At 41.1% G+C, this 440,269-nt stretch overlaps 2 protein-coding genes across 18 annotated transcripts; one reads left to right on the forward strand and one right to left on the reverse strand.

Annotated features, from left to right (window-relative positions):
- Positions 1–31,284: 31,284 nt before the first annotated feature.
- On the forward strand, positions 31,285–395,072 carry SGCD (sarcoglycan delta). 8 transcript variants are annotated; one of them, XM_033006094.1, is made up of 9 exons: positions 159,703–159,885; positions 238,601–238,786; positions 294,499–294,600; positions 317,619–317,706; positions 319,958–320,077; positions 335,499–335,571; positions 366,260–366,383; positions 394,421–394,480; positions 394,910–395,072. In XM_033006094.1, the coding sequence occupies exons 2-9, from the start codon at positions 238,601–238,603 to the stop codon at positions 394,979–394,981; spliced, it is 825 nt and encodes a 274-aa protein (XP_032861985.1). In that variant the 5' UTR covers positions 159,703–159,885; the 3' UTR covers positions 394,982–395,072. The 8 variants fall into 8 exon arrangements, with proteins under 8 accessions (XP_042646151.1, XP_032861985.1, XP_032861989.1 ...); XM_042790217.1 differs by lacking the exons at positions 159,703–159,885; positions 394,421–394,480; positions 394,910–395,072 and adding exons at positions 31,285–31,333; positions 368,064–369,848; XM_033006098.1 differs by lacking the exon at positions 366,260–366,383 and having other exon boundaries at positions 394,910–395,009.
- Positions 395,073–423,577: 28,505 nt separating this feature from the next.
- Positions 423,578–437,501, reverse strand: LOC104358087 (T cell immunoglobulin and mucin domain containing 4). Of its 10 annotated transcripts, none has more exons than XM_033006256.2 (10): positions 437,238–437,501; positions 432,934–433,278; positions 431,398–431,820; positions 430,331–430,420; positions 428,774–428,833; positions 427,090–427,136; positions 426,389–426,491; positions 426,141–426,235; positions 425,880–425,910; positions 424,127–424,214 (listed from the first exon to the last, which is right to left on the reverse strand). In XM_033006256.2, the coding sequence occupies exons 1-9, from the start codon at positions 437,380–437,382 to the stop codon at positions 425,887–425,889; spliced, it is 1,332 nt and encodes a 443-aa protein (XP_032862147.1). In that variant the 5' UTR covers positions 437,383–437,501; the 3' UTR covers positions 424,127–424,214; positions 425,880–425,886. The 10 variants fall into 10 exon arrangements, with proteins under 10 accessions (XP_032862152.1, XP_032862155.1, XP_032862148.1 ...); XM_033006254.2 differs by having other exon boundaries at positions 431,389–431,820; positions 437,238–437,496; XM_033006259.2 differs by having other exon boundaries at positions 426,389–426,470; positions 431,389–431,820; positions 437,238–437,492.
- Between the last annotated feature and the right edge of the window lie 2,768 nt (positions 437,502–440,269).

Raw genomic sequence — 440,269 nt, forward strand, 5'->3', positions numbered from 1 at the left:
ATTCCCAGTTATTTCAAAATTGCTACCCACAGCAGAGCATCATCAGTCATTAGAGTCACATATAGGAGCATTATATTCACTTTGTGGTCTCCCAGCTCCATCGCCAAGGACATCACAGTCACAATGAGACATAATCAGTGTGCTGTTGCCAAGTTCGAGACATTGTAATTTAGCAAAAATTTCATGTGTTCAGAGTCCTCTGAAGTTGGAGAAGCTGCTCTGAATTTCTCTGCATTCCTTTTATCAAGTTTGATGTGAATGGTACGGAGGGAGAAATAAGGCGTAAGGACCCTCTTTAGCATGCCATCACTACAGCTATGAATTGCAGGGCACGTGTGCTGCATAATATCAGGCGTGTCCAATACAACAAGGGACAGCAAGAGAGAGCTGAGGAAAAGCCCCAACCTTGAGTGACCTTGCATGTTGTGAATTTTTATCTTATTCTTCTCCCTATTGCAGCTATGACAAAAAGGTGCTATACAGAAATACTCTTGTATAGAATTTTTGGGAAGAAGCTTCAAATGACACAATGTGAGACAGCTCCTCAGGTCCCTCAGGTTTTTCCAGATGGCATTTAGCTGGTCTGATCTTTATTCCTGACTGATGACAGTTTGATGGGTGACATCAGGCAGATCACACCTCTCTATGCCTCACTTTTCACAAGTACAATTGTATTTACCCAGTGCATAGTAAGCTAAGGATAGATTTAAATTCTCTGTTAAGAGCTGGGTAGCATTTGACCACTAACTACATGCTAGAATTTCATTAATGTTGTATCTTATAGCATTTCATAACGTGCAACCATTTAAAAGCTATTTTTCACTCTGAAAAAAAATCTGCTGACACCGGGACCTAAGAAATTCTCTATCATGTCTATGAGGAAATGAAAAATGTGAATTTTTACAGCCTAGAAAAGGAGCTGTTCCCAGAATTCTTCCCTTCTGCTCAGAAGAGGGAAGGTTGCCCGCTTCAACAGAAACACTGCTTCCAGTGGTCCCCTTCCATCCCAGCCACGTTAGGTCATTATAATTTTTGATTACCAGTACTTTGACTTAATTTACCCTCTGTGAAATGCTTATGAGCATGCATTTAATGAATGCAACTAACTTTGGGGTCCTTTGCATGCCTGAGCATGAAGGGATGTAAATTTAAATGCAGACAGATTTATTGCAGTCTAATTTAATAAAAATGTCAACAAATAAATGCACATTTGACAGGGGAATAAATATCAAATAGGAGCGAAGCAGACAGTGAAGTAGGTTGTAAGAAATTAACATGAAACGTTTTGTTTTGACAGTGACTATAAAACACAATTGTACTTTGGAGGCTTGGGGAGTGATTTAGCAGAGGTGTGGTCCCAGGGCACACAGAATCAGCTTGCACGATCTGGGCACGGGGACATGGGTTCATGATGAGACCACACTGCTACAGGGGGGTATGGTTTGTGATCTGTTACTTCCATTTGTAAACTGACATTTAATGTAAGGGGAGTGAGATGCTGCCTTGATTGGTTTTCCGACGCAGGGCTGCGGGTTGTGCCTGCACGTTGCTTAGCAGCAGCATGCCAGCCCCGTTCCAGGGCTGGCCAGCTTGCTCCTTCTGCCTGGTGCTTGGACTTGTTTGGCCCTTGTGACTCCAGCTTCATGTATTTTTGCCTCAAGGGAGATGCAGAGAAAAGATGTAATCTGTTTTGCACCTAGACCGGCTGGGTGTTAACTTACGGAGTGATTTGCCCAGGATGAAATAGGAAGAAGAAGCTGAATCGATTCTCTTGGTACCCCACACGCTCACATCACTTGCATTTTAAATGCTTCATTCTCTACTGCCCCTTCCTTGTGTCTGCTTGCCAGCCGCCTCTCAGGTCTTTTGCCAAGACACACAGCAGACATCCTGCTCCTCTCAGGCCTCGCAGCCGAGCGATTTCATCAGCTACCGAGCTTTGAGTTAAACCTCATCTGGAGGGAGCCTGAAGTGTTTCTGCTGTGGGGCCCATTTCCATGTCAGGCAGACTTAGAGGGGGCTGTACTAGAAGAATTTGAGGGCTCCCATGGATATCAGAGAGCAGATCCATAGCACAGCAGCTGACTGTGATGCTAATGGACTCTTCTAGTGCTCTCCATTGATTTCATTGAAAGCAAGAGTGCAAGAGTGTTAGGATGCTGTTCCTAAAGAAAGCACACAACATTTTTTTCCTGTAGCAGTGAAATAGCTGTTCAGGTGCCTTGCAATATTTGTTTGCACTTTCTTTTTTTCTTTTTTTTTTTCTTTTTTTTTTTTTTTTGTGGTATTCCCTCTTTCCTTCATCTTTTGGGCATCAGTTTCTCATGAGGTCCCCAGGCAATTACTGAGGCTGTCATTGCCACAGGCATTGTTCTCTTCTCTTTACTGCAGAAATGCACTCAAGTCCTGGGAGAGATCTTGTTTTAATGACCTGGTCAATATATGTGCTTATTCCACCTCAAGAATTGCAAAGAGGTTTTTAAAACATACTTGTTCATCTTAATACCCCTTCTAAGTTTCTGAAATGCTCAATATATCCTATGAGTTTCTTAACGTTTCAGCACAAATCCAATATCATACTTTCACTGTAGGCATAGAATCATCACTCACTATATCGGGGACTGTATCTCAATGTGTGTACACAGAAATTCAAGATAACCAGTTTGCACGGGGGTAAAAGTGCAGTGGCTAATGGTAAGGAGCACATGAGAACAGAATTTGGCTCACCATAAGTGGAATAAAAGCTTAAAGTTTTCCATACCACAAAAAATATTTATCAGGGAGTGTGGAGTGGAAACTTTTGGTCCTAAAGTTCTGGAAGAATTGATGTGTGAAATTGCAAATCTGGTAGTAAGAGTTTTTAATAAATCTATCAACTCAAGGGTGGCACTGTGTGACTGAAGATTAGCAAACACAGTATCTGTATTTAAGAAAGGGAGACCAGTGTGTACAGGCCTTTTAGTCTGACATCAGCTCTACAGAATCAAAATTTGTGGACAAAATTTTTATGCCCACCACTGTGATGAATTGTGAAAAGGACATAGAATTGTTTGGGTTGATTCACACAGGCTACAGCAGGAAAAGCATCAGCTGTATAGTTAAGGAGCTGTTAACATGCTTGCTTGATAAAGCCATTTGTGGAATATCTATGCTTAAAAAATGTGAATTAAAACAGGGACACGTGCAGATGGATGTATTACAGAGATCAGGAAAATGTAGAGCCTAATTTACAAGAGAAGGCTAAAGGAGCATGGCTTGTTGATCATAGTAAAATGGAGGCTTAGCAAGGTTATGTTTACTGTGTATGAAAACATCACGGAGGAAAAAGGACTACTTGCACTGGAGAACAATGTTATCATAAGAATGAAGGGACATGAATAAACTCACATTGGAAATCAAAAAAAAGTTTTCTAGCCATAAGGACAGGGAGGCTGGAACAGCTTTTTGGTAGGAATGGCAATGAACAAAACTCCAACTACTTTTAATTCACAGCCCAGTAAATTTATGGAGATATACTACGATGCAGAGCATATGATAACAGGGACTGTACTTGGAGACTGTACAGGGATGACTTCCAGTCTGTATAAAGATGCAGGAACTCCATTTCAAAGTCCTCATTAAACTTTCTATGTATTTATTTTTCCTTATCTTCCTTTAAAATATTATTATCCTGTAATAAACAGGGTGGTGCCATCTGCCACGGTCTCTGGCACAGAAGGGAGGAATTGCTGTTTCATGTTAGTTAGCTGTATTGAGGAGGCTGGGGAAAGGATTTGGGGCTGCTTCCATCTGAGCCTGATTGAAGGTGAGGGATGATATCTTGAAATTCAGGGAAAAATTATGGGTAAGGCAGATGTAAGTTGTGAAGCAACTTGAAAGTAAAGACTAAGCATCTTAGGTTTGTTGTGACTGTTGAAGGGAGGGGAGAGGAGGGCTATGTAGAAAGGAAGGGCACAGTCTGAAGTGAAGCTAAGAAAATTGTCTTTACAGTGGTGTTCTCAGAGGATACAAGCAGGGCAAAATGACAGTTTTCTGTGTTAGGGAAAAGAAAATTAGAGTTGATCCATGGTATAAGATGATGAGAGCCTGGGTGAGACATTTAACTGTGCGGGGAGAAGGATGACCCTGTTTCAGCAGAGGGAACTGGTATGATGATACATTGATCTAGTGAGAGCATACAGGGCAGATCAAAAATGATGCCTAGGTTCCAAAGCTGGGAGGAACTGAAGTATTTCTCCAAGGCATTGGTCCACTTCCAGCATTGACTGTGCTGCTTCTGTTCAAATGGAGTAGATTAGCAAAAACCCTAGCTTTTAAAGTATTTGAATTATGGCTGCTGCAGGCTCAGTCCCCTCCTTCTGGGAGAGGAAAATCCCCAGGAGGCTGGGCTCTCTCCTGGGAATGTGATACAGGACCCCATCTCCCAGCACCAGGAAGGAAGAACTGGGTCCCAAATAATCACACTGAGACTGGTCTGAAATTCATGAGAAATTGAGAAAAAATCAAAAGAAAAGGGTGAAATCTGAGTTTGTCTTTTAATTTTGGTCCCTAAGGAGTTACACTTTCAGGTGCTTCCCTCCAGCCACGAGGGTCAGAGATGTCTTTCAGTGAAAGCTGAGGATCCTGAATAATTGCTGAAAAAGCAGTTCTCAAACAGATGCTGGCAAGTGCAGCATCCTCAAATTTATGGCAGTCACAGATCCGATGCTTGAAAGTACATGTAACATTTTCACACTGCATCACAATGATGCTGGAGTTTTAGGAACTCAACCAGATGCCACAAAGTTTGCACTTGACCATAAGAGTGGTGACAAATCTGGTAGGTGACTATGTTGGAAGTCTAATTTTCTCACTGTTGTGCATCTCCCCACATCTGCATCTCCTCTCCCCTCAGCACTCTATCCAAGTACAGGTTTCCTATGCTAATACCTTGTCTGCATCAAGTCACTCCCTATGCTGCTCTTCCTCAGAAGTAAGGATTCAGAGCAGCTTCTGGTCCTTGATTTCATTATTCACAAGTCTCTGATGCAGACTCCTCGTCTTCCCTGGTTGGGACTGTAAGATTTGGCTTTTGTAGAGTAGTTGTTATGAAAATGCTTATTGATAGTTACCCACATCCTGTTGTCCTTCTGGTGTTTATTTTGAGAGGGTTTGTCTGTAATGCAGTTGATCCAAAGTTAAGGATATCATCAACTGGATGATTTAAATGGTACTGAAAGCTTTGCACAGATAGTCTCAGTCAGGCCTTCATTAGCTTAGCTTAAATCACTTGAGGCTACTTTGGTTCTGAGCAAGTTCACAGAGGATTTTTGGATTCATTTTCCCACATGTCTCCATCCAGACAAGTCCTAAAAAAGTCATCAGCATACACAGTATGCCTTTAGGAAATGGCCTCTTCTAGGGATGAAGGATACTTCTAGAAAGCTGAAAGACTATGGGCATGAACTAACAAATGGGGGTGACATGAGGGTCGCAATTAGCAACCACAGCCTTTCCCCCTCCTTCAGAGAAGCCTCTCCCTGAGCTGGCAGAGGCTCAGCCTCAAAAAAAGAAGGTGATGCTAATTAAAAACTCTAGAATATGGCCTGTGACAAATATTAATTTCACTATCTGAGCCTCAAACATCTGCCTGTGTTACTATTTAACAATCCAGATATTGCTCCTTTTCTCATTTTCCCCAGGTGTAAAATGGGGTAAAAGATACTGGTCTGCTTTGGAAAGTGTTTTGATACCAGGCACTAGAGAAGTTTCAAGAGTTCATTATCACCATCCTGTTAATGATACTGCTGTTATCATTCTGTGGTTTGCTTTACCGGAGTAATGATCCATTAATATTATTTTGTTGACTGTACAGATGATCATTCAAAGCAGCAGTCAAATGTGCCATTAAGAGCTCCAGACAACTTACTGTCCTAATTTATAAGCAGATGCAACCAGTAATAAATAGGAGATTAAAATGAAGTAATGGTCGAGCAAGTTTTTACATAAAGAGTTATAATCTCAGCTTGCTGTCTCCCCAGCTGTCAGTACCTCTGCATGCACCAAGACACAGGTCTGCAGATAAGGAAGCAGCTTCTGTTTCCGTTGTTGTGCATCCACCACTTTTGCAAACATTAAATCTATGTTTAAAAACATAATCCCCTGAACAAGTCCCCTGTTCATTCATCCTGGAGACATTGATGAGAAGTTGGCCAACTGACACATGCAGGTTTTCCATGCGGTGCAGCTTTGCTGGAGCTACTGTATCTCCTGAAACTGCTTCCTAGGGACCCCGAGGAGCTAGCACAGCTCTTGTCTTCTAGGCTGTTACATGCAAGAACAAGTATGTTTTAAAAGTGATGACAAAATAACTAATACAGATGCTGTGTTTCTGATTTAAGAAACACCGTGATATACTTTACCTCTCCGTAGGGAAAATTTGATAGCAACCCTCCCTGCCCAGACACTGTTGAATGTTCCATTAGATGAGAAATGCAATGTTGGCTTTTCCAGCAGAGACTGCAGAGGTGATGGGGGGGTCTGTGCTGTGGGACAACATTTATTCTATCTCAGCCCAAAAGCTCAGCCAAAAACCATTGCCCAAAAAAGCTTAACTAAAAAAACCTAACCCAGAGTGGCAATTACTGAAATTTGAAAGAGTATACTGTTAGTTTATAAAGCATATTGTCATTTTATATTTAGTAGACTAAATATACATTTATACCAATAAAAAGAATAGCATAGTTCAAGGTGACAAGATTCTTTGGATTTTATTTACTTTCTGAATTGATGAGGCAAAGGCACAACAATTAATGGTACGTCTTGCCACATCTGAAACAGAAAGGGATATAAAAAATAGATCATCCCGCTATGAGTGCTTCTGAAAAAGGAGGGATTTTGAAAAATAAATTCAAAGTGGAAATTTCTCTTTGTTTTTTGTTATGTTAACTATAGCAGCGGCCCAGTTTCCAGTCCCAGGAACCTGAGACCCCGCTGTCCTGTGTGGTTCTTGGTGTACCAGGTGCTCTGAAGAAAGGATGGGTTAAGTTTCAAGTTGCACATCATAATTATTTTCTTTCTCTCTTTTTTGTTTGTAAACTTCAGAAGTCCAAGAGAGAATGTACTGCTTTGCCTTCCTTGCTCCCTGCTGACTTCATTCCCCTGATCAAAGCAAAAATAAGTAGGCCTGTCTGGTTTAATAGAGAGGGTCTTACACAGTCACGCCTCTTTGTTTGCTGACATAATTGAGGAGAAGACAGTTTTGGGAATAGTGTTTCTTAATTGCTCTCACAGACGCTGTAAGGCACTCGGTGTAGTGTCGGCTGAAATTGGGCCTATTGTGGATTTTTTAAAAGCCTTGGTAACAGAGGAGTCAGAAAATCAAAAAATCCCCAAGCCCTTATATAACCAGCAAAGTAACCCTCATCACAGCATCGACTTTTCTCTGCATAAAACTTCCTCACTATGAACTGGGGAAATGGTGCAGCAGAGGCATTGCTGCACCGTCTCTACAGATCTCCAGTGGGCACTGAGAATAAAGGGGTGGAATTGAACATCTGGGTGTAACTTCTCGTCTATTAAAAAGTTCAGCCTTTTAATAAAGCATATGTATGGCAGTAAAAGCTTCCTTCCTAATCAGTACCAGAGTGCGGAAATCACAGTTGCTTAAAGGAAGGCCAGGCTGTAACCCTCTTGATTTTAAATCAAAGTTTGGCCGTGACTCCTCAATCCTTCACAGTCCAGAAGAAGTCAGCAGAGCTGCTAATTAGAGCATTGGTTGCATTTTTTTTTGGTTTGAAGCCCTGAAATGAAGGGCAGGCGTGCTCTGTACGTTATGACAATGAAGAGACTTCAGATTCCTGGCTAAGTCTTTTAGATGAAAGAAATGGAGAAAAGATTCCCTAGGACAGATTCCCCTGGCTGTGGAGCAGATGAGGCTTCACTGACTCAGGACAACACTGAGTGCAGTATTGTCCTTGACCTGCGGGACGGTAGGCTAGAGCCTGGGAACTGGACTCTAATTTTAATGATGCTATTAGTGAATTGTCAAATTGAACCTCTCCCTCTTTAAGAAACAGGTTTTAGTGCAGCAAAATTATTCTCTTTTCCACAATTTAATACGTAGTATTCAAATATAGTATTGATAAGTATTCCTACACTGTTGGGGAGAGGGAGATATTTTATGTTACAATGGGGGGAAAAAACTCTTTTTTTTTTCCCTGTTATATCCATTACAGTTTATTTTGTTTACAAGTCTGTCTTACTCCATCTGAAGTATGGCAAATTGTCTCCCAAAAGTAGCAATGAATTCACTAGACATAATCCTAAATCTTGACAATTATTGTCTTTTGATACATATGTTTGAAAGCCTTGAATAGCATTAATCACACAGCTGAGGAAAACCATATGACCTTCTCTGTATCAATCTTAGAAAGATCTTATGTGCTAAGAAGATGTCTGCTAGCAGAACTGCAAATGGCTGAGCAATCCAGCAAGTCCTGGTGGTAAAAATGAGAGTTAGAGAGACAAGCCATGAGAGCCCCAGTGTAGCTGGGTACAAGCACACACCTACAGTTAAATATGTGATTTCCCCAAGACTGCTCACAACTGGGTTCTCTGTGCTTGCTTTTGGGCCCCACAAAGATAGAATACTTGCAAGCAAATGCATGATGCATCATTCTCTCAGCCTTATCTTCTTCTGAAGCTGTTTCAAAGATTGTCTTTCCTAGAAGTTCATCACAAATATCCTGGCCAGGTGGCAGAAGATATTCATAGTGCAAGACTGGTTAAGAATTGCAGGTTGCTTGCTATTTCAGTCACTAACTCAGTGCCCTAAACCCACTTGTTGGGTTTCTGCGTGGTGGAAGCTCTATCGGTTGGGGACTACAATTGTGTATTCATTTATTTTACCCCCCCCAAAAAAAAAATAAATAAAAGAAAGCACTGACAATACTACAATAAATAGTGCTAACATTTAACAGTTGGCACATCCTTGAATGTCTTTCTGTAGTAAATTGAAAAGCCTGACCAGTATTCAAATTATAATAGGAAACTATTATAGTTCAAACTTAAAGGAAACAGTTGGCTTTTTGAAACTTCATATTGCTGGAACCTATTAAACATACAGCTTCAAAAAGAGAATAAGATGGAAGGTTGGGAAAGGATTTTTTTTTCCCAGACTTTCTCCTTTATTTTGCTAGAAATGACAGCTGAGAATAAATGGTGGCTCTCCTCAAATCTGAACGGATGAGAGACATTTTAACAGGGAGAATTTTCTCCCCAACTTTTGCATGTATGCCAGCAATAGGAAAGAGTTAACAGACAATAATGGGATGATTCCTCTATTATGTCCTTATCCTTCAGGGCTTAAAAGCCCTGACATAGTTAAAAAGTATTTTCTCATGAAAAAGAAAAGCTGTTCAAATAAACAAAAAACCAAAACAACAGATTCAAGCTTTGTTGTTTTTGGCAATGGTGTAGAAGTCTCCCTTTTTCTATTTTTGAGGCTTTCCAGAAGTTTTTAAAATGTGCCTTCAAAATGGCCTTCACTTTTACAGATATTTTAGCCATATTACAGTAATTGGGAGCAGGGAACCAACATTCAGTGTGGCTGCTTCTCTTCAGCTGCCCAGCAATCTATTTTTGGTTCAGTGTCGTAGAGCATCATTATCAATGATCTAGAAGAAAGTATCCAAAGACTAATGACAAAAATTACAGATGACAGAAAAATGAGCAGATTAGTAAATAATAAATAAATTCTTTAGAGAGATCTGGATCCAATGAGCATTTAGATTCATTTGAACAACACAAAAAATATGAAGTCCAGGAACCAAGAAAATAGGTCGTGCTTACTGGCTGAGGTGACTGTATTTTTCAGATGATAAACGCCTTGATGTGAGCTGGCTGCAGTGGCTCAGAAATTAAATAGGAACCTTGAATGTGTGAATGGGGAAAGAATGAGTTCATGCAGATATTATCACTATACAGAGAAATAAAGACAGGCCATTTTGTGATGATGTAAGACAAATTTAGAAATGATTCTGAAAATAATTATTACAAGAATGATTTGAGTTCTAGAAGTCTAGAAGCTGTGGCTGCCCCACCCCTGGAAGGGTTCAAGGCCAGGTTGGACAGGGCTTTGAGCAACCCGATCTAGTGGAAGGTGGCCCTGCCCATGTCAGGGAGGGTGGGACTGGATGATCTTTAAGGTCCCTTCAAGCCCAAACCATTCCATGATTCTGTAAGTCCTGGCTTATAGTCTAAAAGTGGCTCCATCTCATTAGCTTCTCCAAGAGGAGTCGGGAGGGATCTTACAAGTACTAACACTGAGGAAGAATTCTGGCAGCAGAGGCCCCTTGTAGAGGACATCACAGCATGATCTGAGCCTAGCAACTGGACTGAGAAACATTCAGAATAGAAAAAAGACAAATAGTTTTAGTAATCAACACTGGCACAGCTTACCACAGACCACGGTGGATTTCCCAACAATAAATACATTTTTTAAATGGGTTTGGGCATCTTTCTAAAAATCATAGTAGAGTTCAGCTCAAAGTTGTGGGGTCTTCAATACGGTCACTGCTTGATGGTTTCTCTGTCCCCCGCTGGACATCTGGAGCTCTTGGCTCGTGCTGTAGATGCCCATCCATAGTGTCTCTCTCAGGCTACTCCTACCTGTGAGCCAAGAGAAGGAAGCACATTAGTGGGTTTGTTCAGCCTGGGGAAGAGAAGGCAAAGCAGGGAGAGACCCAACTGCTGCCTTCAGGTGGGGGGAGCCTCCAGGCCGAGGCTGTACCCACCAGCTCTGCACCATACTGGCAGCAAGTGGGGAGCAGCCTCAGGCATTGCCTAGTTGTGGCCACCCTGCCTGCTGCCTCCCACCATCTGGAAGCACTCGACTGCATTCTTTTAGGCTAATACAAAGCACTTTACATTAGGCAATCAGCAGTGGCAAACAGATACATCCTTCCCTTTTTCAGTGGAGAGAGACTATTTGAAATACTCCTCTTGAAAGAAAGTGCCCTTTCAGAAATACGCTTTGGATTTAGCGGCTCTGTACAGTCCTTCACCCGTCAGCTTCCTCCTGCATTCCTCACATTTGATGGTTCACTGCTTTTAGATTTGTTTCTGCCTGGCTATCTGTTCCTGTTCTCCTGTGACTAATATTTAGTTGTACGGTACCACTGAGAGTCTCAGCAAGGTGGTAGCATGGCATATATGGGACCCAGAGGAATTCTGAAACGACCCTTTTAAAAAACAACAGCATAAAATAAATTAGAAAAAGGGAGAAGTTTCTAGGAAGGCTTGATGCTTAGAGCAGCAGCTGCAGCAAGGAAAAGTTAACTGTTTCTGAAGGGGTTTTGCCCCACCTGAAGAGTTTCCCAGCTGGAGAAACTCTTCCTGCGTTACAATATTTGCTCTGCTACCAACCTCCCATCCCTCCTCCTGCTCTCTAGTCCTTATTTCATCTTCAAAACTAGAGCATTATGGTTGTATATTTTAAAATTACTGGCAACTTGTTGCTAGCTCTCTGGGCACATGGTCAAAAGCTGCAGCTGTCCGAAGTTTGTGGCTGCTCTGGAGCCGATGAAGCAAACGACAGAAGCATGTCACATGCGAGAGAGAGTGGCCAAACCCTGTGTCCTTTTGGGCTCAGCTAACGGATGAGGGTAATGAATAATTCACCATTAAGCAGAATTAGAGCTTCAATATTGTGATTTTAATATATGGCCAGAAACCTAGCAGATAGATCCAGCCAAGCATAGTCAGTCTCTCTCCTCCTCTCTCTTCCCTGTTGTGCCTCCAGAGAAGCACAGACCTTTCAAGGTGCTGTGGCTACTACATGAGTGATCCAATGATGAATGTTGCTTTTACAAGTAAGCTTCGTGACTAGCTGTAGCATGTATCAGAAGTGGCATGAGGGGGATAGTCCTGCCACTTAGAATAAATTATTTGGGACAGAAATGTAGTGTTTAATATGTTTGTAAAGAGTCTAGTGAGTGTCTGGGTACTCCCTGGGCAGACTAATAATTGCACTTTTGCTTTTCTGTTTTATATTTATCATCCAGAACAGCTAGCCCTTGAGTAAGCGTAAACTGCACTTCCATCATATTTCCATTTGGTTTATGAATATTTCACACACCTGCAGTTTCAGAAGCACGTAATTGCAAAACCACACTCAGACAAGGACTGAATAAACACTGTTGCTGATTCTTAATGAGCCATTAATCAGATGTTTAACTACAGGTAATTCCCTTGAGTCTTGGTGTCCCAAGAAAAATCTGTATTCCCTCTAAGTCATAGAGAAGCAGGTGACTTTTAAACAGGAAATTGTGAGCTGCAGATTGAATGCTTCCCGTAGAAACTCGTAATGGTGAAGGGTGAAATTTTTTAATTTCACTTGGTAGTCTAAGTCTCACTGTCATGAGCCATGGGCTCCAATGACAGGTGAGGACTTTGTAGGAGCTAAAGACTTCTGTTTCAGTTGTTAAAGGGAACATTTTGTCAAGAGCTGGGGAGGTGCTTTGATTGCCTCCTGTCACTTGGCATTACCTGCCCTTCATGGATAGAAGTAAGACTGTGATTCTTCACACAGTGTGATGTCCTCCTCTGGAATCCACTATCAAAGGAGGGTGTGTATTCCAGCTGCATTTTAACAATGGATGAATAATTTTATAGCCACTGCTATTTGTAGCTTTGCATGGTAAATTAAGGATAGTAAAATCATGTATTTCAGAGTGTACAACAAACTCTGCAAGGGCTAGGAAGGAAATTTCTTCCACCAGCAATATTGTATTGTTGCTTAGCTGGATTGAAATGGATATTTCTTTCATAGGAAAAATAACAATTTCAAAATTTTGTTTAATACCAGAAAAACCCAGCTCTATATCCTGAGCATGAGATGATGTGCTAAAAAGTCTTTGTTCAGAAGCATTGCAATCTTCCACTAGAACAGATCATCATGTTTGAATTTTTAAAAAAATAGAAGTTTTACTAATTTCTAAACTTGTGTCAAAATGTGGTTGGTTTCATTCCCAATTTCGCTGGCACTAAAATGTCATATTGCGCTAAGACGACTTGGTGAGTTACTGATGTTCATGACAGATCTGTTGTAAACAGCATTTCGTAAAGGACACAATGGTTTTAAGAGCTTATCTCTTTCTCTTCGTAAAACAGTCATGCATTTTCGTATTAGCCAACCAACGAATGAAGCTGGTTTTTCTCTGAAGAGCATGCACATGGAGATGAAGCCAACCTACACATGTTAGATATTAGAAAAGCTCCAGGTTATTAACTATGGAGAACAAAAGGTTTTAGACGATCTCTCCATCTGTTTCTCCCTCCTGTGCCAGAGACACAGTGTAGCAGACCGTATCTTCACAGACATTTTCCAGGTGGAAAATGTGCATACAAGAAGCGTGTGCATCAGCTCCTATATCTCTTTCCCAAAGTATAAGCTCCTTCTATCACAGCTGAAGGAGCCATATCCCAACATCAGACATCCATAAAGCTGACAGTTCATGCTTTTACTCCTTAGATGTTATTTCCTCAAAGGATGCTGAGTTTATCAGAGTAGTTATATAATAACTTACTAATTAAACACACATTGACACTCCATGCCTGCCTTTTTTTGTGGCGGTGCGTACAAGGGACTGCTTGAGGGAAGAATGGAAGGGCTCATACTTGCCTTCTTGCAGAGGGACTCTGTATAGCTGCACTCCTGCCTGTATTGCCTTCTTCCTCAGAGACCTGTGGAGTGACTGGACTGGAGGAGGCCATAGGAAGATTTAGGGCAGCCAGGCACTGCGCTGTTGTACAGCTGTGTGCCAAAGTGCTCACAGACCAGGAAAGGAATGGATGGAGTGAGCGTGCAGGTCTTCCTGCAAGTAGTCTGTTCAGCAGTCACCATCAGAGCTGCCCTAGCAAGCACGTCCCTCCAACGTGTGTGCTAAAGGATGTTCATATGACAAAAATAAGCAAAGTCCATTTATGAGAAAGGTGTTATTCTTCATCCCCCTTCCATGGGAAGTGTGGCTTGCTGTCAACAGACACTGGACATGCTGCTGCTCCGCAGACCTGCGGCAGAGTCAGTGGCTGTAACACATGGCAGTTCTGACCCACACTTGCAGGTGCAATCACCATCTTTACTTTCACTCATGCCTGCTGTTTGGCACAGCTCACAGCAGCTTTCAGACCTGGCATCTCCCCCTCTGCCAAACAGAGGTGATGAGAAACCTGTCACCTCAGAGTCCTACAGCTGGAGGAAGCGGTGGCAGATGCAGACTTTTGATCACACACTGGTTTGTTTCTCTCCTGATATCACCTCCTGCTGCCTGTGGCCATTTTGCAGTTGATGAGTATCATACCTCATTGACTAGTGAAGTTTCTCATGGTTCTTGGGCTGGTATCATCTCCTCCTGCTGCAGATGAGACATTTTCTTGAGTTTGGAGCGCAGTATATGGTGAAAGAAAGAGGACGTGGTAAAGGGGACAGATGACACCAGCTAATGGAAAGGGCACTACTGACTCCAGAACTGCTTCTGTAGACAGCAGGGTGGGCAAAACCCACTCTGGGTTGGGATGTTATTCAGGGGGATCTGTGTGGCCATTTCATGTGCAGTGAGCCGTGAGGTGTTAATGAGTAAGATATAAAAGTCTTGTTAAGCTTTTCTCAATGAAACAACACTTGTCGTACAAATGGGAGGATATATCATTCATCATTGCTGGTTTCACCTGCCAAAGGAGAGCTATAAGTTTTGGATTTTTTTGTATCCACGAATCTTGAAGTTCACAATGATCTGTCTAGATGGTTTCTCTCTGGGAAAAAAAAAAAAAAAAAAAAGTGTTGAATCTAATAAATAATCCTCTGAAATATTTACAAAATATACATAAATTCCAGCACCTCCTCTAAAGATATAATTCAGTGTCTTAAAATCAACATATGCACACTGAGTGACTGGTTGTGAATATTCTCCCTAAACTAAAAACCACCCAGGCAGGCCAACAGGGTGCTACGCAAATGGCTGAAGAGCAATTAACTGCCTTCATTGCAGGCTTAATTTATGAACTAGATTTATTAGATTTTCTTATTGAATTAATTACTACATATCCTCCTTCCTCATGTGTCAATATCTGTGTCCAAGGAGAAGGCAAAAAAATCAATGGCAGATTACCCAAAACCTAGCATCACTTTGCACGTGCAAATTAAATATCAGTCTGAAACTGGTTCCACTTGCTGCTTTGTACCAAGTGGTAGCTGATCCTGGAAGAAAAGAGACCAAAGTGAGCATTGCAGCTGAGAGTGAAACCCTCTCCCAGGGCATCCATGGATGAGCTTGGCATTGCTCTCTGCCACATGGCAGGTCAGCCACAAAAGATGCTCCCTAGACCACACTCCTGCTGTCTCCCTCATCGTGGCCCTACGCAACACCCCTTGTTTTTCGCTGCCTCTCAGGGAGCAGGAACAGAGACACAGCATACAAAAACGAGCATTAGGGACTGCAGTGGTGATCCAGAAATTGGTGTGAGATCGTAGCAGAAATAAAAAAGAGCAGGCAAAATTTACATTGTTCACAACATGTCTTGAGCTTCAAATTAGTGGCCCTTTCTGTATCCTGGGTGCTGCCGGTAACATTTTCAGACCTGTTTGGAGGAAGTAACTGAGTGTCTTTTACCTGTAACTCTACAGTCACATAAAAATATCCTCTTCTGGGAGACTCTGTTTGCACAAAATTATTTTTTTCCTTTCTAAATTGCAGGTTAGGGATTCCCCCAGCTACTGCATCTGAGAATTGAGGAGAATGTTCTAATATCAAATTACAGACAATTGATAAGACCTAAAACCACCTTAATGTGTAATGAGTATAATGTTTAACACATTCCCAAGAAATATGCATAGCACTATTAGATCAAACATAACAAAATAAAGTTATGGACTACCAAAATCATAGCAATTCGGCATCTTGTCACTGCAACACAGAACAAGAGAAATTGATATTTTATCCCTGACTTTCAAAGCATCTCCAAAGCTGCGTCTATCATTACTGAGGCTTTTTGCCTGCATGCTTTTTTTGGACATCTGTTTATTTTTTCACCCAAAACACAGATGTTTGCCCTGTATTGTATTCATATGAACAGAGCAGACAGTTAAGCATTCAGCTGCTCTGTGCATACAAGCACAGTCATTTTGCGTATAAGGAAAGGGTAAACCAGCCCCACAAGTGAGGAAAATGTCAGTTGAAGCATCAAAAAAAAAAAAAAAAAAAAAGAAGAATATGTGTGAGCATGCATTCAGCGATAGATGTGTAATCTCTGAGATTTTGGCGCTTTAGTGTAAGATTGATGTGGAACATTTTTCAGTTTTGACATTGTGTTGGACTCATCAGAGATGTTCCTATCTTTTCAAGGAGGTAAAGCTGGTATCTGGCTCAGCAGACAGCAAAGTAAAGTAGCAGAGGCTCAAGGAAGTCTGACATGTCTTCCTTACAGCACAGCCATTTACATTCAACATGTGGGATTTTTTATTGGTCATATGTTGCCTTTTCCCTTAAATGCCTCTGCACCACTTTTGCTCTTCTTGATCCTTCTTGTGTCCAGCTCCAAATGATACTTATTTGCCTTTAATTTCAAGGGTGATCTGGGAGGTGAAGGGATTCCTCAAATATATGAAGAATATTCATGAAGATGAATGGATGGTAGCGTAGGCTGATGTGCACACACAACAGGATGAAGCAAGGCAAAAGTTTGGGCTACATGTAGCATGGGAATTTCAGTAATGGAGTTTAATTTTGATCTAATTTAAAAATAATGGAATCTGATTTTCTATGCTCCTCATTCTGCGTTAGTGAACGATAGAATCAAATTCCTTTAGACCATGAACACTGCAACCCCAAATATTTAAATAGAGTTGGAGTGTCACTGAGGGCTGAGCCTGCCTACCTAAATAAGCTCCAGCAATCCTCAGATGCCCAGGGAGGCGAACTGTGGGCATCACTCACGCCGTCACAGAAGAGAACAGAATCAAGGCCTTTGTGCTCAGTAATTTTGACACACTAATGTATTCAGCTCTCAATCACCTAAGCATCAAAGCAATTAAGCATAGGGTTTCTGCAATGCATCTTAATTGTGCAGTCTTCATTGCAGATGATAGATGATCAAGCTCACACGGCAATGCAGAGCACAAGACAGGAATGTCTGTCCCCCACCCAGCTACTGCCTCTTGGCTCAGAGCTCTCCTTCTTTGCAGAGACAGCAGTTGGTGCTCAGGGACACTTACCCTTGACCTGTTTCCCATTCCGTCTCTTTGATCTCATTATTGGTACTGTTTGACCTTGAAACACCCTTTATTTTTTATTTTTAAGTAGATTAGGAAGAAAGCTAAGTCTTGGAGGGTTTAAAAGACTGTATGCTAAAGATGATTTCCGCAACCTGATATGGATTACCATAGTTACTCTGAGCATGGCAGCTTTCCAAATCCTCTGCCAGGAATGATCTAAAAGCTTTTCTTTTATTGTGTCTTGAGGTGAGAGTATGGCTTTAAAAAGCTTTCAGAATTCTAATTCTTTCATCCAATTTGTTGGCAGGGGGAGTCCAGAGCCATTCCATCTCATGTCCGATGTCATTGATAACCTACAAATGGTGCGTTTTGGGATCTCTGATTGTGCATGTCCAATCACTTAGTTAATTGAGAACACAGAGAGATGCAGCTCATGGCATCCTGATTATCTCTCCGATCTCCTGTTCCTCCAGCCTCTTTCCAGGCATATTGTTTAGGGCTCACAGCACTCTCCCTTCTTCGTGGAACATGTGAATATGCTGGGCCAGATCTGTAGTTAGCAAGAGCAGCAGAATGTAAAGGGCAGTCTCTTGAGTCTTGTTATCTTCTTATGCACAGTAATAGCACAGTCTGCATGCCATTCATGATTTTTATTTAATAGAGTTTCCTGGTGTGTATTTTAGGATTCATTTAAAAATACATCAGTGATGAGCAGGGTAGGAAGAAGAAACTGAGCCAAAAATTCTCTCTAAAACCAGACCGATAACTATCTTCTTCTGACTGCAGCTGACATTTAGGAGTATTCTTAAATCACTTAAAGTGATTTTTAAAAATCACTTTAAAAAAAAAAAAAAGGAGTCTGATGGAGAGACTGTTGGGTGGATTGCCTGATGCCAACATGAGTTGGGTGAAGAAATCGAGCCCTAAGTTAATGTTGAATCAATGTTGATTAGTGATTAGAGTGAAACTGGAAATGACAGACTATGTGTGGAATATCTCAGCATTGCTTTTGGCACTTCTTTAATGATGAAAAATCCAGATTACTTTATATAATGCAAATTTATTTTCTGGGATTTTAACTGGGGCTTTGCAGTAGAGCTTGTCAGGATGGCATGTATCTCCTCTCTGACCACATCTGGGGCAGGAAGGATTTTTTTTCCATTTTATGTCTCTATTTGACAGGTCCAAGGTCTACCAGAAAGCCTGCAGCCAAGGATGGGACAGACCTGTTTCTCCCAATCTCAAATCAATTCTTTATCCATAAGACTATTCTTTATCCTGCCTTACTGTCTGCAAATGATAAATTATTGCTCTAGATAACAAAAACTTTCTTATTCTTCCTCCTCATTGCTTACCCTTTGTTCATAGAACTGTCCTTCCCAGCTTCAATAGTTGGGCTAAAGCCTGTGGAAAAACCCCAGGTCATAATGAAATGTCAGTACGCAAAACCAGTCCAAAATGTCTGGATTGCTGATACAGACATGCTGCACATTCATCCATCTCCCTCCTGAAATCAATAAGTGTGCTCAGCTCCCTGTACGAAGGGTCCCATCAGAGTCTTCACTGTAAGTTTTCTGCTCCAATCTTTGGCCGAGTGTCCTCAAGAGCTAACTGTGCTGCTGCTGAGGCTGTTCACTCAGGGAACACCAGAGCTGGTTCAGCCATTTACCATCAGGTCCATCAAGCACAGCACAGAAGACATTTAAAATGTCATGAATATTTGAAACAAACAAAAATCAAGCCCTCAGGCATCCTACTTTTCCAAATCATGAGAGCAGTGACCAAATGCAGACACAGGTAGTTTACCTAATTAAAATTAAGCCTTCTTTTCCATTTCCCTTCTTTTCCATTTCCAGCAGCACCCTATTTAATGCCTGTGGCAAGATTTATCACCTGGAGGCTGTTTTTTTACAAGATTTGACAAAGATCATTCAGGAGTCGATATTTTGCCAAAAGCTAAGTGATAAGTCTAGTGGCTTGCATATAATTACTCCTTTTCTTTTATGTCTTCTTTTTTTCCCCATACTCTTTTCATCAGGGTTTTGAGCTACTGACAGCAGAGCAAATAAGGTATGCTCATGAAGTATGAAGGCTTCAGTTTGGTACCCTGCTTTGCTCCCTGCCTCAGCTTCACTTTGCAAGATTTCTGAATAACAGCAGGAGTGCTGAGAAGCCATTGTATCTTTATGTGCAAAACATACAGTTCTCTGCTGAATTCAGTAAGGTTTCGTTATTATTTGATGAGGTAGTCAACAGCGATCCTGGCAGGACAGAATGAACTTGTTTAAAGGAGCAGTGTGGGGAATGGGCTAAAGGAACGAGGTTCACAGATACCGTTAGGCTCCTTCAAATAACCTGGTCTGAACAAAGAGATGGATTTTGGTACAAAGAAATTTTTGGTTTTGTGGTTGAACCTTATGTAGAAACCAGTCATAGAAATCCTCTTGGCAGTTGGATCCCTTCCTAAACATGTCTACCCTTCAGCCCATAAAAGTACAAAAAGTACAAAGCTCTAGCTTTGTACTAATGTAGATAAAGAGCAAATATATCTGGGGCCCTAAATCATAAGATCATGTGCATCAATGGCTATGTGCTGCCAGCTGCATGCAGAAATGCCCCAAGTCACAGTTTTTCCCTTTTGGTAAAGTTGTTTCTGAGCTTTTGCAAAGAAAATTATACTGAAAAATTTTGGGTTTGTTTGTCTGTTTACCTTATGAGTGATTGTGAGGCATTGTAAGCAGGGCGGATGTGAATGGGTACTGGGAGGAAGAGGGTACTGTGCGTTAGGCAACTGGTCCCATCAAAGCCCAGTTTATTCGCGAAACCTTCCAAACGGGAACAAATCCAGTCCAACGAATCTCCCTGAAAGTGAAGAGCTGCCTTGTGAATGAGCTAATGCTCACCTGGTCAAATGAGACATGTCTATATCAATTTCAGGAAGAAGGTTGTTATAAGGAAGTATTTCCTAAGACTCAAGCAGTTCGTAATCATTTTGGGTTAAATAATTCAAAAGCTGATGCAAAAGTAAATTAGTAAGCAGCCTAAGTGACATGGTTTTATGGCAAACTTTATCAAAGAAACCTAATTTTCACTCTCTGATTATATTACCTGTCTGGTTGATAAAAACAATTGTATAAATTTGGTGCATTTAGACTTTTGTAAGGTGTTTGACTTGGCACTGAATAGCGTGCTGATTGAACATTAGCACTATTCAGCAATATTAGGATATACATTAAATGGATTATGAAGTGCCTGACAGAGCTCAACAAGTAGCTGTCAATGGAGAATCAGGACTGAATGGACCTGTGGTTTCTGGGTTAAATATAAGTACCAAAGCTCTCCATTGTTTGTATCAATGGTCTGTAGCAAAACTCAAGATGAAAAATTTTTGCAAAGCACAAAGATCAAGAGAGAGATATGCAGTGAAGAGGAAAAGGGACTGGTACTGGGGAAGCCGAATCTTTTGGTAAAGAGGATGAGGAATCCATCAAACTATGTGGTGGTCTGTGCAAGGGCACAGCCCTACACGCAGGAGTGCAGGTAGTGCTCATGGGATGAAGGGAGCAGTGCTCTGAAAAGCCCCTGCACATCGATCCCACCGTGATGATCTGACAAAAGGAATTTGTGTGTCCTTTACAAAAATAAACAAGGGACTAGTGAATAAAAGGAAAAGAGGTAATGTTACTTTAATGTGCACCATTGCTAAAACCAGATCTCAAATAGAAAAGTACTGTGTTGAAACTTTGAAAGGATATGGAAAAGTTGGAGAAAGGGTGGAAAAGAATGGCTAAAATTATTTGAGCATCTGAGGAAATGTTTTACAGTAGGAGGCCTGAAAGGCTCTGTGTTTTTCATTGACCAAAAAGGGGTCTGAGGTGATTTTTTTTGTGTACAAGTCTGTTTTTGGGAAGAAAATACCCTATCCTAAAAGGAGAGAAAAGTGAAAGAAGAGCCCATATCTGAAAGGTGAACCAGATATCATTAAATGAGATGTGAGTTTTGGTGAGGGTTGTTTTGTTTTGGTTTGGTTTGGTTTGTTTTTTTTTTTTAACTGTGAGGTGACTTTAGTCATTGGAGCTAATTATCAAGAGAAAAAAAAGAGGATTCTCTGCTTTCTGATGTCTCTAGTGTAACACTTGCTGCTTTTCTCCACTATTGACTTTCTTAGGACTTATAGCTCTGTTTGATTAGAAATAGCTGGGTGAAATACAGTGGTTTGTTTTAAGGTCTAATTAAGATCTAATGAGTCTTCCTGGACTTCAGTTTGATGAAACTATAACAGCATATGAACACACTGATATTAAATATTATCTTACCTGATTTCAAAAGGAAAAACTCTACCAGTGTTATTAGCTTCCTTGAGTGTGACAGTTGCTGCTCGTAAATTTTTAATGCTTTAATCTGGAAAGCTCATTGACATTTTGTTTTGAAACACACGGTGCCGCTCAGCAATGGAGTACATTTGTTCCCACAGCTGCACCATCCGGGGCCAGCAGAGAGACGGGGCTGCCCGGGCGCTCTCTACCCCGTCGGGCCGCGGAGGCTTGGCAGGGTTTCCTCAGGTGCCTGAATTGATCTGTGGCTGTCAACACGGTTTGTGCTGAGCTAACGTCGAGGCTGTCTTGAGCTGCTCTAGCGCAGCCGGGGCTCAGCTCTCTGCTCGGGAGTATCAGCAGGGACAGGCAAAGCTATGATAGAAGGAAGAGATTTATGATGCAGACCTGATTCCATCATCAAGCTTTAAAGATTTAGAGGCAAAAGGAACAACTGTAATTAAGAAAAATGTCAAGAAGTGTTTCCCATTTGGGAGCAGTGGATGAATTCACCATGGCTTGGCCCAGCTGTGTCTGCTGTCTTACCCGTGCTGTTGGGCTCTGTTTCTGATGTTAAAGCAGTCACCTTGTGCTGGGTCTGTGCACAGGAGTGAATGTCTCCCCTCTCTTCAGCTGTTAACTACCCTGAACATAACTGCTCCTTGTCAAAAACCTCCCATTTGGACACAAATCCTGCAGTGCTCTCGCCCCCAAAGCCTTGCCAGGTGGGGATTGCTGCTTTCTTGCAGTCGAGCTCCCCCCAGGCACAGACCTAGCAGAGTTTTGGCTTAGATTGTCTTTGCTCCTGCCTCAGTGTAGGGTATTCTTTATAGATTTCTCCTTATACTGTTACCGTAATGACTTACCCATTTCTAGCAACTAAACCTCAAATGCATCCGCATGTCACATAGCTGGCAGTGACCTTTAGGGACCCCAGTTACTGCAATTACGGGCAGCAGTCACAACATGCTCCAAGGCCAGTGCCTCTAAGTGGGAAGGAGGGAGTGTTGCAGGGGAGCCTTTAAATTCCAAAGCCAAACTATAATTAGCTGTAATCGTACCCAGAGTAACTTCACTGCTATAATTCTCAGCAGGAAAACAATTACAATGCAGAAGTATAACCAGACAGACATGCTGTAAATACAAAATATTCTTTGGAAATATATGCTCCATATTCTAAATACATTTAGAATTAAGGCAAACAATTCTTTTCTAATTGAGATTCAAGGAAGTTGTGACAAGGGGTTTGGTTTTTTTTTTCCCCTTCTGCTTCTACTTTTTTGTTTAGCAGATATATAAAGGCGCTGTGTTAGTTAATATGTTAACAGCATGCTCAGGGTATTGTTGGAGGAATGGCAGGGGAGAACTGACCCTTGCGCCCGGTTTGTAGCTCTCCCTGTTGCAGCTGGTTACTCCTGTCCTTCTGAGATGAAGGCGGGTGTGAAGAGGGGGGTCTGGGTGGGTTTTTGGCACTGGAGAGGACAGCAGGACCCCTGAAGCACAAAGCCAGATCTACTGCTGGTCTTTAAGAGAGGCAGCAGCTCTGTTGAGCTCGAAGGCTACATTTGGTTCAATACCCTCAGTGCGGGCCGGTCACTAGGGGGGAATAGAGGACCGCAGAGCGTGTGGGTCACTGACACGCTCCTTAGGAAAACTGCAAATGTTTCAGGGTCCGTCTGCCTGAAATTCTGCTGCTTCTGCTACAGCAGAACCTGGAGAAGCAGATTGATATAGAAGGGCAAGGACCCATGGCTTATGTTTATTTGGTGGAGAAGACCCAGGATTAATATTTGGGGCATGTTGCCTTTCCTTTCCCCCATACATTAAGGATTTGGCAGATGGTCATTTTAAGTGGTGAAATGTTGATTTCCCAGGGGTTATTTTAAATTACTGGGCTTGAAATATGTTTCTGAACTCTGTTCAGAGAGCCTAAAACATACGTAAATGCAATTTTTTTGAAGTTTCATTCATCTTTTGAGGGGTTTTATGCAGCACGTGTCCCTAAGCTGCTCAAAGAAGGAAAATTTGGCCATTTGCTTCTGCCTAGTCCAGTCCCTCTGGAGAAGGGGAACCAGGCAGGCTGGGAGAGTTTCTTAGCTTCTACCATCCTTCATCCAGTTCAACAAGAGAGGAAGAGGGAGGAAGGGAAACAGGGGGAGGGAAGATAAAAACAAAAACAAACAAAAAAAACCCCAAACCAACCAACCAAACAAACAAAAAAAAAAACAAACAAAAACCAAAAAACACTGCTCTAAAGAAATATGTTTGAAAATCTACAGAGTTGTTAGGGAACAGAAATATCTTCTTTATATATTTTTTAAAATCATTCTCCTGCAATGCATTCAATATGATGGTTTTATAAACCTACAGGGTGTTTTTCATTAGCCATTTAATACTTCAGGTGTCTTTCTATGGGGGCAAGATTCAAGTTTATGTGGTTAGATCAGTCAGGATATGGCTTCATGTGTTGTAATGCCTAATCCTGAATCTGGTTATGACCATTAAGGTTATTGTGAGATGTCTTAGCATGTCCTGTAAGCGTTCATCCTATTTCCACTGGTGTTAGTGGCCATTTTATCATTGTTTTTAGTAAGAGTGACTATGTTGTAGAATTTAAGGACAATAAGGTGAGCTAAGGTTAAGAAGGGTGAGCACCAGTGTCCATCACAAATGCAAGTATTGCCTAAGGCAGAAGATCAGGACAATGCCTTTCTTCAAAGACAGAAATAACCAAAATTTCATATTTTGGAGGTTGGGGGTGGAGGAAGTAAAAAAGGAGAGACCGGAAAGAAATAAAAGAGAGATCTTCCAGAGATCACAGAGGCAAACCTAGCGGCTCTTTACTGCAGCTCTCAAAAGTTTAGGAGCACAGCCCATAACGATGAAATGCATGGCTTGGGGGGAAGAGCTAAATCAGGCTCCTAGCACAGACCAAAGCGTTGTTCTGTAGATATGTTTGTCACTGCAAGTAATGGCTGTGAAGCAAAGGGGAATACAGCTGATTTAACAGCCACTGTACAGCCACCAAGCTACTTCTGCCTCCTATCTAGAAGCTTACACGGGCAGCATGTGGTAGGTTTCTCTTCTCTGTGCTACCAGGTTATAAAACTGAGTTTCCCCTACATATGCCCCTTTCCATGCTTGTCCTTCCTTACTGTGTGTGAGTAGGGAAGACATGTTCAGGATGGAGCTTTAGATTTGTAATCAATGGCTTTCCATTCATGTTTACAGTGCAAACACTAATTTCCACATGCCAGAGCAGGAGCTTGCAAGAGCACAATCACTCTGTGCATGTGTAAAAGTGCAGATATATGTATACACACAGGTATACATCCCACAAATATAAACAAGCATAATTCTACTATACCTCTCTAGAGCTTCTGGTCTGAAGAGAACATGAATTTTCCTGGGTATTTGTCTTTATGCTGTCTTGTGTCTTCTTTGCACTGATTTGATTTGCTTAGAGTAGCAGGAAGACACAAACAACACATGGGGTATGGAGGGAAATAAGCAAGTGTCTTTACGTTTTGCCTATATATATACCATTCGCTTCACACAAAACATGACTCACTAGCAGCAGGTGTTCTGCTGTTATGTTAGGCAGATTAGTAATGATAGGGAGGGGGCTGCTCTCCCTACATGGCATCCCCAAGGGAAGCTAAAAATAGTTCAGAGACTTCCAGCAAAGTAAAAGTATTTGTGGGCTTTGAACGAAGTCTGCTTCTGAAGGTAAGAATCAGAGCTGATCTGTTTAATCTGTCATTCTTTTTTTTTTTTTTTTTTTTTTTTTGTGTGAAGCTTGCCTTGGCAGTTGATCGGCAAATGTTATCTGGCACAAGGCTGAGAGCTTGGAATTATAAACAGTTGCTTTCCAATTTTCTGGAAAGAGGGTGGGGATTGACCAGTTAAAGGAATTCAGTGTAACAGAGAGCATTCACAGCAAAGGCAGAGACAACAGAGGAATGTGTCTCAGTTAGAAATACGTGCCTTTTTTTTTCTCTCTTTTTTTTTCTTCTCTCAGTTGTTAGAGAATCTGAACGGCATATGAGCAATCACAGCATGTGACTCTGCTCTGAGTAGCAGGCAAGCTATTGCTGGTAGTTACACCCACCGTGATACAAGTCCAGGAAGCAAAGTAGTCTGCAAAGTTATTGTAGAAACAGAATATGAAAAGAGAGGAACTGTTTGTACTTCTGAGATACGTGCAGATCAGGGTGCTACATGTACTCCATGGAAGTGTGGCTGAGGAGACTTTTCAGCATTGCTGGTAAATGTCTGTATATCTATATACTGAGACACAATGATAGGCAGACTACAGCCTAAAAGAAAAAAAATACTGTTTCAGAGGAAAATTGTGGAGGGTAATTATATAGGTATGTGTGTGTGTGTATCTGCGTGCTTCCACATCTGCATGTGTGCAGGGAGATCACAAGTTGCTGGACTGCAGAAAAGCCCCACAAGCCTTGCATTGAGCCACCACCTGCGTGGCTTTGCACAGCACCGAAATGGAGACATAAGGGCTGAGTCTCACTTCTGAAAAATGAGATACCAGGGCTGCTCGTTACACCAGAATAACCTCATAGGCTGTGATGGATTTCCTCTGATTTTTCGAGTGGCATCACTGCTATTGATAACAAGCGACTTCTGCCTTGTGGAAATGGGATAAAAATCTGACAGCCCCGCACAGGGAATCTCTGAGGACAGCGGTGTGCGGTGCGCTCCCGCGTGAGCACATGTGGGCACACCTCCTATCCGCTGGATAAGGATTTTCTGTGCCTGTCTCCTTCCCTGCCCTTGTCTAAGTGCTGGTTTTGGCAAATGAGTTCTGGGGGGTGAGCGCTCACGGGGGCCCAGCCACAGTGCTGCAGGGTTGGACGTGGGGTGACTTGTATTGTCGTGGGGCTCCCGCTGCCTGAACTCCTGCATTAGTTGTTGAGAGCCCATCAGCGGCGTGCCTTGGATACCTGGGCTGTGCCTGGAGTTAGTGGCAGTTCCCAGCTGGACCAGTAACTCCCTTGGAGCGTACAGAAAAGGAAAAGGAGAGACCAGCAAATGGAAGAAACAATCCAATTTTAGCTCCCTGATGTTGGGCCAACTTCTGCTAACATCAGCGTCAACGGCAAAACGGACGTTAATTTGAGTGGGAAAAGAACTGAACCCAAATTAATATATGCTGGCCTGTGTAATTATCTTTATTAGCTGATAGGGAAGGAAGACCTTATTCACTCAGTGCATTTCTATGGCTGGCTGGCTGTGCTCCAGTGATGCACCAGCCTGTGAGCAGACGGGCTGGGAGAGGGGGACGGGAGCACTGTATCCCTTCACGAGGGGCTGTAATTCACTGTCATCCCCAAATGATTAAATCCTGCTTATTTCAAACTGGCAGGTAATGGAGCAAGACCCACAAATATGGTGGGTAGGATTTAGCTCTAGGTTCTTGTGAAAAAACTTTTCCTATCAAGTCCAAAGTTCAAAATCCCTATCTCTGTGAATGGCCACAGCGGAGAGCATGTAGGTTTTAGTCAGTGTTAAACATTGCATTTCTAGACTAGTAAAAAGAGTGAAAACTGAAGAAAAATGGCTATATACTTAGAAACAAAAAGATGGGTCAGCTTTGCTAAGTGCTAGGGATGGACATAAACTAAAGAGAAATCCTGTTTGGCAGCACAGAGAATCTGCTTGGGTTGGCAGTCTGAAACCTGCTCCATGATAATTGTTTTCTTCTCCAGTAAACCAATGTATTGATTAGGGTAAGCAGAAAGGATTGGTCCCGATGGAGCTCTGCAGGGCATTTTACCACACCACTTAGTTCAAATGGTCACAGTTGATATTCATGTGTTTTCCTCTGCTGAGCAAACTGGATATGACAGAAGACAATGTAATTTAGGGTTTTTTCCTCTTTTGGAAAATGAATTGCTACATGTGATTTCATATGCTCACACTTGCATATTTATGGGCAGTCCCGAAATCTAATTTCCATTTTGCCAGCTCCTGTTTAGCACAGACTTAATTTCGCAACTTTTAAATACATTTTCTCAACAAAATAATATTATGGCATATTGAAACAAAGCAGACATTCTAATAATAGAAGCATACTGAAAGCATTCTTCCTGAAAGCACACACCAGTGTTATCTTTGTGATAGCTAAATGATCAGTTAAAACCATGTAGGCCCAAGTTGGCATAGAAATGTAGAGTTGTTTCTGACCCTTGCATGGGCTCTCTAATGCTCTTGAATCTCCCTATTTGATATGAGAGGGTGCACAAATGCTATGCAATAGAGAGGACTCTCTAGCTTGTTTATTCCTCTTAATAATTAGTGACAAGGACATCAAGATGGAAACCATGCCAGGCAAGCACATAGGAAGGAGGCCATCACCGTGGATGCTGTCGGTAACCTTCCTGCAAAAAGATTACAGCGATTCTCTGGGCTAGTCTTCTTTAGCTGGCCATCTGCTTTGCATTCCCTGGTGGTACTTTGGTTTGGATCTCCTGTTTGTTTGTCATTTTAGTCTCCCACTTTATTATTTCCAGAGCCAAGTGAATCGCTGCCAATGCCAATGCAATGAGATTGCATTGTGAGCTTTGCGACATGGTATACTTTTTTTTTTTTTTTTTTTATCTTGAAGCCTCAGCTCCTGGAATTAGTTGATTATGTTAGAATCCTAGCATTCATTAAAAAAAAAAAAAAAAAAGGAAAAAAAAGGGTGGATCTCTGCTCCTCATGAACTAAGGAAAAAGCTTGAAAAAAAAGATCCCTGCAGACTTAGTAATCACAAGCCAAATAAAAAGAGGCTTTTTTTTTTTTTTTTTTTCCAGCATCAGACTGTTTTACAGACAATCATCCTATTTCTGAGTCTCTCACTCACAGTGTTTGAGTGCTGGGTGCTGGCAAACCTGAGCAGCAGCTGTTCATTTCTAAAGGCAGGGAAAATAAGTAGAGTCATCTCTAACAGGAAAAGTTGCTTTATCTTCGCCTGCGCTGCCTCTTCCTTTGCCCCTGCAGCACAGTCCTGCCTGTGGTCAGCACAGCACTGGGAACCCACTGCACCAGCTTGAAGAACAGCTCACATGCCAGTAAGTCCCAGTGAGAAATGGGGGGACAAGAGTTTTCATTGACCAGAACCGTGATTCCCCTGAGGTCAGGAGCAGCAGCTGCCGCTGTCACTGACCCCATAACTTTAAATAATCTTTGCTATGGGCGTACAGCATTTGTGTGTTTGTGGCACATCTGAAATGTGATTAGGGCTTGCCCAGTTCTGGGGTGGAGACTGTTGCTCTTTTCCCAGCTTGGGGGTATATTTGGGATGCTATTACTAGAGCTAGGAAGGGTCCATCATTTATATTTCAGTTTGCCAAGTATACTCTTTTCCTACTTTTATTTTTCTGCGGGAAAAGAGATGACACTTAAGATGGATTTTAACGAAATATGTTTGTTGGTCTGGATTTTTCATCATTCTGGGCTGGGGCCTTAGGGAAACATATTTGCTTTTATTGCTTTTTTCTGGTAACTAAATGGAATTAGCATTCCCTGCCATTGCTGGCCAAGTGGATCCAGTGCACAGTGCAAATCAGTGCAAACGAAGGACAACAACTGTCATGAATCTGCAGCAGGAAAGTATTGAAAGAACAGCAAAAATTAAAATTAAGAGCTATAGGTCAAATCTGTTGCTGGCCTGACTTGATGAAATTTATGGTGCTTGATACTTTCCAGTTTTGCTGATGTGCTTTTATTTTCTTTGGGTCTGTCAAATTTCTTCACTACTTTCATTTTTTTTGTTTGTTTGTTTGTTTGTAGAAAGAGATGAAATGAACACAGAAATTTTCCATATAATCTGCAACACGTAGAAGGAGTGCATGTATAGATGTGCCTGTACAGGGCAGGATCTTCGTCCACTTTCCATGCAGTGTTCAAAAGCACTCGTGGTTGTTCACAAGATTTTCGGATGGGCAAGAAAACAACTTCACTAGGCCTCCAATCTGGGTGATATTGAGACAGAAAAAAAGAAACTTCTTACTAGTTAAACAGTTTTTTTAATACTTTGTTTAATTGTAACTGGTGCTGTTTTAGTGACAGTGAGGTTCAGTGGCACAATAGCAACCCAGTGAGTCACAAAGTAAAAGACCCCAACCAACTCTTAATAAACTTTTGTAAGAACCAAATTACCATTCTGCCAATGATTAACCTTATAGTCTAGTAGTAACAACTCAATTAAAATGGCAGAAGAAATCCTTCAGATTTGTGTATCCATACTTCTGGTTCAGTTGTTCCAGGGTTTATCAGTAATCATTCCTCTTCCTCAGAAACAAGAAACCCCAGGTCCTTAACCTGGAGAGAGAGGAGGAGATCTGAAGCAGGGTAACACCTTCATCTTAGTTTTTTTTTTTTAACTGTACCCTCTGCTTATTGTCATTTAGTTAGGTACTGATTTTACAGGCCTCCGATGAACCAAAACCTGGCACTTTATTCGAATTTTAAGGGAAGCAAGGTGCTTGGCCTCACCGAGAGGAGGGAAGAGCAGCAAGAGGGCATGTGGTGAACAAGTTCTCCATGAATGCAAGTGTAACCTGGTCCCGGCAACCAGCAGTCAGTAGCTACTGAGTTTATTGCAAACTCTTTCAATTTTCTACCTTGATCCTTAGCTCCAGAATCAAATGTGGGAAGGAAAGCATTCATTGCCATCTGGTAAAACCAAAGTATTTGCATACAATGGCAAAACAGCCATCTTCTTAAGGTAGAAAAAACCATTTTCACTGATCCCATCTCCAACACATGAAAATCAAAGAAAATGAGCCATGTTGCTACCTAAGCCTTTGTACCACAGGCTGGGTAGCTGAGGGTCTGCTGCCCTGCTAGTGCTTTGCAGGTTGGGCGCTTGGGGACCAGTTAGACCTAAGGGCTGGGAAGTTGAGGGTATTTCAGTGCAGCAGGGTGGGCAGCTCAGGATTAAATGAACAAGAAACCTTGCTTCCCTGACTTTTGCTGGATCCTTTGGAAAAACTGCACCAGCTTATCTTAACCTTCCCAAGGAAGGCAGGGAAGGGTGGCCCTGGAATTGCCCTCTTATGCCAGCTGTGCTGGGGTCGGTCAGATCAGGTGTTGGGGGGGGATATATGGGGGGGGATGCTGCACATGGCTGCTGCAGCCTGTTCCCCCCCCAGCCATCCTCTTCTGCCAGCCCCTGGCCATCTCCTTGGAGAGAGAGGCCGCTTGGCTGCTTGCAACAGTCTTCTTTGCTAAAAGGCTTTGGTAGGGAGAGGGAAGGGCAAAAGGAGGAGGAGGGAAAAATAAATAAATAAATAAAAGGGAGGAAGGGAGAAGAAATGTGAGGGGAAAAGAGGGGCAGGGAAAAGAGGGGTGGGAAAATGTGAGGGAGCAGCGAGAAGGGAGAGAAATAAGGGAACGGGAGAAAAGTGGGGTGAAAGAAAAAAAAAAAAAGAAATAAAAAGGGGAGGGGGGGGAAGAAAGAAAGAAAAGAAGCAAAAAAAAAAAGGCATTTGAGGAGCGCAGAGGCGCTGCCGGCGCCGGGGCGGTGGGCGCGGGGCCGGGGCGGGGCGGGGCGGGGCGGGGCGGGCACAGCCGGGGCCGGGCCCGCCCCCCCCCGGCGGGGCCGGGGCGCCGCGGCCGCGTGTCGGGGGCGGCGCGGCTGAGCGCCGCGGCGTGAGGCAGCGCCGCGCCCCCGCTGCCGGAGGAGCCGCTCCGCCGCCGGCCCCGCGCTCCCGCCGGCATGATCTCCTGAGGGGCCGAGCCTCGCCCCTCGCCCGCCCCGGTGAGTGCCGCGACGGGCCGAGCACCGCGGTGAGGTGGGGGGGGGGGGGGTGCCCGGGCGGCTCCAGCCCAGCCCCGCTCTCGGACTTGGCGGAGTTTCGGGGTCTGGCCGGTGCTCCCCTCCGCGGGGGAGCCGCGGCCGTTCGGGTACCCTGCGCACCGCCCGCCCCCGGTTGCGAGTCGCGATGCACACACACACACACACACACACACACACACACACCCACAGCCCTCCCTCGCAGCTCCGTGGCTCCGTATTTGCGTTCCCGGAGGGAAAAGTGGCTCTTTGCAGCGGGAGGATGCTGCCTGGTCCTCCGGAAGGTTCGGGCGAGCTTGGCGGGGTGGGGGGTGCTGTGTCGTGTCGTGGCCCGGTCGCGGCCGTGGGGAAGAGACTTTTGGAAGTGACCCGGCGGGGCTGGGGGTGCGCGGCGGGACGGAGCCGCTGGGCTGGATGGTAAAAGCGTGCGGGTGCTGTGGAGCGGGGGATTCGGCACCTCGGGAGCAGCAGGTGAAAACGGGCAGAAATCTGGCAGAATCGGAAGAAAAAAAAAAAAAAAAAAAAAAAAAAAAAGCTATGGGGAGCGCTCGGCTGGGAGAGGGATGTGTCTGGTGGGTTCCCGGGCGGGTGCCGGGGGGCTGCGGAGGGGCAGGGGGAGACCAACAGGTACCGTGGGCTGGTGGCGTGGGCAGCCGCGCAGGACCGCGCCGAGCGGAGCCCCGGCTGCGGAGCGGGGCGGGCGCTTCGCTGGGGGAGCTCTGCGAGATGCAAACTTCGGGTTTGAGCTGCTTCTTACACGAGGGGTTAGAGCTCCAGTGTTTCCTGGGTTGATGATTATTGTTTTTCCTGTTGGGAAAACGTACCCAGTAACAAAAACTTTGTAAGAAAACGAATGGATTTTTCAGTGAGAAGCTCCTTTCCCTAAGTATTACAGAATTTCACAGGGCTTGTTGGTTGTATTGACAACGCACTTAATTTTCTGGTGGCCTTCTTAGGGAGTAGCTAACACTGCAGAAGATGCATTTTGATCTGCAGCATTAAGAATGTTCATTGAAGTGTCTTTGCTTTAGCATTTGTGAATTTCAGGTATAATATGTAAAAGGCAAAAAACTCTCCAAAACTCAGATAGAAATATGTATCAGGCTATGACAGGGTACAAAACTCATGGACCCAAGTTCTTCCTGTTAAGTCAACTTTTAAAATGGGCTCTCCCTAGACAGCAATTCACATTTTTCAAGGGGAGAAAGGATGGGTGAAATTGAATTGTCCAAATTAAGTAAAAATGAATTGCTTAATATTCAGAGGGGTTGATAAATGAACCATTAAATCAACACTTGCATAGTGTCTCACTGAAAAGAAAAATGAACAACTCTGACGCTGGGCAGAATAGGTCAGCTAGTGATGTTACCACATTAGTGTGCTGAACTGAGTCTTCCTCCTGCTAACAGATGTATTTGGTCTGTGACATTACACAGGCACGGGAATGAGCTCGCGTGCCCTGTGCTATGAGCAGTAGCATCTGCTGTAAGTGATCATAATTGTCCCAGCTTCATCTCAAAGGAAAGCGATCTTGGTTCTGTTTCATTTGGCATAAATTAACATAATATCATTGACTTCTCAAGTTGATGTGTATCTGTTGAGAATCTGGTCCCGTATTTCAGTTGTTTTTTTTTTTTTTTTTCCCTGCTTTCCCCTTGAGGAAGAGCTATATGCCAGTTTGAGTAAAAAATTAAAAATGGAAAAGTAAGAGTCATCATTTTGAAACAAGCCAGACAAGATTCCTTATAGTAAAAGCTCTTTTGACAGCATCACCTCTCAGTAATACAATGTGTAACTTTGCTTCTAAGCCCTTTGATTAACATAGGTATGGTGGTTGTAGCATTTTGGTTGCCACTGAAAAATTACCTTTGTCTTTGCCCCTTGAAGTCCTTGACATTCTTGTGTTGGAGCACGCTGAGGATGTTGACTTTATCCTTATGGTGCCTTCTGGAAACTTCTAACACTTTATTTGAAGAATCGTGGATTGTATGCCCCTAATGTTTTCCATTTGCACCTCTTTGCTTTTGTAGGTAATTTAGAATAGCTAATTTTGCTTAAAGCTTTTAAAGCTTAAGGAGTGACAACTCTTTTGTTTTGTGCATTCAAACTGAGTATTACAAAGAGGAAATTATAAGTTGTTTTTTTTTTTTTTTTTTTTTTTTTCTTAATGTTGAGAGAAGCAGATTATCCAGACTCCAGCTGAGGGTGGGATTGTCAGTTGACTCATGACTTGAGCAAGCTCCTTGCCTACATTTGGCCGAGAGGGAGGGTCAGTGTGCAAACCTTCAAACAGGCAGGGCGATTTATTCAGGTGTTCATAACTATATAGAAGTGTGTAAATGTGTTATATAATGTGGTCTGCTGTTTATTTAAGGTGACATGTGTGGACACAATGCACGTGTACGGATCTTCAAGGTGATGGGTTGTTAGGTGAGTGGGTGCAGTAGAAGTTGCTTGAATGCGTAGGGAGCTTCATATATTCTGTGGTGAAGCAAATGGACAAGTAGGTGTGTTTCACTCATGGGAGAGGAAGTTCTGGATCTGGAAATACCTTTTAGATAGTGTCTGGTGGTCGTGTGCATTTTTCAAATGTTTTGCTGTTCTTAAGGGCAAGGGTAGCTGTAGGTGTTTCCATGCACCAGCAATGTCTGCTTAGACTAGTCTTCATTTGCTGCTGACCATCCTCAAGAATAAAAGTATAAAAGTTTTTCTGAAAACCTACTATGGCTCATAAGGTTATCCTGCTGCTTCTGTTTCCTTGCTTGCTATTTTTATTTGAAATTACAATGCATTTCTTTCTTTCTTTTGATAAAGACTTGAATTCCAGCTTGCTGGGAAGTGGTCACTCTATGCTGAGAAAGTGCTGGCATCTTACTGACTTATTTTGGGAATACTGGAGAAAAATATAAAAGATTCACTTACATTGATTAAAACCTCCAGGACAGTCTTTTAAAACTGCAGTTCTCTAGGTGAAAAATTAACTTTTACCAATTGTCTACTCCTGTTTTTATTTCATTTGTGAGAATCCCAGGCTCTGTTATTAGTTTACATTGAGTCCCTTAGGTGTGCTTGAAGTGGAACGTATCTGAGTCTCAGAGCTGACACAGTCACCCTCGGAGTCCATTTGTCTCTGGCCACCAGCAGATACACCTCGATACCATCAGCCCCCAGAACAGTAATGGAGGCAGGATCTGTACCAGCCCATGGTTCCTCACCTGGGAGATGTTTCCTGAGTGGCTGTCAAAAAAATAATTAACAGCTACCTTGACACTCTTCCAGAGGTTTTGGCAAGATACTTTAGGTGTAGCTTAAAGACAAACTTTGATTTATGAGGTAACTGAAAATGTTTGAATTTCTGGATGTGGAGTGGAAGCATAGGAGCTTTCTGCATTTCATCTGCAGCTTTCCAGCACAAGGTGCAGCTAGCAGCTTGTCTCTCATTGATTTTAATAAGAGTTTTTTGCTGGAGCAGTTTGAAAACATACTGTTAACTTTTTTGGGACAGTAGGTTACTAAACACAGTAAAGAATTTTGCAATGTCTTTTTAAATAACCTTGTAAAATTTTAGGCCTTAACTACTTTTTATGCTCCCACCCCCTTTGGTTTAAGATGGATCCTATAGGAAAGCTGGTATTTTTTTTTCAGTTTGGAGTTAAATATTGAAAAGAAGCAGAAGAATGCTTTTCCCAGCCCACAGATCAAGGGCTGGTATAAGTATGACTCACGTATCTGTGCGTTTTCCCTGTGAATTCTGCGCTTTCTTCCCCTCTGCCTTGATCAGCTGTGCTCAATAACAGCTCACCTGGATGTGGCTCATATGTGACTCGTTTTGAAATGATTCAAAAGGAACCCATTGACATTACCAGGCAACGGGACACGCTTGAAATCTCCCCCCCTCCAGCTTGATTTCTGACATATTTTTAGCAGCTATTCTGTTGAATTTGAGTAGAGCTAGTGAAAATAGATGTGGTTTTGGTTGGTGTTTTGGGTGTTTTTATGCCCTTGAGAAAAGGGAGAATCTTGCTTTTCACTAAAGATGGAGCACTGGTATGATTACTTGCTCCTCTGCTTAGCAAGGGAGTATACTGGTTCCTCACAGAGGTAAAAACTTTGTAAAATTTCAGCATTGCCTCTCAGTTTATCCAGAGAATCTGATACGGTTTCATTATTTTTATTTTTTTTAACTTTATGATGGTTTTAAGACTCTGGTGCTGCTCAGAAAGCTTCCTGAATCTAACACATTGTAAAGTGGTAAGTTGGTAGTACTGGGTTATGGTAATATTCCTATTATTGCCCCTCTTTGTCCTAAGGGAATGGTGGAGTTTGTCAGGTTGAGTGTTGAAAAACTACTGTGAATGCAGAAGAGCAGTGCTGGGACCACGTCCAGGGAGATGATATACACTGCTGGGATGAGCCAAGATCTGCTACAATCACCCCAGCAGCTGAAATGTTGGTATAGTGTTTTTATCTGTTCCTTGTATGGAAGACATGAGCGATAAGACAGGCTCATTTCTTCTTTGGAAATGTGGCAGCCAGGGCTAACCACTTAGGTAAAACCTTTCCTGCCTTCTCTGGAGGTTTGCCTGGTCTATGGGTGTCTTTGGCCACCAGCTTATGTATTGGTTTTGGCACACGAGCAGGTATTTGCACCAGCCCAGTGACCTCTCTGCAGACCTGTGCTCAGCCCCGAGTTAAGCTGGGGGTGGGGGCTGGCAGCTATACCCTGGCTTGGGGCACATCTGCGGGTGAGGTGGGAGCGTGGGGCTGAGGAGACCTCTGTGACTGTATTTCCTTTTTTTCTGGTGTTAGCCTCAGAAATAAAGTTTGTTCCCTTACAATACAGACACAACTGAAGGACCTCTTGCTGCAAGGCAGTTCCGTTATTCTCTGTAGTGCTTAGACTGCTCAGCAGAGGGAGAACAGACTGTATTGCACAAGGCACCCGAAAACATTGCTCTGACATCAGGGAAAGGAGTCCCAAAGCCGTCCTCCCTGCTTGGATTGTTTGTTTTGTTTTTTTTTTTTTTTTTTTTTTTTTTTTTTTTATTTCCTCTTCCCTTCTTGTTTTAAAGCTCAGAGCTAAGCTGTTTTTTTTTTTTTTTTTTTCACCTCTTGATCAAAAGTAGCTGCCTCGAAGGGATGTGTCCCAATCCGAGAAGCAATATGCCTGAAAAATCTTGTAGATCCAATATTTAGGAAGAAATGCTGGAGTTGGCCCTTAGTGACTGAAGCTTTATAGCACGTCCAGAGATAAAGAAACCAAAACCAAACCCCCTGAATTAGTTGAAATTCAAGCAGCAAGTAATCCATATGAGTCATCTCCACGCCAGATCTTTAACTGTTGTAAATCAGTGTAGCTCCATTGAATTCCCTGGCACTGGGCCAGTTGTGCCACTAGCTGGAGGGCTGGCCTGCTATTTTTGTTGCAGGGAAAGCTTGAGCAAAAGATTGTCACTGAGGTTTTTTCACTTGATATTTTTTGACAATGGGGAAGGTATTTGGTTAAAGAGTAAAATTCATGCGTAGGCAAATAGTATGGTTCAGGAGAGATTTGCTCCCCTGTAGCATACTGTGCAGAAATCCAGGAGAATTAGATATTTGTTTTTTGTTAGGGATGTCAGTTTAATGTGATCAGAAAACAGCTGTTAAAGCGTTGCCAGATAAAAGCAAGATGATGGGCATGAAGGGGAAAAAAAACAATGAGAAGTTCCTGCAATTGAATTGCCTAAGGCAATGTTGTGGAGCCCTGGCCCATTCTCCCCATCTGCCACTGGCCCAGTGTGTGACATGGTCAGCTTCAGGGCTGTGTTCTTCAGAGCAGGGAGTATTAGTGCTCTGACATCGCTTAAATCAATGAGGTGCCATTTACTGAGGCTTTTAGTGGGTAGAGCAGATGAAGCTACTCGCTCAGGTAGTGTGAGGAGTTTAAGTGGAGTGGAGCCCCAAATGCTCTCCCCTGCTTGATCAAAGGGCATCACCTGACTCTGTACCAGATATTTTCTGAATAGATGGAAGTATTCTTTTAAAGCATGAACTGAGAGTCTGCCGAGGATGACAATAAGGGTCCTAACCCTCTTTTAGACAGGGAAATGTGCCCAACTGGCAAATGTGGAATGTGCTACTCAGAAAGCAAAAAGAGCATCATGTGGAGGTGCTGTGAGCCAGGGAGGACACTCAGCCTCCTGGAGAAGGCTCTCCCATCTTCTGCACTGGCTCATAAAAAACAAAGTCAAAACAGAGCCAGCCCAGAGTTTACTTTCAAATTCTTACTTGCCCTGCAAACCAGTTATGAAGGCTCTGCGTTTCCATTCCTGTTAAAGACCAATCTCCATCCTTGCTTCCAGCCTGGCTCTGCCAGGTCCTTCCCAGCGCACAAACCGCCTGGATCACCACCACGTATCAGCTGTGCTCTGCCAGGAGCCGGCAATGGGCGTGATGGTATTGAGCTGATGCTATTAACAGCAGGAGAAACACCTCTCTCCTGAGGAGAGTTCATCTCTGCTGGATAATGAGCTCTGTTTCACTCAGGACTGAATTGCTGCTATATGAATCACAGGAAAGCACAAATGAGGATGCAGCACTGGGCACTTCCTACAGCCTCTCTTATACATAGCAAATAGCTAATTAAATGAGAGCTGTTTTGAACTATTGGACTGCTGCTAGCCTGACTTCTTACAGAAGAATCTTGTGCAGCTTGTCTTGCTCCAGTGACTTTTCTAAGTCTTTCAGTACTGTGCGTTGCAGCAACCCCCAGCTTTTATTCTGACTTTTAGACCGTTGCAAGTGTGAGATCTGGAGAGCGGAGTTGAGGAGTGAAACTTGAGCTTTACTGAGACTTGTTCACGTATGCGTACGAAATGCATAGCCATGGCATGGGGTATGAGAGTCTTTCCATGATTTAAAAAATAACCTGTAAATCTCTCTGTATATCTTTGAATTACAAAATTGTTTATACAGAAAGCATAAACTTTTTTTTGGAGTGTCAGCATGGTCAGCCTTGCTCCTCTTGCAACTTATGTTATGGATATAAATGGGATGTAAATGGATTTTCTACCTTATGTTATTTGTCTGAAGGAGGATAAAATTCACTGTTGTTACTGTCATGCTCAGGTAAAACATTAACCCTGAATTTTAGCAATTTTATATTATCAAGTTCACAGATATTCTGTCTTTGAAATTTCATCTTTTAGTATACATGACTTCTCAAAGAAGTGAATCCAAAATAAACTTTAGAGGAAGAATTTACCTTATTTAACCTCCCTACTTTTAATTTTGTTTCAGTAAGCAGTTTTCTGCTCAGACGTCGGTCCTGAATAGCTGAATTATTTTGCAGTTTTGTTCACAGAGCTTGCACTAGCATTTTGTAGAAAATCATTAGCTGTATTACTATTTCAGTATCAGCACTGGGAAATCCACTTTTATCTGTTCCTGCTTAACAGAGTATGCTACAAAAGGCTTGCCTTGCATGTCCTGAAACATGATTAATTTTTTTGGGGGGGAGGGGGGTAATGATGAAACTGCAGCACTTTGATAGGTTGATTATTTTATGCTCTGCCAGAAATGGATACTTAAAAGGAGACATTAGATCTGAAAGAGACAGAGAACAGCAAGTTACAGGTCTGAGATACCTAATAGGGAAGAGGCTGATCCTACTGCCACTGGTGTCAGTGAAAATACTGGGAAGGGAGTTGGACATGCAGTAATTAATTACCAGCAGATGATGATTTTTGAAGATGTGAATAAAAGATTTGATGTATTTGTTAAATTGTCTGAAAACCAAATCTGTTAGGTATTCTTCTCTCCTGTTCTCTGTTCCCCCTAACACCCCTGCCCCCCCCCCCCCTTTCTGTCTGGCTGCTGAGCAACAGGCACTTCTAAATTCTTCTGCCCAAGTTGGTACCTCTTGGACAGTTATGGCACAGACCCTTTTGCAGACTGATATTATATGCTGTTACATGCTTTAATTTCGAAAATAATTTTGAAGGTGGGCATTTTATTTATTGGTTTAGACAAAAATCATCTACACACTAATTCCTGAGTGTTACAGTAATGATGTTCTCTGTTAACATGTATTTCCTGAAAGAGCTTTGTGAAGTCAGAGGTGAATGATTTTAAGTATAATATTTAACAATCTTCTTATTACTGACATAGATAATATTATAGTTATTATAGTTGAGTCAGAAAGAGAAAAATGTTGCAATTAAGCTTCACCATTTTTCTTGTTTTCAACTGCACTGTTATGAAAGGTTCAGGTTCCATGGCTCAGGTAAGTTTGGAGGGAGGCAGGGTGTACGTGTTGTACAGCCAGTGTGTCTTTGCAGAGGTAGGGGCTCCCTGCGGTGTTGTCCTAGACTGTGAGCCCTCTTCAGTGTGTCACCACCTTGTGATGTGCGCTTACACACTGGAATGGTCCTCTGCCATGCCTTCTTGCTTATTCTCTCTGCGCTGATCTTGTTCCTCATAGTGAGTCAGTTAGACTTCTCCTAATAATGTTTTTTGCTTTGGTAGTAATGTTGTATGTTGGGGTTTTGTTTGGTGTGTGGTTTTTTTTTTTTGGTTTTTTTTTTTTTTTTTGTTTGTTTGTTTGTTTTTTACTTTAGTAGTAAAAGCATCAGTTGAGATGGTGGAAGTATTCTCCCTCTTCAGCCTCCCTCAGGAGCATGCAGACAGCTGAAATAGGCTGAATGTTGTGGTGTTATATTTGTACAACTATCAGTATCCGCTGATGCTTGGATGTTATCTTGGGGCATGTGAGCTGCAGTCGCACCTCTGGGCTGCAGCAGACACATGTCCGTGCATCTCCTGATGGCAGTGAGGGTTCTTACTGGTGTAGCAAAGAACAAGTTGTCTTTGAGGAAGACAAGCCTTTACTATAACCAAAGGGAAACACAGGATAGTGCCTGTGAGGCTGAGCTGGTATTTGTGGGGAAAGTACAGGCAGAAGTATGACTTGGTGAAAATCAGAGTCAATCTGAGAGAAGAGCAGGAACTTTGGGAGTAACCTCCTTTACCTTTCTCAGATTGCCCTCTGTTACATTGGTGAGAGCTGCATGTAGTTTTGTCCCTGGTCCACCCCCTAATATATTACACTGTATTTCCAAAGCCAGAATGCATAATGTTGTAAACTAGCAATTGTGTGTTACTCTGTCAGTGTTTGAGTCTATCTTTACAGCTGAGGATTCTATTATTTTGATACCTAAATGGCACACCATGAATAGTTTTAGTACATGAGTGTATTGCTAGAAGTCTCAGCTCTGTCTTGAATAGTGAAGCTGTCAAATGTAGAATATGAAAACTGGTTTAAAAATGAGGTGGAAACCATTCTCAGGATGGCTCTAAAAACCTTGGCTATGGCCCCTTTTAATTGGCTACTGTGGAGATGTATCTGTTCAGTCAAATCTTTTGAAAAATGATGCAGCATGGAAGCTTTGTAAATAGCAAAAGTGTTTCTTATATGATTTAGTGAACTAATAGTTTCTATGTAGGAGTGTTCTCAGCATCAGCGTGTACAGTAAGTCAGGACTTTTGTTATTCTACTGTATTTTGGTTTGTTCATAGAGAAGAAGAGGCATTAAGAGAGACTGGAGAGATTAATGAACTGAAATAAGACAGAAATGTTTTCTCCAAACTTTACATTTTCAGCGGTTGGTAGTTACTTATGCACATGGTGTGAAAAGTTATGGTGGCAGTGGAAACACTGCTTCTAAAGCTTGGTCAAAAAGATAAATGTGCTGCTGATGGTGAAACAGCAGCTGCCTAAAGTGACTGGCTCCATCCTTACCCATTGCTTGTCCTGGGAAAACAGGGGTTGGTTTTAAGGTGGGAAAAGGCTGTTTTATGGTTAACTACACAAAACCACTTGGTCTTCATATGCTTCTCGTACTATGCGAGAGTGTTCTTACAGGGATCAGAATACTTTCTTTTGGACCTTCCATTTTCTTCCACTTATGTGAAGCTTCTTATCTGCTTGAACCAATGCTTGTAACTTTTGATCTGCTTGACTTTGGTTTTTCAGCCAGCTTGGACCTGCATCTTTGGGCTACAACAGCACAAATTGTCTAACGGACTCGGGGTGCTCTAACCCAACCTGTGTATAGTATCTGGTATTTTAGATGTCTTGTCTGTTCAGTGCTGTGTTTAGTACTTCCTCTGTATACTTTTTATACACAAAAGTTGCTTTTTCTCACAGCCCATAGAGGAGGAAGAAACAAATAGAAGGTGCAGCTTTTCAGATGGAAATAGAAAATAGAGTGTCCAGGTGAACTTGGACCTGCCCTTTTGGGATACGAGATAGCATAGGTGGGTCTGGAGGGTTTTTTATTTTCTAACTTATGAAGCAACCTGAATCTAATCTACTCCATAATTTCAAGCCTCATACGATATTTCCCATTTATTACCCTAATAAGACCAAAGGTAAAATTTTATGGCACATTGTGAGCTGAATCGTTAACTACTTATTAAATATCTTTGCTTTGAGGGCAGATGGAAATGAGAGAAGTGTCTCTTACAGATCTCAGCCCAATTAATAAAATATATGTAAACACGCTCTGGCTTACCCTACTAACACTTCACAAGAAAGTAGAAATTGTCCTTACTATGTCCTCTACCTCACAATAAAGAAAGAATGACTTGGGTGGTCAGGCAAAAGGCTCAGATAGTCTAGCATCCTGTCTGTGATATGTATCAGTCCTGGGTGGTTTGACTCTTCTTCAGTTTGTAAAGTCCCAATGTATTTCTGCTTCTGATGTGTTCTTTACATATAAGACTTTTAACTGTTTAGAAATAATTTTGCTCTTCTGATCCATCACAGTTGCATGTCTTCGAATGTTTTCTTCTAAAGATGGGGTAACCAGAAATAAAATTTTTAAGATGCAGATAAATCATGAGTTTATTTTGTTCTACAATGGTGTATTGTATTTCAGCCTTGATATCTTTCCTGAGAAGTTCTGAAGTTACTTGCTTTTTTTTTTTTTCAATTGCTGCTAAGCTGATGTTTCCAGAATACTGTCTGTAATGACTGCATCTCTTTTCTGCATTAGAACAGTTAATTCGAAGCCTGTCAGTCTGTGTGGACAGTTGTACTCCTTTTTTCAGTGCAATATTTTACATTTATTAACATTTAATTCACTCTGTCATTTTGCTGTTCAGTCAGTGTCCTGAGACTCTTCTGCACCTTTCATGTCAGATATAATTTGCCTACTCTTAATCATTCTGTTTTGTCAGTGAAGTTTGGCACTTCATTACCTCCTTCCACTCAGACCATTAATGGATATATGGACTAGTACAGGTCTCAGCATAGATGCTGTGATTATGTGTTAACAACCAACCTCCCATCATCATGACAAATTACTCTTTCCTTTATGTCTCTGTTTTTTTTGCAAGTTTTTGAACCTTAAGATACCCCTTCTTTCTATCCCACCATAGCCTACCTTTTTTTAAGGCTCTTTTTAAGATTCTTTGAGACCCTTTGCTAAAGGGTTTGGGAAAAGCCACATGTACTGCATTGGCAACATGCATATCCCTGCAGATCATGTCTCATTATTCACATGCTTGTTAACTCCTTCAGAGAAGTCTAAGAGATTTGTTTTGCATGACTGTTGTCTGCAAAATATATGACTTTTCCTGGGAATATAATGCACCTGCTTATTCCATTCTTTATTATATTTTCTATCATTTTTTCCTGTATTGAAGTTAAACTCAGGTGTCTGTTTCTTTGAACATTTGGCTTTTTTATTAAATGTTCAACTGTGGAAAGCCAATGAAAGGAATGGGATAAGTTTTACATAATCTTTTGTGGGCATTCTGTTGTGGTTTTTTTTTTTTGTTTTTTTTTTTTTTTTTTTTCTGTCCTGCTCTGAAATGCAATGTTACGGCTTTGTTCAGAGTTGTGGGGTCAGAATCCAAAATCATGAAAATGATGCATCTGCATCACTGATATATCACCATGGTGTTATCGTGTTACACTGCATGACATTGCCGAATTTCACCATGAAAATTTTCAAAGCATTGCCCTGAGGTTTACAAGATAGACTTTATCAATGGTAGTACGCTTTAGTATATTTATTGTGAGGAATAAATCGAACACTAGTACTAATGTTGACTGAAACCAAATGTTGTATTACAGTTTTAAGCCATTCTTGTATATAGAAGTATCAAGACATAGGGCTATCTGTATGCCCAGCAAAGGAATTATAATGTGTGTCACATTTTAAAGGTTTCAGAAATAAACTTACAAGTTGGGAAAATAGACTTTTATTTTACTCTCTACATCTTTGTTCATTGCTCTGCAAAACTCTAATAGAATACCAGTACTGCAGGCTTCTGATGCTGGCATTTGTCACTAGCCTTGTATTGTAACTCTGTTTTATGGAAGATTTAATGTTAGAATCTTATCTGTGTTCTCAGCAGGAGAATCTGAGAGATATATATGAAGTCTTGTAATGAAAAGCAGTGGGAGAAAACTACAGTCCTTGTAAATACCCACCTCAGAAGGGGCTGGCTGGCAATCCTGAATCCTTCCTTTTGTTTTGCACTGTTGATCTCTCCCGAAGCACCAGGTCGTGGTGGGTATGTGTTCTTTGTGACCTTATGTGCCAAGGCTAACAGAGTTATCAAACCTTTCAGCTGTAGCAGCAGAAAGCATTTACTTGCTAAATTATCTTGTTCACCGAAGGGTGGGAAAAGTCTTTTTCAGAGGTTACAGGAGCATCAGGTGTAAATCAGCATGGTCTCCAAATTTTGGTCCATCAAGAATTTTCTTTCCGGTCCATGATGTGACCTTGCATTAAAAAGGGGCATTTGTTGTAGAAGTACATACTGTTCTCTTAATGATGAGACCTGGTCTACCTGTTTTGGCAGTAAGCAGATTTTTAAGAGACTCATGTAACAGATTCAAAATCTTGTGATAAATTTGAAACAGGCAGTCAGTGGATGACTGCCACATAAAATTAGATGATAGTTCCACTTAATTTTGTTGTCCGTCCTTCCATTATTTCTGGGATTTGCTGTGCCCCAACTGCACACCTGCAGTTAGAAGTGAAACAGCTTTTGTTCAGTGAGCAGCTGCGATCTGAGTTGTGAGCCACCTTGGGGTGGTGGCAGCTGAAAGAAATAAAATTTCTGCAGTTCCAATTACTTTGTCCCAAGAAGGCAGAGCCCTGAATGTGACAGTAACTCAACATGTTCTTTGACATTGCTCTCGATGGCAGGACTAAAGTTTCCAAATGCAAACTGCCTGTATTACTGTCCTGGGCTGTCTCCCCAAAACCATGAGAGATGTGTGTGGTCACTCCCGCTATGCCGAGTCACTGTTGGTGCAACTCAAGCAGCCAAGTGGCATTTCTCAGCATGTCTTGCAGAATCTGAAATTCAAGCTTAGGTTTTCTTTAAATGGGCAGCCACTCCATGGAGCATCTTTCCAATTGAAGATGCCTTAATCTAGTGGCAACAAAAGATCCTTTCTGTTTTCCTCCATGCATCTCACTTAGTAAGTTGCTTGAGCTTTCTCATGTTTGCACTTCTGCTTTTCCTCAGCATCTTAGAGGGAGTCGTGTGTTTGTTTTAAATGAATTCCCACAGATAGCCAGATGGAAAGAAAGTTAACAAAAGGCCATTGTGGATTACAGGAAGGTCAGTTGAGCTCAAGATACAGGTGAATCTGCAATCGTCGACATGGTTTTTATTCCTCCAGACAGACAATGTTTGCTTCATTTAATTCCAGAGATAATTGCTTGTCCTTATGCTGTACTTCATGATCCCCCATACAGATGATGACTAGTTTAATTAGTCAATTGTACTGGGTGGTGGAAATACTATGTGCAGATGGAAGCAAGACCTGAAATGTGACACATTGAGTGAGGTCAGCTAGAAACATATTTCCAAGAAACAATGGTAGTCAACTCACGTGCTTCTGAGTAGGTCTAGAGCTGTGTGGAAGCTGAGAGGAAAGAGAACTGACCTGCTGCTCTGCTCATGGAGCTGAAGAGAACCCATTTTGGGTTTGTAGGGTTGCTTGTCCAGTCAGTTGATGGTGCTTGACCCTTGCTGGTGCTGCAGTGACTTGGAGGAGGGATAGGTCCCAAGAGCATTGGCATATCTGTGTGGAAAAACCATACAGCTTCACTGCATCAGCCCTCGGATGGCAGATGGAAAAATTTAAACATTTAATGGGGAAGAAATAGCTGAACTCTTATTCACATCATTGAAATGGCTTGATTTCCCACTCTGAAATAGGTGTGCAGGGCTGAATGGCCGTGTGCGTGCTTGCTTGTTCCAGCTGTTAGCAGAGTTAGGGCAGGGCCCTGGTAGATGCCTTGATGCGAGGTGTGTGGGATGTAAGCTGCTTCTCAAAGGTGTTGCATGAATAGGTATCATGTGCCAGCTGGTTGAAGGTGCCTTCAGTCGCATCCGATCTCGCTGGGTTTCATTGCACTTGTATAAATAACAAAATCATTGCATCAGGTTTTTACACTGCAGGGCTGATACTGGCAGTGGTACCTTGTTAAAATGAAGGACTGTCTGTCTTATTGCAGATAATGTGCGACCAACCTGCATTTTCTGCTTTCTGACAATATACTGTACCAGATAAAGTCCAGTGAGAGTTATGTGCAAGTTCAGTCACTTTAATACTGTTTTTCAAGAATTGCTATGCTTACAAGTTTTTCGTTAGCAAGGGAGAGGTAAGAGTTTGTTGTTTGCTTGCTTTTTAAGTTGTATATACTATTCACATTGTTTCAAAAGATAGATGTGCCAAGGACAGAATCAAAGAATTATGAAATCTGTCTGCAAAAAAGTCATCAGTATTATTTGCATTGATAATATTGCTAAAAGAACTTCTGGGATTTTGTTTGCACACATCCTCTTTGCATGAAGCTTGCTTTGTCCATGTTTATGGCAAAGATGTATCTCTTCCTATAGCTATATTAATTTTAGAGGCTGAAATATTAAGTATGTGAATATAGCATGTTGCAGGTAGTAAATTTTGACTGTAAGTTTGTAAATGGTTCAGAGTGTCATGTACTTCAGTTATGGCATCGCCTTCTTCAAAAATGAGAGAAAACCTCTTGAGACTGTTGTCGCTACAGTTAAGCAAAAAATTAAAAGCAATATTAGCTGTCTAAATTTTTGTAGTGTTAACTGAAAATTAGATGACCAATAGCTGTAGTCACATTCAAGTTCAGGTATCTAATTTGAGAAGGCCACATATAGTCCATAGAGCCTCCACAGGGTGATTCAAAGCTCTAAATTTAGATCCTGATTCTCTCCTCTTGAGTATGTGAGGAATTGAGGTTTCTGACTTGGATCTTTAAAGTAGCTGCCTAGATTGAATTGATTCTCCACCTCTTCTCCTTGCTTGCCTTTTGCATCTTGAAAACAGTGCTTTCTTCTTCTTTCCTGTCTTTTTTTTTTATTTTTTCTTTTTGAAAATTATCCAGGCTTAATTAGTAATATATGGATAATGGATGCAAGTGATGGAAGATCCACCTAAGGAAATAGAAGATAGAAGCACTTTCTGTTTTATTGAAAAGTTGCATCTTGTTTCTATTTTGAGCTCTGATAGATCTGGCTTTGATTTCAAAACACTGGAACTCTGATAGATGAGGGAGCACCAAAGTAGATGTACTTTCCATGTGCAGGAAGTAATTAGCTGTAATTAGGTTCCTTCTTCACCTTTTCACTCATAAATTAAATATCCTTAATTCCTTTTTTTTTTTTTTCAGGCATTTTATTCAGATTATGATTAATAAACAAATATACAAATATGGTAATACTATGAAGCTGTTCCAGCTTTAGTGTACTTGGTAAGTGCTGCACCAGTGCTGTGCACTAGTGGTGTACCTAGAAAATGTGGGAGGGGTGGGGGAGGCTTTCAGCATGGGGTCTGGCCCTCAGCACTCCCTACTGCCCTTGTGGTTGGAGAGGGTTTGGGAGGGATGGACATTCAGTATTGATTCTGCATTAGAGTCTCTTCCCAAAGAACTCCCTGGTGCCCTGGGGTTAGTGATTGTGAGCAGCTACAAAGGGGAAAATGGAGCAGTTGTCTCAGGGTAAGCAGTGGAGGGAGGGTGTCATAATAGTTGCCTCTTTTTTTTGACCTGACAGTAGCATTGAGGCATTTCCCAGAGAGAAGAAAGAAATGGAGAAAGATATGAATTAGTTTCTTTTTCATTAAAAAAACCCCAAACAAACAAACAAAAAAAAACCCAAACAAAACAAAACAAAAACAAACAAAAGAAAAAAATGGGTTTTTGTTTATAAGGTTACATTTTGTTTTGTTTTGTTTTTAAATCTGTAATGGCAGTGTTTTATACAGTTGCTTGTGCTTTGAAAAAGTGACCTCTTGTTTGGTAATACAAGGTGCACAGAAGGACTCATAAGGATCTGTCCTGTAAGCTGGGAGCTCTGCAGTCAAAAGCAACAGAGGATTAAGACATGTATTGGCCAGTTGGCAAGTGCTGTCTAAAATGAAGGTTTGGAGGGTTAGAGGTAGATAACAAATCAGGTGAGACTATTCTGGTGATGACAGTGGAAATATCACTGGTGATGACTCTACCAGAATGGTGCTGGTATTTGTAGTGACTCTCTCTTGAGAAAGATGAACCTAAACTGGACCAGGACCACAGAAAAGTTGGTGTCATGATAAAAGCCCTGGAAAGGAGCCCTGACATGACATGAGTAAAGGAAAATGAAAGCTGACAAGAATCCTGATCACCAATTAAAAATGTACTGGAGGGGAGTAGAAATGAGAGGAAAAAAAAGAAACAAGTAAATTAAAGCAAAGTACTTGAGGAAATATAAAAGATATACTTTGTCTATGAATCGCTTTGGACTAGAAATTAGAAGGAGGACTAAAATTAGTAGAGAAACATGCTGTGAAGAGTGAATGTCATGAGGTGTAGTTCATGGGAGGGTTAAGGTTGATGATGGCCCTTAGGAGGTCAGCACTCCTGGAAGTTCTAAATAAGCCGTTTGTTGAGGTATCTTCCAGCCAGCGTGTGGCTTTTCTACTTTCGATTCTTAAACTAAGTATTTTTTCTTAAAAACAAAAACAAAACAAAAAAATAAACAAACAGAAAAACAAACCAGTTCCCACAGTGCTTTGATACTACATTGTTCACCTTTACAGGCTTATTTTGTCCATCCACAAAGGCCAGAATTGTTTTTGTTGTGTACAATTGTGAGATTTAGTAATGATGGTGTTTTTGACTTGCCAGCTGGAGAGAACCAGAAGGGAGTAGCTTCTCTGCTCCAGCTTACCTCTGCAGCCTGGGCTCTCTTCCCAAAGCAGGAATCTGTTTCTGGTTATTCCTTTCCTGATAAGAGCTGTGGTGCTCTTCACAAAGACAAGGGGTCCTTTTCTGTCACATTCATTTATTTTGAGTGGAGACAGTGAAATCCCAATCTTCTTTTTTGTTTTGATAGGGCTGGATGAGAGAGCTGTTGTGTTCAGGGGAAGAAGGCTCAGATAAAGCAGCTCTAGGTTCCCATACCTGAATTCTCTCCTGAACAGTGCTCTGTCCTCTGTGGTCGAGACATATTGTATAAGGAGGCAAAATCAAAATTCCTGAGCAAGCTTCAAATCAAACCAACCATTTCTCAGTTTCCTGCTTTTTTTTTTTTTTCCCCCCTCTCCAAAGGATACAAAGTCATTGAACAAGCCATGCAAAAACTTATTTGCATTTCCATTAAATCCAGATAAAAACAGACGTGAAAGCTAATATGTGGCGCTCTAACAAAGCTGAGAGAATGACAACATCACCATTAGGATCACAGAAAATAAAGGTCAACACACAGAAAATATTTGGATGTCAAATCAATGGAAGTTATGCAGAAGATAACCAGTCTATCCTCAGGTTTGCTTTCTGTGTGCATCCTGATTTATGCAATTTCCCAGCACTTATTTTATCTACACGCGTGATTTTTAATCTTTTTTAAAAACTGAGTTAGGGTAGAAATACTGTGCATTCCTTTCAAGAAGTTTTTGCTAAGAATGCCTGGTGTTCAGTGAATAATAATGATCAATAACAGGAAATTAAATCCAAGAATTCTCTATTTCTTTGTCTAATTAGCCTTGAGAATTAGCTTCCTGTGTTACAGCTTTCTCAAACAGGACGAGTGGGGAGCATAGGTAGCATTAGTACTAACATTGTACAGGCACCTTAGAAAGTGTTTTGATGGCTGTTTAGTATTTTGGATCAGTAATTCTTTTTTGGCTGCATAAGATGTGGGGAATGCATAATCTTTCTGAGCAGCCAATTAAAATAATGACTTGTATGGCAAGTTCCTCTCCTTTTTCCTCCTGTGTATGGCTGTATCCTTCCTATCAAAGAAGTTGTATCTTAATTGGCAATCCCCCCTGCATCTGCTTACTCCGTCACCCCCTACAGAGAGGCACAGTGATTAATTAAAAGGGAGTTTGTGTTTGTTTATCTCTGGAATTTCACTTGTGCTTTTGTAGGTGTTTCAAAGAGAGATGAGTTTATAGAGACCTTGCTAAGTAATTAATCCTGTAATATTTTTACTTTAGGGAAAAAAAAAAAAAAAAAGCTGAATTATTTGGGGATCAGAAGCCCCAAAGTTGTTAAACTTGGTATGTGAGTTGGAAAGAGGAGTGTGGCGAGATCCATCAGAGGAGCTGGCCTTCCTAGGAGGGTGATATGACCACCACAAAAAATGAAGTTTTTGCTACACTGTTCCTCTAACGTGCTTCTCCTTCAGAGGGAGTGGCTGCCCCTGGAAGTGACAGGGTTGATCTGCCTTCAGAGAAATTTTAGTCTGTGGCCACTCAAGTGAGCCTCTACATGGGGGAATGTTTTATAATCATGAAACAAACTGAAGCTGGCAACTCATTACTTCTAAGCCTATAGTTTTATAACTCAGTGGGTCTCAGACACTTTGGAGTTACACATCATCTTTAACTCTCTAAATTACTTGTGGAGGACTATGTGCTTTTGTCATGAAAATTTTAATTAAGATCACTGCTCAGGTGTGATAGGATCCCCTGAGACAGATATGAACTTCTTCACGTGGCTTCAGATACTAGCGGTCTGGAAAATACTGCTCTTCATTTTACGATAAAATGAGTGAATGAGGTTCTTGGGAGCAGCATTTTTCCAATACCATAGCTTTTTTGCTACCTCATATCCTTTTTCTTGTTCTGCCTGAAGGAAGACACATTGCCAGGGATACACTGGCTGGACTTTGGGAACTGCTTACGGCACAGTCATCCTACCAGGGTCTTGCTAGGATTACACTGACCTTGAGCTGGAAAAGCTGCTGCTGTGCCCATCTCTTCTCAGGCCAGGTTCTGCTGAGGGGTTCAGCTTCTGGCATACAAGACACGATATCGCTTCAGCTCTCTGTGAAGCTGAGGGGTGGCTAGTGTTTCACACCACTGGGCTTTAGAAGATGCTTAAAATCAGATGATAAAATGTCTAATCGTTTTGAGTTGCATTTCTTCCCCCTCTTTATTTTCCACACTAGGCTTTAGCTAGAAGACTGCTTAAAACAGTCTTATTTGCTAAGGCTGAAATAAGGGCAGAGTAAGCCTGGTTGTGACTGGTAACAGTAGCACATAAATATTTCATATACCCATAAGGGACAATGTTGTAGTTTATCTTGCATGCAACAATGCTAACATCTCGTGATTGGAACCATGCTACATAAATGGGTAAGGAGTAGCAGTGCGTAACTGTGACTGCTCTGACATCGTTTGAAATGTGTATAAAGTTAGAAATTTCATTTAAATAGAAAGCTGCTGAGTATCAGGGATTGACTCAGTGATGTTCTTTCACGTTTCCATGCTGGGTGCTTGGCACAAAATAAGTGTTTTAGTCCCTTCTACACTTTGGCAGTGCTGAACCATGGGCACAGCACATGCAAGGGAACAAAAACAAACAAAAAGTGAATTGAATTTATGCTGGTGGTATGGACCAAAATAAAACTGCTGGATAAGATTACTGGGAGCTGTAGTACTTACCCTACCTCCACTGGCTTATTAAATATGATGAACCTAAGTAGAGAGGGTCACTCTCTTGCTTCCCTCAAATTCAGAGTGATCTGGCTAAAGTGGTCCTGTGATGATTTGTCTGATGTGTGGCTGGAGCAGGGATTGGAACATGAAGTAGAAAGTCTTTGGATATGTTGTACTCTAAGCTGCATTTCTGCTATCTGGAGCCAGAGAATTTAATTGCATGTCCAGTGTAGTTACTGCAGAGGCAAATCAGTTCCTTGATGTGCTTGCTTGGGTGGGGGAGGAGGAAGTCAGAAACCAAAACTGTAATTGACTGAACTTTTGGTGGTATTTTTAATTTGTTTTTTGTTTGCTTGTTGGTTTGATTTTTGGGACTTGGGGTAAGAGGATGCAAAGAGAAGCTCTTCTGCAGTAGCAGTACTACAAAAGGAATAGGAAACCATCAAACAAATGGATTTTCTGTTTGCTCTGTGCACTCTGCTGTTCAGTTTCATTAGGACACATTAGACTCATAAAGATGACCAGTGGAATTGTCTTGACAAGATTTCTGCAAGGATCAAAGTGGGTAAGTTAGCAAAGAGTGACTGGAAAGACCCTACCAATCACCAGCTTCCACCTTACTTAATTTTCTCATAAGATAATGTGAGAGGAGGAGGAGGAGAAACACACCTTCATCAGAATGCTGCACAGGAGAACAGGGTTGCTATTAAAAGCCCAATAATAACTTGTATCAGTTTATGCAGATTTGCACTGCTGGGTTACTCTGTGCCTGGCACTTGGCAAAGCAGAGATAACATTTAAATCAGGCAGTAAGTGTAATTAAGTACTACCCTTCAGCGCATCTCTACTTTTAAGACATTTTTATACACCGTGATTTAGAACATGACAATTGGGTGAGATTAAAGCAGCAAATTGTGCCTATAAAACAAGCCCTGAGAATAGCAAGGGACTGTAAAATTTTATAAAGGGGAATACAGCACATGCCTCCAATCCGATAAAACTTTTGTGAGCTGGGAGATTAACTGTGAAATACAAATAAGATGATACAGTATGCATAGCATTCAGCTAGTAAATTGCTTGTTATTGTAACAACTTATTTCCTCTACCCAGAAGATTTCTTAACTTTTCCAGAAAATCTTACCATGTGACTAATTCATTAATCACTGAAGGTGTGGAGAGAAGGTAGGAAGTCAGATAGGAGTGGTGTCCCTGTAAAGAAAGCAATAGTGTAAATGTAGTACAAAAAATCATTGGTGCTGAAATACATGCAGTCAAGCTTGTGATTTGGTTTCTTCCTCGTCCTCAGGTGAGTAGTATTTGCAAAGGGGTAAAAAAAATCCTTACTTTATTTCAAATCCTTAATGAGACCCATTGGAAGGTTTTCTTGGGGAACAAAAATGTTACTTTATGTGAGAAGTCTAAAATGTTGTCTGCTGGGGTACTTGACAGCATTTGGCCATTTGGTTTCTGCTATACTTTGAATGCATCTGAGCATCTTCATCAGCTGCACTTGGCACATCATAAAGAAAAGGCTCAGAGCCTTTTAGAATGTTTTTACTCTGTCTGCAGTTCTCAAACCTGGTGGGCCACAAGTCACCTCGACAAATTACACTGAAGTTGTCACTGATAGTAGCTGAAAGGCAGAAACTGATTTGGTATCACTGGTCTCAGTGGCGTCTGCTTTCATGAACTGTTGCCTGTGTGTTATGGCATCACCCTTCACAGTCTTTCTTACATGAGATCATGAGTTCTCCCTTCCTTTCAATCACACTAATCCTACCCCTTTCAGTCTTGCACTGATTTTTTTATCAATTAACAAAATTGCCCTTTATTAAGAGCCATTGAGTCTAAATATATTCAACTTAAATGTCTGGTAAAGGGACACAGGATCTGAAAGCCTGCTTCGTTTCTTCCCAGCTGCATTAGTTGTAGAGAGAAATTGTGTTGCTTTTTAGACCACTGTATGTCAATCACTTTAGAAGGAAGATTGTGCATGTGGAATGGGGAGGAGGATGATGGCTGGCTTCCTTACTGTCTGATATCTTCTGACCACCTTTTCTCTGCATAAAGAAACCCAAACAACTTTATAACAATTTTAATGATGTATCATATAAGGAAAAAGCAAAACTGGAAGAAGAGGTTTAAATTATTCCGGAGGACAATATTACTATTCTGTAATAGGACAGTTGGGTTTTAAATGCTGAGCAGGCACTGCATTACGAACAAAATCTAATGCCAAGCCATGGACAAATAGCAGAGTGAGGAAGGAAATGGAGAAGAAACAAGTGGGAGCCTCGGATGAAAATGCAGCTGCATTGACAGCTGTTTTGTGGGCTCATGACATGTTCAGCCCTTGTTTTGATAGGGGGATGTTTACACATTGTGTGTTGCTTTTATGCTTGACTTACTTTTGACTTTTGCGTTTGTTATTCGGTGCCATATTTATGTTTGAGATTGTTTTGATATTGTTAGGCAGATGTCAATACTTCTGAATCAACATTAAAAAAGTTCTGGTATATAGAAACGTTGACCTTTTCTTCTTGCTTGGTTTGAAAAGTCAGTTCAAAATGGAAAGGTTTCATAGAGAATGGAAATTCCCTTTTCTGCGAGAGGCAGGTACTGGCAACCAAAACAAGCATTCTTGTCCTACCAGTACACTGTTCCCACCTTTCATCACACCCTGCTCTCCCAGGGAGGATGGGAATTTGCTTCTCCCTCTGCTGTTGTTACTGGACATCCAGGAAGGTCCTGGATGGTCTCACTGCTTCAGCTCTTGCTGCATTCACCTCCAATCACAGTATCAAACCAGAACAGTTACAACATTTCAAAACATCTGTAGGATGTCATTAGCATAGAAAAGATTTTTGAATATGGAAGTCCCAAATATTTGAGGCAGCGTTATGACAAGCTGTAAGTGAACAGCATGTCGCTCCCGATGCCGATGGGAAGGCAGCTGCCTCTCACACCCACTGCGCTGCCTCTGCTGTGGGCAGAGCCCTGGCAGACTCCGGAATGGATCTCCATGCACACTGCATCTAATCTATCTTGGACTCTTACTTTGCCCAGGAACTGAGGTGTCAGCTCACTGTGGTGATGCTCAGGGGACGTTTTTCCCAATGCGATGACACTGTAACCAATTTTTGCCCATCCTAGTGCCCATGCTTTTTTGCTTTCTGTTTGAGTGAAAAGAGTTGTCACTTTTCCATTAGACATGTTCTGGCTCACTCTATTTTTTGTGAGGATGAGCTAGTCTCTGGGATTTTGCCTCTTCTGTTCATATGTATATTAGTGCCTACAGTCTATACCAGAGAATTAGGCAGCCAGCCCGTAGGGAACTTCAGAGTGAACTGGACCACAATTGAAACTGCAGCCTGAGAGTTGCCTACACTGGCTTTTTTGACTGGGACCAGAATCATGTAGCACTTCATTTTTTTCTCTATTTTTTTCCCCATGTTTTAGTGGCATCTCTTGTTGCATAATCTACCTTTCAGAAGCATCAGCTTAATTTTTTGCATTAGAGGTGGTTAGGAGTAAACACAAAAAACAGTGGAATATTTGTTCTATTTGGAATGAAAAGTCTTTATCTTAAAAATTTGACCTCTAAGGTGTATTTGACTTATCTGTATACTTTGGTATTAAGATTTATTTTTTTATTTGAATTGGTTTATTATTGGTCTATTGGGATGGCTGTGCTTGTTGATTAAAAACTAAAAAAGAAAAAAAAAAGGCAAAACAATGTATTTTCTTCTCAAGGTAATGCTCATAATTTTTGAAGTTTACATTTAAAGCAGAATGGGCAGAGTTTAAAATAAAAGTGAATTGCTCTGCTTTAACTTCAACAAAAGGCGCAGCAGTAGGAACGACAGTATTCCACCTCAGGTAGGGATTTGTAGGTCCAACTCTGTTAACATTTGAGTTAAGCAAGCAAATCCTCTGCCCATAGATGGGGAAAATAGTCCTATTAATTGGAACTGCTGCTCAGCAATTCAGATGGTTATTTTCAGCTTTTCCTAGCAAGCATGTGAGCGCTTCTGTATTCATGAATACATTTTAATATTACTGGGATATGTTGGTGCTTTGGCTGTGACTCCTGTTTGGGTTGAAGAACTAAATACAATTGGGGTTGTCCTATGTCATCTAGGCTGTATGAGGAGGTCCCATATTGCTTATCCTGTGTTGCCACATCAAAGGAGCTCCTGACTTGTTGCAAGTGATGGACTTACTGAAACTTCTAATGAACACTGCTGATGTGTGGGACTTCAAATAACTATTTTCCCCCTGCCCCAAAGCCCCTCTACCTCCCAAGGATTTAAAGGCTGGTGAGGACTTCTTGAAGCAGACCTGTTGCTTAAGGAGAGGCTTAGAAAGTGATGGGGAACTTATGGTTCTGAACACTGCCAGTGTCAAATTGTCTAGCACACTGGTCATTCCTTTACGTATGTCAGCAATTATTGCTTAATTAAAGACTTAATTACTTAGATCAAGCATAACTCTAATTTTAAAAATTTAAGAGGATTAAGACTAAGAATACTGATGGCTCATGTTCTTTGGCTGTGAAGCCAACAGCTAGTGTAATTTTTAGTTGTGAGCTGGGATTGTCTCATCCAAATAATTTTTGGTCTCTCTGTAATACTGTGTGTTTTGGCAGTTTTTTTTTTTTTCTTTGAGATCTTTCAGCATTGAATAACGTATGCCATTAAAACGTAAATAGTTTGTATAGCTTGGTTAATAGTTGGTTCATGGGTTAGGTAAATATGTAAAGGAAGTACATGTAAGACTCAGTATAAAGTCAGAATATGAATTTAAGGAAAAATGTGCTTCCATTCCGATGTCTGTATTTGGAAGGTGCTGCATTAAACCTTTCTGCCCCTCCCCAATCCAGATAAAAGCATTTGGTGGTTTGTTTTTTTTTTTTTTAAAAAAAGTATCATGTGATGTCGGAGAGGAAGTTTTTTTCTGAGTAATTCCCTTTACTGTCTGCATTTCAGTGATAAAACCTCTATTCAGTGCTAGGTTGCAAGTCCCTAGGAGTCACCAATAAATCATTTCACGTAAAGGTGTGCTTTACTACTTAAAGGTCTCACTAAAACTGAATTCTGTAACCATATAAAACCACATTTATCTGTTTCTGGGAAGAACAATAGCAATGAAATGTGTTGCTAGGTCTTCTCTTCAGGGCTAGATACTGCTGTGAGGAACTCGGTACCAAGAAAGAAAAGGTGCAAATGCATAGGGTATTTGTGTTCTTAGTATGTGTTCTTTTTCTTATTTAATAAGTAAAATATGTTAGTTGAAGTATTACGATATTATCGTATATTTCCTACGTAGTGCTGCAAATTAAAGTGATGCTGCTGTTCTGTAATCTGTTTTGAGGAAGCTGTGTTTGGAAATATGGGTCATTAAAAGCCCAGAAAGCAATCCACCAACCCAGTCAAATGTTTCAGCACACTTGGGTTCCTTGGATTTTACTAACACTAGCTATTACATATCCTTTCAGGACAAAATTATTTTTGCATTGGAATCTGTGATGAATAAATCATGAACTTCATGGTTCTCAGATAATTATACTCATGTCTATCTGTTTCAAATGGGGACTTCTTTAAATGGCTTTCATGTAAGATTGAAGCCAAACAGCAGTAAGTTTGGAAAAGCATCTGGCCCAGTATCTCATATGCTGTCTTTTCTGAAAAAAGCCCTTCCTTGTGGCATACAAGCTAAGCATTAACATCTCGTACCTCTTTACATTTGACCATGTTTATTCAGTCACGTCTGGGCAGTAAGACTTTGGTGGGGAGAAAGAGAAATGACTGTATGTCTCATCTCAAAGAAGCCTTGGAACATGAGAAGATAGAAGAGGCAGTACATGTATTGGGAGAAAGAAAATGCAATAGGAAGTAATTTTTTAATTCAGATGGATACCATAAAACCTGAAAAAAGAAAACCCTTCTTGTGGTGCATGCTTGTCTCTCGTGTTGTGTCTCTATCTGAAGAGGCATCTGGCTGAGTGAGCACAGTCTGGGTGTGCAGTGCAGCGTCATGTGTGCAGGCAGAGGTTTTATGTGCGATTGAGAGTCACTAGCATAGGGCCAATATTAAGTCTCAGTGGTACTGATGGCTTAAATGGATTTTCTTCCTGGAGAAGTCTGAGAGAGGAGTGCAGCAGGTTATCCATTTTGCCTTCAAACCATCTCTTTATTTTCTATATAGAAGAATATATCATAATCTTTAGCTAAAACATGAAGTAAAACTTCACCTACAGTTGGTTCCAAATAAATGGCTATCTATTATCATCATCATTAAACTTAGGCTGAGTGGTCAACACTGTTGGGAAGTAAAGTTTGCTTAAAAAAACCCCTCCTTGAATGTGTTGAAGACTAAGAGTCAGGCTAGCAAAACCCTTAGCATGTCTGTACTTAATGCCAAGTCAAGTAGACCAGACCATTTCTTCTTTTGTCAGTGAACTTGTATCTCCATTGCTATAAATTAAACTAGTCATTCTTGTCTTATCCTTGGTGTACTCGGGGACCAGTTGTTCTTCCTCCTCATTTTAATCACTTTACACCTTTGATGATGGCTCTTCCTGGTCTGCTCTTTTCTACACCACTTGTTTGGTTATTTGTTTCATTTAACACAAATGTTTCATTTAACGTGTTGGTGCATTTGGAGTGCTTTCTACTGTGCTCTCCCTCATTTGACTATATCTGTTTAATGAGCAGTATATAAAGCTGAACACTGGCTGCCACACAAAGTTGGCTCAGTGCTTAGGAGATAGAGATGTTTTGACATGAAACATGGCTTAGCTACTATACGGTGTGTGTGGTAGTAGCACTTCAAAAATGTGATCCTAAGCACTGTTGAGAATTTGACCTGCAGTAGCCCAAAGGTGCAATTTTGAATATCCTTTAGGTAGAAGAAGGTATACGGAAACCTAAATATGAGACAGGAAGTGAGTATGTCTCTTAAATCCAAGCACCCCTGTCTTCTACACAATATAGTCTAGAAAAACGTATCTGGCTGTTTTGCCATTGGGTTTGTAAGTGTTGGTTGAGCCAGAACATGGCTTTCCAAAACACATCCACTCTCTGTTTAAACCCATGCAATGAAAAAACATCTCCAAAAAGAGCATTTAAAAAAGGAGAGGGAGAAGCACCCCAATCATGGCAATTATTCTGTGCCTGTCTGTACCCTTTAGGGTCTCTTAGGACAACTGGCAGTGTGTTAGCAAGTAGACTGATCATAAGTTGAAGAGAAATGGACATTTTTCAGCCAAGATAACAGAACTACAAGTATGTTTATTTTTGGAAGGATTGTAATGCCAACTGGCAGCACAAACTTGGCTAGGTTAAGGGTCTGGTGCGGCTGCAATAAAACATAAGGATACTGAATTTAGCAAAGGAGCAACAGGAATTATTATTGGTATTGTTGCCGGGGAGTGCAGATGCAGTCTGGCATTTTATCAGCATAATCTTAGTTTGAACTTCATGAATAAAATTTAATATAGGGAGCTTGGAATAGCTGATGTTGGATTTATACCCAGAGAGCAGGTACATTTAATTTCAGTAAGTACATTGCACTCCTCCTCATCATTTGTGTAATTTGAATGTTAACTGTTTAGTATCCATCAGGTTTTGATATCTCAGAAAATGTCCCTGGCATAAATTACATGTTGTTGTATTTTCTTCCTCTGTATCATTCTCCACAAATGAAAACATGGATTAGTTTTTGAACTACTGGTTAAATGTTTCAAGTGGAAACATTCCTCATTAAGATTCTTCAAATTAAAAGAAAATGCTTTTGCTGTGCCATTCCTGAGTCTAGAAAATTATTAGCTACAAACTGAGAGAAGAAATAACCCATGCAGTTATGTTACCATATCCAAACCCAGCATGAATAGATATGAGAAATCAAAATGGCAAAGGGAAATATCACAGAAATAAGGAATGATGTTGAGAAGCCTGAAATGGTGAAAACCATTTGTTGTGGTTTAGGCATGTGATGTAATTTCTTGCTAGTAGTTTTGATTTTTCTTTTTTTTTTTTTTTTTTTTCTTAAATCTCCATTTGCATTGATAGTTTAACTTGTACAGAAACTGTATTTGGCAATAGGGTCCTCAGCTACTAAAGCAACTTCCCTTCCAACCTTATTTTCTTCCTAACTATCATTTCCTCTTATTTTTTCTCTTATGTCTTATGGCTTCCAAGAGCCTATTCATCTGAATCGATATTATCTGAATCATAAAAAGTTTTTCGGTAGTATAGAATGTCATTTTGGGGACTTGGTGATAATCTAAATCCTCCCCAGCTGAGAAAATTTGCCATTTATCTTAGAGTTTTCTACAATTTGTTAAACTGCGGCACAAATTCTGATGTGTTTGAGTGTGTTCCTTCTGTTTGTTTTCTGCAGGATTACTGTTTTTCAGTACTGATCCTATTTTTGTTGCTGAATGAACTGAGACAGCCCAGACAGCGGGGGAGCAGGACTGAGATGTGATGCCTGGATAGCCCTTCGTGCCAGAATCTTGTGGCTATAGATGTGATTGCTCTGGAATTGGCTCAGTGGGAAAGTCTGTGAGGTTGAACTAGTTACTTTAAATTTCAGTGTTGCTTACCAGGTCATACTTTCCCTAATGTTCCAATAGGCTTCTAACAGCTTGGTTTAATTAACTAGCAAGTGAATAAGAGACAGGAATCATCCCTGTCTGATCCATCACATCCATTTCCTGGAGTAATGAAACTAAGTAGTCTGGTGATAAAAATAGGAGACGACAGAAAGGATCCTGCATGGTAGACAGAAGATAGAGCCATGGTGTTTAGATTGGGCCTCATTCCATGCTTCAAATTATCATTTTAATGACTGAACTGAAAGTCTCTGAATTATGATGTCCCTGCCCCAAATTCTCCTGTAGCTTGCTGGTCTGGTTTCTGATGCAAGTAGTAGAAAGCTGTGATTTTTAAAAATTTTTTTTTTTTTCTTTTTAAGAAAAATGTTTGGACATGTTGGCAGAGTTTGTGTATTAGTTCATTTAGCAAAGAATCGAGTCATATTGTTAGATTTTAGTTCTTATGTTTTCTTAATTTACACTTGACTGTGGTTAATATGGACTTGCACAGTAAAAAGTAAAGAGGGGATGGTGGTGTGATTTGTGTTCTGTGCTGTCCAGATGAATACCCTTGGGCATGCCAAAACCTGCTGCCGATGGGGATCGTGACATTGACAGCGTTAGTGGGTGTTTCTGTGCAGAGAGCTTGCAGGCTGGCCGAGGGATGTGGCTCCACGATTAACTGGAAGGCACCCTAGGCACGACGCAGGTGTCACAAGCTGAAAGTTTGACTCTGAGCTGCTGCTTAAATCTGGTTCCAAATTCACGACGAGTCTGTGAAGCTCTAAATCCCAGCTATTTCTCTGGGTGTAACCTTCTGCAAAATTTTGAGTGAGCGTGCTCCATGAGTCAGTGGAGCTGAGCAGATTGCGTGAGGAAGAGACACCTGGCTGGATCTCCTCCAGAGCGGAGAGGACTGAATCCTGGCAAGGTTTCCCTCAACTTCACTGGGAAGAGAGTTGAGTGCTCAGCGAGGTTGTCGCAGTTCTGGCCCATCATTAAAAAGGATGGTCAGATATAGGAGGAATCTGCTTGTGGACCAGAATCCTGATCAGAAGAACCACAGAGTCCTAAAGAAAGGAAAACTGCACACACTGAAGGCAGAGTGGTAATCCTTAGGAAAGATAATTAGTTTTTGTATGTTAGCCATCATCAGCCCAGAAGGGAACAATTTTTGCAGTTCACCTCCACTTCAGCCAGTAGATATCAGTCTATGGATTTAATCATAGTTCTGTTGATAGAACATTAGATATAAAGAGCCTGTAGGTACAGCTCACACATTTTGTGTTAAAAGATCAGGTTTTGTAAAATTCCCACCTAGCTTTTCCTTCCTGACAAGTTCTATGCCAGTATTTTTAGACTCTTAAAGGTTTCACAGTCCTCTTCATGTGTGAGAAAACTTCTTTAAGCAAATCATTTTCCTAATGATGGCTACTGTACAGCACTTTGCTTTCAGTTCAAAAATGCACAGGGGTCAAAAAAAATGCATTTTAACTGTATTTCATGTTTTAAACTGATTATTGGTACCTTTAAGCATTCTGGAAAGATACTTTATAGTGCAGGATGGGGAAGAGGAGAAAAATTCTTAATAATGAAGCATTCCTGTGAACCCAGTAACAGTACGTGGTAGCTTTTTTTGACCTCTTCTAACCCACATCCCTATGCTTTTATCTTTCTTTTAGATACCCCTCTTTTCTTCAGTAAAGCTCATCACAGGAAGAGCTTTGGAGGAAATCTCTTTTGTAATGTAGATCTTCTAGCGAGGGGCTGGGAGGGAAGTGGTGTGGGATGTGTGCTCTGTTGGAGGATCAGCTCTGGTTTTATAACAAGTTTCCAGTCCTTTTTAACCCCATGAGTTACTGGGTTTCATAAGTCAGTGCACGCGGATGTCATCCTTGTGTTTAATGGCTCAGTCTGAGAGGTTAGAAGTTTTGCACTGGAAGACCACTGCTGGATACGCTTACTTATGGTCCACAGTGGAACCTTTTTTTCCAGTGCAGTTCCTGCTCTTTCTTTGAGGTTGGCATCCATGACCAAGATTTTTGTACCCTTGTGCTGTCTTATCCTGGTGCACACTAAGAGATGCTTGCTTCTTTTATAAAGTATGTGGGAGAAGTTGTAGAGAAGAGGTCTTGTCCAGAGCTGGTTGTTAGCAAGCCAAACTCACTTCAGTTAGAGAATTCACTCATTCTGGTGGCTGCGGGAACACACTGAAAAATATCAAGGCCGAATAGCAAAGCACCTTTAAGCGAGGTTATTTATTTCCCATGAGATGTTGCACACGCAGCTGTCCTTCAGCTAGACAGCTCCACTGACAATATATTGTGTTTTCTGCTTGGAGAGAGTGTGACTGCTGCGTGTCGCAGTGTCCCCGGCGCTGGTCGGGCAGGACTGCGTTCAGCAGCCCCTGCAGGGCTCGGTCCCGGAGAGGGCCGGCCGTCTGGGGCAGGTGTAGGCTCCCGTGTAGATCCCAGCTCAAGGGGATTCCTCCTGCACCCTGCATTCCACTGAGATCTTTTTGTTATCACCGTGCTTCCATTCCCTGCATTTTGGCGCACTTAAATCGAATTAAAGGTAAGAGCAGAGTTTCAGCAGACTTCTGGTTTGAGTCTGGTCCTTCATCATTTAGCCCTGTAGGAAACTAATGCTTTATGTAGACCAACTGCAGCCCCATTTGCTACATAGATGATAATAAACCCTTCCTGAGATTAGTGAAGGTTCCTTTCTGAATTAAAATACCACTTTGGGGAAAAGCTGTCTGTCTTCACTTGCTGTTGTGCACAGTCAGTGTCTCTTCCAGTTTGGATTTCTGCCAGAGCTTTGGCTCAGGGCTTTCTCCTGACCCTTACAGATTCTTAATGTTGCTTGGGTTGTGCATGGAGAAACTGCAGAGTGCCCTTTGCAGGGTCAGGTGGGGATTAATAAGCTGTAGTAACAGAGTGTCCTGCAAAGGTTCAGTTTATCAGGACAGTAAATGGAATAATGCCATATCTGCTTGAACTGTGGATGTGCTTTCTTTTAAACTTGGCTGTGGTAATTTATGCTCAGAATTGCTCTTCCCTCCGCCTCTCTCATCTGCTTATTATAGATACTAAGCACAATTCAGCCTCTCAAATGAAAAAAAAAAAAAAAAACAAAAACACAACAACCTTCTTGCACAGTTTGACTTGTAAACTTGCCTCACACCTCAGCCTCTTTCCTGAATCTTTTCCCTGGGGTGATTCTACAGTTTTGAAGCTATGAGGATGTTGAATGGTTTTTCACTTTCCAGAAGAGGTGTACCAGCCCCAGCTGCACAGCTCATGAATAATGAATGAGGAGTTTATTTGCTTGTGCGTGGGAGAAATCTTTGCTTCCCATTCAACATTGGTCTCGTGCTCTCTCTTGCATGTGAACTTTTTTCCTCTCCTCTGTCTTTTTTTTTTTTTGAGCATCTGAGCAGTACAGGAATTCACTTGCCTTTGCCAGTCGGGGGGGGGTTTTCAAGCTCGTTGTTTCACTTGCTTCTGAGTTTGGCTTGATAGACATTTTCTAATCTTAAACTGTTGTTGAGAGCATTGAAACACTGTGTTGAGCAGCACAAAGGGAGCAGATGTCCCCTGGCTGCAGTCCCCACTGGGGAAGGGGGGTGGTTGGAGACCATCTAACCAGTGAGAGCAGACCAGAGGGCCATGGGAATGGGCTGTGGCTACAGGCACTGTTACTGCAAGGATCGTGGATCTGTTACCGGTATCTTCATGGGCTCATGACCACTGTGTGTTGCAGGCACTCTGAAAATCAGATTGGTTGATTCCAGCATGTGGAACTAGCCCCCTTTCATTTAGGTGGTAATCTAACTTTGGTGAGAATAAAGAGGGACTGTGACTTTATAAATGAATGAGTTGGAAAAGCTAATTTTTAGTATGTGCAGAATTAATTTGATTGATCACATTTGACACTAGCAAGGGAAGAGAGAGTTATCCAGACTGAGAGAGCAAGAACACATTCCAAGCTTTTTTCTCTTCTCTATCCTCTGAATATGATGAATATTTTTTTTTCCCTCAGCTGTCATAGTCTTCTAATGAATGCTTCTCCTCCATTACATTTTTTAAAATGAGATTCTCTCGAACACAATCCAAGGTTTAAAAATAACTTCTGTGACGTACTTTAATGGTGGCAATTTCAAAGCCTATGGAGGTGGTGCTAGAAGAAGCTTCTAATCTAATAATGAAATGTGTACAGCACACACAGAAAAGAGGAGTAGCTGGAATCAGCTTATTTTTCCTTTCTTGTCTCTTGCTTCTTCAGCTATTTCTGGTGTCTTCCCCTTTTAATTGCAGGGCAGAGCTGAGAAATATAGGATTGTAGTTGTCATAAAAACTGGAAGAAAAGGTCTGTTTCCATAATCTTGCAGCTTTTTCTGTTGCAGAAGCCTACTGAAATCACTGCATCCTTATTTCAGAAATGAAAAGTATAGTCTGCTTCGTCTCTAACTGCTGTCAAATGTTTAAGCTTTCCTCTTCCAGCAATTACTCAGAACACATTTTCAGGTCAGCTAGGAATGGTATTACTAACTGATGAACAAGCCTGAATACTGAACATAGCGAACAATTGAAATTTTGTAAAGTTAATTGTAGAAACTTTTCATCCAGAAGATGCTGAGGCTGCTCTGGATGCTGATATACCATCTGACACCAGCAGTGAAGAGCACTGTACAATGTCAGTTCAAGATGAGTGACTATAAAACAGCAAAAAGAAATATGATTCCCATGACACTAAGTTACCATTTGAGTCGGGCAGACTTTCCTGACTGGGAGACTACTAAGGAAAGACACATTCTTGCTAATACCCACATGCCCAAAGTGCTGTAGTTTGAAGAACTCCTCTTGCACAAAGTTTAGAATACCATATCAGTAAGAAGCTGTCCAACTCATTAAACAAATAGCATCAACTGTTTTTTTTTGTTGTTGTTGTTTGTTTTGATTTGTGTTTGTGATATTCCTTTCTCCAGAAATGTACTAAGATTGATAACAACTTTAGCAAACAGGGTGGGTATTTGGGTACAATTTATAATATTGGGGATGGAGATGAAAGATTTGCAAAAAAATCTATTGCTGGGTTTAGAAACGCAATTAATTCAAGGGGAGTTGGGCTTCTAAACCTGTTTGTTTCTCTTGAAATGCTATGCTTTGATTTCTGAAGCCTTGCTCAATGCTTGCACTGCAGGCACTGGTGTGGTTATAGCCATTCTGTGCTCTGCTAACCACAGCACTGAGGCCTCAGATCTATTACTTTAGTAGACACATCAAAAACTGTTCAATTATTCAAAGAGTAGAGATACTGAATTTTCCCAAGCTCCCGTAAGCAGGTATGGCAGAAGTCAAGTGGAGGCGTCCAGACTGCGTTCACTCATCCTCAGAATTTTGGTGGGACATCCCAGTACTAGGAAATAGAAAGCAAGATTTTTCTTTTGGAAAGCAGAATTTACATTGACTTTCTAGATGTGACTTGGTACGATTTCCTTTAGCTGGGTTATTGTTACTTTGCAGGTAACCCCATTTCTCCTTACCTTTTGTTCCTTCTGAATTCAAAATTCTCTTTTGTTCTTGAAGAGCTTTCTTCAAATATAGGATATGTTCTGCTGGGTGAGATCATTTAGTGGAGAGCACGCTACCTCAGGCGGGCTCTGGGTTTAAGTGTTGTTTACACACACTTCACATCTACTGATCCTGCAGCACAGAAGTGGAAAGAGTAATTGAAAGGGTTACACTCATGCTTAACATGAACCTCTTCTCTGATACAGGTGATGCTGGGAGACAAACTATTATGGATCTCAGTACTTTCTGGGGTAGCTATTTTCACCTTAATTTCCATTTTGGTGAAAACTGCCCTATTATGAAAAATAACTTTATTAGCAGCCCTCTTCAAGTATTATGTAATCGCTTCATCTGTATTTAACCTTCATCTGCTGAAAAATATTTTGCTGTGGTGATAAGACGGGAGGATTTTAGGTGATGTTCCAAATTTTCACATTTTGCACAGCCTTGCTTGATGTGAGGGCTAAGGGTCCTTGAAGTCAATGTGTTATCCACTGCCCCATTTTTCATACCTAGTGGTCCCCTAGGGTTAACAAAGGTTCCTCTCTGAATTATGCCATCTCCATGGGAATTTCTGCCTCTTAATCCTTGTGGTTCTTCCATAGAAAGGGTTGTCTTTATCTGGCCTCTTGATTGTGCTTCCCAGTGTATTTATGGGAAGAAATACCTCTGTTCTTGTGGGTTGAAAGTATTTCTCTCAATGAAACAGTGGGCTTTAAATCTATTAATAAACAATATCCTCATATTGAAACAAGTGCTCTGTTATACATGTTACAAAGGATAGATTAGCTTTTTCTGGGTTTGGCTCCTTCACCTGTGAACTCTGAGACCATTTAATTTAATTTGTAGCAGTATTGTGAAGACTTTTGGTGGTTAACTACATCACTTCTGGGGGCCAGCAACTTTGAGGTTGTTAATATTTTGAATAGTATTTATGAGCTCAAGAACAAATGCCATGAATTTTCTCCAATTAAAAAAAAAAAACAAAACAAACCAAACAAAAAAACCCAAACAAACAAAACGAAAGCAAAACCATAAACCCTTGCCTTTGTCTTATAGAAAGTGTTCCTTTTTTTTTTTTTCTCACTTATAGAGATGTTCTAAGATCTTTTTCATATTTAAAATTCATCAGCTTAGGAAAGTTCCCACATTTTGTCTCAGATAAAAATAAAAAGTAAAATCCTAGATTACAGAGTAACAAATCTAAAGGACTAATAGATATTTCTGGATTTCAAGTTTTATGTCACATTTGTTGGTTGTTTGGTACTTTTATCTGGCCATACTGAGCATCTTTATTTAACATTTTTCATCAGATTCTTCTGGGCTGTGTGGGATTTGCTGAGCACTTTCAGTAATAGTAACACTACTTTATTTCTTCCCTGCTATTCTGGGAGATTTGTTCGAGGGCACATCTTCCAGGAATTTTATACAAGAGGCAACAAAAAGAACACTTATCTTAACAGAGCCACAACTTCACTGTCAACTATAAAAGAAGAGCCAACAGATTCCAACTCAGATTAAAATTCAGCTGCAAATAGAGGCAAATATTCCCGTAGGCACAGGACATCCCTCTGAAGAGAAATTGTTGAAAATGCAAATAGCTGAAAAAGAGTTCAGTGTGATTACTTTGTATTTCACAAGTGCTGTGGTTTCATATGCCCCAGGTCAGCTCTTACAAGATTTACAGAAAAGATTTCTGCAAGACCTATGGCAACTTTCCACATGCCATCTTCAAAATCCTCCTGTTTTCTTTGCAGGCAGATTCACTCTTGTGAAGGACTCCTTCAGGGGAATGGATAACAGATGCCAGTATGGCCCCCACATGCAGCATGACAACACAGGGCAAATATTGGAGAAGAAGAATAGCAACTTTTTTTGTCTCCCAGCTCAGAGCTGTCACATTAGCTCTTCAGTTGTGAAGGCATCCTTGACAGTGCATCACATCTTAATAATGCCAAACATCATCTTGACCATAGCTTATATAAGTAGGCAGGGGGTAATAATCGGTTCAGACTCTATCGGGAGGCCATCAGCTAGATGAGGAACAATTGACCTTTCCAGAAAAGCTGTACAAATATAGGCAAACTACATAAAGTAGCAGTGGAGTGGCGGAGTGGAATTGAAGCAGCATATTTCCATCAGATAAGGGCAAGAGGGTGCTGGGACTATGGTTCTCTATATCTTCAGGAAGAGAAAAAGTATCCAAAATCTACTTTTCAGGAGGTAGGTTGACCACAGCTGTCTTCTCAGAAGAGTGTGATAGGATAGAATTACTCTCCTCTTTCAGTTTTACCAATAAGTCCATGTACCAATGGAGAAACCAGTCAGATGATACTTAAACTTTAAACTGAAATAGGGTAAATTTAGATTAGACTTAGTAAGGAAGAAATTCTTCATTGTGATGGTGGTGAGGCACTGGCACAGGTTGCCCAGAGAAGCTGTGGCTGCCCCCTCCCTGGAAGTCTTCAAGGCCAGGTTGGATGGGGCTTTGGGCAACCTGGTCTAATGGAAGATGTCCCTGCCCGTGGCAGTGGGGTTGGAAATAGATCTTTAAAGGCCCTTTCAACCCAAACCATTCATTCAACGTTACCACCGAACTCCCCATACTAGTTGGTTTAATTTGACAAAACAGTTTATGTCCCTGCTTCACGTTCACTGCAGTCCACAGTTCACAGAAGTTCACAGACAGTTATTTATTTTTGTGCCTTCTATTTGGCTGTCATTTCTTGCTTGGGGCATAGAAAATGATGATAGATTTGAGGAGGATGAGCACAAGGAGGTAAGAGTAAAAGCGAGGGAGGCCATAAATTGGAGTGACCAGTTTAATGACTCTGAGATTTAGCATAATGTATAAGGACAAAATGCTCTGACTTGAGCAATTGACACTGATTTATTTCAATGAGACTGTTGTGATCCTGTGTTGGAAAGAGGGAAGGCAGAAGAAGCAAAGGGCCAGCAGAGATAGACAAGAGCAATTCCACCTGCAGGACTTAATGAGCAGAAAAACCATTGTTTAGCCTAGTAATCGGCATCACTGGAGAAGAAAAGCTCTTGAAACAAGACTTACAGCAAACTATTTGCAAAGATGCCCTTAAAGTCTGTCTGGTCTTCAGTCCCAAATTTGAAGAAAGAGGAAGGGGATAGTTTGAAGCAGTGGTCTGATGTCTTTAAGGATTTAAATTCCAAGGGGGGAGGGACAGGGGGCAAAGCGAGAGGTTCACAAATTCTGTTCATGACATTTTATCTCAAAATGTCAAGAGCTAAAGCTCTGGAAATGCTGCTTACATGGTGGATGCAGTACTGCATAATTGAAGCCACTGGAGAGTTAAGGAAATCTGTACTTTCTGGCCTTTATTTATTTAAAAATAAAAACTTTGGCAACACTGTATGTACTGCTGAGTACATATGGCACTTAATCTCAGTGCAAAGTGTTGAGATTTCAAGGACTGAACAGAGGTGCTCCCCTATGGCACCATTCTTTCTGATCTCAGAGGTTAACCTTCGATGGTCTTTGCTCTTACTTTTCATCCATTCTGTCCTTTCCTGAATTCCTGGGGATAAAGAAAGACTGATGCAATTTTGTTCTGAGACCAGAGAATATATGTTTAGTTGATACATATAAAAAATGGTAAAGATGATTACCTCTATTTCTGCTGTTGAGGAAATGTGCATCACTGTGTTGAAATGTTTGTTTAAACTGAGAAGCCTGAAAGGGTCAGCAAACTTTGAGGTCTTGCATTCATCCTTGGTTGATTTTGCAGTAGGACAATTAGTCAGCCCCAGGCTGGATTTATTCTTCATGCTGTACATCTCCACACATGAGCACCAGTGTCAGTGTGTCAGGCTGGCCACTGCCGACATTTGTGTTGCTTCGCCTTTGCTGTTAATGTTTGTAGCAGGAGCAAACATGTTCCTGCATGTGTCACAGCCGTGATGGTAGCACAAACACCTTTGAGAATCATTCTTATGGCTGAAAGTTTCCTGTGGGAACCAGAGTTTCCATACTCATTATCTTCTCACTGTTACGGCTGTGATGTCACAATGCAGTGCCACCGTCAATATAATTTTTGCAGATGAAGATGCCCAAAAGTTCTTCCACTAAGCTAATCCCATTTTTGAGTGATTCCTTTGTCCATGGTTATGGGCAGTATTTGTGTCTTCTAGTTTTAAACTTTAACCCATAGAAAAGTGAGTCTCTTGATTTCTCCGCTCTTTGGGACACTGTAGAAACGCGCCCCTGTTTCTGTAGGTTTGCATCTGAGACAGTGTGGTCTGGAAATTGGTTCTGGAGGCTCCCCACCCACCCATCTTTCCCCAAGACTTAACTCTCCCCTTCACTGCTATTAGAGAGAAACTCCCCTCCAGAAGTATTGCTGGATTGTCCACAGGAACATTATTGAAAAGAAACAAACATGTAGGATGTGCTTTCCTAGTACTGGTAGAAAGCCTATTTATGTCTACTACATTAGAAAGATTGTTTGAGAACAGTTCATCCATGTGTAAAGTTGCCCCTTATAATTCAGCCAAGGCTGAGGAGCTTGGAGATCTGCTGGCAATGGTGTCAGGGGCTCTTTCATCCACCCAGTTCCTCCAAGATGCTGGAGGTCAGAGAGGAGCGGATATGGAATTTGCTTGTTTGAACCACTTCTTTTGCCTTGTTTCATATAACTAGCGAGTTTTCACACTGCGTACCAAATTTCCAGAGACAAAATATTGATACTGAGTAATTTAAAGGGGAGAACTAAGCCTCCTCACTCTATAGTTTGCATTATGCAAAAGTCTGAGATAAAGAGGGTGAAGCACATGTTGCAGGCTTTCTCCTTTGGAAGCTCGTCAGCATAACAAATCACCTGGCGTACAGTACAGTTTACAATGAGCCTTCTTAGTTGTTTACTTTTATATAATTATACAGCATAGGCTTTTTTTTTTTTTTTTTTTTTTTCTTTTAAGGAAAGTACTGTGTGAGGCAGTCTTGTTTCTCTGAATTCTAACTTTACCAGTGGTTTTTTTTTTCCAGTGCATATGTTGGAGGAAAGAAATGCACAATTTTTTCTTGGCCAAAGTGAAGTAGGTGTGTTCATTATAGCAACTCAGAGGGTTATGAACAATTAAATTAGAAAATTTTTTCTCAAGGTAAATATTTAATTGCTTTAATTATTTTGTTCATATCTCAGGAAAAAATTATGACGATACATGCAAGTTTTTTTAACCATTCTTTTCTGTATAGCATATACTTCTGTATAAGTTGCACAACTTGCCTTATGCTAGCCTTGTCCTTACAGGCCAGCACTCTCCTTAGAGATTTCACTTCCTAAAATTTTAAGGGAGGGGTATGCATGTGTGTGTATATGTATATATGTACACAATCATATTAAAAAAAAAAAATATTTATCTTGGCTTTCACTTGAACTTTGAAAGAGCTTTGCTTTCTTTCAGCTCCAGCAAACTGGATTGAATTGTAACTATATTGGATGCACTTCTATAGCACCTTCCCTCAGGGATCTAAAACAATTTTCTCATCACTGCTAAATGCTGAACTTTCGCTATATACTTGCAAAGTAAGTAGGATACTGCTATCTGTGCTGTACGGTAGAAAAATCAAGAAAAATGTCGAATGCAACATACTGTCTGGAAGAGAAAGGGGTAAGATTTTAGCTCTTGATTTTGAATGTTGTATATTCACACAATCATACTTTTCTGGGAGAGAGGAATCTCTTCTAGTTATAACGTGTAACTTTAATGTGCCAAAATGAAGGGCAATATTTACACGTGTAGCTGCGTAACTGCATTTTTGGTCAGTATTGAGCATAGCTTTTTGCTAGTGCAGGAACAAATGGGTAAAATAAGGAAGGAATAGTAATAGGTATTTTTTAGCAAATATGGAGCGTGTTCCTTACTTGACTCCTGATCTGTTGTAGCTTAACTAATCGCAGTGTGGACTCCAGCTTCTGTAAAAAATACCTTTAAAAGTCAATTTAGCGAGGAAAGGGGGAGAAAATTGCTCCAGTTTGCAGCTGTTTGTCCACTGTTTGGTGGTGTAACCCCTGGCCAAGGCAAACAAAGGTGCTGCCATGCTGAAACTTAGTGAAATCTGCTCATCTATCATATCTAGCAAGAAGGTTTGAATATGTGATGGCAAGGAAAGAAGATCTGCTTCTCAGAATTTGTTTTTTTTTTTTTTTTTTTCTAGTATGAACTTTCTGTATGTTTTTACAAATAAAGGGAGAGGGCAATGATATTAACCATATTTTGGTGATTCCACAGTGGTTGTATTCCTAATAAACTGTAAAAAGAAAGCTGACTACAAGAAGGTTGATGGCGAGGTTAATATACACTGTAGTTGGAGTCATTTTAAAATAATCCAAGCAAAAAAAGAAGATTTATATAAAAGTACATTTCCATTACTTGTGCCTCTGGCACACTAATGTCTCATCCAGCATAGCAAACCCCCAGCAACATTATTCTTGTTTCTTTTTGTAACATCCATTACCTTTAGTATTGCTTTCCTTTGTTAATTTTTGAAAGATTACTTGTTAATTAAGAGACATATTTGACTCAAATGTGAGTCTTGACTGAAAAGAGCTTCAAGAACATAGCAGGAGTCTTGTGATTTTTTAAAAAAAAAAAAAAGTCTAATTTTCAAGCATGTCAATATTCTGTTAAAATTTTGATACTCAAGTAGAGTGGGATGCAAGCTCCTATAGGTGTCTTCATGGCAACTACATTTTCTCTCTGTTTCTCTTAGCTGGAAACAGTGGAACTCTACAGCAAGACTAATTTTTGGATCAGTGAAAGAAATCCACTTTGAAGCAAGGAAACCAGACTACAAGTTCAGTCAGTTTTTTTTTTTTCCTCCTTTTTTTTTTTTTTTTTTTTTTCTTTCTTTTCCAGAAGACTCAAGATCATTTTTTAAACACCACGGGTATGGCAGAACATTTAAACCCACTTTTTGTTACACTTCTCATAAAAGCTTAGCACCTGGTGAGCATATAAGTAGAGTTACTACTTGGAGAGTCTGGCTACTTGCTTTGGTACTGAAATAGAAGCAGCTTTCTTCTAAAATCTATCCCAAAGGGCCAAGACTTAGGTATTTTGTATTCCCGTTACTTTGAATGGGAATTTTTCCTTACTAAGGAGTTTGGCATTTGGCTTGCTTATAGAGCCAGGCACTTCTTTTATGCTGGTCCATTAATTTCGATCCTGCTAAGTGTGTATTCCTAATTGCTCTGAGTCAATGTATGTAAAGAGAGGAGAGGAAGGAAGTGATCCAGAAGGGGAGATACTTGGTATTGTGTGCTTTGAAGCTGTGGGATTGAATGACCGTATCATCTTGGATGTGACCTTCAGATTGGTAAAGTGAATGTATAACTTTTAAGAGATACATGGTATAATTAATGATTAATCAGGGTGCTCTGTTTTGCATATTTTTGTTCTGCAGTCAAGGCTTGAGTGTATAACGGATGCTTTTTATTTTCTTTCTTCTGCACCTCATCTTTACTGACTGCACCATTTGCTCCCTGATGTCTGTAGGCTCTAACAAATCGAGGAGTTTAGGCAGACAGCTCCTTAGGCAAGAGCTCTCTCTCGGCTGGTAATGCTGTTGAGATCTGCCTAGAGTATAAAAGGCTCAGAAAAGGGGACAAGCTTTTGGCTGAAAGGCATAAGAGAAGTGTATCAACTTTGATGTCCTCCCTTCTTCCCTTTTCTTGGATGTTTAATTGGTATTAGGACACAGAGAAGATCATTAGATTCATAAGCAAAAAAACGACTGTGTGAGTCAGAAATACTCCTAGGAAGTTTTCGGTTGGTAGTGTTTGCACTGTTGTTATGAATTCCGAGATATTTAGTGGTTTTTAGAAATACCTTAGCTGTTAGAGTGATGTGATAAAGCAAAAATCTGAGTTTTCATAATAGAAGATATGTTTGTCCAGATATTTGTGGAGAACAGCTTGAAGATGTGACAGCTTTCATTTTGAATGAACAACACCCCCCCACTGAACAAATAAAAAGACCCCCACAGCTTCCATTCTCTTGATGTTGCTGCCTTGTATAAATATCCAGAGAGAACTGGTTTATAATTTCATGTTTATTAAGAGAATATATCTCTCCTGCTTCCTTGCTCTCAAAAGCCTGCATGAACCATTCTTAATGCCATAATATTACAGGTCAAAGAAGAGATCCTATATAATACAATCCATATTAATTTGCCTAGCAGTTTCTGCATCAAGCTAATGTCTTTCAGTAGTTGACTGGAGTACTTGGCTTTTTTCCTGTCATTACCTAGAGATTTGCCACTTGAAATCATGGTGGACAGTTGCTTGCCTTTTTTTTTTTTTTTTTTTCCCCTCCCATGTTTGAATCCTGTCTGCTGCTAAGAGCCTGTGGCTTAAAAGGGAAAGGTGCAGAGATGAGAATTGCTGGACATGAGCCCTAATATCCTCACAGAAATACAAACACTGTGACCTTGGGAAGAAGAATTGTAATTCTCTCTTCATCTTTAGGGAGAAGAGAGGATCTTCTTCAAGATTAACCTTTTGTAGGCAGGACAGATCAGTTAACATTTCTGTCCTGTTACCATGGTGCTCCCTTCAGTATCACTTCAAAAAAATCAGTATTACAAACTAAATAGAGTAATGGGAGCAGCAGTGGCAAGAATTAAAACAATGCCAAGGTTGGGTCACTCAGGCCATTGCTGCATTGTTCTCCTGCTGCGCATGGAAGGGGAACGCCCTTCTCCTTGTCCATGGGGCATGAGATGAGAAATGATGGGTTTAAATTGCATCAAGTGAGATTTACTTTAGTGACAAAAACTTTCCAGGGTGAAATACTCCTTTAAATTGCTTGTGGGGGTTGTGGCACCTCTATCATTGTGGGTCTTTAAGAATAGGTTAGAAAAAACATCTGTCAGCAATGATGTCTGTAGAGCTGCTCCTGCCTTGGGGCATGGAGATGGACTAGATGACCTCCTGAGGTCCCTTTCAGCCCTGTTTTCTATGATCTCTCATCCAGGACTTTTCATTACTCATCCCTTGAAGCCCCAAAGGTGACAGGACTATCACACTTCATTTTTACCCTTACAAGTCTTTTGCTGGATGGTTTTTACTTGTTCTGAGAGACTGGCTTCAATTACATTTGTCATATGAGTCTCCTTTCTTATAGCTTTTTTTTTTTTTTTTTTTTTTTTTTTTAGTTTGTCTCCTCTAGGCCTCTTCTCTCCATTTGTAAAAATGGATTCTACTCACCTCCAAACTTTCTGAAAACAAAACTTGCTCAAAAACTTTACATCTATTTTGTGGATTTGAAATTTAAGATTAGACGAAATGAGTCAGAGGAGCTGTTAAGTACCAGTGTTGTGCTCAGTGCCGCAACAGGTACAGGAATTAATAGGAGCTGGTTTTGCCTTGCTGAGGTAGGGTAAACATGGACAGAAGCAGCTGATGAGATGGGGAACTGCCCAGGACAGAGGCTATTTTGCTTGTTTGTACAGGACTTGGTACAGTGTGGTCCTGATCCTTGAGTAAGGGCTGCTCTAATAACCCTACTTATGATGGGAAGCACACAAGATACCAGATGCATGTGTACAGTCTCCATGTGGCATACTGTAAGGTATAAAAGAACTAAGGTTTGTGCTCTAAAGTGATAACGTGATGATTTAAGGATGGTTAAAATCCCAGTAAATTAAAAGATAGCCAAACCTGTGTGATCCTGCAAGTGATGGGTCTTTTTTATTCAGGTATCACAGTGGCAATGGGTACCCCACACAGCTGCGCAGTCCTCTCCCTGACACAGCTGGATGTTTCACAAGCTGGTGTGGAACAGTAGGTTCCCAGGATATTTGCCCCTTTTCATCTCTTACTGAAATGGAGTTAAATTTGTTGTGTTAGTGGCGTGTGATTGGATTTTAAGTGGTTTCCTTGCAGGTTCACTTTAGGGCTTCCCCGGCTCTCGATTTGGGTTAGTAAAGTAGAAGATTGCACAGTAAAAGCAAGGTGTCAGGCTCGAGGTAAGCAAACACCCTCCTTTATTGCATAGTAGTTTTCCAGTTCAGCTCCATGATGCCTTGGTCTGTGAAATATCTGCATTAATTCTCCACATGTCTGAGCATAATTGCTACTACTACCACAGTTGTAGAGAGGCAGGTGCTTGGAGCAATCCCTGCGTGGTGACTGCCCCACTCCTGCAGTCTGTGCTTGGAGAGGAACATCCCACTCATTTCAAAAACTGTCCAAGGCTTTGGCCTTCTTCCTCTTCCTCCGTGGTTTAAACACACAGTCAGAAGGTTAAAAATATCTGGAGGCGTTTTGCACAGGACTGCACAATTTAGTGATTTGCCTAAATGCTTTATATTCCCCTGAATATTTTATGTTCAGTAAGTGAATGCACATCTGCAGCAGTGGAGCAGAGGTGAAGTGGCACGTCAGGGTCTGACGGGCACTGTGCTGCCATGTGAAACCCGTACTGGTCACTGCTTGTCTCTGCTACATGGGGCAACGTATTTGTAGGGGTTTCAAGTTTCACTTGGTTAATAATAATTAAATGATGAAATTATGAACCTTCCTTCCTCCTGACTTTTTAAAAAGTTGACTAACCCCACTGTGTTATTTTTCCAAGGAGCTAACTTTTCTTTAAGTAATTATTCTAGGCTCATCTATATGTTCTGAGTGCTCTTTGCTCTATGTCTGAATTTGATGCATTCTATTTAATTATGCAGTTTTAAAAATAAAAAATAAAAAAGGATGGGGAAACTCACTTTGGTTGCCCCAGGCTGCAGGACTTGCCGCTGCTGCTTCAATCCATCTGCTGCCTATAAAGTGTCCAGTTGCAGGAACCCATGAATCCCTTCAGCAAAGTTACGAAGGCAGAATTGGAAAAGCATGTCTTTATGGAAACTTTGATCTAATTTTTCAAGATGTGACCAGAGCTGCTGTGTTACAGAGCTGTCAAATACCGTATGTCCAGAAGCCCTGTCATGTGAATTTCAAAGTCAGAGCCGTATTTTAAGAGACTTGCCCTTTTCATCCTATCTGGTCTGTGGGGGAGTGTTGCTGGGACTGAACCCTGTTTGGCTGCATGAAAGAAGTGTGCCAGGCCTCCTTTGCCAGGAACTTTGAGCTTAAATCTATTTCAGGCCTTCAAAAAGGTCAGTTAAGGCTGCCAGCCAGAACCTGTGTCTTAATTCAATGCTATTAGAATCACAGAAAAATAAAATTCCCCAATCTTGGGCTGGAGGTCAGGGTGTGAGGGAAGTATCAGACACTATAAACTGCAGAATATGCTCTCGTCACAAACTGCTTCTGCCGTCCAAATCAATCAGACTTGTCCCTGTGCACTAGGAAGGTCACTTGGGCTCTGCTGTGGTCTTTGGTCTCCACCAGTGGGGATCTGGTCTGGGCCCTGAAGAAGCTGCTTTCCATTGTTAGCCAGAGAGGCCAGGCTGATGTTCCTTAATTTATCCTAGCTGCTAGGTCTTGTATCTTTCAGATGTGAACTGTATCTGCTGTTTAGGTTACCCACATCTGTAATGTCTGGGGTTTTGCTCTGCAGTGAGGCAAAGTGGAAGCAGCAGTGGCGTGGCGTTTTGGGGTCTGGATTAGGGTTTGTTGCGCTGTTGGCTATGGCTGGTGGGCAGGGGGAGAAGCTGAACTTGTTGCCACAGTGGCCTATTCCCATCCTCTCCTGATGACCCTGAAGAAAGATACCCAACCCACTCCTGGTCTGTATCTTCCAAGATACTTAATTGCCCTAGTGAAAAATTTGTATGGAATCTTACTAGAGTAATAGGAGCTTTATTTCTCCTTTATTCCCACTTCGCTGTAATCCTTCAGCTCGTGCTCCTATTTGTAATCTAACATGTTCTTTTAAAACTGGAAGGAGCTGACATCAACATTTCGAAGAGCCAAAGGAAAGATTTCTTGTAACGGTAATCAGTCTGGCTAATTTCCCAGAAGTATCTAGACCTGCCGAGGTACAGAAGAGCCAGTATACAGGACAGAGTCTCCTGTTCCATAGTTGAGTCTAATTTAATAATATTTTGTTGTTTTGCAGTGCAAGTTTGATTGTGGGTTTTGACTGGTATCTTGGTATGCAGGTTTTTGTGATCTGGAAAATATTTTATTTGTTTCATATTACCGTATCGGAAGGGATTTAATTTGGTTGGCTTCTTTATGGAATAATGTGATGAATGTAAAAAGCAGCTTTAATGTGATTTCTCATTGATTACTTTCATATTAAAGCCCTGTGATTTGAAGAGTAATAAGTTTGTATTCACTTGCCATCTTATAAGTAAGTCTTAGTTTTAATCTTGTAGGTTTTTAAAATTGAATCAGCAGAGATTGCAGAAATTATGTTTATATTCACTTGCCATTTTGCTAATGGATCTCAGCTTTAATCTTTCTGATTTTCCAAATTGATTCAGCAAAAATTATGTCACTAGGATTTGATTAAAGCATGCAGTTTCAGCTTAATTCTTTCCTAATGTGTTTAAATTTTCATACGCCAATGTGAAAAGTTTTATCAATATTAGCCTCTTATCTAATAGATCCTATTTCTCAAAGTATTTTGAGAGTTTGGTGTTAAATTTATATTAATTAAAATCTCGACGGCTAGTACAACATACATGTCAATTTTGTAGTTAACTACTGTATTAATTTTGAACTTATAAATAATATTGGGAAGTAAAATCGGTATGTGGGTATTACACAGCAAAAAACAGTCGTTGCATTAGGGGTGCTGTCTGCAAATACACTTATCTCCTGTTAGCTAATCACTGCTTCTATTCATGTCATGCATTTTGGCTGGATGAAATCCAGCTTGCTGTGATAATGGCTGGAAACAAGTAGGTCCCTGAGTGCTGGCAGATCTGTGAAATGCACTGTTGGCAGGAGGTTTGCACAGCAGAACATCTACCTTTGTTGGCCGCAGATCGCCTCTGTCCTGGAGTTGGGAGTGCTGTGCATGGGCTGTCCTCACGTCGTGGCAGCTGCACAGAGGCAGGAGAGCATGGTGGATGCTGCATCTTTGCTGCGTGTGTGCTGTAAATCGGCAGTTAAAGAGAGTAAAGTGAGGAGGTTGGCTTGTCTGTGCTGGTGTCTGCTCCAGCAGTTGTCCCAGCCTTTCACAGATACGAATGGAGCATCGACGCCTTTCCATCATCTTGCACCTTCTTCTTTTCCATAGCACTGAGTATGTTCTAGAAATAGATTATGCAGTGTAGCTGGCATGTGTGATTGCCATCTCATTTTTTTTTTCTTTCTTTCTTCCTAGAATAGCTTTGAGAGGTGGGATTTTGTGGTTTAGTGTTTTTTTTTGGTTGGTTGGTTGTTTTTTTTGTTTTGTTTTGTTTTTTGTTGTTGTTTTTTTTTTCAATTATTTTTTTTTAAACTTAGTTTATCTTTGTTGTTGTATGTGCTTGCTGCTGGCGGCAAGCCAAAAAAAAACCCCACAAGACAGAAAATTAGTTTGTTTTGGGGTTTTTTGGTGTTTTTGTTTTAGTCTGGTTTGGGGTTTTTTTTTAACAATTCTGTGGTGTGCCCAAGCTAGCAGGAGTACCAGATGAGCCACTGCACTGTTGTACTCACCAGCTCTGTTTATCACTGCCTTCATTCTTATTGCAAAGGGGCAACTTTGAGGGTAATTTTTAGCTCCTGTGCATTGTCAGGGATCATGAGAAGTTCTTCCTTCTCACGCAGCCATTTTTTTACACATCTGCAGGAGCAAGGAGACCTCTCCTGAGGGGCAGGGAGGGTGAAGGTCATGCAGATATGCACAGTGGTTGGCCCTGGCCTCTGCAGATGCAGAGAAGTTGAGGATCCTTTCCAGGCCCCTGTAGAGGAAAACTAAACAAACCAACCCACCTGCAAACCCTTGCCCAGTGTGGTGGTGCTGCAAAGAGGCCATATATGGACCTGCACATCCCACCCAAGCCTCTACAGCCACAGCCTGTCCCAGCCCAAATCTTACTCTGTGCTTTAGCCTTTGAAACTTGGGTACATGATGGTGATGAGTCCCTTTCCCCCTTCTAAAGGCTAGTTTCTGCAGAACATGTATTTGTCCTAAACAAAAGGCAGATGAGTAAATAAACTTTTAGGAAAAGCAGGTTAGGACTATGAATGTCTTTCTCTTCTTTCTTAATCTAATAATGCAAGGAGCATTAATAAGAAAAAGTGTACTGGGATGTGATGTTATTTTGATACTGTTATACAACCCTAAATTTAAAGCATGGTTTCAGATGAGGTAGGAGGTCTGTATCAGTACATCTGAGCACTATTTTGACTGAACATCATGGAAAATGCATAATTGCATTTCAAATCAGAGCAATCTACCACACCAGGGGAGCTGCGAGCCCCCTGTACTGCTGTACACGTATGGGGCTGCCTAAACCACCTCCTTAAATCCTTCATTCTGAAATTGTACCTCGATGGGTGGCTCCTGTGCTGTCAGTGGGCTCTGAGCACTGTGTGCCAGTGTCCCCTCGCTTGGAGCGGATTAGAGGATCAAGGTTTGGATAGTATTGTGGTATAATGTGATGTGGTATTGCATACTATTTTAGGAACATCTCAGTTTTTCAGAGGGAAAACTAATGGTAGGTTAGCTGGCTGGATTTGTACACAGCTGAGGCTAAAAAGAAATCTGAGAATTTCTGGAAGAAATACGAGTTGTCTTGCATGCCAGGAGCAGTACTGTCCCTAATGCTGTAAAGCTTTGAAGTCCAATGCTTACCACTGCCCAGCTGTGCCTTCAGTTTGCTTTACTATTACCAAAGTAGAAACTAATAAAACCGTGCCAAATCCCAAGAGAGACTTGAGGAGATTTCTAGGAGCACTTGCTGCATTTCACATCTCCCACACAGTCACTTTGGCTGAATGGTGCAGGCTAATATGTGAGCATCACTGCTGCTGCTGGTTTGATGCATGGCTGCATTTCTTACAGTCCCTCCTGGGAGCAATCACCTTCTGTGTGCTGACTTGTTTGGTGTTAACTTCAGCAGCTTCAGTGTTGCCCTATAACTATGTTTTTGCTTTCTTCATCACCTTGAGTTGTCTCTCCTTTAGCAAGTTGAATAAAGCAGATAACAATATAATTGGACAAAATGTTTCTAAATTAGTATTGCAGTTCTCGTAATAGGCTTGTAAAGGAAGAGTGGGCATTGACACCTGCAGTTGCATGTGGTAGAGGAGCACGGTATGGGAGTAAGGTCAGGTTACACTAAAATGATTTAAGGGCATGCAGTCAAAAGCAGACGATCATTTTAGAGGTAAAAATCTCCCACTTAGGCTAAAAGTTAATGTCAGTTCTTGCATGCTGTAGCAATATCCTGCCCATTATGAAGGCTGCCACCATTCACCGAAGTGAGATGCTTAAACCATCCTGTAAGTTGCTGCTAGCAAATGCAGTGCAGTAAACATCAGCGTAGTGAGGCTATTGACCTTCGAAAGAAGTTTTTCCTCTTGAGGAGTAACTCCTAAGAAGGCAAACTGCTTACTCAATTTTTGGTGGTTTATAATGTGCAATGTCCATAGTTTTATAAATGGTCTTTCCCAGTTGCAGGTACAACATCAACTGTTGCCACTGAGTGTGTGTGAGGAAGGTTTGGACCAGAACATTTTAATATATATTAGTTTGGGAATTAAGTATCAATGATGTAAAAAGTCTATGAAAAGATTAAAGAGGAATTGTTTGGGGGAATGGAAAGATGATAACTTTACTTTTTGTCCAAAAAGAGTATGTGACTTGCTAATACTGTGAACAGAGAGTGAGGCTGTACAGATAATCAGTTTTTTGAAGGTTTTATAAAATGACACAACTCACTATATGGCTGAGCTTAATTTAGGAATAGATCAGTGTCCTTTCTTAAGCAGCGATGCTATTTAAGTGGAACATTCATTATATCATGATAACAAAGATCTTCTAAAAGCTAAGTAATTGAAGACAGGCGCTGGAAAAACAGTGAATGCACATCACAGTTTCAAAGACTGCTATTGCTGAAAGCCACCTAATTGTATTCTGCTGCAATTAATAATCATCTTAATGGCTTTGCATATTTATGACTATATAAAAATAACTAAGACAATACACAGGCTAGGATAAAATTTTGGTTGATAAACTTTTATTGCTGAACAGTAATTAAGCATGCCTCTAATCACAGAATCATTTTTCATTGTGGATGGGTTTGGGTGCAATGGGAGAGTTTGAAAAAGAAAATGTGACCATTCAGAAAATGAAAGATTTCAAATCACAGGTATTTAAGATGAAGCATATGTTTGCTTCCGATTTGCCTGCCCACTACCTGTAGTGTAGCTTTTCGACTTGTTATACCCAAGTATGTGGAAGGGCATCGGTTCTCATTCCCCTGTACCCTGTGAGATAGCTGCTGAAGTTTTTGGCTGCCTTCTTTTAGTTTATATTGAACAGGAGGTCATACTGAAAGATTAGAGAAGCCCCTCCTGGCCTTTAAACAAATACTAATAATCTCTGAGGTTTTGAGATTAAAATTTGTCTTACAGGTATACAAAAATAAATTCAGGATAAAGCCACAGAGAGTACTGCTTGAAGTTTTGGCCTAATTGGAACTACTCTCTGCTTACATCCATGCAACTGAGATGAACTTGACTGGCTGAGGTTTCTCTTCAATCTGCACAGTAACTGCTCACTCTCATTAGGATTTTTTTTTTTCTCTTTACAAGCCCGTGCATTACAAAATGCTCCTGCTTTGTTTTGACTTGACCTTTCATAGTCACTAAAAATCAATAGACTTTAATGCATTTATTAAATAAGGAAGATTCTAGGGATTAACGTGCAAGGCTCACTGCTGTAGAGAGAAAGAGGAGGTAAAGAGTGGAATATTACTGCACATGCATGACAGGCTGCTGTGGTTACAAGAGTTCTCTGCTCCTTTTCTGATAGGAGCTGGTGACTGCCCACTGATCAGGCAGCCCAAGACACCACTGCTGTCTTCTCCCTCACTCTTAAGTTTCCTTCAGAGGAGGAAGCTTGCTTATATCTTTTTCCTTTTTCTTCCTTTTTTTTCCTCCTACGAAGAGAAATTACTTTTTCTCCTGCTATGGTTGGATGATACTTGACATCCTACGGATAGGCAGTGATGGGACTTCAAACACAGCTGGATACCATTTGAACTTCAAAGAAATTGAAGTATTTATTATGAAACATGCTTTGTGGATGCCACACAGACCTTTACACCCTTCATGCCCAGCAGTTATGGAGGAGAAGATTCAGCTGTCAAGAGGATGCCAGATTTCTGATGTTTGTAGGGGGACTTACAAATAGAAGTTCTCATTTGAAAGCATTGCTTGAGTAACTGACAAATTACAATAGGAGAATGTTGTTCTCTTTTTAAAATTGTCCTTTGAGGTAGATTTACCATCCACAGTGTTGAGGAAGGAGATTGCCTTGCACCCTAGATGAATGCTTATTACATAAAACAAAAGTTTGAAAGCTCTTTTTTGGTTGCGGGTCTTGAATCTTTTCAGCATTCGTATCAGCAATTTCTGCATTCAGCTTTTCTTTAGCCTTAATGTGTAGTGTCACCTGTGATCATCTAAATTTGCATGCAAATCTCCCTTCAGATTCATGGTGTTGGCTTCTTGTGTTGCATTGCACTTGGTGTCACACTGACTGGCCAGGTGCAAGTAACATAATTTGCTTGGGAGGACCAGCACCTTGGATGTGGTACTTTTCTTCTCACTTTGCAGCTTTACTTCTGATCTGCATGTAATGACATTTTTTCTTTGAGATGAGCAAATAAATGAGTTTAGTAAAAGCTCAAGGTGCCATGCTGAAGAACTTAACTAGAAGTGAGATGACTTTTGCTTGCGTTGTCGACACTCAGAAGTTCCTAAACTCCTGAACTGTTTAGCTGTGGGGTATTGGTGCCTGTATTTACAAACTCAGTTGTGAAGATGGAAGTAACTTGGATTCCTGAAGATTCACTGGCTGTAGAAAAGTTTTTTGTTTGACCAAGCTAAGTAAAAAGATCTTAGCATAGGCAGAGCGCTCTCTCCCATCATTTGTAACTGAATTGCCTATCAGCTTAGTCTACACTGTAGTTTTTGTTTCCAAGAATACACTGACTTTTGTGACTTGATTTTTTTTTTTCCAAGTAATAAGATTTGTGCAACTTTTGTGTTCAGTTTAGTGTTCCACAGGTTACATATACATCTAAGTTTAGCTACCCATATTTGTGCAAGTCTCTGATTTGCATGTAAATAAAGGTGTTTAGCATGCCATCAGAGTGTGCATATATAATTACAGAAAGCCAATCCTGTACATTTTTTTAGGTCCTTTAGAGAAGGAGCAAGAAGAAGGTGAGCTTATTATGATTTAGTCTCTAGCCCCAAATATACACATATTAGCTAATATCCATTCTGAGTGGCCAGTGTAAATTATATTGATTTCAGCAGGAGATTGACTGAGCTTAACATACCTGATAAACCAACTTACCTAGCACATGGGTGCCCACCTATCCACCCATCTTAATGATTTTGAACGCAAAGTTAAGGTAGACTTTTCTTTAATATTTTATCAACCTATCCCTTACAAACTAACAGAGAACATGGATGCCCTGGTGCACCGTTTCCCTAAATATCAGCCACAAGGCTTCTTATGCTTCCTATTCATGTGTGTTAGTAAGGGAAACATTCTCCTCATCTGTTTAAAGCCAGTAATTCTCTTACGTAGCTGGCACACAGTAATGTGTCTTTGAAAAGATTACAGGTTGACCCCCACCCCGACCAAACAAAAAGAAACACCTAAACCCAAAATCTGGAAATGACAGCTACTTACGGCATGATCTGCTACAACGTATTAAAATCAGAGTTTGTATATGAACAGTTCTCGTCCAGTACGTGATAACTCTCACACAGTAGTAACTGGATGTGTCAACATGCATTCAGATCTCAGCATATTAAGAATAATTTAGAAGGAAGCAATGTCAAACCATACTGATCAAATTCTGATGTTTCAAGATTATTTTTTTTCTTTTTTTCCCCTCAGCTGATTTATAGGGTACAGTGCTTTGGTTAGGTTTTTTTAAAAAATAGCATCCGTCACCATAAGAAAGAACCTAAATAAATTCTTATACTAAATGTATCAGAAGTGGAGTTTTACAGCATTTTTACCTTCTTGGGACATAATAATGTCTAATCTGCAATAACAGAAGAGTGATAGATATGCACACAGAGGTGGTTAGGTGATCAGTAATTGATTGTTTTCTTCTTAAAGAGCAAACTTCCTGTATTCCAAAATGTGAGAGTGCTTTCCTTTTATGGGATCAGCATTGATCGTACATAAAACATGTGATAGAGGGTGTCTGGAAATAGTAATTAAAATTGTAGCGTTTCAAATGTGAGCACTGATTATGTTTCAGGGCCGTACACCTCAGTTAAATTTAAAGTAAACAACAGTCATTCATCTAGAATGCTCAGAGGCTTTTGCATCAGGATGAGGAGGGGGCTTGAAGTGATAAATCAAGTCCTACCTTTGTAATTGTTCTAGTGAAAAATAGAACATTACAGGTTAATTACATTTAAGAGAGGAACTCCTTTTCAACTTCCACTAGCAATTTTTTTAGTGATTAAAGCCCTCAATATGATGTACTTACTACCTCTGTGAAGCATGGTTTAGCTGCCCGAAGGGAACCCTCTAGTGCTGGCCGTGTCTGGCAAGCAGGGAAGGGGCACTGTGAAGGGTGACACTGCTTAAATGACAGAAGTTGGCCTCAGGTGTTACACAAGTGTGGTATATCAACACACCGAAGATCAGAAGAAAGGTGTATCTTCTAGACTATTTTCTTAACACTAACATGTCTTTCTTCTCCATCTCAATTTCACTAAGCCAGTACAAGGTAAGGCTTGTAGTGGAGAAATGCTTGAAGTTCTACTTGCAGCAGAGGCCCACAGTCTGTTGCAAGGTTGTTGGCTTCCTGTAAATTCCTCCAGATTGGGATGTCATCCTGACACCTCCCTCCTGCCAGCGGCGATGCAGAATCAATACAACTCACACAGCAGCCCTGTCAGCTTGAAGCGTGCAGGATTGCTTGGGGCAGGTTGAGAGAGAGACACATCTAAGGTGCACCTTCGGCTTGTCTCTACGTGCCATTGTGGCAGCTTGCAGTGTTAATGCCAATTAGTGTAACAAGGCAATTCAAATGAGGTTGAAAGCCACTGTATTCAAGGCAGCCTGTGTTTGAAATAACTCTCGGTTATGATAGTGCCTTTATCTTCTAAAGGCAAAAGAGGGATCCTAGGGATTTGGTGTTGCTCTTCTCTTTCTGCGTGCACAAGTTGTTCCTGAAGCACTTTTCATTGTTGTATGCTGTATGCACAAATGTGTCAAACTAACTTTCCCTGGAGCTGCTAGGATACTGCTAGAAGTTTCCACAACGGTTGTAAAACTAAATGAATCCAGAGCCCTTCCAGCATGTTGTGCAGTGTGTGGAAACAGGTTTTGTCTATAAGTCTTCATCCTTCAAGACACAAACCAGACAGTAACTAACAAAGGTTAGAAAGAACTTTATCTAAAGGGTAGGTTGTTCCATGGTTTGCCATTATGGATTTTTTTTTTTTAATGCTTCCTTAAGAAATATTTTGTGTTAGCTGGCTGGCTGTATTGGCTTACTGCTGAGCTTGCATGTCTCTTCCACACAAATTGAAGCTGCAGATCCTCTGTTCCAGTTATGGTGCATTCTTCTGGCTTGCTCCCATCATTGGATGAAATGCTCTAGTGAGTTGAATAAAGTGCAGTTTGGTTCACAGCGGAAGTACAGACCATATTCCCTGTCTTAGACATTTTAATGAGAGTTTACATGGCCTGCCTGAGGCAGGAAAGCACAGAGACCAAGGTGCCACCAAAACCCTATCGCTTAGCAAAGGCAGGAAATTAACTGGGTAGAACATGTCCAGACGATTGTTACAGGATTTTATGCCCTGCTAGCTGTTAAGATGCACGCACTTACTCTGCAGCAAATATGAGAGCATACAAGTAACTTAGCAATAAGTTAAGTCAAATTATCCTCCTTCTACTCTAGGTGCATAGAAGGTTAATGCAGTTCAACAAACTGTGAGCTGTGTCCTGGCCTTGAGGTTGTCTGCAAGGCACCAACCCAGCCAGATGACCTACCATTGTGTGCACAGGCTCGGGACTTGCTGCAGAGGTGGGATCAAACATATGCTTAAACTGTTGTCCAGTCTGGTTTTAAAGAATACCAAATGAGGAAAATCTTACCACGTTCTCTAATAACCCATCTGAGCCTTTAACAACTCACACAATTAGGAAGTTTGTGTCTTACCTAAAGGTTGAATTAATGTAACTTCACTTTCTGAACACGAGATCTTACTTAGTCTGCATGGCTGAGAAACTCTCTACTACCAGAACCTCTGTTGGTGAGTAGCTATGGATAGTGATTAAATGACCTTGTAGCCTTCAAATTGCTAACCTGAGCAACTCTTGGGACCTAAGACCTCAGGGTTTGGAATTTGGACATCCTACTATTGGACATCCACCTTGAAGTGTAGATGCAAGTAGTGTTATAGTGTATGTTACATCAGCACCACATAGAAAGCTCAAATCATGGCCAGTTTTCACTGAATGGTCCCTGCTTTTTTATGTTCAGGATTGCAGTATTTTTTGCCACTTCATTGTGTAAAAACCTTGTGTTGTGGATGTTAGCTGCAGGGAAGAAAGAATTGTCTGTCTTGTGTCTGTGCGTACTGTTCAGCGCAGGCAAAATGTCTTGTGTGTTTCATTTTGAAAGCTTGAAATTAAATGGATCAGCCAGCCACAAAACCCATCGGTGTAAATCAACAGGACTTCAGCAGAATTATGCCAATTTACACCACGTCAAGAAAGTAGCACAGGATAATGCAGTAATTCTCATTACTACAACTGCACACTGCTAGAAGCAACACAAATTGTTTTAAAGAGGTCTTATGGTTTGTTACTAGTAGATTATGTTTAATTAAATAAAAGTACATGTTAGCTTTGGCTTATTATGCACTTGTATAGAAGGTAAAAAATAAATTGTCCTCGTGAGATGAACCAGTACTTTCTTTGTGAGGCATAAAGGGAAGTGACAAGCCTATAAGTAAGTGAAAATTGAGAGGTCAAGTGTTTTCTAGGAAACTCTACACATACATGATTTAACTTGTAGAGTGTTCTTGATTTCAGGGCACAGTGCCTTTGCTGCCTGAATCACACATACTGTCAAAAAGTCCCAGTGTTTTTTGACTTTTGGTAGCATATCGGCAGAAATAATGTTGGATTGTTGATCGTGAATCACTGAGTATCTGCTCTGCAAAGGTCACATCAGTAATTTAGGAGCACAAATGAGGTTGTATCTAATTCCTAGCCTACTACAGACAAACTTGTTCTATTTTTGCAGAAAAGCGTACAAAGAAACTAATTTTTCATCACGAACAAAAATAGTAACTGCCTTTGGAAATAAAGTTATTAATGGTCCTCATAGTTATGTATCAGCTACTGGTAGTCCCTGTCTTGCCTAGCAAGACTTGGACATTAGAGTATCTTATGTCCGTAATAAATGATCAGATTAGTATTATGATCAGCATTAAATGATCACATGTGAGTAATAAACTCTGTAGGACTCCTCTCCCCTCCATGCAGTTCTGCTTGACCAATGGTGGCACTTGCGTTATTTGGAATGACCTTGGTTGTGAGGTATTTTCAAGTGCTGAGAGTTTGCTGCAGAAAAGCTAAATAAGCCCAATTAATATGACCGTAGCAACAAAGATGAGCATGGGGAACATGTGGTACTTGAGGTGTTTTGACTGGATTGCTCGCAAACCCTCTGTGTGTTCGATCACTGGATTAGAAGACAGTGTCGTCCATGGAAAGGGAATGTGGTGCCTTTAATGCAGTTATACCCCATTCCTGTAATAGCAGCTGTGTGAGGAAAAAGTTTTTATCACCTCTGTATTTGCATCAAGAGGGCAAAATCTTGTTCTCTAAGACTTAATGACTGTAAGCAAGCTTCTCAAAACCTGTCTTGCTGCAGTCAGGGATTTATTTATTACTAGAGGAAATCTATCATCTCAGATGCAACTGCTGTGTTTCATTATTAAACAGCAGAGTTTTTAGCTTGGGTTTTACATCTGGTGTTTTTAAGTCTGCAACGTCTCATCTGAAGGACGTAGTGAGAAGGGCTTCCTGCTTTCTGAATTAGTACTTAATGTGTGGGAAGTGTACATCCCAATTGAAGTTTGTCTTCAGAAGGTTCTAATTAGGACAGAGTGATTTGATTTTTCAGGAGGTACCTTTTGGATTTCCTGAAATAACAAGACAACCACAAGGGTGATGCAGAGCAGGTATCACAGGTTACTGTCATCTTTGTAACTGTCAGAAGTGTTTTGGTGGTAAGTGAACCCATGCATTTGAATAAATAAATATTTTTTACTTAATTTATGGTTTTCATGCTGAAAAAAGCTGTCAAGTTTGAGGTATAATGACTGACTTTTTTCATGCCACTGCAAACAAAAAAAATTTTCAGAAAAACTGAGTGATGTTTTAAGCAACTTCCCCACAGGATGTGGAGCCACTTAGGCATTATTTTCCATATAACTTTATACAACAAAGCAGGAGTAAGGAGGCAGGAGAGCAAAGTGTAAAGTGGCCTCTCAGGGGGTAATGATATGGTATGCATTGCAGAGAGAAGCAGGCAAGTGTTTGAAATCACTGCAGTCAGTCTAGGATGTGTGAATAAAGGCAAGAATTGCCCTCTATCTTGTTTTCTGCCACAGCTGAAAGGCTACTCATGTTAGCTCACAGATAGTGTTTTATTCAGTAACTAAGTTTTTGTGATCCTGAATTCTGGGTGCAGAGGTGAGAGCTTACAATTGATGGTTGAATTTCAGAAAGCTCCTGAACAGTGGTGTGGAAAAGGATAGGCTCTCAGCTGTAAAGGTTGATGCTTGGTTCTGTGAAGCAGTGACCATGTCTGAAACATGTTTGTGCCAGAAACTTCTGGACAGACTTACACAGGCAACGCTTTTGCCTTTTAATCTCTTTTCCAATAAGAAAAGCAACATGTTTTTAGATTGTGGAAGAGTCCATCTTCCTATTTTCCTGATCAACACTGGAGGCACCTTGAACTCTCTTTCTTATCCCAGCAGATGTTCACCGAGAGTGATTTCTGGAGACGCAAGTCTTGAATCAGTGATGTATCATATACTGGATGCAGCACTTCAAAACCTAAAGCTGTCGAGTGATGCAAGTCTCCAGGCTTGTGCTGCGTGACCACAGCGTGGTTAGTGGGATCTCTGTACGTGGCACTGGGCTCTGGCTTCCTTTGCAGTTAGACTGTAGAAGTGAGGAAGGATTTCGAAGCAAAGCAGCAGATGTGAGCCTTTGCCCTTGTGAATCCATTGTTGTTCCCTGGCACCGAGATCCTCTGTGTCAAAAGAGGGGGATTATTAGTGCAAGATGTAGTAGGTAGAAACACAGAGACTTTTTGTTTCTGTCTGAAGTCACCTCGTCGAGCTTTCGGGCTGGTATGTTGGCAGCTGAGCAAAAGGCTGTTTATTCTACATGACTCTCAGAACAGTTTGGAATTGCTTCCAAATACAAATCACTGGCTTGTTCCCCAAAAAGCTAGTCAGAAACTTTTACCATATCTATCAATCATTGCTTTTGCTTTTATGGGTCAGCTCTGACGGGCCAGTGACATTAGAGCAGCGTGCGTAGTCTCCAGGCGAACTTTACAGCTCTGCAAGTGGAATACAGATTTTGCTCATAAAGTTTTAAATTATCATCTGTATACTTGTGAAGACCTTGTTTATTTAGCAAAGCCACTTGCCTGCTCTTGAAAGTGGCAGAAGAGAACCCTCCTTCCTTCCCTTCTTGCTTTCCCCATTTCCTCTAAAATGACATAAATTGCATCCTTTTTCCTCACTCTCCAAAAATGTAGGTTTCATTTCAATGAGAATTATAAAATTGCAGGTAACCTCTTTTCCTCATCTTTCCTTTTGCCAAACAATTTCATGTAGTTAGTCTGTTTGTGGGATTTTTTGATCCTTGCAGACTGAAGTGTGTCCAATTCCTTCTGTTTCTCCTCCCCTGGAAATCCCCTTGCATGTTGTCCTTGTGTGCAGTGTATGTGATGTAGCAGATCCTCTCTCACTGTTGGTAGCTCTCTTCAGCAGCCTCTTGCCGTTGAAAGCTATAAACTGATGAAAAAGGAGGATGAGGAATAACTGCTTTAACATTTCTTGCAAAGATGAAGTCACACATTAGGTGTGTTGTAGGGAACATGCTCAGGAAGGTGTAATGTGTTACCGCTGCTGTTTTAATAGAGCCACAGGGAGCCTGATGCAGAAATTAAGAAGTGCCTTCTTAGTACTGGCCCCTTCCAATGTCATGTTCCCCAAGATCAGCATTTTCCAAAGTCTTCAACTTCCATTATCTTTAAAGAAATATTCTGCAGCTTTGGAGGAGGGAGTGATGACTGTGATTGTAAGACAAAAGTGCCTTGATTTTGGCACTTACCCAAAACTTTTTTCTCTTTGTCTTTTAAGTCCCTTGTTTATGGAAATAGTTTTTCCTTGTAGTCTCCTTTTTCCTCCGGAAGATAAAACTTCAGATTAAGTAACGTTACCCATGGGAGCTCTCATGATGGTTATTGACTTCCTTTGAAATACCGAATTGTTCTGTTTCACAAACTGTAACACTGGCAAATAGGGATGTGGGGATATAAATTTTTGCAATAGTGTCTATTCAACCACTGTTTGAGATATTTATTTTTTTTAATTCCTCACTCCTGGGCCTTAAGAAAAATGGTAAAATCTTTCAGTTTCAAAGGGACTATGAAGAAATATATGGTCTTAGCAGCACAATGTGAAGTGACTCTTCTGCTATAGTTCTTCCTGTGCAGTTTTCACAGCATCTTTGTAACACGGGTCAGATCTGCTATTTCTTTTCAGTCATGAATATCCATCTGGGAGCAAAAGTAACGTGTAAGCTTCATATGTATAGCTTTAAGTCAGAATGCTAGTTTTAAATTTAAAATCACTTTTAGTGTTTAATTTATGGATGTCTCTATTAGCTCAGTAAATGGAGTCTGCAAGAACAAAGCAGATTGCTGCTACTGTGGCATCATAAAATAACTTGGTTTTTCTAACTTAGTTAAAAAGAATTTATGTGCAAGTAACCTGCAAGAAAAAATAAATTACATACATGATTCAGTAATTAGTGGTGACTATGAACTTGTCTACTAGCACAGGTTTCATCTTCAGTGAAAAGAAAATTGCAGCTGATTTGTGACAGAAATATGAATGTTGAGGGGAAGGAATGAATAAAATGGGCAAGAAGGAATTCTTCATTCCAGGAATGTCTATTACTCTTTTCAAAGAAATTTTTTGTTCAGTTGTGTTCTCCTGCTTCACCTTTTTCAAAATCCCTGTGTGAGAATTTGGGCTTTAGTTCCTGGAAGAGATTGACAACTCTTTTGCATAAAAAAATAATCCGATCAATGGCAGTTTCTCATGGTAATGGTTCTTTCCACCAAACAGGCTCTTGACGTTTCTGTCCAAGGGGATAAATCATTCATAAAGGTTAAGTATGGCTGTTTGGACTATCGGTTTTGTCCTAATTCAAAAGTTGACTTAAGGTTGAAAATTCTTTCACTGTTCTGGTCCATTTACATTTGTCACATTTATGGTCTCTCTGCTGTGCAGTTGTAAATTAGCACATTTCATCCTGTTTGCAGATAAAATTTTAATGAAAAGTTCTTATGTTAGTGTGGTTGTCCCACAGGAAAAAAAAACAGATTGCTCTGAGATAGCTCAAAGGAGAGAAAAATACTTTATGGAACCTGGGATCACAAGTTACTTTTAAATATCTTGAATCAAGTACTTTTAAAAAGCAGTTAGGAGACAAAAAATTTATTGAATCATTTGTTTCACAGAAATCTTTCTTTTGAATTATAGATCATCTGCTCTAAGTTTCCATTGTCTAAATGTGTGTAACACATGGTATTTTATCTCCCCCCTAAAATTATGGGTGAGGGGGAGAATCAAAGAAGAAAATCTGGTTTACTCAAACCTGACTAAGAGAATGATTGTGTGATCCCCCAGCCAGCCTTTGGGAGGCTTTGTATTAATGTGGGTTTGGAGACAAGAGAAAGCAAGGACTTAACCTTGGAAAAAAACACTTGCCCTGAAAGAAAACTCTGTAGATGCTATCAGCTGTATTCCACTTGTGTTTCCACAAACATCTGGATAGATTCTAAGTGGATTTAAGTATCCTTAAGAAAGTTATGGTTGATGAAATCAGATAGACTCAGGGATGGGCATGCATCTTTCTACAGCCTGTTTTAGAATTTGACTAGTATATAGCATTCTTGCTCTCTTTAAAACTTCTGAAATTGTTGGGAAGCAAGGAGCAACTTTTGGTTCAACTTTATTCCATTGATGCTGCATTTGATCAGTTTTAAATTTACTACACTTCAGCAGTGCAGTATAATGTACAGATTGGTCAGTAAGAATTCTGAACTTGTCAAAAACAGATGTGAACTAGATTTTTTTCCCTTGAATCTTGCAGTTTTGTTTCTGCGGATATGGGTGCTGCTATACCAATTCCTATGTAGTAAATTATTGCTAAATGTTAGGTGGTAGTGGTGATTATTTCAAAGATAGGGTGATCGAGAAGAGACAGCTTGCACAGGAAAAGCAGTCAGTCATATTAACAAAACTGGTAATAAATGCCAAAAAACATCATCATTATTTTATACCCCTTTTGGTCATGTTGTTGAGCTAGATGAACTGTGTCCTTGTTTGTATTTCAGAGAAGAAATCTGAGATATAGTCACTTCAGGGAAAATGCAAGTGCTTTGATTTATTGATGTTATTTTATCAATTTTGCACAGGTTTTGCAGGGAGGAGGGAAGGAAGGAAGATTAGTAATTTCAGATGAAGACACGCAGAAATGTTCACAAATGCTTGTCACACCCCAAAAGCAGTAATCAAATTACTGCTGCAAAGCAAAATGATATAATTGATTATGAAACTTGAAATCAGTGCCTAGAGCATTAGGAAAGCTGACAGTGTGAGCCAGTGTATTTAAAAAGAAGAGTGGGTGCAAATCTATTAAATATGTTTTTAAGGAAAAGGAATCCTCTGCAGAAGGATACAGTATCAGTAATTTATGGGCATGAACAAAATGCTACATCAGTGATTTATAGTGTCAGGCGGGGCTATTAACATGATTAGAGTTCAGAGTTTAATTTACTTCTCTTTTTAAAAGAGGAGAATTATCTCCTGTAAAGACTTGTATGAGTTGTTTTGAATGGTGTATGAGAACCCTTCTGGGTTAAGCTGGAGGAACCATTTTAAAGCAGTCAGAGAGGCGATGGGAGTTGCGTGCTTCAGTTTCTTAGTCATATGGTATCCATAATCAAGTCTTTAATTTTTTCTTATAGGAAGAAACTAACAGAAGTACTAAGTGTCAGCTAGTGTTACTAGGTGACTTCTATTTCCAATAATATCAGTCTGTCACCAGCTCTCCTTTTACATGCACCCCTATAGCAAAACCAGAATTTGTGTGGGACAAGAGCACTTTTCTTTAAAACCCTAGCAGGTGGAAGAACTTGTAATGCTGTCATCAGAATAGGGTTTCTGGTGTCATTTGTATGTTAGAGATCATCCCTCTCGTTTCAACTGTTGTAGGGAAGACTGGTTTTGAGTTGAATATCACTGGTTAAGATATCAGTTGCAAACAAAGCTGATTCCAGAGTCAGTCAGCATTTTTCCTTAAATCTCAGAGTTCACATGCCTCTGCAGTCTCTGAAAGTAATTGATATTACCACAGTATTTTATCAGCACCTATCAGTATGAGCAAACAAACTCACCAAAACCTAGGTGGGAACAAGTCATAAAGTTCATGGAAGGCAGGTAAGATTGGGGCTAGCCACAGAGAAGACGATTCAGGTGCAAGCCACAATTCTGCCACTGCAATCCATCATGAGAGCAGGAGGACAAGGTTGCTGGTCCTCTGTGTGGGGCAGTACTGACTTGCAGTCCCTGTAGATCACATCTGGGCAGAGCAAGCAGGAGCAGGTCTGGTTCTGTCTGGGCTGGACTCGGTGCATGCCTTTGGTGAGTGAGAGGAGGCTGGTGGCAGGGGATGTAGGAGTTTCTGACTGAATAACCTCCCTGGAAGCTTCTGCTTAGCTGCAGAGCCTGGTCTGGCTGCTGCACAGGAGAGACCCTGCAGGGCTGTGGTTGGCTTGCTGTGACCTAGCACTGTCACCCATCTCCTGGTACGTGACCTGACACAGATCATGTGTCTCATGACCTCTGCTGTAAAACAAGGTACTTGAATGTTAGGCTGAAATTTTTGTCAGTTAAGGGTATTTAAGTATTTTCTTCCTTACTTACGAGAACCATTCTGTTGGCACAGACTTGAAGTCATTTGACTCCCTTAGTCAGAAGGAGAAAAGAAAAAGAGAGGTGCTCCATTCTCAGTATGAAATGACTTAATTTCTTCTGAAGATGCTAAAACCAGAACTGCCTCCTGGAAGTCTTTTTGTGACTGTCTTGGTATCCTCTGTCCTTATGGGAGTGATATTTGCATAGTTTGTCACAACTGTTGAAAGTACTGCTTACATGAAGACCCCAGGAGTTAGGCATGGCATCATTACCCTCATTTTACGGATGAGAAATGAAGCCCAGAGAAAATTCTAGCTTTCAGGGTTGTGGCAGCCAGAGGCTGCAGGGCAAGGGAACTAATTTCCTCAGAAACAAGACTAGTGTAGGTAAAAAATGAGTCTCATTGCTTCCTTCATTAGGAAATCTGTTTGCAGTCCCAAGCCCCAGTGACTTCAGACATTTGCCACCCAATTCTCTAAATCTGCTTTTTGAACAGTTTCTCTTCCCTGTTTGCCCTGCAGAGCTGCTGCTTGCTATCTTGGGCATCCTTCTCTTTCTCAGTTTTCAATTAATCTCGCCCCACTCATCTCAGTCTGTTCCTCTCTGGCTGGCGCAGAGCTCTCCCGACAGCTCTCATCTGTGGGAGGGAAGTGTGATTTAATGGGGAGGAAAGAGGAGATGAGTGCTTATGTCTGTGAGTGATATTTGGTCTGTAGGCTTATTGCCGTATACACCTCTCCTTGCTTAAAGTCTGCTCCAGTATCTCAGGAGATCTCTTCGATCTCTTGCAGCCTGCTTTGCACTTTTCTGGACTAACTTCTTGGCTTCATGTTCCACTGCTATGGGTAAAATTTAGGCAGATGCAGTGCTCTTGCTTTGACCTTCAGTATTGCTCCCACAGCTAATATGAAATGCCATACAAACCTTGATGTCATTTTCCATGGCTGCTGTAGGCTCTGTAGGCAAAGTGTCTTATTAATGGAGGAACCACGGGGGATTCTGATTGCGCTGTTGCTTCTGATTGTCACACTGGCTTAAAGATAAGTTATGCTTGGGTCTGGCCATATCTCCTCATGCATTCACTTGTGTGTAAAATAATCCGCATCTAGATGCTTTTCAATAGAAAATTATCAAGTGTTTTAGGTGAGTTTGGAATTAAGAGCTCTCTGTGTAAGATTGATCTAGGGAAGTGACTTGTGAGGCAGTAACCTCACTGGGAGCTGGAGTGGGAATTGAGACTGTAGAGGGAAGGGAGTTTCAGAAGATGTGAGAAACTGGGGTGGGAACTGGGTGTTGGACAGGAAATTTTTGCTGGGAATCAGGAAGGGAAGGTATTTCAAGAATGGGTTTAGATGGAAGTCAAAGTACCGATCTGGGTGTCTGTTAAGAACTGCGTGTACTAGGTGGGCTGGACATCTGGCAAATGGAGAGATGGAAACCTTGTACTGTAGAAAGCAAATAGTTGGGTTTTGTGTGAAGGGGGGTGCGTGCTAAAGAATCTGAAATTATTCTTCTGGTCTGAATGCTTGGTTTCAGTGCAGACGGAGTGATTGCAACTTTCAAAGAGCATATTCCCCAAGACAAAGTTTCAGTTGGCATAAAAGCTAGCATTTGACATCATCTTCATATAATAACTATATTAACAAAAGAAGGCCTTGCAGTTGGCTGCCTTTGTGAAACAACTCCAGTGCAGTTCTTCATGCTCTTAACTCTTGTGTGTGACTTAAAGTCAGCTCAAAACTCCTGCTGGAATGCAAGCAGGTCAGCTTCTTCAGACACGCTCTTAGAGTATTAGAAAATATTCCACATGGCTTGACAAAGGCTCTTCACAATTGCTTATTTCTGTTGCAGTGTACAGTTTTCATAGAGTGGTGTTTGCTGCACTGCAGCATTTAAGGTTCCTATCCCACGAGCAGGGAGAGAAGTATCGCACTCAGCTCCAACTGCTCAGGCATCCAACCAGAGATGCTGCAGTACGGTCTATAAAGCCTACAGTTATCAGGAATTCCTTCATCATTAATGGTAATTATTAATTGTTGTTGCAAACACTGACTTCAGCTACTTGGTGAGGGTTAAATATTCTTACAGCCCTGAAAATTGACTTTACTGTCTGGAAGGTACTGGCCAGAGTCTGTGTATTGAATTGTCCTAGTGTTTCTGGTTTCCTTGACATGAGGATGGCTTTCTTCAGGTTGCTGTTTAATTTCAAAGTTGTATTATGTTTCCAGTTTTTTCTAAAGTGCCAAAACACAGACTTACTTGTGCTTTCCCTTTTCCCTATGGGATGCACCCACAGTTAGTTAAACCTCTGTCTGTATCACCTCTTAAAGGCTAAAGTTCACAGCTTTTCTCCAATACTCGGAGCATCTGATGGGAAGGCTGATTTAAAAAAAAAAAAAAAAGTCTAGGTAGTGTTTTATATGTTGTGTAGTTTAAATAGCCATTCTGATTTTTTTCTGTTCCTAAGGGGCAGGACTATATAGAGAAAGAACTTATATGTATTTTAAGCCATTTCATCAACTTGGCCTGATGGGGTGTGTATGTTGGAGGAGATTTCTAAATAGGAAATGGTGATGTGAGGAATCCTAGGAACCATGAGGATTGTGTAGATGTTTTTTCTTTAAAGCAGAAATAGTCTGATTTCTCTGCTGAGAAGACTCACTTTGCTTATGAGAGAGCACAGTTTATACACTGTGATGACTGGAGATGGAACAAAGAGATGGGACTGTCATTCCATAAACTAAAAAAAAAAACCCTGAAAGAACATTTCTGCATTGTTTTGATTAATTTTATAATAATTTTATCTTGTTGCCATCATTCAGATACAGCTGGCTACAGGTATAGGGAAGCACAGAAATTTTGAACATAGCATAAATAGGAAAGTTAACTTTTGTTTCATTACTGTGAACACTGGATAGGTGAGAAAAAGGAATGTGAGATAAATGCTAGACATTGGCTTCGTTATAATTTATATTTTATTAATAAATATCCTTGGAAATGACATTTTTGTTTGCACTTTTTTGTAAACTTCTGCTGAGCCTGTGGGGGTCATGTTTCCTACTGGTATAAATTGGCGTACCTGAATTAAAAGCGTGATGATTTTCCACCAGCCTTGGAAGCTGCTCCAGTTGGGTGAGGGAAAGTTATCTCTCTCTGTCAGACTGAATTGTAGAACTGGTCTTTGCTCCTCTCTGCATATCACTGTGACAGATAACAGGCCTTTAATTTAATGGAGAAAGACATATGAATAGCCAGCAACTCAAAATTAAGGTCAGACAAATTAAAATTAGACACTTTGCCTGATTGTGGAAGACGATGTAACATGAGACCAAACTATCAGCTTGATAGTACATTTCCTTTCTTTTGACATTTTCAGATCAGGACAGAATGCCTTTCTGGGAGACATGTGGTTGGACTGAAGCAATGGGCTTAATACAGAGGTTACTGTGGGAAACTGGCTTGTGTGGAAGATTGATCAGATTAAATGAGCTAATGGTTTATTCTGGTCTTAAAAATCTCTGATATCCAGTTCTGGCCACCATGCTGATGATGGTGTAATATTCCAATCCCTTTGAGAAGCAGTGAGGTGAATGTTTTTCTGAGATGGTTTATGCAGTCCTTTAAAAATATAATTCCACATTATAAGAGAAATGTTGGTTTTGTGAAAATGATGCTGTGTTTGTATTTAAACTAAATTGAGGTTTATTCATTAAATATTTTTTTTTTTGTATGACGGATGGAAAATACAAAAGCAAAGCATCTGCTGGCTTCAAAATAGGGACTTTTCTGAGTGATTGCTCAGCAGATTTCAACAGATGAGAGTTTTTAAACTCATCACAGCACAATATAAAGGAAAAATCTGGTTGAGAAACTATCTAGGTTAAAAAAGCAACAGAGAGCTGGGTTAGTATGAATGTGGTGGCGAGTTGTGTCCCAGTGTCCTATTCCATCTCTGGACAAAGGTTACTAAAGTCCTGAAGTTGTGTTGACATCTGCCTCCTCTTATGTGGGTGAGTGAATGTTGTGTGCTGTAGATGATGTTTGTTCAAGATGGCCAGAAATGCTGATGACAGGTGCTTCTGCAGGAGACTGGAGGCATTGCAGTGTGTGTGCTCCACATATGGTTTGCTTAAAGACATCGCTTTGGATAATTGTTCTTGGTTTGTTTCTGCAGAATTCTAAATCTTCCTCCAGAGAAACTCAGTAACGGCGTCCCTGATCTGTGACTGAGCTCCTGGCTCCACAAGGGTTTGTAGAAGCTTAAAGGGGCAAAATTGTATTTATTGAAGATCAGTGCTGAAGACTACTGTCTCTTTCTCCCACTTCAGTAGGAAACCAAATTTTGAAGGGAGCTGTGTTTCCTGTCTGTGAAGTCATTAGCTGCTTTTTTTTTTTTTTTTTTTTTAAATATTCATGTGCTTTTCAGCTGTATTGAGTCAATCATCTTACCATAACATAGAAAAGAGTATCTTGGTAGTTCTTTTTATAAAACTGTAGCAGCCCTGCTTGTTCACGTGAACTGAAAAATCTGGCTGTTCTGCAGTCCTGGGCAAAACTCAGAAAATTTACCAGGATTTCACACAGGGTCTACTATTACCTCTTCTTTCTACTCATTGTGCAGGCAGACCCCTCACCAGGAGAATATATGTCTGGAAAGGGACCTCCTGGGTCATTGGGTTCATTTTCCTGCCATCAGAAGCAATCACATCAGATAAGCCCTTTCATTAACTGATCAAACTCCATTTTAGAAGTACAAACACTTTTTGCGCCCACTACTCCCACTGGAAAGCTGGTATAGAACCTCATCGTCTGATTTCTAGCATGTACTTATTCACAGCTGGTTTGCACCCCCTTGTTTTTATGCCAACACTGCCCTTCCGTGTAAATAGGCTTTTGCCTCCCGAGTGTTTATTTATCTGGTGTATCCATAAGCAGAAGTTAAACCGCTTCCCTGCCTTCCTTTGGTCAGGGCAACAGTGATCATGCTCTTAGTCCTTTCCACCCACTTCAGAGATAAAACTGAAATTACCCATGTGAGAAATTCTTCTCAGAGGTTGCTGATGCTCTGAGGAGAAAAAGCTAGAGGAAACTTTATAGGATAGCTAAACTGAGAATCTTTTAAAATTTAACTTCTGTTTCATGGTCTTTATAAAGAATGTCATCAACTTTTTGTTTTGTTGAAGCCGTGGCCACTGATAACTTTCAAGCTCGGTGATATGAGGGCCATGTTTGTTTTTTTTTTTTTTTTTATCCTAGATGTTCCTTGAAGAATAAGTCAGAAGAGATAATTAAGAATGTATTTCTCATGTAGTAAAAGTAATTTGTGGGGAGTATTGTGCAAAATGCTACTTGATGTGCTGGTGTGAGGTGTCATTGTAGTTGTGGCAGAGTTGTTCCTTGTGAATTGGATTTTTGGTACTTTGGTGTGATCTGGAAAAAAATATGCTGTCTCTTTACCATCTCTGTTCAAGAATTTATCACTTTAAAAAAGGAAGCTGCCCTGCAGATATGTTGTAGCTGCATATATTTTTCTTCTTGTCAATGAGAAGTCAAATTTCAGATCAATCTTTGTCAGGCAGGTGATAATAGCTTTAAGTTGAAACAAAAGGATGAAATGACTGAGAAATCTAGGACATGGAAAAACAGTTGGAAAAACAGTTGGAAAAGATGACTGAGGGAATGATGGTGAAGGCCTGCTAATCATGAGATGGAAAAAACTTATAGGGGGGTATTGTTTATTGTCTTTTATAACAGAATAATCAGGAAGCATCATATAAAAACTTCAGGTGGCTTCAAAAATGTACAGAAGGAGATTATTCTTCACACAGAACCTGGTGGTGGAAGTCTTCATACAGGATAATACCATTGCTGAAAGTTTCTGTTGGTTCAAGATGTGGATGTGGGAAAATGTGTTGGTGGTTCTTAGATGCAGAGACAACCTCTGCTGAATCAGGAAGCCCTGGGCTACAAATTTGGATTATTTTGGGAAAGTATCATGGTATTCGTGTCCTGTTATATTTATCCCAGATCAAACAGTATTTTTGACTGTCCAGAATGTTTAGTTCAATGAACCTCTGGGCTCATTGGGTCTAGCTGATCTTAATGTGGTTTTGTGCATATTGTATGTTTTTGTATATTTTGTAAAGTTTTCATCTTTACAACAAGAGATAATTATTAGGGTGATTATGCTGATGATTAGTGTATCCAATTAAATGCTGCTGTGTGATATGTTGTCTAATACGCAAGTCAGCCCTCAACTTTCCAACTGAAATCTTTAATACTGTAGAAATCCAAACCTCTCTTGCTGAGAAATCATAATAGGTTTTACGGGAAAAACCACTGAAAGAATTAGATAAAGAGTCCTGAAAACATGGAGAGGGGAAGAAGTATTACATTTTGTATTTAAGCTCAAGCTTCTATGTTTGATTGCGGGAAGACATTTGGAAATAGCTATACCAGAGCTCTGAAGGAATCTTCAACCTACTGATACGAGCTCTGGGAACTGGGCTGTAAACTCTTTCAAACCCAGACAGATGTTTTGGTATATAGCTTCAAAGATTTGAAAGACTGTTTTCCCCACATGGTTTTCTATGTGAGGAGACTTTTAAGAACTGCTGAATAAATTTTATTATCTTTCCTACAAAAGCAGTATCCACATGGAAGAGGCAGGCTTTGAACAGTCATAGGCTCAGAAGTGAAACAATAACAATATAACGCAGACCCAATTGAACAAAAATGGAATAGAAAGGGGAGAGATGCGTGTCAGCCTGTTTAGGACCCAAAGGGGTTAGAGTTTTGAGATGCTTCAATAGCTTCTTCATGAAGATAAGTAAACACAAGGGAGCTATGTTGGGTTCAGCTCTGCTACATTAGATAGAAGAATTCTTAATGTTGGGAAAGAATATAGATGAGTAACAATCCAGATGTTACTTGTTGCTTTATGTGCATTTAGAAATACATCTGACAATGATGAGAGTGAGTTGAGAAACTAGAGAGTTTTGAATGGCGGAAAAATTGTCAGAAAAAGGGAGTAAATTTAAACTTATCCTCTATCCTTTTACCCTCTTTCCACACAATAACTGAGTGTGTATTGGCACTGGAGGCTCTACTGTGCTGGTGCTGTACAAACACCCAGGAAGCTATAATCCCTGCTGTAGGAATTTATCAAACTTTAAAAAGAGAAGACAAGGGGAAACATCTAGAGGTAAGGGACTGAGATGTAAGCAATGAGATCCAATTCAGTTGAATTACCATATTTTCAACCTGGAAGTCTTGAGTGCTTTTCAACACCTATTGCCTTCTGTTACTAGGGCAAACAAAACACCAATATTGCACTGGAATATTATCATAGGTTCATTATCAATTCTGCTTTGTTTTATAGTTTTTGGAAGAAAAAACTTCAAAATTCAGGTGGTTCTTTTATTAAAAATGTGTTTGTATTCTTCTGCAACCAGGAGTAGGCCAAATCATTTTAGGAGGGCTCTATGCAAGTCTCCTTACACTTCCCTTGTTGCAATTTGGAGTGTTTGTTCTCTTCTATTTAGGCTTTCATTTGCCTTGTGTCATTGCAGTGAGTTGAGAGTGGGGAAAAAAAAAATAAATCTTTTTATCATAAATATTTTTCAGTTAGAAGATCTGAACCAGTTGTGGAATTGCCTTTTTCCTTCCCTACCCCTATAGGGGAATGCACCCTTCAATCACATGACTGTCAGAAACTCTGGCCCATTTTTAAACTGTCAAAGACAGGATAGAGTTTATTTGTAAGGTCAAGATCTACTTATAAGTAATAGCACTTCCCGTGGGGAAAAACACTAACACAATTTGTGAAAGTTATTTTACTTGATCGTCAAATAAACTCAATAGCACATCAAGAATAGGGTACCTGGCTGTGATATGACACATGCAGCAGCACTTAGGCAGAAGCTTTGTTTTTCTTACGAATGTATTGATGGATTTTCATGTGGATGTTTGACTTTTGAAATCATAGCTTCACTATTCTAAAAGATAAAGAAAATAAATTGTTGAGTAAAAGAACAAACTCAAGCCAGCTCTGAAACTATAGGAAACGTGGCAGCAGAAGTGTCCGCTCAGGGAAGATCATAACCCTTCAAATTGCCAGAGCCTCTTTAGCAGCTACTTCGCACTGTGGGTTTATCTGGCAGAAGGAAGATGACAGGGTTGCCAGCTTGCCTAATGATCTTCATCTAACATTTACCTTATTGAGGGGGGAATAATTCTGTTAAATTAACATCCTAGCATATTTGCTGTCCAGCTATTTGATGAATTAAATAGCTGGAAGAAAATGTTTTATGACTCGTTTATCCATAAAAATTGCTGAATTTTTCATGCAAAAGGGAATGCCTTTTCAGTAGTTGTGTGCTGCAATGTCCTACACCCCTTGTCTGTAAGAAAATGTGCAAGTATGCATATTTATATATAACAAAAAAAATTTTATTAAAGTTGTGTGTCTTTGGGAAGTAGGAGAGCACACAGGCAGATACGGCTCTTGGAGCGAGCCAGGCTTGTGCGAGAGCTGGTGCTTTGCCACGTGGTGTGTGCCTCCTGCTTGGCAGAAGCGAAGACCCTTAATGAGAGCCTACAACTCTGTGACACTGGGATCACTCGATCAATCAAATGTGGCACCTTGTGCCAGCCCGGCCAGCTGTCCTCTTCCATCAGTGCCTGAAAGTGCTGCACCGAAGGCTGCAGGTACCAGCTGCTGTCCTCAAATAACCACTGGACGTGCCCCAGGATAACTGTATTTAAGGAACCTGTATACATTGAAGTTTCTGTCTTGACAGTCCCTGTTGTATTTCAGTTTAGAAAAGGAGAATAAACAAATTATAGGCTAATAAACAAAGCAGCGCATCTATAACAAAGAATCCAAGCCTGGGGCTTTACACTTACTTGTTGTAGACGTGTTGTGAGACATCACCATAAGTGCCTGTGACAGCAGGAGACGTTGCTGAGGATGGAGTTGACTTGTCATGCTTGGTTCGACTGAAATGTGTAATGTCACCGTGAAGTCTGTTGCTCACAGATCCACCAACCCACTGAAATTTTATGTCACTTCTATTATTGTAAGTTGGGTGTGCCGAAGAGGTCAGGAAGACTCAATTTTATGAGAAATTATGAGCATCTTCATTAGAATGTTCTATAAGCGAATCTGCTTGCTTTCAGTCATTTCCATCATGAAAGAGATTTGCACACTGTGCAGATGTGGAAAGTGTCTGTGAGTCCTAGATGAGATTCTGATGTTGTTGCATACCCTGAAAGCCTACATGTACAAGAGGTCCACCATAAAGGGGTGAACCAGTGGTTTTCAGATCCGTGGGCAGAGATGCTTCTGGATCATTTAAGTCTTGAGAACTCCAAAGCTTCAGAGCTCAATCATGTTAGTCTAAGGAGCTTGCAGGTACAAGAAACTTGGTCAGGAGGAAGATATGTGCAGTCAGGCTTTTACAGTCAAAAGCTGTGTTTCAAGGCAAAAAAAAAAAAGTTTCTTCTGTTGTTTTAGACCCCAGACTTACACGCAGTAGGTGATATAAACTGTTTTCACAAAGAAGGTCTACTGCTGTTCTGGATTGCAGTTGTTCTGAGTGTAGCAGGTTGCCCTCATACATCTATATCAAGTTTTTTCTCTGCTATTATCATCACTAGATCCTTGTCCTCACTTGATGCTTTCTAGCCTGCCTATTCTTATTCTCCAGCACATGTGAGTTTTCTATTATTTGCTTGCTGAATGCAATCACTTGCAATTTTCCAGGTTGAAAAAATGAAGCTTATTTGAAAAAAATGTAACGGAACATCCCCAGGTTGAAACCAGCCCTGAGCATGGCTGATGTCATAGGGTCTTTAACTTATAAAACATCAGTGGTTTGATGGCAATTCAACATGACTGGCTGTTTACCTTTGGAAGAAAGAAAGCTCAGCTGAGCAACACACAGCAATCTCCTGTGACCTGCTAATAATTTTTTTCCAAAAGACTCCCCAGTTGATGTGGAGCATAAACCCCTGGAAAAAAAAACCTTCTCTCTCTGCATATGCTTGTTTATATATATCTGTTACAAATAGCTCAAACTGGAAAAATGGTGTTTGCGGCTAAATTTGCAAAAGAACACTTTATATCAGGAGTTTTCTTTGCTGCAAAGTGATTCTTAATTTGACCAGTAGAAAACATTTGTTTTTCAAGAGATTTTGCTCTCATTTATTGTCCTAGCTTGACCCAGCACTGAAATCTTTCTCTATATCTGATGTTTGTTGTGGGACTACTTAGAAGCATGAGTGGCCATGTATGATTTGGAGAGCAATGGTTCAAAAAGAAAAAAAGCCATCTGGTTCTCATTAATTTGCTGAAATGATCAGAACACTTTCTGAAAGAGACCATGCTGCGTGTAGGGAAAGTAGAGGCAGGGGCTCTTCCATTTATGCTAACAGCTTGGTGCAAGTGGATGCAAACTCACCTGCCAAAGAACTATCATGTTTCTAAAAATGAATTTGGGGTCCAAGTTCCTTAGATAACATCAGACTTGACAGTCTTTTATCCACAGACTGCATTGCAGGTAGTGTTAGCTTCCTCCCACTGCCATGTGAGTGATTATGGAGGGAATAACTTTTTTGTGTGTTTAAAAAGACAGCTAGGATCTTGCATACTCTTTGAAGAAAGAAGTTAGCAATTTTAAAAAAACCCTAACATTTTTAGAGGTGCATATCTACAAGTAGTACAGCTTAAACTGAGATGCGCATACACTAAGTTTTGGTTGCTGCTGGAGCAGCAGCCCTAAATGACAGGCTTTGTAGCTTGTCACAAATGGCTGTGTTTCTGATGTGCCACCTTCCTTTTAACATTTGGTCTTTAAGCCTTGTCTTCTGGGCTTTTGTGGGTACAGAGCAAAATTTGTTGAAATACTCGTGTGTATGCTCTCGTCCACAGCCTGAGCGGTTTCCAGGCTCCTGCAGTCCTACGTGGCCCATCTGTTGCTGGTGCAAGCATTAATGTACATGACTTGCATTGCACTCACTGCTGCTGGTGAATTTATCAAAGAGATTACTAGCCTGCTAAAGATGATTTTATAGACTCTGCAGCTGGTTTGTTTAAAACTAGATTACTGTCACATTTAGAAACATTTAGCACCACTGGACCAATGAGGAATAATAATTTAAAGAGGCTGACTGGACTTAATCAGTTTTTAGGAGATGAGACTTAATCAGACATAAGAGGTTGAGAAGGCTGATAGAGCTAATGAACTTGAATATGTAATACAGGGCCTGCCTGAACCATAGCACATTCTCTCCAGCCAGGGTTGGTTCATAATAATTTTACGTTTGCAAAAGTTATCAAGTCAATAGGTATAAAATCCTTTGTGCAGGGAACCTTGGCAGTGGGACAAGGAAATTACCTGGACTGAAACTCAAAGTAGACATTGCATGAGATTTCTTTCAATATGAGAATTCAAAGAGTTAATTTTCAAGCCATTTTCATAACATGTAGGATAAGACAATTGGGAAATTACCTTGAAGAAGAAAGATACCCTTTTGAGCTGTGCACTGAACCATGTCTCTGGATGGCTGCTCTTGGTGTAGACCTCCATCATGTACTTACCAGATAGCCCTGGGCAGGTGTTTTAACTTCCCTGGCCCTCAGTTCCCATCTGTAAAATGGCTGTGCTAAACCTTTCCAACTCTGTCTATTTTGAATGTTATTGTTGTAGCTAGAGAAGTGTTAACTTTATAAAGAAAAGCCAACTCAGGTAAGTGCTTTGCAAATGCATGCTACAACAGTCTTTGCCCTGATATTATCTGTCTAAATAAACTGCATTATTTTGCTTCCATCTTTAACTTCCCCCAAGCCCAAAAAATGCACGCACACTCCCCCATTTCTTAATCTTACTTGGGAGTTAGGAGCCTGACACACTTCTTAATGTTTTTGGTGGTGTCCTGGGTTGAGTGAGTGGTGGAGTTTTTTTTGGTGGCAGGGGAGGGGGCTATAGGGGCGGCCCCCTGTGAGAAGCTTCTCGAAGCTCCCCCAGCTCCAAGCCAGATCCACTTCTGTTTGGGAAATTGAGCCAATCAGCTCCACCTCTGCGATAACGTATTTAAGAAGGGACGTGGTGACGGGCAGGGGGACTTGTGAGGAGGAGTTGCTGCAGCTGCGTGAACTCCAAGGTCAGTAGAGGAATGGAGGAAGAAAGGAGGGGGGAGGTGTGCCGGAGCAGAGACCCCCCTGTATCCTGTGGTGAGACGGCAGGGCGGCCCCCCCTGCCACCCATGAAGATCTACGGTGGAGCAGACATTGATTTAAGGCCTGTGGCTCCTGCTCAGATGATCAAGGTGCTGTGCCCAAAGAAGGCCGGGGTCTCATGGGAAAAGGTATCCCCGCTGCTGTAATTCAGTGCTGGGAGGATTGCAGCATGCGGGGGTGTCCCACGCCGGAGCAGCTCGGGAAGGGCTGCAGCCGTGGGAGGGAATCCAGTCGGAGAAAGTTAGTGACCCATGACGGAGCAGTGTGGGGAGCGCTGCGGCCTGTGGGAGGAACTCATGTCGGAGAAAGTTTGTGGAGGACTGTCTCCTGTGAGAGGGGGACCATGATGGAGCAGGAGGAACAAGTTCTGGACAATCCCCTCACCGAAGATAAAGGAAGTTGCAGCACTGACTGCACCCCCCATTCCCTGCCCCTGCGCCACTGGGGGAGGAGGTAGAGATATCGGGAGCAGAGCTGATCCGGGGAAGAAGGGAGGGGTGGGGGGAAGGTGTTCTCAAGATGTGGCAATGCTTCTCACTGTCCTATTCTGTTATGTGTTCTTAATGTCTGTAATAAATGTATGTTCTTTTTTTTTCTTCCCCTAACAAGTCTGCCTTTTGCTCGTGATCATAAAAGAGGGATTTTTTCCCATCCCAATCCTATCTCGAATCCCAAGCCTGTCTTCTCTGTCCCTTCTTATTGCCGGAAGAGAAGAAAGAGAGTGAGCTGCTGTGTGGTGGTTGGCTGCCAACCAGGCCCAAACCACAACAGGTGGGATCATGATTCTGCCTGTGTTTTCTTCAGCAAGGCTGCAGCTGCAAATATTTCACTGTTTCTACTGAGTTAATTGTTAGAGATGCTGCTCTTTGCCCACCTCCTTCTGATGGTTCTGCTGGGCTTGGGAGTGAGTTTTGTCTCACCCCTGTCTTTAAAGAGAAGCTGATGTGACAACAGAAGAGCCAAACCCTGGGAGGTCCTTTTAAAAAACTGAAAATTTGGGGTGCCAGACATGTTTTTGACCTCTGTAAACTCTCAGCTGAAGCAGCTGGTGTGGAAATAAAAGGTAGCTCCATTCTCCTGCCTCATTCAGGTCAGGTCCTTCATGCTACTAGAAGAAGGGATAAACTCTAACTGTTGACACCAAGGTCCACTATAAAAGACAAATATGCCATAGGAGCACGATGAGGGGAATTGGTTTGGAATAGGGATTTTTAATCAGCATCAGGCCTGACAGTGTACTAACACTGCAACCAGCAGAATGATTGAGAGTCCTGAAAAAGTGAAAAATTCAGTAAATGGCATATTTTGTGTAATGCTGTAACAGTTGCTGAAGCTGTGGCTTCGCTCACTTTTCTCAACCAAGATTAGAAATACCTTGTTCTATCCAGCTCTTTGATATGCTTTTGTCATAGTGCTCGGTAATTATGGGGCTGCATCATGATTTTCTTTAAATCATTGTGTTTACATGACAGACTTGGTTGCCAAAAACAACATCAAGAGTTCTAGAGTGTTGTCTGTTGTTATTTCATCAATATTGTGAAGCTCTAATTGAAATTGAATCTTTAATATGCCATACACTGTTGAAGACTGTCCTTTTTGCATATTTCAGTCCAAGCTGACCATGATCATTGTGGATCATGAAGGGAGGTGTGGCATCATTAATCTTCTACCTGCAGATTTGAGATGCAGAGAGATCCATGGCCAGCTTATGTTCGCTTAGGTGTTTGCAGAAAAACCAAACTTAACCTAGCTCTAGCCAAAAGAAGTTGCCCATTATTTTTTTTTTTTTTTTTATATTCCCTCTGTAGATGTCAGAAATAGTCACTGCCAAATGCAATTTAATCCGTTTATCATAGACTTCTGTCTTAGGATATAATGAAATGCACACTAAGACATGGGGGTCTTTTTCCACTGACTCCAGAATGAGCCTTAATAGTCACTTTGAATAGATGACTCCTGTAGGAGGGTGAGTGTGGTAAGTCCCATCTCTAGTAGTGTGGAGCAACCCTAGTTTCCTTCTGAGTTCCCAGTGAACACCACTCCTCTTCTGTGCTCTGACAGTGTAACAACATGCACATTTTACCACCAAATTTGTTTAAGCACCAGGGGTGTTGTTGGAACTTCCAAATTCTTATCTCTTTGAAGTTATATTTTCTTCCCCAAAACACCCAGTTTTAGCCCACTTAGTATTTTGAATCTGCAGCATAGGAAGGTGCCAACTGTATTAGTCTCATTTTGTTAGAAGTAGTGCACAGTCCTGTTCTTTTGTAGTTTTCTTCATGTTTCTCATAGTGAGTAGCATGCCGAGCTAATTAATGGGCTATGGGAAGGAGTCACTGATGAGTACAGACTGAATATCTTCAGATGGAAAAGGTACGGGTTTCCTGTTGAGTTTAAAGAACAGCCCTACTGAAGCTTTGATGTGCAACCCGATGCAGTGTATAGAAGTAACCAAATCAAGGGCTACAAGGGGATGAAATTAGTTCAGCTGACTCTTATTTTCTATGTATACAATTCTAGAAATGATTACTACTTTGTGGGTAGCTAATCTAAATATAGAGGTGCTTAATTTTTACACCCTATTTATATAGGTTGCTACAACAACTTTGATTAGCTCATTCAAGGTTTTCCTGAAGTGGACACACAGATTGGGAGGTTCTTGTATTTTTGGCATATTAACTTGTTTTGATGCTTAGCAACATAGAAATTAAGCAGGGAGAACTGAAGAACATTCTCAAATGGGGTTCTTTATGGTAATACACTGAAAGAGTTCAGGCATGTTTAGCTGTTTCCCTTTCATATGGGGAATATTAGAGTAGATGGAAAAGTTGTCGACGAAGAATCTCGTAATTGGATTGTGGATGCTCAGGATGGTAGCTTTTCTGTTTAAAATGATGTTAGATATAAATAGACATGAAATGCAGGAAGGCACTACTAACCCACTTGTGATTATACTGGTTTTCTTCTTTGGGGGTAAAGTGGGTAGCACAGAATGGGACTTGAGGTTGCTTGCTAGTCCTGCTGATTTACGTTTCAAGCAGAGCTAGTTGAACAGGAGTGGTTTATGACCAGATACACATTTTGTTAGTAGAAATATTCTTATCCTGAGTAGAGGGACATTTCTTCATCCTACAGTTACTGAGATACAACATGCTCCTATTGCACATCCATTTCATGAAAGTTAAAGTTGGGTGCCCTTGATCTTTTCCACTAGATCTAGCCCATGAGAAATGTCTGCCTTTTCTTCATAGGGAATTCCAGGCTGTTCTGTCTTGATGACTTTCATTGTGCAGGCATTTCAGCCTGGCACACTTCTTCTGTCCAACTGTCTGCCCAAATCCTTGCCCTAGTGAAGGGAAGGAGACCTATATGGAACAGAAAGCTAGGAAGAAGAGATGGAAAGATTTTCATCAACAGGGCTAGTCTATGCCATTGCAAAGACTCCCTGAAACTACCACTTTGATTTGATATTTATTCCAGTCACCAAACCTGGAAGGAGCTCATTAATTGAATATACAGATTCTTCCTAACTTCAGTATATGAAGTGAACATGGTATTGTGGTTCAGTACTGAATGAAGGAGAACATCAACATTATTCTTTACAAACCTTAATTTTAATAATTGCATGAATTTGTACTCTAAAGAACTTTCCAGCAAGATAGCAAATGGCCTTATCTTTTGTCATGTATGATGAGTAAGATTTGCTGTTGGATGCAGTTCAGCTGCAGGGTTTTGAGCTAATACTAGATTTCTCCATTTGGGAGAAATGTTTTTGCTGTACTTCCTGCATTGACTAGTCATTATTGATATTTCCATCTTCCCTCTGCTCCCTCCTTGACTTTTTGGGAAGGTTATATGCTTGGGATTTACAGCATTTTTTGTATGTGGTGACTGTTGTAGCAAAGATGAATTAGAAGGGAAGCTCTTGTATGTTCCTCTGCCTGGAAATTTACTCAAGATTAGAGATCTCAGGTGACTTTTATTGTTACTTTTTCTGACAACAGCCTCTCAATATGAAATACAAACTAAAATATAAACCCTCTGAAGAGTGGCAACTAACTGGAGATAGAACTGAAAGGACTGGCATTGCTTATTGTTTATAGTATTTGTCTACTTAAATCCCACTTCTCTCTTGAGAGCCTGGCTTACTTAAAGAAGAATTACTATGCTCTGAGAGAAGTTTCCTGTATCATAACAGTGTTATAGAAACATGTTGTGAAACCAGCTGCCATGAAATTGAATTACAGGTGTTGTATTCTTCACTGCTTAAATTGCTCTATTATATCACAGGCCTCATCGTTTTGTTTTGAACAAATAACTGCAATTTAGTAGGAGCCTAAGAGATGACGTTATAAGCAGACAGGGGTTGTTTAAGGCTTCCCTAATGATGGAAAATTGTTCTTATCCATCTAGAGTGTGTCATCTTTGTCAGAATGCATACACAGTGAATGGAAAAGGAAAACTCTTTCATCATGGCATCTTTTTTCTAAGTTTGTTTTGATATTTTTCAGTGTGTGAAACAATCCCCTGTAGGTTTTTAGACTAGTCAAAGCAATATGGTCATTCATATTTAACTTTGACACAGCTCCAATACATCAAATTATGGCACTGGATGTAGTCAGATATTTCACTTTCTTCACTTTAAATTTGCTGGAATTAAATAGGTGAACATAAAACTTCCTAGGTTTTCATGGAATAAGGTTTTAAAAGATCCTTGAGGAAATATTTAAAAATAACCCTCAGTCCAGAAAACAATTATTGTTTTAGGACAGAATTTAAAACTATTTTGTCTAGGTTTAGATTCCTCATTGCTGCTGTGCGTATGCCCACCCTGTGCTCCTTGCTCCCCATCCCACCCCTGCTCACCTTTCAGAGTAGCCTTTTCTCTGATGTATTTAGCACTTTACCCTGGAGCTTAATGTATGCGAATCGCCACAGTTGGCTTGGACACAGTGTAATTCCCACAGAAAAGGGATGCCTCCAGGAACTTGGAGTTGAAAAGTAACCTTGCTTCCCCTACTACCTATATTATGTTATGAAAGACACTATATACTGAAATTAAGAAATAGAACCTGCTGTATCATAGGGCTCAGAACAAGCTTTATTAGTATCTTGTACTGCAACCTGTTACTAGTGTGAAGATTTGATAAGTTATTACATACATGTGTTCCTCCAATTGTCACAAATTTCACAGAAAAAATGAGGCTAGTAAGGATAGCAAGAGATCGGTTTGTCCATCTTCTTGCCTGAAGGCAGGACCTGTTCTTCCAAGTCCTGCTTTGTTCTTGACAGATGACTGTCTAACTTGGCCTTAAAATTCCTCAGTGATCAAAATGTGCTTACTTGCTTCAAAGTGTCATTTGTAGAAAGGCGATTAAATCTACTTGAATGATCTTACTTTGCCTGTGTTCCATTAGCAATTAGGATCTGTTTTCTTGCTTGTTTCAGGATTTTCGTGTGCAGGTTTTTCGCTTGTGACTTTTTGTATTACCAATAGTTGCTTGATTCTTCATACTCCTACACCCCCCGCTCCTCTCCTGGTTTGAAATGTGATGTGTATGTATCAGGCCTCTGATGCCCTGCCCGCTTGATTGGAGATAGTATGCAAGTCCCCTTCTATTTCAGAAATTTCAATTTCATGGCAATCTTTAGAAAGGGGGAAAAAAAGGAGGGGGCAATTTTTCGAGTGAATTCTTTTGAATGCATATTTTTGCTGATAAATCTTACATGGGTACTTTTAGTAAATCCTTTCCTCTTGTCACTTGAAGTGAGATGTGAGAAGATAAAACTGCTTCACAAAGTTTCCTGAAAAATTAATGTGTACTGTAATTTAGAAGATGTATTGCTGAAGGGCATTTAAATGTTATGTTTTTGGTTTCTGCACATTCTATTTTAAAGAGAAACAAAATATCTAGTCAGGACTATTTCAGAAATTAAATGAAGTGCTTCTGATACTAAAAGAGAGGAGAAATGAGTGACATGGACTGCACAGTCTTAATGAGTACGTACGCCTAATGATGCAAAATTGCAAATTGCACAGATTACAAAGCACTGTCCCTTGCATTCAGACCTGCTTTTAGCACTCAGGGCAGCTCCAGAGCCGCAATGTCAGATCAGGATTCAGATGTGCTGGCAATGCCGTGTGGTTGTTGCCAGTCACAGCATCCACAAAGCCTCTGCCTGACTCCAACCAGCGCTGGCAATCAATGGGTTGGTATCATGTGCTGACATAAACCTTTTCAGACTCTGAACGGTGCTGCTGGGGGGAAAGCTAGGGAATAAACTTGTGGGATATTGGGGAAAACTAATGTTGCAGTGTAATACCACAGACACAGGTTCCTTTGCCTAGAGCACCCTTGATTATGTGCTGTGGGAGGCAAACTGGTGCATAAGTGACCATACAGCTTCAGCTTCCCCAGTTTGTTAGGGAGATGCTGTCTGGGCTTCTGTTATCAGCCAGGAAAGTGTTTGGAGCAGCTGCTGTGCTGCAGGGTGTGTCCTAACCTGTGTAAAGGGGTGTTTGATGGGATAGAAAAATCAGAGCCTGGTTTTGGAGGTAATAAAAAGTTAAAAAGGTAATTTTACAAAGGAGTGTGTACTTTCTCACTGCCTGCTCTTCTTGACCCATAGAAGCTGCCAACTTTGGTGTCAAGACTGTAAAGTGTTTATACCACAGCTCTAGCCAGAGCAATGAACTATAACCAAAAATTTGAGGAATGTTGGGCAAAATCCAAGGAAAAAAGCAAGAATTCAAGCAAAAGTGTAAAAATGTATTTTTATTACTGATGTCATTTTCCACTCTTAAAATCCATCCATGTAAGTATGCCTGTCTTACCTTTGGGATGTTGGTTGTTCCTCTTCCTTCAGCTTGTACAGGTCAAGGATGAGATAGCAGCTTTAGCTTTGGCTCTATCTGTTTTCCTAGTAGCGAGGCACCTGATAGTCTGGTACAAGTTGTGTACCTTGGAGATGTGATAACCAGATTTGGTTGGCTGACTATTCATCTTAGTAAACTGGGGTAATTCAAGGAAAGTGTTAGGTTTCTTTTTCCTTTAGAAAAGAACAAAGCATTTTGCATTGAATGCAAAATCATTTGAGATAAGTGATAAGATTACTCAGTCAAAGCAGAATAAAAACTGGGAGAGATGTAATTCATCGTTTTATTTTTTTCAAGCTGCTGACATGATGTGAGAGTTGCTAATGCAGTATGAAGTACAAATGATATGCAAAATTCCCTGATAACTACCTGGGAATTCTCGTTCCATCAGCAACTTTTGTGTTATCATAGATGAGACAGCTTGAAAGGCACTTGTTGCATTTTGTAGTGCATGCATAAGTCATTTGCACTTCAAATGAACTGGCCTAGATTATTTTTGATGTTTTTTTCTGCACAGCTTTCACAAGCAATGGAACAATGGAACAATGCTGAATTACTACTCTCTTTCACATTTAACAATTCAGGAATCACAGAGCAAGGAGACATATGACAAATAAGCACCCTTGGTGCAAGCTGTCTAGCAACTGGGACTGTAAAAAGTAGGTTTCAGAGAGTCGGATTTGGATGTCCGATCACCTTTGAAAATTGCTGAATGTCTGCATTTTAATTGTAATATGTTTTTATGTTCTGATTACAGCTGGTACGTCAGAGCTCAGAGTTTAATGTCTATGAAATGTGTTTTTGTGTCTGTTGGGGGGAGCCCCAGGCTCAACCCCAGTGGACAGTTTCTATCTGTGGACCTTGAGGAAGGATCAGGGGAGGCAGGAGGAGAAAAGATTTCCTTCTCAGGCTCCAGAGAGCACTGTAGTCACTCACACACAGGTGATACAGATGCAGCCACATCCAGTATCACTCCTCCATAAGTGACGGGAGGTTGCTGGATCCGTGCTGCCCTTTCCCTGGTGCCGCTGTGCTGTGCAGAGTGTGCCCCCTGCCCATTCCCTGGCAGCAGGCAAGTGCACTGGATGAGAACCTGGCCATGCTGATGCTGTCTGTTATGGATTGCACAAACCTCACCTCCTGGCTCATTGCATACAGCTTGCTTTTCTTCCCTATTTCTTGAAGTTAGCACTCTCTGTTGTATGTTGGGCACATTTGTGCTGACTTTCACTCAGGTCTACTTTGGACCCCGTACAATGGTCCTGAGATTATATTACTTAATATTTCCAGGTCAGATTGCCCGAAGCAAAGAAGAAACTGTGTTGCAGTCCATCATGGTGGTACTTTCTGTAGCAGGAGCTGAAGAGCAAGTGTTGGATGGCATGAGATGTGCAGGCCCTCCCTAGGCAGCAGTGGTCTTTATCAACAGTCTTCCTCATAGTCTGCGAGAGGGTCTTTTTCAGACAACCAGTATCACAGCAACATCCACTCAGAGTTGTCTGGAAATAGGTTGTTCCCCCCAAAACATACGGGGAGGAAGCTGCCGTGCGTCCAGCATGATGCAGGCCATGAGCTCCAGAGCGAAGCAGAGTGAATCATACTGATGAGTGCAGAGTTTGGTCTTCATCCAGGAGGTGAAATAAAGCTAATGGAGTCTCTCCAAAGCCTCAGGGCTTGATTCTCAGCTGTTGTAAATCAGCGTAGTTCAATATAACTAAGGTTGAGAACCTGACCATGTGACTTCATCTTTGTATTGTACAGCAGATGATTAAGTACAAATGCATGTTGAGGTGATGTGGGCAGTATGTAAGGATGTAGCAGGAATGTGCCTAAAAGCCTCCTAATCTACAGTTTGTTCAATCTGTGCTATTTATCTCTCCATCATCATTCCAGTATCTCTGTATTAATCTGGAAGGCTCTCCTAGCTGAATATGATGAATGTACAGAAGTCCAGAACGGCTGAGAATGCTCACAGTTGCTGTGTTAAAAATAATTACCCAGCGTTTCTAGCTCAGATGCAGTTCTGGAAAGCATAAAAACATCCTGGAATGTACGCTCGTGGTGCTAGGAGAGGTCAGCGGGAGGTAAATGCTCATGAACTAATTGGACTTCTGGGATTCTGTTTTAAGGAGTGCCTTCATATAAAACAATGTACATACCCAGGATACAGTTGCTGCTCAGTCAGTTGTTTCCTAAACTGACAGTTGTTTTAAGACAAGAGGTGTTTTTATTTCACTGAAGCCCTTTTTCTCCAAGTCCAAAAGAGCCTGAAAAGTATTATCTCATGGAAGAATACCTTTGGGTATGCATGTGAAAAAGGTGAGTGCATTCAGTAGTGCTAGCAGGGTCACTATGCATGCCTCAGTCTCCTTTCTGAATGCTGTTTATGAAGGAGAAAAACTGTCTTGAAATACAAAGGATGAAAGCAGCTGCGAGTTTTATTTAACATGGTACAAAGTGGCCCATCGTGAATTGAGTGAGGTGTTGTTACCTGGGGGGGAGGCACTTCATCCTCCCTGTGTGGCTGGAATGATATATTTGTTATGTGTTGACTTTTAATGCATATTCATCAGTTGTGTGTAGGTTGAGAGCTTTATAGTCTGTCATTACAGCCTTATCTTATGCATTAGGGAGAGAAGGCGGCTCCCACATTTGGTGTCTGATGTTAGGCAGGGCAAAATACCTTAGCCTGATAGCCTAGAAGAGCTAAGGCTTGCTGAGTACTGAAAGAGAGCTCTGCACTGCTCAGAGAATACCAAACAGGGAGTGTCCAAGGTCAAGCAAACATAAGAAAATAAAAAAGAATACTGAGTAGGCAGTAAATATTGTACTTAGGAGACTTCTCATCCTATAAATTTATAGCCTCAGTGCCTGCACTCTCTGCCTCACATCACTGTTGTTCTGGACCTTCTTAGGTAGTTGTGCCCTGACTTTTTTTCATTGTTTATAATACTTGCATGGCAGCATAGTATGAATATCATTGTGTGGCAGCTTTCAAAGCCCCCCCAAAGTTGCTTCTTTTATCCTCTCTGGTGGCATTACATGTTCCCAGTTCTCTGATGATCTCTGCTTGCCTCTGAAAGGCCCTTTATGCTTCCCAGTGCCCTTCCACAAACACCTGAAGTTTCTGTCCTTGAGATGTCCAGAGACACTTGAGTCCTGTCATATTAGGCAATGGTCTCCTTTTTGGCAGAGAAGTAGTGAGAGATACAGAGTGGATCCTGCTGCTGACTCTTTCAGTGGGATTCATCTTCTCTGATCTTAGCTGTTCATGATGTAGAGTCCAGCCTAAAGTACTTGTCTAGGTGTTTTGTACAATGAGTGGGTAGAGATGGTTATGGCTGCTGTGTATCTTGAACACTGTCTCTTCTCACTTTTTTCTGGGAGGACTAACATACTGGTTGCAGTACTGCAATTGTTTAAAGTTTGTAACAAGTCAGGAGTCTTTTTATTCCCCTGACTTGAATGGAAGTAAGCTGTTTTACTGCACTAAAAATCTGAATTTGCCTTAGAGCTGTGGATAATGGGGACCTTTTCACTGTGGCAAATTTACAAGGTAGAGAACTAGTGAAAACCAAATATTGCCTTTTTCTGGGTATTCGGCTCAGATCTTCAGAGTCCTTTGTTGCGTGAGCCCAGCAGTGCTGCTTGGAAAGGAAGGCTTGGTTCCTTGGGGTTGCAGGGCTTCCACAGCCGTGTCTTCAGACTGGTGCCCCAGTGTCAGACGACTGTGGTGAGCTCTGGGCGTGCAAGAATGAAGCCTGGCTTCACCGTGGCTCAGCTGAGCCCATCAGGGAAACAACTCCAACACCAAGGTCCCTGCCCTTCCCTTCCAGGTGAAACAGCATTTAATTCACCTTCTCTAACACAAAATACAGGTTCGATTTAAACCAAAGTTCATCTTGAAATAGGATCACTCCACTGACTATTCCCATAGCCTTGCTCAATGCAATATTACAGTATTCTTGTTATGGTGAGGGGAGGTGCTGTAGTGGAGAATGGAAGAATATAAAGCAAATTGCCTCCATAAAGCAGTTACTGAGGTGGATGAGCCAGATTTGTCTTGTCATGCTTGGCCTGTTTATTGCAGTAGGTTTTGCCTGTGACATTGTTTGCGGGTAACTACATTCCAGCTGATTACTCTCTTTCTTCTCCTAATACCATTTGTTTGGATAAAAATGCTCTTTTTTTTTTTTTTTTTTTTTTTTTTTTTCTTCTTTGGATATACAGCAAATCACTCTTTCTTTGTTGGGTGATAGAGAAGGTTTTAATTTTCCATGCTGAAAATCACCCAGCAGCTGTTTAAAAGAAAAATCTGTTTTGTAAGAAAAACAGAACAAAACAAAAATTACCGGTAGGTAAAAAGTACGCACAACATCTGTTGTTTAACTGTATCCATGTTGCAATTAACAACAAACCATAAAAACAAATCAACTCCATTAATTTTATTTCTTTTTTTCATGATATTACTTTATTATTGTTCCAAGTGGGTTTTGCAAAAGTACAAAAATGACACTAATAATACTTAATAAATGAATAGCCAACTATATAAGCCTATTAAAAACTTCTGTGAAGTCTATCAGAGGTGTACAATTTTTCTTAAAGTAAACAAAGAAATAGATACAAAATTATAGCACTTCCAGGAAAAATGTATATGAGCATTGATTAGTCTCACACCTGTTCAGTCACATAAAGTTTAATTGCTCATGGTTTTGTGTTCGAGTGCTTCATATCTCAGTCCTGTCATGCTGTTCAATTTGGGATCTGTGTATTATTATCTTCATATTTCTTACTCACATGTTGCTAGAGAGATCCAGAGGTATTGACCAATATACAGACATATGCTCTTTGAGTTATTATGGTGCAATATTATATCAGCCCCTGAGTTCAGTTTTAAACCTGTATCAACTTAGTGTAAATTGGCCTGAGGTTGGCTTAAATGGATATGAGGCAGCTCCTGGTTCACGTTCTCAGCCCACTTGTCCTGCTGTGTGAGAGCACAGTTGCATGCACACAGGTCTGACTAGTCTCTGAAGTGCCCACACAGCCACTGGGAGTAATTTAGCTAATTAGCTTAAATACAGCACATGAACCTAGATGAACTCCTGAGTGCAGGTAAAGTCTGGGGCTCCCAGTTTTACACTTCCTGCCAACGTTAGTGTGTGCAAGGTCTGAATGATAGTAATTTTTCTAATTTGTAAAGCAGAATAGGAGACTCATTCTGTGTCTTCCACTTGCAAACAGTTGACTGAAGTGTATTATATTTATACATGTGTGCAGTAATATCCTCTGCACATTAAATATATCATTTGGAGACACTTAAACTGGTAGTCCAGTTGATGATGATCATTTGCTGCTGTCGGGGTGTGTTTTAATGTCTTTGTTTTTTTCTTTTTTTTTTTTTTTTTTGGTGCCGGGAAGATGACATGTAACGTATACATGTCTCTGGGTTCCACAGTATTAAGTGTAAGGCTTGTATATAAGTGCAGCTAATGAAATTGGGGACCATGTGGCCTCAAACCATTTAAAATAATGGCATGAGCAATCTCATTCCATTACATTTGAGTGGAAGCAGTTCGCGCTAAAGTGCTGGTTCCCTGAGGAGCCAGGGAGCCCTGATTGAATCTTACTCGCAAAATGGACAGTGAAGATAAGTTTGTTGCAGGGCAGCTGACAGCTCTGACTCAACAGAAACTGCAGTGCTCCGAGGGAGGGTTGCCTTGAGCCTATAAATAAAATTTTCTCTTCACTGCTATCTTGCAAGCTTTGCAGCAAGGGCATCTTCCCACTGTTCATGTTTCCCAAAGGCAGCGAGGTTCAGCATCTGCCTGTGGTGCCAGCAGCGTTGTGCTGAGTGGTGCTGGTCTGCTCTGCTCTTTGGTGCCATGTCTTTGGGTTTTCATCCTTCCAGCTATATGGTTCTGAGCAAATAGTTTCATCAGGAAGGTAGTGCTCCAGCGTTAAAAGTTCTGTACTGTCTTCTGGCATACTTTTATCAGATGACTAATTTAAATATGTGGGGATTTTCTTGACTACATTGAAGCACCAAGAGATCCTTCTAGCAAAGGGATGGGCCAGGCCCCAGCCTGGGTGCTTTAAGCGAGTGAACTTCCATTTTATCCTACTGTAATGTGTTTCAAAATACAGAAGTTGTTGGGAGGCACTCGACAAATTAGTTTTGACACAGGTTGATGAGCTGATGGGTGTTTTGCTGCAATCTGTCCATCAGGAGCAGTGTCCATCACTGGTGGGTGTGTTTCTCCAGCAGGCCATCCCCTTGTGACCGCTTGGCAAGCATCACTTATTTTCTCACCACCAATGGTCAGTTAGTATCTGGATGAAAAGCCTGAAAATACCTGATGCTCCTGTGCTCAGTTTAAGATTCACTGCAGGTTTTAAGCCTGCTTTCCCTTCCTGCAGAAGAAGCGCTTGGAGTGTATTTCTGCAGTCTGGGAGAGTTGCTTGTGCACCCATCAGCAACATAATACATCCTAGTTTTTGCAGAGCAAAAATTAAAATTGCTCCCAACAAAGACATGTAATATTTGAATATAAATACATCTGACAAAAGTGTAACTGCATGCATATCAGGACAGGACAGTACTTGACTATAATCATGAAGACTGACTAGAAGAAACAAGACTCACAATTAAGTAGAACGCTACAGAAATTGGCTTGCAGGCTACTGGCCTGTATCAAGAGGAAACAGGACTTCTGCAAGACAAATAGCAGTTCCCAAATGCTTATCTAGCAAAACCATATTGAACAAAATAAACTTGATTCTTTCCAGTGAACGTTTCATGCTGATGAGAAAACTTGGTGACGTCTTCAGTGATGGAAAATAACAGGAGAGAGAAATTTGTGAGGGAGAGAGGAGTAGAACTGGAGATGCAAATCTGGAAGAGACGCAAAGCACCATGCAACAGCGAGACTGCAGCTTCACCATGAATCCCTTCACTCCCAGTGTTGATGTGGGATTGTGGACAAGGACTCGTGTGATGTGGGAAGCAGCCGAATGGATGTGTCCTGCTGCACCTGTGCCCCACTGGACACAGTGGATCATCATCATTGTTCCTAACTTTGTATTTTCTGTAGTGACACAGGGAAAGGCAGGCTCAGCCTTAGGAGGAGCTGTGGCTGTTACTATATACACTCTCCAGAAAAAGCCCTGTACTTAACCAAGCTCAATCTGAGAGTGCCTTTTACGTGCAGCTTTTCCCAGCCTTCCCACAGCTTTACAGGCATGTAATAATTTTACCAGAAAAAACACTGGAGATCCAAGGAATTCATATTTAAGCTTAAGTCTAACATAAGCCTCAATGAGAAGGTTATTTTGCTGTACAGTTCTATCATATTGGGGAATTAATTTATCAGAAGTGTAAGAGGAGATAGGTGCTTTTCTCTACCATGTGGCTTAGAAAAGTATGGATGAACTTTTAAATTAATGTAATCGTACTTCTGAATTTCCTGGAACTGGGGTGTGATGAGATATTTTGGGAATATTGAAGGCCTTCCACTTCTGTGTATTTTACTGGAAGCGGCGTGTGAATAGTGTCCCACATTGCAGAGCCTTGTGTTTCATTGCTAAGCTTGAAGCTTTCAGGCCTGAGATTTGCTTCGCAAGTTTGGGGACGGAGAAGAAAAGAGAAGGAACACTTGAAAAAACGTTGCTATTCTGAATGTAGATGATGTATTTTATAGGTTCAGTTATCCTGGCACGCTCACTGGGGTAAACCCAAAAATCCGTAGGTATAGTGTGTTATATGTCAGTGTATGGGCACTGTTAAATTTGTATGCTATTTGAAAAATGTGATGTTTTTAGAGCATAATTGCAAATTATCCTCATGCTTCTATAATCAGCTTTGCCAGGATAAAATGCAGTTAAATCCAGTGAAGTACAATATTTGTCCTAGCATTATACAGTTGGTTCATTTAATCACAGCTGCAATGAAGAGCTCATTTCTCTTCTAAGTTTGTTTCCAGTTTAGTTTCTTTTGCTTTTGAAGATGTGATGGCTGCTGGTTTGGAGGAATCACTTAATATTCCCGTCTTGTGATAGGCATGGTAAAATACTGGGTAATACAGACTCTTGAAGCTGTGATTCACCCTCTCAGATCGTATTAGGATTTGGATGTCAGTTGCATTAAGGACAAGAATTATGCATAAAATACATCTCTGAACTGTTTGTAAGTTTGGTGTGGCTTGGATCTGAGTTCTTGGTTCAAAACTACTTGAACTGAAGGCTAATAACTTTTAGAGGGATGGAAATATAATCCAGTATCCATATAAACTGCTACTCTCAGTTTAAACATTTGTAATATTTAGCACACCATGCCACTGAATGCACTTCAGCATTGTTAAGACTGAAAAATTCAGTATTTCTGTGTTTGAGGGCAATTCTTTCTCTTGGCAGGGCAGGTAATCTTGATTAAAAAATAAAAGGCAACTGCACCACCACCTTTTAAATATTAAGCCTAGATCAAATCCAGAGGCTTTCACATTTTCTATTTGTGTTAGGGTTTTGTTTTGACTTGATAGAATGGGCATAAATTAGGGCAGCACTCTCCTGTCACTGTTTTTCGGGTAGACTTGCCTTTCAGGTTGTCCATTTTGTTTTGTGGTTTACTGTTGTTTTCCTCCTGTATCCTACTGCTTGGTTTCTGATATTCCCTCTGTCCTTCCACTGTGAGCTTCTACTTTATTTTAATCTTCTTGACAGGACCCTCTTATCTGTTCTTAGCAAGAGCCATTTAACCCGGTCTGCCTTGAGCAGATTTGTATTTGTGGCTTCTGATTTCTCCCCAGGGCACGCTGTGAGCAGGCCTCTCTCTCCCATTGAAATGTAATATTTTGATAATTTTAGACTCCTGCACTTAGGGTTTCTGTTCTTCGGGAAATATGAAACCTGGAGCTGACCATGAATGGGAAAATCTGTTGTTTCTCAGTCTTCCACTCTTCCTCCAGATCCAGTCCTGTCCTCCACCAGTCTGATACTTTCTCTTTTGTCCTTCTTCTAGTAAAAAAAAAAAACCCAAACCCATTTGTTTATTTTTAAGTCATGGAAAGAGGAACTGAATGACATGTTGTTGCTGAAAGTTTGTGGGTAAGACATTTCCCTGCATAATCGAGCATCTCCTCCAGGGACTAAGGACTGTCCCTCTGATTGACAGTTTAATCTTGGAGGGATTAGACTCCTTGCTATATACAGTGAAGGACAAGATGTATCTGGCTAAATGTGAGTTTGGTGTCTCAGAGATTATGGTGCACGTGAAGGGTGAGTGACATCAGGTGGTTTCTACAGGAGAAGGTGTTTTCCAACGTGCCGTGGAAGTGTTCAGGGGACAACCAGGGACCCCGGGGGGCAGCAGCAGCCCCTGGAGTAGAGCAGGGCTTGCCCTGCAAATTCACTCATTGGTTCAGAGGGTTTGTTTTTAAAATCATTCGAGGGCTGAAATAGTTCCACTTAGCTGGAGAACAGCTTTTTACCCACCTCAGGCATTTTCTTTTCAAAAGATGTCTTCGTCAAAGTGTGAGTTGGCTTTTACATTGATAAGTTCCTTTTTTTTTTTTTTTTTTTTTTTTAATTTTATAGACTCCTACATGTGTTGATCAGAGTTTGCATAGGGGCCAGGGGCAGAGGGCAGGCACAGGAGCTGCCCTTTGCAATTGGCAGCACGCTCAGGGGCTGGCTGCAGCCTCCTGCATCCTACTGAAATTGCCTCTCTTGTTTCAAAGATCAGGCTGGATGCTGGCTCCATGCGAGTGGTAGAAAATTATTTTATAGCAGTGAATTATTGAAGGGCTGGTGGCCAGCAGCCTTTGTCTTGAAGCCTCTCTTTTGGAGGATGTAAGGATTTCTGGATGGATCTAGTAAGTGCTGAAGCACATTGTTCAGTGGCAATCCAGCTGACTTCACTGCACATGTAAGCATCTGAGTTTAAGATCTTTTTTAGTGATTGAAATGTATTCCTCGGGGAGCTTGAAGTGGTCAAAATGTTGGGCTTTTTTTTTCCCCCTTTTTTTTTAAAAAAAAAAAAAGATTCCTGAAGTCTCACATACTGAAAAGGATATATGAAATTAGAGCATTCACATTTTCTTCCTCTCATTATTTTTTCAACCTATGTTAGAAGGAAGACAGTGTTTAGTTTCCTTTTCTCCCTTGTGGCTGAATCCTTCACAGCAAAGAATTGCACTTTCTTTTCTAATTCTCCTCATCTGACATATGCCTTTGAATTATAATTTCCATCCTTTCTTGGTAAATACAAAATTTTCTTGTCAGAATGCATTTGAATGCTATTTTAAAATAAAGCTGCATTTCTATCTTTTTGTAATTAAATTGTGTGAAGTCAGGAGGAAATGTGATAGGAATAATGAACCTGGGGTGTTATTTCCTCCTTTGTTTGTTGTAGGTATTTAAAAAACAAAACAAAACCCCAGACAAAATACCGCTGGAAAGGAAGCTATAGTATCTGATTCAGCAAGGGATAAAGACTTTAATCCCTAATATAATTGAAGGGGACTTTTTTTTCCTCTATCAACACAAAGAGGTCACTCTGAGATCATGGCACTGGAGTTGCTTCACGTGGTATAGATTTTCAAATTGTAATGCAATTCCTCACTTTTTAATAAGCAGAAAATTGCATGAGAACTTTGGCAAATTAGCATCACTATCCAGTGACCTACGTAGGGGTGAAAAAGAAGGAAAACCCCATGAGAGTGGGATGATCAATTGGATAAAACAGTATATTGTGAAAAAAAACAACAATGTAGAGTCCTGTGTAAAGCACATCTCCACTGGTAGCATCCACACTTTTTTTATTTACTGTGTTTAAGACTGCTGTAATCCATCAAAAGGTATAGAACGACCTGCTTTTCAGTTCTAGGTGTATCCTAGTAGCTATTTTCCTTTTTTGTTAACATAAATATCAGCTATGAGGAAGAAAGTATGCTTTAAATTTCTATTAATTCCAGCCAAAGTATATAATTAGCTTAAGTTTATTCTTTCCTAAGGGAGAGACACTGCAGTTGGTCTTGTTTCCCTTCCTCATTACCCAGCGTTTGGCCAGAACAGCATGCTGTGGCCCAACAGCAGTGGGATATTTTGCATGTGTGGTATTCTGCATATTCCGAGTTGGCTAGAAATAATACCAAACTTTTGCCTGAATGTGATAGGCATATGCACTGTTCTAAAGCGTCCACTTTCATATTATGAATGTGAGCTTTCCATTTCTTTACTATTTCTCCCTAAAAAAAAACCCAACCAACAAACAAAATCTTTGATTTTTAACACAGCAAGCTAGCTGAGGTGTGCTGGGTCAGTATACAAACATATGCCTTTCCATGCAGCACAGTGACTGACTCTCCCTTGACTTTGGGTGACTTTTAAGACACCTGCATGTTTTGGGTTTCATTGCATCTTTTCTCTTTACCTAGCCCTTTACTTGTCCTTGTAGCCTGAAAAATTGAGATTATTAATGAAGAGTTTCAGTGCTCTGTTGTGTTTGCCTGTGTAAGGTGTAACACACATCAGGATTGTGCTCTCAGTTACCATTAGATCTTGTAAGGCATGTGATTTGAACACATTTTATACATGTGGAAACATGCAAAAAAATCTTGAACTTGTAGAAAAAGATTAACTTCCCACAATTCAAATAATAGTGAGTACTTATTGTATGATATCTGTTCCCAATTTTCTTCAAAGTACTGTTTCTTATTGCTGTTTTTTGTTGGTTTGGTGACATAATGGCATAGTTGGGAGCTGTAATATGCAGCACTTTGTTTCAGAGCAAACTATACAAAGATGTTTCGGATGTTCAGTTGTGCTGTTTCAAGGTAGATTTGATGACAAGTTGATCATTCTGGTATCCACCAGGGAGGCTGGGTAGGAGCCTGGGACAGGAAGGAGAGAGAGGGTGGCTCAGAAACATGCAAAACTGGAGTGCTTTTCTGCCTACACTTATTCTCCCAGGGGATACAAAGCTCTACATGTTGCTCTGCTTCACCAAAAAATAAGCTACACTGTAAAAAAGGAAGATTAATAAAAGTGCTTTGACAAATTAAATAATTGATTTAAAAATAGGGGGAAATTTTGAAAAAAAAATAGTGTTGACTGTGTTCAGTTCCTCATCAAAAGTGTGAGACGAAACAAGCAGTGACACATCTCCAGGTTTGGAATAGTTATTTTCCTTTTCAGTCCTATTTAGGACCAAATCAACAAAAATCTCATTTGCTTGTTCTGCAGCTTTAACCCAAGCTGACTACACCTTTCAGTAGACTCAAGAGGAAGTTAAACACACTCCTGGGCCTTCATTTAACAGTTCATGTAACGTGCTTTTTCTTTATTTAATTTAATTTTACTTTTTGACTGTTGAGTCCAGGGACAGACTTTTCCAGACTATTCTGATGCTCTCAATCAGTTTTTTCTTGTCTTAATATCATGAAACACATAGTACCAAGGAAGTGCTGTATCCCAGGGGTATGTGGATTCACTTTCCAAACGCAGCAGTGCCCAGCACTGGGAGAAGCCATACACAGGCATGGAAGGAAGCTGCATGCACCTACCCCTGTTTTCTTCCTTAATGCAAGCTTGGCTTTCTAGCCAAAACATTTCTGCATGCAGCATCGCTGTCTGCCTTGACCATTACCAGCATATAATTCTGGGATCATACAGGTGCTTGTGGTCCACCACCCCCAAATAGCTGTGGATTTCCTCCCCTCTTTATTGCCACATATCCCTGTAATAAATAACTTGTTTTAATTATGAAATAAATTTATTTAATGATTAAATAAATAAGTATAACCCACTTTCCTCCTTTGAGCATCCTGAGGTGCACAAGTGGACTTCAGGTAACACCAAGTAAAGCCACACATGCACACACAGTAGTTCCTTTACTGGGGAACCGGAGATGAGGGAAACATGGTGCTCGTAGCATCACACCTTGAGCCAAATGGGCATAGAAAAGGAATTAAAGATAATCCCTTCCCTGCGCACGCATCCTGAGCAGGACAGGGAGCAAAGATGCTTCTTGGAAATTCTTCCTCTAGGCTTGTCTTTGACTGGCTGGTGTATTGGCTGAAGATCTGCTGTTTAATTCTGTTTTACTGGTTGTTTATCAGCCGAAGGCCAACAGCAACCTGGAGTTCAGTCTGCAGAGTTGAGTACGGGCTGTTCTGAATCTGCCATTTTCAGAAGTTCACTGCAATTAAGCTCCCAAATGTTTAATGAGATGTAGGTAGATAATATTGTCTGGTGTTTTAGTTAATACACAAGATGGTGAAAAGCTGCAGTAGGAATTAAGGGAAAAGAGCAGGTTATTCTTGCTGAGGATAGGGTGTTTGGTGAGGGGATGCGGCCGCATCTCGGTGAGGTCAGTACCAGTCCTCATTCCATCCCCTGGCCCTTCCCAGTATTGACGTGTGACTTGGGTGAGATGCCTGGGAAAGTGTGGCACATAAGAGCTATCTGCAAAAATGACATAACCATGACTCGCGTGATTCTCTACCTCCCAGGGATTTGTGAGTATAAGTCTGTTAAGGATGATGAGGTGTTTATGGATGCTACGTTAATGGGGCTGAATAAGACTCTTCAGAGAGTGAGGTGGTAACATGCTGGCAGGAGCTGGGGTAACCAGGAGGAGCAGAAATTTGCATGTAGCAAGTTCATACCCACACAGCAAGGTCAAAATCACTGCCCCCTCACCTGCCTAAATTGTTCCTGCATAAGGCAAGTGAAGCAGAATAAAGCACCTTCTTCATCTCTACCTAGTTTATCTCAGGGTAAAATAAAGCACTGGAGTGTGCCAACTGCCTTGTGTAGCCCACTTGTTCCTCTACCAGCCATCTCAGTAGGGCAGAGGAGCCAATCTTTCTCCCTGAGAAATCTGAGCATTAGTAATTTCTGGCAAGTGTTGTGCTGAAGCAGGCAATTTTGTAACACTAGCCAGGCGTGTTGAAGAGTTACACTGGACAGTGCAAGGAAAACACTTCATTCATGTTTGAATTCCTCACCTCAGCCTCCTGGGGCAGTGGCATGAGCCAGGGCAGATCCATTTCACAGAGCTGCTTTCCCCTGGAAGTGCCTCCAGTGATGGTCTGGTACATGGTGGCAGATGCTTATTTCTGTGAGAATACCCCTTGAGTTGTTTGTTTGTTTTTTTTTTTTTTTTTTTTTTTCCCTCTTCTTTCCCCCCTTTTTGTAAAGTGAATGGAAGAGGTGAAGATAACCAGCCTTAATCGTGCCTCATGATGGGGTATCTGGTCCCCTAACAACACTAGGTGGATGTGAAGTATGGGCTACGTGTATTAAACAGGGTATAGTGAACATGTTTGCTAAATGTAAGCCTAGTTAGTTAATTTTTATTAGTTACAATTGCAATGACACTTTCCCTCTCCTTCCTGCTTCCCAGTATTTCTAACTACTGTTTTTCTTAACAACGATTTAAAGTTGTTTTGCAAATGGATGTTAGAAATTGGACTGACTAGAAAAAAAATGGACTTATGGTCAAGGAAAAGTGTTGACCATACTGTGTTTTCAGTACTGTTTTATTTAAAAGTCACTGGGGCAAGGAAAAGCAAGGTGAGATAAAAATTCCAGCATTTCAGTTGAGAAAAAATGGGTGTTGTATAACTGAGTCTCACCTAAAGTAACTGGTGCTTGCTCGATCCCCAGGGGAATTTTTCAAGTGTTGTTGCCCATGCCACATAAGGATCTTTCCTCCCTGGCAGGCATAAGATGTGTGAGAAATTAGTAGCTATGCCATGAGAATATTAACTATATTGCTTTAATCTAGGAAGACCTTTTCCCGTTCTTTAGGGATCACATCTTAGAGATCTACCCTATTGATTCACCTCTTAAGTCTAAGCTACTCTGGGGTAAGCATGTATGTGTGGGCTCTGGGATAACAAGCTGCTGTATCACAGTTAATCCATAGTTTCTGCCCACAGGTAAATACAAGGTAATTCAAGGCTGCTTAATTTAGGGTTAGGAAAATATTTGTGATCATAAATATATTTTTAATATCAATATAGTTTTTCTAGGCCAACTAGCTCCAAGGGTTTATGGAACTGTTTTAAATCTCCATTGCATTGCATAAATAGGATATAAACACCCAATGAAGTGTCTTTTAGTCTTTATGTTCCCAATGCATGGGGTATTTTTGTAATATATATTCTTGAAAATAGTTGATAGTAGTAGAATAGTTCTATTTTTAAAATATAATTTACTCCATGCAAGAAGAGATCAACATGGTGCTGTTCAATGCTGTGAAAATATTTGTATATAAATAGAATCATCTTTTAAAACAAATAATTCTAAGTAGAGTAGGTTTTCTTTGTGCAAAGATCGTGCATGTAATAGTTTTCACCTACCAGTTTAGCAATGCATTCACATTGTAATTTTATCTGCAGGGCACTATCCTATAAGGTGACAATGGCAGAGAAAGCAGTCAGCTTTTCGAACTACATGAAAACAACAATTTAAACACTTAAAGCTATTTTGCTAGTGACACTTTTCCTGTCTTCCCTTTCCCTTTCTAATGGATTGGTGGTTGATATTATTGTGCAGTTTGCAGAAGGACAGTGACTGGCAATTCACACTTCACTAAGAGGTTTCTAATGAAGCTAGAAAAGCTGTAAAGTGAGATGAAATTTCACTGAGAAAATTAATATTCTTTCACAGCTATTTTTTTTTTGTTTTGTTTTTTAAATAATGAGATGTCTCAATGCACTGTACTCTAAAATGGATGCCCCTCAGAAATCTGGAATGAAATAGCATTTTTGCTTAATATGATACTTAATTTTTATTTCCCTCTTTTTGTTTAGAACAAAAGTGAAGTGAAATATTGCTGTAATATTTCCAGATTACTGCGTTATTCTTATGAAGTGGTAGGGTGCTTTGTATTTCCCCTGACGGTTCTGAATAGCCATTATTAATGACTTAAATTAGAAATAATTTTTCCTTAAAGGATCTCGAAGTAAATCTGTGCATCAAAGGCAATTTTTGAAAGCAGTGTCCAGCTTTCTGCACAGTTTCCCCGTGCCCAAGCAGGATAATACAAATGATTGACGCCTGAGCCAAGTCGTTCGGTTTTCTTAATTCTCCTCCTCCCTATAATTTCCTTTTGCTCTCACCTTATGTCATGTACGGTGGTAGCGAAGCAGCTGTCGTAGGATCTAATATGAGATATTTTGTCAGCATATGGTGGTAGTCTTAACTGAGGTATGCTTTGAATACCAATAGCTTGTCCTGCTGCTGCTGTGGGATACGGGTGGTGGAGCCGGCTGCCAGGCGAACACCGAGCGCTGCTTGAGAGAGGCACAGCGGAGCGCGTGCCAAACGCAAAATCCAGTTGCTGGGTTGTTTCTCCGACTCTAAACCAAGCTGATATTTTTTTGCTGTTTTGTTTTAATTGGTATTAAAGAACAGCTGTTAATACTGAAGATCAGGTCTGTAATACAAGCTTTGAAACGATTCACATCCTGAAAATAAAGCGTGCGCCCAAGCTGGTTGGTAGGTCAAAGCCCAGTAGTGCCTGGGCATGGGAGCCGCTGACCGGCGAGCGGCTGTGAGCCAGGCAGCAGAGCCGGCAGGACGTGCGCCTAGGCACACAGCTCTCACGGGCTGGATGCAAATGGAGTCAGTTATTGTTTAGTTAGCAAGTCCCGGGATGCTGCTGTGGTATTTCTTCTCAAATCCTGGTTTGTGGCATAATTATGCATCTGTTTGAGGTATGGAAACAATTTGCACGGGTATCCAAACAAATCAACTATTTGGAGAACATATGAATGAGTGTCTGAATTGAGACATGACTGAAAGTTAATAAGGAACAGACAAAGGGGAGGAGCTGAAGCATGGGACACGTGAAGATTTCAGTAAAGCCCCAAATTCATTTTTTTCTGTTTTGCTATTACTTAAAGACCCCACTTCTTAACTAGTTATCATCTTGTATTTAGTTAACTGAAGCCAGCCATTGCTTTGCGAGCTCAGCAGGTCACCTCGGAGGGACAGAAGCACGTATGTGTGGTTGATTCTTCTCAGGCAGCTTGAGCAGAGGAAACCGCTCCAGTACTGCTCTTCTGGGACTTTGACATGAAAGATGCTTCATTTCCTTACAAGATTTAAATGCTGCCTTCAGAGACACACACTTGCTTCTTGCTGAAGTTCCTGCTCCTGCAGTTCCTAGGTAGTAGAAATCCATACAGATTCATTGCCTTCAGTGTGGTGACATAATTAACATGAGCTGAGATCTGGCCCTTAAGGGATTCTTAAAATTTTCAGTGAATTCGAGTATAACTTTCAAGCCAATGACAGATAAAATGAAATTCCTGCTTTAGGAAGTGCAGAGTGGCTATTTTTGTTCATCTTATTCCCATATTCTTGTAATGCAGTTCTGCATGAGTAAGCGTATCAGAATGAATCCCACAATGTTGATCATTTCTGGAAAGGAATGTTGTATGTTGGCTAAGAGAAAATACTGAATTATTAAGTAGTTTTCTAAATACACCGCATCTCCAAATAAAATTAATAGAGTGGCAGATGCAATTGTTACACTGAGGCTAAGACCTGAGATTTGCAGATGGAATAGAAATTATTTTTATGTAGAACAACAGCATGAGTCTATGAAAGCTTCTGTTCAATAAAACCCTTGCTAAAGTCATGAAAATTGGTTTTCCTTTGTATGGGAATGCTTCATTATCTTGCACTGACGTTTTTCACCAGATAGAACCTACATTTTATCTCAAGCATGATGTTCAGAAAAGCTTTCTAATTTGTAAAGGCAAGTCCATGAAAGACTTGTATTTTTGCATATTATTTTAAAGATGGGGATAAATAATATTCTATAAAAGGCATGTGTAACACGTTGCAGATGATATTGGGGATGAAGGGTTTTGACCTGTCTGTGTAATAAGATATCTGACTCTAATTAGCTAAATCAAGCTCGTAACTGGCCATTAAGACTCTGGATGCCTTTTAGTGCCTTCTGGAATTGCCATTTTGTTGGTCATATATTCTGTGGTGCCTTGGGACTGTTGCTGGTTTGCTCATATTAATGCACAATTTTCATTCTCCGCCCTTTAACCTTATTTAAAAGCATCAAAATTTTAACGAGAGCTCGTGGAAAGATGTTGTGTGGTATTTGGAACCACTCCTGGTTCTACTGGAAATCTCAGCTGCCTGGCAAAGGCACTGTTGTAAAAACAGCCAAGAGATTAACCAGAATTAATTTACTTGCACGGTTTGAGGTGTGGAAGAAATTTTTCTCTAGATTAGAGGCAAGAACTGTTTTCAGTTTTCTTTTTGTTTTCTTTTTCTGTATAGGACCCACTGTCCTTCTGGGATCATCTGGGCATTTTTGTCCAACTTCTTGCTTTCTTCTGCTCGTGTGTTTTCCTCGTGGGGCCCTTTCTAGTTCAGGCACAGGTCCTTGGTACTAATTACCAATTTGCTGTTGGGAGCGTTGTGTGGTTGGGAAATGGGGAGATGCAGCAGTTGTTCTGGTATGACTGAGCATCACTGCTTTACAGGGGCCACGCTCAGCCTGCTCTAGTTTTGTGTTCCTGTGATTACCCCTAAACATGGAAGTCACAGCTGACAGCTATGTTATTTTGAAAGAATGACTCTCCTATCCCCTTGTCATGAAATGTTGCTATTCAGAGTGCTTTGTGTGCTAGTGTATTTATATCAAAGAGTAGATATTTGATGGTAGGAATAGCATCTGTATATTTTCGTTTGATGACAAAATGCTGGAAAGGCTTGACAGTGCCATGGTAATCATCATATACATTTAATAAAAGCAGTTGTATGATAAGTGTCAAATGAATATTAAAATTATATTATTAAATATGGATCTGTGCATGTCTGCTAACTGTGCTTTTGATCAATTCATATAAATATGATACATCACCTAATTGTATTAAACTTAATTTAATGATCTTCACTTAATTAAGACTACAATTTTGGCAACCTATTGTTCAGTGATTGCCGTAGACTCTTTGAAGCAGTCAATGCTCATGATTGATTGATTTATTTTTACTGCTTTTTGAGAGGAAATGTTAAAGGGAAGCACCTTATAAGGTAAAAACTGGAGAAGTCATTTAAAGTGTGTGTAGCTAAACTATTTCCCTGACCAGCTGATCTGGCTTTGAAAGCATTGTGCTACATTGCAGGTACATAAGTATCTTTAGTTTCACTCTTTGAAACTTATTCTTCATGGAGACTGTATGGCAAACAAGCCCATTCATACTGCTTAGAGAGTAAGTGCACAGCCACAGAGTTGGAGAAAGCTTTATTAATCCCACCTCTGGTCCTAACTGATTTTTGACATGGCTACTGGAAAACCACTGGCTTTTTCTCAGTTGAATGTTCCTTTTCTGAAGTGCTACAGAAAGCACTGAAAGTGCAAGCTGGTTTTTTTTTTTTTTTTTTTTGTAAGAAACAGGCTGAAACTCTACAGAAGGAGTTTAGTGAACATTAAAGAAACAGTAATTTAAATTATCGAGAAAAGGCAATAAATCACTGTGCTTGGTACTCATTCTGAACTTCATTTCATTTAGAGACTTTTTTTTCTGTGTTGACAGAATTAAAATATTAATTTGGTTTTCAATTAATCTCTTTCAGCTGCACTTTATGTTTCTGCCTGAGGTTTTTATAGATTTGACACTTTAAAAAATGTATTACTAAGGGCAGGGTTTTAATTATATGATTTCCTTTTCCATTTAAACTTCCAGACTGAATTTCATCTAAAGATCATATCTGCCATGTATTTGATTATTGGATGTAGATCAGTCATCTAGAAATATCTGTATCATCTGTCACATATGTTGGAGAAGCAAGTTCAGAAATTAGTGTCTGCTGCTACTCGTGTTGAGTTATCCCATTCAGATACAGTACAGCTCAGGCAAGGGCAGCCACCCTGGATTCACCACTGCATCTCCGAAGTGCATCAGTCACAGAGCTGGGCTGGGAAAGGAGAGCAGCTTGAGGCAAAATTAACTCCATTAAAGTTAAAAAACAAACAAACAAACAACAACAGCAACAACAAAAAAAGCCACAAAAAAATAAATAGGCTAAAATATTTCCAGATCTTAAATCTCCAAAAATAAAAGCATGTGCCAAGGTCATACCGCATTGTGATAATATATGGATGGTTTTGGGAGAGGGAGCAGGATTATCCTTCTCAAAGACCTTGCCCAAGGAGTCCCTCAGGCAACAGACTGTGTATATATTTCTTTGTAAACAGTGCAATTGCTACATTTCCAGCACAGTCAAAAAAATAACAAGGGAGCCTCTTTGGTGTGGTTTTGGAGTGCAGAGCATGCACAACCCTTTGATCTTGTACAGCCAGTTGTGGTCTCTTGCTTTATAGAAACTGGACATCTCTTCAGCTGGTGCCCCTTCTTCTACGTCTTCTCAAAAATTAAATTATTCCTTAAGCATTCATTGTGATGTAAATTGCTAAATAAAGCAGGTTCATCTGCACAAAGGAAATGCACCTGCATCACGCAACAGAAAAGATTGCAAAGTGATGGTTGATTAATCGTCTTCAAGTTCTAGGCTTTTTAATGCTATTTTAGTGGCCTGCAATGCTTTTGCTCTAGCATATATGGAAAATGAAATATTGCTGGTTGCATGTGATGTAACAGTTGGTGATCTTGCAGCTGCTGCATCTGATGTCAGAGGCAGGCACATTCTGGGGAAAGGGGGTGGGAAGACATGAGATGTAGGACAATGAAACCATTTTTAGCTTAAAAAGATACACTAGCTGTGAAGATTTCAATCTACACCTGGAGAATCATGTGTGGCCTGGGTGCACACCCAGGGTCTGAAATACAGACTTGGCTCCTGTGTTCCTGACACTAATTCCACACATAGTGAGAGCTTCTTAATTAGGCCTGTTCCACAGGAGCACTTACTCTCCACTTATGTAATGAATTTTCTGTAAGTGAAAGTGTAGTACAGTAATTGTGATGCATGATGGGCGTGTTTAGATAACCCTCCTATTATTTTAGGAAGTGCAGTACTCAAAAGAAAACTTATCCCAAGGTGTCCCTTAAACTTTTCTTTTGTATTACCCTCTGGATTACTCTCCTATCTCCTTCTTTTGATATGTTAATTCAGTCATTTTTCCTATCAGAGCTCATTGCTCCTGCTTTTTTATTCTTTTTTTTTTTTTTTTTTTTTTTTCAAACGTAATTTAATTTTGTGGAGAGTTAATGCTTATCAGTCTTGGTTTACTATTTGAGAATTTCTGTGACCATTTTTCTTCTTTGAAATTAAAATCTACATACTTTCCTGACAGACTTCTTTTGTGTTTACTAGTACATTATGTTACTATTTTTTAACAGTTCTTCCTGATTATTGTTTGCTCTTCTAAAAACAGCAGCACTGATTTTACTTCGTTTTAGTTGGAGGTGTTTGGGTCTTATAATGCTCTAGCATAATTAAGAAACATATATATCAAAGCTCCTGACCAGGAGGTTTTGTCAGGCTTTCTTCTAGGCACATACTTGTTAACTTTGGAACTTTAACCAAGATTGGTCAACTTTACCCCCAATTCATGGAAACTTTACTCTTGCAGGAAACAAATGCTTGTTGGAACTGAAGCATGGTCACAAATTAAGACTCTGGCATTAGGTGCTTCTATCTCTTTGCCAAAAGCATCACCTGTCAGATTTGACCAAAACTTGCATGGCATGTGAGATCTGACTTGGTTTTCATCAGCTATACAGCAAATGATAATGAATTAATTTACAACTCATTATTTAAGCCCTTTGAGCAATAGCTTTAAATACCTGTCTACCGTTGTCTCAAAAATTAGGTATCCAGCTCTGCCACCCATGCACGGCCCAGATGATGCTGATTCTGCAGGGCTGGGGTTGCTTCATACTGAATTATAAAAATATAATTCTTTATCCCTTTCTTACTCAGTGTAAAGCTGATAAAACAGTTTTGTTGTTTGTGCTTTAAATTTAGCAAAAGTTGTATGGTTTAGCAGGAGCTTAATTATATTTACTGTAGAGTTCAGCCAGCTTTCCCATTTACTTTTTTTCCCCTCACGGTACTGCAGAAGCATGCTGGCAGTACAGCTGAAAATATTCACTGCTTGATTCTTTCCTAGCAGATGGTGGTGCCCTTTTAATTTGGGTGGTGCTGAGGCACTAATATAGCAGAGCTTCAGCGACCAAGGAAGAGGGGAGGAGGGAAAGTCCAGATTTAGAAGTTCATTGACATGTGGCCCTTCATGTCACTGCAATGATCTCAGTGAAATGCTGCTATTAGGAGACTCAGAAGGTTTGTGTAGTCACAGTGGTGACTGAAGTATAGCATAAAGGTAGTGGGTTTTAAATCAGCTTTAGCGGATACTAGTACCAGTCTGTCCATCAGCATGGAGTCACCTCCCTTGGTTCTCTGCACGCTTACTTTCACGGTATTGGCAGGATTTGCCTTCGTCTCTATAATATTGATGTATTTTAACAATATTTTTCAGCTTGTTAAAAGTGTGCTGTGTCTTTGCCTCTGGGCACTTGAATAGCAATTAACAGTATCAGTATGTAATGAGGTACTCCATATAGTTTGAAAGAGAAAGTCCTTCTTTTCCTTTTATGTGTCTAGCAAACATCAAATGAAATTCAAATCTCCTGGGTTACTGGTTTGGTTTGGGTTTTTTTTTGGGGTGTTTTGGTGTTTTCTGTGGTTTTTTTTTTTTGTTTGTTTGTTTGGGTTTTTTTGGTAGGTTGTTTTTTGTTGTTTGTTTGGTTTCTTCTTCACATTCTTGTGCTTTATGTTGGTGTGAATGAATCTTGGTGTCCGGGGATTATCACTCATGCTGATGGAATTGGGTGTCTGTGGTCTGTTAGTGCTGAAATTCTCCACTGAATATCTCTTTATATGGCTGGCTCCTCATCAGAAGCCAAAGTTGGGCAAGCCCTATACTTTGGAGACATGTCAACCTTGCTGAACCACATCTTTTTGGGCTGAAGCTAGATCCAACAGCCAGCTGTACTCAAAGGCATGAGAAGTTTTCATCTGGAGATGGATTTCAAGTCTCATCTCTGCTTTATTTTCCCTAACTCCTCTGTGAGCTACCCTGTACTACTGTGTGGTTGCTCTGACAGGCAAGACAGAGATTTTGTAATTAGGAGCCTTCCATCATATGGTGTCCCTGCTGCGTTTCATTGCCAGCTGTCTTCCTGGGGCTGAGGAAGCTTTGCTTTTACCATGCTTCACACAGCATTAAACTGTGTAGAAAAGGCTAAATATTGTAGGCCAGATGCTGCTTTTCCTTTGCCTTTTATCAGCCTACAGAGTAATTTCACTCCTGGGATGGCACTTTGCTCATGTTAACTGGTGCATGACTGTAAAAGGCTCCTGTTCCTCCTCAGTCCTCCTGGTCCTCTGGCACAGAGAGGGCTGTTTGCAAAGGATTATTTCCATAGTGGGCTGACTGTGTGGGACCACCTTTCCTTTTCCATTTTGGGGTCTTTTGATGGATTTCATTCCAGCTGCATCACCAAAGGCAGGCAGAACACAGTGTTTTTCTTATTGTTTTTCGTGTTTGTTTTTTTTTTTTTTTTTTTAAGGAATACATAAAACAGGAGTGACAATGAGATCTACATGTACTTTGACTGGAGCTAACCTCTCTAGATATTTGTCTAATAAAACTGAAGTTTTCTGCAGTATCCACAACACCAGGAGGCATTCTTTGAAGATGATCTCCTCCTACCCACTTTCCTTCTCCATTTCTATTAGGAGATGCTCCTTACCCTGCTTTTATCTGGCAAGGGAGGAATTTTCTGAGCCTGAAATGAAGATGCAGCCCCTGAGGGGACTTTAATACAGAGAGGTTACAACTCAGACAATAATTTGGGTCAATTTAAATGGCATGTGGGTGTGGGTTTAAATAAATAGCTTTAACCTTTAGCTTACTGATGGAACTGAAAATAGTTACAGGGTTGGGCACATTGGAAGAAATGTGTACCATTGCTGCCAGCATTACTTTGAATAAATAGATCACTCTTCAAGGCTGTCAAGCCAAGCACCTTCACCAGTAAGAGGAAATAAGCTATTTTTTTCCTTTTTCTTTTTTTAACCAGCAGCCAAGTCTAAAAGAAAAGAAGTTCTTACTTTTTTTTTTTTTTTTGATGGCTTTGCATTCACAAGCCTGTACTTTGCAATTTGCTTCTATCAAATGGACTTTTAATAATATTTATAGATCTTTGTTGTTATGTAATTGCCCAGTTACACCTGTATGTAGAGTCTCCCTGACCAGTTATATCCTAAAGGCAAGAATTAAAGCATGTGTTGATCATTGCTGAATGTTATTACCTTATTTCAGCCAGGAACTCTGTGAACTGTTTTTTTTTCCCATTATTTGTGGCTCAGAAATCGTGAAAACAATTCCCTCATGAAATTATTTGCTTAGTTTATATGCCAAAAAGCAGTGGATCTGCTCTAGCTTAGCAAAAGTCCACTCTAGTCTGAGCTTTACCACTGCTGTTGCCCACATCGCAGATGTGCAGTAGGTGTGAGCTCCTGTAACTTGCATCTGCAGGAGGAGAGTAAAATTACCAGAAGAACTCTTATGCCAGCATAAAAACATATATCTGGAGAAGAAATATGAACTTCATCATTATTTTAAGCTCCTAACAATATGAAAATCTCATCCAGACTACTGAAATGAGAAGTAGCTATATGGCAGCTACTCAAAATTGTCCACAGAGAGTTGAAGTCAAAATTTGCAGTTAGTTGGTGAGGGGAAGAGAAATTTGTTCCTTTTCTGAGAGGAGTGAAGAATCTGTTTAAAAATCCAATAAAACAAAAGAACCACAAACCAGATTTAACGGAGACATTTTGTTAAGGTTTCAAAGTGTAGCTGAAGCCAAGCTTGGAGATTCCTGGATGAGCTGTGTTTCCCCTGCCCTGCAGCTCCAGGCCCCAGTCACCAGCTGCTGGACAGCTGAAGCAGAAATCAGAAGCCCTTGGAGTCCATGTCATACCAGAGACAGCCTGGAAATCACAGCTCTCTGGTTGCTGTACGAGGGCTGCTGGGCTCTGCCTCCCTGAACCTGAGCAGAAGAGCTGTGAGGGCTGCAGCTCAAGATGGGTGTTCAGGCTCACCGCTTTGGGGGAGGGAAGTTGTGACATGCATGACCCCAAAAGCCTATTAATTCCTGGCGCTTCTTGTCTTCCTTGCCAGGCTGCTTGGTGAGAGCTCTCAGAGCTGCAGAAAACAGCGTGATGAGCTTAGTAACCATGAATTTCTTGAGGAAAGAAAAAGCTAATGTTGGCTGTCAAAGGCTTGAGGAAACATGGTTTCTGGTTTATCTTCTCTTCCATGTACCAGGTGCTGCTCAAAGGCTGAAGGTCTGCCTGTGAGGAAGGAAGCTACAGATTTGACCTGGTTTATGCTGACAGGTTGATATTTTGGCACTAAATAGCAGTGTTGTAAATGTGCATTACGTCCTACAGCACTAACCCAGACAAGTGGCTGAGTGTCCTCACTCTTCAAAGCTGGAGCTGCGTTTTCTTCATTTTCTTTGCAAAGGCCAGTAGTATTAAACAGCAGAGTTTGTCGCCCACCCTTAGTAATGGTGAAGCTCAGCAGCATGGGAATTGCCTAGATAAATAAGATGCTGATAAAGAACTACCAACTTAAGATCTTGTAAAGGCAGTGAGATTTCTTGGAGGAGTACAAAGCTATTTTCAGCTGCTGATTTGCTCCTGTAGCATAAATGTAGGCATGATAAAATATGCAGATACTGTTTCATAGTAACCATCTTCTGATAGATAATAATGGCAAAGAAAAACAGAGTCGTAAGTTTGGCGTGGGCTACGGTTTTAGCACGGTTTCCTTCTGCAAGTTGTTACTACTGGGTATACCTGCTGAGTAACAATAAGCAGTTACAAAGCATGCCAAGGACAAATAAATGCATTTTCACCTTTTATACTTGCATAGATCGTTACCCTGCTACAAAAGGGTCACAGCCCTGTTCTGTAAAATGTACTGCAGTCTTGACCCTACGTAACTGCGTCATACCATGACAGCTCTGTGGGAAGATGTTTTGGCATACATTTCCATAATGAAATACTTTAAATTTGCTTATGCAAAACAGATTGGAAGTGATTCACTAATGTGTGAGCAAATTTTGCAAGGAACCTGTTACAAGAGCGGCACGTTGGTCATGAGCTTGTGATTTCATATTTTGTGGGGGTGGGAGGAGCTGTGGAGTTGCTCAGGATGGAGGACAAACTGTACCAAGGTGCCACCAAGGACAAAAGCTCAAGGGCTGGAGTCCAAAGGGTTGGACATCATTTCACAGCAGTGAGAACATCCACTGTACAATGGTAAGGACTGAAAAGAAGATGCTTGAGAGAGGTAGAGAAATTATTCCTTTTCAGGTTATCTGACACCTCTCTGGTGAATCAAGATAAGGAATAAAATAGCCCAGGCGGTTTAGTTGTTCTATAACTGTTTGCAAGGGTTTCTCAAACCCATCCCCAAAGCATCTGCTTTTGCTACTGTCTGATTCAGGTTTCTGGTCTAAACAGAGCACTTGTCTGATCTGCTATGGCAGATTCCAAATTCTAAATATCATATAGCATAATCTGTAAGGACACAGAGATATCCTATGTAAGGTGTTTATCTTCCAGGCCCTGGGCATTTTTGTGACTTCACGTTCATCCCTTGGAGACTTCTACACTGCTTATCAGTGGAGTATTCAAGGATCTATACAACTAACAAATGCTGGCCACAGGGAGCACTGGAGGGCCAGTTGGTGTGTTATCTTCATCTGTAATTCTTGTATTAAAAGGGGTTGTGGTCAGTGTTCCCTTTCCTTGGTGACAGCAGTATTAAACACATCCCTACATCTGTGTGGATGCATACCTGTGTGTATGTGCAGGGAATAGTCTGCCACCTGTGTGTATATGTATGAACTTGTATGCATGCCTGTGCATGGACAGATGGAGGGCAGTTTGATATGTAGCATGGGCAGGTGTGACTTTTCAGTTCTGTGGAGAATATAAGCCCATGTGTCTGCATGGGGAGCTTTAATGAGCTAGCAGAAATACCAGGCAGATGAATACTGCAGAATGCACTTGGGAGAAGTGGTGCACCCTGCAGCTTCAAAGGCTGTCCTGGCTAAACCGCTTGATGTGCAGAAATGAGCAGCTGTCTTCCCCTCTGACACTGAGTGCTCAGGTTGGAATTGGAAAGGTGAGTCTGGTGGGGGACATGTTGGTTATTCATGTAACAATTTGTATTAAGTAGGCACTTTCTTGTTCATTCCTTTTGATCTTTTTAGACACCCTAATTATGGATACAGTATTAACAAGGATGACAAAGGGCCTCAGGGGTTGTAAACTAGGAGGAGAGGTTAAGAAAATTATGTTTATATTCATTAGAAGAGAAGCGATTAAGAGGGGTCGTGACCAAGGTGTACAAAATCCAAAAGGTACTGAAGAAAAAATGCCACCAGAATATTTAAGAGGGAAGCTATTAATATAGCATAGGTGGAGGGCAGGTGGCATTTTGATTGGAATTGGTTGTGGGACATTTTTAGAAGCGTATTGTGCTCTGTGAGGAAAATAACTTTCATGAGGAAAATAACTGATGAGTGGGCCATAGGAAGGAAGCTTAGGACACACATATTCTGATGGCCAAAAGTACAGGGTATGTCACGTAGCCTCTTTTTGAAGTGTCTTGAGCAGGCTGGGTTTAGGCAGTGGGTACTGAATTAAAAAAGGAATTTTGCTCTTGAGCTTGTTTGGAACATAACCTGGGATGCAAAATGTTGAATGGGGAAAACCCCACACTTACATGTTGAAGATACCTTTGTGCAAACTTGTTAATTAAAGCAGTGCTGTAAAGCTGAGGTATTTAGGGGCTCTACTGCACAAAAACTAGATCATTTTGGGGGAGTAGCTTCCCGTGTGTGCCCCCACTTCCCTCTGCCAGAACTGCGCCAGCCTCTCTGTGAGCTCTTCTAGACGAGGGTCCCATCTCTCTGCATCTTTCATCTGAAGTGCTTTAGAGGGATGAATTCACGATTCTTAGTGCCCATTGTGTACTGTGTTTTGCACAGTGTATATGGGTACCTCAAGTGGAGGGCAGCAGTAGCCTGGCCTCCGAAATCCAAGAATGATCTAGGCGATACTCAGTCCTGCCAGTTTGTGACCCATTTCTTTAATACTTTGCTTGGAGAATAAAAAAAAAGGGGCACATTCAAACCTTCCACCTAGTCACACTGCACTAATGCATGTAATTATTTTTTTTATGTCTCCATACAGTCCACTTCTGAAGTTTCTCTTATTAAATGATCTCTCCATGTTTCCTCAGAATTCCATTTGAAACGTAAATCCAAACCTTTGCTAATCAGTGCAACCTATTGCATTTCGAACAGTTTAGCTGAACATGAAATAAATTGATATTTCTTGGCTCTGTTAAGTGACTACAGCCCAAGAAGAGAAAGCAGTTATTTTTAGACTATTTTTGTTGAATATGAAAATCTTCTGTGAAGGAGGTTGAAGTGATGATTTGAGAAGATGCATTTTAGTAAGACTAAGGAAGCTGGCAAGCTTCTACCAAACTCATACCTGTTCTTGAGATTCAGCCTAGAGTTACCTAAAGCTGGTATAGCTGAAGCGTTTAGTCTTCAGCAATATGTGGAGGTAGGTTGTTGGCTGTGTGTAGAGCAGATGGGGGCTGTGGGTCTAGGAGACCTCCATCTTATCCTATGATTAGTCACACAGTGAGTAATTGCCTGGAAATGTGGATGTTTGCTGTGTCCCTTCTAATCACTGCATATGGTGAAGAGGGGTAAGGAGTGAAAGATTGAGAGGCTTTTTGTTCAACCCTTCCTCCTGTACTATTCCATCCAGCTTGGTGGGAAGGCAGATGTTGGCATAGCAGGGCACATCTGTGCTGGAGCAGTGCACGTGGGAGACATCTTGTGGCTTCCAGAGCTCCTCTGCATCCAAAATTTGTAGCCATGCCCCTTCTGAAGTCAGTACATCTAAACCTAGTATCAGTCTTACTAAGAAAATGTCATAAGGAACTAGCGTGGCTACACAAGGAGCTTTTTGCTAATATGACATGGTACAAACTTGTCAAGCAAAAGATGTATGGCTAAGAACACCAGTTGTGCAGCCACACAGGCCAGCGTCAGAAGGACTGAGAAGCAAAGTCAGTTACAGCTGTAAAGGGTTATGAAATGACTTACAAAGCACTACCAGTAAGAGGAAGGCAAAAGTCCATCAGTAAGAAAAGGAGGCAAATAAATGGACTAGGCAGAGAAGACAGAAATACCAAATGCCATTATTTTGCACTGCTCTTCACACAAAGGTTAATAATTGTGTCAGATCTATAACAGTGTTCCCTGTAACAAGGGGTTATGAGCAAAGGCAAGAACAAGATAAGGAGTATTTAGATAAGTGTGATATATTTGGGTCAGCATGGCCTTCTGAAATGTACCCACTGAATTATTTACAATGACTCTCAGAAGCTTACGGAGGATAGGGCAATTGTCAGAAGTCTGGAGGAAGGCAGACATTAGTACCTGTCATCACAGAGGACGGTACAAGGGAAATCGAGGTTTGTAAATACCCAAAAAGATACAGAGCAAATTATTTAACTTGCACATAACTTTGAGCAGCAAGTAATATCTAACATGCTTTATTAAGACCAAACTAATCTAATTTCCTTCTCTGATTAGGTGACTAATCCAAAAGAGAGGAAAGCAGAAGCACTTTGTCTTTCACCAGGAGTCTGATGCTTGCCTAAGAACCCTGTTCTCACATATGAGAGAAAGCTGAGCTCAGACTTGTAGCATTCAAACTTCCTGATTGTGGATCAGTAGAAGCTTTTAGCAGAGGTTCACGTTTCCAGGTAGCAAGGAATTCAGTGGCCAGTGGCTACACACAATGGCTACTAATGGCTACACACCTGACCTTAACAAAATCTTGAAGGACAGTTCATTAATATTTAACTCAAATGTCCTTGGATGTTTTGGTCATGGGGTGTGAGAAGGATCTACCTTAATTTTCATTAATTCCTAGGATGACAGACCAGAAAGTACATTTCTCAAGTGTGGATGAGACCTAGTCATTAAAAAGAAAAACCAATTTCATACATGTAAAGTAAGGAATTGTTGTATAGGGACCATCGCTTCAGGAGAGCTCATGGGATGTCACTGTGGACCCCCAAACCGATGGACAGCCAACAGAAGCTGCTCTGACACAGTGTTCACAAAGGATGTAGGCAACCCTAGAGGGAAACAACAAAACCAGCACTAGTTTTACTAGCATTTATCTGTGGCCTACTGTACTCAGAAAACGCTGCAACTTTACTGAAGAAGGGAGGTAACCCGGGGACATTGGGGGAAACAATACTGGCACATTTGGGACTATTTCAAAGCAGCTGCTTAAAACAGTTATGGCCTCTTGATACTAGACTCAAAGGTGTGCAAACAGGTAGAGAGTTACCTTGATAACGGAAACAAAATTTCAAAATCTATATGTGCGAATACATGATGTGGAAGGATTTATACACTCATAAATCCAGTTAAGGTCCTGATTTAGGAAAACACTGAAGCATCTGCTTAACTTTTTCTCTGACAGGTTTTAGGCAGGTGCTAAAAGCTCTTCCCAGAATGAATTGCTTTTCTGAATTGAGGCCCAATCAAACATATGCTTGTGTTAGGAGAAAGATGTATGCAGTAGCATAAATTCTCTGAAGGGAGAGAGGAATATGCATTAAGATATTTTTAAATGTCTATTTTTATAAATACTTTCTCTTAATGGAAGTTGTTGTATACAGCAGTATACTCTTCTTTGCTCTCTCTCCACCATCCCTTTCCCCAGTGTATTTACTATGAAAGAGTTTTGCCTTGGGCAATAAGCCTGTACTGCAGTGAAGTATCACATACAGAAAACTTACCTAACATCATACAAAAATGTGATGGGTGGGTGCAGGATGGGAATCTAGAAGTAAGCCTTTAAAAAGTTGTCTTAAAGATAATTACTTTTAAACATTTCTCAGGCTTTTGCATGAAGTTGCAGGGTAGGCATTCCAGCATTTTATATGAGTGCTGGATTTATGCTTTGTAATAAATGTATCCATAGGGTGCTGCATTGTTGTAATGATAGTGAATGATAGTAAAATTAGGAGAATTAATAATGACTCAGCTGGAATAATTTAGCACTGTGATAACTAAACTCTAACCTAATACTCAGTGTACTCACAGAACCATTTACAAAGCACATTGAATGCAGAAGTCTGAGGGGAATCTTCTACAGAAAACAAAGTGAAACCCTAATCATAAACAAATGCCACAGCATGTCATTAAGAGGATTAAGTGGCTTGAAATTGATGTCTAAGGCATTTTGGTTGATTGTTGCTGAAAATACCGGATACTTGATAATTATCTTCTGTTTGCTCTCTTCTGGTAGTTGTCTGTCATGCAGAATTATCCTTGTTTACCAGCACTGCCTCGTACCGGTTCTTTATCTGCGAGGTTTGCTGCTTCATGCCAGGCAGTCTGATGTGTTGGCACCAGTTGGTGCCAAACCATTAATACCTTAATAATAGTGAAGGAGAGGGCAGGTTCAGCAAGCACTGGGCTGAAACCAAAACAGAACAGCACAAGACTTCTGGAGTTTGTTAAAATTAGTTTCTTTTGTAGCTTTTTAAACAAAAGGCTTTGGTTTTAGTTTGAAATAATTTTTGTTCTAAGAAATGTGTCTTGAATTATAGTTAACACAGTTCTCAAAAAATTTTGAAATGTCAATGAAGCATTGCACAAATGAATGAGTTCTGCATGGACTTTCACTCATAATTGCTTTTTGAATAATTAATATTTCTGAGATGTTGACTTTTGGTCTAATTATATTTTCTTTTTTTTAAGTAACACATTTTTAAAGGTAGAAAAATTTTCTCATTTGCCCTGCTTAGTGATTCCTTGCTATTATCTCATTGGGCTGTGCTTTGTTGGGAGAAGCAGCTGTGGATGCGATTTAGACAAGTCAAACATTTCTGAGGCAGAGCTTTAAAAAGTGGCATCATTGTATCTCAGTGAATGTTCCCACATAGATTGCTTTCTGTTCTGTTCAGGTTATCAGTAAAAGCCCACGGAGAAGTGTGTTGCACCAAACTCCTAGATATATGATAAGGCAAGGCAAGAGATATGGTTGCTTCCATGACTATTTAATGTGTGTAAGTTTGTTGTAGCCCTGAGCACAATAGGCAGTAGGACAAACTCTGAAATTCTGATTTAAATCCAAAAATTAATGGGGAGTCTTGCAGTGAAGACAGCACCCTTTTGATCAGGTTTTACTAGAGAGGATGAAAAGTATATGCTCTTGCAAGAGAATAAGGAGAAACTGTGCAAGTGGCCACGTGGAAATCTGCACGCAGAGACTGAGGGTAAGGCAGCTTCCACCGGCACCGTGTCCGGCTTGAGGCACGGGGCTGCCTGCAGCAACCTGCCACAGCACCCCTGTGCTCTTTTGGATATGTATATGGAATAGCTCTAATTTCAGCCTGATTTAACTTACCCAAAATATCACCTGTTGTCATTTTGAGGGGCATTGAATTAAACTGTCAAAAAATGTGTGTCTTCAATATCACAGGTTGGATTTGGATGTTAACAAATTCTGCTGGCTCTTGCCAGTTCTGTGTCTTGTAACCATACAGTGTTGTGTTATACTGAGCTGTTTCTCTTCTATTCAGAGAAAATAGGCACTGAGAGATACTAACATGTCTGCCCTGTTGGCATAAGGATCAATGCCCTGCAGAATTTTAGAAAAGGCAAATGTTGAATGGACTTGTGATCCTGACTCAGGTCTGTTTTATTGTGAAGGGAGCTAACGTGGACAAAGAAACCCCAGATTCTAAATTAAGAAAGTTTGGGTTTGGCATTTCTTTCACCCCCTTTATCAGTTTTATAATAAAAAATCAGCAATGTCCTGAATCCATTCTCTTGGGCGCTGTGAGGTATTGATAGTTGAAGCCAGATGATTTTTACCCCAGACAGAGGTTCACATGTTCCATGTTGATGGCTCTGTCACTGGGCTGCAGACAGCAGCAGAGGAGTTGAAGGAAAAACATAAGGGCAGCAAAGTTTTAAACTGGGATTTGACCCATTCCTTCTGATGTAAGATGCTGAATCCACTGACCTACTACCTCTCTTCCTCGGACACTTCTGTCCTTCCTTTGCAATACAATTACACCATGGTTGGAAGTTTAGACTGCAATCTAGACCTAATCATCCTATTTTGAGGACACCTGCATAAATAAGTATTGAACATAATAGCTACCGTCTCTGTGAGCACTGTCTCGGGGTTGGATCTTTTATTCAGTTTTTCTTGTACACTCTGCAGACCAATTATTAGTAGGCCTCAGTCAAAGAGGACTTTCACAGAAGCGTGAGCAAAAATGAAGATCACAGCAGTCCCTTCTGCTTCATGCTGATGGCCATGCCGCTGCAGCTCTTTCGTAATCCTGTCGCCCTCTGGGAAAGTCACATATTTAAGGAACATAAGCAGAAAGAGATAGTATCTGCTTTGTGCTGAAGTTGAAACACATTGCCAAATGGAATAAGAATTTCCATCTAGATGGCAAACAAAATTAGCCTTTCATCATGTGTTAAGGTAACACTCAAATTGTTCTGTAAGCATTAGTAACTTAATTGTATTATTTTGAGGATCCATAGATAAATATTGAATATATTAGTTACTTTGAATATGGAAATGAAGCTAAAATATTAGTGAGGATGGAGACTCCTCACTCCTAGGTGTTGTTGCTTAAGAGTCCTGCTGTTCTGGCTGTGAACTGGATTATTTTGAGCTACTGTGTTTCTGGTTTTGGTTGATTTAACCCAGTTTACTCCTACAGTCAGTGAGCATTTAAATGACCAGGCGAGATGCAATCTTCATAAATGAAGACCAATGAAAGTCCATCACATTGCATAAAGTATTTTGGGTACAGAACGGTAAAGGAGCTTGCTCGGAGTCACAACTGACAACTTTATCAAGGGAAAAAAAAAATCTTTTGTAAATACTATATGTAACAGACTCTAAATGAAAGAAATGTACTTGTATATCTGAGCAATCCATTAAACACACACAACCTGCTGAGAGATACAGCAGGATCATTCCTGTATAAATCAGTTCATAAACTCATTTTTAATTTTTTGGCAGACTTATGAAGCCAATTAGCTTGGTAATAAATATTCATCTTTAATGGGCAAATAAATAATTAATGTTATTGCCTTTGTAAATTTAGCTTTTCAGTTATAAATTAACATAATTAAAAGAGTAATGTTTCAGTACGCATTTTACCAGCCAAATCTAAATCAAGCAATTAAACTGTAGGTTTTCCACATCAAATGAGTAGTTTATAATGATATGAACTGTAGGCATAAATTGGTTTTTCATGGTCAGATTCATTATAAAAACATGAAGGAAAATATTCTGCAGTAGATGTAATCAAGTATATTATTTGAAGAACCATTAATATATACTTTAACTACTTTTTGTTGTCATGCCACAGTGAAATAGAAAGGGAAGAGCATACTTCCCATCAGTCTCTGGCACTGGGATATTTGCCTGTGTGTAATTGTAATCGCCACTGTAAAATGATTATCTCTGGGTAGTGGTTGTCACATCTCTTTGTTGGATTAATTGGAGAACCACAATGCAATATATGGACCTGAAAAGATAAAAATTGCTCTGTAGCCATTCACTTAAAAAAACTCCATGCTGACTTATACCAGCTGAGAATTTTATCATATGTTTTTCCCCCATCTACTTATTGCTTCATGTTTTTTGTGATGTGTGTATGCCATCTTCCTATGTCATCCTTTAAGCTTAGTGAGCAATCAGAACAGTAATGCTTTTCTTGATAAGAACACATGAGTTAGCAGGAATATATAACTCTGTCTAATCTGAATGCAGGTCAAAGCTGGTGAAATTCAGCCCTTTCAGTAGCTGTTCCAGAAGAGAGAGCATGTGGCTATAACTTCAGGTTGGCTCAAGAGTTCAAGGAGGTTGCATCAAGATTTCTGAATTTGCTTGAGAGAGACAGTTAGGGAGTGTCTGAAACCACATGGCTTCTGAAACTTACAAGCTTCAGGGACATCAGATTGTATGAACTTGGGCCTTTCTCTTTTTTTTTTTTTTTTTTTTTTATTTTTTAATTGGGAATTCCACAGAGCGTTTCCATTTCTTTGAATGGTGTCAGTTTGTGACGTTTAGAGATACTACTTTTCATTAGAAAGGGGAAGAACCCAGAAATGACTGTAACACGCACCTATAGATGCACACACACTCACACGCACATGAAAACCTGAAGCCTGAAAATTTGTCCCTAGTCAGAGAAGTCCTGAAAGTCCCCACGGAAAACCCAGAGCTATAGACATTTCTAGTCTTGCAGACTTCACAGTTTATAATTCGTTATGGGTTGAGCAGTCTATTTATGGCTCTTCAGAATGTTTCTAAGAGCAGTGTTTTGCAGACTGCCAAAGGTTTGCAGATTTGTAATGAGTTTCTTGATGCACAGGCTTGCCCACACCCAGACCTGTTCGTAGACATTTCTGTAAGCTGTGATTTCATAGTCATTGCATGTCCCAAAACCAACTGAGCAAATTTATCACTGGCAAAAGCCCTCTGAAGTCAGTGAAGTTACACCAGAGATAAATTCAGGTCAATGAACTTTATTTTAGTGTTGTTCAAAATGTTTGCCGTGCTATGCAGATAGATAGCTGTAGGCTTCTTTGCAGTATCCAAATGTTTGAGGGTGAGTGGACTGAAAAGAATTTACCCTTGAGATTAATTTGTGCTGACTTAAATACATGCTGAACAGCAGTATGATTTTGATGATATTATTTAGGGTTTTACAGGGACTTTAAAAAGAGGCAAAGCACACTAAACTCTCAGGCATGATTTCTGTGTGATCATGTTTCCAAAATTGAACACAAATTACTTGCTGGAGTGATGAACTGTGGGTGGAAGAGAGGGGATCCAACCACCTGATGGCACAGGCAGTTATTTTGTAAGCACTGCTAACTATATATCAACGTGCATCTGTAGAAGACAAAAATTTTTATCAGTGATAAGGTGAATTTCTGGCTCAAATTTTGCCCTGTTATGAATAGTTTTCATCAGTATTTCATTATTATACCTTGGCCACATCTAGATTTAGATGGGATTCAGGTGCATTGTATGGTTTCTTTGCTGACAGTGGCTAAATGAGTCTTTTTCATCTCATTCCAAGCTCTACCTGGGCTTAGTGATGTATTTCTGGCTGGGGTCTACTAATCATGGACTTCAAACAGAGTCAGCAGTCTAGAGCTGTGTCTGAAGAGAATTCAGTGTATTTCATAACAAGGTTATTCTAAACTCCCTTACATTTGATAGTCTACTTTCAGCTGCTTTGGTTTTCAGCACAAATCGAAAGATTGCTCTGAGACTACTGAGCACCTAATGAGATTGAAGGCAGTTCACATACTTGGTGTTCAGGCTGGCTGTGCTGTGCAGCCTGCCGAGTGCTGTATTTCTGCTCCATTTGTTAGGATTTACAGTGTGTCGAGGAAGCCAGCCTTTACCGGCTGAAGCAGTGTGACACTGCCTTACTTTATGGGTGAACAAGAGTATTTCAGATAGTTTGGTGACTTGTTAGTCCATCTGACCTCCTCTGTCTGAGAACAGACAGCAGGAGGTGTTTACATGGGTGAACTCAAAATATTTCTCATGTGGAGTCTGAGGCAGGGATGCTTTCTGTGTCAATGTCGGATTGCTCACTGCTTTGCACTTATTATTTAAGGTTTTCTGTAGTTCAGGTTGTAAGTTTAGATGACCTGGTCCAGAAAGCATAGACTGGAGCAGTGTGTGCACTTGGGAGGAGGAGAAGACATTAAGTGAATCTTGATTTGCAGTTGCAAATGTGTTGGTGGCTATGTACCAAAAGGCCAACCTCTGGGGCTTAGATGTGGTTCTGTTTCTTTATGTTCCTTTTTAACTTGCATCAACTTTCTCCAAACTCCTGACATTTCTCCTTGAAAGTTCTGATACCATCCTGCAGCCCCAAGTCTGCTCTGGCCTCTTCTCAGCTCTCCAGTGCACTCACCCAGTCTTTACGGTCCTCGTGAGCTGGTGCAGGCATCCATTCACCGTTGCCTCCTCCCTGATGCTCTGCCAGTCTTCTGTGTGCCCTCCTCTGTATCTTCCTGGCTCTGTCATTTTTGTACTAGTGGCTGAAATTAAAGCACTTAAAGGCTCTAGAGATTTACCATGCTTTAATGCTGGTTTCCAGCTCAAGTTGAGGTTATTTTTCTTCAAATATATGATCCAGCATGGGAAAAGCTACATTTCAGGAGTTAGGTTAGTATTTTTCAAGTGTCAGTGAATTCAATATACTTTTCAGGTTAATGTATCAGATCTGTGCACTGAGGCTGCCTATGTGTCATGGACTTGGTTGACTCCTGCCTTTCCCTTGTCTTGTAACAGGGTAAAACTTCAGCAATGGGTGGGAATTCCAGAGTGACAGCACATTGTATACAAATAATTTATATGAGAAAACTTTTCAAAGTTTGAAAAGTGACTGAAACCAATAGTTTTACCTAATATAACTAAACTTGGCTTGAAATATCAAAGGAGAATCACATTTTAGACTCTCAGGAAATGCAGCAGAGTTTGACGCTATGTGTGGCTTTTAAATCAAAACACTGAGAATAATAATCTGAATTTATAATGAAAACCCCTGCTCAGATTCTAGATTGACAACTGACTGACAGCCGTGTGTCCTCTAGGTGCCACAGAATCCAATATACTTGTATTTTCTCTAACATTTGGTATACTAGCTTATCCCAATATGTTCCACAGAGATAAACAATAAAGTTACAGAGTTAAATAAGTAACTTTAGAGATAAGCAACTTTAGCAAAGGATGAAAGGTTTGCTTAGCAATGACATTTAACAGTAGATGGAGATATGCATTTACTTATTCATTTTCCAACAGAAAATGGGTTAGAAATGGCAGTAACACAAAGCAGAGTATCTCTGAAGAGTGATAGATTAGGGCAGCAAAATAGTTCTTTCTTACGACCAGTCTTAATGTAGGCCAGTAATAAATCTTACCGACTCCAGTGAGAGCAGAGTGAGGCCAGTGCCAGAACTGTTGGGAAATTTCACCTGAAGGATTCAAAAGAGAGAGTCCCTGAACAAAAAAAATATATATTCTTCTTAAAAAAAGGCAAAAAGAAGGTGAAAACATGTCTGAAGCAGGTACAGAGAAGTCAGGTTTGGGTGGAAAAACACAAATGCACCGAGTTCAAATGAGATTAAAGTTAATAGTAGTCAAGCTAATTCCTTTCATACAGAGAAAGAGAAGTACAGTATGTTTATAAAAAGATTGTGCTTTCTGATGTCCTGATCCTATAATATGATCCATTTATGTGCTATCAGCTGTGGTAAAGAGATCCAAATGTATTTGAACCTTCTAGTAATAAGCAGCATTCTTCATCCTGGAATGTACCTGAATTATAGAATATAGAAAATATATCCCAGAAGAGTCCTAGTGCACTAAGTTTGCACACATAGGAGTTTATCTTGGAATGGATCCAAAAATAACGTCTTTCCCTGGCTAATATGATTTATTCTGCATTGTTGCGTATATTGCCAATTTTTTTTTCCCTTGGGTCGGTTGGGGCTTTCACAGCTCATCCCACCTCTGTGATGATGCAGTTGTTGAGTGGAGCCCTCAGCCTGGTAACACCCTGGCAGAGGTGTGTGGTTATGTGAGTCACAGGAGGAGGGAGGTGGCTAGAAAGGAAATAATCTGTCCCAACTTTTGCAAAAAGTCTTTTTCTGGCTTTGTGAAAAAGGGGATAAAGAAAGAAGACAAGGGAAAAGAAAGGCACAGGCTTTTCATTACCAATGAATTAAGGACTCTGCCACCCTAAACTTGGAAGTGAAGCAATTTAGTAAGCTGGGAAACAAGTTAATGCTGATACAATGCACTTTGGGCTGGAGAAACATGCTTCAAATTTGCTATAGACCTAATGGAACCAGTTATACCACAGTCAACGTGAAAGTAAGGCTTACAGTTTAACTGTGATACTAAGATGAGTGACATCATTGTTTTCTAGTTAGATTCACATTTTAAGTTAGAATAAGAGGAAATCAAGTTAGGTATTGTCATATCAGCAATGGTTGTATCACATAGCTGTCTCTGGTATCATAGAATCATAGACTGGTTTGGGTTGGAAGGGACCTTAAAGATCACCTACTCCCACCCCCCCTGCCATGGGCAGGGCCACCTTCCTCTAGACCAGGTTGCTCAGAGCCCCGTCCAACCTGGCCTTGAACCCTTCCAGGGGTGGGGCAGCCACAGCTGCTCTGGGCAACCTGTTCACCGCCCTCACAGGTAAGAGTTTCTTCCTTATAGCTAATCTTTCAGTTTAAAATCATTACCCCTTGCCCTATCACCACACCCCGATAAAGAGTCCCTCCCCACCTTTCCTGTAGCCCCCTTTAAACACTGGAATGACACTATAAGTTCTCCCCGGACCCTTCTCTTCTCCAGGCTGAACACCCCCAACTCTCTCAGCCTGGTCTCCCAGGGGAGCTGCTCCAGCCCCCCCAGCATCTTTGTGGCCTCCTCTGGACCCACTCGAGCAGGTCCATGTCCTTCTGATGTTGGAGACACCAAAGCTGGACCCAGCACTGCAGGGGGGGGTCTCACGAGAGTGGAGTAGAGGGGGAGAATCTCCTCCCTCGCCCTGCTGCCCACACTGCTCTGGATGCAGCCCAGGACACAGTTGGCTTTCTGGGCTGTGAGCGAATGTTGCTGGCTCACAGTCAGTTTTCCATCCACAAATACCCACAAGTCTCCCTTTTTCTACCAGAGAGGGCCCACATTTTCCTTAGTCTTCCTTTTATCACCAAAGTATGTATAGAAGCTTTTCATGTTGCCCTTGATGTCCCTGGCCAGATTTAATTCTATCAGGGCTTTGGCCTTCCTAACTTCATTCCTGGCTGCTAAAACAGTTTTTCCGTATCTGTCATTGCCTCCACCCTCTGTAGGCTTCCTTTTTGTGTTTGAGCTTGTCCAGGAGCAACTTGTTCACCCATGCAGCCTCCTGACCTTCTGACCTGACTTCCTCTTTGTCAGGATGCATTGCTCCTGGACCTGGAGGAGGTGATCCTTGGATCTTAACCAGCTTTCTTGGGCCCTCTTCCCTCCGCGGGTTTATCCCATGCTACTCTTCCAAGCAGGTCCCTCAAGAGGCCAAAGTCTGCTCTCCTGAAGTCCAGAGTAGTGATCTTGGTGCGCCCTCCTTGATGTCCTAAGGATCTTGAACTCCACCAATTCATGGTCACTGCAGCCAAGGCTGCCCTTGAGCTTCACACTCCCCACCAGCCCCTCCTTGTTGGAAGTACCGGGTTTATTTCGTTACTCAATTATTTTGAAGATCTGACCAGTGAAGTGCAAGCTGTTTGATGCTCATTGTCTCCTAAATCCAGAAAGTCAGTTAAGCATTGCTTTTTTTTCGAGGAATGCATTTCCAACCTTTTGAAAGCATTATTTGACAAGAACATATGCATTGCTATAACTTTATCATTGCTTTCAATTGAACTGACAGAAGAAACAATAATCTCATGAAAGAGTTTCAGTACAAGGGCAGATGTAAACATCTGAATCTAGGGAACCCAAGAGGTCTTATTTTATAGTGTAACCAGACTGTAGCAGTAGTAAGAGTAATAATAATAAAAAGAACTCAGCAGTGTTAGCAGCTAGACAGTAGCCTGCAACTTAATGCTTTTGAACTTGAGAAGCAGCCTTTGTTAATGTAAGCTCCTTTCTTCAGCAGGCATGTTTTATTTCAAACTGGGAGTTTTTCCACTGCGTTTCTTGGTTTTAATTTTCAGAAATTACTTACTTGCATGTAACAGCAGCAAGACTTGTGCAATGTTTTAGCATTTTCTAACCTGGTAAGATGTTAATCTTACTCTTGAACCTTGTAATGTAACATTAATAGTATTATCATGGGAATAGTTCATATGACAAGCATGGTTAACCACTGCTTTTACTTCCTTTTCCTGGATACCCTTAGTTTACACTAGGATGACAAAAAAACAGTGCTGATTTTCATCAACATCACAGTCAATGTATTCTTCATTTTATTATTGCTTGCATTCTTTAATTGAGTTAATTTCACGAGGAATTCCATCACACCACCAGCCTCCACCAAATTTCCTAATCATGAATGTTTTCACTTGAATAGCAGTTCTACTCTTTCACTATCTGTTTTGTTGGCAGGGAAGGAAAAAAAAAGCTTCAAAACAGCTGAGTACCAGTAGTGCTGGCAACTTCTGTTTTATTTATGTTTTGTACTGAGCCATCATGAATGATAAAGTATGTCTGGTACACGGCTGTGGGCAATGCTCTAAGTGTTATTGTTGGAAAGGTGCCAAAGTTGTATTGATACCAATTTTTTACCATTAGCCTTCTGGAAAGAGGGATTCAAAGTCTCATTTTATTCCCTTCTTCACTAGTGTCACCTTTACACTAAATTAATGTGAAATCTTTACCAGAGATGGAGCTGATAGGATGAGTTGTTGATCCTACAGCTTCCTTTACATGGTGGGAACAGAGGAACAAATCCTATAAAATGTAGAACCCAGCTTATCTCGGGACTTGAGCTGTGAGGAGTCAGGAGCACCCTCTGAGATAACTGAATACCCTTGCTTTTGGCTGAAGCTAGTGGGGTGGGATTGCATTAAGCCATGCTGTCCAGAAGCTCAGTAGAAAACAATGAGCTTGATCCTGAGGATATGGCAAAATGCAGCAGTTGTTCCCTGCTCAGCTTTATGGAGACTAATGTCCAGGGCTATAATTAGAAGATACACCTGCTAATGAATTGGTATAATCCCCTGCTGTGTTCAGAGTCTGCTGGTGTGTGATCTTTTTTCCTGCACTTACAGAGGAGGTTGACCTTGTTAAATACTTAGCAATAAAAATGTGTTTTTTCTTGCCTCTTTCACAACCTTTCTTTTGGCTCTACCGGTAGATCTCCTCTGCATTAGTCAAACATGTTTAGCCAAGTTTAGTTACAGAGAAATGTAAAAGCTATGAGACCATATATGAACATGTTACATATACCTGTGTCATATTTGTCTGCATGGATGCAAACACACACAGAGTTTCAATTTCTTAATGGTCACATTAGTAGTAAAAATAAAATAAATTTAATATTTAAGCAAGGAGATATGTTCTCAATTATTTTAAAGTCACCAGACTCTTTAAATATTTAATCTTTTCTATGCTTAACTAATTTCTTCAATTGCAGTTAGATAGACTGTAATTAATTTTTGGTGAGACAAACTAATACTAATTTGAATATCTAGTATACTGTAATATTTGCTTGCAAATATGTAATTCAGCTTCTAGATACCTCTTTTTTCCCTATCTAAGGTTGCAAATGCTCACCAATATTGTCATATCCAGCCACAAGGATCAAACTGTACATTAAACTGCGTGACACTGAAATGTAAGGATGATTGTGCTGGGTCAGATAAGGGTCCAGCTGGATCCTGTCCTCACCCTGACAGTGATCAGGAGCTGATGCCTAAAGAAAAGTATGAGAACAGGGCAAATGTATGGCAAGGCTTCCTGTGAGAGAGTCTCCCAGCCTTCATTGATTTGTGGTCTGGGAACATCTCAAGATAGAAGTGGTGTCTTCAAATTTAATATTTGATCTGATTTGTTACATCTAAAGTGTATAGTTAGTTTGTATAATTCATGCTTTCTATCAGTAAAGGACTGAGACTCCTCCAAGGGAAATACTCTCTTTTTACTGGAAAAATGTCTTGCCTGCCTTTCTGATTGAGAACATCTATATGCCTGCTTTTGTGACTTGAAGCCTGATCTGATACCACTTAACTATGTTAATTTAGGAATGCCTGTATTATAATTTATGATCCACCCAGCAGTGCAGGAATTCAGACGGTACAGAAACTCTATGTGCATGCATAGCAGCATTTTAAGGCAATGTGCCAACTTACCAAAGAGATTTGCTTCCAGTGAGCATTGGCAAGCTGTACTAAATAGGAGATTTCAAACCCACATCTTTTCTAACCTGAGGCCAGGCTCCTGCACTCAGCTTACAATGATGATCTAGTCCTATTATTGTTACTTCTTCGTCTCAACTCAGCTGATGCTATAGTTAATGCACAAAAATGCAGCACTGATTTTCTTCATGACTATCTTGCATTACAATTTATGAGCCAAAATGAAAAAAGTAATTGTAACTGTGGTCTCCAGAGATAGAAATCCCTTAAAAGCAATAAAATTAGGTCTTGCTGCTACCTGCAGATCAAACTACTGCAGCATCAGCCAATTCTATACCCATAAGTCATTCAGCAGCCATTTCAGTTGGCAGTTTGATTTTTTCATGGTTAGCCTAGAAGAGGATGGGAACTGTGAAGGTCCACTTTTGTCCTTCATGTCTGAGTTCGAGAGGCAGAAGGTCTGAAAATGTGTATCAAGGTATCAGGGCTGGGCTCTGCCGTCCTGACTCCTGTTGTGAGTATCTCACAAACCGTTCCACTTGTAGAGCCTTGAGGTGTGGTATGTAACATAAACCACTTGTACAAGGTCCAGTGAGGTAATTAGTGCTAAATAAAGTGAATATATTTGGTTATTCTGATCTGTGTGACCATGCTTAGACTTTTGGGGTTTGGTTTGTTTTTTTTGTTTTTTTTTGGTAATATTTATAGATATAGATTTTTTAAAAAAGAGCAATATAATGCTAACTTTCAGTATGGGCAGTTTTACACACTTATTACTGAAATCTTCCTTCTTGCAAGTCCAGAAGCTAATGGGTTTTCCAGATAGCTGTAACCTGTTCATTGGCTCAGGATTTTTTATGCTGGTTTTCGCTGGGATAGAGTTAGGTTTTTTTCATAGTAGCTGGTATGGGTCTGTGTTTTGGATTTGTACTGCAAACAGTGTTGACAACACAGGGATGTTTTAGTTATTGCTGAGCTGTGCTTTCACAGACTCAAGGCCTTTTCTGCTCCTCACCCCACCCCAGCAGCGAGTGGCTGGGGGTGCACAAGGGGTTGGGAGGGGACACAGCCAGGACAGCTGACCCCAGCTGACCCCAGGGACATCCCAGACCATATGGCGTCATGCTCAGCATACAGAGCTGGGGGGAGGAGGAGGAAGTGGGGATGTTCAGAGTGATGGCATTTGTCTTCCCAAGTCACCATTACACGTGATGGAGCCCGGCTGTTCTGGAGGTGGCTGAGCACCTGCCTGCCCATGGGAAGTGGGGAATGAATTCCTTGTTTTGCTTTGCTTGCATGCACAGTTTTTGCTTTACTTATTAAACTGTCTTTATCTCAACCCACGAGTTTTCTCACTTTTACTCTTCTAATTCTCTCCCCCATCCCATCAGTGGAGAGGGAGCAAGCGCCTGTGTGGGGCTTGGTTGCTGGCAGGGGTTAAACCACAACAAGCTATAATGGGATTTTGTGGTATATTGAGCTGTCACAGGATTTCTCCTGTGTAGGAGAGCTCTAAGGAATAAATATGTCTGCATATCTTTTTTTTTTTTTCTTTGCTCTTTTTGCATTTCTAGGCAAAGTTAAAGTATGTTATCAGCTGCTGTGTTGAATTAATGTTAGAAAAGCATCTTTGAGCCTGGTTTAAGGACACAACCACCCAGTGTGTATTCATGCATCCTAGGGAGGTCAGATCCTACTTTTTTCTTGGTCCTCACCTGCTTTGTGCTGCTCTGCCTGGTCTCTCTTTCCAGGCTCTGCTGTCCAGGTGGGGAGAGGGTGGCCCTTCAAGTATATTCCCATATGCCAGGGATTAACGTTGATTCATGCAATGACAGCGATGAATATTTGAACTTCTCAGTGCTTCTCTAAGGTTTTTGGTTGCAGGCAGTGTTGTTGCCAGGTGGTCATCCCCATTGCTGTCTTCTCACCTGGGTGCCTGGTGTGAGGCCACCAAGTCCATGTTCAGTGCCAGGGTCTGACCTCTTGGAAGCAGTGAGAATGCGCTAGAAAATGTGGCAATGCCAAGCCCTCATCCTCCCAGAAAAGCTTGGGCCATTTACCAGTTTCTGACAATTGCTTTGGAGACTGAACTTTGGGAACTCGCTGCTGCATGTTGGGCTGACAGTCACTGCTACCCATCAGCTGTAAGGTCGTAATGTTATTGCCTCTTTAGGAGCTTTGAGTTCCTTGAGTGAGAGCCATTTTAACAGTGCAAAGCATTAAGACTGAGGTGATGTTTCTGCTTTTCATATGGAAGTTCTTTTATTCTGCAGAAATGCTATAATGAATGAAAATATTCTCTATGGAGAAGTGTATTACTTATATTCTTATTATGATATTGGACTATAATAAAAAGCAGCTAGGCTGGCATTCATTTCCTGGTGTAGGGACACTATTAAAGTACTGTTAAGCAAGAATAGCTTTGCACCACAGTTCTTGAATTTAAAGATTGCCCTCCAAAGGTGCCATGCATGATGGATTGTCACAGACTCTTTGTCCTGCCTTGACGTTTTATTCCTATCTGATGTTGTCTTATTCTTTGCTCTGAATCTGCCAGACAGCTGACCCTAGAATTTAATGCCACACTTTCTTCTCTGTCCTTTTTCTGGACAGTATCTTTTTCAGCTGAGGCTCTGAAATACTGGAGGACATTGCATCTTCCTCAGGGACACAGACAAGTTAGAGCTGGAACTTCTGGGGTGCTCAGAAAGGAACTGCAGTTGGTGGTCACCTGAGGAACTTACCTTCACACCAAATGTTGCTCTGAAACGAGTTGTGTCCAACATTCAGGTTTGGTAAGGTATGTAATTTTACCCCTGCTCTTGTCTTTTTGCTCTTTTCTGAATATCTGATATGGGGAAGATAGAAAATTAGCAGCCTTCATGTTTGTTGCTGTATATGTGCCATGCTCATACTGACTCCATAAATAACCTTTGCCCTCCCTGAATTTGGAGAACGTTCATCAAGAGTGAATTGTTTTAAAGTCTTGGGCATGAGGGGGTACATGTATATATCAAATGCTTTAATGAATGAAATCCTCACGAATGGTTGTGTTTTGCTGCTGTTGATGTGTACTTAGTGATAGGCATCCGCATGTTGAAAATCCCACTTGTGTTTCACTAACATCTGCAATTCAGATGGTCAGAGATGAAGAAAACTAAATAATGCTGAAGTAGCCCATTTGTAATATGACCCATGCTTTCCTTTGTGCTTTGTATATTCCTGTTGTTTGCCAAGGACAGAAATAATACCAGTTGCTTCCATAATCGTGTGTGTCCCGCTTGTTGTGTAGCACTTACAATTTCTGCATGTGTGGAGGTTCTCATATCCACACAAACATTGCCATGGTTATGCTGTAACTGTAGCCAGGCAATATGCAACTATCTTTTAACAAGAAATTGAGGGCTAGGACTTAAGGAATGTATTGTGGACAAAGGTTGTTATATAGAATCATTTAGGGTAATATAGCCTCTGATTCTATAACTTCTTTTATCTAGGCCAAGTTATTTCTGTGAAGGCGAAGTTTGCTGGCTAAAAAAAAAAAAAAAAAAAAAAAAAAATTAAAGTTTTGGTTCTCTGATTTCAGTAGAATGGTATCAGATGATGCTATCCTTTTTCATTTAACACATGGGTATTGACTTCTCTTATATGACTGAACGAGCAGTATAGTCTTGTTGAGAAAAGTACAGCAGCAATATAACACCTGTGCTTGGTGTTAGTGGAGGGAGGGGGGAAAAAGTCAAGACTTTCTTTAAAGTATCTAAAAAAATCATGTGTCATTCAGGTGAGTATGCATTCATCCTCCTGCTTTGGATCTGGTTGCACCGGTAGTGTTGCCTCTGGAAATTACAGGCTGAATCTCTTATGCTCCAGCAGAGCTCTGCTGGTCTGGAGACTGCCTCTCTGCAGCAATTGCAGAAAAAGTTGGGTGGAAATAACTTAAATTAAGTGCTTAACTTTTGAGGGCCAAGAAAGGTCTGTTCCAATCACAGCATATGCTGTTAATTTGTACAGGTATTTTAAGAAAACAACACTTGTCAGGGAGGAGAGGTTCCCATCATTAAAACCGCTGCAGTGCTTTCCATTCTGTCTGCTCCAGTGGCACCTGGTTTCTAGAAGTGGAGGTTGTTAAACATTGCACATGCTTTTGTTACCATCTTCACTTTTGTTTATTTCCAAGCTGCTGCTCTTGTGATTATAATACCTAAAGGGAAAGACTGTTGGAGAGAGATTTCATAATCAAGTGGGCTTCTTGACATTTGCAGAGAAATATTTTGCACTATTCCAATGTAGAAATCACATCAATTTGTTTATTCCCTGTTTCTGTGTGAGATTTTTAGGTGAAAGCGTGTAAATCTTCCTTGCAATGAGTGTGTATGTTTTTGCTGGGTACGCAGGGTGCCACAAGTTGTCTGAGGATCCACACCAGAGCAGTTGGGTGCTGGTGTGACTGTGGTGCTGACCCTGCCTTAGGCAGGATGATGAGACGAGCTCCCCACGTCCTTCCCACCTGAGTCTGTCCAATTCTCAGTCTGAGGTGCACATCTCAAGCTGCAGGATGAGTAGTACTCCAGTGCAGAGGTGGTGCAGGACTGCAGAATCTCAAAGTTTCAGAGGACAAAGAGCATTTTCTATACAACTGATTTATGCAAAACTATTATTTAGTCATTAAAGTCTAGGTTCAACTTTGGTTATGTTTTTTTGCATTTGACTTTGTGACCATCAGATCTAAAAACTTGGTTCTTATTAAAGGAAAGCTCACATTTATGGAAACTCGATCTTTAAGAAGAACGTTGCAGATTGTGAGAATATTGTGCTAAAGTTTAAAGAGTTGGCAACACTGCTCTTGTTCATTCAAGTAACTGAGACCCTTTTTTACCCTTTCTCTTCATCTTGGGGGCTCATGCAAACTTACCAGAATAGTTGACTACCATCAACTTTATCTGTTCCCATGACACCATTTAAGACAGAAGTGCTACTTATCCCCATTTTACAGATGGTGAATAAAGAACAGAGTCACTTCAAGCTCACTTTTAAGATAAATGCCTGTCTCCGATTTGCATGCAATCACAAGTGCAGAAGGTGTATCTGATACCCCCAGCTGGAGACATGAATACAGCCTTGGCTGAGCAGCTGAGTCTGTAGGGCAAAGCACAAGATTTTTATGTGGATTCGTTTGCGGTCACTGGTCCGATCTAAGCTGGTTTCTTCCATGTGTACGGCTCTCCCAAGTAGAGGGGTTTTTAATTAAATGATTACAGTAACACAAAATGACATCAGGACCCACGTTTGCTCCATATCTCTGCTGGAAATGGCAACATATGTCCAAATAATGTTAGCTGAACTCATTTATCTTTGCAGCAGAATGTTGTGTGCTCGTGTTAGACAAGCAGATTACCTTTTAGCAGCATTTATGCACTTGTGATGGTAATCTTATTGTGTAAGGAATCATTTTAAATGGATCTGTAGATAACATGCAGAGTAGGGTTTTTTTCTTAAATTGCTCATTTTTTAGATTATTAGAATCTGGTTAGTAAAATGGTCTATTCTGCTGAAAAAGCACATTTAATAAATACGTAAGAGAAAAATTTTAAGTAGCCATTAAACATAGTTAATAAATTTCATCTTGCAAGTAGAATTGGAAAAAATCTTGTTCATTTAATGTGTTTTATGGATCTCGTAACAATTAATTGTCTTCATTACATGGACATAAATCCTCAATGTAATTCACCTGTTTCAGATTAATTGCTTTGGTACTTTTCCCTTTGCTTTGTTTAGGCTGTAATATTATTCTTCTTCTTTAAAAGTTGACTGTCAATATCACATTTTTTACCATTCCCAAATGTTCTGTAAGTCAGTTCAAGTTAACTAAATCTCTCTGCATTACAGGGCAGTGCAGGGGTAGCATTGCAGCTGTGGTGGTCTGATAGAGGTGAAGCGGAGAGCTTGCATATTCAAGACCTGCTTGACCTATAGCAGAGCAGTGGGCAGGTGTCCTTTTCTCACTCCCTGTATTATGTGGTCTGATAAAAAGTTCAAATTTGTCTTGCTTCTTATGTAATTTCATTTATTAAATCAGAAACAAACACTGATTTTATGTGCTGTGGATTTGAATGTCAAAATAAGGCCTTACTGCAACTTTCAATGACTTGATGAGGAGTGCAGGTCTACTGTCTGTGTCTGAAAACGTGTCGGTAAAATTGTCCTCCTACACTACTGAAGGAAAAGTTCAGTTGGAGTGTCATGGGATGTCTGCTTGAATTCCCAAAGTTAAATTTAAAGCTCTATTTTGAGTAGTCTTTGTTCTTCTTGACTGAATTTTGCACACCAAAAAGGAAAACAGGACAGCATGCAGGATCACTTTTTACATATGTTTTTTATCAGTGATCATGGTGAGCTTGTTTGTATGAGTAACATTTATGCAAATCTTTTCTAATGTTTCTCTGAACTGTTTTGCCAGGGTGAGGAAATAAAATGGCTATTATGTTTACATGTTTTGTTGCAAGATCAGCAGACTGGCTGTTAATGTATCAATTCCCTTGATGATACCACTTCTGCAACCCTATTCACTTAACTTCTCCTGACAGGGCTTTTATTGAATCCATCAACCTGACACATATCAAAGCACAATTTCTGATAACAAATATCTTCATGTGAAATGAATTAAAAAGTAGCTATCAGCAGCAGAACTGAGTTGAATTTCTGAAATAAAATAAGAAACTCCAAAACTAACATGAGATTCTTAAAATATCTATCATGGTACAGTAATATAATAGTCCTTTACCTGTACTCTTGAAGTACTGAGAAGTCAATGGGTCTGCCCAAAGTCATACAAATGGGCTTGTTCCTGGGCTGTCAGGCTCTTGCTCTGCCTTCTGGGCTCTGATGTTTGCTGTGTTGCTTCAGAGAGCATAATGACGTAGTGGCTTATTTTCTTCAGGAGACCTTTCTCCTGCGAGAACCAGCAACCTCCTTGTAATTACTTTGCACTCTGATCTTTGAGAAATTTGGACACTGAGGAGTGGAAAATGCTAACTCTGAAGGGAGAACGCTTTCTCTCAGAAGATGAAGCAGTTTGGAGCCCCTTGTCCTTTGCAGAGCTGCTGCATGGCAGCCCATGGGCCACGTCTCAGGCATGGGTTACCTTTCCACTGGGGTGGAAAAGGGTGTGTGTTTCTTTGGGCTACAGATATTTTGAAATGACCTGGCTCAAAATCTTCTTCTGCGAACATGTTTCCATATCTGCTTCCAGCCTTCTCCTGTCCATCTCACACTCCCTATCCTGCTTTTCTATCCCCTTCATTTTTGCATCTCTTACATGATAAGCAGCTTCAGGCAGGGTTGCCTTTGCCCTGGTACTGCTCTCACTGCACCCAGGCTTGCTTACCTCTTATTTTTGGCTAGCTTACCCCTTATTTTTGGCTAGCACACACTATATAGTATTGTCTAATAACAATCATGCTTTTTTCTCTGTGGCATGTCTGTTCTTTGGATAAGTATTCACTGGCAGTTTGCAGCCTAGCAGAGAGGAAGAGGAGGGCGGCCAACAGTTGATGTGGAAAATTAATTATGAACTACCATCCTCCTGCCACATAGTTAAAGCATTTCTGCTTTCCAAGCTTCACATCCAGCCTCGCAGAAAAAAAAAAGAATACTGCATTTCCTTCCTTGAATAGTGGGAATGTTGCCAGAACAAAGCTTAGTGGAGAATGTCACATGTGGGACTGATCACTCAGGATGCTCTAGAGCCTTTACTGCTCTGCCTGCAGCTGTGACACCACCCAGATAGTAGTTTTTACCTTTCATTGGACAAATGTTAGCTTAATTGCGCATCCTAGTTGATAAAGGCCTCTGTGTGTGATAGGGAAGTCACTCGTGTCCCATATGCAGTCACAGAGTAGCATTTTGTGTTTCTTTATAGTGGTGACTTGGTAACATTTGGGTTCAGATGAGCTACAGCTTGTTATATTTTCATCCTTCAGGATGACATATTTATTTCATAATGATCAACAAAAACTGGCCTGTGATGTAGAGGAGGGAGAGTTTGACAGGCACTGTGTAGCCCTGGGAATGTAATTACCTAAAGGAGCAGTTCTGTCCCTGAACAACCTCTGTCTTAAGGATCACAGAAATAATTGCTGGAAGCCCCGACGCCATGTGTGCTTCAGGAGCCATTCTGGTCTCGTAATTGCGTTCTGGGTCCTACTAGCTTGAGTTGATCACTGCAGAGCCAGCACGGCACAGTTTAAGTGACAAAGATGCCCTTCCTTAGATACCTCTGTGGGATGCATGAAAGAGCCTGAAAGAGTTAGCGTTTTGAAAAGCCCTGACAACTTTTCTGTGACTGTTTAGGGCTGAGCTAAAGAAATGAATATTTGTGTAACTTTCCTCAGTGAAGCCTTCGCTTAGTCTAAAGGATAATGAAGAGTGCAATGGAAACAGCCTTGCAAAGCCACAACAGTAACTGGTGTGAAGTGTTACAGAGATACTTTGCTGTATTACAGTGTCTCTTTAGACCAGAAAAACCCTTTAGGCTGTTCTAGTTTTCAGTTAAGGTACCAGGACTCTCCACTTTGCACATTTTTATTATGAAATTCATTGTCATGGTTGCTGACTAATTTGACGGTTAACTGAGGGGATGATGCTCTAAGAAATACTTCGGAGTTTGTAAAGAGCCAAATTGCTACCTGGTGGAAGTCACTGATTCAAATCATGATGGCAAGGCTTCTAGTTTCTTCTTCTTGAGCTCTACCTCCTGATTGACATAAACCTCTTTCTAGTGCTGTCATGATGATTTTTTGCAGCCAAGAGACTATTTGGAAACACAAACCTGTTGTATGAGTTCTTTAGATGTGCTGCAAATAATTATGAATTTGTTTAATGAAGGGAAGCTGAAACATACTGAAAACATTTGGAAATAAGAGAGAATGTGTGCAGCCAAGCATTAGCTGTGAATGGAGAATTCTTGTTGGCATCGTTTAATGGGAGCTTTCCAGCTTGTCGTTTCTGTGGTGAATGTATAGAAAACAGCAAAAACTAGAAAGGCTGGGTAGCTGGAGGTGAATGAGAGGAGAAATGGCTGCCTTTCACCTCTGGGAGAAAAAGGACAACGAGGTGAGCAGCATTTCTGTTGATGGGCTAATGCCCCAAATCAATCTTTGCTTCCCAGTTACTGGGAAGGGGCCAGCAGAGACCCTGCTGGCACTGGCACCCTCTGAACAAGGTAGCGTCTTGTTCCTGTACCACAGCAAATGCTGTCTGCTGTTTTCTTCTGACTAGTCAGCTGATAACAGGGAGATTGTTTTTCTTTTCCTCTATACTGGGTGGGTTAAATAACTCTGCAACTCACCAGACAGGCTTGGTGCTTTTTGACACTAGTGGCCCTGTGCCTTTTCCCCCACCTCAGGAACCGGCCCCTGATCTTTCTGTAGACTCTCCTCTTCCTTTCTTCCCAATTCTGTTGTGCTTTCCAGTCTTAATGTCGTGTGAGAAGGAACTCTTTGGTTTTGCATAAAGACTTGGGCTGGGGGGACCAACAAGTTGATGTGCACTCAAGCTGTGTTGTGATGATGCCATAACCTGCACAGATGGAGAAGCTGAGAACCAAGGCATTCAAGGTAGACTGTAAAAGGCAACGTGAGGCTTAGAAGCATCTCATTACCCTGGCAGACCTCATGCCGCTATCAGGTACTGGATGCTTTCAGCTTCTCTCCTTCTGCCCAGCAATATTCTGGAAAGTCTGTACCAGCATGCTGGGATAAATATAAATACAATAAAGAGAATTCAGGAAGTTTTTTACAGAGCTCTTTGTGTTTTAATGATGAAATTGGGTGGGAGAAGTGGTGCTGACTGCTTCTGCAGCTGAGGGGACCTTTCCAAGTGTTACTGAGTTTGTGGCTGAAGTAGGGAGGTTATAAATCATTTTCTGCACTGTTGTGCTGTCCCAGGGATGACACCAAAACACAGAGGACTCTCATGCTGTTCCAGTGCTTGCATCCCATTCTTTGATGTCTTTTCTCCTGGGATTTTGACTGCCTCTTGGTCTCTGTATCACTGTGGCCCACTGCCTTGTAACTAATGACCACCACTGCAGAGGAAGCTCACTGGGCTACTCTCTAGCTGAACAAGTCCCAGTGGCCATGGTGGGACCTACCGTGAATTAACAGGTGGATGCTCAGTTGCATAGTTTGGTATACTAGAAACTGGTGCTACCATTTGGGATGAGTCCATATGACAGGTGGCAGCAGGAGCAGGCTGGGTGTTGTGAGGAGCAGTCACTGTGCCTTGGGCAAGCACCATGCATTTGCTGGGTTGGAGAGCAAGCATGCTGTGCACTGGGCTGGCCTTTCTTGAGAAGGCGGACCAATTGTGTGGGTATTGCTGGGAATAAGGAAGCCCTTTAGCTTCCACAGTGGGATTTGTGTTCATGTGTGACCCCACGTGGTCATACCGTACCACTGTCCTCTCTTCCATGAAGACTGTATGCTCCTGTTGGCTGTGCTGGAGCTGATCGGGGAGGATGGCCAGAGGGCTAGGAGGTTATTTAGTCATACATGCACTGCAGTTTGCTCAGACTAATGTCTCTCCTCCTTTTAGGACTTCTGAAATTTTCCCCTTCAATGCTCTTAAAAGAAAAGGTGGTGAAACAACAACAAAACAAGTCTTTCTCATTAGGAAGGCTTGTAGACACCCTTCCTTGACTCATAAGTGAGGGAAAAGCAGGGTGGGCAGCCCTGCACTCTGCTTGCTTACTGTCTGGGAGGAATTTCTAGTTGTTAATGATTAATTCAAAGGTTTCTTGTCATGAGTACAGTGTGCACAGAGTGATAAATCTGTGGTGGGTTAGAGGTTGAGGTTGCTCAGTGCTGACAATTAGTTTGAGCCACAGGCTTTGCTTTCATTGGCATTTTCATAGCATTAACCCAGACCTTGTCAATTAAAATCCAGACACATTTTGATGAGGGACATCTTTTTCTAATAATAATTGTAATAATACCACTTTTATTCATTTCAAACCTGTCAGGCAAGCCATGTTTCCTGGAAAATAACTGCCCAAGTTTCACATTGTCTAAATAACTAGGAAGTATCTTTCAGTTTTTGAACTGACATTTCATCAAAAGCAACTAAAAGCAAATGAGGCCATAGCTGTTCATCTTTGAACACTTACCAACTTCAATCAAGAAAATTTGACTTTATCTATTAAAATAAGCAGGTTTATTAGCCTTCACTTTGGAGGATAATAAACATTTTATAATTGCCTAAATTTGATGATGGGGATTTATACTGTTTAATTATTGGCTTTTCTGACTATTTGACAGTGTAGCTCCAGAGCGTGTCCTAGACAGAGATCCATTTATGCAGCTCACCTGTTCATTAGATGGAGGAGGAAGCCTGGGTAAAAGGGTTGATTAAGTATCTTATCTGAGTGGCACAAGAAGTCTGCAGTAGAATAAACCCCAGAAATCCTGTGTCTGTTCTAGTGCATTAACTGCAGTGTTTTCTTCTGTGTTTATATGTCTGTAAATATTACATTTAGAATCTCTGTCAGGCCATAAAAATGAGTATTTAATAGTTGGAATGAGAGTGATATATCAGGTATCAATTGAAAATCCATTGTGGTTGTATTTTAGCATGGCATGAAAAATAACAAATTGAAAATCTTGTTTAGTTTTGCATGGAAAAATGCTTTACATTTTTCTGAGAGGTGGTTGATAAGTGAAATCTTTTACAAACAGCTAGAATAGGGAAGCACAAAATGTATCAAGTAAAACTGTATCTAGACCTTGCAATGTGTTCAGTCTGTGCTTGTCCATAAGAGTGGAAAGTGCTGCGCATCTTTTTATTTAGACGTTCCCTTGTTTCTATGCTAAGAAGTGGATCACTGGCCTTTAGCCAGATCACATAAATTTATTTCCTTTATTTGTCATCTAATTCCTTTAAAATCCAGGTTCTTCAAGTAGTCAGCACTTGTATATTTAAAAACCTCATCAGTGTTATGAATGGGCTTCTTCTATGGTCCTTTTCTGAAAAGTGTAGAAGGAGGAGCTCTGATTAAAAGCACCTCTAGGTGACTTATTTCTGTAGCAACTGGAAGAATGTCACTAGTTGTTAGTAGTTCAAAATTCAAGGCATAGCATGAACTCCGAGTAGGAAATCCAGGCACAAAATACTGCATTGAAAAAAGGTTGAGGAAAAATAACTGAGAAGTAAATGGACTCTGTATTCTGGAAGTTAATAGTTGTGCTTTTAGTAAACACAAATAATAATCCACCTCTACTCTGGTAGGGCTCTTTTTTTCCTTTTCCAGTATGAACTGGCAAGCCTGTAATCTGCATTCTGGTGGGTATAGAAATGGCACTGAAAACAGCATAGCTTCAAGGCTGTAAATATTATCACACATTTTTCCAGTGAGCCTTTAGCAACTGAGCTATGTGTTTATGTCTCTCATTACTCTCATTTTTTTAAGAGTGCATTTTATAAGCATTAGAGGTGATCAATAAAATCTGACCTACCTTTGCAAGTTAAATAGGCCTGATTTAAAACTACCGTGCTTAAAGAGACTTGGATTTGCTAACAGTGATTTAAGAGCAAGCAAGATCCATTTATGCGCTATTTCTTTTCCACTTTTGAGGTTTGAATTGCATTGGAAGTTTTGTCACATTGCAGATTTGAGCATGGTAGTTGCAGCTAACACTTTATTGACCATGCCATTATGTTAGAGCTGCCTTCTTACCTTGCAATTCACTATATCTTACTGTAAAATTAATGTAATTATTAGATATGGAACACGCCTGACTGTGCAGAGTGGAGTCTCCATGAACTTTGACTCTAAGCAGTATTTTCTATCTTGGTTGCTTTTGGTCTTTGGGAGATATCCAAGGGGAAGAGAAAAAGGAATGTACAATTAAAAAAAAAAAAAAAGACAGAAAATAATCATAAAAAATACAAAGACTTTGAGAAAAACTGAATCCTAGCTATAAAGACTCATGATGTTCCTGGCACAGAGATATAAAATGCTCAGCAACAGATTTATTTATTTTTTGTTATACAGGTGGAGTTGTTTTGAACATTTGTTCCATAGAGACCTCACTGAAAACATGAGTGTGTTAAAAAGTGTTCAGTATAAGCTTTTGAAAGGAAGACAACTCCTCACCACACCCAACTGTTCAGCTGGTTGGGTCCCTGCTGCCACCAGAGCAGCTTTGGAGGGGAGCTCAGTGCTGTGATTTCTTCTATCCATCTGTCCCACCTGGCTGTACAGACTGTGCTGGGGTGCTGCAAAAGCAACTCTAACCATTTACTGATAATTTTCTAATGGCTAAATTTGTCGTTTAACCCTTTGATGACAGTGTGGAAGTGGAGGCTGGAAGGGCAGCACTCATTCACAGTGAGGGTCCAGATGAGCATGAGGAAGGGGATGGATTGATGCATTACAGCAGTATTTTATTTTCCCATCTTGAGACTCCTAAGCATTTAATTTAAGAACCTGAAAGCCATGTGAAGACGTCTAGTGGTCATGAAAGGCAGGTTTGGTTATACAAATTACATACTTTATTGACTTAAAATTAGTGTGTAAGGTGTACTAATAAGTAGGTCATTGAGGCAAATGTGCTCAAAGAAAACCTTCCAGCAAGAATGCTGTATCCTGCAGATGTTACTGTTGTTACAGAAAATGGGGTTAGAATCATAGACTGGTTTGGGTTGGAAGGGACCTTAAAGATCACCTACTCCCACCCCCCCTGCCATGGGCAGGGCCACCTTCCACTAGACCAGGTTGCTCAAAGCCCCGTCCAACCCGGCCTTGAACCCTTCCAGGGAGGGGGCAGCCACAGCTTCTCTGGGCAACCTGTGCCAGGGCCTCACCACCCTCACAGGGAAGAATGTCTTCCTTATACTTAATTGGAATCTGCCATCTTTCAGTTTAAAACAATTATCCTTCATCTTATCCCTACACCCCCTGATCAAGAGTCCCTCCGCACCTTTCCCTTAGCCCCCTTTAAGCACTGGAAGCCGCTCTAAGTTCTCCCCAAAACCTTCTCTTCTCCAGGCTGAACCCCCCCAGCTCTCTCAGCCTGGTCTCCCAGGGGAGCTGCTCCAGCCCCCCCAGCATCTTCGTGGCCTCCTCTGGCCCCGCTCGAGCAGCTCCGTGTCCTTCTGCTGTTGGGGGCCCCCGATCTGGACCCAGCACTGCAGGGGGGTCTCCCCAGAGCAGAGGGGGACAATCCCCTCCCTCTACCTGCTGCCCACACTTCTCTTGGTGCAGCCCAGGACACGGCTGGCTTTCTGTGGCTGCGAGTGCATGTTGCTGGCTCACAGTCAGTTTTCCATCCACAAATACCCACGAGTCATTCTCAGCAGGGCTGTTCTTCATCCACTCATCGCCCAGCCTGCATTTGTGCTTGGGATTGCGTTAGCCCATGTGCAGAACCTTGCACTTGATCTGGTTGAACTTCATGAGGTTTGCACAGACCCACCTCCCAAACCTGCCAAGGTCCCTCTGGATGGCATCCCTGTCCTCCAGCATATCAGCCGCATCACACAGCTTGGTGTTGTTGGCAAATTTGCTGAGGGTGCACTCGATCCCATTGCCCACGTCACCTACAAAGATGTTAAATCACGCTGGTTCCAATACCGACCCCTGAGAAATGCCTCTTGTCACTGCTTTCCGCTTGAATATTGAGCCATTGGCTGCAAATATGTTTTAAATGTTTTTATGGCACTTGTTTGTGATAGTTGTGCAGCTATCTGTTGGGCTAGTTTTCATTAGTGTGGTATATTAGTGTGGTGCCTCTGGAGGTTCCAGCTGAGATTGGGCATAGTATACATATTTACTGATGGTGTGTCTTGGTTCCACAAGATAATTATGTGCCAGCCACTCTTCCAGCCCAAACCACGACACTCTCCTGTGCATGGTTCATATTTAGACCAAGAGGTAGGTGGACTGGATAAAAGCCATCAGAAGGCACTGTTGCTCAAATATTAATGGATGCCTCTGTTGTTTTACACGGATTTTCTGTGTTGATTTGGGTTTTAGATTTGTATTCATGCATGCTCATACTCTGTTGGGAGTAGTTATTAATAAACACTATTATTAATGAGCCATTTTGTTCATAAATGGTTTTATCTGTCTCCATGACCAGTTTGAGCTTTACTATGCTCAGTGCTGGAAAGCAAGGTCATATGTGACAGTCCTTGGCCCAAAGAGTTTTCACGTTAAAACCCAAAATATAGTGGGTGAACAAGACACGATTGCCAGCAAGCATGGAGGCGACAGATGGAGCACAGTGGCGAAGATGAAGGATGTGCAGAGCTCCGTGTGTTGCAGGGCATCAATGTTCAAAACTCCTCTTTGTTGTGGTGCCTGTACAAAGCTTATAGCAATCAGGGATTTGGTTTGCCGAGACTAACTCCTGCCTTGTTAACTACTACTTCTTGATTATTTCTGTCTATATCCATCTGCTGCCTCTTTTCTGTTAGAGCTGCAAATTCCTTAGGGTTCAGACAGCTTTTTATTTTTGTGTTTATGCAGCACCGAATTCAGTGGAGTTCTGGCCCAGGGTTAATGCTAGTAGCTGTTAGCAGTGGCATTTACACATGAAAATAAGACACCGGGAAAACAATTTTTTTCACATTCTGATTATCTTTATTTGCATTCCAACATCCGCTGAATCTTTGAAATTGAAAAATTATTTAAATAAATGATACATGATTAAAATTATTGTTATAATGTTCTCTACCACAAATAGTTTCATGCAGGAAATGCAGGGTTTTTTGTATGTGGCTGTTTGTATATACATCTATTTGTCTGGGCTATTGCTCTCCTAGGTGCTTATTCATATTTAATATAGCTCTCCCATGTATTTGCATACTTAAATACACACTTGTTTTTAGCACCTGTTGGCATCCTTTAATTATATATTGATCCTGAGGCTGTTGGCTTTGAGGTCTGTGGAGCCACAGATAGCTGGATGTTACCTATTGTTCTTCTTTCCCAAGACCTGAGCCCGCTTTGTACTGACCCGCCAGCTGAAGTTTACCCTCCTGGCGCAACGCCACAGCTAAGTGCCTTTCAGCGAGTTCTCAGCTATAATGCTGAGCTGATTTCTGGGATGCAATTCACTGCTACGGTTATCATATCAAAAGGGGAGTGATTTACATTTCTTGCACGTCTCTGTGTTGCCAGCCTCGGAGAATGCTGCAGAGAGAAAGTTAACACAATTTGATAAAATAACAAAAATGAGCCTATTTACACTGTTGCATCTTATGCTGTGGAAGAATTTGATGCAAACGCAAAGTTGGCACTAAGTACAAATTTAGGCTGTGCACAGAGATTAGTTTTGGGGCTTTTTTTGGCTCCTGGGGAAAAAATAGGAAGATTGTCCCTAAAGGCTGGATGTGTGGAGAGCTGTATGCTCGCCTTTGTGTGCCTTTCCTCTTTATCTTGATTTCTTATTGTGTTGCCCCTTAAAGTCTTTCTCTTCTCTAGCTATTCACCCAGAGTAGTGTCTGCATAACACATTATCTTTGTTTTTATCTGACCCCTTCAGCCCTCTGCAGTTTCCTCTCTGAAAAGGCATTGAGCAGTCATGCCAGCATCATTTGTACAAAGTGAAACACTTTACGTTGAGATATTTTAAGCACGTCCATACTGGAAATGCCATAGGAATGGCAGGGCTGCAGCATTTGCTGCTGATTCGCATTCAGCTGCCTGTATTTGTATGCAGAAGCAGACTCAGTGGTGGCCTCGCATTCATTTCATGTGTATCAATTACTTATCAGTAATACACAAGCCCAATTAAAGAACTGGAAATAGGTTGTAGTGCTGAGAGCGTGGCCATATCTCCCCTGTCCGAAGGGGCACTGTGCTGGGATGTGAGCTGAAAGGGTAGGTCCCTTTTCAGAGTTTGCATGGGTGAGGCTGCACACATATGAGTTTGGAGAGTCAAGGGATATATCTGGTGCAGGTGACTGAACTGGTGATGTTGCTCATTTCTGAGCCAGATTTCTGCAGTCTTGCTTCACTCTGGCTTTATTTCCTATTTTTTATGAACACCTTTCTTGGACATAATCACTGTACTGCAATGAGAGGTTGTGTAAAAGGGGCACTCAACCAAAACACAGTGGGCAAAGCACTCCCAAATTTATTGCACCTTATCTTTCTCATTTGAGGTTTTGATGTTGTGTACTTGCAGCTGCAAGTATAAAAATATGTACCAATATCATAAGCCTGCCAGGACTGGTCACAGCTTCTCTGTAGTGTTTCTAGTCCCAGGTCAGGGTTTTTTCAGGAATTAGTGAGTAGAGGTCACCAAAATTTACCTTCAGGCTGTTCAGGACAGGGTATTCTTTCCCTGCCATTCTACTTTGGTTTTATTCCTTGCATCTAAGCAAAGAAATATCTTTGTTTATGTCTACATTTTACTCAGCTTTAAAAGATTTGAAGCTTTGCTTAGTTCTCCCTTATCTTTAGAAATCTTTTAAAAGCTGATTTACAGCACTAGGAAAATATCACTGTGCTACCTTGATTAGTTTGTGTGCCTGACGTCTTCTTCCTCCTAACTTTGACTACTGCTTCTTGTAATTTCTGATTTCATTTTTCTCTTTTCTGTTGTTTCCCCCCCACACCACCCTTTCCTTCACCATCTATGAAGATTTGTGCTGCCTCATACTATCACTTCACCGCACTGTTTGAATCTCAGTGCAATTGCCCTGGGAAGAGGTTACACTCCCCCTTCAAGCAGGTACATCTCTTTCAACGTATGATGTCTGAAGAGAAGACTGTTTCTAATTCTGGATCCTGGAAATTAAAACCAACATGGACACATGTTGCTTTATCCAGATGCAATGTAAACTTCTGTGGAAATAAAACCACAGCTTGGGTACTTGGCTGGCATACAGGTAGTCAGAGCACTTTTCTGCATAACTCATCCCTAATAAAAAGGATGCTCTGCATCTTTTTGTCCCTCTCACTTTTTTTCCTTCCTATTCTATTTTTTGAAGAACTGATTTCCTTAGAGAGTTGTTAATGTTAAAGGCTTTTTACCCTGACATTTTGGACAATGATGTGACAACACAAGTGCATCTATTACTCTTCCGCTGGAAGCTGACTAAAGCAAAGAACTTGATGGATAATGGCCACATTTTCCAGCAGCGCCTGATGCACATGTGAGAGGAATGACTGAGTGACCTGCATATAAAACAAGACTATGTCGGGCACGAAGTCTGAGCACAGAACTAGGAGAGAAGACTGAGAACAGGTAGCCTTTCATCACGAGTTGCTTATTTTGCTCCCCTCCTCTCTGTTGCTGGAAATGTGGTTCTTTCTGCGTTGTGGCAGTGCATGTTGTGGTGTGGGAATCTCTAATCTCCTTCATGGGCAGGGAAGGCAAAGGGCAGCAAGCTCATATGGCACAGGGAGCTTTGAGAAAAGGAGGTTGTACAATTGAAAACAGAGCATCACTTCACCTTTGGCTGCTAAAGAAAGCTGATTCTCCTTTGCCTTGAGTAGTCAATTTACACCTGTGCAAACTGAATGTAAAACAGCACTGGCTGGTGCTTGCACTTGGTGCTGCTGTGGGTACCTACAGCCTTTGGGGAGAAGGGGAGAGAGCTGGAAGCTATTGGGGCTGGCCAGGGCTCTGGACCTGGGAGTTGGACAGCTGTTTGAGCACCATGTCCCACCAGGGTCACTTGCCCTGGCAGGTGAGGCATGCTGGCTGGGTGCTGTGCGTGGGCTTTTCTGGGTGCTGTAGACCTTTTGCTGAAGCTGATACTGCTCTGCTTTATATTCCACAGTATAGACTTGCTAAATCTGATTTTGAACTCGCACAGTCAGGAGTGTGTAGGGAAGAATGGGAGTTACAGCGGGGAAGGATGAGGTGCTGCCTCCTCGCTGCCCCCCAGCACATTGCTTAGACACAATCCCCTTGACCAGTAACTCATTTCTCCTTCCATTTTCTCTCTCTGCAAGATTACTGTGAGAAATGATTAAGTATTTAAATAGCTTTCATGGAACTGGAGGAGGAAAAGTGTAAGAGTGCCTTTACCAAAAGCATAAGAAAGAGGGTAAAACCAGGTGCATTTTGCACCTGGAGCACCAGGGTGCAGGGAGGAGATGGATGGAAGTTCTGCTCTCAGCTGTATCATTCTCATGAGCATCATGTCAGGAGTCTGTGGCACGATGGCAATCTCCAAACCTTTGCTTTGCTGAACTGCTCTAGAATATGATGAAAATACATTCTTTAATGACTGATTATTAGATGAACATTTAGGCTCAGGGAGTAACTTACGGGTGAGATTTCTGTGATGTAGTGAAGTCCATTTCATTCTTTATGTTGTAGCAGCCCAAGCTACAATCTTTGCATCGGGAGAAGAAGGTGCTCCACACGGACCTTGAATGTTCGACAGAGAACGCACTCATAAATGTTTATGAACAAATGAGAAATTGCAGTGTGCCAACAGAAGAAAATAATGGAGTGGAAAAACATAGGCCAGGTTGAGTATCTGTTTCTGGAACATATTTTCTGTGAATAATTCAGCTGGCTTCTCTGTGCTTTGGATTTTCCATCTTTCCAGGGGCTCTCCCTCACCCTTATCTGGAATTTTGGGAAGACTAGTGCTTTGCTAGATGTGAGGTAGTCAGGGGCCGCATCAGAGACACTGAAGAACATCTCTACATCAGGTATGATGTACCAGAGAAATCAATGCTCTCTGTAGCACTGCCTGCTGATGTACTTGTTCTTCAGTTTGTATTAGGCACCAATATCTGCAAAACTTCCTTCCCTCTACCTATTGTAGATTGCAATAATGTTTACTTCAAGTGAAATAGGGTGCTGTAGCTGTGATTGGCATTTGCAAGTAGTTCCTTGCATGGTTTAAAAAAAAAATCATGAAAATATTCTGCAAAGAAATGATGATATCCCATGTGCCTTATTATGGAACATTTTGCCAAGAAACTTGTGGCTGTAACGAGGAGGTTGATATACTTCCCCACTGTCACAGCATTAAAACCTAATTGCCCCCAGGTTTCTTGATTATCTCCAACACAGCTGTCATGTTGCCCCTTTGAAAAAATGAACTGACATCACATGCACAAACTTCAAAAGGTCTTTTTTTCTGGAAACAGGCAAAATTATTATCAAGCAGTCTCTGGTGTGTTTACCAAACTTGTTGGAATATTGTGCTGAATTGGGCCCCTGTTGCTTCTATATCACAAGATAAGCAATTATTCAGGTTTCCCGTCACACTTGTGCATTACCACGCTAGGGCTCCTGCCAATATTTTGTACTTGCTGCCTACATAGGTAAGAGTATTATTTAATAGTTGCAGCTGGAATAGGAGCTCTGTGTTCCCAGGCTGTAATCCTCTCTCTTGCTGCAGAAGAGGTGTCCCCAGAGCCCTTGCTGCCTCCTGTTGTGCCCTCTGTAAAATGGGAGCGGTGATGCTGTCATTTTCATATTGCATGCCCTGAGTGCTTCATCCTGGAACAATGTATTGCTGCTGTTCAAAATGGGCCCATTTTCCAGGAAAAATAAAAAAGTAATATAAGAGTAGTAAAAATAGCTAATTTTCTGAGCTTCTAAGTAGTACAAACTCTCTTCCCAAATAACTGAATATAGTTTCCCCTTTAATTGGAAATATTTCTAACCTATCTTATTTTTTAGAATAGCTCCTGATTGATAAGGAGCATTTTCAAAACATTAATCACCCAGTCCCCTGTGGCTTTTGGTAGGTGTTCAGCATCTGATTTCCCTTTGTGGCTTTACTATTAATCAATCATTCACTTTATCTCTCGAGCAGATACATGTGCCACACATGCAGATTCCCCTGGTTCCATCATGGTGGCCACGTGTGCTCCTCTAGCCCCAACCATGGCACCAACATGGTTTTAAGACTCAATGAACCATGCTGGGCTGAGCAGGAGTGTTACACTTGAGCTTCTTTTAGTGGCTCAGGAGGGAAAATGGCTTGATTTTAGGTTCCAGTTGTCATTGTACATTCTTGTGAGGGTTAAGAAGAGATTTTTACAATGGCCAGGATGGATGTGAAAGAGAAGCAACACTTTAGACCTTTGGAAAAGCTTAAAAAAGGCATGTATTTGGTCAAATGCTCCTTGAACATCCTTGTTGCTCAGTATATGGGAGGTATGGCTGTCAGGAGTGAGTTCAGGGCAGGATTAGGGTTAGTGTTGCAGGACTTTGACCACATAGTCTGGTCCAGGGCTGGTGGAGGTAAGGGGATGGACAGATAAACTGAGGATGCCTTCTCACCAAGATGTGTACTTATCCAGTTTCTGGGGCCACTGGACACGGCTCGAGTACAGCTCTTACCCTGGTGCAGTGGGAGATTGCAGATGGCAAAGATTTGGAAAGATTGATTTAGTTTGAAAACAGGTCCTCCTCTCTCCTCCAAATAGTTTACATTTATTTTTGAAGGGGGAAAAGCAATCAGCCAGCTAAAAACAGGGTAGCAATGACAAGTTAGCAATGCCTAGCTTGTACCAGAAGGCTTTGTTGTACATAGTACTGTGTTTTTGTTTGTACAAATGAATTACTAGAAAAGAAAAAGCTCATAGGCTTTTTGGAAGCCATGATGAAAATGAAACAGCCAAAGAGAGGAGGAAGAAAATACCCCAAAAAGGCTGAAAGAGCGCATGGGGAATTGATGGGGGTCAGCATGGAGCCATGAGCTCTGTGCAGGAGAGGGTTTGCTTGGGGGTCAGAGCTGGGATGAGAAAGCACGTGGTCTTTAACCAACTACCTCACCTGCATGGCAGCTGGAAGGTGGAAGGAGTTTTTTTTATCTTTTCTGATGGTAGAGTAGGAATTACTCACTTCTGGCATGAACCAACAACCACCTGCGTGTGTGATGCAGGTGCATGTGCAGGGGGAGAGGGTGGCATTGCTGTGAGCATAAAATGCAGCAGGGTGACAGCTGGCAGATGTGCACTAGCATGATGATAATCCTGTAAATGGAAATGCTTGCAAGTGAGAAAAGATGAAAGTGTGTATGTGCTTGTAGGATTCTTGTTATCATGTTATCTTGGATCTTTGGGGACAAAATAGTCACTCATGCATGGAGAGTAAACAAACACTCAGTATGTATAAATAATGTGTGGAAGAGGAGCTTCTGAATGCAATTTCCATCTTTATTTAAAAACATGCTACTTAGGAAAATTATTATAATTCCAGTGACACTCACTAATCCATCAGTAATTAGGATGGGAATATATTCCACGGAAATTATCTTGATATTTCACCAGTCCAATCGTACAGCAGTCTTCTTGAAGAATGTCATTTGCCCAGTTTTTTGGAAAGCTATAATTTAGCTGATTAAAAAGAATAATCAAGAAAATTCCCCTGGAGAACTCCATGTTGGGTTGAGAACACTAAGTTTAGAATAATATAATTAGTAGTGCTTTCACTGCTTTTACTGTATCTTGTCTTAGCATAGCTCATTATGTAAATTGTTACAATAATTCCATCTTCTATCAGCATCAGGGACGTCCTGTGAGCTCATCCCTTCTTCAGGCTCAGTGAAGCCATGCAGCCTCTGATTTACTGTAGATGCTTTTGCTGCTCCCTTTGGAGAGCTCTTCTCTAGCAAGGCGTGGGCATGCTCTTCTGAGTTTAAAAGAGAGACTATTTATGAGATGGTTTTCAAGAGTCTAAACTGCAGATGAACTTCTGAGTGCTTGTGGTTATAGCTCTGGTTAATGAAACTTGTTGGAGTAATATGCTGTTTTGAGAGAAAAAAAAAAATTTGAATAGGTTTTTACCTTGTCTAACAAGTGCTGTCAACACACTTACCATTGCTTAGGTAATTAAAAACGATACTTAAGCAGTAATCCCACTTACTTCTCACCAAAACAGTTCTTTTGGCCTTATGCTCTTAAGCACTTTAGAACAACTTTAGGAAAATGCTTTAAATTGCACTTGTGAAAACACTGAGGAGCTGAAGCTTTGGTGTCAAGTCTCCTCTGGCATCCAGCACTGGGTGTGCCCCACATAGCCCAGAATATACAGTATATACAATTTGCCAAAATAACCATGAAGGCATGCTAGGAGAAATGGTTCAGAGAGCGATGGCACAACCACGAGAGATGAGGAGCGGCATTCCTGATGCTAGGAGCATTAAACTCTGCCCCTTCTGATCTGCAACCCTGTAGCTGTGACTCCTAATTTTTTATCTACTCTTAAACATGCCATGGGATTCAGCTCTTCTGTCCAGGAAAACATGCTTCATAAGACCAGGTTCAGTATTTTGTGCAGAGCCTGGTAATCAAGTGAGTTTGTTCTTTGGCTTTGCTCTCTATGGGGAGTAGATTAAGATCACCAGATATATTTCACTCACAGCCCCAAACAGGTTTAAATATCTGTTTTGGAAGAGTAAGGCAAATAAAATTCCTACCTTACATTGTGTGCCCCTGTTGAAGCAGGTCACTGTCAATGAAAAATTCTCACACTAACCTTTAAAAATGGGTTTTTCTGTAATTCTAGTTCTGCTGAAGGGTAAAGCTGTATACAGTAATTGAATTGGTGGTGCATGCAGACTGAAATTTTGCAGGATAAAATTATAGGGATATAATGGATTGTGTCTGTTTTTCTCTCTCTTTTCCCTCTCTTGTATCTTCTTTCTCTTTGTTTTTCCTCCTTCTCTTATTTCTTGGTGTTGAAACTGATACCTGAAAAGACAGAGTGGTTTAGTGAAGAAAGCTGAAATTCTGATTAAGGAAAACACAAATTTTTAATCTGTTTTGAGCCCTTCACCTCCTGGTGCCCTGGTCATCTCTGCTGGCTAAATTGGGTTGAAGGAAGCATCTTGCTAAAAAAAAAAAAAAAAAAAAAAATTTAAAATAAATTTCAAACCTCAGTAGAGTAGGGCACCTCATACAGGCGCTCTCACAGAGCCTCTTAAATGTAGGGGAGTGATTCTCTGATCCCACTGTTGTGGGAGGAAAGGGAATGTTGGGATGTGTTTAAATCCCTGGGATGATGGTGTTGAGCCAACAGGTCATCTTTTTCAGCAGGCCAGAAGTACAGTGAGTTCAAACAGCAACACACCTTCACTGGGGTGTAAAAAGAATTCTTTATGTCTGCACATAAATCAGACACAAACATGTGGCTGTGCTTGCCATACATGCTGCAGATCAGCATAACCTCACCTGGGGCAGGGAGCCATGTGTGGCCACGTCTGCAGCAAGGACAAATTCCCCTATTTGAAAATCAGGAGTAAGAATGTGCACAGCTGCTTCTTCCTCAGATTTCAAAACCACTTTTTTTTTTTTTTTTTTTTTTTTGCCTGCTATAATGTAGAGGTGGTACAGTCTCTCATTTTCGGATGCATTCCTTCCTGATAAGATGCCTGATTACAGCACATCTCTCAGCAGCCAGAATCACTTGACAGTTTTAGTTTAATTTGGGGAAGTTTGCTGGAGCATCCAATTTGGGCCGGTAGCAGATGTTTTCTCAGTCAGGTTTCCCTTACTCCAGACTATGGGAATGCGTCCTACACCTTTTCAGCTTTAACATGAATTACATCAGATGGGCTATTCCCCTTGCTAGGATATCAGGGAAGTCCACCACTGATCAAAGCTGTTCTTTCCTTTCTTTTTTGGTTGTTCTTTCCTTTTTATTTTTGTTGGTCTCTCATCTTTCTAAAGTCACAAGCCAAAAGCTCACCTTAGCAGTGCCATACTAGACCTAGACTGACTAGTTTCCAGGAAGCCTAGAATTAAATCCTCATTTATTTAGCAACCACTAAAACAACAGAAACAGTTTTCCAAATGCCAGATCAATTGTGGATGTTGGAACAAGAAATTGAGTTTCATCAGGGTTTGTCTGGGTGAACAAGGAACCACGTCTCAGACAACATGGTGCCTCAAACAAAGCACAATCCTGTGAGAAAGCTCCCAGGAGAATATTTTTGGCAGAGATGGGACTAGAGAGCATGGTTTAGGATTGCAAGAAAAGCAACAAGTTTCTGATTAATTTTATTTTTTCCTTTTTTTAGAAAAATAAGTATGCTATGCTTCATATTCAGGGGGATGGGGGACTGGGATAACACACCTACACCAAAAAATATAATGCTGTGAACAAATTCTCTTAGTGCAGCAAATAACCCAGAAGAACTTTGAATACCATCTTGTCATGCAGAAGAAGAGAGGAAACAGTCACAGTTGTTTGTTCCCTACTGATACACATTGAACTGCATCTCTCCTGACACTTTGGCTTCTTAAAACCTTCACTTTACACTTCTGAAATCTTTCATGTCCATACTCTGAGGGATGTCCTGTGTCAGTCCTTGGCCATTGGTCTGCTTACCATTGCATTACATTGAACCAACCTTTCTAGCGTTGTCCTTTGCTGCCCCTTGTAATAAATCCCAGTGTCGTGAACAGCAAGGCTTACACAGGGCCTAAATCAAAATCTGTTATGGAAAGCAAATTGAACCATCAGAACTTTTTTTCCCCAGTATGTGCTGGGAGTCTGCCTTGGGGTTTAGAAGTAGGGCTGAAAATTTTAGATCGGGGCAAATGGCTCTCCTTTCATTAGTGAATGCCTTCTTTTTAAACAATCAGTCAATCAATCAATCAATAAATAAATAATCAATCCCTCCCTTTGGTGTTTCTGCCTCATATGCCTGTGTCACAGCCTTTTTTCCTTATAATTAATCAACCCATATCTCTCATGCAGCTCTGCTTGTCAGCAGGGATTAAAGCCTGACAGTATTTAATCATCTTGTATTTCATAGAAGACTAACAATCTCCCTTTGCTTTCTCTTCCCTCCTTTCCCTTTCATTTCCTTGTCTTTTCTGAGTATGTAGTAGAGTGTCTGCTCTGACTGTCTGAAGTTTTTATACAGACACTGACAGGTATAAAATTATTTTCTTGGCTCTTTTCTTCTGTGACCCATGTAATTCCCTCATGAGATCATTTGCTGTGACATTTTGAGTGTACCGTGACCTACCCTGTTAGCACAGAGGTCCACCAGATGCCGAGGTTGTAGGGGAGTGTGTATTGAATCGTATTGTACCATGACACTAAAGCTGGGAGGCAAGTGGGTTGAATAACTAGACCAATTATTAATTCATGTTCTGGGGCTATTTAGCAGTTTAAATTGTTTCTAATATATGTGACCAACTTGGACACTGACTTAGATTAATTTTGTTAATTTAGATATCTCAAGAAATTATGGATCTCAATGTTTGACCTACTCACAGAGATCCCCTTCATAATCAAGGGATGGAAACAGATCCTTCCTTTAGGCACAATACTTCTATTTTAAGGTATACATCTCAGTGGATCAGATGACTCATATCCTAGAAGGGTTTCTTTGTCTCCATTGACTGGAAAGGATATTTAAATAACTTGTCCAAATAGATATGTTTTCATTATAGATGTAGAGTGATATTAACTGCATGATGGGTCTGAAATAATTGGCACATCCACGGAATGGCTATCCATTTCTGCCCCACTGTGGTGTGGTGTGAGAGACTGAGGAATGAGCTGTGCATAGTCCCACCCTCCTGGATGTGGAGGAGTTCCAGGGGACCCCAGCTGAGTGCTGTGAAATAGAGAGGTATGAACTTGAGGGGTCGGCTCTCTGCGGGGGAAATGCTCTGTCTTCCTTTGTTGCCATTTTCTCAGAGTATGTATTGCGAATTCTTCAGACTTAAGTCAAAGCAATCACTATCTTAATTTCATTAGACACCTTTTTTAGCATGGGTGATGTTAGCTATTGTAAGGTCTGTAGATTGAAAGGTTTGAATGTATTCTGTTTCATTTGAATTTGTAGGTGAAGTAGGGTTGACCCCAGGTAGCTTTTATGTGGCAGAATTGCCAAGAAATCCCAGTTACCATCAATGCAAATGGCATTTTGCTCACCCCATACCAAATATCATACCCCTGAAATGTGTTTGCTTTCTTCTGCTTTACTGCCATTGCTGTATTGATGGATGAAAATTGGAAGAGGAGAGGAAGAGACTTAAAACAATAAAAAAACAAATTATTTTAATGTTCTAGGTAAATGTTTTCTTCCTGCAGAAGAAAGCCCTATTTATAACAGGGTTGCAGCGCTGAGAAATGTTGTAGGAGGTAGCAATGTAAAAACTTCGGTGGATGCATGTTTATATTTTATGGGAAATAGCAAAATGGACAGGTTAAAGTAAAAGTTAGCCATGGTACCAGAAATTGGTGCTTTCTTAAGGGGAGGATTTATGATGTCTAAACCTCAGATTATAAAATAAAGAGCATGAGAAGTGTTTTTAAAGCATATTTTCTAAGAAAAAAGAGCTAGAAAGTTGTAAAATAAAAATTAGGAGGTGATAAATGCAGCCATCACTTAATTAAGAAAATGAATTCTACAAGCAGAGTGATATAGAAAGGAAACATCCGTTACCAAGAAAGGGGCATTGAGGCAAAGGATATTTGTCACCTCAAGTGACAATTAGATGAGTTTCCAAACAGAGCAGGGTAAAGAAGGTAAAAATATGCAAGAGAAGAAAATGAGGCAAGAAGAATTGAAGGAATACAGAGCAGGCTTTTTCAGGTCTGTTGGCCTGATTTATGCTTTCACACCCTTTTTAGCATACAAACATCTCTGAAATGAAGAACCTGTTTCACTCTCATTATTGTACAGTCCTGTAAATACCACGTTGGGTAAATCTGCTCTGTAGCAGAACCTGAAGCCAGCTGTGGGACTGGGCAGAAGGTGGTTCACTGGCTGAAAGGTAAACCATGTTGGATACGCTTTTCCTTGCTGCTTTCCAAAGGGCTGTGGAGGGCATGGCAGCAGCCGAGCGAGCAGCTTGCTCTGAGCTCAGGGTCACGCTCCAATCCATAGTCTGCAGAGTGAAACCATTTGGAAAGGCTCAAGAATGCAGTGGTCTCTCCCGTAGCTCCCCCCCTATCCATTCGCCTTGACTTGCCCTAAAAAGTCAGCCTGTTTCCTGATGTAGTGACCTGAATGCAGATGATAAAATACTTCTTCTGCTAGGGGCAGTTCCTCTTCCCAAGTTATTTCCTCTTTATGCTGAAGTAATGCATTTGGGTAACACAAGACCTGCCCCACACCCATGGGTGTCACTTCTGCAGGGGTCTCAGGCATTGGGTGCCATAGTTTAGCTTCTGGACAAATATTTGTGTTTAGAGAAAAAGAGCTTTGTGGGTTTTTTGCTCTAACAGTTTACGGCAGCACGAGGAATTGTCAGAGTGGTTTGAAATAGTAAATTTAACAAAATGTGCGAGTTGTCTGTTGATGCAATTCAGGTGGTCTTGCTGGCTTCTCTCATTGAAGGGCTCTTACAAGTCCCCGCTTCCCATGTGCTTTAGATAAGTGTCTCCTGTGATAACTGCCAGGTCACTTCCATTTCCAGAGCCCTTTTGGACCCATTTCTCTATGACTAGATGGCAACGAGTAGCCCACAGCAGAAACTTCGAGCAGTTGCTTTGCACAGAACTCCTATCCTGGGGATCTCATTTTTGTTTAGGAAGAGTAATTCAAACCCAAGTTCAGTAGGAGGATGGGAGGTGTCAGCCAGGCTCATGTTTCAGCTCAGCTCCCTTGGAAGAGCATCTGACTGGTGATCAAACCTGAAACAGGTACCTGGGTTAAGCTGTGTGTGTCATAAATGGGGATGGGGGATGTCAGTGCTCCTCAGGTGTGCACTCGTGCCTCAGGTTGCTCCCACTCCTCAATAGGTACCAGTACTAGAAAATAAGTCTTTAGCTACTCTGAAGAAAATCAGGCAGGGGCATCATTCCATCAGGCTATTTCAGTTTATATAAATTCAGTCTATTTTGAAGATTTTTATTGAGACCTGTAAGCAGAAGCAAATTCATTCAAGATTAATGTCAGCTGTTTGAGCGTATTTCTTAGAGCTTGCTTCTTGTTCTTGGTGGTTTTGGGGTGGGTTTTTTTGAGTGTTGTATGAGTAAGCTGTTAATGGTACATTTGTTTGTAACACCCTTTCAACTGGTGAAGTTTGGCAGAAATTGAATGCTCTGCAGGACAAGTGGCTGTTCAGTCACAATCAAGTAGGGTTTTAAGCTCCAAATGCTGAGTGATCGTGTATCAAATACTGTGGCAGTGGTTTTGATCCAACTTCTAGCAGCTCTGCACCTGTGATTAGCACTATAAAAGAGACAGGAAAGTCAAAACACTTGCAGTTTTATGAAAATAAAATGTGGTCCAACTCAACACAGTTCTGTTACAGCCCTTGGGCTTGGACTCTTACAAACCTTATAAACTTTTCAGGACTGCAAGCCATGGACTTTCCCCTTCTTTTGGGATCATTGTACTTTTGATTTTTGCTTCTGAAATGCTAGAAAACTTAAGTTATTTAATATTTAGTTCTTCATCTTTTTCTTATATTCTACCTGTCTTATGAAAAAATAGCCAAAAAAAAAACCAAAACACCAAACCACAAAAGCACCAACAAAAATAGTTGCTTTAGGCATATAAAACAGTAGGATATGTTCAGTGTTGAAGTCTGATTGATGCAAACTATGATTGCATTGTATAGAAGGGTTACAGGGAAGGCCTAGGTGGTGATGTTAGGGAGGACAGCTTCTATTTTTCTGGCAAGTGACAACTTCAGGGTTTCTTCTCTGTCTAACAATGCTAATTTTTAAAAAAATCATAATCTTTTTGAGCTGTTAGACTGGAGGTGGTCTCCTCTCTGTGATACACGTCATAGGTAAAGATTTTATGGTCTGTGGCTCTGCTGTTTCAATCATGTTTATACATCATTTATTTCAAATTAGTGAGACTTAGCAGGAGTCCAGAAATTTGCATCTGCTCCAGCATCAGGGCCAGCATAGATGAAAGTGGAGCAAAAGCACAAGGACTACTAAGAATCCAGACAGTATTGGTTAAATTTCATTACTACATTCAGGGAATACCTTTAACTCCCATTCTCTGTTAACCATACCAGCTACACGGCAAGACACACAGTAAGAGTGCGTTAACATGGAGCTACCTTAATTTGGGGCAGTTGGGAAAGTGTTTTCAGCTGCTGTGGGTTATTGTAGATGCCTGGAGCTGTGCTGGGTTACACCGCCTGGAGATCTGCTTACCGCTATTCTGTGTCATGCCAGGAGCTGCCTGAACAATATGTTAATTATACATTCCTGTGCATTTCTGATTCAGATTAACAAGCTAGTTGAATTTTTCAGTTTGGTTATGCAATTTGCTAGATGAAATATTGCTTGCATTGTTTCTATTAATGAAAACCCACACGTAATCCCTGTGTCCTAAGTACCTGTCCTGATTATCTACCACATTCATAAGCGCTACTTGCAGAATTATTTTGCTTAGTTAAAGTTTTATTTTCTATTTATTCTAATTGTCGGTGTTGCTATTTTAAATGCTGCTAACCCATTGGTGGATATTCTGTTTTAATCATTTTTGCAATCCTCTACTAAGCGCCAGGTTGCCTGTTTTACAAACCCATTATGCATTTCTGTGCAGACACAACTGTTTGCAGGGGCTGGCCCATGCTTCCATATGGTGCACATTAATCACAATTTAGCTATGTAAACAAGAACTTGTATTTTATGCTGCATACAGTTGCCCGGCTTAGGTTGAATGAAAGATTTAATTTTAGTAAGTCGTATAAACACACCTGAGACTCTGAAAACAATGTAACGTGACTCTCCGTTCTATAGAATATATCAGTTTGCTAATTAAAAGTCCGCTCTCATGGTTGATGATCATTACTTTTTATAAAGCTCTGGAATGCTATTAAGCAGGTCTGGAATGGCGGTGTGCGGTTTATTGTTTTTTAAAATTGTTTCCTGCCTATTTTATCTCTGATTTCATTGTGTTGAAGAGTCACTCTTTGCTTTTCAGTTATGGTTTTCATAGAGTAAATCTGCAAGTATTGTTTATAGTTGAAATGTTCTCAATTGTTTATTTTTTTGAACAGCTTGGACTTAATAGCTGGTTTATGTTTGGAATAAACAAGTGAAAAAAATAAGTAAAGGGCTGTGAATCAACAAAAGGAAAATTAAAAAAAAGTCCTTAGAGAAATAAGTAACAAAACTATACCTCCTAACCCAGAAAATTTCTCACTCCTTTTGTCCGTGTGTGTGCTCCTGTTATGATTTTGCTTTGATTCGGGTGTACTTCAGGGACTCTGTCATGCTCACTCTAGGTAGAAGTTATTAATAGAGCTATTACAAGACAGAAGAAACACAGCCTGCCTCAAGTATTCAACTGTTTTTTTATTACGATGTTGCAAATATATAAGCAGTAGCGTGTTCCTTGGACATAAAGTTATCCAGATTTAAGAAAAGCTGGGTATTAGTACAGATTAAAAGAACATCTAAGGTTGCAAAAGCAAAGGTTTAATACTTGTATAGCGACCAGGAAAATTGAAAAGGATAGAAATATTCCATTTCTAGAGAATTACATAGTCTTTATCACGTGAAGTTAGGAAGACGCTTTCCCAGGGAATTGGTTACCTGATGCCTTTAGCATTTCTTTGTCCATCTTCTGCACCACATGGCTTATGTTGATAGCTGAGATGGTAATGCCCTTGCTTGGTCAAGCACAACTGCAGTCTTCAGTGTGCATTCTGCTTTTGTTGAAGCACATGTAGTGGCCAAGCTCTTGGCTCTAAAGTCAGAGGAAAAACAGATTAAACTCAGTGCTATCCTGGATTAATAATGTTATGAGAGTGCAGTTGTTAATGGTGCTGGTGCTGCAGTGGTAGCACCTAGAGGTCCATCCCATGACATGAGGCAGCAAGGAGTGTCCAAACATGCCACAGATAACAGGCATGTGTGGTTGCAAGGAAGGTTGAGTACTATGTGTCATTATGTCTCTTGTAGATAATTATGAATGAAGAACAACTTAAGAATGCTACATATATGAATACACAGCAGCTGACATCTCTTTCCATTCTAATATCTTTTATACAATTTGCTGTGATCAAGGGAGACTCCTTTCTACTGTATTTTCAACCTTTCCCCTGCCACTTTACCCTAGTCACTTGTAGCAACTCTTAAGTGCAAGCACATAAAAAACATTGTTTTGATCAATAGTTGTTATGGCAAAATCCATAAAACAAAACAGTCCCTTTTTATAACTCAGAACAAATAATTTAGATGACAAGCCCTGACACAACTCCTGTTTACGCTTGGCTGGAGGATGACGCTCTGACATGCAAAGTGGAGTTGTCTTGCGTTGACATTTAAATATAATCATAGGAGTAGATGGTTGAGAGCCCAAAATGAGACGAGAGCCACAAGTGACTAAGTTGCTGGCAGAAGAGCTGATGGGAAGGACTGCAGTGATTGCAAATGAGGCCTGTCCAGGAGGTAATGTGATCAGTGTTTTCTAAGAGCAAAGTACATTGCAGAAATCAAATTAAGCCTGGAGTGAGGTGGAGGAGGGGGGGAATACCATAATTCCTTCAGTTTTATCTAGTAAGAGCTTTATCATTTTCAGTTGTGGCTTCTTCCCCCGCCTTGTGCTGGGGGTCTTTGAGAGTTATTATGAGATTTGAAAGAATGCTAAGTTTTTGATCTTGTCACGACTGAAAATACTTTATAAATGTCAGAGTTGGTGCATGAAAATCTGGGATGCTACTTGGCTGCTTCGCTTGTGAGATTTCGGCTAATGAGGCCACCGGAGAGCAGGCTGCCGAGCAGCCTGGTGTGGTGGCCCTGCCTCAGCAAGCCCCACGCTTCAGTGCGCCTTCCAGAAAGGGAGGAGGCACCTAATGTGTAATGGCAAACAAATTGCCAAACTTAAATAATAATTTTTTACGTTCCTGTCATACTTGGGAATGTTTACACAGGTGGAGGTTTTTGTGGTGTGTAGCAGAGTTGTGGTTACCCCTTTCTGTCCTGATTCTCAGGACATGGGGCAGATGTGTTGAGGACTTGTTGGACTAAGGCCCATGTGTTGGTGATATGGCCTATCTGATGCATCCAGACTTCAGAGCAGGGCAAGATAACCAGAGCAAGGCATCTGGAAGGACCATATGGGGATTGATCTGAAATACATAAGGAGGACTTCCTAGATTCTGTTTTATTTTGTAAAACTGAGTTTCTGGCTCGTTGATTAATTAAATGGTGGTGCATGGCTTTGTTGAGGTTGTCATTTCATGACAATTGCTTTGGAGCACTTTAATGCAACATCCCTTTTAGGTATAATTTAACATAATACTGCTGAGAGAGAATTCAGGCATCACCTGGGATCTTGTCTGCTGGTCTTTGCTGGGCAAATTTGTTGAGTTTGAGTTTTGATGACTGGAAATGAAAGCCATGGTAGTTAGACAACAGCAGCCGTATTAAATCATTGCAATATGACATTGCTGCTCTGGAGTCACTAGAGAACCATGAATTTTGGGGGATGAATGGGATTCGATCACTCTGGCTCTTAGGTTTCTTATGGTAAAGAGATGCAAGCAATGATTTGAAATTTATTTTCACTACAAAATGGATCTTTGATCCCAAGACAATTAACATTAAAAGAGCAAGCAGCAAAGAATCAAATATTACAGGAGCTCATGTTAAAACAAAACGTGAAATTTCTATTGGGAATTTTGTATGGCTTTTCAGAAGCAGAATCTCAGATGCATCAAACGCTTGTAGTGTGATATTTTTAACAATTACAAGTCCAACTATGTGCAATTACCAACAGTAGGACTTTTGTCAGGAATGACTGCACCAAGTTTAATTTAATGTACTCAGCCTTGTAATTGTTTTTTTAATCTTGCTGTGCCAGTGACAACATTTTTTTCTTCATAGTTTTTATGTTTTATATCCTCCACAAATCACACATTTAAGACAGTTTTGTTTTGCAACATCTCTGAAACGCCAATTTATTAGCAAGCCAGTCCACACCAGATTATTTTAATATTGATAGGCTGTACCAACAGTTGAGATAAAGATGCGTTCCTCGTGCTTTTTTTGTTAAGGTTTAGTGGGACTAAATCACAAAACATTGCTTTGCTTGAAAATTGAATCTAAAAGATCCATCTATGGGAAGATTACTTGTTTCGAGAAACCTGCTGTTGCATTCTGAAGATTTTGGTGGTTTTCACTCGCAGTTTGGGTGCCTGAACAATACTAGGCAAACTTGAAGTGCCTCAGTACTCTGCTGAACTGGGATCTTACTTTTAAATGATATTTTCATCTTTGCTTCCCCAAGCTGTGTCTTTATCATAAATGGGAGATAGGAAAGCAAACTTGAACTTAGAGTTATATATAACATTAATTTTCTGTGCAACATAACCAAGAGCTACTAGACCTGCTGGTGACAAATGATGCTGGTGCCTATTTGTTCTTACTCATTCTTTTCAGGCTGCACATGATGATAAAGTCCAGTTTTTTCTTCTTCTTTTTTACTTGCTTTGCACTAAAACGCTTGCATGCGCATTCATGATATTACGTATTTCATTCTGGCACTTTTAATATGAAACTTGCTTGATTTTTATCCTGGGCTTGATAAATGTTTACCTATGGGATGTGAACAGACAAGGTGCCATGTTTCTGTGTTTGGTGTCGAAAGTGCCTCTCAGCCTCTTGCACCTGGACCTCCAGCAGTTTATGCTTGGTTATAGGGGATTACAGGAGGTAAGTAATAAAAACAAGGCTTCTGTCAGGATTTTTAAATACAATCCTGTGGTCTGCATTTTCTTTGGAAATTTTGTAGGCTTCTGTCAGGCAAATCATGTTGATCACTACTGACTATGACTACTTTTGTGAACAGATTACTGGGTATTTCAGCATGTAGTTTGTTACAGTGCTTGAGGTTAGCTGACTAATGATCTGCATAATCTTATGTATATGCCTTTAGCAGAGACACAGCTATACACCTTTAGCTTGAATTACTCAATATATAACTCTCTCTGTATTTTCAGTCTCTAAAAAAAACGTTCAATTCAATGGGATAGAAAATTCAGTAACTCCTCTGGAATCTGGAGTAAGAAGAAATGTTGTTGGACATACCTTGTAAACTGCGTTTCAGAATTTAGGAAAAGTCTGGCTCATTGCCTTTCATGCTATATGTCAGGCCTCTGACATTATTCCTTTATGTCTTCTGGCAAGTATTTCACATTCAAGAAGGCTTATGTGCCGGGGGGGGGGGGGGGGGGGGGGGGGGGCAGAAATAAAAGAGAAAAAAGACAACTGTAGTGACACCCATTAAACTAAGAGAGGCCATGGTTTAGAGAAGGTGTGGAAGTGTATTTACACTTCCCGTGTGCTAGTGATTCTTGCCTGGACCATGGCCCATGGGATTAATATTGCTGTTTTTCAGAGGCTTTCCCAGGTGCCACCCCTGGATGTGTGCCTGCTGCATGCACGCCTCAGTGCTGAATTCCTGTGCACATCACTTGTGACTGGGACAGCCCAAGAACTTCATACTTCTGGATGGAAATATAAAACCCAGTATTCATGCTTCTGCTCTGCTTCATCCTGACCTAGCAGCTGGCTGTTTATACCCTTAGAAATTGTGGAAATTCCATGGTTGCAAACTGGTAGCCCAGGGACAGAAAACCCACCTGAGGGACTGTTCCTTCCTGCAGCTTTGAGTAGAGATGCAGCTGAGATGGGCAAAAACATACCTGTCCTTGCTTGCAAAGAGCGTGAGCCTTGACACTCTGGTCGTCTTGCTGGTTCCTTTTAAAACACTTGGGGTTTTTACACTGTAAGACACTGGAGTAATTTTCTGCACTTCCTCTTTTTACTTTATGGCAGACAAGGAAATGTGCTTTCTTGGAGCAAAGACACTGAAGTTATCAACTCTTCTTGATATCTAGTAACTGCTCATGTAGGTCTTGTTTGTGGATGGAGGAATTCACATCTGCACAGAGAATTACAAATCGATATGTTTGATCCATGGCTGGAGATGTATTTGGAAGACTGATCTTGAACACCAGAACCTGTTACATTTAGATATGCTGACAGAACAGTGAGAGAAGCTTTGTTGATCCTTTAGGAGATGGTTTTCCCAGCTGGGCTTTTGAAAATTGTTTTCTTGCATTTTTGTCAAAAATAAAAATGCTTTTGACAAAGAAAAATGAGTCTCATGGTCTCATTTTGAGTCCTAAAACACAAGTATCGATTTCATAAACATAGACAGTGTCCAACTTAAGTAATTTCTTCAATGTATGTTGATTTTATTCCTTAGTTGTTAATAGACAGAATTTTTTGAAGCAAAGTGAGATTGTGTGTTTGGACTGATTATATCCAGTAGTGGTATTTGCTCTCAGGAGGCAGGAAGAAATTCCCAAACCATTTGTTACTCTGTTACCAGTTAGTATTTAACTGGTACCAGTTACTTACTTGAGTGTCATTGGCAGGAGAGTGCAAGACCCTCAGTCTTTAACACCTGGATATAAAAGTCTCCAAGAAACACATTCTGCACACTTTCTAAGCTGTAGGTCCATTCTCCCAGTGTGTATTTCTGGGTGAATTATAATTGAAGTCTAGGCACTGGCCAGTGCTGTGCTACCTTCCGTTGACAGCTTTCGGCTTTTTTGGAAATATTTTAGCTTCATGCATACGGTAGCTGTCAGCGTGATTCAGAGCCTTTGGAAGGAGAGCTTCCTCTTGTATTTGTTATTTGCTTAGCAAAGCTTTGACTTTATGGCTATGTATTTCAGAATCTTTTATGCCAGGGAGTCATTTATATTTCAGAGATATGGGAAGGCACCTTGAAGCTTGCTACATGTCTTGATTGTTTTTTAACCTTAGCCCAGTGTGATATTCTCTCTAAAGAATATTCTCACATAATCCTGCAGGGAAGAATAAAGGTAATCAAGTTGCCTGGCATTAATAGTGTAAATCAGAAGTACGTAATGACAAGCCTGAGAAACTTACTAAAAATAATAAGGCGACAGACTTGTTTCTGAACAGTAAATGCCATTAAGCTTTGCTTTGAATTCTAACATCTGTCTAAAATCTGTACCCATGACCCACAGTTGTGTGTTGAGGGGTTGTCTGCTTGTTTTGTACTTCAGAGGAGCTGACTTGACTTTATGTACCTAGTCCAGATGAGGTTCTCCCTGCAAGTATTCCTTGGCCAGGCTGTAGGAAGATGTTTCTGGGAAGCCAAAGAGAAATCGTGTGGAAAACATGGCCAGCACTGCCCCAGAGGCATTCCTCTCCCTTGGAGAAAAGCAAGGACTGGGGAGGGAAGATGACCCATTTCATATGACTGCGAACAGAAGGATGCCATTTTCAGAAGCAGGAAAGCTTGAGGCAGCCTGAGCTCCTCCTCAAGCTCAGCTTACATGGGATAAGCGTGGTTGTGAGGCGATTACAGTGAGGTTTTCCAGAGGAAAGCTTAGTAGTGGGACTTTCTCAAGGATTTTGGAAGCCCTGTGTACAGTTCCTCCTGCTAGTTTCCTTCTGGATGTCTTTCTCAGAGTCTGTATCACCTTGGCAGGTACAAAGATATTTCAGAGATACAGTATGCCCATCCAGGTCAGGCTGATCATCTGTGCCTGTGCAGGGCAATTATGGTGGGAAGTGGGTGTAGCCTTCTCCCCTGGGTGCTGGAGAGCGGGGCAGGGAGAATTCCCTGGGGATGAGGGCATCACCAATGCCAGATGTAGGGTTTTGGGTTGCACATTCCATTATACCAGGTAGTTCCATTTGCCTAGTGGGAGGGGACATAAATGCCTAATTTATGACTCCATTAGTGGTGCTTGATTCACATTTCCATTCATAGGCTCTGAGAAGAAAATGTTTGCATTTAATTAAAAAAAAAAAAAAAAAATTGGAATTGGAGATATGTGAAACTGCCCAAGGATCCCTTAAGATATAAGGGCGATCATACTTTAAAATAAAGGTCCTGCATTTGCTGAAATGGTGACTAGACGTTCACTGGCAGCTCTGATAAAGACTATGCATGGTCCTGCTGTATGGCAGTGGCCCCAGGAAAACATGAGAACACCCACACACACCCCACATACAACCCCCCCCACACCTACCTACCTACCTTGCTTTTTTCCTCTTTGACATGAGTGTTGAAGTGTTGTAAGTCCATGGACAGTCTGAGAGAGCAAGAAAATGATCAAAGCAGATTCTGGAAATGATAATTACATAGTATTGTCCTGACAAATCAATGCTAAATAAAGTGATAAGCTTCAGACTACTCTGGGAGGAGAGCTGCCCCAGGAAGTCTCAAAGGCAGGCTGGCTAATTTAACCATGAGCCTAATCAACTGGCTTTTTCTAATTAGCATGCAAGGAGTGACTGGCTAAAAACTGCTTCTTAAGTATGTAGCTCTCTCTTTTGACAACTGGTCTCTGAGGCCTGGTGAACTAAAATCTGGAGGCAAGGTTGGCTCAGTGGGACAGCCTAGGCAAACCTCTGACCTATATATGCTTAATTTCCATGTGAGTATAATTAGAAGGTGGACACGAACAGTGGATTGCATGAATTCCTCTAGGAAATTGGGTAGAAAATGCCAAGTGTTGAGTGCCTTACGCCCATGCTGCAGGAGAGGGGCTTGCTGACAGAGCAGCTCATGGTGTGGAGGTATTAATTGCCATCCAGAGGTGATGATTCATAGATTTCTCTCTTTCCATTCCCTTTTCCTTGGCAGATCCTGGATGCCCTGTTGACAACTGAAGCCCAAAAGCTCAAACCTCGAACTTTTATCTATCCTTCAAAATCCTCCCAGCCTCCTCCTCTTCCCATTAATGTTGACAGCTCCACCATAGCCCTGTGTTCCACAGGCTCACAACAGTGGTGTCACTTCTCACTCCTACCCCATCTCTGAGGTTTTGTGAAATGCTTCTGCTTTTCTGTGCAGCATCTCTTGAATGTATCTTCTCTCCTTCATTTTTGCCACTGACTCTAACTATAGCATTCATTTCTGTGATTTTCTGACTTTCCACATTGTCTCTCCGTATGTAAATTCAGGAGGATCTGTTATCACCTGCATTTCCCTCCCCTTTCCATGCTCTTGCCCACTACCAGCATTCACCATGGACTGTTGCTGTGTGGGGGGAGGAAAAACCAATAAGGAAAGAGGGAACTGATTTTCATTTCAGAGGACCACAGTACTCTTGTTATGCCTAGAGGAACACAGGCTTTCTTATTAATTCAAACATGAGATTTCTTGGGTTCTTTATGCTTTTACTTCACTTCAGTGATAGATGCTAATAAGTTGATTCTTTTTTAAAGCCGAATATAGGAGATAGTGAAATGTGAGTTGCCCTTTGTCTGAACTTCACAAATGGACATTGCTGCCTGTGGGGGGGCCTTGAAAGGTTTGTGTAAATTAATCAATCTTTGAGATATTTAAGTACAAAAAAAAAAAAATCAACTGGAAGTATTTCTGCTCTCAATTACACACATAAGGTATATTCAAATAGCCGTAGCATATTCCAATCCCACCTTATTCCTTCAGCCTTAGGCCACCATATTTATGTCAAGGATTTCCCAGAGAGAAATATGCAGTCATGCTCAGTGTAATGTATGCAGAGGAAATGCAGTGCTTCTGAGGTGCATTTATTTGCAACTATTGGTCAACCTCAATTTGCATAATGACAACATTCTTGCATGGGTTTTCATTAGATAGCAGGTGTTGTTTATTTAGAAGTATCTAAATAAATTTTTTTCATATGAGAGAGGCACAGAAATAAGCTCTGTGTTTCATAGGGTTGCCAGGGTAGCAGTAACAAAATACAGCAAATCAACAGTGAGATCTGCAAGAATGAATACAGACTATGCCCAGAAGCTATGGAAGGCACCGAGACATATTTCAGGCTTTATCAGGAATGAGGCAAACATTTGCACGGCCCTGAAAGAGATTCTGACTTTGCAATGAACTGCCATAAAATGGCATAATTAAAAGTTACATTCTGTTTGAGCCTTTTCTAACACTCAGTAATCAAACACCATAATCAGAACGAATTATTGCATTTGTATTCTGCCATCCACTGAAAAATTTGCATTGCTTGTCTTATAGCCTTATCTTGATTTATTAGGTCTAATTTCAGAGACTGGCACAAAAAGTGAGTCAGATTCCAAGGGATGTGTTGTATATATGCAGTGGTACCTTTAAGAGGCGTTTGGGGGTTTTTTTGTATGCTTCCAGTTGTTTAGAACAAACTTCCAGGTTGTTTGTAAATCCAACTGGGGAGTGCAGACAAGATGAAGGTTAAGCGGAAGAAGGGTTGATCGGTACATAGATATGTACACTTCACTGAGGTTGGCAGCTTTGCCTCTGATGTGACCTCCAGGTGCTATGAATGAAACCACAGGATTAGTAACAAGGCACACGCTGAGCTGCCAAGTCTCTTGTAACAAGACAGAGAAGTAGAAACAGCATTTCTATTCAGGGTATCAAAATCAACTCTTGAAGCATAGCATTGCTAGTTGATTGCAAATAATGGAGCTGCAAAATGATTTCTGTACAAGAACATACTGTTTGGCTGTGTTGCAAACTACTTTCTGTACCCAATTCAACATACAGCTGGGATGTGATGACCATGAATTATTTAGTTTGGTATAGGTAGAGGTTTTCTGCAAAATAGGAAAACAAAAATAGAAATCCAAAGCCAACATTTTGATGTCAAAATTATGCTTATTAGATAAAGTTGTGCCTAGTCGAATGAACTTTCAGGGTATCTGGAAAAAGCATCAGTCCAACTCTGTCCTTTCTGAAGGACATACTGTGGCATTCACTGGCATTCATCAGTATCCAGAAATTACCAGGAAGATGTAGACAGCAGTCTGTTTCCAAGTGCTTTTCAATAAATGTGTGGCATTCAGATTATAATAAACCATTTTAAAAAGCGGAAAATGTGCTGCAACTGTTGGAAAGGTACAGGAGCAATAGTCTATAGCAGGCAACATGAACAGTTGGCAAAATAAACAGTGTCAGGCTGTGGCCGATGATTTCATATTGACAGTTGCTGGTTGTTTGAACAAAGGTCACTTTTCCACCAAAGTCCGCCAGACCTTTGGAGACGGTTTTCTTACTTGGTTCTAAATTTTCTATTCAGCCTGATTTCTGTTCAAAGCAGTTTGAAAAGCTAAATTCATACGTCAAAACCTAAAACCGTAGGTCAGATCCAAAGAGCTGAGGCTCCAATAGAGAAGATGGAGTTTTTGAAGAGGACTGAGAGCTTTCTGTGCATTTTCTTTCTCCATGATCCTCCCTCACGCCAAACCACGACCTCCATTTTCAGCTCCACACTGCGTCTTGAGCTCCACAAGCAGAGGTGTGTGTCTGTAGCTTCCTCTCTGATCAGATTAGGAAAGGTTAATGATCTTCAGCATCTCAAAACAGGCAACTGCCTGACTTTTGGTGATGCCAGCTGTTGAGGTGGTGCCACTCTTCTTTTATTCTTTGTCGCCTTACTCCACGTGTTTTGGCAAGCTGAGTCCATGTGAGCTGTTTTGAGGAAGTAAACTTGTTGGATTCTCTGCCCAGGGGCTGTGATTATTTGCCCGCAAGTTTTTTATTAAATGCAGAATTGCCTAACTCTTCTCACTGTGTACAATGCCCATATACTTAGTCTCCTGCCATCAACTCAAATGTTGGGACTTGGCAAGCCCACCCAGCTGCTTAAAATTTAGGCCTTAGAGGCAAAAGTTTTTTGAAACTAACAGGTGCCTCTGAATTTTGATTTAAACTCGTAACTGTCACCTAGGTTTTGACAGATGGGTAATGAAAGATCAAGACAAATGCTGGTAGGAGTCTTTTGAGATGTGCTGCTATTAGCATTTGCTCTGAGCACATTTTAAAGAGAACATAAGACTAACAATTTAATGTCTGTTACTCATCTCACACTGGAGAACTCCTGCCAGAGGAGGTGAAATGTCTAACTCAAAATTCATGAGACAGGGGATTGATAATAAGGAAGAAGAAAGGGGAGGCACCAAAAGATGAGCTATAGCCCTGAACCTGGAAAAGAATAGAAATGAAGAGACAGATCAAGTCAGAGTTCTCAGATATGGGACTACGTCAGTCAAAGCTGTTTCCCAGGGCATGGGCTAGGATAAAACACTTGTAATTAAGTCTCTGCTGGATATGGTATTAGCTACAGATGCATAGGACATAGTGGAGGAAATAAGATGTTTCTTAGAGTGACTGTTAAAGTTATCAGTGGAGAGTGGTACAGAATAATGCAGATAAGCTTCTTAAGTCACCCCTGGATGGCAGCTTAGTTGTACCTCTGCTTACCCTGGATCTGGCTTTTACACATTCTTTAATATAATACTTTTACAAGGGCTCAGAGTGTGATATTTTAACATGCTCTGGTAGCTCCATATTCTATATGTAATGAAGTGCCAGTGAAGTCGGAGGGATTGTCTTTTGAGGAGGGAGTCATTCCACAAAGCCAGCTCTTCTGTTGAATTTCATTGTGTTTACCTTCTGTAGCACTGAGATGTCTCACAGGCTGCTAAACTCTGGCCCTAAACAAGCCAAGTAATTTCTCTTCGTGCCAATCTGTGTGTATCACCGATAACATAAATCTGCGTGTGCCACAGTAATCTGTGCCCAGGTGTGTGAGAGGGAATGAGCCAAAAGATTTATACAGTTTTGTACTCTCCTTTTTCCCCTTGAAAAACATGCTCTGCCCCATTTCCAGAGAGAATGGAAAGGAAGAGGCTGTATTGGACAGGGTGACTGTGCTAAATTGTGTCCTCCTCCTCTTCCAAACCTGCCAGAGACCTGTCAGAAAACCCTTAGGAAGAGAAGGCTGCTCAAAGTGATGCTGGCTGTGTGGTTGCCCTTTCCATGTGTCTCTGCCAGCAGTGCTGGTCCTGCAGCACGTGGTGCAGGCTGGGGCAGGGACAAAGCATCTCAGAGTGGATGGGGTCAGGAAATACAGAAATCATGGGGGTTTTTTTAGTTTCAGCCCTGATCCTGGATGACCAGCTGGGTCCTTTTGTCCCCTGGAGAGCACATGTGCTCCGACACTGAATCCCCCTTTTTACCTTCAACAAGCTTTTGTGCCTTTCAGAGTATCCAAAGCAATAACAAGTTTAACTGCAATAATTTTGTAAAGACATAGACTTTTCAGTTCACTTCTCCCTCAGTGTTTCCTGACAGTTATCAGTATATTTTCTAACAGCGTGTCTGTCATAAAATAATAGATCAGGGTGTGAAAACCTGCAGGCCATGGGAAAGATGTTGGAGGTCACAGGATCACCTCTCTGGGGCTATGAGAATAATTCACAGCCAGTAACATCCACAGATTAATTTCCCTTTTATTGATTCTGAATTGACTTCCTTAATTAAGGAGAGTGCCACTTGGTTGCATGATTGGTTTTGCCATTTTCAAATTATTAAAACAAAAGCTTGGAAGTGAAATCCTTTGCCTTGTATAGACCCTTCCTTGGAAAATGTTCTGTTGCATTTAACAGACTTCCCTGCCTACAGTTTAAATTTCCCTACATGGTTTAGATTAATTGGTATCATTATTTTGGTATAAAATGCAGTGAGGACTGAGGACTTGCAGCATCTGAGGCTATAGAGGCAGTGAGGGACCCCATCTGTATGTGATATTGTGATGGAGATGCTCTCCTCAGAGGAACCAAAATAACTGGCAACTTGGAGAAAAACGCTCGCTTTTCACATGGCTTGTCAATATGTTAAGTGCTCTGGAGACAGTGCTTTTGTGCTTCTGCAGACATTAAATCTGTACGTTTCATAGGCTGTGACAGTCCTGTTTTCAAATGTTTTAAGCATTGATTGTACTCAGGATGACGTACCCGGTGGTGGAAAAGCTGCTGAAGGGATAATGCTGATGCTAGAAAGAAGAGGGTGAAGCATTTTCCTGGAGTACCAGCCTCCAGTCCTTTCCTCAGGCTGTTCATTGTACGGATGCTTAGACCATAGAGGGAACACAGAGATTTGGGAAGGGGACATAAAATCCAGAGTTAAAAAATGAAAAAATCCTACATAATTTCTCCCAGCTCTTCCCACATTAATTTGAGGTGGTGACAGTTTGGGGTGCTTCTCATATGGAATTTTCCTTTCCTTTCAGACTTGACCAAGGAAAGAGGTGATGTTGAAGTGAATCCTGTTAGTCCTCATGTTATAAGGCTGATGGGGATTTTGTTCCTTTGTAAGATTTTGACTAAACTGGAGGGGGACAAAATTGGAATATTCTCCAGACTGCTCTCATTTGCCGGCTTTCCCCATGTGACAATAGCGATGTCAACAAAACTGATGTTCTGGCAGGGTAACAGGGGAGTTTCTTGGGGCGAAGTTGAGTTCTGGGGAAAATGTGGTGCTATGTGAAGCTGTTCTTCAGGGAAGCAACATCCTGATGGGAAAACCAAGAAAAAAGACTGTCATTGCATATCCCCTCCTGGCATTTCTGAGCACGTAGTTCCCCCAGGACCTTCAACTCACATGAAATAAGACTTTCTTTTGCTCCCATTCCTTCTTCACCCTGCTGCTGTTGGGCATCCACCTCGGTATTGGAAAAGCACCATGAAGGATAAAGCCCTCTGGGGTCACCTTCTGATATATTGTAGTTGCCTTAGAGACTGTATCTAAGGAGAGTAACTTGTGGTTTTGCACTTATCCTAAGGTGCTGCCTACACTGAATGTAGGACAACATAGGGCAAGTTGGACATACTACTTAACTGGAAAGTTTTAGGAGAGCCATCACTGCAGGTGATGTAAAATTGTGGGGGTTTGGTGCTCTTCCCATCTGCAGGATTTCACATCAGAACATTGATTTACTCTCTGGGGACAGATCAGGTGCAACCCCTGCAGCTTACTCTTACTCAGGAGAAGGCACACCATTCCCACCACTGACCCTGCTTTTACAATAAAAAGTAGCTTGCAAATGTATTACTCATTTTTAAGAGATAAATGTTGGCGCTAAAGAAATAAATGTAGTCCAGAGAGTTTCAAATATATTTCCATACATAATAGCTTTCTGAGTGTCTGTGTATATATATTCCACAGGAAATACATGTTCCATTTAGAATTCATTTGTGTAGCTATAATGACGCTATTGTGATAAAAGGTGATTTGCTTCTTTATTGGTTTGGGTTCTAGAAGAGTAAGAAAAACACAGGTTTGATCTTCACTGGGTGCAAATCAGTGTAGCCCTATTGAACCCCAAACTGAGGATTCAGCTCAGCTGGTATCTGTTATTGTTTTCTGTGTTGTATTATGTAGCTGAATGCAACTGTCCAGCGTTCTCTACCTAGAACAGAACTTAAAATGACAAAGATGACAGTAGTCTGAGGTCAGCAGCTTAACTATAGCTGCTGAGGATGTCTTTGTTGTAGCTTCCTCCAGAAAATTTCTTTTTTCTCAGCAGAAACCCAACATGGACAGTCTTCCAACTGCAAGCATTGGCTAGAAATGCTCAGGGGTGCTGCAGGGAGCTGCCCTTCAGATGTCATGTGCTGCCCTTGTCTGAGCTGGGGGGCTCCCCAAGTGCTGCATCTTGACGACGTGGTTCTGCTCCCCATCCTGCAGAGTATGCCAGGAGATGCCCTCAGGTGGAGATGCCAGGATTGTCGCTATCCTAAACTTGATAGTGCAGTATGACTGTGATGGCAAAACATCATAAAGAACATGTATGGAGCCAGAGAGGGAACAGGTCAGGTCACCCTCCGTGGCTTTTGTTACTCATTGGGTATGTTCAGGGAAGCTGGGGCTGGATGCCCAGGGTTGACTGGCATTTAACACAGTTTGAGGAGGAAGAGAGCCACAGAAAAATGCACAGTGGCTGCAGTCACCTTTAGTAATGTCTCAAAATTGCAGCCATTATTCAAATAAGCCTTGTTCTACTTTTTGAGGCTCTTCTGTTCCCCATTCAGAATTTGGCCACAGACTTGCCAAAAATCCTTGCTGAAATGTTTTGTTCTCTGACTATATCTTGGAGCAAACACAGTACAATCCACACGTGCTGCAAAAATTCTTTGAGGGTGTACTCCATTGATGGCATGGTCCATCCCAGTGCAGCATCTTCCAGAGGAAATTCAGCAAGCCCTGTTAAGGTTTGAGATAGGTTTATGCAGAGAAAACCACAAGGAAATGCAACTGGACCAAGAATCCTCAGGAGGGAAACAAATCCCAGCTGAAGATGGGCAGTGTAGCTGGCTGTTAAGATGATTGTCTTCTCCATATTTATAGCTTTTCACAAACTTATCTGTATCAAACACAGGTGAAGGTCATTACTTGGTTGAAGCGGTAAGGAAATAAATTGTATGCACCTATCAGGTATAATGCAATGAGAATGTGTCTATTTCCTTCCCTGGTGGCTGAGCTATAAAAGATGATAAGCCTTGTACAGCTGCTAGCCAAAAAAAAAATGACACCTTTAGGTTAAACAAGAGAATCTCTTTCTTTTTTCAGCTTCAGTTCCATAAATTATTGAGTTGCTTTGATAAATCCACGCAAATTCAGAAAGGTACTTAAGTACAACTTTGCCATCAGGCACATTAATGAGCCTTAAGCATGCATCTCATAAAGCAGATGTGGATTTACGGGTCCGGGCTAAAGGGTCTTCTGCCTCTTCTCCCATTCTCACAGGCAGGCATCTCTTCTCAGACACTTGATGTAGACGTGCTGGGTTGGCCATGCAGCGTTGTCCCTCATCCCAGCTGCTGTTTGGCTCTACGGAGCACCCACTAACTTGCTTTGCTCATGGAAGAGTTATTCCTTGAGGTCCTGGGTTATGAAATGCATAAGAACCATTGTGCCAGTCTGGATAAAGTACAAAACATTTCTTCTTCATTTGTCACTGGTAGGGGATACTGACATGTGAGCTGTAAACAGGATGGATGATCTGATCCATCCCAGGCCATATGCTCCTAGTTTCTGACAGTGTGTAGTTCACAAGGACTTTCTGAGCCAGCAATTGTATTTAGAACACCATGGACCTGCCCTTTAAGAATGTGTTTAACTCCCTTTGAAAACCATTTAAACCTTTTAGTAGTTCATGAGCTTGGAAAATATCCACTGGGACGATGGTTTTTCTAATTACAGTAGTTGCTGGTTATATATTTTAAACTGATGCAGTTTGCTTTTGTAGTTAGCCAGAGATCTGAGGCTGAAAGCAGGGAGGAAAAATGCAGGATTTTGCTATCTGCTCATACTGAAGTCCATTGTTTTCGGTAAGTGGCAGTCCATTGCATTAATTGTCTCTTGTTGTATACACAATACCTAGTGGTACTGGCATACATTTTTTGCTAATAGAAAATGTCATAGTGTAAGTACAGTGTTCTAATTGCATTGGCCAATTGCCATCACAAGCATTAATTTATCGTAATACTGTTTGGAAATCTCAATGAATTGCTGATGTGAGATTTGCCAGCTGCTGGAGGTACTGCAATTCACCTCATGTCATGTACTGGTGTTCCTCTGTTGTTCGAGTAGGAGCAGTACAAGAGCTGAATCGAAGCAGTCTGTCTGAGCATTTAAAAATAGCAAACATTATTTTTATATGTGGAGCCAGGGTGAGAAGAAGCAGTGCCAATTTGCATTGGGAAAGAGAGCGAAACAGGGGTTTTCAAACTTTCTTCCAAAGCTGCAACAGTTTTAGTGTAAGCCATGCAAACTCCAGCACATCTGCTATGTTCCATTCTAACATCAAATGTGGCAGAGCTGCATGAAAGGAGAGGATGATTTACATTCAAACAACAGCAATTAAACTAGGGGTACAAATTACTCTGTAATGAGACTGAGCCAAGGCCACATGTCAGTGCATTAGACTTCTAGTTCACGTATAATCATAAATCTTCAGTATGAAGGTTATAAAACTCTCTTCACCAATATTTGTCTGCCTGAAAAATCTATGAAGCATTAGCAGCAGCTTGAAGCTATGAAGAGGAACCACTCAGCTTAATTTACATGTAAAGTATATACAGTACAAGCCACAGAAAAGATCTCTTGATGTTTTCCCATGATATAAATATTTGATGTTGTTTAGATTTCTTTCCTGTTCTTTTATGGAGGGTTTTCTACTCAATTAGAGTTGGATGGAAACGCATTTTATGCCTGGTTTTGTACCAGAATAATGGAGATTGATCGAAATGAACAGATTTTAAAATTAAATTTATTATTGAAAATTAGTTTTATAGATATTTTCTCACTGGGGAAGATGTTGCATTATTGATTTCTTCAAAATAAAAAATACTGATAGAACTATAGGACTGTTAGAAGCTGTGAGGTGGTGAATGCAATTCCTGGCAATTTTATTATTCCATCACTCTGAAAATAATTTGTTCAGCTAATTCTTGCTCTTGCTGATGGGAAGTAAACGTGAAAGCCTCTGTATGCTGATGGGGAGAATTGACCTCTTCATTCCTTACACCATAACAGTACAGAAAGTACAAAATACACTCTAGAGAAATTTTTTTAAATGGAGAAGCAGTCTTGGTTTCTCCTGAATCTTGGATACTGAAGAGCAGCCTGGCTGGGTCCAGCAGCCTGGGTGTTGTTAAACTTCTGAAGAAACATCACTGATGCAGTATTTCAGGGCTGAGTCCTGAGCTGTGAAGACATATCTCCTATAAGACTATATCTGATTTTCCTTCATATGTGAGCCAATTAAGAGAAATTTGCTGAGGGTAAATGTATGAAAGTCATATGAACTTGATCACAGTATAGTTTACCATGACATTTGGTCAAAAAAGAACCAGAGAAATTGGGTTGTAGCACGAAATCCTCCTCATATGGCTTATGAGGGAAATTTTATAGACTACAGAAGTATTTATTTATGACTTAAGTGAGTAAATTTGGCCTGCTTATTCCTGTACCAAGTACTACCATTGAGCTGGAGTACTTGTAATTTGCATCTTTTAATGGAGGTAGAATAGCATAGTTATTACCTGGTGGAAGTCCCTGCTTTTTTTGCTCATGATCATAATATTTTTTTTTTTTTTAATATATATACACCATATGTATGTAATGCACAGACGAGCAAAATTCCTGGATGTGTTGTATGGTCAAAATCAGCCGTGCAACAGTGCAATTCAAGTTCATAAGTTTCTGCATGTTCTTGTTAATATTCCAGTAGACTCCAGAAAAAATCCCGTTGCAAAGAAATGAAAATAAAAACAAAAAGGTGTGGAAATCAGTGATGCCTACCACTTAAATCTAAATAAAGATGATTCTAGTAACAAACATATAACTACATTTCTGGCACCAGCATTTTCACTACAGCAAAGCAACATTTTATCATCATTCTTCATCAGCATATGCAACAAAACAGAAACTCAGCTCAGTGCTACTTAACTTGATGCTTTTTTTTTTTTTTTCATATAGTGTTTCATAAATAACTTTAGGAAGTGAATCTGATGATGATAATAATTATAATACTGCTGTATGCAGCTAAAGACTTCTTCCAGAATAACAAATAACCTGCTAGAAAATCTTAAGAGCTCCCTATGCCTGCCTACACTAATAATACAGTAGTGCTTTGTGTGTACATAGCCTTTTTAAATGCACTTTCGTGTTAATTATCTAATTAAGCCTTACAATTCTCTTTGAAAGTTAGTAAGTATTATTATACCTATTTTATGGAGGTGGAAACTGAAAAATAAAGGCTTGATGTCATTTCATCTAACGTTATACATCCTGCTGGAGGGTTTAGGTGGGAGCATAAGCACCCAAAATTCACCTTTAGGTGGCAGAGAGACTGGGATTCTCCAGAGGGTAAGTCTGAGCAAGAGCTGCCCGGGGATCAGCTGGTGGGAGCCCTGGTAAATTAGGTCTGAGCTCACTGTCACTAATGCTTTACTGCCTGAAATTTGGGCGAGGAAAAAATACATAAACTCAAATCAGTAAGGCTCCCAAACTTGTTTATAGCAGCGATCCAGGGTCCAAGTCATGTGTAGCATCTTCCTCAGTTGGAAAAGGTCCCAAGACCTGTAGGGTCCACTCGTGTTGCAGGTGGCCTGCAGGGTCTTAGGAATGAAGCCATTAACACCCAAAGGTTTTTCAAAGGCCTGTGGGAAAGTTCCACATTTACCTGCCACCTTGAGGGACTGCATCTTGAGTTCTTATGTGTAGAGAGGAGATGGGAAGAGAGAATTCTCTCACTCTTTGCTTTCAAGAGTGCCCAGTTTTCCATGTGTGTCAGCAGGGATCTGGCTATGAGCAGCAAAGGATCTCTACAGGGGGCATAGGGCTTGTTCATACTGCAGTCCCTAGGCTAACTTCAGCACATGTGGAGCTAATTTTCAGCTAGATATCTCATGGAATGCTATGGTATGTGTTTGGTGGCACAGAATTTGGCAGGGAGGAGTATCTCTAACCTTCTTCCTCCTGCCTGGCAAGCAGTATCCACCCTAGCTAGCTTGCTGCACTCCTTGCAGTGTTTTGAAACAACTTGTATAAGCATCTGTGAACGTGTTATATGTGTAGTCACTGATGAAGTTTCCAAATGAGTGAAAAAAACCTTAAGAACAGATATGCTTAACATAAGAAAAGAAATATGCTTTGTAGATGATAGTTTATAGTGATGTCTCTTTAAAGGAATAGTCTGGAACCTTTCATGGGCTGCAGGCACGATACTGGAGGAGCAACACACCATAGGCAGTGCCAGTCTTCTCCCTTCTTATTGTTTTGGTGAAAACTTCTTCATTTGCTGTGGCTGCAGGTAGCACTGGAAGATCTTATAGGGCTACTTTTTTAATAACTTTATTTCCTCTGACTTTCCTGTGCAAAATCAATAAATAATTCATTAAGTGATAGTGGCTGACAGACCTTTCTTCTGTGCTTGCAGTGATTCAGATATCACTTCTGTTTTTTCTAAGTCCTAATGCATAGTTAGTGAGTGACTTCACTTGTTCATTGGAAGCCATAGCACTGGAAATTTAAGGCTTGGATGCCTAAGCAAAAATTATAACCAACTTAATCAGGCTGTGGATGACCCGAGAAAGTGCAGTGATGGAGGAGAGCCAAGAGAGTCATGTCCATGCATGACTGGGGAGAACCACTGTAACTGGGATCAGTTCTCTTGGAGTGGAGGAGTGTGAGTAGTAATGACCCCTTCCACTGAGATGTCCCTACCAGGGTGTCCTTCCCCGCCGGTGGGCAGGTTCAAGGCAGCAGTAATTTCAGCTGCAACTGCTAAATCTAGCAGTGATGATGAATCAGTGCCCCTCATTACGGCTGCCACTGTGATGGCAGTGCCGCCAAGAGCAGCGTGCCGCTGTTGGCCATGAGGAAGGCCGCCCGTTAAAGCTACGCATTACATCAGGAAATGGGCCATTTAACGGCACCACTTGAACCTGCCAAGGATCTTCTTTTTTTTATCCACATTGAACTGTTTCCAATAAAGAAAAAGAGAATATTATAATGCTCTTATGTTTCAGAAAAGCAGGTGAGTCTTAGAGGAGGGGCCTGTTGCAGGAGGTATTAGTATTTTCTGTTCCCCTGACGACTTCAAGGGAAGTATGTGCAAAGCTGAAAAGATAGCAGAGCTTTTCAGTTTTCTTTTAACTGCTTGCTGCAGGGGAAACCACAAGGACTTTCTTCTTATGTTGACTGCCGTAATGATGTGCTGTGCTACTGAGCTTCCAGGTCTAACTGACATGGATCAATTATTTGAGTTTGATGGGCCACCTGCTTGGGAAACTTCTGTAGTATTTATAAAAAAAGTGGCAGTGCTCTCCTGGCAGGAGATACTTTTATATTCCCTCCTGTGGAAGTGCTGTCCAGGTTGAATTATAAAATTAATCATTGCCATGCTGGCAATGGGACATTATTTGGGTTTTCAAGTACCACAGTATGACTTCCTCAGTGTGTGGTACCGGAGAGATAATTAGCTTGAGACCAAAATTATACTTTGCACATAAAGGCTCCTTTGTGTTAGAAACACTCACGTATGTGCCAATACAGGATAACACGTACAGATTATTGCAGGGTATCATCTAGAGTTTATGGGTGGTAGTGTCAGCTGAGAGCGCTGTATTTTTGCAACAACTCAGCCAGCTTTTAGCAACACACTTCCATGTGAAATACCATCCCTGCTTCTCAGCAGCAAACTGCTGTTCACGTGCAATGGAGGAAGCACCTTGCTGGTGCAGGTACCTGGCTGCTGGCACTGCTCCTTTACGGGTGTTTCCTTACCAGTCTTTGGGTGCAGAAAGCGAACATGCAGCACACTTCTTTCTTAGAAGAGGAGATGGTTATGTTTCTGTTTAGTTATACTTTCTGTGTGGTCAATGAGATGAGCAAGAGTATGAAGTGTGGAATTGTGAATATGGCAAATTGTTCTTACCCGAGTTTTTGTAAAATTGTGTCTAATCGCTGGGGCAGAATTTCTTACGGTTCCCCAACATGTTAGACATTTACAGTTTCTCGCAGCACTGAAGTTCTTCAGCACTTTTCTTGCAATGACAAGGGTTTGATTGCCATCCTTTTCCCACAGAGTTTTATTAACGACAGCATACAGATATTTAAAATATTTTCTTTGGAAACATCTGGTTACTTTAACCAAAAAGACATCCCTTTGGGATTACTTTCATGAATTTAAATAACAGTGATTTGTTGTGGGGGATTTTTTTGTTGGCTAAGAATATAGTCGTAAAGTATACAATCTTTTTTTTTTTTTCTAATGTACCTGCTTTGTGCTTTCTGTCCTTTCAACATTCAGTCATGTAAAAGACTGTATTTTGACTCCTGTGAGCAACCTAATGTCTGGAAGACTCCCTTTGCACGGTATCTTCCTGCACAAGGCATAGTGGCACGTGTGGAAAAAAAATCCCTGAATGCTTCAGCTGTCTCATTAAATGGGATATTTGTACTCCTGAAGTTGCAGCATGTGGAGATCAGACTCCTTTAAAACACAGAAGTGGAAATATTTATGGGTTTAGGTGGATTTTTTTAGCTTGTTCAGCTTCACTTCAAAGGAAGTGAAGAAGTGCATGTAATGTGTATATTGCTGGTTACTTGTTATTTTCCAGGGGAAAAAAAAAAAAAACAAAACAGTGTGACCAGATTCCAATTTGGCTGCACAATGTTAAATCAGTGCAGACCTGAAACCACGTTAGTATTCCTGACATTTCATCAAAGCACTGATTTGTCAGCTCTTGACATTTGGATCAGTGACTAAACTTGTTTTCCTGTTGATAGCAAGTCATCCGCAGTTAGAGCAAAACATGGCTCCTAGACCTGACAGATCTTCCTTTGCGTTGAAAATAAATCCTAACATTACAAGGTCATTTGAGAGCTGTCACTGGGAAAAAGATTTTGCTCTTAACCCTTATCTGGGTCAGTACTTCTTTACATTTCTATGGTCTTTACTTGAGGATCTGAAAGTGCTTTATAAATATTAGATAGTATTAGATAATCTCTCTGCTGAGTGTGGTAAAACAGTATTTCCTTCATTCTGTACTTTAGGCTTGGAAAAGTTAAGTGACTTGCCCAAAGGAGTCTCTGGTGGAGCTCTGGATAAAATTTATGCAGCTAGCAGGCTGGCCTTTCTGTACTGTGGCATTTTATTAAAAGGATGCATTAACCGGTTCTACTGATTCCAAGTTGAAATAGGATATAATTATGCTTTATAAACAGGCTCAGGAACTGACAGGAGGGAGAAAGAATTATTATTTAAGTTAGAGGACAGTACATAATTTTTTTCAGGATAAAGCAGAAAGGGTTAGAGTGTCTGGCTGCTCTGCTTGCCACCCCTACACTGGGGGCTGAATGAAGGTGTGAGCAGCGTCCTGCTTGGTTATGGCCATTAAGGGATGTTGTAAGTCCTGTTCGCAACACCAAGTGGCACTGTCCTAACCCAGGCACCTATTTCGGACATTTCTGGAGAGCGTGAGGAATGTCATTTCATGGTTATGCTACTAAACTCCTTTTTTTGTACAGAGGCAGAAAGAGATCCTGAAAAGACTGACTTTATTAATCATGTGATTCTAATCTCACATACAATTGTCTACATAATAGTTGTATTATATGTACTCTGTTCTTCTGGCTTCACCTTAATCAGCCTCCTTATTGGTGCTTGATTGGCAGTTTTACAATATGGGATGGAATTCAGCTCAGCACTGGATTGTGGACCTGGAGTGAATGTTTCCACTCAGCATGAATGTATTTTTTCTGTAATACATCACTTTCACATCAGCGATTCTCTACATGACCTCCTTGCTTTTGATTTCCTATTTGCAATATCAGCTCTTTCACACAAAATCAATGATAAGAGGTATAATTAATTTTTACGTGTTTTAATTAAGTTTTCAGCTGCTCCAATACTTTTAATTATCTTAGCGTGATCTCTTGCTGCAACTGAACATTACAATGAAAAACCTGTTGATTAAATAAAATATTATTTAAAAAGTCCCCTGCAAGTTGTTAAACTAATTAAAGTTCAGTGATGCAAAGTGAAGATACCAGATACTACACAAAGAAATGTCAGGTAGAGTGAGGTATTTAGAAGGTCTCGCGAGCCTACAACAGTCTGGGGCAGATTCTGTCATTCCAACAATGGTCTGTGTGTCATCTCATCATCCTTCTGATATCTGATGCCATTTTCGAATAGCTGTAAGGCAGCGCAGTGGATGCTGTGGTGCGATCTGCCGTCCCCAAGATGCTTCTACTGCTCTGTGTGAAGGTGCACACTGAGAGTGTGCTGAGGGACAGGGGGGCACCAAGAGTGGAAGAGGGAGCTGAAGCTCATTGAATCTTTCAGGGACATTTCCTTGGGGCAATTCTGTTTCGTGGCTCCAGGAGCCGATGCTGGGTAGTGGGACACAGCACTGGTCCATGTCCAGTACAGCCAGTGCTGGTGGGTTCCCAGTGCAGGGTAGCAAATGTCATTTTCACACCAAACTGAAACTTGTCAGGTAGAAGATATTGTTATCCTGATCATGAGGATGAATGACACGTTGATATCTTCATGAGCTGAATTCGCAAGTTGAACTGAAATCATTAACATGGGATAATATGGAAAGCTTTGCGTTCTTGGCAACTTCTAAAACTCTGCGTTGCAGAAAAAATACAATACTTAACCTGCTGTAGATAGAAAAAAAAATGATGCCGTGATTCTGCCAGGGTATTTTTTTTTTAGAGGAACTCATCTTACTCTATTTCACTGGTAAATTAATCTGTTCATTGGGTTCTTGGGTAGAAGACAGACATTGCTTAGCTGTTGCCTGCTTAATTATACCCTGTAATTTTGATTGACAGTGGAACATGCATTGAAAAGCAGCTGGAAATGTCTGTCAACTAGTTTAGAAACTGGTGAGGAGTCTCTGTCTCCTGCAGTAGCTGCTTGCTGTGCTAGAACCTAGACCAAATGAGAGGTTGGTAGATAGATGGAGGGCGAAAGCAACCAGCCTTCATGCTGTTTTGAACAGTCAGAAATGAAATGTCTAAACTGTGCCACAGCTACTTTTCAGCAAACACTGGGCTCCCACTCCAAATCTGAGGGCTAAGCATGAAGAGATTGTGTTTCTGTGTAAGGCATTAATTGGGATTCCTGTCTGCCAGAGTGTGTGTGAGGATGCTTTTATTGTGTTAACTCAAGATTCTTACAGTGCATTTGGCTTTTATGTGTGGTTTTTATAACCAATGCTCAGTATTTCAGTAAATTGTGCAAGACTCCAAATCATGAAGGTAAAGGCACTTTGAGTGATTTCTGCGGGGAAAAAAAGTAACAATGAACATATTAAGTTAAAAGCTGTGAGCTGTAAAAAGAAAAATATTGAACATTAATGACACTGTGTGAAGTCAGAAGCCATTAAAATGGCTGGAAGACAGTTTGTGCAGGGACAAGCTGGCGCTTTCAAGGCCACCTGCAGCACCACAGTATTTGCCTTTTCTTCAACCCCCATCTTCTTTGTCCATGATGGTCTGCTGTTGTGTCACTGCTCTTGCCCTGTCTCCCCTTGATCACACTGCTGGTGTGGGGGAGAAAGAGAACAAAGAGACCGTCAAAACTCTAACCTTTTTGCCAGCAGTCACTGTTTCCTTGCTCCTGGAGTTTCATCCCAGGAGAGTCTTCCCGTGGTAAAAGCAGGACACTTCTGCAGTTTTCCATTTTTGCTGAGGAGCCATGAGCTAGTGACTTCAAATGAATACCAGAGGCTGATGGACGTGAAAAACTGGAGAGAGGGTTAGTAAACGTCACCAGCTCAGCAAACTTGCCCAGGTCAAGGAAATACGAGTAATCATCCCTTCTTTGGTGAGAATTACCCCAAGGTTTGTTGCCAAAACAGAGCAGAAGAGGGGCTGTATGCCCATTTGCTGGGATGGTGCTGTCAGGTCTGGTGCAGGAGGGAAAGGAGAATGTGAGCTTTGGGGACAACACTGAGGCCAGTGCCATGATGTGCTGTCTGCAGCCAAATTACAGCTCTAGCTTTGACTGCAGCTCTCCTTTTCAAAAGTTTTAAATGGGCATAAAGTGCCATACAAAATAAGCAGGATTCTCCATTCAAAACAAGGAGTGTAGCTTATAAAGCGATTTAAATAACTGTCCTTTCAGAAATGTCTGTGCAACATGACTTGGGTGATTTACCTTATAACGGCTCAAAGCCAAGAGCATAATGAAATTTTGAGCAGAAAAAATTAATCCAGTGCTTTTTCCCTTTTGCTATCTGCTGATTTATTGGAAATGTCTTTCCTTCAAATAATTGTCTTGTTAACCCATATACTGCCAGCATCCTGAGAAGGAAAAGATAGAAAAAACAGAGGCAGTACATATTGTTCTGTAAGAGAGAGGAGAGCCAACAGGCTTAAGCATGGGTACACTGCATGTTTGCAATTTTGGAGGCAGGGGAAAAAAAATGTACAGTCTCAGGCATAACTGTTACTCTGGAAAGCTCAAATCTTAAAATCCCAACAGATAGGAAATAAAAGTTCTGTGATGGCATGTCTCAATTCCTCTGACATGGGCTATTTAAACCCTAGACTTACACAGCAATAATAATGAGATATTCCTCCCCAGTATTGGTCCTCTGCCCAGTTTGGGACTGCCTCTTCATTCTCTCTGCAGTTCAGGAATACGGGTTTGGATCTTCATGACCAAACTTCATGAGTGGCTACATCCTGCTAGTGTCATGCAGGCACTTGCAGTAGTAGAGATGAGACAAAATACGGAGAACTGGTACCATGTTAACATGGCCCTTGTGGTGTGTTATAGCTATTATCTCACAGAAAGCAGAGGACAGAAGCCGGTCAGACCTGGCAGGGAAGCTTTCCTGTGACACATTTGCTTCCAGCTCCCTATAAAAAGCCTGTCTGCCTGCAATCCCTTTTGTAAGAGACAGAAAATAAATTGCTGCTGTTGAACATTTTATTTGCACTTGCAGAATATTCATCCAAGGAGCAAAGGAAGCTCCAGAAGAGTGTGATGAGGGCTTGTTTCTTCTTAACAAGCCAGTAGGAAATAATGCCAGAATCAGACACAGCAGAAGATTTTTGACAACATGGAAATTCCTCTTTGTGCACTGCCAACTCACTCCAGCTCAGTGCAATTCCTCTCACCTTGAATCAACAGCATCTCTAGCACTGCTGCAATTTCTTCATCAGTGGCTATTCAGTACAGCTTCATCATTTGAACCTTTCCATTGTAGAGACAGACTAAATGTGGCAGCTAAATAGCTCTTGTTTCTGTCCTTCTGAAAGATCAGGAGGAGACAAATACTGGCAGAATTTCTGGATAGTGCCTTTGTTAGTTGATATGTAAATATAATAAATACTTCTTAAAGAAATGGGGGGTTTCTGAAGGGGAGAAAAAAGTAAAGTTGATGCAAAGAGGTGTCTTTGATGTGAGTACATTTATACAGAAAATAAAATTCTTTCTGTCAGTTTCTGAAATATTTTCCTAAAGAGATATTGGGAACTAAAAATCTAACATATTTTGTTAATTTTGGGTGAGTTTATGTACTGGAAGAAATGAGGTTGTATCTGAAATAACAGGCACATAGATAGATGGCGTCACTTTTGAAAAGGAAGTGTTTTCTGGTCTCTCAAAATGGTTCAGGTCCACATCGTGCTCTGCTGGTTTCAGATACTGCTTTGTCCGTTGCCTACTTTCTGTGTATACGCGTGTCTGCATCAGCAGATGGAGACCACGTCCATGGCACAGCAGTGGCAGATTTTGCAGCTGCATCTATTTTTCACTGTCTTGAGACTGAACAGGCATCTGCTATTTATTTCTGGTGGATGTCCAAAAGGAAAGTTGAAGGATAGCAGAAATAACTTCGTTTTGGGTTTTGAAAAGTATGTGGGCTAAAGACAGGGTCATGGCCACTGTTTCTTGTCTGTTATACAAATTTTAGATCCTATGCTGCTTATAGACTTCTACTGTAAAATCATACCTACATTTTTTGTGTGTTTTGGCCCTTGTTTTGCCCAGGCTACACCACAAATAGAATTTCATGCATGTGAAGTCCCATTGATTTTATGGCTTTCTGCTTCCATGTGAAGGGTGAGTGTTGAGAATCCACAAAAATCTACAGAAAGCAAGTCCCAAAACATGAGCTGAAGCTTTTACAAGTAGAATAGTATTCCAAGAGGCAACTTTACAAAATAAAAGGAGCCCTGAGACAATGGCTGGTGATTGCAGGAAAGAATTCAGACCATGTCTGAAGGAATGATCTGGAAGCAGACATGAAGTGAATTTTGGCTTAGCAATTGTAGAAGGTTTAGCAAAAGAAGTGGCTGCAACAGTCTTTGCAATTGCAAGACTAAGGCAGAGCGTGACTCGCAGCCTGACTGCCTTGGGCCTTCTCACAAAGGTAAAGTGCCAGGGGAAGGGCACAGAGAAAGAAGTCTAAGCATCCCTGGCCACACAAGTGGGCTTTCTTGATATGACAGGATTCAGAAGTTTCCTATTCCATCAGCAATCACCAAAAGATAAGAATACTACACAGATGTTCTTGGTTCTCTAAAATAAAACAGAAACACTCTCGATGCTGCCTTTGGGGCTCATTTGTTTCAGCTTTCTGTCTTAGCACAAAAGACACGTCTGAGAAGACAGAAGGAAGGAGGAGCTCTAGGAGGCATCAACTCAAGGAGCTCATCTTCAATGGTGGTGAGAATCTTCCTTCTGAAAAAGCAGCTGCATTGTTAAGGTTTGGCATAAGCCCTTGAGATGTGGTGTGGAGCTGGCTATAAATCAAATCTGGAGCCATTTGGGACAAGCAGAGAAGCAGTACCCCTTAACAGTTATCAGGCAATCCTTGGAAACTGGTCTCCACATACAGATAAGGGCTGTTGACAGTGTAGCTGTTTGCAAAGCTTACTGAGCTTGGACTTGCTGATCAAAATAGTCAAGGCTGGTTGAAGAGTCCTTGAGACAATGTGGAAGTTGACACAAAGTAAGTTTGTGTTTTTTCCTTGCATAAGAGTGGCACCGTGTAGGAGAAGAAAAATTATAGGTAAAAGTCATGTAAATATAGGTTGTGCCTCACAGTTGTGTTGAAAGGGAAATTAAAAAGTTTTTTCTGCAACCTTGCCAATTAGAAGTAGTGATAAATATTTGCATTCACGGATGCCCTGAAATCCTTGCTCTGAGAAAAAAGGAAAGACAGAACAAGATTTTGAATTTGGTAATTGCTAAAAACAAACAAACAAACAAACAGACTTGGGGCTATGTGCAAAGTCTTACACAATCTTTGTTGTATTCACTGTTTCGTTTGACTTTTTATTTCTGCTACTTCCACTGATGTCTGGTAGATGGCATTAGTGTATAACAAATTTCTTAAGTCCTTTTCTTATTGGAGGGGTTTTATTTTTCATCCATTTTACAGGTAATAATGCTGTCTTACTCAGGATAAGCAGTTTAAAGGTTTCTTTTTCCTGTGTTTCAGTTATGTTTTGATTAAATGCTTACAACCTTCAACATGCCTTTTTTCCTCCTCTTTGTGCCATATAATTAATATTTCTTCTAGAGGGCATTAATCACTGAGAAAGAAAACAAACTTGGTATCTTTGGCTGACCCTGAATTTAGAAGCTCTGTTATACTGTGCATTGTTTATATGCAGTACCATATTTATTTCATATTCTTCAGACTGAATTGGGGACAGTACTCTGAAGGAAGAAGAAAAATTTCTCACACAAAGAAGATCACATACTCAGAGTAATAAATAGAGATGCTTATATATGGGGCTGAAGACATATTGGACTGCTCTGGAGAGACAGCAGAAAGGAGGTCCATAAATATCTTTTGTCTTTTTTGGTACACATAAGCATTTTTAGCTCATTTTGTGCACTCCCAGGAAAATTAATATGACTTTCGTGACACAAGGGCCATTTTGCATAGGACAACAGGCAATTGTTTATCAGCTCCTAGGGATTTTCTGTATCTGGACCAGGAGATGGAAGTTTTATCCACAGGTAAACTATGGAAGTAGGTTTTATGAGTCTACTAGTAGCTTTAGCTTCATCAGTGCTCTGTAGGTAAAACATCTTTTGTGCTGAGATGTACATATTCATCCTTGCTTTTAGCTTCAAAAAGCAGCTAATGTTTAGAGCAAGCATTTTGGTTAAATGCTGGTTGAAAGACATTTGGAGCAGTGGACCACAAGATTGCTACTTTTTTTTTTTTTTTCACTGACATTCTTCCCACCATGGAAACAAGACTTTTTATCTTCTTCATAAATAACCAGGCTTCCAACAAAAATCACCAGTTCCATAATTGGTTTCTTCTCAGAACAAGCCAAAGCCCATAATTCTCCAAGCTTTGCATAACAGTAGCAGAAGGGAAAACTGGAGTGCTGGGGAACTGTTCTGTGGGCAAAGTAATGACTTTAAATAATATTCAAGAGGTATCTGTTTATGAAGACCATCCTTGTCAGATCAGATATGCTTGATAGAAGAGGACTAAAAAAATGATAGAGATAACTTTGAGATTAATTTTGTATAAAGAGTATACAGATGCAAAACATGCTAAGCACCAGGTTTTATTAAATCTAATTATGAGTAAATGATCATCATAATTTTCTTGCAGTTTCAACCATAATTTCTTGAGAGTAAAGTATTTAAGATAATTATAAAGAAATGCCAGCACATAATTGTGACAAATTTTATATTTAAGGAATCCTTGTTTTTTTCTTTATATAGAAATGCAAATAATTTAGGATAGACAGGGTTAAACTCTCTCAGGGCCCTGGTCTAAGAGGCATTATCATGGTGCAGACCTGGCAGCCCTTGCTGCCCAGTCATGGTCCCAGTCTTTGTGCCTGGACTGACTGTTCATATCTTGTGCTGTGTCCTCCAGCTAGAGAGTTTGGCCCTTACTCTCACAGCTTTACAGTTGGAAGAAGATCAGATGGGCAACCTGGCATAGTTTTGAAAGTAGATAAAAAGATGGAGAAAGCATAAGGCTGATGGGCTTCTGGTAGTCATTTAAAGAAGTCACTGAAGCAGGTTTTTATTGAAATATTTTATTCATGGGTTACTCCAGTTGTCTGTGGGTAGTATTGCATGTAATTTGAGTGATGTCCAATGCTCATGTAAGCATCTATTACGGAGAGTACTTGACACACAAAGTGCTCAAGTGTTTTCCTTGCACAGGGGCTGCAGCCTGTGGGGCGCACCCCCCCTCAGCAGAGGGGTGACACCCTCAGCAGCACAGTGCAGCACAGATCCCAACCCGAGCTGCGCCGCTACTGCGCAGGCTGATATGGTCATCTGCTCCTTGGCAAGAGTCAAGGATTACTCAACCTTTGTAAGACTGGTGTGGCAAATGCTTCTTCCCCAGTGCTGAAGCAAATTCAGGGTTCACCACACCACCAAAGAATCGACAAGGCCTGATTTTGGTCCAGTGACAATCTCTCATCATTAGGCACTTAGAAATCCTTTAGTGAGGTGTGTGAAGCTTAAGCATCACTTAAAGATTTGCTACTCACTGCATTGCAGTGAATGAAGAGATACAACACGTGTATTCTGGTAGCCAGCTGCTTTTTTTTTTTTTTTTTTTTTTTTTTAAATAGCTTGTAAAACATGCTGGTTTAGAGAGCATGTGTCTGAGAGATGCTTCAGTGCCTGCAAGCATTCCTTGTTGCAAACTACATGGCCAGCTTGAGCGTACAGTGGATGAGGAAAGTATGTGGGTGTATTTCTGTCCTTTTGCCGGCAACAACCTGTAACTTTCAGCATAAAGGTGTCATTTCTCTTAGGAAGACAGCAGCGGGGCTTTCTGAAACCTATCAAAGAAACATTGACTAATTTCACATGGGGATCACCATCTGTCTGAAATACATGCCGACCTGCTGTAGCACAACAACATTTACTTGGTTTCCAAAGCTAGCAGATGGAGGTGCCCTTGCTGGAGTTTCTCTGAATCTTCCCAGTTTGTTATTTCCCCTCTCTCTCCCATTCCATCTTTATGGTGGTCTTCTATTATTATTTGCAGGCAGGCTGTCTTACAACTGTTATTGCACCTTTCCTTGGCCTCTGTCATATCTTACACAGCTACCAAAATAGTGCTGATTGTGGACTGCTGTCTGGTATAAAAATAGCACATTGTTGTAATGTAGAGCATTAAAATTCATAGACTGTAGCCAGGCTGTTTCTTGCGCTTTCTGGACAGGCCTGTTAACCTTTGAGAGATTTGCCATGGAGTTCCAGCTGTAGAATAATAAAAACAGGTAAGTGAAAAGGAGCCCTACTGGGCGAAAGTTTATGTGTTGGGATGATAAACCCATAAAACTCTGGGACTGTTCCAGACTGTGCTCTCAGCAGCATCCCCTGCAAAAACATGCATTCCCCCACGGCTCTCCTTTAAAGCCTAACTACCTGGGTGATTTAAGTTAAAAGAAATGCACTGGCATTGCTGTTGCATTGCAGGGAGATAGATTTAACCTCTGTGTGGCAGTAGGGATGGGGCTTCTGTGACACTGTGCTAAGTTGCTCCCGATTTTCTATGATGACAATAAACAGCTGAAGGGGTGAAAGGAGGAGGCTTTGCTCAGCAGCACTAATGTGAATGCAGCACAGTGCTGCTTCAGATGAGGGGGCAGATGCTCACTTGCTTGAGCAGCGTGTTGAGAAACACTTAACTTCTGGCCTTCTCAGACAGGAGCTGTAGCTGCAGAATTCACATCTAACCCCACTGTAACAATACATTACTTGTTACTTAAATATCACTCTCCTTAAATATACATATATGTTTTCACACATAATTGAGAGTAATTACTCTGTGATGATTTCTCTCATGCTGATCCGCTGCAAGGCAGGGGTTACAAAAACAACAAGCCTTTTATTAGGTCATCTTTGGAAACAGGTTTTGTGGGAAAGTGATTTCATTTTCACTTTGCATATTTCCTGCCATAGCAGAGGGAGAGTTTACTTCAGCTTGAGTATGCCCCTAACCCACAGAAACTGAAATTGTCTGAACAATGAGAATAAGCCACATGGGCAGTTGGAAAAAAGACAAATTCAAATAATCTTTTTTTAATTACCAGTTCATAATTTCGTAGAATTAAACTATATTTGTAAATATATATCTGAGTGAGGGATAACGTGAAAACTGTGCTACTCTTTGAGAAGCAGCCACATAAACTTTTGTCGTCATTTTGTAGTGGGTAGGTAAAGTCCCTCACATTTTAGAACGGAACAGTGCTCTCAGCCTCCTGACAGCTGCTTTGCCCATAAAGTAAGTCTGGATGCAAGACACAAAGCACCCCTCTCTCTTTTTCTTTCCTTGCCCTCACTCCCTTTGTGATTCTCATTGGACAGTAACATGAAAACCAGGGAGGTATTTTTAGCTTGAGAGAATGGAGAATTTAGGGCAGAAATGATGTTCACGTTAATCACAGCAGTGATGAAATTTCACTCCAAAATATACAAATGAGATGAGGTTTTCCCCACGTCCTACTAATGAAAAAAACATTTCTGCCAAACTGTAGGGTACATTTGCTTGCTTAGAGGAGGAGTCACACAATGAGCCACTTGTTTTTCTACCATGTAGAAATGAGTATTGCAAGAGGAATGTCATTCCATTCCTCCACTTCTGCAGTAGAGATTTCTGCAGTATAGTGCTGGTGAATGCTGCTGGGGTCACTGTGTTCACAAATAATCTAAGACCGTAATTATAAGGTTACAGGATAAAAAGATGTTGTCAAGAACCAAACTGTATGTTGACTCTCCACTCGGCAGAGGAAGGGACAAGACATTTGTTTCTCTCTTCCGTACTCCTATGGGACCATACATTTTCACAGTCATCCTTAGTGTGAGTTTCTGGCTCACACAGATTTGGAAGCAGCAGCCCTCTCTGACATTGCAGCCTTACCAGCTGCTGAATTAGATAAATATTTGGAAGAGGACAGGGGACCAAGTGCAAGTGGTCTCATCAACTTTATTGAACATCGTAGCCCTTTCAGCTGCTGTTGAAGACTCAGGAAAAACCCCTAGTCTAGGTTCCAAGAAGCTGACTAGGTATGTATAAGCACAAGGAATCCTCTCAGAAATCGAAAGGCAATAGCTACAGTGATAAAGGGTTTTCCCAATTAAATGGCTTTTTACCCTTTGTGACATCCTGCCAATAACTGAAGCAGAGATGCTGAGATTGAGAGGCCCTTGGGTATATCTCTGTAGATAAATCTGAATCTGGAATTTTTGCACAATGGCCTTTTCATGGTCCTTGGAGTAAATATCCTCACAGATACGCCTCTACCATATTGAGTTCCCTGGCAAAGGTCAGGCATGATTACTGACATACAAACAGGCATTTATTTCTCAGGCCATTACAACTTTTCCCATTCCCTCTGGCTCACACATTCTACACAATCTCAGTGTAGTTTAATGTTCCTATCAATTTGCTTTTTATGTCTTCCCCCTCACTCTCTGTTGAAACTCAAAATATGTGAGTATATGTGCATGTGTGCATTTATTTATATATAAGCATAATCATTCTTTACTCTATGTCTTCAAGTATCTTCATACTGTCATGAGCTGCTTTATGATCAGTATGTATCTTATCACCTCTTGCAGAATATAAGCTGAGAGAACTTTCAAAATTTGGCCAAAGATTGCTCATCCTTTTGATTACCAGAACTGCTGTCTCCTTGCTTCTTATTCTAGAGTGGATGTTGTACCTCAGCTTTTAGAATCATAGATTAGTTTGGGTTAGAAGGGACATTTAAAGATCATCTAGTCCAACTCATCTGCAATGAGCAGGGACATCTTCAACTAGATCAGGTTGCTCGGAGCCCCATCCAACATGACCTTGAGTATTTCCAGGGATGGGGCATCTACCACCTCTCTGGGCAACCTGTTCCAGTGTTTTACCACCCTCATCATAAAAAATGTCTTCCCTATATTTAGTCTGATATAGATATATCTGGTTTTATATTTATTTTTACATCTAGTTTTAGCCTGATGGCGAGTGGCTAATGTTGTCATAGGAAGAGGAAGGCAAGAGTTCTCCTTAGGATCAGACATTACGTGTGAAGGTCACTGCTGCCCATCTCAGGAGGCTCACAGGGTCATGCAAAATTCTTGGTGTCCAGAATGACATACCATAGCTCGTTAAAACAGCTGGCAATGTCCAGGGCTGCTTCGGGACTGACAGTCTGCCTTGTTAGTGTTCTGCAAGTCCTGCTAATTGCTTTGTAAAAATACAGATGCGCTGCCTACAAAAATTGATTTGTAGAGCCAAATTTGAGTGCATCGGGGGCTGTTAATCTTTGTAATATAATAGAATATCTAAGAACAAGCAGAACTTCTTTCTTGACAGAATAAAAATAGCCAGGAGTGCAAAGGGAAAGACTGCAATGAGCACAGACTGCTGAACAGCTTTGCTTGACCAGCAACTGCACTCTGCGTTAAATGTATGCAGCGTGGCATATCCGTACTCCAGAAATCCCCACCACAATCGACCTGGCAGGGAAACTGAAACTTTTCCCCCAGAAGAGGATTATTGCAGGCTGAGGTGAAGATTAGTCTGCTCTGGGGCATATACCTAACCGAAGCTTAGAGAGCAGCTGTGTGCCTTGAACCTAATTTCTGAAAGAACGAAGGGTGAGGCTGCTCAGATAAGAATAGTAAATTTGGATACCGTTGAGACTTTAATAGAAGAACAATTATTGGGCTGGCCAACTGAATATTTGCTCTTCTATCTGTATGAAATTAATCTTCACAGTTATTTTTTCTTTCTTGCATTTCTTATGCCAGAGGTAGAAGCCAGGGAAGTCGCACACCTTTGCATGGTGACACCCATCGTGCTCCTTTGTTGTGCTGCAAATGAGGAGGCTATATTGTTTGTAAATGAAGACCTTTCTGATTACTGATAAATAACTTCTGGATGGGGAGTATGACACATGCTGGCTAGAAGAACGGGGCTCTGTAATAGTAATATTGCTTTGAAATTACAGCCCACGTAGTTTGAGAATGATTCAGGATAATTACATTAATGTTGCTGGAGAAATGAAAAGGAACACTTTCCATTTTACCTATTAACAAGCTCTACCGGCCTTAAATTATTTCTGAGAAGAGCCTGCAGAGGGCTGAAATAATCAGAATAATTGCAAAGCAGTTGTTGGGAGGAGGGGGTGAGCTAGATGAGTTCCTGGCTGTGGCTCTTTGGCCAACGGGTAAACATTGCTGCAGCTTCTGTGGAAAAAAGAGCATGGCACATAGCTTTCTGATTAGATGCACTGCAGTTTGCAAATGGGTTCAGGGAGTCTGCAGGTCTTAGACCCTAAGAAGAAAATAGCCGTTAGGAGTAGGTTGCTCTTAATGCAGGTGTTACACATCAACCCCTGCAGTGTTAAGCACAAGCCTGCTATTGTTCTGGCATGCTGGATATTTGAATTTCCATCCTTCACCTTCCCTTTTCTACAGCTTTTCTGAGCCTGTGCAGAAGATCTCTGCCTTTGGTGATGACATTTTGCCACTTTGATCCTTGTGTCATAGCAGCAGTTGAGATGTGGATGTTTCTGAACTCCAGACCCTGAGCAGCAGCAGCAGCTCTCTGGGACTGGCCTCTCATAAAAGCTCTGTCTTTCACCTGAACTCACATTGTGTTTTCACCCTGTGCAAGTGACACTGTCTGCTGCCCTGACCTCGTGTTCCCCAGCTCACCTGTAAAATTACTATGAAACCAGGACTTTTTGTTGTGTTTCCCCTGGTTTGTTTATGCTGTCATACTGTTCGCTAACTCCAGATGAATAGAAGGGGCAAAATTTAGTACTGAGATCTAAATAACTCAGTGTTGTGTGAAGCAAGGTCTCCACTTCAGGGTCACCTCTGCTGTTACTGGAGTTTCTCATCTGCATGAAATTCAGAGCATCCTTGAATGCCTGTCTGTGAGAGCAGGGCCACAGCAGCATTAGCTCTGCCCCACTTTAGCTTCTGAGAATTAGAAGATCTTGCATCTCATAACCAGTCCTATATTTATAGCTTCTTACTAAAATGTAACCACATTTATCTCCTCTGAAGAAACTAGAGCAGTGGGTGAGGATGTAGGCGCTGCAGGTCTGGCTGTTTCCAGCGCATGGTTGCATGCACAGTTGGTTGCTCTCCAGGCACAGTCGCAACAGACTCCTTACAGCCGAACACACACACACACACACGAGTGCTTTTTCATTTTCTCCCATTTCCTTTTCATTTGTCCAACAAGCCCATCTCAGCCCTGTGTGTGATTACCTGATGACCTGTGTGCCTTCATTCATTCACAGCTGCAGCACTTAAATAGGATTTTGCTCCCTACCATCAAATCAGACCTTCGCTCCCTGCACACACACACACACAGAGGGATGGGTTTTCTCCCTCCACTGAAGCATTCCTCTCCTACATCTACTGCCATTAGCTAAACAAATTTGGAGAATCCTCTCCCTTTCTCATTACATTGCTTCCATCCACTCTGGATGCTCAGAGCTGGGCAAATCCATCAGGAGTGCCAGTAGCTGCCTTCCCATGGCTTGCTGTTCCTGACCCAAAATAGTGAGCTTTCTAATCCATCAGCTACCTTAGTTCTGCATTTAAGGAGGTGGAGCTCAAATGAGTCTTGGCTTCTCCCTTTACACACACGTGCGCAAGAGATCTGTTACAAGAATCCAACGCTGAGGGCAATTTAAATTAATAATAATAAAGCTGATGGTTTCTTTCAATTGAGAGTTTAAAAATATTTCGACATTTATATTTATGCTATTGTGATATTTCAAGAGATTTAATGGATTAAAAAAAGTCATTTGGAGGGAAAGCTTGAACAAGGGCTTGCTTAATTATCTCATTCAGCTATTAAAATTTTCATTTTGACTTCTTACTCCACTCCAGGTGCACACACACCTGCATTTACATGCTGATTCTTTCTGCATATTTGTTTTGCCCTGATTTTCTTAGGAAGGTTTTGGGAATGTTTGAGCAAGTCCCTGGAAATCTGCATGGCATGAAAATCCCAAGTTTCATTTTGGATGCAAATAGATACTATTGTTGAAATGGCATTAGTTATGAATACTGCTGAATCAACATTAAATTCTAAATACTTTTCAGCTGCTTCTAGAAAATGCTGGATGCCAAAATGCCAAGCAGGTATAAATGGCAGAGAAGAAACTTTCCTTCCTACCTTTTGTAGATCTCATATACTTCCTGGTGTAGAAATTCATGGATCCAGATGGAGTAGATCTCCTGCACAAAGTGGAAGTCCCTACATGTTGCAGTGTCCAACTGCAAAGATACTGGAGCTTTGAGGAGGGTTAATTTGTTTTCATCTTCCAAAAGAGCTCTAGTAGGTTTTTTTATTCCTCATAACCCTGCCACTACTGAGAAATAATAGCAGTTACGCAGATAGTTATGTCGACATCAACTTAAGTTTTACACTTGCAAGGTTCATATGTTTTTGGTAGCACTGGCACTAATACAAATGATAGCTCAATAACAGAAAAATAGAACAGTCCCTGAGCCACAGTTCTGATGCTGGAAGCTTCTTTAAACCATGTACCCAAATGAGAAAGAGATAAAAGCAACCTAGTCAAAGTGGTTTAGCTTGAAGGAGCATTTTATATGTTACTTGATGACAAAATAGTTAGGCATTAATGCAGTTTACAGTAAGACACCGTTAAGTTATCAGTGAGGTTGGTGTGAAGCCTGACAGATTTAATGTAAATATTTATAGACTTGGCCTACTAACCATGCCAATGGAAAAAGTGCGGTATTAATGCTGTCACCTCCCCATGTCTCTACCTGCCAGCACACTGCTAGCTTGCATAAATATTCTGAAGACAGAAAGTATGGCACATAAACAGAAAAGATCATTTATATTTTTAATAAGGGATTAAGTTATCTCCAGCAGTAGTGTCCAGCCTGTGGTCCACAGATGTATGGGAGGCCTGTGGACTATTCCCAAGGTAACTGTAAAACAATGACAGAAAAGACAGAATTACAAAGACAGAATTACAAAGACAGAAAAAGAGAGTTTTGTATATGTTACATAGAAATCTCACTCTGTGAGATTATTACAGGGGTATGCACCACCTTTGGCAATTATCTAGGGGTCCACACACCAAGAAAAATTTAAAAACCACTGATTTGAAATGTTTGTGTAAAGAACTCAATAATTTCAAACTACCATACTGCCATGTGGTAAATGATTTCACTATTGGTCCTGCTGGAGCCAAGCTGCCATAAGAAGTCCTGGACCACAAAGCACTGAAGCATGTGCTTAACTGAAAACACACGTCGATCCACTGAAATTACTGCCTGTCACCATACGTAACTGGTTTGCTGAATAAAGACCATGGGAAATTCAGGACAGAAGGCAAGGACTACTATCATCTTGCAAACAGCTCTGCAGATACCTGATTGTCTTGTACAACTGAAAATCTAATTATGTGAATCTGCAGTTCATACTTTTCTGTTTCAGTTTATTAATACTAAGAGACTTCAAAGGTTTTAGGCACCGTTGGTTTCAGCCATTACTGGTTGCCAACCCGAAGAGTATTATCGTTGCTGTTGCAGCCAGTTTAGGAGACTCTCTTTTATCTGCATCAATAACTCTCCTGATTTGTGATCCAAAAGTCTGTGTTTTCTGTTCTGGCACAAACTGACTCCTCACAAGCTGTGCAAATAAATCTGAAATGCTATCGCCAGTGGTTGTGTGTGTGCGGCTTGTGTGCATGCCTTTCACTTGGTTTATAGTCTTGAAAACTGAGGCAGAATGACTGAGTGGTTTCATATTGTTGTGTCTTCTGCAGAATGGCATCATATTGCGCATACATCCCCACTGTGGTCAGTGCAGTTGGGGTGCTGGTCTGGGTTGCCCAAATCTGACCTGTGCATGTTGTCAGGGTGCATGGGCAATATTGCTGACCGACATGTGGCTCTTTGCCGGAGTTAAGAAAAGGGCATTTTGGTAGCAGGGCAGGGTGTAGGTGAAAGCCACGCACAGTGTTACCACAGTAGCTCTCAAAACATGTTGGCTGGATGAAGCTTTCCATATGGGCAACCCATGTGGGTTTTGTGATATCTCATTGCCAGTGTGTGAAAGGCAGATCTCACCTTCCTGCGGATAAATGAGTCCTTGCTACCAACCTAATCCACCGCCCATGGAAGGCAACAGGCTTCCTAATGCCTTTGGTGAGCTCTGGATCAGACCGTACATAAGGTTCTCAATTATTTCCAATCCTCAGATGCATTTGTCTCTTGTACACACTTCATCTGGCCACCACACCTCTGTAAATCACAGAACAGAATAACCCGATAGAAGTGGAGTGCATGATTTTGAAAAGGAACATTAGGAGGGAAAAATATAACTCTCTCTCTTTAAACTGTCTCTTTTCTATATTGTTACCTTGACAACTCTGCTGCTGTGTTTCATCTTTGGTGGGACTTAGCCGTAGTGGAATAAGGGGGACATCCATGTGCGTTTCCACATCTACTCAGGCTCCGCTTCACGGGCACATGCCAGGCACAGTGCATCGTGAGCTGCCTTGACCCATGGTGCTGTCTGGAAATGATTACAGATACTAAGAACTGGGACCCATTCTGATTAAAGGTATCACATTATATCTTCTATTTCTTTTCCTTAAGCCAACACCAGAGCAGTGTTAAGGCTCTTTAAAAGGAGATGCTAGGTGCTTAAAATATTTTTAAGGGATAGGACCGCTGGAAAGTAGAGAGGGATGAAAGTACTCAAAAATAGTTGTATTATTTTTAGTATAAGCAGATACAGGAGTATGTGTCAAGATAAGGATACAGTTCTGATGTGCTTAACTGAGTCTGGAGATACTAAAAATATGCTTTCTTTTCTCACAATTTTTAGAAGAGACAGAGGCAAAGGTAAGAGGAGAGTAGTGGTGAACTGAAATTTTAATTCCTGTGCTTCCTTGCTTGTTGGGGTTTGGCAAAGCTGACTGTTAACCTGGGCGCCTGTGACCAGCTGATACTAGCAAAACATATGAGGAAGAGTGAGGTGTTATTTGTGGGAATGGGATCCTTCCCACCCCCCCTTTTTCCTCTTCCCAGAGAAAATCCCCACCAACATAGTCCCTTTATTCTTTTTAACCGAAATGGCTAGCTTTATGGCTGCAAAAGCAGGACATGCCGGCTCCAGGGCTGAGTATGGACGGGGGTGTCTGTGTCTGAATGTGTGTGCGGAGAAGGGGGCTTTTAATGCAAAACACATGTGTTTTCAATTGCTATCTGGAGCCAGCCCAGTAGCTGTAACTTGGCCTGACAAAGCCTTATTGAAGTACAGACAGTGTGGTTTCAAAGCAGTTAGAAAAAGAACGGGAATGCTGTTCAGGAAATTCTTCAGGCATGGGCAGGGACTTGGCTGCAACTCTACTGTTGGAAAATCTGACAGGGGCAGCTCATGAGCACAGGCCAGGCCTCGTGCTGCTCTGAAAGCCGTGCTGCATCTTCCCCCCAGCCTCCAGCACCCCTCCGGGTTTTCATCTGCCCGCCGAGGGAGAGGTAAGAGCTGCGTCGCTCCTTCCCGCTGCGGCCGGGGTGATTTGCCGTTCTTTTGTGCCTGTGCAGAGAGGCTTCTTGCTTTCAGACGGTTGTTTAGAGAGGAAAAGTCAAGAATGGGAAGTTGCGGCATATTTGCAAAGGGCTGGGTGTAGTTTGAGGCTGGGTGGTGGTTTCTGGCTAACTTTGGTTTGGTAGTAATTCTGCAGGCAAAGCAACTCCTGTGCTGCGTCTCTGGCTGCGTGAACGCTGTAACCAAATAATTCCCAACTTTTTTCATTTTGGGCAGTAAGTATGTATATAACCTGAAGCCAGAGAAAGGTTGGCTCTGTACCGCATGTCACAGATTTTGATGAAAAATGCGATTCAATCACAATAAATACATTTATATGTACATTGTGTTATACTTGTTTAATGAGTTGAAAGCATGTTTGTCTGAGGGTTGTTTGGCAATTCCTGGTACAGCTAGCTTGTGAAGAAATGCAGTAATTCAGTAATAATCATTGCCTTGTGATTTCTCTGCGTATTTTTTTTCTGTATTTATAAAGCATGAGCAAGCTGCAACAGACAGCACAGTCAGAAACCACGTAAAGCAGATTAGAAGGAAAAACATTAACTTAGGGGCTTGTTCTATCTGCAACTTCTCTTCTGATTTGTGTTTCTTTCCCCGAATAACTTAAGGAACATTTATGATAAAAAGCTTGTGCTCTCTTTAGGAGCCCGCCGGATTTAGGCAATGCTCTCTCATCCTTTTAGTAGCAGCATTAAAGCTTGTCTTGCCTTTGCAGAGATACCAGCACCTTATATGGCAGGCTTGTGTTTGGGAGTTAGGGCATGGTGCGTTCGTCAAGGCGGATAGAGGTGTCAGGAGGAGTCTGCCTCATGTAGCTTCAGAAACTTCCTTGCCTTGGCCAGTGCCTCTCCCTTGGATTTTCACAGCAATGTTATTTGATGTGTTGAAAATGCTTTTTAGCCATCTTCTGTGGTGGTGTTGCTTTTTTTTCTTTCAACAAGGAATGAATTAAGGGTATTAATTACACAGTGGGACAGCACTAAGTGTTTCTGGCTGGTTCATGGGAGTAGACCCACAGTTTGCTTTGCCTGCATCAAGAAGGGCTGCACGCACAGGGCTCAGCAGTCCTTCATTTTGGCAATCCAGAAAATTCAGTGACAAGGTGAGGTTCGCCACCAGAAGTGCATCAGATCCAGTATGTGACAGAGCCAGATCTTTCTCCCAGTAATGCTGGTGAAGCATGTACATCGACAAGTCCAAAGGATAACAGCAGGCTCAGGCAGACAGCAAACCCCACCTGGAAAGTGGGATTCAGCGGATTTGGATCTCTAATGGGAATATTATCTGGTCCAAAGCAAACAGATTCTATGTGATGGAAGGGAAAAAAGAAAGGTGTTTGGGAGCATCTTCTGCTTGCCACCATGTTTTTTCCTGTGAAAGTGATGGTCAGCTGAAATGGCTTGGTTTGGGGAAAGTGAAGGCTTTGGTGGTTTGGGGTGCAGGAGGCCATCCTTCAAGAGACACGGATATATGCAGCTTCCTGGAGGCTGATAGGGGCAAAGAGAATGAGAGGAAGGACAGAGATGAGCTGTGGAAGAGGAGGGCATGTGATGAAAATGCAAAACCTTGATAAGCTCAAAGTTTGCTTTGCAGAAAATACACCTGCAGTGAAAATGCTGTGCTAAAGAAGGTCTCAGATGATCTGGACTGCTTGAGCCTTCAAAGGCTGCCATCTTACCCTCCAAGCTTGGAGCTCTATTGCTTTTCTCAGCAGCTGTTAATTTAGGCACCCAGTCAGCCTATTATCTTCTTCATTGATAGTTATAAGCTGCTTTTTTTAAAAAAAAATTCAAGTTCCTGCCTCTAATCATACAGCATCCTATCTCCCAAATCTGATCATCAGCATTGAAGAGCCAGAGAGACAGAGTGGAATATGTCCGTTTTAGCAAGAAGCAGCCAGGGTGGTGCTGCCATACCTGGCTTTAGGGGTGCTCCTGCCCCACATCTGGGTGAGATGAGTAGTGCAGGTTTTTCATCAGGTATGGGATCAGTCTGGATCATGGGATGTCCCGAGTGCCCAGCTGGGCTGTTGCCTTACCCACTCTTGACGTGACCCCAGTGGAGACACTAGTGCGTGGATATGAGTCCAGACAGGGCATGAGAGGCTCTCTGCAATGCCCTGGACTAGATTTGATGGAGGGAGGTGATGGTTTCCTCCTGAACTGGTAGCTGCTCCTGAGCCTCTCCTTGTCAGAGGTGACCTTTCTGTATCTCCACCCAGGTTAAGTATTCAAGCTTTGCTTTGTATCCAAAAGGACTGAAGAATGTGTGCATGTGTGGACAGAATGTGGACATACATTCCTTCTGTTGGTCCTGCCAAAGAGCAAACTAGAAAGCAAGTGTGTCTGTGCAAACGAACAAATGGATAAGCACAGTAAGCACATCAAGTGGAAGGAAGATGCAGCAGAAGAACAAGTTTTAACTTGTGAGAGCAGGATCACTGCAGAGACTGTACTCTGGATCCTGGCACATACTCAAGCCCACAGTTCTCAACTTGTGCCATTCCGGTTGGATTCCAGCCGTATAAATCCATATTACGATCCTGCTTTGCACATTCCTACAAGCCATATCTCTTTTCTTGGTACTGTGGGGTGAGAGTGTGTTGGGACAGAAGTCTGCAAAGTATCACCTCCTGTAGCTTGCTTTCTAATTCGAGCTCAGTTGATTATATCCCTCTTGCTGTTCCCACAGCCTCCTGCAGTCACACCTGCTGCTGGCTATTTTAGTGTAGTTCTCATATTTGTTCATCCTGCTTTGAGACACTCCAGTGGGAAAGAGCATTTATAAACTTGGCACAGATGGACATAGGCTTATGATTGCTTCACATCATCTGAGTGGTGCAAAGGAACCAGCGTGTGAATGCAGCAAAGCCAGTATGATGTTTGCATGCAGTGTGAATGTATTGCTACAAATTGTGGGACGTTTTGTGAAAGACATTATTTGTTGACTAGTTCGGTACATAAGAGAACTCACTGCAGAAACTTTCTCTTTTTTGTTAACTTTCCTTTCCATTTTCTCCTTAATTCTGAAAAAGAGAAATATCAAGATGAGGTAACTATAAGGAAAAAAGTCTAAAAGTTAGAAGAAACACTCATAAATAAGAAAACAGATGTGTTTCTTTTCTTCTCACAGAAGAGAAGCGATAGTAACATCACATTGCTCACAGACTCTTGCAGCATCATAATGAAATACCACTTTTGGTTTAGGAGATGCTATTCAGAGATGGAGCTGCCTGTTACTATGTTTTGTTCTGGCAGACTCTAATATCCTTAGAGTTTTACTGTAAGTGCTACTTGAATGCAGAGCAGTGACAGAGCAGAGCAGAAGTCCCATGTTCAGCTTTTCATTCAGTCCACCTGCTCAAAGATACTTGTTTATAAGCTGAGGCTTTTGTAGTGCTCATATCCTCAAGCATGTTTATTGTCAAAATGCTGTCAGCTCTAGCAACTGGGGAAATTATATGAGCTCTTGAGATGTTAGAGGTAGGGGGTAGCCTGGAGCATTGAGGGATCTGGATTAGAGATGCTTTACCAGGAGATGAATCCCTAAGGTCTCCCCAGCTGCTGGTGCTGAGCGAGTCCAAACTCCTCAAGATACAAGAAGTGGGGATGGGAAAATAGGTATTTCCTGGTAGACCAGGCAGAGCATGCACCAATGGACTGTGCAGACCAAGAAAAGCCTGTTGATATGATTATATTTGCCAGAATCAGGCTAGATATTTGAAGAACCCTGCATGTGATGTACCCCACTGACAGAAACTAGTCAGAAAAGAAGAAAACATTCCTTAGGACGTTTCCTTCCACTTTTTATCTCTCTGGGCATATATCATATTGTGGTGATCCACAAGAAGTGGACGTTGAGTGATGATGGTCTTCCCAACTCATGGAAGAGCTGCTCCCCATGTGGGGGGATGGGAACTGTTGACAGAAGCAGAGGGACAAGCAGAGAGGGAACATTTCAGCTTTGGGGTCACTGGTGACAGTGACAGAGGCCATGCTGGCACAGCCATCAGGGTAGAAGAGCCCAAGTTCATGGAGAAAACTGCTGTGAGATTTAACTAACCCAGTAAGTATTTCCTCCTTCTGGCTGTTCCCCAGTGCTCAGCCCTTGCTGGACAAGCTGCAAGTGAGAAGTCATTTTTCAGAGCCTGATCCTTTTATGGAGACCCAGGCTATAGTCTGACCCGTGTGCTGGGCCATAAATCAATTTTGGGTCATGACACTGGTGGATTAACGGGCCTGGGGGTGTCAAGCTTGAGAGAGAGTTTTATAGGGAGTGGAGAGGCAAAAAGTCTTGTTGATAGATGGCTCAAAACACTCTTCTTCATGCCAAATTTTGTTCTCAGGCACGCTCCAGAAATGTCTGTTCTTTTGAACCTCGTGAATAGTATGCACTTAAAAGAGAGAGAAATTAAAGAGGATGAATCTGCAGAGCATTTACAGCTAGGAAATACAAGTACATTGCTTCCCAGTGATACGGCACAGAGCACCTCTGAAGGTTTTTTAGGGTGTTTTTTTTTCTCATTTCAGCCCAAAAGAAAAGGTTCCTGTTTCAAAAAAAAAAAAAAAACAAAAACAAAAAACAAAGAAACAGAGGAGAGTATATTGGTGATACAGCCACAAAGAGAAGGCAGATGTGGGAGATGTAGGTCCAAGGCCTGAGGGAATTTGAGCCCCTCTCTCATCTCTAGAAACATGTTCCCATCACCATGCTATAGGTTATCCTGGGGTCAGATGCATTTCATTTTTCTGATGAATTTGTTACACCTCAATTACATGCAAGTAGGCAGGGAGGAGAGATGCCACGTCAGCTGTGCAGAGCTTAGGGGCTTTTGGTCTGTGCTGTAGCGAGCAGATCTGATGAGCTCTAGGGCATTTTTGGCAGCAAATTTCAAGTGGGCTCATAAGAGAAAAGACACCTTCCCAGACTGCATCCCCTCTCAGCTTAAAATTGTTCTATTACTAAATATACATCATTTAAGTGCTGATCAAAGAAACCCCCGGGCCACAGAAACATTATTGATTCCTCTTCTTATGCCCCACCCTGTTCATAGTCCTCACTGAATTTACAAAACCAGCATGGCCAGGGGATGTTACATCTCCCTTGTTTGCAAGGGGAAGGTGTTTATCCATCCTTGTGCATATAAACCACTTCTGTCTGATGAATCATTAATTTGAATTGTGTGCCCTCGGTGAGATGCTTTCTGCCAGGGCAGGAGGACGTGGTGGAAGGGAGAGAGGCATTTAATAAAGATTTGCCATAACTGGAGGGGTATGATGTGATTTTTGGAAGCTCAATGCCAGTTCTGATTTGCAGTGCCTTTCAGCTGGGCCTGGTTTCAGCTTTACTGAAGGAAAGGGCTGCAGCTTCTTTGCCAGAAGTACTTCAGCAAGCAGCCTGTGTGGATCAGAGGACATGGTGACATGACTCTTCCAGTGATCTTAAAAAAACAAATAAATCTTTCTTGTCATGGACCATATCTCTAAGGTATGCTAAAGTGAAAGGATGAATAGCTTTTCTAAATGGACTGGATTTTGTATCAGGCCCTGTTCTCAGTGTTCATGTATAAGGACTCAGTGTGCAGCTCTTGTGCAAAAACTTATTACCCATTTTTTTGCAGCAGCAGCAAAATTCCTTGGAGAATTACCCAGGTTCCAGGCTATACTTTTGTAGTCATGGTAATGTTGTCGGTGGCTAAACTGCAAAGATTTGGCATACTGCATTTTTTGTATTGTAAATGGAATTGTACATGAGCTGATGGTGGTCCAATGCTGTGCACATATGTCTTTAAGCTCCCTTATGTCAAGCAGACACTTTCAGATTTGACTTTAGGAAGGAGTGCTTCTCTTTCCAATTTCTATATTTGTTTCAGTAATATCTTTTCACAACTATTATGAAATTAGGTGGTTGTTCCTAATATTTTCCTGAAAAGAAGAAGGAAATAATCCTATTAAGCAACTAGCAGTCTTTCCCCTTAGATCAGTAATTGAAGGGGGGGGGGGGGGGGGCGGTACCTTGCAAATCCAACCACTGGATGTCCTTTCACAGCAATACTTTTTTTTTCTGGTGCCTTAGTTCTTTCTAATGTTTTAGAGTCAGGAGAAGTTGCCAAAATGTAAATTATGACTAGCATACTTTTCCCTCCCACACATACCAGATTACTGATAGCGGATATAGATGCTTCCTTGTGTAGTTGCCTTGCAGGCCTTCTTATTCTACTCATTTAACACACCTCAGCACTCTCTGTCCATCATTCTGTCTTCCCCTCCTGGCGAACTACAGTCATGAGCATTTTCTTTTGGTATTCACAATTCAGGGGTGGGGAAATGCTAGCTAGAAATCATATATAGCTTTAAACATAGCGATGTGAGACTTTGTATAGAAAGAACATGCTGTCTGCGATTCCCATGTTTTTTTCATGTTATAAATTTATGATGTATTACTAAGTCATGCTCACTGTGCTTGTTGTTGTGGTACTTCAGTTGCTCTATCTCTATTAGGGCATCTGTGAGCTAACTATTTTAGTAGAACCAAAGAAATTCTCAAAATCAGGCTGCTGTGTGGACACAAGTAGCTCTTTGTAGTTACATTCTGTTCCTATAAATTTGTTTGATGTCTGCAAAGTTTTGCCCCAGCTGGATATGCTATTTTCTCCATCCTAGAGACTGCAAGTAAAGATAAAAGGAAGAAAAGAGAAAGCAAGAAAGAGGTAAAGAGAATAAACAAGTTTTGCAATAAAGAGATATTTTGAGCTGGGTACTTCATATTGTTTCTTATTTGGTCAAAACTCTTCCATGATTTGAGAGAGTTAGCAATGCAATTTATTCATTTTCTCCAAGGGAGAGGCTGCATTTAATATGTGCTCTCCAGGATCCCCTGTTAAAATATTAAGCAATAAAATCCTTGACTGTACAGTAGTTGTGGTTATAATTTCCCCCAGGTAGTGGAAACTCTGTAATTTATTGTTGTTTAAGTTTTCCCTTTGCACTGATCGGAGTGGTTGTAGCCATATAAAAGGCCTGTTTTTCTCCAAGCATGTGTATTTGTTGGTGACCCAGCTTCTCTCTGATGAGCTCTGTGCTGCAAAGCCCTCCGCAGTTGCTGACTTGGCATCTGTGAGCAAAAATGCCAGTGCAGACCAAGTTGGATCTATTGTAATCAACTTGCTTTGTACCCCCTTGGTAAAGTCTACAGGTCTGCCTGGGCTTCGGGTGATTTTATGATGTGGAGATAGATACCCCAGCTGGTCTGAACAGCAGGAGTAATTTATGGTGAGCCCACTTACACTGCTGAAAATTGCTCTTTAATACAGACACACCTATCTTCAGTGATGTAGGCTTAGTGGGCATTGGCTAATCTGGCTGTGCCAACCTGTATTAAGAACAGGTTTGCTTGCTGTGAGCCGTTGGCTCCTGCCGACGTGATATTGACTGTCCGTGTTAATTAACGTTTCAGATCTTCACGGAATTAGCTGGGGCTGGGGTAGTCTGAGGTTGTAAATGAAGCATGGTTGGGGAGGATGTGAGATCCTTTTTTTAGACCATCTGAGAAAGCTGGAAAAAGCAGGCAGGCTGGGAGGCATAGACGGTCCGGCTGAGGCTCGCCTTGCTCTAGTTTTCATTTAGCGAGCACAGGCAACACCTTTGCTTGGAAGGGGGCAGCTCAGCTTGGCAGCTGCCTGCAGATGGGCAGCACTAGTGCCCAGAGTCTCTTCTTGTGGGCGTCTGTTGCAGCACCTTGCTGATGCACAAGTCTGACCTGCTTTTTTTGCCGTGGTGGACAAAATCTTGAAAATGCAATGGTTCAGAAACCTGAGAACATGATAGAAGTACCTCATTTGTTACTGTTTTTTAAAATCTTCCTGTTTTCAGCCGCTGTCATGAATTTTGAATGTGGGGGATTAACAGCGTTGCTAGCATTAGAGAAGGTGGCAGATGGGCACCTCCACCCGCCAGAGGAACATTGGTGTTGGGATGAGAGCAGGGGTGCAAGCACACCAGCCTCCCCAGGTTTTATTTAGCAGCTGAGGCTGTGTTTCAGTCCGGGTGAGGGGTGGAGGTTTGTGGAAGAAGGGAGAGGGGGATAATCCCCTATGCTGCCAGTGACAGCACCAGGCAGTGTTAGAAAACACAGGTCTTATCAACTTCTGGAGTAGTAAAAGGTAAAAAAAAAAAAAAGGTAACTGGTTGTTCAGGCAGCCCTTGCCTCAAATGTGTGGGCATCAGGATTGGAGCAGCAAAGTAACTTCATCCCTGGTGCAATGCTACTGGAATAAAAGTTATGCCATCAAGAAACTCTCCTTGCATTGGCCTGCAGTGGGCTCTGCACCACCATTGACTGCACACTGTATTTTATTAGATGCTGGAGTATGAAGCTATTAGCAAAAAAGTAAGGAAAAAAGCAGGAAACTAATGGTAAACAAACATAAGCTGCTATCAATGAGCCTCCAATTTCTACCATTTTCTCATTCTGTCCTTGTGGATCACACTCCCACAGAGAGGAACTCGCATTGTTTCCTCCTGTTATGTGAATTTTGTAATTCACCACATACAAATGTTGATGCCAGATACCCCGAGGAAGAAGCCTGTGGTGTTGAATCAGTAGTGCAAGAACGCGTTTTGTGGCTTCTTATCTGTCTGGAGTCTAAAATGCAAAACATTCAGCAAACTATGTTTTATTAGAGATGATATGATATCCTCAGACTGTGCATCAAAAAAGTCTGAAAATGTAGGAAACTGATCCGTGGGGCAAGCTTCCGGACCCCATCCCAGCTGGCTGCAACGCCGTTTAAAAGCATCCATCTCTTTCCATTCATGGTGGGGGACAGCCAGGTCCCCGAGTGCCTGGAGCCATCTGGGTTCTGGGGTGTAGGAGCGGGGACAGTGCTTGTCGCGGGGGACTGTAAGGCAATTCTTCCTGGGAATGCCGCTGCACCACTTTCCTCAGCACCAGCTTTCCTTCCTTCCCTCTTTCCTTGCTTTTGGCCCCCAGTGTTGTCCTAGCATTCCATGCCTACCCAGGGTATTAGAGCCCTTGTTAAACCAGCATTAGATATATGGAGATAATTAGGGCAGCTGAAGAACCTTGTGCTTCAGGTGTACTTGGTTAAGAAGGATTGGGGTGTGGGAAGAAAGGCAAACATCTCCCCTTTGCCTTTTTTCTTTGGCTGGAAGGAATGATTTTATTTGAGGTTGTTGTTGTTGTTCTTTTGTTTTGTTTTGTTTTAAATTAAAGCCTCTGAGAAGCAATATTGCATCTTCAAAACAAACTGCTGAACTCAACTGCTTTTACCAAACGCATGCAAAATTTTCCCCTCTGGATCCTTAGAGGCCCTGGAGTGCCTGCCTTGCAAAACCTGGGGCAGTGAAGGGAGTCACTTGAGAGTGATCTCCATAGGATACCTTTAGACAGTGTGCTTACGTGTATTTATAAATATATATATATACATTTAACACATAAAATTCTCTTTTGGTATGTTACTGCATACAGTAAGCATTAAAAAAAAAAAAAAAAATGCAGAACCAAGATACCAAAAGAGACGCTGCCCAGCTGGTAAACTCTGAAAAAGAAGAAACAAAGCCCTCTAAGAGGCACAGACATGAGCAGTTTTTATTGTCGGCTTTCTCTTTCCTCTTAATACACGTAGTTATTTCTTTGTGATCGTTTCAGATGCCTCAGGAACAGTACGCGCACCGGAGCACCATGCAGACCTCGGAAGGACCCCAGGTATACAAAGTGGGCATTTATGGCTGGAGGAAGAGATGCCTGTATTTCTTTGTGCTGCTCCTAATGATTTTAATCCTGGTGAACCTTGCTATGACCATCTGGATTCTGAAGGTTATGAACTTCACAATTGTAAGTAGGGGTTACCCTGAAAGGTCTGGGAAAGATGAGGGAGGGTGATGGTCTTTCCTCTGAGCATGACTTCAGATAAAGCTTCAATAACGGGGTGTTTTAGTTGCCATGGATAGTCATTATTACAGGGAGGAACAAATTTGCCCAATGATCCTCTTTTCTGCTGGAGATGTCTGCAGTATTGCCAAGCTGAGGAATCAGCTCAGTGTTGCAAATCATGTTCCTCCTACCTGCTCTATATACATATACATGTATATATGTAAACAATATACACCGCTGTCCTCCAGTTTTCAATTATAAAATGTTTTAAAATTAATGAAAAAGGTTATTTTGAACTGAGGCATGGGAATGTGTTTGAACCTTTCTCTTAGACTTTTTCTGATTTTCTTCATGACTGGAAAGTCAAGCAGGTCAATTTACCTTTTTCTTAGGGAAGAGAAAAATTAAATTTCCAGAATGGCTCTCTGGGTGTGGTATTTAGGTGGAGCATATCTTTATCCTCATTGTGCTGTTGTTGGTGGACATCTGTTCTACCAGCAGCACTCCCTTGCTGCACAGATCTCCTGACCAGGGTTAAATTTCCAGAATCTCCTGGAAAAATTTTGGGCAGGGAGTTGTACTGGGAGGTAGATTGCAGTGGGGCAGATGGTACCTTCTGGGCCTGGAGTACATCACTTCAACTCTGTTCAAACTATTTCAGATCTTAAGGAGTGTCTTGACCTTGAATTGCCTTTTTACAGGGTGAGCTTCACCTCTCCTTGTCAAACACACTGAAAGTCAGGACATGATGAACCAGGCACACCCCACTTCCAGGGCAAGTGAGCCTTTATATATGGCAGGTCCTAGTTTTTCAGTAGATAATTTGGCCAAGCAGAGTGAAAATGAAATTATTAGTCCTCTCTTCTTCTAAGCAGTCATTGCCACCTTGGTCAGAGGGAATTATTTTAAGATCATTTGTGTCTTCAGGAGAAACTAAATTTGAGGCTTTAATCCTAGATTTACTTCATGAGAGTGCTGACCACTTTCAAGAACCTTCCCAGCCAGGCTCTGATGTGAACAGTGTGTTTGAAGTCTCCCAGCATTTCTTTCTCTGCTTTGGTCTTGCGAAGCCCTGAACAGCTGTGTCCAACATTATGTCATTAATGGGCCATGAGAAGTTGAGTAAAAAACCTCTGACTTGTTGTATCCAGCAGATTAAATGCTGTGTCAGGGGAACATGTAGCATTCATTTTCTCTAACCAGGATGCTGTCAAGGTGTGCAGAACATTGCGATGTATATGTGCTCAGGGAGCAAGCAATTATAAAGCAGTAATCCACAGAAAGCTCCTGTGAGTGGGTGAAGAGTGAGCCAAACTGGAGCAATTAATTCTTAACCATACCAGTTATTTAGTCTTGTGAAATTAATGCCATTTTGATACACATTTTGTGTTGCACTGTGGTCTTTAGATTAATGTAGCTGGAAAGCAAGTATGTCTGAGGTGATGGAAAACTTGGTCATAGGCTCATCATACAAGCAGTGGTATGGGTATTAGCCCAAGCACAAAATAATGGGATTTCAGATTCTCACTTACCAATAATGCAACTTTATTTCTTTAGAATAACATAACTTTGATATGTCAGTCCATGCTTTCTGCTGGGTGGTGGTGGTGGTCAGTCAACAAGTTGCTTGGGAAACCAGGCGAACTTCTCTGCTCCCTTATTCCTTGCTACTGTCTCCTGACGCACTTTGCAAGGCCATCAGCAGAAGGGTCATCTTAGGGGTACGTACAGAAGCCTTCCCTTCCAGCAGCTCTCTCCACCCCACTAGGATATACACTGGCATTTTGGTGGATATACTGATCTTCAAGTTCTTGTCAGATTCTGTTTGCTTAAATAGTCACTTGCCCTCTGATTCACTGGGGATTAGCCCATGGTAAAGTGTATTTGTATATGGTTTATTTAATTCATATTTTCTAATGTTAGTAGGTGATGAACAGCATTTAGTGATAAAAACACAGACAGTAGCACTGAATCCTGCAGTGGGAACTGCTTTATGATTATAGGCATGGCCACACTAGTCAGGGTGTGAGTCTCTGACACAGCCAACTGGAAATAAATATAAGAACAGGTCATGTGAAATGTGATCCTTGCCTTGATATGCACCTATTCATCTCCAAATCTCCTGCTGCTCTTGCAGCCTCGCCAGCCGCTTTGGATCCTACTCTGCAATCCCTCCTGCACTGTTCCCCGAGGCTGAGAAAACCACTTTGCTAAGTGAATTTTTAGAGACAGACTTATCTCTAAACAACAAATGTAGGAAAATTCTCAAATGAGGAGATGCAAATATGGAAAAATCTTTAATTTGTCCCTGTTCTGATAAGAGGAGCTGAGAGTCCTTCTGGGGAAGGGAAGTGATTCAAGTAGTCAGTAAGCAATAGCAGCTGCTTAACAGGTCTGAGTTACCCCAGTGCTTGCAGAGCAAAAAGAAGGAGGGGAAAGTTTGTAGTTCTGTTCTTGTGGAAAATGTAGTATTTCCAGTATCTTCCCACCCCTGAGCTCTCCTCCCAGAACCTGAGTCTGTTCAACTCCATGGAATAGTCCTGACACTTATCAGAATTTAATGAGTGCTCATTATAGCCAATAAGTACGCACAGTATTTTAATGAGCGCAGCAAACCTGCTCAAGAAAACTCGGGGGTGTTCTAAATGCTGATAATGGGGAGTGGAGAAGAGAGATGGAGATAAAGCAAGACAATCTCGGGGAAAAAAAACACCTTCTCATGCATGTTGTAGCAGTATCCATCCACTCCACTTCCACGTCAAGCCCTCGCCTCCCTTTTGCTCCCTTCCGTATGCCCCACTGGCTCGTGCTCCAGGAGACAACTCCTGTAAAATCAAACTGTCAGCTTCCAACCTGTGGCTTGTAATGAGCGAGGCATCACTAATTTATTCTAGGTTTTACTTTTATCTGAACGCTCAAGGCTTAAACAAATCTATGTGTGTCTATTGCTTTTTACATGGGTCTGTCAAAGCAGTGTCACATTCACGTGGGGCCAGTTAGTCACTGTTTAGTCTATCCTCTGGTGCAGTCATTTGTTTCATGTAGTATTTGATCCTAGATTTGATTTAAATGCCTTTATCAGGCACAGGCTGTATGAAAAACAGGCCTGAAGGGGACCTCAGATGTCATCTGCCTGTCCCAAAGCTGGGTCCCATAGCCAGGTCCATTTATCCCATTCATTTATATCAGGGCTGTGCTACTCTGGGACTGCGGGAAGCTCTGTGAAGGTTGCTACCTCTAAACCTTACTTTGATTTTTAAGCCAAACCACAAATGAATCTGAACCAAAGCCACTAATTTGGGTTGAAACCCAAATGCACCCTGAAAGTGACCTAACCTAATTGAGGCAGAAACCACCATTCACCACTCAACTTTCTGATGATATATAGGTAAAGGGAACTCTGCTTCATTCAGATCTTGGATGAGCTTGGTAGAAGTATGTGGTTTGCACATACTGGGTTTGGGGAGAAAACACAAATGCTTATAGGGTGTGTGTGTGAGTCAGCTGCTCAGTCTGCAGGTCCAGCCCAGGCTTGGGCTGTATCCTGCTGTCACGCATGCATGGTGGAGGGCTCAACCTCCAGCTGCACATATCTCAGCTGAGGCTGGCACAGACCCTGCAAGGGTTCGCGTGTGCCAACCTAATTACAAGGCTGGAGCCAGTGCTCTTAACAACCTTCCTCTTTATGGTCCACCTGCATTAGCATCCAGTGATGTAGCTCTTTAGCTGTAGGATCGCCTGTGACTGTACATATAAGCACATGCACCTTTTATGCTGTGTGCCTGTGATGGGCTAGGTATCTCTATTTCAGCTATTACTAGTTTAATAGCTCGTACTGAGCTTAAACCATTTTTTAAAAGCTTCCTGTTTTATTAGTTTCTGAATACTACAGCAAAAGATGTGCTTACATAAACACAACAAACAAATATCCTTATTTTAAACAGTACGAGGCTCAGAAGGCTCAGGTAACGGGCAATGACTTCTTTCCACAAGGGTAGCATACAATGCCTGGTATTTTAAACAGTGTTAGGAGTCTAAAGCATTATCTATTAGTACCCCTTTGTTAGGCATCAGGAAGACCTCTAAATAGGAGAGATGGTAACTGTGTGTCCTGTTGTGGCTGCATTTAAATGGCAAACACTCACCTAATTGTCTGCTCATCAAACTGCTGAGGACCCTTTGCTTTTCCTTTGCCCTTCCCTGGTGTTTCTATCCATAGCTGCCTGTTCACGTGTTTTGGTTTGTACGCTCTTTGGGACAGAAGCTGTTTGCACCTGGAATCCTGTAGTCTTATATATTGGCAGGCTCTATTAGGCTTTAAACAATAATAAATAGAAAAATATTTTTCCCCTAATCAGCTTGCAATGCTTGAAATTCATGGAGAACTGTCTTCTAAGAATCATCCAAAGCAAAGGCTCCAGAATAGTCTTTGTATGGAAAATATTCTGCAGCTTTGGTATTAAGGAGGCCCTTCAAAAGCCAAACTTAACATCTTCCTCCAAACTGGAGGAAGCCATGCAGACCTCTTGTGCCATCTGTGCATGCACCTTTGAGGAAATGCAATGTAGAAACGGGCAGGCAATGACCTGCCTCATTCCATCTTCCTTGGAATGCAGAGAAGCGAGATCTCCTCCTCCTGGCCTGGTCAGGCTGAGGTTGGGGTATTCCCTACCACAGTACATGCAAAATCTGTGTTCTCCTTTCAAAGGCATGCACGGTTTTTTGAAGTTTTTCATCCTTTAGCATGAGGTTCAGCCATATTTTATCATTTTCATTGAACAGGGACAAATGACTGCAGTTGTTCAGATTTCTCCTTTTTTTGCTTCAAGCTGCATTCATAGCTGAAGAGGTATGCTTTAGCATCATTGAATGAAATATTAGCAATTTAGAGAGACAAAATGCTGCTCTAGGTGGCACAAATGCTAAATATCATTATTATCTTGCTTTCTTTATTAAAAGTTGATAAGAAAAATGAGCTTTTAAAGTTTGGTTATGAACCATTATTTCCAATACAATTACTCCCTCTTGTGTGTAAACTACCTGCCACATTTTAATTACAGGAAAACAGTAGGGTAGTAACACAGCAGTAAAGATGGATTAGAGTTAGGAAAGCTGATTGCCCTAAGAGGCAGGATTCTTTTATTAATGATTTAAAGGAACAGAATTTGTTGTAAATTTATTTCAAATTAAAAATTGCTTCAGAAGAAAATGATTATGCAGTTTATATTCCCTTTTCATGATTTCTCTGGGGTCTCTTTAGGTGCAATGGTAAGGCCAACATGGGAGAGAAATCCGATCTGCTTTTCAGCTTCTCTGTAGTGCAACTGTAATCAGTCAGCTAAAATTGTTTAGAGTTAGAATTAATACTACTGTATCCTTATTGAGGAAAGAGTAAAGTTTTTTTTTCTCTCTCTCTCACTTACACACACACATACAAAATAGTGCAGTTTTCCACCTAATTCATGTTGTTCTTTTTATAAAACAAGAAATTGTTTTGAGACTGCCTGCATGACCCAAGAGCTTTGTGTATTTCTCGTCTTTCCTCATTCACGTGGACTGCATCTTCTGATACAAAGATGTTAATCTTGTAGTGGCCTGACAGCACCAGCAATACTATGAGTGACTCTACTATTAAATGAAGAAGTTTCAACGGGTGAAATCCCTAGCCCCTAGAATTTATTAGGAAACTTGGCATTGACATCAGTGGATCAAGCCCTTCACCGTAATGCTTTTTATTTGCAGGTTCTTTTACAGTAAATTCTAATTTCCTTCCTCCTGGTTTGAAGAAAGAATGTGTAATGCTTTTCTTTTACTCTTTTTAGAGATCTGAATTTCATTCCTAGAGAGTTTCTGTATGAAAAGCAGTTGGGATTACTTATCTTTTTTAAAGGTACATATACGACTTTTTTTCCTTTGCTCCTTTGGAGTTTAGAGTAACGTAGTCAGTTTTAATAGGATATTGCATGATGTTATTACAGGTTTGACTCCTTCATTGCTGAGTCCTTCAGAGTGTCAAGGATTTTGTACTGGTGACTTGCTGAGTTACAGTGCATCAGTTTCTTCTAGTGCTATACTTTTGAAAACTCAGTCTCTGATAATTTTTAATTTTTATTGTCCTAATACCACATTTTCTTAGCCAGCATAAGAACATAAGGCTTTCATCTTCCTTGTTACCAGAAAGAGATGGAAGGACCACATATTTTTATGTCACTGTCTCTACTCTTGGCTGAACCATTGAGTTTTTCAGAGGCCTGCCGTAGCATTGGATATCCTCATAGATATGTCATGGGAGCAAAAGAGATAGAAAAATAATAAGTCTTCCACTAGTACCACTAAACCAAGCTTGATATGCTTCACTGCAAGCATTTAGGTAATTCTTTGGTTTTATTCTTTGACTATTGCACAAGGTAGTCTGTGGTGTACAGAGTGTTATGACAGCAGATGGCCCTGTCCCCCGAATATTTTGTGTTGGGTTTGGGAACTGAGGTTTACATGATTGGACTTCCATCTCAATGGACAGGCTTCCAGCTCTCACTTCTCAGTTATTTCTAAGCTACTGTTCATAGTCAAGCCATCTGAACAAAATTATGTGTCCAGGAGACAGGAATATCTCAAACATATTTAGTTCCTGTATTTTTCAGAAACGGAAGAAAGTAATCTTACTTAGTATACCTACTGTGGAAGAAACTGCTGCATAAGTTCTGTACTTACTACTCACCAGGAGTGAGAGATACAAATGTCCCCATACCAGAAAAAACTTTTACTGGTGCTGTTTTCCTACTGGACACCAGAGATTTTAGCCCTGAGACCAAGATACTCCAGGATCCAGCATCTCTTTGTTAGTACTACTTCTTATTTGAAGGAAGTTGTTGGAAACTCAGCAACACCCCTCTCCTCATACCTGCAGTTCAGTGCGTTCATATGGGCAAAGCATCATCTGGCAGATTTGCTGCATGGGCTGCATTGCTGAGACTCAGTAACCAGTCTTCTGCGTATCTCCACAGCAGGAAAATACATCGCTGCATTAAAAATACATTATGGTTTTGTTTGGTCCCTCCAAGAACAGAGGGATAAAAATAGATGGAGAAGGGAGGAGAGTGTCAGGGTGGTTTGCAATGTGAGGTTGAGCATTTGGTCTCTGGCATAACGCTTCATTTCCAGGCATTTCTGCCTGTGAACAGAGAGGGTCCCGTCTGCTGGTGCCCCACGTCCCTGCTGTGCTGCGGGGAGTGCAATGGGAAGCTTTATCAGACCCAGAGGAGCTGCTTCACGGTGCGATAGCGGCAGGACCTGGCAAACAGTGAGGTGGGCATGGGAGGGCTGTGCAGGAGAGTGAGTCATGAACTCTTGATCCCAGATCCCCCTTCTGTCACCTCCCTCCAGAGCGGATTGTTCTCAGCTTCCCTTTCATCTGAAGAAATAAGATATTTCACATTAGCATTCGTCTCAGTGCCAACAAAAGACCTTCAGACTAGCAGTTCTGAAGCAGAGATTTGTTTCTTAGAGAACATGTAAAAGGTATTATTATAAATGTGTGAAAGAACAAAAACAAGCTCGCTGCTGAAATGCTGATAATCAGTTAGTCCTCTGAATAGCTTACAATCTGATCCTTCCCCATATTCTCACAGTACAGTAGGAGAAATGATTTAACTTGGGAATCCACACAGAAATGCTGTGCCAAGCTGAGCCATAGAGCAAGTTTTCCAGTGCTTCTTCTCATGTTCCGTGTGCTTTTTTTTCCTTCTGAGCTTCCTGACATCCCTTCTGAACTCTCTACATGGCAGAGACCAATGACCTGCTCAGCTTTGAAAACAAAACTTAGCAGCCATTGCTATAACAAAAATATAATTCTTCTGAAACACCTCTCCTGCATGGTTGCCTTAAGGCTGAGGTGCTGCTTGGAGTAGGCTCCATGCCTCCTTCAACTTGTCCCAGAACTGCGAAGCCATCAGCTTTTCAGAAAGTTGCTTCTTAAAAAGTTTCTTCGCCTGCTGAACTGCTGCTGTTTGCATCTTGGGTTGTAGCATAATCCAGGGAAAGGGGACAGAGGCAGCCCTCTCTTGCACTGTAAATGAGTGCAAAGCATGAAGTACTGGGCAGCAGAAGCCTGCACCTTCTCTGGGTGAAGCCCCAGTTTACAGGCCAACTGCTCCCTGTTAGCTATGATAAGCTTGTGTTGGGCTAAGCAAAAGGAGTAAGAAAAAAGTGGCATATTCTCTCTGCAGTTGTAGACATTTACATCATTTACTTTCTGTAACTGTCAGAACCTGCTCTAAAAACTGACAGTTTTGAGGACAGAATTACAGACCTGTGGTTGTGTAGAGTTTGTCTTTTCCCCTCCCCTTGTACAGACACTATATTATCTCTTCTCCACTTACACACCTGATTTGGTAGATGTATTTAAAATACTTGCTGCCATTTCATGTGACTGTTCTTCCAGAGCTCTGCTATGGAGATGAGCTTGAATATACCATTCGAATTCATCATAGCTTGCATTTTAGTTCTGGTCATTTCCACTTCAATTACACCTTCCCCATTACCTATCCTGCCTTCGCTGCCATGGTCAACAGCAAGATGGACTGAGGTAATTATTCGTATTGAGGCCCGAGTTTCTACGGGTCTACACTCCAGTGCACTTGCATGAAGGACAACCTGTTAACACTGAAATGATGTGGTTGCAGACAGATTTATAGAAGAGGAATAGATTTATGCAGGGAATTCAGCCTTGACCTCTTGAGTTCTCATTACTTTGTGTCCGCCCAGTACTACAGCCCACCTCTTTCCTTTTAAATGAGAGGTAGTAACTAACAGTGAAATTATGGCAATCTGCTATATGAAATTTGTGATTATTTGCATTTAATTAAAGACTTCTCTTGAGAAAATGAAGGGCAGCTTAACCTCAGAGAAGCCTCTACATCTCCAGTAATTGCTTCTAATTGAAGTCTTCAGAGTTTCCACCCCACCACAGGACAAGGAATAAAACCCTCCAAACCTGAAAAGTTTACTCCCACACATGGGGTCTCTGAAAATTATTTTATCCAATTAAGGTGACTGAGAGTCCTCATTAATGGTTCTTCAATGTGGATTAACCAGCTAAAATTAAAGTTTAATTACTCAAAAGCCTGGTTTCTGGTGTGTTTATGAGAAGTCCAAGGGCACAGTCCATCCTGAATTGGCCACGCTGTATGACGGCGTCCCCCGCAGATGGGTGCAGGGGGTGCAGGTGCATGTGTCTTGCCTATGTCCTCCCCATCATATAATTTCCATCATGAGTTTCTGGTTTTGTACAGTTCTTGTTGACTTCCAATGGTATTTTGGTTGTTCTAGAAAAAATTACAAGCCTTTGGCTTAGTTTGTCCTGCAAAGCACGGAACAGGGGCTCTGCCACCCCGAGGTGTGTGGGGCTGAGCAGCAATATTGCCTCGGGTTGGGAACATCCTGGACATCTCCCTGCTCCTCCACCTGTACAGGACTCCAAGGCCACAGACTTAGCCTTTGTTGCTGCAAGAAGTGGTTCTTTCTCATCCCAGCACGTTGTCCCAGTAATCCTGGTGCATGGAGTGTGCCCCTAAAGCAGGTATGATATTTTATAAACCACCCATGCATGGCATGGGTGCCAGGAACGAGTCCTGCTCCTCTCACCGAGATGTCACGGTGCCCTTGGCACAGAGAGGTGAGCTGTGGCTGGAGGGGTGTGATGGGAGCCCACAGATGCTGTGCCTGGGGAGGAGCACAGCACCTCACGTTAAAGCCACCACCTCAGGCTCAAACATGTAACACTTCAATTACACATTCTGCTTAATTACGACTATCAGCATTTCCATACTGCTCTGGCAGCACAGTTGCTCTGATTGCACCCTTCGGCTCTATTAAAATCCCTCCTCATGTAACAGGCATGACAAAAATTGAAGTGTGTATGTTGTAGCAGCAGACGCAGCCGTTTTCTACTGTTTATTTTCTCCACTGAAGATACTGATGTTGCAAAACATGAGAGTGTTCTGCTTTCCTGCATTGTTGCATTGTTAACGCCTTGTATCACACTAAGTCAGCAGGAATGTGCATCTGATTTCTGCTTTTTATTATCCTGAAGGTTTTCTCTAATGTACGCTGAAACACATAAAATGTCTAGATGGACTGAAATCTTTCAGAGTGACCTCTGAAAGGGCTGCAGGTGAAATGTCAGAAATGGAAAGATCATTGTTTGTCAGCAGTAGATTTGGCATATTTTTTGAAGTTGTAGCTATAGTTAAATACATGAAAATGTGTGATCTGCCTCTGTTATTTCTCAGCAAGCAAACATGCTCAGCAAAGTGCACCTCTTCATTTTAGAAAAAAAAAATTGTGCTTTAGTTCTGCATGCAGAGCCCTGAGATACTTGTATTTTGTGTAGGTGCAAGTCATATAGACGTATGTGTGTAGGTGCTGATTTTGATTCAGATTATTTAGTAGGGTGGTATTGTTTCTGACAACAAATATTTAATCTTTCAAAACAAGATATTAAAGAATTTTGTTCTAGGAAACTAGGAAATCAAATGCCTTTTACAGTGTTTATTTCCTCTGCATGCTAGAAAGGGGATTCCTGCTAATTACATATTTGTGCACACAGACCACTTCTGAATCACACATTTATGGAGAGATGTCATCAACACAGACTGATAGAAGGTTTGCAGCAAATCCTTGAGCCTTGTAAAGGGGAGGAGATGGGGTGGATCCCAGCAATTCTCCTGTGGTCTTACAGAAAACTGCATTGTCTAGAAGGGAGAATGATGCAGTTCACTAGCAGATTATAAGGCAAATTTCATCTTTATTTGAAGTTATATGTCAAGACCTATTGACCAAAGACATTTGTCTTTGTTAGTATTATAAAGGATTCAGTCTTGTATGTTGCCCAAGAAAAACCCTGTATGTTAGAGGGCAGATGTGCTTAATTCCTTTCTTCTCAGTGGAGCCGCATTTATTGCCATTACACCTTTATTCTAATAGGAAGCTTTTATGGAGAACAGTTTGCTTTGTCAGTTGTTTTTTCTCTGAACTGAGAATGAGGAGCTTTTACGTATTCAGGGCTAAAATAACAATTCTCTGTATGAAGAGACTGAGGCCAGTAAAGACCCCAGTGTCACCATTGTCCTTGTGGTGTTGGGAGACCTGCAAGACAGTGGGAACCAGGGCATCCTGTGCTCCCTCACCCATGGGAGCAGCACTGTGGTCGTGTTTCTCATCCTCCCAGGTACCAGCCAGAGCAACTCATTGTAACTCATAACAAATTTGCGCTCACCAAAATGGTATTAAGAGGTTCCCCTACAGAAGCAGTCTGCACAAGGGAATGGCTTCCCACTTTGGGGGAACAGTCTGTGCTGCAGGTGGGGCCAGAGCCTGGGGCTGAGAAGGCAGGTAGTTCCATTTTGTCTGTAGAGTATGCTAAATAAAAATGGAGTAGCCAGTTGTTTGATGCATGACTCGGTTCTCCTCTTACAGGGATGTAAATCCGTAGCATCGCTTCAGGATTACACAGGTATAAATGAGAGAAAAACAGGCTGGCAGTGTACAGCTCCAGAAGGCAGGCTGCAAATGAAAGGGTTTTAAACTTTGAAATATAGTCAGTATATGGGCAATTGGAAAGAAGAGTATGTCCTGATTTGGTTTTTTGGGGGGTTGTTTATTCCCTCCCCCCCCCCGCAAAGGGAACGCAAGAGACTGTTGCTTTGGGTTGGTAGTAATCTATAGGGTGACACATTAAATGGATTTCACTCACCTATTAGGTTTGTCAGTTTAAAACAAATACATAGATGTTGTGAGAATTTATGCAGTACAAAACACAGACGAGAACCCAAGAGAGATCTGTGGACAGAAATAGCTGGAAATAACTACAAATCTGTGCTCTAAAGTCTTATGGAAGCAGGCTCCCAGCTTTGGAAACATGGCACAGGAACCTAGAAATGGTGGACGGTTATACATGAACCCCAGTAAATGAGAGTAAACTAATCAGTTGTACTAATTTCTTTCTTTCCTTTTCCTCATTGCATGTTTTGCTGCTCTTAAAATGAATCCATTCAATAAGAAATGTGAAGTTAAATGAATAAATTCACTGCTCAGGCACAGTTATCAGTGATGTTCATATTGGATGAGCTGGCTGAAATGCTTACTGAAAACCAGGGTAGAGAGATGATGAGATTCATGGTGAGGAAATGACCACCATTCATCCAAAATGCTTTCAGTAACAGCACTAGGAAGGGAATACACTGGTGCAATCTGTAGTTCTTGGTTTTGTTTTAAAGGTCTCTAATGAGCCATGTGTGCAATGCATTTCACCCTGGGAAATCCCACTGAAATCTGGCACTTGGATTTCATTTCTTGTGCTGCTATATTTAGAGCAGAAAGCAGATCTCCCAGCGTGACTCCTTCTGGCTTATAGAAGCCCTGTGAATTGTCTTCGTAATATACACTAATCAGTTACCAAAGCTGCCAGCCCCCCATGAAAATCCTTTAAAATTATAAAAAGTGGAAGCAGAGCAGTTGCCCGTACTTTCAGGTTGCAGCCATGCAGCAGTAGCCGATCATCGCGTCTGTGCCATGGGCATGAGGGACCGATGACTTCGATGGATGTGGTGTGGTCTTTGTTACTGTGGTCTGTTGCTCCATTACTATTTCTCTGCACCACATATTTTATCCTATGGACAAGGAGTCCAATCAGAGGTGTCTGCATTGAGTTTTAATGAGTAAATTAGCATTTTTAAAAATCTGCAGTGTGTGGTAGTCCCAGAGCGTGCACATTCCCTTCCTCACTGTCTATCCGTGTTCGCTAGTGAAAGTAACAGGCAGTCTGATGTATTTACTTTTAATAAGTTCCCATCTTTCTTGACCTTAGTTCCATTAAAAATCATTCACGGCCATGCCAAGTCAGGCGTTCAACATCATCTTGTTATAATCAAAGGAATAAGCCTTCTTTTCAATACAATATTTTTCCTGTGCTGATGCCTGCCAGCCCAGCTGGACCCAGATTTCTGCAGTTGAATTGCCAGGGTGGTATATGCCTTGTGTTAAAGAAATGTGGTGGCATGGATGTTTTTAAATTATGGGGAGGGGAGAGAGGTAATACACACCAGTATTTGCAGTGTAGTGTGAAAGTATGGCATTTTTGTATTCTGATATGTTGAGATGTATTTCAGGTATTTCATACCCCTTCTGTACTTGTCTGTATAGGAAAAAAAATTTTAAAACTTAAAAGCAGTGAAATTACTACAGCTCAGTAGAAATGACATTCAAAATCTACTAAATTAAGCAGAGAACATGTCCATCCTAGCAGCTTTTTGTTATCTTTCATAGTTCTTTGATAGGGATGTAATTTTCTGTAATCACTCAGAAAGATGACTGGATATTTTTTCTATTAAATTCTGAAGGGCTTAAACCTTTCCTGGTTTACCTTTGCTATTTTTCATGTTTATATACAACAGTATAATGCATCAGCATTTTTATATGTTTCCCATATAAAAATGAGCCATGCTTATATAGGCTGTCAGGCTTTCTATTCCGCAGAATAACTGGAGCATCACTGTAAGTTGACACCAGCCTAAAAATCACATATAGATGCTGAAATGTCTTATTTTATGGCCCTGTTGCTATTTAATAGCTAAGCTGTGCCCTTTTCTTAATTTACTATTGCTCTCCAGAAGTACATTAATGTTGGGGGATGCTGCTGCAGAGGTCCCAGGGTAGCTCTGGTGCTTTTGTGGATGCCCTGAAGTCCAGCAAAGCTGCATGCAGACTAAGGAACTGGCCAAGCTGCGATAATTAAGTGTTGAGTTAGAAATCGTAAGGAGACCAGTCAACAGTGCTTTAACCTTCTTTCAGCAGGTTTCTCATACCAGGGATTGGAATATAAAATGATTACTTTTTTGCGCTCTCCTCTTACTTAGCCTCAGGAGGTGTCTGATAGGTTTTGGCTATTAAAGACAGCAGTAAATGCCTATCTGGAAGCTATCTGGAATTCATAACCTTAAGCTATTTAGGAAATCAGAAAAGCTGAATGGATTTTTTTTACTTTTTTTTTTTTTTTTTTTTCTTTTAAGAGAAGAGCTACAAGAGCAGAAGGCACTGCCTGCCTTTCAGGTGATTTCCGCTCAGGATGATAAATTATGTCTGAACTGAACCAAAATGTTCCTAATGGCCCTAGTCAAAAGGCCTATTACAGTATGTCTAACTCACTTAAATTCCTTTCTGCTTTAAATTGTTAATGATTAAGTATTTTAAGCCTAAAATGATACGCACTTAAAGGGCACTTTGCTTTAAGGTTAGCCAAACTTAAAAATGAGCACCTGAACTGAGGTATAAAGACTTGCTCGAGTGACCTTCTTCTGGCAGTGGAATCAGGATATTGTCTCTACAGGTGGGTAATTTTGTGGGGATATTTGCAGGGCACCAGCAAGGTTTATGGAAAAGGAAGCAGAGGAACATTTTGGAGCGGGGAGAAACAGCAGCTTAGGCTTGCCCTTGTGGCTTTTAAATTACATTTGTGGTATTGCAGAGAGAAAGTTTATTTGTCTTTTGTTATGACATTTGGAGAAGTAAACCATACGGTGATATAAAGGACATTTTCCCAAAGGAATGGCTGGTAAGTTGTAAGTCACCAGTCCTGTACTGACTTAGGCAGTTACTTGCTTTTAAGCATGATTTTGCAGTAAGGAAGGTGCTAAATCTGTGTAGTAATCACAAAGATTTGGACTCCTGTCCAGATCTGTGCTGCCACCTGCCTGGCTGCTGACCAGTGAGCAATACCACACGCTTATCTGTAAGGGTGTGGAAATACGTAGTAGATACCTGTTCATCATCGTCAGCTATAGGAACTTCTTGATTTCTTAGATTTTTAATGTCTCCCGACAGTGAATCACAGAAAATTCCAAGTCACTTCACATAGTATTGGCACTTAAGGACCTGTGTACTCACAGTAGCTGTGCTCATGTGGATAATACTGCCTGCAGGTCCAGTTTTGCTTGAATTAGGCTTATGGATGAGTTTATTGGACCTGAGGTTTGCCTTCTAATCCTTTTCCATGAGTGTCATCAGTATGCTGATTCTGCAATTGCACACACTGTCTTCTACTCAAGCAAAATCAGTTGTGACCTTAAGATCCAGTAGCTGTGATCAGACTCACACACATCTTTCAGTCAGGGCATTGATTCAGGGACAGCAGGCAGCATACACGCAAGCAGATACTGAGCAGAAATACCAGGACTGGCCCCATAATAAAACATATGTGCATACCTGATGTATGCAGAAAGAAGTGAGTAAGCTTGCAGAGAAAGCTGAAAGAGCATGTTTTCCAAAATATTTACATTGCTTCTTGTGGTGTACAGACAGGTCCCAGTCATCTGGGACCATAACACTGCCATCTTCCGTCATTTTTATTACAGAATAAAGGATGTATTTGTTATAAATTTCAAAATACCCATTTTCCTTTGTTTTTTTCGCTCTTGATGCAGCTCCCCAATGGGGATTTTAAACAAACATTGTTCCCAGCTTGTTTGGGTTGCTGTTAATGTGAGTTCCTGGCCCACTGCACTGCAAACGTCTGGTTCCTTCAGAATATTTCTATTCCCTGCTGTGTTGCTTCCCCTTTGATATCTGATGAGTCAGCAGGTCTTTAATTGTTGTTCCTCTTAGCTGGGAGTGCTCTCATTCAGTATGTTAAATATTTGATTGCCCCAGCTTTCCAGATAGCGCAGGGCATGCAGTGGGATGTACAAATTCCCGATGCAAAACCTGTTGCCCCTCCAGACAGCACATTTGGGAGCTCAGCCCAAGGCTGTGTCTGGGAAGTGTTGCCTGGAGCCCGTGGGGGCTGTGGGGAGCTGTGCAGACCAGGGGGCTCGGGCCGCTGGGGGGAGATTTGGGATGGCAGCAGCCGTGCTCAGGAAGACTTGCAGCGGGAGAGTCTGCAAGTCACCTGGGAGGCCCCTGCGTGGCCAGGAGTCGGGCGCAGTAGCACGCTCTGCTCTTGGCTGCTCCCAAGACTCCTTTTTTCTCTTTTTTAAAGAAACAATGTAGACATATACCCACTGGGATACTCCCGTGCTTGGTGGATTGTGGAGTGTGCCTTTGGGGACTCAGTAAGATGCAATATAGCCAATAAAATTATCTTCTTGTTATTTTCCTCAATATTACGCATGTATTTCATACTCGGTGAGCTGAAATAAGGGCACTTTTTATAGCACTTTCCACATATTTTAAATTAATACGATGTATAGGGGCAATCTCTTGTGTCTCGCATAAGAAAGCCTGGCTTCCAGGTAAGGCTGTTGTTGGCACTGCCACTGGGCAGAGTTGGGTCTTCAGCCTTGCCAGTGGCTTCTTGAGAGAAATCCAATTCAGCACTGACAAACATGCGATACCTGCTCACAGAAAGCTGGACTTGCTGCATGTAAATGCCTTCATGCTTTGAGGAGGTCTCTCTCCACATGGTGCTGTGTAGGAGCATCCAGACTCTCACATCATGGCAAAGCATGAACAGTCCTGAGGATCATCAGCAATGTAGGTTTGAGGCAGTAGCTGCAATGCAGTCTGTGAAGGAGAATATCCCAAATGTACCTCTTTGCATCTGCCTCTGGGCTTCGTATTCCTCTGATGTCTCACTGCCTCTGCATTTCTAGCGGAACACAAAGTCGTATTAGTAGTAGTATATAGAGGAACACTGAGAAATGAAGAGGGCAGTGCGCATTTAGCACACACAGCCAGTCACTGCACTTGCGGGTGGCACTGCAGAGAAGAAAGACCTTTATCAGAATAGTGGGGAAAGGAAAAGCCCTACAGCCTCACTTTGTTAATCTTATTAGCCTGGTCCTAATGTAAGAGAACCTGCTGCAATGCACACACTCAAGCAATGGCATGAAAAAAATTGCAGAAGTTTCCCTCCCACTGAGTCAAAGAGAAGCAATCTCACTCCCACTGAAAGGATGAAATAAATGTAGCTGCTATTAGAGCAGAGCAGTGAACACCAGAACTATCATTTTGTAGAACAGACCTCTTAAACAGACCTTTAGATTAAGAAAAATATGTGCAGAATAAAATTCTGTCCTGAAGCAAACTTAGCAGTACCGTGGCAGTGAGATGGAGGAACCCTATGAATAGATAAGTGGCGTTTTCCCACATTATTCAAAGTGCCCACTTGCTGAACAAGTGGAGCAGAAAGTTCTTGGTGGATGAGGGATGAGGAGAGAACAGTCCATCCACGTGTAGCCTTGACTTACATCAGGCCATTAATATCAGGGATGTTTATGACCTTCTAGTCAAGCAAGGGGGAATAACTCATCAGCAGTCAGGTTCAATCCAGCTAATGTTTCGAAGATTAAATGCTTACTTGTAGACTGGATCCGATTGCCAATTTTATGATGAACCCCTGTTACAATTTTCCATGTTTGAGTTGCTGCAGGTTTCAAGCTCCCTAGTGTAAGTTATGATGCCGTATGCAAAGAGAAAGCTGGCAAGAAATGTGGGAGTCTTGCTTGAAAGTCTTCCTTTGCTCTGAACAATGCAGACAAATCCTGCTATGGTGTCTTGTGAAAGCCATCCTTCATTTCAGTATCTGGATTCAGCAGATGCCCTTGACATGAGACAGTCGCCTTTGAGTCCCTTCAGCTACATACAGCTCTCCAGGAGCTCAAACCAGAGGTCCTGCCTGGACTATGTTATGTGACTGGTGGGGCAGCTAATTACTGAAGAAGACCCTATGTGGCCTTCAGGGTCCAGATTGGCCATTGTTGCCCCATGGCACAGCAAGGCTTTATTTTTTGAAGTATGCCACTTCCAGATTTTGCCAGTGTCTTCATTAATGGAAGCCAGTTGATGGTCCAGTCCTGTCCAAGGTAACTGAGCACAGAGGGAAAGCTCAGTGACTGCTGGCTTTAAGCACAGGCCACAGCTACAGGCTTTTATAGCAGTAACACATACTGTGTTCTAGATTGGAAAATTAGGGAGTTTGCCACTGTACACAAACATCTCAGCTCTCAAGAGTGGATTTGTAATGGAGGTGGGCTTCCAGTCACCTACTCAGTGCCCATGTCAGGGAAGATTTCCATAGAGCCAGTTTACCTGTCTCCTGTTGATAAAAATAATTGGAATTATTGGACCTTCAAAGCCATGGAGAAAGTAACGGATGACCAGCAGCACTTCAAATGAAAAAGTAATCTGTGGAATAATTATTGCCAGTCAACCTGCACCCAGCTGTGAAATATTAATGGGTTGCCTTATCAGTCTATACAGAGCCCCCAGTCATCCTCCTAGAGAGCAGCACAAACCCAGCAAACTGCTCAGGATTTGTTGTCAGTCGAATTATTGACAGGGGCAGAATAAGATGTTTTAGTGTGGTATTTGCTATAAGCAAGTAACAGTTATTAGGTCCTAATGGAAAACTTTTTCTTAATATTTATAAGTTTGGAGATGATCTGTTTTATGCCTCTCCAAGCACCCACTATCTTGCAGCGGACAAGCAGTGGCAGCCTTGTGCTCTGCAGATCTGTGCACAGCACTGCTGTAAAACTCAGCAGCGTGTGACAGTTTTGGAGAAAAAAAAAAAAAAAACTAACAGAGGGCTTTCTATATTTAACACTAACCCATGTGCCTTAGAAAATGGTTGAACAGAATGTATAGAGCTCAGAAAGACTGACAAGAAGTGAGCTGCCACCCTGATCCAGCAAAGGACTGCACTTCAGGCATGTGAACAGTCCCGTTTGCTTCAGAGAGACTTTGCATAAGCTTAAACACTTTGTGAGATTGAAGTCTACTGAGTAGGAGTTCATAAATAAAAAGAAAAAGCTCTGCACTATATTTCTCTTCCTGAGCCCTTGAACTTAAGGGAAGTTCAGCTTCAAAATGGGGAGCCAACCAGGGAATGAACACAGGCTGCTTTGATGAGAAATGCTGCAAAGTTTTGATCATGCCATGAGATATGGGCCTCGTGCTACATTTGTTAATGAGAACGATCGTTTCTTTGGTGCCTCTTCTCTGTCTACCTCCTCCTGGTCCCGCCAGATCTGTGTATCCCAGTCTTCATCCTCCCACATTGCCTAGATGTGGGAATGTGACCATGCCAAACCTTGGAGAAAAGTCTGGTTCCTCTCTGAAGGGGTTTTTAGCTTTGTGACTGGGGTCTGCCTTCGCTGTATGTTGCAGAAGATGAGACTGATCTGAGCATGAAACAGTATCTGAAGGAAATCTAGTGGGTGTGAGGGAAAGCTCTTCCTGATTTTGTGTGAAGGTCAAGTAGCAAATAGAGGAAGTGAACCAAAGCCGTGACATGTCCTCCTTTGTTTCTGTCTGCTCTACAGAGTCAGGGAGAAAACACCCTCTATGTACCATGAAGGATTGTGGCTGTTGGCCTTTGTGGGTACAGACGGTCCTTTCTTTGGACAGTGCCAGAGTAGGATGTACATTTGTAATAAATGAACACTGAGCAGAGAGAGACACACACAAGAAGGTATCAAAACCTGTCTGTGTCCCCAAGATGCATGGTTTCTGTTATCAATCTATTTTGATGTCTAATTGCAAGAAGGAGAGGAGTTCCTTAGTGTCTCTGAGTAGCCAAAAGAGAGAATTAGGTTCTTTCAGAAAATAATCCAGGGCATGTAAATTATGCTTCCACACTGAATACCGCTTGAAGGAATGTCTCTAGCCACCTAATTTAAGCATATAAGTTAGGTTCTAAATTTAGTTAGCGTGAATATTCCCAATGCATAAGCTTCAGAAACTACTTTTTAAAACTAGGAAATTCTAAGATCAAAACTGACTCTTTTCACTGCAAGAGTTGAGGGATTCGGATCTCTATAATTAACTTGTACACCTTTGAATGTGGATGATTTTTGACTCCCTGAGAAGGAAGTGGCCCAGCCATCACACTGGATAGTTCTGAGGTTCCACTTCTCCCTGCAGCTCTGCAGCTGGTCTTCTGTGTAACCTCACATCATTTCTCTGGCCCTTTTTTATCCTTCCTAATCCTGTGCAGATTGCCATTGTAAGATTTTTTGGAAGGGACATCTTTTGTGTAATAAAGTACATCATCATTATTATTATTATTAGGTTTATAATTGTTCTATTTATCTATACATATCATAGCAAAACTAGACTCAAATTTCAATATTAACCAGTAGACTCCAGCCTCAGTAGTCCGTTTGCTTGAATATGGAGCAAGTAGTACAATGCAGACAAGTTTGCTGTTCTGGGCAACGTGAGCTAGAGGAGTAGAGTCTTCCAGTGTCTACAGGCAAAGTCAGAAAGCCTGAAAGCCTGTTGATCCACATGTTTGAGATGACTGCTCTAGGTATTATTGCATTATAAACAGCAGCTAATAACAGTAGCATAACAGCAAGGTTCTCAGCTGATGTAAATTGGAAACTGTAATTCCGTAGAAGTTAATGGAGCTCAACTGATTTACACTAGTTGGCTGTCTGGCCCCTAGCAAATGATTCTAAATCTGATAAAATTAAATGAGATTCAAAGCTCCCTCATATAAGAAAATATTAAACCCTATCTCTTCTGTCAGACTTTTGCATGGCTGTCACGCTTTATAGCTGAGGCTTTAAGATCCTGTTTTAAGTTCTTGATTTTATTATTTGATACTTTTTCACTTCTCTTTTATTTTGTTTAGTTAATTAAATCCTTACTTTCCAAAAAGAAGAATTAGAAAAATCACCCATTTTGATGGATCATTAGGTGCCTTTTGTTAGTATTCACAAGTTGTTGGCAGAGATCTTAAAGCCATTGAGATTTGTGCCCTTTAATTTCAGTTCAAAATGCAAATAGACATTGAAAACATCTGTTCAGCATCTGTGTTGGAGAGGTCTTCAGCCTCAGTGTTTTTCCCTTGTTCTCAGTAAAGTACTGTAAATTTTACTTAATTTGACTGCCTCCAGCCTATAAATTCAAAAAAAAAGCAGGTCTTCAAATCTGGTAAAAGGTAAAAACTGAGCATTGAATTAGGTTATAAACTCTCTTTGCTGTTGCCCAGCTTGGATGTATTACCAGCTGTGGGCTGATGTGTCGCATGGATCAACAAGGTGACTGGTGCTAGGGAGGGGTTGCACAGTGGTGAGCAGGTTCAGGAGAGGTTCATTCTTTGAAGATTTCTTGCTTGTCTCTTATCTACTGGCATAAATCATTGTTCCTTCTCTTGGTTGTGTCGCAAAGATCCAGACTGGCTTAAACACTTTTAGTAGCAGGACTTAAAAATCCAGGCTGGTTTGACAGAACTGGGTCAAGGGATGTTTGAGTGTGCTGTGCCCTGCATGGGGGTGGACCGAGGAGAGGCTGAGCGTGGGTGTAAGGTGGCGACTTCGCAATCACTCGGCTTTTGCAGAACAGCACATCTGACTGCAGCGTCTGTTCGGAGGAATATATTTAGGTTTGTTGTTTTTGAAATGGAAGCTTAATCTAGAGATTGCCTCATGAGTCACTGTTGCACTCTTACCTGTATGCCTGAACCAGAACAAAGTCACTTGAAATGTAAAAGCTTCAATGCAAAACTTCCCTGAGAATTAGGGTGACTGGAAACAGGCATGGCAGGATCTCTAAACAAGTCCTGGGACTGAGACTACTCAGATGGGTGGAAAGCACCTCTCAATTGAGGCTATGCTTCTATGAATAGTTTTGGGCAGCTTTCACAGATACTGATGTGAGATAAAATTCTAGAAGTTTGTTTGAGAACAAGTGTAAAGCTCAAACTGTAATTTGTTTTCTTTACTACGTGGCTGGATATTGAAGTCTCTACTAAAGCAGAAGGTAAATGAAATCAAGACCATTTCTGCTGAATTTGATTAAAAATGTAATATGTGTTTAAAAATTCATGGCACGGACCCACAGTTGCTCATGCAGACATGCAGGGTGTGATCATACAGCCCATGTTTGTTGTAGGAAATCAGCATTAAAAGTTCCATCCGTCCTTATTTGTGCTAGAAGGTCTTGGTGCAATTCTTTTTATCTGAAAATTTCCTCCCTGAATTCGTGTCTTTGGTCAGTCCATTGTATCATTTCTGTTTGATTCATTCATAAAGCTGAAATCTCAGGGTAGACTTGAAAGAATAAAACGTAGCCTGATTCACATATATTTTTCCTAATTCTAGTAGCAAGCTCAGAAAAATCTACATTCTTTGAAAATACATAGTGCTGGATTTCCCAAGACATGAAAATGTCCCTAGTGTATCTTGCTGTAAATCAGATGTGGGATCCCTGTTCTGGTGTGGCTCTTTCAGTGATGGACCATGTTTCTCTTAAGATCTTCCTAATGTTGTAGTTTGTTGGTGAGCAAAGTTCATCATTGCTGCAAGTAAATTTAGAGCAAGCAGTAATAAAATACGTATATATAAAAGAAAATGTCATGTGCAAGCCTAATGGAAAATGAACCCTGCATGGGTCCCTAGAAGTTACACGTTACTGTTTTTTGTAAGACTAAGCAAAAATGCAGTGGCATTCTGTGCCAAGATCGTTGAATTACTTTGTGTGAATAAGGGTAACAAGATTTGGACAACACTGGGAGGGAGAGAGGGAAATTAATTTTCTTGGTTTGCTGCCTGTAACTTTCAAACAATTGTGGGAGACTCCTGATAAGGGCCGATGAGACTTGTTCTGGGAACAAAATGATGTTAACCAATCTGCGAGTAAACTCCAGCTCAGCACTCCACTTGTCATTAATCAGTCTGTCCTGACGAATAACACAGATAAAAGGATACTCTTGTCCCATGATGCAAAGGACTGATACACACAGTGAATCATAATCAAGCCAGGGATTCAATTTTTCCTTTTCTTTATTTTTCAGGTAAGAGAAGCAGTTACCAGCTTTTAAATGGCATCATAAATTATTTGTTCTCTTTTGGCAAAAATGCTTGCTTGCATCTCATAATGGAAATCATCTGGGATTTTGCAAAATTATTTAAGACTCGTTTTAGCATGCATTGTTATTTTTTGTTTAGCCAAGCTCTGGGCCAAGTGTAATTTACTTTATATTAATTAGTCCAGAGCTGTGAAATGGGCATACAGAACCAAACTGCTTTTGTGCTGTATTACCCAGTATTTAAAAATGAATCTACAAATCCCTAAATCTCTCTCATCCTGTCCTTCAGATAAATGCAGGTCCAGAGTTTTGCTTTGCAGGGTATCATTTCCTTATCACTAACTATACTATGTATATTCCTAAATTAGACATTGCCTCTACTTATTGCATACATTTTAAGAAGCATTTTTTTAGACTTGTGTATAATAAAGGTATTGCAAAAAATGTTTTTAGGACCTGTAATGCATCTCCAAAGACAGGAGAAACACATTTCCTCTTATTGCAACTGCAGTACAAGGGTTCCTCTACCATCTTTCTAAAGGAAAGAAGAAAAGTCAAAGCACAGCCCCTAGAAATCTGAGAAAATGTTCTTAAATATGTTTCTGAGTAAGTTTTCATGGAGCACACCAGTTAAGTGTGCAGTCTCTATGAACAGGCAACATTTGGCATCCTTAGGTGCTGGTGGTGTTCACCAAACTGGCTTTGGTCATCAGCTCCTGCTGCTTCCTTCCCTCTAGCCATTGCCTTGAACCCTGTTGTGCAGCTCAGGTCTTCTGAGCTGATCCTAGAGAAATAAGATACTCCATTATGGCACACATTAAGGAAGACATTGCCTTCTTTTTCCTGTGATAGAGAAATTGTATATTAATTTGTCTAGACCAAAGACATAAATATTTGATTTGATGGAGTCACCATGTTAACAAAAAGTATGCAGAGTTCACTTTTGTTTCATTAGTTGAAATAAGCTAAGGCAATTTTAGTTCATAAACACAGGTTTTGATTCTATTGGCACAGCTTTAAAATGCATTTAAAATCTTGTTACTTGAGGTTTGTAAACAAAATATAGTTCCTTTATCTAATTTATGTTGTCGAGAGCAAAGTAATTTACGTAAGAGGTTTGATAGAGTATCAGGAACAGTTATACTTTCAGAGAGAAAAGCCTATTAGATCTTAATCCATCTGATAAGCATATTACTTCCACCAAAGCCAAACTGCTTTCGTATTCTGTATAAGTAATTCCATTTAGTGTAATTGATTATTTTACAGCAGGAACCAAGATAGATATTGTTGGAGGAGAATCAGACTATTAGTCATGTTTTGGAGGTTGTTATGGAAAAGACGGATTTTGATAAGCTCAAGCTAGTCTGAGCGATTTGCAGAGCAGCTCACTAGCCAAGTTGTCATTGTGCAGCTTCTGTTCACTCTCAAATATCGGCTGAGCTATTGTAGTTCGGTGCAAGATAATAGCAGTAGCTGCGTGCAGAAACCAACTTCAAAGTGATGTAGCGAGCTATCATCATGCCTTGCTCTGGAACTATATTATACCTGTGGAAATTGTTAGGCAATCAATGTAGAAAAGCTGCAAAAGACAAGGTTCATTTTCTCTCTGCAAAAGCGTGATTTAGAGTTGCTGCAGATTCCAGAATATGTCAGGAATATTTGGTCCCTGGTTTGGGGGTACTTGGTGGGTACTCCAGCAGCCGGCTGCTCACCTGAGATAAGGCAGGATGCCTCAACAGTGTTTTGAGAAGAGTTGTCCGGGGCAGATGTGAGTTGAAATGGCCTTTCTGCAGTGCAGCAAAACTTACTTTATGTAATTTTTTTTAGTATAAAAGTTAGCATGAAACTACTTTGTCTATCTGTTTTGTCTTGCTCTTTCCTTCTTGTCCCTGATTTTTTTTTTCCCTTGCCTGTGTATTAAATTTTTTCCTAGCTGCATGATTACACATTCACCTTTTGTTTATTGCATGCCCACAGCAAATGGAATCACACACTTCTCGATAAAATGTGTTAGTGCCAGAGAGCATGAAGCTGTGTTTGTGAGTGAGGACTTGTAACGGTTCTGTTTAAAAGAGCAGGCTGTGTTTAAGCATAGGTATATAATCCACGTGTGGTGACATTTCAAGGTTATGGAAATACAGAATTGGTTTTCACACTCAATATTTAAACTTCAGCAATGAGAACAACTGTCTTCATCATGGTAGCCACAGGAGGTTAATGCACCTTTAGCAGAAAATAACTGGAAAGGGTGGTTCCTTGAGGGAATGCTAAACATGTTTTTAATTGTAGTATAAATATGTCATTGCCTTTCTAATTCAAGTTATATATGCATTGGAGGTTACAGGGTGCCAAAGGGTGCCACCATCATGATATACTGCCCCTCAAAGCAGCCCTGAAATATAGCTGTAGCACTGCTGAAGTTGTAAAAGGTCATTACTAACTCTCTTTAAGCAGATGAAAAATTAGAATTTGATGCATAGTATTTCTTTGTGGAAGTAGGGTTTTTTTGCATAAACTCCAAATGGCTTTCAGAGCAAAATGAAAGTGAATGTAATAGTTCATGATGAGATAGGGAAAGGAAAAGAATATAATGTGGTTGAAGGGTTTAAAATAGGATTTTTTTCTTTTTCACAGTAGTGCTGTGGGTTTTGCTGCCCACAAGTGAAGCAATGCTTGAGACTGAAGATTCTGTTTCATCTAGGTTCAGTTATTGGAAAGACAGTGAATGAGCTTCCCCTGCAACTGTGGCAGCAGCCCAGACCCTTCTAATGAGCAAAAAGTAGTTCTGGAGAAATACTCCCAAGTGACATTTGAAAATACTCATTTGAATGCTAACTGGGGGTCGTCTTGTGAGCCATGGGCTCTTTGCAGAACATCTTGTCAAACCATTAGCAATGCCAAATAAAAAAAAAAAAAAGAGCAAATTGTTCTCATATTTCTAGGAGTGAGTTTGTCCCATCTCCCCCCCCCCGCCGTGCGCAGTGTGCTGCAGAACATGTTTTGCCTTTTGCATACAACAGATTGTGACGAGCTGGTCTTTGTATAGGACTGTGGATTATTCTCCACCAGAGCACAGCCAAATTGCAGGGCTGGCTTCCCAGAGACCTTGGTTCATGTTCAAACCTGAACTGTAAAGGTGAATCTCATTGCTGAATTCATTGTGCTTGCCCTTCTGATGTCTCTGAAATGCATTTCTTTATTTGTGTGTTTTGCAAATGGAGCGAGTAAGACATCAGGTATGAAAAAGATGTATGGGTTCAGATCTTCAGCTAGTGAAATGGAAATGAAATTTGATTAATTTTTATCAGCAAAATGCTTCAGTGAAGGTACTGTCAAGACTTTTTTGGAAAGACTTCTTTTTATATAGCCAAAACATGAAAATTTACCTTACAGAAATTTCTAAGGAAGAACGTAAAATTAATCTGCATGCAGGGTGTTGTGTATGTCTTGTAGTCCCATTTAAGGCCAACACTGGGTTTGCTTGTTCCTTAGCTTTTTGAACTGGGACTTTCAAGGCAGGGGCGGAGACAGTAAGTTTTCCTCATCTACAGCCAAGCATGCAAATATAACAGCGCCAATTACAGATGCAGCTGTGTACAGATAGGTGCATTTTTGTCATGGAGTCCTTAAAACAAACAATGCAAAAATAAACGGAAATATGATGTGGTGTCAGTCCGTGTAGTACCTGGCTGGTGGCATCCAATAGAGTCACAGTGACTTTTCCTTGACAGGCTTTTGTGCTCCATCCTGCAGGGAAGGGAAAATGTGATAAAGTGACTCTGATAAGCAATCACTGATTTATATGAGAATACATGGTTGAATTTGATTGGGATGAATAGGGAATCAGAAATCAATTAATGACTGATTATTGTTTCTTCCACAAATTAATTTCAGGTTTTGGCAGCCTTTAGGAAATGTTCTGCCAGGTTCATTGAGCTTACAATGTTAAAAACCAGGCAAGAATATGTATCTCTTAATTAGTCCTCATCTTTTGATATAGTCTTAAATACCTGAAGTAGAAATGGGAGAGCCTATCACACCTTTGCCATCTTGTGCCTACCTTCCCTTTTTTTTTTTATTTTTTTCAATCTTAATCATATTTTCTTTCTAATTGTTTGTTAAACTGTGTGATATGGGTTTGGATGTGGATCTTTCTCCTTTTATACATGTGATCACTCTATTTAAGTGCTCATCTTTCTGCGTGAATGACAAAATATTCCGATAGCATGTGCGACTATTATACAGCCCATCATTGTGTTGAGGAATTGTTAGTTATTCCCACAAATCACCTGATCTTTCTGACTATTGTGGGAAGGACAGAAGTGAGGAGCTTGAATTGCAGCCAGGAGGATCAGGCAAGCAAGGAGGTGAGGGTCAGGTGTGCCTAGGTGCTGAATGCCTTCTGCAAACTTTGAGCTCTCCCGCAATTTAGGTTAGACTGAAAAATTTCTGTACAGCTGAAGATGAGATCTTTTAGACCCAGAGAAATTAATACACTAAATTCTAAAGGGATTAATGACTCCAATATGGTTATAAAGAAAAAAAGTAAAAATATTTACTTTTTAAAGTATGGGAACTTAGAAGTAGTGTTAGTAGGGAAGGAGGGTTCACCAGAGGAGCTCAGTGAGAGCTGAGAACGTGTAAATATTATTCAGCAGCTCTATAAACAAGAGAAGTTAAATGTGCCTTTGGAGATGGGTAATTGTTAAATACTCTAACTGCTTTATGAAAACGAGGAAAGGTTTTTCTTTCAGGAAGGAAAATAGGGAGACTTCTTCCTAAAGTTGCCTAAAAGCAAGAGCTGCAGACTAATGTGCAAAGCTGTGTCCGTTATGTGACTTGGGAAACATTCTTTCATATGACATGAGCCAACATCTAACCCAAAATCTAGCTTTAGAATAACAAAACCTTTCTCTAGATGAGTATGTTTATGGATGAACTGAGTAAGGTTTTAACTGTAAAATATGTTGAGCACATAAGCAGAAATATGGATTCATTTTTATAATACGTAAACATTTCACAATATATGAAAAGCCAAAGCATTTTCTTGTGCTTACACATTTGGTAAGTTTTAAAATAAGCCTTTTGGCCATACCTCAGCAAGGCAACAGTGCCCGTGTGCCCCCTGCCCCAAACTGCTGCTCCGCATTCTCCTTGCAGGGTCACTGCATCCCTCCCCAGTGCATGCAGAGTCACATAGCCTGCATTAATAGTGCGCAGGCATATTTGGGACTGTGTAGTCAGAAATTGTGCTTCCTTCTGAAATTTCTACCAGGAGAAAAACTGGATCCTCAAACTAAATATCTTTAAAAGTTTGGTGTTGCAATCCTTTTTGTGGGTTTTGTGATCACTGCTGCCGTACATGCAAGTGCTAAAGCAAACCATGACTATTACTATTGCTCATCAAGACCAACTCTAAATATGGTAACATTTATGTAGTGTACAACATAAAAGCAAGTAAATTCTAAAGTGAAATGGTTTTGTTTAGTTGTGAAAGCAGAGGAGAAATGGGCATGTTTACAAAGGGTGCCTAATGTCCTTCTTTACTTGTCAGGGGTAGAACATCGGTGAATAAGTCTGTTCCCAGCCTCAGTGAATTATGGTGAACTAGTGATAGAGTGAAGGTGATTTTCTCTAGGTGACCCGCTGATGGTTGAGCCCACTTAAGACATGATCTTCAGGTTTGGATGTGCCTCAGCAAAACATTCAAATGTATTTTCAGGAATTAATTTGTGCTAGCAAAGCCCAAAGAATAGGCCACACAGCTGAATACCGCTTGTCTGCTGCAAATGCAAGATAACTTATGTTAACTTAACCCTATCTAACTGCAGAATACTCTCTATAATTACCTAACTTTTACCACAAGTTACAAATATGAACAGGCACAATAAAATGGCTTGGTAGACCCTCACCAGTGCATTTGGCTGTGCTGGCTTGTCTGCGTGCCTAAGATTGCACAGATTTAGACATGGGTTTATCTGGCCACAAACACCCAGCACTTAGGCATCCAGCCTGATTTTCCCTCAGAATTTTTAGACTGAAACCTCTGAAAGAGGACAGTCAGAACTATCCATTACTTGATAACAGCCTTTTTGGGACAGGGATAATAATGAAAGTAATTACTACTGGGGTTTTGACAAATTAAATGGACTCTTCAGATGAAGTAAGATACAGTTCTTCCCTGTGTCAGTACGAGTAGTGAAATATTTGGATGTGTTTTTTAACAATATCTGTCAGACTGTCCTTTTTATTTTCTGTGTAGCCATTCACCTCAAGCAGTCCATGAATAAGAAAGAAAGAAAAAAAATTAGTATCTGATTTAAAAGACTAGAATATATTCTTGCAGTGTCCTCAGGGTTTGATAGCACCTTTAAGACCCAACTCCTCTTACTTAATAAATTCTGGATGTAAAACTTCACTTACACACATCATATTAAAAAAAGTTTGGAACATTAACTTTAAGGAGAGTCACTTCTACAAGCTCATTTTTCACTAACTTTCCTTGTGTGGAAACATACATTACGTAAGTGTGGAATGAAAGTTTTTGCCCTGTGGCAACGGGATATTACTTTTACTACTCCAACTTCAGAAGTGAGGCTATAATGCAGGGAAGAATGAATATCAATGTCACAAAATAGCCAAAATAATATTGAAGTGCTTTTTTAGCACTACATTTTTGATACACGCTTTGGTACAAGGAAGCCAGCACCTCAGCCAAGCACACGGGGTTGTGCCGTGTTGATCTTAAGTGCAGTTGCTTATCAGCTATGAGTGCATAGAATAAGGTTTTCTTTTTGGTGGGGTGACACCTCCAGAAATGGGCTATGATGGAGTGTTTGGCTCTTTTGGGGACCTAAGGGGTATTCTGCTAAAGGCTATTGGAGAAAGAAGAGCAGTGATTCTTGTGTGCTCAGAAGGAGCACGGATGTGAGGGAAAGCTGTGTTAAATGCAATGACTTTATGGTGTTTGTAGCAGTCCATGTAATATTTAAGCTATGAGTTCACCTTTCATATTAAATTATTTCATGTGACCTTTTTTGCCTTCTGTTCTTCACAAACATATCTGAATGAAGATAACATTGAGCCCCATCAAGAGCACAGAGAAATCCTGCACTTCTTGCAGCATTCACAGCTGAGCTGGACTGCCCATGGACCCTTTGCGTTGCTGCTCCCTTCTTTTCTCTGCTTTGTGTTTCGCAGTAAATACGGGTTGGACAGGCTGGGCTGGAGCAGCAGTGACACTGGTTTGAGCTGTGTTCACTGAGTCCCAGGCAGCTCCAGGGTGACTTGCAGGGACATCTTGCCCCAGGCCAAGTTTTGGCAGTGCTGGCACTGCCGTGTCCCACTGATGGCTTATATCTCTCTGGGCTGCCAGAGCAGGGCCAAGAGGATACAGCACCCAGTGAGTCCTGAGCCAAGGTTTTAATGCTTCCCTTCATTATACATTGAGTTTCTTCTTGACTTATGCCCCATGGTATATATTATATTGATCTATTTTCTTGACTTCTCTGACCATATAGTGATTTGTCTTATTTTGCTTTCCTCACCACTTGCAGAGCATGTCATTATTAGCTCGTTTCCCCCTTTTTTTTTTTCTTTTCACATTGCTGTCCATCCTTTTTTCTCTTATTGTTGTCTCATTTTCTCTCTTCCCCATGGCCTGACTTGCCAAATACAACATGATAGAACAACCCTTTTGCAATATGCAGTGAGGTAATTCATTTCTTCTGTTTCACAACTAACTTGAATAAGCTACTTTTTATAAAAAATCGATTCTTCTCTTTATGGTGACTGATACTAGATTCTCATCTTTTCCCAGTTTTAACATTTACATATACATCAGGGAGTATTTAATAAAAAAAGATTTTTCCTCATTTTCAATGAATATTTTAAGAGATGCAGCATCTATATTTCCTCTTGAGAGATTTGCGTAAAATCTCACTGAAGCTACTGTATGCTTCCATCAAATTTTGAAGAACACTTCATTGCCCAACAAAATATATGTGGTGCTTTATACAGTAGTTCTAGGATATTACCACCTGAAAATACAGCCTGTAACACTTAAACTGTATCTCCAGTCAACCTTACCCAGGCAACTCCTTGTCTGTCAGCTCATCTGTCCAGAAAGTGTTCAGCCAAGTTCCCACCGAGTTCAGCAACAAAATTCTAGACTACCTCGATCACTCTGAATTAACAGCACAATGAATTTAATTAAAATCTATTTATGTCGCATTGGGCTTTTAGCCATGATTTTAAGAAATCATGGGGAAATTATACTGCCAAAATTTCTCAAAGTATGCCTCAGACAAGCTTGAAAATGTAATGAAAAGTAATTAGAAGTACAAACAGAAAATGCAGTGGTGTTAACACTGCTGAGATAGACCATTGGCTTAAGAAATCAAGAATATTGTACATCTGCTGTGAAATTTCCTTTGCCAAGTTTCAGGTATCCAAAGAGAGAGTTGTTTTAGCACATCCCACAGTAGGCATCTGACTTGGGCAGGATGAATCACCCTGCGGTGACTGCTTTCTATTTTTGTTGGCTACAGAGTTAACCTGAGCACCTCGCTGAGACTGTGCACCTAGTGTCTAGGTGACTCATGTTTTATGAAGGTAATCTGGGCTTGATTTTGAAAGGGCAAGACCGTGGGGAACAAAATGTAACTTCCAGACTAAGGGCAAAATGCCATCCAAGTTATTGGGACTGTGAATATCTTATCCTTCACCCAGGTAAAGAGAAAAGCGTAAGTATTGAACAGCCTGACCTAATGATGATTTCTAAGCTGAAATTTCACAGTCATCATTAAAATGTCAGTGTCCTCTCTTCTGTGTACATTCAAATTGATTTGTGGTGATAAGATTTTTGTTTCAATTTTCAGATGGCTATCTTCCCCAAATTTTTGCAAACTTCAGTGCTATTTGAGTGTCTCTTTTTGCCTCATTATGGACACACAGAAGAGCCAAATCCTGATCCAGGCTGCTTTGAAGTTTCAGAGTGGTTTTGCCTGTGACTTTACTTTGATCACACAGATTCTGTAATTTCAAAGATTAAGAGACTTAGATTTACTAGGTGCGAGTTATCAACTTGCATTTGATGAGCTCTTTTGAAAATCACAGAGGTGTCTACTGTTGGCTGTTTACACTGCTGGGAATATCCTATCTGAGCTTCCTCAGATATTAATTCCAGACTAAATAGTTCACACCTGATATTGGAAGAAAACTACCAGCTTGTAACAAACCAGTCCCTTCACTGTGAACCATCAATGTGCAGCACTGAGAAATGAAATACGGTATTGCCAGTTGTAATTTGAGAGCTCAGGAGAAGCAAACTGAAAGCAGTTATATGAATATTATGGTGCAGGAACTCTGTTATCTACTAGGTGCCTCCATATCGATAAGTCGTTATTATTCTGTTCTAGCTGGCTGACATTTATGGTTTTCAGGATTTAGACTGGGGTTTTCAGTTCAGTTAAATCAGATGTCTGCAAATAAGCATCTGTTATGTTTAAGTTTCCCAGAGCCTTTCTTTCAAACCTCTTATTTTCTCTGAATCAAATGCCTAGTTCAGCAGAGCCTGAAAATGAAAACAAACTCCCAGTGGTCTCCACAGGATATTTTGGGAAAAAAATCTCTCTGAAAAGATAAAAAAAAACTATGGCAGGGATAAAATGCATGTACCAATATTTATTATTTATCCAAACCTTTTTAAAAAATCTTTAATATAAAAAGTAGTTGTGGCCTGCTATATTATGCTGCAGACATCTTGGACTTTAGTGCAGGTTCTTTGGTAGTCAGGAGGATAAGTGGTGTGAGGGAAAACGATGCTAATGTGCTTTCCCATCTCCAGATTTCTTGCACGTTGGGCTGAGGTTCCCATCTGCCACAGGTGGGTGATGTCTGAGTAGGTGGGGGGTGTCCATGGGGCTGCCCCTGCCTCATCCCCCTGTCCCTGGGTGCTGTGGGCTCTCGGGCATGCCAGGGAGGCCATTTCTGCTTGCGGGAGCATCCTGTCTTGGTATGTTCAAAGATGGTCTTGAAAAAAGGTGCTCTGACCTTTCTGCCTCAGTTCTTTCTCATAATGATTCGACTACTGGTAACTAGGGAAAAAAGTAGTCTCTGGTGATGCTGAAAAAAATCAAATGGACCCTTAATAAAAATCCTTGGAGGCACTCTCTCACCTCATGCAGATGTTAAATTTCCTATAATGCCATACATAGAATAATGTGAAAGTTTCTTAATATTTTGAAGGGTTTCTAGAATAGGCTAGAGTAAGAAATATTTTCACTGAAGATTGACATTTAATGATGCAAGTCTTTACGGTCTCTGATAGTGAAAGAACAAAGCAGGTAAAAGCAAAAAGTCAAAACAGCTGGAGAGTTTTTGATAAAAATTGTTCTATAGCAGCTTCACTGGCACAGGTTTTCTAGGGCCTCATACCAAATTTGCAGTGCAGACATCAATAATTATCACCATAGATTTGAGCTAGTAGATCTTCCCTGAGCTTATTCTGTAAAAAAAAAATATTTTAGTCACCCTTTTACCTCCTCGTTAGATGGAATATGAACTGATGGCTGATGAGAGCAAACCCAGAAGTTCATTTTGTTGTGGACACTCAGTCACTGCTTTAATGTTTTTTAATATAATGTATTTAAAATCTCTTTGATTTTATTTTGAAATTTATTTGCATTTATTTATTTAGTATTTTGGAGGTGGATGGAGGTTTGTTTCTATAAGAACCAGTCAGGAAAGAAGCAAAATGATATCACCATGCAACTAATCAGTAGTAGTTGCAGTATTAGTAGGGTCTATTGAATTGTCTTCAAGGGCCTTCTCTAATCACCCCTGTAAACTGAATTAGCAAAATGGTTTCACTAACTTTTTTTTTAGTGGCAGCTGCCTACCCAATTATATATATTCATTAGCTCTGGTATGATTTCATTAACCGATGTACATTAAGTGCCTGTTAAGCAACTTGTGCTTATGTTCCTAGACAAGCAATGATGCATCTTCTGGTGAGTATACTTATTAGCTCACTGGTCTGGATAAACTGTTTTTTATTTATATTTTAAATTTGTCATTACTTGTGAACTGTACCAGCTGAAGGATGAATGTAAAAAAGGTAATTAAGCTGGTTAGGTTTAATTATTTTTTGTTTCAACTGTCTCTCAGAACCACAAACCTGGCCAACCAAGCAAATGAGCACTAATGAATGAAGCCACATGATTAAAACATCTGTCACTGTCCTACCGGGTCGATTGAAAGCTTGGATTGGCTGCACGCTCTGAGTGCGATGATTGCTGTGAAAAGCCAAATAAGCCAGAGTTAATGTTCTTCTAATCCTTCGCCTGTTGAGTTGACAGTGATGGGTAGCAAACATGCACCAATGAGCAGTAATGAAGTCACTTTTAGATTGGTTCAGCACAGGTTTTTCAGGCTAATTAGGTAGAAAAAAATGTTAATTTAATCAAAGGAACATGTATACATTAAAGAAAGTGTGTAAGATAACTGAAGTAAAGAATTAGCTCAGTCAAGAGGTAGACTGTAGCTCCTGACTAAATTGTCCAGATTATAAAAAGAATGATGTATTTATGTACAATTTTATTTTATTAACAATTAAAAAAAAATACAAATCCATGCTTTTGTCTCTGGGAATCAGTGGATTTATATCAAGAATCAAAACTGCCTCCCTATACTTGTGTATATTAGCTGAGTTGGGGAAATATTAGGACTCAGAGAAAGCAGAAAATGAACGAGATTTTCATTCTGCCTTCCAGATGGCCTAAACCACATTACCACATTATTGCTCGTTAGTTTCTTACTTCATGGGACTTTATTTAGCAGCAGTGTAGCATGGCTGTGTTTATCTGATTTTGCTTGGTCTTCCTTGGGACATGACTAATGTGCAAGTCACAAATGGAACAATTTTGTTCATACTATAACCCTGATGGAGATGTGTTGAGTGTTCTTTTGGGGCAGATCGGGAGAAAGCAAGAAATAAAGATCTTCAACCATTAAGAAGTAAAATACAGTGCAGTGTCTTACCTTATTTGACTGTATCTCATCTAAACCCAATAAAAAAGAAAGATGACCCTCTAAAATTGCTTGGCTACTGCAGCACAGAAAATAATTAAAACATTGTTTTAGAGTTTTTAATAATTTTAACCTTCCCCTATGCCATGCAAAATTTAGATTTTGGATTTATACAAGAAATGTGAATGACAGTTTATGTTAGGAGATTTAGACCTTTGCGATGTATTCTGAATATGGCCCTCCTGAAACCCACTGTCTGCCTTAAGCTCTCTCCGTCCCATCACGCAGAGAAGCTGGTGCTGAATGATGAAGCATTTCCCAGAACATGACAGTGTCTGTAATTGTACAGAGACACGTGGTGACCCATGAGAAAAACATCTGGGTACCACAGACATAAATGCAGTCTCACTGTTTCACATAGCCAGCTCTGAAGGATTGGCCAGAGCAAATATTATTTATATATTTAAAGCATACATATTTTAAATAATTATATCTAATTAAGTGCGTAGTGCTTTAGATGAAAGAATAATTATCACCTATTACTGTGGTAGGATATGTTTGTGGTCTTACTTTTAATGGCTGGGATTTTTTTGTCTTACTCCTTCTGGGAGGATGGAGAGTATTCAGTGGGTGTTATGGGTCAATTATATATTTCTATATAGGCTGTCTGGTTGCTTGTTTGGGAAGGCGGCTGGAGAGAAGGAATATTGGCATGTACTGGCATACATGGATTAGTTTGCTTTATAACATAATTTTCAGTGTAATGGTTAATGGGACTATGTTAATTCTTTTAATGTTTGTTGTGTTGTGAAGCAGAGTTAATGATTATCTTTTTTATTGTTTGTTTGTTTAGTCCATGGTTTCTGGGATGGGTCTTGTAGAGCAGCAGATGGTAGAAAGGAGATTGAGGTAGAAATTAAGGTTTCTTGTTATAACTAACAGTTTTTATGGTTTGTAACAGAGGTTTCATTTCTGTGGTTAAACAGTGTAAACAGTTTTCATTAGCATCTAAATTTAACATAATTTTCTGGAACATGCAAGTTCTGGTAACTGATGACAATGATTGATATTGATCTAACAATGAAGGAAGAAACAATACAAATTCTGAAAGTTAAATTTGGGAGAGAGAGAGAGACGACAATAAAGCTTTTTAATTTGAGGTAAAGGAATCAGCAGCATGCTTGACTTTATTTGGAAATGTAAATTTTTTTAAAAAATGCTTAGGAATAAATTATCATGCAGCTGTACCGTGAGGTGTTAACAGAGCCCATGTAAATGGGACACATGGGCAAAGCAGTCCTGGAGAGTTGTCTGAAGGAATCCAAACTGGGTTCTTTCTTCATGTAGTGAAATATATAGATGTTTTGAACCAATCCCGGTATGTGGTCCTTTTACTTTTGCCTGATGAAGCTCAGCCATTTTATGGGGGCCTGGTTTTCAGACAGTGGGTATCAGTCTGCTTTACAAAATCCAGATCGTCAGGATTTTTCATGTTTGCAGCCTCCACATTTGAAGTGGCAAGTTCTAGTAATCTTTGAAATATTTTCAGATTAATATGAAACATACCATTTTGAGAGAGGGAATATTAACTAATTGGTTGAGTTTTAGCTAAAGGCACCTAAAAAATTTTGTAAATTTGGCTGTAGCTCTTGGTGCTTTGCAGGTTGATCTACGTGCCATATGTTGCACGTGGGAGATGAATCTGTGGTATTGGGACAATCCCCAGTGTCTCACTTGGGGGAGGTTAATGGAAATTTTTTTCCCTAGGAACTGCATGGAGGGGTCCTCTACACTGGTGGGGGGGGAAGATGAATACTACCTGACTTCTGGGCTCTGACAGAGGGGGGATTAGTTTTTCCTTTCTTTCTTAGGGGATCAGAGACACTGAAAAGATTTTCAGAAGACAGGTGTCATTTAGCACCTGCTTCCCAGCGTGCTGTCATGGAGTGGAGAGAGTGCTCATCAGCCATGTACCACTTGGAAATTTTTCCCTTCTATTATGCTGATATTAGAGATTGGCAAGCGCTGATCCTGATGGGAGTCTTGTGTGAAATTCACTGCAAGTTGCTGTTGCTTTTTGGCTGCTTTAATAGTGCTAACCATACGCTATGCAGCTCAGCACAGCCCTGTTGCGGCCTCTCCTTGGCTTGGCTTTTCTGCTTGGCACCGGAGGTGCCATAATTCATTCCTGTGCTGGGGAGGAGAAAGGGGGGAAGAAAGTATGTTGGCTTAAAGGGAGTACTATGATCCAGGGCATGGGGAAGTCAGCCCTTGTAAGGGATAAAACATGGCCTTAATGACTGATGCTCATCCCAGCTCTCCAAATCAGGACCTCACCAGCCCCTGGAGCTCTGTGTGCTCAACGCATAGCGATAACCTACAAGGGAGGCAGAGTAACTAGTAGGGGCTGGAGTCTATTCTGCAGCGTGCAGGATTGTATCTCCTGCCTGGGTGTCTTCATCCATTACTGTAGCCCTGCCCCACTTCTCTGTAGCTTTCTGCAATGTGGCCCAGGGAAGGGAAGATCCATGTATTGCTTGTGATTTCTGTTGCTCAGTGAATGTAAGCAGGTAGTTCATTTTTGCATGATTTAATGAGTGCCCATCCAGGGCAACTGATCTCCTGATTCTGGGATTCAGAAACAAAGAAATCTGCTGCTACTGTTACATAATTTTTGTTTTAAATATACTCCTGGCAAAACTGCCTATTCTAACGCTTCCTTTATCCTTCACTTGTTTTCCTTCTGTCTCTTCCAGTCCCATTGCCCATCAGGCAACCACTGCGATGCAGAGGTGCATTCGGAGCCAATCTGCCACCTCTGCCTATTTCCCAATAACACAGAGACCAAAACCAGGATGGTTTTCTTTCTCAGATTGACAAGTACCATACCCAGGAGCCCTGCAGGCTGCTCTGGCAAAAGTTGGGTCGGCTTCCACACATACACATCCAAAACCCAGTTTCCGATTTTTGAGAAGCTTAGAACTTCAACAAGTTTTCAAAATTTCCAAAGATTCTCTCTTGGCATGGGCTAAAGAATGCTAGGAGCAAATGGGTGTTTATGGTATCTTTGCTTTGTTGACGGTACTATAAAATTCTCCTCTGGGGCAAAGAGCTTTACACTGAGTGATTGTTAGATGGGGAGCTGCTGGCGTGAGATTCCTTCCTCACATCCCCAGCTCACAGCAGGAGAAACTTTAGAGTGCTGTTGGAAATAAAAACTTTAAGAGTTCCAATTATTCTTTGTTCATCTGATGTAAGTGCCCAGGAGGGGCTCCATTAGTTTCAGGACATACTGAGTAGGAATATATTCAAATGGCATTCACCAATTTTAAAAACATTTATTGCTACAGCTTCATCTTTGGTCTTAGCTCTGACATAATTTCTTACCTTTAATGTGGGGATTATGTTAAATGAAAAAAAAATAATTTTACAGGAGTTCTTTTTTTTTTTTTTTAGGAAGTTGCACCCTAAGGTCATTGCCTTAACTTCTTTCGTCTTTTTAAATACTGTGAAAGTATTGATCACTTCAGTTCTTTTAAACACATTAAATGTTGCAGAGGGATGCCAGCATATTACCCATTCTCTGCTGTGCTTTGCTATTAAAAAGCTTTAGTTTCTTGCTGTGATTACTGTCTATGATCTTTGTCAATTGTTCCTAGCTATTGTTTATCAGAATTGCTGTAGTTTGTGAATAGAAAAGCTTTGGCCATGCTGTCTTTCTGTTAGCAGGAGCCAAAAAATGAAAACGTATGAAATGATAAGGTGCCTTTTTGAAATTTCTACAAAAGGCTGTGGAAAAATCTTAGAAACATTTGAAAATGAAGAGAAATAACCCTAAAATTTACAAAACATCTGCTGTTGTGAGTTCCATTCTGAGATAATCAGGTCAAATATACGCTGTTCTTTCTATCTAGATAAATGTGTTATATAAAAACAAATGATGGCAGGAAACATCTTTGGCCAAGTGCAGTGGTAATAATATTAATGCTAGTGTGCTTTATTGCAAGGAAGAAATTTTATCACTCCAATTACCTATGTAGAAGATTTGAAAAATTCCTAATAGGAAACAATTTAAGCGTAACTGTGAAGTTGTTATTTCAAAACTAGATGTAATCACTTACCAACAAAATGTGGTATGGCTTAATTAACGGTTGAAGTACATGAAATCTCTAGGGGGTCTGTCTGCACTACTGTTTAGGGACACACTATAACTCAAGGTAATTGAATAGCAATTAACTTGAGTTAATGAACGTACATTCTTGGGAAGACGCACAACGGTTAATGGATCAGCCTGGAATGAACCACAATTAAGCACATACCCGCTTACTTTGCTGAACAAGCATCTACTGAATGTCCACACTAGAATATATACGGCCGTTAATTAACTTGAATTAATGGGCATTCATCTCTACTCCCATTCCAACCAAAAGACACTCTGTAGATAATCCTAGGACAGCTGTTGATGTTTCATAGCTAAGGCAATTAAAGATATTACCTCTATTAACCATGGCACAAGCTTTTGTTAACTACGGGTCTTTAAAACAATGTGAGCAATAAACAGGAGTTTGAAGTCTATGAAGTGGAATTCATGTTAAATTAGTGAACTAATTGAACTAATGTGGAGACTGGCTTTCATCAAAATTTCAGACAATATGTAGGGAAAAGCCCATTTCAGCAGTGCCATGCACAGACTCCCCCTTTGCATGGTGTCAGCTTGCTGCGGAGGTGAATACTTGAACACATGGAGCCCTTAACCAGTGAGTCAGGGTCTGCATGTATCAGCTGAAAGAGAACTCGACTGTCAAGTGATTTTTTTGTTCAGAAAATAAAAAGCATTTTTATGCCAGAATTCCTTGAGTGATTGTAGGGACAGATAAGATATTTCTTGGAACTTGAAGAACACAAATATTTGAATACAGACCCAAATACAGCTAGGAGCCAAAACATGGAGAACTTGCAGGTTTAAGTGACTCTTTTAAAAGATTTGTAGTGAGCTTAACAAGGCACTAATAATGTACAAAGTCAATAACCAGAGGAGAATTTAAAAAGCAAATGTATAAGTTGTTTGCATTATCCAAAAGTTAAGTAAACAAAATTGTATTTTTCATTGATTTAGGGAACTCTGGATTACTCTAACCAACAAATTCTTTAGAAAAAAAAAACAGCATAAGATTCAGCAGAAAAAGGAATCATTGAAAATTAGTTGCTATGCAGGCAAAGCAATTACTTTTAACAATACAGAAAAGTGGAGTTCAGTTTATTCAGTGTAAATGAGAAACTGCTGCAAGATTCCTCTAAAAGTTTGGTACACCCACAGATCTGACTTGTTTGTTCAGCTACGGCTGCATTTATTCTTCATAGCCCTTTTTAAGTAAAATGTAGTTTCACTGGAAAAGGATGGCATGTAATGAAATGATGACAAGAGACCTGCAGGAAATGAAATAGCTGAAGGCTCATATGGGTAAATTTGTACTGTACAATGCAGTTTTGTGTAGGGAGCCACCAGGTCACTTATTTAGAGTTCAGTGAAGTGTTGTGCTAACAGAGTTTTAGTGCTGCCTCTGCCAGCTCCTGCACCTCGGGTGTCCCTGTGTGGCACTGGGCAGTGCCAGGCAGGTGTACCCGTGTTAGATTTTGAGGAGCGCACTCCCTCAGCAAGGGTTGGCAAGGCTGCCTGCATGGTCTGCAGGTGAGGTCTGGAGAAAAACGGAGGGTTTGGAGATGCTGGGTACTCTTGAGCTCACTACATGTGTTGGAGCAGCAATGCCACCCTTCCCACCCATCTCCCAGCCCCATCTCTCCCTCAGCGTCCTTTGCCCAGGCCCTTGGGACACGTCCTCCAAATTCATCTTGGAGAACCTGATCACCCTTCGTGGCCATGGGGCGTGTGTGCCTGTGGTCCATGAGAGGACTCACTTGGGCACACACCACTCAACACCTCTGCAGAGCTTCTGTGGCCAATTCCAGACAAAAGAGGTTTGAACTCTGGTCATCTTGAGCCAGAAATTATGGTGGAAGTAAAAATATATTAGCAGAGGGCCCTCTTTCATGTTACAGTAAACAAATCAGTTCATAGGTGACAAAGAGTTTTGTTGAAGTTTGCTTGGTCCCTCCTTGGCACATCCTTGGTTCTTTAAACTTTTCAATATGGGCAAAGGTGAAGGCTCTGAACTAAATTCTGTGAACACAATTAATGTGTTTCATTTCAGTTACCTTCATGTCATTCAGGGAGATGTCTTGAAAGAGACAAATTAATGACTATTAAAAATTTTACACACTGTTATTTTCTCTATTTACTGATGTTACATTCCATCACTTCTCCAGAAATACTTAGTCTGATGTTTAACAAGCGAAGCTATTATTATCTTAACTTATATAAGATTTTCTTCACCAATGATAGTGATTGAGAAGGGAAAAAAAACCCACCACAAACCTTTAGCAAGACTTTAACAAACTAATTGCACAGCTTCATAGTAGATGTGTGATGTACTTGTATTGTAGAAGCAGTGCCAAGCTGACGAGTAATAGAAAGAGATAAAAAACCTGAGACAAAATGAAAACATTGAGATCAGAGAAATACTCAATGAGGGGTGGGTTTGAGTCAGATTTTATTTTTGTCTTTCTGTAGGTTTACTGTAAATTGCAATATTTCTATTAAATATTGGCCCTAAACACATCAGTGAACTTTGAAAATACAGGTTGCTAATGAGTTTGCAGGTGAATCTCAATTTTCTTTCTGTTTATTTTTTTGAGTAGCAGAAATACTCCTTGTGTCTATATAATTAGTGTTTTAATGTTTGTTTTCCTTCAGTTGGGTCTGCCTTTTGAGATACTCCTTTAGTTCTTTCATCATTTCACAGAAATTAAAATTCTGCTCAAAATAACTCAAACTATCCTTAAGTTACATACAAAGCATTTTCAGCTTCCAAACAGATCTTTTCAATCTTAGTCTTAAATAAGGTCTATAAAGTTGCAAAGACTTCCACTGCCACTTCTTAAGAACTGTGGGTTTTTTCCTTTTTATTTTGGAAAAGATATTGTTGACCAGTAGCAAATACTTAAATAGTTTTTCATTTAATAGAGATATATAGGCAATGTCTTGTATTTTAAGAAATTCTAAGACTTCTGACAATGTCTTGCAGAATTTTGATCTGCAGTGTTTGCTGCTTGCATTTGGTAACAAATGTAGGAAATAAACATTATGACATAATCTTGAAGCATTTGAGGAATAAACATGGTTTTCTAATGAATGTATCCTATAGCCTACAGAAGCTTGGAATACTAATTTAAGTGAATCAGACATTTCATAATTTAGAAATTGTTTAATTAAGCAGCAAACATCCCATAGGAGTGTATTTATGTGAGCTGGTCCCATTCCCCATGTTAGAAATTTTAGATACTTTTCAAGGTTTTCCTAGGAATATGCAGTGTATTGCACTGATTGCCAAGACTGCTAATGCGTTCAAGTTCCCACCAATAACTGAAAGAAAAAAATCCGATTTTTTTTTTATAAATCTTGAGTAAGAAAATAGCCATGATATGTAGCCATAGCTATAGCTATGAACTGTACATTACTTACAGTGTCAGCAAAGACAAACTTAAAATAACCAGTTAGAATAATACACTGTAACACTTGTATTCATACCTCTTCCTTGATAACAAGTCACTGACCATACTTATGGTAGTTACTCTCATTAATAGTCCCATTCGAGAAGGATATTTATCGGTGCAATATTTTACCCAAGTATGTAAGGACTTCACAAGGTATCCAACAGCTGGCACTGAGCAATACATTCAAAAGCACATCACCAGTAATCCATCTCAATTCCTTATTTATTACCTTTGCAACTTTCTAGCAGTTTTGTCAATAAGATACTGCTACTAGCAGTGTGAGTTTATTCTTACATTAATATCCCAAATCTATCATAAGGTTCTAAATTTCCTCTGGTCACCAAAATATTCCGTTGAGCCATTTAAGCTTCCTGAAGCTACATTCTTTATCTGTAGCCTGGGAAAAATATTTTTTGCCCTATATCCCTGAGTGTTTTGAGATTAAATTCACTAAAGTTGTCAGGTACATCAGTGATGAAAGCCGAAACAAGAGAGAGAAATCTTGTTTAGGATTTAGGTGGATGGGAAGGGGAGGAAGTAAGAGTGGTGCAGAGCTCCTACAGCCATGTCCCAAGAAAAGATGCTGATGTGCAGCCTTGGTGCAGAGAGGGAAAGAAATCTCGTGGCTTCAGGCAGTACTGAAGGCAGGCTCTGGATGCTCAGCCACGGACAGCCAAAAGCAAATACAAATGTTAGCCTTGGTGTTTTTTGCCTTATGTTCTTTCAAAGGATATAAATTCCTTCTCGAGCATTTTTGGTCCCTAACCAAGTGCAGCAGTTAGTGATTATGTGTCATTATCCCCCAGTGGTTCTTCAGAAAGAAAAGTCTTATCCAGGCAGTAACAAGCACAGGCTGCCAAAATGGCCAAAAAGCTCTAAGAAGAGTCTCAGTTACCCTCAGAGCCCTGTCAGGAGCAAGATGGAGAGCTGAGTCGCCTTTTGCTGCCTCTGAGCCAGCCTGACTCTGCCTGCGAAAGGCTGCATGGAGGAGCATACCGCTGCACTTGCAACCAGCAGCGCTCGCTGACAGAAAACATTTCACTGAGTTAATTATTTTAACACTATTTTCATGTAGCCTGATCCTGTATACCATCTCCTCACATGCTGCAGTCTGCATGTAAGCATGCTGAGCGCCAGTCAGGGCTGCCCCGTGGGACGTGGCAGCTGCTCCCAGCGACGGCTGCATCCTCTTCCTGACACTTGTTTATATTCTTTGAAAACTTCCTAGGGAGCATAACCAAGGGGTTCTGCCAAACCTTGCAGAAACCCACTGGAGAATTTAACGTATTTAAATTGATGGCATCAAGTGCTCTGCTCTCCCTTGCTCATTCTGCTAGGCTGGGAGGAGTGGGCATCGCTTCTTCCTCATGCTGGTGTTGCTGGAAAACTGTGCCCAGGAGCAGCTCATGTTCGAAATGCACGTGGCCTGGCAGAAGGTTCAGTGGTGTTTCATGACCCAGATCTGAGACACTTAGTATTTATTTTGAAAGCTTTCATTATTTAGATGATTTTGGTGCTAGTGAAAAAAATTTTAAAAGCTGAGGTGAGGTTACACACAGCAGATAAATAAATAAATAAATAAATAAATAAATAAATAAATAAATATGAAGATTGTGAGTCACTTCATTTGTTCCTGATGGTGTCATGTTTTAAAAAGGAGAAGAAGAAGGAAGAAATGCTAATATCCCCAAATAAGGCATATATCTGTAATGAAGTGACACACAGAGCTTTGTTCTCTAAAGGCCAAACCAAAGTAGGAGCAATCACTCGCCTGTGACTTTAAGACTCTCTGTTTAAAAAAGTATTTTAAAAAAGACACCGTGTCTTGCTCTGTTGTAGTTTCCCCATGCCAGTCGTATATTTTTACATGCGATTTTTGGCTATTTCACATAACTGCCTGATTTCCACGCACATAATGTTGTATTCCTGACTTCCAAGAGAATTGCTTGGCATCTGGCAAAAGTCCCCTATGACTCAGTAAGCTCCCACTCAATAAATAATATGAAATTAAAAACACCCCACGCAGTGGAGTTCTGGATATGAAAAAATGCCATTTTGCCTTTATTTTCCTCAAAAAGTAAACAGTAGAAAAATTATATCAATGTTTTCCAGTTAGTTCACAGCTCAGGAAGTATAAACTACCATAATGATAATTTTGGAAATTATATCAGGAAGCGCCGTCTTGTAGGATGCTTCTGGATTTGGGATGATGACTAGCGTAATGATCATTATTTTTATTCTAGTAAACACTTCTGAATGTGCAATAAGAAGTTGTGAAGAAGACAGGGGCATTAAGCATAATGTATCTTCTGGCAAGGAGGCAGGGGAATGCAAACCACAGGGAGAAGAGAGAGTATCTGAAGTCTGAATTGTTGGCATTTGAAAGTTGCTGAAATTAACCTGTTGTTTCTTAGGAGCAGGATATATATAGTTTCTTAGCTGCAGTGCTGTAACACAACAAGGTGCTAGAGAGAAACCTTGGGAGCTCTTCCTTTAACACAGATTTCTGGTGTGACTGCTGGTGGATGCCTGACTTTGTGCCTCAGTTTCCCCTAAGAGTGCATTCATGTGTGCAGGCATGCACACAGAATAGTATGTGCCATGCACAGATGTGAGAGCGTATGTAAGGTGTGGTGGATGGCTGTATGGTAGTTCTGATGCTAAATACTTCGGGTCTGCGTGTTTGGGGAGGAGTCAATGATGACAAGCAGTGAAACTGCTGTTTAACCTCTGGCCCCCCCATAGCTGCTCCTGGGCAGTCGCAGCCCATCACGGAGCATTAGGGCAAGTTGCTTTTGGCTGTGCATCCATCTCCCCCCCCGCCCCCCTGACAAGGCACGGTGACTGTGTGCCAGGGTTTCCTCCACGTGCCATGTCCGGCTGCGGCACCCTGCCCACTCTGCCTGAATGCCTGCCACTGCAGCCTAACAGCCACAGGCACTTTGCAGAACCCCTCCATTTCCCACATCTTTGCTCTAGGGCCAGATACCACATGGGTGTAAATTGGTGGAGCAATCCAAAATCAGTAGATGCATTCCACAGATCTGATCTCATACCCTTTGCCGTGGTGAGGGACCCGAAACATACCCATATATTTTCCTCTATGAATAATTATTTGCTGGCAATTGTTCAAAAAGCAATAGAAGCAATATACTTATTTCAGCCTCTTTGGGAGCAGTGCTTTCAGTTCACGCATTTCTTTGCTTTCCCCAGAGTCTCCCTTGCTAACAATGTCATATACACACTGTAGATAAGTCTGGAAGACACTTTAAATTATTTTTCAGTATATTCTGATAGTGAAAGAGCAAAATCATATATTTTTGTGACAAATACAACTATAAAAATTCTGTGGTGGTTCCTTAGCCATAAGGGCAGCTTCTTAAGAAGGGGACTATGTATTCCTCTTAACACAGAGAATCTGATTTTAAAGCAAATTTCTTTTTAGCTACCTGTGCAAATAAATTGAATGTGCCCAATCTCCTATCTCTGTCTGAAAGTATGAGTCTTGATTTAAAAAAAAAAAAAAAAAGTCGTTAAAATAATCCCTGAAGCCACTCTGCTTCACTATAGTTGGAATCACATTTTTGAAGTATATTTTATTTCATGATATCTGTTTATTGTTTTGCCTGGCAACCCATTTATTTTCTGTTTGAATCTTGTTGCACGCTACTGAGTTCTAGGTTTATCCCAGTTATCTATAGACATCCAGAAACGATGCCTAAGTCACCTTGGAGTTACTCCACAGCAGCTGGGTAGAAGCACTTCCAGGGAGTGATTTGGGTGCTAGGTGGGCTCCGGTGCCATTTTCTCTTCCCCACTGTGGTAGCACAGGATGATTATCTTCCAAATGCAGGCTCATCAGTTAAATGTCTAACATTAGCTGAATCCTGGCTCAGAAGTTATTAATCGAGGTGCATTGAAAATATTCCTCCCCATCCACACTATTTTTTCCTGGCTTTTGGAAATAGGGGAGATGATAGCGGTAGAGAGTAAATGAAGTAACTGAAAATACAGATTCACATCTTGATTATTCTGTCTTCTGAGGCTGATGTTGCCATAGCAGCGAGTGTGTAACACAGGTGCGGTGGGTTTTGAGAAGGTCAGTGCAACGGGCACCTCCTCCGAGTTTCCCCATAGCCTGCAAATCACTCTGCTAAGATGGGATCATCAGACGTGCCTTACAGACAGGTCTTGCAAGAGTGGCAACAGCCCTGCTGAGTTTCTTCACCTGTACTCATGTTTCTGGTACCTTGAATGTTGTCATGGATCTTGAACAGGCATTTGAAACCAGACCACGTTTACACGAGCCTTATTTCTTTGAACAGAGCTGATATTATGTTCTCATTAGTGTCCCTGAGTCATTTTGGCATGTTCACATCAATGACCCAATAATTGGCCCCATTTTTAAGAGCTCACCTTCAGAAACACCACATGAGAGCTGCTACTTTCCTTTTCATATTGTCAGGCCTTAATCTGCCAGCTTCATTGCTGATCAGGGGGAATTGCTAAATACTGGATTAGTCAGAAAAATCTTACTTCAGAGTGTAAGTACAGAACACAAAAGGGATCCCCTAGGATAGAGAAAGGGGAAAAAAAAAAATCCTCCTTCTCCCTGGAAACTTATTCCAACAATGTAAAGATGAGTGAGTTCAATTCAGCTTTGGTGTGACTCAGAGGAGTGATGCCACAGAGGATGTTGTGTCCAAGTTCTTTATAGTTTAAAAAAAGAGAATTGTTTGTTCTACACCCAGAGGAGGGACATGAAGATGATCACAGGGTTGGAGCACCTCTCCTATGGGGACAAGCTGAGAGAGTTGGGAGAAGAGAAGGCTCCAGGGAGACCTTATAGCGGCCTTCCAGTACTTAAAGGGGGCTACAGGAAAGATGGGGAGGGACTCTTTGTCAGAGTATGTAGGAACAGAATGAGGGGTAATGATTTTAAACTGAAAGAGAGTAAGTTCAGGTTAAATATGAGGAAGAAATTCTGCACTGTGAGGGTGGTGAGACACTGGCACAGGTTGCCCAGAGCAGCTGTGGCTGCCCCCTCCCTGGGAGTGTTCAAGGCCAGGTTGGACGGGGCTTTGAGCAACTCGGTCTGGTGGAAGGTGTCCCTGCCCATGGCAGGGGGGGTGGGACTGGATGATCTTTAAGGTCCCTTCCAACCCAAACCATTTTATGATTCTATCCTTCATTTGGTGATTGACAGACTATCATAATTCAGGAGTATTAGACTATAATTTATAAAACCTGTTTCGGCAACCCCTTGAACTGTACAGTGGATTTATGTGCTGATTTTATTATTAAATTGATGCATTAGAAGAGTACTTTTGCCTACGAGTATAGGAATCTTTTTCTTCACTTCTGAGTGAGCACAAATTTATGCAGGATGGGACCTTTCCCTTCTAGTTATTATAATTACGGTTATGAGCCAGACTAAAAAAGATGGAGGATTCAAGAGTTACATTTGGAATATATGTTGATGATAAGATGTGAAACCTTACTGTTTGTATTGGAGCAAAAAAGCAGAAAAACGCTCAAGAGAACATGGCTCATTTTATAACGCTTCAATGCCAAAATGCTCCATAACAGGGAGTTGGGAGGCATGAAAGGCAAATTTCCATCTCTTCCCTGCTGTACCAATGGAAAGGGAAATTATTACCCTAGGGAGGAATTCTGCATATGATGGTTGTGTTGTAGTAACAATGTTGGGATTCATAATCATTTCCCCAAAAGGTCTGCTAATCTTTTTCCCTGAAAAAAATATACTCTCAAATGGGGTGGCTTATTTCATAGAAATCCTGGTTTTGTTGTGCCACACATGACCATACTTTGAGTAAACTCACTATCAGCCTGCTTTGAAAAGAAATACTGCCTGCCCAAAGTAGTTCCAGGAATATGCAATAAATTCAGAGCTGAGCTTTCTCCAAGCTCTGGCTGAACAATTTGTTTAGAAATTACTCCAACACTAGTTTGGAATTGTTTCAAGCGATGGGATTTACTTTCTTTGGACAGTTGTAACTTATTTGAAACGGTAATTGGAAAACCACATTTGATCCTGTTCTTACTGTTTCTTAGGAGTTTTCTCCTTAACATCCACTAAAGCCAATGCATAAGTTTCGTTTGCCTTCAATGACAGCTTCGTAGTGCTCTTCAAGTAATATTCATAATAAATGGCATTGGGTCTGGTGAGCATTCAGTCGATGTGGAAGGAACAGGTAGAGAGGAAAGGCACTATGGGAATGTGCACATGGAAGATGTCCCTAACACCATCGTAGCATGTGAGTCTCATTGAAATGCAGTCAAGATTTTCTGCGTCACAGCTCATTGCCGTAACTGTGAGATGTCCTCTTGGTTCTTGTGCTTTCCTTGTTGTATCCCCTCTTCTCACCTTCTGCTTCTTTTTCTGCAGTCATGCAGAGGAACTCACAAAACCAGGAGTTCCCACTGGAAAAGAAGGGCTCTGAGCTTTGCATAGGTTTGGTTTGGGCTGAATCTTACAGTAACCGTGGTGGTCTGCCAATTTCCTCCACTTGCACATAATTCCTTCATAAGTTAGCAGCCACCTGACTTTCCTGTAGCTATCACAAATTACTTCACACCTATTGAAGAAACTAAACATGCCTACATAGCTCGTACAACTTTAACGGCAGCTTCTAGAGGTCATTTTCCAGTGGATGACTCCCACAGCTGGTGTTTGTTCATTCAAGTCCATGTCTCCCTGTGACTGATTACTGCAGTGCCAGAGATTATATAGAGGTGTCTTCTCACAGAGTGTCATGAGCTTCTGGAAAGAGCAGCAAGTTATCTGCTTGCTAGTCTTGCAATTTATAATGTTGTTTTAGTGCACCAATTAGCTGCAAAGATTTTAGCCGTGCTTCATCTGTGTCTCCCTCCTTCCCTGGAGAGGGCATATATACTGTCTCACAGTGATGCAAGGAGTTTGGGCTCACCTTCCTTCACCCACTGATGTCTCAGCATAGCTACCCTACGCTTTACCTATCTCCTTTACATGAAAACACTACCAGTAAGACATCTGACAGGGACATCTGAGGTCAATAAGCAGGCAGAAGAAGAGGGAAACAAATGCCAGTTGTGGACATGAGACCTCATAGTGCAATATAAAGCATAAGGATGTATCTGTGCATATAGGAATATGATCATATATGATGTGTAACACTATGCTGGCTTGTTTTCTCTACTGTCTGCACAAACCTGAGTCCATACATGAGGTCTGAAAACAAGGTCTTATATCAGAGGAAGAAGCTGTCACATACTGTCTCCTTACCTTGGAGTGTATGTTTCTCTGGATTGTGCTTTGTAACCAACTTTAACTTTATAGGACTGGTGCTGCTTGTAGGTGTTTAGGGTCTCCTGGCTTCCATAGCAAAATGTTGCCACTGATCCACAGCTGAATACTGGGATCTTTATTGAGATGACAAATTAACTGAAGAAAATGAGGAGAAGGGGGGAGGGCAGATGGTACTAGAGCAAGTAGGTGATTGAGGCTGTGAAGAACTGGCAACGATGTTTATCTGTACAGACCTTCCTTAAATCTGTGGAATCTGGAAACATTTAATGTCAAGTCCGAGGTAGAAGAACAGCACAGAAATCTTCCCAGCAGGGGAAGAAAAAACCCAGGTCACCTGCATTTGCTATTTTTTTTCCTAACTTTGGATGTATTGAGGTGTGTAATAACTTGCACATATCTGGAAGCAATGCAGAGCACAGCAATCAATAATACAAGCAACGATAATCAGGTGTTTCAGCCATCTGACAGGAGCAGTCTCCAAGGATAATTCTCTCCCACAGGACATTGCCAAACATAACCTCAGTTTATTCCTAGTAAAAAAGTAAATGCTTACCTGCCGTGCAGAGACAAACCTTGCCAAATTGCCAACCAAGTTTTTTTCTCCTGAAAACTGAAAAGGGATGGAAGTGCAGGAAAAAGCATGGGCAAACACCCACAACTGGTCATGGTGGTGGCCAGCAGACAGCTGGAGCTCTCTGTGTTCCCCATCATCAGTGTTCCTAAAATTTGCAAAAAGACCTCAATAAACAGCAAATTTGCCTTCTATGTTCAGATGTGCCAGGAGAGCAGAGGAAGAGCAGAGGAGCATGAGGCTGAACTTATTGGTTGTAAAGAACAAAGCATCCTGGCAAAAAGGACCACAGTGAATGCATGTTATCACCGCCTTGCTTTTTGACTAGGTTAAGCTGAGGTGCGAGCCCAGCCTGATCTAATAAAGATGCCCATGAATGGCAGTGGCCACTGAAAATTCCCCCTGTTCCTGTGTGTAAGCAATACAGATTGGTGCAGCTAATACCACTTCCAGGTATTCACCACAGCAATTACACGTCTGTGGTTGGGTTGACCGATTTTTGTTATGCTGTTAACTGAATCTCACAGCTACCAGCCATACAATTTAAAAAAAAAAAAAAAAACCAAAAAACAAACAAACAAACAAACAAAAAACAAAACAAACAAAAAACAAAACAAATAAAACAAGGTAAGACACAACTGCTAAAAGAGAAAACAAAAAAAGCTAGGCTTTACCCACATGTATAGCCACATTGCTAACCAAAAGGCAGAGAGGGGCCTTGGTGATTAAATAGCAGCAATGCTGAGCTATTCCCTTGACATTAGCACCATCATTTGTAATTGGTTGTAAAACTGAGTTGCTTCTCAAGCTACTAAAAAAAAAAAAAAAATCCTTTCTCATTTAGCATCACCAAAACGACATTTATGTTATTCAGGATTTTACCATTGCTGTCCCATTTCAACACAGAGCAGTCAGCAATAGCACATAAATTTTTATGCCTGCCCATTACAAGGCATTGCATAAAAAGAGAGGGGGCGTAGATGATAAAATAGATGTGAAGGTTTTCACCATGCCCTAACCAAATAATTCAAAGCAGGTGGTAATAGAAAGTTTCTGACTCTGTGCCTCCTGTTTGTAGCTGGCCTACTGGAAGCTCCCACAAAGCTGGCTTGTGCTTGCACAATAAAGTCATTCCCTCTCTGCTGAGGAGTCTGCTAATAAAAAGGGGAGAAACAAATATTGTCAGATGTCAGTGTATCAAATAATCAACACTGGGGTTTTTTTTTCTTATTCACAAGCAATAGAGTGGTAGATGTGCATATACTGGTCACAGACACAATGTTTAATAAAAACTCATGGTGTCTGTCACCTTGGGCAGCTTTCTGCTACATTTTACAGGTCATGGTCCATGAAATTTCATAGGAACTTTCATATATATTCTCTGTAGCAGAGTATGACATTTATTTGTTATTAAAGCATATAATTTAGGGAGGATGAAGATGCTTTATCCAAAACAAGATGTGAGGTAGTCTTTCATACTATGATTTCTCTCTAATGTATCTGTATTTTGGGATCTCTATATAATTCTGCAAGCTGCTTATTTTTTTTCTAATAGGAAATAATAAATGAATATGATTTAATAATGATTGTACTGTAAGAAGCCAGGATACTCATTAACTTTAAGCTCAGGTTACAACCTTTGCTTGTCTTTTCACCTGCTGACCCAAACTGTCACTACAAAAAGCTGTCATCTTTAATCATGAGAAACATGAGCAGCAGAGAGTTAATAGTGGTAACAGTCAATGCTAAGTATTGCATGCTGATTCCAAACACCAGGGAAGTCAAAAGATAATGTCTGCTGGGTGCAGCTTTTATTAGTTTAGGCATCCACAGGAGGAGAGAAAGATGAGTGGGGATCAGAGGTTGAGAAGAGTAACATGGGGAAGTGCCTCTTTTTCTCCAACCCAGTGGTTTTGTAAGAGAATACACCTTGTTACATCACCTAAATCAAAGGTGTTCTTGATGTTTTGCGTGTCGTACATTGTCCTGATACCTCTCTGGGGATGTGTAGGACCTGCTAGCTGTGAGCTAGATGTCCCATATGTGTGTTTTTCATATATAAAAATCCTATGGGGGGCACTTTGGAGACAGAGAAGGAAGAAAAACACACAAGAGAGGAGCAGAGTGGAATTCTGGATTGGGATTATTCACTACTTGGGATAGAATATAGTCGTGAGCCATCAAAATTGCTGGCATTTACCATAGCTTCAGTGGTGACTTGACAAGTCCCTTTATCCATTGGTCCATGTTACTGGTAAAGTATTGCCCCACTTCAGCTCAGGACTGAACCCTGGTTGTAGTCAGGATTGTGCATCCACAGAGGTGGTCATTCTTGCAGCTATATGTGGCCTACACCAGCAAATATGACCTGCGACTTTTCTTAATGAAACCAGAGAAGACCCTGCAATGTGAAAGGCCTCAGGGCTCATAACCTTCCTGAAATATCTATTCTGGGAAAAAAAATGTAGGTTTTTTAGCAGCACAAAACATGTGGGGGTCTTTAGATAGCTGTAATAATTCCTACTCACTCGAATCACAAAGCATACTGCTATGATAATTTAATCTGGGATTTTTGGTGCGTAATCATATTTCACTCATTTTCCTTCATCCTTTTGCTTGAGATAAATGAACCCCTTCTGTGCCACCACCAACCCAGAATTCATAAGCCAATATTTTACATCCAGGACAAGGAATGTAGCAAGTCGCACTTTATGAACCATCTCTCAATCAGTAGCGTTTTTGGCATATGTCTCTATGTAATGTTTACTTACAGCTTTCATTTCAAAATGAGATGACAGTGGTCATTTTATTGCCCGGCAGTCCTGAGCCTGCCTCTGTTCATAAAACATCATGCTCTGTCAAGAAGGACCTTTACTTGGCAGGGTACACCCTGGGAATGATACTTTCTGGAACAAGAGAACCTCTGGTGAGTGACCAGTGTCACTTCTGATCCATGCTACATCTTTGATTTTTATCCCTCCAAATTCATGCCTTTTGGCAATAGCTCATGCAAATCTGTTTGGGTTCGCTATTCACCTTTAATGACAGTGATTCCTCTTGAAGTGCTGGAGGTGTACACGCAATGGGAGGAAGAGGAATTAGCCAGATGTGGTTTATTTTTTGCAGCTGGATTAGAAAACATGCAAGACATATCCAAATACATGTGGTTTTTCTGGATTTTCCCTGTCTTCTCTTGATCTTCTTAGGGCTTCTACCCAAGTAAATATCCCCTTCCTCTAAAATCCCTGAAACAGCTGTGAGTTAAGCACTGAGGTTGCTCTTATGATTTTGATTTTAGTGCTTAAGCACATGCCTAGCAGCACTTGAGAAGGAGGCAACTCAGTCCCTCTCAATGAGTCCCTAAATTGCACAATGAGATGCCATGGAGTCAGTATGGCATGTCCATATTTATAGATCAGTAATTCCTCCAGATTACTACTCCTGCCATCCTGCATGACCCTTGGCTTCAACATCTCTCTCACTGTAAACATGAAGCCTGTTGCCTGGAAGTGCTGGTATGTGTTTCCCTCATTGCAATGTCCTTCCCATGCTGAGCTCCAGCTATTGTAGGTTTTGTGATTATTGTACCCTGCCGTATCTTGGAGGCCTTGAGGCATCATATAGCATCATTCTCCTGCTTCTCTAGCCTGGAAAAAAAAAAAAAAAAAAAAAAAAAAAAAAAAAAAAAAACAACAGGTGGAAGGATTCCTTAAGGGGTATGTTTGAAGATTGCCATGGCAGTTCTTGACTACCCAACTCTTGGTCATTTTCCAATCTTAATTTATACATATGGAGACAGAGCTTTTGCTAGTGTCAGTCTCAAATCCTAGTGATGTCAGTCAAATCTACGCTAAAAGGTGTTCTTCAGACTTTTTTTTCTCAGGAAAAAAAAAACAACCTACCTCAATCCTTGCAGACTTTGACAATCACTCTGAATCTTAGAAATAATACCTTGCATTTGATGTGGTTTTGATTATATATTTACCTGTGCAATTTCCTACCCACACCATGTTTCTTACAAACACACACACCTTTCCAAACAGTTATAGCCTAAATGAACCTAAATCCCTCATCTTAGTAAAAGTTACAACTTTCACAAGTTAAAGGTGAAATATAGTTTGGTCCAATTCTGCTTTGTGCCAATGTATCAGTATACCTGTCTTATTGCATAAAAAACATAAGAGAAACTCATATAAAAATTTGACATATATTTTGTTTGCTATTATGGTTTGTCAGATGTTTCATTACATCTTGGATGCACATAACTAAACAATTTCTAAAGAAAAGGGACTATTTGCAGTCATCTGCCAGAGGCCTGCAGCTGACATGGAGGAGGCAGTGGAGCCTGGGAAAGGGGTGAGGACTGATAGCTGCAACTGTGAAATCTGAATGAGGAGAGAACAGAAGTTCATGTTACATCAGTCACTTTGCTTGGCCAACGGACTTTGCAGTGATTGCTTGAAGGGCATGAGAATGACTCAGGAGACCCAAACATTTGCATACAGAGGTTGAGATTGCTGGGGTGTGCTTGGGCTATGCAAGGAGCAGAGTGAGGGCTCAATCCTGAGCTGATCATCGTGGGAGAGAAAAGTGAGGAGTTAGCCCAAGACCGGAGAGCAGTCTGCTGAAAAGATATTCCTGTCATATCATTGCTTCTCCCAGAGCAAATATTTGCATAAATATATATTCGAATAAAGCTGTGTAGCATCTCAGCAATATCAAAAGCACAGGAAAGACTGTGAGACTTGAAACTAATCAACAGGTTTCTTTTTGCTGGAAGGGCCAATAGCCCTAAAGAAATGCCACCAAAGAGTCCATGTTTTGCAGAGATTTCCCCAAATAACGGGTCAAATTCCCTACCACATTTTATTGCAATACTCCTACATAGCCAGACGTTATTTTGTTGGTTCAGTGGAATGAATCATGTATTCTCTGTATGGAGTTCAGTAGAATTAATCACATAATCTTTATATGGATTTGCTATGAATGAGAAGGTATATTAATATACAGGCAGCCAGTGAATATTACAGTGCATAGTTTCCTGTTAACACAGATCATCACTGCATCTCTTAGAGTAGAGATGACTAGCTTAAAAGAACATCTTTCATCTGTGTAAATGGTTTACTAGGGGGCATTGCAGATTGGTCTGAATAGAATGTTTTTTTCACAGAAACAGAGCTAAAAGGATAACACAAGTTGTTGCATTCTCTAGTGCCTCCCAGTGCTTTACATGTTATCCTCTAGGGGGAAAAAAAGAAAAGAAAAAAACAAAAAGCTATTGGCAGCCTGGTGAATTTAGTGATTGTAACTAATGGGGTTGTTTCTTTTTGTCTGTGTTTTAGGATGGAATGGGGAACCTCAGAATCACGGAAAAGGGTCTAAAGCTTGAAGGAGATTCAGAATTCTTGAAACCTCTCTACGCCAAAGAAATCCGGTCAAGACCAGTAAGTTATCAGGAAAGGAATAAGCACGTTTCTGTAGCCCTAACAGTAAGAAACCATGATGTGGCGTACTTATTGGATAAATTACTTTGGCCACTCTATAGAAATGTAATTTGAGGAGTGAGGCAGTGAGTGTCCTTTGAGGATTTCATTCAGATAATATATCCTCTTGCAATGTTGATATATGTGGGTGTAGTTTGTGTAAACCACAGTTAAAATGCTTTCAGGACCTTTGAAGTTTCACATTATCTTTTTGTCTCCTTTTGGGATAAATCATAAATAACCCTCAACTGAGAGACCTGATATTGCCGAGGTAGAGGGATGGCAGGCAGTTGTGAAATTCAGCTTGTGTTTAACTAGTTACTCCTCAGAGAGCAGAGAGGAGATGCCTTGGCACAAGGGCCTGATCTGTTGTTAGCTGGCACTATAAACCCATATTATGTGCTCAATCCTATTTCACGTTGTGCTTTAAAATCATGTGCAATTAAGATTCAGTGCTGGTAGGAGAGACTGTTTGACAAAAGTGGCAAGGATGTTAACAACTGAAAATGAGAAAGAACCCAAGTATGATTGAAGTAGCATTTTCATTGACTCTTTGTGACTTTTACTCTTTCTAATGCCATTGTCTTTGTCCTGAGTAGCTTTAAAATAACTGAAACGTATTACAGAGAGTTTCCAGGATCCTTCTCAGAAGATGTCATCTGTCTTGTTTCCTGATCCAAAGTGTTAATTTGAGTCAGATACCAACCTCGCATTTTGATAACAATGGCAGATAGCTAATTAAATAAAGTTAACATCCCTTTATCTCAGGATTTCAGTGCTCTTGTAGAAATTGGAACTTGTAGCATAATCAACACAACAGCCAGAACAGTATCTGATCTAGGTATTGAAGGTTGTAACCTCTATAAGATGGCTAGGAATTGATTTGAACGAGCATAATCATTTAGGAAGAAAAGTTAATAAGAAAATGTTCATATCTATAAATGTTTTCATCCCTGAATTAAAACAGAAACATAGAACCTTACATGTCATATGCTGTGTAACATAAAATGTGTGGGAAAGGTGCAGCACTCAGTTTGATAAATAGACTGCCAAATTGCTACTTACATTTCTTTTTCTCTAGTTAGATTACTGGAAATAATATTTGATTACTAAGAAAACTGAGAACCACTTCTTAATACTGGGGAGTCTTCTGTTTTCATATTATCGTTTTTGTCTGCATTTTAATATGGCAGGTGGGACAAAAGGTGTCCCCTTCTTGAGGTTATTAAACTAGTTTCAACACCACTGACAGTTTAATGAATGCATGGAACAAGAAATATAAGGTGAGGGCTGTGTGTATGTTCCTTGCTTTATCCCTCCTCCAGAATTAATTTTGCTGTTAGCCAGGGAAGGATCTAGCCACAAGCCAGAAGGTCTGATCTACAGCCTAGTGAGTGAGCATCCCTGCTGGCTTCAGTAGATGAGTCCTGGAAACTGTATTAACTGTATAGGTACATAAACCATGTGTATGATTTTTCTGACTTCTCAGTGGAGTTAAACCAGAATAGGCTGTGCTGACTTCCAGGTTGATCATAATGCTGGAATTACATTTGGTCTGGGAGAAACAGGGTCAATACTATTGATATTCTGCTTTCTTGTGATGTCTGTGAATTTGACCTCTTGTAAGCAAATGAACGGGTTGCAGTCAGTCAAATGATGATAGTTATGGAATATTTGAAAACATTAAATAATCAACACTATATTTTTTTAAAGAACAGTCATAGAACCCAGTATTCTCTTGGAGGGAAGCATGCTAACGGTTCCTGAACTTGACAAATATTGCTAAAATAAAGTGCCAAACCCAACACTCAGCAGTACAGATGAACATCCATACCAATTCCATAGTAATCTTTTCTGGGTTTTCAGAAGTGCATAATGTGGCTTCAAATATGCAAAGTGTCATAGAAACAATATGACAAATAACAGTAAAGAGCATCCCAGAAATAAGCTGACATCTAATATTTTTCATATGTTTAATTAAGCAACATAAGTGTTGTATGCAGTAATAGATAATGGTTTTATATAAAGGTCAAAAGACTTTCAGACACTGGTTATTTATAGAACATTTTAATTAAAACAAAAAAAAACAAACAAACAAAAAAACCCAACAAATTTAATTTCACTGTGGTTCTGTGTAGTAGATGGCAGGGTGCTGGTGCTGCATGGAAATGGCAGGGGAAGAATTGCTTTTTCTGTAAGTGATTGCAGTCCCGTGACCTCCGTGGAGTGGGTTTTCCCACTCATGTCTCTGCAGTGCTATTCCCCAATCTGTCCTGCTGCCCTGCTGTGAACAGAGCTGTGCAATCCCTGCCAAAATATCTCCAAAACATCAACTGTGATAATTCTTGAAAGCCTAAATTTGTCACTGGTGCCTCTTCTTATCTGCTGCATCTTTTAAGTCCCAGGAAGGTGGTAATTACAATTACACACAGACTTGCTTTCCTAGGAGCTGTGACTTCTGGTTTAAAGGTAGTTTTGAATTTCCACTTAAAAGTGGATTTCTTTTTCAATTTAATTTGGCAGAAAGAGAAGACCAAGGTTTAGAGAGGAGGACAAGCCCTCAAATGTCATCCCAAGAGACTGGCTGTGTGAGAACCTCTGAGTTTCTGTAGTTTGTGTCTTACAGAACTCTAGTAGGTACTGCTCTCTTCATCATCTTCTGGACAGAGTAGTGGCATTTAGCTGGGCTCCTTTTGGAAGGTAACTTATTGCATCTGAAATTACAACGAAGAAGAACTGAATCTGTTGTACTGTGGCATGTAACTGATGACAGTCCAACAAAGGCATCTTTCTGGAAGTCCCTCCAAAAATGTTAGCAGAAGGATTGGACTGATGTGGTTCGGTCCTGTGCCCAAGAAGTGGCCATTAAAGTCACTGACATGAACTGGCTTCTTAAAGTTGCTTCCATCCAGTCTCTTTCTGCGTCACCGCTCCTCCTGTCTCAGGAATGGCACCCTGCAGGCTTGCTTTCCTTTTCCCTAACCCATTCAAGAGTGACCCCCCAAAAATCCCTCTCTCTTCATATAACGAGGGTCTCTGTTCCTGTTGTTTCCCCAGTCCTGGATAAGTAATATTGGGTTTATAGTGCCTCCTGGATTAGGAACCTATTTCTAAGCATAAGAGCTTGCAAATAAACATAACCTTGTTACTGCATGAACCTAAAGTTTATCTGGAGATCAATGAATAGTAGCTGGTGGTAGCAGTGTTTGCACCCTTGTAGTCTTGTTTTAAAGAAATTAGATAGATGCATTCCCTTTTCCAGGAGTGTTCAGAGCATCTTAAACTCCCATCTGAACATACTGCACACTAAATAGTATTTTCCATGCCACTTGCATGGAACATGAGCATCTTGCTGCCTTTAATTAAGAAGTTAACTGGACCATGAAGTATTGTCGATGTAAATAAAAGTGATTTGTACTTAGTCAAGAAGGTGCATTAGAAATCCTTGCATTTCTTTACTTGTACATAAATTATGGAAATTATTAAAAATTGGAAGGGTCATCTATAAACCCATCTGTAGCTCAGCTGCACTGTCACTCTCAAAATGTAGCTGTCTTTCTAACTGTTGTAATTTATCGTGGACTATCGTGTGAACCATCTGCTTCCTTATAAATCAGACAAACTTTGACTGAAAGTTGTACGCAGCAGCATGAATTGTTAATTTCATGTGCTGGAAAGCAGTGGCAACAGTTTTGTGGTCTTCAGTCTTCATTGCCTTAATTTGAACAGAAATTTAAAACTGGAAGTTTTCCTGCCTTTGTTGAGAAGAGCTGCTAACAAGCATGTTACTTGAAACTTAGCGTGAGCACAGATTTAGCTTTCTTTGTGCAGTTGGGGCTTTTTGAACCTTGCCACATCCAGGTCTGTAAGTAATTTAAAAGGGGCAAGACAGAGAACAGCCTATGTGCATTTTCTATTCCAGTAACAACAGCAATAAAATCCTGTGCTGTGATTATACAGGAAAATCAAGTTAATTACTTCTCTCAGGAGCTGTGTGACAACCAATGAGATGATTATCTCAGCTTTAGGAAGCAGAGGAAGACATTGCCATGGTAGGATTAAGGCAGTTTTGCCCTCTCAATGTTCGTTTCAAGTGCATAGGTAGAAAAAATAAACCTGTTTGCAAATGTTTACACCTGAGCTTAAATTTTCTTACCCTGAATCCTTTTAAATATGAGCATGTATTTACCTGACAAATAATTTTTGCAGTGTAAAGCTCTTGACTGGAGTCCTGCCCATTCAGCTCTCGTGCAGACTCTCATACTGGTGGGTGGGTCTGGGAACACAGATCTAAAGATGGGCACCAAACTTTCTTGTCCATCCTCTGCTACCTGGGGGAGCTGCAAGCTATTCTGTTGTTGCACTGGTATAAGTGATGGCAAAATTCACTGTACAGATCTTGAGGAGATTTTAAGTGTCCTTTAAAAGAGGTCTCATGGTGTATTTATCTGGTTTCATGTTGAAGGTCTGCTTCCCATTATTTTTAATCAACTGAAAAAAGAATTTAAAAGAAGACTTCTATACACCAAAGAAAAAATCCTGAGGCAGAGTATAGTGTCTTTTTTATTTTCCCTTCTTTGGGTGATGGTAGAGGTCCCTGTCCTGCTCACTGTGGCAATGAGTTCCTCACTGAGAGCAGCATGCTTGCTCAGAGAGTTGGAGTGAAACTGGTCTAATTTGAAGCTGTATGAAGTAACTGGTGACTACAGTGGAAGAAGGATTCGGCCTGTCATTAACATTTGGCTGTGATTCTGCAAGGGCACCTGTTTGGCCTAAAAAATTCACAGTTGTGAATTAGGGCTGATAACTACTGTTCCCTTTACTGATGTTTAGTAAGTTCTCATCAGCATAAAAGCTAGACTAGCAAGTGCATAAAATATGCTTGTCTGTACTTTACATCTTCCCCAGCCAGTATCTGAATGATAGAAATTTTAAAGGAAGCTTTTAAGAGTGATAAATAATGATTTTGCCAATGTACTTGTCTCACTATGTTCAGATCTGGAAGAAGAGTGGTATAATTTTAAAGCACAGAAGCAGTTCTGTAATGGACGTATTCTTTGGTATTATTTGCTCTGCAGGTCTACCTGCCTCAAAGCTAAAAATACGCACTGAAAAACAATGAACCATGTATTTGGATTAAACAATGACATGTGCCCACAATGAGGCACACCTGCCTCATAGCCATAAATACATATTTATAAACAATATAACATACTAATTTGGATTAAAAGGCAACATTCACCCATGAGGAAAGGCAATGCAGATGGCAAGATAATTGCAACTTTGTATGATGCTCAAACTGTGTATTAGAAATCTAGCTTTCAGGAAAGGCTCAGGTAGATAGCATGAAAGAAGGCTGCTATTTTTTAAGAAGACAGAATAATTCCTTTTCTTCCTTTGTCAGAGTTTACAGAGCAATAAAAGGATATTGAATTAGTTCCTGATGATTTGGTCTAGCAAAGCGCTTAAGGATTTCAGCACGCTCACTGAAACCATCACAGGGTGGAAATGAAGTTTGTCTCGCCGTGCTGCTGTCACTTAGCAGTCTCTGTGCACCCCCACCATCTCTTTGGCCATTACTCCTCCCAGTGTTTAACTATTCCCTTAGTTCTTCAAAGAAGAGAGGAATCTTATTTGCACATTATGATACGAACAAGCCTGTAAGAGCTCCTGGCAGCTCCTGGAGATATTGATCTCCTGGCATTTGCCTCTGGGACAGTTCAGCTACCACTGCAGCTGCAGGTAGAAAAAACTCACACTATCTAAGGTTGACTTCTGAAGCACGATACTTCTCTAGCTGCATATTCATAGCTTACTGCTTCTTGGTTGATTTTTGGCAGCAGATAATAAAATATTGTTTAAAAGCTCTAATAATTGAAAAAAAAAAAAAAAAAAAAAAAAAAGAACAAGGTTGATAGTGATGGCACAGGCAACAAAAGAAAGCTTCTTGCAGCTGTGCCTGGCCATCTCATATTCTCTCTATAGGGGTTTGTTAAGCATTCGTTGTGGCACCACTCCAGATACCTTGTTGTTAGAATCTGTGCTAGTGTGCTTTTTGCTATAAATGTCTCTCTCAGTTTGGTCAGTTTGAGTCTTGCTTGTCTGACAGCTATCAACAGAGAGGAGAGCTGGCAGTCAACAGGACAAACAGTAAAAATAAACAGAAGCAGCTGAGCAAGTTGCAAAAGGCATCATTTTGGCAGAAGCGTCCTCACCTGATGCACGGATATTGTTGCCATCACCATCCAAAGCAGATTCGAATCCTCATACGGCAGTAGGCTGTGAGTGTCCAATGAGACTTATAAAATTGGTATGCTCTCCTTTCATTCTTAGGCAATAAAATCCAGAGCCTACTTCAGACTGAACCTTGGTTGCCCCACTGCTTTGAGGGCACTTAGTGGCTCTGTGATATTTACAGTGTGCCGAAAAGGTGGAAGTTTAAGTGAAATTTTACAACAGCTATGAAAACATTTCCCTTTAACTTCATAGCAAAATTGGCCAGACGGCTTCCAGCTTCAAATTTTGAGAGAAATTTTGTAAGCTGGGTGAAGGAGTACTTCAAATAACACCAGGATTAAATCTTGCTTTGTCGGTTCCCTGTTGTTTGTCTAACTAGCTGGTGGTTTGTGCCACATGCTGAGAGCACAACAGGGAACTGAAGTATCGCACCAGCTGCAAAATCAGAGTATCCCAAAGAAGAGTCAGAGACAAAGCTCTGAACTAAATAAACTTTTTGAAATAACTCCACAAGTTGCATTTCAAAGCAGAATCTTGTGGAGGTTGCCTATGGCATTTTGAAAAGGATTTCATTAAATGTTGCTAACTTGTCATAAGCTCTCTTAAATGGAAGGGTAATGGCTCATAACATTTGTAAGCTTTTTAATTTCATGCAATATGAGCAGTGTAATCAACACCTATTAAAGTCAATCAGCTGTGCCAAGTGGGCTACCTACCTCGGCTTTTGTCTATATTTTCATCATGGGTACACCTCTGAACTAACTCTGGGAACAACATGTTTGTACTTTCTTATCCTAACATCAGTGGAGATTTCATGTCCAGAAATCCCAGTATGGTCACTGAAAAAGTATCTGAACCCATAAGTTGAATAAGCACTTTATTGTCAGTGGTTTTCACCTTCTAGGAAGGGAGTTTGGGCCATGGAGTTGATGTGGACTAGTTAACATCTCCAGAGCTAAACATGAAGGAGATAGACGAAGGAGATGGAGAATTTCCCAAATTATCTCCCAGTGTGTTTGAACTTCTCCCTTTGACAGTTGAAATTTCTCTTCTTGAGCTGGTTGTGTGAGGAGAGGGGAGCTGTTCAGATCATGTGTTCATTTTTCTGTTCTGATCCGATTCTCATCTCCTCTTCATTTTAAACATTTGCAGCTGGACTCTGCTGCCATAAAACCGAGTGATCTGCATCACAACATAAAGTGAGCCACTGGGTTAAGGCTGGGTGCTCTGTGGTCTCTAAGCTTTTGCATTGCATTTTTGACATGATCCCAGAAATTGCTTGCATTTCAGCTGTGAAGAGGACAGTGGGGCTAAGTTTTGTGTTGGGCCTGTATTTCCACAGAAGTGTTGCAAATCAGCTAACATCGTGTTTTCAAATGAATCATGAACCTTGAGACAGCAGTGCAGACACTAAAACCTAAAAGAATAGAATAAACATTTTATTTCATTTATTCCCCACCCACCCAAAAAAAAAAAAAAACAAAAAAACAAACAAACAAAGCAAAACAAACTACAAAAACAAAAACAAAAACAAAACAAGCATGGAATTGTTGATTTTAAATTTGAAAGAAGAAATGTATAAGCTGATTGAATTTGGCGGGCAGTTTCTTGCTTCCTTTGGACATGCACCACTCTTCTGGTGTCTGTTATTTCAGCTTCAGCTTGGCACCTTGAATTTGCATGCTACCTCTATGAATTAACTGGGAACCTACTGTGAAGCTCATTTTTCCTAGTTAGCCATTTATTATGGCCTCTCAGTATTCCTACAGGCTTATAAGCCTTCAGAATCTGTACATTATTTTGTATATATATCTGTAACTTATTTTTGTATGTTAAGCTGATATTAAAAAAAAAAAAAAAGGCACAGTAGGTTTACTGGGGGATTCATGAGTGCAGGACACATCAGTCACACCTACTGATCATGGGATTTCTCTTGCTGACTTGTATTGCTGGATAGGTATTACTGTTAAATGAGAAGCTGTGCTGATAGTTGACTACAGCTGACCTGAACCAGCCCATGGGATTGAACACATTCGTAGAGTAGCCTTGAATTCTCAGTCCAAAACTTGATCCAAATTTCACCTTAAACTGTAGCCTGAGAAAAAAGTAAGCCTTACAAAGCACCTGAAACTGCTCAGGGGAAAACTTGTGCGAACATTTACTGCTGCATTTCTCTCTCTCAAGGGCAAAGGCCTTTAGTTTAAGGACTTACTATGTCTAGACATTGCTGCTGACGATCAAGATTCTGGTTGCTTTGGAAAGGCTGAAATATTAAAAACAACTTCTTAAACTAAAAAGGAAGAAGGAATAAAACTTTATACAGTATGGATAGAGAGAAGGTAGAGGCAAACAGACAAAGGAAACACTAAAAAGACAAATAGCAAGATCCAATTATAAAGAAAAAGAATGTTTTTCTGGTATTTCCAAGAAGCCTCCAGGGTAGAGCTTTATGTCTTCTTACCACAGGACAGAAAACACTTCTGCAACTCTTCTGCTGATCAAAACTATTTCAGCAGCAAAGTTATGTGTTTTACAAGGCAAGTGTTACTTGACAAGACAAGCTGTGCTGTCATTAGAAGTGCAGGCACACACAACTGGTTTTACAGACAGTTCAGTTTGTGTGTTCTTTGATTTGCAGCAGAAGAGGAAAGCCAGACCTTCCAGGTTTCATTTACTCGTTGCTATGCCAGTAATAAGAGTTTCTCTGATTGTTCTGTTTCTAAATGACAGATGTTGGATTTGGAGATAGAACAACACAGACAAAGACAAGAACAACTCTAAATTTGCTCCTGTTCTTTTAGGGCAAATTAGTCACAAGTCTTGGGAAAACTGACTTGCTGCTTTTGAAAGTTTTCTTTAAGATTAAATCTGTAAGATTTCTTTAGCTGTTAACATCTCCGTGGTTGGAACATCTCTATTTTTGATCTGTTTGTCTGAGGCTGTGCCTGATTGTCTACTCCCATGTACGCTAGTGGCTTTCAGAAAGGGACAATCCCACACCAGCATTAGTGGCACAGTGTTGGAGTACAGGACACTACCATATGTGTATGATAAAAATGCCTATAAATCTAGTCACAGAGATAGGCATTCTAACTTGTCAGTGAATCATTGATTTTGGCTTCAGTCCAACCAGATATTTAATTATGTGCATAAGTAATTTCACTGACATCAGTAAGGCTATTCACTTGCATAGAGTTGGATGTATGTTGTGTTCTTTGCTGGTTTATGTCCTGTAATTTCTACATATACTGGATGTGTGAGGCAGAGCAAAGCCACTGGCAGGAGTCTATCCTGCTGGTCTCTCTACAAACATGGGGAGAGACACAGCCCTTTCCTCCAAAAGATTTTATGTTGTCAATAGGTAGACAGAGAGTGGGGCAGGAGATAGGGATGAGGGTGAGCAAAGTGGCTTGCTCATTCACTCCTACAGCAGCTGAGGATTGGTGTGAGGAGTCCTATGTCCATGTGCCTGTTCATTTTAGTAAATCACATGCTCCAAGTGTAAAGGAGTGTGGTGATAGAGCTGGCATATATTTTCAAATAAAAGCTGATACAGTAAAAAGTTGTCCTTTCTGGGGGGAGTGAAGGAAGGCAGTTTCCATGGTGCCCTTGTTTTGTTTCTTCCTTTCTTTTTTCATTTTTTACTCCAAGTTTTCAGTATAAAATGTTACATGTCCATTGATTTCCTCTTGATTTGCTGTAATCCTGAGTCCAGTGAACTTTTTAGGTTTGCTTCCAGTCTGGCCTTAAAATTTTCTTCGGCAGGTTGTATGAAAACTGTAGCAGGGAGTCTGCTCCTCAGTTTTCTCTGAAAGAAAATAGCCTATGGAATAGAAAGAAAATTCAAAGTGTTTAAGCTCACAGTATTTCTTCCTTGTTCATCCATTGGGGCACAATCCTTGTTTGCCATCCTTACATAAAATAGCAGGATATTCCTCACTTTCAAGCCTTAAATTTTCCCTTAGCAGAAGCAGACCTAAGGCATCCATGGTTTTTCCCTTCTCACTGCTAAGGTTCCTCAGAGAGTATCAACTGTACAGTGCTGCTGTCATCCAACTTCCCCCAGAAACATCCCTTCTAAAGATAGAGACATGTCCTCTTTTGGAAAGTCCTTCTTTATGGTCTACAAGGGAAGTTTTTATTTAAAGTTTATTTCAAATGCAGTGGTGCTAAAATTTGATTTGTAAATTGCTGTCTGTTTATGAAAATGGTGAGTAAATGCATCTCAAGATTTGCATGGTATCTTAATCAGTGCAGGTTACTATGTTGGATTCTTAATTTGTAGTTTAAAACTAGGCAATGAAAATTGGTTTTATGACCTAGGCTTTTTCCTTTCTCTTTCTTTCCAGCTACAGTTTGATACTTTGCTTCTAGTTCTTTTTCTCCTTGAGCAAAACAATATACCGTTCCACTGTCTCTTGATTTGGACAAGGGATAGATTTGTCATGGGGCATTTAATGAATGAAAGTGGTTAACATCTCAGTTCTGTTTCTCTGCTAAGAACCAGAAGCAGCTGCAAAAGATTGCCGATGGCATCATGAATGGGTGGGTACTGATTTTGAGAGAAGCTTGCTGTTCACTGAATCATCTGTTTCACTCATCACAGTGCCCGGAAAGTCTTCTTTTCCAAGTACTAAAGCAAGTTGAGACTTACTCTTGGATGTGATCTGACAGGACTGCAGCCCAAGGCAGCTGAAGAGTAAGACATGTCTTTTCCAATTGAGAAGCTCTGTAAGACGTCAATATTTAAAAGCAGAGAAATAAATAAAATTACAGGCAGTCAGGTTGATTAAGAGGAGAAGAGAGGTCATTTGTCTGACAGAATAAACATATCTCTCCAGCAAGGCTTTCAGTCCTTTATCCAAATGCTGTTGTATTTCTTTTGATTAGGTTGATTTGTAAGAGTGTGAGCAACTCATTATTTTTATTAAAACCATTATTATTCTAGGTATGTTTGCAGGTTAGAAGTATAAAGTGGTCTTAGCTGTTCATCAGCTAGAACAGTTGATATTTCCCTTTAAGCAGATTCACTGTTGTGTTGTACACAGAGGTGAAGCGACACAGTGAATGGCCAAACAATCCATAATCCAAAAGCACACTAATTGCTGTAAAAGGTCAAGAGTAAGTGATCAGCCTGAGCTGATTTAGTGACTTGGTTTCCAGAGAGCCATGTCTGGAAGACAGTGGGTTGATGGCATGAACCTGAACATGTTTCCTCTGATGCTTCCTGTGGTTGAGTGCTCAGAGCCTGTGTCCTCCATTTTTTTGCAGGACATCCTTCCCTGTTTAAATGAAGTAAAGGCCACGCAGGGCAATGGCATGTATGTTGTCAATGCTGCTGTCTTGAGAAGTACCTTTTATTGCATGTTTTGTGTTGCTTCAAGCCAAAATATCTTATCTATAATCTGCTACCTCTTGAAATCCCCAGCTTCTTACTCCAAACTAACTTTTGCTATGTATGTTTCCTTAAAATCCCAACTGTTACTTATAAATGATGAACCTTAATGTTGGTACACAGTTGGAAAAGCAGCAAGCTTTTCGTTTCTCTCTGCAACATTATCTGTTATACAGCATTCTGGGAAGCATAGCTTAGCTGAAGTAGAAGAAACTGGAACACACAGGCAGGACTCTTCCTGCGCCCTTTCCTGGTAGGAGCCACTGGTTGGGCGTCTTTACTGATCAGTTTTGTTCCTCCTAAGTTTTGAAGGAACTTCAGGAATAAAAACATTGGGAGGCGAATGCCTTTTGTTTAAAAGTGGAGACAACCAGACAGGCTAAGCCACCCTGCTGATTGCCCAAAGAGTAATTCAGGGTCCTTGGCTTTTATATGTTTCCCTGTGCACTATTTTACCTTCACACATCCTAATCTCCTTGGCTGCTTTTGCCATTACTCACCGTTTCCCCAGACAACATTCCTGTCTTCTTCCAGGCATGGAAAAAGCATCTGCTGCTCTTTCTGCAAGCCTGACATTTCTTGAAATACCATTCCCCAGCTCCCCAGTGGTGTTGGTTAGGGATGTATTTTTGCTCATCAGCCCTGTACCATGGCAATACCCTGTGTTCCTCTCCTCTCTTCACCCTGAAGTAGATATTCAAGAGTGCCAGTTGAATGGCAGCCACAAGATACAGTCAAATCCCAACACATATCACCCTACTCCTGCTCCTTCAATTGTCCCACCGATCAGACCTTTGCTGCCATGCTATCTCTGTAGGTACATGGGTTCCGTGTAGCATCATCCAGCATGATTTAACATCTTTCCTCCAGATCAATCCAATTTCATGTCACATGCTTAGCTGCATCTGTCATTTTACCTTTCCAAGTGTACTGCTGCCTTGGCTTTTAGACGTTCAGCCTCTCTGAGACAGATGGAGGTTTGCAGTTCTTCCCCTCTGAGACAATTCTGTCTGACACTTACTCACACACGGGCTGTTGTGGAAGTGCAGGTCAGAGTTTGGCCCCTGTGTTTACTTCTGTGGGGAAGCCTCTGTCTAGTCATGTAGACCAACAGAGCATCCTTCTTAAAGCCGAGTATTGATCATTTCAGCAGAAGAAACACAGTGGTTAGATAAAAGCAGTTCAAAAACAGTTTGTGCAAATGTTTCTGTGACCCCATAACCCTGTATCATAATTAAAGCAGATCAAATTACTTTGGTATCAGAGGTACAGTCATAGGCCCAGCCTTTCTTTTCTGTCCTTCCTGTTTTCCCAGATATGACCCTACTGAGTTAACTGAGTATATTTCTACAATAAACATTGCCACAATAAGGCCAAAATATGGTCTTCATCAATCATTTTATAGCTGCTTCAAACCTGTCACACCACTGTATGTGCTTACAGCAGCTCGGGGAAAAAAAATGCAGACAAACCACAAATAAAAGCAAGAATTTGAATAAAAAACCTGAATTTTCTATTGCCAGGAAGGGTCAGATGGTCTTTCTTTGTGTCTTGTACAGTGGCAAGCACACAGTCTCCACTGAATAAATAATTGCAGATCCAGGAAATGAGATTATTACTCCCATGAAGCTATTGAAAAGGAGCGCACACTGAGCCCTTCAAACCTGTTTCCTGATGCACAGTCCTACATTTGCCTATGGGGCACGACAAACCTGAAGGACGTACCTCATAAAATAGAGCCTCATAATTGCGATAGAAACCCAGAAACAAAAAGGCTTTGATTGCAGGAACATGTCTGGGCTGAACCTTGTCATTTCACAGGCCAGATGCATTGGAGTAAACTCCACTGGGTAATCACAGAAGTGAGGATGGCCTTCTGTGTCCTGCCTCCCAGCCGTAACCATGCTGTAATATAGTTGCTTTTGCAGTGTAATTGCTTTCTCTGCAGGGATTCTTCCTATTGATTCTGCTTGTGTGGGTTTAAATTGTTTGCGGGTTGGAACTAGACTCAAGTTGGTCTGCTTTTCTGTGCTAGGCAGCTCGCGTGGCAGTTCTATCTAAGAGACTTTAATGATGGCTAGATAGCATCACTCCCTGGCCTGCGTGTATGTATTTGATTTGAGGAGAGAGGCTGGATCAGATAAGTTCAGAACATCAATAAATATGTGTATTTTGTTTGGTGACACTTGTTCAATTTGAATCTTTTTCCCATGAAGCAGCTTGTGTTTTGTCATTTTTCAGTGTGCTGTGTAAATGCTCTGCATCTGCAACAGTCGAGGATGGTGCCATCCCATAGCAATGCCATCTGCTCGTTCACAAAGTGCTTTTTGCGTAGATAAAAAATGTGAGGTGTTACTCATAATTAGGCAAATCACATGCTGTGATCTGTGATTGATTTGATTTCTGTTGCTGGCTACCTCGCATATGTCTGTGTCCGTAAGTATTGTCTACATATCAGCATATGGATGCAGATGAATCAGAGACTCATGAATTCTTTTTCCCGATCCAGACAGATGGAAATGTTTTCCCTTCTTATTATTAGCAGCAGCTGAATTTCTGTAACACCAGAGGCCTCTGCTAGGATCTTGCCTGTGTTTCATGCTGTACATGCATATGTAAATTAGCATGTCCATCTATAATCTAACACAAGAAGTGAGTGATCCATGACATGCAGCAAAGGAAAGTTATCATTTCAGAGCAATGTTCATAGATAGCCACATTATTAGCCTTCTTGGAAAAAAATACTTGGATATATAACTTAGCATTATGCAGTGCGGTAACAGAATGCCTAAAAGTTGCTGTGAGCATTGCAGAACCTAAGTGTCTCTGCTGCATCAGACTTTGGGAAAATATTACTGTGCCTTTCTTAGTATTAGCCGTCTGTACTCTTCAATGTGTACTTACCTTGCTAACAGATCCTTTGTTTCTGGTTGTACAATGGTCCAAGTAGCAGCGATAGCAAGAGAAAGTAATTCAGAAATTAGCAGTTCTGTGTAATTTTAATGTCTTCAAATGCCTTTTATAGATAGTGAGGAATGATTTACCAGCAGTTTTAAAAGATGTTTAAGGCAGGCAGTAGGCATACCAGAAAGGCCATAAAGATGAAAACACATGAACAGAGGTCTGCACACTTGTCTGGAGTAAAAGTTACGAGCAGTGGAGTAGCTATATAGTTGGATGATTTAGAATATTTTAAACCTCAGCAGAACTCTCTTCTCTTCCTCTCTCCTGTGGTCCTGTGCCTATCTACAGCTTGTTCACTCCAGCAGGAGTGCAGTCACCACTGGAGTCTGACCATAACTAGGATAGCCCGGGGCAGAAAATAGGCTATAACTTAGCCCAAATCCCTAGTCCCGCTGCTACACTGCCTCCCATAGACAAGGATCAGATCGGTGTGAGCTGCCACTAAGCAGCAGCTGTGGTTTGGGATTTCTTCAGAAGAATTCAAGTAAAATGAAATGGTGAATGAATATTTGGTTGATTTTTACTGGAAGTGCTGATCAATATGTTGAGAACCTTGGGTCACTGCTCTCCTGTTTAAGAGCATTACAGTTTCTCAAGTCCTGCTTAGTCTGTAAGATGTGGAGGGCATTCCCAAGTGATGCAAATTTAATCATCAGGGCACATTTGATTGACACTGGTATAACACCTTTGGGTGAACTCCAAGTGCAGTGAAGGTCTTGAAGCATTTTCAGAATTATTTGGTCATTTTACAAGTTGTGCTGTTCTCTTCATTTAAGTTGTTGTCTGAGGATATCTTGCCAGAGGACTCCTGTTGCTGACCATGCTTAATGCATCAGAATTTTTTATAAAGGCAGTAATGCTTAGTTCACTCCTACCAATATCAAAAGTTTTGTGAACGTGGAGCAGCATTCAGACATTACAAATCCAGATTTCTCACTTCAGTTTTATTTAGTATCAACACTGGATAGAACTCCAGCATGCACAGCTGCATTTTATTTTTATGTGTATGTCTATCTGTTTCATCACGTCATCTGTGGTTTTCCTCATACTATAAGTCAATGAAGTAAAAAAGAAAAAAGAATAGCAAAGAAGTTGAGGCAGATGTAATGTCTTGGAGATTTTTTCAGTGTTGTTTTTAATGTCAGCAGACATGGTGTAATTTAATTTTCAGAAGAATATGAGCTGCAAAGCAGCTGATTAGGCATCTCGAAGAAGCAGCCACTCTCTCAAATCTGAAATTATTACAGGTATTCTTCTAAAGAGAGAAACCCTTGGACTGCCAGAAATAAATCACTTTGAAGGATACAAACCCCCTTGGGGTAGCTGTCCAAAAGCAGAACCCAGTCATTTAGATCTCACATCACAGACCTGCCTTCTTTGCACTTTAAAAAGAAGAGTCAGAGATGTAATTCCTTTAATGCAGCAGTGGGAAATCTATCTTTTATTTCTATTGTTATTAAAATGAACTTCAATAAATTCTATAATGGGAGGTGGGGGGTGGGGGGGCAGGGTGGGTGTGGTATTGGACATAAAACTCTAACATGTGCGCTATCTGTGCTGTTAAAATATGCCATGTTGAGAGAGACCACAATATTTTCTGAACTTCATGGTATTGTAAAATGTATCTTTCTGCAAAGGTGACTGTACCTTGTTTGCATAGAAGAAGGAACTTGATTTTTTTTGTTTTAAGCATTTGAATACTTAATAAAATGTCAGAAGTTGGAACACAGCACATTAAGTCAGCTCATGATACTACATTTATGTCTTTCATTGTCAGTTGCAGGTCAGAGCTGTATCAGCTCCATTACTGATCCAGGTTACATGACCTGGGCACATTACACCTGTGAGAAGAGTTTGTTTCCTGGAAGGAGAGGATGCAGACTATGTTTTCTTATCTCTGCACAGGACCTATTGCCTCCTTCCTAAAAGCTATCATCTTTAGTCACAAATATAGCACATACTGGGGCATTTTGTAGCATTTATTTTATCTGTTTGTTACCAATTCCATTCACAGTTTGCTTTCATTCTCCTGTGAAAAGCTTATACTGTCAAATCAGAAGTTTTACTAAAAAAGGGATTTAGTTACATGAACATTATATTGAACTGTTTGAAGGACAAAATCAAGATCAAAAGAGATTCAGTGATTAAACAACAAAAAGTACGTTCAAATCATATTAAGGGATGTTTTCAATCTAGCACCTAGGGATTTAGCTACATGACTTAAAGTTTTGTGCCAGAAGGCTTCTGTGCAAAATCCTGTTCTTGCTCTGGGGATCCAGATCAGAAACAGGAAGAAGAGCTATTGGGTTTACTTTTGAAACAGAAACATTATTGGTGAGCTTGCAAGTTTGGCCTTAAATCTAGATTTTCTGTTGACTTAGATGAAGGCCAGGCTGCTCTTCCAAGTGGGATCTTAGGTGTGGGGTTCACTAGATACTCCCAAGTTTGTTGTCTTCCCATCCAAAGATAGATGCTGTTCAGTGTTTCGCCAGTTTGCTTTTCAGGAGGTGCACGATGTCTGTACAATGTTCTGTTGAGGTTTGCTTTGATTAATAGCAGTGCCAGTTGCTTGATCTCTGCAGCATCTGTTACCAATTCTGAAGTTTTTTTACTCAACTGTTTTCTCCCAGCTTGCTGTTTTATGGGGTCAGCTCTGAGCTTTTCCAGTGTCATACACTCCCCAAGTTTCTGCTCTGAAGGCAGGACTGAAGGAAAGAAATGCACACTGGGGGTCAGGTCTGAGATTTTTGACTGTGTGCTCACGGCATGTTCGGGAGATCTTTGTGGTTAGGAAACTCTGCATTTAGTGTCATGCAGTGAGGGCATTACTGGTCCTTCCCTTTGAAGGATGAGCAAGTCATACAGGAACGTGCAAAACTGGGTCAGGGATACCAATTTAAGCATGTCTCTGTCAACCAAACAAAAATGATAGAGTAAGGGTTCAAAAGTCACCTGGTAGATCTTGGGACATGCCTGACACCTGCAAAAATGAGCTCGCATGCAGTGCTGTGTCCCAGGCAGTGTGTGCTGCTGGGTCTGGTTACATGAGGAGGTACTGCAGGGGTGGTGTTTTTGTGGGCTTTCATTAGCAGTTTACCATTCTTGGTGAAGGACGTTTCAGGTGCCCTAAAATTACTGCTTTGTGTCTCAGTTAATGGGCAATGAATACTTGCCACTCCAAAACAGATCTGTGAAATATTACCTGGTGCAGCCATGAGTTGTCCCTACCAATGGAAAATGCAATGCAGGAGCGTATCACTGCTGATGCTACTTTTATCCCATTTAGCTGCTAGTATAGTAGGACTGGTTGGACTTCAGGAAAGGAATATACTTGTTACAACCCACATGAATACTTCCCCTCTATCAGCTGCTCCTTAAAACAGGACTCAAGGGTGCAGGCAAGTGAATGTGCTGCTTGTGGCTTTAGGCCAAGTGAAGGAGAGTTTTTGCTCTCATATCGGGCTGGCTGCTTGCTTTACAGAAATCGAGCTTTTGCCCTCTGACAGTCCAGCTGTGTGTAGAGCAGGGTTTGCTTTCTGTAATGTCAGTGAGAGGTACAGTTCAGCAGGAAAATGGTGCTCTGAGTGGCTTCTCTATAGACTGCTCCTTGCCAGCCTGGATTATGCTTTAACATTTTAATTTTTCACATTACTTTTTCAAGCCTGGAGGAGATTCACCATTTCTGTTATTTCCACAAGCTTCACTTGAACTTACTACATGAAGTCTTTGAATCCACAGGATCAAATCAAAGCTACTTCTTTTGACCATCTGAATTGCAAACACACTGACTGTGATGCATTATTTTAAAATTGCCTGTTAAAATTTAAAAGGATTTCCAAATATTTTTAATAATTCCCTAAAACAGTCTAAGGACATCTGTTAAAGTATTGAATTGCCTTAAAGACAGCACTGGTTGGTATTCCTTTAGCTGAAAATTAAGGTTGTCAGTCAAAGTGTTTTTTCTGTTTTAGTCGCTGATCTAGGAGTTTTTAGCATCTCTTCCGAAATGAGCCAAAGAGAGACAGATAGTGAGCTGTTAGACATTGTTTTGCCATGTGTTTAACCTAGCAAACAAACCGTCGATACCTTTTGCAAAATCTTTTATATTTTACTGGATACCTCACTGCTTAGTGAGGAAACAAGCTCTACTGTTTTGACATATTTTTGCATTTTTCACATTCTTTATTCTGCAGCATGTCTCCAATGTTTTAATGTATTGAATAGCTGTGGCAACTTCTTCTGTGTGTCTACAAACATTTGCATTATTGTTAAGCCTTTGGGTCTGCAAATGAGGGGCTGGAGTAAGAGGCAGAATGATGTATTTACTATGTAAGATTTCCTGCAGAGATGAGTAGTAGATTCATGGAGGGCTGGAAGTAGATAACCATCCCAAAAAGTTCTTAAAAGATCCCAGTGTCACATGCCCCCAGAAATGGAGCAGCAGCCCAGAGCAGGGTGGGATCCTCCATCGGTGTCCTGCAAGGAAAATGCTTGAAATAAATCAGAAGCAAACAGGAAAATATGCAGAAGGGAAAAAAATACATCCCACTCCCATCGATACCTTTACCTCAGTTTCTCCAGCCAAATGATCAAAGGAACCACTGAAAAGAAGCAATAATGTAAAATAGTGTCGGGAAGGAGGTGGCCACTGATGCAATTTGCAAAGCTGCATAGGCGCTTAAATCAAAGGCTGTAGTTAGTGCAGTGCAATGGGCTGGCTAAGATGGATGTGAACTGGGACTGTGCTGACAGAACACGTTTAATAGAGGGTTGTAAAGAGGTTAAAGTTGTAACAGTCAAGTCTGGCCATAAAGAGCAAGTGAGTGGCAGCACATGGGCTGGGAGCAGCATTTGCTCTGGCAGAGAGGGACAGGGAAACCTTGTTGTGCTTGTGATGAGAGGAAGAAGAACAAATGACAGGAAAGAGATTTCTCAGTACATCAGATAGCATGCAGGCAATGAAATATGTTGGGTTATTGTGTGATCGGCAATACCAGATATATTTTATCTCAAATGTACTTTTCTGAAGAATTGGGTTGAACCTTTTGGAGAGAAACAGGTAGACAAAGAGAAAAAGATTCTTTCCCCTACTTTTCTGAACCTAAAAGAATACTTAATCCAGTTTTCTATTCAGTTCCATTTTCTTTGCATCAATCCCAAGAGTAAATTATATTTATTTAGGATGATTTACCTGGAAAGATTCGGAATTGGATTGTTGCATATTATACTTCAGAAATGTGGTGTATCTCGTACTTACAGTGTTACAATTGGGGTCAGATGTGCTTATTTATTGCATGCTGATATTCTAACTCTGTCAAGTGTTATGATGGTTTATGAGAATATTACTTCATTATTTTTGTTGTGGTGATGATGCCATATTAGTCTAGATTTCCACTTGTTCATGTGCATCAGAATACTTCATTTTGTGTCATGATAACATGGAAGTGTAAGAGAAGTGAAAGGTTTTGTCTTTTCATTTATCTTTTCTGCTTTAAGAATTTTTTAATGCTTTAATTGGTTTTTTGTGTGTGATTGAAGGGAGTTGGCATCATCACCAAGCTAGCAACAGAGGAAATGTTTTTCAAATGTTCAGTGTGTAAAAGATGTCAGTGTTGCTACTTCTGTAAACAGATGATGTACAGAAAATCTGCAGAATTTTCAGCAAAAGGGAGTATTTTTTTTCAGCTCTTTTTCATTTCTTAATGGAAGAAGAATTATGGAAATGAGAGTCGGCATTGCATTAAGTGCTTGAAATGTTCCTTCCCTGCAGACCAATAAAACCATAATTCTTCCATTAGGGAAATTTAGTTTTTTGAAGGGTGCATGAATCTGAGCTCTGAATCAGTGAATGAGATGACTCTGCTGGGGTAAGCGTTTCAAGGTCTGATTATGTATTTTAAGTCTTTTGTAGGTGGATACCAGCTCTTAGCTTGTCTCACAAGACTTCTTCAGAGCAAGTTTTTCTGTGACACTTTAAATTAACCACTTTTTATATTAACCACTTGGCTTATCTTGTAGTACTTGTGTAGTGCAATCTCCTGTTACACAGATCAGTAACAGAGTTTCAAGGCCATGGGGACTGAATGACTTTTCCTACTGGAATTGTACTAGAGGGTTTCCTGGCCTTTTCAAAACACTCTAGGTACTTGAATAACTCCATAAACAAAAGTCAAACAGTGCAAGTCAAGAATGTGATCTTTCTGTGCATCAGATGGTATGTTTATAGTGGTTATAGTCTCACCTATAACTATAGATTACGCAGATTGTAGCTATCTGCCTTTAAAAATATCCTTCATCTGTAAGTGTGAGATGAAAATGTAGCAGTAAATTGCTATCGCTGAGGGTGTTCAAATTAGGTCCCTGATCAGGGCTGTGGAGAATTAATACTAGAGCAAGTGGGTATTCAAGTAAAGCCATCTTTTTTTTCTGTGCTACTAAGCATAAAATAGCAATCAACATTAATTTTTAAGTTCTGGAAGATCAAAAATAAAAATTAATAAAAAAGAGCAAAATCATTACCAGTCATTGCCACTGCTCCTTACTTCTAACTTATCATATTTAAGTTTTGTGTACTATATTAGTGTAATAGTATAATATATGCTAATATAGTATACAAGTATACAATACAAATATAGTGCTAATACTATACAAGACTAATATAATATACAACCTGTCAGACATATCACAGAGGTATATAAGGATGATTTGTCCTCATTTAGTGTATGAGAAGACCAAGAGCTTCTGAAACTTGTCCAAGTTTGGGAAATGATTAAGTGGAATTCTTTCTTTTTATTATTTTAATTTAGTTTTAAATAGTCTGAATGTAGCCATAATGGTCTAGTTATAATTGATCAAATAAATCCCATTTCCCCCTTATTTGCTGAAGGGCTGATCCCATAGGTGCATGCAGCACAATCAGTTAAAGCAACAAATGTAATTATTGTGAATATTTGGTCACATGTGGGGCTGGCTTTATTTTAGTTTTTGAGGTTTGTTTTCTGCAAACGCTTCTGGGAATCATTTACCTTTGAAGCTCCAGTCCATCACAGGACCCCCATGAGTACATTCCTGTGCTCCTGTTATGTTTTATATGCTGACAACCTAGTCCTTTTGCCATGATCAAGAAAAATGGCATCTACACAAATATCAGTTATGTTCCCTATAAATTAAGGGGGCAAGCAGAACATTCCTGACCTACATGATCCTCTGTCTTCATTGTGATTATTCATTCCTAATGGAAAGATTTTGAAACACTGGAAAAAGACTTTGGTGGAGGAAGCACATGGACATAAAATTTTCAACTCCCTGCTGATTTTCTTGCTATTTTATCCCCTCTACCAATCCTGTGGCTGAATCAGTTGATGAATTTAATCAGCTGCCTGCTTTAGACATTATGAAGATATACTGGCAGTGAATTTCCACCTTGCACATTAGATTTTTGGCTGATTTAAGTTGGGGTCACCCTGTGCTAGTGCCATAGGTGGCTAATAGCTCCTGAGAAACCAAATGTGTGGACCGGGGCTGCCTGTAGAAAACACAAGTTCCCAGGTGTCTTGGATGTATTTTCACACAGGAGGAGCCAGATGGTTTTCTCTGTGGGTTTTCTTTGGCTTCACTCTGCAGGAGAAATACCTGAGATGGATGCTGCCAGGTAGCTGTGTGGCTCCTGTGTATTAACAGCTGCTCTAGCTCTTCTCTCAGAGGTAAATTTAAAGCATAAAAATGAAAAATGGGTAGAAATCTGTGTGGTCAAGTGGGAGTGGGGAAGACTTCATGTCTTGTGTATCTCCAGACCCAATGGGATGAGTCTGATCCCAAGCTGGTATCCCAGTCTGGAGTGTGATGGTGCTGTGTGCTGGATGGTTTGTAAGTGCTTTGAGACTAAAGGCACTTTACGTGTTAATAAGGTTTTCTCATTCACAGCCATTGGGCATGGCTCACTAGTGACTGTATGGTAGGCAGACAGTCACCCACTGGAGTCATCTGAAGCTGTGTGTAATATTGAGGATTTGATGCAAATGCACTGCTGCAGCCAGCCAGCCTCCCAAAACACCACGACCTTCAGGAAGTTTAGGTCAGGTCCCATATCACTTGCACTTTTTAAAATAACAGTTTGGTTGGCTTATATTGGCAATAAAGCTAACCATCCCTAAAACAGGGCTAGTCTCTGGGACATTATATGGGTCAAACAGAGGTGTGGACTCTGGTTTTATCCTGGAAAATAAAAATTAATGTAGGATAGCCTGCACCTCAACCACACACCCAACCTTGGGGCTGTTAAGAGCAGCCCCGCAGCATTAGGCAAAGCTCCAGGTGTCTCAGGCAGGCTGGCCTCGGGCAGCCATCCCTGTCTCATGTGCTTGCTCTCATGGTCTCGTTGCAGGGCAACCCACTGTACTTCCAGTCTGCCAGAAATGTAACAGTGAACATCCTCAATGAGAAGACTAAAGTCCTTACTCGCCTTGTAACAGGTAAGGAGGGGGAAAGGCTGCGTGGAAGAATTCAGGAGGGATGAAAGCAGGTGTGTTGTGGGGTGCTACTGGATTTAGACAGCACACAGGAGTGGAACACCATTGTCTTGTGAAGTACAAATGAAAACTTCGCTCCACTTTGTAGAAACAAAGCAAGAGACATGAAAGCCGTGCTGGAGAGGCAGCTGGCTGGTCTTTCTGGTAACGGAGCAGACCATCGTTTTCATTTGAAAGCCAAACCAGAGACAGAAAGGTTAGTTGTACGACTTCAGGGTCAAGAAGAACATATGCAGGCAGACATTTCTGTTGTAGCAGGTACAGGCTTTTCCTGAGACACTTTTAACTTGCCTGAGATCTTGGGAACTCTGCAGATTAAGTGTGGCTGGGTTGGCATGCTTTGGAGTTTACAGCTCTCTGTGCCCTTCTGCTGATGAAGAATGCTCTCATGTTCCCAAGCATGAGTGTGTTTGATGGGGAAATGGGTGTTTCATAAATCCCCAGTGCACAGCTGCCTTTGAACAAATGCATGTGTAATTTGGGTTGAAAGAGCCTAATGCATTATATATGGTAATATATAATATATATATGATATAGGATATATATTTATTGAGATTTATCTAGGGACTAGGAGAAGTACTGCTGTGTGGCAGAGCCAGTAATCCATAAACATGTTGTTTCTACGTGAGACTGGGTTGTTTGGTTTGCTTATATAACATTTTGGCCTCTAGTCACAGTATTAAATAATTAAATATGCAGCTTCAGTAAGCAATGATTTAAGCAGCATGTGTGAAAATTGCCTGGAGGAAGGAAATAAATTCAACCCCAAGCTCCCTGATTCTCACATTCAGAATGAATGTGTTCAGTTGGTTGATTCTCCGTATATTTTCAAGAGGGTATTTAATTCACTTAAGCACCTCCATTTCATGAGAGCTTGGGAGACACAGTCAGTGACGTCTCCCGGTGTGATGTTCAGGTTATTGAGCTTGTTTCTGCATTCAGCAGCAGCTTTGGTCTCAGAGCAGAATGAAGACGTGGTTCTGCATAGTGTGTACTGCTGTGATGAGTAGGGAGGCAGTTAATTAGCAAGGTACAAATCAAATTTAAAGCTCAAAAATACTGGATTTTCTCAGAATGGCTGCAAGATTTTTAAGTGTTTCCAGGGATCTTGGCATAGCCTCACTCTTCTGTTGTGTGAACCATGCTTGCAATTCTCTGTGTGCCCTGATGCCAGTACAGGTGATCTGTGCAGACAAACATGGGTATAGATGGAGTTAGAAACTGTCTATAAGAAAATACTGACTTTCAGGTCTCATTTCTTGTCTTTTGAGAAATGAGACCAGTCATGAAGGTGGCTAGAATTAATGCAAAGTCTGATCATCTGTCTTGTGCAGTAGAATATTCCAGGGAGGCTGTGGCTTAGACTGAGTTGCGCAGGGCTGTTAGATGGTGATTTGTCCAAAGTTTAGCCTGGGTCAGAGAGATCTGCTTTTTGTAGCCTTTGAGCCACAGACCTGCACAGAATTGCTATTCAGGCAGCTGATGTTTATCAGGCTCCACAACAAAACACATTGCCAGAGGCTTTCTACCACTGCAGTGCACAGCAGTCTGCAGGAGAAGCAGCAGAATTGAAATAAGAGCTACGAAGGAAAGTTTTACTCATCTAAAAACTTTCTGAAATGTGGGAGACCCTGCCGTTGTCTTGGCCCGCACATGGTTGAAATGGTCTAGAAGAAAACATTTGCTCCTGTGGTGGTGTTTTGGTTTTGGTTTGTTTTCTTTTAAATTGGACTCTGCCTGACACTGATATCATTTTAATCCAGGTATATTTAACAGGCAGAAAACCAGGAATCTTTTACACCACAGCATCAGTCAAAGCAAAATGGACTTGGGAACTCTTGATGCCTCTTACAGCTGTACCAATACTCTCAAAGCATGGCTGGGTATATTCATTGCTATTTCACATGTGGGTCTGTCTTTCTGTGAAAATTTCCCAGCTATGCCAAGCTTAATGGTAATTTTATGACATACATAAGCATTAACAAAAACATGGGTAGAAGACGGTGCCCTTTTCTAATGAGAGGTCACCTTCTGCAAAGCACAGACCTCCCTGTTTGATCTGTTAGATGCAAGTTGCATCTGAAAAGCTATTAGGACTGTCTCAGCAGATGGGTTTATTAAATGTGTGAAGCTACTATGTGATTTTCTTATACTTTTCACTAAAAGGTTGTGCTAAATCTCTTCTTCCTTCTAGGTCCCCAAGCAGTGGAAGCACACAGCCAAAAATTTGAGGTGAAAACCCTCTCTGGAAAATTGCTGTTTTCTGCAGATGACAACGAAGTGGTGGTTGGAGCAGAGAGGTTGAGAGTTTTAGGTAAAAGATTATTCACTAAATTACTGTTTTAACATGTGCCTCTTCACGTATTAGTATAGTTTTGCCTGACTTTCCTTCATGCTTGTGGAAAGCTTCTTTTGGAGATAAAGCCTTTTGCTGCATTTGTTGCTTTGAATCTTCCCCAAGCAGATAATGGCCGGGAGTTTCTGAGGGGTTTCATAATTTGCACAATATGTTATTTCCCCCCCAGAAAAGAACTCCCCTGGAAGTGGTTTGTCTGGCTTAGTGAAGTAGCTTTAAAAGCAGCTCTGGAAACTGGACAACTTTATCTCTTGGTTCTGGGGTGAAGGACAGTGAGGGCTCGCTCTCAGAATGCTTCCACATCTGCAGTCACTGTGCGAGGGGAGACCTCAGGCTTCATGTTTTTGATGGCACTGCTTTCACCAGCTCCTCCTTCATTCAGAAACAAACACCAAGGAAGAGACCCGCAGTGAAAAAGTCAACATGAATTAGGACCCCACATTGTCTCTAGAGTTTGGTGGCTTTATATTAGACCTCTTTCCTTAACCACATGCAAGAGCATGTTGTGCATCTCTGAGCTGTCTGCAGCTATGTTGTGGGTAGGGTTACGCATGCTGTGCACAGGAGGAGAGGCCGACCTTATCAGTGCCACCACTTCCCCGTCTGCCTCTCGAGACAGACGGGGCAGCCGAAGCTCTCCTTTTGCCCGTGCAGGACCTGCCTCCCCAGCTGTCCAGCCCACTAAGCTTTACATTGATAGTTCCTAATAAAAACTAGGGATGCACTTTGCGTTCGGAGAGTGGGGATTTATTGTTTGTTTGGATTTTTTTTTTTTTAATTGAAGAAAATAAATGGTTATGGTAATTGTAAAATTTTAAAATGCATTTGATAGTAATATGAAATTATCTCTTAGGAACTTGAATTCTCTTGCTCTGCAGTTCAATCTGTGCTCTTTGATTAGTCTAAGGTTTGCTTGTGAATGTTGTCATGTAGGACCAGACTGCGTAGGTCAATATTGCTATCAGTTAGTCACATAACAGTGCCACTGGTCTCTGTGGATGCACTGATACCTGTCCTGTAATGGCTTGATTTGGAGGCATCTGCTTGCTCCAAATTGTTCCTTACTTCTCTAGTAAGCTCCTACAGATAGATCAATGAAGGAGCTTAAAATGATATATAGTATTTTTAATTATTATTATTTCTACATATTACATAGTGTATTATTAGTATATTATGTATAATCTAAAGGAGCATTGAATGAGTGCCTCAGAGTCTAACCGTCACAACTGGGACTTTGTATCCAGCCCTTAACCCTTTCTGTTACCTGCTGTCATGCTATTCTAGGTGGTTCCAGTTTGTAGACAGGCCAGATGTAGCTCTTGGCAGGTCACTGTTGTTACATACTGGACTAGTTCAGTCAGCACCAATACAAAGTTAACTGAGTTTTATAGTATAAATGTTGAACTTAGAAAATTAACAGTATCTTTTTTAATTTAAAACTTTGAAAAGAACCGTTCAAAATTCTTGCAGTGTTACAGAACTGGGAAACATTTGTCACAATCCATGTTGTAGCACAAATCTCCCTTCACACTGCACCCTTCAGAGCTAATTAGTAGTGCAGTCTTTGTACAGGGTAGATGAAGGCAGGAAGCAACAGTTTTTAAGTGTTTTCTTGAAGACCTTAAAATGAGGGAGATTTATATCATTGGTTCTTCAAAAAAAAACAGAAACTTTTCCTTACAAGTTGCAAGTACTCCTTTTCAGATTACATACTTACAAAATATTGCTTTTTGTTTACTTTGTACTTTGGAGAAACCAGCAGTTATTTTTGATAGTTATATTGAGTTTCTGCTTTGTTTTAGTCTCCAGAATAAACGGCATCAAAATTACTGATGACCACTGTAGCGCACTTTCATTTTCATCTGCAAATTAGTGTTTCTCGGGGTTTATATGGCTTATGCAGATCTATCAGAAAAGAAAAGGTAGAATGATACCACTGGTGATGTTACATGGCAAGTATTTCAATGACCTTGAGCTGAAACGCTTTCAGAGATCATGCTTGGTTTTTTGACTCCAGCTTTGCTTCCCCGATCTAATTTTATCTCCAAAAGAGTTTGCCATGGCTGTTTGCCATGCTGGGAAGTGTTATACCATATGTTCATATTTCTTCCAGTATTTTTGTCTGCACTTGAGGCTAGTCCAACTTGTAGTATACAGACAAATTCCTTTGATCATTTTTCTGGTGTTTGGGATCTCAGGTGCTGTTGGTATGTGTCTGCTGACACCTATCTACACTATGTAAATAATCTCAACTTGTTCTTGCTATTGTTGAACATGGACTTGTTATGGAAGGAAGTGTATGTCTTCAATCTGGCATGAAAGTAATCTCACAGAGGTTAGAGCAGCAGTTATTGGGCTTGTGGCTAGCTTTTATTCTTGTTAATGATAATTACTTTTTTTCTTTGTACACTCTTCAGTTATATTCTGAAAGTTTGTTCTACAAAGTAATGCTGAAGCCTTGTCATGAGAAAAGAGGTGGTTTCCTTTTTTGAAATCAACTCTGTTCTGAGTAGCTAAAGGATTTTTCAACATTAGCAAGGCATCAAAAAAGGGAGAAATACACAGAATTATGGATAAAACCCAAATACAAGTAGGACGTGCTGCATTTGATGGTGCTTCAAAAAATTGCACAGCATGGGTACTGCAGATTACCAAATGAAAGTGCTTTTTATGCTTTTTATTTTAATTGTATTTTGGGGAGTTGTTTTTGATTTATAACCATTAAAGGACACAGAAAGACAGAGTTGGTCCACTCTGCTTTTCATGTATGATGTAATTTAGAGTACCTCAATGATTTGATTTGATTTAGTGAATTCAGTCAAACCTTTTGTCATAGGAATGATTGAAGAATAACAGGAACTTCTGATTGAGGACAAGGGCAGCCCTCTGAGCCCTTTGGCCCTGGTGAGCTCTGATAACATCTACGCAACCTTTTCCAGACACAAGCACAAGTTCCCTCTGCCTTGCTCAAAGCCAGCTGGGAGCTCAGGAGCTGCATTGATCCAGATGACTCAGAAGGAGCTCATGTTTGCACACAAGAAGTCATGTAAAAACTGAGCTTTATACCAAATCAGGTCTGCCCTTTTTCTTCCAAGCTCATCTGCCAGTGCTTGCAGTTGCCCCACCATCTCCTCCACTCTTATGGTGGGATTGGATGGCAGCACATCCTCACTGTTAGCACCCCTTTCTTTTACAAGCTTCACTCCTGTAGTGCTTGAGCACTTCGTGGTCTTTTAAAAGATACTATTGCAAAATTCAGAGCCGTTCTCATTCCTCAAAACCATGACTGTGGTTTTGCAAGACTCAGATTTTGAAGGTAAAATCTGCTACTTCTCATCCTATGGAAGGGCACCGTGGTGCTGCTCATAGGGTTGTGTGTGGGTTGAAGTGCAAACCTGCCATGCTCTGGCCGTTGCACTTTAGCAAACACCATGTAGACATAACCTAATGCCTCGCTGGATGGCCCCCATGGGCTCATAAACCCATATGGCCTACTTTATGGGAGATGAATTAGCTGGTCCTAATTGAATTCATAAGTGGTACATCATGCAGTGGTTCGCCTTCCCCCTCCTCCCTCCCTCCAGAAATGAAATGTGTTCAGACCATCTGAAAAAATGGTACGTAAGAAATACTTGTTAGTTAAAAGAACATTAAAAAATAGCTTTGATATATATTAATTACCAATTTCATTTAATAGCATATTGAACATTATAGCATTTATAAACAAAAGACAATCATAAAGCATTATTCTGACTGTTAATTAGCTCTATTTATTCTCCAGATTACTTTTTAAATATGCCCTCTAGATGCCACTTGATACTAATTAATGGAGTTACATTATTATCTCTATAGAAAAGCATTTTTAATTAAATCTAAAGGAATTTAAATTAGCATGATATTTTATAGAAATTAAACTCTGGTCAGATGCTTAATTTAGCCTTGTAAGACAGCATCTGATGACGTACCAGTGTCAGTTCTCCCAAGGGCCTTGACATCTTTTTTGGAGATTATTTTTTGAAGTTTGTTTTCAGGGAAACTTGCCAGTATACTCTGATGTTTAATATTTATGATGGATTTAACCATTTTTTTTTAAGACTAAATATTGATGGGAATCCACATGCATTGCAGTAAGCTGAGATAAAAATGCAAAAGACGCATTCCTGCAGTTGACAGGCTTTTGCAGTCCCTGGTTTTGAATGGTAGAGGAAGGTTTGCGTGGGAGGTAGGATTGCATGGGCTGGACGCTGTCCCATTACAAATCAACCACGCTTTTTAACTGCTCTTAAGATTACTATTTTGCTTTGCAATAAGGATAGGATTAATCATAAAGCCACAAGGTCCTTTTTCTGTAATAGAAGAACACAGGGGTTGCTCCCAAATTGCTTCCACTCTGGGTCTCTGGAAGATGTGCCTCACTTAGTCCGGGCTGCATCCAGAGCAGGGGGGGGCAGCAGGTCAAGGGAGGGGGATTCTCCCCCCTCTACTCCACTCCCGTGAGACCCCACCCGGAGTGCTGGGTCCAGCTCTGGGGCCCCCCAACATCAGAAGGACACGGAGCTGCTCGAGCGGGTCCAGAGGAGGCCACTAAGATGCTCGGGGGGCTGGAGCAGCTCCCCATAAGCTTTTCTTCTAATATACCATAATGATAAAAATTTGTCTAAAGTTTTTTCCCTGTGGCAAACCCTAACTAAAATAGCTGTATTTAGAGAGGGGTAGGATCCCAGTGTAAAGACTGCAGGAGCTTCTCTACAGGAAATGTGTGACTCACCCCCACACATTGCAGTCCTCCCCAGCACCATGTCTGGCTAAAAGGTACCTTTGATTGCAACCTGTTGCATGCCCTCCCTTCAAATAGTTAGCCAGTAGCCCTATTTCTACCTTGTAGCTTTTTTCCACTGTAGCATATTCCCTCTGGGTGATGAACTGTGTGGAGTTCAAATGCTGGCCACAGGTTAGATATTCAGAAATGTTAGCTTGGGAGCACTTTTTGTTTTAGTTTCTCTCTAGGTGCCTGGGAATGCACCTGAAAAGAGGATTCAGCTGTTAAAATGTTCCTGCAAACTTATTAATAAGCCTGGAGCAATTAATTCTAAGGCACATTTCTAGCATTTAATTTATGAGAGCTATATATTAAGGACTTTAGAGGTTTTAGTGAAGGAACACCTCTGATAAAATCGACATAGCTCAAGCTTATAGTCAACAAGATCACTGCATGATTGTCTTGTAGAAAACTCTTTTAAATGGGAGGGTTTGGGTTGGGGTTTTTTGTTGTTGGGGGCAGAAAGGGTAACCTGCTCCGTATTTGCAGAATACAGAGTGGTGGGTTTTATTACCTATGGAAGGGATAAAAAAGTATTTGCAATGTCCTTCACTTTGGACAAGAGGAGAGCACGATTTAATATGAATGTGTTGAACTAATATGCCTGTGTAAGCTGGCCCAGCTGTCTCTAAAGCTTCACATATACAAACATATTCAGGGAGATTTCTATTAGCTTGATCTGGGAGGAACCCTGCAGAACTGCGGCTTCAATGCCAACCTGGTCAAAGGACTCTGCTCATATTTCCTCAATATTATAATTTTAGTAGCTTCTTGGCACCTCCTTTCTAGCTTGTGTTTGCTGCAATATTTACAGCAGAGTAACTTTAATGAGTGCAAGAATAGTTATATTTTATTCAAATAATCCACAAAGCTGTTTGACTGGTACCAGTCATTTCAGATGGTAGCGTAAGCTAGAAATTTAACAACTTCCAGGAATTACCACCATTTTTGCTGCATGCCCCCTTCTTCAGAAGTGATTATTTGTGGGTCAATACAGGCACAGTTGCCCTTTACAGCAGCCATTATGATTTCAAAATGTCATTTTGCTGATTTGTTTGTGGCAGAGGGAACAACTTTTGTAGCCAAGGGTTGAAATCATGCCTGATCTAGAGAAGAAACAGAGCTTTCTGGCATCACCATTGAGTCTGCTGCAACTTTCTGCCTGAGGATAAGTGCCAGGCTTGAATCTCTGTATTGTGGGTTTTGTATGTTTTCCTGAAAAACATGTCCTTACTACAGGTCTGTAAATAGCTTTTTCAAAGGAGAGATGGTGCTACAAGACTCATTTCCCAGCAAACTGAAACATTTTCCTGCTGTGATCCTTTTCCTTTACAAAGGCAGCAGAGAGGAAGTTGCCTCTAATTAGGAGATAGCTCCATGCTGCCAAAGTGTGGTACCCTTGCTGGGTACCTCACTGGGCTTCTGGAAGCAAATGCTGCATCTACTGCCTGGGGTCAGAGGCCTTTCCCAGTTCATCCACTTACAAATGAGCTCCTGCTTCCTCAGGAGGCTTCAAAGGCATCTGGAGGTAGAAGTTGCTCCAGAGCTTACTTCTGTTCTCTCAGCAAGAGAAAAGAGCATGCCACGACCATGCTACTGACCAGGCTTGGACAGGCATTTGACCTTTTGCTGAAGATGTATGACCTTCTTTAGGAAGCATCTATGAGTATTCACTATGCACTTCCTATAGGTAATTAAACAGTAATAGTAATGTAGTCTCAGAGCAATGTCTAAGCTGTTGTGTATTCATTGGTCCTGTGAAAAAGGGAGAGTAAAATGAATAATGTAGGGAAATAGACTGACTGACATGGTTTGAACTGGGCTGGAAGCCAAACATCACACACCCACTTGCTTACCCTCCCCCACCCCAAGGGATGGAAGAGAGAGTTGGAGGGGTAAAGGTAAGGAGACTTGCAGGTTGAGATAAAAACAATTTAATAATTGAAATAAAATTAAAATAATAATTCTAATAATAGTAATACAAGAATAGACAAATTAGTAATGCACAGTGCATTTGCTCACCATCTGCCAGCCAATGCTCAGCCCATTCCTGGCTAGAAATCCCAGAGGAGAGAAAATCCTGAAACCTCAACCCCAGAAGAGAGAGAGTTTCCCAGTGAAACTTCACGTATATACTGAGCATGACGTTGCATGATATGGAATATTGCATTGGCCAGATTGGTTCTGTTGCTCTGTCCATGCTGCCTCCGAGCTTCTTGTGCACCTGCAGGACATGGGAAGTTGCAAAGTCCTTGATTTCTTAGCAACAACTAAAAACATCGTTATATTATCAACATTCTTCTCATACCAAATCCCATACTGAACCCAAAACACAGCACTATTCTAGCTACTAAGAAGAAAAATTAGCTCTATCCCAGCCAAAACCAAGACATGGACAAATGAAGATACCAGGTTTTAGCACTGGCACTAGCAAGACTAGAAACAGACTCCACTGTCTATACATTCAGTCATGGCAAGAGAGTTTCATTGCATTTCTTTGTGCTCAATGCAGAGCTGGAAAAAAAAAATAACAAAATTAAGGAGCAGTGGAGGAAAAAAAAAAGGTGTTTCCTATCAGTGATTAAAGCCACAAGAAAAATCTATTTTGCTCTCAGTTAGAAATTGCACTATTGCCATATCAATGTAAAAGTCAGGTGTGAAGAAGTGATTTAATACAAATTCAAATCAGCATACAATTCCTGATGAATACTTATGATTGCTTTGCTGCCTTGTCGGCAATAAGTGTAGACATCGTTATCCATTCCTTTTAATGGCAAATTCAGCTAACATTGCCCTCCTTCAAAATCCACTCACCCAGCTTGCAAACTTGTCTTTTGTTGGAGAGAACAACGTGTGTTGGGAGGGAGATCTGCTGAGAAGTTTTCCTTGTGTTTGCTTTTACTTCAAAGTACGTTCCAGGCAAAAAGGACACAATTTATGTAAAGTGTATAGGCTTCAAGTCCAGGCTGAAATGTGTGTTCAGATTGTGTTACCTTAATCCTGTTTAAGGAAAAAGAAGAATCAACCACCATCAGATTAACATTGATTAAATGTCACAAGGATTATGAATGAAACATACTGTATACTTACCAAACACTGAAATCAAGTTTAAAAGTGTGTCAGATTTATATTTTATTTCCTAAGTGTCTTCCCCAGCTTTCACAACCTGATCTGTTTGAAGCTCGCATAATATTCTCCTTGATAAATTTCCACTGTGTATTCCTACTTCAGGTTCTCTCCCGAGTTTCTTTGCAACTTTGCACAAGAATGCCAAAGAGAGCTTCAAGGGAGTTCAGTGATGACTTTGCTGTTGTTGAGCTGCAGAAAAATTGTTGAAGGACCCCAAAACTAGTCAAGAAGGAAATATCTAGAGGTCACCATACGCTGTAGCTATCTTCCTTTGTATGTCTTTTCTCAATGTGGACACAAGCCCTTCTGTTCTTTTCTGTTACCCTCTTTATATTTCTCAGATATTCAGTCACTGACACTAGGCTGTTTGAAGGTCAGCGTGTGTTTACAGACACACATATCACTAATGATCCACATGCTCACCTTAGAGCTTGTGGCTCATCTTGTGTGCAAGTTTTCTAGCTTAAAACCAGGCTCCATTTATGTCTTGAGACTGTGAGTCAGATAACTGCTACTCCACCCGGCAGAGCAGGCCACGCTGGAGTCACAAGGAATTCTGGTTGGACCTAACTCAACCACAGCCCAGTGCCTAAGGATTGACTCACTCTCCATGTGCATAGAGTGCCAAGACCAACATCTAAAAGATCTAAATAAATTATATTACATTTTCACTATAGACAGCTTTGTTGAAGCTGCACATGATTTCATTACGTAGTTTGCCCTTAAAAGAACAGCTCCCCAACACTTTGCAGTGAAGGTATGCAGACAGACAGTCCTTTGCAGTAAGCTGTTTTAATCATATCCTAGAAACATGAATGAATCTTTATGGCTTTTGTTCAGTGCTCTGGCTTAACCTAAGCAGACTATTATTGTTGGGCCCTGAAATGGAGCTCTTATTGATTTCAGATTTGATGGGATTCAAGAGGAGCAACAGCAATTACTATGTTCATCCATTTAAAAACATAAATTAAGGGTGAATAAGGCTTTTTAAACTAGGAATTAAAAGAAGCAGGCGCAAATCATTTCCACCTATATTGTATTGAATTTACTTCCTGGACATCTGTTTGCACAGACACCTTTCTGAGACTGTCACATATTACCCTGATGAGACCTACAGAGGAGAGAACCTCATCAGATGGGTGTTTTCATGAACAAATTGCTGAATGTGTCTTGATCAATAACAGCAGGAATAGAGGTAGTTTATGGAGATCACCAGCACACATTACAGTGCCTCTTGACTTTAGCTAGAAAAAAGTCACAGCAAATCCTTCTCCTTCTCCCCTCATTTGCACAGTACTACATTAAGTCAGAGCGCTAAAGATACAATACACTTAAGCCAACTTAATCACCAAGTTCTTCACAGGGCTCTGAGACCCAAATTTCATTATAAAACAGTGATATACAACACTAAGTGTGTAGTGTGGGTCTGGAGTTGTCACTAAAAGAATACACAGAGTGGGAAACAAATGCGTTGTCTAGAAAGAAAAGAAAGAGGAGAGTGGGGAATAGCTAACCAGGTGCATTTGCACCTGAGCAGAAACCTGATTTCTCTTCGTGTTCTGTTCACCCCCAAGTGCTGTTCAGCTGATTGCCACCTACCCTTGACAGCAGGAGCATCAATCATTAGTCTAAAAATACTTCTCATCACATTGCATTTGAGCTCTTCTTCTCTCCCTTCCAGCTGATAGCAGTAGAAGCCTGGAGCAAGTTTTGTGCAGAGGGAGTGGTATGTGCTCAGTATCTTGCCATGGTGGCTGGAGCCCAGTTCTGGCCAGAGGGAGCAGGGGTGTCCCTTACCTTCGCACCAGGGAAGGTGCCAGGACAGTCTCATGCAGCTCAGGTACTTTTGCAGCACACAGAAAAAGCAAGAGGCAGCTTGAGAAGCTTAACTGATGATGCCCACTTTCCTCTGGTTGGATTTGTTGCTAGTTAAGAAGATGCATGTTCCAGCTGAGATTTGCTCCTTTCTTGAGGCATTTTTAACTCTTCTCTCCCATGCAGAGTTGGTGGCATCCAGCCAGTGTTGAGCTCACACCCGAGCCTTTGCCTTGGTCTTTTCTCACAAAGCTCATGAGATTGATCAACCAACTGCACATTTGGATGAAGATGGCTAATGCTTCAAAAGGCCCTCTTTAACAGGAGACTAGCAGACCAACATGCACATATAGAATACGATGCTTCTGCTTTGTTTCAATGTGAAACTGGGATAAAAATCCACCTTATTTTATGCTGTGTGTTGGATTCGTGTTGTAGAGCAAGATGATTGCCAAAAGTCCAGCCCACTGGCTCTTTTTGTTACTTCCATGTGGGGAACAGTGAGGGCAGGTTGCTGTGGCAGGCACGTGCTCTGCAGCAAGGAGGGACATTGTCTTCCTGTGCAAGAGCTGAAGCTGTTCAGGAGATGCAGCAGACCAGTGGCACTGGAGGCTCCTATGGTGGGTGCAGAATGGGAAAAGGGAGGTGAGGAGAGGACCAGAAGCTGGATGTTGCTCCAGCAACTCATTTGCAGTGGCCCAAACCGCAACCAGGCTCATCTCCTGGATGTGGTAGTAGGCATCAAAGAAACTACTAGCACCAGAGAAAATGCAAACTCTTATTTGGCAGAACTGTCCTCATGCAGTCTTCAGAACTGTTCTCATGCAGTCTTCCTTCTGAGTCTCAGATGAAAGAAAAGAAAGAAAGAAACACACAAAAAAATCCCTAAACCCTGAAATTGAACCATAAATGTTCCCTTGCCAAAAGACTATTGATTTCTATTCTTACATGAAGTGAACATACACAGGGTCTTTGAAATTCGTGCCCCCGCACCTTCTGCACTAGAAGGGGAAAAAAAAAAAAACACAAAAACATTCTTATAGTGAATCTTTATGGTGATTCAAAACACTTTAGGTAGATCCTGTCATATGCTTTATAAGTTCCTGACTGATTGTGTGGAATTAAGTTATTGGGCACAGAACCAGCTAATGGAAACACATTGATGAAATCATTTTTGAGGGACATTAAATGGAACTTAAAATAAAGCTGAAATGGCTTTATGGATTTTTCAGTCAAACTGTTTATGAACATTTATCGGTGGTAAATTACACAGTGTCAGTAAAGGAAATCAGTAGGTATGGCTTTTCATAGAAGTTGCTCTGATATAATACTGTGACAAAGAATAATTTATTGCCTAGGGATGTACAGTATAGTATGTTTAAATACAAATGATACAATTGTTTTCTCCTAACTGTCTTCAGCTGTTTGCAGGTAAGTTATCCTTAGCATTAGCAGAGAGTTATCATAAGATGAAGAAAAATATGTTCAGTACTTTGCAATGAAATAGCAATTTTATATTATGCATTTTTCATGGTAGATAGGAAATGTTTGAATAACAGATAATTCAGGAAGTGTAAGCTGTGTTGTACCATAATATTTTTTTAAAAATTTGCTTTATACTCAGTAAAGGGAGAAGAGATATATAGTAGATTTGATTGAGATGGGAGATTGTAGCAGCTAAGTCTTGAACTGTTAGAGCTGTGCATTAATACCATTTGTCAAAACCCATTATTCCTCAGGTAGAGGACAGTGAAAATAAGACTAGAGGCGTGCAAGAATAGAAGGCACTTTCTGGTCCTGCAAATCTTGTCCCCCGGTTTGAGACACCGCATCTTATAGTCATGAATTTGTCAAATCTGTTAGATTCTGTACCATCTAACTGAAAAGATGCTCCTCTTTTGGCTAGAAAACACTTACTTTTATTCACAAATTATTTGGGACCAGTTTACTGCTGCTTGCTCTTATGCTGACGTTGGCCTAGAGCCAGTAGTTCTTTTTCCTTCATGTTATTTATCCTCCTAATGTATTTATACACAACAGTTATATCCTTCCTTAGCCATCATACTGCTAAGCTAAAAAGACAAGTCCTTCCAGTCTTCTTTTGTAGGACAAACTTTTTTCTGTTCATGCAGTCATGACAGTATTTCCCCTCTGTACACTTTCCTCACTGGGAATGAGCTGGGGGCTGCATAATAGTTCAAGGTTTCACTGATGATCCTTAAAATAATGTGATGTTTTTCATGTTCCTGTTAGACTTGCCTCTTGCCTTTCAGTTTAATGTCATGTTTGCCTTCCCTTTGGCCCTGTCTTGCTGCCATGAATCATGAGTAGCACTCAGCCTTTATCCAGGAAAGTTCCCATCCTGGAAGCATCCAACATGGAGAGGAAATTGTTTGCTACTTTCTAACCACATGACCTTGGACTTCATATTTTTAAATTTCTCCCTCTCTCCTCTTCTCCTTTTTGAGGTCAAACATTTGTTTCTCCATGACACTCCAGTTCTCTGCAGAGCCAGAAGAGCCCAATTCAGTGTCAACAGCACATTTCCTGAAACTTTCTTTTGTTTTTTTGCCAAAACTTTCAGTAAAACTACTACATGAGGTCACTTCCTCCAGCCTAATGCCTTCACTTTCAACGCCATCCAACACTGATGCTATCACAGCCTGGCTAGGGACTTCTGTAGTGGCCAAGATCCAGACTCTGACACAAATGTCCAGCGTAGCTGAATCTCTCCAAGGCAGATGTTTCCATCGGCAGGCACTGCAGGAGCCATGGATCCTACAGGCAGAGATGGAGACTCTTCAGCATAGAAGAGAGTGGGCTGGTGGGAGTGAGCACGTTTGAGGTTTATAAAATTTCCAATAGTATGAAAAGAAGAGGATGGTTGTTTACAGTTTTTCACAGTCCAAGGCAGAACAAGGATCCAGTGAAATCATCAGGCAGCAGGTTGAAGCCAAGAGAAGAACTTCTCCAGAGTATTTAATTCATCTGTGAGTCCCTTGCTACAGAAATGGGGACACTTAAAATGATAATTAGGTGAGGTGAGGAAAGCTTATCAGTGTCTCTCCAGTTGCTGGATGACACGGCCAGCTCAAACAGTCCCTCAGCTGCTGACAGGCAGAGTCAAGGGAAGGGTGTCTCAGTCCTGGTCCCTCAGCATCCCCTCATGGCTGATGTCCTGCTCGGTGACAGGGACAGGTGGCCCTTTGGGAGATCTTGTGTTCTTAAAACAGAATAATAAGAAATGATATTGTCAAGGCAGGAAGCGTCATCAAGGCAGGTAGTGTTTACTCCTAATTCATATCAAAGGAGAGAAACAGAAGGATTTGGAGATCTCATTCCTGTTCCCAGTGCATAAGAGACCCTTCCATGGATCTGGAAATAAATATGACCGGAAAAGAGGGTTAAAGAACTGTGTGTAGGGAAAGGAAAACAAGATGGAGGAAAGGAATAACAAACTTCTTTTGTTTTCAGCCTTCCTGAAATGACTGCGTTGGAGTCGTCACTGGCATTCTTTCCAAAGTTGCTTCCAGCTTTTAAAATAAATAATGAAAGCATGGAAAAAACCCAAATCATTAGAAATATGCTAAAGTTTTGCCTTATTCTGCATGCATTTCTGGTTAGATGCAGATCATTATTTGGGGCTTTGCATAACTTAAGTAGCTGACTTAAAGTATGTAAAAATTAATTAAAATTAACAGCAGAAAGACACTATTTAAGTAATACAAGTGGAAAGAGTACAAGAATATGTATATGCACCTCTCCAGCTGCACTTCTTCATCTTCCTCCCATCAGAAAATCATTGGTTTATTATGCAGATATGTGCAGGCTGCATCTTTTGCTAAGTTTCATTGCAAAGCTAATAGCCAAGGCAATTGTGTGGATAAGCAGAGACTTAAATCATTTGGAAACTGTTGAGAGAGGACAGATCTGATAATAATAACCTTCATGGCTGGCAAGTTACAGCTGCTTTTGACAGCCTGTAACGATGAAGGTTTATAGTAAAGTTAAGAGCTAAATATCTGTATTGTGCCATAGGATCAATTTCAATTCCCAAGTATAAAGCTTCAAACTTTAGACTGCTTTTATCATCTTTGAGATTACTTTGTTTTTCTCTAGGTTAAAAAGGAGTTGGTTTCTTTTTTATAAATGTTAGAGTGCTTATTTTCATTCTAATTTTTTTTCTTTAACATAGTGGGACAGATTAGTTAATTTATTTCAGTGCAAAGAAAGTGTAATCTTACTGAAGCCACAGGTGTTTCTCACTTATAGCAGAAGTTACAGAAGGATGTTGTATTAACATGTTTTGCATCATCTCAGAATATTTTTTATTTCTAGTGCATTGCTGTGGGTAAGACAGTACTATTCTTAGCTGTGTTTTAAATGGAAGTTTCAGTGAGAGTGACGACATAACATTCTGCAGCACAGAGGGTCAGTCACAGCGCTTGGGGACTCCTGTGTCCCAACAGAGTATTTTAAAAGTGGAATGGGTTCAGAACAGAGCAATGAGAAGTCCAGTAAATCTAATTCACAGTGAATGATTCAGAAAGCTGTAACCTGAACCAGAGAAGGCTGGGGTAGTTGGGTCACAGAAGGTGGAGAGTCTGCTCATGCAGGGCCTATTGGCTGGCATTCAAGGACACGAGAAGATTTAGTGGCTGAAAGCTGAAGTGAGACTAATTCAGATTAGATGCACATTTTTGAATTAGAACAATTACTGGAAGGGCTTACCAGAGGATGGCATGGGCTTCCTTAAGCTTAAAACAATTATATGGGGAGAGCACATCTTCCTAGAGAGACATAGCATAGCTCAGTCATAAAATAGAAACCCAGTGCAGGGATGGGTGGGTGAAATGGCCCAACCTGGGGTATTCAGGTGGCTATGGAAGAGGATTGCAATGGCCTGAAACTTAGGAAAGCTGTTCATATTACCTATTGGTTTAGAGCTTGTGGTCTAAAAACAGACAGCAAATGGGGATAGTGCTGCCTTCCTATTGTGGTTTGAGCCACTGTCTCTAAGAGAAGGGGGAATTGAGCAGAAGTTATATTACTTCTGGGTCACATATTGAACCGGTGGCCAGGCTGGGACTAGATCAGTCTACTGCCTGTTTTTTCAGCATTTCATCAGGTGGGCACCTCCCTCCTTTTCCTCAGGCAGCAGCACAGCCTGACTGGAGAGACATTTGCAGTGATTGAGCCAAAATTTGGCATTCTCCTTTAAGCATCTCTCAGAGCCCAGCAAAAGAAGTAATGTCATGACATGCATCCAGGTTCATTAATGAGGGATGTAGCTGGATTAGATGCCTGGTTACCAAGGGGGTATCTTTTCCGAGCTCTCTGCGTCAGTTGGGTTAGCAAACACGTCCCACAGTTAGGGTGCGAGCAGCTGCTTTTACAGCCAGAAGTGTGGTTTACAGGCAAATCCCAGTTGTAATCAAGGCAACCATTTCAGATGATCAAGATCTGGCTTTTCCTGGGGACAGAAGGGATGTGTGCAAGAGAGAAATGGGGTCAGGCAATGGGTTAAATTGCACCTAGATATGATTTGACAATCACTCCCCTGATAACAGCTTATGATGTTTACAATTTGTCTTCTGTTTTGTTTTGTGATTTCAGGAGCAGAAGGCACAGTGTTCCCTAAATCTATAGAAACTCCCAATGTCAGGGCAGACCCCTTCAAGGAACTAAGGTAAACTTTGGAATATGGTTTAACGGTAACTCAGTGGCGCCTTGTTGGAGTTGTGCATACTGCTGGGCATCTTTTCTGCTTTTACATAAGAGCTTGGGGATTCACTTTGGAAGGCATCACCGAGAGGATGCCATGGAAGAGAAGGGACCTGCCATGTTTACATGTGATATGACTGAGCTAAAGGCAAACACGGGTTATGAGAGCATCATTTCTCCTCTGTAACATGCTCTGCATACCCTGGGCCCAGCACTTGAAAAAAAATAGAGAAATCTTCCTGGTTGTGCAGGGCAGCAGTGGAATACATACTGAATCACAGGGAGTAGCAGCAGGCAAAAGGATAATGCTCACCAGCATTATCTGTCTTTCAGAAATGCAGACCCTCCCTGGCCTACACAGGGTCTAGCTCTCCATGCATGTAACTGCTGACACTTGCAGAGATGTTGCTTGATGACAGCAATATATCAGGAGGGAATAAACAGCACAGCTCCTGGGAACCAGCTTTGCTCTCAAGCTAACGCTGGGCATTATAATTTATTTAAAAAAAAAAAAAAAAAAAAAAAAAAAAGAAAAGAAAAAAAAACAGGTGTAGCACTACAGATTAGTTTGGATGACTAGTTTCTGAAAAGAGACTAATCAAATAGCCTAATAAATTATTGACTGAATCTCCTGGTATCTTCTGGCCAAGAAGGCTGTAGGGGTTTGCCATCAGTGCTCTAATGCCCTTTGTTAGAAAAAGAGAGAGTGAGAAGGTGAAAAAAATCTACAGAAGGATCTCTTGTCCTTAGTTCTAGACAGCTAAAGTTGTGCACGAGTGCTGCAGATTCACTGCAGACGCACCAAGATGGGAGAGGACCTCTCATTAACTCTCTCTGCTCTGATACCAGGGATAGTTATGGCCCAGCTAGATCCCTGTGAAAGATAAAAAATACCTTGGTTGCCTTCCCTTGGGTCTATCTCTAACTTTCAGTTTCTCTCAGGAAACACTATAATTGTTCCCATTTTGCACTATGGGGATCATATGTCAGACAAGTGCAGTGGTGGTATGATGCAGTTTGTTATGAAAGTTTGTTCTCTTTCTCCATGCAGTGACTTTCACCATGCCTTGTGGTTTTCCCAATCTTGGTATACTTCCTTTATAAAAAGAGGAAACATGGTCTTTGCTCAGCCTGATGTGCAGCTGCCAGGGCAGCTCCGGGGTCTGCCATGGTGGAAGGAGCCCCAGGAGGGCAGAGTGCCATGGTGGCACACGTACCCTCCGTTTCTCCAGGCAGAGCAAGCAAATAAAGCATTCAGTGGTGGGTGGATTTGCAGGTGAGGTTCAGGTGACAAACGCTTTCTGGCACAGTTTATGTTTACTGACATTTTCAGGAAAAAAAAAAAAAAAAAAAAAGAATCAATATTATGGTTAAAATATCCAATAGGATCTAAATAACAAAAAAACAGGTCCCATTTTCAGTAGTGCAAAAGAGATGCAAGGTTTAGGTCCAAGTTTATGGTTAGTTAGGACTTTTCTAAACATGGGAGGGGAATTTAATCCAAATAAGTGTAGGGTGTCATATTAGAGGGGACACGTGAATTAAAATGGCCTTAATCTGATTGAGTATGCTTCTGTTCCAAAGAGAATTAACCTAAATGAAATGGAAATGCATTATTGGCAGTTTCCATGCAAGGGATTAGGTCAATATATTTGATCTGCTTTAAATTCATGTTGTTATTTCACTTGTTCTATGTAGAGATCTGTTAGATAACTGACTTCCTTTGAAATTAGCGGACTGGGTGAAAAAAATCCTGTAAAAAAGCTGGTGGGGTTTTTTTTCTTCTTCTTTTTTTTTTTTTTTTTTTAAGGGAAAATCATTGAATAGGATTTACTTTCAAAAAAAAATGTCCCACAGGGTCCTAAAACAATTTGTGTGCTTCTGAAAATTTTATCCTGGCAAAAATAAATGTTTTATCCACCACCCTGAGAAGAAAAGAGCCAATGGTAGCACTGTGTAGAGGAAGCAAGGTTTCCCAAGAGCAAATGCTCTATACTTTCCCAAACCAAGAACCATCCATCTCTCTCTCTACATGTTGGAGCACTGGCTGCTTCTTAGGTAAAATAGTGCCTTTTGGGTGCAATACAGAGTTAATAGAGAAAATAATCATACTCTGGGGGGACATTTTTTGGTACTTTCCTATTTTGATAGCAAAGTGTGTGCATAAGGTGTCCTTTTGGCCTATTTAAAAGCATTCTGCAGTGAAATGGGACTGAATGAGATGGCAGCCTGTGGGTCCCGAGCTGTCATTCATTGCTAGGAAAGCAGCATTGTAAACACGCACTCAGTAGCTGGCTTGACTCTAAAAGACCTTTTTCTGTAATAAATAGCGCAAACTTTCTTTCCTCCTTAGGCTGAAGTTCTCAGGGAGGGGAAAGTGCGCATTCAGCTATTGCAGGCTGTCAACAGGCACCACCAACCTCCATCACTCTTCCTAGACCAAATGGTTACGATTAGTTACATGATTTATCCATTTGCTCTTTTCAGTACCATACTGACTCCCACTTTTTCATTGGGAGACTTCAAAATAAGGTGACAGCGACTGTCACTATCAGAAAGAGAGGAGACCAACTGCTCCTGTCACCACAGGGAGTCAGACCATCTGTATGTCTTCTTTCCCTTCCTCCCCTCCCTAAAAGAAAGACTGATTTCCCCTGCAAGACAGCTATCATGCCAGTCATCTCTGTTTCTTTCCTTCTTTTTCCCCCCATCTCCCAAAGGCCTTCAGTCATGTCCATGTGTCACAAAGACTGACACGCTCCAAGCGACAGCACACATGTTCTTAACAGAATCTCTGTCCCCATTTAGCTGATAAACGGTGTTCGGTTCATATAGCCTAATTAATTTATTAGTAACCAGCTACTCTACGAGGTGGTTACTGTCCTGAAGATCAGACAAGGTGTGGTCCTCTTTTCTGAGTGTCCTTTTTAAAACACTTTTGTCTGCACTGCTTTAGATGGAGAAAATTCAGGTGGCGATATGTGTGTAGCTTTTTCCTTACATGCTAAGCCCATCACAAAGCTGCAAGAATTGTTTCGGTGTTTGTTTGAGCCAGGTCTGGACTTTGCTGCTGAGTCTTCTTAGGAGGTACTCTCCCATGCTGCACAGCACAGGACACATTCATGTCCTAAACCAATCCTGTGCAGTATCAGTGCTAGTAGGAATGACAGAGTTCATAATGTCTTTAGTGCAGGGTGTTATTAATGGTTCGTGTTTCCTGTTTGGGATCTAGAATATTCTTTAATAATCACCTAAGAACTAAAGATGGTTGAAAAACTATTTTATATACTTCTGTGAACATTTCCATGTTTTTACTTATATAATTTTAGACTCTTGAAAATTTTGGTAGTTGGTCATTGGGTTCTAAATTGGTCAAAATCAGTAAAAATGAAAGCACACAAATTCAAGTTATTTTCAGATTCTTGAAATTTTTAACACTGTCATTCAGTATCATCCCAAAATAGTTTAGGGGGAGGGCTTGGGAGATTTTGTTTGGACATTGAAATACTTGTACTCCTCCACAGTGATTCTTCCTAATGAAGGTTGGTGTCTTTGACATATGGTAATGTGATTGCCTATGTGTGAAAGTTGAATTCAAGATGACCTTTTCTCACTGGATTATTTTAGCAGCACCCAAGTAACTTGTCAGGAGCCTATCTTGAGAGCCTCTCCTTGACACTGGCAGGAATCACCTGCTTTTCTCTATTTATCTTCTTCCAAAAGGCAAATATATGCCAAGGCGGCTAACAGAAGCTGTCCAACAAACACAAGATCAGCACTCTTCCAAGGTGAGGGATAAGGGCTAGACGAGCCAATGAGTAAGGAAGAAGTGAAATAATTTGAGAGGAGGGGATTAAGAAGTGGGTGATCCAATATAAGAATATAGGAGGATGTTGTTAAACTGCTAAATGCTGGAAGCTGGGCAGGTGTATGCCAGGTGGATGCTGTGTTATAGCATCCATCCCTGTCCCTGGGCTCAGAGCTAGTGTAGGCACCTCCTCAACGTCCAGATCATGCTGGGCAAGGGCACCCAGAGCATGAAAACCTGGTTTAGGGCATTTCTGTTCCCAGAGTTAAATAAAAAGAAATCAGACAGCATGAAATTCACTCCATGAGGGGCAAGCACACACCCGGAATTCATCCACAATTATTGTAGGTTAAAAATGCAGTAAACCACTCATCCAAGGCCAGGAAGCCAAGGGATAACTGTTTTTCCTGTATATGCACAAATATTGTTAAGGGAGAATTAATCCCTCGGTCTTGAAGTGGTAATTTTTGACCAAAGTTAATTATGAAGCACTGAAAGTACCAAATGGCAGATGAAATGTACGTGCAGCTTGATTTTATTAGTACAATTCTACCTTACCATGTACAGTACTGAACTATCCAAATAGTCCAAGTGAGACCTATTGTAAGAAAAAGCCATTTAAATACAGTGCTCAGCTAATGTAACAGTACTCGTTTTGCAAAACAATAATTCTTATCAAATTAAGGTTTCTCTCAGCTGTGTTTCACAGTGCAGCAGAGACATTTTCAATATGTACAAACACAAATAATGTTTCTGTCTAAACCCCATTACATTAATAAAGATTAAGAGGGAAAAAATAGAGGAAATTAAAAAAAACAATGTTATGAAAGGGGAAGTAATTGGTGAGAAATGGAAGTCGTTTATAAAGACTAGTGTGTGATACTGAAACACTGTTTAGTTTACAGCAAACACTTGGGGATTCCTGTGAGGTGTCAGCAAGGGAAAAATGGCCAATGTAGCTTTGTACCTAGCTGGTGTTATTTTCCGATTGATTTACCAGAAAGGATGCAATTCTTTTCTCTGTTATACCAGTGCAATCCCAATAATTTTGGTAGTCCTACCAGCTTAAAAGACAACAGACTTTTGCATTGGGATGAGGTTTACTTTCCACATCGTAACAAATATAACTATTTTCATACTACACAGATGGGTTGGATTTATATGACTATCTCCGCTAAAGTCAACACATACCTATTAGCGTACAACTAAAATAAGATAACAGGTTTCTGGTTTCTAAACTTCAGGCTAATTTAAGTGGACTTTGATGAGTTTCTTTTGAATAGCAGAGGTCCTCATCACTTTCCATTTTCTAATCTAGGAGACAGCATCTGATCTAACAATTTTACTGGGACAGCTAAGGCTTCCTGAAATGCTTGCTGTTGGATGAAACTTTCTCAGAGCAGAATTCACACTGATTTCACAGCTACAGCCATTTTGCTTTAGCACTTCCTCCTGTTGACATTCCTTCAAAGCTGCTGTCCGCTCATCTATTATAGAAGACAAGCCACAGCCCTCCCAAATCAAAGGCAGTCTTTCCATAGGCTTCTTGTGGGCAGTGTATTAAGATCTATTTATACCATTGGATACAAGGCTTGGAGTTAAGGAGGCAGTTGACTGCTGGAGCTTTCCATCTGTTAAAGTATTTCTATTGCAAAAAGAGGGAGAAGGGTGTTGCTGTTCTCTTTTCCTTACCCCAGAAAATCATCTCTTAATGGCATTCATCTCTTTCATATCCAGCACCAGAAAGAGGGGATTTAGCTCTTGGTGTCCTTTTATTCCCTGTTTTTAGTCACCTGCTAAAGATGCCTAGATTTGGATGAGATGCTCAGGAGGCACACGCCTGGGAAATGGCAGAGGTGTTGACAGAACCTTGCTGATTTATCCCGGCTGGATAAATCACGGCCCTGCCCTGTTCACAGTGCTGCTAATAGCATCTGTCCATAGACAGGCAGATCTTCTTCAAAGAGAGCTAATGGATGGTGAAAGCAGGCTTGGCAGGAAGGGGAGCCTGGCATGAAGGTGTTTTGAACACAGTATATTGCTGAAGTAAAAAATGAGATAGGCTCAAGCTAGGGAAAATAGACAAGGCAGTCGGAATTGGTGGTTGAGCAGCCTGCAGTGGGGTACGTGGTTTGTCCCAGCTGGACTCATGTCCCCAGAGCTGCAGGAACGTGTGGGTGCGAGAGTGGGAGTATTCCACCAGAGCTACGTGGCCCTTCAAATCAAAACAGGTCTGGGAGCAGGGAAGTAAAGGGCAGATTTCTAAAGGAAATTGCTGCTAAATGGCATGTCTTATCAGATAGAGAGCAGTGGAAATATCCTTCTCATTTGGTGGTTGGTGGGAGGATACACAAGACTTCTGCATATATTTAAGCAGCATAATTGCAACTGGAGCAAGAGCTCCAGACAGAGACCCATTTAACTTTTCCTGGGCCCTGAATAAAATACAATATCCTGGTTCATTAATCACTCTCTGCATTTATTCTGTAGGGGTTTCCTAATGCAAACAAAGCCTTCTTCTCAGAGATATTAATCATCAGTCCTGACTGTTATCTCACATTGAGTATCTTGCTTGTATACAAGATCTCTATCCTGCCTAGGTGCGTTGTGCCCGGGACTGTCATTAGCTTTCAAGAGCAGAGTGTTGCTGCTGTTGAATGCTCCATAATCAGAGCATTCATCTAACGTTCGCGTGCCATTCACAAAGGTGTATGAGCCAGAAGTCCTCTGGGACTTGAGAGAAACCCTATCAGTGTGACCAATCTATACAGTCAGACATACACATCTATCCATCTGAATAACAAAAATGTGAGCTTTTTTTTGCTTTTTTTTAACTCTCTGAAGCACACCACTAACCTTGAATAGAAAATAGATGCTAATAAATGCAAGGTCTTAAAAATGTGAATTATAGCCATTTCACACTCCATGGCAGACTCTCACTGGTGAAATGGCTTAAAACTTAATTACAATGCTTGTCCTTCTCTCAAGTGCAGATGACATTCCTCAGATAGATTTTGCAATGACATCTGTGGAAATAAGTTGCAAAACTAATTAGTTATTCATATAATACAGAATATTGACTATGCACTGATTAAAAGGATATGGTGACACATCTAACATGATGTATCTGTCTTGTACGTTAGTCTGCTCCCAGAGGTGGTATTTTTTGGAAGGTCTTACAGAAAATGATGAAAATACCCTTTAACCTCCAGAATGCAGATGTTTCTAGAAAATTTTACCTTTCATTTACATTTTGATAATGATTAAGGAGGGCTACCATGTTCCGGAGTGATGTACCTTACTCCTTGTACCCTGGAAGGGGTACCGGGTTTGCAGGCTCTTAAGGACCATTTTTGGGGTGTCAACTGTAACAGGATCTGCAGGTTATTGACTAACTGCAGCCATAAGTGTCCTAAAAGCAATCATTAGACAACTACCCAGAGAGAAGGGCAGGCAAGCCAGCATTTGTTTCAGTACAAGTTGGGCAGCATGTTTACCTTGCAGCAGAGTCTGGCTGGTGCTGCTGTTACATTGGGTAGTTGGGAGATGCTGCACTCTGAATCAGTTGGTGTGATGGTCTGGGATGCGTCATTTGTAATGCTCTGTGAGAGACTCAAAAACTGTTGTTTTATTATAACATTTGTACTTGAGATAGAGCTATTTGTATCAAGGATATTGAGCACAAAATACAGAAGTAAACAGAAAGGTGTCAAGGAAAACACCTTACCCACCTATCACTGTGATCCCAATCCTTTGCAAATACCATGATATTTAGGATGTAGCCATATTCAAAATAGCTGAATAGCTCAGAAGAGAAGTTTTTCCTTTGAACACTGCTCTTATCTTAAAGAAATGAGAGGAATGTAATCCGCTGAGCATCATGCTTGCTTTTGAGTAGAAAAATACATGGGTTTCTTTAATATTTCTCTCTATCCCTTTATACTTCTCACCAGCTGTGTACCTCACATTTCTAAAACCCAAAGTGAAGAGCAAAGCAGGAAAAATAAAAATCTGCCTTACTCAGCACTTGGTAACTGCTTTTAAGGAAGGACTGTCTCCCCGCTGAGCCTTCGCACGCGAGCCAACAGAGCTCCCCACGCCCGCAGCCGTGCTGAGCCCAGCACGGGAACCGCAGCTGGGGTTTCACCTGCTGAAGAGCACTAGTTACAAACCAGCTTCCTTAAAACCGAGGATTTAACACAGACTTCTCAGGAACCTAGTACAAAAATAGGGAAGGACAGTTCAGACACTTTCCCACCCGAGTGAGGCTTTCCTCAGGGTTTTGTTTCCTACTGCTGTCTGCTGATGCTGGGGGGTTTGGCTGTATCAAGGCAATAATATTTATTATTTAATGTGAGTGAAGTACTTTGAGCTATACAAGTCCACTGTGATTAAAAAGGACATTTTTACAAATACACTAACTTACTTTGGACTGTAGTCAGGAATCAATAGCTGTTACATAACCCTATTATCGAGAGGAGAAAAATGTGTCCATAACTGTAACAGGATCCTTTCTTTTGAAAGCAGTATTTTGTATACTTATTAAGAAAAATCATAAATATTCACTGTGCCTACAGAATCTTTATTCTGAATTTATGTTTCATGTGGCATAGAGTTGTTTTGTCTAGGCCAAACAGGAGTAGCTATGTTGTTTCCTCATGACTTGAATTGATTTTATCTTTTTAATGTGCAGTGGCTGCTGCTGCTCTACTCCTCGTGTATATTTTGCAGTATGCATTTATCTTGTGGCTTATTGTGGCACCTCTGGTTGTTTTAAATAGTAATAATTTCTGACCAAATAGTGTTACTGAGTTCATACTGAAGGAATGTCAGTCCCTGCTCTTGAATGGTGTTAGGACTCAGCTCTGCCTCTCCATGCAGCAGCAGCATGTGTCTAAGGAGAACCCCTTTCTAAATATGACTTGGCAGTCAAAGCTGTGTCCCTCTTTGGAGACCCCTGCACAACCCATAGTTGCTCCCCTGGTCTCTACTTCATCTAGAACAATAATAATGTATTATTAACATGTGAGCATTAGCTGTGTGCTGACGTGCGGTTTCTGGGCTCAGCACTGAGTTGGCTCAGCAACGTTGGACTGGAGGTGGTCGGTGACCCATCTTGCCCATTATGCATGCTCATGTGCCATGAAGGAGAAAAAATGGAAATGCAGAAGCTACTTGTGCAGGCAGCACGGGCAGAAGCTGACAGGTGGTTCCGCTTTCTCTTCTCAGTCTTAGTAAAATTGAAAGCCTGTGGACTTCACCACCTTATTTCCAGATTCTGTTGACACTTCTGAAGCTGGAAGTCCTTGCTCTGGTTCCCAACTGAATTGGAACTGGAGTGAGTCCTTGAAAAAAAGCAGCATTTTTTTGAGGCCAAATATGCGAAAGAACCATAGTAAAGGTGGAGCATTGCTGGTTTGAAAGGCAAAGTGGCAGCCACCATTTCATCCATAAGCAGAGGTGGCTGCTATAAATACATACCTCAATATGTACACAGAGCTTTGCTGGCAAGTAAAATAATGCCATGTTTCACTTCAGTTGCACAAGGACAGTGTGTCCTTGGATAGAGGAAGCCAAACTTATAAATGTGTGTTTCACACAGTGTTGTGTGGCTTTGGGGCCATGCAGGAGATGAGGAAGCAGAAATGTGATTGCAAAGCACAGCACTAAGATCCAAAAAGCAGGTGTGGGGCTCCAAGAAAGCCTGAAAAACACATTCAGAAATACAGCCTGGTACTCCAGAGAAGAGGAGCCAATCTCCCAGGGTGTGGTCAATATCTGCAGAAGCAGAGGATCTTTCCCCCCAGACTAGGCTAACACGAAGGAGTATCAGGCTTTTGGGACCCTCCTGACAGTTGTTCTGACAGCTGGAACTCAGCTGCAATTCTGTTTCTCATGTTGAGTTGACCTCAGTTCATGAATTATCTCTTGCTTTTCACAATAGAAAAACACATTCTCTCCCTCTGTGCCTGGTTTCATGTCATTAAGGATGGTTGTGGGAGGGCTGGCTGAAGACATGTTATAAAGTGACACAGGGGAATCAAGCAAGAAAGTAAGCCAAAACCCCCCAAAACTTAGGCCATCAAGGATCATAAAAGAGGTTGTAAAGCAGAGGGGAAATGGCCTCCTGGTGAGTTTGAGAACAGCTGAGAGAGCTGGATAATGAGGGGATGTGCTGCTGTAAGGAGATGTTCCCTGCCAGTGAACTCAGTGAAAATCTGCTTATATTTTATATAATAAGGGCAAAAAGCAAGACACAAAGGGTTTATGCTACTGGTGCTGAACTGTGTGGCAGTGATAAAAATATGTCATGTCCTGTCCACTTCCTTCAGTATTAACATTTTAAAAGACAGAGAAAGAAGTAAAGTAAAATGTCAATTTTATTTTTTTTTATTAAGGATTTGGTGTCTTAGCTTTAATGAAGGAGTAATAAATATAAATGGATATTAATGTAAGGTTATTAGAGCTGTTCATTTTGATGGAAAATATGCAGTATCTTCTCATGCAATGCCAGAGGTTAAAGATTATTATTGCTTCCTAAGGTTTCCAAAATTAAATTCTCTCTCTTATGACCCACAAGGTATGATTGAAAATGTGTGCATGTGAAATGGTTTGTAATAAATTCATACTGCAATAAAAGTCTCTTTAGAAAAACATGATATCTTACAAGAATCAGCTGAGGAGCTCTGTCTAAAGATGGAAGGTTTTTTATAAACCTGGAGAATTTCATTTTGGAAACTCGAGTGCTGCCAGAAGGATCACCTGGAAAGCACAGGAAAACTTGTGAAAGGTCCTGAGCTTTCAGCCAGTGGTTGAAATCCAGAGTTCCCTGGGTTAAAAGCTACTTGACTTTAGCAGGTTTTTATCTGGTTTATACACTTCTAATTAATTACAAATTACATTTCTGACAGAGACTTTTAGGGTACAAAAATCAAGTTATTCGTAATTGCTGTTTATTTCTGTCTAAAGCCTGCAAACCTCTCTGTACCAGATAATCAATTCTTGCTCCCCTAGGGCAGAAGCAACTGTGCTGGGAGCCCAGTGGAAAAAGCCAGTCCCAACCATACAGTGCCAGGAAATTTGGGCAATGCATTTCTGCTCCCCACCAAATCTAAACCTTTAGGTGCATATCATAGTGCAGGCACTGGCTTAATTTACTAATACTTTTTGAAGTACGGAAACTTTGGTAATGTGGGATTACCAAATGCGGTTTTGGTGTTAGTATTAATAGGCTAAATCCTGTAGGCAATGCTTTGCCTTTATTCAAAAAAAGTTCCCATCAAGTCATGAGGTAATGATGGCCTTACACAGCACATTGTGTACCTTGATCACTTCTGTATAATTCACTTCAAGTTAATAAAGTCTTCTTGTAAACACACTGTATGCATTTCTGCATGAGCTGCTCATCTGGAAACAACCCTGGCCCTGAATTCAGCCCTGGGATCTGGTAGCTGCCTTAGCATGGCACTGGGCCCATAAATGCTCAGTTTCTGATGTATGGGATCAAATTGATTCTATCAGGAAGAGAGTAATTTGTCATTCACTTAGACTCAGTTCTTCATCCCCACCATCAGTTTATGCCTAATTCTTTGCAAAAAAAGGCCTTACTGAAAACGTCAAGGGCAATATTGCTGAAGAGATTGGAAAACGGAACATTAAATCTCTCCTAGTCTTTTCCTGCTCTTTCCTGCTTAGCATGTGTCAAATTTTCTAGAACACCCACTAAATATGTTGATTTTATGGGTTCTCAGTTGAGCAGTGGGGTATCATTTAATCTCTTCATCCATTGGCATTGTTCTGAACAGTGAGAAAGGACCGAGCAATGACTTTGTCAGAACATTTTGCAGAGCTCTGAGGCACATGGCATTCAAGCAACATCACACCAGGAGTCTAAATCTATGAGTCTAGAGGTTAGTTACAGATAGAAAGAATAAATCAAGCAATAAAGGATGCCTATAAAAAATGATGCTGCCTCTTAAATGAAGACACTTTAGAGTTCATCATAAACCTTTGACATATATTTAGTCACTCTGCCTGCCATCACAGTCTGAAATATATTTCAAGGTGCCTGCATATTTTATGCTGTAACCTCTAATAAATACATGCACATTTTCAATGATGTTGCATCATACCTTGTGAGCTGATGTGACTTGAAAGGGGAATCGGTGCCAATGCAATGGGAGTTCTGCAGGCAAAGGTGCTCAGTTACACATTAGAAGTGTTTCTCTGACTCAGGCAGTATGTCAAAATGTCTGTGTGATACCAAAGCAAGTGTTGGTTGCATAATCATCTCTTTGAGAAAGCTATTCTCTAGCTGGATGCCAGTTCTCTGTTTCTAAGTGAAGCAAAGCACATACAATTTCCTTAGTGTCCAGCTTTCCTAGTCCAGGCTATGGAAGGTTACAGCACTGGCCAACCTGCCAGTAGGACTGAACGATTCTTCAACAAATGAAATGCTTTTTTTGATTTTAATTTCCAGGAGAAAAAAAAAAAAAAAAACTTGATATAAATAAAGCAACATCTTTGACTTAGAGTGATGAATAGCAAAATTAGTCTTCAAGCTGAAATTTCAGCAGAGCCACTGAATACTTACATATAACGGTTCTCTTGTTTCCCAAATGGAGAGTACGGCTCTCTTGAAAGAATGATTGCAAGACTTTCACAGGACCAATTCACAAAATTGACCAGCCCTTAATTTTAGTACCTGTCAGGAATTAACAGTGTGGCATTGATTTATGGAGTGATTCATGCCACTTCGGTGGAGCTTCCTTCTTTTCAGTGATAAGTATTCTGGGAAGCTGCTAGTATGTTATCCATCAGGACCCGTCAGCCACTCTCCATATGGTTTGCTGCAGTCAGAAAAATGCAAAATTCTTCTTAAAAATGTCATTTTCTCCAGTTCAAGAAGTGCACTTTCTAAAAGAGAGATTAACAGTGAAGCAGAGCAGGCAATAATTATTGTTAGACAGCATTTCCAAAAGTAACTTAACACATTTGAGCACCTTAGAGATTCATTTTTTATAATGCTTGATTTTTCAGAGTGTGACGTTCCAGGGGACATGAGATGGTCATTTTAAAAAAGAATGTCAGACAATTCTGTCATTTTCTACTTGGTTTAAAAAAAGAAAAGAGGAACCAAACTTAGAAAAAAAAAAAAAAATAGCTGATGCTTTAAGTGCATGTGGTCACTATAAGAATGTGCAGACTTTGCAAATCTGACTCAACTACTTGAAAAATGATGGGATCTACTTTCCATGAAAGGCTAGAGGCATAGAGAAGAAACCGGGATGATCAGTTATCACATAAGAATAGTATGGTGTCTTCTTGTGGTGTGCCACTAAACTACTTCTCATAAAACACCATGTGATCTGGACTTCAAAATATGTCAGAATTACCATGGAATTTTTAACTGACCTATGCATATATGTAAAAGTACTATATGTAGTAAGGGAGAAGTGATGCCTTGTACTTGTTCTTTTATTGGCTTATCTGTTTCCTTTTGGCATTAACATTACCACAATACCAACATCTGAAGAGTTTTATATATGTGAATTGGAGACTTTGGATAGTGTATAAAGTGTATAGACAGATAGATTCAGCGTTACTTTCCATATGAATAATTACTGATTTATCCTGGATTGTTGAACAGCTATTTTCTCTTCCAAACCTTAATATACTCACAGAGATGGTGAGGCCATTGTGTTTTTGAGAACTTTGAGTGATCTATGGGCGATGCTAGGTTTGACCATGTGTAAATTCCATTCTTCTGTGACATGTAGGGCCCAGATTGCCAGGGAGTTAATGAAGCTGCGTGTGGAATGGGCAGCCAGCGAGTACACCATGCGGTGCTATTGAGCAAGTCACTCAAAAATACTCTGGCAGCTTTGCCTTTAGCACAGCTCAGCTTTTCCTGCTGTGCACTCTGCTAATGTAAATATTCCTGAGCTGCTTTTATATATACTCAGGCCACCAGCATGTGTCATTACTTTTTTCCTGAAACCCTACCATTTCTTATAATGAAATAGGAGAGTTTAGAGCTATTTGAATTCTATTTCTTTATTCACAGCACAGAGCACAGTGAGAGCGAGAGCTGGATGTCACAGTTGCAGGACAAGCTGCATTCCTCTCCACAAGTATATCCACCAGGTCCTTGTCCTTTTAGAGTGGGTTGCCAAGGGTCTCCCTTCCACACCAAACCCTGTGACAACCTTTAGTGCACAATGCAGGGCGCTGGCCTTGGCACTGGAAGAGGGACAGCCCAGGACAGCCCTCCCACATTGTGTGTTGCTCCATGTAGAAATGTTCTTTGTGAATCAGCAGTGCCTGCTCTGCGGGTATAACTGAGCTCAAGGGCTGGCATTCCTGTTCCTCAACAGCAAGCGTGCACAGCACAAATGTGACAGGCCCTGCTAATAGCTTTGACATCTCCAGCAGCAGAAAGGACTGGTAAATTTGCCTCAGAAGTGCTCACAGTCTCATTTGCCAAGCCTGGTGCCTATAGTGCAGCCTAGTTCACTCTCTCAGTGGAAAGCAAATAGAAAAATCATTTTCGCAGTGCCCAGCAATGTTTATCTTCCAGGTTGGCTGGTCTGAAGTGACATTAGTGTCCCCAGAGCTTCTGAACTTAATCATTTCCAGTTGCTGCTTGCCTGCTTGAAGTGGTCCTAGTCCACCCTCCAGTGTGTTTTTCCTGCCAGTCACTATGGGAACAGCAATCAAAGCTCATATTTATGGCTCTGTAGATGTCCAAGGTCACAGAGCACAGGTCTAGTGGGAACAATTAAAACAGGCCTGTCCAGTTATATCTCTTTAAGCTCTCCCCACATTATACCTCTAACTAGAGCAGTAAAGTTAAAGCAGCATGACTGTCAGGATGTGACTGCTTTATAAAAGACATCCTGTAGAGGAGATAGATACTCTGTATACTGTCATCTGTAGAAGCATACTAGGAGTGTAGTCAGCATCGCTGGATAAAACTTGCCCCCAGGTTTGATTCCACATCCCCACTGCTAGAGCTGCTCCCTGCCAGACCCGGCTGGCCCTGCAGCCCCAGGCAGGCATTCCTGCTGGAGGAGCTCGGCTGGCTGCAGGAAGGCAGGTCCTACCTGGTCCACCACCGTGCTGCTGGGACAGAGTTGTTTGAACTCTTTTGAAGTGAAGGAATATGTTTATACTGGTTTGAGGTGGAGGGGCAGTTGTGTCATTTTGCTGGTTTTGCCGTGGGTTCTCCATTACTGTCATCACCTATAAACTAAAAATGGCAAATGTTTGGTTTTAGGGTAACAGAAAATGTTGTTTATACCTGGTGACTTGCTCTATAGCAGTACACAGGAATAAAGAGGACTGTAGGAATGACTGGATTAAGATGGAGAGAAATGCAGTGAACTTAATAATATCTGAGAAACAGGAAAGTAATTCTTTGGCAATTTCCAAGTTTTATAAGAGGCAGCTGCCTCCCTCTCCCCTCCTGTTTGAGACAGTCAGGGTCTATTAAGAGACGTGTGATGGGACTCATGACCCCATTGTCCATATTTTGTTGAGTACGGGGATGAAATAAGTTCCTTCCCTTGAGAATACCCTTAATGTGGTATGTTACATAAGAATGAAAATCATTTAGGCCAGAAGATCCAGTAGCAGATACTATAAGAAGATAAGATACACTTGCCTCCTTCACATGCAATGGGCACAGAAAGATGCAACACTGGAATTGTAGAAAAAAGAAAGCAGGCATGTAAACATCTTTACAAATCTCCAGTCTTTTTTAATGGTCCTGTTATTTTAAATATGTTCCCTTCCAATTCACAACTAAGTGAGTTTGGGTAACTTGAGCATGTTTGGCTAATATTTTCCTACATAGGATCGGTTCCTAAATGCTTTAGATGAAACGAGGTCTTACTGTGCATAATGCTGTGTAGACAGTGAAAGAGAGATTCCTTGCACCTATTTCCCAAGCAAACAAGAAAAGACAAAAGGAGACCAGGCATGGCACACTGAAATGGCCTCTCTGATGGTGTGCAGCAGTGCAGAGGCTGAGGCAGGAGAAAACCCAAGTTGACTCTCAGGCTGTTGCCTCTCCACCACTTATGAATTGCTTTGAAAAACAAATATTTACTGCCACAATAAACTGGGATGTTGGGATGTTGCATGGACATGAGAATGTATTTTAGAACAACAGCTGAAAAAACTCCAAAGTTTCCATTTTGAAGCTTTAGGCTTGCAGTATTAAACACTTCCCCAGCACGCTGATGTACAGCCATGGGCTGGGGGCGATTGGTTCTTCACCTTCCTAAATTGCAGCCAAATCTTGGTGAATGTTTGGATCCAACTTGAAAAGTTGCATTTTGACATCTGAGCAACCTTGAAGTCTGGTCGTGAAAAATGAAAGGAAACATTGGGAAAACCTGTGTCATTAATGTTGAGAACATTCCTTATCCTTCTTGGAAAGCAGAACAGCAGGTAACCAGCTTCAAGTGCCTCCTCCCTGCCTAGGAAATTTCTCTGAAGGAAATTTTCTACTGTATTTCTCTGGTATCTCTGCTACAGATATGTAGATTCTCTGAGCTCTATATGGCAGGCTTGATATTCAGTGTCAGAACAAGTAATCTGTCAGATTGACTTATTCCAGTGTTCTATCCTAGCAGAGATGTTAGGCTAACATTAGCAAGTGGGTAGTGGTACTGGTTCGGTTTGGTAGGTCCAGTGTTGAACAGGGCTCCTCAGTGTGGTGCATGGATGTGTCACAAATGTCCTCATTTCCTTGGGACCACAAAGTGAGGACTGAATTCACTGTTCTGGAACTAGAATTAGCCACTTTTGGCTGCTGGGACATGGGGGTGTTACAGGGAATGCTTAATTTCATGGTTCCAGGGGTGTGACAGGCCAGCCTCGGCACATAGCATTTCTCTGTCTTTGATGAGCAGGTGACATTTCAAAACCTGTCAGAGTGGTAACTTCAAATGGTAGAAATCAAGACATCTCTCACACCTTTTGATCAAAGAACAGAAACACACCAGCATTTTAAAGAGAAGGGAAGAAACATGCTCTAACTCCTGCTCTGCCTGTCTTGGTGGTAGCTTTGGTGACTGACACAGATGAAGACCATGGTAGTAATTTTCACCGGGAAGGTTTTAGCAGTGGTGATCACCCACAGAAAATTTTCCCTCCTGCTACCTACCAAAGAGACAATCACTATATAGTGTTAGCGTGGCTGCTGAGAGATACCATGAGGGTGCAGGCAATTCAGAAAAAGCAGGGAATTCCAGGAAATAAATTATACCTTGCAGCTTTGATTGCTGTTGGTTTCAAAGACCATAAAATAACTACCTTTTTTTTTTCACTTGTAGTATTTCTTCATTATTATTATTATTTTGTTTGGCCATGCAAAGGAGGAATTAAGGTTCTTTTTAAGGTCCAATTTCCTTTCCCATGTTATATTCCCAAGGTAACTCTACTGACTTCTTTTAAAGGCAGTACTTGGCAAGTCAGTGGGGTTACCTCTATGTACCTGGAGGCATTCCCACCACACAAGACCATCTGGTGAAGTTGCTTGTGGAGGTAATGGCTCGGGGCCATGCTCTGAAGCGAAAGTAGCAGTCAGCTATGAGAAAGTTTTCAGATGAGTTGTCCACCTTATTAGGAGAAATCGGCATCAAAGAGTTGCCTGTATCACTTTGCTGTGTTGAGGAGAATTACTCCTCCTGGGCTGCGCTGAGCCATCCCCACCGCTGCTATACCGCAGTGAGCCCAGGGAGCGCTGAATTCACTCACACGTGGTCACAAATGCAGTTCATCACAGGGCTGGAAATTGAATTCCAGTGCTTCAACCACAAATCCAGTCCTCCTACCTGCCTGCCTCTCTTTTTGAAATCAGAATAAAATAGAGTAAAAAGAAATTAAATTCCCAGCTAAAAACCTGTTCTAGGAAAAGGTTATGCCACTGAGTGGTACAGAGGCTTTTCTGACATCAGTTCATTTTTTTTTTAATCCATTTCATTTCACCTCCATTCAACCTCTTCCATTAGCAGCTGTAATTGTCTCTTTGTTATCTCCTAAAAAGTCATATAAGGGAGGTTAATACAGTCAAAATGCAGCCTTGCTCAAGGAAAGATGGAAGGAGCCTCATGGAAGTCAAGAAATGTTGAACATATTCTCATTCTGCTGTGGTTGACCTAAAGAGCTGGAGAACAGATTTCTATACCTTAAAACAAAATAGGCCAACAACCTACAGCATGGATGCCAGTGATAGCACAGTGGCACATATCAAATAGCGGAAGCAGAGCCAAGAGAAGGGTTCACAGCTTCTTGAGACAAGCACCTGTGAGCAGCAGTGCTTTATAGCTCCCAGATCTAGGTGGAGCAGGACAGAGAAGTTGCTGCCCTATGTAGAGGTGGGTTTATGCCAGTACGGTCACGTCTCAGCACATGGTGAATTGCCACCACCAGGCTCAGTCTCTCTTTTAGTTAAGAAAAATACAATCTAGCATATCTCTCTTGAAAGATTGCCAAACCTTACCTTAAATGCATGTTTTACTCAGGAGTGATTGTATGAAAAAGATAAACAGGAAACAGTTTCATTTTTATTTGAAGATAAATTGATGCTAAGAATTTGAAAAACATAGTATTCCCAGAATTAAAGTAGTCCCTTTGGAGACATCTCTATGCTCTCTTTTTCAGCAAGGAGGGTTTTTTTTTGTTTCCTGAGCTCTTTCTGCTCCATTCCTCCCTCCCTCCACCCACCCACACAAGCTCTTTATTTTCTTCTTTGCACCATTTCCCAACCTATTTTCCTTTGCATATTTGAAAGCAAGAAATTAGTTGGAAATCTCAAATAGCTTTAAGATTTTCAGTTCTAGGCTATCAAAGACCTTTGAGACTAACTTCTTCAAATACTCCCCTTCCCTCCCATTGCCCTGCCAAACTACTCGGTGACAAAAATGACAATGGCTCAGAGCTGGTCACACGGGAGCCCTCTCTCTGTTCTCAGCAGAGAAGTGTCTGTTTGTTGGATTTGTCTTGGCATTCCTCCAGAGAAGGTGTGTTCATTTTTCACTTATTTGTATTCTCTGTTGGACATTGTAAGTTGTACACAGGAAAATCTTCCAAACTGTCAAAAATTGTCAAAATAGGTTTCAAAGCAGTACAAAGGAGGGATGCAGAGAAATCTTACATCAGTGGATATTTATTAAAAATTGGCTGTCTTGTTAAAAGGCAGGTTTCAGTTCAGATAGGTTTGATACAGGAATGAACAACAGATTTCCAGGTTGGCTTATGCCAGAAATCAGACTAGAAACTGGTTAACACCCTATTCAGTGGTAGTATCCTGAGCTAGACAGCATCTTTTGTCATCCCTTTTTGCTATCCCAGCTTTAGCAAGTAGTAGTAAGTGTGGGAAAAGTTAGGTCAAATTTAATGATTGTTAGTGGTTTTGACCGTGCAAAAGGTGTTTCTTCTCACTGGAGCCAAGTCCTACATCTCTGCGCATGGTTATAGTTGCTTGTACAAGGAAGTGTGTGTGTGTACAAGGAAGCACTCGTGACTAAGTGAGGCTGCTTTGTGCCTACCAGGCAGGGAATTGCAGCTGGAAATAGGAATAGTACCTCTAATCATGGAGCAAGGCTGTGGACGAGTGGTCTGGATGGTGAAACACCTCCCTGACTCTGAGCAGGAGCCCAGTACATTTGAAAAGAGGATGGAGCAGTGTTGTTGCATAATAATGGGCTGGATTTGAGGAGTCTGGATCATGTCTGTGGCCTTATGCGTGCAGACATACAACTGTATTGCTGGTGTTGTGATTGTGGAAGAGACCACAACTTTGGCATGTGCATCCCTTTGGATTTACAGTTTATGCATATTTACCATTTTGTGAAGTATACTGGGGGCAGCAAATGGTACGTATTCTGCATAAAAATGAAAAGTAGCTGAAAACCTGTTGTATGCTCTATATAGCTCTGATCGGAGGGGGAAAAAATGACTACAGATTTGTGGCTGACAAGCTTCAGAAAAGGTTCAACAGAGTGTGAAAATTGACATTTAGAAAATAGCAATTCAGCCTTCATTTTTTGTGAAGCTGCTTGAAATAAACTACAGGTTTTAAACAAAATGTTTGGTCACTTGTTATATTGAATGTTGCTTGTCTCATTACTGCAGTTAATTAAAAGGGGGTACAGAAAGTAAAAGCCAGAGTCAATAAGTTTGTTAATAAAGATTTAATTTGGTGGAATCATTATAAATTGACTGTACAATGAATGGATATGCCACAGGAGTATGAGTGTCTGAAGGTCTATAAATGGGTTTTCAGAAATAGCCATCAGGTTGTAGCCAATTTGTCATGCTAAATAAGCTCTTCAAATCCACTTAGGCAAGTCTGTGCATGTTTCCAAAGGATATCACCACCAAGTATATGATGCATACAGACACACCTTTTTTTCCCAGCAGGTTTTATATTCTACCATTTCAAATCCTTTTTAGTTTTGTTATCTCTATATTTCTCATTGTAAGTGATTTACTATTAAGTCAAATCTTTTTAGAAGGAATAGAATAAATCATTGGAGAAGAGAAAAAGTAAATCATCACTGCAGAAAGCACTGTATGCTGAACCAGTGCACTATCCACGTGAAATTTTAATCTACCTGACCTTTTTCCTTTGTATCTGACCAAACGGCAGGTAAAAATCCCACGACAGATAGACTTCAAAAAGAATTTTAAAATGGAAATCTAGATCAACATTTCTTTGTAAGGAAGTTCTGATGTTGAAGACTGCATGCAAACCACTGATGATAATGACTGCAATGTTTGTATAGCAGTGCACTCCTGCCAGTAATCCTCTCATCTGAGTACTTTGGGTTATCACAAGGAAGTGATTTGTCTGGCACTAATGACATGCTCAGAAGGATTATTTAACAGCCTGAAAAACAGAAGAATAAGATAAAATTTTTGTATAGTGCAGTCTTCTTCCAAAGTAGAGCAGATGCAGAAGCCATGAAAGTGGTGGAGATTTGGCCCAAATCGATCCAGTGGTTAACCACTGACTGCACATGAAAGTCACCCCAAAGTAGAGTTCTGTATGTCTACGTTAACAAATAATTTGTGGGTTAATCTACCAAGTTTTAGATGACTCAAGTACCATATTTCAGTCGGGTTTTATAATTTTCGGCCAACTCAGGTGGCTTTTGTCCTCCTGCCACCATTCAGGAGCCAGTATAATCTTGAGGAAAAAGCCCATTTAAGCCTCAGCCGTTTCCTCCAGCCTAGAGTATAACTGTCCCCCTCCCCTCTCTAATGGCACAAGGTCGCTATGAAATTCGGTGGCCCCACAGACCTACTTTGTGATGTTTTCATCTCCTCTGTTCTGATGGCAGCACTTTGTTAGACATTAGGTAGCAAGCGGTGTCAGTGGCCCCGCTGAAGAGCTTCAATGCTTTGTTTCTATTTCTTTTTCTTCTCCCTGGCTTGGTGACAGTATGTCAAGATAATACCCAATCTTAGCAGCCTCTTCTGTAATTCTGGTTGAAAGGGTTTCTTCCAATTTATGCCTTTTCATTAGAAGCTTTCAACCTGTAATTAGAAACTTACACCAGCCCAACCTTTGTTTCTGAAAAATGCATTCGTGGTTTAGGCAATTATGATAACATAAAAAGTAATTATTTTTCTCCATGTGTGAAATGAGCGTGCTTATTAATGCACCCAACAGACAGAGGATTTTATTTTGTTTTGATTTGTTTTCTTTTATTGCGATAAGTCACATAACAAGGTATATCAGACAAGCAAAAAAAAAGGTGGTTTAGGTAGTAGATGGGCCATATCTAACTACCGAGTCTGTTCCTCTGCCACGCTGGGAGTACAGAGAAGCTGCAGTCAGCAGGATCAGAGGCACAGCCTAGCTGCAGCTCCAAGCCCCTCTGGTTAGAAACATGCTGCCATGAAGGAATTTCTATACCATTACTTGACCACTTTTGACCCAGACTACATAACTTGTGACGAGACACTTGGTGGTGAGTATTTTGTGATTTAAAAAATGATTGGCTCTTTGGTTCCAGCTAGTGGCATCAGTGGCAGTGCTGTGGCTTAGAGCTCAGCCTGCTCTGTGATTATGTCATTTGCTGTCCCACTTCCGACCATGCCAGGAGAAGGGACATCTGTACTTTGATTTTCCTCCAGCCAGAGCTGACTCTTCTCCTGTATTTCAGTGTCTCATATGGCTGGTTCCTGGCAGAGATTATGTTTACAAGCTCAATCGCCTGAGTCTTCTCAGTCCCACCTGCAATTGTTGTAGATTTATTAATCACATCCGTGCTGTCAGCACCTTTTCCAAGGGGTGCACAGCAGCACTGTGCCTGCTCAGGATGCGGCCCCCGGCCACTCAGCCGCTTCTTCTGGCCGCAGCCAGGTGCTGTTACAGGGAGGCCTCCCTCCACATGGCACACTGACGAGTCTGGGTGTTCCAGCTTATCAATTAAGGCTGAAAGATTGAGCACTGCAGGATGGAGGTAATCCTGCAGACAGCTCTCCGCTTGGGTCTGTCAGGCACAGTAGGGATTTGGAGCAAGACCAATCTGCCCACAACCCACCAGGTGAGGAGAATAAAGTTGCAGTCATCTCTACACTTAAAATAGGAATAATTCATTTTGCATCCCTGAATTCCTTCCCTGGCCACTTCAACACATCATCTTCTTAAACCACATCTGTATCTAACACATATCATTTTTTACTATCTCCCAATTTCTATGATAATTTCCTTCCTTGATTTATAAGCAACAGAATTTTTTAATTATCCAGATGATTTTAATTTTCTCAGCCATACCTCCACTTCGTTAAACATTAATCTCGTACTTTTTTCTTTGATAATCTCTACCCTTCACCAGTATTCCAGTTCATAATGAAACTAGATCTCAGTGGTATTATACAGTATGTTTTTCTCCTTAGATTAATTTGATATCTTCTATTTGATCTCTGTTTTTGCCTTATAAATGCTATACTTGGCTTCTGGTAAACTTAAAAATTCAAAAAAAAACACCAAACCCTAAAACATTTAGGACAACGTTGCATAATTACATCTCCTTCAGCAATTCCCATGCTGTAGCATGGTAGGCAGTCACAAAGGATTTACAACTGTATTTTGACTTGTCTATGTTTTTCTAGTTTTACTGCATTTTGGTGCTGTGAATAAGCCTCAGCAAGTGCAAAGGGTACTGAAAGACTACAACAGAGGATTTGCAGTGTGCTAGGAGGAACTGCGTGCTTGAACTTTTCCTCTTGCTGAGGAGTGACTTTTTTTTGGAGGAAAATGAAAGCTGGTTCTCACCTGCGTAGTGCAGCAAGCTGGTACCATACTTACAAACTCCTCTGGTTCCTTATTTGACTAGACCCACTCAAATCTTCTTTGAACGTTAGCTGAGCATCTTCCTAATGATGGTTTTTACCTGCTTTGTAATGGTTTCATACCGCTGCTGTTAGTCAATTAGCCATCCTCCCAGAGCTGTAGTTTCTGAAGAGATATTAGGTTATTTCCATTTTATGGTCAGGAGAGTATTGTTTTAGCATGGACTCTGTTTAGGAAAAGTTCACTAAACACAGTACTTGAAGCTCAAACTAGGTGAAAAATAAATAAACTAGCTCCTTTGGTGCTCAGATGAAGTTAGCAAAAGCAGCAGTAGATTTATTACACTTCTTGTGATTAAGCTCTTTTTTTTGTGTATTGCAGCTAAGAGCTGTATTAAAAAAAATAATAAATAAAAGAGCGAGAGAAAAGGAAAGTTGTAAAATGAGATTTATGAGATTTAAGGCGTTAGCTTGAGATTGAATTAGCAGAGCTGAAGCAGGGAGACATGGTCAGGACTTGCTCAGTGCAACGCACCAGGAGGGGAGGATGGAGCAAGCACACAGGTACACACACCCACACCCACACCTGTGCCTTCATCAATCGCACTGCAGCACTCACAGAGTCCAGGCATGACTATTCATGAACATGTTCACTATGTTCTCTATCAAAGGAAATATTAAAGCTTATGAACAATGTTAAGCACAAGGGTAATTCATATTTTCTCAATTCCTTTTTCTCTTGATTCAAATTTGTACAACATCTCTTTAACATCTGTGTTGCCCAAACACAGAGAAGCAAAGTTGTTGCACCCCTTGCCATTTGAACCATACTTCTCTCTAGCTCAATTAGAAAACTGCAATTTCCAATAAAACATCATTAGACCTTTGTGCCTGTCACGTCTCTGACAGATTTATCTGAATTTTCCTTAGGACTTAACCATGGTTTGTGGATGATAGCTGAAAGAATTTTCATTCATTGTCTGCTAGATAATATTAGGAACTACATGAGGCTTTGGACCACCAGCTATAAAAATCTGTTTCAAAGGATGGCTGCACTGGAATTGTCACTTAATAGATTTGCAGCATAAACACTGGAAACTGCATGGTGATATACACTCTCAAACTAAACAGTATTCACAGCAATAGGCAGGGTTTACAATAGGATTACATGGTAATAATATATCCTTGTTTACCTCTGTAATTAATGTTCCTAAAGAAAATACCCTGGAAACCTTCCATAAGCAAGATTTATTTCTGTTGATTGTGACTGTAATCAGATGTCCCTATTCAAACAGTAATTGGTGTGCTTCATTAAAATGTAATTGAAAACAAGATTTATGTCAATGCTAGGCAATAAATAACAGGGATACATATTTTCTTATTAGTGATGATCTCTAATGTAAATTCTCAGAGTGTTTGCTGATTTTGTACGGTGCCATGTACATCATATTTTCTCAAAATCATGGTATCTTGGAAAAAGACATTGTGCATTTTCCCTTTTGATTTTAACTGTTCACTCTAAGGTACTGAGTCCAGCTCCCTTTTTTTCTCTTTCTTGTTTTATATTAGGCTTGCTGTTGTTGCCGTATTTTAGCTTATTTTGTTCTCATAAAATGGCAGTACCTTCCAGTAAGAATGAAATCTAGTGATGAAGGGTAGAGCTCAGGGCAGAGCCTTTTGCTCTTTGGAATACGACAAGACTTTGAACTTAAAATCAGTTGAGGTTTTCACCAGGTGAGTCCAGACCCAACCCATTGTTCATCTGCAAAGGTAAGACAAATTAGAATTAAAAAAAAAAAAAAAAAAAAAAGTTTAAAAGCATTCTAGAAATAGAAACTAAGTATAGTTTCTCTGCAATTCAGTAAAAGCTAATTAACTTCCAGTTAATAAGGAGAAAAGTACTATGTTTTCTTCTATGGATAGATATATATAAGAAGACACACAAATAATGGAATCGGAAGTGTAAGTCACTGTGAATGGGTGAGCCCATTGATTTCATTGAAACAAGGGAGTTAAAACTGAAAAAAAAATTTCAACCTGAGATACTAGTTCATTACCAGCAAATTGATGGAGGTCTACATTTATTTGCTAGCATAATTTACCAATTGTATGAGATGTAAGTAGGCACAGTGGTAACACTGGCAAATTTTATGCTCAATGTGAAATCTTATAGCTGGTCAGATGGATACCATAAGAAATAATTAGAGTCATTAGAAATAATGGGCTACAGCTGCAGTAATACATGCTCTATTCTCAGTCCAGAGGTTTCTAAGCAAAATTAAATTAGCTCATGTTACCACACCGCTGCATCATATGCTCCTCACCTCCTGAGAGTAAACTTCTCTTTCCAAGGAAAGTTAGTGCCCCACACAGAAAAATCCACCATTGGGAACAAGGATTCTGAAGCTTGAGGCCATTCCTTGTTAAAATTAATTAATTAATTAATTGATTGATTGATTGATTAATTAATTCAAAAGTGGCAGCAATGTGTCATCAGCTCACATTAATTCCTTTTCACGTGTTGGGGATCATCCCTCTACTGTGCTGTAGCCTTTGGTACAAGCCATGAATTGCAAGTCCTGTTTGCATCAATGCTGGACCCAGATAAGTATTTTTTCCCCCTGAATTATTCACATTAAACTTTATTTTTTTAGGGAAATCATGTCTGCTTTATTGGAAGCATGTCAGCAGCCCGTAGCTTCTGGTGGTACTGCCTTGGCATCTTTAATATCCTCTCTTCTCCCAAAATTCAAAAGGCTGCTCATAATAGTAAGGAAAACGATTAATTATCCTGGCAGGGGTGAGGAGAAGGACAATAAGGAAATATAATCCATGGTACTGGAGTGATTAATGTGACTGTTTATGATGAAGGAAATGAAAACTAGAAATCTGAGTAAGTAATGATCTTTCCAAGAGAATGACTTTCACTGAAACCACAATACAAACTCATATGCTGACCTCCTTTAAATTATTGCTGAAGTTTTCAGAGCAGAGCAGGGATGGCACTGAAAATTCTGCTCCCTTGTTGATTCCTAGGAGCACAGAATTTCCACCGATAGCAGGAGAGGAGTTCACTGCGAGATGAGTACATGCCATCACCTCTCTTTAAAATGTGAGATGCTTCGGTGATAGGTTTGAGTGAAGGGGCTTAAGAGGCACATTTAGCACTGTCCATTAAGCATGGTGAGCTGGAGAAAGGCTTCCCCTGCATACATCATCTCTCACATTGATATGCAGACAGAGTGTGCTCAGTGAGAGGAACAAGACTAACAGTATTTTTGATGAAGGTAAGAGCCCAATATTGCAGCTTTGAAAAGATCAGTTATCCATCTGCCAGCCATCTATCTTTGGCTATAGTACTTACCTGGCCTCAGTTATTACAGTATGTAACTGCTTCACAACCACTAATATATTTATCTTTTCATCCTCCCTGTGGAGTTGGGAAGTGCTATTACCTCTGTTGCAGAACTAAGAACTGAGATTAAGGGTCAGATTTGTTATGGTGTTTAGGTGCTCAATGGGATTTTCAAAAGTACCTAACACCCGTTGTAATAAGTGGAACCTGGTATACTTTGATAGCTCTGAAAATCCTGTTACTTGTGTCTTTTCTTTTAAAATTTTGGGCTTGCATGACACTGGAATCTGTAAGAGAGGCTCCCGTGTTGTGGGTAGTCACCCAGACAGAGACTGTCTCTTCATGCACCTACTAGGAGGCGGTAGGTAGGAAGGGAGCAATTTCATGGCAGTAGCTTATCTTGGTCCTCAATTCAGCAAGCTGTAGCTCTGTGGGTAGCAGTGAATTTACCCTCCTTGCCCAGCTCTGTGAGAAGGGTCAGAATCCAGTCCTGGAAATATTGCAGCAAAAATAAGCAGCACCCATGGTCAATAAAAAGGGCTTATGTGCCAATTGCTGGAATGGAAAATTCAAGGGCAGAAGCAAATAATGAAACAATCTATATTCATGCAGCCACCCTTCCAGCCTACTGCTGTAAGTACGGGCTTACACCTAGCTGAGAGATGTGAATCCTACTGAAAGCTCCAGAGTATCACACTGGAAAACAAATGTTGATTTTGAACAAATTATCTGTTCATCGCTAAATCATTTTCTTTCATTATTAGTCTCCAAATTGGTTCTGCTCGGGAAGACAGAATTAGGTTTAAAAGCAGAGTGTCTCTTAAACACTTGCTTCAAATGAAAGTATTCAGTAAACATTACTCAAACCCCCTGGAGCATAAACTTCAACTACTTTCTCTGGTTTTGCATAGATTTTTCAGCTTCTGGTTTAAAGATGGGTATCTCAGGGTTTCATTCAGGATATCAGAAAATAATCAAATTAAATCCCTTACAATCATATGCCCATCAAATACCAATGAAAATTTTATTAAGACCTTTCTGTCCTTGTTTACAGCAGCATAAATTGGGACAAAAGTCCCATGCAAGCAGATGGAGTTATACTAATATTGAATGTGTAAGAGAGAGGAGTCAGACTTCAAACCCACGGCACAAGTACAAAACGATGTGGGCTGCAAGCCCAAGTTTCTCATCATTGGAAGAGCTACACTTTGCTATTATAGTTACTGCACTTATTTCCATAGTTGTAAGGTTCTAAAAAAAAAAAAAAACCCTAGGCTACAAAATTCTATTTTTAACATTAAAAGGATGGGTTTTGGTTAATTCAGTATGTCAGCAAGATTGCAGCTGTCTGAGCTTGTGATTTAGGATGACAAAGTCGAGGGTCAGCTTAGCTAACTAAAAAACACATGTAGTGCTGTAGGAAGCAGGATGGGTTATGGAGCAGCAGCAAAGCCCCAGCATTGTGTGCTTGTCCCACATTACACCATGGACTATCGAGAGGTGCTCGAGAGGGTCCTTTGTGCCTCTGTGAGGCAAAAAGCTCTGAAGCAACTAGGATCTGTCTAAAATTGCATGGGTTCGTAAGATGCTGTTATCCTGCCTATAGGATTTTATTGAGTGGAGGAGGAAGAATAACTCAGTCACTTTATTAGATATGAAAAGAGAACAAAACTTTGAGAGAATGTTATCTAACAGACTCCCGGGTACTTTGTAGCTTGTTCAAAACATTAATTTAACTCAGATTGATGTTACAGGGACCTGTGTGCTCAGGGGAGGATACACAAGGAGAAGGTTTCTCATGATCCCCCCCACCACGGGAAGACTTTCACTGATTTACCAGCTCTTCGCACTCTCCAGTAAAACACTTGTGTGGGACTGGGAGGCTGCTTTAGTACAGAGCAAGAATTGAGAGCTGCTACTGCTGCAAATGAGTGCATTTGCACTGTGGTGTCTGAACACTGTTTTGCACTTAGAAGATATATTTCTCAGTGGGCAGAAGAGCTACAAGATTAACAGATGAGCAAATATATTGAGACAGCCAAGACATCTAAGAAATTGAAGAGTCACTAAGATGTTGGAGAGGTGAAGAGTCACCTGTCCATGGTTCTTAGGAATTATTTTATCTCAGATTAGCTCAGTTTGGGGTTTGGACATATCCTCTGGTGAATTTAGCTACAGTAACTTAAAACATGACTGGCCCCAGCTCTCTGCTTCTCCTCCGGAGGATTCTGCCTGTGGAGCAGAGGTGGCAAGGGGGAATGTGTGCCTGCCTCCCAGCCACTGCAGCTTAGATCCTGGGGGTTTAGTGCAAGCAGAGGGTCCTTCATTTTTGAGGGTAGACAACAGCCTGTGAGCTACACCACCAAGGATGAGAGAGTACTGAATCCCTGGGCAGAAATCTCCGGGGAAAATGTGGGTCAGACAGCAGGTTAAGCCACCCTAATGAAAGTCACCAGAGGACATGTGCCAGAGCTCTGTGGCTGTGCGCTGTGACTGTTTTCACCATAAAGAAATTCTACCAGATATTGGGAAGGCAGTTATTGCAATTTGAAGGTCAGAGGGAATCGTATCTCAGGTAGCACTATATAATGGCAATCACTCTTTGCAAGTTTTTTCTCCTCCATGCAATCTGCTGTTCAACCAGGGGAAAATTAAAAAAAAAAAAAAAAAAAAAAAAAAAAAAAAAGTGGGTAGCAGCAGTCTTAACCTGAGGGTCCTTGTACAGGAACCAGCCAAGGGGTGATACCAGTGGAGGGATCAGAATAAGGTTTATGTTAGATGTAGCTTCCCTGCAGAGAGCAAACAAAAAGCAGCTCAGAAAGATTGTTCAGAGGCTGCTAACCATGAGACCATGCTCATTCCTTGGGCTGCATATGCCTCAGTTCTTCCCTGAAAGTTAGGTTTAGTTGAGTCAGACAGGAAATTATGGATGAATTTGGGGTCTTGAGGGAAAGGTGTTCAAAAAGAAGCAATGTGTAGACACCAACAAGAGGGAAAGTCATGACTTGAAAAGTGCCACACAGAGGGAACTGTGCCTTTGCTTTATTGAACTGTTGGCTGCAATAAATACAGCTGAATTCCCTCAGTCTCCTATAATGTTGTCTCAGTACCAGGAGTCCATTTAAGAATACTTACTTGCACAAATGTTTATATATGAAGAGCAGAGAAACAGCTGCAATAATGCAAGCAAATCCTAAAAGCTGCCCAAGTAAGCTGGGTGGTTGTGTGCTGCCCTGTGCTTCCGTTCTGTCGGCGCTGCCTGACCAAAGCAGTCAAAGCAGAGGAGCTTCTTCCAGTCTGCCTGCCTGCTTCACCTGGGGAGATCATAATCTAGATTTTGTGATGGTACAGTAAATAAATGGTGATAAAATCAACTAAGAGGATATTCCCAAAGAGGGAGAAATGTTTTTTATCATAATTTTCAATACAGAAAATAATATGAGACTGTATTATAAAGAGAAGAGACAAGTATAATACAAGACCTATGAATGGATAATCAGCAGGGAAGACTGAACATTGCATTTCTACATCCTACAGCATTAACCCCAAATGCCTGAACTAAAAGGTTTGGCTGTGTTAGACAGTGCTATTACATGGTTGTCAGATACTTGTGTGGTGTATCCATGGTTAGGAGGGGCCAAAGTACTGCAGGGGGGTCATGGCTGTGAGCAGTGTGATGTGAGCATTGGACTGGAGATCAGGAATTTTGGGGTCTTCAACCTGGTTGTTTTATCTATGTCCTTAAACCCTTCCAAACCTCACATTATAGGGAGTCAAGAGAACTAATTTGTTCCTGCTTGAACGGTGGTTTGAGGAAGAAAAGTGCTTGCACTCTCTGTGTAGGTACACTGCTTTGCTAATATCCCGTTAGGACTGATTAGTTAGATATCTGAATTTGCATATCAGCAAACTGATCATGGAGGAAGCTTTATTGTATTTTGCATCTTGACCCAGCATAACAAAGTTGATAGGAAGTATTAGCAGATTGGATCTGTGATGTGTTTTACCACACTGTACATGAATTCTTTCCACTAACTAAACCAGTCATGGATCTGAACATCAGCAGGTCCGAAGGTGCCATGCAACGCGCAGTCAGGCTGTGCAAGATGACAGCCTGAAATTAAGCATGAATATTCAACCCACCGGGCTCTGTAACTCCGCTTTCTGTTACAGACTGGAGTCACCTACACGCGCGCTGGTGATGGAGGCTCCAAAAGGCATCGAGATCAACGCCGAGGCCGGCAGCTTGAAAGCCACGTGCAGGACAGAGCTCAGGCTGGAATCCAAAGATGGAGAGGTAAAAAAAGGGCATCAAGCCCTGCAGCAAAAGCAAACCAAGCCACAGATCTCCTGCAGATTTGTAGTCTTCTAAGTCACTGAGCCGCTGCATTTGAAACACCGGTGTGAAGACACTGATGCAGCAGGCCTTCCTAGCTTAGTTTCTGCTAGCAGTGATTGAACATATCATATGCAAACGAGTCTCACTCTGTGGCAAAGGCTGATTCATTATTTTTAAAGTGCTTGGATAATAGCATCTGTTGTTCAAGCAGATTTATGCATCTGTAAAGTACACAGTGCTGCTAAATTCTTTGTTTCCTTGTCACTTTAAACAAGATTTACTTGGCCAACATAATTAAATCTTTTATCATACATTTTTCTATAAGAAGAGCTTAATTCACCATTATTGATCTGAAAAGCTTTTGTAGCTGATGTTTTCATTTTGGAAAGAAAGGGAACATTAGGAGACACAGGTTGTTGCAATGGGGAAACTTCCAAAGAGGAAGAGAGAATAACTGAAACTGATAACACAGAACAAAAGTAAAACAGGCATTGAGTTAAGCCTCTTCTGGTGTCTCAAAAATACATGGGCACTTTGTTCTTATCCCCTCCTCCTGCCACAATGAAAGAACACACCGAAGGATTTGGCTGAGGAGCTCCTGCTGGGGAACCTACCAAGAGCCTCAGCAGGAGGAGCTTCCCATTGAACACAAACCTCCCAGCAGCAGGGCTCCAACATAAGCTAACATTTTCCTATTTTAGTGTTAGGTGTAATAAATAGAATGGGATTGTTATTGCAATCCTTGTTATTTCTAAACATTTGCATTTTAAGATATTGCAAATCCAGACCATGGGTGTTAACAAAAAACCTCTCAAAAATACAAACAAACCCCTACCTAATATGCTACAATTGCAATCCAAGACATTTCGCTACTACAGGCAGTCACCTTAATGTTTTTAACACTTAGTTGCTTTTAAAATGTGTATATTGACCTGTATCTTTCAGCATATTAGATGATTGGATACTAAAACTGGAGACTCTTACTGTAATTGCAAGATAAGAGCACATACTGCCAGTCGCCCTGTAACGTTCTGGTGTGCAGATTATCTTACTGTGCTTTTCTCAGTGATGTTAGAGCACTCCCTTGTAGCTGCCATGTGTCTAAGAGCTGCCACATGTTCACTTTTATGTTCTGTTTTATAAGGAGAAATTCAGGTCTCTTATGGCATTTAAGTTATTTTTAATACACATAAAAGTGTTACAGGTATACATAAAATATGCATAAAAGTTAGTGCTGTGAGCCTGCAAGCATAACTGGCAATGGTATCACAGTGCCAGAAATCCCAGTGGAGGAGCAGAGTCATTGTACAGACATGACCCATACCCGTTCCCCACATGGTAGTGGGGTACCTCCGGCTGGGTTAACCCGAACACAGAGGTACCCCTGGAAGCTATGAGCCGAGAAAACACAGTGGGTAGATTAGCAGAAACAAACTGGAGGTTGTAGGTGGCTGATGGTAAAGGCAGATAATATGCTTACCGAGATTTGTGTAAGACTTTCCCATCTTAATACACTTCCCTACCCAGTTTTTGTAGCAGATAAGTTGTCCGAAGGAAGCTTCTTTAAACACAAGATCAAAAATAACAGCTCTCCACTAACTCTCTCTTCTTTTTCTCTCTCCCTGCCTTCAACTTCAGATAACGTTGAATTCTGCAAAAATCAAACTACCTAACTTGCCTCAAGGATCTTCATCTTCTGCAGGGTCCAGGCAAAAAATCTACGAGCTCTGTGTGTGTCCCAACGGGAGGTTATTTCTGTCTCAGGCAGGCACTAGCTCGACCTGCCAGATAAATACGAGTGTCTGCCTTTGAGAGACAATTTGCAGTGGGGCATTGCAGGCAGCACAAAAGCCAGTTCTGGTCTCACAGATTGCAGCTGCCAACTATTTTTACTAGAACACAGAAAGCCTATCAAAGACTTTTTTTGTGTGTGCGCGCGTGTGTGTGAATATATATATAAAAATATATATATAAAATATATATATATATCCTCTGTGTAAAATGATGTTTCAGTACAAGGAATCCCAGGGTGACCCTGTTACATTTGTGTAGCATTTCTCTTTCCCACACCAAAATTTACTGGTACAATCTGCTGAATTGGATTTGATGCTCCCCTGGACCTTTCTGTATTTATATAGTCTCATGATCACCCCTCGTTTTTGATCATGTTCTCAGAGCAATGGGATTGCTGGCTGGGCAAGATCCTGGAACCAATGTAGACCCACCAACATCTAAAGGGAAGAGAAGCATCTCTGATTATTTTTGCACCATTAAATCAGTGGCATGAAAAACAAAACAAAACAAAACAGCTAGGTGTGCTGTACTGATCATCTAGACTGATCCAAAATACCTGAGATTAAATTACACTGTTTAATTTTCACCTGAAGCATGGATCCCTGTTGGTAGATATGGATTGAACTTGGCTGGTAGAAAAGTCCGATCTTCTTTCTAATCATGTATTTTTCTGAAGGGGTTTGGGACTTGACTGTGCGTGGCCAAGAATGCCTTGTGCTATTCAGATGTGATGCATCAGCTCTGACCCTAACCTAAAGTCATCTCTGTACTAGCAAAACTGGCATTGCATTTAGTTCTTGGAAGGAAAAAAAATGTGAAAGTTGGACTAAGTAGAAAAATCCTGAACCTCCTTAGTTAATAGGTGTCCTGGATCACCCTACACACTGTCCATTAGCACCTTTAATTTTGAAAGGAATTGGTGTGAAGATATGAAGATTTAAGATTTGGACATTGCCTATCAATACCTACAGAAACAGAGGTAGTTACCTTTCTACCCATAGAAACAGAGAAATTCATACAAATTAGGTGTGTAGTGTAGAGGCTATGCCAGAATTTTTGTCATCTTTCTTTTCAGAATATATAGTCCAAGGTCACTTAGATTTGGTGGAGACTGCAAATATCAGAGATGCTGACAATGAAACACACATTTTTGAGGATTCATAAAGATTGTGACAAAGCCAGATTACCAGAAAGCAAGGGCTTTGGATGCTGGTTCCTCTAGAATTTGAGCCCCAACTTTTCATGGTTGCATTTTTCCTTATTTTAAAGTCTAGAAGTCACTTACGGGCAGGATGAACTACGAAATCTGATGTGGTAACATTACTTCCACTGTTCAAGTTTTGAATAATAATGAGAAGAGCCCAGATCACTGAATTCTGACCCATAATTGCATCCACATGCATGTAAAAAGCCTTGAAAAACAAATACACTAGTTACTGCAAAAGTATCCAAGTCACAGTAAATCTCATGAGAACAGCAAGGTTTCTAAGCCATTGAGATGCTTTTGAAAATATTATCTCATGTGCAAATATGACAGATCTGTGCCCATCCCTTGTGATATCTAAGCAAAGCTGGTATTCTTTAAGTGATTTTTAAGATAAAAGGTAGCTTACAGAAATCTTTAGAAATAATTTATTCCATTCCTTTTTACAGATTTCCACATATTTTTTTGTGGTCTGGAGAGTACCAGGGTTTGATTTATGTTGTTTTTAAATGAACAATTCTGGCTTAATCCAAATCTGACTGGACTCAAGTGAAAGATTTCTATGAAGTTTAGATTAAATGTGCTGCTGTCTAACAAAGCAGCACTCCCATGAAATTTATTTCTGAAAGAGGATTGAATGATCTACTTTTATTTCAGTAATGCTTTCTGATTAATTAATGAATTCAAACTCTTTGTTAATGAATGATTCCTGTAATTATGTCTTGAGTCAACGTTTGAATGCAAAGGGTCACCCAGGATAATAATTGTATTGGGACACAGGACTATACCATCTCTGTTCAAAGAGGGGAATTGTGCCTATGCCTTAAGTCAATGCACTCAGCAAGGAGAAGCACATCATATTTATCTTGTTTTTAAAACTAGTTTATTTAGGGGGGGAGGGACAGGAGGGTGTCTTGGGAACTGGTTCTGCAACTTAAAACAGATATTAATGAAATGCATTAAGACTGTAGGGGCACCTAGAGTGATACAGACTTCTTTTTTTACCATGTTAAATATAGCAAAATACTGTGTACGTTACCTCTGGGACCCCTACTAAAGTCCCATTCATAGTCCTACATTTACTGTATTTTTTTTTCTCTGTTTCATTTAATACCGATCACAAACCTTTTAGCAAGCACGGCCCAATTCATAAACAAATCCCATGTGAGCAGTTGTGAAGACACATGCTGCAGGAAGAGTACCCTGTACAGAAAACAAGTCTTATTAACTTTCCCATCGCTGAGAGTTTTAACACTGGTGAGAAAGGCAGGGCTGACCCAGGAGGGATGCTGCATCCTGATTTCCATGCTCCGACCCAAAGAGACTGGTGGCTCAGTCCTCATCCCTGTGCATCCTCTGGCTGCTCTGCTGAGGATTTCCATCCCAACAAATTAATTTTGAGTGGCTGGTCTTCTCAGCTGGGCTCTTGGATGAGGATATCACCTTCACACATCATGAAGGCCATGAAACTGCTAAAGGACATTCAGCCATTTATTTAGGTATGAATTTCCGTGGAGGAGCTATTAGGGAATGACCTTACACATCTGTGCCATCACTACAGATGCTTCTCTGAGGTGAACAAAGGGTACTTTAATTATGTCTACACAAAGGAATACTAGTTGCTTCAATATATTCTACAATCATGTTTCTATCTTAAAAAGCTTGAATTATATGTTGTGTTGAAAGGTGAGAAATTGTTGCTATAAAGACTGAACCCATATAGAGACTTGTAAATCATTTGAGCCCCACTTGAATTTTTAAGACAGAAGTTTAGGTGATGCTGCCTGCACTTGTGTTGCCCACATTAGTCCCCTGCTGTTCAGTGAGCAGCAAACCACAGCAAACAAGACTGCATGTCCGAGATCCTGAGGATAAAAAACAGGCATTTTGTTTAAAAAGCAAGATGCAAACACATCCAGCTATCTTGCGCTTCAGTTTGTTGTTGGGGGCTGTTGTGGAGTGGCTGACTCACCTGTTGGGTGAGGCAAATGCATGAGAATCCCTTTTCCTACTGCCTTGCTCAGAAATCCCTCACAGTTGCTGAACCTGTATGGCTTGGTTTTCCCCAAGTCCATTTAAATTAGAGCCTCCATGGCTGGAATTTCATCCCTATGCCCTACCTGTTATCAATAAGATGCCAAAAATGAACAAGGGTTTGTGTACACCTTTGTGAGTCAGGCCTGCAGTTTAGTTCAATTAAGCATTTGCTATTAGGGGAGATGGCATTCATCTCAAACTGGAGTTTAGTTTTACCTCCCAACACTAAGGCAAGGCTGAGGTGAATGGTGAATTTGTTTCTACTGAGCTCAATGGAAGAGATGTGATGACTTTGTGGCCTGATCTGGGACAGGAGCTGGATAGGTGACAATTCAGGGCACTGTGTGCAGGTCTGCATTGCAGCTGTGAGCACCAAAACCCCATCGAAATGCTAATCAAGGGACTGTGATACTAATGTCAATATACCTTAGGCAACCATGAATACTGCAGTATTCATAAATGCATATATGTATTGTAACTCTTACCTTTATAGGGCTTCAGGACCTTGTTAAATTTGCTTTAAATGCAACATTTCAGTAAGCAGTCAGGAAAATGACTGTCAGTGCTCACCTATACACTAGTACCTTATCCATACATAGTGCATGACCTTTCTGCTGTCATAGGTGTGTTAGGATGGTTTTTCTAAAGCAAAAAGAATTTACCATTAGCAAAAGTAGATAACCTAATACTGGCTATACAACTGTATCCATTCTCAAGTTTCTTTGTGGGGTTTTTTTGGTTGTTTTTTTCCTCTTGCACTTTTTGAAGTATGTTACCCAGTAGTCCATGAAATGGGTAGCTTAAGAGTACAAAGAAATGTTAATGCTAAAAGATGTCATCAAAAAGGGAAGGCAGTAACTACTAAAATATGTATAAGGCCTCGCCTATGTATACATTCTTAGAAAGCTAAGTATGTGCAAGAGTGATTTGTATTTGGTTATCTCAGTCATGTGCTGTCAAACAGCTGGATTTTAAGAGTTGTTTGTTTTGGGTTTTTTTCCCTTTAATCATAAATATCACATTGCCCAAACAAAAAAGTTTAAAGCATAAACTTAAACATACCATCTGCAATATATGGTATATCAAAATGATGTCTAAATAAAAAAACTGCCCTAGAAATTGCTCCAAGGTTAAAGAGAGATTCCTGTGGAACTTACGAAAATGTCAGGTTAGTTCACGACATACCTAGTTTGCAAAAACAGATATTCTCAAAGGAAATTAGCTTTTGTTGTCATAAGATGAACACACACACACACAAATATATATATATATAAGATGAACACACACACACACACACACTCACATGCACTTGTTTTACAACAATAGCCAATTTTCTTTATATTTTTTGTTATGGCTTTAAGTTTCACATTGCAAGAGAGTGAGACAAAGACCAAAGACTTACCGAAATTCATCCATTTTCTAGTTGTCCTCACACCTAAAATGTGTTAACTTTAATGGTGCTTTTCTGAACTGCACAGGAAAAATAAGGCTTATTATAAAGCTGCATTTGAGAATGTAAAGTGGCAGGAAGACTCTAACTTTGTTAATGGGGAGAAAAGGAAGTAATGTGAAAAATCATTAAATGTGTGCAGAAGGCAAGGTTACCTGAAATTTTAAATGTGAAGAAATAGCCCAGAACACTAAAAATCATCATCCTGGGCTGAAAGGATAAATAAACTGAGTAAATGCTACTGGCAGTTCACTCACCTGCACTCAAGCATTAGGAGATCAGAAACTCCAGTAGCTGCTCAGTGAAGAAGAGTAACTGTGCTGTAATGATTTCTTTTTAAAAATGCATACAGTAAAAACAAAAAAAGTTAGAGGCTGTGCTCTTTTTTCTTTCTCTCTCTCTTTTTTTTTTTTTTTTTTTTTTTTTTTATGGCTGACATTTTAAATTTTGAAATGTCATCATCTAGAATTCACCCCAGCAAGCACAGGGTGCGTTCCTGCAAAGCTTTGCCAAGCACTGGATTGGTGCTTTTTGAATGTGAAAATACCAGTCTTTTTATTGCCATTGCTGTTGAGAAACGCAATCCTGGCAACATTTCCATTTTCCCCATTTTAGTCTTTTTCCTCAGTTCTGAAATTGTTGTGTAGTATTTGGGTAGCTGGTGTCCTGCAACACACGGGACTGCGTGCAGGTGGCCAGCAGCCCCCCGAACACCTGTCGTGTCACTTCTCAGTCAAAAATTTCCCCCAAAAACCAAAATCTGCATGTAGCAGTGGCACTAATGTGAAATTGGGGACTTTTAGATAAATTCTGCAGGGCAATTGCTGTGTTTTCACAGCTGATGTAGCTGAGTTTACATCTGTGAGTGGAGCAGGGTTAAACACTGACTTGGCACTGATGACATTATTCAAGCAAGAGTGGAGTGGATTAAACAAGGCAGGTAGGAGGGAAAGGGAAGAAATGGTGAGACACATCAACCTAATTACAGTAATGCAGCAAGCTTCTCTGTCTGTTTACACTATTATACTTTAAATTAATAACATCCATTTTACTAAATATGGTAGCAATTATGCTTGATCTTTCGTGGCGCACAGTGGAATTACTGTCACTGAAACCACTTACAGCTTGGGCTGTTCAAGATTGCTAGGGTCTTGTTTCCATACACAATAACCACGGTGGCTTGGGGCTTGGATAGAAATTATAGTGAATAGCTTGTATTTGGAAAGCTTTTAAGTCTGCTGTGGTTGAGAAGCCCATGGTTATGCACATACGGCCCTGGAGCTTTATCATTTCAGACTTTCTAGTCCTGCCACTTGAATTGTATTGTGCCCTTGTGAAAAGCGACAGACTTTCTTTATACAGGAAAAGATGGATCTTTAAAGCTGCAGGATTTTTATCCAAACTGAAGAAGAAAATATAATCATAGCGCACCACCGAGATTTCTCATCCAAGTCACTTTAAACTAGAGGTGCGAGTCCCTTAAAAATTAATTTGCTACAAGTGTAATTCCTGCAGGAAAGTTAGCACTGGTGCTGCTCCCAGGAAATGTCTCACCTTACTACAGCTCGAAGCCACACGGTGGCTAGGATTTTCTGCCACCAGTTGGTAGTGACAGGCTGCCTGTTCAGAGGAAACAAAATTTCCATTGAGGCAACTAATCTCCATGGGCTGAGCTTTTGTTAGTTTTCAACCAGTATGAAAAAATAGGAAGGATATGTCCCCTGTGAGGCAATACGCAATTGTCTGTTTGTCTTGCATTTAGTGGGTTGTATCTTTCTGCCAATAAGAGAAAATACCAGAAGGAGAAACTTGTGCAAAAGTGTTACATTTACATTGTGCCCTGCTATCAAGTGCTTCAGATAAAAACATGCAGCCTTAGTTAAACAGTCTTTCCTCCTAAAAGGACTTTTTGGAGCCTTTCATCAAGTCCTACCCAAATGGAAAGTCTCACCATTTCTAACATATTTGCCATTATGGGAATAGGCCCATTGCAAAGCATAGGTCATGTGCATCTTTGCATGTAACGGGAATATTAAATTGCATTGTAGTCTCACATTTTTGCACCATTCAAAAGGCTTAACCACTGATAGGAGATAAAGCATTCTGAAGCCTGCTACTGCTAAATGCATTATCACTTTCTAAAGCAATGTAGTTTCTTTGGTCTTTTAAAAATTTCCTCATAATGGAGTTCTTAAAACATCTTGAGGCAGGCTCACACTGGAGAGCAAAAGAATAATTATTTGTGGGTGGTTCTATTTTTATCGAAGGCTGAATTGTAGTTGAAAATTGTTGCTGTTAGAGTTTCTCCCACACTTACTTTGCTGCAAACACCACCATCCCGCAATACTACGGCTAGGCTTCTCTAGGGTAGCTGCCTTAGAGCAGGGATTTAGCTCCATTGCTAAACCAGAGCCTGGTAATTTTTTCTTCATCTGGGTCCTCCTCTGGGCTTGTGCACTCGGTATCAGTGCTATTATTGATGTAACGGAAAATGAAACACTTTGGCAGTATTAATGATTTTACAGATGATACGTACCTGCAGTCTCAGCAATAAAAATAATGCTGGCAGTTGTCGGTTGCTGTTCTAACAAGCCTTTGACCACCTTGAAAGCATCGGCAGTAACTCCAGAAGGCACAGCTGAGTAGCTCTTAAAGCCACCTCTGCTTTGTCCTGTTAATACTTGTACAGCATCCGAGGGGATGCCATGGGGATGGACCCCAATACACTGCCTCTACCCAGGAAGCCTGTGGGGTAGGGGAGGCTGATGGGTGGCTTTGCCTTTTCTCATTTAGCTCCATCCCAGTGCCAGGTCCTGTGCACAAGAAATAGCAGCAAGGCCTGATGCCTGCCTTGGGAGGCTGGGCTGGAGCAGTGCAGCCGGGCCACTCACAGCATGGAGATTTGACTCTGTAGCTGGTGTAAATCAGGATTTGTCTCCACTTGGCTCGCTGATAGCCTACACCGCCTGACGATTTGGCCCTAAAGGTTTAGCACCTTTTGTGAAGTCAAAAGGAAGAGTTTGACTGCCCTGTCTAAACTACAGCCTAGGTGCCCCTGGGGGCAGCTCGTGACACGGGGCTCCTCGTGCCTCTGGGGTTTCCTTCTCGCATGGGCACAGATAAGGAGCTGTGGCAAGTCTTCCCACCGCTGCCAGCTCAAGATGCTGCCTGAGAACGCAGGCATGTTCATCCAGCTTCCTTCCTTGCCACCGCTGCGAACCGTGCTGGCACTCAGCTGGTGATGTGGTGGGTAATGTGTGAGGCACCAGGCTCTGCCGGTCCCAGGGGTGGTAGGGCAGGGCTCCGCTGTTTGCAGGGTGGCTTTCAGGGGGCAAACGCTGCTGGAGGAATTTGTTTTCTTGTCCCCTTTTGTGGGTTATCAGAGCGAGCACAGAAGTTAAGACAAACAAGTCCTGCCCTTGCTCAGCAGAGCAAGAGCATGCCAGAAACCTCGTAAAGAGCAGATCTGAGCCATTATCATATATTGTGTTTATTGAAGAAGGGCTCAGTTGACAGCATTCACACCTGGATTCCACCCTAGGTCAGAGTTTTTCCTGAGCTGCGACCCACATCTCCGTCTGGCTCTGCACAATGCAGTAGTTTGGGAGCAGGGAAGGGATTGACCTGCTGGGTCTGACTCGGATCCCTTTGGGTTTTGGTTTGGGGTTTTTCTGCCCACCGCTAATTTGAATTAGTTTCCTTGTGCATGAATGCCAATGAAGTTGTCAATATTAGCCCAACAAATGCACCAAATGGGTGTAGGTAGACCCAACAGCAAAACAACATCCAGTGCAAGTTGAAGCAAAGCCCTGTTCATCTACAGCAGTAGCATAAAAGTCATGATCCATATGCTATAGCAGTTTTTATCTGTGATGGTAAAATACCTTGTCTGACCTCTACTCTGATAACCTTGATTGTGTAAACAGGACAAAATGAATTTAAAGTCTTATCACAGTTCTCATTAAGAAATTCAGATTTGTTTGGCTTTTTTCTTTTTAATTTATGTATGTGTGTGGTTGTGTGGGAAAATATAAAGCTTTTTTGTATCAAATAACATCAATCCTTGCACACTCTATGCAAAATTTTGTAAGCATTGCAATAATGCTATGAATTACACAAGGAACTATTTTAACTTTATTACAATTTCTGTATAAAAAAATTTGTATTTAAATGATTTCAACTGCAATCTTGTAAAATATATTAATAAAATAATGATTGTTAAGAAGTAAAGAGATGTTGATGTTTTTGTTTGTGCATGGCAAATATGAATTAGATCTCAAACTTTCATATGTCTGGAGGATACGGATAGGATATGTCTAGAGGATATATATGTCCATAGGATATGCCAGACTGGATCACACTAGTGATCCATTTTACAGCATCAAGTCCCTGGATATATTCATGCCAAAAATTCTGTAGAGGATGGAATGAGAATCTCTGTAGATGACTGTTGGAAGAAATCGTGTCATCAGTAAAGCAAAAAAAAAATCTTCTCTTTGAGCATTAGAGATTCACAGCCAAGAAGTGTTTCTGGCATTGAGGTCCTGCCTGGGCCTCATAAACCTCTCTAAGAGGATCGCTTGCTGGTGGAGGGAATCTGATACTGCATGTGCCCCAGGCCAGCAGGAACCTGAGATTTTCCAAGAGGGACCAGAGCTGGGTGCATGTCTCTGGGAACGAGCCCCCACCTGCATATAGTGTAGGGAGCACGAGCGCAAATCTGCCTGCAAGAAAGAAAAAATAAAAACCAGCATCCTGGACCGACTCACTGAATGCCTCTTGAAAACCTCTGGCTGCTTTAATGATCCATCAGTTTTATTTTAATTGGCTAACTAATCAGATGCTCGTGAGTGACTGCACATGCCCAGCAATCACTTCTGAGGGCATTTTGCAGGAGCCGAGTTTCAAATACGAAGTTGTTCGCCCTGGATTTTGTCAGTAAATGAGAGCATTGATTGAGGCTCATTATCTGAACGAACAGCAAGAATTCAATCCGGCTGAAAAGATGTGTGTGCCTTCCAAGTGCACAAAGAGTTCAAGCCCAGTCCTCGCAGCTGAGACACTGCCAGAATCCAGGCTGTAGGAATACTTGTTTACCAGCTTGTAGGGACTACTGTTTACCAGGTTCCAAATAAGTTCACTCAGTACTGTTCAGTGGGCACGCACAGTCCTCTCACTCACTGGGCTTTGGGCTGTTTGCCTTTCCCCCCCCGCCCCCCCCCCCCCCCAAAAAAAAAAAAAAAAGGCATCTTTCTTCTGAACTTCAGCTGCAATTCTTGGTCCGAATTTGGAATTTCTAGCAAACTGACAAATAATTCATTAATTAACCCCCATTAAGAAGCATGTGGCAGGAACTTCACAGCATCCTCAGGAGATGCAGCTCTATATAGCTGCACAGGCAGCACCCAGCACTGCCACAGCCAGACCCTGCCCCAGTACCAGCCAATTCCTCATCAGCTGCCTGTAAATGTGTTGTGATTTAAGCCGTGAGTAGTTACGAAACTCAGCCTTACAGCAGCATATTTGCAGTGCCCCCTATGCTAGAAATGCTAAGTGTGGTACTCAGCAACAATATGTTAACCATTTTTTGAAGCCTGGGCAGCTGTAGTTAAAAACAGGATTTGTCTTTCAAAATTGACTCCTGAGAAAATTATCAAAATGTAATTTCTTCCCAAGTAGCTTGCCTTTCACTTTTTAAGGAGTACTTCCCAATTTTTGTTTTCTTTCCTTTCTACCCCTATAGGTAATTAACTGTTTCATTTTTTTTTCCTAAGTAGCAAACAGAAAAGATGAACCAAACAAAAAAAAGAATTACACAAGTAGAAAAGAATCATTGAGGTTAAATTAGTCCATTTCATACTCTGTGAAATGCTAACAACTTTAACATTTTAAAATTTTATGTGCAGCCAGGTTTTTGTATTTTTCTTCTAAGTCCAGTACAGACAAGTTGCTATTGCTGAAGTTCAGTTGTTAAATCAGGGTGATTTTTTTTTTTTTTTTATGAACAGTTCCAAAAATCGGTGATGAGAAGTATCTAAGAGTTTTTCTCCAGTGCTGTGACCTTGATTCTTCTCTCCTTAAACTGAACAGAAAAATCCTGAATTTAATGATGAAGGTTCGGACCTAAATAGATCCAGTGTCAAACGTATCCCAGAGGAAAATTATATGGCCTCATTTAATAGAGAAAAATCAAGAAGTTTGACCAGCAGATAGAACTTCAGTCATTTCAGAATAAAAAGCTGAGTGTAGGTAGTCTTTAAATATTTGATTCACACTATCGGGCTATTGTAATATACATTACTGATATGATCTGCACTTTTTGAAATTGGGTTTGTGAATAGCCCTTCACATAACAGCTCTGCTTCAGGCCATCATACAACTAGGCTTGTGTAGCATCAGCTGTGGTATTTTCCCTTTCACACCTACAGGAACATTTTTTTTACCCTACTTCTAGGCTTTGCTTTCAGTCTCATAAGCAGCACAGCAATGCAGTCAGAAAACAAGCCCACTGCCTCCTCACTGAAGAATGCATGCAACCATCTGCTTTGCTCCATCCAGTGGGTGCATGTAGGGAAGGGAAGAGCACAAAACACCTTTTAAATCACTGAAATAACCTCATTTGGCTTGGTTTTCTGTTCCTCCCGGTGTAGCACACAGCTGCAGAGGCAGAGTTGACTGCAGCTCAGGCTGCTGCCGGGGTTGGACCCTTCATGGGGCTCCTGGTCCCACCTCTCCTTCCTCACCACCCGTATTCCCATGCCACTGCCTGTCTCGGGCTGTGAAACAGAAATACTTTAAATGACAGCACAACCCACAAGTGAGCATGGGATAGTAAGACCCCAGTGCTGCTCAGTATTTCAGCACCTTTTCAAACAAAAAATACATCTGTATTACCTTGCCTAAACTCCACCTACAATTTGAGTTTAGCAACTAAGAGCTCCAAGCCAGCCGAAGGATGCTGACTGAGATGGGATTTTACTCATTGAATATGGGTCTTGCATCCTGTCTGCCAGATTGGGTAGATCTAACAGGAAAAAAAAAAAAAAAACAACAACAAAAAAAAAAAAAAAAAAAACAAACAAACAAACAAAAAACAAAACAAAACAAAAACAGCAAAACAAGAAGCGGTACATGCACATGCCAAAAAATAGTGCTGTATCTCTGTATGGCTGCCACTCTTAGCCTGAGCCTCCCTCCTTTGGCCAACCAACATGCCACCTCTCCTGTCCTCGGGGATGAGGTCTGGATGGAAGCTGCTGCAGTCAGGGTTGGCTGCACCATGCCCCAATGGCTGCAACCTGCTTCATCCCCAATGCCTTCAGGACCAGGGAAGGGTGACGGGGAAATGCCCTGCTCCTCCCAGCATGGCAGGATGGAGCCATGCAAGCACACTGGATGCTCCATAGCAAGACATTCCCTCCCTGCCATGGCAAGAGGTCTGTCAGGAGGAACAAGATATGATTTTCACCCCAGTATGTCCCACATGACATATTTATATGGATTTCAGTGCTCTTATGGGAACAAACCAAGGAGGCCCCAGGGCTGAAGTAAGCAGTGTTAGAGCTGACGTTGGTCCCAGAGAGGGCCACATTTATCTTAATGCCCACCCAATAAACACAACCTGCCTTTGCAAACCAGGGTGATGAAAAACTCCTCATTGCCTTCCAGTATCAGCAGGTTTAGGAATAACAACTGACTGATTGGGAAGCGGGGGGGGTGTACATGTGCATGTGCACACACATGCATCAGAGTGGGGGAAGATACATTTCCGACTCATGTTATTTTTGTGTCAGTTGTAACAACTCTCAAAAACATTTGGGTATCTCAATAAATCCCAGTCTCAAAAGAGAGGTTTTGCAACACCATCATCTTGATCCATAGTAACTAAATTTGAAAATAACTATCAGCTATAAAGACATTAAAACATCTATAGTGGAACCATCAGGCTGTGAATGCGATGGGAGCTCTGCACACATACACACACACACACACGATTAACAAAGGAAGGAGAAAAGCACTGTCACTTCCAAGAAAACCCACAACCTACCACCTACATGATGAACTTTTAAGCAGAGAATGCAACATCCAATGAATTATTTATGAATTAATTTGCAATGAACAGTTTAGCAGTCAAAGAAAACATAAACTGGCAGCACGGCCCTGCCTGGGGTGACAGCAGGGGACACGAGTGTGCTGTTCCTTTGGCAAGAAGACGTTTAGCAGTATGTATGATGAGTTGCACACTAAGAAAGTTTAAGACAAAAATCCAATTCCTAGTAAACACCAGCCTGGTGTATTAATATCCCAACATAGCCTGTGACCCCACTTGCACCGTGCACTGGCACATGCCATCACTCATCCAGTGCCAGATGACAGACACGAGCGCTTTTTGGTCTACAGACATCTGCTGTGGCTGTAACTGCTCTGTCAGGAGTCATCACCCACTGCCTCACCCCTTTCCTCCACCGCTGTGTTTTTATGCTAAGCTAAAACACAAGTACAGCGAGCTGCTGGTTAAAGGCTAATGAAGGGAACAACTAAATCAGGAGCTATAAAGGCCACATCCTGCTTTTAAATTAATTCTTTATAGCCAGGCTGTAAAAGGGGGTGTCCCTGCCCAGTGCTGGAATGGGCTCTGCACTGAGGGCTCCACACCAGCAGTGGCCTTTAGCATGACATTAAATTAATGCTTTTGTGGGTCTTTTTTTCTCCCCCCTCAGCTGAGATCCCTGTTTTGACTGTGCGGCTGCAGCTGAGTCCCAGTCCTGACACTGGCCGCGCAGCTGCATGGCATGCTCCCAGGCTAACTGGCCACTGCGTGCCTTATTTCTCTAATGCAAATGTAGATCATGGGCATAAACAATCCTGGTTGGATTCCTGGCAGAGCTGAGAATTGCATTCAGTAGCTCTGGAGGCAGGGACAGAGGTGATGTGGGAGCTATGAGGAGAACACGGGCAGGAGAGGCTTGGGAGAAACCAAAAGCAGAGCAGGCAGGTTGGCCCAGACTGGGCTGTTCTGGGCTTGCTGCAGCTCCTGCAGCACTGCCAGGCACAAGCTGTGCTGGGTCACATTTACTTGTGCAAATAGAGCAGCAGCCAATTCCAACATAGCTCCTGGCTGCTGCAGTTCGAATATTTTATAAATGCTTTTGAATTCTTTTTTCCATTCATTTCTGGAGAAACACCAGAGTCCTGCCTGCTTCCAGTGGGGTGGCTGAGATTGCTGCTTCCCTTAAAGCACAGTATTGCTGAGCACAGTTTAGCTCCCTTACCACAGTGACTTTTATAATGGTCACTTTTCTAAGATATATGCATCTCAGCTACCCTTAACCCTGTCTGTGCCCCTCTCCCCAAGACCAGTATGGTATTGCACAGTCCAGCCAGCCAGGTAGGGCATGGAGGTTTTTTGACAGTGCTGGGATGGAAACCCTGTGTCCAGACAAGCCAGTTTTTCTCGATTGGAAGAACAGCATCACATCCCCCAGTAAGTCTGACTCACACCTGAGTAGGCTCTGAATGATGAGGTGAAGCCATGATATTTCCCCAAAGCAAGTAAGAAGCTGCCCTTTGTGTTGTCCTCCACCAGGAAGACTGAAGGTAGAAGCAGAAGGATGTTATGAGAGTTTAAAGAAGCTGATATCATCTGATCTTAGGAACCAGGACATTTAAGACACCTTCGCAGTTCAAACTCTGCTCAGACTTTGGCTTGTAAGAGGATAGTCAATGTTTTCCTCCTGAATAGAGGAGACCAGACAGTAGCTGCGATGGCAGAATGATGAGATTCTTTTCCTGGTTTTCACCTTTTTCTTTCTGATTTCTCCATTGATTTCTGGACCTGAAGCCTGTTCCACATGTGCTTGAAGCCCATCAAAGCAAATACTTGGGTGGGACAAAACTGGTGAGCACAATGTGCCAAGGAAAGACCTGTTTTTTTGCTGTTTTGCAGGACAATGACATTGTACTTGTAACTATCACAGAGAGAGGTAAGGTCATGGTGAGGCAGATCAAAGCTGGTGAGGCCCGTGTGTCCCAGGGGTGAGAAAAGTAGGTAGACACAGGTACCAGCTTATCCCAGTGACTGATGGATCTTACTTGTCACATTTTTTCCTCTCATACCTGAACACCTTTGTAACACCTAACAAGCGTCTATCTGGGGTTTGGAGATGTCATTTGTTACTTGTGCAAGAGCTGCCTCCATTAGCCATGACTGCTTCTGTGACTCTGAAAAATGTGCATTGGTTTTACTTTAACTTTTCATCGCATTTCTTTCACATAAAAAACATCTCTCTTTGTGGTACGTAAGTCTTTAGGGTAATTGTAGGAGGAGGAAGGAAAAAAAAAAATCAACCAAACTTATGCCTTATTCATTTTCTTAGTTCTCTCTTTCTTATTTCATTTTTGGATCTCTCTGGACAACCACTGCTAGGAAGCCCAGTAGAGACAAGACATCCTAAACCCACCCCCCCACTGCCATTTTAGGATGTACCAATCACCATGCCTTTTTCCTTCTTTAAGAAGATGATGGGAGACAGCAAAATTATTGAAAGCTCTGAAACCCTAGAGCAAGTTCAAGCACTTCCCACTGAAATCAGTAGGTGCTCTGCCTACATATAGATTGTCACTCCCATTTTGAAGAGATAGAACAGCCAGTTTAAAATGAAAGGGCCAAAGTTTGGCATGATGTGAATGACAGTTTGGATGCAGATTCATCCAAACTGTAGGCTGATTTGGCTCAGGAGAGTTGATGTGGGCTATTCCCTTCCTGAGACATACAAGACTAAAAGAGCCACCAGCGTCAAAACAGGAAGGCTAAAAATAAATAAATAATTAAATAATAAAAATAATAATCTGAGGGCTACTTCTCTGAAAAGAATATTTTCATCCCTGCTTTGCATTAAAACTGCAAGGAGGTCTTTAAGATAAGGTTTAGAAGGTGCAGGAATGGAGATGGCAGGCAATTCAGGGTAAACAATTCATTCAATAAATGACCATGAATTAGCTGCAATTAAAAATAACATTTATAAGCTGCTAAATTCCATTAACATTGCATGGCCTATATAAAGTGACCCCTAACTGCATATTAAAGAAGGACCTGTCTTTTTATACTTTCATCTCGCCAAATAAAAAATAATTAGGTAAGGAGCACATTGCCCAAATAGGCCCATGATGCAGCAGTAGGCTGAAAGCTCTAATGCAGATATTATAGCACTTTGGGCTGCAGCAGAAATTTGGATACAACAGGAACCACTGAGAAACCAGCTTCCTCCATCAGATGCAGAGCTGATCTAATGCTGTAATGGCTTTGGTGTCATGTGCACCAGAAGTCATTGCCAGGCAATTGTAAAGTTACATGGACTCCAGCAAATAACTGCATCTGACCTGACAGCAATTACTCAATTTATGAAAGCAGTTAGGATTTGGGGATATTTTACTGTCAACCGAATTGAAAGAACAAGCTCCATCGCACATGCCTGATTCTCGCCTTAGGAGGACCTAAAGAGAACCCAGAAATGTTAAATTCACCTCCTACAATCCCAAAGAAATGGAGAATTACCATTCACTGAGTCCACATGACCCAAACACCCATCAGCGAACTACCAGCCAGCCACGTAGCGCTGCATGGGAGCCCAAGGTGCATGGGCATCTGCACCTGAACCAGATAGTTAAAAGCCATAATGACAATACCTAGGCTGCAAATCCAGAAATATTCTGGCAATTTCTCCCTGGTCAAAGCTAAAAACTAATATACACCCTGGAGAATATTGCAACAGAGTGACACCGGAACTGTCCCAGCTCATTTGGGCTTGCTTCGTGCTGAGATTAAGTCATATGTAATGATCTTGTAAAATACTCGGTTGCAACTGAATAAATGACCAATTCTAAATGATCCTTGCTGATCTGCAAAATCGATTAGGTGGTGATTTCCCACCTTGGCTTTTTCTACACCCCTCAAGATTTCTCACTCTTGGAATTTGTCACATCCATGAGAAATTAAACATGGTGCATTGCTCTAGTGGCAATTTCTCAGCTTCTGGGATTGAGGGAAGCCAAAGTGGAGTCTCCCAGGGTAGTTTGCTTGCAGTGGAAAAGACGTAAAAGCTGACAGTTTTCAATTAAAAAAAAAAAAAAAAAAAAAAAAAAGTTAAACACGGGATTCGGAGTCCTTACACTAAATGGAATACTTACACTAAATGCACAGAAACCCAGAAACACAGCACAGGAAAGGCCATCATTCTCCACCAGAACAGCAGCAGACAAACTTCTTTCTCGGCACAAACCAGGCTGTGATGTCAGGCACATACACTTCCCAGCATCATCCTGCACCAGGCAGCAGCACCCGCTCTCAGCACCTCTGGGCTGGTGCCGCAGTGTGCCCCCAGACATCCCTGCCCCGCACTGCTCCTCGCTGCGAGTCATGAGAACTCGGAGCTGGACTGGGGAACCACAGGTCTTTACTGTAGCAACAGGTTTACTAAGCGGCACGAGAAGCTTGTTTGCATTAGGCTGCTAACAACTAGATTTAACTTTCATTTTTCCAGGGAATATTGTTTCAGTTTAAGCCTTTTAGGAAGCTGTCGATCTCAGCAAACATCCCTTCAAACAGGAAGGCTCAAGTGAAAAGTTAGCTAAAAGAATTAATGATGAAATGGTATTTCCTGATCCAGAAGTGCCAAGGCTAGATCTGATTTCAGTGGGAGCATTCACGTACCTAAAGAGAGGCATATGCTGCTGACATGGCCACTGGCAGGCTGCAAAGTAGCTCCCTCTCAGAGGGGGATGCAGCCATACCAGCACGAGCAGGGTGGGTTCCTGTTCATCAGCAAGAGACAGATTTGGAGGGGGATTTTTTACATGCTGCACAGAGAGAAATTCCCAGAGGAATTCAGGCTTTTTCCTCCTCTGGCTCTGGAGCCAGCGTGCAGGACTTCACCCAGCGTTCAGCTACCTGGAGCAAGATTTTCAAAGCTTCAGAAGAAAAAAAAAGGTCTGTTTGGCCACATCAGTTATTTGAAAACCTAGAGACAAGGTGTGCTGAAGGAGTAGGGTGAGCATATGAAAGTCAGAGGTGAGACTGGAAAAGCCCTTTCTTCCACTTAGGTTCAAGACCACACTAAGGCACTTCAAGTTATTGGTAGGGAAAAGGCTGCACAAATCATAGAGGAGGTGCTGGCAGTTCGCTCGTTGGAGCACAAGCTCTGCCAATGGCAACATTTGGATGTTTAAAGCCCTTGGCTCTAATTGTAGCATGGCCATGCTTGAATAAACAGTGCTAGGATTACAATCATTGTGGAAAATGGGCTGGATTATGTTCCAGTCTGCCTGAGAGGGGAAGCTCATTCTGGCTCGGCTGGGTAGGGGAGCTGGCACAGAAAACCTCTGACATCCTGACACCTCTCCACAATGATTTCCCTCAAGATGAGAGGACTGATTAGGTGCAGAGAGAGACGCTAAAGCAGACTGAAACAGCCCTTATGCAAATGCTCCATTTAAAGCAACTGCGTGCAGCCTAAACTGATGGGCTTGCAGCCCCTTCGGCAGTCAGTTCTGCAGAGGGTGGGAAGGCAAGGGTGTCTGATGTCCCCCCAGAAGACTGCAAGACTCCTGGGGACAAGGAATAGTTCCCACTCATGCAAACAAATCCAGCCCTCAGCCAAATCCCAGGCTGGAACTCTGGCTAGAGCAAGATTCTGCTGCCAAGACACTCAATTCTCACACAACTTATCTCTTCCCTTTTGGTATTGTCTTAAATAATGTGTTTAGTGAACCTCAGGTAGATGGCTGGATCCTGTAACAGTAAAAGCCACAAGCAGTGCTGGGAGGCCTAGCCCTCCAGGTCTTTATCTTTGTAGATAAGCATGTTTTGAGTCTTTGGAAGTAACGCTCTGACTACTATTAATTACCAACCACTGAAGCCAAGCTTCTATGCCCTGGACATCTGCTGCTGCATGGCAGATGTGAAGACAGTGTCAAAATGGGACAACAGGGTTAGAAGACAAGCAAATATCACCATTGTAATGAGAACTGGTACTTTTTTCTGGCTAGTCCATCTTTCATGCACAGAAAGACAAATTGTATGGAATAGCTTCCTGGAAAGTCTTCCCTTCCTTATTACTACTGGGAGTCAAAAGTTAAACACAGCAGACAAAACACATATAGGACTAATGAAATGTTGAAGCCACATCAAACCAAAAGGGCCTTCATCTCTGGCTGTCATTCCTCTTCCCTTTCTGGCCAGATGGAGCATTCCCTGTGCCCATGTGTTGGGGATAAGTGAAGAAGCAATGAGCTGTCAACAGTACTATCCCAGAAATAAAATAACTTCTCAAGAAACAGGAGAGCTGGAGGCCTCCAGCATTCATACTTGGCTCGTTCCGAAGGAAGGAAAATAACAGCACAGCTGAGCAGTACTAGGAAAAAACAGATATTTTTAGTATGGTCCTTGGGGGGAATTGGGCGCAAGTTTGGGGTTAGCTCCTGTCTCCACGAAACTTGGGACTTGCCCCATAAGAAAAATAATGTGGGGAGACGAGTCCAAAATCATAGATGCAGAAGATGTTCCATCAAAGACTGCTTTTCTTTTTCAAATGTTGTTGTACTCCCACTGGTTTCTCCCTGGTGCACCTTGTAAGGTGGTCCTCGCAGCCTAAAACTGAGAGGCAAATGCAGTTGTGACTTGTACACTAGGTAATGAGATGCCAGGCACATGGAAAACTGACGGGCAATGTTCTCAAGATCTCTGTTAATTACCAGTGTTTGCTTAGTAAATAGCTGTTAAAATGTGTCAGTGCACCAACTTTTCTGGGACCACTTTGTATTTCCCAGATGTTCAGCTGGCAGAAGACTGACAAATGCCTTCCTCTGATTATTCTCCCTCTAACTGCGGAAGTTTGGAAATGTTGATTTGACATTCCCTGCAGTGGATTCTGCAGACATCAGGTCAGACACGTCTGAGATGCTAAAGGTTGCTTTCCAAAATGATAAAGGCAAGCAAGTAACATGAATTTAATGTGGAAACAGCATTCTTCTACCCTCTGGCTAGACATGAAACCAATGTGAATAGCAGCACAGACAGATAACGTCTGGTTGTACAGATACTAACCCCAAGGCTCATCTGAGTGAGTTCACCTAGGTCTAGCCCAAGAATTTAGAGAGATGTGAGTTACCTCCAAGGCAGAATTAACATTTGACATATAGTTAGATAGGACAAAAGAGCTGAACTTCTCCATTCAGGGGCCCAAAACTTCTTGTCTATGGCTATACCTCGCACCCTATCAGAGTAGCCACTAGCTGACACAGACTTGGAGGAGCTTCCTTGTAGGGGGAAACATTAATATTCAGCAAAGCGCCATTACTTCTGGCTTCTAGCTGAAAAGTGGAACGCAGGCCAAATTTGTGAATTTTCAGTCTTGTGATAAACTTAAACAAAGCAAACTATTTGAGGAAGAGTGACTATGGGACTAATGCATGAGGCTAGGGTCCAGGAAACCTTGTGCCTAGATCAATTCCATATAAGTCATTTAGTAATACTGTCTGCAGATCTATTCTGGGACTAGTACATTTCTCGGGAGATTCTTCTCTAACAAACAGTGAAATAATTAGCACAAAGAAGTTTAAGATAACCTGAATACAGAACCCTTTCCTAGTTCTATTCCAGCAACTATCGTATTAGGAGAAATACACACTTACAGCCCTCTTGCAGGGTTAACGCATAACCTTTCTATTTGCAATGTACCTGAGCATTATGTAATGCTGTTTGCCTAAAAGGCTTAGACAAAATCTGGGAAAAACAGAAGTTGAAGAAGTGAAGAAATTAAACAGAGGCCACGTGACATCACTAGAAGATGCCGGTTCCAGTTATCTTTTGCTGAAGTCTTCCATTGAATGAGCTTTGAGACAGCTGTAAAAAGACAATAAGCTTCCCACCATGTCTGATCTACAGGCTTTTATGTTGGTGTCTGGCTGAAACTTAGAAAAGAAAACTTTATTTACCCAGAAAAATTATAAAAGGAATTATTCCTGAAACCATGGAAGTTGACCTTCTACTTTAAGCAGGGAGGCTGTCAGACCATATAATTTTTGTTGTCAGGTTCAGCCCACCAAGCAGCAACTTTAACTTCCATACACTGCTAAAATGAAAATTATAATACCTCTTATAAAGCTGAACTTTGATTTCTAAAAATTCATGCATATTGCTTTTATGTATAGGTCAACACTTCTGTTTTCTGGATGAACATTAATACTTCTGTTCTGAATGAAACTTTGCTATACTATTCAGCTGTATGAAATCAAAGCATTTCATTATTTCCTCTGGAGCTTCCTAAATAAAAGTAGTTGAAGATCATCACAATTCAATGAACTGTCGTATTTCAGTGCAAATGGTATTTTAATGGCTGAACAGCTCAATTAGCACTTACAAGCAGCTGTGAGCAAATGCTCTCACAAGCGTCAGTTTTGTAGGCTCTACTCTATAAAGTAACCTGTTAGTGAAAGATGGAAAACTTTGTCAGCCAGTATACATCTTGCTGAGTAAATACTAGGTGGAAGACACTAGTTCTGAGATTAGGAGGGGAGGGAGGGAGGAGGTAGAGAAGCTGTTGTCCTAGATGGCTGAGCTACCTTTTTTTCAGACACCAGTGAAGAAATCTTTAAGTCTGAGGTGCAGATCAGCTCTGTTTAAACTGCCTAGAGAGATTCCCACAGACTGTTTTAGAATACTGAGTCCCACTCTGAGTGGATTATCTATATTTTGGTAGGCATACAGTGACTGCCTTTACTGCATACAAACCAGTTTGATTTCTTCTTTCGGCATGTCAGCCCAGTTCCCTCCCAGACATGGTAATCTACATGAGATACAGTTCAGAGAATAAAGTTCATATCAACTTTGGCCTCTCATAGACTTATCAGAAATTTAATCATTTAAACTCCCCAATAGCTGGTTCCATGTGCTTAGAAAAAAAGAAAAGAAAACAAAAATCGTAGTCAAGAACAGTTTTGTTAATCTTATTTGAGTGTTAGCTGGGTAAAATATAAAAGGGAATTTTAAAAATCAATTTCTGTCCTCTGTAGTTAGTGCCTGGGGAACATATCCTCAGCAAATATTCATAGCAATGAAACATTTATAGGCATGCTGCTTAGGTTTATCTACAGATTTTCTAGACATGTTCCAGAACTAGCATCCAGGTGTCATTAGACTACTCTGAAAACTCGTAGCCTGCACATCTTTAAAAGTATCACTTTGAAAATTCTTTCTAATCATATATCAGATGTGGTAGAAATGTATATTGTCTACATTTTCAGTAATAAATAAGATTTCATAACCAGGATCACAATTTATAACTGCGAAATTTCTGTTGACTTCAAAGAAAACAGAATTTCGATCTTTGAAGCATTAGTACAGCAAACATAAAATCCCTGCATATGAACACCTCTCTAGGAAGACTTCTGAAGCTATCTGTTTTAGTGTCTGATTCAAAAGAAAGCCACAGCTGAAATTCTTTCTGACTTCTAAAATACATTTAACTGAACCAATCTGTCATCTATGCATCCTGCTTTATCTAACCAGTCTATATTAGCACTCATCACCATGGTATCTGAACTTCTTCTGCTGGAGGTGTTATTCCAATTACTTTAGTGTAGCTGCTGACATGTAACAGAGCAAAATGTGAGCTTCTGCTAGGAAAATAATGCTCTAATTAGTTGCTCCCTCCTTTGTCTAACAACGCAGAAAGTCACACTGTGAAGGATTGTTTCCAGAGCTTGCTCTCTGTGGTAGGCTCTCCTCCTTTCTTCCTTATTGTTGCCACTGTGATGTTGACACAGAAGTCTGGCAGTCTCCCATCTGAATCATATATTGGAACTCAAGCTATTTATGATAGTCAATACAAATCAAATACCTCCTATGTACATTAGCCACTGCTCAGCTGAATTTCTTGCTTCTTCTGTGCTGACCTAAATCTATGTAGGAGACACAGAAAGCATTTTTCTTATGCATCCTGACTCCTAATTGAAATAGGAAAACTCCTGAGGAGAGCTGTAAATATACAGCAAGCCTGAAGAAACTGCTGTTTTGTGATCATGTACAAACTGCTTCTTTCTCAGCAGTTCTCTGGGATTTAGAATAGATTTCATGACTGACAAAACATTTCATCCAGTTGTAGCATAAGAAAGAATTATAAACAACTTTGGAGACTGCTAAATCTTGGTGTATTGACCTTCAAGCTTAAAAACTGTATATCTTGCTTAAGGGTGGGATAATCAGCACTTCAAGCTTTTCACTGCGGACCCTCCTATACCATCATCAATTGCAGTTATTTGTCAAACTTGAAAGTAGCAGCTGGATACCACCTCATTCCATTTCAGCTCTTGCTTTCCAGCAAATGAAACGAAGGAAGTAACAGGACTAAAGAGCAATGCCTCACCCAGCTGCAACCAGACTTTCTCCTTGACTTCTGTCCCATCAGTTGGTGGACGCACACTGTTTTCTTCCCCTTGCTCAAACAACACCCAAATGCTCCAAGTGAGGAGTGGAGCTTATCTGGGGAACGTAATTTAAGGCATCTTAAAATAACCTGACTATGAAGACAAGACTTAAAGGCGCTAAAGCTCTGTGTCAAGCACTCACGCTTACCAATTTTGACTAAAAAAAAAAAAAAAAAAAGTTGTTAAATCTCGTGATGGAACATGATACAGCAGAGCTCCTTAAACCATTGACTTCAACCCCAGTTCAGCCCCCAGAAACACCTTGCCTGGACATTGCTAAGGTGAGACACATAACTCCTGCAGGAGATCCAGTATTTCTAACCTTTATTTTGATCTTAGAATGCTTCCAGTCACAGGGCCCAGAGGTAGAGAAGCGTGCTGCACTTGTTAGACCTGGAAGAAATGCTCTTTTGCTTGCTAAATGAGTTTTCATAAGGTTCTCTAGCAGACATCTGTTCATTTTTGATGGGGTACTATGATGGAATTAGCTCTTCCCTAAAAATGAATGCTCCCTCTGGGGTGTGCTGGTTTTGGCTGGGATAGAGTTAGGGTTTTTTCATAGTAGCTGGTATGTGGCTACGTTTTGGTTTTGTACTGCAAACAGTGTTGATAACACAGGGATGTTTTAGTTATTGCTGAGCTGTGCTTTCACACTCAAGGCCTTTTCTGCCCCTCATCCCACCCCAGCAGCGAGTGGCTGGGGGGGCACAAGGGGTTGGGAGGGGACACAGCCAGGACAGCTGACCCCAACTGACCCCAGGGACATCCCAGACCATATGGCGTCATGCTCAGCATATAGAGCTGGGGGAAGCAGAAGGAAGGGGGGACTTTTGGAGTGATGGCATTTATCTTCCCAAGTCACCGTTACGTATGATGGAGCTCGGCTGTCCTGGAGGTGGCTGAACCTGCCTGCCCGTGGGAAAGGGGGAATTACTTTTTTGTTTTAGTTTGCTTGCGTGCACAGCTTTTGCTTTAGTTATTAAACTGTCTTTATCTCAACTCAGAAGTTTTCTTTCACTCTTCCAATTCTCTCCCCCATCCCACTAGGGTGGAGTGGCTGTGTGGGGCTTGGTTGCCAGCTGGGGTTAAACCACAACAGGACAACAGGAAGGCAGGGTGGTGTTTGGGGTTTGGTTTGGGTTTTGTGGGTTTTTTTTATGAAAAGGTTTTTCCTTCTATCTGTAGGTTAAAACTCCTTGCCATGATAAACCAGCACTTTGTACATGTATGTGCGCACACATACACACATTGGTAACGTACCTCTAGGACTGAGAGCCATCTATAAGAAACCACTTGCACAGTTTTCCAGTCAGACTCTCATCAGAACAGCAAATAAAACCTGTTTATGCACAGGAGGTGGGACTCAGCCTGATCACTGTGTGTTGCCTGGACAGTATCAGGGAAAAGGACAATCATGCATCCTGCTTTGACAGAGCTAATTTCCAATCCGTCTCTGACCTTCTCACATCCAGGTTCCCAGTGCCCTCTTCGGGGCAGCACCTGTCAGTAGTTCCATGTCTTAAACTCTCATATAACACATGATGATAAAAAGGATCTTAAGAAAAGAGGAGTTAATTCTAACAGCATGAGCTATGCCTGCAAAGCCTCATACCTTAACTGCAACCACGGCCATGGGAATGCCTGGTCAGAGACCATCAATCATGAGGGGAGAAAGCAAACACCACTGATGTTCCATGGCTGTTACAGTTACATCCCACTTACTGCAGTTTCTCACTTAAACATGACTGCTTCTGCTGAGTGGTAAAGTATCTACAGCAGGACCAATTCTGTTTAATGTTCTATCTGAAAAAGAAACTGCTTTGGAGCTTTCTAGATCATCACAATCAGTAGAAAGGATTAGCTGATGATTTTGTGATTGAGATGGATTAGGAGATGCGCTGGAATACAGCTTTACTGGTTTACAACACGCTGGCACTTCAGAATCACCAAGTTTTGCTTTCTCTTTTTTAAAAAAACCTAACAAACTCAGAACATGTAATCCTACTTCTGTAACAGGTAGCAGCAGACGTCCCTTCACCTTAACTCTCTCCTGTTATGACAGAACCTGGCCTGACCAGTGCAACACTCTGTTGATACTTACTTTGCTGATGATAACAGTATTAGTAATTAAAACTCACTGTGTGTTAACAGAAATAGCAACCCCCTTTCTACAATGAGATGCAGCCCAGAGCCTCACAACATACAAAGCTCTCTATGTATTTTGAAGTTAACTGAAACAATTTGCTTCAATAATAACACCACTCTCCAATGGCTGTCAGAAAAGTAGAAAGGTGAATAAACGGCCAAGGTTTTTATACCACTCACCCCACAGAGGAATTTAATCTGTATACACTGCTGTCCCAAAACATCTCCTGGAGCATAAGAAGAGGTATGGGGTATTGACTTCCAGAACCATGTTAATATTGATGAAAAGTCATTTACTTCTCAAGCCTGATGAACAAATAGCATCTCTTGCAGGACTGTGGGGTTTTGCTGTCGACACTGTGATGGTTTTATACAGACGTTAGCCAAGGTTCAACTTACTGAAGGAAGGAGCTTGTTCTATTAAAGGAGTTGCTACCTGAACAACTTTTAACATACAGAGGTCAAATATCTCCCCGAGCATAGGCATGAAGCTTCTTAGGTAAATAATGAGCAGAAAAAAGTGACAGTCTTCTAAAAAGAATCTAGGAAACCAAAGTGAAGGATCAAGGGTTTTGCTGATCAGAATCTTTTTCAACAGCCTTCTTGGTTAAAAATAAGTGTGACTGGCCTTGAAACCCTTCTTAAGAAAGTTTCTCCTTTGAGAAGTCACCTTCAAATTGGCAAGTGCTGAAGATTTAGTGTTCTGTAGTAACACTCCCACCACCTCCTCCACTCCCCAAATGTAATTAAATTCAGATTAAAACTTTAAACAGATGAAAGTGAAATCATATATTTTGGGTTATTTCTACAATTCCTTTGGCAGCTCTGAACATGTGGGATGATTTAATGTTCAAACTATTAAGATTTATCTTTTCCCCCAAATAGGGAGAAGTACGAATCCAATGGCATTACAGACCTGCAAAGACATCAGTGTCATCACCACAGGTATGTGAATACAACTGGAATAGGTACACTATCACTTCTAAACATGCTTATCCTTTCAATTAGTTCAGCCTGAGAAAGTCTGTCAGGGTGAAACATGCTGGTGTCTCTCCTCACACTGTTACCTGCCTCATCTTGTATTGAGTTCTACCCCAGAGACAGTAAGTTCAAGCTGGCAAGCAGAAAAGGTTAATCAATGGCCACCATAATGCTATATGTGACTTACCTTACTCTGAGGTCTTGAGAGCAACTTCAGACAGGTGAATTGTCTTCTGGCACCGCAGGAAAGGGTGATAACTACCTGGAAATTGCTAAAAAAAAAAAAAAATCTGTTTTAGCAAGAGGTATGAAGAAAGAGACTGTTAACTGTGCCTGCCTTCTCCTTATATCATTTATCTGAGTCATACTTTATTTTTCCATTTCCTTGTGCAGAATTTATGGATACCTTCACATTTTATTTCACACGGAGAAACAGTGAGCTCCTGTTTTCCTTGGGCAGCATAGTTCACACTGCAACCAAAGGAGCGGTACTCCCAGCACAGCAGGCCAGCTCTTCCTATTAACTAACAAGAGATCCCATACCCTGAATTCTGCTTTATTTTATGCCTAATGATACACTATGGAAAGTAGATTTGCTCATCTAGAGTATGGAACCTGTCACTACTCCTTTCTTTTGTTTTGCTAGGAACCAAGGAGATAAGAAACTTTTCTTTTGGGTAAGTTGTAGGTGTTTTTCTGACAGCCTTTGTGTCTTGTACACTTGTACCATACTTAATGTAGATAAAAGTACAAATATTTTGCATAATTACATGGATGTTAACATTCATAGTGCCTGTGGCATCAGTTCTAATTTAGTAAAGTGAATCAGTTCCTTTTCCTAACAATTCATCAGTGCTATGCCAAACAGAAAGGCTGCATCGTGCTTGGCTGTTACCACACTTGAACATTAGCAATTCTAATTGCAAAACTCCTTTAAGTGTTACTCTACTGGGAAAAAAAAAAAAAAAAAAAAAAAAAAAAAATCAACTTTTTAAAAATATAGAAGTTTCTTCTCAAATATCAGCTTTGACATAATACAGGCAGAAACTACAAGAGCAGAAGCAAGTTATAACCACTGATGAAGGTGTAAGAATTGTCTCATTTTACTCTCTATGCCATTTCCCTATCTCATTACTCTGTTTTACCTGGTCACAGATGGTATATGCTGTTAATCTGGACACCATTAGCACAGCAAGGACATGCTAGCAAAGCAAAAGTGGCTTACAGAGCTTTCACCTAAAAAATGTATCAAGACAGCAGAGCAAATTTCTAGAAAGTACTGAGAAAATGCCTAGAAAGCAGCGGAGTAAATCCTTGAAAGTAGTAGGAAAATGCCTAGGAAGAAGTGGGAAAATACCTAGTAAGCACATAAGCACAGGGCAGTCCCCCAAAGCATCACCCAAATTTCTAAAGAGCAACTGATGTAGTCAGTTCCTGGAAAGCAGTGGAGAAATTCTTAGAGGGTTTGGTGTGAATTATTAGAAGTCTAAGGGTAAATGCCTGGAAAGGAACATGTAAAGTCTTAGAAAGTGGTGGGGAAATTTCAAGAAACACCAGTGAAATTCCTAGAAAACAACAGATGTCTTTTTAATTAAATTAGTTAATTTAATTTCCTGGAAAACAACTAATTTGAAAAGCACCAATTGAATTCTTAGAAAGCAGTATGAAAATTCCTAAAAAGCACCAGGAAAATTCTTAGAAAGCATGGAGAGAAGTCACAAAAAGCAACAGAAATTTTCCTAGAAAGCACATTTTGAAAGGCCGTGAGAAAATTACCTACAGAAATAAAAAAAAAAAAAAAAAAAAAAAAAATCTGTAAAGCAGTTGGAAAAATTCATTAAAAGTAGAAGGAAATTGCCTAGAAAGGACTAGGAAACTTCCTAGACAGGTTCTAGGCCAGTAAAATGCTGGAAACCACTACATGTATTCACAGGAGGACTCTGGATTGAGAAACTCCTGGGAAACCAGGGAAATTGCCCCAAATCTTCTAATGCAAGGATTCCTGGAAAGCAACTGTTACATTCTTAGAAAGCCATGGGGATTTCCTAGAAAGATTTTGGATGGAGGGATTCCTAGAAAGCTGTGGGAAATGCCAAGAAAATACCTAGAATGATGGAAATCCATGGGAGGCTTTAGAGAGAGGGTCTAGACTGGGACTTTCCCCCAAAGCCATGGGAAATCCCTAGTCTATTTTCCTTGGAGATATTTTTCTTCAGGCATAGCACAACCTTATTCTCCCAGTATGTTACCGCCACCCAACCACTCTAGCTGGAAGCAGCCAGAGCAAAGCGTGTGGTTCCCTCAGACACAGCAACAAGTGCTGCATAAGGATGGTCATACTGGAGGAGCAAAGAAAAGCTGCAGCAGGCCCTGGTGGTATCTGCTAAATATTTGCAAATTTTTTGATGAAAAACATAGGGTAGGACAGTGGACTGCTCATAAGCAGCCATTTGGGGAAGGAGAGTGCAGAGCTGTCTGAAAGACTTTTGTTGCTGCTTATATTAAATTAATTCAAGAAGCCCTTAAAGTAGCTCAAGCAAAAGAGAAAAGACCCACTCATCAGAACTTATCCTTTATGGAGAGCTGGTCTTATTCCTAATGAGGTTTCAGTGTGTCATACAGCTAAATCAATTCCAAAAATGCCTTGGCAGAGAGACTCAGCCTGAGCATGAGCTCCCACACCATGGTGCTGATTAGCCACATGACCTGATTATGCCAATAATTTAAAAGGCAGCACTGGGTACAGCTAGGTATCCTGGGAGCCAGACAGGTTACTGCTGTGGGTGCAAAAAATGTTAATCTCTTACCTCTCTTACTCTGCTCCTCTGTGTTTGTGTCTGTTCTTTCCTTTTTCTTTCTTTGTTCTACTTTCCTTTCATTTCTTTTTTTTTCACAAGCAAGCCAGAAATTTGGGGTGAAATGCACTCGTCACGGGGTGGTAAGGTGGTAAGGGTGGCTTTAGGGCACCAATGTGCCTGACGTAACACAGGACCTGACTTGAGCCTGGTGCAATTTAGAACAATCTGGAGGTATCCTCTACGGGTCATCTGAAAGCTGTTAGGAAACAGCTACAGTCTGGTCGCACCAGCTTTGCCTTCAAATTGCCTTCTGTCACATCTGGCCATTACAATCAACTCCTTAACCTTGATGATTTCTCCGATTCTAGCGGAACACCCGATTTACTGATGAAGAAAATGTTAGACAGTGTACAAAAAGACCAAAGATTTGTGCCTGTCAGGTCCTGAGCAAGTGCAATGCCTGCTATAGAGATGAGCATGGAAGTAGGGAGGTGCTCATCCCATCAAGCCAACAAGCAGTACCTGCCCTCTGCCACCACTCTACCACTCTTTTTCTAGCTCAAGTGCTGCACATTGCCTTGATTTTATGCTTCCCATGTTATACCCTATGGCTAGGTGTTTGGTTTATGCAGGGGGGGAATTGTGTCTATATTCACATATAAATTGAAAATGTATTAAAACTGTCAGTTATCCTGTTTTATGTACATATTTTATTTCTGCTTCATATTCAGCTCTTTCACAGCCACAATATTTTGTGTTCTTTATATGAAAATTAATAAAAAAATTGGATCATCATGAAAGATTTCATTTCCTTAAGCTAGCATTGGTGAGAAAAATTCCATCTGCTTTATGTCACCTCAGTTTCAATCAGTCGAAAGTAAATTTCCATCAACTCAATCCATATATTTTTCCTCTCTGTTTACTCTTCCTGTACTGCATGGAATCAAGCTAAACTGCAGGAAGATTTTTATGGGCTTTTTAGATTAGTGCACATGGTGGTGCACACAGGCAAGAAATACACCTCACTTGTACTCGCCTGTTACCTGACCAGGGCAGCCACTGAATAGCTTTTCACATGCCTTATCTCCCATTTGGATTTATGTAGCTTCTATTTAGAGCATTTGAAATTTACTTACAGTATTTCTCTTTGATTAAATAACTGTTTTGCCTGCTGTTGTTACTTAAAGGCTATGAGTGGGTAACCTTCCCTTGGATAAAACCCCTAAATATCTTAGTTTCTTCAGCTCTGAGCACTTATGTTTTCAAGTTTTGCTCTTTTTTGAACCTGCCATGATTTTGATGGGCAATTTTGGGCAGGTGGAACCAGCCCAAACACTGCATTCCCTTCCAGACTTATTTGGGATGGTGGGAAGGGGTCCCACCAACTCCCTCTTCCTACCTGAGCACTACTTGATAATTGCATTTGCTCCACTAACTACTATTTGTTTCCTCCTTTCCACTACCCCAACACAGTTCACAAAGGAAAACAAAACTTCATTTGGATTTTAAGAAATGGGAGAAAATTGGCTGCTCATATTCTATCAGGGAAATCTGACCTTGATCCTACAGACATCATCCATGTAATGGCTCCTGGGGATCTTCTACGTTGCACCTCCCCAGCACATCAGGCTGGAGGAGTGGAAGTATCATCATGGTTCTAAGGGGGATAATTCACATTATGTCCTTAGAGAAATTAGGACAAACCTGATGGCATGTATTCTGGGGGACCGGTGCTGTGGCAACCTGCTCCTCCAAGCCAGAGTGCAAAGGATGAACATTAAATCTGAAAGGGCCCCCAGCACGGAGCCCTGAGTGCCAGGCTGCTGCTGCTCAGTGTCAGCTGCAAGGCCAGTTGCATAGTCCCAAGCCAGATGAGCACACACCATGTTTGTACAAACACTGTTGAATTCATCTCCTTTTTCCACCCAAAGCTCATTGTTTTTGACAAAAAGACTTCTTTGCTTCCTCTCCGTGCTTCTCCCCCCATAGCCATTACATGAAAGTTATTTGCTCTCAGTAATTGAGAAGGGATGGGCAGTGCAAGCAAGTCACTCACGTTTTGTTCAAAATTCTTTTTGTGCCCTTCTGGTTTAGTTAAATTTGGTCAGGCTTTTCTGCTGTCCTTTGGACCATAGCAAATAACTCATTGCTTCAGGTTTGGGACGGTTAAAAGAAAAGGAACCGTAGTGCCACCTGCAGCAGAAAGACTAAAACGTAGGTCTCCAGCCTCAGGGATCTGGGTCTGCAGATTGATTATCAAGCAGCAATTTTCATTTGGTCCATATATAGATCTGACTTTCAGGGAAACCATCCTATGCAAAGATAGCAAGCTCAGTGCTTTTAAAATGTGGGAATCTCTGCACTGCTATTTTCCTAAAACACTGAGTGAATGAAGGCAGACTATGATGCTTGAAGCAAATTCAAAGCAAGCTCCAGCCAGCCATGTGCATGTAGATTTTGGACTGTGCCTGCCCAACCCAGCAGTGGCTTTGCCGGTGCCCAGCTGTGCTCGGAGAGGCAGCCCACGGCAGCCAGCTCAGCCCTGGCAGCCCGCGAGCAAGCAGAGTCCCAGGGGCTTCGATCCCTGCAGCTGGATCATCCCTTCTTCCAGCAGCTGGGGGAAAATGATGGGCTCTGTGATACTGCGAAGGCCATCACTTCTGAGTAATTTCACAGTGGAGTGAAAATGAGCATGACAATGAGCAAACCTTCCCACAATACCGTCCATTGCTAGCCCCCTGCGCACTGGGGACCTCCACCAATCACATCTTTTTTTCACACTGTCCCCTTAGGTCTCAGGCGGCTTTTTTCCATCAAGCTCTTCTCGGTGCTCAACCAGAGAAGGGCTAAGATTAAGACCAAACACTGCTCCACCCATACTGGCCTGCAGGACTGTAAATTCTGCCCAGGGCTTTCAGAAGAATAAGCTGTGATTGTACCTGGAGCTGCTACTGTCTTGAATCTCTGTTTAATATCAATTTGCTAATGTTAATCTTTCTAATTTAGTGAAAATAGATTTACACAGTAACACCTTAGCTATGTTTTCAATCAATCAGCAGGCAATTAATGGACAGTCACCATTATATTCTGTAGTAATAGGTAGCACAGAAGAACAAGCACAACACAGCCACAGTGAGAAAAGATACCAGCCTGACCAGATTTTACATACACAAAAATACAGCCTTTTTTTTTCCCTTTTTTCTGAAGTATAACAGTGCAGAGCACTTCTAATTTGCCCAATATATCCCAGCCAGCCCATGTCTAATCCCAGGCTTTGCAGCAAAACATGGTCACAGAGAGAATCCATATGTGTTATTTACAAGATTTCTACAAGCCACTATGAAATAGTCCAGGGGGTTCACCCCAGCTCCAACATCTGATCACAAAACTCCTGCACTTGTCCTCAGGGACAGCTTTCCACTAGAGCTGAGGCTACAGCCAACTGATCTCTAAAGGCACAACTCATTCTGATTTACAGACCAGCACAAATCTTGTTGCAGCATTTGGGAAAGATTGGGCAGCTCTCACAGAGCATCTCCATAGAGCAAAAAGTCCTGGGGATGTGGCATAGAGCAATGTCTTCCAGGAGGAAGATGCTCTGATCAAATCACACAGACAGGATTAAGGGCATATGCACAGAAAGGGTATGCCAATTAACTGCCAAAAAAAGCAACAGTACATTTCTGTAAAACATCTTCTATCAGAAAAATCCCATTTCATTAAAGTTCAGACCTTCTATGGACATTTGCTTGCACAGACTATCCCATAAACATCTTGGTAACATCTGTCTTCTATTCTGAAAATGTCAATACGGAGCACTCCAACCGCTTCATCAGCAGTGTGGTATGGCATTTCATTCCAGTATTTATTTTGCATTATGCAAAAGATCAAACGTTTCAACTGACCAGCCAAAAAATCATAATCCAAAAATACAGCTTTGTGGGACACGAACCTTTCTCTTTATAGCTCATTTTGCAGCATGAACCAATATTCCAAAAACATGTAATTTCCCAGATTTGAGAATTCCACCTTGGCCCATGCTACTAACAAGGGGAGCAAAACCATTTTACTGAAAGACAGGCTCACTACATGAGGGAGGTCACAAATCTTGTCTACCTAGCAGTCCAGTTCAGGTTCATAGAAGAGCCAAATAGACATAAGTCTTTATAAACTCACTGAGGTCAGTAATGCAATGCTTGCTTACCCTTATCTGGGCTATCAGGTCAGAAACAGGGAATCCAAGAGGACATCAAGTCCATTTTTTCTTTTACTGCAGGATCTAATACACCAGCATTTGATGGGTGGTGGCATAACCTGCTGTCAAAAGCCTCTTTCATCTTGTTCCAGTGACCTTGTAGTTAGAAAATTTTCCATAACAGGCAACCAAAAAAATTACTGCAAATTAAGCTATTTTTTTCTTTTATTTGCTGAAAGGATCAGAAGAATCTGTCCAGACTATGGCCCTTTTTTATGTACTGGAGGACTTGAGGTATATAGCTGGGTCCCTAAAATGACCCTTTAACTCTTTAGCATGTCTTTCAAGACCGTGTATGGCTTTAAATGTGCCTTCCTCAGAAGCAATTCAAACAGAAAATTGCCTTGCCTACTTCACACAGATGCAGAAAGGAAGGCAGCAAAAAAATACCTAGTGTTGCAAAAAAGTAGATATGAGTATGCCAGTAGAATGAAAAACCAACACCAAAGTCATTGCAGATTAGCAGAGCATATCTGCAAAGCTGATTTTTCTCTGAAAACTTGTAAGCAAGCTTATGAATAGCAGCTCAGCTGGAGTGGGCATGTGAATCCTGTTCCATGCTGGTTCCTCCCAGAGAGGAGGTACTCGGCAGGAGGAGGATGAAGGCTGGTGGCTACTACAGCAAGTGCATTCACAGATCTTTTCATATTTCTTGTCCTTGAGTCGTAGCATACAGACACTGCCATGGAAGCCTGTGAAAGATCCAATTCCTTCTGCCACACAACAAGAAATCTGCCATAAAAGAAAGCACAAGATTGATTTGCTCTTGTGTTTATGAACAGCATCATGAGTGTGAAGCTCTTAGCAGTTAAGAAAGTAGACATATTCCTAATCCTGTAAAGACAAAATATAACCATCTGCACCATATCCTCCAAGCCCAGTCTTATCACCCTGACTTCCCATTGAGCAGTACTTTACTCCAGCATCAATGACTCAGTTAAACCTGAAAAATAGATAGGATCTGGCCCTAGACAAGGAAAACAAGTCAAAAAGGAACAGAAGCATCAGAGTGCCCTCCCAGCAGAAATTAAATCTTGGTCCTTCATTTCTTATGAAGTCTATTTTTCTTGAAGGGTTGAAGAAGAAACACTGGGATGGGTCTGGCAGCCTCCTGTTGGAGCCTACTCCCTATCCTGTCCTCACTGAGTGTAAATTTGTCAAAACCAGTATTGTTTAGGTACACACTGAAGCCCTGTGTTGACATACTGCACTCCATGCTCTGCACTTCTGCAGTCTGGAGCTGATTGCAGCACTGAGCCCTGACTGCTTCCTGAACTCATTAAATAGTGTTCCTGGGCTCAAGCATGCTCATGAATTATTCAGGAAGGTAGGTGGACTCCAGAGCAGACAAATAGAGGCATAAATAAGTGACCTTGAGCAGAGGCACTCCATCACCTTGGCATTGTGACCTCCGTCACACACAAGGCTCTGTGTCCCTTATAGATGGATATTAAAAAGATTAAAAAATATATAATGCCTTCCCCATCAGTCTCTTTCACTTCTTACATTGACAATTTTCCTCCCAGTAAGGTACACTGCAGGAAACAGGAGTTTTCCATTTGCTGACTGCAGCAACAACAAACAAAATTTTAGACAGGAGCAAAAACCAGGGTGTTTTATATCTGCAATTCATAAGTGACTTGTTTTTTAAAACTAAAATATAGTCTCTAATTAGCTCTAATCTATGTACTTCCCTAGAACTAAGATGCAAGTTTGACATAAATCCTTCAAATGCTCCTGAAAAAAATTAATGCTACTGCTTTTTCCATGTAAGTCATCATTCTCAACTGTGTCATTACAAAGTGGATGTAATGCTGCTCTTTTGAGGGATGACCAAGCATGCATTTATCTTTTGTTGTAATAGTAGAAGACAGTGGAAAAGTATGTGGAACAGATGCGTTTATACAGACTTTGCTGACAGAAAATGGCAAACTGATCTCTCTAGGGTTATTCTGTGCTGCTTTCAGAACCTTTGTTTTGACCAAAGTCATTAGACAGATCAGTGGCACAGCAAGAAATATCAGCAAAATAACTCACTGATTGTCCCTCTCCTTGTTAATCACGCATTTTTCTTGGACTCCTTTACCTTCCACAGTGCTGAAATGCCACCCTCTGCACAAATTAAATAGTTACACCCTGGAGCTGATGATTGAATTATCTCACAATACCTACCTAAAGAGATTTAAACCAAGCGAATATACTGGTGGTTATTATTCTGAACACAAGGGAGCTGGTTCCTGAATTTTCAATCACATTAAAGTGGAGAATCAAATTAATCAGGAATTGGATGAAGTGGAAGATTCTTGATCAGAAAATTTCTTATAAAGTTCCCATGTGAATTAAACCTGAAGGCTGAAGAAACAGTTACACTTGGCTTACTCAAAATAAGTTTGTGTCTGCCTTGTGTTGTCCACCCTCATTGTTGGCTGTTGGAAACATAGCAGAAGAGTGTCACCTAATGTCCAAACATTTTCAAGGAGATGCTCTGTCCCTCCTTTTCTCCCTTGTCATCTTTCCATGTTACCGCTTATTCTGTTCCACAGAACAAGTCTTCCAAATTGTATGAGCCAACACAGCCTTCCTGTCCTCACAACTGTCAAGCAAGAGTGTGACAACAGCCAGATAATTCAAAGAAAGGTACAGAACCTCCTCAAGAGTCAACCACGGGGTAACCCAGTTCCAGGGAGGTTTCCTCCTATCCTCCCATAACTAAAAGTGATTTATGCCCAGAAAGGCAAGACTTCCCTCTGGCACAGAAGAAAAGGAAAGGCAGGCAAACCTCCCTTCACTATCCCAGCAATGTGCTCTGAATAGCCACCTCTGCAACTGCAAAGTGAGATCTGAGGGGCTTCCATTGCTGCATGTTCCTTAACCTGAATTGAAAGGGCAATGAAGGTATGCTGCAACAAAACCGTAATAACATGTTCCCATTTCCTTACTGCAGTTTTTGCAGTTTTCACAGCAATCTAAATATTAAATGCTTCAGCAGCCTGTTCCCAGGAGAAGGTCAGTTCCAGAGGGGAATGGAGACACGGAATTCATCCTATCAATGTTTTATAACAAATGTAAAATCTGCAAATATAAGTCCCATACATAGCTTCGGAAACCATGATCCCTTCATTCTTCTGTGTCCAGAAATTATATCTTATTTTTGCAGAAAGTGACTTTAGACAGAAAGCAGTATTTTTTGTCCTTGCTTAGAGGTCACTAAAACCATGAAATTCACCCAGATCTACTAGCATAATTCAAGAATCTCCCAAATCTCCAATGATTTATGGGCTAAATTATGCTATCTTTATTCAACAGGACTCAGCTCCTGTGACCAACTTCTTATTAACATAGCCTCTGGTGCTGTTGTTTTGGACAAGCAAACGCACACAGGTTGGAAAAATTGCTGGGCAGAGATTGTCTTTTAATTTATATTCATTTGCAGACCTACAGAACAACAGCATGATCTGGGCTCTTTAGGAACAGCCAGCAACATCAGGAAGAGCAGGAAGAAAGAGGGAAGATCAGAAAGCCAAAAAGGCCAAGAAAGGAATTACAAGACACCTCTTTGTGTGCCTACCTGCCAGTCTGATGGGTCCTACCACAGCCCTTCCTATCAGATGCTCCCAGTAATCCACTTCCTTCCCATTTCTACCCTTGCCAAGCGCTACCCCTCAAGAACTTCCTATTTTAATCACTTAGTCCTGTTTTCCAGCACATTTATCATCTCATTAACAGTAAATGCCTTTATTAAGTTAAACATGAAATGCAGCACTAAGCTGTTCAAATGGTTTTTTAGGGGCATAGCCAGGTTTCCTTCTTCCCTCCTCCAATCTTGTAGCATCCATATTCAAATCATTCTTGTATATGTTAATGTAATTGGCTGGTCTCAATCTTTAATTAACTGAATTTGTATGGAATCTCAATTTGCTCATAAGAAAGTAATATTTAATGTAGTTTAATGTTCACCTGCCTTTTCATGAAGGAGATGGATGAAACAGCACCTGATTAATTTTATCCATTAGTTCTGTTAATTTGAATCATTAAGAGGGGAGAGAGGAAATGTATTTAAGTGCCCAATCCCTTCTCACAGTTCATCTATTTTGGGTTTCCAGAAAGTGGGCCAAGAACATAAATATTTTCTTTTGTTGTGATCTCTGACCTGGACCCTGCTGGCTTACCCTGACCCTCGTCAGGAAAGCTTGATTTGCAGTAAGAGACCAAAGAGCTTCCGTTTATTTGATTTCACAAAGAGAAGGTTAAGAGGTCACTAAAGTATCCATATGATTTTCTATTAAGAAAGAGCTCTTTAATCTCACAGACAGGGGTAGGATAAGACCCAATGGCTGGAAGCTGAAACTGAATCAATCCAAGCTAAGCATGGGGAGTCATTTTCTAATATTTTTTTTTTATTTTTTTTTTTTTGCAAACCAAAGAGAGTAATTAACCATGCGAACATCTTCCATTAGTGCCTGATAGATTTTCTATCACAGGAAGTATTTGAACTAAATACTGGGGACATATCCAGCTCAACCACACAGGAGAAAGCAGAAGAAAGAAAGTGAGCTTTACTCCCAACTGTGCCACTGGCGAGACAAACCCAGGATGTTGGTTCAACTCTGGTGCCAATGGCTTTTTTTTAAAAGCATATTAAAAATTGCACCAGCTGAAAAAGAGAAGCACAAAACAATTAAAGATTTAGAAAAGTAAGAGTCCATGGGACATTTTAAAGGTCAAATTTTTTTATCAAGAAAGTCAAAGGTAGTCAGTATTGGAAATGAGTGTTCTCATAGGGAAGAAATATTGGTGCTGGGTGGAAAAAGGCATGGTAAGAAACTACAGCTGTGATTTGGATGCAATCAAAACAAAATCAAAACAAGTAGAGGTCTCAGACTAAACCTGGTGGAATTCCCATGCTCCTGATCAGCATCAGCAAAGCACAACTGCATTGCTGGAAGGCGGTTTAATCAAGATCCCACTCTTCTCATGGGAGAACTGAGACAGATCTCATCTTACTGCAGCAGGGACAGGCATTCATTAGATGCCCCCCACAACCTAGGAAATAAGAATGGCATTTGCTGGGAGGTCAGCCCTTGTGCACCAACACCTGCATTGCTCTCCAGGCATGCAGCTCTTCTCGGATGAATGGGAGCCAAAGTCTGAACAAGGGTGGCAGAAATTGTCACTCTGGACAATGGGACTTCATTTCCATTCTGGTTAGGGATACTATACAGGTGAGGTTCATGTGCTTGACAAGGTAGAAAATACAAAAGGAATAAAAAAATTGAGGGCTTTTAATCCTCCTAAAAATACTTAAGTGGATTACCTGCAAGACCTCTGTGTTCATATCATAGGGATCCCGTAGAGGTGTTTCTGAGCAACACTTATTTCAGCAGACCAGCCTCCCCTAAACCCTGCTGTAATGTCTCTCCAACAGCTGACTCTTCTATCCAGCCATGGGATGGGGCAGTTGTCGGCATAGTTGGGTTACTGAAGTCCTGGAGTTAAGGTATTGCCATGTCCTCAAAACTTGCAAAACAAGGTATTCTGGCCAAGCAATGAAGGAGTTACACAGCACAGTCCAGCTGCCTTTTATTATTATTGTGAATCCAGAGGAAGTGAGAGGAATAGCTGCAATTTAGGGAACTCACATGATTTTCTAATTGACAAAGAGTGATGATAGAAGTATTGCTGTTGTTGCTCAGGTGGCCCAGCAAAGGAAAGTTATGAGAGATCCCAAGAGGATACTGTTACTCTGCATCTGCATTTCAGGAAGGGCCAGTTGGATGAGAGACACCCTGAAGGGATGCAGCTGAGACCGAGAAAGCAGCCTATTGAGAGGGGTCACCGTGCTGCTTTGAGCATGGGAGATGATACAGCCCAGCTGTTACAAGCAGATTTGAAACTAAACAGAATTGCTCTGACGCCCCTTGCAACAGCACTTCTACAAGCCTAGGAACATCGAAGAAAGGTTTCATTACCACTGGGGCTGATACACGGTTCTCTGACATTTTAAAATATGAAAAGCCCATCACAACCAATGAGAGGCAGTAATGGGTCATGCCCAGAGAGAGATGGAGCAGTCCCTCTTCAGTGGGACCAGTGGTGGAAAAAGAGAAGGGATGTATAAGCAGGCAGCTGGAGAACATATTGCTCATCTGCGTCCATGTCTGTGCGAGCAATACCACCCCATGTCTCACTCAGCCTGAGCAGGTGCAAAGCACTGGGCTTGCTGTTTGCTGCAATGACTTGCTCATCACTAGAAAGCAAGAACCACTTGCTTGTTTCCTCCCATATTCTTAGAGACAAGTATCTGGTATGTGGTGGGCTTTGGGAAGAGAAGAGGATTTCTATTTGTATTAAAATAACACCTAGGAACTCCAACCCAACCAGATCCCACCTTCCCTTCCATAGAGGCAGGGGAATCCCTGACTTGAAATGTTTAGTCAAAAATATATAGATAAAGAGAGACAACAGGCAGAAGTCTGGTCCTAGTCCACTGGGCCTGAGTGGCACTCAGTCCGGGTATATATTCTCTTGCAAAGCTCCCTAAATATCCCAGGTATTTCACTCCAGTGGCTGAATGACAACCTAGAGGTATATGAAAGCAGAGGAGAGCAATCAGCTCTCTACTTTCCTATGTGAATTCCCATGGGATGACACCATATATGAGGTTTGTATCACTTGGAAAGTCAGACGAGACAAAAACAGTTCCTGATAACATTTTTCAGGTGGTAAAATGGAAAGAATAGAAGGCACAAAAGAGTTAACTTTGGATTCAGGGAGAATATGACCACCTAATGGACCAGCAGGATGTTAGTATTATTAAGAAAAAAATTAAGGTACCATCATTGAATACATAGACAGAGAGGAGTCAACAATGCTAACATGCCACCAAATACAAAAGAGAGTTAGGAGACAGCTAAATAATGTATTGCAATATCAGACACACACTGGTGATCCAGTGCTGCAACACGAATTGGAAATGAATCAATACAAAGTAATGAGAGAGAATAATACATGGATTAGGGAGGACAGAGATGTATTTCTGATCCAGGATTTTCCCCAAAAGACAGCCATGTGCTCTAAGAACTATAAATCTTTCATCAGTTCATCAAGTAGCTCACTTATTCCTATGTGCATACACTCAGGGCTGGATGAAAGTACCCTCTGAATCTGAAATTTAGGCATAGCCATTTCTGGGGTTGAGTAAAGGTGCTTGGCTACTGGAGTGGATCCAGGTCCTGGAGTGAAGGACCTGGAAGAGGGGCATTGCACAGGGATTAGCAGCTGCCTTGGAAATGACCCAGCCAAAGCTGAACCATCCAGAGGGATGATCCACCTGCAGTGTTCTTAACAGGCAAACAGGGCACAGGATCTACATGGGTATAAGCTGCTTGTTAAAACATTCACAGAGAGGGAAAAGGACTTTGTTCCCAGTCCAAAAGCTTATACATTTGGTTGAATGAGTGTTGAATGGAAAATGCAAAGCAGTGGTGGGGAAGGGTCAAGAGCCCAGGTCTCCCTATCAATGGATCCTGCTCCTTTCTGATAGTACTTTCTCTCTCTCTGCCACCAGTGGGACCCAATTTGTTTTTTGTTTTTTTCAATATCCTAGCTCCAGACAATGGAGGGAAGTGTCCCTACTCCAGAGCAGCCACTGGCTCAGCCACTTGCTTGGGAGAAGTGGGTTTAGACTCCCTGAGGAGAAGGATGTAAATGAATTCCTGATTCCCAATGCATGAGCACAGACTGTAACTCACAGGTTACTTTATAAAGAAGAGATTTGGCCCTCAGCACCTCTCCTTCCTCTGGCCATGTCTTAGAAGAAAGCAGCAGCAATTACATTTTATAGAAAACTCAGTACAAGGTACGGTATCACCCTAGGAGTGAGGTGCAGGCTGAGCCCCATGGAGGTGACAGCCAGCTGCATGCCTCATTTCTGGATCTCAGAAGGAGTCAAAGATGGTGCAGCAGGAGGAGAGCACCTGAGTCTGTTAAGACTGGATTTTATTAACCCACAAGTAGAAGTGCTGAGAAGTAAAACTTCCTGATGGTTGGGAGAATTTAATGTAGGAAAACAACTCTGGTAGATTTTGGTATTAGGTAGTAGCTTGGGTGAGGAGGCGGCACAGAAAACTTTGCATCTCAGTTTCCAGCTTGCTTTGACCCCACTTGTGCCTCAGATTAAGGTTTTTCAGAAAAGCTTTCTGAAGTCAGGAAATTTATTTCCAAATGGAACTGACTTTGCTGAAAATGGCATGGATTTTACCAGGTCAATACAATTTATGAGTAAATAGGAGCTTTTTAAATCTAGTTCTACATAAATAGCCCCAGCAGGAAAGTAGTGGAGCCTGCTAAAAAAAAAAATAATCAATTTTTAATGTATCTCCATCATAAAATGTAACATCAGCCAAGGAGATCTCAAACCCTTCCTGCAGAGGGTAGAAAAGGGAACCCACTGCACATACCAGCATACATATGGGCAGACTCACTGGCTATACTTTTTCTAAAAGGATTCATATCAGCCTCTTCTGAAGTGAGGTTCACATTCATTGCCAGTATTATACACAGTTAAGAGACCACAGTTTGGCAAGCGATCTTCCAAATTATGAAGTAGCTAGGCAAATCTGTCAAGTGCAAATGCTGCAACCACTGCCTGGAGGTAGCAGAAGGCATGGGTGCAGGGCTCCAACCTGCTCTGCTGTGACCATGTCACAATACGCTGCACCCAAAATCCAGACTGCTAGAGGAGAGAGACCAGATGCAGTAGCAATGTGGGAAGTTTATACACGTATGTTTTTAGAAATAGAGGAAATCAGTTACTCTAACAAGCATTCGGTCAAAAGCCCATCGCGCTTTCGCAAAGAGCACCTCGCACTCACTCTGCTCCACAGCAGAAGATGTTCCATCGTTACCAAGCAGCTTTATGACAATCGAAAAACCCTCAGATCTCTATCCCTTGAACTTACACCTCTTTCAAGAAACAGGGAAGAAACTAGCTTGAAAGCTAGGCTTTACTACCTTGAGCCAAGATTCACGTGACACTCACCTTTTAACAGCCTTTCCTTCTCTGGTTTTCAATTAACTGCTCTACACTGAAGATTGCAGTCTGTCAAATAATGGAAAGAATAAATCTTCTCCTAGACCTTTTAAAACTATTCTCTCAGACTCCCTAACTGCAGAGGACTTTGAACAAACTGTTTCCAGAGAGGAAAAGGAAAATCAGGTGAATTGGTTGTTGCAGTCAGCAGTATTTCTCAGGCTACTGGCACTGCTGCTCTGCTCTGGGGAGGAGGAGCTGTCATATTACAGTGGACTACTTCCAGAGTCATCAGTTTTGACTTCATATTTAATTGTGGGTAGATGGAAATTTCTCAAGGCTAAAAGTAGGAAGGTACGTGCCTCTCCATCATACACAATCTGAGACTTTACAAGAAGGTACTACAGAATTTTTCCAAATTGTTTCAGGGCAAAAAGATTCTGAAAGAGCGAAGGGGAACTGAAATGCTTTTGTAAAATCTGATGCTCCTCATTTTTCAAATGATGACCAAATAGAGGTGAGGTTTGAGAAGGATAACTGCTTTTCCAGGAAATTTTTTGAAAACTAGATGTTGCTGTACTCCAGCAATTGAGACCTCCAAACAGCTGGTGAGAAATAGAGGGTTTAGAGTATCCACAACTCTGAGAACATGAAATGAGCCAAAGTTGAAAGCCTTTTAAAAATTGTAAAATTTGAGAAACTGTTGAAAGTTTACTCAGGTCACCTGAATTATGTTAGCAATTCATGAAAGGGACCTGAAAGATAGTCTGAATATTGGGAAAAGTTTTCTGGTTTGGGTTTGTTTTTTTAGTTTTGGGGTTTAGTTTTTTAATTTCAAAGACTATATAGGTTTTATATATATAGCTAGATATAAATTGTATATGACCTTCCAGGTGTGACATTCCAGATTAATTTTTAATTCTCTCAGAAAGGGGCAAATAAGAAGGAATAAGTAATGGCTGAGGAAGGAAAACAAAGCACACTGAGAATCACTGTTGCACCTGCAAAAAAACCTGCATAAAATAAACTTCCGATCCCAAACCAAAAAAGCCAGGTTCAGCATGGATCATAAGACCTCATGACCTATACTCTAGCTTTCCATGCTGAATACCCCTTTAAGAACTCAAACTAATAGCACTCTCCTCTTGAATTTTGCAGTAGCATCATACACAGAGCTCCCGAGGTTAGAAATACTGTCTCAGGGGCAAACTGCCACGAAATAAGATCACACTGCCAGACATGGCTTATAAACAAGAAAATCTGAATTCTCAGCAAAGCCTGGGATTTTTCAAAGCACCCATGGACACACAGGGAAACCTACACACATTTGATGCTCTGCTCCTAGAAACTATTTTGCTAGAAAAGAAAATGCTGCAGCCATAGCACTATTCCCTGCATCCAGGCTTGCAGAGACACAACTCTGAAGACTGCTCAAAGGAAAATTACAAAGTTAAAATCAGGTATTTTTCCCTTTTCTATTATTGTTTGCTTCTAGATAAGGAAAGGTCCTACAACATCACTTTGGAAGTAGCCAAGACCTCCTGGAGCTCAACTGGCTGTTTCCTCACTAAGAGATGCTGCTCACACCACTGTGTTTGGGCAAGGCAGTCTGAACACCCCTCCCATTGCAAATCAGCATTTGTTATTAATTTCCCTGTTAAAGGAGACTTTAGAAAATTTCTCTGAAAAAGAAGAACAAAATAAGGTGGAAGAACTCAGCCCATCAGCAACAGCAGATGCCAAAGAGCAGAGACAGATATAGGCATGTGTATATGTCCCCTCCCGAGTGGGGGACAAATTGCAGTAAATCAGTGAGGATAGATAGATAGATAGATAGATAAGATAGATAGATAGATAGATAGATAGATAGATAGATAGATAGATAGATAGATAGATAGATAGATAGATAGATAGATAGATAGATAGATAGATAGATAGATAGATAGATAGATAGATAGATAGATAGATAGATAGATAGATAGATAGATGGTTTACTAGAAATTGCTGCCTCCTCAGGACATTTCCCTTTCCAATAGGAGGAGCAGGAGCCCTCCCACCTCCCTCAGTCCTCCCACACCATGGCTCTAACCTGCCAAAAAACTCTTCAGTGCATTTTACATAACTTCATTGGTCTGACTTCCCAACTGGTTAACAGCCCTTATCAGCAAATAAAAGCCTCCAGCAGCAGATGAGCAAAGTGATTGAGAAAGCCATAAAAACTGAAAGGAGAAAGGTGTCTGTAGTTAAAACAAGCCCCAGCTCCTGCTCCACAGCAAACTCCCCCAGTAAATATAGAGAACTAACAGGTTTATTACTCTCCTTTTGATTGTATGTCATTATTACAGCATTGTTTTCCCACATACCAATTCCTTCTTAGCTCCCACCTGCAATAAAAAACAGAGATTTGGGTTCCTTTTAAAGATTAATAGACACAGCTGCCCTCATACTCTAAACTTGAAGTCGCTGAATATCACTCTTGAAATTCCAAATTCAAGACCCTGACAGTTATCTGCTGGGGCTGGATGTCAACTAAGTTGTGGATTACAGTAGGGTTGCATGAGGGGAAAGTGTTCGAAGTGGACTAGCAGAACTGTAGAGTAACGAGACCTGTTGAAGGACAATTCTTCACAAAGAAACTCTAAAACTTGCAGTCATTTTTGATGAAAACAAACAAACAACAGAAGTGAAAGAAGTTTCCTTAAAAGTTTTCAAAATAAAAAAGTGAAATTTGGCACAGAATGCTTTGAGATTAAATTTGTCTGTGCTCTATTTTGAAGACAAGGAGGAAGCACTACCCAAACCAAAGCAAGAAATCATTGCTCAAACAGAACAGTTCATGCACATGGGAGCAAACCTTCCCTTGGGGTTTGATTTGGAGGTGCATGGGCTGGAGTGGCTGGGGCATGAAGGATGAGGGTGGGAAGCCACATGCCCAGCACTGTGCACAGGTTTCATGGATCGGCACAGGAGGTGCAGGGATGGACCAGTTCCCAGCTAGAGGAGCCAAGGAAAGGTAAAAAATAAAAAGGCATTTTGGTTGGGAAAAATAGAAACTTGGTTACATTTTTTTACTGGTGGGAGACAGTTTGCAAACAAACCCTTGAAAGCAAGTGTTCGCTTTTGGTTGGCTCTCCCGATCCCAGGGGAATGAAACCCTCATCCCTGCACAACATCCATGCAGAGGTTTGCTATGGAGCTGCAAGGTGCCCAGTGCGGCTCCCTGGGCTGCAGAGCCATCCCGCCGCACCCCCTCCGCTGTCAGGACAGACACAGGCTGACAATTGATAAAGACAACTCACCATGGCAAGCCTTACTGTTCACAAGGTTTGAGAAGGACAAGTGGGTAACCCTTTCAGCCCCAGTGTAACACAAAGGGCTGCTAGGAAGGCCTGCCAGGGCAGCGCAGGACACCCTCATGTCCCCAGAGCTGGTGTCCAGTTTCAGCGCCAGCTACATGCCTGGTCAGTTCCTGGGACAGGGCAAGTTGGGGTCTTCTTAAAAGAGGACTCCTTGCTGGCACCATTTTGGGAGGGAAGGACAAGTGAAAGTAAGACTAACGTGACCTTCACTGCAAGCCAGTGCAGGTTGTCAGGACACAAAAGAAGAAACATACACATGAAGCAGCAGCAAGTCCACAGGCTCTAAGAGCTCTCTTGCAAACATAGAAATGCTTTGTTTTACCTCTAGTTATGATGTCTGCATTTAGTATTCATTGCCGTGTCACTGATCCTCATGAATTCCTCCCATGTGCATGTGCCTCTCTCATCCATTTCTATCAGCATCCCACTGTAATTTATTATTAGTTAAGAATTAATAGACACTTGGAAGTATAATGTTACATTTTTCTCTTATCTTCTGGTGCTCAGAAGTATTTCATGCAGCAGATCAAGCATTAAATCTGTCATGTAAACACATTATTTTGTCATGTAATGCATTATGATTGCACACTACCAGGAAAATGAAAAGCACTTAATGGTTTGTGTTTGATGTGTACTGTCAACAAAATTCAGGAAGAATTTATAAGGCACTGTAGTTTAATGAGTACCTGTTTAACAGGGTTTGCCGTATCATTCAAAATTGTGGCTTTACAGAAGACATGTGATACAATGAATTTCAATGTGAATTATAAAGCCCGATCTAGATCTCAGCCTTCTACACAGCAAAGATAATAAGATACAGGGAGCTGTTTATAAGCAATACATCATGACCTTCTCTCGTTTTCTCTTGGAATATTCCTCTCTCCTTCATCAGGTTTTATGAAGCTGCAGGCATCATGTCTGAAAGTGCCATCCAGTATCTTTGTATTATAAAATTAATTTCTTTTGTAGGGTAACTCAGCTATAGACAGGAAATGAATGAACTAGAGAAGAGGGAAGAAGCAGCTGATAAATATGAACCCTACTGAACACCTAGCCACTGGCAAGCCTGGCAACATTTAAAGGAAAAGAAAGAAAGAAAGAAACAAAGAGTTAGGTGAGGGATTTGAAAAGCTTTGATGAATGGATATTGAGTGGGCAATCTCACTCTAGTAGACTCCTAACAAAAGCCCCCCACATCTGGCCAGAGGTATCATCACAACAGCATAAAAAGGGCAAAAATCTGAGCACAGCTGGAATTTCTTCTCCCTTTCCTCCCCAGGATACTGCCAAGAGTGTCTCCTGCACAACTTGGCAAACCCAACGGGATGCAATATGATAAGACAAACCCCAGAGAGAATCCTGAAAACAAATCCCAGTCCCATCATTAACCCGCAGAAGAACTGGCCAAGCAGTGTTTATGCTGAAGAAAGGGAGACCCTGTAGCTTCCCAGCATCTTTCTTCCAGTATTAAAATTAGTTTAAACCATTAGGGTGACAGTGCTTTCACAGGACCTCCCCAGGTTTTGTAATCCATACATCCACATTGGGCATCTCTCAACAGGCCTAATAAACCAGTTCCATTTCTCTTCAGCACTGGAGGGGTTTCATTCCCCATGAAGTCTGTCTGAAGGAGCCAACCACAGCAGATCAGGCTTCCGGGGAAAGCAGCAGCATTTAGTTATCACCTATGTATATCCCCAGCTCACTCAGCTGTGGCCTTCATGTTCACCATTCCTGCATGGTTTACTAGTACCATAACTGCATCTTAAGCATGGGTAAGTGGAACATATACCTCAGCTTTGTAAACTAAGCAACCTCTAGAAAGAGGAGAAGGGATCAGGTTCATCAGAAGCAGCACTGAAATTCATGGTCAGTGGCCTCTCATTCCAGTTTAAGACCAATTCATTTAAGGGCCTTCTTCAAGTTCCAAGTCCTCTGCAGGTTCCACTTCTCTACCATCTCCTCTGTGATGTGATACAGCCACCACAGAGCCTGTAGAGATGCTCAGTTCAACAATGCTGATGGTGTCCAGAGCATGACCATTAACACTGGAGCCCCAGTGTGGCACTAGCTTGTCAGAAGTGCTGGTAGACTGAGAAAATTGGCATAACTCAGCAGATTGAGAAGATCTTTACCCACAGCTGATAAACTAGCTTTCTACAGAGACAGTGTTATGCACTTTACTAGAGCTCTTCACTTGGTAGCCTACTACATACTCTTAACCGTTAATGCTGCAACTGGGAAAAAATAACTTTTAAAAAGCTAGAATGATACAGATGTCATGCCCTAGAGAAGAAGATGGGGGACCTGATCCTACCTCAAGGACAAGCCACCATTATTAACTTCAGAGACAGCCATGCTCCCCATCCCTAGCCCAGCTAGGACAGAGCCTGCACATCTGACAAGGCAATAAGGTTTTATACACACAGGACATTTTCCTCAGCAGTGCTATTTAACCTAACTGTACTGTCAACATCACACAGCAGACACAAAGTCTCATACTGTGAGTCCCTATGATACTTGTCCAGGGTCTTGCACATGCTTAGCAATGCCCAACTGAGTTCTGAAGTTGTCCCACAAAAGAGCATCTCCCAACTTCCCTTGGGTGGGCTGGGTCACCCTCTGGACCAGTCTCATACTCCCTCTCTTGACTATGGAGGGAGCCAAAGGTAACCACATACCAAGTAGATCCAAGTTAGAGCTCCCCTTGACCTCATGGTACATAGTTCACAGGAAAGAGTCTTAAAAACCTCTCTTCAGAGGGGTTTGGTTAGAATTCATCCAGACTTGATACAATTAAATGCTCCAAGTTATTAATATTAACAAGATTTACTGCTCCCCATTTACAAATTATTTGCATTTTTATGCATTCTTTTAGCATGGATCACCATGAATCTCTTTGGTATTCATGAGGTTGCAATTTGTGTATTTCCATAATTACCTCATCATATTCTCCATTAGATAACGGACCAAAGGCATAAAACACCAAGCAGAATTCAAAAGCAGCATTGACTCACTGCTCCATTGAGAGATTTATTTTCCCTTGTCTTTGAAGCAAAGCTCACAGGAAAGCCCTGGGAAAGCTCTACCCTGACATGGGCTGAGGCTTGCAGGGTGAAAGTGAAGAAAAAAAAAACAAAAAAAAAAAAAAAAAAAAAAAAAAAAAAAAAAAAAAAAAACAAACAAACAGTGCTTGATCATTACAGTCTTTCAGACTTTCCCTACTCTCCATACTAAGGTCCATTGACAAGTTCTCTGCACAGCTCCCTTGGGCTTAAGAGGACTATACCATGTGCATTACAAGCTAAGAAATCATAGTCATTTCAATTCCACAGTTTTTAAAGTAGGACACAACTGAGAGCTGAAGGGCTCACACAAACACCTTCTGCACACCAAGTCCAAAAATGGCTCAGATAAACAGTTCCCCATACCGGGATGCTGCCACTGCATCCCCTAAGGGAAAGTCTGCCTCCAAAACTAACCCCACTCAAACTTCATGGATAATTCACTAGTGCACTGGAGGGAGAGGGCGGAAGGAGAGATGAATTTCATGTACATAAAATCCTTTTTGTGTACTTAGGAATAGATATGAACAGATTTAAAATTAACGAGCTTAGTTCACTGCTGGGCAAGTGATCTAAAATGTCCAATAAATAATTCATCCTAGCAACATACATCACTGTGCAGCCTGGTCTGTGACGCAGACCATGTCAGGAGGGTCTCACTTTGTGAAAAAGAGACAACTTAATTCAGTCCAAAGTGAATAATCCAAAATCCTATAAATGATTCATCACTGGATTAAAAACTACAGATTTCTCCAGAGAAATTCTCTGCCCTGCATTAAATATGCAGATTATTGTGCGGTGTGTATTAACTACTGGATGGCTTAGTCAAGCATGACACCAGCTCTGGTGCTTGAGAACAACTCTGAAGCCATGAATCTTCATCAGATGTACATCTAAGCATGAAAAGGGGTTACCTTCAAGGTTTCAAGGTTCACTAACATCAGTAGAATTATAGAGCATACACAGGTACATGAGCAAGGAGAGACAAGCCTTAGTATTTTTTGGTTTAGGAAACATAACTATACACAAGACTTATTCCTGGCTTACTTTACCTAGGAAACATAACTATACACAGGGCTTATTCCCTGATTTGCTTTACCTATCCTACTCCTCTTTTCCTAGGTGGTTAAAAAAAAAAAAAAAATACCCACACTCACAACCCTGTCATTTTTTCCTAGATATATTTAAAAAGAAAAATATGCATTTTTTTAAAGAACAGTAGAACATGTAGCTTGTTTCCTTCTTAGGGGGAAAAAAAACAAGGGAAAAAAAAAAGGCATTTTGGGAAGTGGAGGATTTCCCTTCCCCTTGGAGAAGGCTTAGTGCTTGAAAGACTAAAGAAAGTCAATTAATTTATACCAGAGATCATTTCTCAATACCCTCCTCCCTAACCCTTCCAATGCTTTTTGCACACTCCAGTTTACATCCATCTTCCAAGTGTCCTTGTGGCCTTCTATGTCATCTTCAAACCATTGGGAGCTCTTAAACTGAGCTTACCACAGGGTAAGGAGCTGAGCCTTCCTACCAAAGAGTTCTCTCTAGGAAGCCCCACTTTAATCTCAGTGTTTGTCTTAGTTCTGAGCACTCACCAAAGTGATCATTTGGAGGGCCCCTTGCCAAGACCACCACCCTTTCTCATAAGCTTGATAGCAGGAATGGATGCAGAGATGAGTTACAGGATGGTTAGAAGTTGACATTTCTTTTGCCAGGTCACAGCTGCTACAGGGTGACTGCAGGAGGTGGCAAGTCTTGGGTTTTATGCTTTAAATTAGCAAGAGAAACCAAAGCCATGCTGCTTCCAGCTGGGGCTAGACATCAGTGGGAAGAGGAAACCAAGAAATGCATGGTCACCATGGCCTCAGGAGCACAACAAAACCAGGGTGATAATGAGTCTTGCAGGAAGTTGTGTTGCTAGAGGACACAGAAGCCAGAGCCTAGGCCAAGGTGCCTTGGAGCCAGCCATGAGCTGAGCTCCCGGCCGGGACCTCTGTCGCAACTGGAGGAGGCTGCATTTATCCTGGCACTAAATCTGCATCACCTTTATTGCCTCTTCTAATCTCTCCAGCTGGTTCTCTGCTCTGTAGCTCAATTTTGCCATCTGCTGTCATGTCTACAGCAACACGGCCCATTTCCTCTTTCTACCAGACTAAAATTTTCCACTTTTTCATGCATTCATCTCACACTGTGCGGTTATCTCTGTTCTTTCTCTAAGTCCCATGATGCTATTTATTCTTATTTCTAATTTCCTATGTACTCAACCACATTCTTCCCTTCTGCTTGCACTTTCTTAAGCTCCAATTAGATTCCACCTTTGGAACCCAGAGATTTATTTATATTAACCTTAAAAAATGACTAGAAAAGCACATTGCAGCTAAGAAACATATCTGAAAACGAAATGTGCTGCTGAGATGGAAAGGGGACCATCAGAGCAGTCAGCTCCAATAAAGTCTATTAAGAGAGGTCTCTTATTAATCTCAAAATGATATTTAATTCATTCCTCCGGTTTCTCTTTAAAGGATTTGTATTCCTAACTCAGCGCTTGCCTTTTTTTCAGTATTTCCTCCTGTTTTCTCATTAGCCAATCCCATGTCCCAAAATATTCAGATCTCTCTTTTTAATTGCTTTTCTGTACCCCCTCCATAATAATCAGGTAGTTCAGTCATTATCTCTTCAGGTCAGACTTCCTTTACCCCATTTAATTGGTCATTTTGATATAGACAATTGTCCGCAAAGTATTGGAGTCCAGTCAAAATTATTACTTGCACCAAAAGCTAAATCCTTCATTAATTAACTGACCTGCTCCATGGAGCAGAGCCAGACTCCCCAGATATAACACTATTTGGGCTTGACATGGACTCTGAACAAATTGAAACCCTATTTGCACTAGCCACATGCTCCCAGTGCCAGCCCATAAATGCTGCAATAACTTCAGCTGCTCAGAGCACTGGGGAGAGGTGTTAAAGCTGGATGATTTCAGGTCCCAGCGCTTGGCAGTTTGAGGGGTGGTGAGAGGCAAAGTCCGGGAGGGCTGGAGTTTTTTGGAAAACGCACAGGAGTTTGAAAGCAAACAGCTTTGCTGGTTGGCAGCTCTTTGGGAGGGCCAGGAGGCCAGCGAGGGCAGGGTGAAGGTGCACATGGGCAGACTTTGCAGGGAGAGCTGCTTCAGCGAGTTCAAGGGGCAGCAACAAGTTGTAGCAAAGCAACCCTCAAGGAAACCTGCACCACACAACACAACGACCGGAGCCCTGCACAGCTGCCAGGGGCCAGGTCACCTTTTGTCAAAGCTTTCCCGGTCTGAAACACAGGGCCCTATAGGGCTTTGCAGCTAAAACTCTATGCATTGTTTTAAATTGCTTACTGGAAGGTTTTCTTGGCTGCAGTGCTTTATGTTTACTCAAGTGCACTTCTTCTTTGCCTTCCAAGGTAAAAATCTTAAAAATAAACCTAACATTTCCAGATGCCAATGACATACTCTCTGACAGTCTTTTCTTTCTAAAAATCTGCTCCTTTCATCCAGTTTTAATTCACTAGACCCAGAAACTGCATTCTAGGACTTCTATTGCTTTTGGAAAACATTTATTTTTCCTTCAGCTACATTTTAAAAAGCCCCCTTTAACCTTTCACTGGACAAACTGACAGCCAGGGTCCACTCCTCATAAATTACTTCAATGCATTTTCATTTAAATATAACTCTCCCAGATTCCTTGCCTCCAATTGCCACTCTAAGCCCAAACCTCAGCCTCAGTAATTGGGGTGGATAAAAAGAAATAAAAATGCTCAGCAATGTAAGTTACACTTACAGCTTCCCTACAGCATTTCTGGGCCATATTTCCACATGGCTGGTCAGGTCAAACTCACTTTGGTGGTTCCTATTTCTTCTGTCCTTGTGCAGCTCCCCAAAGAAGGGCCTTCAAGTCCAGACAGCACCACAGCAAACATGCTAAGACCTTCTCCAGCAAGGCCCAGCCCTGCTCTAAAGAAGTCGTTAGTGCAGAGCTAATTAATAAAAGCAAAAGGATTGGCCCAGCCCTGCCAATTGGAAGTTGCAATGAAGATATTGCTGGCTTAATTTGCAGGTTTACTTGGGAGAGGGGGAGGTGGAAGGGAAAGAAAAAAAAAGGTGCTCTGGTTTGTTTTGTTTCGTTTTGTTTTTTAAAGTACATAAAAGCTGTTTGGTGTTTTCTCCCCCATTTATTCCTTACAGATCTGAGTGGGGTTCATGCCCAGAAGCAGGTTGGGCGCCAGGCCCCTGGGCTCAGCACATGATGTGTGTTGGGGTGGCAGTGACCACATTAACCAGCATGGGACAGACCCAGGTCTCAGCTGAGCAAACCCAAGCTGGGAACCTGCAGGTCACAGACTCTGCTCTGGGAGTCCTCTGCCTCCCACAGCACTGCCAGACCAGGGTGCACAGCAGGGTGCTGAACCCAGGCTCAGCTGAAAGGGACCCTAAAGAGGAACCTTCCCTGCCTCCCCCAACTCCTGGCCTGTGAGAAGATGCTATAGAGTCAAAAAGTCTCACCGCAGCCCTGAGCATGACTAGCAGGGAAGTCCAGAGCTGCCACACAATGTTTTCTTCTGATCAAATGCTATTCCCACAATGTGGTCTTACTTCAAACTGTCATTGCCCAGAGTTGCCATGTCAGGCACCGGTGAACTCCAGGCAGTGGAGACAATATACAGTGTGGTGGATTTGAACCTTCTCCCATGTCATTCCCATAGTGCCTGCAGCAGAGTTGGTGAGGACCCCAATGAGATACACAAAAGCTCGGCAGCACATGCTATAGGTGATCCCCCAGCCTCCACGGCCAGTCTTACTTCACTAATGCCTCCAGACTGGTTACCAAGCTAGTAACTTTGGTTGTCTGGTTTTTAAAGCATCATAGAATGAGGCACTGTCCAACAGGATCCTTAACATCTGAATAATAGAGTTCAGAAATGGATTAACCAGTTGCATACTAAAACCATGATTTCATGATTTTATCTGCTTCAGCTATTATTGCCTGAATTATTAAAAAAAAAAAAAAACAAAAAACAAAAAAAAAAAAAAAAAAAAAAAAAAAAAAACACAAAAACACCAAGCAATAACAAAAAACAAACAAACTCCCCAAACCAACAAAACCTACCCCATGCCCCCCCCTAAGAAACTAGCCAACCAGAAAAAAACCTCCAAACCTAGGCCATAGATTGCCATATTTCAGGACTGGTTGCATTAAAAAATTTGGCAAGTGTTCCACACAGTAATAACGTTTCAAATACCTTGGCTGTTTTTTAAAGCCTAAATCTCAACCCAGCTGAAACATAAGCAAAAGCCCTCTCAGAAAAGGTGCAATTAGTGCGGTGAAACAATGGGCTTCGCTCTGCCATGCATTGCTGATCTGCCTCGCAACCACTCGAAGGCTCCAGTTTTCCCAGCTGAGTAGAAGATGAGGTTAGCGCTGCAGAGCTACCGTTACGGCAGCATTTACAAGGCTTGAGGATAACACGGAGGATTTCAGACTTCCCAGGACTGCTCTGTGCTGCCGTCAGCCCTGCGTCCTGCTCAGGCATCCCAGGGCCAAGCCAAGGTCCGCAGTGTGGAGCTGCCCCGCTGTCCGAAACACACACGTGCCCATGCAGCCCAGAGCGTCCAAACCATCCCCGTCCTCAGGGTCAGCCCTAAGCACAACACAGATATGTCTGAGCAGCTAAACAGCTGCAGCCTGCTTGCCAGCTCTGCAATGCCAAAGTCTTGGGAAGAGGGATGGCAGGTCCTGCCAGTGCCCCTGCGGATGGGGTAGGAGTGTGAGGGCAGCTTGTTGCTACAGAGAAGGACTGGGGACAAATTCTGTCCCCAGCAGCAGCAATGTTCTCCCCTGCAGCTCTTCCATCCCACTAGAAGCAGCAGAAGGTGAATGCCACCCTTCATCTCTTCTTCACTGGTTTTAGTGTCCCCAGAGCCTTTCCATGGAGATGACAGGATTTTTGTCTATGCTGCTCCAAAACACTGAGGTGGCTTCACCAACCTCCCCCGTGGGTACCTGAAGGGACAGCAAAGTTTCCAAGATGTGGCTGTGCTCTGTGTTGTGCTTCTCACCTGCAGCTACTTTAAAAGAGAAATGGGCAGCACTGGTGGGACTGGGCACCCCAGTCTGATCCATACAAAACCCAGTCAGACAGCACTATGCTACCCTGTGACTGGGTGCAGGGACCCTAAATGAAGCACCCTGGGGCTATATGGTGCAGGTCTTCATTTACAAGCAGACTCCACCACAAGAGCTACTGGGTTTTGCTGGTCATTGTTGTGAGGACCAAAAGGCAACTCCAAACAAACTGGGGCTCCCCTGTGCACATTGAGTGGGGAGACATAGATTTACAAATGAGTGGCCTGAGGATTTGTGGGGACAGGACTGAAAAATTTCCCTGCAGGTTGGTCTTCTGGGCATTTCCCACCACTGGAAAAACTGCAGTACTTCTTTGGAGAGCTGAGACAGCACACTAGTCGTTTCAAAACCTGGGGAATAACTAACTCTTGTTCAAATGCCTTAGGATGTGGCGTAAGAAATACAATTGCTAGCAGTAAATTACAAAGTTTATTAACATAGTCTCCAAGGGTCATTCAAACATGCTGAATCACAGGCAGCATTGGTACCCCTTAAGTAATCTGCATTTTTGATTTATACTCACAGCATTCTTGTGGCTTAATTTTATCCTTGATTACATAAAAGCAATAAGAACTGTATTTGCTGATTTTTTTTTTTTTCAATTTGAAGTTAGGCAGTATTTCATGTTATTTCTTCTATCTTCTCTTCCTCAAAGTATAAGTTGTATTCAAGGAAGAGTATTAGTAAAAATGGAGAAAAACAAATTCAATTCTGTAACATGGTATTAGTAAGAAGGCAGATGCTAGAAACACCTATGAATAATGCATAAAGCACCTTCTCAAAGAAGCTTCTTTATGCTATGAGTTTTAAAGGTGACATGGCAAAATTTGCACAAAGATTTTAAATTTTCACAGTTGAAGCTTTGGCCTTTGGTTTACACCCATTGATATTTTGAGGGTTCATAAGCATCTCAATGCAGCATGAAACAGGCCCTTTTTATTTTCTGTGGCATCTACAGATGATGTAGGAGCTCTTCACAGGGAAAAAACGCTGTTTTCTCCTTCAGCGCCACTGAAAACTTTTTCAAGGTCTTCTGCTGGTCCAAGGCTGTAGTGAGAAGCATAGATCACTATGGATGGGGAAAAACCACATTGCTGCTTCAGATCATCCTTTTTTATTTGTTTCATCACCAAATTCCCAATGAAATGGAGACCACAGGCTACTGAGTTCACTCACTTCAGTGGTGGAATGCCTACTTTTTACACCAGAGAAGTATTTACCTTGCATTCTTCTAATGCATAGGAAAGGGCTGTTCAGATCTTATAATGACAGCTGTAGGGTAACCACCCTGGGATTCAGAAAAGAGTCCCTCCTTGGCACCCAATTCTTACTTCCTAGGTGGGGTATGCAGTGGGGGTCCATCTACCATTGAAAAGTAATTAATCTTTGGCAAAAGGGTGATACTTGTCCTGGTTTTGCCTGGAGTTAATAATAGAGTTATTTTTTTTCCTAGTAACTGGTACAGTGCTGTATTTTGGATTAGTATGAGGTTAATGTTGATAACACACTGATGTTTTAGTTGTTGCTAAGTAGTGCTTTTATCCTAAGTCGAGGACTTTTCGGTTCCCCGTGCTCTGCCAGCAAGAAGGTGCACAGGAAGCTGGGAGAGAGCCTGGCCAGGACAGATGACCCTAACTAGCCAAAGGGGTATTCTCTACCATAGAATGTCATGCTCAGTATATAAACTGCGGAGAGTTGGCTGAGAGGGGCAGATTACAGCTCAGGCATTGGTCAGTGGATGGTGAGCAATTGCATTGTCCATCACTTGTTATTTCATGGGGTTTACTTCGCTCTCTTTTTGTTATATTCCTTTTCATTATTTTTATTATTATAGTTTATTATTATGGCTATTATCATATTTTATTTTAGTTATTAAATTGTTCTTATCTCAACCCACAAGTTTTACTTTTTTTCAATTCTCCTCTGTGTCCTTCTCCACCCTGAGTGAGCAGCTGCATGGCACTTAGTTACTGGCTGGGGTTAAACCACAACAATACTTCACTGGACTACCCAGTGGCTTGTCTAGAGAAAATCCTCGTTTCAAGATAACCCAGAATACAAGAATTCATCAGTTACACCTGCACAGGGTGACTCATCATGCTTCCGTATTTCATATCTGCCCCAAAACAATCACCTCAGATACCTCAGTGTGACACAAGGAATGTGTGAGAGGGTGCAGTGGTACCACGAGAGCTGCAAGATATATCTACTGGTGGAAAGCTTGGTTTGCCACACTGCTGTAGTATGCCCTTCATGGGGTCCATTATTTGTGTATTGTCATGAATTGCCACTCCATGGAAAACTGCCCATAAATCCCTGATCTGTTTCTGAGCAATCATCTTGTCGGTTGATCATTGTAACTATTTTTCTCTTCTTTTCTCTAAAATAACCCCACTATGGTCATGCCCTGGAATTTGATCGCAGAATAAAGCAGATTAGGTACTTCCTTAAGATGGGGCTACTACATAACACTAAGTACCAGTTGCTGAAGTTCTCCAGTGGTCTGGATGTCTGTTCATTGCTACTTAGCAGCAGTATCCAGGAACCACTGTTTGATTTTCTGGAGTGAAGTTATCTGAAGCTTGCTTGTAATACAGCTTCGGTAGTCAGCACCACAAGCCCATTACACCCATTACAATCAGCAGCAAATACCTTCCTGTATCTAAGAAAAATTACATTGGAACTTTTACAAGAAATTACAAAATGAATTACCTTTTTATTATAAACTTCTTTGCGTGTTTACCTAGAAGAAAATAATATTAATGTCACAATGGCAAAAAGAAGTCTGTAATTCTAATGAATCAGTCAAATGAGTTCAGAAGCGAAGACAGCAAGTTGCAAAATTTTTGTGGGCTAAGCAGGAAAGAAAGGATCTCATTCTGATTTAAAGTACCCCAGCATCTGTCAGGAGCAGTTCCAGGAAGCTATGGGACCACTTAACTATAAAGCAAGAGCCAACAAGATGAGCCAGACCTGCAACAAGTGAGTGAACAGATTCTTTGAACAGGCTTCCTCCTGCTGCATCCCCACCAACTCATGCTCCCTGGTCTTCTCGTGGTTACAGAGTCCTAGAGTAAGGACAGTAACCCCCATAAAATTAACAGAGTGCTGTCACAGGGGCCATGGCAGATTTACCAGAAGATTAACCAGAGATACAGAAGGACATCTGCACTAGGCCAGCATTAGAAACATTGATCAGTTATGTGCTTAGGGATACTTACGTTTCCAAAACAAAGAGACCATCAATATGAGAATAACGGGCACCACTATGAGACAGACAATGAGAATGGGATAGCTGGGAAACTGGAAGAAAGAAGAGAAAAACTGAAAGGGTTTTAGAAGCGTGTTTACTTCAGACCTATTCACGCAGGCTAAGAGCTCTGAAATATCTGTTCTGGGCTGGAGTTTGCAATGCTTTTCTGACCATGCCTGTGCAAAGTATGGAGAAGGCACATTGAGTTGAACATGATAAACAATAGGAATTACCTCTTAAGTACTTAACAAATCTTCTGAAGCATTTGAGCCCAGATTCATCCCACTTAACATGAACTTCTTAATAAAGTTTCTAAAGTAGGAGCTTAGTCACCCTCATCCTTCTCTTAATGAGAGACAGAGAAATGTAACAACCCTCCTAAACTGCCTTTTGCCTGGTCACACCCTGAGGATGCTACCTCTGCCTCTCTTACAGGAGTGGCAGGGGGAGGAGGTTTTTCTGAAGTGCCCAAGCCAGATGGGATGGTCACAGGCTTTGGCTCTACCCACTGGAAAAATAAGTAGATGGTTCCTGAACTTCTAAGCAATAGTTCAAGCTACTATTTGCAAACACTGTCGCTTCAGTATGACTACATTGCAAATCATTAGCATGTCTTGCTGTCCTTCTGGCTTCTAGTTAAACATTCTTGAAACTTAAAGGAAGTTTTACCTTATCTCCGTTATCGTCATGTTTCTCAGCCTTGCTGTCTGACCTTGCTGAAATCCCAGAAAATAAAAGATTGAAATTATTACTGACACAGTCACCTGAAGGAGTGAGGGCCACTGTAGTTGTCATTGCTTTAGCCAAGGAGTAGTGAACTCAGGGAATGAGGGGAGTAAAATCTGACTCTGAATAGAAGAAATAAAGCACCTTGAAAACAAAAGGGAACAAGCTGGTTTTGCCACAAATGGTATATCAGGCAGTCACTGGGAAATGTCAGTCTTCATCAAGGAAAGAGGAAGCTTCCCAGGGACAGCCCAAGAAGCCAGACTGTAGAAACATGTCTGCTGAGAAGGAGTTTTCACTTCTGTAAGCATGGCAAGATGTCAGAGAGAACAGAGGTAGTAAACAAGATACAAGTCTAAGTGGAAGAACTGTCTCAGGAACAAAAGTCAGACTTTTGTGTGATTGCAGTTTCTGAAAGCTGCATTATCACTTAAAACCACAGGAAACATCTTTACATTCAGATAACTTACCACAGATTTAAGAAAGCTCAGTGGAGATAATGACATATTTTTTTTCTATATAGGGATATTACAAATAATCCAGTTCTAGTTTTCTAAGCTTTGGAAATACGGATAAACTAAGTGTATGCTCAAGAACTCCTGCAGCAAATTTTCTGCTGTTATCCTATGATCATACTCTCTTTTGCTAATGAATTTAAAGTCACAAAAAGTTAATCTAGGCTTGGTCCTTGGCTCATTCTGACCTCATGCTACAAATTTCTTAAGTTTTTCAGTATTTGGAGAACTTGATCTGTCACAGGAAGCACCCAACTTTTAACAGCATCTTAAAAACAGAGGAGTCACTCAGCTTAGTGAATCGAAACTTCAGCTTACATCCTATGATGAGAGAGCTCCTATGCCTTAGGTCATGACTTAATGTATAGACAGGCTATGATGAGCAGTGCTTTCAAAGGTTTGACAAGAGAACAACCACGGAGCCTCAATCTGAGCAAAATGTACCAGAGACCAGATGAGTCATTTGTTGAGGTATGTATATGTAACACGCTTGCAGTGCCCATGACTGCAGCCAAAGGAAACTTTATATGCATAAGACACCCAGAAAGCGACATTATGATGGGGATGATCAGATGGTCACAAATAATCCCATTATTTAAAAAAAATGCTTTCTAAATTTATTTTCTAACTTTTCAGTTATATTATTCAGTGCATAACCTAATCTCCCCCAAATTTCTCAGTTCTGATCAACTCTCTATGAGAACTGAGTTGATTTGTCTCCGTGTACCAAATAATGTGCTTTCATTTTACCAAAGATATGGACAGGGCACAGGTAACTCATACACATGCAACTAGCTAGAAATCTGCCCTGGAGTAGAAAAGACATTATGGCTAATAAACGCTACAGCTAAACAAATATAGGTTATAAAATCCTAACAAGTTCTAATAATCCCAGGGATACGTGAACATGGCATCTTACCATATGTCTATTTTATGACACCTCTCTTTCCCTCTCTCAGAAGAGAACTGTAGTTCATCAGAACTACCCCCCAAATACACAAGAAGTGCATCTCTCACTCCAACATGCACTTCCTACAAGTGAAAATTAAACTTTCTGGCAGCATGCTGCAGCCTGGCTCATGGGAGCAACTATTGCTGCTTACTTTCCTTACCTGAAGGAGCATGGGTTTTCTTTGGGGTCTGAAGGATGGTTGGCACTGGCAGAGTTGTTGCTGGCAAAAAGCAGGCAAAGACAGAAGAGAAACTAAATCAGTCTGGTCAGCAGGAACCAACCACCCCAGCTAAGCCAAGATATCTGGCAAGAACTGTGCTTGGAGATGGAGGGCTCTCTCAACCACGGGTTTCTCTCCCAGCCACTGTGCTGGCATCAATATAGAAATCATCAAGAAATTAACTTTCTCTTACCTTACAATAAAGATGAAGTTAGTTCCTTTAGTGCATTATTTTATAGGATTATTATTTTATTATTTAAAAGGAGACTGAGTTAAGAACTTGACTTATAGCACTTACTAGACAGTGCTCAATTACACTGCAGCATTTTCACACATTATGACAGTTTGGCTCTCGGAAATAGCATGACACAAGTTTTTGTATGGGTGGCAGTGTACATGACTCACATAAGCATGGTATGTTTTCTGCTGTTATTGCTTTTGTGGTGGCTCTTTCTAGCCCACGGTCACAACTTAAGTTGCCCTCAGAATCTCAGAGGTAATACCCTTTGCAAAACTTCCTGTTTACAATGACAGAATATAGGCATTATCCAGGACCATATCAGAAAGATGACAAGTGAGACAGGAATAAGAAACCCTCACAAATGCTCAAGAGACCAGTTTAGCCTCTTCTGTGAGCCTCCTCCAGGGGCATTAAGGAAAAGTTGCCTAAACTATTTCTGTTCTAAGTCTCTAGGTCTAGCAAAAGAAGAACTGCAAAAATCTAAATACTGTGTTTTTAAGAGTTAAGAGATTCTTGGCACTGGTTGAAACTGAATGGACTTTCTTAACAGCCGAATATGACATGTCATCCTTGACTTTTAGCCTTCCTTTTTTTAAGTCATCATTTGAGGGCATCTGGTGGGCAGACTATCACACCTGAATAACTTGAGCCATCCTACTTTTATACTTGTCTGAGAGATGTAAAGTGCAAACTTTACATAAATTTGTTCATTTCTCAGATACAGCATGATTTTGTATACCAGTTCATTTTCTCTTTAAGGAATGACTGATAGTTGTGGTAACTGCCTGTTGCTTTCCATCATGACCAAGGACCCATGTTGAGCACTGGAGAGCTGAGCCTGCAGCCACATCTGGCTGAATATACTCACTGAGGTTCAAAGCTCACAACACTCAGGGAGAATTTAAAATTGAAAGCTTAATGAACTCACAGTGATGACAAATTGGATATCCAAGAATTCAGCTTGAATGGTGACAAAGTCCGGTTCTTAACTTCTCTCAAATCTGAGATACCCAACAACAGTAAGTGACTCACACTCTACTTCCTTTGGAGGCTTAAAAACGTTTTCCTCAACTGTTGTCACATACACATTTCAAACAATCTCTGTGGACCCCAGATACCTTTTACTTCCAGATGCAATGAACAACTATCAGTACATGTTTGGTACATTCTTAAGAATAGTCAAGAATTTTGTTTATGACAACTTCTTCATGTATCTGAACATGCAACTTCTGACCTTGCAACGTTATCCTACTCACTTGCAGTTGGCACGTCTTCCACCATGAGGGAAGTGTGAGCACTTTTAGTTCCCTCTGCAGTTGGGAGTATACTTGGGAATTCAGTAGTCACTGAAACAAAGTAAAATGTGATGCTTTATGATAAAAATCACTGATTAGGAAGGTCTTCATATGGCATTTAAAATTGTTTGCACAGTTCTGCATCTACAACTAGGAGGTGAAAAACTGCACCTCGGTGGTTTTCATGCCTGCAGCTCACCCTACCCAGATAACTGATGTAGGTTACTAGCATGGCCAGTGGCTAGATGTTTTAACTGTTCAGCTGCGGATGTAATTAATTGTCACCAGGTTTAAATGGGGCACATTGTTATGGCTGGAAGACAAAAGATAATGTAGAAAAGCTGTCAGAAGACATTTAGGTCAGAAAGAACTTCAAGTGAGAGAAGACCCCAAAACTGTGTAAAAAACAGCCTAGTATTCAGACATCAATCTGTGGAAAAGAAGTCACAGACGTGGACAAAGTAGCAACCTAGGATGGTTAGGATGATAATAGGTCACTCTGATCAACTAAATATTAATAATAAGAGCAGCCTTCATATGAGATGACAATGTAAGTACTCAATTTTAAGCATGTCTTGACTTCTCACTGACTTTATTGCTCAAGCAGAACATGCTCTAAACTAACCTTTTCAGCAGACCATTTCAATTATCTTTCCCAAATCAAGGAAAAAAATAGTGCATAGTTGAGTGAATTTCTCTTACTCCATCCCAGGTGCAGGAATTTGCATTTATTTCTGTTGTACTTCATGAGGTTTCTGTCACAGTATTTCTCCAGCCTGTTAAAATTCCTCTGAACACAAGCCTGATCCTCTGCTATCTCGGACATTCACCCCAGTTTGACATCATTCACAGCATGTGACCCGTGTTTCCTTAAACCTACTGAGACATACCTGCAGGCATCTCAGAGAAGACTTCCCAGATACAAATATAAGTACCTGGAGAGTCTCTGTGCCAGAGTCGGGCTAACATAGACCATGTCTGCTACACAGGAAAAAAAAGAAAGGATTGGTGCTGGTTACCCTTTGTACCTCCAGGAAGAGTGACAGACTCTGCTGGGCAGAACACATCGTCATCTTCAGTCCTCATGTCATCTGCTTGGAAACCAGCTGAAAAATCTGGGAGAGCACTGGTTGTAACTATAGTTGCTGGAAAGGTATAATTTTCTGTTACAGCAAATGTTGGGGGAGCAGTGGTCTCCAGTGTAATTACTGTGGAAGACGCAGTGGTTGCAGTTGTTGCTGGGGGGACAGTGGTTGTCAGAAGGGCAGCAGTCTCTCTTCTTGCTTGGTTGGTGGTTGCAGTTGTTGCTTTGGGGACAGTGGTTGTCAGGAGGACAACAGTGTCTGCTGTTGTTTGATGATCAGAGGTTGCTTGGGGAGCAAAAGTTGTTTTTCTAAAATGTTTGGGGGAAACGGGAGCCTTTCTCGTGATGGTTGTCCTCACTGGAGGGGCTGCATGGAAAAAACACAGCCAAGAGATAAGCTAGATCAGAGCATTCACAACTGACCCTGAGGAAAGCCAACCCAGAGATGAATGAAAATTGTCTAGCTGCTGAAATACTAAGAATGGAAGTGGGAGAGTCACTATTTAAAAAGGTTGTTTAATTAGCAGAAAACATGTCCCAGCCAGAACAATTCCCAGATTTATAGATATGGGGGTTTTTTTGGTGGGTTTCAAACACACCCTTCTTGACCCTCTAAAAGAAATGGAAGGGCCAGAACCTTGCATGACAGAACCCAAAAACTTGCAAACTTTGTGATTTTTCTTTTCAATGTCCTCATAAAAATAAAATAGCTCAATTTTCAGCTACAAGCTTCTTGCTAATCTCTTCAAACGGTCCTTTTTTATGAACTCTCTTGCTCTCAAACTCAAGGGTAGACATGGCATGGCATCATTTTTTCCCCACCCTCCTGTTATATCACAACAGGCATACAAGAGGGCTGTGTACATCAGCACCAGCTGCATTCCTGAACACCCTGTAAAAGTCAGGAAAAAATATTGTCTTTCTGAAGTGTGGAGGGTGGGTACCATATTTTTTTCCTGTGCTTTGCAATGCTTTTCAGCCTCTTCTCAACTTTGTAACACTCTTACTTTATCTTGCAGCTAAGCAAAATAGTAGGAAGGGAAAAAAGTCCATCAAGACTCAAAATTTCTAAACACATGGGTCTCCTTATGACATGAACCAAATTTAAACACTTTTGGTGTTGGGGTTTGTCCCAAATGAAAAGCTGAATTTTATTCCAAGGGCTCTTCAAATGATAAATCCCTTTTTTAATTCCATCATCTTTTAAAATGTCAAATATAGCTACACAATGAGAAATATTTCATTTGAAAGGAAAAGAAAGGGCAAAAGTTACTATTTTCTCACCACAACTGCTCACTGAATATGATTCAGATTGGTAACTGGTTGCAGACCTCCCTGGAAAACTGTGTAATTTAGGAAAAACACTTTTTGCTAAAACAAACAAACAAACAAGAAAAGCGCACATAAACTCCAATTTTGACTTCCTACTCAGTGAGAGGTTTCTGCCTACTGACTGTATCATGAAGGTCCCCAAACTCACCTCTGACCACCTCCAACTTCACGTTCTTTTTGATGTCGTTGAACCAACCCGGGATCTCTATGCGGCAGCAGTATATACCTGCATCTTCTGCCTTCACTTTCCCAATAGTGAGAGACACGTCTCCATAGGAAATATTGCCCTGGAGATTGTATCTCTGAGATGTTCTGAATGTCACCTTATTCCCAGTGGTCTGCAAAATTTTTTTATTGCACTTCGAATTTGGGCAAGGACCTCTGCCCCAGCACATATCGGTGATATCATTAGGTTGCGCCACCCGGTAGAAGCAAGACAACTGAACAGATTTCCCCATTACTCCTCTAACAACAGCTTCGGATGCGGTGTGTGCTGTCAAGGAAGAACAAGGAAAAATGAGTGTTGACTCTCTGAAGCGTGACTCTACCTATGCAACACAATGAGGCAGGAAAAGAAACGCTCCTGCCTGCAGACAGGACATAGCTATTGATCCCCTGAGCCTTCCCCGGGACCTGGGGCAGCTGATGGCCCAGGACACTATGGGCAACAACCAGGAGCTCACAGACATTGGGTTGCTCTTGGAGGGCTCCGTACTCTGGCCCCAGCCAGCTGCTGGAAGATTGCTCACAAAATACACCGCTCACATCAAACATGTGGTGAGCAGAGCTGAGATCTGTCACTGGCAGCCTGAGCGCAGACTAGACCTGTGAAAATGGAATTTGGGAACTCTGCTCCCATCCCATTTCCTATTCTAAGAGGCTGTTTGAAAGTTGTTCAGAAACCCGTTGTGAAATGCATCTGATTTTCTCAGTCATCTTCAAAAAGAAAATGCTGTCATTGTTGCCTTTCACTGACAGTCCCAATAGCAGGGTCTAAAATACCATTTCATGTGTGAAACTAGGGCCTAATTAAGCTGGCAGAGCAATGAGCTCTGTCTATGGGAACCTGTTCTCAGGAAGCACGCTGCTTTTTCTCTTCTTGAGCAAGCCCTGCTAACTATCCCGCTTACCTTGCATAGCACTGTGTACACAGAAGCTTTAACTGCTAGCATTATGCTGATGTTAAAAAGAGTATGCACATTCTTTCCTTGTGCTCTTACTCTTAATAACCAGCTTTACTTGGTGTTTACAACCAATACACACCCACCTTAGCATCTGGTTTGAATCTTTACTACATATTGTTCCCTCATAAATGTCTATGCAGTTCCCAGATTTCCCTAAAAGAGATTTCTTCTTCATACAAAAAAGGTTCCCATAGAGGAACAAATCTTTTATGGTTTACATTCATCTAATCTGTTTTGGTTGCCTTCCTTGTTGCCTTTTTTCCCCCCATGTTATCATTTATATATGGTGGAACAGGAACTAAGGGACCTGGAGAGCATCCAGATCTTTTCTTCTGCTGCAGCAAGATCATCCCACAGATCTGATGTCTCATGGCCAGTTTGCTTACCCCAAAGAGGATTTACAGCAGTTGCAGCTATTATCACCAGCTTTGGCCCTGGTTTACCAGACATTTCTATTTTGCCAGCTGTTTGAATGCCTTTTTTTTTTTGGCATGACTCCCAGATAGCAAACATATGCTTCCAACTGTGTCCATGTCTCTTTTGTTTTGTCTTTAATGGACTATTCCCCAGGTGAGGTTTTAGTTTGTGGCAGGCTGCCTCATGACTTGTTATTGGGATGACATTTCAGCTTCATTATTGTTTATTCCATTGGCAAGATAAGCCAACTCATTCAGGTTTCCACAGCTCCAAATTCTAAAAGAGTAGAGGCAGACAAAACAACATGCAATATGGTGTGAAGGGCAGAAGATTTTGCAGTGAAATGAAGGTAGGATGTGCCAAAAGATGAATTCCTGAATATGGGATAAGGCTTTGCAAGATGGCTGCTTGTTTTAGTCCTTGGAAAGGGTAGGTTCATTTGCCTTGTTACAGGAGAACAAACAGAAAAAAAAGGTTCTTTCTCTGATGACAGAACAAAACAATTCATCCAGTTGACCTTGAAAGCATTCATAGAGGAGCAGGGGGTTAGTCACTGAGCAGGTTAACACATATTTTCAAGTCACCCCAACAAAGATGTGTACAAAACTAAGGCCAGCTTGAACTGTTCCTGGAGTTAAGGTCACTGCTGCTTGAGGAAAAATGGCCTCACCTTCTGGTCTTATTTCATCCCAGTCCTGCACGGCACAGAAGCAGCTTCATTAAGCAACCCTTTAACAAATGAAAATTTGCCTGCTCTTCTCTTTGAAGGAAGCAGAGCCCTGAACTTATTAAATACATAAATAAACAAAAAGAAGAAGAGGGAAGACACAAGGCACCAGAGTGTCTCCAGTGCAATTTCCCACCAGTATTGGTGCTAGAAAGTTAAAGGTTTTGCAGTTTCAAATCCTCTTTTAGTTTATGTGGTGCTAATGTTGCTAACATCTGCCTGCACTGCAGGTTGGTATGGAAAGCTTCAATACTGCAACAGCCTTGATTCAACAGTATAAACCTCTGCAAGGACTAAATAACTTCCTTCTCAGTTGCAGCCACTTCCACAGACACGTCTTCCAAAATAAATAGTAAATGGAACTGAATGAACATGTCTTTGAAATTAAGAGGTTCCTGAGACTAAGTTGTGACACCATAGTCTTACTGTGAGAGGAATCCCACCCTTGTCCATGGCAGTGACCCTCCTAAGCATCCAGATTTGGCCGGAGGCACCCTGAGCATCAGCTGTGCCTGGGTAGTCCCACTGAAGTCAGTGACACTTGCCACTCTAAATCCTTAATCCAAGCGAGAGAGAAATGGACTCCAGATATTTCATATATCTTCCAAAATAGAAAGGAGTATTTCTAATTCTTCAGATCATACACATATACACATATTTATATGTAGTTTCTCTTGAACCAACTCTCAGTGACAGTTGGTATTAAGCCGTAACTCCAGTAGTTGCTGCTTTAGTGGTCTTCTCACCTGTACACTGGTCATTGGATGGACAAAGACATACATCCTCCAGCCAACTGGCTGAAAAAAAAATTTTTTTTTCTTGATCTGTATCTGGAATAATTTTCCTTCTTTTTAGAAGATATCTGTCATTTTTTCCCTATCAAACCTATTTTTAAAAAATTTTTATTGAAGCATTTGTACTGATGGAATTGCAGAGAAAATGACTGATAAACAGAAAAGAAGCATTTAACTGCCCACTCTGATGGTTTCCTGAGTCTAAAGACAACCCATTCTGAGGACAGAGCTGAGTTAACAACAAGGTAACAAAAAGCCATTCTCACCCTTCAGTAGCTCTGCATACAAGAAAGTTTTTGAAAATAAGACCAAATGGAGGCGAGTACCTACAATTTATTTTGAGACTGAAGATATGGCAAGGAAAGAGTCCTCCTCTTTCTTCTGCCAAGTCTGGCAAAAGACAAAAAATATTATGGAATTCCCTGGGCTACAGCAAAGTGCTAGTGAAGCCTCACTTGTTCAGCAGACACCATGGAGGCTGTGTTACCTTTCCTCAGTGGGGCATGGATCACCTCTTGCCCCTCAGGTATCTCGCTGCTGACCAAACTTTTCCACTACTTTTCAGATCAATTTAAGAACATCACAGTTGCTATAGATATTATATGTAATATTTCATCCTGGCAGAGGTTAGCCAATTAAGGATTTCCTGAAATGCCCGAGTGGTTTAAAAGCACAAGTCCCACTAGGAGCTCATACCCCACTGAAAGTGGGTGAACCCAAATTCCTGAGCCACCTCAGGCAATTTGGAAACTGCACTGCTGATGCATAGATGTGCATGCAGAAATGTAGCCAATACCAACCACACTTGCAAGACACAGTCTCCCAGGTTACTCTTCTTTGACTTCTATCTCTTTTAGGATTCAGATTTTAGATGGGTATACTGAACACATGGGAGTAAAAGGAGAGGAGTCTCCAGACGTGCTTTCCCATACTCAGTTCATAGCAGCAGACAGTCCTCAGAGTTTCAGAAAATCCTTTATCATGTATATAGATTTATTACTCTGACAATATTTCAATTCCCTAGCTTGGGCTGTGCCAGCACTGTAGTGTGGTAGAGAGACAGATGAAGAAGCAAAGCCAGCAATGCACATTTAACAGTAGTAAAGAAATCAGATAATTTGTGGGGACTAGAGAATTAACCAAGCCTATACACAGAGCCACATATATTTTCAAAAACAAAAAAAAAATCATTATTAATTCAGTAAAAAACTTTTTAAATTCTGTATACAATTACAACCATTTTCACTCTTTTGTTTTCACAAAACAAGTTTTCAATTTTACAAAATTTTTGTTTTCTGAGCAAGCACACAAAAAGCAGGTGAAGACTCACCTATAAAGATCTGTATCATAATCCATTGAAACAGCACAGAATGGGACATTTTAGCTGATGTAGACTCCAGAGCAGTGAGTGGAAGGAGAAAAAACTGGATCTTATACTTTCCAGAGATGCTGAGTGAGCCCCACTGAAGTCTCATTTCTGCATTTTCAGATTTTATGTACTGCAACTGCTTCTTTCCTACTCTTCCGGATACAAGCCAGTCAAAAGAGGTGATTCTCCTGCTGTATTAACAGTGGTGCAGCCTCACTTTGAGTACTGTGTGCAGTTCTGGGCACCACAATTTAAGAAGGATGTTAAGGTCCTTGAATGCATTCACAGGAGGTCAACAAAGCTGGTGGAAGGGCTGGAAGGCATGTCTGGTGACGAGCAACTGAGGACTCTGGGTTTGTCTAGTTGCGAGAAAAGGAGGCTAAGGGGGGACCTTATTGCTCTCTACAGCTTTCTGAGGAGGGGATGTGGAGAGGAAGGTGATGATAAGGATCGGTGGATAAGGAATTGGCTGGGTGGTTGCACTCAAAGAGTTGCAGTCAACAGCTTGATGTCCAAGTGGAGAGCGGTGATAGATGGCAAGATATCCCCCCAAATATGGCATCAGAGAAGCACTCTTGTGCTTGCAGACCTGTTGGACTCAGTAGTACATTGGAGTAGGAGGCTACCTCTCATTAGCATCCTCATCCATCACACCACCACTATGTTACAGTGGCAAGAAGTAGATCCCCAATAGACTAGGCTCCAGCAAAACCACAATGCCTGGTTTCTTTCACCAGCATGTAGCCAACTGTTGCTGCTGTAGCCAGCTTAAGTGGCAGATTCAAGCAGCGTGAAGCTCAGAGAACTATTCTGGGTTTATTTTGAATGAAAGTGATGCCACAATGCTTCTCTCCACCTTCACATGCTTCAGTGCAGCATAAACAGCAGCCAATGGGGATAGACAAAACAATACGGCAGTGTCTTATTGTCAACATTATAAGGCAGGCTAACCAGCAATCAGTAAAATATCTAATTTACTATATTCTACCAGGTACAGTTCATACAATGCCAAGTACGCACAGCCCCAGCTGTTCTGTGAACAACTAATGAAACCTGATGCGTCCAATATCCTGGAGACTTTTTCCCTGCAATGATCCCAGTCCCTCCTTTGTCTCCCACTGATCACCATTAAACAGTGGCTGCAAGCCCATGACCAGCTGATGCCAGTGCCGGGAGCAGCTGAATCTCATCTGGAGCACAAATTTGGATCTTTATCCAGCTACCAATTTCCATGAAGCTTGTCAAAACAGAATTGGTCGGTATGTTGCAGGTGACTAGGGAAGGAAGAGAATGAACACAGCATTGTCATCGTATCAGCTTTGTTTCTTTAGCAAGACTGGGCTAAATGCAGCAAAGTAAATTGAAAAAGGCCACCCAAAAACCCAAGCGTGCTAAGAACCAGAAAAATGTGACTTGCTTTCTGCTTCTGTACTGCTATCTAGTGGCTTCTTGCAGGCAGAAAAGGAATGGCAGAGAACTGCATCAAAAAAAAAAAAAAAAAATCAGCTTGCAGCTCATTAGTTAGCCTTATCATGCTCAATGTGCCACCAGTTTGTGTGCAGCTGCATACTCTCTAAACGGGTGAACGGGCTCCAAGCGCCACCTGCACATCTCTGGGGCTTATTTTGAAATGCCTGTTCCAAAATCCACTGACACAAGTAGAAGTAATGAAAAAGTACAGGGAGCTTCTGCCTGCATGTATTTGTATGTATTATACTGCATATCCAAGGTGAAGTTCTTGCTCTGCACAACATTTGCAGAGTCTGTTTACCAAGTAACTGCACGGCAAAAAGTAGACTTTAATTGAAGTTCTGGTTGTCAGATATTCTAGAACTTTATTTTGCATTAAAACTCTCTGATATAAGAATTAGTCTGCAATATTAAGAAAAAAATCCTTATGGGCAAGCAGTCTGCATGATTAGCAGACTTCAAGGATGGCTCTCAAACTCCTTAAGAGCATGAGGGGTTGGAATCAGATAATTTTGGAAACCTCATACTTGTCTAACTCTAATCTCAGTAGAGATTGATCTGATAAAAGTTGCAGAAGCAGAAATTGCTGAAGATGTTTTCTGAGATCTAGTTCAGAGACCAGATTAAACTTCCTCCAGCTCCAGTCATGGGCTAGAGCCCACAACGGCAACGTGCTCAGCCAAGCAGAAGGAAAGCAATGTCTGCAGTGGGGTCAGTCATTTTAGTTTAGCAATTGTTACTAATAGTAAAACATAAAAATACAGTCTAACACTAGCAGGTTCTTTCTAGTTTTGGTATCTTCTTACACAAGGCAACACATGACATGAAGACAGAAAATGGCAGAGCAGGTTTTCTCCGCCGCATTTCCTGGCCTAGGGATCAGTAATCACCTAATATCTCTGCTCCCACAGTGAGCTCTTCAGTCAACCATGAATTCACCTCCACATTTTCAACCTTCTAGGCCTGCCCCAAGACAACACACAGTACAAGTTAAAATACAAAGCACACCAGGATCACCTATCCCAACTGGCTTTCCATTTCTTCCTTCCTCCGCAGGATGAGGAGCCTTTCCCTCCTTTGTGACTCTTTGCAAGCACACTCACCTGCAGTACCCCACCTCAGCCAGGATCTCCAGGACTGCTGGGGGAAAATACTCCTCCTCCCCAGCCTGCTCAAACCCTCCCATCTCTACCAGCTGGGGGAAGGACAGAAAACAACTTCACTGACCCCAAGTCCCCTTAAAGTACTACCAGACTGTGGCCCCAAGTGCCTCAGCTGTTAACATAAACACCTACTGATTTTATTATTGCTCCTTTACACCTCATTTGATAATACAGCTTCATTCTTCACATGACTGCCTAAAATATGATGAACACAGTGATAGGAAGCTTACAGTAAACCTGCAAGTCTTCCCTGTGGCAACAATGTCTGCTTTAAGTATTTCACACTGCTGCTCGGGATGAGATTCAGGGCAAAATTTGCACTGATCAATATTTGGTAGCAGTTGATCTCTCTCCTGCTTG

The sequence above is a fragment of the Tyto alba genome, unplaced genomic scaffold (assembly GCF_018691265.1).
Source record: "Tyto alba isolate M040663 unplaced genomic scaffold, T.alba_DEE_v4.0 Super-Scaffold_17, whole genome shotgun sequence".
Taxonomy (NCBI): Eukaryota; Metazoa; Chordata; class Aves; order Strigiformes; family Tytonidae; genus Tyto; species Tyto alba.

Bases quoted from the DNA above. Each gene is read 5' to 3' on its own strand.
- SGCD (XM_042790217.1), top strand. From the start codon at position 238,601: ATGCCTCAGGAACAGTACGCGCACCGGAGCACCATGCAGACCTCGGAA. The intron at 320,078-335,498 runs GTAAAAGATTAT...TTGTGATTTCAG, and splicing joins AGAGAGGTTGAGAGTTTTAG to GAGCAGAAGGCACAGTGTTC. The intron at 366,384-368,063 runs GTAAAAAAAGGG...CTTCAACTTCAG, and splicing joins TGGAATCCAAAGATGGAGAG to ATAACGTTGAATTCTGCAAA.
- LOC104358087 (XM_033006254.2), bottom strand. From the start codon at position 437,382: ATGAGACTTCAGTGGGGCTCACTCAGCATCTCTGGAAAGTATAAGATC. The intron at 426,236-426,388 runs GTAAGTATCCCT...TCCTTACTCTAG, and splicing joins GGTCTCTTTGTTTTGGAAAC to GACTCTGTAACCACGAGAAG. The intron at 425,911-426,140 runs GTCTGGCTCATC...ATTTTCTTCTAG, and splicing joins TGTTCACTCACTTGTTGCAG to GTAAACACGCAAAGAAGTTT.